Raw genomic sequence first — 576,716 nt, 5'->3', positions numbered from 1 at the left:
CCTTAAGGGAAATAGGGATGCAACTCACCTGCAACACATGGGATGTTCGATGCATACAAGTTTCCTTTCACAGACATTGCGATGGTCCAGGGAGCGAAACTGAGTTGGGTTTTTGCTCAAAATTTGCAGCTAAGTTCAGTGATTTAGGCTGAGTTATGATGGATAGTAAAAACAAAGTATAGGGGTATGATCTTATGAGGTTATTGAGCTACCACGAGGGCACTTAGGATGCTTTTAATTCAGATGTTTAGTTCATAAACCAACCCAGAGATTGACTGAAGCAACATTCATCTACTTCGCAATTGCATAGCAAAGGCGGTTCAAAGGCTAGCTGGCTAACTTCAGGCTTTGTCTGTAGTTTATAAAGCAAACAACAGTAACAAACAAACAAACTATTCGTTCCCCAGTGGAGTCACCATTTTGTTTGCAGGAAAACTAGTGTCGATTCGAACTTCTAGTCCCACTAATATGGGTAGCTATCTTAGAAACAAACAATCAAAGCAATTCAAGATTTCCTTTAGGTGTAATAGATAAGAGGGAAGAAAAGAGGTCCAACCTAGATCTTCCGCTTTGATCCTTACTTGATTTATCTTTCCCTTGATAGAATGTGACACTCCTCTCCTACTTGTCCCACTTTAAAGAGTATCTGTAGAGTCAAAGTAATAGAAAACCATCAAAGCATCTCTATCTAAAACATCATAAACAATGCAAAATCAGAAACACATTGACCATACAATTGCATTCATAAACAATAAGATTCATAAACACACGATTATATGGAAAAAAACTCAAAGAACTTTATTAATAGTAGAAGAGAGGATTACAACCCAGTTGTGTAATCCAGCATCATCCTCCCAGCATTGAAGCCCTCTTCACCTCATGAAAAGCAAGATCACCCAACAATACAATGTCTCTTCTCACAGATAAACCAACAGTACTTCCTTACAAGTTACAAAATTCCAGCCTCTAGATCTCTCAGATGATGGATCCATTTATAGATGTCTTGCAAGGGTGTGAGTTAGCTCTGGGTTTTTGATTAGTGTCATTCCACTAATAGTTCTTGGTTCCACTTGGAGATTTCATTGATATCTTACTCATCCCTAGGTGAATTCAGAGAGGCAAGTGTCCTAGGAGAAGTTTTTGGAAGATTCCATGAGCTTCCACTTAGCAAATTGTCTTGGACATTTGTCCATCCTCGCTCATCACACCCTATAGAAGGCCTTTTCAGTATGCATCGCACCCCCCGTGTGTAGAAGGTGAGTTGCATCGCACCCTAACCATGGAGCAGTCAGAATGGTCCAGTTTTGGCCAGTTCTGAGTGGTTTTTCAAGTAGAACTTCTGGGAAATGATGTAATCAGTTGACCATGATCCTTTAGGGTATGAAACAACACTTTTAGGGGTTAAAGAGCCCTTGGTTTATGGACATATAAGATTGGGGTTGCAGTGCCCAAATATGTCTATAACACCAGCATTCCTTCCCAGCTGGAATTGTGCATTGCGCAATCCCAACAGTCAGCAACCAGACTAGAATGTGCATTGTGCAGTTCCAACAGTCAGTTAGTCTCCTAGCAGCCCAGGCTGTGCCTTGTGCAGTCTTGGCATTTGGTCTCCTGACCTCCCAGCCGAAATTGCGCAACCTTCATGATCATTCACCCAGGTATGTTGCAAGTCAGTTCTCATGTTCATTTTGGTTTTCAACTGACAAATTACTTGCCATGAGTGTTGCCATGTCCCCAAGTATTGCAGATGCTCATCTGCCTCTTAGCAGTGCAGGTGCAATGGTTTCCAAGAGAGCAGAGTCGAAGACACCATTCATAGCACACCTGGAGATGCAGTCGATCAAGTGTCTATGAGCATGCCTACTCATGAAGACATCAAGTTGTCAAGTAGCAGCATCACAGCAAGAAGCATCATGAACAGCAGTTGAAGGCAGCATACTGAATGCAGCGAACACAACAAATGCAGCAAATGCGATGAATGCAAGAGGAAGGTTGTTGACAACACAGGGGCAGAACAAAGTTGCAAGCTCAAGATGATGAAAACAACTTTGGAGCCTCAAGCTATGAGGTGACGATGCTACATAATGATCGCGCGAAGACAGGGAATGGAACAAAGAAGGAGTTTCATGCGTTGAAGCAACAACTCAAGGAAGAACATGAAGTTGCACAGACAAACAAGTGAGTTGCGGCAAGAACAGGAACAAAAGTGGGCTCAACATACACTCATGGATGAAACTACGCATGTACAAGTTAAAGATCCATCCCAGCAGCTGGAAAGGAGTAGACATGGTGAGTAGTGTTGTTGATAGCGTGCAAGGGATTCAGCAGCATGCATGCTATTGTGCACATGTATGCAATCCAACCCATTTAGCACACTCACCAAGGTGAAGACAAGAAGCAAGTCCAACTAGAGTTGAACATGTACTTTGGCAAGTTGATGTGCATGACCACCAGCACACACTTGAAGATCAGTATGGACATTATGCATCAGTGTGTTGCCAGTTCAGCCACACCCAAGAAGACCATGTGCATGATAGCAGGCGAGTTGGATAAAGGGGTTGAACCAATGCACCAGTTGCAACAGAGGCAAGTGTTCACTTCAGCAAGATGTCACCATGAGGTGCATGCACACCATCATGGACAACCAAGCTTGGCATCAGCTCACCACCTTCACCATCACAAGCATGTCAAAGAGTTGGTATCACCATAGCGGGCCAAGTGTCAGTGATGTCTTTCTTGGCTTTCTCAAACCATGTTGTCTCACATGAGTACATGTGCATTGTAACGTTGAGGCATGTCAAGTGTAGGTCAAGTGTCAATAGTTGGACGTAACAGTCATAGAGTAGGTAAAGAGTCATGAGGGTAGTTGAAATGTCGCAAAGGGGAATGTCAAGGGTCACCCCACCCTTCGCTATAAATAGTCCCTCATAACTGATTGTATAGGCTTTTGATTAGCCAAGCTTCTATTAAGACTATCTTGAAGAAAGCTTGGACAATATTGTAACACGCCTTGGCTTCTCCACTGCAAGGAGCTAGTACATCTCTTTGGAGGAGCACGCGGATGTGGCTGTAACATTTCACTGACGGGGCTAGCAAGTTTACATGGATGTATTGTATGATTGGAACTTACACTTTTTATATAATCAGAGCCAACACATTTTCATGCATATGTTGTTATTGTAGTTGGATTGCTCTAGTTGCCTTAATGATATATGTTGTTTAACTTACATATTTGTGTATGAACTGATTCACATGCAATTGTATGAATCTTGTTGTAAATGTGTTGTATATGTTGTTAATGTTGTCTCGTCTGTGTTGACTACTCTATCAGACACTAGACAGACCTTTTGCATGAACCTTGTTGTAACAATCATTGCACTCGTTCGGACTGATCTGTGAGTGTTGTACGTGTTATCGTACCTTGTATTTTGAGAATGCCGCATCCGAGTGGACTGCTCTACCGAAAGCTGTGTATGTCCTTTTGTGTTGTGTGTTCCTATACGAGTTGGGACTGATCCCTTTCAACCTGGAACGCACTTTCACCCTTATCTCCCCCTTATGTGCTAGAACCTCTCATACACCTTCCTTGACTCACTACAACAGTCACACCCTTGCTACTGATAGAGTTATCTTATTTGCCTTTGTGCGACGGTCAAGGAATTACCTTATGACCCAGTGCTAGTACTCCAACACCAAACGGTCTGAGGTCTAATTGGGACTTCCTACCGAGGAGAACACCTTGTCATGTTGGCGGGTCCAACGTCGTCAATAGCTATGAACAGGTAAGATGATAGTAGCTGATGGAACTTCCATTTTCTCTTCTTCCTCCAAATCAACAACAGACATAGGTTGTTGAGATGGTTTTTCTTTAAGCTTGGAGCTTCTTCTCACATTTGATGGAGAGGGTTTTTAGTTTTATCTCTTTTCTTATCTATTTTAGCTTCCTTTGTTTTCTTGGATGTGTTTTCTTCCTTTTTTCTGGCTTTATTTCTTCTAACAGATTTCCTTTTAAGGCTTCCTAAAATTTCTACAATAGGAGTTACATCTTTTGATTGTTCTTGTGGTTGTTGTTGAGGCAAGTTTTTAATAGGATTCTTAGATATTCCCTTCCTTCCCCTTTTTGCTTTGTTGTTGCTAGGTGAATCTTGATCCTCCTCCTTAAAATGATTTCTAACTAGGAAGTTATCCCAATTATCTCCTAGTCTTTCAAGATGAAATTCAATGAGTATTTTTATAAGGCCATGGTGATAACTAGTGTTTTCTATGAATTGGATCCTTTTTTGAGCATTCTCATACATTTTCCTTAAGCTATTTAATAGAAAATAAGGAATATTGATTTCATTCTCTTCGAGAAAATGCATCATCAAACGAATGTGGTAAACGAACATATAACCAAACCTTCCTTCACAAGTGAAAAATTTATGAATTACTAGCAACAAATTTCTCCATTTACCCATAAATGTTGTACTAGGAATTCCTTTCTTAAAAATAGTGATATCGACACCTGGGTTTTTCAAGAAGGTCTTCCATTCTTCTCCTTCAATGCCCATGTTCTTAAACCATTTCTCTCCAACTCTTGACAGTTCGGTAGCTTTAGCAATAAGATATTTTGTCACTGCAAACTTGATGTCTCCAATTTCAACCTCTATGCCATCAAAAGCTTTGGTAGATGATTTAGTCACTTCCTTGTTAAAACCATCAAACTTTTCCACGAACTCTAGCCATTGTGCTTTCTACAGCATTTCCTTCACTTATGGATATCCTTCCATGAATTTTCTTCCATTTGGTTATGTTCTTACTATGACGCCCATGGTTGAGAAGTTTTACCTCAGAATTCGCTTCTTGATAGGGTATGAGTCAGGGTTTTGGGATAATGGCTTTGGTGAGAGTATAAACGAGAGCGAGGGGAAAAACAAGTGAAGTGACCGTTAGGGTATGAATGGATGTGAGTTGGGTGATTTCAACAATGAATTTGGAATTTGAGACAAGTGTTGTGTAGTGATAAGGGATGAATGGGTTATTTATGACTTTTTATTTGTTATGACAATATATTTTCATCTCACTTTTGGCAATGATGGTTTTTGAACCGACGGTATAATGTCCAAATAATTCATACACTAATGTTTTGACCCGTATTATTAAATTAAATATTTGCATACCTTTTGAAGTGATGATTCTAACATTTGATTTTGATTTCTCCTTTTTGTATTACCTTCAGGTGCTTCTGAGGATGGATTTGATCATTTCTTCAGTTGATCCAATTAGTAATCCATGTCAAACATCAACTGCAGAATTTTGTCAAACCTGCAGATTCTTAGCAATTTTGTAGCTATTTTATTTTAGAAAGAAAAAGAGGGACAAAGAAAATTGTAATGGGAAAGAAAATTAAGGATGCCAAAATTATTCGGCTTTCGCCCTAAATTTTTTGTATAAACCTGCCAATAGTGTTGGTTTTCATCTTTATATATATATATATATATTAGAAAAGAAAAAGGCTTATGAGTCAAGTTGGAGGAGAAGGAAAATCCTTCTTAGCCAACTGGAAATCAGTGTTGTCTTGCAAATGTTTGATAAACTCCTCCTTTGTTAATGGATTATGATAGATTCTTAATCGATGACCATTCACAAGAAAGGTGGTCCTTTCTTCATCAATACTTCTGATCATAATTGCACCATTTTCAAAGACTGTTTCAATCTCATGGGGCCCAAGCCAATGAGTTTGAGATTTCCCTTGGAAATCATTGAACTTTGAATAAAAAAGTACTGCCCAATCTCCTAGCTGGAACTTTCTTTCTTTGATATATTTGTCATGCCATCTAGATATCTGTTCTTGAACTAGATTGGTTCTTTGGATTGTATCTTGTCTTATCTCATCAAGTTCATTTAGCTGCTCCATTCTTTGTTTTTGTGCCTCTCAATTAACTGTTGTCTTGAAAGTGTTTACTTGGAACTCAATAGGAAAAAGGACTTGCTTCCCATAAACAAGTTCATAGGGAGTATGCCCTGTAGTGTTTCTCCATGTGGTACGGTATGCCCATAAAGCTTCTGGAAGCTTTTCTGCCCAGTCTCTTCTATGCAGATGCACAGTTTTGGTGAGAATTGCTTCAATTACTTTATTGGTGGACTCCACTTGTCCATTTGCTTATGGATGGTTTGGAGTGGACTTCCGATGTTTGATTTTGTATTGCTCCATTTTCTTATGTACCAACATGGATGTGAATTGAGTACCTTGATCTGTTACAATTTCCCTTGGGACACCAAAACGAGTAAAGATATCCTCAAAAATAAATGAAACTATAGCATTTTCAGTAGCAAAAGGAAGTGCTTTAGCTTCTACCCATTTTGTAACATAATCAGTGCAAACAAGAATGTACCTTTTCTGTCTCGATGGTAGATCAATTGAACCAACAAAATCCAGAGCCCATTTTTCAAAAGGCTCAATAGGTCCCTGAGGTTGTAGAGGCATTTCATCAAAGGGAACAAGTTTCCCCATCCTTTGACAACCATCACATCTCTTGACATACTCCTTGGCATCCTTAAAAAGGGAAGGACAATAGTATCCTAAGAGAAGGACTTTGTAGGAAGTTCTTTTGTCAGCGAAGTGTCCTCCACATGGCTCATCAGGACAAGCTTTCAATATCTCTGGTACTTCATCTTCTCTAACACACACTCAGATGATCAGATTTGGCCATGTTTTATACAATTCTTCATTTATCCATGAGTAAGATACACTAATTTGAATTACCTTCCGTTTTTCTCCACGAGATAAATATGATGGTAACTTCCCTGTAGACAAATAATTAGCAATATCTACAAACCAAGGTGATTTAGTAGATATTGCAAAAAGATATTCATTAGGGAAATTATCTTCTATAGGTACATCATTATTATTATTTTGAATCCTAAACAAAAAGTCAGCAATTGTATTTTGTTTCCCAGGTCGATCCAAAATAGTGATGTTAAACTCTTGCAACAACAACAACCATCTTGTAATTCTGCCATTAGTAATAGGTTTATTCATTAAGTACCTAATTGTAGAATGATCTGTATGTACAAAAGTTTCGTAGCCAGTAATGTAATGTCTGAATTTATTGATGGCATGGACAACAGCTAAAAACTCCTTTTCTATTACAGTGTAATTTAACTTTGCGGGAGTCAAATTTTTATTGGTGTAATAAATGGCATAAGGAGTTGAATCCTTTTGTCCTATTAAAGCTCTTAAAGTTGTGTCTGAAGCATCAACTAAAATGTGAAAATGTAGTTTCTAGTTTGGTCCTCTAAGAATGGGTGCTTCAGAAATTTTCTCCTTTAATGTTTCAAAGGCCTTTTGGCAATCAGAATTCCAATTGAATTCACAGTCATTTGTGGGCAGTTTGAAAAGTTGAGATGTAATTTTTGTAAAGTTTTCTGTGAATCTTCTATAGGAACCAATAAAACCAAGAAAACTTCTAACATCTCATTGACAAGTTGGAATTGATAATTTAGAAATAACTTCTACTTTAGATGTGTCCACTCTAATTCCATTTCCTAAAATATGGTGTCCTAAAACAATTCCCTTAGTAAACATCATAAAACATTTTTCATGGCTTAATGAGATATTTGCCTCTTTACATCTAATGAGAACTTTTTCCAAATTTTTAAGAGCTTCTTCAAAATAATTTCCATAAACTGTAAAATCGTCCATATGCACTTCCACACAATCATGAATTAGATCAAAAATAAATAATAAATAAATATAAATAAATAAAATAAAAAATAAATTAAAATTAAAAAAAAAATGCCTAATATTGCTCTTTGGAATGTTGCAGGTGCATTACATAATCCAAAAGGAAGTACTCGATAAGCATAAGTTCCCCATGGGAAGGTAAAGGTAGTTTTATCTTGGTCTTCTGGGGCTTCTTGGATTTGATTATACCCACTAAAACCATCTAAGAATGAAAAATATTTATTTCCTGCCAATGTATCTAAAACCTGATCTATGAAAGGAAGTGGAAAGTGATATTTTAAAGTGGCTTTATTCAATTCCCTATAGTCAATACATACTCTCCATTTTCCATTATTTTTAGGAACAATTACTAAGGGTGAAACCCACTGACTGTCTAATATTGGATAGATGAAATTGACATTCAACAGTTTTTGTAGTTCCTCCTTAACAATTTCCCTTAGATTTGGATTCATTCTTCTTTGAGGTTGACGAATTGGTTTGGAGTTTTATTCAATATAGATATTATGTATATAAGTATTAGGATCAATTCCCTTCATGTCAGTATATTCCCATGCATAGGCAGAGGAATGTTCTTGTAACATCTTTATTAATTCTTTCTTTTTAAATTCTTCCAAATTATTATTGATATTCAAAGTTTTTCCTTGAAAGATTTCAATTGTAGAATTTCCAAATTTTTCCATAGAATGCAAGGATAATTGACAAGATGATAAATATTCGATCTTTCATTGTTCATGAAAACTCTGACTAGATTCACAATATGATGAAGATTCATTTTTTTCCATTAAATTAAAAATTTGATCTTCCTCATCTATTTGTGAAGTAGCAAAGGTTGGTCTTATATCAATGTCATCATATATCCATTCCTCATTTTAAACTTCTATTGATGTTTTTGTAGGTGGATACAGTGTGAATTTCTTTTTTGACCTCCCATAAAAAATAAACATATCACCAGATCTACAACTTATAAAAGCATCGATTGTAGCTAGCCGTGGTCTTCCTAGAATCAATGGATGTCCTCCTAAGTTATTCTTGGGAGTTAAAATCATAAAATCGACAGGGCATTCCCAAGAATCTAAGCATACATATATATCTTCTAATACACCACAAGGTTTGATTACAGATCTATTTGCCAATTGTCACATTGTAGGTGTATATTGAATATTAGAAAGTTTTAATTGATTCATAGTTTGTTTACTCATGATTTTTATATATTCTCCTAGATCAATCAATGTATTTGGGATATCTACACCATTGATGTGTGTTTTCACAATGGGACTTCCTGGATCAAGATATTTCTGAATTGTTGTCTTACCCATCATGATATCTGCAATTTTTCCAACTAGTTGGATTCTTTTGACTTCTTTTATTTTTCTTCCTGGTCTTTTTATGCTCAATTCCCTAATTGTCTTTGCAAAAAATGGTATTTCCTTAATGGCTTGTAGCAAAGGAATTTTTATGCAAACATTCTTCAGTTCATCTAACATGTCATAATCAAGCAATAAAATTTGTTTTTCTACCCCTTCATCAATTTTTAATCTCTCAAGAAAAGGTGGTTTTGAAACAAATACTAAAGGTTGTTCCATCATAGGAGTTGAGTTATTTGGATGTGTTGTAATAACTTGTTTTTTAGTTTTTTCTTTTTTCATTAAGAGACTTCTCTTCTTCAGAGATCTTTTCTTTTTCACTTTCCTGAATAACAATTGATGGGGACTTTTTCTCTAATATTCTACCACATCAAAGTTGAACATTGTTTAGACCTAGTGGAGTTATCATGTAAGTTTCGAAATTTTGTCCTTCCATATCGTAAATAGGTTGTGAGTTTTTATTATTGTTCGGATTTGGAAGTGGTTGGGCAAGCAATTGGTTTGTTCTTTGAGGAATTGGTAGTGAAAGTTGTGGATTCAAATTGTGGGGTTAAGTTTGTTGAACCGACTAAGGATAATATTGTGGAGGAAAAGTAGGATATGAGTATTGAAATTGTGGAAATTGAGGATATTGAGGGTACTTTCCATAAGTATTTTTCCATCCTTGTGACCAAGGTTGTGGACAAGATTGCCAAGGCATTGGGGCGGTCCAATTAATTTGTGATGATTGTGCAAATGGTTGACTATTAAATCCTTGATTTGTATTTGGCTATGGATTCTATCAGGGTCTTTTGGTAATAAAACAAAGAGGGTCTACCTGATTTGGTACTCCTTCTTCTTGATAAACAACTTTAAGACCTGGTATTGAGGGACATTCTTTTGTATCATGATTTCCCACACATATAACACAAGTTTCTACACTCTTTAAATCAAGAGGACATTCTCTTGAGGCATTTTTTTCTGCACTTAGGGCAAAAAAGGACAATGCAACATTTTCGTCTTTTGCTTGTTTTGTATTTTAAGGGTGTCAATTTGTTCACTTAGACTCCATAAAATATTTGTTTTAAAATTATCAAGGAAATTTCCTAATTCTACTCTACTTATTGTCCCAACTGCGGATTTGTTAATCCTTGATAAAAGAGGATCTCTTGGATTTTTCCCGATTCTTGCTTTGCCTCTTGAAATGTGTATGCATAACGCACAAATTTCTCCTAGTGACAATTGAGAAATGTCTCCTTTACCCATTAGATTGAGAAGATGAATCCACTCATATCTCACGGATTTAAATAAGAGATCTTTCAGAGTTTCCTCATCTATATTATTCATTTTTTCCCTTTTAACATTATAAGAAAATCTTTCAATTAAGTCTTCAAGATTTTCATCTTCTTTCTGTACCATTTTAAAGACTTCATCCTTAATATTATGGGCCATACATTAGTCCTTATATTTATCTAAGAATGTAGTTTTCATTTGTTCCCATGTTCTTATGGAGTTTATTCCTAAACTCATAAACCATTTTAATGCTGCATCTTTAAGGGTTGCAGGGAATAATTTCAACTTTTGAGCATCATGCAGATAATCATATGATCTACACAAGACTTCAAATTCAAAGAAAAATATTTCAGGATCTTCACTCCTTAGTCCATGAAAGTTTGGAAGGATAGAATGTGAGATATTTTTCATTGTCACAGTTGTATCTTCATCGAGGATAGGAAATCCAAAGGGTTATGGATTTATATCTTCTCCTCTCCCTCTTCCTCTTCCTCCACCTCTTCCACCTCCCATATTTCCTCCTCTTCCTCCTCCAATCCTAGGTTGTTCACCATTCAAATTATGTACCTCTCCTTCCCCTTCTCCAGCCATTGTAGATTCTTCAGAACTAATATAGGGTTTTGGTTCCAAAATTGGGTTTTCAGCTTCCTCTAGTTCCTCTGGTTCTTCTATCAATGGTTTGTTAAAATGGGTTTCTTCTTCTTCTTCTTTAGTAGGAACTTCCAGCTCTTGAGCTAGAAGTTGTTCTCCAGTTGAAGATAGGAAAATTACTCCTGTTGTTGGGGATATGGGATCTTCTTCTTCTATTATGGATTTTGTTGATGAAGTTGGTGAATCTCTAGGTTGGATTTTAGATCTTAATACCTCAGGGAGTTTGTGTCTGCCTACTATAGATGGAATTTGAGTTTGTCCAGGTGGTGTGGCACTACGAGGTCGTGGTGGGGTGAGTGATGTTGCTAGAATTAAACTCTTTCCTCTACTAACAAATCTACCTCGACAGTATTTGTCCCTATGCATATCACGTTTTTTTTTTTTTTTTTTTTTTTTTTTATCAAAATGAAAAAAAAAAAAAAAACTAAGAGTTCTATTTAAACTTCCTCGGCAACGGTGCCAAAATGTTTGTCAATTTAATTGTCTTAAATTGTTATATGAATTATCGACCAGAATTGGTAAACTTGTGAAGTGCTAGTGCACTATATATGCTAGAAGACCTTTTTATTAAATCATATTATTAATGTGTATGATTGAGTTATTGAAGATTACTCCTAAGGATGTTTTTCATTCCTATCTTACTCTTCAAAGAAAATGAATTTAACACATTAGATATTCCTACTCCTTTCTAATGAAATCAAAAATGCTCTTCACACTTGCAAAATGAAACTTAAAGCAAATTCATATTATCTTATTAAGAGAACTTAACTAATCTATTGCAACACAAATTTAATCTAAAAGCATAATCATTCATCTAACATTCTATCAATCCTTTGCATAAAAACCAGAATGGAATTAAATTCTATGAAAACCACACATTTACTTATTATCAATCACTTAGGCTTTGAAATGAAAACCATAAAGAAATCACACATACTTTGAAATGAAATATTGTCAAATGAAACTATAAAGAAATCTATTAAGCTCTGAAATGAAACACTCTAAAATCATAAGGAAATCTATGAAAAATGATTATACTATCAGTAACATCATTATAAATCATCTTTATACTATCACTAACGTCATTATAAATCAACTTGAAAAATGAACGACTAATAAAATATTGCTTTCGTTATCTAATTGAAAACAAGACTACAAATTAATTCTATAAGGTATGAAGAACTGTAACAAACGATAAAGAAAAGATATGTGAATGCATAACCTTCACTGTTTGCAGGGGTCCTAAACAAACACATGGTCATAAAAATTCAATCGAACAGTCAGCTACACATTTAAACTTCAAAGGATTTTCTTCATTAACGGAGTAAAAACGAAGTCTTTGAAATATTATTGCCGCATACATAAAATTAACCTCTTGTTCATGTTTGTTGCACGGTATTTATAAAAGCCTGTGTCAATAATTGTTTGAGGCTTTTATGCCCACCTTAACTAATAGTGTTCTAAATTAATATTCTAACAACTATTAAGATATCGTTGCTCATGATTTTCTATTTGGAAAACCAAACCGTGAAACGTAGGAATTTCGGACTCTTGCTCGCCTGTTTAGCAACCACGTTGACTTTACCCTTTAACCATGCAATTGAATAATCCTTTTGATGATCTAGTTCAGATGAATAGAAGGAAACAGTTAAAGAGATCAATCTCCACCTTTCCATATCTTTCTTCTCTTAGCTAGCACCTCTGATCCTAGTAAACCATGGAATCGACTACAGAAACAAAGATTAGATGCAGAATCATGTGAATTTTGTAGCTAATATAAATATTAACTTAATAATAAAGAACATTATGAAATATGAAAGATAAGACAATTAAACACCTTACCATGTCAAAAACCTTGTATTTTTATTCCTATTGAGTTGATGATGATGGTAAAGGAAAGGAAAAATATGTAAGTGAGAGTGTCAAAACGAAGCAATCATGAGATTCAATAGCGACTGCGAGAATTAAGGTGACTTTCCAGGTTTGGGGCTAAGCCTCTACCCAGAAATCCATGAAACTTACAGAACTCATAATTGAAATGAGGACTTGACATGACCATCCCCAACTAAGATTGACATTTTGTCAAACACTTAGTAGATATGCCACCTACAGGTCATGAATGCAAGTCTGAACATAAGGGACTGAAAAATTAACTGAGGTTTAACAAGACAAGTCTCTATCTTCTCACATTAGCTGTCAATACATCAATTACGTCTTCCATTCATTATTTATTCAGTTACAAGGAAAAACATAAATAGAGCCATGACTGAGATCTATCATATAACCATGCTTATAACCAACATATAACCAGATAGATAAGAATAAGATAACAACCATTAAATCCACATAATAACCAATATATTTCCTTACCAAAAGCAAGAGAAACTTAGTTTTTATTAATCATAGGCAATTACCAACCGGATTCGGGATTTCCATGTTCCACTTGACCATAGATTGGTTGAGCTAGAACTTTCTTTCAACCAAGCACCCTCATGCCATATTACAACCATGAATGTGGGATCTCATGGGGCAAACTAATCCAAAAAAAACTAAGGTAATCTAGAGGTTAAACCACCTCCACCCTTTTCATACCATGATAACACCTAAACCGGTGTCGAGATCACAAAATCGAACTGAGCTTGGATGCCTCAAAATTTCTTCACCATCCTTGAGGAATTTTCCTATCTACATCCTCAGGGTTTACCGTGTATCTCGCCATTACCAGTCAAGGGATTCCTAGGCCTTTGGGAACTTTCCTGAGACCACCTCACCCCATATTCCAAAACCATCTGGCAATCCAAAGCTCAAACCAAGAATAATCTCATCACACCATGGCTATCCACTGTCAAAATCCACTGGCTAGGATAAAATCCATTATCGAAACGTGATAAAATCCATGCCAATGACAACAAAAGAACCAAATACCAAAATGAGCATACCATGCATGTTAAAACCAGCTAGGAAATCACACATGCAATCTGTTACCTACAAGTATTCCCGCTAAAGTTGCTTGATCCTTTCCTTCCTTTGCTTTCCTTGTCCTTATTTTTCCTTTCCTTTCCTTTCTTTGCTTGCTTACTTTCTTTCTCCTCTTGGTGCTCTTATCTTATCTGAGACAAATTCTAACATTAAATAGACAAAAGGCTACCAACTGATGCTCTGAGGTATTTTTATCATTGATGCCTCTATTTTCTTCAATTTTCCATTATTTTCCTTCATTTTCCTCCTCACATGCAACCTGTGACCTTTCACCTTCCCTTTCTCCTATTTTCCATTATTTTCATAAATAATGTGCCAAGAATACCCTTTTGCCTTTCCAAAGCCTTAGCCATTGCCTTTACCAAATTCCCTTTGTAGAAATTCTGCAAATTCTCTACAAATTTACCTCTAAGTTCATGTAGAAAATTTAACTGTAGATTAACCCGATAATGCAATATACCAAAGCAAAATACTATAATCTACTTCTACTATCAATTTGTGGAAGCTTAAAGATTGAGCAAGATCGAGCTAAACACATATAACCAGAAGAAGAAGAATCAATGCACATGAAACGCAGAAAATACTCAGGGGAAAGCCTCAACTGAAAACCCCACTATCTGTATTAATATACAAGGTGGAAATACATCAAAATTATACAAAGCCTTAGCTCTCACAGCTAGCCAGCTCTCAATACAATCCTCCTGGATGCTCACAGGAAAACTTGGCTTCTCACAAGCCTTCTCCTCCGCCCTCCAAGCTCCTATTTCCTTGTGCAGTTTCTCCTCGGTGATCCTCCTGTTACCAAGTGGGAGACTCTCAACCAAGTGGAACACTAATCTCACACCCTGTCAGAATTGCGCAATCCACCTATGCATTAATCCTTCTACATGCATGACTTTTCTTTATAGGAAAACACATGCAACTAATAGTACATTGTCCTTGTCTTTAACCTCAACTGGGTCTTTCTCTGAATAGACATGCATGAGTTACTGATGAGGGAATCTTCAATTATCTAGAGTACACTAGTTGAGTGCATGCATGCCTCAACTAACTGATAACTCACAATTAGTTCCTCAAACAGTTTGGAACTAATTTAACTGGACTTAGCTCAGTAAACTGAGCTAACTAATTACAACTCAAATATAACTCAATATTATCTCCTTAATTAAGGGATAATCTCCTTAATTTAAGGGATAAATGTTGCATGACTTCAGAAATACTTCTAACTTGAATTTCTCCAACTAATTAATCCATTATGAATTAATTAATTATTTCCAAGCAGCTGGTGAGACTAAAATTCGATTTTAATTCACAATTTTAATTCAAGGACAAATTAAAATTGGATTTCTGGATTCTATTTTTATCATTTCTTGTTGCTATTTTCAACACCCTTAGCCATAAAACACGACAAGTGATGACCACTAGCATATTTTGCGCAACATTTAGCTTGGAATAATTGTCCCTTGCTCGTGGTCTTATTTTACATTTAATAACTTTTATTACATGAACTTTTAACTGGGGCTGTTACAAACTCCTCCCCCTTAGGGGAACACCATGCTTGGTGTTAAACCACACCTATACCTAGTAAAATTGTTGAAAAGAAAAAACATATTGCCTATGGAGCTTTATAAACCAGCTCATTCTAGTGTTTACAATAACATCCTGCTCAAAAGCAAAACCATCATGTAAAATATGACAACATGACAACTATACTGCTTATTGGAGCTTTATAACTTAGCTCATTACGATATTTACATTATCAACCATACATAAATATGTAGAAATACCAAGAATCATTTTCCTTCACCGGCCGACAATGAAGGATACATAGCCTGCATCTCATCAGCCATCTCCCATGTAGCTTCATCGGGCCCACAGTGCTTCCACTGCAATTTAACCTGCTCGAGTGCTCTATTCCAAAGCATGAAATGTTTCTACTGCAATATGCATTGTATTTCCAACTGAAATTTTCCTTCTTGCTCCACCTAAAATACAGGCTGATCAATGACATGATCAACATCCTTTACATATCTTTTAACCAATGAAACATGAAAAACATCATGGACTTTCATTGTCGGAGGCAGTGAAAGTCTCTAGGCCACTGGTTCAATCCTCTTAAGGATACCAAAAGTCCTGCAATGCCACGGTGCCAACTTGGAACATGATCAAATCCTTAAGGATCTTTTCCTGGGCTTGATGCGCAAATACACATGCTCCCCAACCTAAAAATCCTTAAATGCCTTGTGCTGGTCTACATAACTTTTCTGCATGTCATGTGCTGCATTTAGATTCTTCTTTATAACCTGTGTTTCATGTTCCATGTCTGCCAACATGTCTGATCCAATAAGTACCTTGTTCACTGGATCATTCCAGTTGATGGGAATGATACAACTCCGCCTATACAGTGCATGAAACAGACTCATCCTCAATGACTCCTGATAATCGTTGTTGTATGCGAACTCAACCAACGGAAGGTACTCTTCCCATCTCCTCTCCTGATGAATGACATACATCCTCAACATATCCTCCAATATCCTCTTGACCCTCTTTATTTGTCCATATGTTTGTGGATGATAAGTTGTGCTGAAAGCCAACTCTTTCCCTAATCCTGCAAACAACTCCTTCCAGAACTTGGAAGTGAACTCAGCATCCTTGTCTAACCCAATCTTCTTCGTAACACCATGTAATCTCACGATCTCCCTGATGAAGACCTGTGCTACCTCATTAGTTGAATGGGTAGTCTTCACTGGAATGAAGTAGGCCACCTTTCTCAACCTGTCTACCACAACCATGATAGAATCATGCTGCCTCGATATCCATGGAAGACATGTAATTAAATCCATGGAAATGACCTCCCATTTCAACTCTAGAATTGGAATAGGCTGAAAAAACCCACCCGGATTCTTAAAGTCTTCTTTGACCTGCTGACAGTCCAGACATCTCGTCACAAACTCTGCTACTTCCTTCTTCAGATTCAGGCAGTAGTAGAATTTCTTAATTTTTGTCAACGTCTTGTGATATTCTGGGTGGCTTGAATATGGTTTTACATGAAACTCATTCAAGATAAGCTTCTTGAGTTCATTTTCATCTGGCACATATATCATGTCCCTAAATCTCACCAAGCCATCTTTTGTAGGATGATAATCCACATCTTCATCACCTATACCCTGTTGTAACCTGAGCATAACCTCCCTATACCTATCATCATGTTGTCCTGCATGTAAGATTTGATCATGTAGATCTATCCCATATGAGCTCACTGCTACAACGTGGTTCAACTGCACTTTTCCGCTGAGAGCATCCGCAACCTTGTTCTCCTTTCCCTTAATGTACCTAATCTCAAATTCAAACTCACTAATGGTAGCCAACAATCTAGCTTGTCTAGCGTTTAGATTTGGTTGGTCAATCAGATATCTCAACCCACTTTGATCGCTCATCAACACAAACGTCCTACCAAGAATATAATGTCTCCATATCTTCAAGGCATGAATAATAGCTTCTAACTCAAGATCATGAGTCACATAGTTCTTCTCGTTCTCATTCAGTTTTGTAGACTCATAGCATATCACTCGTCCTTCCTGAATAAGGACTCCACCAATCCCTCTCTTGTAAGAATTTATAGATACTATGAACACTTTATTCGGATCTGCAATATTTAACACTGGAGCCTTCGTTAACAACTTCTTCAACTGCTCAAAATTGGTTGCACACTCCTTTTTCCATTCAAACTTCTTACCTTTAATTTGTAATGATGTAATAGGATATGCAATGCATGAGAAGTTCCTTATGAACCTCTTGTATTAACCTACTAAGCCCATGAATGATTTGACTTACTCCAAATTTCTAGGAGCTACCCACTCCATGATAGCTTTTATCTTTTCTGGGTCTACTGTTATGCCTTCCTTGGAAACAACGTGTCCCAAATAGTGTACTTAAGTCTGAAAGAAATTACCCTTTCTAAGCTTAGCATACAACTGATGCTCTCTTAACAATCGCAACAGTGTTGCTAAAGGCTCGACATGTTCTTCCTCATTCTCAGAATATATCAAGATGTCATCAATTAATACAATAACAAACTTGTCCAGATAAGGACACAACACACTATTCATCAAACACATAAAGCAGTTGGCGCATTAGTCAATTTGAAAGGAACTACAAAAATTCATAATGCCCATACATGGTCTTGAAGGCAGTTTTGTATATATCCTCTTCTTTGATGTGTAACTGATGGTATCATGATCACATATCTATCTTTGAGAACATTGTTTCTCCCATCAGCTGATCAAACAAGTCGTTAATCCTCAGCAATGGATACATGTTCTTGATCATCACCTTGTTCAGCTTCCTGTAATCAATGCACCATCTAAGAGTATCATCCTTCTTCTTCATGAAAAATATTGGTGCACCCCAATGCGATACACTTGATTTAATGTATCCATTGTCAATCATTTCCTTCAACTGCAATTTTATCTCTACTAATTCTAGAGTTCTCATCCTATAAGGTACCTTTGATGCTCTTGTTGCCCCTGGTACCAACAAAATAGAAGAGTATACTTCCTTGTGCGGGGGAAACTATGGAATCTCTGTTGGAAATGCATACTGAAATTGTTGCAATACAGGGTACCTCTTGAAGATTTCTGCATTCTTAACATCCTTACCCTTGTCACTGGAAATATGAACCGCAAACACCACACACCCTTTTCTACAATTGCGCTTAGTCTGCATAGATATAACTATCCTCATTTATGTAGGCTTCTTCCTCCCCTTTAATATTCTCTTCTCTCCATTATCATCCAAGCACTCAATAGCCTTGTCATAGTAATCTACCTTGGTCCTATGAATATACAACCAATCCATACCCAAAATCATACTATATGATCCCAATGGAAGTACATTTAAATGTGTTGTTGTATGCATACCATTCAACTCAAATGCACAAGATCTTACCCAATGATGAACTCTCTTCTTCGTACATGTAGCCAACTGCACCAACCAAGACTCTGCATGCACTTCTTTTCTCAAGCCACACTTATCCACCAGGTTAGGATTAATATAACTATAATTAGATCTAGGATCAATTAAAATAGAAATAAATTGATCACAAATCTTACCATCCATATCAATGATAGATGCCTAGTGATCCACCTATCTTTTGTCCATAGCTGCATAAATCTGAGGAATATTATGACCAACATCCCCAATCCTTTGTACCTCCTAATCACTGTAGATCTTAGGCCTACCTCCCTAGTACAATGGAGAATCCTTCTTACAATGATCTTTGCCACATATCCAACACTGCAGCGGTGCTCTACTGTCACCTCTAGTCTGTTGCTCTCCAGGATGCGACACATATCCCTTCTCAATTGTATTGAACTTCTTATAAGGAGCAACATTTTCTTTCTTACCCGCATCTTGAGGTATTCCCTACTTCGGTGGCCATTTTCCTTTTACTTTCTCATTTCCCTTCAAGTCACGTTTAGGTTCATATTTTTTCTTTGACTACTCATAGCAATGCTTCAGTTTACGGATGGCTTCCTCTAATGATCTAGGCTCATCAAACTCAATCCAGACTCTATATGATGTTCTCAATCCACTGATGAATCTTTGAATCTTAGCCTTCTCCTCATTGATATATTGTACATACCTCAAAAGCTCGAAGAATATGCTAGTGTACTCATCATTTGTCATAGAACCCATATGTAGCTCATAAAACTCCTTAGCTCTAGCATCATATTACCTCTCTGATAAGTACTTCTTCTTGAAGAGCCTCTCTAACTCATCCCAAATCAAGTATTCTTCCCAAATATCTTTGGCATTATTTACATCTTCCCACCAAATATTTTCATTCCCTTTAAGACTAGAAGTGGTTATCTTAGCTTTCATGTTCTCTGCATAGCTATGCAATCTAAAGAATTTCTTCATTTCAAGCAACCTTGCCTCTGCATCTTCTAGTTTCTTCATCTCTCCATAAAATGTAGGAGGCTTGACTTTCATGAAATCCTCATGTGAATACTCCCTCCTCCTATAAGAATGATGACAGTGATCACTGTGATGATGTCTCCTGGATGAGGAACTAGACTGATGCCCATACAAACCAGTACTCTTGTCAGGTGTATCGAGGGATCTGCCACCTCTAACCATGTCCCCTCTATCCAACTTGTATCCGTACTAAGATCTTCTACCACAGGCTCCATTAGTTTTCTCTTCCTTCTCTTGATTGATTCTCATTTGTTCCTGTCTTTGTAACTTTGAAAAGCTCTGAAGGATTGTTGCATTAACCTCTACCTGCTTCTCCTGAGCCATTGCAAGTCATTCATGATCCTCAACCAACTTGTCATTGTCTGCTTTGCAACTTCTGGTATATGTGCTAAATCTCCTTAATGTACCATCTATACCAAGAGATTATTCTTCTCCTTGTTTCCCAACTGATCTGTAGGGAGACTCATCAGAATTGTAGTCTACCCTTATGCTGGTCATATTTGAATTCTCTTCTTCCTGCAAGTATACCATGCTAGATAAACCAAATAGATACCAAAATTAAATCCATAGGTTTGTGATGTTCAGGGGAAGCTTATCTCATCTGCAAGATCAGTCCACATTACCATGTACATGTATTATCATAAACATATCCATGTAATAAAATAACATCACAACAACAACATACATGATCATACCAATTATATACCCTGATCCTATGCATGACAACCATAACCTTGACAACATCAGAATTACCCAGAGAGAGTGAAACCATGCTTTGATACCACCTTGTGGTATCATATTTGACCCAAAGAGAGTGCAACCAGCTCATATGACACCCTGTAACGTCGCCTCCTCTCACATATACCCACTTTCACCATCTTACTTGAGGTAAACACGATATGAGGGGCTACTATGATATGAATCAACCTCCTAGATGACCTTAAGGAAATGGAGTTGACACAACTAGACCTTACTAACTTCCCTCGGGTTCCATAGGACCTCCAGGAGTAACCCAACCCCTCCAGGTGTCCAATACTTGAGACAACTCACCTTTTCCCTAACATATAGCCCCAATCGTTCCCTTTCTAAGACCTCCATGTGACTATGGGTTCCTAGTCGCTCCCATAGGCCTGCATTAGTGCAACTATAGCCTTTTCTTCTAGTGTTGTGTCATCGGCAACGAGAATTAAGGCTACTTTCTAGAGCTAGGGCTAAGCCTCTGCCCAGAAATCCATGAAACTTCCAGAACTCATAAAATACATGAAGACAACGCTTACAAACCAAAATTGGAACTAGGACTTGACCTGACCATCCCCAACCGCGACTAACATTTTCTCAAACTCTTGTTAGATATGTCGCCTACACGTCATGAATGCAAGTCTGAACATAAGGAACTGAAAACTTAATTTAGTTTTACTAAGAAGGGTCTCTACCTTCTCACATTAGCTGTCATAACATCAATTAGGTATTGCATTCATTATTTATTTAATTGCAAGTAAAAACATGAATAGAGCCATGATTAAGATATGTCATATAACCATGCTTATAACTAGCATATAACCAAATAGATAACAATAAGAGAACAACCATTATATCCACATAATAACCAGTATATTTCCTTACCAAAAGCAAGAGAAACTTATTTTTTATTAACCATAGGCAATTACCAACCAGGTTCGGGACTTCCACATTCCACCCAACCATAGATTGGCTGAACCAAATCTTTCTTTCAACCAATCACCCCCATGCCATATTCCAAGCATGAATGTGGGATCTCATGGGATAAACCAATCCAAAAACAACCAAGGGAATCCAAAGGTTAAACCACCTCCACCCTCTCCATACCATGATCACACCTAAACTAGTGTCGAGATCACAAAACCAAACCGAGCTTGGATGCCTCATAATTTCTTCACCATCCTTGAGGAATTTTCTTGTCTCCACCCTCAGGCTTTACCGTGTATCCCGCCATTACCGGTCAAGGGATTATTAGGCCTTTGGGAACTTTTCTAAGACCACTACACCCCGGATTACAAATCTATTCGGAAATCCAAAGCTCAAACAAAGAACAATCCCATCACACCATGTCTATCCATTAATGGAAAAGCTAGGCTAAAATCCACTATTGAAACCCAGGAAAATCCATGGCAGTGATAGCAAAAGAACCAAATATCAACATGCACATACCATGCATGTCAAAATCAGTTAGTAAATCACACATGCAATCTGTTACCTGCAAGTGTTCCCCTTTAAGTTGCTTGATCCTTGCCTTCCTTTTCTTTCCTTGTCCTTCTCTTGCCATTCCTATCATTTCCTTTACTTGCTTGCTTACTTTCTTTCTCCTTTTGGTGTTATTCTCTTCTCAGAGACAAATTCTAACACTAAACTGACAAAAGGCTACCAACTGATGCTCTGAGGTCTTTTTATCATTGATGCCTCTATTTTCTTAAACTTTCCTTCATTTTCCTCCTCACATGCAACCTGTGACCCTTCACCTTCCTTTTCTCCTAATTTGCATTATTTTCATAAATAATGTGCAAAAATACCTTTTTGGCTTTCCAAAGCCTTAGCCATTGTCTTTGTCAATTTCCCTTAGTCATAAAACACAACAAGTGATACCCACTAGGGTATTTTCCCAACATCCAGCTTGGAATAAGTTTAGCTTGCCTATGGTCTTATTTTATCGTTATTAACTTTTATTACATGAACTTTTAACTCGATGTTGTTACATACCCCACCCCCTTAGGGTAACACCGTCCACGGTGTTAACAAACACCTATACCCATCGAAACCGCTTAAAAAAAAAAAACATACTACTTATGGAGCTTTATAACCGAGCTCATTCCAGTATTTACAATAACATCTTGCTCAAAAGCAAAACCATCATGTAAAATATGACAACCATACGCTTATTGGAGCTTTATAACTTAGCTCATTGTGGTATTTAGAATAGCAACCATACATAAATATGTACAAATACCAAGACTCATTTGCCTTAACCTAAAAACAATGAAGGATGCATAGGCCGCATCTGATCATCCATCTCCCATGTAGCTTCATCAGGCCCAAAGTGCTTCCGTTGCACTTTAACCTGCTTGAGTGCTTTATTCGAAGCATGAGATGTTTCTTCTGCAATATGCATTGGATCTCTGGACTAAAATTCTACTTCTTGCTCCACCTGCAATACAAACCAATCAATGACGATCAACATTCTTTACATATATTTTAAGCAATGAAACATGAAAAAACATCATGGACTTTCATTGTCAAAGGTAGTGCAAGTTTGTAGGCCACTGGCGCAATCCGCTCAAGGATCTAAAATGGCCTGCAATATCATGGTGCCAACTTGGCACATGATCCAATTCTCAAGAAGATCTTCTTGGGATTGATGCACAAATACACATGTTCCCCAACCTGAAACTCCTTAAATGCCCTGTGCTAGTATGCATAAATTTTATTCCTGTCATGTGCTGCCTTTAGATTCTTCTTTATAACCTGCATATCTTGTTTCATGTCTTCCATCATGTCTGGTCCAATAAGTACCCTATTCAGTGGATCACTCTAGCTTATGGTAGTGTTACAACTCCACCCGTACAGTGCTTCACACACACTCATCCTAAATGACTCTTGATAATCGTTGCAAACTCAACCAATGGAAGGTACTCCTCCCATCTCCTCTGTTGATGCAATACATACATCCTCAACATATCCTCCAATATATTGTTGACCCTCTCTATCTATCCATCTTTCTGTGGATGATAAGTTGTGTTGAAAGCTAACTCTATCCCCAATCCTGCAAATATTTCCTTCCGAAACTTGGAAGTGAACTTCAAATCCCTGTGTGACACAATCTTCTTCAAAATACCATGAGTTACCTTGCTCAACCTGTCTACCACAACCATGATAGAATCATGCTTCCTTGATGTCCTCAAAAAAACTATAATGAAATCTAAGGAAATGACCACCCATTTCCACTCTAGAATTGAAATAGGCTAAAGCAACCTACCTTGATACTCACACTCTACTTTGACCTACTAACAATCCAAATCTCTCACCACGAACTTTGCCACTTACTTATTCAGATTCGACCAGTAGTAGAACTTCTTAACTATTGTCAACGTCTTATGATATCCTGGGTGGCCTTAATATAGTTTTACATGAAACTCCCTCGAGATAAGCTTCTTGATTTCACTGTCATTCAACACATAGATCTTGTCCCTAAATCTCACCAAGCCATCTGTTGTAAGATGATAATCCACGTCTTGATCACGTGTACCATGTTGTAACCTGAGCATAAGCTCCATGTACTTGTCATCTAGTTGTCTTATCTGTAAGATCCGACCATGTAGATCTGTCCCATATGAGCTCATTATTGCAACATGGTTCAACTGCACTTTCCTTGTGAAAGCATTTGCAACCTTGTTCTCATTTCCCTTAATGTACTTGATCTCAAAGTTAAACGCACTAAGGGTAGACAACCATCTAGCTTGCATGGCGTTCAAATTCGGCTTTTCAAATAGATATCTCAACCCACTGTGATCACTCATCAATATAAACCTCCTACCAAGAAGATAATGTCTCCACATCTTCAAGGCAAGAATAATAGCTGGTAACTCAAGATCATGAGTCACGTAATTATGCTCGTGCTCATTCAGTTTCGTGGACTCATAGAATATCACTTGTCCCTCGTACATAAAGACTCCACCAAGCCCTCTCTTGTAAGCATATGTACATACTATGAACTATTTATCCGAGTCTGAAATCTTTAACAATAGAGCATTTGTTAACATTTGCTTCAACTGCTCAAAATTGGTTGCACACTACTTTTTCAATTCAAATTTCTTACCTTTCCTTTGTAATTATGTAATAGGATATGAAATGCATGATAAGTTCTTGATGAACCTCCCGTAGTAACCTGCTAAACCCATGAATGCTCTAACTTCCTCCACATTTCTAGGAGTTGCCCACTCCATGATAGCTTTTATCTTTTCTAGATCTACTGCTATGTCTTCCTTGGAAACAACATGTCCCAAGTAGTGTACTTCTATCTGAAAGAAACTGCACTTGCTAAGCTTAGCATACAACTGATTCTCTCTTAGAAATCTCAACACTACTGCTAAATGCTCGGCATGCTCTTCCTCATTCTTAGAATATATCAAGATTTCATCAATGAATACAATAACAAACTTGTCCAGATAAGGACGCAACACACTATTCATCAAACACATAAAAGTAGTTGGAGCATTAGTCAAACCGAATGGAACTACAAAAAACTCATAATGCCCATACCTGGTCCTGAAGGTAGTCTTGTAGATATCCTCTTCTTTGATGCGTACTTGATGGTATCCTGATCACAAATCTATCATTGAGAACAAAGTTTCTCCCTTCAACTAATCAAACAAGTCATCAATATTTGACAATGGATACTTGTTCTTGATTGTCACCTTGTTCAATTGCATGTAATCAATGCACAATCTAAGAATACCATCCTTCTTCTTCACGAACAATATTGGTACACCCAAAGATGATACACTTGGTCTAATGTATCCCTTCTCAATCATTTCCTTCAACTACAAGATTAACTCTACTAATTCTAGAGTTCTCATCCTATAAGGTGCATTTGATGCTGGTGTTGCCACTGGTACCATCACAATAGAAAAGTATACTTCCTTGTGCGAAGGCAACTCTAGAATCTTTGTTGGTAACACATCTTGAAATTGATGCAATACATGGTACCTCTTGAATATTTCTACATCCTCAACATCCTTACTCGTATCACCGGAAATATGAACTACAAACATCACACACCCTTTTCTGCAACTACGCTTAGCCTGCATAGTTGTGACCATCCTCGTTGATATAAGCTTCTACTTCCCCTGCAAGATTCTCTTCTCTCTATTATCATCCAGGTACTCAATAGCCTTGTCATAGCAATATACCTTGGTCCTGTGAAGATACATCCTGTCCATACCCAAAAGAAAATTATGTTATCCCAATGGCAGTACATTTAAATGTGTTGTTGTAGGGATACCATTCAACTCAAATGAAAAATCTCTTACCCAATGATGAACTCTCTTCTTCATACCTCTAGCCAACTGCATAAACCAAGACTCTGCATGCACTTCTTTTCTCAAGCCACACGTATCCACCAGGTGAGGATTAATATAACTATAATTAGATCTAGGATCAATCAAAATAGAAATAACTTTATCACAAAGCTTAACATCCATTTCAATGATAGATGCTTGCCGATCCACTTGCATGTTGTCCGCAACTACATAAATCCGAGGAATATTATGACCAACATCCCTAATTGTTTGCGCCTCCTGAGCACTATAGATCTGAGGCCTACCTCCCTGGTACAATGGACAATCCTTCTTACGATGATCTTTGCCACATATCCAAGACTGCAATGGTGCTTTATTGTCACCTCTAGTCTGCTTCTCTCTAGGATGCAACACATGTCCCTTCTCAATTGTATTGAACTTCTTGTAAGGAGCAACATTTCCTTTCTCACCTGCATCTTAACGGATTCCCCGTTTCGGTGGCCATTTTCCTTTTACTTTCTTATGTCCGTTCAAGTCACATTTAGGTTCAGCTTTTCGCTTTGATTGCTCATAACAATGATTCAATTTATGTACGGCTTCCGCTAATGGTCTAGGCTCATCAAAGTCAATCTGGTCTCTATATGTTGCTAGCAATCCACTGAGGAATCTTTAAATATTAGCGTTCTCCTCCTTGAGATATGGCACATACCTCAACAACTCAAAGAATCTACTAGTGTACTCATCATTTTTCTTAGAACCCATATGTAGCTCAAAAAACTCCTTAGATATAGCATCATAGTACCCCTCCGATAACTACTTCTTCTTGAAGAGCCTCTCAAACTCATCCCAAATCAAGTCTTCTCCCCAAATACCTTTGACATTCTTTACATCCTCCCTCCAATTATTTTACTTCCCTTTAAGATTGAAAGTGGTTATCTTAGCTTTCATGTTCTCTAAATAGCTATGTAATCTGAAGAATTTCTTCATTCCAAGCAACCATGCCTCTGCATCTTCTAGTTTTTTCATCTCTCCATCAAATGTAGGAGGTTTAACTTTCTTGAACTCCTTAGGTAAATACTCCCTCATACTATAAGGATGATGATGGTGATGACTATGATGTTGTATCCTATATGAGGAACTAGAATGATCTCATTACATACTAGTCCTCCTATCAGGTGTATCCATGGATTTGCCACCTTTAATTGTGTCCCCTCTATCCAACCTATATCTAGACCGAGATCTCCTACCATAGGCTCCGGTACTTTTCTCTTCCTTCTCTTGACTGATTCTCATCTATCCCTGTCTCTGTAACTCTGACAAGCTCTGAAGTATTGTTGCATTAACCTCTACCTGCTTCTCCTGAGCCATTGCAAGTCTTTCCTAAGCCTCAATCCAACTATCATTGTCTACTTTGAAACTTATGATCTATGCCCTCAAGCTCCTTAATGTATCTATTATGAAAGGAGAATATTCTTCTCCTTGTTGGCTAATTGATCTATAGGGAGAGTCATGAGAACTATAGTCTACCATTGTTCTCATCATCTTTGAATTCTCTTCTTCCTGCAAGTATACCATGTAAGATAAACCAAATAGATACCAAAATTAAATCCACACCTTTATGATGTTCAAGGGAAACTTATCTCATTTTCAAGATCAGTCCACATTACCATGTACATGTATAATCATAAACATATCCATGTAATAACATAACATCACAACAACATCATGCATGATCATACCAACTATATACCCTAATCCCATGCATGACAACCATAACCTTGAAAACATTATACTTACCCAAAGAGAGTGAAACCATGCTCTGATACCACCTTGTGGTATCAGATATGACCTAAAGTGAGTGCAACCTGCTTAGATACCACCCTATAATGTCGCCTCCTCTCACATCTACCCACTTTCGCTGGATTACCCTAGGTAAACACGAGATGAGGGGTTACTCTTATATGACTCAACCTCCTAGATGACCTTAAGGAAATGGAGTCGACACAACTAGAGCTTATTGACTTCCCTTAGGTGCCACATGATGTCCAAGAGTAACCAAACCCCTCCACGTATCCAACCCCTGAGACAACTCACCTTTCCCCTGACCTAGAGCCCCAGTCTCTCCCTTTCCAAGGCCTCCATGCAACTATAGGTCCTAGTCACTCCCATAGGCCTGCATCAGTACAATTGTAGCCTTTTTCTGCTAGTGCGCTGCCAATGACTAAGATAATTAATGATACTTTATAGGGTTGGGGCTAAGCTTCTGCCCAGAAATCCATGAAACTTCCAGAACTCATAAAAGACATGAATACAATTCTCACAAGGCAAAACTGGAACCAGGACTTGACCTGACCATCCCCAACTAGGACTGACATTTTGTTAAACACTTGGTATATATGCCACCTACAGGTCATGAATGCAAGTCTAAACATAAGGGACTAAAAACTTAACTGAGGTTTAACAAGAAGGGTCTCTACCTTCTCACATTAGCTGTTATAACATAAATTAAGTATTACATTCAGTATTTATTCAATTACAAGTAAAAACATGAATAGAGCCATGATTGAGATATGTCATATAAACATGCTTATAACCAAATAGATAAAAATAAGAGAACAACCATTAAATCCACATAATAACCAATATATTTCCTTACCAAAAGTAAGAGAAACTTAGAATTTATTAACCATAGGCAATTACCAACTAGGTTCGGGAATTCCGTGTTCCACCCGACCATAGATTGGCTAAACCAGAAATTTCTTTCAGCCAATCAGCCCTATGCCATATTCAAAACATGAAAGTGGGATCTCATGGGATCAACCAATCCAGAAACAACCAAGGGAATCTAGAGGTTAAACCACCTCCACCCTCTCCATACTGTGATCACACCTAAAACGGTGTCGAGTTCACAAAACCAAACCGAGCTTGGATGCATCAGAATTTCTTCACCATCCTTGATGAATTTTCTTGTCTCCACCCTCAGGATTTACCGTGTATCCCGCCATTACCGGTAAAGTGATTCCTAGGCCTTGGGGAACTTTCCTGAGACCACCTCATCCTGGATTACAAAAGCATCCATCAATCCAAATCTCAAACCAAGAATAATCATATCACACCATGCCTATCCAGAAATGGCTAGGCTAGGTTAAAATCCATTGTCAAAACCCGACAAAATCCATGATAATGACAACAAAAGAACTAGATACCAACATGCACATACCATGCATGTCAAAACCAGCTAGGAAATCACACATGCAATCTATTACCTACAAGTATTACCACTAAAGTTTCTTGATTCTTGCCTTCCCTTGCTTTCATTGTCCTCCTTTTGCCTTTCCTTTCCTTGCTTGCTTACTTTATTTCACCCCTTGGTGCTCTTCTCTTCTCCGAGACAAATTCTAACACTAAACTAACAAAAGGCTACCAATTAATGGTTTGAGGTCTTTTTATCATTGATGCCTCTATTTTCTTCAATCTTCCTTCATTTTCCTCCCCACATGCAACATGTGACCTTTCACCTTACTTTTCTCCTAATTTTTATTATTCTCATAAATAATTTTCCAAAAATACCTTTTTGCCTTTCCAAAACCTTAGCCATTTCCATTGCCTTTACTAATTTCCCTTAGCCTTTGGCAATTTCCCTTAGCCCTAAAACACAACAAGTGATTCCCACTAGGATATTTTTCCCAACATTCAACTTGTGTAAGTGTCCCTTGCCTCTTGTCTTATTTTAACTTTATTAACTTTTATTATATGAACTTTTAACCCGGGGTTGTTACATTCATAATCTATGTAAATTAATTTATTCTCAGCATGCTTATGACCTTTAGTGTATTTTCTATCACAACTGTAACAAAGCCTTTTTCCTCTTTCTTCCTCCAGTTGTTGTGGTGTCGACCTTGTGGATTGTGGGAGGATAGGAGTGGCAATATTTCCATCTTTATAGTTGTGAGTAGTAGACCTCCTTGTTATCATAATTTTGCTTTCGACTTTTCTTGCCACCTTGAATGCATTCTCCAATGGCTTAGGTTCCCAAAGGCGAACCTCATGTTGGATGTTATCCTTTAAAGTCCCTATGAAGACATCAATCAAATGCTCCTCTAAAATATTAGTTACCTTGATATTCAATACTTGGAAGTCCCCAATGTGCTCCCCAGCTGAACACTTTGCTTTGAGATTTATCAATTGGCTAAAGAAGGTATTGCTCTTTGTATGCCCATAAAGTGCTATCAATTCCTTCCTAAAAATTGTTCAAGTGACAAGTGATTTACGAGAACAAAGGCATCAATACCACACAAATTGATTGGGTTCTCAATATAAATGTGCAATACATATATTTTGTGTGTGTTGCACATCGTATATATCAAAGAACTACTCCATTTTTGGTATCCATGTTACCGGATTCTTGCCATCAAACTTCCTCATATCAATCTTTGGAATATGGTTGGTCTTCAACCCAAAGTTAGAGTCTGTAAAATCATGATTCACATTCCTATTGTTCTCATCATAAGTTTCATGGAATATTGTGTCACTATTAGGCAGCATTTCTTGTAGCAACTATGTGAAACCTTCCATTTTTTCTTCTAAACCATCCTTCAAACCTTCCATGTCTACTTTTAAACCATCCATCTTAACATTTTGTTGTTGTTGCTATAACACCCTCCAATTTTTTTTATTCAAATTTTCGAGCCTACCCTATATCATGTGAAGTGTCACTTTTGGTCGTCAAGTGTTGTTTCACGTTTCTTCACATATGCTAAGTGTCCATGTTCCTTTCTAAGTGTTGTCGCATCATCAAAAGTAACAATAGTGCACTTTAGGGTCATAGGATACTTTATTGTCACAAAACAACAATTTTGGTTGCAACTGTGCATACTCGGTTTGTTATACTTGGTGAGTGTTTGTGAACTGGAATTTTTATGTATACTTCTTTCTTTTGGGTTCTATTTAAGTTCTACTAATGAGTTGAGTTCTGTCACACTTGATTTTACTCCTAACTTAGCGTGTTTTTCAATATGTTATCCCTCTAGACTTAGACAATTTTCCGATTGGGTAAGTGGTGAGCCTTGGTATTGCACCAAGAATGTTGCAACTCCCAAGGTCTACTCAACTTTATTTATCAACCTGGGGTTCATACAAACTTTGAGGTGACAGTGCTATATACACAGTAGATGGGATTCTACTCATGCCACCCTCAACTAGGACATTTGATCAATAGTGCTCCAAGACCATTCTTTCTACTGAATTAGAAGGAAATTGACTACTGAAGGTGAAATTCAAAAGCTAGCTCTAATGACAAAAAGGAAAATGATTTTTAAACCTCAACTTGTAGATGTTATTAACTTGTAAATGCTACTGAATCAATTCATGAAAGGAAACAAGAGCTACACTACTTGTAGAAAGGAAACTACACTATTTTGCAATCAACCATCTAGCTACCAAATCCACTTGTAAACAGGAAACTACCCTATCAAATCATAACTCAATATTTCATGCATCATCTATCTAGTTCTCATATAAATCAATGTTCTATTTGTGCTAAATCTATGATAAAGAAACTAATGTTATTTTATCTTGCAGTGAATGAAAAGGATGGTTGGAATGGCCTAGGTGTTTCCCTTGATCATGGAGTCCAAGCTGGGGTTCAACCTACTCCTAAACTAAGTCAATCTTACATCACTGGTCAAAATAGGGGGTAAAATAGGTTGCTATAGGCATGATACAGGAAGTTGCTACAGGTGCCCTGTATTACTACAGGAAGGCTTGTAATGCTACAGGAAGGCTTCCGAGAAGGTTTGGGAGGCAGGAATGATGGGAACAAGGGATGGAAAGGTGGATGGAGGTTGTGGTATATGGATAAAATGTGGACAACACTACTAGCCAAGATCAACACCTCAGGAAGGCATGTTTTGGACTAAGAGGGTTGCTCACAGTGACCTAAGGGAATGAGCTCAAGAATAGAATTTTGGGATTCATCAAAGATGGTGAAGAAGTCCTAGATGGAGATGGTGAAAGGCCCCTTGCCTACAGATCCAAACATCCCTGCAACATCACATGCACATACTCTTTTATCATGGACAAAATAAAATAACCAATGGTGGAAAAGATGATTTGAATTTAAATACCATCTAATATATGCCAAAAACTCTGATCTAGTCAACAAATCAACTTCTAAGCTATAACAAGCAGATGCAAAACAAAATGACTAACATAGACCTTCTTCCAAGAAATTATAAACAAAACATTTTTGATTGTTATTGTAGATTCTTCCATTCATGCTCCCATGAGAGAGATGAGATAGAGGTTGCAATCACAAGATTTTTGAGGGGTTACGTTCAAATGAAATGCAAAAAACTAATAAACATTCTAAGCTAGAAAGGAAATACAAATACATAAGAGGGACCTAATGTTGGAAATAATACTGAGAGGGGGGGGGTGAATCAGTATTATCACATTAATAAAACTTTTTCATTTCCATAATTAGATTCACATATGCTACTTCCACAACTTCTTATGATTAAGTTAATTGATCTTCAATGAGTGCATTAGAACATTATCAACCATATTATCAGATAACAAATGCAGTAATAGAGAATAGATCATCACACATAAGGCACACACATGAACACCATGATATAAGGTGGAAACCCAATGCGGGAGAAAAACCACCTGCTGCAAGTCATCTCACTCTTCTTCTTAATAAGAAAATCCTTTTACAATATTTGTACTGGTGCAGTCTTATACCAGTATGGGAGCTACAACCCCCTTTGCTCTTGTACTAGCCGATCCATTTACTAGTACGCAGGCTGCTACCTGATACAATGCTCCAAAGATCTCCCTTAGCTTTTGTACTAGCTTAGATACTAGTACATAGGCGCTGGCCTACAATCTTCTCTCCTCCAGGTACCACGTTTCATCAATTTTCAGATTGGATACACTGAAGCACAACACATAATCTGAAAGGCCACTTTTCATCCAATTTTCATACTGGACCCAACAACAACATTGAAGCTCATAATCAAACAACCTTCTGAATCACCCAATCACCAGATCCATACATATACAATGATATTATGAGAGTTATCAACCAGATCTAGTACATAAAGATAAGTCATTAATCATGTTGTTATCTGAACTCAATACCAGTAACCAAACATCAGTTATGCACCCAAAACCCTGCAGAATAGTCAAAGGCAGTTAAAACAAATTTTAAGCAGGGATCGCAACTTCACTGGTATAGATCTGCGGATATCTGTACTACCTTCGCACCTGTGCCTTCTGTGGCGCCGCGACCACCGCACCTGCGCCTTCTGTGGCGCCTTCGCACTGCGCCTTCTGTGGCGCCTCCGCACTGCGCCTTCTGTGGCGCCTCTCCACTGCGCCTTCTATCGCGCCTCCGCACTGCGCCTTCTGTGGCGTCTCCGCACTGCGCCTTCTGTGGCGCCTCCGCACTGCGCCTTCTGTGGCGTCTCCGCACTGCGCCTTCTGTGGCACCTTCGCACTGCGCCTTCTGTGGCGCCTCTGTGGCGTCTCCGCACTGCGCCTTCTGTGGCGCCTCCGCACTGCGCCTTCTGTGGCGCCTCCGCACTGCGCCTTCTGTGGCGCCTCCGCACTGCGCCTTCTGTGGCGCCTCCGCACTTCTGCAGCTGCAGCGCTCGAGAGATCACCCTTCACAGATTCGCTTTCAACTTCCCTTTCATAGATCAAACTTTTAAAACAATAACCCAATCACAATATTCCAGATCTAACACTTTATCAGATATTCGATAATTCAGAAGATGCTTTGCCAAATGATCTCCTTCCTCTTTTATAGTCTTAGGCCTTTCACAATACCACGGGCCAAAACCATAGGATCAAAAAACTGTTGGACAAATACCATGAACCAACCATGAAAGTACGTGAGATCAACACTTTTGACGAGATAACATGGTCCAAAACCATAGGTTCAAATACCAAGGACTAACTACCATGGACCAAAGGTAAGCTCTCCAACATATACGTGCTTTTCCTCATAGGTTCAAATACCAAGGACTAACTACCATGGACCAAAGGTAAGTTCTCCAACATGAAAGTGCGTGAACTTTTTCTTTACATGAAATAAACTTTTCTCTACATGAAATAAACTTTTCTCTGCATAAAAGTGCGTGAACTTTTCTCTACATGAAATAAACTTTTCTCTGCATATAAGTGCGTGAACTTTTCTCTACATAGAATAAGCTTTTCTCTGCATATAAGTGCGTGAACTTTTCTGCACTATAATTTATCATCTGAGATGAGTGGGTTGCCATCAAGTACAACATATGTATCATAAAGCCATACCAGAATCATAATGCCAACAATCTCCCCCTTTGGACTTGATGGAAACCTCAAAATCTTCAGCTCATTCTCCCCCTTTGACATCAAGGGAAAAGGGTTATGCTCCCCCTGAATATGAACCAGATCTGTAAAGAAGAAACATAATCCACCAAACACCATAAATGACCATGAAAGAGATAGATTGCAGCAATAATCAGACCAGCATCCAAGATCTCCTTCTGTACGTCCTCCATAATGCCAACAATGCATTATAAGCTCCCCCTGAGTACCTGTTGAAATCTCTGAATGAGCTCCCCCTTTGTATATGTCATGGTGCACCAATCTGATCATGCTCTTTCTGAGAACAAGCTGAAATGTCTGCTCTGCTATATAGTGTTGTTCATGCTCAGGCTCCCCCTGACTGTAAGCAAGGTCTGCAAAGGGATGTTCTACATCACAAATGACCTTCCTAAAAGATTCAATACATACATCCATCACCCAACCAAGTGGGGATATATCAGAAAAATGAAAACCAAATACATTACATCTTCATCCCAGGCATAGTGGGGAAACCAACATAGGTCGTTACATGACCTGAAGAGATGACACTATTACATCATGAGTCTTGATATGACATCACCTAAATAAGATGAACATCGGCAACAACACTTTATGATCTGCTCCATAGTATATGTCAACAGCAACTAGACCAGCAACTTGTATTAGTGCATGAATGATCAAGGTATGTCAGCATCAACAGAATTTCACATTCTATGTGAGAAACATCATAGCCATCCAGATCTACATGAATCAAGTATCATCAAATGGGAATATCTGCATTAATCAGCATATGTATGAAACAATCCTATCATCATATAGATAAGAGATCATTATCATCATGTCTCCAACAATGCAACTTTGAATAATCATCCCTGTATCCAGCCAACAATCCTCATCCATTTGTGCCAAGAATGAAAGGAATCATAACTGTAATATATGATCTTTATGCATATGACGACAGCAGCATATGAGTGACTCAACATCAAGAAGATGTGAATTCAAGCTAAGTGCTTCCCATGCAAGCATCATTAGAGAATCAACCATAAATCTGATCCAAGAACCATGTGAACAACTCATAACCATAGCAAGATGAATCATTTATCCATATAAGTATCATCACCAAGGACTATTAACCATAATGCCAATAATGCATTAAGTCCATATGCTCCCTCTAAACCTGTGCCATCTGTCTGATCATGCATATCAATAAGAAGTATCAAGACATCATCAATATCAAGTTAGAACCAAAACACTTCTAACCATCATATCCACACATCATTATTATTAACTAGAGCAAAACTGATCCTTCTCTTGAATCTGTCCCTACTGCCTTTCTTCAAACAATCATATACGCGACTGTGCAGTAACTAACTCGCGTATATATGCAAATTTCCTTTATGGAGTTTGCATATGAGATTCAGGACATTGAAGTTTTGTACTTTCAGCTCCCTCTGATTCTGGTATGTCTGTACGTTGTGTAGTGCCGCCTTTTTCTGACTGTACTTCCTTTTTCCTCCATATCTTCAAGCGTGATGATGACATTTTCTCCTTTTGATATGGTGCCCACACTTTGTTCCTGCATTCCTTAGCTATATGTCCAAGCTTGTTACATGCATAACATCTTACATGTTTCATATTCCTCCTGTAACAATCAGCAGCTTTGTGACCAAACATATTGCAAACAAAGCAATATCCATAAAAGTACCTTGAATGTGATGATCTTTCTGCATAATGGTCTTGAACCCTTCTTCTTCTACATCTAGTTGCAACATGTCCAAGATTATGACATACATAACATTCAACATTATTCATAGGAGGAGTAAAGGATTTTCTTTGAGGAATCTCTTTTCTTGGTTGATGATGAGATTGATCTTTCATTTTTTCGTTGATCACTTTAGATTTCTCTTTAGAGTTTCTTGCCTCACCTTGTGAACTAGATTCACCTTCAACAGATTCATGGAAACCAAGACCAGTCTTTATAGCAGGAGACCTTTGACTACTAAGAATATCATCCAAGACTTCAGAACTATCTTGAAATCGTAAAAGCTTATCCTTTTCTTCTAGTTTACCTTTCAAGATATTTACCTCAACTAAAGTTGTTCTTCCTTTTCAAGAGATTGCTTTTTCAAATCTTCTTCATCTTTCCTTCCTTCTTCCATTTGTTCCCTTAGTTTGAGAATCTCCTTTTCTTGTTCTTCATTCAGATCCTGCTGCATTTGACGAACTCGGAAGGCACATTCTAGTTGAGATTTTAAGCTGGTGACTTCGTTTTCTTGTTTTGCAATAGCTTGGAGTAGATCTGTATTCTGCTTCTTTGATTCTTCAAGATCTCCTTTTAGTGAGAGGATTGTAGCTTCAAGATTTCAATAGTAGCTGGATCTATCTTTGAGTTTCTTGATGGTTGTGCTTCTTTCGTTGACTTCTTTTCTTAATGATGTCACTTCATGCTGCAATTTTTGACATTGGTCTTCCTTGTCCTTGAGTAGCTTTCTTACCTTGTTTCCTTCTTCTAGTTGGGCCTTTAGTTTGGTATCTTCTTCTTTGAAATCACATTCCCTTTTGTTCAATAGATCTTGTTGATCTCTAATTTTGTCTGTCAGCCTTTTAAATTCTGCCTCTATTTGATATCTTTCTTGTTCACCCATAAGAGCAAATTCAGTAGTTTCGCTATCACTTTCATCTCTTCCAAAAGGAAAGATAGCTGGAACATCAGAGGATAATATATTCATACCTGATAATGATTCTAAATCTGAAGAGCTTCTTATACCTAATCCCCAATCGATTCTCCCACTGTCATAGTTCTTCTGAGATGACTTCTTTTTCTTAGGTGCTTTCTTCTTAAGCTTCTTTCCCATTGTTCCACGGATCTCCTTCAAGCGATCAAGCTTCTATCAAAGGACCTGCTCTGATACCAATTGTTGGAAATAATACTGAGAGGGGGGGGGTGAATCAGTATTATCACATTAATAAAACTTTTTCATTTCCATAATCAGATTCATATATGCTACTTCCACAACTTCTTATGATTAAGTTAATTGATCTTCAATGAGTGCATTAGAACATTATCAACCATATTATCAGATAACAGATGCAGTAATAGAGAATAGATCATCACACATAAGGCACACACATGAACACCATGATATAAGGTGGAAACCCAATGCGGGAGAAAAACCACCTGCTGCAAGTCATCTCAATCTCCTTCTTAATAAGAAAATCCTTTTACAATATTTGTACTGGTGCAGTCTTATACCAGTACGGGAGCTACAACCCCCTTTGCTCTTGTACTAGCCGATCCATTTACTAGTACGCAGGCTACTACCTGCTACAATGCTCCAAAGATCTCCCTTAGCTTTTGTACTAGCTTAGATACTAGTACATAGGCGCTGGCCTACAATCTTCTCTCCTCCAGGTACCACGTTTCATCAATTTTCAGACTGGATACACTGAAGCACAACACATAATTTGAAAGGCCACTTTTCATCCAATTTTCATACTGGACCCAACAACAACATTGAAGCTCATAATCAAACAACCTTTTGAATCACCCAATCACTAGATCCATACATATACAATGATATTATGAGAGTTATCAACCAGATCTAGTACATAAAGATAAGTCATTAATCATGCTGTTATCTGAACTCAATACCAGTAACCAAACATCAGTTATGCACCCAAAACCCTGCAGAATAGTCAAAGGCAGTTAAAAAAATTTTAAGCAGGGATCGCAACTTCACTGGTATAGATCTGCGGATATCTGTACTACCTCCGCACCTGCGCCTTCTGTGGCGCCGCGACCACCGCACCTGCGCCTTCTGTGGCGCCTCCGCACTGCGCCTTCTGTGGCGCCTCTGTGGCGTCTCCGCACTGCGCCTTCTGTGGCGCCTCCGCACTGCGCCTTCTGTGGCGCCTCTGTGGCATCTCCGCACTGCGCCTTCTGTGGCGCCTCCGCACTGCGCCTTCTGTGGCGCCTATATGGCGTCTCCGCACTGCGCCTTATGTGGCGCCTCCGCACTGCGCCTTCTGTGGCGTCTCCACACTGCGCCTTCTGTGGCGCCTTCGCACTGCGCCTTCTGTGGCGCCTCTGTGGCGTCTCCGCACTGCGCCTTCTGTGGCGCCTCCGCACTGCGCCTTCTGTGGCGCCTCTGTGGCGTCTCCGCACTGCGCCTTCTGTGGCGCCTTCGCACTGCGCCTTCTGTGGCGCCTCTGTGGCGTCTCCGCACTGCGCCTTCTATGGCGCCTCCGCACTGCGCCTTTTGTGGCGCCTCTGTGGCATCTCCGCACTGCGCCTTCTGTGGCGCCTCCGCACTGCGCCTTCTGTGGCGCCTCTGTGGCGTCTCCGCACTGCGCCTTCTGTGGCGCCTCCGCACTGCGCCTTCTGTGGCGCCTCTGTGGCATCTCCGCACTGCGCCTTCTGTGGCGCCTCCGCACTGCGCCTTCTGTGGCGCCTCCGCACTTCCACAACTGTAGCGCTTGAGAGATCACCCTTCACAGATTCGCTTTCAACTTCCCTTTCATAGATCAAACTTTTAAAACAATAACCCAATCACAATATTCCAGATCTAACACTTTATCAGATATTCGATAATTCAGAAGATGCTTGCCAAATGATCTCCTTCCTCTTTTATAGTCTTAGGCCTTTCACAATACCACGGGCCAAAACCATAGGATCAAAAAACTGTTGGACAAATACCATGAACCAACCATGAAAGTACGTGACATCAACACTTTAGACGAGATACCATGGTCCAAAACCATAGGTTCAAATACCAAGGACTAACTACCATGGACCAAAGGTAAGTTCTCCAACATATACGCGCTTTTCCTCATAGGTTCAAATACCAAGGACTAACTACCATGGACCAAAGGTAAGTTTTCCAACATGAAAGTGCGTGAACTTTTTCTTTACATGAAATAAACTTTTCTCTACATGAAATAAACTTTTCTCTGCATAAAAGTGCGTGAACTTTTCTCTACATGAAATAAACTTTTCTCTGCATATAAGTGCGTGAACTTTTCTCTACATAGAATAAGCTTTTCTCTGCATATAAGTGCGTGAACTTTTCTGCACTATAATTTATCATCTGAGATGAGTGGGTTGCCATCAAGTACAACATATGTATCATAAAGCCATACCAGAATCATAATGCCAACACCTAAGCCACTGCGTTTGGGCCCAAAAATAAGAGCCTCAGCCCTCTGAAACTAACTCAGTGATGGATCAATAAGAAACTTCTCATTATCATTGCATCAATGTCAAATACATCACATAACTAGTAAAAAATAACAGTATCAAGTGCTTGAGCTCAATAGCCTCTTAGCTGAAAACAAAGTTTGAATCCTAATGAGCTCTTCGGTATGTTTATTTATACAATAGGGTAGCTACCAAGAGCTCCCTAGATAATAGGAATGTTTGTCTCCCAAAACTCAAGCAGGGTGGATCTAGTTCTCCTTTAACTGCACTTGCTTGGCTGCCAATGACCTCGTCCTGCTTGGTTTCCAATGACCTCGAGCTGATGGGAGAGAGTGTGGTGATTTTGGCTGATTGAGGGAGTTTAGGAGGTGGAAAACTTCATAAAATCTCTCCCTGTTGTCTACTTCAAGCTCCTACATCGAAAACATCTCAAAATTGCTCCATTTCCTGCATTTAAACCATAATATGCCACATGACATAGCAAAACATCTTTTACCCCTCTCACTGAGAATAATATAACAAAATTTTTAAATAAATGTGAGAAAGAGATAGTTCTAAAGTTGGAGGATGGCATTATGACCCTTATGATGTACCTATTTATGAGCCCCATAAGCACCCCCATATTGAAACTCTTGCTCATCCACTAAGCAATTTAGTGATCTATGTCAATGTCCTCCATGAACCTAGTGGCCTCCTTGACATCCCAAGGCTCCTCAGATGGTGTGCCTTCTTGAGGATAGAAGCTTGCATTCTTTTCTATCTCTGTCCACTCCTTCCTCTCCTTTGCTTCATTTCTTCCTTCCTGTAGGCCTAGTAGCAAGGGTGTACTGAGCTTGAGTCCAATCCAATTGACTTTTAATATTTGCATGATTATTTTGTAAATGGGTGTCCTCTCCAATGCATTCCTCATCCTTTCAGGAGAGTGATACTCCCTCATCTGGAGACAGTGGGGTAAGGCATTCCATCTCCTCTAGAAGGCTTGTTGACTCTTTTTCCCACTTTTTATACTTAGCAATTTGCATCCATTTGTGGGTTCTCCCTCTTTCTGCTTCTGGCTCAAAGAAAAGTGGGGCTGCAAATTTTTGGCGATTAATTCTCCCTCCTTCAATGAATTTATAATATGAGCTTGTGCTAGGTTATGGACTAGGCTTATGGAGATCTAGGAGTCCCCCTCAAACGTTTTTGGGGAAGTTGCTACCTCTTATAGTTGTTGTGTCACATTTTTCCCCTCCTGTTGCACATTTTGCCCCCCCTGTAGAACCCCCTGTTCCTCCTATAGCACACTATGTTTTTCCTATATCACACTCTGTTTTTCCTGTAGCACACTTTGTTTTTCTTGTAACATGCTCTTTTCTTCTTATTGGAGGGTGGTAGGTGTCTTGGGTTGTTTGAAGGAGGTTGATCTGGTTGTGGGTCTCCTTATATACGTTATAGGAGTCTTTGTTATGGATTTTGGAGAGGTGACCTCTTTAATTTTTCTTTCAGTGGGCCCCACCTCCTCCTTCTTACTTGGGGACTCTTCAATTGTGATAGGGGCTTTGGTGGGAGTTTGAGGCCTTCCTTGTTTGATCATGGTGCTTTTCCCGGGGCTTGCCTTTGTCTCTTCTTTTTAGGTTTGACTAGGGTGTTCAAGGTACCTAAGGTTGCAACTACCTCCTTTTCAGTGGGTCGTGGAGACAAACTTGCTTGCTCTGAGGATACCTCTGTTTCTCTAGGCTCAGTAGTTTTCTCGGGACTTGATTTTTCATCTTGCTCCCCATCTTCCTCTTCATATTTCTCTTTTTCTACCTCAATCTTTAGTTATTTCTATGTCCTCTCTACATTTGTTTCTCTTTCTTCTTATTCTGACCCTACTACTTCTTCCTCTCCTGCCTTTGCCCAAGGGTAAGCTAGGCTTTCCCTCCTAACTACATTTTTATCCTCGAAATGCTTTCCATTGGCAGTGAAGAAGTTCTTTTTAGCAGTGGCACTAATGGTCTTGTCTTCTCTTCCCCATTTGATCCCTAGGGGTAGGGTTGTCACTCCGTTGATTAGCTAAGGGCTGAGTGAGATAGCTAATCACATCACCACAATGGTGGAACTGTCTTATGTTTGTGAATTCAGGGCCATGGAAAATTCCAAGGTAATATCATCATCATATCCTTTCAACAGTTAAAAGAATCCTAACCACTAGTGTCTTCTAAAAATGTCTACCACAGGAGGGTGTAAATGGATTCTTTTGGTATCAAAGGGCTCTCTTCTGTTAAATTTCCCCCCCATATCTTCTCTGTGTTTTTAGCTAAGTGGAGAAGAGAAACTTCCTGTAATAGCTTTCGTGTATAATTCAGTGGCAACAGTGGGTTAAAATTCATGGTTCATGATAATTGCCTACATTCCCTCTAATCTACAGCCCAAAAAGATCTTTCAATTTCATAATTTTCCTGCTACTTCTTGTAGAATTTGAAGTGCACCTTGCATACAATTTATGGATGGATGAAGGATATGGTGCACTTACTTTTTATCATGAGGTCTGGGATGAAGGTAATAAATTAGAGACCAATTCGACCCTTTGTAGCGTTCCTTCACCCTTTTAGTCTTCCTGTAGTAGTCTCTCAGCCTTCCTATAGCAGTTGCAGGCTTGCCTGTAGCTCCCTCCTATAGAAATGGAAGAACATGGTTTGAAACTCCTTGATGGCACCCTGAGCTCATCCTCTCCTTAACTATTTTTGAAATGAGCATTTATGCAAAATAATTCGATCCCTAGTACATAATATGCCATTTTTGGCTTAGGTTTGGAGCATTGTGATGACCTGGCAGTCACACAAGGTTTCCTCTTTTGGACCATTGTCCCCACTCAGAGTAATTATTTCCTCTTTTTTCATAATCACCATGCACTCTTTGTTATCCCAACTCGACTGATGTGACACCTCCACATTGCATGACTTCTTACCATCACTTTTTGTTTACTAACCAAAGGTGGCCAAGTTAACTGGCCACCTCTAACTTATTAAAACACCTCCTCTCGACATTTACACACTTTTCATTATTTACGCATAGGTAGGAGATGAGAGTTTTCCATACTTGTGCCTACCTCCTGATCGAATTGATCCAAAGATGCACATGCAGGAGATGGAGCTCATTATTATCATCAAGGGAGTTGACTTGATGTGTTTTTTCCCTGTGTATTTCTTCATTGCTCCTTATGATATTTGATTGTTGTGGTTGATGTGTGTCCAGGTACCTTGGTGATGTCCAGGCTACTACTGCTAGTGGAGAGTCATGTAGGGAGCGATATGACTACTGCAAAGTGGCCTCATAAATTTTCATCACCCCCCCTTAATGATGAGGAAAAACAAGATTATTTCTTTCTATGATGTGTGCACAGGATGCTACAAGAGGAGGTTCTCTTCCTGTAGAAATCATGTTATTTCCTTCTAGGTTCTTCAAGCTGCATGGGGGTGATGAGAGAGGATGTAAAAGGTATTGAGGACAATTCTAGGACTTTGAGAGAGTGGTGTAGATTCGTGGAAATGAAGAGGATGTGTTGTGTGGGTTTCTTCAAGAAATTTTTAACAAGGGTAAGACAAAGTGGATTTTATTTATCTATTTATTTACTTACTTATTTATCTATTTATTTATTTTTTATTATTATTATTATTATTATTTATTTTTTATGAACTGGGATGGATGAGTGATGGATGGATGGTGGATCATGGTAGGGGAACCTTATTTATCCTTTGCAAGATCATGTTGGCATGTCCTTTCCTTCAGATCTCTCCTGCATTTTTTCGGAACCCTCCTGTAGCACTAGAATACCTTCCTGTAGCAATTACATGCCCTTCTTATAACAATCCAAAGAGGGGGTGAAACTCAAATTTTGAGCTAATGGGATGTTGGCGAGAGGTGATCACATGAGTGTGGAGGATGGATATGAAGTGGATGAAGGGAAGAGTGAAGAGAATGTTGAGATGTTGGCCCTGTAGCTATAGAATCTGCCACTATCTTCAATCCTGTAAAATGGCAAAAAAAGTTAGCATGCATGCTATAGATCCCGTTTCCTATGTTTTTTCCTTTTGTTTTTTCTTCTCTTTTTTTTTTTCTTTTTTTTTTTGGAGACACACAGGCTACCTCAGAGGAGGTTTTCAACCTGTATCCCTGATATGATATTGATCTAAGACAAACAATAAGGTATTACAGACTCATGTGCATGGATGTGCCTATGTTATTTTATGCAACAGATCGATAAGATTGTGAAATACATAGGCAATGAAGCAGTTAAAGAAAACATAATAGGTAACACATATAAACACACAAGTTTAATAAGGAGTTCACCCAATACTCCTGGGCTACGTCTCCCGGTCCAGTCTTCAGTGGTGGCCTCTCTATTATGTTTTCAAAGCAGAGTTTTTACAACAAGGAGCTCCAATTGAGTCTCACTCAATAGACATAAATCAGCAAGACTGTACTTGGATCCCCCATGTCTCTGGAATACACAGACTCTCCTTACTAAATCTTGACCTCTATTGGTCACAATGGTATGAGTCCAATCTGAGACTCAAGCCTTCTCTGGAGTACACAAACTCTCTGACTCTCTTTGGCTCTGCCTTAACTCTGGCTCGATGGTGCCTTTGCTTCTGCAGGTCAGCTTGGCTTCTTTTCTCTGCTTTCAGCTTACTGCCTACTGCTCTCTGCTTGCTTACTTTCTCTCTGTCAGTTTGTGGCTTTAAATCTAGTCTGCTCCCTGACTGTTCATTTCTGCTTCCCGGCTTTCCAGTTCCCTTGCCTCTGTCTGTTTGAATCCCTCTGTCCCACGTAATCAGTCACTGCATAACACTTCACAGGGAGGTGGCTACCTATTTCATAACGGATGAGTGTCAGTTCTCCTGGACATATTTGAAACGATCGTTTTTCCGTTAACTCCAAGAATACCCGCGAAACACGACCTTCTGCCAACGCATCATTCATATCGGACTTCAAATTCTATACAACTCTTCCTGTTGACCACGTCAAATCCAATCATCCATCGGAACGCGTCTCCGCCGTTGATCTAGGGGTCCCAAATCCTACGGTCATCGTTTATCTCGGTGGCTAAGTAGCATGATGTTTACCCATCTAATGTGAACGATTTTCTCTCTCTTCCGTCGGATGCGCGGCACTCACTGTATGGCATCGGGCGGAACTCAATTGAAATCGCTTACCGCCCGTAGCCCCTTCGATATTCTCCCGGTTTTGTGGAATCCTGCTTTCACGGAATCGAAACAATATCCGTTGCATTTTATAAAATTTCGGGTCTGGGTGCTTGTGGCCTTTCCTTCTTTGAAGGGTTTGCCCTGTGATATGCGATAAGCGACTTGTTGCTAATCGCATATCAAAAACTACCCCCATTTCTCAAAATGGCCTCTACCTTTGCTAATTTGCGATAGCACATGTTACCATGGGCTGACGGTCTGCGTGCTTGACCGACGGTCCTCGTTGCTCCGCGCTAATCACAAATTGCAACTGTTACGGGGATATCTCCAATAAGCTTGATCTTTGTAAGACTTTTAATCTTTGACATGATTTTTAAAAGAGTTCATGAAAACTTAGAGAGTGTTCCAAGATCCAATTTGGATCACGGCCTTCCCACTGAAAAAGATTTTGGACCACCAAAGGTTGGTTTTTAAGCATCAATCAAGTGAGGATATAGATTCCTCGCTTGCCCAATTTTTATCCATCTTTCACTGCTTGGTTTCGAACCCTTGAGTCCAATTCTGAGGTACTCAATGTCCCTTCCACGCGTAGTTCTCACCTTCTTGTCCGGAACTGTATCTTCCTGCGATTCATTGAGATATTCAAGCAACATATCATCAATAGAAAGCAATTGACTCTGCTCTTCAAGATCTTCAATCATTGAAGGTTCAAACAGTCTCAAGCTTTCTGCATTAACTACTGAATAGATGTGCATGTAAGCTGGCAAATCAAGGTGAAAAGCATTCTCACCAATTTTCTCAAGTATCCTAAAAGGTCCATACCTATTGGCTTCAGCTTCTTACCTTCACCTTGCATTCTGCCTATGTCGATACACAGCCAGACTTGATCACCAACTTCGAAACTATGCTCAGTTCGATGCTTATCATGCCTTGCCTTGTACTTGGCTTGGCTATTTCCAGGTGTTCCTGTATTGCCTGGTGAATCTCTTGGATCTGTTCAATGAACTTGGTTACCTTGTCCACATCACTGTCTCCATCAACTACTATGTCTTTACCAAAGACAAAATCCAAGGGAGACCTTGGTATGAAACCAAAACAGGTCTCAAAAGGAGATCTCTGTGTAGAAGAATGTTTAGCATGGTTGTAAGCATGTTGCACATAACACAAATGTTCATCCCAAAGCTTGGGATGCTTGCTGCAATATCCTCTGAGCAACTGGATCACTGTCTGATTGACCACCTCTGTTTGGCCATCTGTTTGTGGATGAAAGGTTGTGCTCTTCTTTAGTCTGGTGTCCATCAATTCCCACAAACTCGACCAAAATTTCCCAACAAATCGGGAATCTCGATCAGATACAATGGAAGTGGGTAATCCAAAATGAACCCATACATGCTGAAAGAACAACTTTGTTGTTTGTTCAGCTGTAATTTGTTTGTTACAAGGTATTAAAATACACATTTTGTTGAACCTATCCACAATAACATATAAATACTCATGACCTTTTCTAGATTTAGGCAGTCCCCCAACAAAGTCCATGGAAACACTTTCCCAATGATGAGAGGGAACTGGTAGTGGAGTGTACAAGCCTAGTTTTCTATTGTTGGGCTTGCTTTTAGCACACATGGTACACCCTCTTACATATCTAGAAACTGTTTCATGCATTTTTGGCCAATAACAAAATCTTTGCAACTGTGCAACTGTTTTACTTACACCAAAGTGACCTGATATTAGAGAAGTGTGTGCTTCTCGAATTATCTTTACTCTTTTGGTTTGAGGAATGCATAACTTTCCAAAATGATACAAGAGTTGTTCCTTAACATGATAATCCAATTCTTCTACTTGTTTGCCATGACTTAAAGTTGCATATATATATCTTTAAAGTCTATAGCTTGAGCATATTGTCCAATGTAGCTTTCATGCATTATTGAGTTATGCTTAAGTATACTAGATTCATTTATGATTGGTCTGGACAACATAGCTGCAACTTTATTGTGTGTGACCCTTTTATATCTGATGACAAGATGAAATTGTTGTAGAAAACCCATCCACCTATAATGTATTGATTGCTGCAACTTAGTTTGTGAGTGTAAATATTGAAGTGGTTGATGATCAGTAGGTATAACTGTCTCTTTGCCCATTAGATAATGTTTCCACTTTTTCAAACTATGTACTAATGCATACAATTCTTTATCATATGTGGGATAATTAACTACTGCAGAATTAAATGTCTCGGAATGATAACATATGGGTTTACCATGTTGCATCAACACTGCTCCCATGGCATAGTCATTGGCATCAATTTCAATCTCAAATGGTCTTTGAAGATCGGGCAATGCTAGTACTGGTGTTGTACTAATCTTTTCTTTTAAGGTGTCAAAGGCTTTCTGTTGTTTTCCTCCCCACTGAAACACCTCGTTCAATCCTGTTAAAGCATGTAAAGGAGCTGCAATCAAGGAAAATTTAGAAATAAACTTTCTCCAATACTGTGCTGCTCCTAGGAAGCTTCTAACTTCTGTAGCAGATTTGGGTTTAGGCTAGTTTATAATGACTGCAACTTTAGAGGGATCTATCTTCAATTCACCACCCCCTACAATATGACCCAAATAATTCAAAGATGTTTTGCCAAATTCACATTTTGATAGCTTAACAAAAAGATTTTCTCTTTTCAAAACATCTAGAGTCTACTTTACATGTTTCAAATGTTCTTCCCATGTTTTACTAAATACAAGAATGTCATCTAGATATACAATGACAAAATCATCAATAAAAGTCCTGACTACGTCATTCATTACTCTCATGAAAGTAGCAGGAGCATTAGTTAAGCCAAAAGGCATAACTAGACACTCATACAGTCCCTGCTTTGTTTTGAAAGCAGTCTTCCATGCATCTTGCTCTACGACTCTGACCTGATGGTATGCAAGTCCAACTTGGAAAAGTAAACAGCTTCTTTCAACTGATCTAATAGATCATCTATGCCAGGAAGGGGATAACGGTTTTTTATCGTTATCTTATTTAGTGCTCGGTAATCAATGCACATTCTCCATGAGCCATCTTTCTTTCTCACCAAGACAATTGGAGACCCACATGGTGATGTGCTAGGTCTTATGAACCCTTTCTCGAGCAGCTCTTGTACCTGCTTCTTGATTTCTGCATTCTCTAAAGCGGATAACCTGTACATTCCGATGTTAGGCAATGGAGCATCTTGCTGCAAATTAATATCATGTACTATTTCCTTTTTGGGTGGCAGACCTTTAGGTTCTTGAAATAGCATATCATATTCTGAAACAAATTTTTCTAAATCAGCTTGTTGTTTAGCATCACAGCCTTCAAATACATTGGTTTTATCAGGTTTCTTTTCCTTTACAACCATTAGTAAAAATTGTTTGCATGAATTTACAATTCTTTTCATTTGCCCTGAGTTTATAAGAGTATAATTATTCTTGAGTTTATGAGCTCTTACAATATATTCAATTTCATCTTTAACAAGTTGATACTTTTTTTCAGGTCTATAGAAAATTGCTTTTCTATCATACAAGTAAGGACTTCCCAAAACAATTCCACATATATCCAAGGGAATTACATCTAACTCAACCTCATCTACAAATGACAAACCAATGGCAAACCTAAGTTTACATTGTCTAGTTACTTGTAGCTTTGTTTTATCACATAACCAACCCAATGGATATGGCTTCTTGTGAGGTGTGGTTAGTAATCCCAGTTTCTTTACAATTGCTTCAGAAATTAAGTTTACTTGTGAACCACTATCAAATAAAGTATCAATCTTTTGATGCTTGGAAATAACTCTAATATGAAAAAACTCATGTCTTCTTCTCTCATTTTCTTCACTATCAATAGTTTGTGCAGAATTACTAGTAGATGCTTCAGAATTTTTACCTTTTATACTTGTGGATGTGATTGTTGTTTCATCCCCTGAGTCTAACCCCAAGTCCTTCTGAATATCTACAGCAGTCTTCTTCTTTTTGCCATCGTACTTCTTGGGTTTCAGCTCTGGATGCAGAATCCAGCAGTGTTCATCATCATGCCCATCCTTCTTGCAGTGAGTGCACGAAGGTTTGGTCTTTTGTACAGCATTTGCCTTCCTCTCTTTCCATTTCTGCTTTCTCTTTTCCTTGTTCTTGCTTGCCATGGGTTTTGATGATCCCCCAACTTCTAGGTTCACATTCTTGCCCCTAGCCTCTAGATGTGTAGCCTAAACAGATACCTCATCTATGCTAGTAGGATTAAACATGAGAATGGTATGTCTCAAATAACTATGTAGACCACCTATATACTTCAACAGAGTTTCAGGTGAGTCTAAAGAAATGCCTAGAATCAAAGCTCTTTTTCTAAATTCTTGGGTGTAACTTTGTACACTTTGTCCTTTTAATTGGTGAAGAGTTTTCCAACTCATCATAGCTTGCTGCATATAAGCTAGTGGATAGAATTGTTTTTTAATTGCAGAAACAAATTCACTCCAGACAGAAAGGATTTTACCATGCTTCTTCATGTCAGCTTGTGTCCTGCCTTCCCACCATACCAAGGCAGTTCCTCCAAGGCGTAGGCTGGCCAACTGAATCTTACTTCTGTCTGAATCAATGCTCTGCACCCTGCAATACACATCAATCTGTCTAATCCAATTATCCAGCTTCTCTGCATTCAAATCTCCATCATATATTGGCAAATCAAATTTAACATCTAATTTAATCAAAGATGTTTTCTTTTTATTTTCAGGGCTATTAGGAGGTGTGGGAAGCTTTTCTTCTTTCCCTTTGCCTTTAGAATGGTCATTGAGGAGAGATTCTTCTACTCCTTTATCTTGTTTGGAGTTTGATGAATCTTCATCTCTACCTTTCTTAAATTCTCTATACATTTCCTCTACCGTGGCTCTCATAGTCAAGAAACTGTCCTTGAACTGAGGGTATGATTCCAAGGGAATTTCTTCTAACATTTCCCCCCTAGTATAGACTCTACCAATTTTTGGGTTAAATTCGGCCAATTCTCCTCCTCCTAGTTTAAGCTTTGATCTAGTTATCACTCACTAACAGTCCAACACAAGTTTGTCTAACCTTAGCAACCTAGAGCTCTGATACCACTTGATCTGATATTGATCTAAGACAAACAATAAGGTATTACAAACTCATGTGCATGGATGTGCCTATGTTATTTTGTGCAACGGATCAATAAGATTGTGAAATACACAGGCAATGAAGCAGTTAAAGAAAACATAACAAGCAACACATATAAACACAACAAGTTTAATAAGGAGTTCACCCAATACTCCTGGGCTATGTCTCCCGGTCCAGCCTTCAGTGGTGACCTCTCTATTATGTTTTCAAAGTAGAGTTTTTACAACAGTGAGCTCCAATTGAGTCTCACTCAACGGATATAAATCAGCAAGACTATACATGGATCCCCCAAGCCTCTGGAGTATATAGACTCTCCTTACTAAATCTTGACCTCTATTGGTCACAATGGTATGAGTCAAATCTAAGACTCAATACATGACAGGCATATACAGAGAAGTTCGCTTGAACCTCACAAGCCTTCTCTGGAGTACACGGACTCTCTGACTCTCTCTGGCTTTGTCTTAACTCTGGCTCCATGCTGCCTTTGCTTCTGCAGGTCAGCTCAGCTTCTTCTCTCTGCTTTCGGCTTACTACCTACTGCACTCTGCTCGCTTACTTTCTCTATGTCAGTTTGTGGCTTTAAAGCCAGTCTACTCCTTGACTGTTCGTTTCCGCTTCCTGGCTTTCCAGTTCCCTTGCCTCTGTCCGTTTGAATCCCTCTGTCCTGCGTAATCAGTCACTGCATAACACTTCACAGGGAGGTGGCCACCTATTTTGTAACGGATGAGTGTCAATTCTCTTGGACATATTTGAAATGATCATTTTTTCTATTAACTCCAAGAATACCTGCGAAAAACAACCTTCTGCCAATGCATTATCCATATCAGGCTTCAAATCCTCTACAACTCTGCCTATTGACTTCGTCAAATCTGGTCATCCATCAGAAGGTGTCTTCGCAATTGATCTGGGGGTCCCAGATCCTACAGTCATCATTTATATCGGGCGGCTAAGTAGCATGATGTTTACCAATCACATTGACTTCTTTTGTTGATTGTATTGATGAATTCTTCCTTAGACATAGGTTTTTTGTATACCTTCAAATTGTAGCCATTGACAAGCAAGGGAATCCCTTCCTCATCATTGGTCCTAATTTGAACAGCTCCATTGTCATGACATTTCACTATTAGGTATGGGCCTAACCATCTTTTCATCAATTTTCCTTTGAAATCCTTGAACCTAGAATCATATAATAGTGCCCAATCCCCTTCTTGAAAAATGTTGTCCTTGATATGCCTATCATGCATACATTCCTTTGAAATTGTATAACTTCAGTGTGTAGGAGGGCCTACATTCGGAACTCATCTAAGCCATTCAATTGGAACATCCTCACTTGTTGTGCTTTGGTGACATCTAATTCCAATTTGGTTGACATTCTCAAATTATTATACTCAAACTCAATAGAAAGCAGAGCATTTCTTTACATAAAGCAAATCATATTGAGTGAACCCGGTAGTTGTCTTCCAAGTGGTGTTATAGGCATAAGTGGCCTCCACTAATCTGTTTGCCCAATCTATCCCATTGCTTCTCACAACCTTGGTGAGGATGCTCTCCAATGCCCTATTTATAACCTCTACTTGTCCATTTCCCTGAGGGTGATAGGCAGTAGATGTTTCGTGATTGATATGATGATTCCTTAAAAAATTCTCAATTAGATGTGATGTGAATTGAGCTCCCTAATCGGTGAATATCTCTCTGGGTACCCAAATTTATAGAAGATATTTTCCCTTAAGAACTCAACCACTTTCTCTTCTATTGTTGCCTTGACAACCTTTGTCTTAGCCCACTTTGTCAAGTAATCAGTGCACACAATGATGTACTCTTTCTGCCCAAATGGTGGATCAATTGGCCCAATGAAATCCATGCACCACTTGTCAAATGGCTCCAAGGCCACCTGAGGTTGTAGGGGAATTTCATCCCTGGGTGTTAGTTTTCCCATCCTTTGGCACTGATCACATCTACTGGTATACCTTCTTGCATCTTGGTGGAGAGTGGGCCAATAATAGCCAGCTTGTAGAGCTTTAAAAGTTGTTCTCTTGGTAGTAAAATGACCTCCACAGGGCCCATCATGACAAATCGAGAGGATGTCAAAGAATTCCTCTTCCCTGACACATCTCCTTAAGATCTTATATGGTCCGAACTTGAAAAGATTGTCCCCAATCCAAGTGAAAGGGGCGCTTTTCCTTACAATTATGCTCTTCTCCCTAGATGACAGATTTGGTGGAAATTTTGCAGCAACTAGGTAGTTGCCTGTGTCAGCAAACCATGGAGATAGTACCGAGATAGCAAATAGGTGCTCATCTGGAAGTTGATCATTGACCATCCCTTCGTCACTTGCAGGCAAAGCAAGTCTAGACAAAAAATCTGCAACTACATTTTCTTTTCATGGCTTATCAATGATGGTTAAATCAAATTGTTTAACAATAGCAACCACCTAATAATGTAGTGTTAATAGTTGCATGGTCAGTTTGCACAAATGTTTGGTATCCAATTATGTAGTGTCTGAATTTGTTTAACGAGTGTACAACAGCTAGGAGTTCTTTCTCAGTTACAATATAGTTCAGTTCAGCCTTAGACATATTTTTCCCAATGAAGTAAATGGCATAAGGTAACTTACCATCTATTTGTCCCAAGGTTGTCACCACATCTTTATCAGATACATCATCATGGATATGGAAAGGCAGAGCCCAATTTGAGTCCCTAAGTATGGGTGTAGTGGTTAATTTCTCTATCAAAATCTCAAGGGCCTCTTGGCAGTTATTTGTCCAGCAAAATTCAAAGTCCTTGATCAGCAATTTAAACAATGGTGAAGCCACTATACTAAAGTCCTTGATAAACCTCCTATAATATCCAGTTAAACGCAATAAACTCCTAACATCCCTATGATTTTTAGGAGTAGGGACCCTTTTGATGATGACAATCTTATTTGGGTCCACTTGTATTCCCTCCTGAGATATTGAATGGCCAAGGACAGTCCCTTCATTCATTAAGAATTCACATTTCTCAGGACTAAGCGAGAGGTTCATTTAAATGCACTTCCTCAGGACCATTCCTAGATTAGAGAGAGCCTCCAGGAAGTCACACCCATACATAGTGAAGTCATCCATGTAGATCTCTACAGAATCATGGACCAACTCAACAAAGATGCTCTAAACTGCCCTTTGAAAAGTGGCAGAGGCATTCCATAGACCGAAAGGGAGGACCCTATAAGCAAAGGTACCCAAGGGACATGTGAATGTAGTTTTGTCATGATCAGTCGGGCTGATCTGGATCTGATTGTAACCACTGAATCCATCCAGGAAAGAGAAGAACTTCTTCCATGCAAGACCATCTAAAACTTGATCAATGAAAGGCAAAGGGAAATGGTCTTTCTTGGTGGATTTGTTCAGTTCTCTGTAATCCACACAAATCCTCCACTTCCCATTCTTCTTTGGGACCAAAACTATAGGGGACACCCACTCACTATTTGAGATGGGGTATATGAACCCTGCATCCAACAACTTTTGCAATTTTTTCCTTTACTATGTCCTTGAGGGCTGGGTTCATTCTCCTCCGAGGTTGATGCACTGGTTTTCATCCTTCCTTGATGTAGATTTAATGAGTACAAATTGAGGGATGCATGTGAAAATTTGTTGCAATAATTCATTTATTTCCCCTACTTATTTAAGATAAGTTATTTACCAATACTTCAGTAAATACCGAAATAAATTCAGTTGCAGACTTCACAAACTAGAACTGAAAATTAAACGGTAAGATAAACACCATCATATGAACAATCACATTGGCACACTTTTTTTTGGACAATCATCCTCGGGAAAACCCAATGTGGGAAAACCAGTGCAACAGATTTGAGGATTCTTATTATTTGCATTAAATATCTAAATACAATCTAGGATGCTCCTCTAGCAATCCTTTACAGAGAAAATAGGTGGAAAATATGAGTGAGTTTTACCTCACTTCACCCCGCAGAATTCCAGCTGATCTGGCGCAAGACTGACTAATCCTGACTATTTATGCGTTGGCCCTGCGTAGACCCTGTGTCATCCTTTTAGGCTCTGCATTAGCCATGCATCACCTTCTATGCCCTCTGCATCAGCTCTCCCAGCTGTTCTGGCAGTTCTGACAGTTTCGGTTGTTCCAGCAGTTCTGGATTCAGCGTGACAGGCAGCTTTTCTGCGTCAGCTCTCCTAGCTACTGCGTTGCCTCTCTACAAGCTCTCTCCACCTCTTTATTTTGTATTTTTTGGAAATTCATTCTTCCAAATTCTCTCTGCCCCTTAGCTACAAGATCTCCCTAATCGATTTTCCTCCTGAGAACTTACCTCAGAAAAATCGATTTCCTCAATCTCTCTCTATGTTTTTCCAAATGAACCCCAAGCCTCCATTTTATACTTTTCATGTTGAGTCTTTGTTGGAAAAGATTAAGTCTATAATCAACAACTAATATTAAAACATGACTTGATCCGCCTTCTAGATCATTCTCACCCAGATTTTGATTAATACCCATTAATATTTTAATTTCCCTAAGTTTAGACTTAGGAACTCCATTAAAAATATTAATTATTTTAATAAAATACAATCTGGGTGGAATTTCACCAAACGGTTTCCGGGTCCCTTAGAACTCATTTGCATTAGCCTCTCCACCAATTTCCAAGGCTATAGCACTTATGATGCTACCAAAAACTAACAACATACCCCCTTCATTTCTTTATAGTTCCAATCAAAAGCATCTAAGTGTTCTCTCAACATCTTGCACAACTTCTCTTCTTGGTTGGATGAGAAAGAGGGGTTAATCTTTAAGGTTTTAGGTGGACCAAATTCTACAACTTTTACATGAGTAGTACTTGGGTCAACTAAGAAAAAAACAGTCCAAGGACTACCCTTAGATTCTTTTACAAGCTCAACAAGAGGCATGGTATTGGGGAGTTGGTTCTGTAGGATCTGGTTGATGAGGTCATCTTCATCAGGTTTCCCCCCTCCTATAACAACATATAGGGTATAGATTGGATGGGAAGTTGTATGGTACACTTCATCTTCCTCCTCGTCTTCTAGCCGTAGGGGTAAGTCATGCTCAATGGATCGCTAAGCAGGAGGATATAATACCAATTGTTTGGACAAATGCCCATTCTTGATGGTCAAGTTCTTGACCCTGCAACTAATGTAAGCATCAGCAATGGCTAGCCATGGCCTTCCCAGATGATAAGATAACCATTGAATTTGGTTTTCGGTTGGAGCACCAACTAGTCAATAGGATACTCCCAGGAATCAATAGAGACCATTACATCCTCAACAACTCCCTCAGGAGCCACTGTGGATCTATCTGCAAGTTGCAACACTGTAGTAGTATTTCTCAAGGATCCTTTGAGGTTTAGTTTTAGAATGGTTTCTTTAGTCATCACATTGATGGTAGCCCCCAGATTAATCAGGGTATGAGGGACAATGATGCCATCAATGTGCACATCTGCTATTGGACTTCCAGGGTCTAAATATTATGGACAAATCACTCCCCCCAACATCAAATCAGATAATTGACCAATAAAATTGATGGTGGGGACGTCTCTTTTTCTCCTACCAGGGTGTTTGAAACATTTCTCTTTGATAAGCTTATTGTAGATGGGAACATCCTTAATAGTTTGGAGGAGAGGTATTTTAACACATAGATTCTTCAATTCTCCCAAAAGTTAGGATGGATCAATCTCTTAGGAAAAGGAGGTGGATTTACTTGAGGGGTATTCTCTTCCCTTTCCTCTTAAAGTTCTTCAAGTGGCGATGGAGGTTGGTTATTTGGAAGCACTCTTCCAGACCGGAGGTTGATTTCTTGAATATCCACAACATAGGCAAGGTAAGATGTCTCTCCACTGTAGACCTATTATGCTTGCTAGTTATTCGGGTTCATGTTGGGTTGAGTAGGCATATGAGGTTGCTTGGGTGGAGCGGGATGAGTGAATTTTGGTTGAGAAGGAGGTGGAGGCAGTAAAGCAAGAGGTTGGTTGAGTTGAGGCCTACACCCTTGTGATGGGTTATTCCATTGAGGATGTTGAGAAGCATATGGCTGAAATGGTTGATTGACAAATTGGGGAGGATATTAAGGAGCATAAGGCCAGGAAGGAGGTGTGGACCATGATGGATGAGTGGAAGAGTACCAAGGGTGTCAAAGGTGCTTTCTGGTTGGGATGGTAATAAGACTAAGATGCACCTTACATGCCCTGTTAGTATGGCCGAGGTCCTTGATGCCTCCTTTGATTTATAAAGCAGAGTTGCTCAGCCCAACCTTCTACCCCTTGGTATATATATTTTAAACCAATAAAAGAAGGAAATTTGTCTGTGGCATGGTTTTCCTTAAAGACTGAGTAGACCTCTATGACATTTAATGGGAATTCATCTCTGGGGTGCCTTCTAGTGCATTTAGGGCATAAAATAGCTAGGGCCCTCTCTACTTCCTCTTTTATCCTCTGCATCTGCATGGTATCCATTTTCAAGGCAAATGTATGCAACATTTCATTTTTAAAGTTCTATAACAGTTCTGATCCTCATTCTTTATGGATGTTGTGGAAGGAGAGGAACTGACCAATGCTTGACTAGCCCTACCCTTCTTCCTAGAAGCCCTATAGTGGTTTTTGAACATTTTTTTAATGTCATCATAGGATAAATGATAGATGTCTCCCCCAGATAGCTTGTTAAGAGTTTCCAGCATGTCTTCCCTGATCCCTCAGAGAAGAACTAGCTTGAGTGATTTAGGATCAAGGGTGCATCTGACACTCCTATAACTAAGTTGAAATCTCTCCTCATAGTTCTCTAGGGATTCATGAGGTCCAAGATTCATTCTAAATATTTCTTCTTTGGTTTCTTTTGACCTACAGTAGTTCATGTGCTTGTTATTAAAGGCTTGTTGCATTTGAGCCCAGGTAGTGATGTTATCCCTAGGCAGGCCCATAAACCAACACAAGGCTACATCCTTAAGGGTAGATGGTAATAACTTCAAATTCTAGTCATTGGAGGCATAGTCATAGGTCCTACAGACAACAAAAGAAATAAAACATAAAAGTATCAAGATCCTCAGAGGTTAAGACATAGAAGTGTGGGAGAGTAGGAGGGCTTATATTCTTCATTCTACCCTCTCAATTAGTCTCTCTAATAGGGAAAACCTCATTATTGCTATTTTTAGCCATGGTTTGGGTAGGTGAAATGGGTTCTTCTTCCCCAATAGTTTCTTCAAAGATCTTAGGTTGTTCACCTAAAGGGTCTTTTAACTCCCTTGTAGTCAAAGAGGGAAGCGGACAGTCACCGAAGAAGAGTGAAGGTTGATTGTTTGACGGTGTGGGGGTGTTTGGTAAGAGTTTTACTTGAGTATCTCTATTCCTACGAGGCATGAAAGAAATATTTTCTTCTTTTATGTGATTTTTTCAAAATTGAATGCAAAATAGAAAAGTAATGCTTAAGCATAAATAACATCTACCTAGACACCTCCCCGGCAACGACGCCAAAAAGTGGTGAGCCCTGGTATTGCACCAAGAGTGTTGCAACTCCCAAGGGCTCGTCAACTCTATTTATCAACCTGGGGTTCATACAAACTTCGAGGTGAGAGTATTATATGCACAGTAGATGGGATTCTACTCATGCCGCCCTCAACTAGGACATTTGATCAATAATGCTCCAAGTCAATTCTTTCTAATGAATTAGAAGGAAATTGACCACTGAAGGTGCAATTCAGAAGCTAGTTCTAATGACAAAAAGGAAAATGCTTTTTAAACCTCAACTTGTAGATGTTATTAACTTGTGAATGCTATTGAATCAATTCATGAAAGGAAACAAGAGTTACACTACTTGTAGAAAGGAAACTACAATATTTTGCAATCAACCATCTAGCTACCAAATCCACTTGTAAATAGGAAACTACCCTACCAAATTGTAACTCAAGATTTCATGCATCATCTATCTAGTTCACACTTGCATATAAATCAATGTTCTATTTGTGCTAAATCAGTGACAAAGAAACTAATGTTATTATATCTTGCAGTGAAGGAAAATGATGGTTAGAACGGCCTAGTTGGTATCCTTGATTATGGAATCCAAGTTGGGGGTCAACCTAATCCGAAACTAAGTCAAACAAAACAAAATGACTAACATGGAACTTCTTCTAATAAATCATAAACATAGCATTTTTGGGCTGTGATTGTAGATTCTTCCATTCATGCTCCCATGAGAGAGATGAGATAGAGGTTGCAATCACAAGATTTTTGAGGGGTTATATTCTAATGAAATACATAAAACTAATAAACATTCTAAGATAAAAAGGAAATACAAATACATAAGAGGAACCTAAGCCACTGGTGTTGAGCCCAAACCCAAGAGCCTCAACCCTCTGAAACTAACTTAGTGATGGATCAATAAGAAACTTCTCATTATCATTGCATCAATGTCAAATACATCACATAACTAGTCAAAAATAACAATATCAAGTGCTTGAGCTCAATAGCCTCTTAATTGAACACAAATTTCAATCCTAATGAACCCTTTGACATGTTTATTTACACAAGAGGGTAGCTACTAACAACTCCCTAGAAAATAGGAATGTTTGTCTCTCAAAACTCGAGAAGGGTGCATCTAGTTCTCCTTTAACTGCACTTTCTTGGCTGCCAATGACCTCGAGCTAGTGAGAGAGAGTGTGGTGATTTTGGCTGACTAAGGGAGTTAAGGATCTGGAAAACTTTCTAAAATATCTCCTTGTTGTCTACTCCAAGCTCCTACATCGAAATCATCTCAAAATTGCTCAATTTCTTGCATTTAAACCATGTTAGGCCACATGACATAGCAAAACATCTTTTACCCCTCTCACTAAGCATAATATAGCAAAAATTGTAAATAAATGTAAGAAAGAGATAGTTATAAAGCTAGAGGATTCCATTACAGCCCTTCTTGCCTTCTAGGCCATGAAGAGTGCATAACACACTCCTAAGGCTTAAAGGAGACCCTTCTTGATAGTTTTTTCTACTCCCTGCGCCAAGATGAACCCTCTTTCTTCCTCTAATGCACAACACACTCCCAATCAACATCCCCTCCTACTTGTTGCTTGTTCATGTGCCCATCCTTAACCTCTGCCTCCCAGTTGAACGTATTACGCACTCTTAGTAGGCAATGAGGCCTTCATTGTGCCTTGTTACTGCACCCTCATTGTGCCCTTGACTTCTCTTCCAAGTGCACAACACATCCTTAATAAACATTCATGTTGCTTGTCCCTTGTTTTTGCGCCTTGCACCCCCATCCACGCCTCCTCTTCCTCCAGTTGAGTGCACAGTGCATCATCAGATATATAAAGCCCCACCTTATCTCTTGCAAGTGTGCCCAAAAAGTTCCTCTCTCTCCCCTTAGCACATTGTTGATCCACAAACAGAAAATTTGCATGAAGCATGATAAGGTAAGATATTTTCGAGCTAATTTTTACTTCCCATGAGTGATATACATCTGCAGGTGTTCAATGAACCATTGAAAAGATTTGCGAGGAGATTGTTGGACATAGGGTTCAACGCTCCCTGTGTTTTTCACGACATGGACTAAACTCCTCTCGTGGATCCTAACTCTGGTGATTGTAACGAAGACTAATGCCTGTTGGTTTTGTTCTAATGGAAATCATGATTCCAACAAGTGGTATTAGAGATACATGTCTCGAGTTTGAAACTCACCCACCTCTCACTAGGGGGATATTGTTGGACATTGGGTTCAACGCTCCCCGTGTGTTTGGCGACATGGACTAACCTCCTCTCGTGGGTCCTAACTCTGGTGATTTTAAATAAGACTAATGCATGTGGGTATTGGTCTAATGGAAATCATGATTCCAACAAAGATCTAATGAGAATTACTGCCTAAGGAAGCATCCTAAACAAAAAGGCACCATGTTGCGGCAGTTGAAAGAATAATGAATCTTGATGATCAAAGTGACTCATGAAGACTCCAAGATCTTTCAAGACGCTTTGGAGGGTAGTTGGCTACAACAATGCGCGATTTGTTACAAGTATTGAAGACATAGTAACAATGTCATCACTAACCATAGAACTTTATGTACAAGTCAACATGAATCCAAGTCATCAATATTTGTTGACTTTTCATGTTGTCATCACATGATGATATGGAAATTATGATGTAATTTTGACAATTATTGTAAATGTAAATATGTGGAAGTCCAAGAGTCATATATGGACAAAAGAGCCACATGGAGAAGTTCAAAAGTCTCATAGGAGCCCAATGGTTACTTAGAAGTGAAAATGTCATAAATAAGTCCAAAGGTCATATTAGAAGTTTAAGAGTCATGAAGAAGTTCAAAAGCCAAGAGGACTTGAAAGGTCATTCGTTTTGTTATAAAAGATGCCTCATTAATCTAAGAGGACACTTTTAACCTTGGATTCTCGATCCAAGCATTAGAGAAGAAGATAGTTCTTTTGGAGAGCAAGAAGTGGCTTAACACTCCACTATTGGAGCTAGTGGTGTTCATTGTATTAATGTATCTTGGAACTTTCGCCTAATATTTGAAGCTCTATTGAGCCAACACATTTTCATGCGTATATCGTGAATGTTTTAAGACTATTCTTTGGATGTTTGTGGTATATGTTGGCATTCACATGTGCTAAAGAAATTGAACTATTTCGGTGGCTTTGGTTCTCATCTCATTGAATATGTGTTGTATTTGTTTTCATGATCGTTGCATCTATGTGAACTATTTCGCTTGATGACTAACGATTCTTTCTTATGATGTGTGTGTATCTTTATTAGATTAGTACTAATACTTCTCTTCTAAAGGCTCACTTTTGTTTCCTTCTAGTGAAAGAACCTTGATACAGATTACAATTGAACATTTCATAAGGCATACTTTCTTTCTCATTCAAAAGTACATGTGCATTTCTCTCTTGTGCTAATAGTCACAGGCAAGACAAATCTTTAAGGAAATGGCAGTCGGGCAAGACTTCTGGATGGAGCTCTTATACCAAATGGTGTGATGTCTAATTGGGACTTCATATCGGGGAGCTCCTTTGTATGTTAGTGGGTCTATCATTGTCATCACTTCCAATTCATTTTTGGTTTCATTTTGTGAGAGCGAAAGTTGTTGCACTTGGTCATGTAATTTTGATGTATCATGTTGCATTTCTTCTTCTTCATACGTCATAGTAGAGCTTTCTGAGGGCTTAATGGGTGTTTAATTTTTTTGTTTGGGAGGCATTTTGGAATCAATTAATGATATCTATGCTTAATTATGCCCTTTGAATCACTTCAAACTATTTTTTCAAACAAAAGTTATGAATTTAAAATTATACACCTTTTAAATCTTTGTTTTGAGCTTGTTAATAAGGCTTAACTTGAAACTGTTGTATCTTTGTTATTTCGGTGTCCCAAGTTATGAAATTGTGTCTTATAGTAACTCTCTATGTCTTATTTCCAACCCCACCAATTAGACTGAGATTGGATTCCTCAAAATAAAGTTATCCCAATCCTTCCACGATGACCTGATTATGGACTAGTTTAGTAGATCAAACTTGTATGAGATGCCACATGTCTCTAATTTATGCTTTGGCCCTGAAATTCATACCTAAGAAACTATAGTCCATTCAATTTCAGTTACTTTTCACAAAATTCAATTTTGATGTTCGAAGAGAAATTTATGATGATTTTCCTCAGAACACCTATTTGAGATTGAATTCCAAAACATACAAAAACCATAACTTCCTTGGACCATACCTCCAAAAATGTAACGAACAAAGGTTTGAAATTGTAACATGATGTTCATCAAGATTTCAACTTCATGAGGCATCGATTTCACAATCTGACGCTTCACAAAAAATATGTTATACCAAAAATTCCACAATGGCTCGTTTGAAGCAACAAAACCCTAGGATCAAGAGTCCTGATACCAAATTTTATGTATCCAGATCAAAATAACACATAAACAGAAGAAAATATAGCTAAATGACTAGATAATAAGCCACTTCGAGGGGGAAATCTCCCTTTACATCACATAAATGAACAATTCTCGGATGATTCAAATGACAAGACATCCTTGGTATATATAGGAGTTTAAATGATCAAAATATAATTAGGGCCTACATAACAATAAGAATGCAAGGGCACAACAATAACAACAGTGGGATTCTATGGGGCACAACAATAAAATAGTGGGCTTCTATGGGGTACAACAATAACAATATAGGGGCGACACTAGTATTATAGGGACCTAACAGAAGGAAAGGAAAAATATTGCATATAATTATGAAAAGGTAGCTTAGTGGCCATTCTATTGGGTTCCTTACCCATGCAGTTCTCACGAGAGAGAGGTAACCTAAGAAAAATTTCTAAGAGAATTTAAAACATTATCACCCATTATCTCAGAACTACAATTGTGTCATTCATGTATTCACTCGTGTATGTAAGAGACTTCATAACCTCTATTCCTAGTTGTTTGGAAGGCCCTTTTGTCATCTTTTAGGCTTATTTGAGTGTTATTAGTTGATCATTTAGACTAGAGTATTTTTCTTGAATAATATGAAAAGCTTAAATTAGGCCACCTTTTTTTTAATACAAACACACTAGAAGCCACATGTTACATCACCTTGGTACATAGTTTTTATTATTCGATCATTGTAATTCCTTGATAAATTACTTTGGAAAATCACATGTAGGAATAATTTCTCCCTTAATCAGACTTTATCATATACTCTTGATCCTTCATCCCTTAATTATCTTAGTTGTTTTTTAATCCTAATTCAATGAGTTAGGATGAATCATCATATACCACCTTCAGTCTCACCATGCTCAAATTTGGGAATCTCATCTTCTTTGGATTCTTAATCCTCAACTCCTTCAAGGCCATCTATTTTAGGTGTTCCAAGGACAAGTACCCCCTAGTTGATCTTCATCCAACCCAAGTACCACACACACCAATCCCTGCCATTGTGACAACTAATGTTAACCAACATGCTTTGCTTTTCATGGAAGGGTTGAATCTCCTTGATTTGAAAAATCTCATTAATAATCCTATTTGGCATGATACCATTAGATCAACTATGCCAACTACACTACCCTTGAATATCCCTAAATGTAAGGGTCATACTAGAGAGGACCTTTTCATTCACATCATGCCCTTCCACCTTTGGTTCTCCTCTAATGGCACCGTGAAAGACTCAATTCAATTAAGGTTATTTTAATGTACTGTTATGGGTGTGGCAACCAAATGGTACATCAATCAAACAACCCTTTCCCATGTGGCCTTTGACCCCATAACCAAGGCGTATTTAACATTTTTTAAACTTTCAATTTGCTACGGTGTGGAATTGATATTTTCACTGACTTTCATCAGAATATAGCCACCCATATCATGTACCATATCCATCAATGGCATAAAAAATGTGGCTTGTGTACCAATATTAACATTAGCTTCCTTATAAACTACTTTTTGAAGTCGTTAATTCTTCCCAATACTAAGGAGGTGGCCATGAGCATGTTGATGCATAAAGAGGAAACCATTCAAAAGGCACAATAGTTTGACCTTATTTATGCCCAATCAAGGTAATTTTACACTATTCTTCCCAATGCCCCCTACTCTCACTCAGCAAAATTGTCTGCACGAGGAGTATCCCATGTGGTCGATGATATTATAATGTTTATGTTGCAAATCCCTTCATATTCTAAACCCTCAAGATCTCATGGTTATGGAAACTCAAATGTTGGGTTTAGTACCCCTTACCCCACTACCTATGTAGGATGTCCCCCAATGCCTTATAAATACACCAAACTCTTCTCATTCCAAAACTTAAGTGGGATTTAATACCACATATTCAAGCCCCCTTATATACCAACATGTAAATGGGCATGCTTACACTAATTCCTTTTGTAGCAGAGACACCATGAATATGTATTTTCCCTTTCATATCCCTTCGCCAGTTGTTTTATTGCAATAAGTGGATCACCAACTTTGGTCAAAATGTCAATATTAATTTTTTTTTGTTTCCAATTCCTACAATCTAACCAAACCTCCCTTTCTTGTTGCTTTCTCTGTTTCAACTTGTTACTATCCATTGACCTCTTCTTCCATCTTATCTTAGCTTCTAGGATAAAATTTTGTAGGCAAGAAAAAACTTGTTATCGAAGGCATACTTGAGTTCAAATACCCTACCAGATGTATCCTTTAGTAAAGGATTTTGTGCCAACGGTGTAGAAGTACCAGTTGAAGCCAGTTGTTCCTGTGGACTATGCCGCTCAGTTTTCGGTGTACTTAATATATTTGTTGTTTTTGTATCAATATTCACTGACAAACCTTTAGTTATATCATCCTTTAATAATAGTTCTTATGTGTCGACCCGATGAGTGGTTTGTGTGTCGACCTACTGGGTGGTAGTTTTCCCTTGTTCACCATTCAATTCCTCAACAATAGATGTTTGAGAATTGGGAGGGGAGTTTAAAGATAGGTCAATTTCTGGGACTTGTTCCTTTTGCTTCTCAATCCCACTTGATTAGCCTTGAGTCTGTTGTTGAGTTGGAATTTCATATGGGGTGCTCAACTTTGCTGGAGTCGACTATTGTTGTACCTATGTCTACTTCTCATCCATTAATTTTTGCTTGACCATTTCAATAAATATGTCCTTGGCTTGACTCAAGGACCGTAATATATCTGGTCCAATAAATTTCTTAAAAATTGTCGTCATCTCCTTGGCTTCTTAATTGCTTTTCATTTTGCTTGAGTGTCCTCTAAGACCTATTTTGCAGTGGCATCTAATGTATTTTCCATTTTTGGATCATCAAAATATCAATAAATACTTCCTACCAGTTTATCACAACTACTAGCATTTTGACTCTAGACAAATTGTGTGTTTCTCTACTTGCGAGCCTTTGAGGGAATTCTGAAAAAGGCACTGATGGATTGAATTTGAATGGTTCTGTGTACAACTCCGGTTTTCTTTCCTCTTATTTCTCTACATCTAAAAGTGGTAGAATTACATCTGTTTTGGGTTCTATAATCGATGATGGAATTCGAAACTTTGTATTAGTTTGTCAACTTAATTCTACAATTATTTTATCAAGAATAGGCTAATATGGAAGTTCTTGGGGGTCAACATCACTAGAGTAGACATACCATACCTTAGTTGTATCCGGACACAATTGAATATGTGATGTAGTGGGAAACAAACGTTAAATGTGTTGGGGAACCCTTTCATCTATTTGACAGTAACTTTAAATTCAATAACCAATTTATAAATATTTTATGGGGGCTAACCAGCTGTGATTTCCCTAGCCACCCATGTGAAAATATTTTGAAGTTTCTCATAAGGGGAATCGACTTACTAATTAATGTAGTTTTCTTGACTTAGGAGACTTGTCTCATAGCTAACTAAATTAGGAACGATGGGAATCAGATTGTCTTACCCAAATTTTGGCATTCGTGGTAGTTAGCTCTAACCATGTTGGATACATGTTGTGCCCAATTATATACTTTCCCAGCTTGAACAATTTGACCAATTGCTTCTAGCATATTCAATTTGACGTTAGAGGCTCTGCTTGCCAAAGTGAGTCAAAGGGCAAAAATGATGCATGTCCACTTAGCATTTAAATACTGACTTGGCGTTAATTAAACCCTTAGAGTTCTTGGTTATCGTTCCACCTGTAAATTTACGGATGCAAGCACTCATATCGACTATTTTTTGGATCTTGTCTCCTTTATGTGGTTGGCTAGTGATGTTGTGAATAGCCATCACCAAAATAGTTAGCAGTTTTTCTAGCCATAGAACATCATTGTAATGTCGACTAATCATAAAATTAGAAGCTTTTTCTTTCAAACCCTGTAAGTTTGCGACTAATGGGGCACTCAAGATATATCGGATGCTAGCTTCATGTAACATTTCAAACTCCACTGGTTATCAAATTTCCCCCACTTCCTGAATGCCTCGACATGTTTTTCCTAAGAGGGCTCATCCATTTTTTCCTATTTGATATTATTAATTCAAATCTGCAACTCCATTGTAGTCAACTAGTTGAACCGATCCTTGGTTCTTGGTTATAGTGCATATGGCTCCTAAAAGTGCACTAACAATGCCCATTTTTATTTCTATTTTGAAATTATTCAGTTCTCAAACACTCGAGCAATTCATGGTGAGAAATGACTTAGCTCAACAACTTTGGGATTTCTGCAAGTTCAACTGCTCTATTTAGTGAGAGTATGGGAAAGCTAATAGCTAATGTTAAATGTTGATATGTGTTTATAGTTGTTGAATTAAATGCTTCATTAATTTCAGCCTCGTGCTTCGTTTGGAGACATCTCGTTGCATTAATGCTTGATTTTTGTATATCTATTAACTTGTGCAACACACATGGCTCGCTTACTTCTTGAGATTTGGCAGTCAATTTTGGTTTAAATTATGATGCGACATTGCAGAGTCTTAAATGTGACGTGACTATTTCATCAAACAAAGTATGATGGTCGAATATATTTGATTGGTTTTCCCGACTTCTACTCTTTTATCTTTCTTCTTTTTCCTTCGTCTAGTCAAATTCATTCCTTTGGTTGATATCGCTGACTTGATATCTATCGTTGATCCTTTTGGTTGAGTTGATTGGTTGGTTGGTCCAACTTCTGATTTGATATTTATTCTATTTAGTTGAGTTAGTTTCTTTGAGACGATATTCTCTGAATTTCCTTTGTCGTTCTTCCCTTCTTTGATTATGATGCCGGTTCCTTTGTTGTGCTTTGTTGTATAAATATTTACTCAAATTTCATCCTTGCTCCATTTTTACATAGGCTTGTTTCTTTATCTAATTGAACCTTTTGTTTTGAGAGTGTTATAGGAAATTTTTTCACATCTGATTAATAGTCCTCCTAATGGGATAAATCAACATCCTATTCCCCCTTGTCATCATCTTGCACAAAGCCCAATGCATGTCTCTTTCATTCCCCAGAGTTTCTACCCTAAACTACATCATCTAAGCTAGTTTTAGGACCAATCCTCCCTGGCCTCTTCCTGGACATCATTCACCTACAAGTTTCTCCATTGTGGCCTATGTTGATCACCTATGGTATTCTCCCCTTTGCACGTGCATTGGTTCTAGAAATTCGGGAAAAAGAGAGAAATTACGGAAGCCTCATTTTCCAAAAGCTTCCAGAATTTGTTACAACCATTTACCTTAGATAGAACACTCGGATCCTATCCTATCCTACTTTGGAGTTTCCATCCCTTGTCCTTTGATCCCATCCTCCCATCAAAGGTGGATTTAAAACCTTAAATTGGTAATTGGATAAGAACTCCCAACTTACCCCACTCATCGATATATTTACATCCTTCCATATGAAAGAGGTTGGTTTTTGGAGAGTGATTCTACCCTTATGTTTTTGTTGTGAGAGGTTTCATTTCATGCATTTGGGGTGATTGGAGGTGCACATTGTGACAAGGAAAGGATAAGTCAACTTGGAGGATTTGTTCTACAGGATCAACACTTATTTATGGTTCTAAACTCCTTCCATTTATATTCATGCAAATAATTATCTGTTTCCTATATGTGATGTTGTTATTTCTTGTATTTCAATACCATATTGATCTATTGAATATAGTATTTAGATGATACTGCATAGATCTCGTAGTTTCTTGACTTGTGTTATCAGACTGTGCAGGTTCTAATTTTGGCAATCGAAGATGGAATTGGAGCATTCAAGCTAAATAAGGAGTGAAGTGTGCGACAGATTACAAGTAAACTTCATTCTGTCATCTATTTACTTTAAGGAAAGAATTGGGTTCTTTGTCTCTCTATTTTTCTAAGTTAGCCACCAAACCTAGGGGAGATACTTTTGTCCCCAATTGTAAATCTCGTATAACAAATTGGCGACTATACTGGGAATTAGTGTATTCCCTTGGTGGTTCCTTTGTCCATTGTGCTTGATTACCTCCTTGATAGACCTTTCCTGCTTTACCCATCTAAGAACATACATGGGAAGTGATTTTATTGAGTCCCTTTTGCAATTTTTGTGTCAAAATCCTCTATCACTGGACCAACGCTCCCCCAGTGCCTCTAATAGAGAATTTCCCCTCACCTAGGCCCACTGTATACCAATGTTGCAAAGCACTAGTACCTCTTATGCACCAGTGTTGGCCCTTGTTTCTGCACAAAACTTGCCCTTGTTTTTAGTGTCTCTTTGATCAACCTACTTCCAATTGACCTTCCTTGAGTCTTGAGTGTCTTGTGATCTCTTTAAAGCCTCCATTTGGTTTGCATTTGCGTTTGATTTCCTTTGGTAAGAATTGGTTTTGATTTTTGTTTGTTCTTATCATTTGGTTGTTTGGAAACTAATTTCGTTTGGTCATTGACCGCTTGGATGAATTGTTGTTTCAGTCCTAATTCTAACAAGTGCATTTAAATCAGTGATTAAACATTTGCATCTTAGTTTTCTTCATTTCGAAAATTAAGTGTGTTGAAAAGATTTTTTTTTTTGCATTTTCATATAGGATTTTGTGTGTGAAATTGGAATTCCCTAGTGTGAAATTGTGTGTTTTTGCTTTCATTTTTGAAATTTTCACCCAATTTTAGTTTGAGTCTGTTGATGAAATCTCGTATTGTGTTTGATTTCATTGGAATCCTCTTGTGTTTGTTTTGAAGAATTTTCTTGGATAGACCACATTTGCATAGTTAGAATTCTCATTTTCAGAGTTGGAAAGGAAATTGTGCATAGATTGCATTTGCATAGTTTTCAGGGGAATTGTGCATAGATTACATTACATGGTTTGGCATCTTTTAATCCTTTCAATTGAATTGGAATAGTGAAATTGAAAGATCTAGTTAGGAAGCTCTTGTTGCTACATATTTGATTGTTGCATGATTGTTTGCATCTCTTCCCTACACTAGATAACTTTCATCGAAAATGAAAATAATTATTTTTGTCATATTAGTTGCATCATAAGCATGCTCAGATGACATCTAATTTTGAGCCTTGAAATCAAAATCTAATTCAAGATAAACTCTAAAATTCACCTTAATTAACCTAAGGATAATTTGTAACATTAACGCAAACATTTAGAGGTCTAGGCTAGAGACGTGTTCCGGCGTCGTTAAACATAGGAGTTTTCGTTGTTTTCCAACGCTGCATCCTGGGGGTTAAATATCGTTCCACGTATGTGAGTGTATAGGATCATTCTCCACATACCATTAGGTATATTGGATGACACTCCACGCACGTAAAGTATATGGGAATGCTCTCATCAAACGGTTACGCATTAGACAACACTACTACGAACTGCACTCCCACGTACTGTCAAGTATATTTTGGGAGTCTCGTATAGGTTGTTATCCATCCATAGGTAACTGATTCGGTCGCCCCACATAACATGATACACCAAACACAAAATTCAGGGAGAATTCCTGCACGTACGTTAAGTCCTTGGTTCGCCAAGGTGTATATTGCAGTTCACGATTGCTTGGTAAACTTTTATGCCTAGTTATCCCTTTGTTTTGTTTGTGTATTTAACTTATAAATTCAATTAATTAACTGTAGAACAACATCCTCCCCATGGAACAACTCCTTAGTGGATCTTAGGATGAGACTAATGGCAACAATTATGTAGTCTACTAATCAAGGGAACCTCTCCCACGGGAATCCTGGTCCTTTTCCTTCTTTTTCAAATATTGGTGCTCCTTACATGGAAACGTTGTCCCTTCCCGAATTTACCATTGGTTTGCCACTTTGGTTATTTTCAACCCCTATGGTTCTGAATGTCCAAACTGATTCTCAACTGAGTTCTCCTCCACTTGAACAACATAAACCTCATGTTAACCCTTTTCCTTCTTCACCTATTGTTTCTTCATCCCTTTCTTCCTCTTTTCATGGTGAAAGTCTTGATTCTAGTAACCAGGAAGCTAAGAAGAAGAAGAAAAGGACGAAGAAGAAAAATAAGCAAGGGGGCAACCAAGCAACCATTGCTACAGATGCAAATAGTATGGACAAATCTTCCAATCAACCCCATAAAGTTAAATTCCCTTGCATGTTATGTAAAGATGACGACCTTCTTAGATATTTTCCTAGTATTCCCAACGTATTAGAAGTGTGGTCCATAGGCTCACATCGACCTTTGTTGTCAGCTTTTGGAGATCATGCTGGTGACAAACCCTCAACTAGCAATAGTAAGGTCCATGGGAAAAAGGATAAAGTCAAATTTCCCTGTAAGTTAGGTGAAGGGAACCATCCTATTCACCTTTTTCCTCATATGGATGAAGCCTCAAAAGTGTTGGAAAACCTTACAACTTCTTAGTCGCGACTTCCATCCGGTTACTGGAAGCTTTCTCCCAATCCTCCACTAGTTGATGAAGTGATTGATCAGAATCCATCTCCAATAAATCTCACTCTCTCTGAACGTGAATCCCATGAGTCTGTTCCTGACCAACCATTGGTTCAAAAAATGGCTGAATCAATTCCACCTTCAATTGATCGCACCTTTCCTGTAGAGAGTGAACTTCATACCACTCAGGTTCTTCTCGCTTCTTCAAATTCCAATGAATCGGGGGGAAATCCTCCCGATCCAATGGCACAGAGGGGAAATCCTCCCGTTCCCATGATACAAGGGAGAATTTATCCTATTCCCATAGCACAAGGGGGAAATTATCCCATCCCCACAACACCCACCCCCCCCCCCCACAATTAGTATTGTCACGTCCTTTGATTGGAATTGACTGACAATATATCGTCTTCCTCCTTACATGCCCTTTCAGATCATAGTACATGCTTATAATGTGGTTGTACCTAGCATAATTATAGATGAAGGTGCATTTGTTAGTATTCTGTCCTCAACTACTTGGAAAGATTTAGGTTCTCCGCAGCTTGCATCTGTTACCCAAAATTTGTTGGCTTTTAACAGAGGAACCAGTCAACCATTAGGGATCCTTCCTAAGTTGCCTATTAATTTGGGAGGAAAGATTGTCTATATCGATGTGATGGTAGTCCAAGGCCCTTTGGATTTTAATTTACTCCTTGGGTGTGACTATGTTTATGTCATGGGAGCTCTTGTCTCTTCACTCTTTCGTGTGATGTGTTTCCTGCATGAAGGAAGAATCATGACTATTGACCAACTTTCATTCGTTGGTCCTAATTTGACTCCCAATCAACCAAAATCCTTAAATGGTCCTTATATGCAAGTGGTATATCCCCCGCCATAGGTTAATTATATGGCAAACTATCCCATTCACGTACCTACTACTGAAGATGAGCCTTTGACTGTCTGCTCAACTTCTTTCGACCTAGATTTGGTAGGTGATATGGTGAATCATTTATGGGGGGAATTGGGGCATGATCTTTCCATTGGATCCCTTGATATATATCCATTACATATTGTTTTCTCCCATTTGATGAGAACCTCTTGGAAGCCATGGCCTCTTAGTGGTCATGATCATGGTGTTGGAGCATAGTTCCTTTTCTTGTGTCAATCTCGTTAAAAAATGAAACAAGGTCTTTTGAGCAAAATTCATTTTATTGTGTTAAGCTCATTAAAAAATGAAACAAGGTGTTGGAGTAGAGTTCCTTTTCTTGTGTCAAGCTCATTAAAAATGAAACAAGATCTTATGAGGATAGTTCTTTTACTATGTCAACCTCGTTAAAAAATGAAATAGGTTCCTATGAGCAGAGATCTTTTCCCGTCTCAAGCTCGTTAAAAAATGAAACAAATCCCCTTTAAATTAGAGTCTTTGACTAGATCTCATAAATTCCCAGTTGATCTCATAAATGAACCTTCATACCATCCACCTGTGAGTACCCATTAGTCTACTTAGGTGCATGAAATTAAGCTTGGGGGACATGTACCTCGAATTGAGTCATTATGTTGGGGGCATGCAAACTATTTCAAGCATAGTTTTTCCTCCGTTTCAATATTGTGTAAAAATGAAACCAATTTCAACCATAGTTTCCCATGTTTCAAGGTTCTGTAAAAATGAAACCATTCCCATTTTATCCCTCGTGATTTCCATTTTTATCAGCCTGTTTTTTTCCAAATGAGCATTGGTTTTTTCATTCCATCGTCACCATCTGCTTGGTCGATCATACTCTTTCACTTGCTTTTTACCCTTTCTTGAGGAATCTCTGCGATGCATGGGCTTATTAGCCAACATCTTAACCTTTGCATGTTTTGAGCAGTTCCATCATGATCAGAACTAGCTGCTTTCCTTTATACCACTCATTCCTCTAGGAAGAGTCCTCTTTTACCTCTTTTCAGACTCCAAAAATATGAAAAGATTATTGAGCACTTGTCTTTTCGAACTCGTAAAAGTAAACGAAAAGATGTCTACTCAGTATAAGTTTAAACCTTTTCGAGACTGAGATAGACTATCTACGAAAAAAAACATTAGTCGAATAAGGCTGAGGTTCTCTTGAGTATTGTTTTCTAACTTTTCAGATTTAAGAGACTATCTACGGAAAGGGACGTCTATAGTTTTCCTTTTCGCCTCTTTTTCAAACTTTCTAAACATGAAAAGGATGTATATTTTTACCTTCATTGGACTCGTTAAAACATCAAACAACAATGGAATTGTTGAACATGACAAGCCCGAACCTCTCCTTCTCAAGGTTCTTTAAATATACTCGAATGGATTCATTTGAAGGGTGAACTTACAGATCAAGCATATGTTATCCTCCTCAAGCTTGTTAAAATATAAAGAGGTACTGACCAGTATGGTTGGGGAAATTGGGAAAATAAGGTATTCCATTTGCTAATGGAAGCGAGTCGCTCTTGAACACGATACTCTTCCACTTCATCTCTGTGGTTGTTGGGTTGGGTAATCTTCTTTCATTTTGGTTATCATACCATTTTTAGAGCCTCCATTTCGGTTTTGGGTCAATGCTGCCAACTCCATTCAAGTGTCACCGATGTGTTGAAGAGAAGTCATTCAGTCGATATCCGTTACAATACTCTTAAGACTTAAATTCATGTTAGCCTTTCCTGATCCAGTTCCGTTTCAACATTATTTTGACCATTCTGTCTCAATCATGATACCATTTCATGTCGTTGATGGGGGATACATCCAGGCCCTCTTGTGACAGGTTTCTTCTTGTCAACATTAGCACATTATCCAAGAAGTTGACTTAGAAACACCCTTTGGTACCTTGGTGCCTGCATACATCAATGGAAAGTTTCCTTGCTCTCGGCAACAAATTTACATCAATGGCCTTCGACCGAAATACTCTGTGTGGTGTTCGACATCAACTCATTTACTCACACCATATGGATTGTATTGTAGTACCTTGAGAGCCATTAACATCATCGACGGCTTCTCTTGCATTTGTTGACGGCTTACATCATCGACTAGGAATCAGATGGTGTCTACCATGTTCGACCTTAGCTCTTTGATTCACATGGTTAGACTCGTACATTGGTTGGTCGGTTGAAGGACATAGAAGACCCCAAATCTAGTTTCATCCATCCGGGCTGCTATTTTAGGAGTTATACAGAGATCACAATGTATGATGGCACGATCATACAGACAGCCATCCAGTCATGGGTCCACCAATGTCATATGTGGATGTTTCTTTTGAACATTTTACATGTTATGTTAGCTTATGAGTTGAGTATGGGTATGCCTCCCCCAGCAAAAAATATGTCATGATGAAAATGTATTGTAACATATGGAGCTCGCCAGTTGTTCTTGATCCCGACTTGCCACAAGGTAAGCCACTTTAGTCATTAATCATCATTTCTCACTTTGCGCTTTAAGGGCCAATCTATTATAGGCCATTTTGTCACATCCAATATTTAGGCCTCCTAATGGGATCAATCAGCATCGTATTCCCCCTTGTTATCATCTTGCACAAATTCCTAAGCATGTATCTTTCATTCCCTGAAGTTTCTACCATGAACTGCATCATCTTAGCCAGTTTTAAGACAAACACTCCCTAAACTCTTGTTGGACAACGTCCACCTACAAGTTTCTCCATTGTGGCTTGCATTGATCACCTACATGTTACTCCCCTCTGCACATGTGTTGGTTCTATAAATTCGGGAAAAATAGAGAAATTTTGGAAGCCTCCTTTTCTAGAAGCTTCCAGAATTTGTTACAGCCATTTACCTCAAATAAAACATTTGGATCCTATCTTATACTACTTTGGAGTTTCCATCCCTTATCCTTTGATCCCATCCTCCTATCAAAAGTGGATCTAAAACCTTAGATTGGTAATTGGATAAGAACTCCCAACTTACCCCACTCCTCTATATATTTACAACCTTCCATATGCAAGAGGTTGGCATTTGGAGATTGATTCTACCTTCACGTTGTTGTTATGAGAGGTTTCATTTAATGCATTTGGGGTGATTGGAGGTGCACATTGTGACAAGGAAAGGACAAGTCAGCCTGGAGGAGCTCTTATATAGGATCAACTCTTATTTATAGTTGTAAACTCCTTCCATTTATATTAATGTAAAGAATTATCTGTTTTCATATATTTGATGTTGTTATTTCATGTATTTCAATTCCATGTTGATATATTGAATAAATTATTTACATGATACTGCATAGGTCTTATAGTTTCTTGGCTTGTGTTATCTGACTGTGTAGGTTCTAATTTTGGCAATCGGAGCTGGAATTGGAGAATCCAAGCTAAAAGGAGCGAAGTGTGCGACGAATTATAGGAAGACTTCATTTCGTCATCTATTTAATTTAAGGAAAGCATTTGGTTCATTTTCTCTCTATTGTTCTAGGTTAGCCACCAAACCTAGGGGAGATACTCTTCCCTGCAATCGTAAATCTTGCATAACAACGGGTACAATTATTCCTCTTCAATATTTTGTAACTACTTCTACTAACATACTAACTTAGAGCACTTAATGACAAAATTTAGTAGAGGAATATTAATATACATTTGATTGGTTTCCTTAGTCTGCCACAATGTGGTTTTCAGACTAGCCCATGTGACCAGTGCCTCATAGAGTTTTTCACCAATCACATGTCAATGTTATCAAGTGATATACCTTTTCAGTCGAACACCATTTACAAGTGATGTAAATAGTTGTCCTTGTAATGTCTTTAACTGTACAACCTCTCAAGAACATATATCTTCAATGACAAAGGGTTCAAGCCATGCAATTTTTAATTTTTTAGGCTTGCCCTTCTCTCAACTATCATAAAGTAAAGCTAAGTCTCTGGCTTTTATATTCTTGATCTGTAGATGCCTCTCATGCCATGTTTTTTTTATTCTTACTAACTTATTGTTGGTGGATTGCATGAACTATATCTTCTTCTAAACGTGAAACAAATGGAGTCATTCCTTTTCATCTTTTTAATTATGTCTTAGAATAGTCGACACACTTGCAACATTTGATGTGTAGTGAAGTGGTATGATAGCCTCTTGCCCATAGACCAGTTTAAATGGTGTAAACCCAATCAATTGCTTATATGTCGTACGATATGCCCACAATACAGTTGGGATTTTATCATCCCAGTCATATCTATCTAGGTTAAATATTTTGGTTAGTCTATGCAATGTTCTATTAAATAATTTTACAGTGTCGTTTGCCAATGGGTGGTAAGTAATAGTTTTTTGTAGGCCTAATCATCACCTTTTTCATTAACATCTGGATTGTAGCATTGATAAAATTGGTTCCCCTATCACTGATTATAGTTAGGGGATGACCGAATCGAGTTAATACATTCCCATAGACAAATTTAGTTGTTACTTCCTTTGTGCATGATTTGATTGGCTATACTTCCGCCCACTTCGTTAAATACTCCACTTTTGCTATAATGTATTTTTCTCCTGTCCATCTAAGCCTTATGTGAAATGGCCCAACGAAGTTGATTGCCCAAATTTGAGAAGGTAGTGTTGAATTTATTGAGTGGAGTAGCATATGGTTCTTTACCAACGATTGACCAAATCTTTGACATATATCACATTCTTAGACTTGCACCCAACAATCTCGGAATAAAATCAACCACCATAATACTACCTAAATAATTTTCCTTGCAGTTGTATCACCTTGACAATGTCTACCTACTTCTCCTTTATGAGCTTAATCGAAAAATGACTTCCCTTTCATGTTACAATGCACACCATCTAAGTACCTATCTCCTCCTAGCTTGTATCATTGACCCTTTATTAATGAAAATGGTGATGTTTTAATTGTTAGGTTTCATTTATTTATTTTTACTAGTCCATCAAATGCCTTCCTTGTGTGTAAAAATTGTGTAATTTATACAAACTCCAAAGGGATTGCTTCTACTTTAAACATATGAGCATCTGGTAAGTCGTCTTATAGATCTATCAACTCCTCCCCTGTCTCTAGTCGGTACAGATGACCATGCCTGACATTTTTCTTATCGGGTCAGACAATGACTTCAAATTCGAATTATTGAAATAATAATAGCCATCGATAGATCCTTCCTTGATGGACTGGCTTATTAACAAGATATCTCAGAGCTTGGTGATATGTAAAGAATATGAATGGGTTAGCAAGGAGATAATGACAGAATTTTTGAACTGGAAAGATCATGGAGAGTACTTCTCTTTCAGTTGTTGAGTAATTTATTTTAGCCTTATTTAACTTTTAATTGGCATACACATTAGTATGGTCTATGGACTCATTGTATGGTTGTTCTAATGCAACCTTGACTGCCACATTAGAAGCATCAACATGCACATGAAATTTATTTAACCAGTCAAGGAACTTTAAAATAGGTGTTTCAACCAACTTCTTCTTCAACAACTGGAATGATTCCTCACATTCTATTGTCCATACATATGGAATATATCTTTTTATTATTTAGTCTATTGCAAAAGTAATGTCAGAGTAATGCCTTAATAACTTCCTATAGTATCATGTGTGCCCCAAGAATATTTGATCTATCTTTTATTAACCAGAGGTTTTAGATCCAAACTTACTTTAATCTTTGCCATGTCTACTTTTATTCCATCCTTAGATACTACATGACATGTAATGTTCCAATTGGTGTAGAAAAGATGCATTTTTTGATATTTAGGGATAATTGAATCTATCTTCCTCTTTCTGGCATTATGCGTAGCCATTGGATGTGATATTTTAGTAATGTATTGAATGTCCAATCATCAAAGTATACTGCCACTGTCCTATAGATATACTCTTGAAAGGCTTTGGCTACGATCCTTGAAAACACTGTAGATGCATTCTTTAATTCAAAGGGCATTACTCTCTATGCGAAAGACCCAATTTCAGTAATGAATGTGGTTTTTTCCTGGTTTTCCTCTGTAATAGGTACTTGATAGCACCATGAGAATTCGTTTGCGAAAGAATAGCACTCATGATCCACTACTTCATTTATAATTTAATCTACAAATGGAGTGGGGAATGGATCAGTTATTGTGAGCTTATTTAGTCCGTGAAAGTCAACTCATGTTCTCAATCTATCACGGTCATGCTTTTTAGGTTGCACGACCATGGGACTTGCCCATTTTGACTTGTCGATAGGGTAGATGATGTCAACAACTAGCATCCCTCCTATCTCTTTTTGCAGAATGGGTTTATATTTATGCACAAGCTTGCATGGTATTTTCTTTATAGGTCTATTTCTTGGAATGAGGTCAATTTTCATTTCCACCATTTATTTAACAAGTCCCTTGAGATCTTTGTAATAACGCGGCAAATACATCTTGATGCTCTTTTAGTAAGACAATAAATTCTGTTTTTTTATCCGACCAATAGCTTCTTAGGTAAGCCATATTTGGTCAATCATCATTTGATATATCAAATTCTTTTATTTTAATCTCTTCATCCATCATGTTGGGGTCCTTTTACTCGTCGAGTTTTCGGTCTCGGAATTTTACCTCCTGATATGCGTTTAGAAAGTCTAAGTGATCATGCTTCTCATTTTCTTGCTTTTTCATTTTAAATGTTGATTTTTTTTAAGGTTGTTAGGATGTTCTTTTTTCCAACAAAAACTTTGTCCAGTAGTGTGGGTACCTTCCATATCCAAGTGACTGGTAACTTGTCATTTGATAAGCATGACACATGATTGCATATGGGAGTTGGCAAGAAGTTTATTGCTACTTCTTTTGTACAATTGTTGGGGGACTTTTGCTTCAAAAATTCTTTGATATACTAAGTTGTCTCGACTAGTTTTTGCTCTCTTGGTTGAAATTCAAAATCCTTAATACGAATGTTTTTTAATTCTTTCCATTGTAATGATTGCCGCAAGATTCCTTAAATTTGTACCATTTATTAGGAAAATCATCGAGAGCGTTGGGAAACATATGAGGCCATACTATTTCATCCCTATATCTGATTCTTCGCCATTTTAACTCACAATTTGGTATATGAAGAACAGGGTCTTGTCTAGGCTTGAATGTTGAGATATTTGCTTCTCCTGATAATTTATGCCCTCCAAACCTTTTAATAAGATATGTTGTTGTTTTTCTCCAGGTCTGGAGTCAGATCAACTGGATATGCCACCATTCAGCTACTTGAGTACTGAAAGTCTGCAGTAGACTCTGCATTCTCCCTTGATCTCCAATAGGTTTGGTCACTTTCTCAACATGATTGACATGAGAAGCTCATTCCTTAAATTTGAGTGGATTATTGAAAAATTCATTTAAGTTGAATGGTAGTGGTGAGGAAGTTTCTTTGATTTTCCTTTCTTGTAATATAGGCACGACTTTTATGGAAAAACATGGGTGAATCTTCTTCATTGGTACTGCTTCAATTGTCCAACATTCTTTTCTTTAGATTTGTAGTTCTTGATTTGCCATTTGTATAACACGGTGTCAAAATTTTGTCCAATAGAAAGTGGGGAGCCTGTATCTCTCTAAATACATTGGGCTCCACAATATCTTTATCTTCATGTAGGACTTGATACAACCTCCTTGTCTTTGAATCTTTTTCCCATGGTTCAACCTAGGGTTTTCTCTCGTGAGGATCAAGAGGTATAAGTATCTTCTTATTATTACCCTTTAGTTTAATTCTATCTTTTTCTATAGATGTAGTGGCCTTCATCCTTCAACCCTAGGGTCTTCCGACTAAAGCTGGATAATCTGGTATTCCATTGACTAAGTCAATGACCTCAAAGTCGACAAAGGTCGGAATTCCCATAATCGATGTTTTGACTTGTCGCATCGTTCAAATTGGCTCAATGAACCTCTGGTCTGCTAGTCTAAGGTAGTTAGTTGTCCTATGAAGCGATGGTCTTCCCAAATTAATCCATGTTTCTCGAGGAAGTATATTTACTTGTGATCCAAAATCGACCATGACTTGTTTCACCATATATCCATTTATTTCCAAATCAACTTGGGGGTCATGATCATCAAGATGTTTACCTTGAAAGAGTTGACACAAGTTTTTATACTGATTTCTTCCATCATTTTAGTCTTTCAATATATTTAAGAGTTCAATAAGATGATTGACTGATTGTTCTTCTTTCAGTAATTCCATAACTTCTTTGAGTGTAGTATCCTTTGTCGATTTCTGCATGTCAACTTCATTCCTAAAAAATTCAACTGCTTTTCCCATAATATCATTATGAATTTTCATATCTGGATATTTAACAATACTTTTAGTAGGTTCGAGGATATGTTGATTCTGAGAAGTATTCTCTTGACCTGCATCAGACCTAGTAACGACATGGGGGGATTTTTGGATTTAGAATCTCCTTCTTTGGCACAGATTGTAAAAGATTGACAACTCTTTTATTTAATATTTTTTCAAGAATTTTGGGGCAATCCTCCAAAGAGTGATCGCCCATACTGCACACGAAAAATGTAAATCAGATTTGTCTTTTAATTGGCATCTAGATGTTGTGTGGCCCTCTTGCCAACATGTGAATCAATATAATCTTCCTCAACCTTGACCTCGACCATTGTATCCTCCACACCGACCACCATATCCTCCTCTATTGTTTCCTCTTCCTCTTCGTGTAGGTGGCTCATTATACTAATTTGGACCTTGAGTATGGTAAAAAAAATGATAGTTGGGCTTATTCTTTGCATTTAATTGGAATTCTTGTGTTGAGTGGCTATTATCCTCACATATGGCACACCATTTTGGTTTAGTATTACGTAAGTTATATTAACATTCTTTAGCACTATGGTTTGACACAATTTCACATATATCATAGTATACATCCAACTAAACTTGTCAAATGTTTTGATTAAAATAATTAACAAATTTATAGTTCTCTTTGGTATGTCCTTCTCTTTTACAATTAATACACCATATATTATTTTTCTGGAAGGATAATGCCAACAAATAGTTTTGTACTCGTTCAAAATTTTCTTCTAGTTTATTGTTAATTGTTGAGATATTTGACTACCCTTCATTATCTTTTTTAATACAATGATCCATTTCAAGGGCTTCTTCGCATGTCTGTACTTCCTGCATCCTCAACGGTCCTCAGATTTTTTGTAATAGACTTACAACATATCATTGGACTAGTAATGTTTAATTAATAGTATATGGAATATGACATAATAAGTATTTGAATTCTTTGTCATATTCCCTTACTATCTCATTTGGGCGTTGTTTAATTTATTTCAATTTTTTAGCCACAATATACTTGACATCTTATGCTTTGAAAAATGAAAAGGAACTTGTTTTAATAACATTTTTACTTTCCTCTGGTTTTATTTAATATTCATAAACCAAGTAAGTGCTCGCTTCTGAAGAGCAACTGCAAACTAGTCCATTTATTTGTCTTCATCTGTAATGTCATTGGTGGCCAAAAAATTTCACAAACAAATCAACGTTTCTTTGGATCTTGATCTATTTCATAAAGAAGGGTATGATTTAACCCCATTTTTACTAGCATGGGTGTAGTTTTCAATATTACCTTCTAACTAATCGACTGGTCGGTCTTATCGACTTCGACAGCTAACTGGTGCATCAGACATTGGGCACTCTCCTGATTGTCGATTTTTACGACTAACTGGTGCATCAGACATGGTGTTATGTAACCAACTCACAAAATAGAAGAAATGATATATCAACGACTTGAGAAATAACCTCTTCGAGGGGGAAACCTCCTTTACTTCACATAAATGAACAATTCTTAGATGATACAAATGATAAGACCTCCTTGGTATATATAGGAGTTTAAGGGGTCACAATATAATTAGAGCCTACATAACAATAATAATGTAAGGGCACAACAATAACAATAGGGGACTATACTAACAATAATAATAAGGGTATTACACTAGTATTATAGAGACCTAACATGCTCCTGTCCTTCAAAAAAGTGTTGTCCTCAACGCTTGAGTAGTTATGGATGCTTCTGTATAAAATTATCATCCTCACATGTGGAATCTTCAATGCGTAAGTTCTTCCACTTAGTGAGATATTCTAAAATTGATCGATTTCGTAGCTATCAGTTTCTTGCTTTTGTGACTAATTGAGGCTCAAATATGCTTTCTCCTTCTTCGTCAAGTTTTGGAAACACCGTTTGAACTGGGAGCTTGTCACTAATAACCTTCTTTAAGCATGAAACATGGAAAACTAGGTGTGCTCAAGAAGATGCAGATAACTCCAATTTGTATGCCATAGTCCCTATCTTTTGCAACACCTTGTAAGGACCATAGTACTTGGGCGGTAATTTATTATCCTTTTTGGCTTACTCGAGGGACATTTGTTTGTATGGTTGTAGCCATAAAAATACCTAGTCGTCTACATGAAAACTTCTTTCAGTACGATGCTGATCTTCCTGTTGTTTCATTTGATTTTGCGCTAGAGTGAGGTTATATTTTAAGAGTTGGAGAACTTGTTGTTAATGCTCAATGTGATCTTCCACTACTTGAACCTTAGAATTTTCTCTTAAAGACGGTGTGATGGATGGTGGATGATATCCATAAAGTGCCATAAATGGGGTCATTTTTGTTGCAGCATGGAAGGAAGTGTTATACCAACATTCAAATAGAGGTAACTACTTGAATCATCGTGTTTTTTTATCATATACAAAGCAATAATGATATCCTTCCAAACATTTGTTCATTATCTAAGTTTGCCCATCAGATCGAGGATGATAAGATGAGCTATGAGCTAGTTGAGTACCAAGGCTAGAAAATAATTTCATCCAAAAATTTCCAGTGAAAATGGGATCTCTGTCATTTACAATATGTTATGGGTTTCCATGTAGTTTTTGAATTATTTCCATAAATGCAATAGCAACTGTACTAGCTTTAAAAGGATGTAATAATGCACAAAAGTGTGCATACTTGGTAATTCTATCAACTACCACCATGATGACACTCTTGCCTTCAGACTTGGGTAAACCTATGATAAAATCCATTGAAACCTCCTCCCAACGCTAACTTTGAATGGCTAAAGGTTGTAACAGACCCGGGGGTCTTAATTGTCTCAACTTTATTTTGTTGGCAAACCAAACATTCTGCCACAAACTTCTAAATATCAAATTTAAGGCCATCCCAAAAAAAATCCTTCTTGACCGTGTTGAAAGTTTTTAAAAATCCCTAGTGCCCTCATAAGGGGGAGGTGTGCAATTCCAAAAGAATCTTTTGCTTGAGTTGGGAATTCTTACAAAGGTATAAGCGATCTTTGTACCATAATGAAACATTTTTCCAGCTAAATGTATTAGATGTACTAGGATCTTGTTGCAAATTTTGAATGAGTGTACACACCTCTTCATCATTCTTCCATCCATACCCATCTTCGGTTATACAATCAGGTTGGATAATAGAAATGGCACAAAGCAATGCTTCCACATCCTCATCCTTTCTTGAGAGTGCATCTGCAACAACATTTTGCTTCCCTTTTTCGTAGATGATTTCAAAGTCATAACCCAACATCTTTGTGACCCATTTTTGTTGCTCTTCTGAAGACAATAGTTGTTCCAAAAAGTATTTAAGACTATCATGATCTATTTTGACCTTGAATTGTCTTCCCATTAGTTAAGGTATCCATTTCTTTAGTGCATGTAGTATTGCCAACATTTCCTTCACATAAATAGGTTTGTGTAAATACTTTTCTTTGATAGGATGACTTTCAAAAGCAATGGGTCTTCCTTCTTGCATTAAAACAACACCAATTCCATTTCCCAAGGCATCACAATAAAGGTTTTTGTGAAGTCTAGCATCACTAAGACCGGTGCTTGGCACATTGCCTCTTTAATATGTTCAAAGGCCTTAGTTGCTTCTAGATTCCAAGAAAATGCATATTTCTTCATTAATGTTGTTATAGGTGTTGTTATTCTTCCATAATTCTTAAGAGACTTGCGATAATACCTCGTCAACCCGAGAAATCCTCGAAGATTCTTTATGGTTGTGGGGATTTTCCATTCCATAATGGCTTTGATTTTGTTATGGTCTACCTTAACGCTCTCATGAGATACAATATGACCCAAATATTCCACCTCATGTACTCCAAATAAACATTTGGAGGTTTTTGCATATATTTGTTTGTCTTCCAATAGTCTGAGCACCCTGTCAACATATTGAACATGATCCTTCCAAGACTTGTTGTAGATTAGTATATCATCAAAAAATACTAACACAAATTTTTCTTAGGAAGGGTTTGAAAATGGAATTCATCAAACCTTGAAATGTGGAAGATGCATTAGTAAGGTAAAAAGTCATGACCAAACACATATGCCATGATCTATCCTTCTTGTGCACCAATACTACTAGAGCAAAGAAAGAAATTTGACTAGGTTGAATTATACCAACCTCTAACATTTTTGCAACCATATGTTGAGTTTCACTCTTTTAGCCATAAGGATATCTGTAAGGCCTTATGTTTGGAGGAACACTCCCAAGAATCAAATGAATAACATGATCATGATCACGAATAGGTGGGAGGCCTTTGGGAGTCTCAAACACCTTGGAATGATTGTCGAAGCCTTTTTGGAGATATGGAGAAATAAATGATTTCGATGTTTGAACCTCTAGTGAACATAATTATGCAATTACACTCTATTGTTATTTCTTCAGAAGCTTTGTCATGCCATTACAGCTGATTATCTTTCGTCGTTTCCCTGTGATACCCCTTAATTCAACTTCCTTTCCTTCCCCCAAAAAATAAGAAAAATTGTTTAAAATTAAAAGCTATCGTCCCAAATATTGTAACCATTGGACTCCTAGTACAACATCAACGCCACCCATTGGAATGGAAAGCATTGGACTATTTAATACATATTCCCCCGTGCTTAGCTTGATATTATGGCACTTTCCAGAGCAATTTATAGTTCCTCCATTTGCAACCATCACTTGACACTCTGGTGCTGGATATAGGAAGTAGTGCAATTCCTTGGTTATCTTACAATGAATAAAATTATGGCTACTACCCAAATCAATCAACACTATTACCTTTTTCTTCTTGATATTCTTCTATCTTGAGAGTTTGGGGAGTGATAATTCCTGTCAATGCATTACAATATATGGTTGATTCATTCATTCTTTCTCTGGGGTTGGTTCCTAGTGTATATCCTCCTCTTTTGATGTTTCTTGTTCCTTTTCTTCCTCCTCTTCACAATCTATGTAGAATAATTACTTCTCAACGCACTTGTGAGCTTTAGTGTATTTGTTATCACAACTATAATAAATCCCTTTTCCTCCTTTTTCCTCCAATTATTGTGGTGTCAACCTTGTAGGTTGTGGAAGGCTAGGAGCAACAACATTCCATCTTTATAGTTGTGAGTGGTAGACTTCCTTGTTTCCATAATTTTGATTTCAAATTTTATTGCCACCCTGAATGCCTTTTCCAATGTATCGAGTTCCCAAAGGTGAACCTCATCTTGGATGCTATCCTTTAAATTCCTTATGAAGACATCAATCCTATGCTCCTTAGGAATATCAGTTACCCTGGTATTCAACTTTTGGAAGTCCTCAATGTGCTCCACTATTGAACCCTTTTGTTTGAGATTTATCAATTGGATTAAGAAGGTGTTGTTCTTTGTATCCTCACAAAGTGTTATCATTTCCTTCGTAAAAATTGACCAAGTGACAAGTGGTTTATGAGAGAAAATCCATCGATACCATACAAACTGATTGGGTTCTAAATATAAATATGCAATGCATATCTTTTGTGTGTGTTGCACATCATGGAGATCAAACTATTGCTCCTTTTGTAGTGTCCATGTTACCAAATCCTTGCCATCAAACTTCCTCATATCGATCTTTGTAATGTGGCGGGTCTTAAACCCAACATTGGAGTCTCTAAAATCATGATTAATAATCCTTTTGTTCTCATCATGAGTTTCATGGAATACCTTTTCACCATTAGGAAGCATTTCTTGTAGCAACTTTGTCAAACCTTCCATGTCTTTTTTAAACCATTCATGTCACCTTTTATTTCTACTTTTAAACCATCCATGTCCCCTTTTATTTCATCTTTGGTTGCTCTTTGTGAGAGTGAAATTTATTGCACTTGGTCCCATAATTTTGATACATCATGTTCCAATTCTTCCTCTTCATGCGTCATACTAGAGTTTTCTAAGGGCTTAACGGGTGTAGAATTCTTTTGTTTGGGAGGAATTTTATAACCCAATACTGATATCTATGCTTCAATATGCCCTTAGAATCACTTCAAACTTATTTTTCAAACAAAAGTTATGCAATTTTAAGAAAATAAACATTTTTTTTTTTGCTTTTAGGAGCATGATATTGAAATTGTTTTATATCTGTAATTTTAGCCTCCCAAGGTCTGAAATTTCGTCCTATGGTATCCCTCTGAGTCTTCTTTCTAATTCCATAAGTTAGACCTAGATTGGATTCTTCAAGAAAGAGTTATGCCCAATCTCCCACTATGACCTAATTATAGACTAGTTCAATAGAGCGAACTTGTACAGAGTCCCACGTGCCACAATTTCAACCTTCGGCTCTGAAAATGATACACGAAAAACTAAAACCTATGCACTTTTGGTAACTTCTTACGAAATTCCAATCCAATGCTCATAGAGAAAGTTATGAGAATTTTCCCTTGGTCACATGTTTGAGACTGAATTCTGGAACCTGCAAAAACCCTAACTTCCTCAAATCATATCTCTGAAAATATAGCGAACAAAGATCTGAAATTCGTACACGAAGTTCACCAATATTTTGGCTCCATGTGGTCATAATTTAAGAGTCTGAAACCTCGTAGAAAAAAAAGTTATGGCGAAAATGCCAAGGTGTTCTGTTTGAAGAAGCGAAGCCCTAAAATTCAAAGCTCTGATACCAAATGTTATGCAACCAACTCACAAAATAGAAGAAAAGATAGTTCAACAACTTGAGAAATAACCTCTTGGAGGGGGAAACCTACTTTACATCACAAAAATGAACAATTCTTGGATGATACAAATGATAAGACCTCCTTGGCATATATAGGAGTCTAAGGGGTCACAATATAATCAGAGCCTACATAACAATAATAATGTAAGGGCACAACAATAACAATAGTGGGCTTATATGGGGCAAAACAAAAACAACATGGGGGATACATGGGCACAACAATAACAATAGGGGACTACAATAACAATAACAATAAGGGGAATACACTAGTATTATAGGGACCTAACACATGGGGTACTTTCTTGATTATTGACTTCAACTTCTACAAAAATTATTAATATTTCATTGGTTTGACAACCTTTGTCTATATATTCAATGAACTGCCTTATTTCGGGTCATGACACTTCAATGTTTGGGCTTGTATCTTCCTGTTCTTCAACATATAATAATTTCTACAGGGAGGGTACATTTGTGAGATATTGAATGTGGAGAAGTATGTATTCATTTTCTTGATTATCAATCCAAGTTTGGTTTACAATAGGAATTTCAATTTCTAGTCGATCACTTAAATTACCTTGTTCATCTCTTCTATACCAAACTATGGATGATTTTGAATTAATATGAAGTCATTGTTGGAGGAATTCTCTAATAACGAGACTTGATATTGATGCAACTAGTGAATGCGACAATGCTAGACTAGAGTTGTCGATTTCCATATTGTTTAACTATCTTCCAGGACTTACTTGTACATTATTAATCTTTATTGTAGCATGCAGTGTTATGACTTTCAACTCGTGATTCTGAGCATTCAAGGAGTCCTATGCATCTTCGCTCTCATACTGTCAAACTTGAATTTTCTTTCTTTGGAATTCTTCTCCCATTCCTTCTTGTCTCTTTTGTCTCTTGTCCCTTGCTAACTTTTGAATATATGTTGGTTGTTTATATTGTCGAGACTAGTTTGAAGTCTTTCGTCTATTTTCTTTATCTTTTCATTTCTTTGTAGTCGACCAATTTCCTCCCATTTTATTTACTTAATACTTCTCCTTTTTCTTCTTTTCCTTTTCTCTTATTTATTTTTCATGAATCATTACCCCCCATGCCAAGATGACTTATTGTCGATCGACGAGGGTAAAATAAACATCCTTTTTATTTACTTAAGAAATAGTCCCACACTTCTTTTGTATTTTTATAGTGGGCGTCATGAAATTTCTCCCAGTTGATTTGCCTTTGACGATGGTCATAATTTAATGGTTCCTAAAGGGGTGGTCGATATTCTACTATGTGGCCAACCCTTTTGTCAAGGAGAAACTTTTGTAACAAAGCAGGTATGTTACAAAAGAAACTCCCATGAAAATCGTTAGAAAACCGAGCTTTGATTTGTTCAATAGAAGTTCGTCCTTCTATTGGTTGTTCATCACAAAATTCATCCAAGATCTTTTTGACCCACTCGTGCATGTTTGTTCGACCACTATTTGTCAGTTTCAAGGTTAGTCGACCATCATTTTCTATCTATCACATTAGTGATATGGTTGAGGAAAATTTGTATCTCAACTGGGGTTGCTTCAATGAATCTTTCACATGCTTCTATAGAGAAACGTGCCCTAACCTTTGCAATCCACAATCTATTTCACCTTGCGTAGTTCTTTAGATAACTGTTAATTTTTGTCTGCCACCACTGTTATGTCTCTTCTAAGATTAACATTTATGTTTACATGTTATAAGTACTCAAGTCCAATACTACCGGTAACAAAATCAATGTTGTAGTCTAGTAGAAAGTGTGCATTGGTTACCAGTAAAAAGGACAAGACGAACCTACATAGTCATATGCAACATAAGAAAGATAGAAGAAACAAGAAGTAGCAGAAAACCAACAAAACCATACTTTATATGATATATTCTCAATAAGAAAATCGAACCAATACATTGATGTGCATATATATATATATATATGGGTGGTTCACAGACACTAGGTGGCCGCTACATCCACGAAAAAAATCTAGGTAGATCAACTTGAAGGGATCTACTCGCCGCCAACAAGAAAGGCCTAACCCCAAGGGCATCGAGGAGATTTGACCCTGTGACCTCCCAACTGGCGAGGTACTTAGCAACGGGAACTCAACAAACTGAGCTAACCCTTGGGGCTATTCATCTGTATATCTTATCAAGACAATTACAACAATTTAGCTATTGGAATTTACTTTGCCTAACCGACTCAAACAATTGACTTGACTAGATGATTGACTAACTTTACAATATATGTTTTCCTATCGATTTTAGTTGGCTAGCCCTCCAACATGATATAAATGAAAGTCAAAATAATAAAAAAACAATTGCAAAAAAATGATAATTTTTTGGGAAAAACAATTTAATAGTTAAATACAAATATAAATATACATTTAGGCTTCACATAACATATTAAAATTATTCTTTATTGTTATTGTGGAAAAATAAACCTTCCTTTTTTTGGGTTTTCATCATTTATTTATTAAGGCAATCACTTGAATATATAAAGTTAGGAATTGTTTTGCTATGTTATATGTAATTAAAATATAGATTTATGTTAGTCGGCAAGAAGAAAGGGAAAAAAAGTCGACCAAGTGTTCCCACACTTGGTGGGTAGTTCCTTTGGCTTGGTTCGGACTCCCTTCTTCTAGTTCTGTTGGTTTAGCTCTGCTCTCGTTTCTTCTTCTCTTGGGAACCGAGGTGGATTTTGTATCCTTTCCGGCTGCCCTTTCTGTTTTGGGGTTCTGCCGCCCTGCGTGGTGGGCAGCCTTCCCCTTTCAGGTCCAGGAAGTCCAGTTAGATCTTGTTTTTGAGTGTTGGAAGTTTAGGGGCCTCAGAGTTGTTTCCCCTTCGGGGAAGTCTGAGGACCCTAAGTTTTTGTATTTGTAGAAAAGTTTGTATATAATAGAAACACCGCAGCTTACAAAAAAAAAATAAAAAATATAGATTTATGTTAATGTTATTAATTTAAAAATCGGAATACAAATAAATAATATCACTTATTATAATATGTATACGGTGAATAAAAAGGAGATCTATCTTACTGGTTGCATGTCACTTGCGAGAATTGAACCTACGTGGGGAGGATTACATTCCTTGCTCCCAACCACCCAAGATAATCCCAATAAGCTACAATGAAAATGAAAATATAACTGATATTATTTATAGTCAAAATTAGGAGAGAACTAATCACTAAATGATATTTGTTAACCTATCTTAATTATGTTTTTTTTTTTTTTTTGTAAAATTTGTCTCTTCATTTTCTCAAAAAGGCATTACAAGCAAAGAGCATTGCTACTAGTTTTCCCGCTAGGAAACTAGACCAGTGGCATAAGGTCAATGGTTTAAGATTATAGATATTATGCTTGACCATTGCCACTATTGAGAAGTGGAATTTACCCAAGTTTTACCAATTACCAAACCAAATGCTTCTAACCATATCACTACTACTAACAAAAGGAGAAATTGCCTACTCATGGGACAAACAAAAAGTTAATTGAGCTAACAAATTAGGAAGTTTTGATGCTCGACTATCTCGACAGACCACCCATAATGACTTGAGTTTGCATGGGCAAACCACGAGCTTTGTTGAACCACTGACCACGATTTCCAACTTTTTTCGAGCGTGCCTCGAACCAACTTTTGACTGAGTCGGGCTTTTGACCCTTGCCATCTTTGAGTAGCTGCAAATCTCTGTCCCTTCCGAACATTGAGCCACAACCTTTCTCAAACTATTCAAGCTGAACAATGAGCTACCAACCTTTGATCATTCAGACACCAATACCAATCTATACAATCTCGGAGGCCTTGAGGTAAAGGCACCATAGGCATAATTGAGAAGGATACTAGCTGCAGGGTGCTAACATTAAGACAAATTAGAGAAATTGAAGAGCAGGTGGTACAAGAGAGCAAAAGACGCCAGAATTTTGCCATAAGGAATTTCAGACCCAACGAAAAAACATTCAACCAAGTCTACATAGCGAAAGGAAGCACACCACTCGATGAGAGAGGCAGAGAATGAGTGTTAATCGTGATGGCCAATAAGCTCCATGCAACTGTTACACAAAATTTTGTCACACCTCCTGCACTTCCCTGTGACATACCCCGAAATCCCCAAAACATGACCATTATGCAGCATACTCATTCATGTATACAACTCATATCCCTCCTAATACATTGATTGGAAAAGGCCTTGAGCTTTCCCTGAAGAAATAGCTCTAAAACCATAAATTGAGAATCATCGCCATTATAAGGCTTAAAATAGCGATGGTCGCGTGTTGCACTGTACTAGACCAGCGATGGCATCACTTTGTTCCCTTGCATACTTGCGATGATCCCAAAGAGGTAATTTTCCCAAACAAGATGAGAAGCTTCGTGATCTAGAAGCTTCCATAGTGACGAGTTGGAGGTTGTTTGGCATAGATGAGGTCAAATCCTCCCAACTTGGCCTCTTGGTCTTATCCTTATGAGCTACCTCATTGAGATGAGGGCCTAATCCTATCTTTAGAGAGGTCCTAGCTCCCTTTCCCAGCCTATAAATTCATCCTCTCCCATTCCCAAATGGTTGGTCTATGTCTATTTGCACCCTTATGCTAAGATTGTGCCTAGAGGCTATTCATTTGACTTGGAGAAGGAGTGCTTGGAGAGTTCTTGGCTTGGACTTGGATTAACACTCAAGGAGAGCCTATCAACATCAAGGCTTTGGTTGTAAGCTTCCCTTTATTTTCTAATAATACACAACTACTGGTTCATCTTCCCAAAATGCATATGTTCATGTATCATTTAGCTTGACATTCCTTGATTAGTTAAGTAGGTTGCTATTGGATTTTCTATTCTTTTGGCATGCCTTGTTGTGTCTTGATCACTTGTGCAGGTATATAAACATTGAGAGAAGCAGGAACAAACTTGTGATACAAGCGGTTTAGGGTCCTCAACAAAGGAGATCAGAATAACATCATAACGAGGTAGGTCATCCCTTTCATTCTTATTTTCAATTGTAACCTAGGAATATGTCTAGTTGATTGTCACTTCAGTTGCTAGACCCACTCATTGGGCTAGAGGGATCGTCTCTGTTCGCATAGAGGATTAACCTTGACAACAAAATGGCGACTCCACTAGGGAGCCTATGATCCTTTCCTTTCAATTCTTCACCTTGTCTTTTGACGAGTTTGATCAACCATCCATTCCCAGACTTCATTGTTTGTCTGTAGCCAGTCTCACTTTCTGGTAGATGCTTGAAGGTTATTGATTTGAGCTGTTCTTGAAGATTTTTTGTTTTTTCTTTGTTTTTCTCGCCCATCGCGTTTTTAGCCCTGACAGTTGGGATGACAACGCGGATGTCTTGATTACAGTAGTGATGATCGTTGCATTTGTCTTAACATGTGCGATGATAGCAGAAGTTATAGAAATTTAGGGTTTGTCTTCTTGTTTTCAGTTATTTTTGCCTTCTCCCAGTGATTTACTAGTGTGATTTTAGTTGAATCTTTTCTTGTCTGATTGAAATCACCTCTTAACTTGGTTTAAGTGTGTTTGAAATTTGATTAGACTTTTAGGGTTTCTAGGTTTTCTAGGTCATCCTTCATCTGCTCGTTGGTCTTCTCATCGGAGATCAATTACCTGTGTTAAAGAGTCTTTTGTGTGTTTGGGCGTCCTTTGCAAATCACTTTTGGTTCTTGAGTCTTAAGTTGTTTTCATTAATGTCGGATTGAGTAGGCAGTGAGGCACAATGAAAGTTGCTTAAGTTCTATTTGACAAACAATAGATTACAAATTGATTGTCTCATTTGAATCAAAAGGAAGTGTTTGCTTTGAGTTTGTGTTTCGAAAAGTGAAAGTGAAAGTGTTTATCTTTTAAGTAGTTTTCGAAGCATTTTTTGTTGCATTCAAATCATTAATGTGAAAGAGATTTTCATGTTTGTTGGCTTGCTTGCATTCTCCTTTACTTTTTGCACTAGATTACATTGATTGCACTAAAGTGAAATATATATATATATATATATATATATATATATATATATATATATATATATATATATATACATATATCATTGCATCTTAAGGTAGATTACTTTAAGATCGATTTTTTTTGGCATTGCATTTGTTGTGAAATGAAATATTAGATTTCATTTTTTGTATTTAGCATTGGAAATTGTCGTTGATGCATGATTTGGGTGATTTTCTTCCTTACATAGATAACTTTCATCAAATTGAAGGATTTCAATTTCATCATTTAGTTGCATTTTAGGAACATGTAACATCGTTATGGCCTTCAAATCGAAGCATAATTTCAAGATCAAATTTAAAATCTATCAATTAATCTAAGGAGCATTTGAAGCATTAAACACTCATACTTAGTGGTATAGTCTAAAGACATGTTCCGATGTCTATAAAAATTAGCAATTGTCATTCGCTCTTGCATTAGATAGCACTAGCACGGACTTGTGCTCCCCGTACCGTCGAGTATATAAGGGGAGACCCTCATAGGTTGCAAACCTTTATCCATAGGAAGTCAATTATTCCACCCTATAAACGTGATACACCGAACACAACATTCGAGGAGATTGCCTGCACGTACGTCAAGTCCTTGGTAAATTTATTTGCTGAGGTGTATATTGCAGTTCATGGTTACTTGGTAATCCTTTTTGCCTAGAGTTACCTGAGTAGTCATTTCGATCTTTTCTGACTCCTTAAATTTGAAAAGATCATCGAGCACTTGTCCTTTCAAGCTTGCTAAACCTACGAAAGCGACTAGAGTCACCTTTTCATCCTTTTCTCGAATCTTAAAGGATGAAAAGGAAAAGTTTTTGTTTCTAAAAATAAATGCCCACGATAAACATGTCCAACCCGTGCAGTTGCTTCTTGGACCAATATTGAGTAATTCCCTGTTAATTTCAATATTGTTAATAAGCCCTCAATGAATCTCCTTTCCTTTTCTGCTCTTGAGAGGAAGTCATCATGGCTGAACCATTGAGTTCATCTCACAGTTCCCCTTCATTGTTTGATACTGAAGGGTCCTCCCAAGGAGTTCATTTGGAGCTTCCTCAGTCACTTGAAGATCAAGGTTTTGAACTTGGGATTGTTCCAAGTATCAAACCCCTGTCTTCTCGTCCACCTCCATCGGATTCCTGGTCACCTCAAGAATCTGATCCTGAGACCCCTAATAATCCTATACAGACCCCTGAGAGTCCACAGACTCCTAAGAGTCCACAAAGGCTTGTTATTCATCCGCCGAATCCATTATTTGATTCTGTTGTGATATCTCCTCAGCGTGCTTACAATCCTTACGATCGGCCTGGTTTTCATTTGGAGTTATCTCCTCACACATATTGGATTCCTTGACACCGGATGTTTCCATCTATGGAATCAGAAGGTGAAATACCAACCTCTCCTCAAGGTCATCCGAAAGTTTCCGCAACTCACACTCCTCAAGTGCATGAGGAGCAAGACTATGAATTTCCTCCTGAAGGTTTTCCTTTTGTAGGAAGAACCCCATCTTACACGTTCCCTGGAACTAGTGGACCTTTGCTTCCACATGGTTATACAACCTTAGCTCAGTTGGTTTCGAGAACGCCTAGTGCTTCATCATTATACCAAAATCCTATTTGATCATCTAATGCCATGCCTACTTCTGGTCCATTCATTCCAAATGTGACCTCTCAAGTTTTTGTACAGACTGTTGTCACGTTAGTTCCCGTTCAACCTACAATTCCATTGCAACCTGTATCATCGTTTCAACCAACCCTTCCGGTGCAACCGACTGTTTCATGTCAGGTTTCAGTTAGTTCTTCTACCCCTCCGTCAAGTGGACAAAATGTGTCGCTGCTTGGGGGGAAAGATCTGAATACTCCTCTTGTGTCAGGTGAAACCAATGTGAGTGGATTACAAACTCACATGGTTGGAGTTAATCAACCTTATTATGGTGGTATTCCTAACCTTGTTGGTCCATCCAGGTCAGGTAACATCCAATATCAATAGCCTTATATGGCTCAGATTCCACTCCAACAGGCTTATGTCCCATATGGTTCACAAGCCTTGGTTAATCCGTCTTACATTCCTCAAGCAAGAGCTTATGTCTAGCCTGGTCAATCCGTTATTCCTGGTGGATATGGTCAGATTCAATTCGGAAATTACCAATACCCACAGGGTATATCCCAAGGAACTGTCCAACAACCCTTGTAGCAACAAGGAAAACCTTTGCAGCAGCAAGGGAAACCATTGCAACAGCAAGGGCAACCTTTGCAGCAGCAAGGGCAAACATTGCAGCAGCAAGGGAAACCATTACAACAGCAGGGGCAACCTTTTTAGCAATCTCAACAGCCTTTGCAGTAGCAAACTCAGTTTGTTCAATAGTCTACTCAACCTTTGTATTCGCAAGGCCAACCTTTGTAGCAGCAAGGTCAACCTTTACAGCAACAAAGTCAACCTTTGCAGCAACAAGGTTAACCTCTACAACAGGCTCAATATGTATATCCACAAGGTCAACCCTTGTAGCAGCAGGGTCAATCTCCTTATATCCAAGGTCAACAGGTGCAAACAACCTTATAATCTGTATGCTGCATATAATTCTTATCAACGGTCTATGGTAGGTCAATATCAAACCTAACTAGGACAAAATCTGCCTTATGGTCAAGGTATCCCTCAGTGGGGGAAAAATCAAATCCTGTATGGTCAAAATCTTCCATTATGGGGGCAGAATCCTTACCATCAAGGTTGGAACCCACCACTTGGGTCTCCTCAAAGGCCCTCATGTCGTTCAATCCACAATTTCCTTTTTTAGCTACATTGGAGTTGCCTGATGTCTCGAGGCTCACAAATGATCTTATTCTTCATTCGCCTTATTGGCCTTCTGCTCCTACCAAAATTCCAAGTGATTGCCCTAAGTTCGAAGGAAAGTCTAAGGAGGACCCGTAAGCCCATGTGATGACATATCACTTATGGTGCTCCTCCAATTCGTATGTCGACGATTCTATCCGTCTTTGCCTCTTTCAGAGAACCGTCACAGGTGTTGTCGCAAAATGGTATATCGAGTTGCCTCGAGGTACCTATGTTGACTTTAACTATTTGGCTATGGAATTCCTCACCCACTTCCAATTTTCGGTTCGATATGAAATTGACACTCATTTACTCACAACCCTTAAGCAAGATACAACGACCCACATTTCTGATCATATCCACGAATGGAGACATCGGCGTTGCCTCATCAAATTTGAGATTGTTGATGAGTTGTTGATTGAATGGTTCACAAAATCATTCATTAACAAGACTGCTAAGGATATAGCTATGGGTGGATGTGTTATTGAAGAGCAAGCTATTTCCCATGCTCAGTCTCTAGACTTAGTCTATTCGCAATCTGGCACGTTGTATGAGATGTTGCTTAATGCTCCGAGACCATCTTCAGATCCTGCAACCTCGAAGTCTCCCAATGTACCACCTGTGGATGGTGTAATTGGTTCAATGTCTCAGACCTCTGCTAAGGCTTCTTTGAAGCAGAAATATGTTTCAAACACTAGCTCCAATAATCCTTTGAAAAACTCATCAAATCCTGGTAAAACATCCAAGCTACATGTTGTTTAGTCTACCGCAGCAGACAAGGCCTCAAAAGGTAATAAAAAGGGTAAATGTAAAGCCAAAACGATACCCCGAAACATGATCCACCTAAATCACCTGTTGATGATGCTTCTAAAAGAAAGCCGAAATATCCTTGCCTCATCTATGGGAAGACCATTACACCAAGGATTGTCCTTGACGCTCTAAAGTTAACCGCTTATTGAAAGGGATTCCGGTTGTTTTAAAAGAACCTTTTCCATCTCAACAGACGTAGTTGGTAGACCAACCATAATCCTCTGCCTCCTCTGGTTCCTAGGTTTTCATGATGCAAGGTTCATTTCCTATTTCGATTGCTACTCGAACAAAGGACTATCAAACCCTGCATAAGCAGACGATGGAGAAAGAAGTCACTGCTATACCTTTTACTTCCACTCCGTCCAGTTCTGGTCCACTCCATATTGAGCACCCTAACAATGAGTCTGTAATCCAACCACCTCCCAAGGGTGTACTTCGGAAATCATCTTTATAATTTGAATGTTAAAGTTGCACAACACTGCAATATTGTTAAGGATTTAGCTCAAGCACCTTCGGCAATGTTTGCCTTGGAGGTTCTCCAAACCTGTCCAGTGTAGCAGTAATCATTGTTGTCTGTGATAGGCACCATTGATCCTGCCGATTCGAGTTTGATTACCTTTGATCTTCAAAACCACATTCCTCGTCTTCCTCATCATATTGCTTTTCTGATACAGGTTCTCATTAAAGGAAAGACAATCCATCAGACTGTTATTGATGAAGGTGCTTCCACCTGCATCATGTCTATTTCGTGTTGGAAGGCCATTGGCTCTCCTTCTCTTAACCAGTCCCCGAACACTTTGGAAGCCTTTGATGGTAGAGGCTCCCGTCCATACGGTATTCTCATGAACTTTCCAATTACATTGGAAGGAAAGACCGTTGAACTAGAAGTGGAAGTTGTAGATGTGAATCTCAACTACAACCTTCTTCTCGGGTGAAGCTGGACCCACGCTATGTTTTGTGTGGTTTCTTCTTTGTTCCGGGTGCTTCATTTTCCTCACGAAGGAAAAATTGTCACTATCGACCAACTGTCTTTTTTCTCTTCCAGTTCATCGAATGACAATGTCCCTTACGTGGGAAATACTAAGATTCCTTATGAGAGTGTGGGGGAAGGTCTCTTCAAAGACTCTGCTTTAATGGGTACTTTTACTCTCCCACCTCCAAATGTTACTTCAATCAATATGATCTCGGTTTCTACGGATCCTTGGATTATTCCTACTCCAGATCAAATTGATTCATTTGGCGATTCTATGCCTTTAAGTCCATTGGAGCAAAATTATCAAGAAATTGTCTTGGCTTCGATGGCTGCTTCAGAAAGTCATGTTGTTTTCAGTATGAACTTGGATACTTATGTGACATCTCCTTGGCTTGGTTCTTGGGATTCTTTAGATCCTTTGAACGAGACATTCCCCACTAACGAGAGTATTGTTAAGGTCATGTCTTTGGACGAAACTCCTTGGAATGGTCTCCATCATCTTTCTTCCTTTCTTCCTAGCCTTGGTGAGATGCCTTCGTATCTTGAAGCGTTTGTTTCTCATTCCCCAACGTCTCCACTTCAGACACCTGTCTTGGTGCATGAAGTCCTATCTGAGGGTAATTTTGGAAACATTACTGCAATCTTGCCCATTGACATTTCATTTCACCTTGAAATAGTCAAAATCTTTCAACTGGGGGCACCTTTTCCTCATTACGAGTTCAAGTTTTTCTCGCCTCCTTTCATGAGATTTTTTCACCGAGTCTCTACCGTTTTCCCATTATCGTAATGGGGTTTTCATCTTATGACTCGTAACCCTCACTCGGCCGGGGGCATGGGGGCATAGCCTTTTATGAGTTTTACTCTATTATTTGGCCAAGTCGATGCTTACACGTCATGTCAACGGTGAAACTCTGGTTTTATTCTCTGTTGATCAATTACCCGAGTCCAAGAATGGGCTCCATATGAACCTTTTTACACGTGAAATCCGTGTAAATATTACTTTTTATACATTAGTGTGCGTTTTGAGTTTTGGTGTGTTTGTTTTTTTTGCAGACATGTGTTTTTCTGCTTACCCTATGTTCCGCTCAATTTGCAGATGTCGTCAAGCCATTACATTGGTTTTGCTAATGGTGCTTGTCGTAGCACACGGAACCTGTGTTCCGCAACATGGGTACTCTATGACCCTAATGGCGAGCTGATTAACTTACAAGGTATATGCCTTGGTCGAACAACAAACAATATTGTTGAATACAATGCAGATATTGAACTGTTGTCAAAAGCAATTGCTCTTGGCATTAGGGATTTAGTTGTCAAGTTGGATTCACATCTTGTTGTGTTACAGTTAAAAAATCATTACTTAGTGAGAAATCCACAAATATTGCGTATGTATCTACGTGTTAGATTACTAGAAAGAAATTTTGATTTCATCACATATCAACATATTCCACGTAATTTAAATACATTAACAGATGCATTAGCAATTTTTTCTCTTGATAGGCATTTGTATCATTTATAAAACTGATCATTATATGGACACGTAAGTAGAACTAAAATCATGCATATGTGTGTGTGTATGTATATATATATATATCATGTCTATTAGAGTGTTTACATCAAGATATAAAAAAAATAGAGTGTTCTGGGACACTTGGCTTTCAAAGCCTACAAAATGTGTAAAAGAGCTAGAAAGGCTATCAGCCTGCACGGTGCTCATGATAGCACGAGACTGCTCTGATCACTCAGCCTAACAGCTGACGCAGTCTTGCAGATACTCCCACTGTGTGTCTCTGCCAACGTAGTGGCACCTCATCAATAGTGGCATACTTTGGGACTCCTCAAGTTATCGCCTCCAGGTTGCGCTCCATCTCAGCTAAGGGGTCTGCCCCTTCTTCATAGTCTGCGCCCACTATCTGATGAGCAACTCGCTGTGCTATTGGCGACATGCCAAGTGGTCTCTTTGGTCCCACATCTGCACATTTATCACAAGTTGAGTCCCAGTTTACACTTTTAAAAAAAAATCATAAAACTTGAAAAAATTCGAAAAACAAGTTTTTACCTGCATCGGTCCACTGTTCTCCTAGTGGCAGAGGTAGATCTGGATCCCACTTGAAATTTGTACCAGCATAAGCATAGTCGTCTACCATGAGTAGTTGGCATTCTAGCCAAGCGAAAAATTGTGGTGGGTAATGCATATGCTGACCCGTTCCTCCTCGAGGCATGAGTTGACTCCATCTCACTAGTCTCAGATATCGGGGGGAAAGATTTGATACCTTTGCCTACTGATACCAGAATAAGGGCACTCGCTCTAAAAAGAAGGTCACCAATATCGAACCGAACCTGAATTTCTTCAGCTGTCCATGCTTCCCCTTGGTCAGTTGTCTTTTCATATTTGCTAGAAGGCCTCCACACCAGTTAAATATGGTGGGGGTCAAACACACAATAGCATACTGGAACTGGGATTTCGAAGCCTCATGCAAGGCTTGCGTGCCAGATACACGCGCCATAGTGAACAAGATTGTTCTCAAGGGAAGGTTGTTGGTGATTGTCACTATCTTCACCTTCCCTCCGTTGGTCATTTCGGCACCTGGACAATGCCTCTGGATTAGAGTTCTTGTACTCTCACCCCCTGGGCGAGATCCAAAGAGTTGGATCGCTTCTCCTCTTCGAGATAATCTTGTGATGAAGTAGATATATGCCTCCTCAATTTCTAGTTCCTGGCCTTTTATGATGAAGATCTCTCAATCTACATCCCAAAGACTGATCAAATAGGGCAACAATTCCATCTAGGCCCTTAACCCTATGGTCTTGAAGAACTTTAGCAACCCACAGTTCCTTAGAGCATTGATGCATTCAAGATCCTGAGCTACTTGGTGGTCTTCGGCCTCGTGGCCTCTTTCTTTCCATTACAGAACCATGATCTCCTGCAAAGCATCATTTAACACCAAATAATGCTTTTTTCATGGATTAAAATCAAATATTTTTCTCTGGAAAAGAAAGTTTTTCTTCCAATAATTCTGCCTTGGCGCCATCGCGCCTGTTTTTATAAACACAACGATATCATCATGTGGGCCTTTTGGCTCGAGTGTGATCATCACCGGTCCAATGACCATACCCGTGATGATCGTCGGCGCCCTAAAAATTGAAAATCCTCCCTTATAGCAATACATTAAATTAAAAACACATAAAAAGGTGATAAAATGAGAGAGCAAAGATGGGCTTCTTACCTGTTGCAAACGATTTGCGAAATGGCACTCTGGATCTCCCGTAACGATCACTTGAAAATCGAGAAAATTAGGGAACAAATACACTTTCAGAGCTTACTATGGTAAAAAAATAAAATTACTTTTGGTTATTTATAAGTTTTGCAAGTCATTTTTGTCAATATTTTAATAATATTTTATTATTATTTCTCGATATCAGTGATGGGTGCGTTTCTTTGTGCAGTTACAAGTACCTTCAGGTGAATAGTGATCATTATTGACTGATTCTTGCGAGTTTTGTTTTATCAGTTTTTTGGACTAATTAAAGAAACGAAAAAGGAACCCCCCCGAGTCATCTTTGAGCTCTTTTTTGACTCTCAAAAATTGAAAATATTACCGAGTACTTGTTGTTTTGAACTCGTTAAAGTAAATGAATCAATGTCACCTCAATATACGTTTACCCCTTTTTCGGGCTGAGATTCACTACTTACGAAAAAGGTACACCTCGATCGACATGGTTAAGAGGTTCTCTTGGATATTGTTTTCTACCTTTTCGGATTCGAGATACAAATGATGAAAATGGACATGATGAACTTTTCTTTTTTGTTTCTTTTAAAACTCTCTAAACATGAAAAAGATATCGAGTTTGTCTTCTGCCAGACTCGTTAAAATTTTACGATGAAAGACTCATCACCATGATGAGATCGAGTTTCTCCTTCCTAGGACTCATAAAACTTACTAGGATGGATTCGTTCGAAGAATGAAGTTACATGACAAGCATATGTTATCCCCTTCAAGCTTGTGATAAAAAATAATTGGAGTACTTGCTAGAAATAGCGGGGGAAAAATGAATATGAAACATCCTTTGTATAGGCAACATGTTGCTCTTGAACATGACACTCATTTGTCTCTTGTGTCGAGTTTGGGATATCCTCACTCAGTCACTTGTCCTTCCGGGTTTGGGTGATCCATTTAACCTCTCGTCTGACTATTCCACTTTGTCATTCTGACCCTTAGTCCTATGTTGAGTCTAATGTTGCCACACTCCGAAGTTGTGTCACCAATGTTCAAGAGCAGTCTTATCTGCAATTATTTACCTATACATCGTCTGACCCATTGTCACAGTCTTGGATCTCATTCATTTCATTCCACTTTATTCCTTGTTTCATGTCGATAACGAGGGACTCATCATTGCCCTCCTTCAACGGGTCGCTTCCTATCGACTTCAGTTCATTATCCAAGAATATGACTTAGAAACTCCCTTTCAGTACCTTAGAGCTTGCATGCCCTAATGGCAAGTTCTTCCCATCTGACAACAGGTCTTCATTATTGGCCTTTGATTGGATGATTGCACGTGTGTTCGACTTCAGTTTCGTTATCACATTCACGGATTGTACTGTTGTACCTTGAGAGCCATTGTCATTATTGGTGGTTTCTCTCGTACCTGTTAACGACCCACATCATTGGCCCTAATCAGGTAGTTTTCTAGCATGTTCAACTTCAACACATTTATTCGGATGTTGGGATTCGTACTTTGATTAGGTCAGGATGGAGCTCAAGACCCTGAGTCTTGTCTGATATGACTCAGGCTGCATGGAGTTATATGTTATTCATGATTGTACACATGTTTTTGCTATACAGATGGTTATGACCATATCGTGGGACTTTACATTTATGATGATCCTTCTATATCGGATGGTTGCGACCATACCTTGGATCTTAGATTCATAGATGATCCTTCTCATTTGGATGGCTGCACCCATACCATGGATCTTTTCATATAGTCTTCATTATTCGGATGATTGTGTCTATGCCGTAGATTCATGTCTTGATCTCAGATATGTATATGTATATGCATCCTTGATTTGTAGGTCTCCTGACAATGTGTGTCCTCATCCTTGCAAAAGCTCGTAAAGCATCTTAGCCATCACTCCTCGTTCTGCCTTCATGCTTTAGGGGGCATCTGTTACATAGTATTTTGTCACACCTCCTGCACTTCCCTGTGACATACCCTGATGTGCCCGAAACATTACCATTATGGAGTATACTCATTCATGTATAAAACTTAGATCCCTCCTAAGACATTGATTGGAAAATGCCTTGAGCTTTCCCTCAAGAAATAGCTTTAAAACCATAAATTGAGAATCATCGCTCTTATAAGGCTTAAAACAACGACGGTCGTGTGTTTCACTGTACTAGATCAGTGATGGCATCACTCTGTTCTCTTGCATACCTGCGATGATCCCAAAGAGGATGAGAAGCTTCATGATCTAGAAGCTTCCAGAGCGACGAGATGGAGGTTGTTTGGCATAAATGAGGTCGAATCTTCCCAACTTGGCCTCTTGGTCTTATCTCTATGAGCTACCTCCTTGAGACGAGGGCCTAATTCTATCTTTGGAGAGGTCCTAACTCCCTTTCCCAACCTACAAATTCATCCTCTCCCATTTCCAAATGGTTGGTCTATGTCTATTTGCACCCTTATGCTAAGATTGTGCCTAGTGGCTATTCATTTGACTTGGAGAAGGAGTGCTTGGAGAGTTCTTGGCTTGGGCTTGGTTTACCACTCAACATCAAGGCTTTGGTTGTAAGCTTCCCTTTATTTTCTAACAATATACAACTGCTAGTTCATCTTCCCAAAATGCATATGTTCATGTATCATTTAGCTTGACATTCCTTGATCAGTTAAGTAGGTTGCTATTGGATTTGCTATTCGTTTTGGCATGCCTTGTTGTGTCTTGATCACTTGTGTAGGTATATAAACATTGAGAGAAGCAGGAACAAGCCCGTGATACAAGCGGTTCAGGGTCCTTAACAAAGGAAATCAGAATAGCATCAAAATGAGGTAGACCATCTTTTTCGTTCTTATTTTCAATTGTAACATAGGAAGATGTCTAGTTAATTGTCACTTCAGTTGCTAGACCCACTCATTGGGCTAGAGGGATCGTCTCTGTCCACAGAGAGGATTAATCTTGACAACAACAACCACCAAGACAAGGTTGGAGATGAATTCATACCCAAAGCGACGTGAAAGGAAATGCAAATACACTAGCATGGGGAGAACTAGCACAGACCCATAGATGGACCTGCATGGGTATGCGCATTGATAAGAAGAAAGGTTGGCATGATGGTGATGAGCAGGCATATCTATGCAAGCTGAATGCGATAGAGAACCAATTGCAGTTGCTCTGAAGATATCTAAGTAGGGGAGCACGCATATAATGATGCTATGCTCTATCATCAAAGTAGGCCTCTTATTCATTTGATGATTAAGAGCCATCATACCAAAACCAGGATGGACTAGAGCCATAATGCAACAAAGGTTGGAGGAAGAGATGATGTACAAATGCTAGTGGTGCTTGAATGCTTGTTTCACCTGAGCATTTAATCTGGAGAATGCAGTCAGTTCTTGAAGCGTGTGCCAAACTAGGTGACCGGTCATTCAAGCTGTTCCCATCATTGCAATAACAAGCATCAAGTTCCTTTACCTGACATAAAAGATCTATCTTAATTATGTTTAGAAATAATAAGATTTTATTTTTTTGAATAATATAATTAATTAACTTAATTAAACTGTATTATAATGATTGAAAAAGATTAATATTTTCTATTTCAATAATTAAAAGAAAACTAACCATTTAAATGAGGAGAGAAACTTACCACTAATATGACACTTGTTAATCTTACCAAATTATGTTTTAAATCAGAATGAACAATTTTTTTTAATCTCTTTAGGACAACACAATGGATCAATTTTTACCACACAATGCATCAATTTTTACCAAAAGAGAAAGAGAAAGAGAAAGAGAAAAAGAAAAAGAGAAAAAAGAAAGAGTGTATATATATATATATATATTCAATAATTATCCTATAAAATTGTCATGGGTAAAATTAAGAGAAACCATTGAAAAGATTTCAAATTTCAGAAATTTTCGAAGGGTAAAATCTTAATAATAAAAAAAGGTGACGTTTACTGTGGTCGAAGCAAATAGAAGAAGGAACCACAAGTTACACTGTCCGAAAACTCCATGGACAAAACATAATGTAGGGTCAGAGTGCTGGTATATAAAATCCCTGCTAAGTTACGAAAAAGTCTTTACGTCCTCTGTTTTCAGGGGTTTTAGGTGCAATTAGGGTTTAGTGTCGAAGTCATGTCAAGGATCATTGCAGCTCGTCTTCTTGCACCTGCCCGAGCTCTGATATCCAAACATTATGGCCCGGCTGTACCTTCTCCATTCCTTTCCTCATACTCAATTTTGAGGCAGCTAGCCGGATTAGCTCGGCCTAATGAGGACAAAGAAGCATGGAGGGAGTCCATGGAAAGAATTCGCAACATCGGAATATCAGCACACATTGACTCCGGGAAAACTACTTTGACCGAAAGAATTCTATTCTACACTGGAAGAATTCATGAAATTCATGAAGTCCGCGGCAAGGATGGCGTCGGTGCCAAGATGGACTCCATGGACTTGGAAAGAGAAAAAGGAATCACTATCCAGTCTGCCGCCACTTACTGCACTTGGAATGGCTATCAGGTATTATTTATTTATGTACTTACTCCTTTCCGATAAAACGCATTGCAGATTATTATAGTTGGCTATATATATGTTCATCACAAGATGCTTCCTATTATTAACGTGCCACAAGCGTGCCCTTTCAATGTAGCTGGTTGAAAACACTCGAATTTCTTATGAATCCATTCAAATTTTGCAAATCCAAAAAAAAGGGCTTTGGTTGGAAAAACCTGCAGATTTGGGAATTTGACGTTTAGGGGATTGGTTAGAAAGTAGCCATTTTGTAATTAATAGTCTGTGGAGTTTCCCTGGTTCGTTGCTTTTGATCAAACTAAAAGCAGGCGAAACTGCAGTTTTATGCCATCCTTTTTGGATTTTCTTTGGGACTCAAGATTATTGACAGGATTGACGGGTAAATCTTTTCCCAAGTGAAGCGAATCTCAAAAAATAGGCCTGCTTTGTCCATCAAAGATAATGCAATAAACTTATATTCCGTTATAAGCGTAGATAATGGTGCGGACGAATTGATTCTTGGAGTATCCAGGCCTACACTCAATGTCTCCGATCTTGCTATTCCGACAGTTTAATGGTTACAAAGACGGTCTATATACAACTAAATGCAGATATTAGTAACTTCTAAGATAGGTACGGTGTGGATGAGAGTGTGCTAGTTTTGAAATTTGTGTACAAGGGGATGGTGAGTCACTCACACACATTTATATAAATATTTACATATGTTAAAATCTATTAAAATGGAAAACAGTAAAATAGTAAATACATAACTAAGATTACTAGAAATATAACATTTAAAATTAAAATGCAAAATAACATTAAATATGATAATGACAATTTCATTATCATAATTTTATTGTCACTCTCATAATTTATATTTCAATCTTTCAGATTTTGATTCAAACGTTAATGCTCTGGTCATAATTGTAAGTTTATAAATATCTACGTCACATACTCATTGGCATTTACTCACGAGATATAAATCATTGGTCGCTAATTGGTGCAGCGTTATAGTTAGTGTGAGGTACCACCCTACCCCAAGGGGGAGATTCAAGCTTGATTTCTTAGAAGGGAAATGGGCTCGCCAGCTGGTTTTTGGGAGAAACCAGGAAAACAAGGAGGAATGAGGGAGGATACTAAGTTATTTAGGGTATTAATTTTCCATAGTGTTCGATGGTTATAGATTTTAGGGTTATATGAGAGTGGATTAGGGTTGATTTGTACAACAAATAAATAATCTAGTGAATTAACTAAACCAAGGAACGTAAAGCTGGGGTTTATTACCCTCCATTCTTTTCGTGTGCTAATTATCTACTTGCATGAACGTAAAGACTTGGAAATGAAACAAATGCAGACTTAACCAAAATACACAAGGTGAACGACAAGAATTTGGCTTATTTCTTTTTCCCAGTGGTTATCCTCTACTTCAAGAGAGAGGAACTAGAGTTTATTACTTCCCTAAGTGGGTAAAAGCTATCTGTGCCAACCTATTCTATGTTACCCGATGCTGTTTTTTTGACACTCAAACCTGCTCTACAAAATACAAAATCCAGAATATCATTCCAGACCAGCGAGTGCAATGCCAGAGACAATGTTTACTGTCATCTCGACATTCATCTCTCGCTTTGGGTTGATTTGTGCCAATTCCATGAGGGTGTTGCTTGATACTGCTTTTGATCTACCAATTAAACTTAGGAACTACAAGTTAGATCAGTAATTAGGGAAGACTCATTAAATGTAAATCAACGAAGGCTTTGGGATGGATCTGGAAAGACTGGTGGCTGAGTTATGTGAAACTAAACAAGTGTCCAATTGATAATGGAGAAATCTGATGAAGCATTTGCTGTGAATGAATCTTTCCAAATCAAGTCATCCTAATCACTCTGTCAATGTAGGCTAAACGAATCCCTACCCTAATAATAAAATAGATTCACAATCTTGTCCTGGTTGCTTGAAATCAATCCAAGGGATAGGATTTCTAATATTGAACATTTGAGGTTTGAAGTTCACAAAGATTTCTCTAAGCCAGGGAAGAAATACCCATAAAACATGTGAAACCAATAAATTTGGTTAGGTGAGAGTACTGCAGCATTAGTACACAAAAAGAAAGAGGGGAATGCGGTCTAAATGTTCAATTCTCAGTAACATCAAAGTTCCAATAGGCTATTACAAGTGCATAGGAGATTCAATTCTGTTCTCCATCTCTTAAAACAAATACAATAGATATCTCTTACTCCTGATGTCGTGCCTTCCTTGGCCAAGAATAGTAATGCATGTGAACTTCGAGAATCTAACTAAACCTCAAATTGAACTAGAATTGGATTAGTATCTCATGCAGGCACACTCAACTGCAACTGAATAGATAACACTTGAGTTCAAAACATATTGCATGCATCCACTTGCGTGCATACATTCTGGATAAGAGTTAATATTTTTGTTGTAAATAATCTTCACTTAAACTACTCCTTGCATAGAAAAGATAAAGACCTATGTCAAATCCTAATGGTCATTACATTATAATCATGGAAATGTTTTGTTTTTGCACACTTTGGCTCATGACACCATCTCTCTGACCAATCATCACTTTGCAAGCATCAACATCTCTTCCTAAAAATAAGGGTCCAAAATATTAGCAATGACCAGGAACCTCAGAATGTTGAGATGAGCCTCCTAAAATTTAGGAACCCCTAATGCCAAAATAGCACCCAGGTAAACAGTTACTATAATAGACTCTGCTAAAAATTGCACCACTATGCATGTAGAGGAAAATGGGCTTGTTCAACTCGTGTGCCTCCAAAGAACAAGAGTTTGTTCTCTGATTCACCTCTCAAGACTTGTAGGCCCAAATACTAAAAATGGCAGTTTCATAAAACACCTTGCATGTCACTGAAAAATGGCATTCTTAGGTTCCCATGATAACAAGGAACATGTATGTGTCATCAAATCTAACATGTAAACCTTGGAACACCAACTGCAGAAAATACCAGTGTCTCAAGATCGCATACATATTGCATGCAAATTGTCAATAAAATCCAATGCAGCTGTCAACCTTGAATGTTTCATAAAACATCTCTGAATCTCAAACTGCAACACTAGAAATGGTTCCCAGTTGTGGAATCTTCTCTGACATGAATGATATGGAACTGCTATATCAACAATCCTATGAAGCATGCCCCCAAATGAAATAGCTTGAGGAAGAAATCTGGAAGTTAGCATGAGAATTGCATGGGTGGAAGTTAGCACGGGAATTGCATGGGTGGAATTCTGGGTGCTAATAGACCTGTAAACCTGATGCAATACTCAATTAAAATTGTTGTAATGACTGCCAATGCTAAAACTTCCATCTTTTATGCATTTTGACCTTTGGAAAATGGGGATGGAAAACTGAGATCTAATTACAATGCTGCTAAAACCTTTGTCCAAGAGCTGCTACTTGAAAGTCAATTTTTTTCTGAAACCTACCATTCATACTCACCATCATCATAGTTTACTCAGTGCAATTTGATAGAGCCAATGCAGAATGAGGTGACAATGATGAGTGCAATTTTGAAGCATTTTGGTTCATCCTAGAGGCCCGGTTCTAATTTCTTGATACTATATTGGAGTGATTTTTTATTGTTCTATCATTTATGAGTTATTTTGTGAGTCAATCATTTGAACTTTAGTCCATTTTCCTTCGGAGAATTGATTTTGAGAATTTACCATGATGCCTGTATTTTTTTCTTATTTTGTGAGTCAATCATTTGAAGCTTAGTCCATTTTCCTTCAGAGAATTGATTTTGAGAATTTACCATGATGCCTATATTTTTTTCCTTTAAACTTTGAGGATAGTATCACTAATAGAGGAAACTTTTTCCTTTCCTCCTCAATTCCTTGAACAAAGGATTTATCTCTAGTCCATAGTTATAGTTTCCACTTCCTCTAACAGGTGATTGTCATACATACTTGGGGTAGACTTGTTATCAGAACCAGAGCAAGAGTTATTTTTGAAGTATTGTTACACTTTTTTTATCAAGCCCAAAAGGAATTTCTCCCAGTCGATTTGTCTCTAACAACGGTCAAAATTTAATGGTTTCTGAAGGGGTGGTCGATATTCTACTATGTGGTTGACCACTCTGTGAAGGAGAAACTTGTGTAACAAAACAGGTATGGTACAAAAAAAACCCTCGTGAAAATCGTCGAAAAACCACGCTTTGATTTGTTCAATAGAAGTTCGTTCTTCTATTGCTTGCTCCTCACAGAATTCATCCAAGATCTTTTCGACCCACTCGTGCAAGTTTGTTCGACCATCGTTTGTCAGTTTCAAGGTCAGTCGACCATCATTTTCTATCTGTCGCATTAGTGATCTGGTTGAGGATTTTTTTTTTTGTTATATCTCAGATGGGGCTGCTTCAATGAATCTTTCGTGTGCTTTTGTAAAGAAATGTGCCCTTGCCTTTGCAATCGATAATCTATTTCGCCATGCGTAGTTCTTCAGGCAGTTGTTAATTTTTGTCTGCCACCACTGTTATATCTCTTATAAGGTTAACATATATGATTACATGTTATAAGTACTCAAGTCCAATACTTCCGGCAACAAAACCAATGTTGTAGTCTAGCAGAAATGTGCATTGGTTACTAGTACAAAGGACAACAAGAACCTACATAGTCATATACAACATAAGAAAGATAGAAGAAACACAAAGTAGCAGAGAACCAAGAAAACCATACTTTATATTATATCTTCTCAATAAGCAAATCGAACTAATACATTGATGTGCATACATTTATATATATATATATGCTATCAAGATAGTTATGACAATTTAACTATGGAAATTGACTTTGCCTACCGACTCAGATAGTTGACTCGACTAGATGATCGACTGACTTTACAATATATGCTTTCCTGTTGACTTTAGCTGATTAGTCCCCTTAACAAGATATAATTGAAAGTCAAAAGAATAAAAAAGGATGCAAATAACATATTAAACTTATTCTATATTGTTATTGTGGAAAAATAAACCTTCCTTTTTTTGGGTTTTCATCCTTTATTTATTAAGGCAATCACTTGAATATAGAAAGTTAGGAATTGTTTTGCTATGTTATATGTGATTAAGATATAGAGTTTTGTTAATATTATGAATTTTAAAATTGAAATACAAATAAATAGTAATACTTATTGTAATATGTATATAGTGAATACAAAGGAGATCTATCCTAGGGGCTGCATCTCACTTTTGAGAATTGAACCTACATGTGGAGGATTACATTCCTTCCTCCCAACCACCCAAGATAATCCCAATTGGCTACAATGAAAATGAAAGTATAATTGATATTATTTATAGTCAAAATTAGTAGAGAACTAAGCACTAAATGATATTTGTTAATCTATCTTAATTATGTGTTTTTCGGTAAAATTTGACTCTTCATTATCTCAAAAAGGCATTACAAGCAAAGAACACTACTACTGGTCTGCCCGCTGATAAATCAGACCAGTGACATAAGTTCAACAATTTAAGATTACAGATATTATGCTTGACCATTGCCACTTTCCAGAAGTGGACTTTACCCAAGTTCTACCAATTACCAAACCAAATGCTTCTAGCCATATCACTACCGCTAACAAAAGGAGAAATCCCCATACCCATGAGACAAACAAAAAGTTAATTGAGTTGACAAATCAGGAAGTTCTAATGCTGTACCATCTTAATTGTGTTTTTTTTTGTCTGTTTGTAAAATTTGGCTCTTCATTTTCTCAAAAAGGCATTACAAGCAGAGAGCATTGCTGGGAAACCAGACCAGTGACATAAGTTCAGCAGTTTAAGATTACAGATATTATGCTTGACCATTGGCACTGTTGAGAAGTGGAATTTACCCAAGTTTTACCAGTTACCAAACCAGATGCTTCTAGCCATATCACTACCTCTAACAAAAGGAGAAATCCCCATACCCATGAGACAAACAAAAAGTTAATTGAGCTGACAAATCAGGAAGTTTTGATGCTGGACTATCCCGACAGATCACCCACACTGACTCGAGTTTGCATGGCGGACCACGAGCTTTGCTGAACCACTGACCACGATTTCCAACTTTGTCGGGCAAGCCTCGAACCAACTTTTGATTGAGCTGGGCTGTTGACCCTTGCCATCCTTAGGACCTCAACTAGCTGCGAACCGTTGTCCCTTCCAAACATTGAGCCACGACCTTTCTCAAACTATACAAGCCGAACAATGAGTTGCCAACCTTTGACCATTCAAACACCAATACCAAGCTCTACAACCTCAGAGGGCTTGAGGTAAAGACGCCACGAGCATAATTGAGATTCGAGAAGGATACTAGCTGCAGGGTGCTGACATTCAGACGAATTAGAGAAATTGAAGAGCAGGTGGTATTAGAGAGAAAAAGATGCCAGAATTTAGCCATAACGAAGCTGAGACCCAACGAGAATACATTCAACGAAGTCTGTGTAGCGAAAGGAAGCACACCACTTGATGGTAGAGGCAGAGAATGAGTGTTAATTGTGATGGCCAACAAGCTCCGCCCAACCACCAAGAGAAGCTTGGAGATAAATTCATACCTAGAGCGACATGAAAGGAAATGCAAATATGTCAGCCTGGGGAGAACCAGTACAAACCCAAGGATGGACCTGCATGGGTATGTGCAGTGATAAGAAGAAAGGTTGGCATGATGGCGACGAGTAGGCATATCTATGAAAGCTGAATGTGATGGAGAACCAATTGCAGTTGCTCTAAAGATATCTAAGCAGGGGAGCACACGTATAATGACGCCATGCTCTGTCATCAAAGCATGCCTCTTATTCATTTGATGATTGAGAGCCATCGTACCACAACCAAGATGGACTAGAGTCATAATGTAGCGAAGGTAGGAGGAAGAGATGACGTATGAAGGCCAATGGTGCTTGAATGCTCATTTCATCTGAGCATTTACTCCAGAGAATGCAGACATGGCTCTAAGCGTGAGCTGGACCAGGTGGCCGATCATTCGGGCTGTCCCAATCATTGCAATGACAGGCGTCAATTTCCTTCACCCTACGTGGGTGATTGAAAAAGAGTAATATTTTCCATTTTGTCATTTGTCAATAATTAAGAGAAAGCTAACCATTAAAATTAAAATTAGGAGAGAAACTTACCACTAACATGGCACTTGTTAATCTTGCCAAATTATGTTTAAAATGAGAATGAACAAAGAAACTTCTCTTTCGTATAACATAGGGATCAATTTTGACCAAAGTTAGAAAATGAGTATAAATATATTTTTTTCAATAATTATCCTATAAAATTGTAATTGGTAAAATTAATATTGTTTAAATTGCATATATATATATATTTTAATTAAAAGTTAAAAGAAACCATTCAAAAGATTTTAAATAAAATTTTAAATTTTAGAATTTCCAAAGGGTAAATCATAATAAAAAAGGTGAAGTTTACTCCGGTAGAAGAAAATACAAGAAGGAACCACAAGTTACATTGTCCAAAAACTCCACGGACAAAACATAATGTAGGGTCAGAGTGTTGGTATACAAAATCCCTACTAACTTATTAAAAAGTCTTTAAGTCCTTTGTTTTCAGAGGTTTTAGGTGAAATTATGGTTTCGGGTCGAAGTCATGTCTAGGATCAGTGCAACTCGTCTTCTTTCACTTGCCCAAGATCTGATATCCAAACAATATGGCCCCGCTGTACCTTCTCCATTCCTTTCTTCATACTCAATTTTGAGGCAATTGGCTGCATTAGCTCGACCTAAGGAAGACAAAGAAGCATGGAGGGAGTCCATGGAAATAATTCGCAACATCAAAATATCAACACACATTGACTCCGGGAAAACTGCGTTGACCGAAAGAATTCTGTTCTACATTAGAAGACTTCATGAAGTTCATGAAGTTTGTGACAAGGATGACGTCGGTGCCAAGATGGACTCCATGGACTTAGAAAGAGAAAAAGGAATCACTATCTAGTCTGTCGCACTTATTGCACTTGGAATGGCTATCGGGTATTATTTACTTATTTACTTACTCATTTATGATAAAACGTATTGCAGATTATTATAGTTGGCTATATATATGTTCATCACAAGATGCTTCCTATTATCAACATGCCACAAGCGTGCCCTTTCAATATGTTGAAAAGTGTAACGAGGTTTGGTCTTCATAATGACATGTAATTATGATTTTATGTAATGAGATGTAAAAAAGAAAAATAAAACTAATGTATTGCTTGCTTCATGGGTTTCACGAGCAAGAGATTTTATTTTTGAGTCAAGGCTCCCATTGAGAGTCTTTAGGAGTTATTTGTCATCTAGTCATAAAATATTAGAGTCATTGTCATGTAATGAAGTCATGTTACACTTTGTAAAATGTCAAACTTGTCTATGTAAAGTATCCTCCAAGACTTTGTCACTTATTCTCTTCAAGTCGGCCTACAACGATGGAAGAAGTTGCTAGAAGAAGTCGGCCTAACCACTAGTGATCATGTCGGCCTAAAGGACATGTGTTGAGGTGTATATAGCTACCCTCGGCCTCACTTAGAGGCAAGCAAGTCGACAAGCTATTTGATCAAGAAGAAGTGCGAAGGAGAGCCCAACAACAGAAGTGCGAAGAAGGATAGCGAAGAAGGTTTCTTCTGGGTATAGCGAAGGAGACTTTCTTCTGGGGTTAGCGAAGGAGAGTTACTTCTGGGGATTGCGAAGGAAGGATTCTTTTGGGGTCAGCGAAGAAAGGGTTCTTCTGGAAAGTTACTTCTGGGGATTGCGAAGGAAGTATTCTTCTGGGGTTAGTGAAGAAAGGGTTCTTTTGGAATACTTGTTCTAGGTGACCAAGATAGAGATCAAGAATAGAGACCGAGATTCTCTAGAGGAAGTTAGTAAGATCATAGAGACCGAGATTCTCTAGGAGAAGCCGAGAAGAAGCGGTGTGAAGGGTAGAGACCGAGTTTCTCTAGAAGGAGCCAAGGAGAGCAGTTCGAGATCAAGAAGAAAGTTGAGAAAGGGAAGAGGCAGAGCATCAAGGTTAGTGACAAGGTTCTTGGGTGGATACTAGAGTCAAGGGTCTTTGTCATGGTCTTGGTACTCACCAATTGAAGATTTAGAAGAAGAATTTTGATCAGTTTTTCCTCTCAAGAGGTGAGAGGTTTTGGCCCTGGTTGACAAGCCTATATACTGTGTCACTTGTCTTTTATTATGCATAGTGATAATTGTCTTGATGAAAAGAACACAGTAATAACATATCGAAGAAAATACTATAAGCTAAGAAGAAAAAGTATATCACAAGCAATTATCAAGCAGATAAATCCTTTAACTATTCTTGCCCTAGATTTCTCAACATGGTATCAGAGCTTACGTGCTAAAGTCAAGAAGGGGCATTCAATCAAGAAGGATCCTAGCAGATTCAAAGGCTACCAAGGTCAAGATCTTCAAAACGCTAGATTGAAAAAATCTACTCTAGCAAGAGTCTTGAAACCATCTTCAAGAAAGAAGGAAGACTAAAACATTCAAGAAGGATCGTGAATCAAGCTCTCTCTCATTAATCTCTTAAGGAGGAAGTCCTCTATTAACATCAAGATAAAGGAGGAGGCAAGCATCGATTTTTCTAGTAAGTCTATGACTATATCTGATAATAACAAAATGTCTTTTTGCAAGGAAAGCAATAAATTGGTTGGGGCTGCAAATTTCCTTGCATGGAAGAAAAGGATAGCCCTTAATCTTATTGAGAATGAGGTCATGGATCACATCAAGGGATCGATAACCCAACCTCCAAAGGATGCTATGGATGTCAGGAACTTGGCACTATAGAAGAGATTGTCCTAAACATAAGAAGGACATGAGGGATAGGGAAGAAGCTCATATTACTGAGGAAGTGAAAGAACTTGAGGCAAATAAGCCTAAGAAGGAAGAAGTAAAAGATCTCTACTATGACCGAGATGATCATCTTCACTAGAAGGTACTTTCCACATGTAATTTATACATAGGAAGCAATGTAAATAAGATAGGATGCAGCAAATTATAACATCATGGTAGAAGAATTAGAAGTAAGAGCTCTTGTCATGAGAAGCAAAAAGAATGTCTGGAATAAATTCCATTGATTACAAAGAATAAGGGCTCTTGGAAACCTCATTGAAATCACAAAGTGATACTTATAGAAAGAAGTATAGGTCATCATCGACTGGGATCATCATACAACAGTCAATAAGGAAACATGTGCTGGGTGAGGATACGAAAGATCCTCAAGTTTATTCGATGGAATCCTTATCAGAGGATTCACCGATCTAGAAAGAAAGCAAGTGTTTCATCAGGAATTCCAACTCATGGGATTCAAGGGATGATGACATAACAATGAAGTCGGTCTAAAGGATAAAGCTCTTTCGTTCAAAGGAAGCTATTGCAGGAAGTCTGGATGACCCAAAGGAAACATGAGGTATGTATGCTTACATAGATTATTATGAAAGTCATGTCATAAGGTTGCAGATAATATGGATCACTATTTCCATCTTGGGAAATATGATCAAAAGAAGAAAGGATCTCCTCCTCTGAAATATTGCAAAAAAGCATAAGTCACACTAGATGAAATCAACATAATATATTCTCATATGAATCATGAGGAAGTTGACTACAATTAAGGAACTCTGATTGGAAGCTCCTGGGAATGAAGTGTGTGAAGAAAAGGAAGAGATCGTAAAATATGCAACAAAGGTAGAAGGCATTCAACATTCGAGACCAAGAAGAGTTGACTGGAATATCTCCCAGAAAGATATGAAGACTCTGATAAGAGTCGAAAAAGATGGAGACCCTTGACAATGGATATCTTTGGGAGATGTGTCAACATGCATGCATGATGCTGATACCTACAGGAAGATGTCATGATGAAAGACCATCACAAAGGTAATGTTTGATTTAAGTGTTCATTTATTATTTTTGAACTAATATCTGGATGGGCTTATGTAGGACTGCCAAAGGAAAGCTTCTAGGAAAACCATATAGAAAGATGTAAGATCCTTCCGGAAAATATGGCATGAAGAAAGCAGCATGACATGAAGCAAAGCTAGATGGAAACCTGATGGATCACTTTCTGATAAAAGGAATAAGGACATGACTAACTCATGGATGAAAGTGATGGATGGTCTGTGCCCTATGAAGAAGTCCCCAAAAGATGAAGACTCCATAACGAAGAATAAAAATTCATGACATCAAAGGAAGGAGCTCTTCAAGCAGCTGGTTGTTTCATGATCTCCATATGAGGAGCTGCTGTAGGTCCCTAGTTGAGAGGGAGCCTGAAAAGAAGTTTCTTACTTGGAAGAAACTTGGAAATTCCTAAGCCAAGAGGGAGCTTAGGTACATTCCTTTTGTAGGAATGAGTACATTCCTTTATTGGAATATGTCCTCCCTATCTGAGAGGGAGAGATAGACACATCATTCTAGTCTTCACCTAGGAAGACAAAATGGAGGATTGGGTAATTATTTGGCATTTGATACTCTTTGAGGATGAGATAGGGCATCCAATAGAAGAGTAGTCGTGGAGGACCAATATTATTTGAGGGTTGGGGAGTCCAAGATAAGAATAGTCCTCATGGAACACACCTTGAGTACCCGGGTAGGGGATGTTCCGAGAGAGACAATGATGAGAGTGTCTATAAATCATTGGTCTCGCCAGCATTGAGCTTAGATCTTGTGGAGAGATGGAGCTGTTAGTCAAGGCCTTGCTATGTAACAATGTTGGTTGATATGATGCTATACAAATGAGTTACCAATCCGAAATTCTTCTTATGAGAAATTCTTCAGATTGAGAATGTCTAAGTACCATTATGAATACCTCCCTAGTTAAGAGGGAGTGTTCAAAAGTGTAACTAGGTTCGGTCTTCATAATTACATGTAATTATGATTTTATGTAATGAGATGTAAAGAAGAAAAATAAAACTATTGTATTGCTTGCTTCACGGGTTTCATGAGCAAGAGATTTTATTTTTGAGTCAAGACTGCCATTGAGAGTTTTTAGGAATTATTTGTCATCTAGTCATAAAATATTAGAGTCATTGTCATGTAATGAAGTCATGTTGTACTTTGTAAAAGGTCAAACTTGTCTATGTAAAGCATCCTCCAAGACCTTGTCACTTATCCTCTTCAAGTCAACCTATAATGATGGAAGAACTTGCTAGAAGAAGTCGGCCTAACCACTAGTGATCATGTCGGCCTAAAGGACATGTGTTGAGGTGTATATATAGCCACACTCGGCCTCACTTAGAGGCAAGTAACTCGACAAGCTATTCGATCAAGAATAAGTGCGAAGGAGAGCCCAACAACAAAAGTGCGAAGAAGGATAGTGAAGGAGGTTTCTTTTGGGTATAGCAAAGGAGGTTTCTTCTGGGTATAGTGAAGGAGACTTTCTTCTAGGGTTAGCGAAGGAGAGTTACTTCTGGGGATTGCGAAGGAAGGATTCTTCTGGGGTCAGCGAAGAAAGGGTTCTTTTGGAAAGTTACTTCTTTGGATTGTGAAGGAAGGATTCTTTTGGGGTCAGCGAAGAAAGGGTTCTTCTGAAATACTTGTTATGGGTGATCGAGATAGAGATCAAGACTAGAGACCGAGATTCTCTAGAGGAACTCAGTGAGATCATAGAGACCGAGATTCTCTAGGAGAAGCCGAGAAGAAGCGGTGTGAAGGATATAGACTAGACTTCTCTAGAAGGAGCCGAGGAGACCTGTTCGAGATCAAGAAGAAAGTCGAGAAAGGGAAGAGGCAGAGCATTAAGGTTAGTGACAAGGTTCTTGGGAGGATACTAGAGTCAAGGGTCTTTTGGTACTCATCAATTGAAGATCTAGAAGAAGAATTTTGATCGGGTTTTCCTCTCAAGAGAGAAGTTTTGGCTCTAGTTGACAAGCCTATATACTGTGTCACTTGTCTTTTATTGTGCATAGTGGTAATTTTCTTGATGAAAAGAACACAATAATAACATATTGAAGAAAAGACTATAAGCTAAGAAGAAAAAGTATATCACAAGCAATTATCAAGTAGAGAAATCCTTTAACTATTCTTGTCCTATATTTCTCAACACAATGTACCTGGTTGAAAACAATCTAAATTTATAGAATTTCTTATGAATCCATGCAAAATTTGCAAGCCCAATAAAAAAAAGGCTTTGGTTGGAAAAGCTTGCAGATTTGCAAATTTGACGTTTAGGGACTGGTTAGAAAGTAGGCATTTTGTAATTAATAGTCTGTGGAGCTTCCCTGGTTCATTGCATTTGATCAAAACTAAAAGCAGGCAAAACTGTAGTTTTATACCATCCTTTTTTTTTGGGGACTCAAGATTGATAGGTTTGATGGGTAATCTTTTTCCGAGTGAAGCTAATTTCAAATAACAGGCCTGCTTTGATCATCAAAGATAATGAAATAAACTTATTCCATTATAAACGAAGATAATAGCGTAGACGAATTGATTCTTGGAGTATCCAGGCCTACACCCAATGTCTCTGACCTTGCCAATAATTTGTGTAAATTGCTATTCCGACAGTTTAATGATTTCAAAGACGGTCAATATACAACTAAATGCAGATATTAGTAAACCCCAAGATAGTTAGGTTGTGGATGAGAGTGTGCTAGTTTTGAAATTTGTGTACAAGGGGATGATGAGTCACGCACACACATTTATATAAATATTTACATATGTTAAAATTATTAAAATGGAAAACAGTAAAATAGTAAATACATAACTAAGATTACTAGAAATATAACATTTAAAATTAAAATGCAAAATAACATTAAATATGATAATGACAATTTCATTTTCACTTTCATAATTTATATTTCAATCTTTCAAATTTTGATTCAAACGTTAATGCTCTGGTCATAATTGCAAATTTATAAATATCTACGTCACATTCTCATTGGCATTTACTCACGAGACATAAATCATTGGTCGCTAATTGGTGCAGCGTTTGTGAGTTACCACCCTACCCCAAGGGGGAGATTCAAGCTTGATTGCTTAAAAGGGAGATGGACTTACCACCTGGTTTTTGGGAGAAACTAGGAAAACAAGGAGGAATGAGGGAGGATACTAAGTTATTTAGGGTAGTAATGTTTCATAGTGTTCTATGGTTATATGAGAGTGGATTAGGGTTGACTTGTACAACAAATAAATAATCTAGTGAATTAACTAAACCAAGGAACGTAAAGGTGGGTTTTATTATCCTCCATTCTTTTCATGTGCTAATTATCTACTCGCATGAAAGTAAAGAGTTGGAAATGAAACAAATGCAGACTTAACCAAAATACACATGGTGAACAACAAGCATTTGGTTTATTCCCTTTTCACAGTGGTTATCAACTAATTCAAGAGGGAGGAACTAGAGTTTATTGCTTCCCTAAGTGAGCAAAAGCTATCTGTGCCAACCCTATTCTATGTTACCCAATGCTGGTTTGTTGACACTCAAACCTGCTCTACAAAATACGAAAACCAGAAAATCATTCAAGACCAGCGAGTGCAATGCTAGAGACAATGTTCACTGTCATCTAGACATTTGTCTCTCTCGCTTTGGGTTGATTTGTGCCAATTCCATGAGGGTGTTGCTCAATGCTATTTTTGATCTACCAATTAAACTTAGGAACTACAAGTTAGATCAGTAAATATGGAAGACTCATTAAATGTAAATTAACAAAGACTTTGGGATGGATCTGGAAAGTGTTAAAAATTTGAAAGTTCTATGCAGAAAATTAAAAATTCTTTGCAGAAACTTGAAAGATCTATGCAAAAAACTGAATGTACTTTGCAGAAAATTGAATGTACTTTGTAAAAAACTGAATGTTCTACGCTGGGACTTGAAAGTACTTTGCAAAAAACAAATTGTTCTATGCTGTTACAATTACTTAGAATGCAGATTTCTTCTTCAAAATTTTTTAGATCAACAATTGTATATAGAACATAAACATAAGGATCATATGAAGACAACCAAGCACAAATATGAGACACTGAGATTTAGGTCCAATGACCAGGGAAAAACCTCTCAAGGGGAAAACCCAAATGATTCTTCTTCTATTAGATTTCTTCAATTGTTCATCAGAGTAGAGAGAGAGGGAGAGAATAAAGTCACCAATGTCTGATCAACTTGCAGCTGAAGTGCTCTTGCTCTTTGCTTGCAAATCTCTTCCTTCTCTTGATCAAATCTTGTCCTTCACATTTGTTCTAGCTCTTCCTTTGCTCTTGCTCTTCACTTGCTGTCACACACTCAACAATTGATCTCCTTTTTCACAATGAACATACTACTTTCAACTCTCACTTGCTATTGCTTAAATAGATGAGAAAGGAGAGGAGTTACAAAATGAGTTCATGATTTGAGGCAATAATAAGAGAATCAAATTCCATGAGGGAGGCGTTATTTGAGAAGAAGTGTAACTCATCCCAAGAATAGACAGAGGTACACTTGCCTTGAGGAGTTACAATTCAAATTAGGGAGAGAGAGAGTTACACTTAGACATAGAGAATATTTAGTGAGAGTTACAAATCGAATTGATTGAGGGAGTTACAAGTGCATTTAATGAGGAGGAGTTACACTTTTTCTATACATCAAATTAGTGAGGGAGAGTTACATTCTCTTAAGAGTGGAGTTACTATTTTATTCCAAGAGAGGTTCGATTTGCCAAGTAAGAGATTCTCAATTTAATTGAATTATTCCATGAGACTATTGAGAACTCGTTATTTATTAATCCATTAAAGGTGAATGAGTTTAGACTATTTTATAAATAATAGTATCATAATATTAATAATATTAGTAAGGATAAAATATTAATTCTTGACTTGTATAATCATGATTGATTTGATTTTAAAGTGAATTTCATATGTCGAAATCATCTTTGATCATTTAGACATGACTTTCTATTTTTGGAAACTCACTTCCAAATTTAGATGCCACTTACTATTTTTGGAAAGTCATATTAGAATTGTCAGAAATGAAATTTTATTATAGGTGGTTCAAATAGAATTGAAGATATGATTTCTGCTAGGAGAAATTCATCCCTCAGCTGCCAAATTTTAACACTCCCTCTTAGTTAGGGAGGAATTTCTTTCTTCATCAAAGATCTTTGCTTTCTCTGATCTCTTTCATTCATCTCAATTCAACTATGTTCTGTAGCATATTTAACAATGAAATCACAATCTAAAGAAGAATCATCTGCTTGACACAAATTTGGAAAGGAAAGGATCATCACATGTCACATAGACAAGGATTATACTCAACCAATTATCATCTCAAAAAATTAAGTGATAGAACACAAGCATCACATCGACAAGACTCAAACAAGTCACACAAACAAGAATCGAACACAGTCAAGTTTCTTTAAATGTCAAGTGGTGGAACACCTGCATCTTAGGCAAGTCACACAGATAAGTCTCACTACACCTATTGGTTGGATAGGTGGCTCTTCCCACGTCCCAGACTGTGGGTTGGATGCATACTGAGGTCTAGTCTTGTGGCACACACTACATAAGAGGTCCCTCATCCTTAGGATCTTTCCAACATCATTCTCTAATCCTATTAGCTCTGACAAGGGGGAAAGGCAACTCAGTGTTCTCGATCAGCTGTGCCCCCTTCCAGAAGGGTCACATCCATAAGTCCACATCCATAAGTCCAAGCTGCTCTCTAAAAACCAAGAACTTGCTTTCAGTTAAGGCTTGGTAAGAATGTCAACTATCTGATCATCAATGGAGATGTGATCGAGCCTCACTGCTCCTCTTTGCACCATATCTCGGATATAGTGATATTTGATCTCAATATGCTTGGACTTGTCATGAAACACAAGATTTCTGCAAGAAGAATCCCACTTTTATTGTCACAATATATAACTATTGTGTCTGAAACTTGCTCAAATAGTTCTCCAAAAAGTTTTCTTAGCGAAACAGCCTCACAACTAACCATGCTAGCAACAATGTACTCAACTTCAACTGTACTCAGTGCAACAAACTTCTGCTTTCTACTCATCCAAGAGATCATGGCAGATCCCAAGCTAAAGCAACACCCAAAAGTGTTCTTTCTATCAACAAAGTTACCAACCCAATCAACATCAGTATATCCATGAAGTCTTACATTTTTAGCAGTGTATTTCAATCCTAGATTGATAGTTCCATGCAAGTATCTGAGTACATGTTTTGCAACAATCCAGTGGGCATGAAAGGGATCAATCATATGTTGACTTAAAGTGTTTACAACAAAGCATATGTTAGGCCTAATGTTTACCAAAAACATCAAAGCACTAATAAGCTGTCTATACTCCATGGGATTTGCCAGATTAGGTCCTGCAACTTTGCCACATAATTTCTTAAAGTTCATTTCCATAGGAGTATGCATGGACTTACATTCTACCATAACAAATCTTTCAAGAAGTTTAACAACATATTTTCCTTGAGAAAGATAAATTTCACCAGGTCTTTGCCAGACCTCTAAACCCAGAAAGTAATGCATCAAACCAAGGTCTTTCATTTCAAATTTAGAAGCTAACTCCCTCTTACACTAGAGGATAAGAGGTTTTGCTCCTGTCAAGTATAAATCATCAACATACAGTACCAAAATCAAAGGTATACCTTGGACAATCTTGAAGTAGAGGTTTAGGTCTGCACTGCTTCTGGTGAAACCAAGCTTCATCAGGTAGCTATAAATGCGAGCATACCAAGCTCTTGGAGTTTGATTCAACCCATATAAGGCTTTTTTCAGTCTACATACATGAGTTTCCTTGTCATGCTCTTCAAAGCCTTGTGGCTGTTCCACAAATACTTCTTCCTTGAGGAAGCCATGCAAGAAAGCAATTTTCACGTCCATTTGGTGACGAGTCCATTCCTGGCTAGCAGCTAAGCTAAGGCAACAACATATCAAATAGTAGTATATCGAGCTACATGTGCAAAAATCTCATCATAATTTATTCCCTATTTCTGAGAGAAACCTCTAGCTACAAATCCAACCTTATATTTTTCAATACTACCTTTTGCACTATGTTTAATCTTAAACAACCATTTGGAAGTGATAACATATTTACCTCGAGGTCTAGGAACCACTTCCCAGACATCATTCTGGATGATGAATTCATATTCTTTAGTCATGGCATCTTTCCAGACTCGTTCTTTGTAGCTTCTTCAAAGATGCAAGGTTCTGCCTGAATGATGTTGCTCATGGTAGCAACATACCCTTGAAACTGACTTGGCTTCTTACTTTCTCTGAATGTTCCTCTTGGGGCAACATGTTGTTCAACATCTTGCAAGGTATCTCACAACCATAGTGGTCTCTTTCTGGTAGGAGGATCATGTGGTGGAGGATCTAGAGGATCCATGGAACCCATGGGATTATCAACAAGCTCATTCTCAGGTTCCAATTCAGACTTAGATGCAGACTCTTTTTCATTAACAACTTGTCTTTTAGCGATGGTAGGAGGAGGAGAGTCTGTTGCTTTTCCAAGCGCTGCATCTTCATCAAATGTTACATCTCTGCTAAATTCTATAGTTCTTTGACAATGTACGTAAATTCTATAAGCTTTTGAATTATCACAGTAACCAACAAATGCTCGTTTCTCACTTGAAGCTTCTAGTTTGTTCCTTTTCTCTTTCGGAACATGGAAGTACACAGGACAACCAAAGATTCTTAAATGACTCATCTCAAGCCTTTCATAGTGGAGACTTCTTCATGAGTCTTATTTTCTAAGACCTGATGAGGAGTTTTGTTTTGCACATAAATAACAGTATTGGCAGCGTCTCTCCACATAAACTTTGGTAGCTTTTGATCATGCAACATGGCTTTGACTCCTTCCATAATGGTTTTGTTCTTCCTCTCAGCCACACCATTTTGTTGTGGATTGTACGACACAATGGTTTCTTTCTTTATTCAACCGCCTTTGTAAAGATCATTAAAATCATTGGAGGTGAACTCTCCCCCATTATCAGATCTGAAAGCTTTGATCAACTTTCCAGTTTTATTTTCAATCAAGAGCCTTGAAATCTATGAACATGTCAAATGCTTACCCTTTTTTTTTCAAAAATAATATCCATGTCTTGCGAGAAAAATCGTCAACAAAAATTATGAAATACAAGTAGCCACCAAGAGAAGTAACAAGCATACGTTCACATAAATCAGAAGATTAGTTTTTGTTCTGCTTGAAGGGAATGGTCCCTTAACATGTTTTCCACTTGCACATCCTGGACAAACTTCTTCATGATCCATTATGATTGTAGGCATTCCAGAAACCATCTTCCTTACATGGGGTAATGCTGGTAGTGTAGGTGAGCGAATATTCTGTGCCATAGCTCACATTGAAGAACAGTTTCATGGACCAATGCATGCATGCGTTTACCATTGACTTTGTAAAGCCCTTCACATCTTGATCCAAGAGTGAAGACTTCTCTCATATTTGAGTTTAAGGGCCAGGTTAGAAATTTTCCATTTAATAAAATAAACTTTCATTCTTTTATTTTTTAGAGCAGATATGGATACAAGATTATTTTTCAAACCAAGTACATACAAAACATTTTGCAAAAAAATAGATTTGCCATCATCTAACTGAAATGAAACTGAACCATAACCTTTAGCTTGGTGAGTAGAATTATTTCCAAGGATAACATATAAATTAGTCCCTCTCTCGTCTAGATTAGAGAGTGCTTCTTTGTAACCAGTGAAATGTTTGGAAGCATCACTAGCAACTAGCCAACTATCAAATGAATATGTAGAAGAAGAGCTGGAAAGAGCAGAAACAAGAAAATATTTTGATTGAGTTCTACTACATTATTTCTATACCTTGGATTTCTTGTTTTTTTATGATGACATTTTTTTTCATTTTCAGAAGAGTCTTTTCTATAATCAGATTTGTTTTTGAATTTAGGTGCTCTTCTTCTATCTCTACAGTCACGAGCAAAGTGACCATGCTTTTGACAACTAAAGCATATAACTTTTGACATGTCTAGATTCCCTTTAAATGAAACATTTGATTTGAAAGCAAATTTCTTTGAAAAATGATGAGAGCCTTTATTACCTTTCTTTTTTTTGTCATAGGCTAAAAATGCCGTAGGTTCTCTTTTTAAATGATATGAAATTCTCCCTCTAGAGATCATTCTAGCCTCCTCTTGAATACATTTTCCCATGAGCTCATCAAATGTGAGAATAGTGTTAATATTGCTGATGGTAATGATAAAAGTCTCCCAAACAAGAGAAAGGCATTCAAGCGCAGTCAACACCATTTTTTTTGTCGCGTACAACTTCACCAACTGTTGACAGTTGATTCATGATTTTGGTCATTCTGAGGAAGTATGCTTGAATCGTCTATCCTTTGTTCATCTTGATGTCCTTCAGTTGATTCTTCAAGGCAATAATCTGGTTCAAGTTACTAATTGCAAACATGCTAATTAGTTTGTCATATATTTATTTAGGTTTCTTTAAACCATAAACATAAGTAATGAGATAATCACTTAGAGAATTAAAGATAATTTTTTTAGCTTTGATTTCACTCTTTTTATGTTTGGATTTAACAACAACACTTGCATTCTCTGGTGCATCAACTACTGTGTCTTCAGCATACTCCAGAATTTCGTGTTTTTCAAGAGTGATATCTAGCCTTGCTTTGCATGGACTAAACTTTGAAGCATCATTCAACTTCTCCTCTACCTTGAAGTAGGACGAGGTCATTTTGGTCAGAAAACTTTGGCAGCAAGTGGGGTCTCTTCAGGTGATCTCTGGTCTCCTTGAACTTGTCTTTACCAAGGTTTTGATATCATGTTAAAAATCTGAAAGTACAATGTAGAAACTTAAAAGATCTATGCAGAAAACTGAATGTACTTTGCAAAAAACGGAATGTTCTATGCTAAGACTCGAAAGTACTTTGCAGAAAACTAAATGTTGTATGCTGTTATAATTACTTAGAATGCATATTTCTTCTTCAAAACTTTTTAGATCAACAATTGTAGATAGAACATAAACATAAAGATCATATGAAGACAACTAAGCACACATATGAGACACTGAGATTTAGGTCCAATGACCAGGGAAAAACTCAAATGATTCTTCTTCTATTAGATTTCTTTAGTTGTTCAGCAGAGCACACACAGAGAGAGAGAGAGAGAGAGAGAGAGAGAGAGAATAAATTCACCAATGTTTGATCAACTTTCAGTTGAAGTGCTTTTGCTCTTTGTTTGAATATCTCTTCCGTCTCTTGATCAGATCTTGTCCTTCACACTTGTTCCAGCGCTTCCCTTGCTCTTGCTCTTCATTTGCTCTCACACACTCAACACTTGCTCTCCTTTTTCACATTGAACATGCTACTCTCAACTCTCATTTGTTTTTGCTTTAATAGATGAGAAATGAGAGGAGTTACAAAATGAATTCATGCCTTAAGCCAACAATAGGAGAATCGAATTCCATGAGGGAGGAGTTACTTGAGGAGAAATGTAACTCATCCCAAGAATAAAGAGAGAGGTACACTTGTCTTGAGGAGTTACAATTCGAATTAAAGAGAGAGAGAGTTACACTTAGACATGAAAGAATATTTAGTGAGAGTCACAAATCGAATTGATTGAGAGAGTTACAAGTGCATTTAACGAGGAGGAGTTACACTTTTGCCATACATTGAATTACTTAGAAAGAGTTATATTTTCTTAAGTGTGGAGTTACTATATTAAGGAGAGAGAGAGTTACACTTAGACATGAAAGAATATTTAGTGAGAGTCACAAATCAAATTGATTGAGTGAGTTACAAGTGCATTTAATGAGGAGGAGTTACACTTTTTCCATACATTGAATTAGTGAGAGAGAGTTACATTTTCTTAAGTGTGGAGTTACTATTTTATTCCAAGAGAGAGGTTTGATTTGCCTAGTAAGAGATTCTCAATTTAATTGACTTATTCCATGAGATTTTTGAGAATTCGTTGTTTTTTTTTTAATTCATTAAAGGTGAATGACTTTAGACAATTTTATGAATAATAGTATCATAATAATAATAATACTAGTACGGATAAAATATTAATTCTTGACTTGTATAATCATGATTGATTTGATTTTAAAGTGGATTCCATATGACGAGATCACCTTTGATCATTTAGACACAACTTTCTATTTTTGGAAAGTCACTTCCAAATTAAGACGTGACTTACTATTTTTGGAAATCATATTAGAATTGTCAGAAATGAAATTTTATAATAGGTGGTTCAAACATAACTAAAAGATATGATTTCTTCTAGGAGAAATTCATTCTTGAGCTGCCAAATTTTAATAGAAAGATTGGTGGCTGCCCATAGCAATGGAGTTAGGTGAAGCTAAACAAGTGTCTAACATAGTTATCAGAACCGAACTAGTCATTGAATTGGTTAACCCCTTGGACCGGGAACCGGTCAGAACCGTATGAAAACTAGTAAAAAAACCGGACCAAAAAACCAATCAACCAAAAACACATAAATGTTCATATATATATATATATATTCATGTGCATCCAGATGAATCCAAACCATTTATATACAAATAAGCAACAATTCTCATTTATATAGCATGTAAGGGTGCACACAACCAAAATAGCATCAAGTGCAATCCTTTTATAAACTGAAAATACATCAACAAACAAGCTCCACATGGCCTCTAGCATACAAAAAAATTATGCTACAACAAATACATACATGTCATCAAAATCATTGCCTATATTGGGATCTTCGTCATCAATATCACCCACTAAGCATTTAAATAAGATAGAAAAATTGTAGCATGTCAAGTCAAGATTTTGTTTGAGTGATGGGTAATTTTTTAGTAGGATCATGATAAAGGAATTCAACAACAAATGCCACTAACATCAAGGTACATAGAGGGCTTGGTGCTCTTGATTAAATACTAGTTCCATACCCTCGTACATGAGAAAATCCAATGTAGTGTTGCAATCCCCCCAATCTTGAAATCCTGGAAAACTGTTAAGTCTGTTGAATTTTGAGTGAGATATAAAATTCTACTTTCTCCATATGAAATCCAATTAGGTCAAAACCACTCTCAAACATCTTGAGTCATTTCATGGTAATGTTAAAAATTTAAGTAAAAGGATGAAAATGAAATATAACATTACCATGAAATGCATAGCAATAGTAGGGGCATATGCTTGAATATTAGGCACCTATTATGGGCTAGTGCCCAACTACGACAAACATTAAAAGAAAAACATGCCCCACTTGCTATGTTCTACATGACTTTACCGTTCCGAACCAGACAAAAACGGTTCAAGTCACTGGTTCAAACCGTCTTTTGCCTCAAAACGGTTGGACTGGTTTGAACGAGCCAGTCCAGTTTGGTTCTTATAACACTGGTGGACAATTGATAATGGAGAAATCTGATGAAGCATTTGCTACGAACTAACCTCTCCAAATCAATTCATCCTAATCACTATTAGTGTAGGGGTAAACGAATCACTACACTAGTGATAAAATAGATTCACAATCTTGTCCTGGTTGTTTGAAACCAAGCCAAGGGATAGGTTTCTAATATTGAACATTTGAGGTTTGAAGTTCACAAAGATTTTTCTAGGCCAGGGAAGAAATACCCATAAAACATATGAAACCAGTAAATTTGGTTAGGTGAGAGTGTTGCAACATTAGTACAGAAAAGGAAGAGGGAATGCAGGCTAAATGTTCTATTCTCATTGACATCAAAGTTCCAATAGGCTATTACAAGTGCATAGGAGATTCAACTCTTTTCTCCATCTCTTAAAACAAATAAAATAGATATCTCTTCCTCCTAATGGCGTGCCTTCCTTGTCCAAGAATAGTAATGCACGTGAACTTCAAGAATCTAACTAAACATCGAATTGAACTAGAATTGGATTAGTATCTCATGCAGGCACACTCAACTGCAACTGAATAGATAACACCTGAATTCAAAACAGATTGATGCATCCACTTGTTGTAAATATTCTACACTTAAACTACTCCTTGCATAAAAAAGAGAAAGACCCATGTCAAATCCTAATGGTCATTACATTATAATCATGGAAATGTTTTTTTGCACACATTGGCTCATGACACCATCTCTCTGACCAATCATCACTTTGCAAGTGTCGCACCCCTTCTTAAAAATAAGTGTCCAAAAAGTTAAGAATGATCCCTCCAAACAAAATAAGAACCTCAAAATGTTGAGATGAGCCTCCTAAAATTAGGAACCACCTTATGCGAAAATAACACCCATGTAAACATTTACTATAATAGACTTCGCTAAAAATAGCACCACTATACATGTAGATGAAAATGGGTTTGTTCAACTCGTGTGCCTCCAAAGGACAAGAGTATGCCCTCCGATTCACCACTCAAGACTTGTAGGCCTAAATGCTAAAAATAACAGTTTCATAAAACACCTTGCATGTCACTGAAAAATGGCATTCTTAGGTTCCCATGATAACAATGAACTTGTACGTGTCATCAAATCCAACTTGCAAACCTTGGAACACCAACTATAGAAAATACCAACGTCTCAAGATTGCATACATATTCAATACAAATTGTCAATAAACTCCAATTCTGCTATCAACCTTGAATGTTTCATAAAACATCTCTGAATCTCAAACTACAACACTAGAAATGGTTCCCAGGTGTGAATTCTTCTCTGACATGAATGGTTTGGAACAACTATACCAACAATCCTACGAAGGATGCCCCCAAATGAAATAGCTTGATGAAAAAATATGGAAGTTAGCATGAGAATTGCTTGGGTGCAATTTTGGTTTCTAATAGGCCTGTAAACCTAATGCAATACTCAATTAAAATTGGTGTTGTAATGTCTACCATGCTAAAACTTCCATCTTTGATGGATGCTGGCCTTTGGAAAATGGAGATGGAAAACTGAGATCTAATTACGATGCTGCTAAAACCTTTGTCCAAGAGCTGCTACTTGAAAATCAAATTTTTATTGAAACTGTAGAAAGTCCATGAAATTCTTGATCTGCTTCCTTACCCAAGGAATTCGTCCTTTTCCAATTCCAACAAGCCTTTCCTAGGATTGTTCACCTTCTCTCACAAGATGCACGCACAACCTTGTGCTTCCTATTGTTTGGTCTCACCAACTCATGCTCACCAAAACAATGATTAAACTTGTGCCTTTGTTCCTTTTTTTAAAGGCAATTCAAATGGTTAAAATTAGTGAGTTTCTAGTTAAGGAATTGAACTAGAGCTTTTCTAGTTAACAAAAGTCAACAAAACTAGTTAACTGGATCCTCCTAAAATTTAGGAGGCTAACTCCACTTTAGCTTTTAGTTACCAATTTAACTCACACTAGAAAATCAAGAACTTGACTTTCAATTTCAGCACGTCTGTTAATTGCTTCATGCACTCCTAATTTTTAGGGAAATTCCTAAATTTTAGTAACTCGACCATGCACAAAAATTAATTCGACTTTGACTCCTTGAATTAAGGCAAAAATCAAGGAATTACTTCTCTCGCTAATTTTCAACACTCCCTCTTAACGAGGAAGGTGTTCCTAGAAGAACCCCGTCCACCTGGATCTGTCTTCAACTCTACTAAGTTCTTTGCTGCTGCAACTGCTCCCTCTAAACTAGAAGGCTTCCTTGCTTTCTTCTGCGGAACCTGTTCTGAAGACTTGTTCTTTCCCACCATGTTTTGCAAGTCCATAATCTACCACTATCAATGATCACAACTCCTTTTGTGTCACTGAACTTTGGCTCACTGATTTTCCCACTAGCAGCCTTCTAGCTCCATTAAGAAGTCTGCACATAGGGTCTTCTGGATTTGCCCTGAACTAGGGCTCCATCAATCTGCCTCCTAACAGTCCATGGTTCCTTTCATGCGTACTATACTTGAGGTCTTCAAGTTGCTGCATACTGCATACGAAAGTCACTGTTCACAACTACGTTTGTGAATAGTGCTCAACCTTCCAGATCTTCCCTATCTCTGTGACATATCAACTGCTACTATCACTCTTCTTAGGGCTTTCAGATCTGCCCACATACAGTCACTCCTTGACTGATCTACAACTTTTGCAACGAGCCCTCTTATCTCTGATTTGTCAAACACCAAACCAGTGAACTAGGGCATCAAAACCAACCCACTTAACTTCTCTTGGTAGCTCCAAAAATCACTCCGTAGGGTATCAAAGTACAACCCACTTGTTGTGACAAGTCTTCCATTTGTCCACAACACTTAGAGAAACTAGACAACCACTAACATACCTCCAACACACTGTACATAGGCTGCGACAGAATTGCTGTTCAATACTTTGAACAACCCTCATCACCTAGCATTCAATCAACATAAAACTTGGAAGCATAATCACCAACCTGAGATCAAACCTCCTTCTCCTTATGCGAGATGCACTTGTGATGACCCTTAAATTTGTTCCAACTGCTCTGCTACCATGTAGAAAATCCATGAAATTCTGATTTGCTTCCTTACCCAAGGAATTCGTCCTTCTCCAATTCCAACAAGCCTTTCCTAGGCTTGTTCACCTTCTCTCACAAGCTCCACACACAACCTTCTGCGTCCTTTTATTTGGTCGCACCAACTCGTGCTCACCAAAACAATGATTAAACTTGTGCATTTGTTCCTTTTTATAAAGGCAATTTGAATGGTTAAAATTAGTGAGTTTCTAGTTAAGGAATTGAACTGGAGCTTTTCTAGTTAACAAAAGTCAACAAAACTAGTTAAGTGGATACTCCTAAAATTTAGGAGGCTGACTCCACTTAACCTTTTTATTCCCAATTTAACTCACACTAGAAAATCAAGAACTTGACTTTCAATTTCAACACATCAGTTAATTGCCTCATGCACCTCTAATTTTTAATGAAACTCCTAAATTTTAGGAACTCGACCATGCACAAAAAAGAACTCGACTTTGACTCCTTGAATTAAGGTACAAATCAAGGAATCACTTATCTCTCTAATTTTCAACAGAAACCTACCATTCATACTCACCATCATCATTGTTTATTCCATGCAATTTGATAGAGCCAATGTCGAATGAGGTGACAATGATGAGTGCAATTTTGAAGCATTTTGGTTTATCCTAGAGGCCTGGTTCCAATTTATTGATACCATATTGGAGTGATTTTTTATCGTTCTATCATCTATGAGTTATTTTGTGAGTCAATCATTTGAACTTTAGTCCATTTTCCTTCGAAGAATTGATTTTGAGAAGTTACCATGATGCCTATATTTTTTACTTATTTTGTGAACCAATCATGGAGTTCAGTCCATTTTCCTTTAGAGAATTGATTTTGAGAATTTACCATGATGCTTATATTTTTTTCTTCAAGCTTTAAAGATTGTATCACTAATAGAGGAAACTTTTTCCTTTCCTCATTAATTCCTTGAACAATGGATTTATCTCTAGTTCATTCGACGTTATAGTTTCCCCTTCATATAACAGGCTAAGTCACCTGACACAGGGACACGGGATAAACATGACTTAGAAATTTGAGTGTGCGACACGCGACACATAGCCCCCCCCGGAACAGGACACGTTATATATGTATATATATATTAAAAATTAATACTAAATAAATATTTCTTACACAAATTCTCATTCGTGATACGAATTCAGACATAGATATAGATTCTACATTGTAAATTTAAAATTTGTAAGTTGTACAATGTAACATTATGCATACAAATACAATTGTGATATATTCATCAATGATCCAATAGGAGAAAGACAAGAAACTGCAATTTTTTCATCAAGTCATCAAAATCAAAATGTGTTACATAAGTAGTAGCAATTGCAATGGCAAATAGAAATAGCAAATACAAAACAAGTACAAGGTAGTAGGTAGCTCATTAATCATCATCATCAAAATTAGCGTCACTGTCATGGTCACCACTGCTCTTCTTTGCTACATCCTTCTCCTCTGTATCCAATGTAATATTTGCATCTGCTGGTGTGGAGGATGACCCCTCAAGAGTATCACCATCATCAAAAGTGACAGGCTCTAGCACTGGCTAATTAAGATCCAAGTTGGCCAATGCCAACTCAACATTGCTGTCCAAACCCATATCATCAGGAAAGACATCCCACATCTTTGTCTTTCCCTTCAACCACTCATCCCTCTGTCTGTAAATAAGATGAAGGTTGGTGTGCACTTACATCATTGTCTCTGCCCTGGCCTGCTCAAGCCTTCTCTTCCTGACACTATACAAATTCCCATATGTGCTTTGATTCCTTCCACAACAAGATGATGAAGTCACCTGAGAGAGGAGCCTCATGGTTAACTGCTATAGAGGAGGGCTTGTTGCCTCGTGAGTTGCCCACCAAGAATAGGGCTTCTTAGCCCCCCTTCTGTAATCACATCATAGCTTGCACTAGTGGAAAACTCCGCAAAGGCATCCTCCACCTCATCAAGGGATGCTCTATCTTGAAATATCCGCCTCAATGCATCCTTCCTCCCTTGTGAAATTTCACCATCCATGTGAGGAGGGAATTTGCAGGAGGTCCACCATTCAGCTACTCCTGGTTGTAGTATTTTGGGTTCAATGAGTGAGCCAAACAATGCAAAGGTGTGCAATTCTTGCCCCATCTGCTGACAATAGTATCCTGTATGGTGGTGAAGAAGGCCTTTGTTGATGTCTCATACTCAAGGCACTTACTCTGTAAAACAATAGTTCTCTCAGACTCAATCATGGAATCCCATCCCTCATAAACCTCTCCTAGGATGTGTTGGTTTGTATCTGCAAATCGTAGCAAAGCAATGATAGGGTCCATGATCTTAATAGTGAGATCTACCCTCTCCCACCAAGCATCATCTAACATTGTGTCCTTGACTCTTTTTGAGGTTGCTTTTTAATTTTAGTTAACAATGGTATGTTCTATGCTTAACACAATCACTTCAATCACTTCAATGTCCTTTTTGGAGCCCAATGACAATTTCCAATTTAGTTTTCCATAAGCAATCAAATTAACTATAAATCACATTAATAGTAACTGTAGATAGAACATGAATAAAAAAATGTAGAAGACAAGCCAAGGCAAGAGAATACCAGATTTGGCGAATGCCAGGAAAAAACTCCAAGATGGGGAAAACCCTTTGATAATTCTTCTTATTATTATATCAAATGTTCAATAGAGAAAGAGAGTACAATAAAGTCAAAATTGACTTGCCAAATGATGATTAAAGAAGCCCCGTCAAATCTAAAATTTTCTGTGGTAGTCAACAACCCTAATTAGAAAGTCAACGTTGGTCAAAGCAACAATGAATTGTTCTCAAAGCAGCTTGGTCAAACCCAGTGAAACTTGGCATTCTAAAGTGGTCAACGTCAACCCAAAATAGTCCAGAAACAATGGTCAAACTTGGTCAAATTCTGCACTTCAAGTCTGCGGTCAACCCTGCAATCAGCCTCGGTCATTGTGCCCCTCGTTTCCTTCGCCAATCAATGTGACCTTCCAAAACCAAAATTCTGGCATGAAAACCACAATCAAAGGAGGTCAATATGGCCCTGGTCAACGCTAGTCAAACCTGCAACTGTTTCTGAAATTCGGCCGTGTAATCTGTCTTGAAATTCATCCTTCTTCTTGCCACACATGTGAGAGAAACTAGCTACCCAATAAGTTGTACGAACCATACAGATGATCAGAGAGAAGAATGTGTGAGATGAGATGATGCCAAATGAGGTTTGAGGTCTTTCATATTTATACAAGTCGTTGGGGGTCAAGAGACACGTCCATTGGGCATTGTGAGCTTACATGATGATGTGGCTGACCTTGACAATTTGCACGTGTGGGCATAAATTCAAAAACACGTTTTTGCTTATCCAAATTTAATGATCCTTAGGTCGATTTTGGTCCTCTCGAAAAGAGGAATTCAATGCAATAATCATCTCCATCAAATGCGCTGTCCAAAGTGGAATTTGGCCCTAGTTGCCAATTTTAACATTGCTTGAACTGTGTTTATCCAAAAAGACCAAAACTCTGAAATAACCATGGCCCCAAGAGCAGTCTTGACCTCCCTCAACCTCTTCAACATGATGAATGAAGAGGCAAACTATGTATCTGCAATCTTCAACAATGATAGATGGGTGTACTCCTTGTAGATTGTGAGGGCATTTGTATGATTTTGTACAAAGTTGTGGATATGCCGTGCATCCTCAATAATACTTCCAATCCAAGGCACATCAAAAGCAATAGTTTTAAGTGCTAAATTCAAGGAATGGACAATGCAAGGTGTCCAAAATACTTGTGGATATTTAGCTTCCACAATCATGCCAACAACCTTGCAAACATGTGCATTGTTTATAATGATTTGCACACAAGAATCAACACCTACATCTTTAATAACTTTAATGAACACTCACCAATATATTATGCATCCTTGTATTGTCCAAGTGCATCCATTGATTTCAAGAAAACCGGTCCATTCAAGGAAGACACCATGAAGTTGATGAGTGGGTGGCGTGTTGGATTTGTCCATCCATTAGAAACAATACTAACCCTAGATGTTGGCCATGCTGATTTAATAGGCTCAAGCATTTTGTCCACCTCTTTCTTTGCCTTAGTCAACAATGTGGTTCTAAGCTTCTTTGACCCAAGAGGCACATACCTTGATGGAGCCCCTTGAGTTAGAGCTCGACACATCTCAAGAAATAAAGGTGAGCGTGCAACATTAAAGGATATGAAGTTCAGATAGAAAAAGAATGCAATGGTGATATCAAACTCTTCTTGTCTCTCTTTTTGAAAAATCTTGTCCATTGGACCAAGTGCCATTGCCTTTCTTTTTGCTGCTTGACTCACACCGCCACCAAAACTCTCAAATGGAAATTTGTTGCTGCTTTTTCTCAAAAATGGAAGGGGATCATCATTCTTGTTTTTTTAGATGATGCAACCACCCTTGCGACACCAACATCGACCTCTTTTTCCATTTCTTTCTTTTTAGCTAAAGACACATTTGCACATGCTCCAATTCCACAACCTGGTAAGGCCAACAAATGAGCTTTCACACGGTAATAAGTGCTCTTGAAATGATTGTTGCAATAGTTGCATTTCCAAGCAACATTGCCTCCTCCCTTCAACTTGCTGCCTGGCCCTTGATCTCTTGTGACATACTTCCACAAGGGATATTTGCTTTCTTGAGCCTGCTGTCTTTCTAAATTTATTTTGCCCTCAACATTTGAAGCTGCTGTTGCAGCCCCACTTCCAATAGAGGGAACACTTGCAGACCCTGATGAAATTGGAATAAGAGGGGCATCACCAATGGGGACATTCTTCCCCTTCCTTTGCCCCTTCCCTGCTGCCCTTGATTGAGCCATGAATGTTGTAAAAAAATAAAGAAAAAATGCACAAATTTGTAAAAAAATAAAGAAAAAATGCACAAACTTGTAAAAAAAATGGACATGCAAACCGCTAGAGCAAAAATGCTAAAAAAGTAGAAGCCACTTTCCTGTTGCTTAATCACCTCCAAAATGCTCCCAAACCCTTTGCTAGTCACTCCAACACACCCACAACAAGAGAGACACTCAAGAATGAGTGAGAAATGGGCCCAAATTGCGCTAAAGGCTGCATGACAAATTTTTAAGAGGGACACGTGTCTCAAAATCGAGACTCGCTGACCCATCGAATTAGACTAGTGTGCCCATCAAGTCCCACATGCCAGGGCACGCTACGGTCGCGAATTGGATATGAGTCTTAGAGAATTGTGTCTGATTCGTGGGATTTAGGACACGAGGGGGGGGGAGGACAAATCCGGTTTCTTAGCTAATAGGTGATTGTCATACATACTTGGGGTAGACTTGCTATCAAAACCAAAGCAAGATTTCGTTTTGAAGTGTTGCTACACTTCTTTTTATCAAGTCCAAAAGGAATTATCTGTTAGGCTTGAATTCGTGTTCAATCTTCGTCTTCCTTTCCATCACTAAGTATGTTCAAGTTTAGGCATTAATTTATGAGATGACCTGTTTTTAACAAAAAATAACAATCCTCTTTGACTAGCCTACCTAGACCGGTATTTTAACAAGTAATAGCCTCATTTGCAGCAGTTATTCTAAGATTTGTTGACATATGATCTTTGGAGTAAGAATCTACTAATATTCAAATATTTTTTTATGGAAGCAATTTTTTTTCTGCATATTTAATATTCAATACATGTCGTATTACTTTACAAATCTTGGACATAAATTTCCACTAACTAGTGTCCAAACCATGAAGTTCAACTCAGTTTGGTTCAAGAAGTTTTTTAAATTTATTTTCATTTTACATTGGTCTTCAAGTTACTACTTTAAACAAATTTTCTTTATGGAGAAATATATTATTTTCCAATCCAAGTTTATCTATTGACCCTTTTTATTAAAATATAAAAACTTTTCATCTCCATGATAACAAAATAGTAAAATACAATCCATTCCTTGATAAATTTCGTGGATGGAGTGACATTACTAAGATTGAGAAGAAGAATTCTTTTCTTTTGCATATGAACTTCCTCTTCTTTTCATTCTCTTCTATGGTGGTTCGATAAAAAAACCATTGAAATCATCTTGTGATCTCTTCTTTGATGCTATATCTATGCTAGTTTGACCTCTTCCTCATGACCTCTTGACACCAAAACGGCCTTCTATGTTAAGCATTTACAATGGATTGTTGATGCTACCATCATTGGAGTGAAATGTCTTTAGTGTCATTTGTTACACATCCTTTCTCCTATCTTGTCTCAACTAAATTGCACCACATATTCTCTTAGAACGTAAGGGGTTATTCTCATGAATGAGGACCATAGATGAAGTTTAAAAATGGATGAATTCCATAGATACATAAAGGAAGATAACTCTTGGAAAGAACACTTTTTATAGCCACTTTTTTTTGGGAAGATCTTTAAGCAATTTCTCATGATCATTATCTAGATGGATCTATTGTAGATTATGTTGGATTTGTATCCTCACCTTCATTCTAGGCTTCATGGGTCCCAATATCTCTCTTTTTGGGGTAGAGGACGATCTAAGGGCAACAAGCACATACATTGACTTTATTCCTACTTTTGGAGGTTTGTCGACCTTGGACATTGGGGTACGACCCTTTAGATGTTGTCAATCCACAACATAAACAAAGACAAGTCACTAAGACTGCACACTATGACTAGACTACCTTGATGTTCTCACCTTTATTCAAGGCATCGTGGATCTTAGGATCTTCCACTTTTTGGGATTGAGGACCATCTATTTCACCTCGCCTATGTCTCAGGACATGGTGATAAGTGTATATATCAACTTGCTTTCTACTTTTGGAGTTTCATCAACCTTGAATGCCATGGGAGATTGTAGGTGGGGCACCTTCCTCCATGAGTAGGAAAACAGTTGGTGATATGCTCGTCTACATGTCTCAGGACACCGACAAGGAGAATTAGATGGTCCTTTAGCAAAGATTGTAGATGGGGAATCTGGATTCCTCCAAGGATTGTCTAGCCTGCCGCCCTAGCCTTAGACATTCTCATATGGATATGGTCAAATCCTTTATTTTCCCTATCAAGGTTGTAGATGATGACAACATCGGTCCTTTTGCTTCGAGCATTGCTACAAATACGTGACAACATTGATCTCTTGCTCATATTCCAATTTTGGTCTTCATAATTCCTTGAAAATCATTTGCACATGTCCTTGTGTCATATAGCTTGGGTTTATTCCCCATCTTGCAATGTTTATGTTTTTCATATTGTTTAGTGTCATAGTGTGTTGATGGTGCTGGAAATCCGTCAACCAAGGGGATCTCCCCGATATGAAGTCCCAACTAGACCTCACACTGTTTGGTGTAGGAGTCCAATCCGGTATAAAGACCCGGTTGCCATTTACTTAGAGATTTGCCTTGACTTTGGCTGTCAGCACATGAGAGCGTTACAGTGGTATCTTCAAACAACAAGGTAAGTGTGCTTGGTGAGTGCGTAATGTAACTTGTGTCTCGACCCTCTTACTGCAAAGGGAGAGAGTAAAGTGAGCCTCTAAGTGAGAGGTAATAGTACCACCTAGGAAGAGACACATGCAAACCAGAAAGGTTTGTCCAACATCCAGCGAAATAGTACACAGCGGAAGCGGTAGTCGTTAAAACCGAAGTGAAGGAGACAACACGTACACCACCCGATGGAGTAGTCCACACGAATGTGACGGTCATTGTAAGTAGAACACAAAGATGCTCTGTCGAGTATCCCATGGAGTAGTCCACAAGGATATGACAACGATGATAACCAATACATAAAGGTGGTCTGTCTAGTATCTCGCAGAGTAGTCCACAAGGATGAGACAACGATGATAACCAGTATAACACATTCCCAACAATGTAAGTACTAAAACAATTGAAGTAGTTCAACTATCTTAGTACAGGTGAAACAAACTTGCATTACAAATGCCAAAAGAATAGTCTTACAAACATCTACAAAACATGCATGAAAACGTGCTGGCCTTAACATGCTTCTGTATTAAGCAAAAGTCCCAAGACACATCTGTACACCATACATCACTAGTCCTAGTAGTGGGACGTTGGAGCCACTCCTCGCTCCTCAAAGAATTGACTGTCTACTCTCAAGGCTATGTGGGAGGAGCCAAGGTGAAAAGTCCTTGCTCATACAATGGGAGGGGTATATATAGCCAAGGGTGATGCTTGACCCTTGTGACTCTTGGACTACCCTCATGACCGTTGAACTTCCTATGACTTTTCAACTGACATGACTCTTCAACTTCTTGTGTGCGTCCATTGGAATTCCACTTTACATTACATTCAGTTACAACAGATATGGCCCATGGTGGTGATGTGGCCTTGACAACTCATGACACAACTTGACACGACATTGCTGACATGTATTGGCTGGCTGTGGTGTCCATGTCAAGCTGCTGCGCTGCTAAGTGATGGATGTACTCTCGGGTGTGCTTTGTCTTCTCCTCCACATGGCTTGGTGCTGCGGGGTCTTCGATGGTCTTGGTCTTGTAAGATGGTTCCATGCATGTGTTCCTTTCACTTGCTGCTTGGTGTGCTTTGTTCGTCCGTCCAACTGCAAGTAAGTCTTCTAGCATGTGCGCTCCTTCATCCCGTTCGTTGTCTCACCATGATCTATCAGTGTATCTGTTCCGACAATTCATTCATGACGGGACGACACCAAATCCAAAACCTCCTAGTCTAGCATGATGCATTGCTTTTTGTGTTTTGGGCCTGGGACAGATGACAGGTTGGGAGAGGGCCTAGTAGCTGTGTACTACAAAGGGAGAGAGTAAAGTGAGCCTCTAAGTGAGAGGTAATAGTACCACCTAGGAAGAGACACATGCAAACCAGAAAGGTTTGTCCAACATCCAGCGAAATAGTACACAGTTACGCACAAACCAGAAAGGTTTGTTCGTAATGTAACTTGTGTCTCGACCCTCTTACTGCAAAGGGAGAGAGTAAAGTGAGCCTCTAAGTGAGAGGTAATAGTACCACCTAGGAAGAGACACATGCAAACCAGAAAGGTTTGTCCAACATCCAGCGAAATAGTACACAGCGGAAGCGGTAGTCGTTAAAACCGAAGTGAAGGAGACAACACGTACACCACCCGACGGAGTAGTCCACACGAATGTGACGGTCATTGTAACTTGAACACAAAGATGCTCTGTCGAGTATCCCACAGAGTAGTCCACAAGGATGTGACAACGATGATAACCAATACATAAAGGTGGTCTGTCTAGTATCTCGCGGAGTAGTCCACAAGGATGAGACAACGATGATAACCAGTATAACACATTCCCAACAATGTAAGTACTAAAACAACTGAAGTAGTTCAACTATCTTAGTACAGGTGAAACAAACATGCATTACAAATGCCAAAAGAATAGTCTTACAAACATCTACAAAACATGCATGAAAACGTGCTGGCCTTAACAGGCTTCTGTATTAAGCAAAAGTCCCAAGACACATCTGTACACCATACATCACTAGTCCTAGTAGTGGGACGTTGGAGCCACTCCTCGCTCCTCAAAGAATTGACTGTCTACTCTCAAGGCTATGTGGGAGGAGCCAAGGTGAAAAGTCCTTGCTCATACAATGGGAGGGGTATATATAGCCAAGGGTGATGCTTGACCCTTGTGACTCTTGGACTACCCTCATGACCGTTGAACTTCCTATGACTTTTCAACTGACATGACTCTTCAACTTCTTGTGTGCGTCCATTGGAATTCCACTTTACATTACATTCAGTTACAACAGATATGGCCCATGGTGGTGATGTTGCCTTGACAACTCATGACACAACTTGACACGAAATTGCTGACATGTATTGGCTCACTGTGGTGTCCATGTCAAACTGCTGCGCTGCTAAGTGATGGATGTACTCTCGGGTTTGCTTTGTCCTCTCCTCCACATGGCTTGGTGTTGCGGGTTCTTCGATGGTCTTGGTCTTGTAAGATGGTTCCATGCATGTGTTCCTTTCGCTTGCTACTTGGTGTGCTTTGTTCGTCCGTCCAACTGCAAGTAAGTCTTCTAGCATGTGCGCTCCTTCATCCCGTTCGTCGTCTCACCATGATCTATCAGTGTATTTGTTCCGACAATTCATTCATGACGAGACGACATCAAATCCAAAACCTCCTAGTCTAGCATGATGCATTGCTTTTTGTGTTTTGGGCCTGGGACAGATGACAAGCTGGGAGAGGGCCTAGTAACTGTGTACTACACAGTTCCAGGTGATAGGGAGGGAGGACTGGTCACTGAGATTGCATAGAGCGCAGCTCAGGATTGGACAAGGAACTCCGGGGCACAGTCTTCACTGTCGGGGAAAACTGCGCAGAGGCCACTAGGAGGTAGAATTGCATAGTCAAGGACACCAGTGGCAGCTGCAAGATGGGATCCTGGGCGACACCTTTGCGCAGTTTCTAGAGGGAATACAAGGTAGGACAACAGAGGGACCTGAGGACAATTCTGCGCAGTTTTGGAGAGCAGTGACTCCCGACTAAGGGAAGTCTTTGGGAGGACACCGCTGCGCAGTTTCTGGGAGCAGTGCAGATTCAGGTCTCTGCGCAATGCGGGGTTCCATCGAGCGGGAAGGAGGTTTGATAAATGATCTTGTGAAGTGTGCAGTTCAAGTCGGGTTTTGAGGCAGTTTCTGCCCAGTTCTGGGAAGGAAGACAAGCTGCTCACCTTAGGGATTACACAGTGCAACTGACCTGGAGGATAGCCTCAAAGCACTGCGCAATTCTAGACAGTAGAGCAGCACCACTAAGGGTTGAGACTACGCAGTGCAGCTCAATCAGGGTCCGGTGAAGTGGGGTTGTTCCATTGAGAGATTTTCAGGAAAATGGCTAAGTGTGAGAGGCAAGTGAACTTGTGATGACTTGACATTGTGATCACACACTTAGCGTACTTCGACAACATGACAACATTGACCATTGTGACAACATAGCAAAGCATGACCCTTTGTGGGACTATTTAGAGCTGAAAGCGACAATATTGACACTTGGGATAGACCTTTTGACGACTGTGACGATGCCTGTGCGACAATGCTTACAACTTTGTGTGCAAGTGCGACAGGTGTTCACATAGCTAAGACAACCCAAACACATAAAGAAAAACCTTAGAAATCACCAGAACAAGATCGCAAGCATGGCAAAGCAATCAACATGCCAAAAGACGACAGTTGGTTGAGCAAGCGAAAGGGAGCAAGACACGTAGAGGAAACACATGGAATGAATTTCAGTGCTTGTAACTATGCACGTCATTGAAGACAGAATGATATGACAATGATAAGCAGTCCTTCAAGCTACACTAAGAGGTGTATTTCAAAAGATGTACTTTGTTTTTCATACCTACCCTCCAAGGGTTGTGCATCAGATGGAGTCTTCATGCAGTCCCGATCTTCTATCATACCTTAGGTTCCTTGGTTTGCTTATCTTCTTCCTCAGCTCCTTGAGAGTCCCCTAGCATGTCATCCTTCTTGTGATCACTGAGAGACACATCTATGCAGTTTCAGTGGGCGTGATTGCTGCGGGATGAGGCCCTGGGAGGACACATCTGCACAGTTTCAGGATGCAAGGCAAACTGAGCAGCGGAGGGACAACACTGCGTAGTTTCTGGAGACAGTGGGTTTCCGGCTGAGGGAAGGACACTGGAGGAAACTACTGTGCAATTTTGAATGCTAAGGGAGGCTGGGCAAATTTCCCCTTGAAGCAAAACAAACTTTCCTTTGCATAACAAGCGATAATCCCCATCCACAAAGATGACACATAATGTAGAAAGATAAAAGCGTGAATGACTCTTAAGATCGGAAAGGGGAGCTTAAGATCATCAACTTACCAATACGTGACTAAGGAACGATTGATCATAGGATCCATAGTAGGTTCCGAAACTTAAGTACATGCCAAAATTTTGGAGGGTGTTGCAATCGCTACAACACTTGGTGACACACTGGTAGAATTCCAGCTTCTTTGTTTTGGTTCATTTTAGTGTAGGGCCTTGGTCCTTCAGGAGGTATTGATTCATCGTGCAGATTACTTCGGCTTCCCCACTTACCCCATGGTCGGAGATGGTCCCGTTTGTACCTACTCAGTTGAACACAACACGAGATTTGGCCAGATCGCAATGTTTTGAATTGGGAAGGGTAGTTTAGCTCTTGAGCTTAAGATTTTCAGAGTATAGTTTTTCATCTCTGGTGTTGCTCTTCTACCAGTAGACCTGGATAGTGTTGAAGTTTCTAAGTCTACTTAGTTTAGAAACCCTTCATGCACTTATTCTGATTTATTCCTACCTACTTGTTATTTTTCTTTAACAAGTTATTTACAAAATAAATACTGAAAATAAACAATAGTGCATGCTCAACATATTACAGATCAGCAACTAAAATAAACAAGAACAAACACACCACATGACACCATTATTTTTGGACCAATGTCTCCGGAAAAACGCAATGTGGGAAAACTGGTGCAACTATCTGAGGGTTTTCTTATTAAGCAATATCAGTGTACAATCTGGGTGCCGAAATTGGCCTACCCAACAGAGAATTTCCTTAGCAACTATACCTCACAGTTTGAGAGAAATCTCTTGGCTGAAACCTCGGAAAATCCTTTTGGCAGCTCCTCAGCACAAAACTGCTTTGCAACCCCAGCATCTGCCCAAACTGGACTGCGTCAGCCCCTCTCTATCTCACGCTGGCCCTGCGTCAGCCTTTCTAGGCCTGCGTCAGCCCCAGGAGGCCCTGCGTCAGCTTTGGGAGCCTCTGCGTCAGCTGCGCTGGCCCCTCTGGTGCTCTGCGCAACACTTGGCTGCCTCTGCGTGGCCGTGCATGGACCCTTGTTGGCTCTGCACCACCCTCCTTGGCTGCTGCGCTGCTCTCCCGACACAATCTCTGCCTTCTCTGTTTCTTTATACTCAATGCCCCTCCGCTGCCCTCCGGATCACTGATTCTACCCCGCTCTAGAGAATAGAATGACTGATCACTCTGGTGTACTCTCCAAGTGACCCTCGAGCCTCCTCTTATACTTTTCTTGTTGACATATCAATGGTCGAGATTAAGTCCCTAATCAACGACTAAGATTAGATCTGGCTTGATCCATGTCTTTTGGACCATTCTAACACAGATTCATATTAATACACATTAATATTTTACTTCACCTAAGTTTAGACTTAGGGACTCCATTAAAAATATTAATTATTTTAATATCTCCTGATCTGTTTAGAATCTTCCCGAACCATTTCTGGGTATTGAAATCTAATGTGCCCCAACCTCTCCACCAAATTTCATGGCTAGAGCACATCCGATGCTACCCCAAATCAACACTCCCATCGGTACCTGTGCTGATGCTAGGCCTTCTTACCCACCATCCTCTGCACTGTTGCCTCCTGCACTGCTGCCCATGGTTCTGCCACTGCCACTGTTGCATCTGTACGACAACTCCCTTTGCATCCGTGCTGCTGCTGGTCCTTTCTCCCATCACTGCATCCGCACTGCACCTCCTCTCATCATGCTGCATCGTGCTGCCCACTGCTACACTGCGACTCAGTTACTGAGAAGTAGGTAACTGATCTCCCAACTGACCTCCTTGTTGGGCTAGAAACACCCACTGATGCTAAAGCTCCCTCTGCCGCTGACAAGTGCTCCCTATCTCTGACCTTTGCGCTGCTGCAACAACTCCCTGCATCTCGCACCGTTGCATGCCTCTCTGTGCCTTCCTGCACTGGTGCAACGCTCCTGTGCCCCTCACACTATTGCAGCCTGCTAGCTCTGCGCTGTTTCGGGACTCCTGCACTATAGCTCTCTCTGTCGCTCCATCCGCATCCGTCTCTACCCACTCAGCCAGTCCTGCTACACCTCTTCGGGGCTCTCGTAGCAAGGTCTAATCCAAGAGGTTGGGTACCTCGAGGATCCTGCCCCTCATCGTCTGTAGTCCGCCTAACTACAACTTGATGTCTACCCACTTCCCCTCCAGTGGCGCGTGTGCACTCATGGCTCAGTCATTGTTTGTCAAAACTTCCTTCTTTGCTCGTGTTGGCGCTGCCTTAGTCTCGGAAGACTCCCTTACTCTTCTTCCTTGGGCACTGGGTCGCATAATGACCCATCTCCCCACAGTGGAAGCACTTGATCTTGGAGAGATCTTTCTTCTTCCGCTTCTCCTGCTTTCCCTCAGATGCTAGGGCCACATCCTCCTCCTCTTGGTTGACCTTGATCCCTTTGTTGTTGCTACCTGTCTTTGACTGTCGTCTGATCTCTTCCTGGCGAAGAGCTGCCCACATCTTGTCCCAAGGTAGGAGAGTCCCTCTGCCCAGGATGCTCTGGACAAACACTTCCCACTCTTCTGAGACAACATTCAGGGCTGTCCTCACCATAAGCTCCTGATCCGGTGTTGCTCCTATAGCAGTGAACTGATCTCGGATCTCATTCAGTCCTCTGAGGAAGGAGTCAATCGTTTGACCCTTCTTCATCTGATACGACCTCATCTGGTTCTCGAGCAACATTCTTCTCTGCACAGAAGTATGCTGGTATAGGTTCTTGAGAGCCTCCCACATCTCAACTGCCGTTTCCTTCTCGGCTATATGTGGTACCACATGATCCTTGACCCCGTCAAGGATAATGCACTTGGCCCTCGCCATCGCCTCTTTGTACTTGTCGTTATCATTGGGGTCGACTGGGATAGCTATAACCTTCAAGGCGAAGTTCTTGACACGATTCTTGTCAAGCATTGATAAGATTCTGGCCTTCCAGACTGCAAAGTTCGATGCTCTGTCTAGTCTATCCTGGTCTCTTACTCCGTGTAGTGCCATGACGCTCCTCTACTTCCCTCTTGGAAGTTCTTTGTTCGACTCCTCTGAGTCTCTACTTCTTGTCTAGAAGTTCTCTTCTGGACTCCCTCTGAGTCCTGATTTCCCTCCTGGAAATCCTTCTGCCGCTTGTCGAGATGCCCCCTACTCTGATCGTCTTGTGCAATTGCATTGCTGATCCAGGTTCCTCGGCTAGAAACCCTCGGTAACAACTCCTCTGGCCCTGCTCTGTCAGGTACTGTTCTAACTACAATACCTCACCAGCTCCACTCTGCAATATTTCTGCAGCCTTCTAGACTCCAGCAATTGCCTCTCTGTGAACTGCGTCAGCCCCTCTCTGCCTCACGCTGGCTCTGTGTCACCCCAGATGGGTCTGCGCCAGCCCTTTGGCCCTCTGCGTCAATAACGCTGGCCTCTTTGAGGCTCTGCGCAGCTCCCGGCTTCTTCTGCGTGGCTTTGGCTGGCTCTGCGTCACACTTCTTGGCTTTTGCACTGCTAGAAACAACTTCTGTCACCTCGGGACAACTGTTTTCTGCTGCTATTGCTCCGCTCGGCTGATGTCTTTTAGTCCTCCTGTGATATGCAATCACGCTCTGATACCATGTTGAAGTTTCTAAGTCTACTTAGTTTAAAAACCCTTCATGCACTTATTCTGATTTATTCCTACCTACTTGTTATTTTTCTTTAACAAGTTATTTACAAAGTAAATACTGAAAACAAACACCAATGCATGCTCAACATATTACAGATCAACAACTAACAGAAACAAGAACAAACACACCACATGACACCATTATTTTTGGACCATTGTCCCTAGAAATACCTAATGTGGGAAAACCGGTGCAACTATCTGAGGGTTTTCTTATTAAGCAATATCAAAGTACAATCTGGGTGCCGAAACTGGCCTACCCAACAGAGAATTTCCTTAGCAGCTATACCTCACAGTTTGAGAGAAATCTCCTGGCTGAAACCCCGAAAAATCCTTCCGACAGCTCCTCAGCACAAAACTGCTCTGCAACCCCAGCGTCCGCCCAAACTGGGCAACGTCAGCCCCTCTCTATCTCACGCTGGCCCTGCGTCAGCGTTTCTAGGCCTGCGTTAGCCCCAGGAGGCCCTGCGTCAGCTCTGGGAGCCTCTGCATCAGTTGCGCTGGCCCCTCTGGTGCTCTGCGCAGTGCTTGGCTGCCTCTGTGTGGCCCTGCGTGAGCTCTTGATGGCTCTGCGTCACCCTCCTTGGCTGCTGCGCTGCTCTCTCGGCACAATCTCTGCCTTCTCTGTTTCTCTGTACTCAATGCCCCTTAGCTGCTCTCCCGATCACTGATTCTACCTCTCTTAGCAAACCTTGCTCTAGAGAATAGAATCACTGATCACTCTGGTGTACTCTCCAAGTGACCCTCGAGCCTCCTCTTACACTTTTCTCGTTGACATATCAACAACTGAGACTAAGTCCCTAATCAACGGCTAAGATTAGATCTGGCTTGATCCATGTCTTTTGGACCATTATAACATAGATTCATATTAATACACATTAATATTTTATTTTCCCTAGGTTTAGACTTAGGGACTCCATTAAAAATATTAATTATTTTAATATCTCCTGATCTGTTTAGAATGTGCCCAAACCCTTTTTGGGTATTGGAGATCTAATGTGCCCCAACCTCTCCACCAAATTTCGTGGCTAGAGCACATCCGATGCTACCCCAAATCAACAGACAGTACCTCGACAGAGTCACGCAAGAACACAAGCATTGCTCCACTGCCAGCGAGCCTGGATAGTACCTCGGTGGAGTTGCTTGCTTCACCTCTCTGCGTAGGAAGCCTTTCTCTTCTTTTGTCTTTGTTATTTTTGAAAGAGAATTATGCATTGGCACTTATTTATTTTTGGGGCGGAAGAGGGATCCTGACTTATTGAGAGTAGGAGAGGTTGTTCCTTCAGAGAAGCATGTAAAGACCTCTGATTCAGGTTTGCTCGTTTAGATTTTCCCCTTCTCTGTTTCTACTAGTTGGATAAGCTTGAACACACCAAAGCATAAAACTGAGTGTAGGCATGAGGTTCCCAGACTGGACACAGGTTCATGGTTGGACCAAAGCTCTCCTTATGAACGGATCGTATTTTCCGTCAAGACTTCATTGGCCAAAAGTTACAACCAAACACAAGGAAGACGGACACAGGACTAGCCAAGGGCTACAGTGTCACAAGACTCTTTGAACATCAGCGACATACACATTCAGAAGCCATGATGCAGGTCCATGCACAACACTTATTCGCGTAGTGAAAATAAAAGGAAAATTGAACAAGGAAAGAAACAAAGCAAAAATAAAGACACAGAACCAGGGAACCAACATCGAAAGCCAAGAAAATGACTAAAGTGAACATGATGTATAACCGGAATAAGAAAACCAAAACAAATTACTGGGAACAAGTGCAAGATGAGTGCAAGGAAAGGAAAACTAAGATGCAACTAATCCTACTCCTATCCTAACAGCTAGACGGTCGGGGTTACATGTAATGAAATTTCCAATGAAGCCACCATAGTCGTTATAAGTGAAATTTTGAAAATTTGAGAGATCACACCCGGAATACCAAACATTTTTCACACGGGAATTCACATTGAGTGCAACCATGCAGATAGACGGATTGTGTGTGAGAAACTAGATCTGATTTGGTTTCGGGGGCTTACCAGAGTCGCGAGGTGCTGACATAACCTTCAACAGAGATTGAAGTGCTTCGACTCCCTAGCACGCCCCAGAACTTTCTAGAATTGCAGAATCACATTGAAGCTTGAACCAAATCATGCATGGCTTGAGGGTGGTTGTTGTTGCTAATTTCAGAACTTCTTCTGGATGGCAACCATCTCTGTCACAAGTTTCAACAACAATCAGATTTCTCAATTGAGGAGGTTCTTTTGATGGTACGTCCAAAGATAAATGAATTGGTGAGCTCGCATGAGCAAGCTGATTTGACGAGTTGTCTTCATGCAACATAAGAGATGATGAGGGGTGGGAAGAGTCCTGTGCGATTAGACTGTTTTCGATTTTATCATGGACAACCTCACCGTCTTGTGTCAATCGAGGAGATAGCTCATCAGATGAAGAAGCAAGAGAACATGGAGCATCTCCGCCGCATGTAGATGTGTGCGAATGGTAGGACACAAGGGAAAGTGAGGTGGAGAGGAAGTTTCGATATGGATGTCTTCTTTGACTGGAGCACATTCTAGATTTGAGTTAGAGTCTTCATGAGAAAACGGAAGATCACATGATGTGCTTGGGCGTTCGTCACGACATATGGAAGCATAGGAGTGATGATTGTTGAAGAATGGGGGTTGATCGAAAAAATTGATTGTACGTGATGTTCCACTGAGATTAGCAAATTGAGAATCGTTCAGAAATGGAAACCCATTGTTTTGATGCGGACAATTTTGAAACAGAGAGGGAAGATTGATAGTGTCCTCACCTTTCTAGTCCTAATGTGACTGCCTTGCACCTGATCGCAATTTGTGCTAGCAGCTTGAGAATAAAGAGAATGCGAGCAATTGGCTGGTGAAGTGGATTGATCAAGTGAGTCATGGTACAAGGAGTCATGGCTTGTAGATGATAAAGGATGGCAGAGATGCAGATCAGATTCGAGACTTGAGTTATGAACGTTGACGTCCTCTTGTGAAATGGAGGAGTGGGTCTTTGTTGTAGGCTCCCTGAGCCATTGTGGAATGTCCTCCATTACGTTGGAGACGGATGAGAAGATGAGCTGGGGACATGTTGCGCAAATTTCTCAGCTTCATGATCACTGCAAGGGGGCACCCACATCGAGACCGGAAAAGGAGGACAAGGAACAAATGGGGTAGTGGGCTCCTCCTCTGCAGTCTGAGGTGCCTCATGATCCGCAAGAGTTAGGGAAGAAGAGAAATCAAGAGGTTCACCGTATTGGGAAACATGAACCAAGCGTTTGAACTCTTGTCTCACAAAATCCAAGTTCAAAAATTGGTTAGGAATTTCGCAACAGAGGTGAAGGAACCGCTCAACAAAGTCCTCAATTGATTCATCAGGCTCCATTCTTAAACGACAGATTCTTTTACAAACATCTTGGTGGTTGTACTTATCGAAAGCTTTACACAACATCTTGGCAAGCTGAGCGAGTGAATGGATAGAAGCAATGGGTAATGTATGACACCATTTCTTAACACGACCTTCAAATGTGAGGGTGAGTAATCTAGCGATGACATCTTCGGAACCTACTTTGTTACAAAAACAACAACGGACAACTTGAAAGAGATGTTCACGAAAAGTTGATTCACCCTCACCATCGAACTTAAGTTCGGATAGGTCATGAATGAGTTTTGCAGGGATGGTACAATTAAGCTCTTTGGAAAAACATCCCAGGATTATGATTTCGGGAAGAGCCATTTTAAAATTAAGAGATTCAAACCTGACTCAACGTGCACAGCCTGTCGTCTGGCCCTCCTAGCGCCATTTTGTTGACGATGTTGAAAATCTGTCAACCAAGGGGATCTCCCCGATATGAAGTCCCAACTAGACCTCACACCGTTTGGTGTAGGAGTCCCATCTAGTAGAAAGGCCTAGTTGCCATTTACTTAGAGATTTGCCTTGGCTCTGGCTATCAGCACATGAGAGTGTTACGCTGGTATCTTCAAATAACAAGGTAAGTGTGCTTGGTGAGTGTGTAATGTAACTCGTGTCTCGATCCTCTTACTGCAAAGGGAGAGAGTAAAGTGAGCCTCTAAGTGACAGGTAATGGTACTACCCAGGAAGAGACACATGCAAACCAGAAAGGTTTGTCCAACATCTAGCGGAATAGTCCACAATAGATGCGGCAGTCGTTAAAACCGAAGTGAAGGGGACAACACGTACACCACCCGATGGAGTAGTCCACATAGATGTGACGGTCGTTGTAAGCAGAACACAAAGATGGTCTGTTGAGTATCCTGCAGAGTAGTCCACAAGGATATGACAACGGTGATAACCAATACACAAAGGTGGTCTATCTAGTATCCCGCAGAGTATTCCACAGGGATGAGAGAACGGTGATAACCAGTACAACACATTCCCAACACTGTAAGTACAAAAACAATCGAAGTAGTTCAACTATCTTGGTACAAGTGAAACAAACATGTATTACAAATGCCAAAAGAATAGTCTTACAAACATCTACAAAACATGCATGAAAACGCGCTGGCCTTAACAAGCTTCTGTATTAAGCAAAAGTCCCAAGACACATCTGTACACCATACATCACTAGTCCCAGTAGTGGGACGTTGGAGCCACTCCTTGCTCCTCAAAGAATTGACTGTCTACTCTCAAGGCTGTGTGGGAGGAGCCAAGGTGAAAAGTCCTTGCTTATACAATGGGAGGGGTATATATAACCAAGGGTGATGCTTGACCCTTGTGACTCTTGGACTACCCTCATGACCGTTGAACTTCCTATGACTTTTCAATTGACATGACTCTTCAACTTCTTGTGTGCATCCATTGGACTTCCACTTTACATTACATTCAGTTATAATAGATATGGCCCATGGTGATGATGTGGCCTTGACAACTCATGACACAACTTGACACGACATTGTTGACATGTACTGGCTGGCTGTGGTGTCCATGTCAAGCTGCTGCGATGCTAAGTGATGGATGTACTCTCGGGTGTGCTTTTTCTTCTCCTCCGCATGGCTTGGTGCTGCGAGGTCTTCGATGGTCTTGGTCTTGTAAGATGGTTCCATGCATGGCTTCCTTTCACTCGCTGCTTGGTGTGCTTTGTTCGTTCGTCCAATTGCAAGTAAGTCTTATAGCATGTGCACTCCCTCTTCCCGTTCGTCGTCTCACCATGATATATTAGTGTACCTGTTCTCACAATTCACTCATGACGGGACGACATCAAATACAAAACCTCCTAGTCTAGCACGATGCATTGTTTTCTGTGTCTCGGGCCTTGGACAAATGACAGGCTGGGAGATGGCTCAGTAACTGCGCACTACGCAGTTACTGGTGACAGGGAGTGAGGACTGGTCACTGAGACTGCGCAGAGCGCAACTCAGGCTTGGACAGGGAATTTTGGGGCACAATATTCATTGTCGGGGAAAACTGCGCAGAGGCCACTGGGAGGTAGAATTGCATAGTTAAGGACACCAGTGGCAGCTACAAGATGGCATCCTTGGGGACACCTTTGCGCAGTTTCCAGAGGGAAGACAAGGCAAGACAACAAAGGGACCCGAGGATAATTCTACACAGTTTTGGAGAGGAGTGAGCCCCGGCTGAGGGAAGTCATTGGGACGACACCTCTGCGCACTTTTTGGGAGTAGTGCAGGCTCAAGTTTCTGCGCAATGCGGGGTTCCAGCAAATGGGAAGGAGGCTTGATAACTGATCTTGCGAAGTGTGCAGTTCAGGTCGGGCTTTGAGGCAATTTCTGTGCAGTTCTGGGAAGGAAGACAGGCTGCTCATCTCTGGGATTACGTAGTGTAACTGACCCGGAGAACAACCTCAAAGAACTGCGCAATTCTAGACAGTAGAGCAACAACACTGAGGGCTGATACTGTGCAGTGCAGCTCAGTCGGGGTCCGGTGAAGTGGGGTTGTTCCGTCGAGAGATTTTCAGGAAAATGGCTAAGTGTGAGAGGCAAGTGAACTTGTGATGACTTGACATTGTGATCACACACTTAGCGTACTTCGACAACATGACAACATTGACCATCGTGACAACATAGCAAAGCATGACCCTCTGTGGGATTGTCTAGAGCTAAAAGCGACAAGTGTGACACTTGGGATAGACCTTTGGACGATCATGACGACACTTGTGCGACAATGCTTACAACTTTGTGTGTGAGTGCGATGGGTGTTCACATAGCTAAGACAACCCAAACACACAAAGACAAACCTTAGAAATCACCAGAACAAGATCAAAAGCATGGAAAAGCAGTCAACATGCCAAAATATGACAGTTGGTTGAGGAAGCGAAAGGGAGCAAGACACATAGAGAAAACACATGGAATGACTTTCAGTGCTTGCAACTATGCACGTCATTGAAGACAAAATGATATGACAATGATAAGCAGTCCTTCAAGCTACACTAAGAGGTGTATTTCAAAATATGTACTTTGTTTTTCATACCTACCCTCCAAGGGTTGTGCATTAGAGGGAGTCTTAATGCGGTCTTGATCTTTTATCATACCTTGGGTTCCTTGGTCTGCTTATCTTCTTCCTCAGCTCTCTAAGAGTCCCCTAGCATGTCATCCTTCTTGTGATCACTGAGAGACACATCTGCGCAATTTCAATGGGTAGTGACTGCTGCGGGATGAGGCCCTGGGAGGACACATCTGCGTAGTTTCATGATGCAAGGCAGACTGAGTAGCTGAGGGACAAAACTGCGTAGTTTTTGGAGACAGTGGTTTTTCGGCTGAGGGAAGGACACTGGAGGAAACCACTGCACAATTTTGAATGCTAAGGGAGGCTAGGCAGATTTCCCCTTGAAGCAAAACAAACTTCCCTTTGCATAACAAGCGATAATCCCCATCCCCAAAGATGACACATACTGTAGAAAGATAAAAGCGTGAATGACTCTTAAGATCGGAAAGGGGAGCTTGAGATCATCAACTTACCAATAAGTGACTAAGGAACGATTGATCACAGGATCCACAATAGGCTCTGAAATTTGAGTACAAGCCAAAATTTTGGAGGGTGTTGCAGCCGCTACAACATAGTGTTTAGCTACTTTTTCAGCCCCTATGTTATTTTCTATTTTACTTTGGTCATTTGTGAAGATTAAAATAATTTCTTTCTTTCTTTCTCGTTCTCTATGAATGGATTTAGAAGAGGAAGAAAATTGACTCTTCCTTCCCTTTCCAAACGTCCTCCATCATAGACCTAAATCTTGTTATTTGAATTACATTGCATTGTTTGGTTGCTTCTTTTTCTTTTCCGTCAAATTTGGCCTAAATGATAACATTCACTAATGGGTTTGGTTTGGAGGTCCTTGAAGCCTTTTGCAGCTTGGACTATAGAGATGGTATTCATAGAATCCATTTTAGAATTCACATCTTTTTGATCTACTTTGTTAGGAGCTAGTTTTTCTCGAAGAGTAACTATCTCTTCTAAATTGTTGTTAATCATTTTTATGGTAGGAGAGGATATGCATTCAAATAGAGATATTTCTAGAATGGTGATTTGCATAGAATGTTTTGGAATCTGTCTTTGAGTTTCATTAGTAACACTATTGTTCTTTCAGAATCAAGATTTTCTCGTTGAGCTATAACCTATGATAAGAAGGATTCTATTTGTTCTTCTAGAGAAACCAACCTGTCTTGGGACTTTCTCTCGTAAGTTAAGTGCATATCTTCTATTACTTCACTCTCCTCTACCAAGACTTTATGTGAGCCCTTCAAGAAGAGCAAACAGGCAGCATAAAAAATGACACATTTGTAGCTTGCTTACAATAAGACAAACAAGAAGGTCAGATCCAAACAACCATTTTTGGGTTGTAGAAGTTGGTTGGTTCAAATCGAGACCTATAGATTTCCTAGAAACCTATGTATGTCTATTGGTATTTTTGTGCATATCAATGTGATTCACTCTCCAGAAAAGGCTAAGTGCAACTTATAGATGCTATAGAGACTAATTGGAATGCATAGATTTTAATCGATAGAGGACAAGCAGTTTGATATTGTTTCTCAATCATGAAACTGGAAAATGATTTTCACGTCTCTATTTGTAACTCCTCATTGATCTCTGTAGGAAATATGTTGTTCAATCATTGTCAATCTTTGTGAAGATGATGATGTCAGATCCTCTTAACATGCTTTGGGGCTCTTAAATGTTGTCAAGAGAACACCACAAATCTAGTCCATGGTCTGTTGGTAATTCTTAAGTGGCTAGAAATGTCTTCAAACTACCCACTTGTTGCAAAGATAGGTCATGCTTATTCAGCTATTTTGAAGGTTCATGACAGAAGAAAAACATTGGTGTTCTAGCTGTGGAAGAAAATATAGAAGACATACAATCAATTTGATCAAAAGCTCCAAATTGTCGAATTGAGATTAGTACTGGAAACTGGAGAGATGGATGAGTTCGAAATTGCTCTATGGCTAGGCTTGATTTGAATGTCCAAGAAAGAGGAAAACATTGCCATTAAACTATCTAAGGATATGCTACAGAAGATAGCAAGTGCATGATTACGAAGTCTAAATATACAAAGCAATTGGAGCTCTTGTGATAGCAACTACTGCTTACAAGACATAGATTGTATGTTGTGGGCAAGCTCCTTCAAACATTTTGTCCAGTGGTTGATGTCTGAAACAAATTTTTATTCTGTTGTACTATTCTCAAGAACATTCCTTTTTTTAGTACACTCTTGTATCAACCAACTTGCACTGCATCAATTTCAACTGTTTGTAGTCTAGCTAATTTCCTATAGAGTGTTCCAACATATGAATTTCTCTTTCTTAGTCACACTAAAGTAATGTGACATGCCTGTTTCCATTCTTTGATATATGATTGTGCCCAAGCCATTCTAATGCTCCCTTTGTTACATAGAAAACAAGGCATGACACCTTTTTTGGTTCATATAGGTCTCAACTTTTCAATTTTCATCCTCGACTATTGAAATGAGCAGACACTGCATTGTTCTCTTATTTCATTATTTTACCTCTAGCTCAATATGTTTCTCTTAAAAGATTGTTTATAATTTATTCATCCGCTATTTTATAATATTGTGTTTTGTTTTCAAATTGGGGTATGTTTATACAGGTTAACATTATTGATACACCTGGTCATGTGGACTTTACCATTGAAGTGGAGCGAGCATTGCGTGTCTTGGATGGTGCCATTTTAGTCCTTTGTAGTGTTGGTGGAGTGCAAAGCCAGTCTATTACAGTTGATCGTCAGATGCGGAGGTATGAGGTTCCTAGGCTTATCTTTATCAATAAGCTGGATCGAATGGGAGCTGATCCATGGAAGGTTCTTGACCAGGTAATTCTTTATTTCAATTTCTTGACCCCCACTCTCTCTCAATGTTTCTATTCTCTGAAATAATTAGCATTTGCTGTTATGGTGGTTGAAAACACAATTTTTAGCTGCATTTGCAGTTTTGAGTGCAAAATAAGTCTTTTGAACATCGAGGAAACTGCCTCTTCATGGTTACAAATCCTAGCATGCGCCACACGAATTATTGTTTATTTGTAAGTTCTATGAATAAAAGAACAAGTTACAACATATGAAGTAAGAAAAGTGACAAAAATATACAAGGCGGGTCACATAGGTGCTTGACGATTTTCAAGAATGTTTGCAATATTTTTGTATTCTGTTAGGATTGCTTCAACTCTAAATATTTGAGCATCTAGGAGATCATTGCTTATTCCTGTTGTGACTTTCTCCATATCGCTGGACCAATATGGGATTGACCTGGTCTCACGAGTCACAACCACTTGAAAATAAGAAAAAAAGTAACTACCTTCAAAATTTGCCTCCCTTATAGATGTTTATCAACAAGATACTACAAGGCTTGATGGATAGTATAAATTACAAAGGGATTGACCATCAGACAATGTCTAAACTTTTGCAGTGTAAGTACCATATTTTGAACCTCCCTCTCTGTCCTGAGTATTTTTTCTCTAGATTATTTAGCTTTCAATTTCCATAGAACTTTGGGTGATCAATATTCCCTTCTCCTGTCTGAGTTAAGATTGTATCCACAGTGTTGTTTATGTATTGTCATGGGCATGGAAAGTCTTAGACCTGAGGATAGGAGCATCAACAAGTGTGTTCGTTAGAGTTTCAAACGTTGCTTGACACTATTTAGATCATACAGAGTCAACATTTGTCTTTAAGAGTTCATTAATTGTGCTGGCAATACAGAATAATACTGAATAAATTTTCTATAGTGATCTGCATGACTTGTTAAGGACTGACTTGTGACTGCAACAAGGAAGGGATCTCTTTTTCCTGAGTTAATCTGGGTTGTTGGTTTGTCAAGCTGAGTTGATATTTTATTCAAATTTGACAAAGTTATCAAATGTGCTGAGTTTGATCAGAACTTTGCGAGTCCATATGGTCAACTTGATTGACAGCAAATTATAAGAAAAACCAGTTTTTCACTGTTCTTTGTCATTAACTTTGGTGTTTTAGACTGCAAATGAGGTTTTTATCTGTAGAAGTATTTGAAGTGCATTTGGAGAACAAATTTTTTGTTTTTAAATAGATTTTCCGTGCATTTGGAGACCAAAAGCTTTTGTTTTTAAATAGATTTTCCATGCATTTGGAGACCAAACGTTTGCGTTTTAAATAGATTTTCCATGCTGCTGGACCAAAAAAGTATTGGGGAGTATAGAGGTGCCTTTTTCAGACCATAACTTTGCTTGTGTAACATATTTTTGCAAGGCACAATAGGAAACATATTCAGCATTAAAGGACCATCCTGATGTTGAATTCATAGTGATGCCAACTGCATCTATTCCTCAGCTCCCATCAACCTCTTTTGCCCTCAATCTCTTCTGTTTGTTGTTGAAGTTCCTTACTTTAACTGGCAATTGGTTGGGAGCTAAACCTCAGCTCCTATTTCCACTGGACAGAGTGTTAAACTCCAACCCAATTTATAAGCCAGCGCCTATAAACCCACGATATATTGCTGAAGAATGCATGTCACGATGTGACCAAGCACTATAACCCAATGCTTATAGAAATACTGTGCTATGGGAAGTTATAACAAATAACACTTTAGTTTTGTCCTAGGTGACGGACAACATTTGACCGACAACTTCTTGTCACTTAACACTACTGGGAAGTCAACCTATCGGGATACAATGGTCAACTGTTACTTTTATCAAAGAACAATTAATTAAAATCCCGGTATGGTATCGTTCCAGCACAATGGACAACACCTGACTGCAGAATTCCTATCGCAACCTTTTTGTTAGTTGACAGCAATGGAATCGGACTATCAGATATCGGCAAAACAAGAAGTAAAGCAAATCACTGAGGCCTGGTATGGAACTTCACAGCAGAACTGTGATACCAGAAGATTGGACATTGGGTTTGGAACCTTACAATGGAACCTTGCTACAGGAGGATCGAACTCTGGGGTTTAGAACCTTACGTTGGAACATGATGCCAAGGGAAATTAAATGTATATTTGTTATGCTCAGGTCCGATCAGGTTCCTTGCTTCGGAACTACGACTGGTTAGCACAGTTGTCGAGCACTATTTCTGCACATGGATGGAACTTGATTGCTTGATGCAATATGGACTAACAAAAAAACATAGAATTTGCAGACACATGAACCATTCGATCGATCCACAAAACATTACAAAGAACTCTGATATTTTATTCGAAATTGAAAAAGGATGAATATATAATATATATAGGGCAGTTGTATTGTGCTGTGTATAGCCCATTTCAGGTTTTCACGTACTTCATCATTTGAAGAATCTCCAATTTAACTTATGACTTCCTGCATGTCTTTGTTTTGCTCAGAATGTTGTCTCAATTTTAAAATCTTCTCTTTGCTTTTCTGTTTGACTTTCCTTCCTTGCATGGTTCCATCCTTTTTACCTTTCGATGAATTCTCTTTTGGCAAATTTATCTTTGGTTTTCCTTCAGAAGGCTGCTTTTTGTCTTCCTCCTCTGAATTCAACATTTTGTTTTCGACTTTTCCAACTATACCAATACTGTTGGGTATTTTTGGATGCTCTGTGTCTGCAACTGCTGTGCGAACTTTTTCAATCTTGCGCTTTGCTAGCCACTCTTCCAAAAAAATCATTTCTTTCTGAAAATCTGTTACCTCTTTTACTAGAGACTCTTTGCTATCCTGCAATCTGTCCAATATTCCCATTGAATTTGTCAATAGGAGGTCTTGTTGACTGTCTCTTGTACTTCATTCTCTCTTGGTCTTGTCCCCTTTTATGCCTTCCTGAGGCAATTCTTCATCTTCTTTCATGACAACTTCTTGAGACCATCCATCTTCATAACCTGCACACACACACACAAACCTTTAGTTTCAAAACTGCAAGACTCGTTTGTGTTTGTTGATGCCTCTAACATTCTCTCCTGGTCTTGGATTAAGCTCTTCAAGCACTCACCAAGCCCTTCAGCTTGTACCTCATCTCCCTCATCATCCTCTCTAAGCAATGTTCCCTATTCTGGCTCACAAAATTGAACTATTTGTCTTGCTCCCAAGGACTGTTTTTTGTACTTAACTTTCCTCAACTTCAGTTGCACAATTGGCCAGTTGACTTTCTTCTTCAACCCACATCTCTGGTCTTCTTCAACTCTTTTTTTGTAGCAGCTTCATCATTTCACTGAGTTGTTCTTTTAACTCAACAATCTTTTTGTCCAATTTCTTGTCACTCATCTTTCTGCCAATTGCTCTGGCAACTTCTCTCATCTTGTTTTGGATTTCTCTTGAACTCTTCGCTTGACCATCCATAGTCATCTCCATATCTTTCTCCATGAGCTTGTCCATGCTCAACTGTGAGCTGCAAATAAGCCTCTGTAGTAATGTCTTTTCACCTTGCTACACAATACCTCACCAAGCTTCTCTCTTGAACGTGGTTGTTTGGTAACCCTAGACCCTTCCACTAGAATCTTTTGATCTTCTTCTGCTCCTGTTAGGCTTCCGCATTCTACTCTCTTATCTTGAGAGCTTCCACAACTCTACTCACAGTTGCAACTGTGGTATTGCCTCAACAACTTCTACCCAACTGCAACTAGAAGTTATTATAGCTTCTTTGCTATAATATTCTATGCCACACTTCTCTCTTCTTTCTCCTTTGCTACTTGCACAATACACATGCTCTATCCAACTGTCAACTGCAAAATGTAAAAGTCAAATTTACCTACGAGATTTTACTCAAACCCACATCTTCAAGACCAAGTTGCATGAAATGGGGAAATGGATACGAGTTTCCGAAACGGGCATGGGTACGAAACGTGACCCCCCCAAATTTTGGAAACGGGGAAACGTGAATATATATATATATATATATATATATTAGGACATTTAAGAAATATGTGCAATCATAAAGCATATATGATACATTCTAATTTATTACATTATGATAAAATTGTCAATTGTCAATGCATAAACTATAAGTCTCTAAATTTACATCACATTTACTCATGAATGATCACATAATGAAATTAGAAATATCCAAAATCAGCCACGAGAAATTTCTAATTTCTTGTCTCGTGCTTGATTGGGAGTCTCCTCCTACATAATCGAACGACCTTAGTGCTCTTGATTAAATACAAGTTTCATACCCTAGTACCCTACATGCCCTTGATTATTGGGAGTCTCCTCTGCATAGAGGGCTTGGTTCTCTTGATTAAATACAAGTTCCATACCCTAGTACATGATAAAATTCAATGGAAACATTGCAATCCCCCCAATCCTGAAATCTTGAAAAACAGATAAGTCTGCTGGATTTTGAGTGAGATCTAAAATTCTACTTTCTCCATATGAAATCCAATGAGGGCGAAACCACTCTCAAACATCCCGAGTCATTTCATGGTAATGTTAAAAATTTAAGTGTGAAAATGAAAAATAGAGGAGAATATCACTTTTACTTTAAGAATTTAACATTACCATGAAGTTCATTTTAATAACCTAATTAAAAATTAGAAGACAAAATAATAAAAAAAAAAATAAAAAAAAGTCAAACTGCATGTGGAAATGGCATCGTACAGCCCAGAAACGCGTTTCTGGCTGTACTGGCCACGTTTCTGCCTCGAGAAATGTGCCAGTACGGCCGGAAACGTGTTTCTGGGCCGTACCGTACGCATTATGAGTTTCGTTTCCGTTTCCGTACGGAAACTCCTCCCCTGCCCATGTTTCCTGCAACTTAGCTTCAAGACCTTTTGTGTTCTTTATAACTTCTGCCCAAAAATTTCCTTTAGTTGGGACTGTGTTGTCCTTCAGACTTGTTTGCTGCAACTTCTCTTTGCATATCTTCTTATTCTTTTGGTATGCAAGTCTCAATCTGTTACAAGATGCATTTGGCACTTCAGCAATGGCTCCTTCTTAACGACATCTCCCTATGAAACAATGATTTGGTGGACATCCTTCAGATATGATGGCTAAACTGATTTTAACACAGATCGAACACAATATTTTCAACATTAATAGATTTGCACTTTCCTTTTCAAACATGCAGGTTTAACCTGCTCTGATACCACTTGATGCTGACTGCATTTGTTCCTTAGGTCCTATCAACGTCTTTTTCCCTCAATCTCTTCTGATTGTTGTCGAAGCGCCTTTCTTTAACTGGCATTGGTTGGGAACTAAACCTCAGCTCCTATATCCACCAGATTAAATGTTAAACTCTAGCCCAATTTATAAGCCAACGCCTATAAACCCATGACATATCGTCGAGGAATTGTGTCACCACTGTAATGACCCTTTTTCATAGCACCATGTGTATCTAAATACAACTATGTGAATTACAGACATCTGTAAGTCTATGTGAAAATAAATTGATGGCTGGCTGAAGGGAGGGACATACAGATCCAAAGCTTTGAGGGGAAGGCTTATGAAAGGCTCTTGTGTGATTGTTTGGTTTTCCAATGACGTACTGTGAGCAGGTCCATATCGATCTCATTTAAGTATCACAAATGCTGCCTCACCACAGATTGGCCTGCGTTGACAGGCAATGAAGTTGTGGAGTGGGTAGCCTAGGAGAAGGACAATGCCGATCCCTACCCCCCTACCTCATGGAATGTCACAGAGAGAACAAAAGCTGTGGACCAAAATGCAAGAGGTGAGAAGGAAGAGACAGAGAGAGTTTGACTGTTCGAGAGTTGGAGAATGGCCGAAGAAATGAAGCAAAGAGGCAAGACAGTGGTGAACATGTAGAAGGAGATGAAGCAGACTTGTAGAGAAAAGCAAGGAAGTTCCTGAACAAAGGGAATGACTTTGCAAGACTGGACTGTTTGAGAGCCAGTGTTCAGAAGCCGGGGGTCATATTCCCTGCATCTCCTGTATGGAGGCCATTGGAGTACAATTAAGGAGCACCGACCATAGCTCCCAAAATTCAACAAGATCTAATCCAAATGGAGGAGAAAGTACGCATTGTAGCAACCTCCATATAGGTGGAGGGTTAACAGAGACAGTAAATCCCAGCAGGCCCGAAAGTGTAGAATGTGGAAGAAGATCACAATACTGTTAGAGTGTTTTGCCTATCCAAGAGTGAGATTACAAACTTTAAACAAGGAGGAAAAAAGTAATATAAAGAGATTTTGAGATGTTTGACACACTTAACCAATTGTTACACCAACTATTGTGTAGGTGGCCTCTCTAGAATTGGACACAGGAGTGATATGCTTAAAACAACTCACAATTTGGAATGAGTACAAAGGCCACTCAATTTAGGGGAAAATTTGACTAAATATACACTTCAAATAATGTGCCTAACGGATTAGGGATATTGGAAACCTGAAGTAGGTTCCTCAACTAATCAAGATCCCAAGCAGTGCACAAAAATCCCAAGAGAGATTCTAATTAGCAAAGGAGGGGCCCAATGGTTTGGCAAAAACATTGGCCATAGCCAAACATGTCACCGAGGGAGGCTAAGGATGAAGGGGTTTCCTATCATGGCATTAGACATCACATGGGAAACCACAATCACACATTTAAACGAAGGTAAGGGACTCAAAAGGATTGGCTTCAACTTACTGTAATTGATCTCTAGGATGGATAGGACATCGAAGTGGGTCATGTATGGCCAATACATTGTGAAATTCTCTGCACGTCAGTTTCCAATGAGATACATGTATTGTTAGTAGTAGTATGAGTGCATAAATCATATACTGCAACTTTTATTTCTCAACTCTTTGATGAAGTGTATCAAGATGGATGGCAATGTCATTCGGACTTCTACTGGTTTGACTTTGGAAAGTGATACTTAGAAAAATTTCACATACAAGGCTTTTTTTTGGACTTAGAGATTTCTCTCAGGGCTTCCTCCAACTCTTCCTAAGCCAAACTGGCATAAAATATAACACGACTGTAGAAAATGGGAATATTGCACTATGATGGGAAATGTGCTCCATCCTTTCCACATCATGGAATTCTGCTTTGAATGGGATCTTGATTTGTGTAATATGTTTCTAATGGTTATTTCCTATGATAATCATAAGTATCATTGACACAACCCAACCATTTAATTTTTATTATACACGGGTTTTAAGTGTTACTCTATATTGTGGGTTTATGATTCCTCATTGATGATTATTACATTATATCATGGGTTAATGATACCCTTTTTGCTAGACATGATTAAGGATCAGAAGAGAATATTTCATCGTAGTTGGTGTGTTCTGTGTCTTATAGGGTATTTGGGCGATACTTGTCATTTTACAATAATGGTATGCAATGATCATTATAACTAGGAAAGCTTATTTACAATAAAGTACAATCCGGATACAAGGATTTTAAAGTTGGGATGTTACAATTCTTCCAAAAGGTACAAAGAAACTATTATTTTTCACAGTTGATTATTCTAATTTGATATGTTTCTCAATCGTTATGAGGTAATGGGAATTGTTGTCATTCTTGCAAGATACAAATTTTGACTTGCACTGTCACCATTTGAAAGTGTTATACATTTTTCTTGGCTTTGTTTTCATGTAGTCTCTTACATCTCTTTGCAGGCGAAATATAAGTTACGGCATAATTGTGCGGCTGTGCAAGTTCCCATTGGACTAGAGGGGGAGCTTCAGGGCCTTGTTGATCTCGTGCACTGCAAAGCAATTTATTTCCACGGTGCTCATGGGTTCGTTTTGTTATTTGAGGGAGATTCCTTCGTTTCTTAATGGTGTTTATAATTAATAATAAACTTGTTTGGGCATTCTTTTGTTTAGTTGATATCGAGTTGAAAGATAGTATGGATTAGTGGACGCCTTTCCATGCTATGCATTTTCTAGAACTTTCTTCTGTTTTGCAGTGAGAAAATCATCTCAGGCGAAATACCATCAGATCTATCCAGCGTAGTAACAGAAAAGAGACGAGAGCTTATAGAAGCAGTTTCAGAAGTTGATGATGTACTAGCTGAGAGATTTCTCAATGATGAGCCTATAACTGCTGATGATCTTGAGGTGAATTTGGGACAAGAAAGATATTCTGTGATGTATTATAATCAGTTTTGGTTTAGCTAATTTCTGTTAGTGAGTAAAGCAAGCAAAAGTTGTCTTAGAGTGCTATTCTTTTCTGTAAGAGTCTTTTATGTCAGTTTTATTGTTTTCAGGCAGTGCAAGTATAATCAAGTCAGAAATCTACTAGATTATTTCTTGAATGTAAGTCTATGGTTTCTGTTTGACGATTAGATCATATTTTTGCAGATGGCTATTCGAAGGGCCACAATATCACTTAAGTTCGTTCCTGTCTTTATGGGTAGTGCATACAAAAACAAGGTATGCTTTGGAGTTCTGTTGTTCTTTGCATCTATATGAAATTTTATATTATAATGCAACGAGGAAGGCCAGGCAGACTATGGAATAAATGTAGTTATAATTTGTGATTATTCAAAACCTTGTTTTAGATGCTTGCTTTCTTGGTTTCAACATTGTTTTTTTCAGATGTTTCAGAAAAAGCTACTTTTTGATAATTCTGTGAGCATTTTCAGAAATTTCCTACTAGCTTTACTTTCATTCAGTGCAAGTTCTGTTGCGGATAATTTTGTAAATTTCACCGTTTCTTGGTAGGTTGGTTGGACTGGTTTTGGAGGTTTGTGGTTGTAACCAGTGATCTAAACCATTCTGTACTAGTTCTGTCTTGAACGGGCCAAAACTCTTTGAACAAGAGAACTGGTCAAAATAGGTTGATTTGACTGGTTTTGTACTGGCGCATATCCATTCCCTGTGACAAACACAGTTCGTATACTCAGAGGAATGCTCTGATACCAATGCAACGAACAAAGTTCGTATATGCAGTGGAATACTCAGAATATCTGGTACATAAGAATGCCCATCATGGAAGTTGGACAGGTAATATATTATATAAGAATATTTGAATACAAGTGAGATGATTACAAATGAGGGTGAGGGCCTGCTTATATACCTAGGCAGGTACCCCTTCACAAATGATCATGTCCTTAGAGACATGTCTCTTCTATACTAATCACTAATTAATTAATCATTATTACAGTTATCATGATTATTTATATCTATATTATTTTTGTATATATTTTGTTTATAACATTCCCCAGGAAACCTGAAAAAAGTCAAAAAGTGCAAAACAAAAACCATACAACTATCCTGAAACCCATTTTCCATCTATTTAATGATGCCTCCCTCTATCGTGGATGGACTTATCCTGGAGGACTTGCAGCTGCTTCCACTGCCACAGGGTACAGACATTGATGTTTGATCTTCAAGGGCACAGAGTCATGATCTTGAGTCTACCTGCGCAGAAGATAAAGATTCTGATAATTTTTTGATATGATTACATTGTAGAGTTATGAATATGCTTATTTTTGGACTGTAGAGGCCATTTAGAGTTTTTATGTTATTTATTTTGGTTCAGATATGGATGACATTCGGTGCTATTTTATTATATTCACCCTTACATACTCTTTTTTAAGGGTGGTTCATGGACATTGGGTGGCCGCTACATCCACGGGAAAATCCAGGCAGATCGACCCGAAGGGATCTACCCGTTGGCCAAACAAAGGCATAGCCCCAAGGGCGTTGAAGAGATTTGACCCCGTGACCTCCCAATTTGCGAGGTACTTAGCAACGGGAATTCGACCAACTAAGCTAACCCTTGGGGATTTTCGCCCTTACATACTATATGCACGAGAAATCTTTATTTATATAATTTTTTAATCAATATTTGAATATTCAATATTTTTAATTATATTTTGGTTGAGCAGTTTTATGTCTGTTTTTTAGTGGTTCTGGTTTTTGGTGTCAACTGGTTTGGTCCTAATGACACACTATGTACTAAGTGCTCCTGTCACTTCTGCACCAATGTTGGGCTCTATCATGTCTGTTGATCATCTACCTTAATGATTTATAGAGCTTTTATGTTGTGGTGGTCAATGAGTTGCATCTTTTAAGGTCCTTTTATAGACGAATAGCCTTTATAGTAAACGTGACTGTAAATAGGGATTCAGTTAAGTTGTCAAGGTAATCGACTTGTTCATGAGAGACTATCTCTCTCCTTTATGGAGGGATATATTTAACAGAGAGATGCCCTTCTCTGGAAGACTATGATGGACGAATCGCCTTTATAGCTATATGTCACAAGGTTTGTGAAACTTTAACCTTGAGGTTCGAATTTTGGTGAACTTAATTTTTTTTTTGAGGTTCGGTGAACATCATCGAATCTTATAGCCATTGACCAAGTCCATAGATCAAAACTCATAACTTCATGTCACAACTCAAGCTTGTAATTTATCCTTGCAGTTTCCATGTCCGTGATAGCATTTTTTTATGTTTACTGATGTTGATTTCTTACTATTTTATCCTATAATTCATTTTATATATATATATATATATATATATATATATATATATATATATATAGATGAACCTCATCCGAACCTCATCAAAAAATTCAAACTCAAACCGAACCTAATCATTGTTGAACCCGAACTCAAACTCGAACCATGTGACATTGCTTTATAGTAAATATGACTGTAAATAGGGATCCAGTTAAAGATGTCAAGGTAATCAACCTGTACATGAGAGACAGCTTCTGTCCTTTCTGGAGGAGATATTTATAACAGAGAGAGGCCCTTCTCCTGTAGACTCTGATACATGCCTTTGCAACTTATACATTGATCTTGGGGACCAGGGTGCACTGCCTATTAAATATGCTTGTAAATTCATGGGCCTTTTGAATATGTGGAGTACTTGTAAATTTGTTCAAAACAGGGAATCATTTTATATTAATTGGAAATATTGCTTCTAATCCTTGCTAAAAAATTTCTGATCAAATTCCTTTGATGTTACTTTTATAAATCTGTTTCTGCTTGGTTAAATAAAGCTGGACATTATGTGCTATCCTTACCTATTCATATCATGTAATTTTTGGCTTGATCTTTCATCCCGCTAGAACATTTGAACTCTCTAAATTAACTCATCTACGAGCTTCTTCTTGAATTTCTCAATGTATTTTTTAATCTTTCATCATTGCTTCCTAGTCCTCTAAGTCTACTATTATCAGTTGGCACCTTCCTGAGCCTGCCTTTTGCTTCTCTCCACTTTTGCTTTTTGGTTGGGACTAAAGTTTTTCGTTCTTTTGCATTCTGGTCTGGGCCATGTTGAACACACACCAGCCATGCCCTTTGGGCTAAAATACTTGATATACCCTTGGGAAATCAGTCCTCACATTTAGTTGAACCATCACTTGTAATGGTGTCAAGTGCGTTCTTGCTCGACTTGCTTGCTCCAATTTTTTCTGTATTGCAATTTTATATGATTTATAACATCCTTGGTCTTTAAATTTTTAAAATGTTTACTTTTCTCCTACTTATGTACTTCTCATTTTGAGCATTGTCAGTTCTTGCTCAACTCTATTCATTGCCATTTTTAGGGGGAACACTCTTTGTTCTTCTCCAGCTATTTATTTTCCTTTTCATGATGGGTACAAAGTTTCTAGTGGTCCTCTTGTTATGCATAGGCTCAACTGAAAAGTTACTTAGCATATGTTGTGCTGTATGTTTGTAAGCTTATCTTGCTGTGGGCACCTTGCCAATTGCCCATCTAGTGTTTTGTTGTGACGATAATAGCACCGGACAGGTACTTCTGCACAAGTTGAAGTGTCAAGATGTATGGAAGTCATCCAAAGGGCCTTTAGCGTTAGCAAATTACTTTAATTAAATGATTATTTATAGTAATTGCCTTTTATAAGAAAAAGTGAGTTAATCTAATGAAATGCAAAGCGTATTTGCATTAGTGAATCTCACTTTTTCCTACGCTGTTAATGTACTTCTCATTTTGAGCATCATCACTTTTTGCTCAACTCTATTCATTACCATTTTTAGGGGAACACTCTTTGTTCTTTTCCAGCTATTTATTTTCCTTCTCTAGATGGGTACAAAGTTTCTTTTGGCCCTCTTGTTATGCATAGGCTCTATTGAAAAGGTACAAAACATCTTTTGCAAAAAATCTGTTGTGTTGTATGCTTGTAAGCTTATCTTGCTGTGTGTACCATGCCAATTGCCCATATGGTGTTTTGTGTTGATGATAGAAGTATCAGACAGGTACTTCTGCATAGGTCTAGGTGTCAAGATGTGTGGATGTTGTCCAAAGGACCTTTAACCTTAGCAAATTAATTTAATTAAACGATTTATTGCTTTTAATGAGAAAAAGTGAATTAATTTAATGAAATGCAAAGGGTATTTGCATTAGTGAATTAAATGAATCTCAATTGTTGATCTCAAGTGAAGTTGAGATCTAATCTCAACCATCAATCCTTTGGACATTAAGTTTGTGGATTCAGTCAATAACTCAAACTTATAAAAGGAGCGTAGTTGAAGGGAGAAGACACATCAAGCGAGCACAAGCCAGTGAGATAGTGAGATCTTACTGATTGGGTGGAGAAAGACATTCATCCAAGTGTGCAAATTCCAAAGGAAAAGAACAAGGGGCAGCAAGGGAGAAGGATCCAATAGCCAAAAAGATTGAAGAATAGGTTTTGAGGGTTTTTATTAGTTGGAAAAAATTCCAGGTTTTGCTGTTTGTAATTTTCCGTAGTGGGCATTTAATTTTGTAGGATGGGAAACCCTCGTATGCTGTAAAACTAATGTTAATGGACAACAAATGTTAATGCACATGTGTATGAGATTGGTGAATTTACTTTCGTTGTTTTTATCTTTTATTCAACTGTTGGAAATTTCAGCAGTGCTTTTATTTGGTAATTTGCAGTTAATTAAATTAAAAAGAAGTGATTTATTAGGTGATAGATTGCGAGTAATTGGGGTCAGTGAAATTAATATGGTATTAGAGCTTGCACTTTGAGAGTGAGGCCAGTTTTTGGGTTTTGCACAGATCAGACAGTGATGATTTGGTGGAGGTCATTCTTCAGAGGTAAAGAGGAAGGCCATGCTAATGAAGGGTTTGACAGAAAATAAAATTTTGTGGGTGTTTTAAAGGACCGAAACACAAATCCACAAAGATTTGCAATAGATCTATCAGATTTTCAAAGAGATCTTAGTAGATATATAAACCAACAATTTTTTTATTTTACTGGGTGCTGGAAGGACAGCACAACAAATTTTATCAGATCTAGGAATGGCAACAACTAGTCTTAGATTTGGAGACCGATGGATGGAACATCTAACTTCTTGTCCTAGAAGGCGAGGGTGAGATTGGTTTTGAAGAAGCACGATCTTTGGGAATTTGCAGAAAAGATTGTTTGTAAACAGACAGATCCAGTAGGTAAGGAGGCTCATGAAAAGGACATTAGAGCCCGTAGGATGTTGTAAAGCATCATTTGATACCTCACTTGGCAGATAAGAAGTTGGCTAGAGAGATGTTTAAAGCTCTAGTGGACCTGTTCTAGTCTCTAGAGTGACAACATGAACAGGAATATGATCTTGAAAAGCAAGCTTTGATCCATCGAAATGTCGAAGATTGATAATGTTATCAACTATCTTATGAGGATCTCCTAGGTACATGATCAACTTGCAACAATTGGGGAGAAGGTGGACGACGTAGAGCTTATGAATGTGGCACTGAATGGATTTTCCAAGTCACAGAAACTGTTTGTGGAGTATGTGCTTGGGATTTTTTTTCCAAATCTGATAGTCTGTTGTAAACATAAATATATAAAATATTATAATTAAGAACATATCTCAAAGGGCATGATTAGTCATGAAAGAGACTTCTGCCTAGGGTTATATACGAGGTCCTCTTTGAATTCCACCATATCATTTTTTACTCAACACATAGATATTATTTATTCATCCTTATGGATATTTTCATATTCCAGATATTCTAAATATTTTGTGTGATATTTCATATAAGCCTTTTAGCTATTCTAATTTTTTTTAGTGTTTCTCCTGATTCTTCATGTCCTTTACCATATTTATGCTTTTAGCCACTCTTATTCTTGTAACTAATGAAGAAGAAGAAGAACTAAGGCCGTGCTAATGAAGGATTTGACAGAAAATAAATTTTGTGGGCGTTTTAAAGGACCGAAACACAAATCCACAAATAGTTGCGATAGATCTATCGGATTTGCAATGAGATCTTAGTAGATATATAAACCAACAAAATTTTTATATCACTGGGTGCTGGAAGGACAACATAACAAATTTTATCAGATCTAGGAATGGCAACAACTAGTGTTAGATTTGGAGACCGATGGATGGAACATCAAACTTCTTGTCCTAGAAGGCAAGGGTGAGATTGGTTTTGAAGGAGCATGATCTTTGGGAGTTTGCAGAAAAGATTGTTTGTAAACAGACAGATCCAGTTGATAAGGAGGCTCATGAAAAGGACATTAGAGCCCATAGGATGTTGTAAAGGATCATTTGATACCTCACTTGGCAGATAAGAAGTTGGCTAGAGAGATATTTAAAGCTCTAGTGGACCTGTTCTAGTCTCTAGAGTGACAACATGAACAGGAATATGATCTTGAAAAGCAAGCTTTTTTCCATCCAAATGTCGAAGATTGATAATGTTATCAACTATCTCATGAGGATCTCCTAGTTACATGATCAACTTGCAACAATTGGGGAGAAGGTGGACGACGTAGAGCTTATGAATGTGGCACTGAATGGATTTTCCAAGTCACAGGAACTGTTTGTGGAGTATGAGCTTGGGATTTTTTTCCAAATCTGATAGTCTGTTATAAACATAAATATATAAAATATTATAATTAAGAACATATCTCAAAGGGCATGATTAGTCATGAAAGAGACTTCTGCCTAGGGTTATATACGAGGTCCTCTTTGAATTCCATCATATCATTTTTTACTCAACACATAGATATTATTTATTCATCCTCATGGATATTTTCATATTCCAGATATTCTAAATATTTTATGTGTGATATTTCATATAGGCCTTTTAGCTATTCTAATTTTTTTTAGTGTTTCTCCCGATTCTTCATGTCCTTTACCATTTTTAGGCTTTTAGCCACTCTTATTCTTGTAACTAATGAAGAAGAAGAAGAACTAAGGTCGTGCTAATGAAGGATTTGACAGAAAATAAATTTTGTGGGTGTTTTAAAGGACCGAAACACAAATCCACAAATATTTGCGATAGATCTATCAGATTTGCAATGAGATCTTAGTAGATATATAAACCAACAACATTTTTATTTCACTGGGTGTTGGAAGGACAACACAACAAATTTGATCAGATCTAGGAATGGCAACAACTAGTCTTAGATTTGGAGACCGATGGATGGAACATCTAACTTCTTGTCCTAGAAGGCGAGGGTGAGATTGGTTTTGAAGGAGCATGATCTTTGGGAATTTGCAGAAAAGATTGTTTGTAAACAGACAGATCCAGTTGATAAGGAGGCTCATGAAAAGGACATTAGAGCCCATAGGATGTTGTAAAGTATCATTTGATACCTCACTTGGCAGATAAGAAGTTGGCTAAAGAGATATTTAAAGCTCTAGTGGACCTGTTCTAGTCTCTAGAGTGACAACATGAACAGGAATATGATCTTGAAAAGCAAGCTTTGATCCATCCAAATGTCGAAGATTGATAATGTTATCAACTATCTCATGAGGATCTCCTAGTTACATGATCAACTTGCAACAATTGGGGAGAAGGTGGACGACGTAGAGCTTATGAATGTGGCACTGAATGGATTTTCCAAGTCACAGGAACTGTTTGTGGAGTATGCGCTCGGGATTTTTTTCCCAAATCTGATAGTCTGTTATAAACATAAATATATAAAATATTATAATTAAGAACATATCTCAAAGGACATGATTAGTCATGAAAGAGAATTCTGCCTAGGGTTATATAAGAGGTCCTCTTTGAATTCCATCATATCATTTTTTACTCAACACAGATATTATTTATTCATCCTTATTGATATTTTCATATTCCAGATATTCTAAATATTTTATGTGTGATATTTCATATAGGTCTTTTAGCCATTCTAAATATTTTAGTGTTTCTCCCGATTCTTCAGGTCCTTTACCATATTTAGGCTTTTAGCCACTCTTATTCTTGTAACTAATGAAGAAGAAGAACTAAAAGGGTAAGTTTTGTGGCTAAAGTCATTGATATATAAAATTTTTCCAAGTATTGTTAAGAAGTGCATGTGAAAGTAAAAAGTGAATTTTACTAATATCTTTTAGAGTGTACGAAGAAGAAGTATTCTATAAATAGTTCACCATTAGTGGTTTACATGCGCTCATGGTTTTGGCAACCCATGGTAATTGCCCTTGGTATTTGCAATGTAAAGAAAAACAAATGGTATACAAACATCTCTTTACGTGAATGGTAAGTTTTATCTTTTAATGTGGTGGAAATTAACCAAGAAATTAAAGCTGCATAAATGGACTTATATTTTATATTATATGTCAATAAAGTGAAGGGATATGTTGGGTCCCTATAATACTAGTGATTACCCCATTACTATTGTAGTTATACCTCTTATTTATATTGTTGTGCCCCTATTACCCACATATTGTTATTTCTGTGCCCCATAGAATCCCTCTATTATTATTTTTGTGGCTTTATATTATTATTGTTAGGTCGGCTGGATTATATTGTGACTCCTTAGACTCCTATATATAGAAAGGAGGTTTTGTCATTTGTATCATCCAAGAATTGTTCATTTATGTAATGTAAAGGAGGTTGCCCCCTCGAAGAGGCTGAATTCTAAGGCGTTGATCTTTCTTTTCTATCTTTTCTTGAGCTGGTTTCATAACATTTGGTATCAGAGCTTTGGATTCTAGGGTTTCGCTGCTCCAAACAGGTCATCGTGGCATTTTCGCTATAACTTTTTTTCTGTGACGTTTCAGAAGTCGCAAAAAAAACCCATTTGAGAAGAAATCGCGCTGAACCTTGGGTCCGAATTTCAGAGTATTTCGCGCGATATTTTCGGAGATATGATCTGAGGAAGTTGGTCTTTTTGCAGACTCCTGAATTACATTCAAAACAGGTGACCTGGGGAAAATCATCATAACTTTCTTTCTGAGCATCAGATTGAAATTTCGTAAGAAGGTACAGAAAGAGGACGGACTGTAGTTTTCTTTTATATATTTTTCAGAGTCAAAGGTTGAAACAGTGACACGTGGCACGTCGTACAAGTTCGCTCTACTGAACTAGTCTATAATCAAGTCACTGTGGGGATTTCGCATAACTCTTCCTTGGAGAATCCAATTTGGGTCAGACTTGTGGCATTGGAAAGAGGACACAGAGGGCTACTACAAGTCACAAATTCAGAACTAGATGATCAGAAAGTACAGAGATACATCAGAGGCAATATCGAGCTCCTACAAAGTGAAAAAAGGTGTGTAGATTTTCTTAAATTTTTGCTTAAGCTTGGTTTGAAAATTTATTTTGAAGGAATTCAAAGGGCATAGTAGAGAATTATTATCGGTAACTGATGCCCCGAGGAAAGAAAATGCAAACACCTAGTAAGGAACCTGAAAGCTCTAGCATGACTCATGAAGAAGAGGAAGAAATGCTACATGATATATCAAAATTACAAGAACAAGTGCAACAAATGTCACTTGCACAAAAAGCAACAGAATCTAAAATGGATGGTTTAAGGAAAGATTTAGAAGCTAAGATGGATGGTTTAAAGAAAGGTGTAGAAGCTAAGATGGATGGCATGGAAGCTAAGGTGAATGGCATGGACGCTAAAATTGATGGCATGGATGATAAGATGGATAAGTTGCTACAAGAAATGGTCACTAAGGGTGAAAGAGTACTAAAGGAAACTCATGATGAGAACAAAAGAAATGTTAATCATGATTCCATAGACTCTAATGTTGGATCGAAGACTCACCATGTTCCAAAAATCGATATGAGGAAGTTTGATGGCAAGGATCCCGCCACATGGATATTACAGATGGAGCAATTCTTCGATCTCAATAATGTGCAAAACACACAAAAGGTACGTATGGCAACTTTATATTTGGAACCAAATCAGTTTGTATGGTATCAATGGCTTTGTTCTCGTAAACAATTTATCACTTGGGCAATTTTTACGGAAGAATTGATAGCACATTATGAGGATACAAAAAGCAACACTTTTTTTAGCCAATTGATAAGTCTCAAACAAAAGGGTTCAATAATGGAGCACATTGAGGAGTTCCAAAAATTGAACATAAGGGTAAAAGATATTCCAGAGGAGCATAGGATTGATGTGTTCATAGGGTCTTTAAAGGATAATATCCAACATGATGTTCGCCTTTGGGAACCTGATTCATTAGAGAAGGCATTCAGGTTAGCAAGAAAAATGGAAAGCAAAATTATGGCAACCAGGAAGCATACCACTCACAACTATAAAGATGGAAGTGTTGTTGCCCCTAGTCTTCCACAACCTATAAGGTTGACACCACAACAATTGGAAGAAAAAAGAGCAAAAGGGCTTTGTTACAGTTGTGATAGCAAATACACTAAAGGTCATAAGTGTGCTGAGAAGAAATTATTCTACATAGATTGTGAAGAGGAAGAAGAAAAGGAGCAAGAAAGGTCAAAAGAAGAGGATATACTCCAGGAACAAAGCCTAGATGAAGAACAAATAAATCCGACCATATCTTGTAATGCATTGGCGGGAATTACCACTCCTCAAACCATCAAGATAGAAGGACAAATCAAGAAGAAAAAGGTAATAGTGTTGATTGATTCAGGAAGCACCCACAATTTTATTCATTGTAAGGTAGCAAAAGAATTGAATTGCTTCCTATATCCAGCACCAGAGTGTCAAGTGATGATTGCAAATGGAGGAACAATAAATTGCTCTGGAAAGTGCCATAATATCAAGCTATCCATGGGAGAATATGTATTGACTAGCCCAATGCTTTCCATTCCAATGGGAGGTGCTGATGTTGTACTAGGAGTCCAATGGCTACAATCCTTGGGTACAATAGCTTTTAATTTTCAAGAACTTTTCATGAAATTTTCTGTGGAAGGAAAGGAAGTTGAATTAAGGGGTATTGCAGGGAAACCAGGAAAGATAATCAGCTCTAATGGCATGACAAAGCTTCTAAAAAAGGAGCAAAGAGGTGTAATTGCACAATTATGTTCGCTAGATGTTTCCACATTGGAATCATCTATTTCTCCAGATCTCCAAAAAGTCCTGGACAATCATTCCAAGGTATTTGAGACTCCCAAAGGTCTCCCACCTATGCGTGATCATGATCATGCTATTCATCTGATTCCAGGAAGTGTTCCTCCAAACATCAGGCCGTACAGATATCCCTATGTCCAAAAAAGTGAAATTGAACGTATGGTTGCAGAAATGCTAGAGGCTGGTATAATTCAACCGAGTCAAAGTTCTTTCTCAGCTCCAGTAGTATTGGTGCACAAGAAGGATGGATCATGGCGCATGTGTCCAGATTATAGGGAGCTCAACAAGCTCACTATTAAAGATAAGTTCCCCATTCCTGTCATTGATGAATTACTGGATGAATTGCATGGATCAATTTACTTCACCAAGTTGGATCTTCGTTCGGGATATCATCAAATCAGAATGAAGATTGAAGACATTCCGAAAACGACATTTAGAACTCATGAGGGTCATTATGAATTTTTGGTCATGCCTTTTGGCCTTACCAATGCACCTTCAACATTTCAAGGTTTGATGAATTCAATTTTCAAACCATTCCTTAGAAAATTTGTGTTAGTATTTTTTGATGATATACTAATCTACAGCAAGTCTTGGAAGGATCATGTTGAACATGTTGACAAGGTGCTACAACTATTGGAGGAGAAACAATTATATGCAAAAAGATCCAAATGTTTCTTTGGAGTCCAGGAGGTGGAATATTTGGGTCATATTGTATCTCATGAAGGAGTTAAGGTAGACCCTAGCAAAATTAAAGCCATTAAGGAATGGAAAATCCCCACATCCATAAAGCATCTGCGAGGATTTCTTGGGTTGACAGGGTATTATCGCAAGTTTGTTAAGAATTATGGGAGAATAGCAGCACCTCTAACAACATTATTGAAGAAAGATTCATTTTCATGGACTCCGGAAGCAACAAAGGCCTTTGAACATCTTAAAGAGGCAATGTGCCAAGCACGGTCTTAGCTACACCGGACTTCACAAAAACCTTTATTGTGGAATGTGATGCTTCAGGAAATGGAATTGGTGCTGTTCTAATGCAAGATGAAAGACCCATTGCTTTTGAAAGTCGTCCAATCAAGGGAAAGTTTTTAAGCAAAGCTATTTATGAGAAGGAAATGTTGGCAATACTCCATGCACTTAAGAAATGGCGACCCTACCTAATGGGAAGACACTTCAAGGTAAAAACGGATCATGATAGCCTTAAATACTTTTTAGAACAAAGATTATCCTCTGAAGAGCAACAAAAGTGGGTCACAAAGATGTTGGGTTATGACTTTGAAATCATCTACAAAAAAGGGAAGCAAAATGTGGTGGCAGATGCACTCTCAAGAAAGGATGAGGATGTGGAAGCATTGTTGTGTGCCATTTCTATTATCCAACCAGATTGGATAAACGAAGCAAGGGAGGAATGGAAGAATGACGAAGAAGTGTGGGCACTTATTCGAAAGCTACAACAAGATTCCAGTACTTCTGATACATTTAGCTGGAAAAATGATTCGTTATGGTACAAAGATCGCTTATACCTCTGTAAGAATTCCCAGCTAAAACAAAAGATTCTTATGGAATTGCACACTTCTCCCTTAGGAGGGCACTCAGGATTTTTAAAAACTTACCACAGGGTTAAGAAGGAATTTTTTTGGGATGGCCTTAAATCAGATATTCAAAAGTTTGTGGCGGAATGTTTGGTTTGCCAACAAAATAAAGTTGAAACAATTAAGACACCGGGTCTATTACAACCTTTATCCATTCCAAGCCAACGTTGGGAGGAGGTTTCAATGGATTTTATCACAGGTTTACCCAAGTCTGAGGGAAAGAGTGTCATCATGGTGGTAGTTGACAGACTTACCAAGTATGCACACTTTTGTGCATTATCACATCCATTTAAAGCCAGTACAGTTTCTACTGCATTTATGGAAACAGTTCAAAAGCTACATGGAAACCCAAAGATTATTGTAAGTGACAGAGATCCCATTTTCACTGGAAATTTTTGGACAGAATTATTTTCTTGTCTTGGTACTCAGTTAGCTCATAGCTCATCTTATCATCCTCAATCTGATGGGCAAACTGAGATAGTAAACAAATGTTTGGAAGGATATCTTCGTTGCTTTGTATCTGATAAACAGACACAATGGGTCAAATGGTTGCCTCTGGCTGAATGGTGGTATAACACTTCCTTCCATACAGCAACAAAAATGACCCCATTTATGGCACTTTATGGGTATCAACCACCATCCATCACATCATATTTAAGAGAAAATTCTAAGGTTCAGGCAGTGGAACATCACATCGAACATCAACAACAAGTCCTCCAACTCTTAAAGGATAACCTCGTGTTGGCACAAAATAGAATGAAACAACAGGCAGATCAACATCGCAGTGAAAGAAGTTTTGATGTAGGTGATTGGGTATTCCTACGGCTACAACCATATAAGCAAATGTCCCTAAAGCAAGCTAAGAAGGATAATAAATTATCACCAAAGTATTATGGTCCGTACAAGGTGTTGCAAAAGATTGGTACTATGGCATACAAATTGGAGCTTCCTGCAGCTTCTCGATTGCACCCAGTTTTCCATGTTTCATGTTTAAAGAAGGTTATAGGCGACAAGCTCCCAGTTCAAACAATATTGCCAGAACTTGACGAGGAAGGAAAAATTATATTGGAACCGGAAGCAGTCACAGAAACAAGAACTCGACAGCTACGAAATCGATCAATTTCAGAGTATCTTATCAAGTGGAAGAACTTATCCGCTGAAGATTCCACATGGGAGGATGAGAATTTTATGCAGAAGTATCCAGAACTACTCAAGCGTTGAGGACAACACTTTTTTGAAGGAGAGGGGCATGTTGGGTCCCTATAATACTAGTGATTACCCCATTACTATTGTAGTTATACCCCTTATTTATATTGTTGTGCCCCTATTACCCACATATTGTTATTTCTGTGCCCCATAGAATCCCTCTATTATTATTTTTGTGGCTTTATATTATTATTGTTAGGTCGGCTGGATTATATTGTGACTCCTTAGACTCCTATATATAGAAAGGAGGTTTTGTCATTTGTATCATCCAAGAATTGTTCATTTATGTAATGTAAAGGAGGTTGCCCCCTCGAAGAGGCTGAATTCTAAGGCGTTGCTATTTCTTTTCTATCTTTTCTTGAGCTGGTTTCATCTTTGAATTCCATCATATCATTTTTTACTCAACACAGATATTATTTATTCATCCTTATCGATATTTTCATATTCCAGATATTCTAAATATTTTATGTGTGATATTTCATATAGGTCTTTTAGCCATTCTAAATTTTTTTATTGTTTCTCCCGATTCTTCAGGTCCTTTACCATATTTAGGCTTTTAGCCACTCTTATTCTTGTAACTAATGAAGAAGAAGAACTAAAAGGGTAAGTTTTGTGGCTAAAGTCATTGATATATAAAATTTTTCCAAGTATTGTTAAGAAGTGCATGTGAAAGTAAAAAGTGAATTTTACTAATATCTTTTAGAGTGTACGAAGAAGAAGTATTCTATAAATAGTTCACCATTAGTGGTTTACATGCGCTCATGGTTTTGGCAACCCATGGTAATTGCCCTTGGTATTTGCAATGTAAAGAAAAACAAATTGTATACAAACATCTCTTTACGTGAATGGTAAGTTTTATCTTTTAATGTGGTGGAAATTAACCAAGAAATTAAAGCTGCATAAATGGACTTATATTTTATATTATATCTCAATAAAGTGAAGGGATATGCATATATAAAAATGAGTTTTTTGAAGTTATAAAAAAGAGTATTCAAAGTTATATATATCTATCATGAACTTATACTTTATAAAATATGGTAAGCGAGTATCAAATTACATATATAAGGCATATTGAAGAAGTGGGTTTTTCACACCTTATACACTCACTCATTATGAAGAATACATAATTGTCATAATCAAAGCATTGTTTGACATAAATTATTGACAAAGAAAAATATGTCCCCATTTTTATTCTTCTTCATAGTACAGCCAAGGTGGATTTCCAGGGCAGGGGATGGCTAGGTCAGTGGAGCAGGGTTATGTCATTAGGGGTTCTGATGGAGTTTTGAGGAGTTTTATGGGATCTGATGGCATTCGATCGACATATTCCATCATCCGCACAATTTGCCTTTCGTTCCAGCGCATTCCGACAACTTTCAGAAACAGAGTTATTATTGGGGCGGACTCAAATAATTACGCTTAAGGTGGCATTCCTGGAGGAATACTTGACAGGACACCTCAGTGTAATAGCTCGTTGGAACGGGACGAGAAGATCTAGACGATGGGATGGTTGGATGTGAGTCTCAGTGACCCGAGGAGACATGGTGGTCAGTTTACCCTTTTCCCGCATTAAAAAGAATATTTTAATTAAAATAAAAGAGGGAAAAGTGCTCCATGATAGGAGGTTCTAGAGGAGTCCATCAGATCTATAAAAGGGTAGGAGGAGGCCATTGGAGGTGATCTTGGATTTGAGATTTCCTCTTTTGGAGAGGTTTGAGAACGTGGTTCTCTACTTCAGTAGTAGGCCCAGTACGAAAACCCTTGGGTGATTCAGTGAGAGTGGGCGAGTGCCCATCTCTTCCCTTGGTGGATCCATTCAAGGTTCATAGGTTGCATTGATTTTCAATTTGTTTTTGGAGGTCCATTGTGGCATTATTGTAGATTTGTTGAGGCCAACTATCTCAACTATTATGTTATTCCAGCATGTAAGGCCCCAATTCATATATGATAATAAAGTTGAGATTGTTTCTGCTTATCATGTTTTAGAAATTGCATGCATTTTATATGTTATATTTTACATGGCAATCTTCAGTTTATTTTGGAAGTGCAAAAGTCATCCTTTGTTGCATAATTTTTATTTTTGTGCCAAGTTTGTTGTTGCCGGTGGTTTTTTGTATCAAAGAAAACATATTTTGCTAGAAGATATTTGATGCATGCGACATTTCCATGGGGGGGTGACGAAACTCTTATTTTTTCAGTGATCTCTAGTTCTGTTGAATATGGGACCAATCACAGTTGTTCGTGTCAGCTCTGTTTCGTCGGGCCAAATTGTGGTTTTTGGTCTGCGCAGGGTGTATTCTGCCATGGTGAGTTGGGATCGATGTTGGAGGAATGTTTGAACTATTGAAGGCATGTATCATGGTTACGCAGGCAAAAATTACAGCGAGCATTGGCATAATTAACGTGTCACTGGAATTGAATGCAATGCATTTGCATGAGTGCTAGTGCGGTTGGGTTTTGCATTTGGCCTGGAGCACATGATTGTGCACAAGAGAATATGTTCAAGCCGCCACTGGAGGAGTAGAATGAAGAAGTAGACGAGCATGGGATCGTGAGGCTTCCTGTGGAAGTCCAGCGGAATTGCACGAAGAAGAGCAGCCCACTTGCTTCGTGGAAACCAGTGGAGTGGCCGTTTGTTTCGTGGCTGCAAAATGCTCAGTGGGAGCCGAACTCGTGAAAGCCGCAAGCCATTGTCAGGATGGAGCTCGACTAATTTTGGCTAATTCCCAAAGGCGTCGATTATGGTGTGGGCAAGTTTTAACCATCAATTAGAAACCACCCATACTATTATCAAAGGGCCGATTTCATTTTAAAAGCCGTGAGCATATATCAGGCGCTGTGAATAAATTTTATTTTCCAAAGTCGGAGGGCCAAATTAATCTGATTAAAGTTGGCCAAGTTATGGACATGAATCGACTCATATTGAATAAAAAAGGGGCCGCTTTCACAATTATAACCATAGAAGAATTCTGGAGACCGTTCGAGGTAGAGATCGTGGGCACCATCGATTTGTGAAGATCAAGACCAAGTCCTAGCCAACGACATAGTGACCAACTCGCAGTTGGTCTGTTGGGCTACTGTAACAAGGCGTTGAGCCGATAAATTCGTGACCGAATTTTCCGCCGAGAAGAGGCCTGGTTGTACGAGGATGTGGGTGCATTTGTAATTGGCCGAATTATCTGAAGGGCTGCATGAAGGGGTCATGGGCCCATATCACAGGTGATCGCCGTGACAATTTGTTTTGGAGTCGCGTTGAATCCATATATTGGAAAGACCAAATCTTCTTTAAAATTTTTATTATGGTCGTAGCTTATTAAAAGGTGGGCCCAATCAAAGCCAAAAGGGGAGCCGACTTATATACTTTGTAAAAGAAAATTATTGTGCGTGCTATTTGCGTTTGAGAAGCCAAGTATAGGTATGGCCGCCAGACATATTCTTGTACATATGCGCTTGTATTACTTTCTCCAGGGCAGACAAACAAGCATTCATCATAACTGTGGACAGTGGCAACTCGTCTGAAGGAGCTGCGTTTTCATATCTGAAGAAGTCGAGTTGGTTTCAAACAGATTTGAGACAACCTATCCCTGAATCAAAGTGCTGGGGTTCTATTTCAAAGGACAGTGTTTTATACCTTTGCTGGCAGCCGTCCCATATCAGGTTCCTTTCATGAATTTTCAATAAATTGCAATCTTGTTCTAATGGCCATGAATCTCTTTGTTAAGTTATGATATTTTGTATACAATTCTGGGTTGCAATGCAATGAATTTGGTGCCTATAAAAAAGTTTCTGAGTCTAATACATAACACAGTGAGTAGTATGAAGCCTAGTTTTATTTCTCCCACCACTGTGCATCATAATTGAGATGGTGATAGCAACTTGCACTCACAGTAGTGTGTTTATGAAATATTTTTCAGAAACGCAACAAACCCTAGCCTCAGTAACCTGTTTGAGGAAATTTTCACTTAGGAGTAGATCATTGATATGCTGCTAATGTATTAATATGTGAAAGTGCGTGTGAAGTCAGAGTATAAATTGCTATCAGCTGACTTTGCCATAATGTAACGTGTTGAGTGCAGAAAGTTTGGGGGTAGTAAGCATTTAGGTTGTCTTATAGAGCAGTAAGAGAGTTGTATCTGTTGATTGCATTTTGGGGTTATATTGTCAGCTTCTATGTAATGATGTAAAGCCTTTCCTGAGTTGAGTCATAGCCTTGATTGGGTCGCGCACTATCGAGTTGTGGTCATGAGCTGCCATCATCATTGCATGACTTTGTAAATGTTGAGTTGAAATTATTAAGTCAAAGTCATGGATGAAACACTCATAAACTCCCTTCACAAACTAGCAGCAACAAACATCAGACCCTTCTCAAAGGGAGTCTATGCCATTCTTCAGAGAGAACAACCAAAGGATGCACAGAAGGGGGAGGAAATAGGACACAAAATCCTTGCACTTGGGACAAATTTAAAATGCATGAGGGTCACATGGAAAGTCCTTTTCAAAGTGGATGAGTTTGACGAACTCCTTTCCAAGATAGACCAGTGGGAGGGGAAGAAGTTGATGTGGGCCTTGAAACCAACCATGCTAGCTTTAATAAAGCCCAAGTTCTTGGAGGAACCTTGTGAAGGGTTCAAACTTCCAGTTGCATCATGTCTTAGTAACATTATGAGGTTGACCACACCCATACCTCCTTTCAATGATAATGTTATGAGGAGAATTTTCAGGTTGATAGTAGAGACCTTTCAGGACTTAGATAACATTGTGGGTCTTACCTTTGGGAAAAAGCTCTGAATTTTGGAGGATATGGCCAAGCTCCGAACCTATGACATCATGTTTGATCTAGAGTGTGATGACCTGATTCTTCAAATGTTCCAATCCTTTTTCAGCATTAAGGATCATCACCCTGACACAGTCAAGGCAAACATGTTGTCCATTTTGTCTTCAGTTATGGGAGATTGTGATGCCATTTGCAGGGAGTTGCAGGCTAGATTGTTGACCATTTGGAGGAGAGAACAACCAATTTCACCTGTTGCTTATGAGCTGGCCGAAAGGTTGGTTGAGCAAAACATGGGGTTGTTCCAGAGACAGTTGACTAGGGAGGAGCTGCTCAGGTTTAGTGGATCGTGCAACAAGAATGAGTCTGAGGAGGAAGGGACTTTGCTTCATCTGCAAAGGACCTTGGGGATCTGACCACTCATGCTTGAGTGACGCTGAGGAGATGACAGAGGTAGAGCAGGAGGAGATTCTTTTTGACCATCAGGGCGAGGATTCTTCTTTGGATGAGTCCTTGGGTTCGTACGAGGATGCTTCCGAGGAGCATGAGTCATGTAGAGTCATTGACAGCAGGCCAGATTCATATGATGAGCATACAGTTGGTCTCAGGAGAGACATTCAGGATGACGAGTGACCAATGGTGATTCAGCATGAGCAACATATGGTGGATCTAGAGGCAGAGGAGGAGGATGATGTGCGCAGTATGCATGGTGAGCCTTCTAGGGAGGGCCAGTTGGAGGTTCATATTGAACTCGTGATGATGGAGGATGAGCAACCACCCTTGGGGTCAACGGTGGATGAGGAGTAGATAGATGTACAAACAGTTGGTCGGGTGACAGTATTCGTTGACACTTGTCCTCAGGAGGTGCAGGAGTATGACATGACAGTTTGGCAGGAGATCGGTGGATTGGAGGAGCTTGGAGAGACATTCAGGATGATGGGCATACAATGGGTCTTAGGAGAGACATTCAGGATGATGAGTCACCAGTGGTGATTCAGCGTGCGCAACATATGGTGGATCTTGAGTCTGCTGAGGAGGATGATGTGCGCAGTATGCATGTTGAGCCTTCTAGGGAGGGCCAGTAGGAGGTTCATATTGAACTCGTGATGATGGAGGATAAGCAAACACCCTTGGGGTTAACGGTGGATGAGGAGTAGATAGATGTACAAATAGCTAGTCAGGTGACAGTATTCGTTGACACTTGTCCTCAAGAGGTGCAGGAGTATGGCATGACAGTTTGGCAGGAGATCGGTGGATTGGAGGAGCGTGGAGTTTCCTATCAGGTAGGGGAGATGGCAGTGCATCCATCTTTGGGTCTACCCATTGATGAGGTGCAAATCAATGTAGTGGCTGTCAGCTGAGCTGCAACATTTTCAGGCAGTGACCCTCTCGAGGATTACATAGATGGGGCTTGCAACACAATTTTCCCACTTTTTCACATTAGAGGGGGAGAGGCAGGATTCCTTAGACTTGTTTTGATTGACCGGGTAGAGCCTCAGGAGTTGAGCATGGACTAGTATTAGCGTAGCAGACGTATCCCTTGCACAGGTGTCCATATATTAGATTGGCGGGAGATCATGAGTTGGTATCCTACTGATGGTGTGATATCCTTAGTCAAGGGCGTAGTAGAGTAGGGACTCCCAGACTGTTAGAGACTACATGCTCTAGTTGGCAGTGGGATTCATGTCGACGACTCTTCAACATTCCTTCCCGACATCAGGAGAATTGGATTAGCGGTGGATGAGTCAGGGGTTGGATTGGAGAGAGGTGATGAGTCGGTACGTGGTGGTTGGAGCAACATTCATGGGTGGAGTTATATCACAGTGGGAGTCTTGGAGCCTTGATATTTGGTGGCATTGGGATCCAGGAGGATTTGTTGATGCCAGGTTTTGTCGGAGATTGCTCTGGGATTCGGGCATTGAGGGGTCCGTTCATGGTGGGCTGACATAGAAACAGAGCATCCCCCAGTGGTTTGTATGGATCCTGGCATTGAGTCTCAATTGCGTTGGGACACCAGATTGGTCCACATAGTTGGATTACTTGAGGGCAAGCAATCTTGGGGCGAGAGAACTGTCATGTCCCCATTTTTATTCTTCTTCATAGTACAGCCAGGGTGGATTTCCAGGGCAGGGGATGGCCAGGTCAGTGGAGAAGGTTTATGTCATTAGGGATTTCAATGGCTTTTTGAGGAGTTCTATGGGATATGATGGCATTCGCTCAGCATATTCCATCATTCGCACAGTTTGCCTTTCGTTCCAGTGCATTCTGACAACTTTCAGAAAACAGTGTTATTATTACACTGAGGTGTTCTGTCAAGTATTGCTCTCGGAATGCCAACTTAAGCGTAATTAGTTGAGTCAGAACGCCAGGGTGGATTTCCAGGGCAGGGGATGGCCAGGTCAGTGGAGAAGGTTTATGTTATTAGGGATTTCAATGGATTTTTGAGGAGTTTTATGGGATTTGATGGCATTTGCTCGACATATTCCATCATCCGCACAGTTTGCCTTTCGTTCCAACGCATTCTGACAACTTTCAAAAAATAGAGTTATTATTGGGTCTGACTTGAGGGCAAGCAATCTTGGGGCGGGAGGACTGTCATGTCCCCATTTTTATTCTTCTTCATAGTAAAGCTAGGTTGGATTTCCAGGGCAGGGGATGGCTAGGTCAGTGGAGAAGGTTTATGTCATTAGGGATTTCAGTGGATTTTTGAGGATCTGATGGCATTCGCTCGACATATTCCATCATCTGCACAGTTTTCCTTTCGTTCCAGCGCATTCTGACAACTTTCAGGAAACAATGTTATTATTACACTGAGGTGTTCTGTCAAGTATTCCTCCTGGAATGCCACCTTAAGCGTAATTAGTTGAGTCAGTACGCCAGGGTGGATTTCCAGGGCAGGGGATGGCCAGGTCAGTGGAGAAGGTTTATGTCATTAGGGATTTCAATGGATTTTTGAGGAGTTTTATGGGATTTGATGGCATTCGCTCGACATATTCCATCATCCGCACAGTTTTCCTTTCGTTCCAACACATTCTGACAACTTTCCGCGAGGAATACTTGACAGAACACCTCAGCGTAATAACTCATTGGAACTGGGACGAGAAGATCTACATGATGGGATGGTTGGATGTGAGTTTCAGTGATGTGAGGAGACATGGTGGCCAATTTACCCTTTTCCCACATTAAAAAGAATATTTTAAATAAAATAAAAGAGGGAAAAGTGCTCCATGATTAAAATAATAATAAAATAGGAGGTTCTAAAGGAGTTCGTTCTAGAGGAGTCCATCAGATCTATAAAAGAGGAGGATGAGGCCATTGGAGGAGATCTTGGATTTGAGATTTCTTCTTGTGGAGAGGTTTGAGAACGTGGTTCTCTACTTCAGCAGTAGCCCCAGGACGGAAACCCTCGGGTGATTCAGTGAGAGTGGGCAAGCGCCCATCTCTTCCCTTGGTGGATCCATTCAGGGTTCACAGGTTGCAGTGCTTTTCAGCTTGTTTTGGGAGGCCCATTGTGGCATTATTGTAGATCTGTTGAGGCTAGCTATCTCAACTATTCTGTTATTCCAACATGTAAAACCCCAATTCATATATTATAATAAAGCTGAGATTGTTTCTGCTTATCATGTTATAGAACTTGCATGCATTTTATATGTTATATTTTACATGGCAATCTTCTGTTTATGAGTAGATATTTTATGTGAAGGGTTTGTTGCAAATTTTCTCCATTTGGATACAGGAGAGTAGTAGTGGAAGATTCTCTTATAAGGATTATCCAATTGCAGATTGCAGATTATTAACATTAAAAGGGAGTATCCAAGGAAAATAGATTAATATTGTTATCAATGTGAACAACCAAGAAAATTACATCAATATTAATTTGCAAACCAATTATCAATTCCAATACCAAATATAGGCGAAAAGGAAGATATTGTTTACAAGAAAATTTATGAAATTAAGGACTCACTAGTGACAATTAATGATATGAATATATATCTCAATTCAGTGTCGTAACTGTGTTTAAGAAAAGATCGACATAATTCTTAGCTTACCCTGGGTTAAAAAACTATTAAACACAAGGAATTTTTTGTTTTTGTTTTTCTTGATAAGAAAAAGGTGACACTTTAAGACATTACAATGAAGTCAAATTCAATAGTACCTTCATGCAAAGGCCTAAACGATATATCAAAGGTGATCAGTTAGGAAAGTCAAAAGTCAATATCAAAGATGCAAAAAGAATTTAATGAAGTTATCATGGAGAAAAATGAAGAAATTTCTCGCTTAAATGACTGCAGTAAGAAATTACTCACATAAGTGAAGAAGTCCAAAGCTACGAAGCAAAAATTAAAACAAGGAAAGGAAAGTATCAAGAAGAAACTTGATGAAGGCCACTATCAAGACAAGATGAAGAAAACCCTCTCTTAAAGGGTCATAATGAAAAGTTGCTAGAAGTAATTACAACATTAAAAAATGAGAAGCGCGAGTATCAAAACATTAAAAATAAATTTGATGAATCAAAAGCGGAAGAACTTTCACGTCTTTGCCATCATAGTGAAAATCTACTTATAGAAATCAAGAAACTTAAAAATGATAAGAAATCATTGGAGAACAAATTAGAACTTATCACAAAAGGAGCATCGAAGTCTTCAGAAGTAACAATCCAAGTTGAAGAAAGGGGAACAAATACTCATCTAAATAATATCACGATTCAAAAGGATTCCAATCCAATTGAAATGAAGACATACTTGGATGCTATAGTTCAAACGATGAATATTCGAAGTGAAGATCCTACAATCAACCAAGTAACAGGAATGTGTGAAGGAAATCATATACCTGAAGTAAATCAAGAAATCATTATAAGCAAGATAAAAGAAAATCAGGTCACAAGAACTCCTTATCGACATCCAAATCATAAGAACAAACATCTCAAACATTTAGCGTATCAATATCTCTTAGGACAGAAACAACTGACTTATGTTCAGAAAAATATTGATGCCAACAAAATTGAGTCTCATAACAACAATTCATCTCGTGTCAAGTAAATGCAAATTTACACGGAAGATTGAATTGGGATGGTTAGTTTGCTCAACACTAAGAATACGATGTTGTCTTGTATCATAAAGATGACTACTCCAAGAGTAGAGAGTGATGTGAAAACATTCCAGAAAAAATGACATCAAGCTTTTTAATAAATATGCTTCGAGGACAAAGAATTTCTAAAGGGGAAGGCAATGTTATAAACATAAATGTATAAAATAATGTAATTAAATAATAATAAACAAATAATAATTAGTATAATGAAAGTACACATCTCAAAGGACATGACTAGTCATGAAACGACATCTCGCCTAGGTTTATATATGGGGCCCTTATTCAATTTAATAATTTTGCTCGACACTAAGAATTTCATATAATCTCGTATCATCAAAGACGATAGCTCTAAGAACAAAGAGTGATGTGAAAACATTACAAGCCAGGAAAAATTGACATCAATATTTTTAATAAATATGCTTTGAGGACAAAGCATCTAAAGAAGAAGAAATGTTATAAACATAAATATATAAAATAATATAATTAAATAGTAATTAGTAAAATGAAAGGTCATGTCTCAATAGACATGACTAGTCATGAAAGGAGAACAAACACTAATCTAGATAATATCACGATTCAAAAGGATTCCAATCCAATTGAAGAGAAGACATATTCTGATGCTATAGTTTAAACAATGAAAATTCCAAGTGAAGAACCAATGATCAAGCATGCAACATTACATTGTGAAGGAAATAATATACCTGAAGTAAATCAAGAAATCACCATAAGCAAGATAAGGAAATCAAGTCGCAATAACTCCTTATTGACATCCAAATCATAAGAGCAAACATCTCAAACAGTCAACATATCAATATCACTCAGGACATAAACAATTGACTTATGTTTCGAAAAATATTGATGCTAACACAATTAGATCTCATAATAACAATTTGTCTCGGGTGTCAAGTGCAAAGTTCGATTAGAAATCAAATTGGGATGGTTAGATCATTTTTCAGTTCAACAATTTTGCTCAGCATTTAGAATTTCATATTGTCTCATATAATCAAACAAGATAGGTCCAAGAGAAGAGAGTGATGTGAAAACATTATAATCTTAGAAAAAATGACATCAAGCTTTTCTATAAATATGATTTGAGGACAAAGCATTTCTTAAGGGGAAGGCAATGTTATTAAAATAAATATATAAAATAATATAATTAAATAATTCGCAATTAAATAATAATAAGTATAATGAAAGGACATGTCTCAAAGGACATGACTAGTCATGAAAGGGCATCTCACCATAGGTTTATATATGGTGCCCTTATTCTATCAAATCATTTTTTACTCAACATTTATATGTATTATTTATTCATCCTTATGGATTTTTTCATATTCCAAATATTTTTGAATATTTTGTGTGTGAACGAATTTTGTTCGTCTCATAGTATTTGGGATGATGATATCCATGAAGAAGTTCGAGAGGAGTCTAAGGACAATAGGCAAGGAGATGGAGAGGAGAACTTAGCGTTGGTTAGTTTGGCCAAGAAGGGAAAAGCAAGGGTTCCAAGGGTAACGTTGAAGGATCACTTTCAGGGAAGAAGAAAGACTTGAGCAAGCTCACATGCTTTTTTTCCACAAGAATGGGCACAATGCATCATAGTGTTTGGAGAAGAAGGGGAAGGGGAAGTTGCAATAGACAACAACATCAACGAAGGTACAACTTGATGAGTTTGTAGCAAAGTTTGAGAAGGAATTCTCATTGGTTTCCTATCTATCTACCGACGCCATCACCAAGAGAGCTTGGTACTTGGACAATGGTGCATCATGCCACATGATAGAAGCATGAGAGTTGTGTAGTAGTTTGACGGAGAAAGACTGAGGGGTTCATGTGGAGCTTGGTGATGATGTCAATTGTGTAGTGAAGTGGGAGGGAACCATTAAGTTCTAGCTCAAAGTCAGGAGGAACGTCAGAGGGCAAGAATGTGTTGCTTGTACTAGGATTGAAGAAGAACTTGCTCTAAATCTCAGTGATGGAGGACAAAGGATATGATGTCATGTTCAATAATAGGGAGGTGCTCATTCGTCTAGAGGATATTATCCCAGACACAAGAGGGGCCATCGGGGTTAGAGAGGGCAAATTATATAGGTTGAAAAGCATACTTGTTTAGGTTGTGGTACATGACAATTGCAACCTTTGTGAGTTGTGGCACAAGAGGGTGGTACACCTTCACTACAAGGTGTTGCCGATCTTGAGGGAGTCTGTCACCGCACTCCCAGATTTTAGTATTGAGTAGTCGGGCGTGTGCACTTGACAAGAATGCCAAGGCTGCTTTCTTGAGCAATGAGAGTAGGTCCAAGGAGATCTTGGATCTCATCCATTTAGATGTGTGTGGACCAATGTCAATGGCATCAGTGCAGTGAGTGCTATATTATGTCACATTCAGTGATGACTATCCCAGGAAAACCTAGATCCTCTTCATGAAGACCAAGGATGAGGTTTTCAGTCGGTTTCGGGAGTTCAAGGTTTAGGTGGAGAACCAGACAGGCAAGAAGATCAAGGTCTTGAGGTCGAATAGTGGGGGTGGGTACACCTCCAATGACTTGAAGGATTCATGTGACGAGGTGGGGATTGAGAGGGAGATGCCAATCTTGTACATTCCTTAGTAGAATTGGGTTGAGGAGAGAGAATCTGTCTGTCATCAATTCTGCCAAGGCTATGCTACATCGCCAAGATCCGCTTGTGTTTATTTCAGCAGAGGCGTGTAACATTGTAGTATATGTGTAGAACATGAGTCCTCACAAGATATTGGGGGACAAGACTCCAAAGGATGCATTCACTGGAGTGAAGCCAAAGATAGGACACTTGAGGATCTTTGGTTGTCCAATTTACATCCAAGTGCCTGTGGAGAAGAGGATGAAGTTGGAGCCTTCAGGAGAAAAGGGGATTTTTTTGGATGCAATAAGACATCAAAATCTTACAGGATCTTAATACTAGTGCAGAGGAAAACAACTATTAGCAGAGCTGTTAGGTTTGAGGAGTACTTGGCATTTAGGAAGTCTTATGAGTTGCCACTAGCAATGACAAAGGATGAGGAGCAGGAGACTCTGAAGGGAGAGCAACATGTAGAGACTTCTAGTTCAGGGAGTTAACCTTGAGTTGGCGAGCAGCTAGTAGCTCCTTCTAGTTATTTTAGAAGGCCTAGGTGGTTTGAGCAGACATTGAGGGATGCTTAGAAGCATGTGGAGGCTCCTAGGAGCACATTCAAGGAGAGCAGGTCTCTGAAGAAGTTTCGGGACTATATGACACTGATGAGTAGCATCATTGAAGAGGCAACAAATCAGGAGGTTTGGAGGAAAGCCACGTTGAAGGATGATGCATGGGACATTATGTGGGGTACAGAGGGAAGGCCAGTTCTAGGTGGCTCTTTAGAAAGTATCTTCCTCGTTTATAGGGAGTGTTGATGATAGTAGCATTAGAAAGGTACTTTCTCATAGGTCTAAGTGTCTAGGTGTGTGGAAGTTGTCCAAAGGACCTTTAACCTTAGCAAATTAATTTAATTAAGGGATTTATCAATGAATTAATGAATTAGATGAATCTCAACTGTTGATCTCAACTCTCTAGTGAAGTTGAGATCTAATCTCAACCATCAATTTGAGATAGGGATGTGGATTTGGTCAATATGTCAAAAGGAAGGGTAGGTGAAGGGAGAAGACACATCAAGTGAGCACAAAGCACAATGAGATAGTGAGATCTCAGTGGTTGAGTCGATAAGTACATTCATCCAAGTGTGCAGATTTCTGAGGAAGAGAACAAGGGGCAGGAGGGGAGAAGGATCCAACAACCAGTGGGATTGAATGACAGGTTTTGAGGGGTTTTGTCTGCTGGAAAAAACTCCAGGTTTTTCTGTTTGCGATTTTCTTTAGTGGGCATTTAATCTCCCATGATGGGAATCCCTTGAATGGTGTAAAGCTAAAGTTAATGGACAGCAGGTTAGAAGGATATAATTTTGTGTGTGCATGTGTATGAGATTGGTCAAGTTTGCTTCTGCGGTTTTATGTCTTATTCACCTGTTAAAAATTCTAAAAGTGCTTTTATTCAATAATCTGCAGTTAATTAAATTAACATCAAGTGATTTACTAGATGATAAATTGCCAGTAGCCGGGGTTAGTGAAATTAGCATTATGGTTAATGACCCATATCCATAGCTAGTTGGTTTTGAATTCTTCAATCTTCACTTGAATTCAGTGAATTATTTTTCAAGTTCCTTTATCTGTTTTGATCTTTGTGTCTTGTTGGTTCAAGAAGACTTTGAATTTGGTTTTGAGATTATTTGTTTCTTTTGTCCACTTGTCGTGGTTTTTAATATTCCTTGTTATAGTGGAAAGGTATGTAGCCTGCTTGAATTCTCTCCTTCATTGTATTTTTCCATGTGGGATGGTACCTTTTCAATTTTGATGGAATAATCCTCTTTAATCACGAGCATTTTATTTATCATCATCCTTGTTATTGGCCCAATTTCTATCCCTACACCGTACAGCTTCCTCCTTTCTTGTTTCTTCACTTTTTCCCTTAGAGATGGATGACAAACCATTTAGCCTTCCTAGCATGCAAGGATTGATGTTTGGTTTCCTTCCCTCTGTCCTTTTCCTTGATTCAGTGCCCCCCTCCTGCCCCTCTGTCACAACTCTTTTTACTCTGGTTAGGAATGGAGGTCCAAGGAATTTGGCTTTGAGGTGAGATTATATTATCAGGGCTAGCTTGAAATGCTTAACCCATGGGTGCAAGAGATGGAAAGCAAGATGGAATGCTAGTTATTGTTAAATACTGATTGTTCAGAGTTCCTTTTCATGGAAAACGAATTTCCCTAGCCGTAACTTTATCCTTGCATTAGACTCTTAATGTAACTACCTACGATCTTGGAAGATCATCACATCCTCGCTCCCTTACCTACTGAGAATACAATGACTCTACCTTTCATTGACTCTGTTGTCATGTAATAATGCCCTAAAACTATGCTTTGTTATAGATTTCTTGTAGTGAAGACACTTGGTCCTCTTATCCACCGAGAATACAGTGACTGCTTTACATGGAATGATGGACTGTTGTTTAGCAATGTTGCATGGATGCCAGAGATTGAATTTTGTTATAGTGAAGGTATAATATAAACGTGCTTTGAAGTTTGATGTAGTTTTCAAGTTTACTATGGCTTGTGACACACTGTGCTGTGGCCAGTATATTGTATTATTATTTTTCTTGAGAGTTTCTGCATCTAGTTTCCCTAGGGTGTGGTGACTTGTGGCTAGAAACATGAATATACTTTTTTATGTGGAATAGGGGGTACAGCTCTTGCTGGATGGAGTACTAAGTTTTTTGCCTTGTCCTATGGAAGTCACCAATCACGCTCTGGATCAAACAAAAAATGAAGAGAAGGTCTGTTTAAACTTTAAATGCTCGGGCATGCCAAAACAGCAGTTTCTTACTATTTTTCTGTCATTGATATGATTTTCTGAAGTTGCAATCTTGCTAAGTTGTTTAAATTTTCTTTGTTTAATAGGTTTCATTGTCTGGAACTCCAGGGGGGCCTCTTGTTGCCTTGGCGTTCAAATTAGAGGAGGGACGTTTTGGACAGTTAACTTATTTGCGGTATACTGATCTATTTTACATTTGTTTTCTAATTGAGGAGAATGCCTAATTTCCTTCAATGCTCAATGCTAATGAGTTTACAAGGATTGGAGACTTAATGAGGGAGAAGAAGAAATCTGGTCTTTATCAGTAGTTTACTAATTTCATGATTATGCTGGTTTGTGGAATCTATGAATACCATGCATACAGTATTTATGAAGGTACCATTCGAAGAGGAGATTTTATGGTGAACGTACAGAGTGGAAAGAAAATTAAAGTAAGCTATTATTCACCCTTTATAATATTTTGAGAAGGGTCTTATCCTTTCAGTCATTTGGTTTTCTTTTGCTGCTGTTTATAAACTGCAATCAAAGCATGATTACATATTATAGTTGGACTAGTTGATTTAATGTCTTTGGGATTTTTTTTTTTTGAAGAGTGGCTTTAATTTGATGGAAATAATTTTGAAATTATATAATTTATTGTAATAAAAAATGATTAGTATATTTACTGGCAATTAACCTACATTGTATGTTCCATTTTTGATATTTTTCCCTTGTTAAAAGTTCTCTGTCGTAGTTTGAGCAGTTTTTTAACTTCCACTTCAACTCTTTGAAATGTCTATTGGGCAAATGCCAAATACTTTATCAATCTTAGGGGTTATCGTAGAATGTCACGGAAGAATTTCTTATTTGAGACTGTAATTCTTAATCATGGGCATCGGTATAGTTATTTGCATTAGATGATTGCTGTACCTGAAAGTTCCCTAGCCTGTTCTTTTTTAGTTTGGTTCCCTGCTCCTTTAGTTGTGTTAGTATAAGATTAATATGTAAATTCCCTTGACTCTACCTTGGTTCTAGTTACTTGATAATGCTTTAGGGTGGAATCTCTTCTTGTTAAAATTGGCAACTAGGGCCAAATTCCACCTTAGGACAGCTCATATGATGGAGATGATTATTGCATTAGATTCCTCTTTTCGATAAGTCCAATTTTGATATAAAGATCATCTCATTCTGACAAGCAGAAGTGGAATTTTGAATTTATTCTCTCTCATGCACAAATTGTCAAGGTCGGCCTCAGTCAAATGTAGGCTCATAAGCCCAATAGATGTGTCTCCTCACTGTCAACAAAGTGTATAAATAGGAGTGACCTCTCTTCTCATTTGGACATCACTCATATCATCACATATTTCTCTCTCCTCTCTTAATTGGTTCGTACGGCTTGGAGGCAGCCTTCTCTGCTTCATAGGTGTGAAAGGAGGACAAATTTTTGGGTTTGTTTGCTTGCCGAAAATTTCAGGAAAACAGAACATCGTTGACCAATGTTGACCAAGGTGCTTTTTACCATTGTTGACTTCGTTTTTTTGGGCAGAAACCCGATTTTTGAAGGTCGCATTTGCACATTTTTCGGGAAGCTTGGGACAGTTTGACTTCGGTTGACTTCAGCATTGACTTCAGATTTGACTGCAGAATTTACAAGTGTTTTCTCTCTCCTTTGACTAGTTTGACCAAACTGTTTTGGGCTGACCTTGACCCTCTTGGAAGGCCAATTTTATCTGCTGTTGATCAAACTGCTTGAAAGACAATTTGGAGCTGCTTTGACCACCGTTGACTTTTTGGTTAGGGCTGCAGATGAATGATGTTGACTGCTAATTTGACAGGACTGTTTTGGGCAAGTTAATTTGATATTTGTACTCTCTCTCTCTGCTGAACTATTGAAGAATAATAAGAAGATTTGATCAAAGGGTTTCTCCACATTGGGTTTTTAACTTTTTCCCTGGCAACCGCCACATCTTGTGCCCTCTTGTCTTTTGCAAATGTTTTTATGTTCTATCTGCATTCACTGTCAATGTGTTTAAGTTAATGTGATTGCTATTGGAAATAATTGGAAATTGTCATTGGTCTGATAAGGAACATTGAAGTAAATTGTGCTAAAGCTTAGAACATACCATTATTATCTAAAATTAACATGGTATCAGAGCTCAGGTGAAGACAAAGTCCAAGCAAGAGTGAAGAAAAGCAATCATTAAGGGAAGTTGTTGGACAAGGACTTGGATCTAGTTCCAATGACGACTACATTTTACTTCAAATCCGAGGACAAGCTTAAGGACAAATTCGACTATCATGCATGGAAGATGTCTCTAGATCTGACATTGGAAGAAAATGATGCCATAGACTATGTGAAAGGAAGAGTGGTGGAGCCTCCTTCAAATGCATCTGCTGTTACACAAACAAAGTACAAGAAAGGTGAGGTTAAAGCTAAGAAAATTATTGTTGATTCCATTCACAAGCCTTTGGTTGCCTATATTTATGATTTGGAAACATCTAAGAAGATGTATGCCAAGCTGGTTGGGATGTTCAAAGTAAATAATGCAAATCAGGTTCTCTTTCTTAAGAACAAGTTGAAAGACATCAAGATGGATAGAGGAGAATCCATCCAATCCTACTTCATGAGAATTAGCGAGATCAAGAATGATCTCCTATCAATTAGAGAAGTCATTGGTGATAGGGAGATCACTCTTATTGCACTTGGAGGCCTTACAAGAGAATGGGATGTGCTCAACACCACCATCCTCAACAATGACAGGCTTCTAGGATTTGAAGAATTATTGGCTAGATGCACTCAAGAAGAAATAAGGATGATGGAAAGAGACAAGCCCTCAAATGGAAACAATCCTACTGCCTCTCCGCTCATGCTAAAAGGAAGAACAATGCTGGTTCAAGAAATCAAGGTCAAGGGTTCAAGCCGGGATTCAAAGAAGGAAGAAAAGGAAAATGCTTCAATTCTAACAGGTTTGGCCACTTCACTAGAGAGTGTCCTCACAAGAAGGATACTCCAAGAGATGATGACAACAATAACAATAACTTCAAGGGCAATGGCAATCAAAGGAAATACAGGTTCAATAACAAAGGAAAGAGGAATGGTTCGGTTGCTCGAAATGGAAATGCTCGTCCTCCCAAGAAGTCGAGAAACTCCATGTATGAAGAAGTTAATGTTGTAAAGCGAAAAGAATTTTATCTTATTTTTGCCCTCACCACTGCCTCTCCTCCAGATACATTGTATCATTGGTTGATTGTTAGTGGTGCCTCAAGGCACTTCACTGAGTACAAAGAGGCTCTCTCTAACTTGATTGAAAAGAAGACGTATATGGAAATTATACTTGGGGATAATGCCACTTATCTCGTGAAAGGAATTGGAACTGTTACTCTTCACTTAAATCAAGGTCAAACTCTCCACTTACAAGAAGTACTATATGTACCTGATTTGAAAAAGAACTTGGTCTTTATTTCTGTGATGGAAGATAAAGGTTTCAAGGTGTCATTCATTGATGGGAAGGTTCGTGTTTGGCAAAGGAACCAAAGAGATGCATTCACTCTTGGATTCAGGGTTGAAGGTATCTATCAAGTTGGAGGAAGTCCGTTTGGAGCAATGACTTGTGATACTTCTCTTCGATCTGAATTATGGCACTAGAGATTTGCTCACCTTCATTTCAAAGCCCTTCTTGATGTAAGGAATATGGTCACAGGTATGTTTCTCGTGACATCTTTGGGTGGATATTTGTACTATGCTATTTTTGTGGATGACTTCTCTCACAAAACATGGATCTATTTCTTAAAGACGAAGGATGAAGTGTTCAAATGGTTCTGTTCCTTCCAAGCCTTGGTCGAGAATCAAATAGGGAAGAAGATCAAAATATTGAGGACTGATAATGGTACTGAATATGAGTCAAATGAATTCAAAGACTATTATAGAGAAGCTAACATTAAGAGGGAGACCACTACTGCGTATACTCTTGAAAAAAATGGTGTTGCCTAAAGGAAGAATCATAGTATCATAGGAGCCACCCGTGCCATGCTTTATGACCAAGGTCTACCGAAGTTCTCATGGGGAGAAGTTGGCAACACCGTTGTATATGTTCAAAACGGATGCCCTCATCATGCTTTGGACTTCAGGACACTCGAAGAAGTTTTCACCGATAAGAAACCTGATGTTTCTCATTTTAGAATTTTTGGTTGTCCCGTATATTTTCATGTGCCGAAAGAGAAAAGGAACAAACTAGATGCATCTAGGAAGAAAGGAATGTTTGTGGGATATAGTGAAACTTCTAAGGCATATAGATTCTATGTGCCTGGTCAAAGGGAAGTGGAATTAAGTCATGATGACACTTACGATGAAGATTCTGCTCTTAGGGAAGTTCGAGAACTTCCTATCCCTAGGATGGACAATGATGATGTTGATGTAGAAAAACAGGATGAACCTTCTTCTAATGAATTGATGTGGAAGGTCCGATGGATCCCATTTATCCATCTCCTAGTGAGCCCTCTACTTCAAGAAAAAGGCCTTTGTGGCTCAAAGATACTCATGAAGATGCTGAGAAACATATTGCACCGAGGGGAACATTTCGTGAAAGAAAGAAGCCGAATAGGTACCGAGGGTACTTAGCTTCTGTGATTACCATTGTTCAATTTGAGCCTTGCACATTCGAACAAGTCGTGAAACACCAAGTTTGGAAGGATGCGATGAACGAGGAGTATGAGTCGATCATGAAGAATGATGTCTGGGATGTGGTTCCTAGACCCAAGGATAAGTCAGTGGTCACTTCAAAATGGCTTTGCAAGATAAAAAATGGCGCTGATGGGAGTGCTGAGAAGTTCAAGGCCAGATTTGTTGCTCGAGGCTTCTCTCAAAACGAAGGAGTAGACTATGATAACATATTTGCACCGGTTGCCTGATATACCACCATTCGTTTGATCATAGCCCTTGCTGCTTCGCAAGGATGGAGCCTACATCAGATGGATGTAAAAACTTCTTTCTTGCATGGTTTGCTTAAAGAGGAAGTCAATGTGGAACAACCTGAAGGGTTCGAAGTTCAAAATCGGGAGACACATGTATGCAGGTTGAAGAAAGCCCGTTATGGGTTGAAGCAAGCCCCTAGGGCTTGGTATGAGAGGATTGATAGCTATCTTATGAAGCCGGGATTTACAAGGAGCGATGCTGGCCCAAACCTTTACTTCAAGATTGAAAAGGACAAGCCCCTCATTCTGGTCCTTTATGTTGATGACCTCATTTTGATAGGTGATGACCCTCTCATTCATCAATGCAAGAGGGAATTGGCTTCCAAATTCGAGATGAAGGACCTAGGACTGATGCATTAATTCTTAGGGTTGGAGGTTTGGCAAAAGCCTGGTAAGGATTTCCTTTCTCAAGGAAAATACATTTTGAAGCTACTTGAGAGATGTGGGATGGTGGATTGCAAGCCCGTGACTACTCTGATGGAACTCAAATTTAAAAAGCTATGTGGAAGTGCTGCTAGGCCCAAATTAGCGAACCCTTCCGAGTATCGTCAACTTGTGGGGACCCTGATGTTGTTGGTCAACTCTTGTCCTGACATATGCTTCTCTGTGAACACATTGAACCAATTTGTGGTCGAGCCTCATCACATTCATTGGGTTGTTGCCAAGAATCTCTTGAGATATCTCCGGGGCACAATCCACTATGGACTGAGATACACTGCGGGGAATTTGAGACTACATAGATATTCTGATGCTATCTGGGCTAGTAGTGTGGTGGATCTTAAGAGCACGTCTGGGTGCTACTTCTCTTTGGGGTTTGCTGTAATATCTTGGATGAGCAGGAAGCAGAAATAGGTTGCGCTAAGCACTGTTGAGGTCGAATACATTGTTGCGAGTATGGCTTGTTGTGCAGTTGTTTGGTTGAGGAAGCTCTTCAGTGAGCTATTTGAGCACGTGCTGGATACCGCCGTGATCTTTTGCGACAACCATAGTGGGATTCGCCTATCAGAGAATCACGTATTCCACGACTGCTCCAAGCACATTGATATCACATACCACTTTATCCGGGATATGGTACAACGGGGAGCAATAAGGCTCCAACACATTAGAACAGATGAGCAGGTCACAAACATTCTCACGAAGCTTTTGGGGAAGGTAAAATTCTTAACCTTCTAAGAGAGACTTGGAGTTGTGGAACGACGCTTCTATGAGGATCCCGTATGAGTTGGACACTGAGCTCTGGGAGCTCTTGGGGGCTTGGTGTACTTCTTGGAGCTATGAGCGAGCATAGGGTGAGTGGTTCACCTTCCCCTAGTGGTGCGCTAGAGATAGGGTGAGTGGTTCACCTTCCCCTATGATACCCCATTATGGTTGACATGTGTGTAGGGTGAGTGGTTCACCTTCTACTATGGCATATGAGCAGGATGAGTGGTTCACCTTCTCCTGTCAATGCCCCAACACACATCCTACCGATGGAGTCTGGGACTCATGGGAAGTACCTCTCATTTGACCAATGAGTTGGGAAAAGAAGGTTAGGGACCATAGCACTACCGATGGATGCATCGTGTACTGTCGTACTCCCTATGACTAGGATGCATGGTGTTCAACAACTTGATCTGGGATCAAAGACTGACTTTTGTTAGTGGAGAGTGGTATGATCTTATGACTCACTCTCAATCACTTCTTCTTCATTATTACTTCATGGTTTAGCAGAGCAGAGTAGGGTAGTGATGACAGGGATGGTACAAGATGACAGGATGGCATGATGATGACAAATGGATTGGCAGGTGGAATTCTCCCTAGTTGAGAGGGAGTGTTAAAATTGGAAACTAGGGCCAAATTCCACCTTAGGACAACTCATATGATGGAGATGATTATTGCATTGGATTCTTCTTTTCGAGATGTCCAATTTTGATATAAAAATCATCTCTATCTGATAAACAAAAGTGGAATTTTGAATTTATTCTCTCTCATGCACAAATTGTCAAGGTCGACCTCAATCAAATGTAGGCTCATAAGCCCAATAGATGTGTCTCCTCACCCTCAACAAAGTGTATAAATAAGAGTGACCTCTCTCCTCATTTGGACATCACTCATATCATCACATATCTCTCTCTCTCCTCTCTTGATTGGTTCGTACAACTTGGAGGCAACCTTCTCTACTTCGCACGTGTGAAAGGAGGACGAATTTTTGGGTTTGTTTGTTGGCCGAAAATTTCAGGAAAACAAAACATCGTTGACTAGCATTGACCAGGGTGATTTTTACCAGCATTGACTTCGTTTTTGTGGGTAAAAATCCAATTTTTGAAGGCCGCATTTATTGGCACATTTTCGAGAAGCTTGGGACAATTTGACTTGGGTTGACTTTAGCATTGACTTCAGATTTGACCGCAGAATTTACAGCAGTGTTTTCTCTCTCCTTTGACTAGTTTGACCGAATTGTTTTGGGCTGACTTTGACCCTCTTGGAAGGCCGAATTTATCTATTGTTGACCAAACTACTTGAAGGACATTTTGGAGCTGCTTTGACCACCGTTGACTTTCTGGTTAGGGTTGCAGTTGAATATTGTTGACTGCTAATTTGACAAGACTGTTTTGGGCAAGTTAATTTGATATTTGCTCTCTCTCTCTCTTTGCTGAACTATTGAAGAATAATAAGAAGATTTGATCAAAGGGGTTCTCCACATTGGGGTTTTTCCCTGGCATCCGCCACATTTTGTGTCCTCTTTTCTTCGCTTGTCTTCTGTAAATGTTTTTATGTTCTATTTGCATTTACTGTCAATGTGTTTAAGTTAATATGATTGCTACTGAAAATAATTGGAAATTGTCATTGGGCTAATAAGGAACATTGAAGTAAATTGTGCTAAAGCATAGAACATACCATTGTTATCTAAAATTAAAACTTCGTCATCTTACAAGATGTTTTCATAATCATCTAATCTCCCTGGTCCCGTTATAATTTGGACAATGTGTATTTCCTTAATAACACAATATTGCAAACTTTCAGATCATTGCTTGTTTTGTCATTATTATTAACATCACATTTTAGTTGATCCACTTTGGAGCAATATATTCTTTGTTGAAAACGGATTCATGATTGAAACTCCAGTAAACATTTTTCATATGCAAAGCTATATGGATGTTATTCAGAAATCATCAATGCCTATACACTTCCAATATTTGTGACATAATAATCTTACACTGGAAAGGTCCAGTAAAGTGGAGTAATGCCAAAATTTTGAAGCCTAATTCCCCTAACTTGTACCCATTATTCCCATTGACCTACTTTTATGGTTATTTGTTGGATGTTAATAATAAAATTATCTCATCTCACCTAGTTGGGCTTTGGTCTTTGGATTTGCACCATAAATTTTCACAGGATATGTATAATTTGTATCATGTTGCATATCAAACTTACCCTACATGGCTCAACACATGAAAATATTCTTGCTATTATTTATTACCAACTGTCAAAGCAAATGTATTACAATTTTGCTTCTTCGATAGAAAGGTAAGTTGTGCATTTCCCATTCTTATGCACACCTATTAATTACAAAGCTCCTTTATCAAGACCCCAACCATGTCTTGTTGCTTCCTACCATCCTATCTAGATTTGACCTAGACAATAGGAACTTCCCTTTCATAAAATTCCATGAGAATTTGTGCTCGCATGACTTTTACTACACAGACAATATCCTTGAAAGTCCCATTGGTTTGACATTAGCACATACCATGTTTTCTGGAACACACAAACTTAGCAATTGACAACCATGATATATATATTTTATTAATAATTGAATAGATGATGTTTACATTTTGTGGGAGGCCCCTGGCTATATACTGCCTTGGGTGCCTCTTGGTGAATAGGCACGATCTTTGATCACGCCCTCTGCCTAATAACTTATGAACTAACTATTTTTTTATATAACATTGCCTTCCTCTCAAAAGAATGCTTTGTCCTCAAAGCATACGTAACAACGAATGTTGTTGACGAAACGCTTTACTCTCCCAAGAAGCTTCTTCTTCTGGTAAGTCCTTCCACTTGATCAAGTATTCCTTGATTACATGAGATCGAAGCTTCCTTTCTCTGGTAGATATGATACCTTCTGGTTCTAAAATGACCCACCCTTCATCATCTAGGGATGGAAGCGTTGTTTGCGTTGATTGATGGTCGCCCAGTGCCCTTTTAAGGCATGAGACATGGAAGACGTTGTGAACACGACTTTTCTCTGGAAGGCTTAAACTATATGCAACTTGGCTGATCTTTTTATTGATGTGATATGGTCCATAGAACTTCGGTGCCAATTTATTTTGTTGTTTTTGTTTCAAGGACAACTGTTTGTATGGCTGGAGCTTAACAAATACCCATCCTCCGACTTCAAATTCTCTTTTGGTTCTATTTCGATTTGCTTGTTGCTTCATACAGTTCCTTGCATTATTCAAGTTTTCTTTTAGGGTTTGGACGATTTTTTGGGTTTCTTCTAGTTGGTTTTTAACAATAGGTATGTTTGTTTGGATGGTAGCTAGATCCTTCCATTTTGGAGGTTCATATCCATACAAAGCTTGGAATGGATTCATTTTTGTTGACGTATGATAAGTAGAATTATACCACCATTCAGCGAGATGCAACCATTGAGCCCACTTATTTTGTTTTTCTATAGCGTAACAACGTAGGTAGGCTTCGAAACATTTATTGACAACCTCTAGTTGTCCATCTGTTTGAGGTTGATAAGTGGAACTCATAATTAGGTAGGTTCCTATGTGGTTGAGCAATTCCCTCCAGAAATTACCCTTGAATTTGGCATCTCTATCACTCACAATGACTTTCGGGAAACAGTGTAATTTATAAATATTTTTGCAAAATATTTCAGCGATTTGTTCAGTTGAGTCTGATTTCTTTATTGCCATAAAGTGAGCATATTTGGTGAGTCTGTTGACTACTACAAAAATCTTGTTCTTGCCCTCAGATACAGGTAATCCCTCAATAAAGTCCATGGATATTTCTTCCCATTTCTGATTCGGAATGTTTAAGGGGTGAAGTAATCCAGGTGTCATAATATGTTCACTTTTATTTCTTTGACATGTGTCACATTCCGCTACATATTTCTGAATATTACGACTCATCCCCTTCCAAAAGAATGATTGACGTGCATTGTAGTAAGTTTTAAAGAATCCTACTTGTTCGACTGACAGTGAATCATGTCTTGAGTATCTTGGATTTAAACTTGGAGTTTGAACTCAGATAGATTCTTCCTTTGTACCATAGAATATCATTCTTCCATTCAAATTTTGAGTTGTTTGGAAGGTTATTGATTATCACAGTTATTTTTGGATCCTTGGCATACTCACTTCGAATCTCATTAAGTCATTCAGGAACAACAACCGAGACTGCAAGTAATGCTGGTTCTTGGTCCTTCCTAGATAGGGCATTTGCTACTCCATTGTCTTTTCCCCTTTTATGTAGTATCTCCATGGACCATGTCAAAGGCGACAATTTTTTCAATCCATTTTTGTTGTTCTTCGGAAAGTGGTTTTTGTTGGAGGAGGTGCTGGACACTGTTATGGTCCGTTCGAATGGAGAACTTACTTCCCAAAAGATATTGTCTCCACTTAGCTAGTGCGTGCATAATAGCGAGCATTTCCTTGTTGTATGTGGACTTAAGACGTTCTCTTTTATTGAGCTTCCTGCTTTCAAAAGCTATCGAATGCCCTTCTTGCATTAATACCGCTCTTATATCGAATCCGGAAGCATCACACTCAATGATAAATGGTTTAGAGAAATCTGGAGTTGCCAATACTGGGGTGTTAGACCTAACTTCCTTCAATTCTTCAAAACACTTTTCTGCTTCCTCATTCCATTGAAATGAATTCTTTTTTAAAAGGTTTGTTAGAGGTGCAATTATATGTGCATAGTTTTTAATAAATCTTTGGTAATATCCCGTCAATCCTAAGAATCCTCTTAGCTTGGATATATTAACTGGTTTGGCCCATTCCTTTATAGCTTTGATTTTATTAGGGTCCACGTTTACTCCTTCATGAGATATGATGTGTCCGAGATATACTACTTCTTCCTTTCCAAATGTGCATTTTGATTTTTTTGCGTAGAACTGATGCTCTTTCAGTAGTGTAAGAACTTTATCCAAATGTTGTAGGTGCTCCTTCCACGTTTTACTATAAACTAAAATATCATCAAAGAATACTAATACAAACTTCCTAAGATATGGACGGAATAATTTGTTCATAGTGGCTTGGAATGTTGCTGGTGCATTGGTTAACCCAAATGGCATTACTTTAATTTCATAGTGACCTTCGTGTGTTCAGAATGCCGTTTTTAGTATGTCTTCCAACCTGATTTTGATTTGGTAATAGGCTAACCGTAAGTCCAATTTTGAGAAGTATTTTGCGCCATGTAGTTCATCCAACATTTCGTCGATAAAGGGAATTGGGAATTTGTTTTTAATCGTTATTTTGTTTAATCCTCTATAGTCAATGCATAGCCTAAATGAACCATCCTTCTTCCTTACCAATACCACTGGAGCAACATACAAACTCTTACTTTTCGAAATGATCCCACACTTTAAAAGGTCTTGGATTAATATTTCAATTTTCGTCTTCTGGTGATGTGGATATCGATACAGCTTGTTGTTGATAGGGTCTGACCCTGCTTTGACTTCTATTGTATGCTCAATTTCCCTGTTAGGAGGCATTTTCATAGGCAGGTCTTGGAATACCTTTTCATGCTTCTGAATTAGATCTTGTATCTCTGGTGACTCTTCGCTGATCATGTTTGCAGATAACATTTCTAATTGGTGACATTGTACTACATAAGTTGGTGCTCCTTTTCGAATCATCTTCATCATTTGAGATGACGATACGATTTGATTCTCTGGTGCTTGGAATTCGTATAACTTGTACCTCTGCCCTTCCCAGTTAAAGCTTATGAACTGTACTTGATGGTTGGTAGAATAAGTGCCTAGGGTTCGTAGCCATTGGATCCCTAAGACCACATCTACTCCTCCTAATGGTACAATGAAGAACGAGGATTCTAAATTAAAGTCTTGTATCTGCAATTTTACCTTATGGCATTTCCCTACCTTTTCAATCTTCTTACCGTCAGCTACCATCACCTTCATGTTGGGTAAGGGAAATGAGAGAATGTTGAGTCTCTTTGCCACGGTTGCATCTAAAAAATTGTGGGTGCTCCTGGAGTTGATGAGAACCACTGCATTATTCTTCTTTATATGTCCTTTTAATTTTAGAGTCTGGAGTTGCGATATACCTGTCATAGCTGATAGTGACACTTGCGAAATACTTCTGTCCTCTAATTCTGGAGAGAATTTTGGGACATCTTCTATTTCTTCTATGTCTGATTCATCACTGTTTGAATCATTAGTTGCTTCACAGTGATATAGGTTCTTTGATTCTTTTCCTTTAACACACTTATGTTTAGGGTCCCACTTCTCGCCACAACGTTTGCATTTGCCTTCTTTTATCCTTTGCATTTCTACGTTAGATTTTTCTCCTTCACGACGATGTGGGGGAACATATCTTGTATTATCCGTATCCACAAACTGGGGCATTCTTCGTCTCGAATATACTTTTTTTTTTTCGGTTTTGACCATAGTATTTGTTCAAATTTCTTTTTAGTAGCTTTTGCTTTTTGTCTTGCTACTTCTATTGACGTAATGTCATGAAGCTCAAGTTCCACTTGTAGATGAGTTTTAAGTCCGGAGATGTATGATTGAATTAGACGAGATTCTAATAACCCAGGTACTCGTGTTGCTAAGGTCTCCCATTCTTGAGTGTACTCATCCACATTTCCTTTTTGTTGCAATCTCATGAGTGTTGAAAAGAATTCTTCTTCGTTTACACCTTGGAATATTTTAAAGAATGCATACTTAAGTTTTCTCCAACTGATGGTGATTGTCGTCTTCTTCCACCACATATACCAATTATATGCTTCGCCTTCCATTTTCATGGAAGCATGGCTAATCTTTTCGTCATCATTGTCAATATCGCAAATCTCGAAGTATTCTTCTGCTTTATTCAGCCACGCAACATTGCATTTTTCGTTACCATCGAATTTGGGTAGCTCTATTTTTGCCCTTCGTTGATACATCGCTAACAGTGGAGTGAAAAGAGGGTATTGATTGGTGAATGTATCCCAGAGCTGCTTATTTGAAAAAATTGCATTACTATTTCCTTGATGGTGTGTGGATGATTTTTTTGGAGACTCCGCTTTTTCATGAGAATTTGCTGAATTTGTTGGATTTGATGAATTGTGCTGTTCATTACCTCCATCATTTTGGAGTAGTTGTTTGGGTGTAACCTTCATCCTGTTACATAAAGTGCTCAGCATTGACATTGTCTGACTATGGTTCATTTCGGATTTGAGATAATTCTGCTCGATCTGTTGTTCTATCCGATTTTTCGTATCTTGAAGCTTCTTGATATGGTCGGAATGTCTGAGATCGACTAATTTTTGGTTGAAATCATCAAAGTGGCTAGTAATCCTATTCTCCAGATCAATCAGTTTTTTGCTAAAATCGGCCATCGACATCGACGACATTGAACGGGTTTGTGGGGGTGTATATTTGTCTGCCAGCTTAAAATTCCTTTCTTAACTTGAACTAATTTTTGTTTTGTTTTGTTAAATTAGTATAGTTATAAACTATATAATAATTAATTAAAGTTAATTAATTAAATTATGCATAGTCATAAACTATATACTAATTAATTAAAAAAAATAATAATTAATTGAACTTATAACTATGTAAGGATTAACCTTAAGTATATATACGTATGCACCTATGCACCTAATGTTCAATGGGAGACAGATGTAGATAGGGACGGTGGAAATCGAGGGCAGAAGACGTCAGCGTGGGAGCACGACGGCGGGGAGATGACGTGAGGCACAACAAAATTATGATTTGATGGCTATGAAGAACAAGGCGGTTGAGGATTACGATTCGCTGGGTTGAGGATTACGATTTGATGGCTATGAAGAACAAGGCGGTGGTTGGAAGTGTCTGTAGAAAACGGTGGTTGAGGATTTGATATCGTTGGTGGTTGGCAGTGTCTACAAAGAACGGTGGTGGAAGGAAATAACACGATCTGAACACAAAATTCTGTGTATTTGCAGGCGGAGAATCGACCGCTCTGATACCAGATGGAACACACAAACTTAACAATTTACAGCCATGATATATATATATATATATATATATATATTTTATTAATAATTGAATAGATGATGTTTACATTTTGTGGGAGGCCCCTGGCTATATACTACCTTGGGTGCCTCTTGGTGAATGGGCATGATCTTTGATCATGCCCTTTGCCTAACAACTTATGAACTAACTAATTTTTTACATAACATTTTCTCCTAAAGCTTTTGCCCACATTGAGCTTGTACTCTTAGAGTGTCGAGCTTTCTTAGAAGCAAAGAGGCATCACTCTATATAGTGAGCTATTGCTTGGTCTAAAGATGAATTGATTATTTCCCAATGCAATGACACTTATTAGCAAATTGTAGGAACATGCTCCTTCAATCCATTAAAAGACATCTACAATTCAACATGCCTTCCTTTGGCAAACTATCTATAGTTGCTACTCATCATGCTGCTGTCTAGCACACACTCCTCACCTAGTGCCACGAGGCCTACCTTTATCTCATCTATTTAAGACTTCAACATTAGTGGCCCTTCCCATACCCCTATATAGCACATTGCCCTTTTCCAAAGATAAAAAAGCTAAAGGAGACAATATACCATTTGTTATTTCTCGAATTGTCTTATGGGCTATGCAAGGTCTTTCCCAATACAATCAAAGGCAACCCAAGGACAAACCCTTGTCCCTATACCATCTGTTAGTGCTTGACTTGTCTTATATGATATGCGAGTTCTTTCCCAAGACAACTCAAAGGCGACTTGAAGACAAACCACTATCACGGTAGTTGTTGGAAATTTCAAAGTGGCAGCTTATTATATCAGTTTTCCTTAACCTTAATATTTGCTTGTGAACTTACTTAATCTTCTTCTGTTCTTTAGTTAGATCTTTTCATCAAACAAATATCAAGAACGAAACAGTAACAATAGAGGACACATAAATTAGGCTCTCAGCCAGGGCAAAACCCCTCCAAGGGAAAACCTGGAAAACTCTTCTCTTCTTATAGAATCTGCTTCAAATGAGACACAAAGACCCAAGTCCTAGACCAAGTCCTCCTCCAAGTACCAAGTCAACCCTTCCAGCAAGTCCTTCCATGTTCTTGCTCCAACCAACTTCGAAACTGCAACTTCGACCTGCCAGCTTCAATACTGCAACTCGACCTGCAATCTTTGTCTTGCAACTTCGGCCCTTGTTGTTGCTGCAGAAACCCTAGTTCAACTTCCTCTTAAGACCTTCCTAGAGCAAGATAGCTCCTCCCAAGGTCAATGAGGTCAAGATAGGGTATTCTTTTCTCCTACCAACAAGATATTGCTCTTTGTCTTACTGCAACACACTGCTACAATTTCAGCCCTTCTTGGAAGCTGCAGAAATCCCAATCCTTTGCACGTGTGAGAGAGATTGAGCCTAAAAACAAGAATTTTTGTCCTTCCTTTCTTCTTCTTTTGCTTCCCAGCTACAGATTGAACTTTTTCCTTGAGATCAAATTTCTTAGTGAGTGGGTTTCAGATGGTGTCGAACTGCTCCTTTATATAGCCTTTCCAAGGGATCGAATTCCCTCCTTTAGGCTGACTTGTAGCTGCCAGGGTTGACTTGTACATTTGGAGTTTCCAAGACTTTGTAGACTCAATATAAATCCTTTTTGCAATTACATTTTGTCCGGAAGGGTCTATAAATATGATGTTGACTCCTTTGACTCATGACAATGAATCCTAAGACCTAACAAATCCTAGAAGCATTAAGAACATGCTTTTACCTAGAAAACCATCAATAAGAAGCATGAAACCCATGCTTTAATAATAATAATAAGCTAATAAATTTTTTCTATTCTTTTTTGTTTGTTACATAGAATACATATTGAAATGAGTACAACAACAATTATGAAGACCGAAACTAGTTACATTTTCAAAAGCAGTTTATCTTCGTGCTTTTCAGGATGAATCAAATCACCACTACATGGGCTTCCCCGTGTTAACTTCCTAATCTCAGCAACCTGGCCAATTATTATCTAGCAGATTTCCTTGCTGTAACAATTAATTGTTACGCAGATCTCCTGAATGAAAGGCACAACTGGGATTTTAACAATTTTAACAAAATAAGCAGAATTAAACAGAACTGATCTCACAATCACGTGCACACAAGATTTCTGCCCTTCAAAACAGTTCTTCAGTCAAATAACCTCAGAACTTACAAGGGCTCCCTTCTTGGAATAATGCACCACTAAGGAAAATACAAATACAACTGTAAACTTGGATCTTGCCACCCCTTGTACTTTCCTAGAACCCTGCACATTTGAATGGTAGTCCTTCTCCACCCTTTCTCTGTGATCTCACTCTGACTGTCTTGTTGCTCAAGATGTAATGTGTTTTCTCCCTTAGCCTAGCCTTCCTTTTATAAGTTTGAGCTATTGACTGAATCCACAACTCTAATCTCCAAAGTGATTGATGGTTGAGTTTAGATCTCAACATCACTCGAGATCAATAGCTGATATTCATCTAATTCACTAATGCAAATAACCTTTACGTTTGTTAGATTAATTCACTTTATCTTATAAAAGTCAATTACTTTAATAATTAAAGTAATTGCTAAGATTTAGGATCAATTAGTCGACTTCCACATGCCTATACACTTAAACCTGTGTGGAAGTACCTCCTCGAGCTACAAATGTCAACACTCCCTCGTAGCAAGGAATGTACTTCCTGAAGAGCCACCTGGAACTGACTGCCACTATGGTCCTGACACATTGTCCGATGCATCATCCTTCACCTTGTCTTTCCTCCAAACCTCGTGGTTTGCTGTCTCTTCAATGATGTTAGTCGTCAATGCCATCTAGTTGGGAAACTTCTTTGGAGACCTGCTCTCCCATAATGTGCTCCTAGGAGCCTTCACATGTTCCTGACCATCCCCCAATGTTTGCTCAAATCACTTGGGTCTCTTGACAGAACTGGAAGGAGCTACTGACTCCTCTGCACCTGAAGGTTAACTCTCTGAACTGAAAGTCTTTTCATGCTGTTCTTCCCTCTTGCTTCTTGTCCTTTGCCTTTTTTGGTGGCAAATCATGAGACTTCTTGGATGCCAAGTTCTCCTTGATTCTAACGTTCTGTTTGTACCTAGAACTACTCCTCGACAAAATGATACAAAATGAATTTAAGTGATGAAATTTTAGCCTGCAAACTTGGAAGAAATCTGGCTTCACTGGTCACCACATATTTTCCTATCATTTCGGACTGGTCCATGCCAGTCACAAGGGGGTGTCTCTGATTTGCTGTTTGCTGTCGTTTAAATATGCAAACTCAAAACACAATGAAACCAGCAACATAAACGGCTCTATGACAGCCACTAAGACTGTCAAAGAAAATGAACTTTAAAAGAATCAATTTGAAGAATTTTCTTTTCTCAAACTCAATTATTGTAAATGGACATGATTATGAAGAAGAGGTGCATGTAGATGATTTCATATTGATAAAATATAGGGAAAAAACAGTGCTGCAGGTCTGCAAGTAAAATTAGAGATTAGCAAGACATAAAACATGAGAATCAAGCATAAGATATCTTTATTTTGTATTCATCAAAAAGATGGTCACACTACAAAGACCAAACACAAATCCATTCTGCTGATTAACTCCTTGCTAGATGAGAGACCTATAAGAAATGAGAAAGAAGAGAATGAGAAATGATGTAACGAGGCTGTTGTTCTACTATGCTTAGAAAATCCTCCTCTTGATGAGCTCTCATCCCTCCTTTTATCATTGCTTTGGTGATACATTAGGTGAATCGAGCCATGGGAAAAGAAAAGTTTTCTCACCCATTTGATCTAACTGCTGACCCAGGTTGAACTAGAGAATGGGTGAAGATGCATTCGCATAGGTGGCCAAGTGACACTAGCACATGTCTCCCTTATCCCTCATGCAAGTTCCAGAGAAGGTGAGTGGTGCAGTTTAATTGGTTATTGAGCGTAGTGGAGAGGAAATGAAATAGGAGTGAGAGAATGAGTTAAAGTGGTACGAGTGGAGACCAAACTCGAAAGAGAAGTGAGGTCGAACAAAATTAAGAGTAGTCATGCGTGAGGTGGCAAGAAGTGGAGTGCAAAGATGAGTTAAGAGAGAGAAAACTGACATGAGAGGGAAAGGACTAGTTAACACAAAAAGGAAAGTGAGTTAAGTGTGCATGCTTTAGTCAACTAGGAGTAAGACTCAATTAATTGAGAGAATCTTCCTCGGGATTATCACCAACTTCCACCTCTTCTTCTAACTAAGACATGCATTCTAGTTATCTCACTTTAACTTCATGCATCTCTCCCAATCTCATTAACACATGAGCACCTCATGATGCCAGTTGCGTTGAAATTGGGTAGCATAGGGAGGTACTCCCACAGGCCCTTGGTCTTAGGCTTGTGAGAGAGAAACACGCACAAAGTGAGGTTTTGGGGTTTGCACCTGAGTTTGGGGGTTTGGACCCAAAGGAGTGGGCTTGGAACCCAAGAAAGAGAATTTAATTTTCTAATTTCTTGTTAAGGTTGTGTTGGAGGGCTCCTGAAGGAAAGGAGGCCTTCCTGAGAGAGACCTAAGGACAAGTATAACTAACAAATCAATGGAGAGGTTTGGAGACAAGAGAAATCAAGGGTCATTTCTTGTGTATGGTGATAAAAGAAGCAAAAGGAGCTACAAGCAACAAGCGCTGGAGGGAGTCTTTTATGTTCTTTGGAGGCTGAGTAGGGTGGACGTTTGGAGGCTTGGTTATAGGTCACAGGGCCTGCCAAAAATAGTAGAAGGCTAAGCAGAGGTGGTTGAGGCCTAGAATAACAACGTGAGTCCTCATGAAGGAGGCCGAGGACTGCAAAAGGAGGGCCGAGGTTGTAACAGTGCTGACAGGGCCTAGAGAAGGCAAGTTGGGTGATCTAAGGCACTGAAAAGAAGACAAAGGCCACAATAGTAGGCTGGGGGCTGAAGTAGAGGGCTCACAAAGCTACTAGTGTTGAAAGAAGGCTTAAGGTGGTTGACTTCAAAGGACATCATGCTTGTTAAAAGAGGACTTAAAGGGCTTGGCATTGACCCTAGGTGATCCGGTCGAAGTATTGACCAAATATTTGGCTTTGTATAGGGATTGTAAAGGGCCATGATCGCTAGTACGAGAGCCCTGTGGTCTTCTTATTAATGGACTTGTAAGACACATGTTTGAGTAATGAAATCTTGTGTACTGTGTATGATCTAACTGTTGGTGTATATTTCGTTGTGCAGAAGTTGTTATAAAGTTGGGCATCTTCTGTGTTTTTATGTTTTCTAGCTAAGGCATAAACCAAACTCGGGGTTGGTGGATTTCTAACAAAATGTTATTTTCTAAGGATGTAATGTGTCACCATATAAGGGTTGCCACTTGTCACTTATGTCTAGCAACTGCTAACAATAAAAACTCTTTAGATACCGCTTGATATTAGACTTATTGGGCTCGATTTCACAAGAGGAATCCAATAGTGTGCTCGAAATTGGCATACAAGACACTTGAACCTCAAAATGCTGAAAAATAATCTCTTTCTCATAACCAAGTTTTGTGCAATCCGTATCCAAAATACAAAGAAAATCAATCAAATTGATGTTGTGCATGGAACTTCATAATGCAACCAAACTCATGACTCATATACCACTATATGAAATCCATCATTAGTCACCAACAAGATGATATAAGCAAGACTTTAACCCTAGATTTATAGGTAACAAATCTAGGGGTTAACAAATCCTTGTTCACAACTATCTTCCTCTGCATGCGTATGAAGATCTTGTAAACTTTGGAGGTCTCACTGTACCCAACATATATCCCCTTCTATCTTGAAGACTCTAGCTTCATCCTCTGATTTGTAGCAACATGGATGTATATTGGACAACAAAAGATGCTCAAGTGCCCCATATCTGGCTTCACTCCAATGAATGGCTCCTCTGGAGTCTTGTTCCCCATTATCTAGCGAGGACTCATGTTCTACACATATACTGTAGTGTTACATGCCTAGTAACACATAGGTACATAGGTAGCTCCTAGTCTTGTAGCATAGCCTTGGCATAACCAATGATGGAATGATTCTTTCTCTTTGCAACCCTGTTCTGTTGAGGATTGCACGAGATTGTCATCTCCCTCTTGATCCTTTTCTCCTTGAAAAAATCCTTTAATTTCTAAGAGGTCTACTTCACCCCATTGTTTGACTTCAAGAGCTAGATCTTCTTGCTTGTTTGGTAATGAGTCCATATGGGCCTTGAACTCTCGAAACCGACTGAAGACCTCATCATTGGTCTTCATGAAGAAGATCTAGGTCTCTTGGAATAGTCATCAATAAACGTGATATAGTATTGTGCTCCTTGTGCTAATGCCAATGACATCAATCCACACATTTGAATAAATGAGATCCAAGATCTCTTTGGACCTACTCTTGCTGCTTGGAAAAAGTAGCCTTGGCATTCTTGCCAAGTGCACACCCTTGTTGCTCAATGATGAACTTTGGGAGATTAGTGATAATCTCGCTTAGAATTGGAAACACCCTATAGTGCAAGTGTTCCCAACCTCATGTTCCATGGCTTGCACAGGTTGTCATTGTCATGTACCAATGCCTAAACAAGTTTGTTTCTCAACTTGTATAAGTTTCTCTCTCTAACCCCGATGGCCATTGTTGTGTTTAGCTTAGACTCCTTTGGACGAATGAGCTCCCGCCCATTCGTAAACATGACCTCATATCCTTTGTCCTCAATCACTAAGACTAGGAGCAAGTTCTTCTTATGTCTTGGTATAAACAACACATCCTTGGCTTCCAATGTCCCTCCCGACTCTAGCTGTAATTTAGTGGTTCCAACACCCTTCACTGCATACTTGGCTTCATTACTAAGCTCCATAGATAAATCTGAGTCACTCTATTAGAATGCTAAATAGCTCACTTGTCTTTGTCATATGGTGCAATGCACCACTATCCAAGTAACAAGCAATCCTTGTGATGGTGCTGGTAGATAGACCTGAGACAAATGAAAAATAGTCTTCGAACTTCATTGCAAACTCATGAAGTTGAACTTCTACTGATGCTATTGCCTGTTGCGACTTCCCCTTCCCCTTATTCTCCAGACATTGTGATGCATAGTGCCCGCTCTTGTGGTAAATGAAGCACTTCAGCTTGCTCAAGTCCTTCTTCATCCCTAGTTAAGAGGTTGGTTCCTCACTGTCAGCCTTGGAACCCTACCGTTTTCCCTTCTTGTCCATACTGACCAGGGCAATGTTCTCCTTTTCACGTCCTTGCTTGCTGGCTTTAGGCTCCTCACGAGTCTCTTCTTGGATATAGTAATTCCAAAGCCTCTCTCAATTGTGAAGTTTTTCCCGAGCACAAATTCCTTTGGCAAATGGTTCCCATGACTTGGGAAAACCATTCAGTGCCACATTCACGAGCTCTACATCCTCCACCTTCTCCCCAATCGCTGCAAGTTGATCCCGTGTCTAGGTGATCCTCATGAAGTAACTTGTAATATAAGCAGACCTCGACATTGTTGAGCCTCGAACCTGCACCTTCCCATACACCCTCTCAGCCTTCTTTTCCACTCATTTTATCCACCAAGTTGATTAAATCATTGTATTTTAGTTTAAAAACGAGCTTTTGACATGTTTTTCTAACTACGCTGATGACTGTTGTTTGGTTTAGAATTTTGTTCAGACAGCTGCGGAAGCTTCTCAGTTTCCACAGCCGACACAGGTTTCCGCAGCTGACCCAGGTTTCTGCAGCCAGCATAGGATTCGGCAGCTGTTTTGTCAAACACCATGCTACAGGTGTCCTCTCAAGAAATGAGCCACATGGGCAAGTTACAGGAGTCAAGGACATGGATCGTGTCCCTCCAGATCATCCAGCACGGCCATAAAAGCCCGCGGTCAAACAAGGGGCAAAGGATAGTCAACGGAAGTGTTCAGCGGTGGCACGACTCTGCATAGCTCTGTTTTTGAGCACGTGAAGCTACGTGGCACAATCCTTAGCCACGAAGACATCCTGATAGCGTGAATCCAACATCCATACCTCTCAGATTTAATAAACATGATGACAGTTACCTAGATTCGGGCTGAAGAGGATTTACGTGTCTCTGGCAGCGTGGTTAATAGCGTAGATTTAGTTAATCTGTTTTAGCTTTCTTTCCTTATAAATAATGCGTCCATGAACGCTGTACAAGTTAATCTTTTTGGTAATGTAATCTGAAGCTGTTGTATTTCACCACTGCACTTTTACGTTGCTGTTTAATATATGAGAAGACTGGTTTAAATTTAAGCTTGTAGCTGTTCGTTGAATCGGTTGAAGTGGCAGAGGGCCCCTGCTTGCTAAAGCCTTGTACAATTGTCTTTTAACTCTTGCATTACTTTTTCCTGTTCATGTATATTAGCTGTACAGTTGTCATTTAAATGCTGCATTTTATTTCAACATGTATATTAGCTGTACATAACAAAGCTTTTTGATTTCTGTTGATTTACATTTTCATTGCTGCTCTTTTATGGTTACAACTGATCAGTGTTTTTGCAGGTGTTCTTAGGCAGCCCGGGGCAATTTTTCACCTTTTCTTTCCATAACTATTGGCATACGAGATCATCTTGTCTTTGTCGCTGACTCTTGTTTTCTGAAGTTTGATTTCCAGTACTGTCATTTCCTTAAGTTGTACATTTATTTTCTGCTCTTAGATATCATGCTATTCATCTGTTAACGGTCCCTTTCTATAATCAAATAACTTTATTAGGAACCAAAATATCACTCATTATAGCTTGATTTAGTTTGCTTTAGATCTCACATTGCTTGACTTGTTCATGACTGTTTCTCACAGGGTAAATTAAGCTGAAAGGCAAAAGGTCAAGAAAGTTAAAGTAGTGTGATTAGTTTCTTTTATGCAATTTAACTTCTTTTTGATTTCACATTGCTTAACATTTCATGATATCTTTTCACAAGGAAGATTGAGTTGAAGAGTTGAAATAGTGTGGACTAGTTGTTCTTACTTTTCATTGAATTTAGTGTAGATTTCACTTTCATTTTCATTCAGCAACAAAGATACTGGGCCGATGTCATAGTTCATTGTTTGATGTCTTTATTTCTTTTGAAGAATTGATTTCATTGCATTTATTTTAAAAAGCTTTCTTTCTTTTAAGTTTTGAAAATCACTTAGAGATCACCATAATCATCCACATTTCACTTGCTTTATCACCTTTTCATCATCTCACATTAGGGAAAGTTAAATCCAAAAACAAACTTAAAAAACTAAAAACAACAAAAGACTAAGGAAACGGTTATCTAGTACATACAGTACACTTCACTTCGTCAGTTTACGAACCCCGGGTTGACATTATAAATAGCAATTTAGATCACACTAAATTGACCAAACATTTTGGCGCCGTTGCCAGGGAAGTGAAATTAGGTAGCCAAATTCTTAAAAAAAAAGAAAAAACAAGAAAATTTCAAGGAAGGAAAATTGATAACCTCTCAAAGTATGCTCTCCTCTTGCACTTAGTGTGATCTGGAGGATCAGAAAAGAGAAGGTTATTGGTTTAATAGTTTCTTGAGTATGCTCTCTTCTTGCACCTAGAGTGACCTGGAAGATCAGAAAGAGAATTATTACCCCGACTTGAAGAAAAATAAAAAATGACATGCATAGAGCAAGAGATTCTAGGGGAAGATTTTTAGCTAGAGCCAAGAGTTCGATTTTTACAAGTCCATCTACTTCAAGGAATAGACAAGAGACACCTCCATCATCTCCAACTTCCACTCCTAGCCCTAGGATTCCTGGAATTCAAGAGGTAGGAGTCGACTCTCCCATACCTTCCATCGAATCTGAATTAGAAAGAGATCCTTTCATTCCTTCTACAGAGAGACAAATTGTAATTGAAGAAGTAGAATCATCTGAAGAAGACGAGGGAGAAATTCCTTCTCGTTCACCCTTAGTAGAAGAACCAGAAGACTCTGAAGTCTCCAGGGAAACTACCATGACAGAGGAAGGAGCAACTGGATTTGGTAGAGGTAGAGGTAGAGGAGGAGGAGGAGGAAACAATGGAGGAAGTAGAGGTAACATTGGGGGAAATAGGGATGGAGATAACTCATTCGGATTTCCTATAGTCGATGAGGACTCCCGAGCCACCATGAAAAACATCTCACCATCTGTCCTCCCAAACTTCCATGGGTTAAGGAATGAGGACCTTGAAACATTTCTATTTGAGTTTGAAGTCGTGTGTCGAACTTATGATTATCTGGAAGACTCTCAAAAACTCAAATTGTTTCCTTCAACATTGAAAGGAGCAGCCTTGAAATGGTTCATGGGATTACTCACTCAATCCATTAGGTCTTGGAATGATATGAAACAAACATTTTTGGATAGGTACCTGGACTATTGTATGCCCACCAATCACAAGGATGAGGTATTCAAAATGATGCAAAGAGAAGATGAAAACTTGGAGGATTTACTTGAAAGATTTCAATACAACCTGAAAAGAGCAAAAATGAGTAACTTAGATGAGGAGACCTTGAAAGCCCTTCTATTAAAAGCCATTAGAGATGAATGGATAGATATTTTGAACATGATGGGGAAAGGAGATATATCTCAACTTTCACTCAATGATATAGCAGAGCTATGTGTCCATCTCTCAAGAGGGAAATCTAAAACTCAAAAAGGGCCCAGAGATCCTTCTCTCATCAGAGCAAACAAATCTGCAACTGGATCAGTAAGTAGAGCTGAGATTGGCAACATGCTTGATGAATTTAAAACTGACATCTTAGTGAGCAACTGGACACCCTTAAGATTCACAATAAGCAGAAAGCAGAAGCTGAGGCTTTGGCCATCTTTTGCCCAAAGTGTAGGAATAAACATGCTCTAAGGGAATGTCCCTTGGATGCAAAAGTTGTAGAAACATATGTAATTTGTTCAGAGAATCATGAGACCAAGGATTGTCCTTCAATTCCTGGGCTCAAAGCTGTCTTTCAAGAAGATCCAAATACAATCGAATCTCTCTGTTTTGTTGCAAGGAGACCTTGGCAGGGACAACAAAATCAAGGGTTTAGCAACCCTATGAACTTTCAAAACCCACCAAATTGGAATCCTTGGCAACAACCTTGGTCCCAACCTCAAAATCCTTTTCAATCATGGGTACAAGGTATGCAAAATCCTTACGGGAGATTTGCTCAATTTTACCAATATCCCCCATCTTTTCAAAACATGGTCCACAACTTCCAAATCAAAATCCACAACTATCATTGCCATTTCCACAACAACAACAACCTTCTCAACAGAATCCAAATTCTCAACTCTTGCTTCCATTCCAACAGAAGTCAAATCAACTTCCTTCTCAGCCATTGCCAAACCCCAATAATAAAAACCCTCAAAATGCTTACATGATGGAAGGTCAACAATTTCCTACCTATATGATTGTTCCCCTCAATGAAGTACAACTCAGATCAGGTAGAGTCCTAGGTAAGCCTTCTATAAATGCTCAAAAGCAAAGCATTTTTGAGGAAGAGTCTCTTGAAGCTAATAAGGGTTCTGAAGCGTCTCTTCAAAACCCAAACACTCAAAAAGAAAAAGAAAAAGAATTAACCCCCACAACTCCCATAGTTGAGCAACCTGCATCTTTATCCACACTTCCTTTTCCTGAAATATTACAAATTGATAAAGGAGTGGAAAAACAAATTTGGTTGCCTGACTATAATTTTCTAGATGAATTGAAGAATGTCTGTATCAAGATTCCCTTGTTACAAGCCATTAAAGAGATTCCTATTCTAGCATAAACAATAAAGGAGTTGAGTCTTAAAAGACCAGGAAGGAAACCAAGAGATACCAGAAGAATCCACCTGGTAGGGAAAATTGCAGATATCATGATGGGAAAAATTACTATGCAGAAATATGTAGATCTCGGTAGCCCAATTGTCAAAACACATATCAATGGGGTAGAAATACCAAATACATTGATTGATTTAGGGGCTGCTATCAACATCATGAGTAGACAGACTATGGAACAGCTAAAACTTCCTAATCTTCTTTTTACACCTACTTTATTGCAACTTGCAGATCGATCAATTATTAAACCAGATGGTGTATTAGAAGACATTCCAGTCTCCTTAGACTCTTGGGAATATCCAGTAGATTTCATGATTTTAACTCCCAAGAGTAATCTAGGAGGACATCCTCTTATTTTAGGAAGACCTTGGCTAGCCACAGCTGATGCTTTCATAAGTTGTAGGTCTGGGGATATGTATATTTCTGATGGTAATTCGACAAAGAAGTTCAATCTGTATCCTCCAGCAAAAGCAATTACAGAAATAGGAGATAATGAGTGGGTTGATGATGAAGATACTATACAACCTGTCTTTACCATTTCTGAGATCAGTGAAGATAGTCAAATTCTAAACACATTAGAAAACTTTGAACCATCTTCAGAATATGACCACACACAATTTCAGTTGGATTCTGACATTGAGTGTCTATCATCTAGACAAATGTCTCTTTTCTCTATGGAAGAATTTGGTAGTTCTGCCATTGAGATTTTTCCAGGAAAAACATTGAATATCAACAGAAACTTGGAAAAATCACAACAGGGGGAGCTAACCAAAATCTTGCAAAAACATTCTACTGCATTTGCATGGGAGTACACTGATATGAAAGGTATTGACCCTAAGACTTGCATTCATCACATCTACATTGAGGAAAACAGTAGACCAATCAGACAACCTCAAAGAAGGATAAATCCAAACCTTAGGGAGATAGTGAAAGAAGAGCTCCAAAAGTTACTTAATCTAAATTTCATTTACCCCATTTCAGATAGCCGGTGGGTTTCTCCTTTGGTTATAGTACCTAAAAAGAATGGTAAATGGAGGGTTTGCATTGATTACAGGGAATTGAACAAAGCAACTTTGAAGGATCAGTTTCCTTTACCCTTTATTGATCAAGTATTAGATACTTTAGCAGGCAAAAAGTATTTCTCATTTTTGGATGGTTTTAGTGGTTACAATCAGATTCAGGTAGCACCTGAAGATCAGAACAAGACCACATTTACCTGTCCATGGGGAACTTTTGCTTACCGAGTACTTCGTTTTGGATTATGTAATGCACCCGCAACATTTCAAAGGGCAGTACTAGGAATATTTTCTGATCTAATTCATGATTGTGTAGAGGTCTATATGGATGATTTTACAGTTTATGGTAATTCATTTGAAGAGGCATTAGAAAATTTGGAAAAAGTCCTTATAAGATGTAAAGAAACAAATCTTTCATTAAGTCATGAAAAATGTTTTATGATGTTTACTGAAGGGATTGTTTTAGGACATCATATTTCAGGAGATGGGATTAAAGTTGATAGATCAAAAGTTGAAGTCATCTCCAAGTTACCTATTGCAAATTGTCAAAAAGATGTTAGAAGTTTTCTTGGATTTACTGGATATTATAGAAGATTTATTGAAAACTTCACCAAGATAGCATCTCCGCTCTTCAATTTACTTGCAAAAGACTGTGAATTCAAGTGGGATCCTGACTGTCAATCTGCATTTGAAACTTTGAAAACAAGAATATCTGAAGCACCCATTTTGAGAGGGCCAAATTGGAAACTTCCTTTCCATATTTTTACAGATGCTTCAGATACAGCTCTAGGAGCTGTGTTGGGTCAAAAGGATTTAGTTCCTTATGCCATTTACTACACCAGTAAAAATTTGACTCCTACCGAGTTAAATTATACTGTGACTGAAAAAGAGTTCTTAGCTGTTGTTCATGCAATCAACAAGTTTAGACATTATATAACAGGCTATGAAACTTTTGTCCATACTGATCATTCTGCAATTAGATATCTCATGAACAAACCTGTTACTAATGGCAGAGTTACAAGATGGCTTTTACTTTTACAAGAATTCAATATTACTGTGTTAGATAGACCAGGGAAACAAAATACAGTAGCTGATTTCTTGTCTAGAATCCAAAATACTAACGAAGATTCTCCTGTAGAGGATAAGTTTCCAGATGAATATTTATTTGCAGTAACTACTAAAACTCCTTGGTATGCAGATATTGCTAACTATTTGGTTACAGGGAAGCTACCTCCACACTTATTTCCTAATGAGAAAAGGAAAATCATTCAGGAGAGTTCAAATTATTCATGGATTTCTAATGAATTGTTTAAAACAGGGTTAGATTGTGTGATCAGAAGATGTGTTCGGGAAGATGAAATGCCTGACATCCTTAAGGCATGTCATGATGAACCGTGCGGTGGACACTTTGCTGACAAGAGGACGACCTATAAAATCCTTTCTTTAGGATATTATTGGCCTTCTCTCTTCAAAGATGCAAAACAATATGTTAGAAGGTGTGACAGTTGCCAAAGAGTTGGGAGACCAACTCTTTCAAATGAAATGCCATTACAGCCACAGGTACTCATCGAACCCTTTGAAAAATGGGCTTTAGATTTCATTGGACCCATTAATCCACCATCTAAACAAAAGAAGTATATATTGGTTTGCACTGATTATGTTACTAAATGGGTAGAAGCCAAGGCATTGCCTTCTGCCACTGAAAATTCAGTTGTTCAATTTCTTTTTGAGGATATTTTTACTCGTTTTGGTGTCCCAAGAGAAATTGTGACAGATCAGGGAAGTCAATTTACATCTAACTTGATGGAGAAGCTGATGGAAGAATACAAAATCAAGCACAGAAAATCTACTCCGTACCATCCGCAAGCAAATGGTCAAGTGGAATCTACAAACAAAGTTCTTGAGAGCATCATTACCAAAACTGTTCATCTCCACATAAGAGATTGGGCAGAAAGGCTTCTTGAAGCCTTATGGGCCTATAGAACTACATGGAGGAACACAACAGGACATTCTCCCTATGAACTTGTTTATGGGAAAGAAGTCCTGCTCCCCATTGAGTTTCAAGTCAAGACCTTCAAGATGGCAGTTCAGTTGGGGATGAATCTATGTTGCCAGGAAACGTGGGTGCGGGGACGGGGACGGGGACGACATTTTTGGAAACAGGGTGCGTGGGTTCGTCGGGTAATATAATAATATTAAATTTTAATAATTATATTTTATAAATTATAAATTTATAATTAATAATATATATGAAATTTGAATTTGTATATTTTTTCAACTTTAAACAAGAAAACTTTAATGATAATCATTTAAACATGCACATCATTGAACATTCAACATTGACATTGAAATTTCAAAATTTATCACCAAAAAACTGTTCTTTTGAATCTTTTCCGTGTAACCATGACACTGTGACAGCTATGTGAGAGAGCTCAAGGCTACTACTAAAACTGAAAATTCAAAATACATACTAGGATAAATGCTAGTCTCAGCTATTTTGGTGAAACTTGGGACAGATTTTGTCACACACAGGCTTTAAAATAACTATGCAGCTTAGGTTCATTTGCAAGGATGCCTATCAATGAATCAGGCTGTGGTCGTACAGACCCTTCCTCCTACATAGCCAAGGAGTGTTAGCATTTCTGCCTCCTGCTCTAATTTCAAGACAACTTCTCTCCTTATTGAAATTCCTCATTCTGGCTGGAGCTTGAGCTTGTAACTTTGCTTTGAATGTTTAGTCTCTCCCATAAAAAACACAATTTTTTCTTAGGAGATTCTTCTCAACCTGATAGTGTTCTAGAATTTTCTTGATGTCTAATCATCCACCTGCCCCATGCATGGTGTGCTCTGTGGTAAAGCAATCTCAAAAACAGTGGCAGCCTTACCCTTCCACAAAACACGCTTATCAGTCTTTGTTTCCCAATAAAATGCACAACAGTGATCTGATGGTTTGAGGGATAGTTTGTCTTTGAGTGCGAAGCTCTGCCTGAATATTAATTATCTAAACATAAAACATCTTCGCAACTTTTAGAGATTACTTGGTGTACAAGTCTGTAGAGACCATATATGATTTAGGCATATTTTCCTAGTTTTAATCTTAACATGATGTTATCAGAATACTGTGAGAAATTGGCAAATTTTGATACTTAATTTAGCCATTGTCCAAAATAGCCCTTCGCCATTTAACAGCATCAGCTGATTACAGCTTATGGCTGGTCTCAATCCTACTTTCTATTTGACTGAAAATGTATGAACCTGTATGTGTGCATTTACAGTTTATACTTTGATGGTTATTTGGCTCGGGAATGAATGTTTCATTCCAAATTGATTTACAAGAATTCCTAAAAAACAAGACTTGTAAAAAACTTAAAAAATTGGGTGTGGGTACCCGTGCAACACAGGTTTTGATGGTAAGGACCGTGGAAGAATGTTTCATTCCAAATTGATTTACAAGAGTTGATTTAGGTTTTTTTAGGTTTTGTTATAATTTTTACCTTTGTTATAAGTAATTTTTAAAATTTCAATAAAAAAAATTTATTTGAAAATTAAATTTTTAATATAGTTTTTTTATGAAGAACCCAAAGAACCCAAAGAACCCAACCCGAAGAACCCAAAGAACCCAACCCGAAGAACCCAAGAACCCAAGCACCCGAAGAACCCAAGAACCCAAGAACCCGTTAAAGGAAAAGAACCCAATTTTTTTTTTGAAGAACCCGGTTCTTCTGGGTTCGTCTGGGAAGAACCCGTACCCGAATTCGGTACTTGGGTGCGGGAACCCGGGACGGGTTTGAGAACCCCACCCCCGGGTGCGGGTACCCATGCAACACAGGGATGAATCTATCAAAAGCCCAAAAGCACAGAATGGAGTAGCTGAATGAGCTAGATGAAATAAGACAAGATGCAATTTTAAGGACTGATCTAGTTCAGCACCAAAGAACTAAGTGGCATGACAGATATATCAAAGAGAGAAAGTTTCAAAAGGGAGATTGGGCGTTACTGTTTGATTCCAAGTTTAAAGACTTCAAAGGAAAATTTCAGACTCATTGGCTTGGACCATATGAGATTGATGAAGTCTTTAGCAATGGAGCAGTTCGAGTCAAGACTATTGATGAGTTTCAAACTCCTCTCATTGTGAATGGCCACCGATTGAAAATTTATCATAAGCCACTCTCAAAAGAGGACTTTGTCAAAATGTTTCAAGAAAATTCTGCAATGAGGCTGGTGGAGAGGAATCCTTCTCCTCCATTAGTCTAGTCTTTGTTTCTTTCAGTTAAAAAAAAAAAAAAAAAAAAAAATCTTTTGTATAAGCCTGAAAACCAATCATAGATTGGCAGTCTTATACAGAAAATGTAGAGTGAAAATCAGGGGCACCTGACACTCTATATTTTCCAAAAAAAAATCTCTCTCTCTTTCCATCTTCACTCCACTTCACTTGTCATTTCATTTCACCTCCATCTCATTTTCATCTCCATTCCACTTCACTCCACTCCATTTCCATCTCATTCCACTCATTTCATCAATAAAAGTCCCTCTTAGGACTATTTTATTCAGTTAGTTCTTCTCTAACTATCTTTGTGCAGTTAAAGGGGTGTTGTCTTAGTTTCCGCAGCTGGAAACCGTTTCCGCAGGTAGAACCAATTTCCACAGCCAGAAACGATTTCCGCAGCCAGCATCACTCTGTCTCCACAGCCGGCATCACTCCGTTTTCAAAAAAATCACAGTCAAAGGTTAGTGTCATCATCACCAAGTGCAGCAAATACATGGGGCATCTTCAAGATCAAAGAACAACCATGGGTCAGAAGCCTTAATCAAGAAATGATAAACTTCCAAAGGTATGATCAAAAATCTCTACCAAATAACAATTCAATGTCATTATTATGCATAGTTATTTAAACCATGGCAAGTTCCACTAAATGCAATGATTTGATACGACAAGCCCCATACCACTCCTCTTCCACCAACGTCATTCCACACACCCTATTCATTTCTAACGGTTCCATGATCATTCTAAATTTATGGACTGCTCTTCCATTTATTGGCCGTACTTTGAGACGTGACCTACTGTACTACGGCTCTCCTTCACCATAATTTCCGCAGCCGTCTGCTGAGACGTGTGCGCAAGTCATCCGATTCAAAAGGACTCAGCCGTTATTCTGCCCATTTATCACTTCACTCCCGCATGCGTTCGGTGTTGCACTCGTTACTGTTGCTTACCCTTTACTCCCTCGGTACTCATACCATTCTCTGCTCTCCATTTCCGCTGCATCCACTACAGTTTGCTCCAAACCCTACACATACATCCTGAACTCCGATTGCGGCTACTCTAGTTACCTTAAGAATCCCGTGATCAGCCCATTTTTTTCCTGAACCTTCATACGCAGTAGAATTCTCAGTCGGAATTTAACGCCGAGAATGGGAAAGCTACTAAGAGCTGAACCGGAGGGACCAAAGTACCTGGAGGGTTATCCTCAAACGAAGGAGTCGTTAAGCTATAATAAAGAAGTGACTAAAGCTTTTGCCAGGTCCTTTAATGGACAAACAGTGGAGGTTGGAGACCTAAAATTTACAGTGACCGAGGCCACAATAGCAGCTGCAACAAGTCTCCCACAAGAAGGTGAAAGGTGGTTCAAAAACAGAAGTGTGGACGATCAAGGATGGAGAATCATGCTCAAAAACCCAGGTATGGATACCTCTGTATTTACCAAAGGAATCCATGTGCATGCAATAAAAGAAGAATGGTCCACGCTGTTATTACTTGTCCAGAAATTTATCACATGCGAGGGTCATTTTGGTACCATGTACATGTATCATGCCAGGATAATGATGAATTTCATGGAAGGTTGTACCCTTAACTTGCCTTATTTTTTGTTATCAAGCTTGAAGAAAATGAGCACTACTGTTCAAAAACACGTAGGTAGTATTGAATCCCATCTTTACCATCACGGGTTCATAAAAATCCTTATTGAAGATCAGTTGAAAAACACTAAGGATACTTGGGAAATTTTTTTGACAAGAAATCACTTCCAAGAACTGACTGAAGCCTCTGCAAGCAGTTCCCCAAAAATTCCAAAGAGAAGTAGGAGGAAAGAAAAGAATATTACAGCCCAAGACTCTCCTACAGTAGACATTCAGGAAACTGTTCAAAAAGAAGAAGAGGAGGGAACTAAAAACAAGAAAAAGAAGAAGGACAAAGGCAAGATAACCATTCAAGAAACCTATCCATCCCCTAAACAATCCGTAGAAGAAGATTATCAACCTCTGTCAGAGAGGTTAATAGATCTTCAAGCTGCTGCCATAACCAAGAAAAAGCAAAGAGGAAAACAGGCTGCACAAGAGAAAAGTACTAGTTCATACCTGAGAAGGAGCACTAGGCTAAAAGGGAAGGGGAATAAAACCAAAGAAAAACAGTCTCATTTTATTGATTTAAATAAAGAGACACTTGAGAAATCCCCAACTCAGCCAAGCATTGAGCCAAGTCCTCCACGCGAGGAAAGCCCTTTTCGGCCGGAAAGAGAAAGCAGTCCTCCTTCACCAGAATTTGAGTTCAGGCCGAGAAAAACACCTGAGGTAGATTCCAACCAGCAAGAAGCATATAACTACTTAGAGTCCTTGGAACAATCAGCTGCAGGACCAAGCACCACCTTGCCACTTGATGCACAAGTACAGTCTTTAAAATAGGAAGTGTTTGAATTGGAAGTCTTAAATAGGCACATCAAACAGGAAAACGAAGCACTCAAAGAGCAGAGCAAGGTAGACAAGATTGTCCATGATAACACTATGCTCCATCTAGGACTGTGGCAGAAGAAGAACAGGAAGCTGAAGAAGAAGTGTAAAAAGTTGAGCAGGGCATTGATTAATCTTAAGTTCAAATGTCTAGTCAGGAAACCAAGGACCATTTTAGCATCAAAGAGAAAGAGAAGAGGGCTAGATGTTCTTGCAGAAGCCTCAGAGCATATGGATTGAGGAAAAATAACTAAGTTTTGGTTGCATGAGGACATGCAACACCTTCACAGTGGGGGTATGTTGAGCCTCGAACCTGCACCTTCCCATACACCGTCTCAGCCTTCTTTTCCACTCATTTTATCCACCAAGTTGATTAAATCATTGTAATTTAGTTTAAAAACGAGCTTTTGACATGGTTTTCTAACTACGCTGATGACTGTTGTTTGGTTTAGAATTTTGTTCAGACAGCTGCGGAAGCTTCTCAGTTTCCGCAGCCGACACAGGTTTCCGCAGCTGACCCAGGTTTCTGCAGCCAGCACAAGATTCCGCAGCTGTTTTGTCAAACACCATGCTACAGGTGTCCTCTCAAGAAATGAGCCACATGGGCAAGTTACAGGAGTCAAGGACATGGATCGTGTCCCTCCAGATCATCCAGCACGGCCATAAAAGCCCGCGGTCAAACAAGGGGCAAAGGATAGTCAACGGAAGTGTTCAGCGGTGGCACGACTCTGCGTAGCTCTGTTTTTGGGCACGTGAAGCTACGTGACACAATCCTTAGCCACGAAGACATCCTGATAGCGTGAATCCAACAGCCATACCTCTCAGATTTAATAAACATGATGACAGTTACCTAGATTCGGGATGAAGAGGATTTACGTGTCTCTGGCAGCGTGGTTAATAGCGTAGATTTAGTTAATCTGTTTTAGCTTTCTTTCCTTATAAATAATGCGTCCATGAACGCTGTACAAGTTAATCTTTTTGGTAATGTAATCTGAAGCTGTTGTATTTCCCCACTGCACTTTTACGTTGCTGTTTAATATATGAGAAGACTGGTTTAAATTTAAGCTTGTAGCTGTTCGTTGAATCGGTTGAAGTGGCAGAGGGCCCCTGCTTACTGAAGCCTTGTACAGTTGTCTTTTAACTCTTGCATTACTTTTTCCTGTTCATGTATATTAGCTGTACAGTTGTCATTTAAATGCTGCGTTTTATTTCAACATGTATATTAGCTGTACATAACAAAGCTTTTTGATTTCTGTTGATTTACATTTTCATTGCTGCTCTTTTATGGTTACAACTGATCAGTGTTTTTGCAGGTGTTCTTAGGCAGCCCGGGGCAATTTTTCACCTTTTCTTTCCATAACTATTGGCATACGAGATCATCTTGTCTTTGTCGCTGACTCTTGTTTTCTGAAGTTTGATTTCTAGTACTGTCATTTCCTTAAGTTGTACATTTATTTTCTGCTCTTAGATATCATGCTATTCATCTGTTAACGGTCCCTTTCTATAATCAAATAACTTTATTAGGAACCAGAATATCACTCATTATAGCTTGATTTAGTTTGCTTTAGATCTCACATTGCTTGACTTGTTCATGACTGTTTCTCACAGGGTAAATTAAGTTGAAAGGCAAAAGGTCAAGAAAGTTAAAGTAGCGTGATTAGTTTCTTTTATGCAGTTTAACTTCTTTTTGATTTCACATTGCTTAACATTTCATGATATCTTTTCACAAGGAAGATTGAGTTGAAGGGTTGAAATAATGTGGACTAGTTGTTCTTACTTTTCATTGAATTTAGTGTAGATTTCACTTTCATTTTCATTCAGCAACAAAGATACTGGGTCGATGTCATAGTTCATTGTTTGATGTCTTTATTTCTTTTGAAGAATTGATTTCATTGCATTTATTTTAAAAAGCTTTCTTTCTTTTAAGTTTTGAAAATCACTTAGAGATCACCATAATCATCCACATTTCACTTGCTTTATCACCTTTTCATCATCTCACATTAGGGAAAGTTAAATCCAAAAACAAACTTAAAAAACTAAAAACAACAAAAGACTAAGGAAACGGTTATCTAGTACATACAGTACACTTCACTTCGTCAGTTTACGAACCCCGGGTTGACATTATAAATAGCAATTTAGATCACACTAAATTGACCAAACAGACATCTAAATGGATTTGAGCTTGTTTCTAAGGATACTTTTCATGCTTATGTTGTCAACCTGGAAAAAGTCGACTAGAGCCTTGGACATTTCTCTGGCTGTCTTCTTTTTATCCAAGTGAGGGATCAAATGATCCTTCACGACATCCATGATGACCCATTGAGCTCTAATGTCCTCCTTTTTGTGGGTTGCCAACTGTGTTGGATTTGTTGGCAACTGGATTTCTTTATCCATAGTCTCTCCTAATGGTCATTCTCCTTCAACAGTAAGATAACCCTAACCTTCTGGGGAAGGAAATTCAAGGCTCCATCCCAATCGGTCTTCAAACCTAAGACTGGTTGCTGCCATTTCTAGATTCGATAATTTTGCCTTGTGCAAAGTCATTTTAGCACCGACAAGAATAAAAAAATTGTTCTTGGTTTATAGACCCACGAAGATGTTCTTGTGGATCTGTGTTTTGGTTCTTTGAAACAACCAGAAGAATAAACACTGGTTATTTCACCAAACCTTGGACTGGTACAGTCTCCCCCTTTCCTCCCAAAGGATGACCTTCGCCAATCATGCCAACAAATCTGGCTAACTCTGCTAGCACAATTGTGACTGCGACCTTTGTAGGAAAAAAAACTTTATGTTGTATGATCTAACCTGCCACTTTGAAGTCACATACTCTACTTGAATGTTGTACGCAATCTTTGTAGCACTTTGTGGCTACGTACAGTCCCTATATGACTGTACGATGACTTTTCTACCTCTCTGGGCTATTAGCTCACTCAGCCGTTGGTGACTTGAGTTTGCTCTCGCAGGTCCTATCACAACACACCGGCAACTCACCTTCCAGTGTCACTCAACAATTGTCTCTTTGTGTGTGGGGCCGATTGCAATTTCCAACTAATGGTGACTCTGCAGCAATCAAGCCTGTTTCATCTTTCACATCCCCACGACACTTTTTCTTGGTGGTTATTTGTGGTACGACCCCCTTGTGTCAACCCTTTCTTCTTTTCCTCGAGTGTGCTTCTTGTCAGCGGGCCTTGTTGTAGTTGCAATTTTTACTTTTTGTATTTTTTTTTTTACTTTATGGCTTTTCTCTGTGCAAGCCTCCCATGTCACTTTTAACTTCCACATTTTTGTAGCTTGGGCTTCTTCCATATGTGTACGGTCAACTTAGACTAGAATTGATCTATATTACACCTCACACTTGCAATTTTTATTTGTTTCCTCGTACAATTGTTGGATGAACTATGCTCCTATGACTCCTATACGAATTTGGCCTTGCGTGCAATTCCTATGGTCTTTCAGAGACAAAGCTCTGATACCACACTAATTTCCTGACGCCAACAACTTGGCTAATTGCTACCTAGTAGATTTCCTTTCTTTAACAATTAACTATTACATAGATCTATTGAATAAAATATACAATTGGGGTTTTAACAATTATAACAACGGAAAGAAATTTAAACAATACTAATCTCACGTTCACATGCACACAAGATTTCTGCCCTTCAAAACAATTCTTCATTCAAATAAGTTTAGAAGTTACAAAGCTTTCCTTCCTAGGATAATGGCCCATTGAGGAAAATAATTTTCGTTCAAATAAGTTCAAAGGCTACAAAGGTTTCCTTCCTAGGATAATGGCCCATTGAGGAAAATACAAATACAACATTAAACTTGGAATTGATCCAGTTGATCAAACCCTAGATTTGTACTTTGATCTTGCTTTTGGATGATCTGGATCTCCCTTGCACCTTTATTGAACCTTGCACACTTGAAGGAAAGTCCATCTGCACCCAATCACTAAGATCTCACTCTCAATGTATCTTGTGCTCAAGATAGAATGCATCTTCTCCCTTAGCTTAGCCTTCCTTTTATGGTTAAGGTATTGATTGAATCCACAACCCTTATCTCCAAAGTGATTTATGGTTGAGATTAAATCTCAAACATCATTTGAGATTAACAAGTGAGATTCATCTAATTTTGATCTAGGAGCATCCAACCTCCAAGTCAAATACATTTGACTAGACCTAGGGGTCATTAATTTACTAAGGGAGTTGGTTCCCTAATTGTTAATTGTTTGTAATATTCCATGTTTCTAGGAATTCTATAAAGATTGTAATATTGATGTAATTGGTGTGTAATTAGATTTTCTTCTAAGAAGAGATCTCGAGAGGTTGAGTGAGTTAGAGAAATCTTGGGATTATTTAAATCTTTTTAGGGAAATGTGGATCTAGAGGATCTAGAGATAGGCTTATTAGTTGAGTATATTGTGGATCTAAACTAATTCTAGTTTGGAATCCTTTTATATGATTGTAAGCCCAAAAGGCATTTGGAGAGTCATCAAGGATAGGAGAGAGATCGAGTTTAGAGAGTTGAGAGGATTATAGGCCAGGAAGGGCCGATTCAATGTAAATCTGGCCGAAGGAGACCTGTTGTAAATACTGTGTGAATATTCATGAATAGAGGAGCTCTCTGTTTTGAGCATTTGGATCTGTATATTGAATCTTTGTTTATAGCTTGCAAGTGTCTCCCATTTATGTGAATTTATCTTTGTGTTTGTAATAAGACAATTGTGTTGTAGGCTTGTTACAATAAAGCTCAGAAGGAAGAGCGATCTGAAGATCATTCCTTGAAGGTAACAATCTCGTGTAGAATCATAGTAGCGTAGAGGAAACATGGAGGCTATAGAGGGATGAAAGGAAGCCATAGAGAGGAGTGCGTGGAAGTCTAGAGCGATCCCTGTTTAGGAGCAACGCAGCGGTAGCCCATGGCATAACGAAGGAAGGAACAAAAGACTTAGGTTTTTTTTGGCTTGACAGGAATACATCAATTGACAAGCTTTGGGAAAACAAAACCCAAAGTTCTGTCGGAACAATCTCGTCAAGAGACGACGTCGAGATTTTACCCACCACTCGTGGGTAGTATCCATAAGAGATTTTTTTTTTCCTAGATGGTCCTTAGTCAGCAGCCAACAACCCCTTGCAACCACTATATAGCTCGATGTGACATTATCTCCGCCACCTGAGCTAGCCATATGCTCCCTTGCCCATATGATATGATCATATGTTTGAAGGTGGGCCTTCCAACCCCAAAGGTATGGCTTTTCATTGTGTAGTTGGGTATTCTTGTTTACTTATCGTGGACACTTTTGGGCATGGATTAGTGGGGGGATTTGATGGATAGGATGGGCTTGGGTTGTACTCTTGTCTCGTCTTTCCAAATTGATGGTTAAGCTTGTATCTTAGTCCCATGGGATCTCCTTTATTGTCTACTGGCTTTAGGGTGGCACTACATGGGAAACCTTGATTTTGGTTGCGTGGTCCCGCTTCCCGACACCATACACACCACTTCCCTCCACTCATTATAACCCCATTCACCATATTTCCCATCCGGGTCCACATTTGTCCATTAGGTCCGCAAGGAGTTAGCCTCCCCTTCCCCTTGTCCACACTTTAGGTCAGGGCTAGAACGATGTCCCAGAGGTTGATGCAGCTAAAAGAAAAGAAAAAGCATAATTTGGCCACTCTCAACAGGAAATGTATCATAAAATGCAAAAGATGGTTGGAAATTACAAATTTAACACGTGGGCAAAGGCCAAACATGAGCTCTACCCCTATCATCATGGCCATCACCTTGGTTCCTAGACCCCTCATATGGGCCCCTTACATCATTAAGGAACCCATGATTGTCCCAACCCCTAGTGGGCGATGAACAACCCCACCTTAAGGGGGTATTCACTGCTATATCTTATATGTCATGCTCTCATCCCTGGAGCCCCAAGCAGTTACAAAAGAAAAATCTATAAAAGGCAAAAGGCATATGAAGAAGGGTGGAAAAACAATGGCCGGGGTAACTCATGTACCATGATTGCTCCCTCCTACATTCATATACCCAAGTGTGGGCTTCCCTTATTTTAGCTACCCTTGTACTGTGGCATGTGGCTTGGAGCCTTCCCCTAATGCCCCACTCCATTCCATCATTATTTCACATACCACCTGCCATTTGATGGATGTACCATGGACATGTCACCCCCTTAGAGGCTGAAACCACCTAATAGGGTCCTTGGTTAACCTTCTTCTTGAACTTGGAGACACTTGTATGTTTTGAAGCCCATTATGGAAGGGCATGCCACTATGAAGTGTCCACTTGGTTCCATGATTTGTAAGCTCATTTACTCAATTGCACTAATGTTTGGTTGTACTGGAAGGTGAGGGGACACATTGGATCTTATACAGGATTGCAGGTGGGTCTTCATCTGGGATTTGGTCTCCCTATACGGGGTCCAAGCCCTCTAGAGGGTCATATTGGCATTTGTAGGGTGAGTGTTGAGAGCCACGGGTGTCCATCATAGCAGAGAGCAGATTGCCACTTTATGGGATCTTTCGGTTCCATTTATTGCTTGCTCATGTTCCACCTATTGGATGATGATGATGCACCTGGACCACCTTTCCCAGCCAGCTCCACTCTTGCACCACACACTCGGTAGCTGATCCAGGGCCCATATGAGGATATGTCTCGCCATAGGAGAGAATGTGAGGGCTTGCATCATTCTTTGAGCCCTTACAGATAGGATACAAGCTTCTTCAATCTATTTGGAGACCCATGAGGATGTTTTGTGTCCCCATATCCACTCAGGTCATTTGCTTGGATATCAAGGGGCCAACCCCTTTATCACTATGTTTGGAGCTCCTCCATTCATTTTGGCACATGTTGGACTTCACTAGGCCTTCCAACGATCCTCCTAGCTATTGTATTATCATTTCGGCTCTCTTGAGAGGCTTATTTTTCATGTTATGTAGCTATTTAGTGGGCTTGTCACCAATTAGGGTGTTATTTTCATTAGAGACACTTTTAGGGGTTTGTTAGGCTAGTTAGACCCATTGAACTATTCGAGGCTCATATAAATACAAGTGAGACCTCATTTGTAACTTATCATCACTTGGATTTGGATCATTGTTTCTTATGGAATTTTGTTATAGTGATTGGAGAATGAATTGGAGATTCTTTAATGCAGTTTGATGTTTGGGTTAATGCTATTCTATTTTGGAGCTTCTCTCTTGCAAATGTGATGGATGGATATGCTTTTTTTGCCATGAAAGTCTCTTTTATGCAAAATTTTCATTATATGTTTGATGTATGGAATACTACATCATGATGTTACTTGTGCTTTAAATTATGCGAAAATATTGAATCACTATGGTAATCTTGATCTATTGCATGTGTTATTCATTGGGCAAGACAAAGCGAATGTTCCTAGGGGTTGTCTTTGAAAACCTAACCCTAAAACTCCATTATTTGACAAGTCGAAGTATAAATCCTTGTTGTAGCTGGGTAGTTGCGTCATTAGGGCATGCGAAGCTGCAATTAGGCTCCTTGATAGAACAAAACCCTAAATCAATCCCATTCTTGATTCCATTCTCCCAATAGATTAAGCACTGGTCCTAGATCCTTGGTGATCACATTAAATTAATGAAATATCATTCGTTCACCTCCTTTCTTCGTCCCCTAGGGATAAGGAGGTTTTCTAGCGCTTGGTGCGAAATTTTAGGGAGGAGGAATTTTAGGGTTCCGTCCAAACAATTTTCTTCATTTATGTCTCCTCTAGGCATCCTCCAGTTTTGAACAAATTTCGACGGTGGAATTTCAAATAAATTGATGCCCTAGCTATCACACCAAGAGGGAACCCTTGAAGCTCCTTTGACTTGGGGATTTCTTGAATGTTTGCACTATGTAGTTAATCATTCAAAACCTTTTCTCTTAACTATAGGTGATCATTGGATGAACCTTTACCACGGTATATCTTTCAACCCTTAGTCTCTTATAGTATTTCTCTCAAGGGGTTTTTCATGCAAAGTCACCCTAGCTTCTCCCAAAGCTCACACATTAATTGAATCTTTCAATTGAATGAACCGTCCTTGCCTCACTTTGAACCCTATTATAAACACATCAATCACAAGCGAGTGATTTTGGAAGTTTTGATCTTAAGCATTCATCATTTTTTAATATTGTTAAACCCGAGGTCATGCTCCCCTCGAGCCTTTCTTGGAGAGCCCTTCCTTCGCTTATAAAACAAGCAACCTATTATCTGAGCCTCTCCTTTGAAGCGACATTGGAAATGACATTGTGCATTGTTGTTGACCTCATCATTCTAGTGATTTCCCTAATATCGTGACTCTTCCCAACAATGAAAGTTCGTAAAGAGCAGGGAGCTTTAGCTGAGGTGACAGTGGGCTATTGCTCCAATGTTGCCACTTGACCTAGTAGTTGCTCTATAGGAACCCCTTCTAGGATCCTTGCTAGTTTGAGTGGTAATAGGGATGACATGTCCCCGAGGGTCTTCCCTGAAAGATCGAAGGAGGGAGTACATAAGGGAATGCCAAGGTAACTAAGCACTAGGCGGACGTGGCAGGAAGCTAACATGGAAAGCGCCAAGATGGCCTAGAACTAGTATATTGGACGCATGGCTAACAAAGGTTCCACGAAGGAGCATTGACTCCTTCCAAAAGGTCAATGCAGTGGAGGAGGTCAAAAGACCAAAGATGCCAATAAACAGAGGTCGAGATCGTTTGCTAACATGAATTATTCCCGTTCCTTGGGATCTATCACCCCGGGATTTTATCAAAGTGCATAGTGGAAGGAAACACTAGGATGACTCAACGCCGGGTTGATGTCTAGGATTGGGAGGATGTGGAGGAGACCTGGATGAATTGGAGCCAGTGCATTGGACGGTGTGATGACAGAACGACTACGTGGAAGAGATTATGTGCACATTGGAAGGATCGAGGCTGGGTCCACATTTGACAGAACTCGAATGTTGCAACTGATGGAAAATTTCCCCTCCCAGAGTTTGCCTCCCTAGGAATAAAAAGGTGTGCAGCAAAATAAAGTACCAGGGTGACATAAGGTCGGGGTGACGTGCGAGGGCAATGACATGGAGTTGGCGTATTGGATGACGAGATCAATGGAGGAAGGTTTTGCAAGTTGATGTGTCTCGGGTGGTTGGAATAATAAAAAGGAGGAGCGAAGAAAGTGAAAGGCCGAGGTGACGTGTTCCTGAAGACTTTCCCCAATCGATTGAAGGAGTGCGCATAATAAAAAGGTCAGGGACCAAGGTCACAAGCCTTGGTTGAGAAGGAGTTGAGTTAAAGCGTCGAGGTTGAGTATTAAGCGTCAAGAGTTGAGGATTGGCCTACGAGTGCTAGTTGTGTCATAGAAGCTCTTAGCTCTGGTGGTTATTTTTGAATAAAGCTTGAATCTGGTGGTTTTTGGGTTGAAAGCGCCTTTTGGCCTGAGTTTGGCATTGTGGGGAATCTGGAGAGATTAGGCTGGCAAATTGGCACAGCCAGTTTTAAGCCAACTTCAAATTCACTAATGCAAATAACTTTCGTATTTCATTTGATTAACTCACTTTACTTTATAAAGGTTAATGGCTCTAATAATCAAAGTAATTGCTGAGGTTTAGGGTCAGCAGGCAACTTCCACATTCCTAGACACTCAGTCCTGTGTGGAATTATTTGCCCAAGCTGCAAACATCAACACCCTGAACAACACTCCCCCAATATAGCCTGGTGGGGATGACTATAAAAGGAAGTAGAGTTTTTGTGTGTAATTTTTACTGCCTACAAAGGTAACGTTCGGCTCTGTCAGCTGCTTAACAAGAGGTATGTCAAGTGGATTTTGTACTTGAACTCATAATATGTTTAACATCGTTTTTTCATAGGAAAACTACTCACAAATTCAAGTGAGAAAACTAAGGCTTCATTGTGTTGTAATTCCAATTGACAAGGTGCAGTCCATTCAGATGTGAAATTCATGTAATAATTTCAGTAACAGTCCACAAAGTTTCAGCCTAAAACAACAAAATTTCAAATCCAACTTTCAAATTCATTTATGCATATGTTCTCTTGAATCTGAAAAGATAATCATTGAAACTGTGCAAAGGTTGCAATTGTTATAATAGAACCATGCTCTTAGTGGGTTGAAGTATGAAACAGGGGATTAGTTTCAATGTCACTATTCTCTAGTCTTTTGCAATCAATGACTGACCAAAGGTTGACCAAGACCATCAATGACCACAATTGTACTTCAGCTGAGTGAAGGAGAAGGTATTGCAGGTCTTTCAAAGTTTCCCAGACATGCTATGGAATTGCTGTCTTTTTTTATGAACAAAAAAAATATTTATCATCGAGTACAGATGAATCAAGAAAAAAATATTTTATCATGTGCTCAGTGTCTGCTCCTTATGGTCTGGAAGTGACATAAACAAAATGCTGACAATTGTTAGGAAAACCCAGATTTACATTAACTTTGTTGAAGTAGGCATACAATGTGAAGAAAGAAAGATAATAAAAGATTTAGTGCTAGAACTCTCGTAGCAGGGTCGGAGTGTGCATAAATATAGCTGGAATATATTATAAAGCATTATGAAATGATTATTGTTCACAAGAACACTTCTGAAACTATTATTCAGGAAAATACACATAAACTACTTCACAAGCATCAATCTTTTCGTTCAGTAATATTGTCAAACAGTTTGGAGAGAAAATTTGCACAGAAGTTATATGGCTGTTACAGCACTGTACAGTAATGTTGTATATGTGCTGTTTTCAGTGTGTAGAATGAGAAGCATCCTCCCAGCAACCATGTGGTTTGAAATATCACCTGATGTCAACGAACCCAACTAGTGTTGCAAGAACCATTCCAGCCTGCCCTTTGCTCCCAGCCTTGGAGTTGTGCTCTAAGCAGGAACGCGTTTCCAACCTTTTAGGCATGCTTCTTGCCAATTTGGAAGTGCCACGTTCCCGAGAATGCTTCCTGAGCCAAGTAGCACACTCCCAAGGCACTCCTTGGACATTCTCTAATGATAATGTTAAATTTTTAAAGTAAAAGGTACTCAAAATTTTAACATCACCATTAATTGTTTCAGGATGTTTGAGAGTGGTTCCAACCTTATCAACCTTCATATGGAGAAACTAGAATTTCATATCCCATTCAAAAATCAACATGCTTAACTGTTTTCAGGATATCAGGAATGATGGGATGGCAACATTTCAGTGTTGATTGGTGTTGACTGAAACCAAAATCATTGAGCAGGGATGTTAAGTTTTTTCTATCATATTTTAAGGCTAGGCAGCTTCATCAAAATTGGGCAGTGTCCATTGATGTTCCTAGAGTATCAAGGTAGAGTTAAAAGCTAGACAAGAGGAAAAGAATGAAGAATGATACTAATGATGAGGATCATGATATAAGCGATGGTTGAACATTGGTTATCAAGGGGGGGGGTGGTAAAACATGCATGATGGTGCTACCCCACATTTACAACACTTGGCAACATGGGTGCTTTCACAATTGGTGAACACTTCTTCTATAGAGAGGTGTTTAGCAACTAGCTCAGTTTATTCAGTATTCATATTTCGGTGTGTAGATAGTATATTTTGTAAACATAAGTATTTGACTATGTTATTGTTGATAGTTGCTAGAGAACCTATTTCATTCCATATGTTAATGGTCTAGTTTCTATTATATGGCTTAAAAATTTGTATGTTTGTTTGTAATTGATAGAATCTAGATTCTTGATTGTTGATGCTCAAATGATTAATCATTAATGTAATATGGATGCCATTTCTATCTTCATTGATGTACAAATATGAATGTTTTCATATACTCTGTAACTAATTTAATGTTCTATATCTATATATATATATATATATATATATATATATATTGCACGACTCGTACTCATATAAGACTCGTCACGGCATTGACTTATCGACTCATATAAGACTTGGGAATGACCCTTATAAGAGTCGTATAAGACTCGTCAAAATACAAAAAAAAACTTAAAATATGGTAAATTTTAAGCACAAAAAGAAATTAATGACAATTCCAATCCTTATAAGATATAAAAACCACAATATATGCAATAATTCATAACATCATTTCATATTTATAAAAGTACATCATAACATATTTGATTTTTGTAAGAAAATCATTTGGATACTGAATAAGAAAAGGACTCATGATTTCATAATTAAAATAAAAAATGTCTGCAAGTTCAAAATTCAAATACATATGTTATAAATGATAAATGATTGTCTCATAACAATCTTAAGTCTCATCACTCATGGACGACCATGCCTACAATAAGCCCTCGTTGAGCTAGTGGTAACATTGGAAGGATGAAGCAACTGTGAGGCAGGGGTATTTGGAGTCTCCATTTGAGATGGAAAACTAGAGAGATCCCCAGTCTCTTCATCAAGCCAACTCAAATCAGGGCCCTCCTCCTCCACAACCCAATCAGACTCTAAATCAATAGTATTTGAAGGTTGTAGTAGATGAAAACCAACTTCTCCAACCTCTCATGCTCCAACCTGTTTCTCTTTTTGCCGTGGATGTGCTTAAACACTGATCAATTGCGCTCACAACAAGAAGCACTATAGGGTTGACTCAGAACTCTGATGGTGAATTCTTGTAATTGTGGTGCCTCAATGCCACAATCTATCCACCAATGAGCTGTAAAAAAATAACAACAAAGATTATTAGTTTGTAGTGCCAAACATATAAAAGAGAACTAGTAAAATTACAAGCTAAGTTCTAACAATTTGCACTTACAAGGCATTTTCTTGTCCTTGAGACGTTGGTTTGAGATGAATCCAAACATGCCAGATGCTTCCTCATACATATCTTGTTGTATGTTGATTTTGTCCTGAATATCTTGATCTAGGAACATCTTCTCAATGCATATCATGACACCTCTCATCACCTCGGGATCTCTTTGAATGCTAGACCCCTAATTATAGAATAAGCTCAAATTGAGATATGCTCCTGCTGCATGCAATCGTGAATGTAGTTGCGTGTCCCACCTAGAATCAATAATTTGCCATATAGGGAGATATTTAGATTCATTTCCCTTATAGAAAGTCTTGATGGCCTCTTTGGCCCTGTCCATGCCCTCATAAATATATCCCATTGCAAGTTTCTCTCCATCCATCAATCTCAAGACTTTCACAAGGGGCTCAATGAAGTTGACAATCTCAGTGACTTTGTCCCACAAACTATCAGCAAAGACAAATGTTTTCACAAACATTGCTTCTGGTTTTGTGCTATCTTTCCAAAATACCCATTGCTGGCTACAAAACATTCTTCTCAAAGCTTGGTACTCATACAAAAGGCTTTGGAGGGAAAGAAAGTTTGTAGCAAACCATGTGACAACTGGGCGACTAAGCTCACCTTGTGTGAATTCCCTCATAAGGTTCAACACCCAAGCATGATCATAAATATACTTGGTAATTTTCTTGCATTCTGCACAACATCTTGCACACACTCCAACTTCCCAATGTCCTCTATCATCAAGTCTATGCAATGGGCAGCGTGTGGAGTCCAAAAAATGGTGGGATATTTGGCACAAAGCAACCTTCTAGCTGCCACATAATTTGTTGCATTGTTCGTGATTACTTGGACAACATTTGCAACCCCAACTTCTTCCACCACATCAACCAACAATGAAAAAATCAAATGTGCATCTTTTACATTTACAGATGCCTCAATGGATTTTAGGAACATGGTTCCTTTAGGGCAAGCTACAACAAAATTTATTCTTGTTCTTCCCCTATGATCAATCCACATATCAGACATAATTGTACAACCTGTAAATTTCCATGAGCTTTTAATGCTCTCCAATTGTTCCTTGATGCACTCAAGCTCCTCATCTAGCTCTCCCCCCCTAAGTGTATTATAAGATGGGGCTTTGTATCCAGGACCAGCATTTGCAATGGCATCCACCATGTGCTGATAAAAATAAGACTTTGCATAGTTGAATGAAACACTGTTATGGTACCAAAACCTCTTCACTGCCATAATTGCTTCCTTCGTCTTCTTGTCATTGAAACTGTCTAAGGTTGGTTGAGATCCTGGAGTTGTACGAGGACCGAAGAAAGAAGAGGTTATACTTTTGTTTGCCACAACACTTGAAGAGGAGTTACCAATACCTGGACTTTGAAATTGTGTTTCACTCTGAGATGAAGATCTACCTATCCCAACAATCTCATCCTTCCTTCTTGCCCTCTTAGAACTTGCTTCTTTAATGGATTCCAAAGCAACTACCATTTCAGTAGTGACTTCATCAGGGCAACTTGGACAACATCCCACACCATTCCCAAGAATTCTGGCTAGGTGGTATTTCAGTCTGTTTATGCCTGCATGCATTGTGGCATTGCAATAATTGCACTTGATATTGTGGTTATTATCGGCAATGATTCATTGACCATATGCCCATGCCGGATCACGAGATTGTCTGAAACCCTTTGGTGGCATGGTGACAAACTCTGGAAGAAAAAAAATAAATTTAATTTTTCTTTTAGTTTTGTTTTTTTTTTTAATTTGCAATTTTTTTGGCCGTAGGGCTGAGAAACTCAGCCAGAGGGCCTACAGGCTGAGAAACATCAAAAAAATTTAAAAAAAATTGCAAACATTCAAAAAAAAAAAAAAAAATGAATACATGGAAAAAACTAGGTTCATGAGGCCTCCCTGAAGCTGATTCTGATTTGATGAAGCGTCCTTTAGCCTCCAACAACTCCTTCAGCCACCTTTAGCTTCTCTCCCAACACTCACACAAATTAGCCAAACACTCAAATGACAAGTGAATGAGAAATGGAAGGGAGAGAGGTGCTTATAAAGCATTTTTTCCCTCCAATTTCCCTTTCCCTCCACCTCATTTCCAAAAAAGAAAAACAAAATAAAATAAAAATCGAAATTCTGGACTGTTTGTGCCTTTTCATGCCCGACGGGTCCTATACGGGTCCGATAAGGGTTTAATGGGCTACCCGCGGGTTTGATACGGGTAGCTGGGTCTTATGGAAAACCTGCCGGGTTTGGGTCTAGACCATGGGTTCTATGCGGGTGACCCGACCCAGCATAGGACCGATCCTTACCCACAGGTTTTATGCGGGTCGTGCTTCACTGATATATATGCTCTTGGGACACTTCACTCCAAATGATTCTTGGAAATGTTCAAATTAAAATATTATTTTTTCTATAATTTTAGTAATTTTAATTTATGTGCATGGGAATGTTGCCTTAAAATCTAGCAGTTCTTGTGGGAGACCTCACAAGACAAAAGCCATACTAAACACAACAATGACATGGATGCCCCACTTTCACCTCAGCGCTCCACCACCTACTCTTTAGTAGAATTTCACCACACGGGAGGCTTCCTAGTATAGGTCACCTAAATGGTATTTTGGGTTTAATAGGATCAAGGTGACACTTTGTTAGGGTTAATCAAGGTACTCCAGATTAGGAATAGGATTCAATTGTTTGTGATAAGGAGTAGCGTACCTATGAAGAGACCTACAAGATAGACATTGTAGCCTAGGTTTTTCAATGTGTGGCTCAACAATGGCACATCTAGGCATACAAGTGAATGGGAAAAGGTTTGTTTGAAAGATATGATCAACAAATAAAATAACAAACCTTCAAATTACCCTAAGTTGAAGCTTAAATGCAGAATTAGGGTTATATAAGGGCTAGAATTGCTTAGGGTTGATGATGTCAGCCCTAGGGAAGCACTTTCAACAGTGCATTTTGCTATATTTTGATATTTTAAGGTTGGGAAAGGTGAAAGGACCTCAAATCAACTCAATGCTCAAGCCCTAACTGAATTCAGCTTGAAACCCTAACACTAACAGATTGCCTTGAAGGGCCGAAATTTTAGGAAGGAGGGAAAAGATGAAGTTTTAAAGTTTTTGATCACCAAGATGGATGCTAGTGTCTTCTATCTACTTGGGTGATGGAGTCTAGGGATTTTTTATCATGGAAATATGAAACCCTTGAATGGAGTGAGTGGGAAACCCTAGGTTTTCACTTGCTAACCCTAACTATCACTTTGAGGGGAGAAATTCGCTGGAGAAATGCTCATTAGGATGTTCTTTAGGGAGTTCATGGATACAAGATTAAGGTATGCAAAATTTACTAAGCATTTCATATAAATATAAGCATTTAGACATGGAACATAGAAAACATAGCAATATTCTTTACATGCAATAACCATAAATGATATTCAAAAAAAAGTACTCAATATCTCCCAGAACATGTCTTCTTTCAATCCCAAAATGACATTTCCACAACAAGCACTAGTCCCCATGAGCCAAAATATCCACATAAGGTCACATCTCCACAAAGTAGCAAAGTACAACAGTTGAGTGGAGTTCTCTAAGAGAAGCTGAATTCTACACAAGTGATGATGAATAAATGAGAGAGTTGATCTTTTATTTATATGAGGTTTACCTCTTCTAATTTTTAACTAAGAGCCCCTACATAAGTTTGATTTTTTGAGTGGAAAAAAGGTAAAATTGGGTTACAAGCCAACCCATTAGCTTTTCAACAAGATATGCCAAAATGAGCCCACATGTGTGAGCCGTAGGTTTAAAGGGGCGATGATGTCATGCCGTTGTAGGGCTCTAAATGCTCCATCAAGGCAAAGAAAATGTTGAAAATGTCTCCAAGCATCATGATCATCCTTTATTTGAGGGAATCCCAAAATCAGGCATCAAAGTAGCCGAAAGGGTCCAAAATCCATTTGCGGGTGTCAGATGCCATCTCCATGGGTGTCAAGTAGGCAACGTGATGCCTTCTCTCTCCAGTGTTAGGGCTCCATTAGGTGCAACAAGCCCTCCTCAATCATCCTAAAGATGACCATCCTCATATGAGCTTTGGATCATAGCATGGTCATTAAGTAGTGTCAAGGCAAGTTTGGGGGCATGTTGGGTCCATTTGTACATCATCAAGAATCCTCCATGCTACGCAAGAGAAGCTCAACGTTTTGGCTCCTGTGGGTGCTTTGGGATGTATATCAACTGCTCAAGTCATCAAAAGGCCCAACGCTCCGACAAAAGTGGGGAATGCTGCATCTGCTAAGTGATCATGCTCTTTGGAATGTAATGCATGGCTTGGGCATCGTGTGGAGTAGGGTGCCCTCAATCTCTACTGCTCTAGACCACCTGGAGAAAGCAACTTCAACTTAAGTGAAAGCAACCATTCATTAGAGACCTTGATCATAAATGCATTTAAGTGGACCATACTTATGTGTTAAGGGCATATTAATACTTCAAACTAGGATCACCTTCAAATATCTAACTAGAGCAAGTCTCGTAAAGGTGTTCTCTACCTTTGTAGTGGTGGCTAAGTAGTCAACCTTATTAGGTGCTTCCATCCCCCAAGGTGAGGTGGCATTTCTAAGGTTAACCCTTCAATCAATAGGTGTTGATGAAAATATATAACATTCGTGGAAGGTTGGGGGGAGACTTCATGGCCAAGTGCGATGGTCAGGGGACCAGCTAGTGGGAGTCCACATCCTTTGTATAGTTGTAATGGAGGGAGCAATCGTAGATGCATGAGTTACCTTGCTTGACTTGCTTTTTCCAACCCTATGGTACACCTTTTACTTGTTTATGATAATGCTTTTTATTTGGGTGCAGAGCTCAAGGAGCAAATTTTCCCCTTAAGATGAGGTATTTTATCGCTCTTCATGGTTGGGACATGTATGGGTTCCTTTTGGTGAGATGGAGCATTAAGTGCTCATGAACCTTGTGATGGCTAATGAGGAGGGTATAACTCATGCTAGGCTTTTGCCCATGCAATATCTTATGTGCAATGTTGCTAGTGTATTCTTTTCCCATCATCAAGGAGAAAAATAAACCATATTCATCCACATGGTTTCTTTTTGTCCTTGATGATGGGCAACAAATTTTCTCAAAACATTGAAGGTCAAGACTATTGGTATAGTCTTAAATATAAAAATATGACTGACAATTTTTAATATTTTCTACATTGGATAATTAAATACTCTATTAACTATTAATTTCGTTAATCAGTAAATTGATCTCCTATATATTTTTATGTGGAAAATACCTTTAAATTCCATATGAGGAATATACATGCTTCGAGCCTCACAGGACTATTCATTTTCAACAAGGCTCGAAGCCATTGCATCAAAACTCATCATGTCACTTGCGGAATTTGAACTTGGGTGGGGAGGATCCCACTCATTCCTCCCAACCACCAGAGATCAACTTAAACCCAATTGACATACACACACACAAATATATATAAAGGGGGAATTGGTAACTAGATCGCACTATCATCGCCATAAACATTAAATAGTGTGTAAGAGAATTGATGTGAGTTATATGATATTACAAATGAGGGCTTACTTATATACCTAGGCAGTTACCCCTTCATGAACTGTCATGTCCTTTAAGACATGACTCTTCAATATGCTAATTATTATTTAATTAACCATTATTTATAATTATTATTATTTATATTATTTCTATATATATATTATATATTATATTCATCAAAGCTTTGTCCTCAAAGCTTATTGCTGACAAGGTTTGCCATTTGTTTCTTTGTCATGTAATTTATTCGTATCATCGGGTTTCTTCAAGTTGTCATCTTTGATGATACAATATGATAGGACCCTTTGAGTGATAAACAAAATGGTCGAACTGATAAGGGATCTAACCATCCTAAATCAATCTTCTATGGAATTTTACGGTTACTGGAAACTTGTGATGAATTGTTATCTTGGCTAGGTTGTGCAGATATCAGTATTCTTCGGAACATAAGTCTGTTGTTTATGTTCAGAGTGATACAGATATGCAAACTGATTGAGATGTCTGCTCTTGTGATTCAAATGTCGATAAGGAGTTCTTCTGATTTGATTTTCCCTTATCATGTGTGTGGAAATTTCCTGATTTACTTCAGAAATTGATGTTGTTCAGTTGGTTACATAATCTTCACTTGGAATGTTATGAATATATATATATATATATATATATTATAATAATGGTTAATTAAATAATATTTAGCATATTGAAGAGTTATGTCGTAAAAGACGTGACCGTTCATGAAGGGGCACCTGCCTAGGTATGTATGCGAGCACTCATTTGTAATATCATATAACTCATATAAATTCTCTTACACATTATTCAAGATATATATATATTCCAATTATTTTCGATTACTTAACTAGTATACAAATTCTGTTTGTTACATTGGTATTAGAGCTCTTTGACCCTTTGGCCGCTCAATCGCTGCATAGGGCCAGTTTGATCCAGCTTTTAGCCATCAATTCTTCGTCAAGTTCATTTCCGTTCGATTAAGGGTTTTTAGCCACACAAGTATATGGAGGTTCTCCATTCTATTGTAAGGCCTTTGGCCATTTACAATATATATATATATATATATATATATATATATATATCAGTTATTGAAAAAACAAAATCCAAAAAAAGTATTTATATATTTAAATAAATAAAATTAAAGAAAAAAGGTAATTATCTTAAAAAAACAAAAAATTAAAAAGAAGAAAAGAAATAAAATTATATTAAAAAGGAAACACTAAAAAAAGTTATTATAAAAAAATTTCAAGAAAAAGTTGTATAAAAAGTAATAAAAAAACACTAAAACTAATTTTACCTAGCCCACACAACAGCTATCGACGACCGCCTTTCGTAGCCACAGAAAACGGAATAACCCAACCTTGAAGACCGTTGTCCACATTGTCATTGCCGTCCGCCAAGGTGCCATGCCTATCCTGGCTCCGCCATACAACACTACAACCATTCACTTCCATTACCACTTGACAATGACCGTTCGACACTATTGCCGCCACCAATTCATCACTGGATAAGACATTGCGATAAGGAATTTAGTCCAACCATAGCATTTTGACGAGGTGACCATAGTTGCATTGACACAAGGAGTCATGTTCGAAGAGACAGGAACTGACAAATTAAAAAAATTAGAAGAAATTAAAAACTAACGATGCAACATCGCTATAGAAGAAATTAAAAACTAACGATGCAACATCGCTATAGAAGAAATTAAAGTACAAAGCCTATGATTAATTAGTGGATTTAACATATATTAAAGGCTACGAATTTAAGTTGAATAGAGAAGGGTATAAAATAAAATTTTCATTTAAGAAAAAAATGGAATTTTCAAGGTGTTTCTAATATCTATATATATATATATATATATATATATATATATATATATATATGAGTTTTTAATAAAAAGGCCTTAAAAGAAGTAAAGAGGGGTACTTCATATATAGTAGTACTTTTAATATTCAAGATTAATTAAAAAATTCCAAAAGTTATAATTCAAAAGTTAAAAAAGGGAACATTTCAAATTCAAAAGGGATTAAGAGTTATAAGAAGTACATTTGGGAAAAGTCAAAGGGAATTATATTGAAGTTAGGAATAGTAATTTATAAAGAAGTTTAAAAGTAAAATAAAAGGGAAAAATATTAGAAAAGGATTATCAAAGTTTTATAAGAAGAGGTAAAATAAAATAAAAACAAGAAGAAAGAGGTAAAGGTAAAATTATTATTAGAAAACCTATGCTCATCTTGAAAAAACGAAAAATGGATAATTAAAAAATGAAGGAATATTTTCAGAAACTTCATTTAGTTATGCCTCAATGCTATTTAGAATTAAGGGGACCCTAGCAGGAAAAGATGTAATTTTTTTTTTTTGCTAAAGCAAGTATGGATCCTTCTATTTCATTAAACCGAAAAGGTAGAGTACAATTTTTACAAGTGTGGAGCCCATGATATCCAAGTCAAAACCAATGAGCCTCACAAAGAAACTCAAACCCAAGGAAAACCAGACAAAAAAGTAACCCGGCTACCTGAAAGCTCGTGAACATTCCGCTTCACCGCTGTCAGAAAAGCCTAGACCATCTGAGCCGTCAAAAAAGAAAGTCCGAAGATCGACGGCCGAGGAAGAGATCGCACCGTCAAAAAGACCGAAGATTAATGATTCTGCCCCCCAAGTTGCACGAGCCCACTCAACCGTTGATCTCCATAACCTACATCCAACGGCTGATATTGATATCGCATTGGATAAGTTGGTTTGACATTAGTGAGCGGGGAAGGGCGGTTTTCGGCACCCTCTCCTTGCCACGTGTTGGTTATTGTATGGTATCACAACGATATCTCTAAAACCATTTTCCCATTAAAAGCGGTGCGATCCGCCTGAAACCGCCTGGGGGGCGGTATTCCATGCCGAGACCCCGAATTCTTAACAATCCGGCAATCGGAAACAACAGGGCTCTTCCTGCGCAAGTGGATCGCCCTCACCTGAACCTGGAATCCTGAAAAGAAAAGAGGTTTGTCACTGAACAAAAACCTGAGGGACTCGTATCGTTCCCCACGATATGCAGAGAACATCCTCTCTCTTGCTCTGGTAATATGAGTGAGCAGACAAGGTTTTCTCCACTGCACAGAACTGCTTATCCGAAATTGATGATACATGCAGGTGACCACAGCAAAGGTCGAGTCAATTTGAATCCTGGTCCAGGGCCCTGTCACTAAACTCCAACTTATCATTTTCTGCCTGTTCCTGTAGAGCCGCCTTTAACCTGCTCTGAGGCAGCTCATGCCATTTTGATGCCACTCTATTCTTTGTGTTGATAACACCTTGGTTGGCTAGCAAATCTGCTAATTTGTTCGCCGACCTGCGGACATGCTTAAAGCCTATTGTACGGAGGCTTTGAAGGTGGTGTTGAATCCATTGAAAGCCCTGAATTATTCTCCAATTTTTTGAGACTTTTTCTGGTTTAGTGCCCCTGTTGATTTTCTTGACTGAATTGATAATAAGTTTAGAGTCAGCCTCCACAATCACATTTTTCCTGTTTTCCTGACTCAGGAAATGCAAACATTGCTCCATAGCCATCAATTCCGCCAAGTTATTAGTAGCCTGTCCCAGATGATAGTGGAAGATGAAGAGGACACTACCATTCTCATCTCTAAGCACCCCTCCATAACCAGCTGTACCCGGGTTACCTTTTGAAGCTCCGTCTATGTTGTATTTCAGATAACCCTTTGGAGGAGGATGCCAGAAATCATTTGCATCCCTCAGGGAGGTTAGATTCCTGTCCAGACCCTGAGGAGAGAAGCCTTGCAGGCCCAGTTTACAGAGAATTCTCAGGTCAGAAGCCGAAGGAGGGTTCTTGGGGAGGTTTCGCACAATGGTGCTAACCGTTTCCTTGAGCTGTTTTAAGATCAGCTCAAAAATGCAATGGGAAGTTCTCCTGACTTCTTTGAAGATTCGGTTGTTCCTCTCTTTCCAAACATTCCAAACAATGAAGCTCGGAAAGAGGGCCCAAGCTGTGGCTAGAACTTCATTGTCTGAAAAATCTTTTTTCCAGTTGGTCAGGGTGTTGCAGATGTTATTTTTGTCTCTATCCGTCTGATGGAAAATAAAAGCAAAAGAGTCCCACAGACTAGAGGAGAACATACAGCTGTTGAGAAGGTGCTCCATAGTTTCCTCATGCTCTTCACAAAGCTGGCATCTGGAAGGTCCCATAATGCCCCTCTTCCTAATATTGTCCCAGGTCAGAATTTTCTTGTGCTGAACGAGCCACATGAAAAGTTTAATCTTCATCCAGCCCTGGTGTCTCCACAGGTTAAGCCAGGTTTTGTCTGGAAATTGAGAATTAAGGTCAAGGAGAATGAGCTTTGCTTCCTTGAGATTAAAAACCCCCTCATTATTGTTGCCCCATCTCAGCTGATCGTGGCCCTCAGATTTCAGAATCTTCCTCTGATCTAACATTTCCTTAAGAGTTTCTGCTTTAGCCTTCAGGGTGCTGTTATCCCTAAAATCAAAATTCCTCTAGATTCTCCATTTATCATTGTTATTGGTTTGCTCCCAAAAGTCTTTCACTTTAGAAAGTCTATTGCTATCAGTGTTGTCCTTGAGATCCCTTAGGTCTTCATTTAATAATATAGGTTCTTGTTGCCATCTGTCCTCCCAGAACAGGCTGAGATTTCCTTCTCTGATTTCCCAGAAGCTGTTTCCTTGGACCAAACCCCAGTTATCCCAGGCTTTGTTCCAGATGTGTGAGCCCTTTCTGTGACCTGTCATTCTTATTAGATCATGGTTATGCCAGGTGCTAGCATATTTTTCTTTCCAAATAGTTGCCCACTGCGTCTCTGGCTCTTTAACCCATCGCCACCATAATTTGGCACCTAGAACCTTGTTGAGTAAGTCAGGGTCATCCAAACCTAGCCCACCAAAGCTCTTAGGTTTGGATATCTTATCCCAAGCTACCAAGGCCCATTTCTTACGATCCTCCCCCTTGCCCCAAAGGAAGTCTCTTTGGATGGATCTGAGCTGATGTAGGACACTCTGAGGAGCTGGAAGAACAGATAGCATAAAGACAGGGATGGATTGAAGGATAGCTTTGGTTAGCACTAACCTACCAGCCAAATTTAGAGATCTAAAGGTCCATTTCTTGACCTTGTCTTGCAATTTGTTAATAACAGATTCCCATATGCTTTTGTGTAAGGGTTTGGCAGTGAGAGGAACTCCCAAATATTTCGAGGGGAGGAGCTCCCTTTGGAAGCCCAGAATTCTGGCAATGTTTCTTTGAATAGCAATGTGAGTATTAAAGAAAAAAAATTTAGATTTAGAGAGATTTACCTCCAAACCTGAAGCCATGGCAAAGTCTTTCAGGATTTGCTTATAGGCAAGAGCTTCCTTGACCGTGGGGATCCCTTGTAGCATAGTATCATCCACAAATTGTTGATGAGTTAAAGCACGACCCTCTTCAGAAAGTTGGAGTCCTTTGATTGAACCCACTACCTTGGCATGTCTGATCTTTCTCCCCAGCCCTTCCATCATGATTATAAAAAGAAAGGGAGAGAGTGGATCTCCCTGCCTTAAGCCTCTTGAAGGAGTGAAAGTCTCCGAGGGTGAACCATTAACCAGGATTGAAAAGCTGGGTGAAGTGACTAGGGCCATAACCCATCTGATCCAGTTATGATCAAACCCAAAAGCAGCAAGAACCTTTCTGATGTATATCTAGTTTAGCTTGTCATAGGCTTTGGCTATGTCCAGTTGCATGATCATACCAACGTTCTTATTGTTTGTCAACGAGTGAACCACCTCCTGAGCTTGAATGATGTTGTCGAGGATTTGTCTGCCTTCCACATATCCTGACTGTTCCGCTGCCACCAGGGTAGGAAGAAGGGGTTTGAGTCTATTGGCAACCACTTTGGAGATAATTTTGTAGACAACATTGCACAAGGCAATGGGTCTGAACCTATCAGGAGTTAGGGCTACATCCTGTTTAGGGATCAGGGCGATAAAGGTGGTGTTAAGCACCTTCAGGATAGTTTTATCCCTCCTTGAGTCTTCCACCACGCTTAGAATATCCTGTTTAACTATATTCCAGCAGGCTTTGAAGAAGTCTACATTGAACCCATCTGGACCTGGTGCCTTGCCATTTTGCATCTCTTTAAGGACCTCCTTGACCTCCTCTTCTGACACTGGTCTGTTGAGGTTGAAATTGTCTTCTGTGGATACTAGCTTAGGTATATGCCTAGTAATCTCCCTGATAGATTGATCTCTGTTAGTGCAGGTTTCCTGAGCAATGCCCCAAAAGTGTTGAACTAGTTCAGCTTTGATTTCCTTATGCGTGTTGAGCATGTTACCTTCCTTGTCCTTAATAGTAGAAATCCTGTTGTGAGCTCTGTTCGCCATAGTGGTCTTGTGGAAGAATCTGGTGTTGCGATCTCCTTCTTTTAGCCATTGCACTCTGGATTTCTGCCTCCAAAAAATTTCCTCTTGCTTACATAAGTTTTCCCAATCCTGATGATATTTAGTTGCCAGTTCATTCTGCTCCTTATCAAAACCCTCTGTAATCAGGGTTTGGTTGAGTTTATGCAATTTTCCTTCCACAATTTCTTTCTCTTCAAAAATGTTGCCATAATCCTTCTTATTCCACTCCTTGAGCCGGAGTTTAATGTGTTTGAGTCTTTTTTGAAGAAGGAACATTCTTGTGCCTTGAATATCCAGATCTTCTGCCCACCAGATAGCAATGTTTTTATAGAAGTCTGGGTGGGAGAGCCAGATATTTTCAAATCTGAAAGGTCTGTTGTTGGGTTTGCCAATACCCTGAATGTCCAGTTGAACCGGCCAGTGATCCGAGCCTCCAAAGGGAAGAACACTCGCAACTATGTCCTTGTCCTTGATCATAAGATCTTCTGAAATTATAAATCTGTCCAGTTTGGATGCCACTTGAGACTCTCCTCCTCTTTTATTGTTCCAAGTAAAGGTACCATTATTCATGGCGATATCCACAAGCTTCATACTATCTATGAAGGTTTGAAAAGCACAAGAATCTTTGGTTAGAATTCTAGTACCTCCTTTTTTTTCCGACAACGTTTTTATCATATTGAAATCACCCCCCAGGATCCAGGGGATTGTTGCATGACGTTCCCTGAGTTTCTTCAGTGAGTCAAGAAACAAGAGTTTACCCTCCATCCTTTGGGGGCCGTATACATTCGTAACCAAGTACATTTCCTTATCTCCCACTGGCCGAATGATCACTGAAAGATAATTTCTAGATGCTTCTGCATCTATCATGTCAATCTTTTGAGGGTTCCAAAGCGTGAGAATACCTCCAGCTGTATTCTCTGCTTTGACCTCCAAAAACTCAAATCTGTTGAGCCATTTACTGTGAATCTCTTTTATCTTTTGAATGGAACATTTGGTTTCCTGAATGAAGATCACATCCGGGGCTGCTTGTTTCATTCTGTTACTTAATAATCTTTGTTTTCTCTTACTGCCTAGACCTCTTATATTCCAAGAAGTGAACTTCATTATCAAAGATTTTTAAAGGAGTAGCTGGATAGGTCTTTCATCTTACCTGAATCTATCATTAGCTTCCCACATTCCATCAGCAGCTCGTTCTGTTTTTTTCCGGCCTCTTTTCTTTCCTGGGATTCTTGGTGCTAATCCTGGTGTGGCTTTCATAGCTTTCACTCCTTCGTTACCTTGTTTTTCATTCTTCCTTAGTTTTTCGGATCCTTTGTTCTGAGTTTTCCAGATGAACAGTTGCTGTACTCTGTGGAACTCCTCTTGAGGTAACGAATCCACTCCCTCTTTGGTTCCTTGTTCCAAGAAGCCTTCTAGATCTAGATTCTCTTTCTCTAAAATTTCCTATAGTTCGTGATCCTCCATCTCCATGTCGCTTTGGTTCATTTCCTGATCCATTTCTTGTTCCACATCACTCATGGTGGCTTCTTTCTGGTACTCATCATTTTGTGTTTGTACTGGGTTTTTCCCTTCCTCCTTTTCTGCAGAACTCCCTTCCATTGTTTGTTCTTCTTTGGTATTTTCTCCCTCTTCTTGAAGCCCCTGGAAACTGTTTTGCCTAAACTGTTGTTCTTCTCGCTGCTGATTCTTCGGACCTCTTTTAAATCCTTTACTTCGGTTAACCACTTTCTGAAAGTTATCTGCTTCTTTCACTGTATTGCTTCTGCTTTTGTTTGTTTCCTTGTTGAGCGGACAGTCTCTAAAAAGATGTCCATGTTCATGGCATTTGCGACATCTGAATGGAATGTGTTCGTAATCTACTGTTTGTACCCATTCTTCATCAAAAACTTCCAAGATTATCTCCTCCGGTAGAGCCCCTGATAGGTCCATTTCCACACAAATTCTGGCAAAGGAAGTGTATTTCCCCCTTCTAGTGGCTTCAGAGGCTTTAACATAGCGTCCTAATTTATTGCCTATGGCCTCTAACGATTCATTTTGCCAGTAATCAAGAGGTAGAGAGTAGAGTCTTACCCAAACCGGGACTGATGTAAAAGTCTCCTTTTCTGGAACAAAGTTCATAACCCAAGGTCTCATGTAGAGTCCTGCGGCAGCATAGAAGTAGGGCCCTCCTTCAAATATTCTGTCCTTGTCTTCAATATTTGTGAACACCACTATAAAGAAACCCTTAGACCCAAGGTGAAGATCTATACTTCCTTTAGGTTTCCAGTGGTATCTGATCCATGATTGTAGAGCTTTTTCAGTGGGCCATAGTCCCATAAACTTGCAGATGATGGCATATGTCCCCATCTGTTCCCTGTGCGCCTGCAGCTCCGATTATTTAAAATCACCCTGGGAGTTATATCTGATTTGGGTTTGCAGGGTCCCTTGTGCCTCTTGTCTTTAGTTTCCTGTTGTTTGTCCTCTACCTCTTTGTCTTTTGTGCGATTTTGGTCCTTTTCTGTGGGTTCTTCCGTTCCCGCTTCCGTGCTCTTCTTTCCTTCCACCCCTGTTTCTCTAACATCTTCTAGAGGCTTTTTCCCCCTGCTGGCCAGGGCCTCCTTATAGGAGGGAGAGGCGCCCCCTCCTCGTCCACCCTTCATGGGTATTCGGATACCCCTGCACGCGCTGAGCTCTGATCGTTCGTCCCTGCTCCCGCGCTCCCCCCTTAATTGTCTGTAGGAAAAGATGTTATTATTTCTATCTCCCTTGGCGAAAATAAAAATGATTTAAACCCTAAATTCACAAATCAATTAATGATTCCTGAGTCAAATATAATAAAAAAAGTAGACCACTCGGATATAAAACAATATGACATAGCCAATTTACAATTAAATATTGGGGTTTATATATTTATATCTCAATTCTCTGTTCGATTTCTATGGAGTGATCAAGGTGACATTATTCTGGGTTCACCCTGGATGGAAACACTAGGGTTCGTCATCCTAAATATGAAGAAGAAGTTTTTAACATTTTCCTAGAAAAGGAAAAAAATAACACTCCAGGACGTTATATTGAATTCAGATTCGGTAACACCAGAAGACATAATAGATATCTCAAAAGTAATCCTTCAAGAAAGTCAAAAGTCTGTGCAAAATATGCAAAAGGAAGTTGACAAGATTATCATAGACAAAAATGAAGAAGTTTGTTGGCTTAAGGTCCACAGTGAAAAATTACTTGCACAGATCAAGAAGTCCAAGGCTAAGAAGCAAAAACTAAAGCAAGAAAAGGAAAGTTCTGAGAAGAAATTCAACGAGAGTATATCAAAGAAAGAAGAAGAAAATTTGCACTTAAAAACCCTTAATCAAAGGTTATTAGAGCAAATCAGAGATTTAAAAGATGAAAATCTTAAACGTCAAAACATTGAAAATAAGGTTGATGAATTAGAAATTGAAGAACTCTTACATCTCAAAAATCATAATCAAAGTCTACTCACTCAAATTAAGAAACTTAAAAATGATAAGAAATCATTGAAAAACAAATTAGAAGAACTTATCATGAAAGAAGTATCAAAGTCTTCAGACGTAACAATCCAAGTTGAAGAAAAAGGAACAAATACTGATCTAGTCAATACCACAACTCAAGAAGATGAAAAACTAGTAGAAGGAAAAACATATTCAGATGTTGCAGTTCAGATGATGAAAATTCCAAGTGAAGATTTTGTAACCAATTCAACAACATTAGTACCTAAAGTAAATCAGGAAATTGCCAGACGCATGATAAGGGAAAATCAAATGACAAGAACCCCATCCTAATCACAAAAGCAAATATCCGAATTAGTCTATGTATCTGTGCCACTCAGAACAGAAAAAAACAGACTTACGTTCCGAAGGATACTGATGCCTACACAACCAAATCTTATGATAACAATTTGTCTTAGTTATCAAATAATTGCAAATTTAAATAGAAGATTACGTTAGGATGTTCAAAACCCTTCTTAGTTCAACAATTTTGTTTATCAGTCAGAGGATCCTATCATCTTGTATCATCGAATATGGCAACTCAAGGAATCTCGAAAAATGCGAATAGATTACAAGACAAAGGAACAAATGGCACACCTTGTTAGCAATAAACTTTGACACCACAAATTTTTTGAAGAGGAAGGCAATGTTATGAATATAATATATGAAAATAATATAAATACGTAAATAATCATAATAATAGTTAATTAAATAATAATTAGTTAATGAAGAGGCATGTCTCAAAGGGCATGACTCTTCATAAAGGGGTACCTGCCTTAGTATATAAGCGGGCCCTCATTTCTAACAATCTCATCATATCAATTCTTTTATTCACTATTCAATACATTTATTTCTATCCTCAATGGATGTCTTTGTATTCCAAGCATTCTGAAGATTTTTGTGAAATACGAACCTTGTTCATGACATCCCTGCACTGGAAACATTTCCAACAATCGTTAAAATACATGGGATGGCTTGGGGACATCAGTCCCTACCAATTTAAAAGCGTCACCTTGAAGCTCTTTCTGGATGGGACACCCCTTTTAGAGGGGGAGTCTTGTGATGCCTTTGACACCAAATGGGGATGCCCAGCCCAGGCATCTTGTTCAGGTTCTGATCTAACTATTCATTAGCTACCAAGCATGCCCTTTAGGTTCATATCTAACCATTCAATAGTATATTAAGTACAAGTTCTGATCTATACTTGACTTTTGCGTACACATTATCATTGCACGTGTTGTATTTTTACAGTCTTCATATCATGTTTTTATATTGAGTACAGATTGATATATGTTCTTGACTAATGGCTACATATGAATAATGCATATGTTTAGTTTTAGGGTACAGATCAAGAGACGTTGTTTTGACATTTTGCACATATGATTGTGTTCATTCTTCTTACACTACTATTTGGCATGGATGATGCTTGCATTTTTATGTTGATAGGCATTATATTATGAGGTTGTTGTTGGTGACGCTGTTGAGATTTGTCGTCCTCAATAAGTGTCGCCAATCTCAACAATTGCACCCCGTTGACCAATTCTCTCCATCACTTAACCCTACAGGTCTCGACCTTGGCATCTCCCAGATTGTCATTAGCATTGCAGCTATTGTTACCCCATTTCCTGACATTGTTTCCCCTGGAGCGATCAGAGAAATGATTTGAGTTAGATCCACAGTCATTGAGCTCATCATCTTTGTCAGATTCATCTTCGGGCGTGCAATCGGGGAAACGCTGTGGAGAATGGACAACATTGCAAAATTCTTGCGCAGGCCTTCGACGCTGTTCCCGACCTTAGACAACTTCCTGCACCTGGGGCACAACAGGGTATTGTCTATGCTGACTGAAAACATGTGTGACAAACATTCCTTACAGAAGCTGTGTCTGCATTGAAGCATCATTGAAACCCTAGCCTCTTCGTTACATGTCATCTGACAAACAAAACAACACAGGGGCTTCGTCGTTGTTGGAGATAAGGTATCCAATTAATGTTGGGATAATAACATAAATAAGGAATCAACAATGACTGCCAAGAAACACTAGGGTTCAAACAGTAATCAATCGACCTCCACCATCCACCAGATCCTTCACGCATTCCACCTCATCCATCTGCCCGCTTACAACTTCTATTACTAAATAACAATCACAACCCCTCATAAGGATAGACACTTAGATTATAATAACAATTACAATAATAATCCAATCTCTGTTCTTTCAGATCACGGTTTATCTAAAACATTTGAATTGCAGCGCTCCAAAGGGCCATGACACGCCAAAATGGAACACCGTTTTCTTTCAGACAACGAGAGCGCAAAACCACTCTAGGGCTCAACAATAAATTCGTGGCCTCGGTTTCGGAACAAATGACAACAAAATTGTTGTGCTTAAAGATATGGCAACAAATCAACTAATGGAAACCACAATTGGTTCTTTCATTGACTGGAGTTGTGACGATATTGGCACAAAGCTTGCGATCTCCAAACCCTCCTTCCCCTGCAGAGCAAAGAAGAAAAAGCTTTCACTGTGTCAAATTTCTCCAGTATTGGTATATACTCCCTCGTTAAAATTTTCCTTATTCATGGTAATTCGTGGTTTCATCCTTTCATCCCTTCAATCGTGCCTCGACGTTCACACATGCGGTTAGAACTCCCTGGGGTGAACTGTGAACAGACCGCAAACACCACACGTGTAAGACGAGGACACCCACTTGCAGCCGCCACGTCACCCGGGTTCTCAGTATGGATGGCGCCAGGGCCCATGTATCGTGGATGTTGCGGGCGATGGCCGGTTTCCTCGTAGAGGTCTTGCACTTTGGCAGGGCATGTGTCTGTCGCAACTTTTCTTAATTATTGTTGGGGTGATTCTACAAACAAGTTTCACTTCACCTGCTTCTTTTCTTTTTCTTTCTATGATTGTGACATTTTAACATTGTTTTATAAAATTGATTGTGACTCTTCCACCTTTATTTTATAAATGGCCTTTTGATCGCTAAGTTGGCTACCATCGAATAATTACTCTTTACTCCTGAGGGGGGCACCAAGTTGCAAGTGTAACTCTGATTAGGTGATTGTGGTTTTGATAAGGAAACAAACACACAAGTGAAGAAAAATTGAACAAAATCTTTTAGCTGTCAATGTCTTGGTGGCACATTTGTCAATATTCTCATAGTTTTCCTTACTACTGATTCAAATCATTGGCATGTGGAATTACAACATGAATCCAAAACACTTAGTCTCCAAAGGGCTTTGTCACATTACATTGGGGATTTAATAGTGTAACTTGAGTTTGGAATTTACCTACCCCTTTGGAAAGTCTCATACTCCGTATGGAAGTTTATTAGTTTTTCATTGTTCTAGTGTTGAAGACTCCACTGCCTTAGGTTTTGATGAAACTCCTAGGATACATTTTTCACATGATTTTGTTAAAAATATTTAATAAAATAAGTTAGATATGTTTAAAAATGGTGTGTTTTGGAATTGTTTTTAATTTGATTGTTGACTTATGATTGTGGGAAGGAATAGATAGAGGTTCACGAATGTAATGAAAGAGTTAAGCCAAGATATATAAAGAGAAATAATGAATTAAATAAATTAAATTTATGTATAAAATATTTAGGAATGTAATTGAATAGTTATGGAGATGAAAATTTCTAAGTTTAAAGAGTTTGTTGTCATACATTGTTGGTTGGTTTCTTGTTTCAACACTTTTGAGGAGTAAACTAAGGAAATTATAGTGGCCAGATAGAAAGTAAGCAATGGCATGAAGGAGAGGAGACCCTTTGGTAGAGCAAGCTCAACAACCTCAATAATGAACCCAAATTGCACCATAGAAAGTAAGCAATGGCATTAAGGAGAGGAGACTCTTTGGCAGAGCAAGCTCAATAACCTCAACAATCTAATGACGAGGTCATTATTGTTAGTTTTTAAAAATAGGAAGGAGCAACCTAGCTTACTCATTTAGTAATGCCCTCAGAGCCTTTTTTGGACAATCCTTCTTATTATAATTCAAATAGTTGTTTGTCTCTAAAGGATTAGCGTATATGTGCAAACAACAAAATGAGCAAGAACATTGCCTATACTAGAAAATAAAACGTACACAGAAGGTTTGATGAAGGCTAAAGCTTAAAAAGAAACTGACTTTTATCGATCCATGTGCAGTGTCTACCCTCAGATTGGATGGAAAGGAACTGATTAAATCCAATTTTTGGGTTTTGCGATTGGTACCACTTTACAAATCTCAAGTATTAAAAATACAAAGAATGTCTTATCTCTGATACCATGTGTAAAGCTTGTGATTGTAATTACATTTCTAGCAGTATAAATTCATTTCTAGCAGAATATAATTATAATTTCATTTCTAGCAGAATATACCTCTTCAATTTTATAACTAAACATCCTAATTTAAACTTATGCACATACCTGGTTTTTCCAGCATACCTGATGTCTCCTCGAAGATTGCTTCTAGTTTAGTTATGAGTTCGGTGATAGAAATCTGATATATTGCAGATTCTATAATGCACTTTTACCCATTTGGAAAGCTCTACTTTACCAATACTTTAGCCTCCTGATTCCTCATGCCTTCCATGTCCACATCCTTGTTTCCTGCAGTGCTACCTCTGCGTCACTCTACATTCATCTACACTTCTATCGGCATGTCTTTGCACCCTTTTGGTGCAAATGCTAGTTTATAATATATATATGATAAATGTACTTCCAGTGAGAGCTGAAACTGTTGATTTCTCTCCATGAAACAGGATAACATGGTTGATGTCTATTGGACAGTGTAAATATTAAATAGCTTGTGCCTCAATGAGGCCATGTGGCTGTATCATTGATTCTTAGGGCCAGTGATCTCTATATAAATCTTGTATGCTGGTAATGTTCACAGGCACTTACAGTGATGTTTGAATGCATTATTTTATAATATATGGATTAGCCTATTTGAATTCCAAAGGAGTATAATTGAATGTTGTATTATGTTTATTTGTAATTAATAAGAAAGTACTAGTAATTTACATTTTTTATCAATTTGTTTTGTTTGGCTAGGGGGAATCTCCTATGTCGCATACCCTATTGTACCCTGTCCCATATCCTGAAATTTTATCTAGTTTGTCTATTTGTTCCTTAAACTTGTCTGCATCTTCCCTCATCTGTGAAATGCTGTGGATTATAGAGATACACAGATACACTACTTATCTGGAATTATAGATAACCAAATCTTTAACATCTAGTAGATTCTGTTTAAAAACTGAAGGTCACGGTCAATGCAAAATTTGATCACTTAATGTTTTCAGTTTTTTTAAAATTTTCGCTAATTTTACTAGATGGGTTAGGACCAATGTTGCACGAAGCGGGAGCGAAGCGGAAGCGCGGAGCGCGGAAGCGTCATTTTCCAAAAATCTAGGAAGCGAAGCGTCCGCGGAAGCGTCTGCTATATATATATATATTTTTATATTTTTTTGCATTTATACTCAAAACAAACATCCCAAATACCAAATTAATTGTAGAAGACATGAAAACATGCATATTTTTGCATAAATCAAGATAGATATGGCATCCATGATTCCATTGTAGTTACTAGTATGTACAACAATCATCTATATTCTAGCTATTACAAACATACATCAAATTTTTAAGCATATTATAAAACATAAAACATTTAAGCATATTATAAAACATAAAACATAGAGCATATTATGATTTATCTAGCAAGTGAGCAACTGTCAACATTTGTCATGTCCAAAATTCAAATAATAATGTTTACAAAATATGTCACTTGGTCACCGCCAAGCCAAAAAGGTTCAAAATTCAAATTCACAAGTCTACAAGTCTAATGAGTAATCTATGACAAAAAGAAGTAGATTGTGAATATATCTACTAATCTCTCCTCCTTCCACCACGAATAGAACGTGATGGCGGGCCTCCACGTGGTGGCAATGAAGAAGATGGTCCCTGTGTAAGTCGTGGCACTGGAACTGATGAAGAAGAACCCCCTGCCGTTGGTGTTGAACCATGGAACCTAGAAACCAAGGGACCAGATGGGGGTGGGGGTTGTGGCATATCAACACCCGTGTCATCATCCTAGAATCGCTCAAAAAATTCATGCAAAAAAAAAAACACTAGTTAACAAAAAAATTAAAAACATGAATTAGAGAAATGCTTTATAAGGGAAAATTGGAAAATTCATACCACAATGGACATACCTGGATAAGAGAATCCTCTAATTGCTCTAGTCGCAACATTCCATCCTCCAAATTGGGCTCCTCTGGATTCTTGTCCCAAGTCAACAAGTCTTTATTAGACTTTGCATCTTCACAGTAATGGGACAACAATCGCAAGTTGTAATGAACATAAACCAAGCTCTCTGCCCGGTCTAAATTCAACCTGTTCCTTTTAACACTGTGGATGAAAGAATAAGAGCTCCAACACCTCTCTGCAGAAGAAGTGTTTACCACCTGTGATAGCACCCGCAATGCCAAACTCTGTAGAAGTGGAGTAGGCCCTCCATGCATGTTCCACCACTCAAGAGCAGAAAAATGCTCTCGATCTTGAATTGCATGCATGCTCCCAAATGGACCAGTGTTGCTCGTATAGTTGCTCACCTGTCTCCGTACCAATGCAGCCTCCTCATTATCAGGGATTAATCTACTCAATGCAGCCATATATTTTTCGTGAACCTCTTTATCTTGGTGTGGTTTTTTCCTGACTCCCCCCCCAGGTGCTGGTTTTGAAAGCCATGATGGATGATAGTATTTAGGTGTCAAAACATATGCTAATGCATGCAATGGAACATTTAGCATATCCCATCGGTTTTCCACCTCTTCACGAATATAATTGTACAAGGTGGTATCTCTAGGCTCAACAATGTCTTTAATCTGCCCCAACATGCTATCCATTTGCTCATACACCTCCCCAATTACTGGTCGATCTGAATCTGCAAACTTGATCATGTAATAAATTGGTTTGGTGAATTGCAAAACATATTTAACCTGTGACCAAAAGTAACTGTCAAGAACAGTGTCCTTGACTGCATTAGCACCATCTGTGTCAGTGTTAATTTCATCCCATGTTTCAGCACACACCAGATTAGTTAAAGCTTGTCTCACCCTCACTAGCCGCCTAAAGGTGAGGTAATAACTAGCAAATCTTGTCTTTGCAATTTTAAGCAATTGCAACTTGGAGTAAGTGCCATAGAAGTAGTTTACCCTTGTATGCCCTGTGATGAATTTAATGAGCTGCTTCCCTTTCCTGTAAACCTCAGCAATCCACCCACAATCTTTGTGTTTCACAATATCATGCATCAAAAGGTTCAATGTGTGAACCAGGCACCCAGACCAAAAGATGTGTGGATGAGTACGCTCAATAATTTTTCCTGCTAACTTACAATTTGCTGCATTATCTGTGGTTCCTGTGATCACTTGAACCACATTATTCGGACCAACATCTTTGATTGATTTCAATAGGAGATCTGCAATGTTTTGTGCAGTTGCACTGATGGAGGAGGAGTCATGAGATGCAATAAATACTGCACCACTAGAAGAAACACCAAGAACATTTATCAAATGTTGGTTTCTAATATTTGTCCACCCATCTGATACAATGGATACCCCAGAATCCACCCACTCATGTGTAAAACGTGTCAAAGCTCTTTGAACCTTAGCTTTTTCTCTTTCTAATAACACTGTTCTAGCTTTCTCATAGTTGGGGGCCTTGTATCCTTTTGGGGCTTCATTGATGGCCTTTACCATTTCATGCCAATAGGGAGAGCGAAGCACATTGAATGGTACACCGCAAGCACAAAGAAAACGGACTATCTTTCCATCCACATCATCCCTCCCAGCAACATTAAGGAAATCCCCTATTGTTTTTCTACCTCCAGAGGTTGCAAAAGTACCATGAGGAGATGGGCAACTACCAAATTTAGAGGTTGCACTTGATTCAGAATGAGTTTTTTGTTTCTTGTTTTTTCGTTGTGCAGCCATCTCTATTTGGATGTATTTTTCTCTTTGTTCACTTGAAATGTTTGGGCAAATGGTTACCCCCACAGAACCCTTTTTTTCATCACTCTCCAGCACCCCACAAAGATGCCTCCTCAGACGGGTATATGAACCTGTATATGGTTTTCCTCCATGACAACCATGAGGGCACAAAAATTTGTAAGATCCACCACCCTTTCCCCCTTCAAGTTTGGTCACATAGTTCCACAAGGGATTTGATGTACCTTTCCCATCTTGTGCTTCAGTGTCCCCTTCAAGTTCATCCCCTTCCTCTTCAAACCCTTCCTCCTCATCATACATTGGGTCACCAAGTTCATCCCCTTCCTCTTCCCCTCTATTCCTCACCCTTGCCATCATTAAAACCAAGAGTGGAATGATACATAGAAGCCAAAAGAACACCATCTTGGAATATGGATATAGGTGGTGGACAACCTGTAAATAAAGGAGCAAGTAGAAACAATGGGAAAGAGTAGGAGAGGGAGGAGAAAAATACAATTTTTTTTTCAAAAAAACAAGGGAGTTTGGGGTTTGAACTTACCTCTTTAGCTCTTGTAGATGAAGTCCTCCAAGCTCTTGCTCCAAGCTCCTCCTCCTTCTCCTAGCTCCTCCTTCTTCACTCCTCCAAGCTCTCCTCTCTTCTCCTCTCTTCTCCTCTCCTTTCCTCTCTTCTCTTCTCCTCTCCTCTCTTCTCTTCTCCAACTCTCATAAACTCAAAGTGAGAAAATGAGAAGAGAATGGGGGCTTTATTCTTTTCTAAACTCACCCTAAAGTGACCCTAAGCCACCCCTAACCCACCCCCTCATGCTTAGTTAAGTTAAATTTTAAATGAAATTAAAAAAAAAATATGTTATCCGCGGGTTGCGTGCGGGTTGCGCCCGGGTGGCGTGCGGGTGGCGTGCGCTTCCGGGCAGGTTGCGTGGCGCCACCTCATGCCAGAACCGCATGCCGAAGCGCGATTCCGGGGGGGCCGCAACCTCATTGGCAGGAATCGTTTAAAAAACAAGGAAGCGCGCAACCTCAATTTCGGAATCGCGATTCCTGTGGAGATTCCGGAACGCTTCCGCACGGGTCGCGGTTCCGGGTTAGGATCCGGGGGGGGGGGGGCGATTCCTGCAACCCTGGTTAGGACTGAATAGCTTGCTTGTTAAGTTAGATTTATCTAAGCTAATGTATCTTAAAAGTGGAATACAACAGTATAAGGTATCATTGTTCACAAATTTGTCAAATTCTTCATTGAAAGGTTTAATCCCCTACAAACACGTCTTAAACAATTTTCTGCCTATTGCTATAAGTTACATTCTTACAAGAAGTGTTTAGCCCATGGGCTATCCATTATGGGATTAATAGTATCAATTCCTGTGAATCTTGGTAAGCTATGTCTTGATGCTTCATGGTTCATGGATATTTGTCCACGTATGCATCCCTGGTTATTTAAGTGGAAGGTGAGTGGTGATGTAAAACTTGTCTAGATAGTGTTTTGATGATACTCAATAGCTTTTGGATGTTTTAAATTGTGAAAATCATTCGAGTTTGTTTGAATTGCATGGCAGCTTTGCACTCATTGAATTATTGCCCTCGTTATCATCATTTAATGGTTCAGTTAGCTTATGCCCTCGTTTGTTTGTTATTTACCCAGGTTCCACGCCTTGTACGGATGCATTCTGATGAGATGGAGGTCTGTAGAGCAAGGCTCACTTTATAGTTGGCTACTTACCTTGCAAATGAGTTTCATACCTCTTTTTATGTTTTGAAAAGTAATGAACTGATAGATATTTGAGAATAACGAGCTTTGAAATTAGGAAACATGGATTGTAGGTATTTGATATGAGTCATGTCCTTTTTTCTTTAATTGCAGTATTTCATATGGAATTGTTACTCACAATCTAAGATGTGTATCTGTTAATGATGCTTTTGTGTGGAGCGAAGTGATTTTATTGTCTGCAGCGAATAGAAAATGTAAGGATTATAGTGACACATACATTCTTTTTTACTTTGTTGATAATAGGATATTCAAGAAGCACATGCTGGACAAATTGTAGCTGTGTTTGGTATAGACTGTGCATCTGGTAGGTCCATGCTGGTAGCTTTTGTTGTCATACTTATTTTACAACTAGCCGGTTAATATCAGAGCTATGTTTGAAGAACTGAATGCTGTCAGAAATTCCTGTTTTACATTCTCGTTGTAGATTACATGAGTCATTACGTGACCTGGTTATAACTCATTCTTTTACTAATCTAATGGCTCAATTCTGATAGGGGATACCTTCACTGATGGTTCAAAAAAGTACACTATGACATCTATGAATGTTCCTGAGCCAGTAATGTCTTTGGCGATTTCACCTTCATCTAAAGACATGGGCGGACAAGTAAACAGATTCTCTGTTTTCATTTTTTCCCATAGTATTATGGTGTCTCTATTCTTTCTGAATGAATCTTGTGTCATTTATTATGCAATTTTTTGTGAACTAAAATATTTTAATGCTACACTTGTAGTTCTCAAAAGCATTGAATCGATTTCAGAGAGAAGACCCAACATTTCGTGTTGGCTTAGATAAAGATAGTGGCCAGGTAATCTTGACTGAGCTGAAAGATGCCTTGTAAAAAATTCTTCTCTATTTTCTTACATACAATGTCCAATGTGTATTTATCTAGACAATAATATCTGGCATGGGAGAGCTTCATTTGGACATCTATGTGGAACGCATTCGAAGGGAATATAAAGTATGTGTACTATCTTGATCCCTTGATTTTTTTTTTTGGCTGAATTCAGACTGAATAATGAATATTAATGTCTACGTTGACCTGTTCATTCCTTTTTTTCTCCTCAATGACATAGGTTGATGCTGTAGTTGGGAAGCCTCAAGTCAATTTTCGGGAGACAATTACACAACGGGCTGAGTTTGATTATCTTCATAAGAAGCAAAGTGGTGGCCAAGGCCAATACGGAAGGGTTATTGGGTAAGTCTTGAGATTTTATATTCAACTTAATGATTAAACAAAAAAGTCTCAAGCTTGATGAAGCTAATATAAACTACTATATATATGGCTTTGTGTTGCACAAAGAGAATTACAATACAGGTTCTTCTTTATGTTACGGAAGGGTTATTGGGTAAGTCTCTAGGTTTTATATTCAATTTAATGATTAAACAAAAATGTCTCAAGCTTGATGAATCTAGTATCCAGTGTTGATAATATTGGCAATATTTCGCGAAATATCGTGAATATCGTGATATTTTCAGGCAAATGATATTTCAGCAGGTAAATATCATGATATTTTCAGATTTGAAAATATCGCGATATTTTGAAAATCTCGGCAAAATATCGCAATATTTTGAAAATATTGGCTAAATATCGCCATATTTTGAAAATATCGGCTAAATATCATTATTGCTTTATATGTTTAAAAATCTGAAAAAATGATTTTTATTTTTTTTATATTTGCTGACATTTTCCGATATTTTCGCCAATATTGCCGATAAGATGTTTTCAGGACCCTTGCCGATATTTTGCCGATACCGATATTTTCAACTCTAAGAGAATTACAGTACTGATTCTTCTTTATGTTACGACAAAATCTTTGGCCAACACTATTATCTAACTCATTGATTTCCTCATTTTGTCATTCATGTGATATGAATAAATTACAACAATGTCAAGATATTCTCATACAAGAAAGCCAAAACAAGGCACACCAGTGTTGTCACCAATATGCATAATATGTTCATACACAATGTGTAGTATAGTTGCCAGTGTGCCATACATTGTGATTATCTGTAATGATTCCATACGACCGCTAATGAATTGGTAAGCAGTACCATGATTTTCATATGACATGAATAAAAATTGCTAGCTAGTTTCTGCACCATGGAATTTCCCTGCAACTATTTTCTATAGTTTGAATATGAATTAAAGCTCTATAATTCCATATGGCCATATAAATTTACAATTGTACAAATTCCTGGGGTTTCTGTACAGTTATGCAAGAAACTGTTGTCAAATCAGTAGCTTATTAATTGGAAGAGAAACTGGATTCGACAAAGCATAGGAAGATGGGAACGAATTATGATGTTAATAAGGAGATGCAGAGTCACAAAGGGGAACAAACTCTCTGAAATCCTGCCTAAGTGGCACTGAGAAGGAGCAAAAAGACTTGAAGGTAGCACTAAGTAGGCAGGAAACAAAAAATGATGGTAGATGGGATAATCAAGTGACGGTGAAAACAACAGAATTAGATCAATGATGATCGATGGGGCAATTGAGTAACAAACAGAGTGACAAGGAGGAAACAACAGAAGTCTATCAATGATGGTCGATGGGATAATTAAGTAACAAAGAGAAAACACTATAGAAGTTGATCAATGAAGATAGATGGGATAGCTTAAATGATAGGTTGGATAACTTAATAAAAGAGAGAAAGCAAGAGAAGCAGATTACCGAGATGCTGAATAGTAAGTGTGTAATCATGTTTCTAAAATACTCTTGAAGATGGAAGACTTCTACCCTTCACTGTGCCAAAATCAAGAACTACTAGAAACAATACTCTCAGTAGGCACAAATAGTTCAAGGAATCAAGATAGAGAATAAAATTAGATAAAAAACGAGTTACCTTAATATGACAGAAAAGACAATAGAGATGCCATCATTTGAGCCAATAAAATGGAAGGAGTTTTGAATTAAGTTCTCTTGGCCAAAAGGAATATAATGACAGCCTCAAATTATTTGGTAGGATAGGCTTATGATTGGTTCTTATGGTAGTCTGACAAATGTAATGGTTGATTGTTTGATTGGAAGGCATTCACTAATGGTCTATTAAAATTTTTTCATGATGAAGAAGTTCATGTTTATACTAAATTTGCTCGCTTATACCAGTAAGTAAACGAGAAATGTAAGTGAATATAGTCACGAGTGGGGGGTCGTTGTGATAGATTCCCTGGAATTCTAGATGAATAACTACTGAAAGGGTACATTGCCAAGTTGAATCCTCAATTCACAGCGAATTAAAAGTATGGAGACCTTAAAATATTGCTGAGGCTAGACAAGCGCTGAAAATAGCTAAACAGAAAAGTAAGATCCAAAAGACGTCATCTAGGTTTCCAGAGAAGTCAAATAATTGTTTTGTTGAAATGTCAAGTAAATATTCTGAAAAAATGTTGAATAAATATATACCACACCACCAGAGGGAGGATGACAAACAATGATGTCAGGACACAGACAAGAAATGGCAAACGGATGTAGATATTGTAGATATAAGTGGTCAACAGGGCACAAATGTAGTAATAAAAAACTGTATATATGTTAGGTTGGAAATGAAGGAGAATCAGGCACCTCAAAAATTATGAAGAAGAAGAAAACAGGGAGGAAAATAGAAACACAAGTTTAGCGGCAACCATCGTTCTCTTGTGTTTTGTGGCATTTTGGGGTGGCTTCAACTAAAACAAATTAAATTCGGTAAGAGGCATTGATTTTCTTAGTTTTTTCCCACTATTTCTTGTATTTTTTAAGGGTTTATGTTTAAAAAAATGTAAAAACCGTTTTTTCTTTACAAATTTGTTTTTTTTTTAAAATTTTTTTTGCAGCAATGGTTTCCAACCAAGGTGCAAGTTCAGCCCTCAAGTCCAACCGGAGCGCTGACTATTATCCTCTTTGCATGTTCAGAAGCTTCAAAGATGTGTAGGTGGTGGCTCATGGGAATGACAGTGTAATCTTTGTAGTAATTCGTAAGGGATCTTACCCAAGAGTGAAGGCGCATAATTTGCATGGAGGAGGATAGGGGTTGGCAGGTTGCCCAAAAAGACAGACCTAATGGCTAGGAGGGCATATCAAGGAGAGCAAGATGAGGTTGATGGACTTAAAAGAAGGCATGAAGAGCTTGCTAATGCTGCTCCGCAAGCTCCAAACACTGTGCCAAGGATTGTGGTTGAAGCAAGGAAGAGGAATGCAGATCAACAACAACAACTACCACCATCCAAAAATAGGAGAGGGGCATCTGCCTCTGTTCAAGAGATCAAAATTGCTAGATCGGTGAATGTGCAAGTGAGAAAAGAAGCTGATTCTAGAGTGACTAGGTGCAACTATACATGTGGTATCCCATTCAATGTTGTTTGGTCTCCTTACTGACAAGATATGATGAGGATAGTTAACAAATCTCCCACAGGGTACAAGGGGTCCAACTATGAAAAAGTCAAAACTCAACTTCTAAAAAATGAGGAACTTGTGGAGGACATCTTATCACTGATTCGTTCTCCTTGGAGTAGCTCTGGGGTTACCATAGTCTCAGATGGATGGACATATTCAAGGTGTAGGACATTGATAAATATCATTGCCACTTCACCAAAAGGAGCAATGTTTTTAAAGGCGAAAGACTGCTGAGGAGAGGTAAAAGATGCACAGTTCATTGCTGATATTTTAATAAAATCTATTGAACAAATAGGACCTAACAAGGTGGTGCAAGCTATCATGGATAATGCACCAGTTTGCAAAGTTGTAGGTTTAATTATTGAGGGGAGGTATGACCACATCTTTTGGACACCCTGCATTGCCCATAATCTAAATCTAATCTTAGAGGTGATTGACATTAAAGTTCCGTGGATAAAGTAAATCACATGGGAAGCAAGGGAGATCATTAAATTCATCACCAACCACTACCAATCTCAAGCAATATTTCGAGAGTACTCCAAATTGGAGTTGTTGAAAGTTGATGAGACAAGATATGCCTCAAACTTCCTATTGTTCACCGCCTTGTTGAGGTTGAGCAACCACTAGTTTCGATGATGGTGAGTCAATTTTGGGTTGAGTGGAGGGAGGGAAATTTAGAGTGGGGATATATGTTGTGTAGATTGTGCCTTGATGAGGAGTGGTGGAGCAAGATAGATTTTGTGCTAAAGTTCACAACTCCTGCATTTAAGCTTCTTCAAAACACTGACACAAACCAATCTTTCTTAGCAAAGTTAGATGATTTGCATGGATACCATTGTTGAGAAAACTATGGAAATCATTTCACAGGAGTCTCCACAATTTGTATTTGTTGATGTTCATTTTGTTGATTTAGTCAAGAAAATCATTGTTGATAGGTGGAACAATTTCAACACTCCATTGCACACTTTAGCATATGCCTTGAACCTGAGATTTTATGAAGAAGAGCTTATTGCTCAAAGCAATGGGAAGAGGAAGGCACCCCATAAGGATAGAGAGGTGGCTAATGGGGTGAAAAAAGCCCTTATGAGAATGTTTCTAGCTCATCTACATAGGGAGGTGAAGGAAGAATTTGCCAGTTTTGCTGCAGGATTAGATGATTATTCAGATATATCAACTTTGGAGGAGATAAGCACCATGAATCCAGTTAGGTGGTAGATTTGTCATGGAGCAAATGGTGTACATTTGCAAAACCTTGCCATTTGTGTTCTTTCACAAGTGGCAAGCTCTTCATCAGCAGAAAGGAATTGGAGCACCTATGATTTGATTCATTCTGTGAAGCACAACAAGTTGGGTTCGCAGAAGGCAGAGGATCTTGTTTATGTGCACTCCAACCTTCACATTGCGTGTCGTAGGGGTCCAAAATATAGCAATGGTCCCTCTAAAGAATGGGATGTGGATTTAGAAAGTCCTGATTTGGAGCTCTCTCTTGCTGCCCTGAAGATTGAGGATTGAGAGCCTAAAAGTGGAATTGGCTCATCATCTTCTTTTGCTCCACCATCCACTGTTGAGCATGCTTCTTCTTCTTTTTTTGACTTGAATTATGGCGATGAGGATGTTGATTAAAGACTATTAGTCTTTACTGTTTATTAGATAAAGCTCATGTTTTATTTCTATATGTTTTCATTGTCCAAAATTTAATACTTGTTAATGTAGCATTGTACTTGCATCCTCGTTTATATGTTGAGAATTCAATAAGGCAGTAATTAGGTTAATTCTCTTAACTTGATAACTATTTGTGTTACCTTTTTACTTATTAGCTTTGTTTCTTATTATTACAATGTTTGATACATCAAACAACTACCATCCATCCTGCGTTGTGCCTCACTGAGCCTCTCGGTACATTGTAGTCGACTTATCACTGTAGTATAGTCCATGCCTCCAACCACCAATTGTCACCTTACCATCAACATATTCCTGCTTTACCGTCGCCATACCTATATGATGTTACCGTTTTGAATTATTCTGTTCTATATTGCCCAACCATATGAATTCAAATTAAAAAATGTGTATACTCCATACAAATTAATTCTTTGTGTGACCGATCATGACCCATCATACAATCACATATTTTCATAACAAAAGCCATATTCAGAGTGTTTAATTAACTCCCAGGGTTAGCCAAACTGTTTTTTTTGAAATACCATATCAAAGTGCACAATTTGGTCAACAATTACTTCATCCTTCAGTGAATCAAACATTGTTCTAATATTGCTGTATTATTTTCGAAGGATTTTATTCCAAGCCTAATGTCCTTCCATAAAATCGATTAGTCAATTACTTAATTGCATCTATATTTATTGAAAGTATAAATTTATAAAATGTGTATTATTAAAAAGTGTTGTGAATATATATATATATATATATATATATGCCTTTTCTAAAGAGAAAAATAATATAAGGTGGAAATATATTTTATTGGTTAAAAAAAGAGAGTCTAGAAGAAAAGAAATAATATATTTCCACCTTATATATATATATATAGTATATATATATATATGCCTTTTCTAAAGAGAAAAATAATATAAGGTGGAAATATATTTTATTGGTTAAAAAAAGAGAATCTATAAGAAAAGAAATAATAGTATTTTATTATAAAAAATTAAAAAGGGTTACCTTTAAAAAGCCTAAGTTCATCTTGATAAAACAAAAATGGTGTCAATTGTTGAATCCAAAATACTTACAATTGCTGACGAAAAAGGAATGGATTATAATTCTATGTTTTGGACCAAATGTCCATTTTGTAAAATAGAATATGAGTATTCGTCGAATTTTAAAAATCGCACGACATTCTTTCCGAAATGTCGGAAATTGTTTACTCTTGAAGAATATCAAGGTAATACACAAACACAAATTAAAAGAATAAAGGAAGAACTTACAGAACTTTGGCAAAAAAATTGAGCATCGGAAAAGAAATATAAAAATTTTGAAGATTGATTTTACGAAGGATCAATAGAAAGTAACAGAGAAATTTGGCGTCTAAGGGACCATACTAAAAGATTACTTGAGAAGGTCAAGAAGTCCAAAGATACAAGGAAGAAATTAGAAGAAGAAAATGAATGTTTCGAGACGAAATTCAAGAAAGAATCTATTAGAAAAGGAAGAAAAAAATTGCATTTAAAAACCCTTAATCAAAGGTTATTAGAACAAATAAAAAATTTAAATGATGAGAAAGACACTAAGAATAAAATCAACAATCCAGAAAACGAAGAACTTTCACGTTTAAAAAAGCATAACCAATGTCTCCGTACTTAGATTAAGAAACTTAAAGATGATAAGAAATCATTGAAAAACAAATTAGAAGAACTTATAACGAAGGAAACATCGAAGTCTTCAGATGCAATAGTCCAAGTTGAAGAAAAAAGAACGAAGATCGATTCCGTCGATATTACAACTCAAGAAGATGAGAAACCAGTAAAAACATATTCAGATGTTGCAGTTCAAACGACTAAGATTTTAAATAGGGAAAAATCATACCACAAGAACTCTTTATCGACATCCAAATCACAAGAGTAGGCAACTCAATCAGTCTACAAATCTGTATCACTTAGAACAAAAACAACGAATTTATGTTTCGAACACTACTAATGCCAATACAATTCAGTGCTGTGATAAAAATCCACATGAAGTATCCAGTAACCGCAAGATTCCATACAATATTGATTTAGGATGGTCAGATCCCTCCTCAGTGCGACAATTTTATTTATCACTCCAAGGATCCTATCATCTTGTATCATCAAAGACAACAACTCGAAGATTGCCGAAAGTTGCAAATAGATTACAAGCCAAAGAACAGATGATACACCTTGTCAACAATAAGCTTTGAGGACAAACCTTTTTGAAGAGTAAGGCAATGTTATGAATATAATTTATATAAAAATTATAAAATTAATGTAAACAATAATAATCATAATTAATTATTAGTTAATGAAGAGGCATGTTCTAAAAGACATGACCAGTCATGATAGGGCACCTGCCTAGGTATATAAGTGGGGCCCCTCATTTGTAACATCATCATCTTATACATTTTCTACATTTTTATATAAATATTACTATCCTATAATGGATATTTACATATACCAGATCTTTTGAGTATTCCGCTGCATATACATAGAACCTCATACAAAATGAGGTCTAATAGGAAGAATCTTCTATAGGAAGATATGTCATGGGGACATAATTTTTTTTCCAGCAACGCCCTTCACTACCCTTGTTTTTGTTGAATTTTGTAGCTAGGGACGGTCTTCATAATTCATTTTAGCCCTCCAAAATGAAGGAAACAATAAATAAAAATGTAAACATCAAGTTGCCTTCAAAAGAGGAAAAATTCAATTTTTGAAATTCAAATTTTATATCTCCGTTCCGCGATGACAGGGCGGCCAACCTACATGAGACACCCATTCGGACCCATCGAGTTCACTATATAAGGGCAACTTGACTCTCCCCAGTGACACAATTCAGATCACCCATTAATATACTTATTCTTCTGTTCATACGAAGGAGAAAGATAGATAATAGATCAAGTTTTATGGGCAGACCAATATCTTCTGGGCAAACTGAGTTCTTTTGAGGCAGGCCAAGATCTCTGAAGCAGGCCGAAATTTTCTGTGGCACAGTGACCGAAATTTCTGAGGCTACTTATCTCTGTTTGATCAGGTTTGACCTGGGTTTGATTATGGTCAGTTTGACCTTGTTTCTAATTGGATATCAGATTGTATCTCTTGTTGAATTGAATTAATTTCTCTAAGAAAAGGTTGCTGGGTTTTTCCCTAGAAGAGGGTTTTCCTAGGGTAAATATTTGTCTCTTGTTTGGCTCTCTTTATGATCCTACTGTCATTATTTGTTCTACTGTTGAGATCTTCTGTGTAATTTCTTAATGATAAATGTGAATCCAAAAAGGATTTAATTAAGAAATCATTAGAAGTAATTATCAGTTTAGAAGACCTTGAAACATCAACATGGTATCAGAGCTAGGGTGAAAGAGCAGCCATGGGGAAGTCAAGAAAGTTTGAAGCTAGTTATCCTCCTAGGGCTTGCATTAGCCTCCTCATTTCAAGAGACCAATCACATAAGAAATCTCAGACCATCAAGAAGAAGACTGCCCGAAATTTCTGTTGTCTACTGGTCAAGGCTGAAGAAGGACGAAGTTCTACAGCAGGAGGCTGAGAATGCCTCAGTCTAATCACAGGTGGGCCGAGAAGGCCTCAGAGCTGGTTGCAGGGGGCTGAGAGGTCTCAGGGTTGATCTCAGGGTGATTGATCAAGGCTGAAAGGCCAAAGAACTCGGCCATAGAAGAAACTGAAGAAGTGCTTAAGTCACTGGAAGTCTGAAAGGCCTCATGGGAGATAGCACAGTGGCCGAGAAGCTTTAGAAGGTGGCCAAAAGGAATACGAAATGCCACAACCAACAAGCCAATATTTGAAAGACTAAGAAGCAAGTCCAGACATCTCAGATCAATGAAGAAGGCAACAAAGTTGTCTTCTGTGTAAAAGGTTTGCTAAAGTCTGTTTGAATAAGCATGATTTGATGTCTCCCTAGAATGTGAAGTATGTACCATTGCTTGATTCACTCAGAATGATTTCAATCAAAGTTCCTTTGGCAACATCTCTAGATTTCATCTAGCTTCAAGAAGAAGAAAACAATGATATCATTTTTGTCAATAAGGAGATAAAGATTACATAGGATTGTGAGTTTTTGATAGTTGAATTGCAGGTCAATGTATAGACCTAGTTGAAAGGTCCAAAAATAATTTCCTCAGAGCATTACAAACTCAAAATAATAGGGGTCACTCTAAAGACTGATACCTTTGTATAAGTCTGAGATCACAGAACAGAAATTTAAATTATGAAAAGACAAGTTAATCAAGTGTCTTGGCATCTATAAATGTGACAATGCGAATTATTGAAGGCAAATTTGATCTGGAAATATATGATGTGTACCCTGTCGATTTTCTGAGTACTATCCATGTTTTGCAAAGTTGTTGGTATAGACACGATTTGATGTTGCCTTGTCTAAGACCATATTCAATGGATCTACTATATCCAAGAACATAATTCTTTTGCTGATCAGACATGTGAAGTCCCCACTTAATATGATTTCTGATCTCATATGAGAAGGCAAATGTAGCTTGGAAGGCATTCTGATTTGCAGAGATAAATTTTTCTCCCCTTGAAGTTGCTTCGATGAACAAAGGCTTGAAAAATTGGTACCATAAGAAACTTAAAAATAGCATATTTTTACCTTTTTTGCTTATGCATATGTAATCAGATTCAACATAAACTTTTGGAAGCACTCTTTGTTGGTAGAAGAGAACTACAAATCATTACAAATTTATCACATAGTTTGAACTTTGTGAAACAAGGTTGAGAAATAATTGAAGGTTCTAAAAAATGTGATAGAGTTTACATGAAGTATTATTTTATTTTTTTAGCTATTAAGATTCTCTAGGGAAAGGGTACAAAACTTGGATAACCAGTTGATTGATTCACTTGAGGAGTCAAACCAAACTCTACATTTAAGAAAGAGGTTGATGGGAATCTGATAATGTGAGATTTGTCTAAGGGAGTCCAGTGGAAGTCTACCATTGGAGTGAAGGTTATGCCAGTTGGATGGCATACCAAGAAAGTCCAAATTTGGAGAGATACATCTGTTTTTGCATTGAAGACATGTCATGTACTCAAATGCCTCTTCTAGAAAACTGTCGGGAATTGCAGTTGCTTATCCAGGTGACTTGATGGATGGGTGTTGACCGATATTTGGTTTTAACATCAGCATATTATGTAAAAGCCTTAGAACTGTAAAATTTCTGATGCTTTGTAATATTATTGAGGGGGTAAAATCTGGGTAAAAGGAAAAAATATATATTTGCTATTAAGGAGTGTGTTTAGAGTAGTGATTCTTAATAGGATATCAGGAGTCCTACTGCAATGGCATGTAATAAAGTTCAGTTATCACATATGATAAATGAATAATTAGGTTAATGTAGTGTTATTTAAGTCTTGGTAGTTTGAAAATAGTAATTTGGTACTGCAACTACCTAAATCACAAATAAATGTATTTCTGAGTGTCATCCTTGTTTAGAACTATAACCAGTTTATCTGAACTGAGAATTGCAATCTATTCATCCTTAGTCATTGCCTTTGAATGTATATTCAGTCCAGATCACATGGAACATATTCTGCATTTCAAAAGAAACTGAGGCTCAAGGAAGAAGCTTCTTTATCTCCTGTAGCTTGGTACATGCTTCCTTTATTCTACCAATGATATACAGGTCCAATCTTTGCTGTCCAATAACAACACTTCAATATTCTCTTCAACATTCAAAATTTTAATTCAATCTCCTCTCTTTAAAATACTTATGTGATTGGTTTATAAAGGAATTAACCTACCATGTTCCGTTGGTACTCATTACCCAGTTTCAAGAGAAATAGAAAGTATATAATGGGACTTTATCCTCTGAAAACCTTCTGCTAACTTCATTTAAGCTATGATATTTGTCCTCAACAAACTGTAATTCACAGTTGGGTTTATCTCAGGTGGTTGGGAGGAATGATTGGGACCCTCCCCACATAGGTTCAATTCCACTAAGTGAGATGATGAGCTTTGATGTAACGACTTCAAGCTTTCTTGTTAAACCTGTATGTGTGCATTTCTTTTTGCACTGTGGGTGTGTTTCTTTTTAGCACTCTTTTCATTTCCTTGGAGTTGCACTTGCACTCCCACTCTGTATTCATACTGGATGTACTTTTCAGTCCATTTGACCTACTTTTGTGGTCATTCGTTGGACATTAATAAAATTAATGACTTACTTACAAGGAGCCTTATGGAAAGAAACCTTACTTCATTTAGATGCAGATTTTCATTTTGAATGAACTAAGCCTTGGGGCAAGAATTTAGACCTACTCATTTTGTTAAAGACTGAAAACAAGATGCTTTGTGGCTGTCTAGCTTCTCAATACTTTTTGACCAAGTTGCATGAAATGCGGAAATGGTTATGTTGTGGAAATGTGACCCCCCTAAAAGTTTGGAAATGTCGAGGCACAATGTTTTAAAATACAAAAAATGTAAATATTTGAAAAAATAGATTCATTATCTTGCGAGTTTGAATAGAATAATCAAGAAAATGGCAATGATAAACACAAATGAGAATTTAACAGGAAATCCATGCCTATACTAAACTCCCAAAGATGATTACATTAGGCAAAAACCCTAAATCAGCCACTATAGATGAAGCTATATATGCTAGTACATATTGCCACATGTTCATATCACCGAGAAAAATAGAATACAATGCATGTTTAATAGTGGATTGTGGAATGGAAGAAGTGCTTCCTATTTCATCAATATTTACTGCAGCAAGAGAGAGGTTCAGGTCAAATGATTTGGGGTTGACATCTGTAACGAACAAAGTTCGTCTAGGCTCTGATACCAATGTAACGAACAAAGTTTGTTTAAGCTCTGATACTAATGTAACGAACAAAGTTCATATACACAACAATAATCTTAAGAATGCTTCAAAGACGAAGACATCCATTGTAGGACAAGTAATGTATATGAAATATTATATAAAAGATTTGATGAGATGATTGCAATGAGGGTGAGGGTCTGCTTATATACCTAGGCATACACTTCTTCACCAACGGTCATGTCCTTAGGGACATGCCTTTTCATTAACAAGTTACTAATTAATTAATCATTATTTATTATTATTATTGTTTACATTATTTGTATTATGTTGTATATATTTTCTTCATAACATTGTGTTCCTCTTCAAAAAGCTTTGTCCTCAAAGCTTACTAATGAAAGGGCTTGATCTCTTTTCCCATTTTGAATATCTTCTTGTCTCAATACTTTCATCTTCGTTGATACAAGATGATATGATACTCTAAGTGATAAACAAAATTCTCGCACTGAGAAGAGATCAAACCATCCTAAATTAATCTTCTGGGAAACTTGGCAATTACTTGATAGCTGGGTTAATTTGTTATCGTCAGTCTGGATTGTGCTGACATCAATATTCTTTAGAACATGGGTTTGTTGTTTCTGTTTTGAGTGATACAGATACATAGACTGATTGGGGTGTCTGTTCTTGTGGTTCAGATGTCAATAAGGAGTACTTCTTATTTGCCCTTCCTTTAACACGGGTGTGATAATTTCCTGATTTTCTTCAGGAACTAATGTTGTTGAGTTGGCTACTGAATCATTACTTGGAATTTCCATCGTTTGAAATGCAACATCTGAATATGTTTTTCATTCAATTGTTTTGTCATTTTCTTTTGTTGTGATATTGATTGGATCGATGTTCATATTTTTTTCTTCAACGTGGATTAAAGACTCCGACACTTCTTTGATTAGTAGTTCTTCTAACTTGTTTTTTAATGATTTCTTCTCATCCCTAAGTTTCTTAATTTGAGTGAGTAGACTTTGATTATGGTTTCTCAGACGTAAGAGTTCTTTGGTTTTTGATTCATCAACCTTATTTTCAGTGTTTTGAATTTTAAGCTTTTCATCCTTAGATCTATGATTTGTTCTAATAATCTTTGATTCAGGTCTTTTAAGCGCAAATTTTCTTCTTCCTTCTCTGATAGAATCTCATTGAATTTCTTCTTGACACATTCCTTTTCTTCTAATTTTTTCTTTCTTTCCTTGGACTTTTTGACCTTCGCAAGTAATTTTTGGCTATGGTCCCTTAAACGTAAAATTTCCTCGTCCTTTTCTGTTAATTTTTGTTCTAGTTTTGCAAGTTTTTCCTCTCGTTCTGTCATTTGCATCAGTACATCATCTTGACATTCTTCCGCATTAAATAATTTTCCACATGTTGGACAACATAATTCGCAATTTTTATGAATCCATGGATATTCAATATATGTTATACAAAACAAACATTTAATCCAAAATAATGCTTGTTGTGTGGAATTGATTTTGACTTCCTTCAACTTTTACTAAAAAAAAACCTTTGCCCTTCTATAATACCTTTCTTTGTAACTTGTACTTTAATACCCCTCTTTTCTAACTTTGTACTTTAATATTCGTCTTTCTATGTATTTTGGTGAAAATAAATTTCGTAATGTTCCACTTTACCCCTTTTTTTTCTACTTTATATATTTCAACGGTTTATATTTTATAATTATTATTATATAATTCTCACATTACCTGAATTGAATTCCTTTAAGAAAACAAATATTTCCTTTGACTTTATGCGAATTAAACCCAATTGTTTGGTAACGGTCATGACTCTACAGAAATCCTGATTAGTTCAATGGGTGAACCACCTTTCATAACAATTGGCAGAAAAATATTTTTTCTTTTAAATTCGATGAGCAGTGGTGTAGTTGCCAAGTAGACATAATGGGACTGTTGGACGACGATTGATGGCATTCGAGATGAGATAAGGGAGTTGTGGGCAGGAGGATGCGACAACAAAGATGGAAACAAGATGGACGACGGGCAAGAATAACTGGTGACAGGGATGGTCGAAAATACTGATGTGATGGTCAGATGTGGTCGCGTAGAGTTGGAAGGTGTAGTGACGGAGAGAGGAAGACAAGTAATGGTAGAGTTGATCCTGTCCATTGTCGGATTAGTAGCGGTGTCAACGAAAATGGAGTTTGTGGCTACGTTCATTCAGACGATGGCTATGCGAAGTGGTCGGGAGGCAATGGTGCAACCGGTTGAGCAGCGGTTGCGTCTATGCGATTGTTCGCGCTACAACTACAATTTTGTTTTTTTATTATTATTACTTATATAATTATTTTTGTTTCACCTTTTTATATTTCTATAATTTATACCCTTTTTTTCTTATATATATATAATTTTTATTTTTATTTTTATTTTATAATATCTATATATATATATATATATTTTTAATATATTTTTGGTGACCTTTTTTTTAATTCTTTTTATATAACATTTTTTTTCTTTCCTCTTTGATTATATATATATATATATATATTTATTTATTTGTTCTTTTTAATATAGATACATGTATTTTCTTTTTCTTTTTTTCCTTTTTTTTAATGAATCTTCTTTTTATAATAATTTTCTTAATTTTTTTTTTAAATGGCCAAGGGCCTGATGGCGAAATGGAGAATCTCCAAAATTGTGTAGTGAAACACTTCAATCACGCTGGCAACAGAGTTGACGAATTTCGAAAGTCAACGACAAAGATCGGAGAACGAAGCTCTTGTGCAATGGTTGAGCAGCCAGAGGATTGAACAACTTTGATACCAATGTAACAAACAAAGTTTGTCTAAGCTCTGATACCAATGTAATGAACAATGTTCGTCTAAGCTCTGATACCAATGTAACGAACAAAGTTCATATACGCAACAATAATCTTCAGAATATGTCAAAGACAAAGACATCCATTGTAGGACAAGTAATGTATATTAAATATTATATAAAAGATTTGATGAGATGATTACAATTAGGGTGAGGGCCTTCTTATATACCTAGGTATATACCTCTTCACCAATGGTCATGTCCTTAGGGACATACGTCTTCATTAACTAGTTACTAATTAATTAATCATTATTTTTTGTTATTATTGTTTACATTATTTGTATTATTATATATATATTTTATTCATAACAACATCCCACTTTTTATGAGGCTCACTCGCATATTCTTACCCTCTAGGAGACACTTGTTGCAGGTTTGAATGCATATAGACAAGATCCTTGGCTCGCTATGATTGCGACTTGTGCTTCACAGAATGAATGAAACTATAGGTACTCTAGTGTCATTCCACCGATGAAGTTCTTGTCACTTGTGAGAGAAGAGTGGTTTGCAAGTGTACACCATTTACTCCATGAAAAATATACCATGTAACTGGGTTCATGGTTTTCCTCTCCTCCAAAGCCAATATATCTTGAATATTCATCCTATCTAGGAGCAAAACTAGCAAATTCTTCCCTCAGCTCGGTTTGTAAGGATGCTGAAAATATCCTCATGTAAAAGTTTGTTATTGTGTTTTTGGAATAGTTTGACTTAAATTACGATTACATTCATCTCATTAAGCATATTTCAAAGGTTTTCTTTGGATGCCGCAGAGCTCTTGCAGTTGTGCAGGCTTGAGATGAGTAGAAATGTGTAGTGTTCCACAGGGTTGCGTCCCGCAAGGTCGGGTTCACGCACCCCTTGTACCCCACACACCCGGGACGAGGAGTCTACTTGGGGTGTGTTTCCCCACACACCCTTTTTGGGGAGTCTTGGGGAGACCCAAAAGGGGTGCGTTTCCCCGGTGTGGGGAACGAGACTCCCCAAAAGGGGTGCGTTTGGGCATCCCCCCTCAAAACTTAAGTGTCTAGTGTATAATATATAGTAATATACTAGTATGTTTTGCTTTCAATTTAAATTCTAGAATGATTAATGATGAATTTAATTTTTAAATCAATGTAGATTGTGTAGAGTGATGAATGATGAATGATATGGATCAATGTATTTGAATATGTCATTATTGAATTCTTTTATTGAATCTCATGGTATGGATGAATAATGAGTATGTCATATGAATGATGTATCAAAATGAATGATGAGGATGGATCAATGTATGTCATTATTTAATTCAATTATGAATTTAAATTTTATGTGTGGATCAAATTTCAATTTTCATTGTATTGGTATCCATATTACTATTAGTCTATTTAATATTTATGCTTTCATTATTGAACAATGAATATGAACTTGAATTCTCTCTCTCTCCCTCTCTCTCTATATATATACACACACACCCCGACATCCCCCCACACCCGCTAGATTTCCCTAAAATTTGAGGGTACTCTCACACGTCCCCCCTGTGCGTTTCCTCGCACTCGCGTCTCCCCCAGTGAAACATGAATCTCCAATCACTCGCGATTAATCGCGAGTCAAACTCTGCTCTTCCCTCAAACAATCCGATTCAACTCTGGGTGAGTCAAACTCGCATTTACCGAGTTTGACTCGTGGTCAACATAATTTTGACTTGCAACTCACTGATTAATTGTGATTTAAGCGAGGCAATTTTCAGCCCTCAACTCAGCGAGCAAGGGTTTTAACTTTTAGGGATCCCGCATTTTTAGTTGCATGGTTTAGTTAGGTTAAAAATTAAACGTCGGTCCATAACTCTCTTCTCACTGCTCAGGCCCACAACTCATACACTGAGAAGGTAATAGAGGCATGGTTTCAGTTTCAGTTTACGCTGCGTAATATAGTCGTAGTGTGCAATGTGCTCCAGTGTTAGCTTCAACACGTGCTCTGTCAGATATTTCAATACCAAATCATTATCGTATCATTTCAGCAACAATCAAGAGATTTTAGTTACTGCTTTTTAACTGATTAGTATGCAATATTTTATACACTTTTAGAGGCAGATGCTTCTGGTTCTATGTAGTCATTGGTTAGGAGTCAGGACTCAGTGCTTTGGATCATGTTTGGACTCATAACATATATGAGATATTTATTCATTCATGATATTTTGGACATCTATTGATATTCTGCATTGTTTGGAGTCTTGGACATGACTTTATTGAATATCAATGAAAAATGATTTTTTTTAATTTGATATATGTGTATATCTTTAATTATTGAATTCACCGATTTTTTCCTGATCCGATTAAAACTCTTCGCTCTTTTGCCTCGCCGATTTATTGCCGATTCCGAGTCTGGTAACATTGGTCTCCCCGCACCAGTGTCTTGGTGGAACATTGGAAATGAGTCGAAATAATGGCTGTTCAGGCTGAAATGTGATGGAAACATCTTGAAATGTATAAGGACACATTTGCAAAGCAGGAAACAACTCACAAAATGCTTCGGCCATTTCCAGTGCATTCAAACCCAGAAACCTGGGGCCGGGTTCCCGTAACTTAGATTCTTGATTTCTTCTGTAACACAACGTTTAATTCCTACTCAAAGATTAAGAGTGTGTGCAATTGAACTTCAGAAATAAACATGTGTTGTTTCTTTCTTCTAGGCTTTAAATCAACATCATTTTTTGGTGAAAATTCCCACTTTGATTTTGTAACTCTGAAGTACAAGTACATGAAGTTCCTACGGTTGCCAGTATTGAAACATATTTTGTTGCCGTCTGTTACTACATCATCTCTCAATTCTCAAATTCAGTAAACTGTAAAACCTGACATGGTGAATTAAAGAAGACACTAAATGAATTAAATGATATAAGATATGAACATGGTGCATCTGGGGGTTAAAAGGGCCTTCCAAATATGGAATAGCATGCACAATTCAACCAATAAATATGAGCTTTCAAACCCTGTAATGCTCTAAAACAAAATAAATAGGAGGAACAGATCCAAAATCTGTTGCGGTTACCTTTTTCATTGTAGGGCTATACCTCAGGTTGAATTTGTGGTTGAAATGGAGATAACAGTTTTACTTCGTCATAGGGGGGATTTTCTTTTTTCATTAACTAAGGGTTGATAATGGTTGAAATGGGCCTTGAATTTTTCCAACACTCAATAGGGGCTTTGAAGGCCTTATTTTTCAAAGTATTTACTGCTGATGTGAGGGCCTTTGAAAGCTTGACCAGAAGTATTTACTCATTGAAGGTCTTGCAAAGCCTTATAGTAATAGAGTTACCCCCTAGTGGTGCAACCCCCCACCCCACACCATCCACTACTCCTGCCCCCCCTTGCTTTCCAAATCACTGAGGAAGGCATTGTGTAAGGAATTTTTGGGTCTACTTTGCTTGGTTAACTAAGGGTTTCTAAGGAGATATATGGAGTGTTAGCCGAACATAAAGTATTGCCTCTCATGCAATGTTCAAAGGATTGGATAGAAACAATCTGATTTGGGGCTTTTCATAAGTAACTCCTTCATTTTGATTGCAGCCATCGAGACTCCTGTTCCATCCATCTCCTTAGAAACACTTGGCTAACGAAGCGAATAAATCAACCCCCTTAGAAAAAACCTAAGTTGCAGGAAATGGGGAAACGGCTATGAGTTTCCGAAACGGGCACAGGTACGAAACGTGACCCCCCAAAATTTTGGAAACGGGGAAACACAATATATATATATATATATATATATATATATATATATATATATTAGGACATTTAAGAAATATGTGCAATCATAAAGCATATATGTTACATTCTAATTTATTACATTATGATTAAATTGTCAATTGTCAATGCATAAACTGTAAGTCTCTAAATTTACATCACATTTACTCATGAATGATCACATAATGAAAATAGCAATATCCAAAATCAGCCACGAGAAATTTAGAATTTTTTGTCTCGTGCTTGATTGGGAGTCTCCTCCTACATAGTCGAACGACCTTAGTGCTCTTGATTAAATACAAGTTCCATACCCTAGTATCCTACGTGCTCTTGATTATTGGGAGTCTCCCCTACACAGAGGGCTTGGTTCTCTTGATTAAATACAAGTTCCATGCCCTAGTACATGACAAAATCCAATGGAAACATTGCAATCCCCCCAATCTTGAAATCCTGAAAAACAGATAAGTCTGTTGGATTTTGAGTGAGATCTAAATTTCTACTTTCTCCATATGAAATCAATGAGGGCGAAACCACTCTCAAACGTCCTAAGTCATTTCATGGTAATGTTAAAAATTTAAGTAAAATGATGAAAATGAAAAATAAAGGAGAATGTCACTTTTACTTTAAGAATTTAGCATTACCATGAACTACATATCAACACTAGGGCCATAGGCTTGAACATTAGGCTACCCCTCTCAAGAAAATCCTCTTTTTTGTAACTTGAGAGGCATCCAAAAGATATTTTAGTTGCCCAATAAAAAATTAGAAGCGAAAAAATAAAAAAAATACAAGAAAAGTCAAATTAGAAGAGGAAACTCCGTCGTACGGCCTGGAAATGTGTTCACGGCCTTACTAGCCATGCTTTCTCCTCGAGAAACGGGCTAGTATGGCCAGAAACGCGTTTTGTAGGCCATACAGTACGAGTTTCCTCGTTTCTGTTTCGTTTTTGGCTAGAAACGGACCCTTCTCCAATGTTTCCTGCAACTTAGGAAAAAACAAATGAAAGGTAATTGGACGTTAGGAATGAGTTAGTGGGTTAGCATTAAGACATACCTAATAAGGCCTTTCAAGGCTCTTTTGAAGATTTCAACCTTGATGGGATGAAATCTGAATTTTGAATGGGGTATGAAATTGTACTTCCTCCATATGAAGTCCGATGCGGTAGCAACCACTATCAAACATCCTGAAACAATGAATTGTAATGTTAAAAATTTAAGTAAAAGTTGACATTCTCCTTTATCTTTATCTTTTCTACTTTATCGGCATTCTCCTTTTCCTTACCTTTTCAATCCTTTTACTTTAATAAATATTATTACCATTGATTACCAAGGTCACAAACTCCTGAAAGCTCTATCCTCTCTTTTTGTTCTTAGAGGGTTGTTGGAAAAAAATGTGGTTTGGGAGACTGGGGGTGGGTGTTGGGGAGGAATGGGGCAGGGGAGAGCCTAGATGGCCCCTTTTGGGGGAACGCGTGTCCCCTTCTGGGGAAACTTTCCCTGACTTTCCCCAAAAGGGGGATGTGGGGAAACATTTCCCTAGAATCCCCAAGCACCCTTGGAGCATGGGAAACATGGGGGGGGCGCCCCATTCTTGGGCGATGTGTCCCATTGGAACAATGGCTTAATGATTGATTGATTGGTGGTTCATATATATTTTTAAGTGCCTTTTGATGGCCAATACTCAGTTTTTGGGCTTTTCTTGCTCTTGTCATAAATGTGCGTGCAGCCTTTCTCAGTAATTTGTATTTGTGAAAGCTATAGCTGTTTAGAGTCTGTAGGGTCTGACAGGAAGGTACATACAAGTTTGCATTTAGGGAAGCAACTCTCCACTGGCAATATCAGTTCTAAATGTATTTATATCGAACCTTTAGACATTATAGTTCCATTTGTGCTCCTAGATCTTCTGGAAGTATAGAAAGAAAACAGAAAGCAATCAATTATTTTTCAAGTACTTCCACTCACAGATAGAGATCATATGGGCATGGAGTAGAAGTGATCTTGGTGAATTGCCATTTTAAAACTCTAAATATTCAAATTCCAGTCTTGGAGGCTTATAGCCATGCTAATTTTGTATATGGGTAATCTGATGGTACGAGAGGCTGACTTTTTTCATGCTTGTGCAGTTATATTGAACCATTGCCGAAAGACTCAAGCACAAAATTTGAATTTGAGAATATGATGATTGGACAAGCAATACCTTCAGGTTTTATCCCAGCAATTGAGAAGGGGTTCAAAGAAGCAAGCAACTCGTATGTTTCTGTGTCTTATTTATTTTGTTGGAGAACAAGGAAGATCCTGTGGCCAAACTATTTCATTTCTCAAACTCTTTTATTATTTCAGCTTAAGTTGGACAAGGTAATGATATGTTACTTGTGCTTGCTAGCATTACATTGTCTTAACTCCTCTTTAAAATGTACAGAGGTTCACTGATTGGTCATCCAGTTGAGCAAATAAGGGTGGTCTTGACAGATGGGGCAGCACACTCAGTAGATTCTAGTGAGCTTGCTTTCAAGCTTGCTGCTATATATGCATTCAGACAGGTAAAGTTCTATGACTAATAGTTTGAATGTCTCTCTTTAAATGAATTAATAGAGTTGTTTTAAATAAACTTTATTTGGAGTTCCAAACAATTTGTTGTTTTGATTGAGTTCATTGAATGTACAATTTTATATGGTGAGACATGCTTAGAACTCTTGCAGTTCATTTTCACATGCTGATCCCCTTTTATGGTGAGATTATTTTGTGGTTAGCCTTCTAGGGTGATTCTACATAAAACTTATATTGAGTTGTTGCGTTTTAGTAATCTTTTTTTAGTTTTAATTAAGCAGTTTTCTTTATTTATTTTTTAAACAGTGTTATACAAAAGCAAGGCCAGTGATATTGGAACCCATAATGCTGCTAGAACTTAAAGCACCTACAGAATTTCAAGGTCCAATTTCTGGCGACATCAATAGGTGATTTCCTCTTTGATCACAGTTCTTTATTATACAGAAGACTATCTTTGATTACATCTATAGGAAAGCTTTTCATACTCCGTGTCTCTGCATTTAAGTGTGTTTGTCTAGCTTTATTTTATCTTCAGAAATATCCAGCTCAAAATTGTCACCAAGTTCAAACCTGTTTCTTTGATGTTATTTTGTAATTAGTGATCTGAAATGGTTCACTACATATTTGTCATCTGTTTTGGTATTCTTTGTGTGGGAAATTGGAGTTATGGATTTGTAGGGCCTGTTAGCACTCAAAAGTGTCCGATTCCTAATATTGACTCTGAAGATTTAATGCCTGAAATTGGAATAGTTAAATGATAACTAGGGAAGGTACCAATGTCATTGTTACCCATCCAGATACATGGGTAACCCTAGGAGAAATTTTTTCCCTTGTGTTGCAGCTTGCCAGCCAACAGCCCTGCTATGATCCACAGATAGCCAGCCTCAGATAAATATCATCCATTCTGGTTAGTGTACTCATTGATCCAGGTTACTCATCCATTGAATGTGGGTCATCTATTGTGAGGCACTTTAACCATTTTAGCATCTAAGTGCTTTCATTTAATGTTTAAGGCATTGTAGATCACAGGTGGAAATTGGATTATTGACTGCTATTGGCTGTGTACTTGTTACCTTACTTCACCTTGGTAGTTATCATGTGTCCCTAGTTTAGTGTGACTTCCTTAGGGTCTTTTCTTTCACTGTCTAGGATGGGCACAAACAGGAGGTTCTGATGATGGCAGCACTCCATGTTATTCATACCTAACACTTGTCATCATGTCCCAATGTCCCTTATCCCCCACTTTTGATTGGTTGTTGTTAGTAGCTTGTACTGGTTCCCTGTTGGTCTTGTCTTGTGAGAAGAAGGGGTTGAATATACCCGAGGTTGATGCAGTTGTAAGAAAAAAAAGCACAAGCCAAATGTCAAAATGTAAAGGAATGGAAAGGGATGTAAAAGCAAGCAAAAGGCAATTATAGCTTGAGCTCTACCCTCTCTTGTATAGCCACTTCTCGTGAAGAGTATCCATGCATATCACAACTGTAATATTCTAGGGTAATTTTTGCCCTAGAATTTCTCCTGTAGTGGTTAATTTATTTTTTCGAATATAGTTGCTTAAATTAATGACATTATTGGTTCATGCAATAATGCAAGCAATATTAGGTCACTTCAACAACTTAGTAGCAGTATAGTAACTTTGATAGCGTTCCAAACGATATAGCAGTGCAGTTAACTAGCAATGCGCAATTTAGAGTTCCAAATGATATAGTTCGTGCCAAAAAGGTTACATCCGAAATAACAAAGCCAAACAATATTATAGATCCATGTTATAATAATCCGGACTAATTAAAAAGAAAAGTCAACTCATTCCAATCAGAAAACTGTTCAACGCATGAACTGAAAAATTAAAACCACGCTTTATTCCTGCCTTCGTAATTGTAATGTTCGGGCTGCTCAAAAGCTATATTGCAGAGTATTCAGAAATTTGTAGTAGCGTGACTTCTCAATTTTCAAACCCTCTACTCATCATGTCCAAATGCTTTGAGATGGCGTAATCATGACATGATTGGAATACACATTAGATCGAGAGAGTGGATTCATTCATCCATTAGATGATGCAATGTCTCATTACATAGTAGGATAAAGGATTATATTATGTAATTCCCAAATACCTAACTATTTTTTTTTTTTTTTCAATGTGGTTCACGGGCACTGAGTGGCCGCTACGTCCACGTAGAGAAGCGGGGCAGTTCCACCCGAAGGGATCTGCCGGTCGGCCATATCAGGCCTAACCCCGAGGGCGTGGAGGAGATTTGACCCCGTGACCTCCCAACCGGGAAAGTGCTTAGCAACGGGAACTCGACCATTTGAGCTATCCCTCGGGGCTCCCAAATACCTAACTATTAACCACTGCATTAATTACCAGATTAAAATGCCCCATTGTTACATTACTTTATTAGTGCTCGACTTTTTTTCAAGCCTTCTAAGTCCTAATTTGTCTTTTTAAATATGATCATTATCTATAAGACCCTCCCATAGTGGTCATTTTACATGCTTGTTCAAAATACATAAAGACAAAAGCTTTTGGACAAGCAAGATGTGTGCAGTCTACAAGATAAGATTTTCAAAATAGTGTGATTTGAATTGAATAACATCTGGCAATGTTGATGAAGTAAGATTTATGTCACCATCCTTTTCTCTAACCATTGGCTCACTAGTCGGATGAGAACTAATGTTGGCAAAATAGCCAACCTTTCCACCATTGACATAAAACTTGGCTTGTTTATTGAACTCAACTCCACCACTTCTTGGCAGTTCAAGACTAAGTCATCTAGTTCGGCAATTTTAAATGTTGAAATTCTGAATTTGTTGAACTTTAAACATAGGTCACATTTTTTCCCCAAAGAAAAACAACCGTAATTTTTAATAACGAAAATAAAAATTACATTCTATAGACACACAATGTGCATATGCAATCTTGAGCCAAAAATGTCCGATACAAAAATCATTATACAGGGCATGCAGGCCCATTGAAAAACCCCATGAAAAGTCACCACAAGAAGCCCAACAAATGGAAACCATTACATTTGATAAATCTGTCAACAAACCTAACAAACGATGGGCCGATAAGAAAACTAGTCGGAAGCCTCGAATGAAGCATGGCTTCAAAGAAAAAATGAGCGGGAACACCAAACGAAATATCGACGAACCCCATCGCTTGCTTTAGAGGGAAGTCACCTGAAGAAACAAAAAAGAAATAGGGAGGCTATGTCCAAAGGAAGACGACGATAGCCAAAACTCGACAGGGTTAGAGATGAGCTGCCGAGATGAGGAACCCACATCACGAGCCTAGAAAAAGAGCCCCCGATGATAGGAGAAAGAGGCCTTAGGGCCCAAGGGAAGGAGCCGACACTGCTCTTAGATGGAAGGCAGGGCAACCATGCAGGACTAGAGCAAAATGGGAATGAAGACGACATGGAGCAAGACCCCATGTCCACTTGAGAAACAACATCCACACTGTTATTGATGAGTTGCAAAAACAAAGACGCCCATCGGATAAGATGCATAGACAACGACTCCATAAAAAATTAGTGAAGCATGGACCAGGGGGCGAAGGCGGCTAGGGTTCTAGCCTCCCCACCGCCCGCTCCATGCAAAATAACCACCTGTGAAAGAGGGAGAAACAAAATAGTAGTAGAGGAGGAAGTAAATCTCAAAGTAAACTTGAGATGGAGGCCCTCTTGTCTGCAATCCGCTGCTAGGCATTCCACTCACGCTCCTTCTTCTTCCCTAAACACAGGTCAAATAAAATTGTTGAGGTTTGGTTAATTTCAAGATGAATTTGAAGTAAAAGTTTAATTCCAATAAAATTGTAATGAAATTCACCTTCATTTGTTGAAGTTCGTTGACATTCAGTTGAAGTTTGTTTTGTAAGGGTTAAAATATTCGAAAAACATAACATTCTTCCTCTGACTGGATGTCACATAGCACTCCGAGTCTGTACCATTCTCTAAGTGACAAGCAACAAATGCAACCGTCCCCTTTCTTCATAGATTCAATTCTGAGGCTACATGTTCAGTGGGTTAGTGATTGACAATGATAGTGGGATACACTGCCATTTGGAACATGCTGCACTTGTGTAAAATTAAATATGTAATCCACTAATCCTTATTACATTTATGTGGTATCAAGGGAAAAGTCTCAAATGCATGTTCACTGTGAGATATATCTTCAGATGGGACACTACATGCACTGGTGGTCAATAATATCATGTGGAGGGAAATTGGTCCACTGACTGCTGTCCAACCACACCATCCAATGGGGTTTTAGAACTATTATTAAACTTTATTGGAAGCTGACTCTATTTTGACTCTGTTTTTATATTTACAATTATTTGTTGGATAGCCTTTAGCCCCTTTCCCTGAATTTTCCCTCCTGTTAAATATTAATAAAATTAGCAAATTACATTAGAAGTCAGCTTTGTTTATATTCATTGATATTTTCTCAATAACCAGATGTTTGTTTCTTGAATTTGGCCATGTATTGAAATATTTATAAATTTATTTTAATGTTGGTATGCTATTTTCATTTTTACATAGGAGTATAATTACCTAATTGAATTATATATATATATATATATATATATATATATATATAGATATATATATAGTTTTAAATTTTATAGTTACTCCCCTTGACGAAATATCTTCCTCTATCTTCTTGCAACATGCATTTCTTTCTTTTACTACTCTCGCCCTAAGCACTATGCCTCTCATGGCTTGCCATAGTGGATTCCACCTGTCATATGCATTACTGAAATAATTTACCTTTGTGACAAAGACAACGAGTCCTCCTTGAAATTTTTCCATGACTCTGCTACTCCATTGAACACAAAGTTGACTAATCTACCCACAATACTGATTTTTGCTCAAACTACTTCTTCACATTGCAATCTGTTCCATATCAAACTGCCAAAGGATAGATCTTAAAATTTGCAACAATATGTACTTATACTCCTCCTCTTCAACATTCATAGGATAGGGAGTCTCCAAGATGGATTGTTCAGAACAATGTATGCACCAACTCTGCACCTGGGTCATCGTGAAACTTGACATCTTGCTTTGTACCTGCAGATTCATCATGATGTTGCGACTTTACAAATCCTGAGAGCATGAATGCTGAGAGTTTTTCATTCACCAGATCTTCTCACTTTTTTTTTCTTCTCCAAACATTCTTGTACCTGATATTAGAGTTCTCCTTCCTAGAAGATTCCCACATGTATTTGTAATCATGAGCTATATGTCCATAATTATGGCATTTGAAGCATTCGACATGATACATGAATGATGGAGCAACTGACATATACTTTCTGCTGACAAAACCATTTTTGATATTTGTTTTGTGTTCCTATAAGCTTACTTGTAGGGCCTTGATAATCATCCCTGTCATAAGTTCCGCAGTCCCCAACCTTATGCCCAAAGTTAGTACACAAAAAAGAATAACCATTAAACATACTAGGGTACTTGGATGAGTTGTCTTGTCTTGAATATCTTCTGAAGACATTCTTTTTTGAAGGAGGTACAACCCATTGTTGATCCTTGTCCTTGATTACTTAAACATTACTTCTTGGAGCAACAACATTTTCAAGCTTCGTCGGTGCTTCACTTTGATTTGGCCTTTGAAGGATTTTGCTATCAGGCTTATCTTCAATCTTGCTTTGGGGGCTTGGAGCTTGTGTCTTCATTGCATGGAGCTTCATCTGCTTCTTTTGCCTTCATCTTCAAGCGAGTAATTTCTTGATCCTCCTAATTAATGACATGATACTTCCTTTTGACATCTTGCAATTGATCTTTTTGCTTTCCTTAAGCCTGATTATTTCATATAGAGCTGCATCATGTTGCTTTTGCTTTTGACTAACTTTTTCCTCGAACTTCTGAACAAATTCCTCTAATTGACTTGTCAAAATTTTCTCTTTCTTTTCTGCTTCCTACACTTGAAGTCTTAAGAGAGCATCTTCTTCTTTGAGTATATGCTTTTTCTTCTCTGTTTTTCTAAGATCATGAAGACACTCAACAATTCTCTTTCCATGTCGACTATTACTTCTTCTTCATCTACTTTATCCAAATCACAATCATCATCATCATTTTCATCTTGACCTGCATGCCTTTTTGAGTAGAGATTTCAAAGCTTTTTGGTTGATGAGCATTGATCCACTTTGGCTTTCACAAAATCTGGTAGAGCACTAAGAATGGCATTCATTTCTTTTTTATTGTACCTTCTAGATTCGTTTGTGGATGTGTTTCTAGAAACAACAGAGTGTGATACATCATATCCATGAGCTTTCAAATAGCCTTCCATTCTGTATTCCTATATTTCATATTTGGTTTCATCGAACTCAGGAGCTGGACCAACTTGATTCTCTTCATTAGCTATAATAGATTTTTGAGACAACTGTAATACCAAAGACTTCCTTTGATCATTTGGATGCATGCTTCCTTAACTTTCCCATTTGTGCTTTTTTAAGATCAACCTTCTAGCTATTGAGATGCAATTGAAGGAACAAACTCTGATACTAATTGTTGGAAATATTGAGAGGGGGTGAATCAATATTTCACTTCAATTAGTTAATTTTTAATCTTCACACATTAAATAACATTAGCATTAGATTAAAACATAAACCAGTAACACCATTCAACAATGCACAACATCAAAGAGAGTACATGGGATTTTTAGGTGGAAATCCTTTCGGGAGAAAAACCACTGAATGGTTTTAATATAGGTCTTTAAATACTACATCAACATGAAGCTCTATCTATTTATTAAAAAAACATTTTAAATAATGAAAATTCACAATTTTATTAAAAATTATAAAATTTAAAAACAAAGAAATGCAATACTTAGATTGCGCTTTTGTTGATTGAGATTAGTTTGGAATAGTTGTGATCTTCTCTATGATCAAGTCTTTTAATTTGACATGTTGTACTTCCAAAATATAGTAATTATATTGTGCTCTTAAGTGAGTCAATAACTCAAGTGCATTGAATCTATTTATATTAAAAAAACATTTTAAACAACAAAAATTCACAATCTTACCAAAAATTATATGGTAGAATTTCAAAACCAAAAAAGCAAAAGAATGTAATAGTTAGGTTGCTCCTTTGTCAATTGAGTTTAGGTTGGAATAGTTGTGATCCCCCTCATTCAAGGTCAAGTCTGTTAATTTGACATGTTGTACCTGTAGAATAGAGTAACTATATTGTGCTCTTAGGCAAGTCTATACATACTATGGGCTAAGAATGTAATAGTTAGATTGCTCCTTTGTCAATTGAGTTTAGTTTGGAATAGTTGTGATCCTCCCCATTCAAGGTCAAGTCTCTTAATTTGACATGTTGTACCTCTCGAATACAGTAACTATATTGCGCACTTAAGCAAGTCTATACATACTATGGACTAGTCAAGTACAACTATATTGTGCTCTTAAGTGAGTAGTTTTACATGTTGTACTTCTGAAATAGAGTAACTAAATATTGTGCTCTTTAAGCGCTAAAAATAACTAGCTTGCCAATGGGCATTAAATGAGTGGGGGTTGTATATGCCCAACATGGGAATACAATCCCCACTCATTTAATGCCCATTGGCACGCTGTATATTTGTTGCCCTCTTTAAGTGAGTCTATACTATGCACTAGTCAAGTACAATTATATTGTGCTCTAAGTGAGTTATTTGAAAATACTACATCAACATGAAGCTCCAATTGAAAGGATGCTTTAACACCATAGTTTACTAGCTCCAACTGGAAGGATGCTCCAACGCTTTGGTTTTATCAGCTTCGACTAAAAGGATGCTCCAACACCCTGCATAGGTTCCAACTTGCCCTAATACCACCCTGCCGCCATGAAGTGCTCTCGGGCTCCAACTTGAAGGATACCCCAATCTCTGCCTCGCACCATCCCGCCACCCTAAAGATAGAAGATAAAAGGAATATGGTAGATCATGTTAGTTATATTGCTCAGCCATTGCATGTGATCATTGTAATACATCAATAGTACTCTCTGATCAACATGCACATCAAGTTGTTAAACCATAGTAGCACTGTGCCTACATCTATCTCTCACTAACTCTGAGTTTAGTCATACAACTCACTGTTAAACTTCATCAATACAAACATTGCATCAATAAAAACCCTCTATAGCAAACGAACACTAGCAACAACTTAATGATACTATGAAATACAAGCATTTGCTCAACAAAAAATCAAGCCAAATACAAGCCCTAGTTCTTTCCAACACTTCCAAACCCTAGTAGCAACCTCGCTCTGTCCTATAGCAACAAGATCAACTTTGGTCACGTTGATCAACCTATGCTTTTGTCCAATAGACACTTACTGGTACACACTATGATGACACTGCCACAATATTGTCAACATGCAAACTTTGTAACCACTGTCATGCTTATCAAACCAAATTTCTGTAATCATTTCAACAAGGTCCATCTCTAAGCTCTGATCTCAATGCTTCTTCCAATTTTCAATTGGGATCTATATTGGCTTTGGAAAATTAACATAACCAAAGTAAACCGTATTGTACATTAAGTGCTCTACAAAGAGCTCTTTCTAGGTGCTGAGCACTATTAATTGCTAATTATGCAACAAAATGATCTTAGTGAGTTGAAAATAAAATTTTGATCTTATCGCAATAGGGGGGGTGGTAGCTTGAACTTGTAACCAAACATATACAATGTACATTATGTTGAGAAAACTAGGCAAACTTGAATAGGGTTTTTATTAATGATATATTTTTAACTTGACACTTTCTTGTGATATTATCATTATTATTATCATGTTTTGTTCATCATCAAGATAAATGCCAAACAAGAAGATCACAATGCAAACAATAGAGACACCAGAGATAGGCTCCAAGCCAGGGAAAAACCCCCCAATAGGGGAAAGCCTAGAGAACTTCTCTTCTTATAGAATCAATTCAAGGAGACTTCCAAGACCATAGACCATAGACAACTCACCAAGATCAGGCTAGCCACCCAAGACAATGAACTGCATCTTCAAACAAGATTGCTACTCCTTACTGCACAACTTCAAACTTGCGGAAACCCTAGCTTTCCACAAAATTTTGGCTGCCATGAGAGGGAGGAGTAGACCAAAACCAAACTAAGAGAGAGGGATACTTCGCTGCCTTCTTCCCAGAATTTCACACTTCCCATCTTACCTCAGGTTTGTCTTAATATGTTTGATGCTCAAGTGTGTGTTATGGAGGTCGAACCCTCTTCTTTTTATAGTATTTCTGATGGGTGCAAGGGCCTCTTCAAGGCCGACTTCAAGGGCTAGATGACCTGATCATTGATGGTTTCTAGACTTTTCTTTTACATGAAATATTTTTTTTTTTCTTGATACTTGAGCCCCCAAAGGGTATTTACATCATGACTTTGACTTGACTCAACATAAAAATTCCTAGAGCACACAATGGATGTGTTGGACACATTTTGTCAAAGTTCCAAGGAAGCAGTTGTGCCAATTTTTTTCAAAGATCAAGATTATCAGCACCAACTTTTTGAGTCCTTATAAACCCATTATGCAAATTTGTAATGTAAATGATGCTAGTAAGACTGTGTATTTATGTAAAAACCTAGGTAAGCCTATTATTTTGGCGACGAATTTCATCCTAGGAGGTTTTCGTTTCACTAATTATCTGTGTTTCTAAACACAGATGATTAACAAAGTTTTTTTCTCTAGCCTCACCCCAAAGCTAGAGTGGAATTTATCGTTAAAGTCTTAGGTGAGTCCCAGTGTTCTAGTCGAGTCTTTTGTAAAAGTGATTTGGGAATAATTTAAGCTAATTGGCTAAATTATTTTATTACAAGTCTCTTGGTCTACTAGATTATATTGTGTCGCAGAATTGGATAAGTTATTTGAGGGTCTATAACAAATAGGTATTCCCCCTTTTGAAGGTTGAATTATTGTAGAATCTTATGTAAAAAATATTTCAGTGCATGGTCCCTCGTACTTAGACACCATGGATAAAATATTTGAGGGTGGAAAAATAATTAATCCCCCCCAGTGTCAATTAATTAATTTATCTGGCAAAAAAAATTAAATCCTAAACCAGAAAATTAATTAATTAGATTAAAAAACTAAAATGTTAGAGAAATTAAATTCTCCAAGTAGAAAACTTCGTGGGTCTTAAAGAAGTCAAATTTTGGAGGTCCCCCACCAAAGTAATATTGGAAATTTCAAGAAAAATTTGACTTTTGGACCTTGGTGGTTAAGTCAAAGTCAAAATTTTGAGGAAATTAGCTCAAAATAACTAGTTTTGCTCTAATAAAAAATGGTTTTAATTAATTATTTCGACGACAAAGATTATAAGATCATCAAAGATTTATAGACGACTGAGATTATTTTGACTGGGATCAAGCTACCTAGCTGTTATTTTCTACTTGGACAAATTTCTCTATAAATAGAAGGCTTTTTTCTTCTATTTTCAGAAGGATCTTGAGCTTTGCTTTGATGTAACTTTGTAAAAGCTGGTGTAAAGCCACTGTCTCGCTGGAAATGTTTTGATCATCATAATAAAAGACTTTGGGGTGCAGTTCATGGTGTCTTTGTCTCGCTGATTTGTGGTATGTGTTGGGCATGAACATACCTATATTGTGCTTCAAATATTAATTGAATCGTTATTTCATTTGTAGATGATAGGAACATTTTATTGGTAAGTTTTGGGCTTATCTTAGGTCATCTGATTCATTGTATGTTCTAATGGTTTTTTTTTTGAGAAAATATATAGAGTTTGTAGGTTCCCCAATCCTTGGGCTCCATGTTCTCAAACTGTGGGCACAGACCAACTATGTTTGGATTCTGAATATTTTATGTGATTTTCTAACTTCACTAAGGTTGTGGTTTGACATTTATCTTTCGAAATACATCTAGCCATTGTCAAGATCTACAAAAATTCTATTTTTCAAAAAATTTCTCAAGCATTGTATATTTGTATATAATTTGTAAATTATTTTTGTAAGATAATTTTTTGTAAATAAAATTTTCTAACCCTTGTTTTGCAGCAATTGGGGTTTGGGTTTTTATTTTATTTTTGTATATATTGGGTTTTTTGGGAAAATTTCTTTTTATTTGTACAGGTGAAATCTCTCAAGGGATCAAAGAAAGGAGTAAACTTTTGAAGTTTCCAACCCTTAAAAACCCTAGACGTCTAAGGTTTTTGAGCCCATTTTTGCAGGTTGCTTATTTTCAAATTGGGGAAGAAACCCATTTTTTGAAGGCCCTAGCCCTTACCCAACCGAAGATGCTAGTGTTTGGGACCTATTTTGCAAGTATTAAGAAGGCCATAAGCCCTACAAGGGATATATCTCATTGCAAACAAGGGTTTCTTCAAGGGATTGACATTTTATCTCTAATAATTTGTGATTGCAGCAGTCATAAATGTTCGATCTTTGGGTTTTGAGCTAACATTTTGTGAGTGCAGGTGTTGAGGAGTGATTTCTCTCACATCTCCAAACTTGGCATAGGCCATTAGGCCTTGGGGTTTGCTTCTATTGCCTTCATCTCTCATTTTAATTGACTGCATAATTTATATCAGATCTGATATATTGATATAACAGTGGCATAATCATCATAATACAAGCCTAAAGAACCCACACATTAAGCTAATAACTCATACAAGACATCAAAATAAATTACAAGGGTTTGATCTATCAATTTTATTGTTTTATGTTGGCTGTCATATAATTTTCAAGGTCTGATTTGAAATTGCAGAGGTCTGATCTGAAAGTTTTAGGTCTGATATAATTGTTACAACAGTGTATTCAGGGCATAAACACACATAAAATAAGCCTAAATTCATTAACAAGTCACTTAAGGCATTGAACATTAATCTTGTGGTTAAATTGATTGCATATAAGTTATTTTTGAGGATTGTTGGGCAATTTCCAAATCTGATATATTTGCTACAACCATTTATGCAGTCATATAAACTAAATAAAAATCATCAAAATTGACTGAAACTCAAATTGATTAGCTAATCATTGGAGCTTATTGACATTGATATTTAAGCACTATGTTCGTTTATTAAAGACTTAATCACTGATTTTCTGAGTTATTACAGCTCTGATATACATCATTTTGAGGTTTGATCTGTGCATAAATCTGATCTATAGTGTCTAAGCAATCCTGTAATCAAGTAAATATCATTGGAAGTTAAATGCATTGATTTTCTAGCTTATCTTTGGCATGTTGTATCACTTCTTGACTGCTGATATAAAATTGCAAATCTCTGAATACAAGGTTGCAACAATAATAAATAACATACAAATCTCTAGAATTGGGTTAAGAAATTTTAAAATTCATAATCATTCATGGTTGAAGTGATTTGGGCTTAATTTTAGTCATTGGCATCTTTTACACTCTTGCATTCACACAAGTGCTCTAATCAAGTTGATAAGTGTTTAATTGGCTAATTTCTCTAAGTGACATTGTGGATTAATGCTCTTAATTTCTCATTGTCATTACTATCATTGAGTGGATTCATTGCTCATTGTTAAATTGGATATCTCTTGTGGATGCTATTCTGATCATAATTGTGATAAGAGATTTAAATTTATCTCTTGTATCTAAGTGGCATATTGGTGATTTATTGATTATAATCTTGGAGATTGTTAATTGTCTTAAGTAGCATTAATCTTGTCTTTGAGCAATTGTGTATTTATATTACTGCCACATTTCTCTAGCAATGTTAAGCTTGAACACTTTCCCTTATGGTTGAGATTTATTCATTTATTGTTTAAGTACCTTATTGTTCTTAATTGAAAATCATTGTCATTAAGTACTTAACAAATTAAGTAATCTCACCTTAAGAGCATTCATCTCTTGCACTTGCATACTAGGCTATGTCACATGGTTCGGGTTTGAAATCGAGTTCGGAAACAATTAAGTTCGATTCGAATTCGAATTTTTCAATGAGGTTTGTATGAGGTTCAACATTAAGTTGGACTATATATATATATATAATAAAAAATCAAAATCAATCAATAAAACTATATGAGTAGCAGTGAGCACCCACGAGCCACAAATCACGACCACTATTAACTTCACGCTCTGGCCGGTGGGGACAAGCAACGTCTAGAAATTGAATTCAGGAAATTGCAGAGAATACAACAATGCAACGACAACACTGAGCACAATAGACCGAGTACACTTACACTGAAGTTGGCTTGTGAAAATCTATCGACAACCATGGTAAATAAAGCCAAACTAGTGTCCATCTCGGGAAACTAATGGTTGGAAGCGGAACAAGAGAAAACCATGTGATGCCCATGGTTTTTCTCGTAAAACTTAAAACAATTGACAAAAAACCCCTGAAATCTAACCTCGAACCCCAAAAAAAAAATTATAAAATTTTAAAATTGGGCTTCAGGTTCGTCTTTAGGTTCGTCTTTAGGTTCGCCTTTAGGTCAAATTCGTTGAGGTTCGAATTTGAGGTTCAACTAGTAGGTTCGAGGTCGTTGAGGTTCGAATTTGAGGTTCGAACATCAGGTTCGCCAAACTTGAACGATTTTTTTTTTTTTGGGTTCGCCGAATTTCGAACCTTAAGGTTCAAATTCGGCGAACCCTGTGACATAGATACTAGGGATAGCCTTTTGCATTAATAATTTACTGTTAAAATTGGCAACTAGGGCCAAAATCCATGTGGGTCATCTTATTTATGGCAACTGATATTTTTATTGGATCCCTCTCATCGAGAGGTGTAGGATTGATCTAAAGATCATCCAATTCCGATAAGTATTTATGAAGTTATGAATTTATTTATGTTATAAAATAAATTGTCAAGTCGGCCAACAACTTGAGTAGGCTCAGAAGCCCAATAGACATGTCTATTCATCATCTACGTTTTAGTATAAATAGAAGAGGATTTGAAGTCATTTATACACACATTCTTCATGTGATCTCCTCCTCTCCACGTCTTGGGTTTTTGGAGAAGGAGAAGACACTAAAGAATACGTTGGATGCCCTAGCTGCAGATGATGCCCTAATCCAACGCAGTCATTTACACGCAGTCAATAAAGACTCTTTCGCAGTTATGGAAGCCTTATACGCTGTTCATGGTGAAGCCGTAGTTGGAAGGAGCCCTACCACAGTTATACGCATGGCATGTCATGTACGTTGTTCATGTAACACCTTATACGCAGTCCAGAAAAGAGGTTCTAAACGCAGTCAAGAATAGCTGCAGTAGAAAGAGCCACAATCAAGCATGAGATAGAGCCGCAGGCATACATGGTAGCCGCAGTGGTAATGTAGTGAAGCACGTCATAATCCTGCAGGCATAGATGGTAGCCGCAGTAGATGGTAGCCACATAGATGGTGGCCGCAGTAATAAAGAGAAGGCCGCAGTCAGGTGAGATAACTGCAGGCACGCATGAAGGAGCCACAGTCAATACGCTTAACTTATCCGCTGTCCTAGCAGCCCTATACGCAGTCAAATGGAGACATCTAAGAGCAGCTACATGAAGACCCTAATCCGTTGTCAATAGAGACATATATACGCAGTTATGAAACCATATACGCAGTTATGAAATATGCATTGAGAACAATGCTGTCATGATATACACATGGAGAGCACCATATACGCTGTCAAGAAATATGCAACAAAAACTTATCTTACGTTTTGGGACAAAGAACATTCTGGTAGATCAATATATGCATGTGTGTTGATCTGAGCTCCTCATAATAATCTTGTCTCGACATCAATTTAAGGATGAGCTTCTCAAACGTTGTCACAACTTTAATGGAAGTATATTCATTATACTAATTGAAGCCTGTTGACAGCGTGAGGTAGACTAGATGGACAACATGTAAACCTTTGAGTATTGTAGGTGACAGCGTGGCACATAAGGCAGCCTTAAGGCTTGAAGGGTTGTTAGCAAGGCTGGAAGTTACAGTCATAAAGGGCAGCATGATGATGAATGAGATCATGAACATGGGCAACATGATGATGAATGAGACCATGGAAGATGCAGCACAGTGAACATGATAAGTAAGGAGCAGCATGATGATGTGAGCAGATGAGAGCAACTCAGTCATCTAGGTCCAGCACTGTGATGGGGCAGCATGGTGCTACACGGTAAGGTGCAGCAAATGGACGAGATGCAACACCTTGATAGGAGAAGGAGTCATCTTAGAGAATCAGTTGAAGCAATATGTCTTCAACTGATCTCTGCAGATATGAAAAGTCAAAGTGTTGACTTCTATTGTAAATGTACTATCTCTCTCACTTTCTCTGCTGAACTTTGAAGAACATAAAAGAAGAATTGATCAAGGGTTTCCCCACATTGTGGGGTTTGTCCCTGGCTAGCGCCACATCTTGTGTCCTCTTTGTCTTGGCTTGTCTTCTGCGATTTATGTTTATGTTCTATCTGTAGTTTACTTTAATGCTGATGTGATTGCTAACCTGGAAAAGATTTTGAGCTAACTGTGAAATTGAAATAAATTGCTCGAGCATAGAACATACCTAAAATTAACATTTACCTCCAAGAATAAGCTTGGTTGATAGAGAATAGGACCACTTTTCTCAATTTAGCTAGAGGGGCTTAACACCTCTTTAGTGGTTAACACGGTGACCTTGCAACCGTCAGAGCCATAGTCTTTGCAGTGCCAGAGGCATCGGGTAGTTAGAACACATGGGAAGATATCGTTAATCAAGCCTCTGCTTGCTTCTCGTTGGCTTCTATCCCACAACCTACTCTAGAGACTAGTTCCAAAATAGTTAAGAGGAAGGTTACACTTAGAATATGCATCTAACTTAAAATCAACCAAGATTTTGCATTTCACCTAGCTTGTAAGATTTGCGCTTCATCTAGGATAGTCAAGCATCCAAGCAACGATTGTTCATCCGGTTACTTGGCATCAAATTGATAATAAACAAGAAGTTGACTCCATAAGGCACTGGTCTCACATTTAAATCTAATCTAATCTTTAAGTCTTGTTAATTCTAACCAAGTAGCTAGGCCATTCAATCGTGTCTCCCAGACTTGTTGGTTGCCAACTTGTCCTTCATCTACTCATTTCCATAGGCATTGCTCCCCATAGTTTTCTATTGGGAGACAAATACAACAGAGAGGTCGGGGATTAGAGTGACAACCCCTGACTTGAGTCGTTGTCACCGTGCATATACAATCTGAGCGACAATAGGGTGCTTTGACCTATTGACCATTGACTCAAGCATGAAACCCATGCTTTAATAAACCAATTTCTTTTACAATAAAATTTCTTTTCTTAAATACAATAATAATTACCACTGTTGATAATATCGGCGATATTCGGAAATATCGCGATATTTTCGGCAAAACGATATATCACCGAGAAAATATCGGCAAATATCGGAAAATATTGGCAAAATATCGCGATATTTTGAAAATATTGGCAAATATCGGAAAATATCGGCAAAATATCGCGATATTTTGAAAATATCGGCAAAATATCGGCTATATTTAAAAATTTGAAAAAATTATTTTTTATGCTTGCCGATATTTGCCGATATTTTGTCGATATTTTCGCCGATAAAATATTTTCTGGGCCCTCGCCGATATTTGGCCGATATCGATATTTTCAACACTGATAATTACATTGAGTCATGAGACAAATACAATTATGAAGACTAAAACTAGTTACAACTTTCAACACTCCCTCTTAACTAGGGAGGTATTCATAATTGGCCACAGATACAAGGACAATACGTCCATTGAAAAGTTCTCATAAGAAGAGTCAGATTGGTAAGTCATCTCATAAGCTATCTTTTCAACTTATGTTAATGCATCTCATCATATCTATCACCATTGTCATATACCAAGGCCTTGACTAACAACTCTATCTCTCCACTAGATTAGAGCACAATGCTAGGGAGACAATGATTTATAGACACATTCATCATTGTCTCTCAATGCACACACCCCATCTAGATGTTCACAAGGTATGTCCTTTTAGGACCATTCCCTTCTTGGAATTACACATCCTCAAAGAATCTCCTCTTCGACTACACTTGCTTTTGGATGCTCTACCTCATCCTCAAAGAGATTTGGTTCCCAAGACTACTTCTATCCCTAAGAAGTATCGGTCTTAGATGCTTACCCAATCCTTCATTTTTTCTTCATTTATGTGAAGACAAGAATGATGTGTCTATCTCTTCCTCTCAACTAGGGAGGATCTACTCATTCCTTTACACATGAAGGGAATATATCTAAGCTCCCTCTCAAGTAGGGACTTGCATCCAATATCAATTGTCTATTCTTCTTTGGAGATCACGGTTCATGGTACTATCAGCTGCTTGTAGGCCTCCTTTTTCTTCATCATCAACTTCTATGCGCATTGTGGGTCCATCTTTCACAACTTCTCGTAGGGACAAGCCATCACTTTCCACTTCATCAATCTTTACTTGCTACATATTTACGAACCAGTCATTATGGAGCTTGAACATAGCTCCCTATGAGCACTGGGAAAGTGATCTACTAAGACATGATCATCGAACCATCTGCAACCTGCTACTTTTCCTGTCATATATATATATATATATATATATATATACATATATCCTTTGGACTTAGACTGCCAAAGTCATCCACTCAATTTTTGCAATTGAATCTCAATCATATCATATCTGTTTGTCACTAAATCTTCCTGCAAAGCATCTTCTTTTGGTAGCAGAATTATATCGAACCATCAGAGTCATCAGATTATAGTAACTTCTTTTCAACATGTTATGCCTTGTCTCCATTAATATCCTTATTCAATCATCAGGAAGAGTCATCCTCACATCAGGTTATTTTGTCAGGGATTTTGTAGCTTCCTCTAAAGTCGATAATCTTTCATATCATATCGGATGTTGATTACTACCAAGATATCTTCAACTGGAAGAGCCCAAACAAATTCAAAACATGCTAATGCAACTAGGCATATTTTTGTATCTTGCTCTTCCTGCATACTGAGAACATAAGTTAAATTGAGGCTTCTGTGATCCATATCAAGTTTATGAGAAATTTTTCGGCGTAAATCACATGATATTTCATTTGTCAACGCGTTTCGAACCAACCAGTGTGGTTCATCGTCAGGACAAGTTGATGAAATAGATCTAGATTAACATATTAAATAGTTAGAGCAGAGCATAGATGTTGGATGCTTTGCTCTAACTATTTAATATGCTAATCTAGATCTATTTCTTCAACTTGTCCTGACGATGAACCACACTGGTTGGTTCGAAACGCGTTGACAAATGAAATATCATGTGATTTACGCCGAAAAATTTCTCATAAGCATAAGTTAACTAAATCAAAGAAGAATTTCAAAAACATTCATACCTCTTATTTCAGTTGGTCATCTAGCTTTCTTCAAATTGCTCCCCATCTTGAAGATGGGAATTTATCATGTTGCAACGTATTAGCAAACTTCGAGGAAGCTTGCCCCAAATCTTAGAGAGTAGAAAATGTCTGTAATATCATCATGGTCATTTTTATATTAGACGAAGAATTCCAATGTTGCATGACTTGTACTCGTATAAGACTCGTCACGCTATTGACTCGTCGATTCGTATAAGACTCGTGAATGACCCGTATAAGACTCGTCAAAATACAAAAAAAGGTTAAAATATGGTAAATTTTAAGCACAAAAAAAGAAACTAATGACAATTCCAATCCTTATTAGTTATAAAATCCACAATGTATGCAATAATTCATAACATCATTTCATATCTGTAAAAGTACAACATAACATATTCGATTTTTGTAAGCAAAACATTTAGATATTGAATAAGAAAAGGACTCATGATTCCATAATTAAAATAAAAAATGTCAGCAAGTTCAAAATTCAACTACATATGTCATAAATGATAAATGATTATCTCATAACAATCTTTCCAGGATCACTGGCCATCTAAAAACCAGCAAACAAATCAATGTGAAAAGTGCCCAAAATGCTTTTGGAACACTCAAAATTGTTAGTATACAAAACCCAAAAAACACCAAGTGAAATGATAGAATGAAAGATATCAATTTCTACACCATAGTTTTAAAACTCCGACTCCGACTCCGACTCGGACGAGGATCGACTCCGACTCCGACTCGGCCGAGGATCGACTCCGACTCCGACTCCGAAACGGTAATGACTCGGCCGGCTCGATTTCAATGACTCGGTCGTTATAAAAAATATATTAAATATATATATATATATATATATATATTTTTTTTTTTTTTTTTTTTTTTATAAAAAAACATAATTTTAAAGATTTTAAACATAATTTTAGGGATTTTTATTCATGTTTCCAAACACACAGCATTATAATATAGATGGAAGACAACATATGATCAAAGTAGGCTCATGAACCAATCCATTATATCAAAATGGTACCCAATGGCAATACATAGTCAACTGTCATACATGATCAAAGACTCAAAACAAAGAACACATAACCAAGGAGGCTAGAAATGGCCTCTACAACAAAAGTAAACTGTGACCAGACTCCAGTACTAGTACTACAGCTACTGGCTAGTAGCTACTGCCAGAGGAGCCAAGATCATGTCGATCAATCTCTGGATCATCATCAGAGTCAGACATGGGGTCCATGGCTCCTCCTCATCATCATCATCTCCAACTGCAGCTGTAGAAGTGGTACCACTAGCAGGTTGTGCAACTGCAGCAGATGCAAGCTGAGATAGAGTAGATATGCAGCTGCGCTTCTGTCGTGGCTGAGCAGAGGAAGCACCTACAACTGGAGTCCTTATCGGTTGTGAGACTGAGGCTGGTGGATTGGGATCTGCATTCAACTGAACAACATGTTCAAGTTCAATCGATGTCTCGATATCTAAATCTTAATCAAGATCCTCATCAAGATCAAACTCTGCTGGACGACTCTCCACTACCCAATTTGATGTTGGATCAATGTCTTCCAACACAATGGGATCTGAATTAGGTCTTTTGTTTAGCAAATGGTTTCGTCTGAGCCGGAGGTTGTATTGGACATAAACTAGATCATTTAACCGTTTTTGATCCAAACGGTTTCTCTTCTTTGTGTTACTTGGGAGCAGGAGCGAAAACAAGAGCGGGAGCGACATTTTCAGAAGCTCCTGGTTTGGGAGCGAATCCCAGAGGAGTTCGACAACCAATGTCACTAACATCAAGGTACATAGAGGGATTGGTGCTCTTGATTAAATACGAGTTCCATACCCTAATACATGACAAAATTCAATGGAAACATTGCAATCCTCCAATCCTGAAATCCTGAAAAACTGATAAGTCTGCTGGATTTTGAATGAAATCTAAAATTCTACTTTCTCCATATGAAATCCAATGAGGCCGAAACCACTCTCAAACATCTTGAGTCATTTCATGGTAATGTTAAAAATTTAAGTAAAAGGATGAAAATGAAGATTAAGGAGAATGTCACTTTTACTTTAAGAATTTAACATTACCATGAAATTTGAATAGCATATCAATAGTAGAGAGCATTTGAGTGTGTTAAATAGGGTTTGGGAGGGGGAAATGGACCCCAAATGACATTTAGCAAATTCATATAACACCTTGGAGTCCAAACCAATCAGAAATCACCTTAAAAATCCATTAAAAAAATATTAAATCGTTGTTTAACGTGTTTTGGGCCGGATTTTTGTGACTCGGCCGAGTCATAACGGAAACGGCCGAGTTGGCCGAGTCAGCCATGACTCGGCCGAGTCATTCAATGACTCGGCCAAACGTACCGTTTCAAAGGCCGAGTCATCGCTGAGGGTATCGACTCGGATACCGAAACGACCGTTTTTTAAAACAATGTCTACACTATGCAACTAAGGAAAAGCCAAGGTAACTTAACTTTTTCATAGCTGATTTTATTGTTGTTAGGACAATAGCTAATTTAACCTACAACTACTAGATTTAGCAATGAAAATATTCAAAATCAAACTACGAGATATTGAAGAGAATTTTATGTGCAAGAAAAGAAGGAAATATCTTGGAGAGATCTTCAAAGGATTGGAGGTGAAACTTGTTGCAAGGTGGGAATGAGCTTCTTTTGTATTTGCAGATGGGTACTCCAACTGAGGAGGATCCCAAGTCTTCAAATTTTGAGGCACTTGCTATTCCTTAAGATCTTTGCCAAGAAAAATTATTAGTAGATAGGTGCACCCTACACATGAAACCTTGAAAATAAGTCAGCCAACCGAGATGAACATATAATTTAGGATTTCAAAGTATAAGAAAAAGAAATAGACTAATCAAATAACCAAATTTGAAGAGTCTATTCTTATTGGGTGACAACACCCCTTCAAAGGCTTATTACAACAACAATAAAGCATTCCTCATTTCCAAAAAGGAAAACAAAATAATAAAAAGAAATTATTTTTTTTTGCCCTTTGAGGGTCAATGTGTCTTATAAGGGTTCTATGCAGGTCTTACGACAAAACTGCGGGTCTTATATGCGTAGCCTGGTTTAATAAAATACCCGCTGAGTCTAGGTCTTAAGTGCAGGTTATATGCGAGTGACTCGACTCGCTATAGAACCCGCCAAGACCCACGGGTACTCGCGGGTCTTATACAGGTGGCGCTTCATTGAAGAATTCTTCCCATGAATTCATCTAATGGAGGATCCTTGAATGAGCCCCACCAACTAGTTGCTACATGAACTTCTGCTATAGATGTATAGTGGATTTTCTACTATGTTGTGCCAAATCTTTCTTTTCATCAATCAACTCATAATGACGATCTTCTCAATCAGGTATCCATACAATCTTTCTCTACATGAATCTTACTATACACATCAGAGTGCCCAAGGATCCAACTTGTTTACCAAGTTACCATTCTCAGGATTCTTCCATTTCCCTCCTATCATGCTCACGAAACCATAAGATTTGCTTTCCTATGCTATCTTCCTTCGCTTTCTTCATGATGCTCCTGCAATACTTATTAAAAAGCAGAACCAAGCAAATAAATGTAATAATAAAAGCATGATGTACGTAAAAAATTCTAGGGTTTCTATGGAAGTTTAGGAGGATGAATACCTAGGGTTTACAAGCCCTAGCTCTAAGGACATAAATTCAAGTTATCATCCTCATTAATTCACACTAGGGTTTATTATATACCTTAGACTACCCACAAACCCTAGACATCAAGAGTGTGGATTTCAATATGGGTTTCCATATGGCGAGGGTTTTCATGTACCATCTAGGGTTTACAATCAACAATTTTAAAGACTATAAACCCTAGAACCATATAAACAATCAAACCTTTAAAACACCTCATGTTAGACTCTTAATAAAAGAACATACTATACATACCTTATGATTGCGTACCTTTGCCCTTTATGATCAAAAGCTGTTGTAACACCTTTCATAATGCCAAAGTCAAGGATTGATGATAATGCCAACTCAGGGTGTTCTTTATGGCTTCTACCAGCTTTAAGACTTTGTCATGACAGTCTTTCTCTTGAATATATTTCGATAATTTTAAAAGCTCCTTCTTCCATGCCATATTGTAGGACTTCTTTGAACATCATACTTTTCAAACATTTAATATGTTGAACTAGAGAACATTTTTCATGATGACAACTGCTTCTTTCAATGATGCTGCTTCAGGAACAAGATACAATATGCTGCTGCTCTTCTGCTATAGGTCTTGAAACTTTTTTACCATTGTGTAGAGAATTCAAGGTGTTGTTCCTTCTCAGTGCTTAGAGAGCTTCTTTCACAACATAAGACAAGGACTTGATGCCTTTCTTATTGTGGTTACAAGATCACAATTACTTTTACTGCTAGATACCTGTAGCTTTTCCTCTGAAGATGATGAATTGCCTTTATAAGAGAGACTGCAAAACTTGTTCTATGATACTGTCCCTCTGGTTAGGGTTTTCACAATACACTAATATACACTGAATCAATCCGTGCTCAAAAAAACTTTAAAAGCGCTGTTAAGGATTAGATTTCACATATATGTTTACCCTTGCTTCATAATGGCAAGATTTGAAGGAGAAGAGACTTCCAAAAAATATATATGTATGCGCTTGTCAATCACTGAAGAGGCTTCTTGTCACGTTGTTCAGACTTCGATTACTATATATATATATATATATATATATATATATGCTCATAATGTGGCAAAAGAGTTGATATATACTCCTGTAGACAGTCTTCAAAACTTGGCTTCCAAGATCGACCTTCTAACTCACTGTTCAAGCTCGAATTATGTGTAACTAAAGGTCTTAGGATTGTCATAACTAGGCTTTACTTGTTCACCTTTCAAATTTGGATAACATGAATATAAGTACCACAAGATTGTGGCTTTTACTCAGGTATGTCGGCCTTTATGTTACTGTATAGTATAGGTACAAGAGTTTTTCTCTTCAAGTATGGTGATGGATCAATCAGGTAGACTCGGTTTTTATACATAGGTCTGAAGTATAGGTCTCAGTCTTCAAGATGACTGAGGCTACAACTTAAGGCTTTCACACTACACTCATGCTCAATACGTTGGCCTATAATGCAATCAACCAAGCTTATAACTCTTCGTTCGCTGACAAGGTTTCTTCTAGCCCACAAGATGAGATTCAGTTTCCCACAAATGAATACAATGTCCTAAAATTCAGATCTCTGAGGTAGCACCATAATCCGAACTTATTTGATGATGATTTCAAACCTTCAGTGCTAGATACAATGCTTCGCTCTCATTCCAGGCTACTCGGCCTTTTAAAACAAAGCCTTTAGGCTTTCCAAAACCCCTCACATTCCTTGATCATGCCTGTGGCCTAGTGGCTGAGGTAAGGGCTAATAGATGTGCCTAGAATATGGATTCTCTTCCTTCTAGGAGCTCGGTCCCGGATGGTGAAACTTCTTTGTTTGACTTGATGCTTTTGTGATCTTGTTATGAACTTAAAATCATAACAATTAAATAAAATATTAAAATATTAAAACATTATTTAAATAAATAAATTATTAATTATAATTGATTAATTAGCAAATAATTAGTTAAATGAAGACACATTAGTCCCCAAGAGACATGTCTCTTTGATTAGGCATGGCCAGTCAACTCCTATTTAAGGAGCACCGCCTCAGCCTTGTAAACATCATTCAATTTTTATCAATATATATATATATATATATATATATATATATATATATATATATATATTACATTCAGAATTTATCTGGTGTTTTATTTTAAGTCTACACCAATTTAGAATTTAATTTGCTAACAGATCTCCTTCCCGCCCTTATGCAAATGAGCCTTGCGTTGAATCCATGCTGAGAAATCTAGGGCAAACTTGAATAGGTTTTTTATTAATGATTTCTCTTTAACTTGACACTTCTTGTGATATTATCATTATTATTATCATGTTTTGTTCATCATTAAGATAAATGCCAAACAAGAAGATCACAATGCAAACAATAGAGACACTAGAGATAGGCTCCAAGCCAGGGCAAAACCCCTCAACAGGGGAAAACCCAGAGAACTTCTCTTCTTATAGAATCAATTCAAGGAGACTTCCAAGAACATAGACCATAGACAACTCACCAATATCATGCCAACTACCCAAGACAATGAACTAATTCTTCAAAAAAGATTGCTGCTCCTTACTGTACAACTACAGACGTGCGGAAACCCTTGCTTTCCACAAAAATTTCGGCTTCCATGAAAGAGAGTAGTAGACCAAAACCAAAACAAGAGAGATATTTTGCTGCCTTCTTCCCAGAATTTTGCACTTCCTATCTTGCCTCAGATCTGTGTAAGATGTTCGATGCTCAAGTGTGTGTTATGGAGGTCAAATCCTGTTCCTTTTATAGTCTTTCCAATGGGTGCAAGGGCCTCTTTAAGGCTGACTGACCTAATCATTGATGGTTTCTAGAATTTTCTTATACATAAAATATTTTTCTTTTTCTTGATACATGAGCCCTCAAAGGGTCTTTACATCATGACTTTGACTTGACTCAATATAAAAATCCCTAGAGCACACAATGGGTGGTTTGACCTACTGACCATTGCGTCAAGCATGAAACCCATGCTTTAATAAGCGAATTTCTTTTACAATACAATTTCTTTTCTTAAATACAATAATAATTACATTGAGTCATGAGACAAATACAATTATGAAGATTGAAACTAGTTACAACATTCAACACATTATTGACCAGCTGCATTGCTCCTCATGCATTGTGATATCACCGATCCTTTTATGATAAGACCGTTGCATTCAAGTCACCCACGCTGAAGGGGTTACATGACAACCCTTATCTTATTTGATTGATCTCAACTTATAATAATTGATGTGGCTCTGTTCGCAATTGTTGCTACAAACCTCCTGCAAATGACGTGGCTCCATGGTTCATATACAATCCCGAGTGCTCGTTCTATTGTGTTGGTCTATAACTCGCCCCAATAGACTTAACTGTAACAGTTTATGGACTCGTTGAAACTCAACCCAAGCGTAGCGCCCTGTGTTCTAGTTTACTGTAGCTGTCAGTTCACAACTTAATTTAGTTGCATGTCACACCGATTCACACATCATTTGCAAAGCACCAGAGCTGAAATCATTCGAGCTACTTTCCAAATGAGAGAGCTTGATACACCCGCATTGCATAATTGAAACGAAATTATGGTCATGTAATCATTCAAAGCGGAGACAAAGTAACAGTCACTTCCACATTTTCGATTACCCATCACATGGGCCAATATGTGATTGATCACTGAAAAATAACTTTCAAACAGGAGTTCTAACTTTGCATACTATAAACATTTTGATCACAAAAGATACGATTCGATCACCAATGCATTGACTAGCCTAGCCAATCTTATGCTCCAGTCCACGTAGGAAGTCAATCCAACGTTGACGTGTTTGTCAAAAGTGTGTTTTAACAAAATGCGATGGTGACAAAGATTACACATTCGACGGTTCTTCTCTGCAATGACCGAAATTTATCAATCAATAACTTGGAATCCAAAAATATTGTTCTTTCTCTGTGCACATGATCCAAATGAGACACCAGTGTTTGGTGCAGTGTTTCTTGTCGCATGTTACCAATTGTAGCACGATGATCTATTCCAATGAGCTCGTAGGAACATGTACCAAAATATCATAAGTGCATAGACTATATCATTTTAATTGTAGAGTTTGCATTGTGACTTCCTCGACAAACAACGTAATTATGATTTTAGAGCAATTTAACCATCCAATGAACCGATGTGACCAAACTCAAAGCCATTCAGACTCAAACTGCGTCAAAAAACTGAAGGAAAAGCCATTCACAAAGATAATTCTTTGACAAACAACGTAATTATGATTTCAAAGCAATTAACCATCCAATGAACTGACCTGACCAAACTCAAAGCCATTCATTCATTACACAGAGTTTATTATAGACTGTAACTGCCTCAGAAAACCCAAGGAAAAGCCATGCACAAAGATAAAAAGTTATGCCTAGAATCCCTTAAAACCTCGGTTTGCTTCCTCAGGAATAATCGTTATGCCCCTGGCTCGTTGAAACCTATGGATGATCGATTTTTTTGTGTTTTTAAAAATGGTGGCTCTATTGGAGCAATCCGAGCTCTATATATATTAAAAGGAGAGGGCCTCTAGAGGGGCAAAGAAGCCCATAAAATATTGGTGCCGACTTGACAATTTAAAATTTAAAATTTTCAAAGATGGAGCCAAATTTTTACTCTCGTTTGAGGCTGACTTCGACAATTATTCCATAGGCATGGAAATATTATCTTAGGCTATCATTGATCAAATATTGAAGTAGATTTGGGGCTAGCATAATCCACATTTGGATAGCAGATAAAATAATTAATTTACTTCAACATTTATCCAAACATTAAGCTGTCCTCATCATCTCAATTTTGGGGACCTTGACCATACTTTTAGGGCACAAACTTAGATCAGCCATATGTCCTCAACTGTGAGCATGCCACCTATCGTTGGAATTGGCACGATGAGGACAATCAACTGATGATGGTCTCACTTGTAAAATCACTAATGATCTTATGCAAATTCTTTATCAAAGCGGGGCATCATGAGCACACCACTGGAGCTTCTCATCCTTTCAGGGCTTCTTGGCCATTGGAGCTTCCAGTCAATGCAATCCATGACTAATATTTAGAGCGTTCAAAGACTAATGTTGGCATCAATGACAACACCATTCAAGAGATATGGCTGTGATGATCTTATTGTCAAGAGACACAATCCTACAATATCAAAGACTTTGAGGGGGTTGCATGGCTCATATGTGACTCTCTCTAAAGTCGAGTTATTATGGTGGCATTCGACATGCATGTCGGGTTCGTGTGGATCCAAATTCATTGAAGTGCCCCCAAATCTGGACAATAACATTGCAATTGCTACTAACCCTAGCCTCGTCACACTTCATAGTTCATAGGGAGTCCAAAGGGGATACTGTCCCCAATATTTATGCTATTATCTCCTACTATTCTACTCTTGATGAATTTTATAATGTAGCTATTGTCGGTCTTCAAAATGTAATGTAATTTCATCATTGATATATTTATTATATTCATTATTATTATTATTATTTTATTTTTGGTCGAAGCATGTTCTTCATGCTTATAGAGTCAAGAGTAAAAAATAATTTCTTACGAGTCAAAAAGAAAATGTATTTGAGTTAAGTCCCATTTGGACTTTTGTAAGAAAGAGTCAAAGAGTCAAACAAAAACCAAGTTGGCCTTCCTTGGACAAGTCGACTTATGTGGCACCTATTTGACCCTCCTGGACAACTATATATACAAGTCAACTCGACCTCTTGGAAGATCATTCATTCATCATCACATCATCATCATTTCTACGCCCAATCAAGAAGAAAAGACAGTGGAAGTTTTCTGCGCCTAATAAAAAAGAAAAGACAAGTTTTTTGCGCCTAATCAAGAAGAAAAGTCGAGTTTGCTACCCTAGTTCTGCTCACACATGCAAATTTTATGTGGTTTTTTGAGGTCATTACAAGGCCAAAATTCAGCCTCTACTGTAGGGTCGAAATTTTCTGTGATTTACCACAGTTCTGAGGGTTTGACCAACGTTGACTTTGACTATATTGGAGGAGACTTGGTAGAGGGTTGACTTGGGATCTTTGTGGCAGTTTTGGTCTTGGTCTTGGGTGTTGGATATCACATTTTGATCTGATTTTGTAAGAGAAGAATTGTTGGGTTTTGCTCGGCTTGGAGCCTAATTTTTGGTGTTCTTTGTCACTTTGTGATCTTTATGCTTTGAAGTTTTGTATAATTGCTTGATAAAGAGAACATAAAATTAATAAGAAGACAACTAACATTCACAAGTAATTATCAAGAAAGAGGAATTGAGCATTAAACTATCTAGCACTTGGTTTTTCAACATGGTATTAGAGCTAAAGTGAAGGAAGGAAGCTTGAAGATCACTTTTTGTTGGCACTCTTTATTGAAGACATCTTTGCAACGATTGTCTTTTCTCTCTTTCAATGGCAAGATACATGAAGGAAGGTCTCAAGGCTCTAAGGAGTCTCTTTGAATCCATCAAATGATACATCATCAACTTCATCTCCAAATTATCTAAAGAAATCAAGGATGGAAGTCTCTACTCTACACTTACAGGTTCATTTGAAGATGAAAGCACGTGGATAATCGATAGTGGAGCTTCAAGGCATATAATAGGAGAACGTGGGTATCTCAATACCCTATCTAAATGAAGCTCTTCTCATAAAGTCGAACTTGAAGACAAAAATAGCTAGTCATTTAAAGGGAATCTCGTGGGAACATTCATCTCAACAACATCCTCTATGTTCCAAGTTTGAAAAGGAATTTGCTTCCTATTTCTTGTTTAGAAGATAAAGGAGACAAGGTAGCATTTATTGATGACAAAGTAGTTGTTTGGGCTAAAGGATCTAGCATAAAAAATTCAAGGATTACTGGGATTTGTGAGGGGAGGTTGTATAGACTTCTAACTCCTCCTCAAGCTTTAGTACACGTGGACATCAACCCTTCTGAGATATGGCCGCCTCCGTTACAAAATAGTGCCATCCTTGAGTCAAATGGTTATAGGTATGCCCCAATTGAAAGAAGACCATTAAGGAGTTTGTAAAGGGTGTGCCCTTGGTAAAAATTTGAAGAAGTCATTTCCTAGTAGTGATTCAAGATCCAAGGAAGTCTTGGACCTAATCTACTTTTATGTTTGTGGGCCCATGTCAGAAAAAATACTTGGTGGTCATTAATACTATGTAACATTTATTGAAGGCAACGCTACTATTTTGAAGGCTAAAGGAAGGAAATGGTCTGTTTTGCTGTCATGGAGAGGTTCCCACACGGTCCATCACCCCACTCTTCTCACCCATCCACTCCCATTCTTGTTCACTCATGTCCTAACCCAACCCTCACATTAGAACCAAACCCACTTTCGCCTTGGCCCTATGTGAATAAATCCACTTTTGCCCCCATGCACTAATGCGCAAAAGCCCCCGAAAACCTTACCCTTCTGTCCATATGTGCCCTTTGCACATTTCTCGAGGACATCTCGTACCTCCGTGTCCCCCCGCTGTCGATCTTCCCACCAATCCGATGGTCCGCACTTCACCTGACCGACGTGATATGCTCGATCAATCATTGCCATTAGATCATTCCTGCTAGATCTAACGGCTATCGCGCATATTGCTCAGGCAACAAGTGAGAAGGATACCTGCCCGATAAAGGTGGTTTCCTCTCTCTCCTCCGCTGCTACGTGGCGCCTGATGAATGGAATCGGGCGGGCTCCAACCTTTACTGCTTACCCCCTAACGACCGCCCGATTGAAACCGTTCCTGCTTGGGTAAAACCGCTCCTGGGCGTTATCTCTCGAGCACCTCCTCCGCCCAATAGCCGTCCGATCTACCCACCCAAGATCTGACGGCTCAGACTTATTCCGCTCCCGCCACGACTTCAAGCCTCTGGCGAGCGATCTCCTCTGTCCATTCTTCCCGATCCAACGACCCTCGTTCACGATCACCGCAGTTCATCCTCTGCTGCCCGACCAACATCCCGACCGTCGATCCACGCCATCCAACAGCCCATGTGCTCCCGTAACCCGTTTCCCATCAGTGACCAGGGGAGGAAAGTTGTTGGCTCTGTCAGTGTTTGTGATAGTCGGACAGGTGAACTGAAATAACGGAATACATGGCCTAAAGGGGAAAACACAACAGCGTGATGCAACCAAACCAACAAAAATGGTCATGGAATGCCATTGGCACGAGCGAGCCACCTGACAGCGCGACGAAATTACCAGAATTTGGTTACTGTGTTTGTTAGGAAAAGAGACCTCTGAGCTCATGTTTGTCTAGTTATGGCATCAAGTAGTTAGAAGACAGAGGGGATAGATTAAGACATCTCGAGCCTCAGAGAGCCCGAGAGCATTGTAAAAAGCCTATAAATGGCTGAAAGTTAGAAAAAACAAGGGTTCAACTTTTGGAGACTGTGGATACTCTGTTCCTTCCAGCGTCTCATCTTCATTCCAGTAATACAAGCTTCTTTTGCTGTTACATGTTCAATTGCCATCTTCTCCTTTGTTCTAAGCTTGCACTTGAATAGGTTATTCATGTTTTCTTTTGTGTCTAATGCCAGATAACTGTCATCTTATCTCTGCATTGATAAATTAGATTTGCAAGCTTCATTTACTTTCTATAGCTAGCCATTCATATGTGTTTATATATGTATCTGCTGGTACAATCAATATTCTCCATTTATTCATTAAATCTATAAACTATTAAGCATTAGTGGTCTAAAGCCTTGTCAAATTGAGGGTGTTCATGCATGTCTTGAGTGGAAACAGAGTTGAAACAGTCGTTTGACTTGATCCAAACCCTAATCCATTCTAATAGTTCAGAGAACGATATTGAAGATTTATATGTTACCAGGCATCTCCAAGCTACATCCTAGGAGAGTTTCCTAGAGAGATAAGAGGCCCATGTCAGAAAAAACACTTGGTGGTCATTAATACTATGTAACATTTATTGATAATCATTCTAGAAAGACTTGGATATATTCTTAAAGTCTAAAGATGAAGTATTCAAAAAGTTTCAAGAGTTTGAGGCAAGAGTTGAGAATATGACAGAAAAGAAAATCAAGACCTTGAGATCAGACAATGGAGGTGAATATACATCTAAAGAACTTGTGGCCTTTTGCAAAGAAGTTGGGATTAAGAGGGCACTGATAGTCCCTTATAATCCCTAACAAAATGGTGTAGTTGAAAGGAAGAATCGATCTATTGAAGAATGTGTAAGAGCCATGCTACATGACCAAGACCTTCCCAAATTCTTATGGGGAGAAGCCTCTATGACAACAATCTACATTCAAAATAGAAGTCCTCACAAAATTCTTGACAACATGACCTTAGAAGAAGCATTTACTGGAAAGAAGCCTAATGTTGATCACCTCAGAATTTTTGGATGTCTTGTCTACATTCATATTCCCAAGGACAAGAGGAAGAAATTGGACCTTACAGGTATGAAAGGAATCTTTGTTGGTTATAGCACCTCATCCAAAGCATATAGAATCTACATCAAGGAACAACGTCATATTGAAGTAAGTAGAGATGTCACATTCGATGAAAGCGTTGCATACAAGAAGTCCAAGGATATTCCCATTGACTTCGATGAAGAAGAAGGACTTATCTTTCCTAATGAAGAGAGTCCAAGGCAAGACAATTCTCCAAAACATACAATTAATCATCATGAAGAACCAGAAGGATCTAGTGAACCTGTACAACCTGTCGTCATTCCAAAAACTTGGAAAAGACCAATTTGGCCAAGAGCAACTCTACAAGACATTGAAGGACATGCAACACCAAAAGGAACATTCAGAGAAAGCAAGAGACCCAAAATATATTTTAGTTATGAAGCATATATGACCAAACTCATTGGAGAAAAACCTACCTCTTATGAAAAGGCAACTGAACATCAAGTATTGAAGAATGTAATGTCAAAATAATACCAATCAATAATGAAGAATGATGTTTGGGAAATTGTTCCTAAAACAAAGGATAAATTAGTTGTGACTTCCCAGTGGGTGTACAAAATCAACCATGCAACTGATGGAAGTATTGGCAAATACAAGGGATTTGTGGCTAGAGGATTCTCTCAACAAGAAGGAATTGATTATGATGAAACTTTTGCTCCTACAGCCAGGTACACAACAATTAGATCTCTCATCTCTATTGCAACTTCTATGGGATGGAATATACATCAAATGGACGTAAAGACAACTTTTCTAAATGGCACAATTGATGAAGAAGTCTACATTGAGCAACCTCAAGGATTTGAAGTTCATGGAAAAGAAACTCATGTTTGCAGGTTAAAGAAGGCTCTATATGGCTTAAAACAAACCCCTAGAGCATGGTATGCCCGAATGGATGTTTATCGTATCGCAGATCTGAACCTCTACATCAGGGTAGTAAAGAACGAGCCCATGGTCATATTACTATATGTAGATGACTTACTGATAACAGGTGTGGAGCATCCTATTTCTCAATTCAAGAAGGAATTAGCAGTGAAATTTGACATGAAAGATCTCAGACTAATGCACTGTTAGTTAGGACTCGAAGTTTGGTAGAAACTTGGCGAAATTTATCTTGGTCAAAGAAAATCTGTGATCAAGATTCTACAGAAATTTGGGATGATGGATAGTAAATGCATGACAACACCTTTGATCACCACTTTGAAGAAGCTAAGAAGTTTAGATTTAAGTTTTGTTGACCCTGTTGAAGAATCAAGGGCTAGTATGTATATTAGGATTCTTCACTTCTTGATAACAATTGTGATGCACTTATACAATTATCTTAGCTTGATCTTCTTCTTATTACTATAGCATGTGTTTCATCAAACTGCTATCAAAATAAAAAAGACAAGAACCCAAATGTTGGCTCTCTGCTAGGGCCAAAACCTCTCTTTCTTAGAGAGGAAAACCCTTCGGTAAGTTTCTCTTATTGAAGCTTCTTATTGATCAATGCCAAACCCTAGACCCTTGACTAGGATGTCCTCCAAGCACAAGTCATGTATTTTCTCTTTTCTGCACTATATTCCCTGACACATGGACTTCCTCCTTCCTTCACTGCTTTGTCTAGAGATAGACCTTGGCTATGTTAGCTTCTTGATGAGTTATTCTTCTTCCTTAAGGAGATACCTTTCTCTTGATCCAACGAGATTCTTCTTGAGGTAGGTCTGCAAACTTGATGTGACTGAACAACAACCCTAGTTTTTCCATGTATGGTAGGAACCCTAGAGAATTAGGGTCCTTTTCCTTTGCTAGAGAGATAGGCTTCTTCGCTTGACTTGGGAGGCCTTGTAGGCCTAGTTTCAAGCCCAAACAACACTAGTTCATGGACTGTTTTGTCCCTGCTGTCATACTCACAAACTTGACCTCCTTTTCTTCGCACGTGTGACTGTTTCTAGCCCTAGAAACAATCCTCTTCACTTTGGTTTTCCTCCTCCTTCCTTTGCTGCACTAGGAGACCCTTTAGACAAGGTTTTCCTTCTCTTTTTCGGCTACTTCACTTCGCTGATTTCATAGATGTTTTTCATTATCTTTTGAGGGAGTGGATAACCTCTATTTATAGAGGACTGTCCCTCCTTTAGGCCGACTTGCTTACTGTAGGCCAACATACATTTTCTTTTTAATTTTCATCATTTAGCCTCTTTGGAAGAACGTTGCTGCATGGAGAGGACTTGTACTTGGCTTGGAGGTATTCCTTTGACCTTATACAATATTCTACATAGTGTAACATGCCCTCTAAGGGTCTTACATAAATACATTGACACTTTGACTTCCTAGAAGCACTTAAAGATGTGCTTGACCTACTTCAATGAACAAGAACTCGTTGACAAATAATATACAAATAATTTCTCTTTTCTTGAATAAATACAAATGTCAAAATTACATTTATGAAGACCGAACCTAGTTACACTTTCTTCAACACTCCCTCTTAACTAAGGAGGTGTTCATAACTCGTTACAAGGTGTTTGGCTATTTTTCAATCTGGAAGAATTCACATAAGAGAAATTGGATTGGCAATCCATCTGTTATAGCATCACAATAACCAACATTGTTTCGACAGCAAGGCCTTGATTGACAACTCTATCTCTCAATAGATCAGAGCACAATGTTGGCGAGACTAACAACTTATAGACACCTTAGTCATTGTTTCTCAAGGTACATACCCACCCAGTTGTTCACTGAGTATGACCTTCTAGGACTATTCTTATCTTGGGTTCCCAGCCCTCAAAGAATATTGGTCCTCTTGCCTACTCTTGTCTTGGATGCCCTACACATCCTCAAAGAGTAACTGATGCCAGATGATTACCTAATCCTCCCATTCTTTCTTCCCAAGTGAAGACAAGAATGTTGTGTCTATCACTTCCTCTTAGTTGAGGAAGACATGCCCACGTATCCTCTGACAAGGTACTTGTCCATGTTCTTTTGTAATTGGGAACTTGTTATAACTCCTTCTTAGCTAGAGACTTGTATCAACAACTTCTTCTTCGTGGGTCCTCCAACTGCTTGATCTCCTTCCTTCCTTTGATGTCATGAAGTCTTTGTTCGAACTTCTTCTTGGTAGGGTACCATCCATCAATCACTTTCTTTCCTAGTTTGTCATGTCATCGCTTCCTTCATGGAAAGTGACCTTCTTGTCATATATCAGGTTCTTTGGTCATCTAGTTATTCCTTGTCATCTTGTCTATGCTTCAGACTACTCTTCACATGGATGCTTCTTTGTACTTGCTTGTTCCCATGCTTTGATCTAGTAGCCCTTCATGACTTCATCTTGATATTGCTTCAACATTAAATGGTGCTTTTGTTGGATGGATTCTTTATCATGCCATCTTTGTAGAGTAGAATCAATTATTTGCACCTTTCATATCTCCAAGGCCTTCATAGGTGTCAAGGGTCCTTTGATCTTTTCCTTTCTTAGTTAGAGTTATCTTGCCTTTCTTTCGGGAGATGTGTTCAATGGATCTTTGTCAGATAGTGATTCTTTGTGATCATGGTGTTCTTCACATGCTTGATCTCTTTCTTCATTTGTTTCTTCTTGGATAGATTGGCCAACCACTTTCTGCTCCTCGTGAGAGCACTTCTTCATTGCTTGCTTCTAGGACTAGTCAACATTTCTTCTTTACTTGCTTCTTAGTCAGTAAACTTATACTCCTTATGTGAGTATTTTATTCTATTGACCTTCATTGCATTGTAGTAGATGCCTTCGAGCATGCCATTGGTGAAAGAGATTCTTTCCTACTTGATCATGTTATAGAACTATTCCCATGACTCAATAATATACAAATGATAACATGACTAAACTTTGATGCATACATTCCTCATCTTGATTCTCCTTTGATCATCTTAGCTTCATTTGGTTGTCCTTGGTGTGGCCCTTCTTGCTTCATCTTAGCTTGCCTGCATATCATCCTTTTCTTGAATCCCATGAATAGGATTCCCAATGAGACATTTGCTTTTGTTTATGAATCTTCTTTTGAAGATTCCATCATAGGATCTTGAAGACCCTTACCTTGCAAATGTTTCTTTCTTTTTGATGATGGAGGTCTTCTAAGATTCTTAATCATAATCAATTTTTTTCATTGTGGATGAGGTCCTATTCTAGGTATGCTCCTACTACATGAATATTTTGAGCTATATCTACCATGGTCCTATATTTTAGCAGATATTTCTAGCCATGCATTTGTTTTCATTTATAAATGCTCTTTCTACATGAGTATCTAGAACTCTATGTACTTCATGCTTCTAGATTCTAGAAGATGTTTCTAGCCATGCAATTTTATTCTATTCCTACATGCTCCTATCCTACTCAAAACTTTGAAAGAAGACTTTAAGTAAAGAGTTTGACTTAGTCATAGTAGAGATCTGGAGGATCTTCCTTCTTTTGCTTCTTTTCTTCTTCTTTCACCTCTTGAGTCATGTGAGCTTCTTCCCTCTTTCTTTTGTTGTTGTTGTCCTTCTTTAGTTTAGGATAATTCCTTTTGTAGTGTCCATATTCTTGGCATCCATAGCATTGGATTTTGGACATATCTTTGTTATTTGTTCTTTGTGGACCAAATTTGCCAAATTTTCCCTTTCTCTTGGCCATGGTAGCAAATGCTTGCTCCTTTGATCCCACATCTTCCTTTGCTTTAAGTCTTGTTTCCTCTATCTTGCATAGAGACCACATTTCACTTAGTGGGGTGGCTTCCTTCTTGGCATATATGCTTGATGTGAATTTTTCCCAATCCTCAGGTAGCGCATTGAGTACTATGATTGTTATTTATCTGTCAAACATTACTTCCCCTAGCTCTTGAAGTTGATCCCTCATCTCAGAGATCTTCATGAAGTAGGGAGATATTCCTTCCTTTGATATCTTCATCTTGTATAACTCATTTTGAAGAGATATCACTTCTCCAGCTGTGCTTACTGAGAATAACTCTACTAGTTTATCATAGATTTCTTTTGATGTTTCAAGTTTGGAGACATAAGGAATGAGAGAGTCTTTGATGGATTCTATTAGAATCCTTTGAGCTCTTGTCTCATCCTTATTGTACTTGGCTAAGGCTTGAGTTTGTTCCTTAGCAGGAATAGTAACATTCCCTTTGATGTGTTCTAGGAGTTCATTCTCCTTGAGAAGTAAATCAATCCTCTTCTTCCATGCAAGAAAGTTATTGGTACCTACCAATTTATTGCTTTCCTTGCAAAAAGACATTGATGTATATTCAGAAGGGGACATATACTTACTTGATAGATTTTGAGATGTAGTAGACTTGCTTTCTCCTTGAAGACTTGATGGCTTGCCTTCCTTAGATCTTGATGTTCTTCAAGTTGCTTTCTCCAAGTGGGCTTTGCTTGATGATGAGATTTGCTTGATGACTTGTAGCTTGATGTAGGTCCTTCTTTGATCTGCTCTTCTTGTAGGTGCCTTTGTGTAAGGCTCTTCTTCTTGCTTTGTAGTCTTTCTTGATGAAAGATAGATGGTAGACCTTCTTGTCCTTGATGTGATAGAGACTTCTTGGCTAGATGCTTCAACTTTTGTAGATGTTCTTCCTTGATGAGTGTTCTTGAGATGCCCTTTCCTTGATGTGTCACCTTAGCTCTGATACCATGTTGAAGAATCAAGGCTAGTATGTATATTAGGATTCTTCACTTCTTGATAACAATTTGTGATGCACTTATACAATTATCTTAGCTTGATCTTCTTCTTATTATTATAGTGTGTGTTTCATCAAACTGCTATCAAAATAAAAAAGACAAGAACACAAATGTTGGCTCTCAGCCAGGGACAAAACCTCTCTTTCCTAGAGAGGAAAACCCTTCGGTAAGTTTCTCCTATTGAACCTTCTTATTGATCAATGCCAAACCCTAGACCCTTGACTAGGATGTTGTCCAAGCACAAGTCAAGTCTTTCCTCCTTTCTGCACTATGTTCCCCAACAAATGGACTTCCTCCTTTCGGCACTTTGCTCCCCAACACTTCATCCTTTTTCTTCACTGCTTTGTCTAGAGATAGACCTTGGCTATGTTAGCTTCTTGATGAGATATTCTTCTTCCTTTCTTCAAGATGTTCTTCACTTAAGGAGACACCCTTCTCTTGATCCAACGAGATTCTTCTTGAGGTAGGTCTGCAAACTTGATGTGACTAAACAACAACCCTAGTTTTTCCACGTATGGTAGGAACCCTAGAGAATTAGGGTCCTTTTCCTTTGCTAGAGAGATAGGCTTCTTCGCTTGACTTGGGAGGCCTTGTAGGCCTAGTTTCAAGCCCAAACAACACTAGTTCATGGACTGTTTTGTCCCTGTTGTCATACTTGCAGACTTGACCTCCTTTTCTTCGCATGTGTGATTGTTTCTAGCCCTAGAAACAATCCTCTTCACTTCGGTTTCCTTCCTCCTTCCTTCGTTGCACTAGGAGACCCTTTAGACAAGGTTTTCCCTTCTCTTTTTCGACTACTTCACTTCGCTGATTTCAAAGATGTTTTTCATTATATTTTGAGGGAGTGGACAACATCTATTTATAGACGACTGCCCCTCCTTTAGGCCGAGTTGAGGCCGACTTGCTCACTGATGGTCGACATACATTTTCTTCATCAATTTTCATTGTTTAGCCTCTTTGGAAGGACGTTTCTGCATGGAGAGGACTTGTACATGGCTTGGAGGTATTCCTTTGCTACATAGTGTAACATGCCCTCTAAGGGTCTTACATAAATACATTTGACACTTTGACTTCCTAGAAGCACTTAAATATGTGCTTGACCTATTTCAATGAGCAAGAAACTCATTGACAAATAATATAAAAATAATTTCTCTTTTCTTGAATAAATACAAATGTCAAAATTACATTTATGAAGACCGAACCTAGTTACACTTTCTTCAACATATCTATCATCATACCGATAACTGATTGGTTCTCTGATGTATCTCATGAACACTCAACCAAGTATATGTTTTGCAGTAAAAACACAACCAGTTTCAGATGGAGCCTAGACACGATCATTGGATAGCAACAAAACACATCTTAAGATATCTCCATGGGACCATACATCATTGTTTGAGATATGTTGTAGGAAATGAGGTTCGATTATTAGGCTACACCGATTCAGATTGGATAGGAAATGCTGAAGATGGAAAAAGTAATACAAGTCGCTGTTTTTGTTTGGGATCCACTATGGTTTCATGGATGAGCAAAAAACAAGACTTGGTTGCATTAAGTATCGCTGAAGCTGAATATACGGCAACCGATGAAGTTGGTCGTGAAGCAGTGTAATATTCGTAACATAAATATTAAATGAATAACAGAAACATGCATTATAACAACAACTAGGAAATTCAATACATATGCAGGAAATCAAAACACAAGAGAAAATGCACCAAAACTCTAAGCCATTCTATTTATTTCCGAGAAAAATGGAGTACAAATGAGTATGATATAGGAGGCTGGGCTTGCTACAACAAGCAAAGCCAAACCCAGGTGATGATCAAGTTGCCCAAATGCCAAATGAGCTCCCCACCATGTTCTGCGCCAACCGAAAAAATTATTGCCGCTGCTACTGTAGGTGCACTGAGATTTCAGCCCTCGAATCTACCCCAAAAATTCCGCAAAATTAAGTGTAGGCTCTCCACACTAGCTCCAACCAAACCCATACATATCTCATGGACCCAAGTGGTGGAAATGGTCCTAAAGTGAACTTTGCCCTCCTCCAATGATTTCTACTGCTGGCTGCTGGCTGGAACACTGATTTCGGCCAAAAATACTGCATATAAAATTCTATCAAATTAATCTTGGGCTCCTCTCACCAAACCCACAAAAACCCAAAAAGGGTTTGGCTTGAATCCATTGACTTGAAATTACCCAAAATTGGTGCGTTCTCCTCCAACTGCTAGCCCAACACCCAGTTCAGAAATCTCTGCTAAATCCCTGCTCCAAAACTCCTCCACTGAGCTGGAAATTCCTGCAATATTTCTCTTAGAAGAGAAGTGAGAGTCCAACCTTCAAATCCCACTAGCTCTAAGTGATTTTGCTGCTACAAGCTGAGCCCAAAAAATGACTGTGCAGACCCTAGGAAGGCAAATTCGTCCCACACTGAAGCAAGTACCTCCAACCTTGAAAATCACTCTAGAGTTTCGTACTCCCTCAAGGAAATTTCTTGTAAATTCCCAAAGGGAAATTCCCCGGGAATCTCCTCCCCCAAGCACCACGAATTAGCTTCTGCGTCCCTGTCAAAAGATAGAAAAATCGACCCAAGTGATAGCCTCCAATCAAACCCGGCAAATCGTTATCCAAAATCTGGTCTAACAATAAGATAATTTCATGCAAAAACACAGAGCCTTTAACCCACGTTTGCTCCCACAATGTGCTCCACGAAAATACCTTTATGCCTAAGAAATGCACACTGCTGAGTAAACTCATGCAATGATGTCAAACGGAAGCTCTGAATTGAGCTTGCCAAATTGCCTCACTAGGGAGACACTCGAAGTTCTTCGAAATGAGGGTGGAATTCCTGCTCGAAAATCCCTTGTGTTGAACTGCACGGGTTGTGTTGGCTAAGCAACTCAAGAGAACTAGAGTTGAATTGTAAAATGACCACCAAATGCCAAAAGTGAGGACCCCAAGCTCTATTTATAATTTGTTCGCCTCTTCTCTTCTTGTGGTCCCCACTCTCTCTCTCTCTCCTAGTTTGCACTTCTCTTTTCTCTCTCCTCTAAGAGTGTGAGTTCCCTCCGTGGGTCGACTTTCTCTTTCTTGTGGGCCCCACATTCCCCTAGAGTTGCAATTTCCCTTTGTCCTCCTAAGTGCCAATGTTGGAATTGCGTCCTCTCCCAAAACTTGTCCCTAATTCTGAAAATCAAAATTGGGGATATTACAGTCCTCCCTGACAAAAATTGCTTATCCTCAAGCAATGCCTGAACAAGCACCCCCCTGACTGCTGATCGCCACTATCATCACTAGTAATATCGGGGTCCTGAATGTGCCACTGAGTCCTCCCCGACCTCTGCACTATTTGGTCATGAAGGAATCCCTCGATACCCGGATCACAAGCCATCCTGATCATTGTGAGGCACCCCTTGCTCCGCTCACTGTCCAACTAGGTATAGGTACCAAAAGTCCTCTGCATGCTATCAATAAGTAGAGCATCATGATAATGTAGAACTCTATCCAACTGCCCATGAAGTTGCCTTACCAAGTAGTCCACCTCCTGCACTCCAAGTTTAAGATCTTGAAGATACAACCCAATTCCCTTGGGAATGAAGTCTCGGTCGCATGGGTTTCCCCTGATATCCTCCTGCTAGCTAACTTGCCATGCTAGTGAAGTCCCCCATGCCATGAGCTAGTCACAAAAGCCCAATGGAAGATCTAAATGATCTTCCCCTGTAGAAATCATCGCATCCCGAACAGTAGTTTTACTGCCAAGTCCTGTGATGCTCGGATCCATGCTAGTCTAAAAAGGGTGCCACCATGTTGCTGTTGCGCAACTCTAACCATGATAGTTTGCCCCTCATGCGCAAGTTGTATCCTCCTCTCCTGGGACCTGATGGAAAAATATCTATGGAGTCCCAATGCATCTGGCGCAAGCACCTCCACGATGTCACAACCTACCCATCCAACACTCACCTTGATCTGTAGCAGCAACAAGGAAAACCAACCTTGCCATGCGACAAAGGCCTCAATGCTCCCCCACATGTCAAACCAAGTGTGAGTTGGGTCATCCACTGTCCTGATCCCACTCATCACCAAGCAAAGTGTCGAATCAACCAACCAAATCCCCGAATCACACAGCTAGAACGTTTGCGGCATAGTCTTGATAGTTGATGGCACCAACCTGTACCACGTCACAAACATACATCACGAACCAATCTGGTGCATGCGAAACAACCCTGCGCCGAATATACCACACATTGTGATTTGTCGTCCTGCCTCCTAAAAGTGCTCCCTAATACTCCTCGAAGTCTAAACATCTGCCTGCAAGTAAGGTCCACCAACTGCTGTAGATGCTCTTGAGACATCTCAGAATGTGTCATCAAAAGGGAGTCATGCATCTCCCTGAGTGTGGGTTCAAGGGTGGTGCAAGTGCTATATTTGCAGAAGATTAGACTACCCCCAAGCCTACATCCACCAACTCGTGTTCTGACCATATGCCACAGCTGGAAAGCCTCTCTCCCAATGCACTGTGTCCTGTCCAACTGTCTCAGATGAACCTCTTGGGTTCTGTTGCTCGTGATGAGAGCATCAAGAGATGATATCCAAGTCCATTGTGTCAGTGTGCAATGCTGGAGAGTGATAAATGGAAGCTCATGGTCAGCCTTGTGATCAACTTGCTCTCCAAATCTGAGTGTGCCAAACCCAATGGTGTGCCTGATGCCCTTGTCAGGAGATCTCTTTGGCCGCAACACTTAGACAACATGTTGTGCATCATCATGCTCACACACAAGTACGTAGCACTACACTCCTCTGCATAGCACTAGACTCCTTGGCACAACATCGTGCACCACTGGATACCAACTTTCAGTGCCATGCCCCCATGTACCATAGGGTATCCCATATGTGCCCATGCATCCACCACTTTGCTAGTGCACCCGCCACGATGTGATCTACACTTCCTCATCTGCCCAGGTACACTTGAGTGGCCCAACTCCTCATATGCAATTGGGAATAACACTACCATGTCGAACCTTAGTAGCTCTGGTGCCCAATATATCAATGAGAGAGGGGCTTTCGCATGGATTGATGGGGCACAGGTTGCCTTCGACCGCCTTAAGGAGGTGATGAGCAACTACCCGGTCTTAGCATTTCCTCATTTTTCCTAGCCATTCACTGTGGAGTGTGATGCAATCGGGGTAGGAGTTGGAGCAATATTGTCAGAGGAGGGGCATCCCATTGCTTTCGAGAGTCGGAAGTTCCTATCCCATGAGCTGTCATATTCCATATATGACAAGGAGATGCTGGCCATTATGCATGCATTCGCCAAGTTTGGTGGGCAACAGGTTTCGAGTGAAGACTGATCACAATAGTCTTCGACATTTCTTGGGGCAGCTAGGCCTCCATGACAGGTAGCAGAGATGGGTCGGCAAGGTGTAGGCCTATGACTTCAATATAGAATTTGTGCGAGGAAAGCACAATGTGGTGGCCGATGCTCTATCTCGATTCTCGAAGACCAGCTGGGTTATCCCTCATCAACATTTGCCATGATTAGAAGGCTCAGTTGTTGGTGGAGTACTCCAAAGACAAGAGGGCATGCGAGGTAATGGAGGGGACCCATGCAGATGAGCGTTACTGAGTGATGGATGCGGTCATCTATTACAAGAGGCAGATTTTCTTAGTGCCCAACTCACAGTTGAGGGAGAGGATGCACATGATGCAGCACTATCTGGGCACTAGGGGTTCTAGAAAACTTATATGGCTGTTAGGGAGAGATTCACGTGGAAGGGCCTTAAGGGGGACGTGCTGCAGCACGTACGGGAGTGTGAGGCTTGTTAGAGGAACAAGGGGGAAATGACCCACCCTGTAGGATTGCTACAACTGCTTCCCATCCCTGAGGGGAAATGGGAAAGTATTTCTATGGATTTCATCACAGGGCTCCCCACAGTGTAGGGGAAGGACTGTATCTACATAGTGGTTGATAGGTTGTCCAAATTTGCCCACTTTTTTGCCATTCCCAACAAGTACAGGACTGCACAGGTTGCAAAACTGTTCTTTAGGGAGATTTTCAGATTACATGGCTCCCCAAGAACATAGTGAGCGACAGGGACAACAAATTCATGGGAGGCTTTTGGCAGGAACTCTTCAGACTGGTCGGGATTGAGCTCACTCCTAGCATCAGCTATCATCCTCAGACAGATGGCCAAACCGAGAGAGTTAATCAAGTGGCTGGAGGGGTATTTGAGGAACTACGTGATTGGTCAACAGAGGACTTGGATTCGATGGTTGCATATAGGCGAGTATTGCTACAACACCACACACCACATGTCCATTGGTATGACTCCTTTTCGTGCTCTTTATGGATATGATGCATTGTCTTTTGCTGATATTGTTTTTGGAGACAACAGGGCCCCAAAGGCCAAAGAATGGGTCCAAGAGAGCCAAGATATCCTCAAGGCTCTCAAGGATAATTTGGTGACAGCCCAAAATCAACATAAAGTTTACGTAGACCGGCACAAGATAGAGAGACACTTCGAGGAGGGGGACTTGGTATACCTCCGGCTGCAGCCCTACAGGTAGTCCACGCTGAAGCAGAAGGGGGCTGAGAAGCTACAACCACGCTTCTATGGGCCCTACCGGGTGATTATACGAGTTGGGGAGGTGGCCTATGAGCTAGAGCTGCCTCAGGGGAGCAAGATCCACAAAGTTTTTCATGTCTCATGCCTTAAAAGGGTGTTGGGACAATAGGTGACGACAACAGCTGATCTACCCCCACTAGATGATGAGGGCCACTTGGTGTTGGAACCAGAGGCCATTTTGGAGAGCAGGGAAAGGAAACTGAGGAGCAGGACCATCAGGGAGTTCTTGGTGCGCTGGAAGAACTTGCCGGATGAGGATGCCACCTGGGAGGGTGAGCACATATTGGAGCACCCAACTTTGAGGTTGCTTGAGGGCAAGCAACATTTGGGAGGGGAGGACTGTCATGTCCCTTCTCAAACACATTTGTAATAGGGTGTTGCTACACAATTTTGCACAGTTTTGACTAAGGAAGAGGACCCCACACTTTCGACTTAGGGACTTAGGAGGCAAATCAACTTTATTTGGCTGTTAGTGGAATGTGGGGGCCACCCACATGGGAGTTCGAATTAGCTAGTCAAATAGCTTGGAGGGAAAGTCAAATGGGTGGATGGAGGAGCCCACATGAGGCTAAGGGGGCCCAAGGAGTTATAAGAAGAGATCAACTCTCATTTCTTTGACATTTGCAAACTAACTACTCCACTGTTCAATCTACTGTTTAGTTGAGTCAACCGACTGTTTAGCCACAAGTTTCTCAAGCGGGAGATTCAACCACTACTTCAGGGGACCATTCGTGCCCGCCTTAGGGAGGCAGTTCCACAAGGATTTCAGGAGTTTCGGGGCAGTGACATAACACCATTAACCAACGTAGAGCAGGGAGTGCGTATTTTTGGGTAGCCAAAGAATACGCAGAGGGAGATAGAGGCCAATAGAGATCAGATTGTTGCCGGGGAGTTAGAGAGTTGAGGTAGTAGCAATAGACCAACATCCTTGCTGGGTTTTATAGCCAGCTGAGCCAACATTCCAGCGGTTTGAATTGCTGGGCTGAGGAACAATGCAAAGGCTACTCAACAAATTTTCGTGGGGCTTGGGAGCAGGTGATTTTGGCCAAGAGCTCATCCGGGAAGTCAGGGGTTGGATAGCAAGGGTGAACCCAACACTTTGGGGTATTTTCGGAAGGATTGATAGGCAGTTTCCAGCAGGCCGAGTTTTGCAGCTGCAACTGGAGTGGGGCTCCAAGGGGGTCGAATTTCAGAAGTCTAAACCAGCCAAAATCCTTTCTGGGTTTTTCTGGGTTTAGGCCAAGGAGTCTAGGGTTAAAAGCACATAAATTTATGGGCAATATAAGTGCACTTTCTAGCCATTCGAACTTCGGTAGAGAGGTAATTTTCTTGGCAGCGCAGTGCAGATTGGTGCAATAGCTAGGCAACGTTCAGCTCAGCCATTTTCCCACCTGGGTTTGGTCATGCTTATCCATTGAGACAAGCCCAGTTGCGCCATCTTGTTATCTATTGTATTTTTCCTTTAGAAACTTAATAAAATGGCTCAACAGTTCCCTATTTTCAACTTTTTTGTGGATGCTTAATGTGTATTTCATTTTTATGAATTGTTGCACAAATTATTTGCTTGTTATCACTTGCAGTCCTATTTAGGATTATTACACCTCACTAGGGAGACACTCGAAGTTCTCCAAAATGGGGGTGGAATTCTCGCTCGGAAATCCCTTGTGCTTAAGAGAACTAGAGTTGATTTGTGAAATGACCCCCCAGATTCCAAAAGTGAGGCCCCCAAGCAACTATTTATGTTGGCCTCTTCTTTCCTTGTGGTCCCCACTCTCTCTCTTTCTCCTAATTCACACTCCCTTCTCTTTCTCTCTCCTCCAAGAGTGCGAGTTCCCTCTTTGGGTCAAGTTTCTTTTTCTTGTGGTCCCCACATTCCACTAGAGTTGCAATTTCCCCCTTTTCCTCCTAATTCCCAATGCCGAAATTGTGTCCTCTCCGAAAACTCGTCTCTAATGCTGAAAATCAAAATTGGGGATATTAGAAACAGTTTGGCTTCGTAAGTTGCTTGCTGATTTGTTTGAATAACATTTGGATTCGACCATCATATTTTGTGACAATCAAAGCTGCATAAAGCTATCAGAGAACCTGGTTTTCCATGCAAGGACGAAGCACATTAATATCAAGTATCACTACATTCGAAGCATGGTGCAGGATGGAGCTGTGAAGCTACAATATATCTCCATTGATGAACAGGTAGCAGATGTATTGATGAAGTCCCTTCCTAACAAGAAGCTTGAGTATTTGAGAGACAAGCTTGGGCTTGTGGATATCTCCTCCTTGGTTAAGAGGGAGTGAGGTTGAACACTGTGTTCTCCATGTGTCACGTACTATGGCCAGGACTAATAGCCGTAAGGCTAGTGCATGAACATTGGTAGAGAGAATGGTGGATTGGATAAGCATCAGAGACGTACATTCTTGAGTCATGTATTGTGGTTGACTAGGATTAACATCCTAAGTTGGATACATAGACTTGGTAAATAATAGTCTAGAGGACGTATGTTTCCTTGGATTAGGAAATGGTCTTGTGAGGTCATACCTTGGGAACAACCGGGTGGGTTATGTGCCTTGAGACGCGGTGTTGTCCAAATTTATGCCTCCTAGCTTTGTGCTCTAATCCAATGGAGAGATACAACGTACTTGTCAAGGCCTTGGTATTTTGACAATGTTGGCTACGATGATGTAAATCATCATTGATGCTTACCAATCCAGATCCTTTCTTATATGAATATTTTAACTTAAGAATATCCTGTTGTGTTATTATGAATACCTCCCTAGTTAAGAGGGAGTGTTGATGTTAAAATTGGCAACTAGGACCAAATTCCACTTTGGACATCCCATTTGATGGAGATGATTTTTGCATTAAATTCCTCTTTTCGAGAGGACCAAATCGATATAAAGATCGTCAAATTTGGATAAGTAAAAGTGAGTTTTTGAATTTATTCTCTCACACGAAAATTATCAAGGTTGGCCTTATCTCTATGTCGGCTCAACAGGTCCAATAGACACGTCTCTTGACCCTCTACCGAATTGTATAAATAGGGGTGCCTCCACCTTCATTTGGAGATATCCTAAGAGCATTCTCACATGGATTTGCTCTGTGATTTTTGGTGTGGTTTTGAGGCAGGAAGATAGGAGGCAAGGAGCTCGAGCTGAATGAGGAATATTTTTGTTGGAAGGATTCAGATTCCTTGCAGACCTAGCCACAGATGTCTGAGGTCTTAGGCAGATCATGAAGGACAAGTTCTTGGACAAATTTTGAGGCTGACTTCCTTGCAGACCTAGGCCGTAGCTCAGGAGGAAGGTAAGAGGAATTCCTGTGCATATTTTAAGGGTTATATTCTCTCTGTTGAGGCCGCAGGTTAGGACACCTTCTACAGTGAGTTAGAAGGTTTGTTTTGTGGGCCGAGTGGGCTAGGAAAGCTCCTCTTCCCTAGCCGCATCTTCTCCTTGTACAACGCAGGTGAATAGAGGGTTTCTTCCATGTGTTTGGGCTGTTGATTGATACAGGAAAGTTGTAGGGTACATTGAGGAGGAGCCTCAAAACCCTAGAATAAGTTTGGGTTCCAGATCTACAACTGTTACATCACCATGTTGATCAGACTTGTCTGCCCAATATAGAAGCCTTTCTTACAGCTGCTTTGTCTTCTATTGATCACCGGTTAAGGCAGAACTTGACTACCATTGTTTGAAGGCTGAATGGAAGAATTACCAGGGTTGCCTCTTTGTCATCGATTGTATTTTCTCCCTCTTTCTCTGCTGAACAATTGATATTAATAATAAGAAGATTTGATCAAGGGTTTTCCCCATCTTGGGGTTTTTCCTTGGCTTGAGCCATATCATTGTCTTGGCTTGTCTTCATCAATTAATTGTATATGTTCTTTCTTCAGTTACTATCAAAATGATAATAATTCATGTGATTGCTAATGGTTTAATAAATGGGCTAATATGGAATTCTGAAGTGAATGTCCTATGCAAAGAACATGAAATTTCAACAGTTGAAATTGTAACTAGGTACAGTGTTCATAATGTAATGTAATTTCATCATCAATATATTTATTATATTCATTATTATTATTATCTTATTTTTGGTCAAAGTGTTTGGGTTATTTCTCTCTCTCTGTTCACATGTGCGAAGGAAGGAGGCTATGGTTTTGTTGTTGCAAGATCGAACTTGGAGAAATTGTTGAAGGAAGGTCTATTAGGTCATCCTCAAGCCCTAGAAGAAGGAGAAACTCAAGTGAAGGTCAAAGGAAGCCTTGTAAGCCCTAGATTTGCTCACATGTGTGGTGGCAACAATTGTTGCAAGGGCTGAAAATTTCAGAGTTGCAATAGAGGTCGAAATTCTGTAGCTGGTGATCGAAGTTGTGCAGCTAGAAGAGATTTGATTGGGTTTGACTTGGACAAAGGAAGCACATCATCAAGAAGGTTGGACTTGGTCTTGGTCTAGAGGTCTTGGAATTTGTCATTTGAAGAATCTATAAGAAGAGAAGAGATTTGTGGGTTTTCCTCTCAAGTGGAGAGGTTTTGGCCCTGGCTTGCAACCTATATCCTGTGTCCTTGTGTATTGTTGATCTTCTTGTTTTTGGTCGCTGCTTGATGATAAGAATAACATAATAATAAGAGAACAAACTAATAAGTAAGAAAAGTAAAAAGACATCACAAACAGTTATCAAGTTTAAGAGAAATCATCCTAATTGCAGCCCTATAGATTTCTCAACAATGTAGACCGTCCATATTGGAAATAAATGACATGAAGAAATAGTGGTTACCATTGTTGGATCTTGAAGTCGTTTGACCAAATACCTCGCCTTGTGTGTCACCTTCTATCATAGCTCTGAAGAAGGATATGACTTGGAGATTGTGTATCAACTATAGACATTTGAATAAGATCGCCTTCAAGAATTAGTACCCTCTACCTAGGATCAATAATGCATTGGATCAACTATGGCATGTCAAGTACTTTGTCACATTGGATCTCAAATTGGGATACCACCAAGTACAATTCAAACAAGAAGACACCTAAAAGATTGCTTTCAAGACAAGGCAAGTTCTGTATGAATGGTTGGTAATGCCTTATGGTTTATGTGATGCAATGGCTACATTTATGCATTTTATGAATGATGTTTTGTGTCTTTTTCTAGATTCATTTGTAGTAGTGTACTTGGATAAGTTGGATGATATGTTGATTTTTTGCTCTCCATGAGAAGAACATACTTCAAACCTAATGCAAAGATTTGAGACTCCAAGAAAACATTAGGTGCTAACAAATTTTAAGAAATGCAAGTTTGCCTAGTAGTCTTTGGTGTCATTTTGGTACATGATTGTTTGAGGGGAACTCAAGATTAATTCTATAAAGACGAGGTCTTCATTAAATGACCAACTCCTACTAATGTGACTAAATTTAGGAGGTTTGTAGGAGCAACACAACATATGTGGAAATTTATTAATCCTTTTTACTGTGGCTGCGCCAATCCATGGAAATAACAGGGTGTAGCAAGAGTTTCCAGTGGTAAGAGAATTAATAGAATTCTTTAAAGAGTTGAAATGAGAGATTGGCCAAGCACCAACTCTTGCATTAGCCATTTTGCATAAGCCATAAGCCCTTTGAAGTAGAGACATATGCAAGTGTATATGTTGTGGGAGTAGTGTTGATGCAAGGAGGTAATCCACTTTGCTATCATTTTAAATTGTTTCATGGTGCAGCCTTGAACTGCCCCACATATGACAAGGAGGTGCGTGCTCTAGTGCAAGCTATTAAGAAATGAAAGCACTGTTTGATAGACAAGGAAACCAACATTGACGTTGATCACTAGTCATTACAATATTTGCAGGCCTAGAGTAAGCTTCAATAAGAAAAAAACTACACTAAGATTTTTGCAGCAATTTCATCTTATCAACTATAAGAAGGGAAGTGCTAATAAGTTGGTAAACATGTTTTTAAGGCCCCCTACATCCAAGATCACTTCTTTGGATACTCTACTGCACATGGAAACTGTCACCTATGATGCATACAAAGAGGAGTACATAAAAGATGAGGACTTCAGGGAGATATTTTGAGAAGAATAAAGTTATAGCAAGGCTAAGTACGATCTATAGGATGGGTTGCTCTATAAGTACGATAATTCTTTGTGCCTAAAGGAGAAAAATTGCAACTTATTAAAGAGGTTCACTCCTCCAAATTTGCAAGTCCTTTTGGTGTTGGGAAAACAATGGTCAATTTGCAGAGATGTGTATTAACGTAGAATGCAAGAAGATATAGCATAGTTTATTAGATGATGCAAACTTTGTTGTATTAGTAACCCAATATTTGGAAGCAAGGTTTATGCCATCCTTCATCTATGCCTAGTAGGCCATGGGAGAGCATTTCCAAGGATTTTGTGGGTGGTTTGCGAAGAACAAGGTGGGAACAGGACTATCTATTTGTGTCAAGGGAGAGGTAAGATGTACATCCTCATGCCTTTTAGAGAGATGTTAGAGAATAAGATGCAACAATTATGTTCCTTGAAAGGCTCTAGGTAGACTGTGGGATTCCATGGAGCATCATCTCAATTAGAGATAACATATTTCTTAGTGCCTTTTGGATTACATTTTGGGAGAAGATGGATACCAATTTGAAATATCTACAACTTCCCGTTTAGAAACAAATGCGTAGGAAAAAGCAGGAAACAAAATGTTAGTTCGAATTTTGAGTTACAATCAAAAACATCCAAAAATTTGAGATACAAATTTGATCTAGGACAAAGCAGGCCAAACTTCTACTAGTAAGTCCCCTTTTGAAACTCGCTTTAAATATTCTCCAGCTTCGCAGTTATATGTTGTCTTTGGACAAGATGGGGGAGAGAAGGAAGACACCATTGGAGAAGCGTTGAAGGTTGAAAGATTCATTGACAAGATTAGGTAGATTCATTTGTGGGTGTGAGAGACATTGAAGAAGTCACAAGATAATTTCGAGGTTAAGCATGACAAACACAAAATTGAGAAGACATTCAAGGTAGGACATATAGGTTGGTTTCACTTGAACAAAGAGGCTACAGGATATGGATATGAAGATCAAGTCTCTATGCTATGGTCCTTTAAAGTGTTTGAACATGTAGGTGATAATGCGCTATAAACTCGGTCTAGCTTGATACATGTGCATTTAATAAGTAGTGAATTTGGAAACTTTGAAACCATAAGATCCTTCCATGCTATTAGGAAAATAAGGGGAAAGCCTTACCCAACATAGAGCTCTCAATACCAAAAGCTCGGGTAGAGTTAATAGAGGATAAAATTTTGCAAAGCAAATCTAGAACAAATAGGTAGGGGTAGGAAGAAATTTTGTAGGTTGGGTCAAAAGGATAACTTCCGAGTGATGCCAAGTGGTGCTCCTTAGAGAAAGTTGAGGAAGTATTACCTCATCTCCTTTAGTAATAAGCTTTTGGGGATCAAAAGCGTTCCAAAATGAGGAGCTAAGATTCGAAATGAATAACTAGATAATTGGACATCTATTTTGGTACTTTAAAAGTGGAAAATTTGGAGCCATGAGGTGTAGGGTCCATTTTAGGGGCAGATCCTATTTTGGCTTTTTGGGGTTTTGAAATCTTCAAATCCCATTTTGGGCATTACATGACTAATTTTGGGGTCAAATGAAGTTCCTTCCCTTTAATGTTGTTCTACTTGTCAATAGCTTTTTAGTTGTCCAAAGATCAACTTTATTCAAAATTCACACATCAACAAGTTGACTGACACTTTACCATCCCAAAGCCATGTGGATGCCATGCCAATGCCCATTACTTGCACACCTGAAGCTAGTCATGTGTGGACTTTCAAGAAGATTTTGGAGGGTCCAATATCCTATCCATAAAGAGGAGTTGGGGCATGTACAAAACCTTAACCCTAACCCTATATGTCTATGAGATCATGTTAAGTGTTTAGTCAGATTGAAAGGGAGTTGTTCTGTTCTTGTTGCATACATTTATTGTTCAATAGTGAGTAAAACAAAGGACTGGCATATTTAGAGGGGAATAGAGGAAGTAGATGACCATGTAGCAGCCATTTAGATGATAGTATCTGATATCACTTCATAATGAGTCCATCTAAAGTATCTTGCATTCTATATCTCAGAAGAAAAAATAAAGTACAATCTTCATGTTCTTGTTTGGTTTTTGAGGGTACATCTTGTGTTCATTGTGTTGTTGATGTGGTCATTTTATTCTTGTAGCTTATCTTTTAAGTTCTTAGTTTGTTGCAGCGTTTTGAGGTCTATGCTTATAATATTATTGCATTTTTAATCATAAGTAAATGCTGCATAATAGAGGATAACTTCAGTGTTTCGCAGTAGCTTGTAAGATCTATTGTGATTTATTATCTAGTGAAATATACCAAGGTTTCTTTTTATGCTAGTTCATTTGTATTTTGCTAGATGAAATTTAGAGTCCCATTGACATACTTTGGTCATTTGTAGATATTGATATAATTTCAATTTCTTCTTTTTTCTAGTATTTCCAAATGATGATCAATCGTTTTAAACATTTCTTGCTTGACTTTTAGCCATCAAGCTCTCTTGGGCTTAATCTTCCCCATTCTCCATTTTTTGTTGTTAAATTGTTTTCAGAGCCACATGCACGACACTTTTGTTCTAAATAAAAACTTTATTTTTGTAATGCTGAAGGATATAATGATTCTTATTATTGTCAAGAGTTTTCAGTAAACTTCTAAATCCCACTTTGTGTATCCTGGAAACCATGGGAACATTTGGTGGTTTATATTTCAAAATTATTAGAAGAAAATCGTGTATGTAGTTTGATTTGTGCGTCCATTGGTCTATGTAGTTTGATTCTTGTGGTGAAATGGTATTAACTTATATAATTTTTGTTACATGTCCTCTCTTGTCTTTGTTCTAACATTTTCCTTTGTTTTGTTCTTGGCAATTAGGACCGCTCCTTCAAAACTTCTAGCAGATGTTAAATTGTGTGTTTCCTATTCTATGGAACCATTAGATTCTGATCTTGGTTCACTTGCTGTTTTGCAGGAGAAAAGGTATGATCATTGGTAATGATCAGGAGGGAGACGATTGTATAATTATTGCTCATGTAAGTATCTCTAGCATTATATTTCTGCTTGTTCACCTAATTTGAATGGAAAATATGAAAGCAAAGATGGACCTGCAGCTGACATTGGACAAGTACATCTAGGAACAGTAATACAAAATAGCTGCAATTTAATGTTGGTTGAGTGCAAGGCTGCACAGTTAACAGGGACACATTTAAGCTTGTTTAATTGGTTAGAGAATATCAAAATTTATTTAGTTCTGAAATGTACACATCATATACTTTCGTTGTAATTAGCTGGGAACTAATACATGCACAGTTAACATGACAAGACATCTAGGAACAATAATCCAAAATAGCTGCAATTCAATGTGGGTTGAGCACAAGGCTGCACAGTTAACAGGAACTCATTTAAGCTTGTTTAATCAGTTAAGAGTATCTCAAATTTTATTTTTTTTCTGTAGTTTACACATCATATTCTTTGCTGTAACTAGCTGGGAACTAATACGTGCAGCTGGCATGAGAAGAAGATTGTCTTGCTTTATTACATTTTCGGTGCTATTCAAAGGATTTAGAAATGCGTTTTTTTATTCTCCTGAATATTGGTTATAAAGACAAAAGGTACAAGAGCAAGAAACTATAGATTAATGTCAAGTATGTCCGAAGCAATCGATTTAATTTAGAAGTGAATGCATATCATCTGATTCATGATCTTAGGACTGATGAAAAGAGACTAAGCAAGCATGAAATGAAAGTGAAATTATGGAAATCCTCGAGTGATGTTGAAGCATGTAGCTAAATAAGGAAATTAAGTTGTTTATCTAATTGAAGTTCATACTTCAAGGCGGTAAAATTTGTTAAATTTTGCCGATTTAAAATTTAAATTCTGAGATCATAAACCATAGAAGACAGTCAATGAACAGCAAGACACAAGATTTGGTCCAAGACTAGGGAAAAACCCCACTATGGGGGAAAACCCCTTTTAAAATGCTCTTCTATTAGATCGTCTTCAAATGTTTAGCAGAGATACATAACCAGAGTACAAAATCCCTTTTACAAATAACAGTAGTCACAACCCTTTTAAATATGACAGCTTCAAAATACCACCACAAGCCTCCAAAGGTTTCCAAAGCAAGAGAAATAGACACAAGTGCATGAACAATGTGCACAAGTACGAGAGCTAAATACTGAGAGCAAAATTCTCCAAATGCAAGATCAGAATGCTACTGAAGCGAGGGAAATATACTAGCAATCAAACTCTGGTGCAAAAGCAATATCAAGAATAGAATATCTCTGGAGCGATATCAATACAAGAGCTAAATACTTCTGGTGTGAGAGCAATACCAACTGCAATAATACTTCTCTGGAGCGAGAGTATTAACAACAACAAATAGCAAGAGCAGAAACCACTGGTGCAAGCGCTGAATGAGAGTTTTGAGATCTATCAATAGATCTGCCAAACAATAGATCTGCCAGATAATAGATCCGCCAAACAGTAGATCTGCCAATGATGATAAGATATCTGCAAATCTGCGATAGATCTGCTGCAGACAGATAATAAGAGATGTGCTACTGATTATAAGAGATCTGCCAATGTTGATAAGAGATCTGCAAATCTGCAATAGATCCGTTATTGATAATAAGAGATCTGCAAATCTGCAATAGATCTGCTACTGATAATAACAGATCTGCTACCAATAATAAGAGATCTGCCAATGATGATAAGGGATCTGCAAATATGCAATAGATTTGCTACTGATAATAAGAGAGATAAATCATTGATACGTGGGTTTGATCACCAATGCGAGATCTAGATCACCAAAGCGAGAGAAAGAGACCTCGATGTGTTGCAAATGAAGGCTTCTCTTCAATATATAGAAATCTTTGAGGTAAAATCCCTTCCTCGAATTAAGTGTTTTGGAAGCTCCTAGAGTGATCCATTCGAATTAGATAACTTAAGTGATTTTATTTTAACCAATAATAAGAGATCTGTCAGTGATGATAAGAGATCTGCAAATATGCAATAGATTTGCTAATGATAATAAGAGAGATAAATCACTGATGCGAGGGCTTGATCACCAATGCGAGAGCTAGATAAGAGATCTGCAAATATGCAATAGATTTGCTAATGATAATAAGAGAGATAAATCACTGATGCAAGGGCTTGATCACCAATGCGAGAGCTAGATCACCAAAGCGAGAGAGAGAGAGAGAGAGAACTCGATGTGTTGCAATTGAAGGCTTCTCTTCTATGTTACCGGATCCATCCACACTGGGAAATGGATTTCTGGATCAGAAACGGATTCGGATCCAGATTCACTTGGATACGGTACAAAACAGTTTTTAATGAGTGAAAATATCTTGGTAACAGTTTTTAACGAGTGAAAATATCTTCGTAATGCCCTGACCTGGCAGTTTGCTAGAAGTTGACAATGCATTGCACTCTAATCCTGATAGCTGCTCGCTGGAAGCTCAGACAGTAGGTGCACGTGCAGTGAATAAGATGGCCAGAATCATGCAATTGGTATTAATATCATTGGCTTTGGTATCTACAGTCTTGGTAGTATGACACCACTACTGGGTTTTTTATTTATCATATGCAGTTTCGCACATTTGAACTCATATTATATTTTGGATATGTTATAATATTAATTTAATTATAAATATGTTATATTTTATTTACATTAATTTAATTATAACTTTAAAAATCTGTTATATGTTATTGACATTAGATTAGAAATGTTATAACAGAACACGTATAATTACATGCAGTTTCACACATTTGAACTCATATTATATTTTGGATATGTTATAATATTAATTTAATTATAATTATGTTATATTTTATTTACATTAATTTAATTATAACTTTATAAATCTGTTATATTTTATTGACATTAGTATAGAAATGTTATAAAAGAAGACGTATAATTACATGGTGTTTATATTTTAGATAGGTTATAATTTTATAATTTAATTATAAATTTGCTATATTTTATTTATATTAATTTAATTATACTTTTATGCTATGCTATATTTTATTCATATTAATTTAATTAAAACTTTTTAAATATGTTATAATTTATTTATATTAGTTAAGAAATGTTATAATTTTATAAAGTATTTTTCTTGGTATATATATTATAAATTAATTATTCAAAATATAAAAAAATTGTTATTTTATTGTCCATATATATTATAAATTAAAATCATTTAAAATATATCAAATTTGTTATGTACAAAGTTTTAAAATTTGTAGATTATATTTTATATTAAACTTTTATATATTATAAGCTTATTATTTAATTAATATAAAGTAATATGTGTATTAAATTATTATTATTTATCATATAAATAGTTTTGTAATATATTATAGTTTATAATTTAATTTTTATAAAATAATTAATGCTATTTTAATTATGAAGTATTGTATGTTTTTTCATGAAATTTATTTACACAATTCAGCTTGAGTGGGCCTGATGGTTAAGAGTATTTGTTTCCTCTTATGAGGTCACAGGTTCAAAACTAGAGTGGGTAGAGTATGTATGCCTTCGTAGACTTAGCAGTGAAATCGCTATACGGAAGTGGGTTCTTTGTCCCACAAACAAGGGGGTCTCATACACCAATTTGGTGTCTTGCTTGGCGTTACTTTAAAATTGGATAATAATAATAATAATAATAATATAAACTCTATTGTTGTTAATGAATAGTGATCACAATAAATTTGGACATTAATATCAAAAATTTTATTATAAAAATATATTTATATTAATCGTACTTTCCATTTCATTGCCGTATCCGAATCCTAGCTTTTCAAAAATCAAATGGATCCAGATCTGTATCCGTATCCGAATCGTGGTAACTTAGCTTCTTTTCAATATATAGAAATCTTTGAGGCGAAATCCCTTCCTCGAATTAAGTGTTTTGGAAGCTCCTAGAGTGATCCATTCGAATTAGATAACATTTTATTTTGCACATGTCTAATTGCTTTATAAAATATTTTTGAAATAAATTTTGCTCTTATGAAAAATAATTTTCTCTTGAGAAATAATTCGCTTCAAGGGTGAAAGGGTTAACCACATAAAGTTATTCCTAGGGAAATTTCTCCCTAGTTGCTCAAAAATTCAACAAAATTGGTATTTGTAGGCCAGCTCCAGTTAACAAATGGATAGGGAAAATTGGCTAGTACAACGTTTGTGATTAGTTTATGTTTCTTGTCTATCTAATTGAAGTTCATACTTCCAGGTGGTAAAATTGGTAGTATTTGGCCAACTCCAGTTAGGAAATGGATAGGGAAAATAGGTTAGTACAACTTCTGTGATTAGTTTACAGTTCTTGTGTTGTCTTCACTTGTTGATTATATTGTTTCACCATGGCTTCAAAGAATGAAGAAACTCAATGAGGCTTTTCTAGCTTGAGTTACTTTTTTGCTCTAGTGCTTTTATCTGCCTTGCATATTTTTCTTCTAGGGAATAACTGCAGTCCATTGCTAGTTTAACCTGTTATTCTGTTGTATATTATCGTAAAACAATGTGAAATGTTATACGGGGCTTTGAAGTTTGAACTGTCTTGGAAGCATAGTAATTTGGCTTTTGATCGGGTTGGGATTTTGCTCTTATACTGTGGGAAAATGTCTGGTTTTAGTATGTAGACAGTAGGCTCATGAGTCATCCCTAGCTTGTATCATGCGAGTATGCAATTGTGTTAATTTTAGGTATGTTCTATGCTTAGAGCAATTTATTTCAATTTTCACAGCTAGCTCCATATCTTTTCCAGATTAGCAATCACATCAACATTAAAGTAAATTGCAGATAGAACATAAACATAAATTGCAGAAGACAAGCCAAGACAAGAGGACACAAGATGTGGCGCTAGCCAGGGACAAACCCCTATGTGGGGAAAGCCTTGATCAATTCTTCTTATATGTTCTTCAATAGTTCAGCAGGGAGAGAGAGAGAGAGAGAGAGAGAGAGAGAGAGTACGTTTACAACAAAAGTCAACACTGACTTATCTAGATAAGAGCATAGATCATCTCTAAGAAGATGATACATGAGATCAGTTGAAGACATGCTGCTTCAACTAATTCTCCAAGGTGACTCCTTCACCTATTGTTGTGCTGCATTTCGTCATCATGCTGCACCTCACCGCACTACACCATGCTGCATCCATCATCACTATGCTGCATCTCATCACGCTTCATTAATCATGACTGTACCCATCACTGTATTGCATTATGTGCCATTGCTGCAGCATGTTGCCATTCTGACCTATGTGTTGGTTGCACCTTGCTTGCTTATTGTCTCTTGCTTGCTTGTTGTCCCTAGCATGCTAGTTGTCCCTTGTGTTATCACCCCAAGAAACTCTCCTAGGTTGTAGCTCGGAGATGCTCGAGAACATTACAAACTCAACTTAATGTTGGAAATGGATGAATGGAATAGATGATGCTTATTCAAGCCAGATAACCACTTCTACTATGCTTAACTCCAGACATGTGTGAACACCCCCAGACTACAAGGTTTTAGACCACCAATTACTCACAGTTTAGAGATTTGGGTGAATATGGAGAATACTGACCACACCAACAGATGCACAAGACCTTGTGATGGCCGGCTGCAACCAATAAAGAGGTCTGCAAATCTAATTGCCCAGTGCACAAACAGGGTGACAGCTCTCTGTCACTAAGTGAAAAGAAACCTGAATAACACATTCACTGATACATGTAAGATTTAAACACAGAGGTAGGATGACAGCTCCTCTAATGCTAAACATCAAGAGTTCAGGAAAACTGCATATCAGGCACAACCTAGAATAGAATAGAAATGGAAAGTGAGCAACTAACAACAAAAGAAGCTTGTATTAGCTGAAAATGAAGACGAGACGCTGCAAGTATCAAAGTAGTTACAGTCTCCAGAAGTTGAACCTTACATCAAAACAACAACCATCAACCTTGATTACATCTGATTTCTGGGTATATATAGAGTTTCATTACAGAGGCACTCAGCCATTCTAGGTGTGGAGGGGTCATAATTGACCACCAACCGCTTTAACTGCCTGGCAGAACTTCTGAGTGTGGTTGCTTGCTGTAGCGGATGAATTTGATCCTTTCCTGTGCTCTGCTGTCCTCTCGGGCAGGTGGAGTGTCATATAGGATGAAATCCCATACCTATTGAATGGAGTTATCTGCTCAAGCTTTGTCCTTCTTCTTCTCGGGTATACAGTTTGTTGAATGCGGTGATTGAGGAGGAAATGCATCGAGTACTGGTAGGCGGTCGTCTTCGTCCTTGGGAATCACTCAGTGGAGGGTATCGGGAGATACGGAGGCAGAGTGAGCGCGGGCCATTGGATCTCGGGAGGGCAGATCCAACGGTCATCGGACGGAGGAAGCACACGAGATTTAACGGGCGGGAAAAGCGATTTCGGCGGTAGGCGGTATTGATTGCACCGCTTTCGGACGATGGGCGGTAAAGGTACAAGGGTGCACGATACCATTCAGAAGGTGACACGTGGCGACGAGGAAAGGACGGAAACTACCCTCCGTCGCGCGTTAACGCAACGTTATTTTGCGGGCGCGAGGGGGGTGAACGCCGTCCGATGGCGGCGGAGATGATCAGACGGTGGGGGGCGGCGGAGAGCCGTTGGATTGGAGGTAACGGAGATCAACGACCGAGGTTACGGTGGTGGGTTTATGGAGGCGCAAAGTCCGGCGGGTCATAATTTTATAAGGTTTTGTGTGTTAATGCTCGAGCTTGAAAAGGGCTCTAATATGATTTTCAACGAAAAGGCATGGGAAATAGAGACAGAAGGAGGGCAAGAGAGGTAGGGGAGAAGGTGAGGGCAACCACCATAAGCCTTTCTTTGAGCACTACCAAGGACCAAATTGGCCTCCAGCTTTAGAGAATATAGCAGAGCTAACACTGGCTCCTTCTGGGGATGAGATTCTCCCTGTGAGGTCTCAAAAACTGCAGATCATTGCCTTTCCTGTGAAAACAAATTAGCAAAATTTCCTAGTGTTCCATTGGGCATGGAGTCTAATTGAGCATATACTAAAACAGATAGAACAACAAATTTACAATTTTAAAGCCAAAAGACCTTAAATAACATAAATTTTCAGAAAACGCCCATTAACTAGGCCATCAAAAACTGTCTCCCCTTCCATACTTTGCAGCATGAAGGTATTGTTCCCTTGGATCTGAGAAATGATAAAAGGCCCTGTCCACAAGGCATCAAACTTCCCATGGTTGCCTTTCTTCTCTTTCAGTGTATCCCATTTAAGAACTAAGTCTCCAACCTGAAAGTTATCTGTTTTTGTACTTTTGTCAAAGGCTTCCTTGATCTTCTTCTGGTGTGCCACGGACCTTTCAACCAACTGTTCTCTGATTTGATGTACCTCTGCTAAATCAATGATCCTTTTGTCCATGTCCTCTTCGTCATTCTGCTCTTCTTGTAAGAACTTTGCCACATGGAGGGTTAACTGAATTGGGAATACAACCTCAATGCCATATACCAGCTTGAAAGGAGAATTCCCTGTGGATTTCTTGGTGGTTACTCTGTCAGCCCACAGTGCATACTTGAGTTTAGAATCCCAATTCTTTTTGTTGTCTTCCAACAGCTTTTTAATTATCCTTATCAGGCTTTTGTTGGAAGATTCTGCTAGACCATTGCCTTGAGGGTAATATGAGGTGGAATGAACCAACTTAATGCCCATTGAGTCACACATGTCCACCAATTCTTTTGCCCTGAAGGCTGCTGCATTGTCTGTGATCAATTTATGTGGACAACCAAATCTGGTGAAGATATTCTCTGTCAAGAACTTCATGACCACATTATGGTCAGCCTTTCTGGTAGGGATGGCCTCAATCCATTTAGTGAAGTAATTTGTGGCTACTAATATCCATCTGTGCTGGCCACTGGAATGTGGATTGATTTCTCCGATGAAATCCAAGCCCCACTGCTGAAAAGGGCCACTAGCATGTATGGGTTTTAAGGGCAGGGACTTTAATTGCTGCTTCCCTTCAAATCTTTGGCACCTATCACATGATTTAACAAATGAAAAGACATCAGCAAACAAGGTGGGCCAAAAGTACCCAGCTCTGAGGATTTTGTGAGCTGTAGTTTTCCAATAATGATGCCCTCCACATATGCTGGAATGAAACTGCTGCATGACTTCAATGGATTGTTCTTTCTCCAGACACCTTAGCAGAATTCCAGAGGGATCCCTCCAGTAAAGCAGGTCTTCATGAATGCAATATTTGGCTGCCCTGAGCTTAATAGTTTTGGCTTGGCTTGAACTAAGGCCTGGAGGAATTTCTAGCTTCAGCAAAAATTGAGCTATTACAGAGTACCAATCACAAGAAGCTAAATTTTCTGCCAATGATTGATTTTTCCTTGGTTCAACTGTTTCTTCTTCTGTCTGACCATTCTCTAAAATCGTGCTCAAGAGATTCATGTCCAGCATTCTGCAATTTTCTTCTGTCATCAGTTTGGCAAGGCCCTGACCTCTGACCAGTTTGGTGGGCTTCAATTTTATGTTAAATTCAATAAGCTTTGCAATCCATTTAGCCCTTCTTCCGTCAACATCAGGGTGCGTTAGGACATCTTTTATTGAAGTAGAGGGTACATACGCAATTATCTTGGAATGCAGAATGTAAATCCCGAAAGCTTTTAAAGATTTGATAAGAGCATATGCTTGTTTTTCAATGATATCATATCTCAGCTCAGCATCTCTTAAAGTTCTGCTGAAAAATGCCACTAGATGCTTTGAGCCTTCCTCATCTGCTTGCAATAAAACCACTGCAAGTGTGTCTTCTGAGGTAAATGAAAATATATGGAACTCCTTGCTGTAATCTGGGCTGATCAAAGTAGTAGCCTCCATAATAGCTTTCTTGATGGATTCAAAGGATCTTCTTGCTGTATCAATCCATTTGATGTCTAACCCTTTTTTCAACATGGAGGTGATATGTTTTACAAGTTATGCAAAATTTGGGATAAACCTCCTTACAAAATTTATCTTGCCCAGAAAGGACTGGACATCTTTCTTTGATCTCGGGACAGACAAGGTCTGTATTGCTCTTACTCTTTCTGGATCAATTTTGACACCTGCAGCAGAAACAACATGCGCTAACAACTTGCCTTCCTCTAAAGCAAACTGTGATTTTTTAGGATTGATTGAAATCCCAAACCTTCTGCACTTCAGAAGCACTTTCTTCAAATGTTGCAAATGGTTTTGATGGCTGCTGGAGTACATTGTTATATCATCCAGGTAGATGAGGACAAACTTATCCTTCTCTCCCACAAATGCTATATCCATAGCCCTCTGAAAGGTGGCTCCAACATTCATCAGTCCAAAAGGCATCTTGAAATACATGAAAGTGCCCCAAGGAGTGGTGAATGCAGTCTTCTCTTGATCATTTGGATGACAACAATCTGATTAAACCCTGAAAATCCATGTAGGAAAGACATCATCTTGGCCCCTGAGACCTTCTGCAGCAAATGCTCCATCTTGGGTAAAGGATAATTGTCCTTCTTAGAGCATTTGTTTAAGTTTCTGAAATCAACACAAAGTCTGATTTCTTCACTTTTCTTCCTTACCACTACCAAATTGGCTACCCATTTTGAATATCTAAGAGGGACTATGATTTTGGCAGCCAGTAACTTCTTGATTTCTTTTTCAATTAGAGGAAGGAGCAAAGGATTTATTGGTCTCAGCTTCTGCTTGAAAGGGATGGTGTCTTTCTCTAAAGGAATTTTATGCTGAATGATCTTTTTGTCATATGTTTTCAGGTCACTATATTCCCAGGCAAAGACATTAGCAAATTGCTTCATTAAATTGCAGTATTTAGCACTCTGGGCAGCAGACAGATGGGTGGACAGATTTATATATCTTGGTTGTCCTAGACTCCCTATATTATGCTTACAGACTGTAGATTGGTCTTCTTTTTGGGCAGCCTTATAAGGCACATCATTTTGGTCAAACAACTTTTCTAATGGAACCAGACCCTTAGGTATATGATTGCTGGGCAGTTGGACAATGCTATCTTTACCAATTTTGTCTCTAAGCTGGGACTGGGGGTTTTTTTCCAAAGCTTCATTCTCTTGGTCAATTTGCATTTCGGAAAATTCATCAATGACTTGTAGAAACCTATTCACTTCATCGTCATCTTCAAAAACTTTCCAATGCTGGACATTATCAGGGAAGGATGGTCTGTATTTCATTTGAATTTCATAAACTAGTCTGGGAGGCATAGGAGGGATGAACATGCTAGCAGACACAGCAAGGGAATCAACAAGATGATTTCTGACTCTAGGGATATAAGAGATACAAAAATTATCAAAAGAATCTTTGAGTCTCCATACCTCATCTTTGTATGCTTTCAGCCTTGGGTGCTTTGCTTGGAATGTTTTATTCACTTGCTGAATGATAAGATTAGCATCTCCAAACACCTTTATGCTTCTGATTCCTCTGTCTTTAGCTGCATTGAGACCCAATATCAGAGCCTCATACTCTGCTATATTGTTGGTAACTTGAAAGGCCAGCTTAAAAGACAGATGTGTGCTTTCTTGTTCTGGAGATATCAGCACCACCCCTACTCCTGCAGTCTCCCTAGAACATGCTCCATCAAAGAACATTTCCCAAACCTGACTTCCTTGCTCTCCCTTGGCCTGATTCACTGGTTTCTTGATCTGCATTGAGGCCTTCTGGGATTCTTCAATTTGGAGAATACAAGCTCCAAAATCAGTGTCCACAACATATATGGGATGATTAGAAGGGTTCTTCTCATCACTAATGAGGTAGGTCCGCTGTGCTTCTCTGTACAATCTCCTGCTTTCTCCTCCAAAGACTGGTATAGTGGCATAGGATAAATCATTTTGTAGTGTCCCACCTAGTCTCTTGATCCACCCTCTGGACAACAACATGCCAAACGTAGGAGGGACATCTGCTACCACAATATCCATGATCATGCTCTTCATGGGCAATTGAGTTAGGGTGATAGCCAGGTCTTTGATTAATCCTAGGCATTTTACCTTTCTTGAATAAAATGAGAATAAGTCATGATATGGTCTAGTGATATCAAGGCCTAACTCTTCCATGCCAGTTTTAGGTATCAAATTGTGGCTGGCCCCTGTGTCTAGCAGGCAATTGTGGAGGATTTTGTCATGAATCGTCAAGGAGACATAAAATGATGGAGAATTATCATCAACAGGTTCTGTCATTGGGCTAAGCACAACTGCAGGCTTATCATCTTGCAAATTGATGTAGTCAGTGGGGGTTTGTGAGGCTTTCAGTTCAAGAGCATCAAGGATAGGCTTTCTAAAAACTTCACTCTTTACAAGTTCTATCAGAGGCACATATATTTTTAACTTCTGGACTTCAAATTCAAAGCTAAAAGGGAAAGGGGACTTATCAGGACCTCTTACCTCTCGAGTTGGTGCTTTGAGGACGACTGGATCAGCTGCTAGTCTTTTCTGTCTGATATTCTGTTGCTTTGTTGGGACAACAGCTCTTTAGGCAGGGTTCTCCTTGACATTGTTTGCTTTTGACCTCAGATTATATTTTTGCTGCTCGCCTGTCTGCAGAACAACCTCTCTATCCCATTTTTGACTGATTTGGTCTTGGAGTAATGATTCTTCATAGGCAACCAATGTCAAAAAGGTAGCACTGCCTTTGTCTTCCATACAATGAATTTCATCCTCATCTTCAACTTGCTCCTCCTCCATGATTACGTTCTAGAAGGGAGCCTTAACTCTTTGTTCTTCATGGGCCTCTTTACCCCTTTGAATGATTTGGAATTGTTCATTTGCTCTTCTGAAAGGATTTGGGTTTCTTGGAGCAAATGTGTTTGGAAGCCTTGCTTTTCTAGAGCTCTGCTCAACTTTCAGCTTAGTTATCTCAGCAGCCAATGACTATCATTTTAGTCATCTTATCTAATTTGGGTTCTGAAGATGAAGCAAAGGAAGAAGAAGCCTCACCTCTCTGCCTCCTTCTATCATCATGACACTTAAGCTTTTCTGCAGCCATGATATTAGATTCCACCTCTAGGGCCACATCCTGCATTTCAGCTAGAGTGGCACATCTTCTTTCCTTTAAAAGCAGGCATAAGTCAAAGTCAAAAGCATTAGCATAAGTGAGTTTGGCAGAGGTGGGGGTAGGCTTTACTTCAGCTCGTATCTTACTATACATACGGTTAAATCTTTTATTAAAATCAGGCAATGATTCCCCGTTCTCCCTCTTTAGGTTTCCAAACTCTGTATGGTAATAGAGGAGGTCTTTCTTATCCCCCCATTGCTTCAGGAATGCATCATCCAATGCTTCAATGTCTGCTATGGACCTATGGGGCAATTCTCCATCAAGGCTTTGGACAAACACTCTCATCCACACATCATCTTCATTGATATCTAAGTTATCAGCATAACTATAAAAGGACTCAAGGTGTTCTTCAGTTGTTACTCCCTCTGTACCAGTGAATTTGGGCATATATTTTTGATATTCTCCTGCAGGCATGGCATTCAAAGGAACATGCAAGACCAGGGGTCCATACCTAGCAGCTATGATTCTTTCCATCTTCGTGGGAGCTTGCTGACCTGCCATGACTGGGATAGGTGGAAGGATACTGGCAGATTGAATGGTAGGAAGTAATGAAATAGATGACAGACATGAAGGAATACGATGGACTGTATGGGAGGCTTTTTTTGGACTGAGATCCAAAGGGGAATTCACTGAAGAAGGAGCTTTATGAATCCCTGAAGGTATTTCTTTACTAACAATGCTAGGCTCTAAATCTTCAAACTGTATATCCTCAGCTATAACCTTCTCTTTCAGAGATACATAAGATTTCTTAGGCTTACCTGATCCTGATGCTCCTTTATGTGATGTTTTCCTTTGCTTAGCAATATTCTCAGGGTCAGGCACTGGGTCAGCAGGTGATTTCTGAGGATTTCTCCGGGTATGCCTCACAAACTGAGCCAGAACTGTAATGTGGAGTCGCCACTAGGTTGGTTCTCCAGTAGAGTCGCCAGATAGATGATTACAACCAGAAATGTGTCCAAACTTTGTTTATCATCAAAGCGTGGAACTGTGTCGTTTCCTAGGGAAGCTGAGCTTCAATCTCCTCTCCCCGGCAATGGTACCAATTAATGTTGTCACCCCAAGAAACTCTCCTAGGTTGTAGCTCGGAGATGCTCGGGAACATTACAAACTCAACTTAATGTTGGGAATGGATGAATGGAAGAGATGAAGCTTATTCAAGCCAGATAACCACTTCTACTATGCTTAACTCCAGACATGCGTGAACACCCCCAGACTACAAGGCTTTAGACCACCAATTACTCACAATTTAGAGATTTGGGTGAATATGGAGAATACTGACCACACCAGTAGATGCACAAAACTTTGTGATGGCCGGCTGCAACCATTAAAGAGGTCTGCAAATCTAATTCCCCAGTGCACAGACAGGATTATAGCTCTTTCTCACTAAGTGAAAAGAAATCTGAATAACACATTCACTGATACATGCAAGATTTAAACACAGAGGTAGGATAACAGCTCCTCTAATGCTAAACATCAAGAGTTCAGGAAAACTGCATATTGGACACTGCCTAGAACAGAATAGAAATGGAAAGTGAGCAACTAACAACAAAAGAAGCTTGTATTAGTTGAAAATGAAGACGAGACGTTGCAAGTATCAAAGAAGTTACAGTCTCCAGAAGTTGAACCTTACATTAAAACAACAACCATCAACCTTGATTACATTTGCTTTCTGGGCATATATAAAGTTTCATTACAGAGGCACTCGACCATTCTAGGTGTGGAGGGGTTATAATTGACCACCAACCGCTTTAACTGCCTGACAGAACTTCTGAGTGCGGTTGCTTGTTGTAGCGGATGAATTTGATCCTTTCATGTGCTCTGTTGTCCTCTCGGGTAGGTGGAGTGTCGTATAGGATGAAATCCCATACCTATTGAATGGAGTTATCTGCTCGAGCTTTGTCCTTCTTCTTCTTGGGTATACAATCTATTGAATGTGGTGGTTGAGGAGGAAATGCACCAAGTACTGGTAGGCAGTCGTCTTCGTCCTTCGGGTGCACGGAATGGTCAGGGCAAGCAGACTGCATGGCAAATGTACGAGCAGGGCGGAGGGAAGACATCAGCCATTGGATCAAATGGATAGACGGCGGGAATCACTCAGTGGAGGGTATCGAGAGATACAGAGGCGGAGTGAGCGCGGGCCGTTGGATCTCGGGAGGGCAGATCCAATGGTCATCGGACGGAGGAGGCGCACGGGATTTAACGGGCGGGAAAAGCGGTTTCGGCGGTAGGCGGTATTGATCGCACCGCTTTCGGACGATGGGTGGTAAAGGTACAAGGGCGCGCGATACCATTCAGAAGGTGACGCGTGGCGACGAGGAAAGGACGGAAACCGCCCTCCATCGCGCGTTAACGCGGCGTTATTTTGCGGGTGCGAGGGGGGTGAACGCCGTCCGATGGTGGCGGAGATGATCGGACGGCGGGGATTAGATCGCGTGGATTTTCGTCGGATGCAGCGGAGAACCGTTGGATCGGAGGTAGCAGAGATCAACGGCCAAGGTTACGGTGGTGGGTTTATGGAGGCGCGGAGTCCGGCGGGTCATAATTTTATAAGGTTTTGTGTGTTAACGCTCGGGCTTGAAAAGGGCTCTAATATGATTTTCAACGAAAAGACATGGGAAATAGCGACAGATGGAGGGCAAGAGAGGTAGGGGAGAAGGTGAGGGCAACCACCATAAGCCTTTCTTTGAGCACTACCAAGGACCGAGTTGGCCTACAGCTTTAGAGAATATAGCAGAGCTAACACCTTGCATGCTAGCTGTAACATTGCATGCTTGTTGTATTTGTTGCTAAGTACCATATAACTGCCCCAATGTTAGTTCGCTGTCCCTTGCATGCAGCTCTCCTTTGGAGACAAATTCTCTGGCTGTTTTGGCAGTTCCCGGCAGTTCTGGCAGTTCTGGTTGTTCCCAATAGTTCCGACAGTTCCGGCTTTTCTGCCAGTTCCGACACTGCTGACATTTCTGGCTTGTCTGGCTTTTCCGGTAGTTCAGACTTTTTTGGCATTTCCAGCTTTTCCGGCTTTTCCGGCTTTTCCGTCTTTTCTGGCAGTTCCATCTTTTCTAGCAGTTCTCGCTTTTCCGGTAGTTTCGGCTTTTCTAACAACTCCGGCTTTTCCAGCTTTTCTGGCAGTTCCAGCTTTTCCGACATTTCGTGCTTTTTCGGCAATTTTGGCAATTCCGGCTTTTTCGACTTTTCCGGTAGTTTCGGCTTTTCCGGCTTTTCCGACTGTTCCGGCTTTTTCGACTGTTTCAGCTTTTCCTGCAGTTTCGCCTTTCTGCCCTTTGGATCAGGGCAACGTTATTCCTTAGGATCTCTCCTCCTACTAAAACCCAAAGACAAGTAGAGAGAGGAAGAGATCCCAAGTGTGTTGAAATGACTTGAAGGCCACCTCTATTTATACTAAAACGTTGAGCACATGTGGGGTTTATTTGGTTGCTAGCCGACCTTGATGAATTGTCTTATAATGCAAATAAATTCGTAACTCCATGAATACTTATCGGAATCGGATGATCTTTAGATCAATCCTACACCTCTCAATGAGAGGGTTCCAAGAAAAATATCAGCTGCCATAAATAAGATGACCCACATGGAGTTTGGCCCTAGTTGCTAATTTTAACCAATTGTTATGGCAATACTTTGCAATATTGTTTATTGTTGTTTTACATTTATTTGCTGAGTGATTTTCTGTTTGATTGTATGCCTAGATAATTTGTGGGATTTTGATTTGGTCCACCACATCAGAAGCCAGAATTGGAACTCTAAGAGTGACTCGGAAATTTGAGGTAACAGAATGGCGTGAAGCAATGTAAGTCCGCATTATATTAAAATTTTTGACACATTCAGAGCAGATAGAAAAAGTTGCAGTGGAGTGAACAAATTGTTGATTTTCTCTAAGAGAAACTGATCTTGTACTCTGATAATTAATTTCCAATGATTGTTTGATTAAGTTAACTTATGTCACATGTATCATTAAGCAATGATACACAAAATATCTCAACAATAATACAATGATAACAGTAGGACCATAAAGGGACAGCCAAGCAACAAAGAGACAAAAAATTTACCTAGGAAAACCCAACCTTGGGAAGAATCCAGCGATCTTTTCTTCTTAGGAAGAAATGTTCTTCAGCAATAATTACAATTCAAAGTTAGTCTAGGAATCTGTGCCAAAGTCCAGGTCAAAGATACCAGTCAAACCTGGTCAAATATCAACTAGTCAACGCTGGTCAAATCCTTCAAAATAATCACTTCTGGTCAACTTTTGGCCTAGTCAACAGTGTCCTGAAGTCAACTTTGGGTCTGTAGTTGATCCCTATCTTCAACTTAGACCTGTGGTTGACATACTGTGGTCAAACCCATGGTCAAACCCATGGTCAACCCTGCAGTCGAAGCTTAGTCAAATTGTCCTCTTTGCAGTCAAGCAGTCTGGATTTTTGGTCAAACACAACCTCTTTTCTTGGTCAAATTCAATGTAACTTTGGTCAAAGTCAACCAGAAACTCGATGAAATGAAGCAGATCAAATTTTGTCAAATAATCAGGTCAATATTGGTCAAATGGCAACTTCAAACTTCAGATTTGTTCCTCCTTTCCTTGCACGTGTGGATTAGAACATAAGAGATTGATGTGATGTTCGAATTTGTCAAAGTGGGGGGAGGTCATCTTGTATTTATATTAGATGGAGTGACTTTTGACCAAAAGTCACACCCCTTAACTTATTGCCCTTACGACTCAAACCAACAGGGGACCTAAAAGGGGTTCCTAAGAGGGCAACTACTAGGTTAAGGGAAATGGTGGAGGCTTAGCCCACTGTCATTACAGCTAAGTCTCGTTGCTCTTTACGGACTTTCACCAATGGGAGGAGTCCCGTTAGCGTTAGGAATCACTTGTAAAGTATATGTCAATGGATAGGTGGAAAGTGACCCTGGAAACCCTTTCCCAAGGATGGAGTGAAGAATGGAACTTGCTTGCTCTTTAAGTAAGGGACTTGGTCCTCTAAGGGTAAGGGGTGAGGATTGGAGGGTTGAGGGAGAAGGAATAGGCTTATAAACGAGGTTCTCAATCCCTATAATCCTTGTGAAACTTGGATTTCCAAATGGTCCTTGACAAATAATCTTTAATGAGAAGTGGGAGCACATGGGGCCAAGTGGATCCAATGCAGGTTTGGGGATGGAATGCAGCTACCAATGATGTTCCTATTCTGGACAAGGTGAAGGGAAATGAGCAACCAAGAATATTTACTTCAAAAGGTTGAATTGATCTTGTTGAGGTCTAGCCTTGGGGATGACTAGGCAAAATTCGATCCTAGAGTTAGGGCTTGGGATTCTTAGAGATTCCATTGCTAGAATTGCCTCAAATTTGGAGGAGAGGGAGGGGACCCACCAACGCAGTAGCCTATAGGAGATCGAAGTTTTTCCTTGGGTCAATTCCCGGGAAATTGATGCCTTAGGTGACCTTTGAGGGCTAGACTTGGGAAAAAGTGGTAAAAGGTGAAAAAGGTGAAGGAGATGACCACCCTTTTTAGGGATCAATGCCTAATTCACTTTGCGATATGGAGTCAAGGATGATGATGAGTAAGAACTTTGTTTCTTGATCAAGGAGGCTCGGAAAGTTAACTTCATCCAATGTCGAGAGAAAGAAAAGAAAAGTGACCTTCAAGCATTTATACTTCAAAGCAAATGATGCAAGCTTATCGAGACAAATAATCTCTAGGACATTTCATTCATATAACATTGGCCCATACATTAAATTAGCTAAAACATGCTTAATTCCACATTTCAATTATGCAGCAACTAGCCCTAATTTTAGCAGTATGCAACAACAAGAGTAACAATGTCAAAACTTACTTACAACGTTATAGAATATATCCAACCAATATTTTGTTTGCAAGACAAAGCTCCAAGACAAGAAAAATAGCCCAAATCCATACGTCAAAATTCATCCATCTCCAAAAAATATCCTCCAAGGAAAAAATGTGAAGTTCTCTATGATTAGAGAGATCCCAAGTCAAGTGATGATCCAAATGAATGTATCTAACATCAATATATTCTCCTAAGTAGTTCGAATTAGCCTATGGGCCTACATTAGCCCCTAATGATAAAATAATGTGCAAATAACACCTATTGGTGACAAGCCCGTCAAACTAGTTCACAAGTCTAAAAATAAGCCTCACAAGGGGCCAAATAATAATATGTACATGTCGTTGGGCCCTCCAAAGGCCTAATAATGTCCTGAAGTGCCATGCTGAGGAATAAATTCCTCGGAATATGATGGAAAAGGTAGTGGCCCCTTGTTCTCCAAGTAGTAGACCTGTGGTGCTCCTAGTGGGTTTGAGGGTACATAAACGACCACATGGGTCTCCATATGAATCGAAGATTCCTGTAGATCCTCTGCAAGTGTCCGAGTGGTGGAATGAATGCTGCCATGACATCATACACGTCCTTGGACACTTGCCAAGAGTGTGGGGCTCCTGTGGGGGCCCACTGGGCATAATGTACCAAGCATATCACCATCATCCCAAAAGTGGATCGCTAGTAGTCTCTGAGCATTGATGAAGATCCGTGGAGTGTTGTATGTTGCTGTGTGTTGAAGAAAATGTAACTAGGTTCGATTTTCATTATGACTTGTAATTATAATATTATGTAAAAGAAGAAACAAATTATTATTATTCCTTTCATCATGTGTTTCGTGAGCAAGATGTGTTTACCATAGGTCAAAGACTTCTTCTTGATGTCTTTAGGATTTTATGTCTCAACATAAGTATTATAGAAGTCATGATGTCAAAGATCTACACTCCAAGAACGAATGTCCCTATCCTCGTGCAATTTGGCTAAATAAAAGACAATGTTCTTTTTGAATGATACGTCAACCAAGGTTAAGGCACTCATGTTGGCCTAATATACCAACGATGATCTCTCTCTCTCTCTCTCTCTATATATATATATATATATATATATAGATATAGATATAGATATATATAAGGAGTGACGTTGCATTACAAAAACAAGTCTTCAGATTATCTTAGAACAGTCAACGAAGAAGTAACACAATACATAGTGATCAAGGGTGATACAACTCTCGGTGAAGTCTGAATATAACTCTCAGAAGGGTTTATATATACACAGTGACAACTCTCGGTGAAGTCTGTATATAGCTCTTGGAAGACTATATATACATAGTGACAACTCTCGGTGAAGTCTGAATATAGCTCTTGAAAGACTATATATATACACAATGACAACTCTCGGTGAAGTCTGGATATAGCTCTTGGAAGACTGTATATACACATATCTCCTCTTGGTGGTTGGCTGTCCTATCATCATAAGAATAGCGAAGAACATGAAGGACTGTCTCAAGGCAGTGGCATGATTAAAGTAACTTATTCCTGAGAAAAGAACTGTAGTAGCCGAGGACTATGATAAGACAGTGAAGGTATAAGGAGATCGAAAACTAAAGGAGTACAGTGACATAAAGTCTATAAAATGTGGATTGAAGGCCGAACAGTGCAGGGGATAGTGACAAGCATCTTGGAGGTAAACTTGAATCAATTTTGTCAAGGGTCTTGGTATTTGTCAATTGGAATCTCTATAAGAAGAATTTTATGCGGGTTTTCCTCTCCAAGAGGGAGAAGTTTTGGCCCTAGCAGGATGCCAACATCTTGTGTTCTTGTCTCTTTGTTTTGGTAGTTATTTGATGAACTAACAAAGACACACTCTAATAATAATCAATGAAGATTGGAATAAGAAGAAAAATTGAAAAACACCTCACAAATAGTTATCATGCTAAGAAGAATCACATTAACTACATTTGCCCTAGATTCTTCAACATGGTTTCAGAGCTAAGGTGCTGAAGTCAAAGGAAGGGCAGCAAAAAGAGACATTCAAGGATCAACTTCAAGAAGGGCATCAAAACAAGTTGAAGGGTTGTGTCAAAATTGAAGGAACAACCTACAACAACAGTCTACAACAACAAGGGTTTTTGTCTATGCAATCAAGGAGTCAATTTACAACAACAAGAGCTTTCATGTCCATAGTCATCATCAAAATGTCACCAAGCCTCTCATCAAGATGTCTACAAAGCAATGAAACTCAAAGGACCTCAAAATCGAAGATCACATCATCTTGAAAAAGGTTGAAACCCTAGAAGTAGTCCTGATCTACACTACAAAAGAAGGAAAAATATATTGAAGGCAATAAGGCATGGTCATCTTCAAGAAAGAATCATCTCCTTGCCCTGGAAGAAGATCATCCGAGGAAGCATCAAATCATCCCCATTAAAAGGAGCAACCTTTTCTACTAAAGAAAGGCTTTCTCATTTCAAAGAAGATCATTCAAGAGGAAGCTCTAATGCATGTGCTTCAACGACTTCCAACATGATCAAATTGAAGACTTTATCTTCACAACTCAAGTAATTATCTTTCATTTTATAATCAAGTTTGGTTAAAGGACTTCGTGTTTGAAAGGAGATCTATAAATCGGTTGGGTCATTAAGATTCCTTGCATAAGAAAGGAGGATAAATATAGTCCCCAGAAGAGAAGTCATATGAAATCATTGTCGATTTTTGGGTAGCATCGGATGTGGGTGGCTATAACACATGAGATCTCCAAGACCCAGAAATCATTTGCAGAAATTCCGCCTGGATTGAATTTTACTAAAATAATTAATATTTTTAATGGGGTTCATAAGTCTAAACTTAGGAAAATTAAAATATTAATGGGTATTAATGAAAATATGGGTGAGAAGCTTCTAAGAGACGAGGATCAAGTCTAATTTAATCTTAGCCGTTGATTAGAGACTTAATCTTAGCCGTTGATTCATCAACAGGAAAAGTATAAATGAAGGCTTGTGGTTAGTTAGAGAGAACACACACAGAGAGATTGAGGAAATTGATTTTCTCAGGTGAGAAGTTCTCAGGAGGGAAATCGACTGGAGAGATCTTGCAGCCGAGGGGTAGTGATAGTTCGGGAATACATACAGAGACGCAGAGAGAAACTTGTGGAGGCTGCGTAGTAGCCGGGAGAGTTGACGATGGCCCAGTCTGGGCCCACGCAGCCTTGACGTAGAGCCAGGAGGGCCAATGTAGAGGAAGAGCTGCCTTCCATGTAGAGAGCCAAAACTACCAAAACAACCGGGAAAGCTGACGCACTGGGTAGAGGAGCTAATGCAGAGCCTCATAGAGCTCCTCGTAGGCCCACACAGTCACTGTGAAAGGGCAACGAAGTTGTGGCCCGGGCCAACCAGTTTTGCTGCTGGAACAACCAGATTTTGTCGGGTGAAGTGAGGTAAAACTCACTGAGGTTCTCCGCCATTGTATTTATTTGTCATTGGTTTGCCGGGAGGTCAACCAACATTTGTATTCAAAACTTCTACTTAATAATAGAAAACCCTCAGTTGCTGCACCATGTTTTCCCACATTCGGTTTTTCCGAGGACGTTTAGTCCAAAAATAAGTGTGTCCTTTGCATGACCATCTCATTTATTTTTTAGTTCTTGATCTGTATAGTGGTGTAGGCTGTAGTGTATTTACATTAATATTTTTTGAACATTTATGAAAATAACTTGTTAAATGAAGAATACACGTAGGTGATCGATTGGGGAGATCTTGCAGCTGAGGGGTAGTGATAGTTCGGGAATACAGACAGAGAGGCAGAAAGAAACTTGTGGAGGCACCGCAATAGCTAGGAGAGCTGATGCTGGGCCAGTATGGGCCCATGCAGCCTTGACACAAAGCGAGGAGGGCCAGCGCAGAGGAAGAGCTACCTTTCATGCAGAGCACCGGAACTGCCGGGAACCAACAAAACAATCGGGAAAGATGACGTAGTGGGCATAAGAGACGACACAGAGCCTCAGAGAGCTCCACACAAGCCTACACAGTTACTGCGAAAGGGCAGCGAAGTTGTAGTCGGGGCTAGCGAGTTTTGTTGTCGGAACAACCAAATTCTGCCGGGTGAAGTGAGGTAAAACTCACTCAGGTTCTCCGCCATTGTATTTCTTTGTCATTGGTTTGTTGGGAGGGAAACCAACATTTGTATTCAAAACTTTTGCTTAATAATAGAAAACCCTCAAAGTTGCTACACCGATTTTCCCGCATTGGGTTTTTCCAGGGACATTTAGTCCAAAAATAAGTGTGTCCTTTGCATGATTGTCTCATTTATTTTTCAGTTCTTGATCTGTATAGTGGTGTAGGCTGCAATGTATTTACATTAATATTTTCTGAAAATTTCTGAAAATAACTTGTTAAATGAAGGATACAAGTAGGTGATGTAAATCAGTTTTCTGTAGTAGGATTTCTGGTTTGTTAGATTAAGATTTTTTCACATGGTATCAGAGGGATTGCAGATCAAGGAGGACTGAAGCATTAATGAAAGAACAAAGGAGAATTTATGTTGAAGACAACTGTCCTGAGAGACAACGCAAATTCTGGCCGAGAGAGCAGAGGAGGGGTGACGTAGTCACCAAGGGAGGCTCACGCAGAGCCTGCGTCAACTTGATTGGGTGACGTTGTTGCTGCAGAGGGCAGCACAATGATTGTTGGGCCAGTGCAAAGACTGTTGAGTCTCATTTTTTCGGTTGTCGGGGCTAGAGGTGCATCGCAAACTTAATTTGGAGTTGCTGGTGGGGTGCTGATTCTGTTGATGCAAAACAATACCTAGTAGGGCATAAACAAAGTAGAGGGAATCAGTTCCTCAGAAGATTTCTTGCCAAGAAATCTAGATCCAGTGCTGAGCAACAACAAAGAGAGATCAGAGAGGGGTGGTTCGACAGTTGTTGGTAGTAGGATTTCCGTGAAGGAAATCAAATTTCAGAGGGAGCTTGTTCCTTAGAGGATTTCTAGCGCCAAAGAAATCCAGATCCGAGTTTTGCTGGGGTAGCAGAGAAAGAGGGAGAAGAGAACTTGTTCGACACTCATTTGAGCAGAGATGGCAGTTAATGGACTGAGGGATCAAGACAGGTTGGATGGAGCATCCAACTTTGTCATTTGGAAGGCCAGGATCCTAGTAGTTTTGGACAAAAATCGCATCAAGGATTATGCCTTGAAGACGGTTGTTGTTCCGGTTGACGCTGATCCTCTCAAGAAGTACGAGGAGGCTCAGGCAAAAGCGAAGTGCATGATCTTGGACGAGATCAAGGATCATGTGATCCCACATATTGCTGAGAAGGACACAACAAGGGAAATGTGGGAGGCCTTGACCACTTTGTACGAGGGAACTTCCGTTCAACGGAAGATGTTGCTTGAGAGTCAGCTGAGACAGTATCAGATGCAGAAGGGAGAAGAAATCGATCCCTTCCTTCTCAGGTTGCAAGAGATCCGAGACAAGCTAACTTTTGTAGGGTCTACACCAGATCTTGAATTCATGGTCAGGATTGCCCTGAATGTAGTCATTGAAGACTTGGAAACCTTTGTCCAGAGCGTCTTGGGTAGGGCTTCTCTCCCCAGTTGGGAGGGGATGTGGACAACTCTTCGAGAAGAAGAGATCAGACGGTTGACCAAGGCGGGAAGCAGCGACAAAGGGATCAGAGCCAAGAAGGAGGAAGAGGAGGATGCAACTCTCGCATCAACGGAACAACAAGGGCAACATAAGAGGAAGAAGAAAGATATATCCAAAGTCAGATGCTTCAGATGTGGAGAACTGGGTCATTTTGCCATTCACTGCCCTCGGAAGAAGGGCAAGGAAGAGAAGTCTGACTCAAGGGCTGCTCCAACGAAAGCTGACAAAGAGGACGATGATGAGGATTGCGCCATGAGTGCTCATGCACCTCTAGAGAAGAGGTGGGGTGATATTGAGTTGTAGTCGGGAGGACTACATAGGGGAAGGATCCTTGAGGTGCCCAAACTCTTGGATCACATACGGCTACGGGAGCCCTTAATGATAGTGGCAGAATGAAGGGAGTTAGTTGGTGTGTGGGATGATGGAGCAACAGTGGCAGAGCTAGAGTACCAAAGTCTGAAGCAACGAAGTGGATCGTGCAATGGTGCGGGGGGCACATAGAAGATACAACAATGACACAGTAGCATCAAAGGGTTAGCACAGATTAGCAGCAGAGATAGCTTCAATGTCCAGGGAAATTCAGATTGATCAGCATGTCAGCATTTTGGGTGGCTTTTTAGTTGCTCACTTCTCAGCAACTGAGTTGTAGTGCAGCAGTTAGCAGTGGCAGTGTTATGGGCAGCGTGATGCAACATATTGAGAGGGAGTTGCAGTATAGATGCAGCAGTGACAGTGGTAGTGTCATGGGCAGCAGTACAGGTTGCAACAATGTAGTGGATGAAGGGTAGTAGGTTGCGCATCATCATCACAGAGGACCGATGCCATGGATCAGTGTGATACTTCTGCTGGGAAGTATTGCTAGAGCACATTCCTCGCTAAGAGGGAGTGTTGATTTTTGGGTAGCATTGGATGTGCTCTAGCTCCGAAATTTTGTGGAGGGACTAGAACACATGAGATCTCCAAGAGCCAGAAATAGTTTGGAGAAATTCCACCCGGATTGTATTTTATTAAAATAATTAATATTTTTAATGGGGTTTCTAAGTCTAAACTTAGGAAAATTAAAATATTAATGGGTATTAATGAAAATATGGGTGAGAAGCTTCTAAGAGACGAGGATCAAGTCTAACTTAATCTTAGCCGTTGATTAGAGACTTAATCTTGGCTGTTGATTGATCAACAGGAAAAGTATAAATGAAGGCTTGGGGTTAGTTGGAGAGGACACACACAGAAAGATTGAGGAAATCGATTTTCTTAGGTGAGTTCTCAGGAGGGAAATCAACTGGGGAGATCTTGTAGTTGAGGGGCAGTAATAGTTCGGGAATACATACAGAGAGGTGGAGAGAAACTTGTGGAGGTAGCACAGGAGCTAGGAGAGCCGACGCTTGGCCAGTCTGGGCCCACGTAGCCTTGATGCAGATCTAAGAGGGCTAGCTTAGAGGAAGAGTTGCCTTCCACACAGAGCGCCGGAACTACCAGGAACTACCGGAACAACTGGGAAAGTTGACGTAGTGGGTAGAAGAGCTGATGCAGAGCTAACACAAAGCCTCAGAGAGCTCCACGCAAGCCCATGCAGTTACTACGAAAGGGTAGTGAAGTTGTAGCCGAGGCCAACGAGTTTTGCTGTTGGAACAACCATATTCTGCTTGGTGAAGTGAAGTAAAACTCACTCAGTTTCTCTGCCATTATATTTCTCTGTCACTGGTTTGCCGGGAGGGTAACCAACATTTGTATTCGTAACTTCTACTTAATAATAGAAAACCCTTAGAGCTGTTGCACTGATTTTCCCGCATTGGGGTTTTCCGGGGACGTTTAGTCCAAAAATAAGTGTCTCCTTTGCATGATTGTCTCATTTATCTTTCAGTTCTCGATCTGTATAGTAGTGTGGGCTGTAGTGTATTTACATTAATATTTTCTGAACATTTATGAAAATAACTTGTTAAATGAATAATACAAGTAGGTGATGTAAATCAGTTTTTTGCAATAGGATTTCTGGTTTGTTAGATTCAAAATTTTTCACAATTAGTCCTAGGCCCTCTCATCCCTATGTAGCAAGAGAGGTGACATAAAAGAGAGATATGAAATGCTAGAAGATATACTCTCTAAAATACAATGAAGGTGGTCATATCACTTAGACCTGATTGAAGGTATCAAAGAATGAAGAAATATCTTCATAAGATCTCAATTAGGAGATCTGGGAGAGATGATAAGAAGATGATCATCATTGATACACTAACTAATAAGCAAGGTATCGAATGTCCATAGACTAGGAAGTTACCTCATTCAACTTATGGTTTCTATGCTAGATAGAAAAAGACAAGTTGATGACAAAAGTATTGAAGGATAAAGGACTCGAACATGGGCAGAAAGGAAATGAAAGTTTGGTCCTCAAACAAATAGTATAGCTAAGATTCAATGCTATGGAAAGATTATGGAAGCTCATATCACTGGATAGATGGAGGAAGCTGAAGAAAAGGGACAAGAAAAGAGGGAGTAACAAATCTCTACTATGATTGAGATAGTATCCCTCACAAAAGGGTCCTATCATAAGCTTCTATTATAAGATATGACAATGATAATAAGATGCATCTTGGCATCATGGAAGCATTAGAAACAAGAGCTCGTGACATCACCATGGGAATCATGAAGGACAAAAATCCATGGCAGTCAAACATGAAGGATATAGCTCTTGGGAACCTCTTTGAAGAAAAGGAAGAAGTCATTGAGGACAAGGCTCATCATCAAGTCTGAAAGGAAACATCTGCCAGATGGGGATATACAAGATCCTCAAGATTCTCTGATGGAATCCTTATTGAAGGGTTCACTGATCTAGAAAGGAAGCAAGTGTTTCATCAAGAAATCCAACTCATGGAATTCATGAGATGATGGTATGATGACGTGAGAAATGAACCAGATCAAGGGATTGAAGATCTTTTCAATCAAGGAAGCTGCTCGAAGAAGTCCAGATGACCTAAAGGTAAAATGAGGTATGTATATTTGTATTTAATATTGTAATGTCATGTCGTATGGTTGCAGGTAACATGGATCATTACTTCTATCTTGAGAAGCATGATTAAGGGAGAAAGGATCTCCTCCTCTGAAAGGATGCAGGAAGGCATAAGTCAGACTAGATGAAATCAATACAATATGTCCTCATATGAAGTATGAAGTGGTTAACTACAATTAAGAAACTCTGGTTGAAAGCTCGTGGGAACGGAATGTGTGAGGAAGGAAGAGATTGTGATATATGCAACCATGATGAAGGCAATCAACATCCAAAAGACCAAGAAGATTTGACTAGGAAATCTCCCGAAAGGATATAAAGACTCTGATGAAAGTCTGAAAAAGATGAAGACCCTTGATAATGGATATCTTTTGGAGACGTGTCAATATGTGTGCAAGATGCCGATACCTACAAGAAGATGTCATGATGAAGAGCCATCTCTTAAGGTATGATTTGATGTAATGTTATGTTTTGATTTCTTGAATAATATCTAGATGAGTGCATGCAAGGCTATTGGAACAAGAGTTGTAAGTACAAGTACAACTGGCATTCACGTGGTGGATGGAATTCCTGAAAGACGCATGATGGGAAAGAAGTAGCTATATGACGAAGGTTCTAGATATGTATCAAGAAGGCCACTTTCCATGAAGAAAGGAATGGCATGACGAACCAAGAAGAAAGTGACCGATAGCTGATGCCCTACAAGGAAGATGCTCAACTAAATTTTATGACATCAAGGAAAGAAGTTGATCAAGCAGCTTAAGAACCCACGAAGAAGAAGTTGTTGATGAAAAGGAGAGTCCCTTGTTAAGAGGGAGCTCTGACAAGTCCCTGATCAAGAGGGAGCTCTGACAAGTCCCTGATCAAGAGGGAGCTTGGATTGGATCCTCCCTGATTAAAAAGGAGTGACAATTGTGTTTTTCTATTTCATGTGTCATGCACTAGACCAGGGCTAACAATCGTAAGTCTAGGTGAAGGCCATGAAGAGAAATGTAAACACATGATATCCTCCCTAGTTGATAGGGAGAGATAGACACAACATTCTTGTCTTCACTTTGGAAGAAAGAATGGAGGATTGGGTAATCATCTGGCATCCGATTCTCTTTGAGGATGTATAGGGCATACAAGACAAGAGTAGGCAAGAGGACCGATATTCTTTGAGGGTTGCGAACCCAAGATAAGAAATGTCCTAGAAGGTCATACTTAGTGAACACTCGGGCGGGTATGTACCTTGAGAGACAATGATGAAGGTGGCTATAATCATTGGTCTTGCTAACATTGTGCTCTTATCTAATGAGAGATAGGCCTTGTTGTGGATACAATGTTGGTTACTATGATGCTATAACAGATGGGTTAACAATCCGATACTTCTTATGACAAATTCTTCAGATTGAGAATGACCAAGTACCATCATGAATACCTCCCTAGTTAAGAGGGAGTGTTGAAGAAAATGTAAATAGGTTTGGTTTTCATTATGACTTGTAATTGTGATATTATGTAAAAGAAGAAACAAATTATTATTATTCCTTGCATCATGGGTTTCATGAGCAAGATGTGTTTACCATAGGTTAAAGACTTCTTCTTGATGTCTTTAGGATTTTGTCTCAACATAAGAATTATATAAGTCATGATGTCAAAGATCTACACTCAAAGAACGAATGTCACTATCCTCGTGCAAGTCGGCTAAATAAAAGACAATGATCTCTTTGAATGATACGTCGGCCTAGCTTAAGGAACTCATGTCGGCCTAATATACCAACACTGATATATATATATATATATATAGATATATATATATATATAAGGAGTGACGTTGCATTACAAAAACAAGTCTTTGGATTATCTTATAACAATGAGCTTAGAAGAAGTAACGAATACATAGTGATCAAGGGTGATACATATCTCGGTGAAATATATATATATATATATATATAAGAAGTGACGTTGCATTACAAAAACAAGTCTTTGGATTATCTTATAACAGTGAGCTTAGAAGAAGTAATGCAATACATAGTGATCAAGGGTGATACATATCTCGGTGAAGTCTGCCTCTTATATATACATCGTGACAACTCTCGGTGAAGTCTGAATATAGCTCTCGGAAGACTATATATATACACAGTGACAACTCTCGGTGAAGTTTGAATATAGCTCTCGGAAGACTATATATATACACAGTGACAACTCTCGGTGAAGTCTGGATATAGCTCTCGGAAGACTGTATATACACATATCTCCTCTCGGTGGTAGCCTGTCCTATCATCATCAGAATAACGAAGAACATGAAGGACTGTCTCAAGACAGTGGCATGATTAAAGTAACTTATTCCTGAGCAAAGAACTGTAGTAGCCGAGGAAGAGGAGCTGAGGACTGTGACAAGACAACAAAGGTATAAGGAGACCGAAAACTGAAGGAGTACAATGACATAAAGTCTATAGACTGTGGATTGAACGCTAAACAATGCAGGGGATAGTGACAAGCATCTTGGAGGTAATCTTGAGTCAATTTTGTCAAGGGTCTTGGTATTCGTCAATTGGAATCTATATAAGAAGAATTTTATGCGGGTTTTCCTCTCCAAGAGGGAGAGGTTTTTGCCCTGGCACGATGCCAACATGTTTTGTTCTTGTCTCTTTGTTTTGGTATCTATTTGATGAACTAACGAAGACACACTCTAATAATAAACAATGAAGATTGGAATAAGAAGAAAAATTGAAAAACACCTCACAAATAGTTATCATGCTAAGAAGAATCACATTAACTACATTTGCCCTAGATTCTTCAACACTGTGGAGGCCAATGACTCTCTCTGCACACCCTATATATGTCAATGTAGACCTCTAGGGGTTAGGATCCCATATAGGGAGACCAAACCCAAATGGAAACCACTTGTAATCTTGCATAAGATCCAATGTGTCCCCTAGGCTTCTAGTACAACCAGTCATTAAAATAATTTGGTAAAAGAGTTTACAAATCATGGATAACAAAGTGGGCACTTCATAATGGAATGCCCTTCCGTAGTGGGCTTTGGCATGTGCTATTGTCTCCAAGCTCTAAAAGGGGTTAACCAAGTACCTTATTAGGTGGTTTTCCACCCTTAAAGGGGATAGAATGTCCAAGGTACATCCCTCTAATGGGGGTGGCAAGTGATAAATAAGTGGAATGGAATAGGGAATGAGAGGGGCAACCTTGGGCCACATATTGGGGCATAAGGGTAGCTAGATAAGGCGAAGCCCACACCTGGGTATATAATGTGCAGGAGGGAGCAATCATGGTACATGAAGTGCCCTGGCCTTGATTTCTCCACCCTTCTTTATATGCCTTTTTGCTTTTTATGATTTTTTTTAATTATCTGCTTGGGGTTCAAAGGACAAGAGCATGATGTGTAAGATATAGCAGTGATTACCGCCTTTTAGGTAGGGCGGTTCATTGCCCTCCAGGGGTTGCAACAATCATGGGTTCCTGAATGATAAAGGAGGCTCATTTAGGGCCTATGGAACCAGGGTGATGACCATGGATTAGGGTAGAGCTCATATATTGACTTTTGCCTAGGTGCTAATTATTTTGCCCCGACCATCTTTTGCATTTTGTGGTACAATTTCGTGTTAAATGTGGCCAATTTTTTTTCTTTTAGCTGCTTCAACCTCCGAGGCATCATTCCAGGCTTGACCCAAGGCGGGGGCAAGGGGATAGGGAGGTTGGCCCTATGTGGACCCAGAATAGAAATGTGGACCTGGGGGGAGAAATGATAAATGGGGTATAGTGAGTGGAAAGGGAGTATTATATGCGAATAAAGGAGCAGGACCACGCACCCAAAGTCGGGTTTTCCCAACTAGTACTACCCTAGAACCAAATGGTCAATAAAGGAGATCCCACGGGACTAAGATACAAGGGTAACATCCAAAAGAGATGAAGGGGACACGAGCACAAACTAAGCCTACGCTTTCCACCAAATCCCCCTATCAATCCATACCTTAAAGTATCCATGATAAGTAAACCCAATACTTAGTTATCAAATGACAAGACATACCTTTAGATTCGGGAGGCCCACCTTCAAACATATGATCAATACAGGTGGGTGAGAGAGCACATGGCTAGCTCAGGTGGCAGAGAAATGGCACAACGAGCTAGTAGGAAGCTGCAAGGGGCTGCTGGTTGAGGTTCATCATGTAGACAAATTTCTCATGGGGATATCACCCACGAAGTGGTGGGTAATAGGGCCAACATGACTTTTGGGGCCTATATGAAGTCCAAAATAATAATAATAATTTTTCATTTTGTACAATTTTCTTGGGCCGACTAGGGAGGCCTTTTTCCATGTAGGGATACCTCTCGATGCTACAAAAAATAACACAAATGTTCAATATTGTATTGCAGTAATAATTGAAAGAGAAAGTTGTACTCTCAAAATATTTCTCAAAAAATAGATGGCTAACCACCCAAGAATTATTGTTATGAATATAAATTATGTAAAAATAATATAAATATAATAATAAGTAATAAGTAAATTAACTAATGGTTAGTTAGTTAATAATGAAAAATGCATGGCTCACGGGGCTTTGGATTGACGGTGAATGGGTGTATTGTTAAGGCACTCCTTGCGATAGGTCATCAGTTCAAATCCCCCGTGGGTGCTTAGGTAGTATTATATAGGAAAAAAAATAATGAAAAATGCATGTCTTAGAGACATGCCTGTTCGTGACAGGACCCTCATTCTCATTTGTACTCATCCTACATCAATTCTTTATACAATATACAATTACTATCTTACGATGGATGTCTTTCTCTATGAAGTTTTATAAATATTTCCGTCGCGTATACAACTTTTGGTCATTACATTGGTATCAAAGCTGTTCGATTCTTTGGACGCTCAACAGTTGAAGAGAACCAGTCTGATCCGACCTTTGGCCATTAATCCTTCGTCAACCTTGTTGTCGTCACAATTGAAGCATTTTACTACACAAAGTTGGAGTTTCTTTGTTTCGCCAGTTTCGTCATTCAGGGCTTTGGCCATTAAAAAAAAAGGAAGAAAAAATAAGATAGTCAAAGAGAAAAAGAAAAAAGCAAAAACAAAATAAAAGAAGTAGATGCAAAGATAAAAAAAATATAGTCCGATGTCAATTTTGAAGGAGAACATTCATATATATATTAATGTTCTACATTATTGATAAAAGGTGCATGATAAAGTTAAGAGGGAATCTTTCCAAATATCTTTAAAACTATACGTAAGAGAAGGAAGAGTAGATAATATTATCTTGATTCTTCATTAAGTGGTTTACAAGCCCGTGGTTTTAGCAACCCATGGTAATTGCCCATGGTATTTTCAAGGTAAAATAAAAACAAAAGGAATACAAAAACTCTTTATGTGAATGATAAGTTTTACTTTTTATGTAGAGAAAATTAACCGAGTCAAAGGCAGATAGCCACGTTTCACTAGGGTTGTAACTTTTCAAAAAGAAAAAGAAAAGATTATAAATAAAAGATATGTAAAGAGAAGTTTTATGTTACAAGGGAGTATTTTAAAGAAAATTTCAAGTCATAAAATTATTATATATAAGTACAAAGCGGGTATTATTATAAAAGGTTACTTGAAAGATCCATATATTAAAGTATATAAAGGGTTAAATCTAGAGCTATAAAGAGACACAAGGATAACAAGTTATAACAAAGGAAGAATACTTTTTAAAAGCATTATAATAAATACAAAGTGTAGTTTGTTTATATAGTGGAGCTATATTAACTTATTTTAAAGTGGGAAAAATATATAATTGAGGAAAATAAAAGTGAAGGGAATTTATAAAGCTGTTCAAGTTTATCAAATAAAAGAGCACTTATTTTAAAGAAGAAGTCCATTTTTGAAGAAAAAAGTGAATGGAGTCTAATTCTAAAATGATGAAGGAAGTACGATTTTCCTATAAGGTTGTTTTAATCACACATCACAAGTTAATTACATTTAGAGGAACTATCCAAAGGAAAAAGTTAATATCGCTATTAGTACAAGTCGTGAGGAAAATTACATCAATGTTAATTTGACAAATCAACTATTAATTCCAGAGTCAAACATAGGAGAAATAATAGATATTTTTGGCAAACAAGATGACGAAATTAATGATTTACAAGTGACAATTGATTATCATGAGTACATATCTCAATTTAGTGTCGTAACTATGTTTGACGAAGAGGTTGACATAATTCTCAGTCGACCTTGGTTCAAAGAATTAGGTATGTTCATTTTAAACATAGAAAAAAATTTCTTGATGTTCCTTTACAAGAGGAAGATGGTAATGTTCCAAGACATGACAATGAAATCAGAACTGATAATGCCTTCATCAAAAGATCTTGAGGATATTTCGAAACTATTGTTTCAAGAGATTCCGAAAACAGTATCAAGGAAGCAAAAAGAACTTGAAGAAGTCATATCCAACAAAATAAAGAAAATTCGTGTTTAAAGGACCATAATCAAAAACTTCTTACGCAAGTGAGAAAATGTAAAGCTAAGAAGCACAAGTTAGAACAAGAAAAACAAAATTTTGAAAAAAAGTACAACGAAAGTCTATCAAAGGAAGAAGAGGAGAATTTATGCTTAAAAAACCTTAACAAAAAGTTATTAGAACAAATCAAGTGTTTAAAAGACAAGAATCTTGAAGGCCAAAATAAAGTTGACTCGGAAAAGGAGGAATGCTTACGTCTTAAAAATCAAAACCAAAATTTGTTCAAACAGATTAAAAAACTTAAGGACGATAAGAAATCATTTACGAATAAGTTCGAAGAAATTGTCGCAAAAGAAGCATCAAAATCGCTAGATGTAGTAGTCCAAGTTGGGGAAGAAGAAACAAACATCAATCCCACTAATCTCACAGTTCAGGCAAGTCCAAATCCTATTGAAGTAAAGACGTACTCAGAGGTTGTCGTTCAAACGACGAACACTCCAAATTTGGATTTAGTGATCAATTCAACAACAATGCCTGCAGGAAATCAGGAAACTGCTATAAAAATGTTAAAGGAAGTTCAAACGAGAAAAACTCCTTATCTACATCCGAATCACAAGAGTAGACACCTTAATCAATCTACAGAACATAAACAACAAACTTATGTTTTGAAGAATACTGAAGTGAGCTCAATTCAGTCTACTGATAACAATTCGTTACAAAGTTCCAGTGATCAGAAGATTCCACAGAAGGTTAATCTAGGATGGTCTGATCCGTTCTCAGTACGACAATTTTATATATCACTCCAAGGATCATATCAACTTGTATCGACAAAGATGATTGTTCCAAGACGAGAAGGCATTCGTAGCTGAAAAGAGATCAAGCCCTTTCATCAACAAGCTTTGAGGACAAAGCTTTTTGAAGGGGAAGACAATGTTATGAACATAAATTATGTAAAAGTAATATAAATATAATAATAAATAATAAGTAAATCAACTAATGGCTAGTTAGTTAATAATGAAGAGGCATGTCTTAGAGACATCCCTGTTCGGGAAAAGGTACTTACCTAGCTATATATACAAGACTCTCATTCTCATTCGTACTCATCCTACATCACTTCTTTATACAATATACTATTTACAATTACTATCCTACGATGGATGTCTTTGTCTTAAGCATTTTAAATATTTATGTTGCATATACGACCTTTGGTCGTTACAATTACTCTAATTAAAAAAGACCTAATCAATGCCTTTTTCTTATGTCATATATGTTGGAAAATTTAAAGTGGCAACTTATTATATCAGTTTTCCTTAACCTTAATATTTGCTTGTGAACTTACTTAATCTTCTTCTGTTCTTCTTTTGTTCTTTAGTTAGATCTTTTCATCAACCAAATATCAAGAATGCAACAGTAACAATAGAGGACACAAAAATTAGGCTCTCAGCCAAGGCAAAATCCCTCCACAGGGAAAACCCGGAAACCTCTTCTCTTATATAATCTGTTTCAAATGAGGCAAAAAGACCCAAGTCCTAGACCATGTCCTTCTCTAAGTACCAAGTCAACTGTTTCAGCAAGTCCTTCCTTGTTCTCGCTCCAACCAGCTTCAAAACTACAACTTTGACCTGCGAGCTTCAATACTACAACTTGACCTGCAATCTTCTGTTGAAATATGTAACTAGTTTCGGTCCTCATAATTGAACTATGACTTGATGTAATTATTGTTGTACTTATCAAAAGAAAGAAAAAGAAAAATATATTTTCAAATGGGTTTCTTGCCCATTGGTCTCTTGTCTTAGATCAAAGCACCCATTGAGTGCTCTAAGGTTTTGTATGAGAGTCAAAGTCAAGGTCATGATGTAAAGTCCCTTGGAGGGCTCATGCATCAAACAAAGAAATGTATTTTATGTAATAAAAGAGGCTAGGAACCACCAAAATGATCAGGTTAGCGAACCCTTAAAGTCGGTCTAGGAGAGGCATATGTACCCACTCAAAAGGCTACATAAAGGGAGGAATTAGACCTCCATTACACACATAACTTCGACATACTTCTCTCTGATATGATCTGAGGTAAACAAGAGATTCGAAGGAGCTAGAAGAAGGCGACAAAGAAGGAAGGGGAAACTAAAAGAGCTAGAAGAAGGCAACGAAGAAGGAAGAAGGATCTGATGGAGCTAGAAGAAGGAAACCAAGAAAGGAGGGTTTGATCTCTGTTTCCCTCACACATGCAAGTTTTGTGTGGAAGACTAGGTTTTCCACAAGTCTAAATTTTGCAGAGACAATGATAGATTCGTGACGCAGATCAATGGGTGGATGGCTTGATCTTTGGTGAGAGGTCTTGTGTCTGAGTCTTGGAAGTCTTCATTGAAAGAAATTCTATAAGAAGAGAAGTTCTGTGGGTTTTCCCCTTGTGGGGTTTGCCCTGGATTCGATCCTATTTTTGGTGTTCTCTGTGTTTGTGATCTTCTTGTTTGGCATTTATCTTGATGATGTTAAAAAGAACACAATAATGATAATGATAAAGTATTAATATACCACAAGTAAATGTCAAGTTAAACTTTAACTGTTAAAGAAAAATCAATTATAAAAACCCTAAACAATTTTCCCTAGATTTCTTAACATGGCATTAGAGCAAGGGCTTTGAAATAAAGGTAGAAAAGAAGATCGAATTGGCTCCATTTTAGAAAGGCATTTACCTTGGACCGAATTTCTAAAAGAGATAAGAGCGAAATTCTGGACACATCTATTAGCCCTAATCACAGTGTCTAGGCTGCAGGCCTATGCAAAGAAGAGCAAAGGCATAAAGGACATTAATTTGAAGCATCGAGAGGCTAACTATCTAGCCTGTAGAGCATCGAGCTCCTTAGAAGAAAAAGCGAAACTCTAGGCATAAAGAAGAAGGTTTGAAATCTCTATTATTTAGGCCAAATTCACTTAGTTGTTCCTCCATTCAAATATCAGAGTTCTGAGCGCGTTCATGGGTGACCAAATCTTTGTTTTAAGAATCACTTGTAGGATTGGATCAGTGCTCGTAGACAATAGACAAGTATGAGTTGGTTAGAGGCCTTATAGGCATAGTCAAAAGTCTCAACAGAGGGAGTCAAGAGCTCCTCTTGAAGCCACTAGCACATTCACAAAGAAGCCAAAGTCTTGTGCATAAAAGGAACCCAAGTCCGAGCTATTTGAAGAGGCATTAGACCTATCAAGCTTCAATCATCTTGTTTGAAGGATAAATCACAGACCTATACAGTGGTGTAGGAACCACGAAGTTGTGACAGTCCCATACATCAGTGAACCAACCTATAGCTACATGTATTCCAAACTCAAATTGTTGAAGTCTACCCTTGGAAAGATTCTTTTGTCAAGAAGTATCAATCCTGTACTATGGTATAAAGGCCAAGATCTTGTGGAAAGGAAGCACAATTTATCTATATCTATATCTATATATATATATATACATAAAATGCAAGTTGAATTAGTGAGAAAATGAACTAACCCGTGAAGTCTACACAGTGGTCACTATACCTAAAAGGAAAAATCACAGAAAAGTCACATGAGAAAGGTTGATGTTTGGAAATTGTCTATATATATATATATTAACTATTGAAGTCTAGACAATGTGACAAGAGACTTCCTCGTTTGTCAAGGGCATACGTTCCGTTTTGAAAGACTCCTCATTTTGAGCAAGAACATAATTTGAGAAAATCCATAACCAAAGGGTTATCTGAAAGTCCTCATAGCAGCAAAATTTGAGGTGTATATCTCCTGGCAAGTATATATTTCACTTAAAAGAAGTTGACTAGACCTAAGGTTTAGTCTACAAGCAAAAGATCCTGTTGCATTGATATTCATATAGCAGTAAGGGTAAGAAGAGCCGATCTCTAAACGCAACATAATATCTCTATTTGAAGGAGGAGGTAGTATTCTATCAATGATGAGAAGAGCAATAACATATCATCTTTGTTTTCAAAAGGAAGGGATAATACCCTTGGAATCTTCCATGGATAGATTTTTGAAGTCTTCACATTTGTGAGCAACAAAAAGAATCATGACATCATCATAAACTACAATACCTTTGTAAGGCAACTCTTGGCAATGGCATCATTAGAAGTCTTCACTCTTGAAGAACAGTTAGAAGAGCATGACATCCAACAATAGGCCTTGTGGCAACCTCTATGCTCATGAAGTACAAAGGTACGTAATCATGATGTATTTATAGTGTTCATTTTTTAAGGGTCAAACAAGAGATGTCTTGGGTTTAATGGTTCATATGGATCTAGTGTTTGTAATTTAGATTGATATCTAGGATTGAAAAACCCTATATACACTGTAGTCATATGGGTAAGAAGAGCCGATCTCTAAACACAACATAATATCTCTATTTGAAGGAGAAGAGGTAGTATTCTATCAATGATGAGAAGAGCAGTGACATATCATCTTTGTTTTCAAAAGGAAGGGACAATACCCTTGGAATCTTCCATGGATAGATTTTTGAAGTCTTCACATTTGAGAGCAACAAAAAGAATCATGACATCATCATAAACTACAATACCTTTGTAAGGCAACTCTTGGCAATGGAATCATTAGAAGTCTTAAGAACAATTAGAAGAGCATGACATCCAACAATAGGCCTTGTTGCAACCTCTATGCTCATGAAGTACAAAGGTATGTAGTCATGATGTATGTATAGTATATTCATTTTTTAAGGGTCAAACAAGAGATTTCTTGGGTTTAATGGCTCATATGGATATAGTGTTTGTAATTTAGATTGATATCTAGGATTGAAAAACCTTATGTAAATTGTAGTCATATGGAAACCATAGCCCTAACTTCCTTGTTCCTTCATAGAAACCCTATTTCTCGATTTCTAGGGCTTGTGTGCAGTTTATGGTATGGATGGATGATTTCGTAAGCTAAGATTTGAAAACCCTAGGAGTCCGTCCTCTTAGATTCCAAGGAAACCGTAGAATGACTTATGGACATCATGTTTTTGTTATTACATATATTTTCTTGGTTGTGTTTTTTAATAAGTATTGCAGGGGCATCATGAAGAAAGAAAAAGGAAGATGGCTTAGGAAAGCAAGTCCTGTGGTTTGATGAGCATGATAGGAGGGAAATGGAGGGACCCTGAGAATGGTAACTTGGTAAACAAGTTGTATCCTTGGGCACTCTGATGTGTATAGTAAGATTCATGTAAGGAAAGATCATATGGACATCATCATAAACTACAATACCTTTGTAAGGCAACTCTTGGCAATGGCATCGTTAGAAGTCTTCACTCTTGAAGAACAGTTAGAAGAGCATGACATCCAACAATAGGCCTTGTGGCAACCTTTATGCTCATGAAGTACAAAGGTACGTAATCATGATGTATGTATAGTATATTCATTTGTTAAGGGTCAAACAAGAGATGTCTTGGGTTTAATGGCTCATATGGATCCAATGTTTGTAATTTAGATTGATATCTAGGATTGAAAAACCCTATGTAAATTGTAGTCATATGGGAACCATAACCCTAACTTACTTGTTCCTTCATAGAAACCCTATTTCCTGATTTCTAGGGCTTGTGTGCAGTTTATGGCATGGATGGATGATTTCGTAAGCTAAGATTTGAAAACCCTAGGAGTCCATCCTCTTAGATTCTAAGGAAACCCTAGAGTGACTTATGGACATCATGATTTTGTTATTACATATATTTTCTTGGTTGTGTTTTTTAATAAGTATTGCAAGAACATCATGAAGAAAGCAAAGGAAGATGGCTTAGGAAAGCAAGTCTTGTGGTTTGATGAGCATGATAGGAGGAGGGAAATGGAGGGACCCTAAGAATGTTAACTTGGTAAACAAGTTGGATCCTTGGGCACTCTGATGCGTATAGTAAGATTCATGTAAAGAAAGATCTTATGGACATCATCATAAACTACAATACCTTTGTAAGGCAACTCTTAGCAATGGCATCATTACAAGTCTTCACTCTTGAAGAACAGTCAGAAGGGCATGACATCCAACAATAGGCCTTGTCGCAACCTCTATGCTCATAAAGTACAAAGGTATGTAATCATGATGTATGTATAGTATATTCATTTGTTAAGGGTCAAACAAGAGATGTCTTGGGTTTAATGGCTCATATGGATCTAGTGTTTGTAATTTAGATTGATATCTAGGATTGAAAAACCATATGTAAACTGTAGTCAAATGGGAACCATAAATCTAACTAACTTGTTCCTTCATAGAAACCCTATTTCCCGATTTCTAGGGCTTGTGTGCAGTTTATGGTATAAATGGATGATTTCGTAAGCTAAGATTTGAAAACCCTAGGAGTCCATCCTCTTAGATTCCAAGGAAACACTAGAATGACTAATGGACATCATGGTTTTATTATTACATATATTTTCTTGGTTGTGTTTTTTAATAAGTATTGCAGGAGCATCATGAAGAAATCAAAGGAAAATGGCTTAGGAAAGCAAGTCCTGTGGTTTGATGAGCATGATAAAAGGAGGGAAATGGAGGGACCCTGAGAATGGTAACTTGGTAAACAAGTTGGATCCTTGGGTACTCTGATGCGTATAGTAGGATTAATGTAAAGAAAGATCGTATGGACACCTGATTAAGAAGATCATCATTACGAGTTGATTGATGAAAAGAAAGATTTGGCACTACATACTAAGAAAATCGACTATACATCTATAGTAGAAGTTCATGCAACAACTAGTTGGTGAGAGTCATTCAAGGATCCTCCATTAGATGAATTCATGAGAATATTTCTTCATCTCATAGAAGGACTATGATTATATTACAAACATTTTCTACACTCTCAAATTTGACGCAAGCTTCCTAAAAGTTTGCCAATACAGTTGCAACATGATGAAGTCTCGTCTTCAGGATGGGGAGCAGTTTGAAGTGATGCATATAGTAAGATTCATGTAAAGAAAGATCGTATGGACACCTGATTGAGAAGATCATCATTATGAGTTGATTGATGAAAAGAAAGATTTGGCACAACATACTAAGAAAATCCACTATACATCTATAGTAGAAGTTCATGCAACAACTATTGGTGAGAGTCATTCAAGGATCCTCCATTAGATGAATTCATGAGAATATTTCTTCGTCTTGTAGAAGGACTATGATGATATTACAAACATTTTCTACACTCTCAGATTTGAGGCAAGCTTCCTAAAAGTTTGCTAATACAGTTGCAACATGATGAAGTCCCATCTTCAGGATGGGGAGCAGTTTGAAGAAAGCTAGATGATCAACTAAAGTAAGAGGTATGAATATTTTTGAAATTCTTCTTTGATTTAGTTAACTTATGTTTTCAGTATGCAGGAAGAGCAAGATACAAAAATATGCTTGGTTGCATTAGCATGTTTTGAATTTGTTTGGGCTCTTCCGGTTGAAGACATGTTGGTAGTAATCAATATCCAATATGATATGAAAGACTGTTGACTTCAGAGGAAGTTACAAAATCCCTGACAAAATGACCTAATGTGAGGATGACTCTTCCTGATAATTGAATAAGGATATTGATGAAGACAAGGCATGACATAAAGAAGCTATTATAATCCAATGACTCTGATGGTTCGATATAATTCTTCTACCAAAAGAAGATGCTTTGCAGGAAGATTTAGTGATAAACATATATGATATGATTGAGATTCAATTGTAGAAATTAAGTGGATGACTTTGGCAGTCTAAGTCCAAAGGATATATATCACTAACAGGAAAGGTAGCAGGTTGCCGATGGTTCATGTCTTGGTAGATCACCTTCCTGATGCTCAGAAGGAGCTATGTTCATACTCCATAGTGACTAGTTTGTGAATATGCAGCAGATAAAGATTGATGATATGGAAAGTGATGGCTTGTCCCTATGAGAAGTTGTGAAAGAAGATGGCTCCATGATGTGCATAGAAGTTGATGATGCAGAAAAAGGAGGCCTACAAGCAGTTGATAGTACCATGATATCCATAGAAGAATAGACAACTGATATTGGAAGCAAGTCCTTAGTTGAGAGGGAGCTTGGATATATTCCTTTCATGTGTAAAGGAATGAGTCGATCCTACCAAGTTGAGAGGGAGAGATCACATCATTCTTGTCTTCACATAAATTAAGAAAGAATGGAGGATTGGGTAAGCATCTGAAAACGATACTTCTTGAGGATAGAAGTAGTATTGAGAACCGATACTCTTTGAGGATGAGGTAGGGCATCCAAAAGAAAGAGTAGTCGAAGAGGAGATTCCTTGAGGATGTGTAAATCCAAGAGAGGAATGGTCCTAAAAGGACATACCTTGTGAACATCCAGATGGGGTATGTGCCTTGAGAGACAATGATGAAGGTGTCTATAAATCGTTCTCCCCAACATTGTGCTCTAATCTAGTGGAGAGATAACATTGTTAGTCAAGGCCTTGCTATATGACAATGTTGGTCAATATGATGAGATATACTGACATAAGCTGAAAAGATAACTTATAAGATGGCTTACTAATCCGACTCTTCTTATGAGAAATTTTCAATGGAAGTATTGTCCTTGTACCCGTGGTCAATTATGAATACCTCCTTAGTTAAGAGGGAGTGTTGAAAGTTGTAACTAGTTTCGGTCTTCATAATTGAACTATGACTTGATGTAATTATTATTGTATTTATCAAAAGAAAGAAAAAGAGAAATATATTTTAAAATGGGTTTCTTGCCCATTGGTTTTGTTACCCACCATTTTGTGGGTGGTATCCCTAGGAGATTTTTCTTTTCTCCAAGATGGTTCTCAACCAGGAGCCAACAACCCCTTGTAGCCACCAACTATCTCATTGTGCCATTTCTCCGCCACCTAAGCCAGCCATGTGGTCCCTCGCTCATCTGCCATGATTATATGTTTGAAGGTGGGTCTCCTGAACTTAAAGGTATGCCTTGTCTTTTGGTAATTAAGTGTTGTAGTTTGCTTATCATGGACATTTCTGGGCATGGCTTAATGGGGAAATTCGGTGGAAAGAATGGGTTAGGTCTATGCCCTTGTCCCCTAGACCCCCTTTAGATATTAACCTTTTATTTTAGTCCTGTGGGATCTCTTTTATTGACCATTTGGCTTTAGGGATGGTATTTCATGGGAAGCCCCGATTTTTGGTTGCATCGTCCCGCTCCTTATTACCCCTTTCATCATTTCTCTCACTTGGGTCCACATTCCTCCACCCAGTCCACATAGGGTTAGCTTGCCCCTTCCCCTTCATGGCCCGAAATGATGCCCGGAGGTTGATGCAACAAGAAAGATAAAAGCATATTTGGCCACATTTAACAAGAAACTATTTTGCAAAATGCAAAATATGGTCAGGACAAACACATTTAGCACGTGGGAAAAAGGCAATACATAAGCTCTACCCCATCAACATGACTATCACCCTGGTTCCTACCAGTTCTATGAGCTTCCTTCATCATATAGGAACCCATGATTGTCCCAACCCTTGGTGGGCAATGAACCCCTACCTCAAAAAGGGGTATTCACTGCTATATCTTATACATCATGCTCTTACCCCTTGAGCCCCGAGCAATTGATCAAAGAAAATCATAAAAAGACAAAATGCATATAAAGAAGGGTGTAAAAATCAAGGTCTGGGCACCTCATGTACCACGATTGCTCCCTCTTGTACATCATAAACCCAAGTGTGGGATTCCCACTCTTATTAGCTACCCTTATACCCCAACATGTGACCCAGGGCTGCCCTTTCTCATTCCCTACTTCATTCCGCTATCTGTCACATGCCACCACGTTTTGAAGGATGTACCTTGAATATATTATCTCCTTTAGAAGTAGAAACCAATTAATAGGATTCTTGGTTAACCCCATTTGGAGTTTAGGAGACATTGGCACATCCTGAAGCCCATTATGGAAGGGCAATCCATTATGAAGTCCCCACTTGTGGTCCATGATTGGTAAGCTCATTTATTTGATTTCTCTAATGACTTGTTGTGCTGGAAGGCTAGGGAACACATTGGATCTTATGCAGGATTGTCGATGGTCTCCACCTTGGGTTTGGTCTCCCTATACCAGGTCCCAATCCTGCAGAGGGCTACATTGGCACGCGTAGGGTGTGTGTTGAGAGCCATGGGCCTCCACAACAGCAGATAACACTCCATGGATCCCCACAACTATTCAGAGATTGCTCATGGTTCACTTATTGGATGAGGAAGATGCACTTGATCCATCATGCCCAGTTGGTCCCATATTTGTACCAAACACATGGCAGATCATCTAGGATTTCCACAATGATGTGGCATCACCTACACCATCATCCTAGCCCTTGCAGGTGATCTGCAGGCATCTTTGATTTGTTTGGAGACCCATGAGGATGCTTGTGTGCCCCCACATGTCATTTGGAGCACCACAAGTTAGTACAAGGGGCCAACCCCTTGTCCACTGCTTTTGAGGGTCCTACTCCTCATTATGGCACCCATGGGCCTCATTAGGCCTCTTAGGGGGCCCTACGACATGCATAGATTATTATTTGACCTCTTGAGACGCTTATTCTTTCATTTATGAGGTAGTTTGGTGGGCTTGTCACCAAAAGTTGAATTATTAGAACATTATTTTATTTTTGGGGCTTATGTAGGTCAAGGAAGCTAATTCAAACTCCTAATTTGTGTATAAATACAAGTGAGATGAGTTCATTTGCTCATCATCACTTTGGATTGGATCTCTTCTTTTTTTTGAGAATTTCACACTTTTTCTAGAGGATGAATTGGAGCTTTATGAATGATTTTGATGTATGGATATTGGTCTATCTTATCTTGGAGCTTGTCTTTTGTCAATTGTGGATGGTTGGATATACTCTGTTGCATGCAAGCACATGCTTTCAATGTTAGTCTCGTTTTACTTCGTCATGTACATTGGACTGAGATTTTTGCTATTTCTAGGGCTAATTGGTGCATGCATTTACTGCTTAAAATTGTGGAATTTTGTCTCTATTATAGCTTCTCTTAATGTATGGGTCACGAAATGTGAACGAAATCTCCTAGGGGTAATTCTATCAAAGAATTTGACCTTAATAAGCCATCTCCTTTGCACATCGAAGTATAAAAGCTGCAAGATTGCTTCTCCTTGACCTAGAAGGTTAGAGAAGTGGTCTTGAGGCCTCCTTGACTAAGAATCAAGAATCCTACTCATATTTCATCATAAACTCCATTCTCCCAAGACTAAGGCACTGATCTACCAAGAGGTGATCACCAAAAATCACATCCTTTCACCTTCATTCAAGTCTAGCCAAGTTGGGGCACCTAGGGAATCAATTTGCCGACAAGCTAGCCCTCCAAAAAGTTCAATTTCATAGGCTCTCTTGCACTTGTGTTTCCTCAAGGTCTCCTCTAATTTTGAATCCATTTCGATAGTGGAGTTGGGAGAAAAGCCAAGCCCTAGCTTCATGATCAAACTTTGCCATAGCATCCCCAAGGCTAGTGCCTCATAGGATCAAATCAACACCTTAAAGTGAAAATTCTTTATTTGATCCTTCCCCACCTTGTCTAGGGTAAGAACATCATTGGTTTCCTATGTTGCTAGGAAACGTGGGTGCGGGGACGGGGACGTGGACAACATTTTTGGAAACAGGGTGCGCGGGTTGTTGGGTAATATAATAATATTAAATTTTAATAATTATATTTTATAAATTATAAATTTATAATTAATAATATTTTAGAAACAGGGTGCGTGGGTTGTTGGGTAATATAATAATATTAAATTTTAATAATTATATTTTATAAATTATAAATTTATAATTAATAATATATATGAAATTTGAATTTGTATATTTTTTCAACTTTAAACAAGAAAACTTTAATGATAATCATTTAAACATGCACATCATTGAACATTCAACATTGACATTGAAATTTCAAAATTTATCACCAAAAAACTGTTCTTTTGAATCTTTTCTGTGTAACCATGACACTGTGACAGCTATGTGAGAGAGCTCAAAGCTACTACTAAAACTGAAAGTTCAAAATACATACTAGGATAAATGGTAGACTCAGCTATTTTGGTGAAACTTGGGACAGATTTTGTCACACACAGGCTTTAAAATAACTATGCAGCTTAGGTTCATTTGCAAGGATGTCTATCAATGAATCAGGCTGTGGTCGTACAGACCCTTCTTCCTACACAGCCAAGGAGTGTTAGCATTTCTGCCTTCTGCTCTAATTTCAAGATAGCTTCTCTCCTTATTGAAATTGCTCATTCTGGCTGGAGCTTGAGCTTGTAACTTTGCTTTGAATTGTTAGTCTCTCCCATATAAAAACACAATTTTTTCATAGGAGATTCTTCTCAACCTGATAGTGGTCTAGAATTTTCTTGATGTCTAATCATCCACCTACCCCATGCATGGTGTGCTCTGTGGTAAAGGAATCCCAAAAACAGTGGCAGCCTTACCCTTCCACAAAACACGCTTATCAGTCTTTGTTTCCCAATAAAATGCACAACAGCCATCTGATGGCTTGAGGGATAGTTTGTCTTTGAGTGCAAAGCTCCGCCTGAATATTAATTATCTAAACATAAAACACCTTCGCAGTTTTTAGAGATTACTTGGTGTACAAGTTTGTAGAGACCATATATGATTTAGGCATATTTTCCTAGTTTTAATCTTAACATGATGTTATCAGAATGCTGTGAGAAATTGGCAGATTTTTATAATTAATTTAGCCATTGTCCAAAATAGCCCTTCGCCATTTAACAGCATCAGCTGATTACAGCTTATGGCTGGTCTCAATCCTACTTTCTATTTGACCGAAAATGTCTGAACTTGTATGTGTGCATTTACAGTTTATAATTTGATGGTTATTTGGCTCGGGAATGAATGTTTCATTCCAAATTGATTTACAAGAATTCTTAAAAAACAAGACTTGTAAAAAACTTAAAAAACCGGGTGCGGGTACCCGTGCAACACAGGTTTTGATGGTAAGGACCGTGGAAGAATGTTTCATTCCAAATTGATTTACAAGAATTGATTTAGGGTTTTTTAGGTTTTGTTATAAGTTTTACCTTTGTTATAAGTTATTTTTTAAATTTCAATAAAAAAAATTATTTGAAAATTAAATTTTTAATATAGTTTTTTTTATGAAGAACCCAAAGAACCCAAAGAACCCAACCCCAAGAACCCGAAGAACCCAAGAACTCAAGAACCCGTTAAAGGAAAAGAACCTAAATTTTGTTTTTGAAGAACCCGGTTCTTCTGGGTTCGTCTGGGAAGAACCCGTACCCGAATTCGGTACTTGGGTGTGGGAACCCGGGATGGGTTCGAGAACCCCACCCCTGGGTGCGGGTACCCGTGCAACACAGTTGGTTTCCATCTCATTCCTCCTATCCTAGATCGGGTCCTCTTAGTCCCGTGTGGTCCCATTCCTTTGAAAAGACCATTCTTCAAGAACCATCTAGGATACTAATTACAATAAGGATTTTAGGGATTGGGAAGTTCCTTCATAAGTCATATCCCATAAACCTAATCCTTAAATCATCCCTTCCTTTCCCTAGAAGACATTATACCTTGCTTAGAACGCAAGCGTGCCTTATCTTTCTAACTCTTCCAGTAAAGGAATTATTAGGGTCACCCCCATCATTTCATTGACTTATCCTTCATCGGTGACTCCATAATATATTGGGTCTCCACCCATCAGTGAAAGTTCGTAAATAGAAGAGAGCCTTAGTTGAGGTGACAGTGGACTAAGTCTCCATTTGTTGCCCTTGGCCTAGTATTTCCCCTTTAGGCCCCCTGCTAGTTTGAGAGGTAATAGGTCTCTTGTCCTAGGGCAAAGCACCCATTGAGTGCTTTGACGTTTTGTATAAGAGTCAAAGACAAAGTCATGATGTAAAGTCCCTTGGAGGGCTCATGTATCAAAACAAAGAAATGTATTTTATGTAATAAAAGAGTTTAGGAACCACCAAAATGATTAGGTTGGTCAACCCTTAAAGTCGACCTAGAAGAGGCATATGCACCCACTCAAAAGGTTATATAAATGGAGGAATTTGACCTCCATTACACACATAACTTCGACGTACTTCTCTCTGATCTGATCTATGGTAAACAAGAGATGTGAAGGAAATAGAAGAAGGAAACGAAGGAGGAAGAAAGATCCGATGGAGCTAGAAGAAGGCAACAAAGAAAGGAGGATCTGATCTCTATTTCCCTCACACATGCAAGTTTTCTGTTGAAGACTAGGTGTTGAAATTTCTAAGTCTGACACATTAGAAATCCCTACTATGTTATCTGGGTTATTATCTCCTACTTGTTCTTTCCGTTAATAAGTTATTTATAAATATAAATAACGAAATAAACAGAAATCCAACCTTAACCCATATATAGATTAACAACTGAAATAACTGAGACCATTTCACAAGGGACACTGTTATTTTTGGACAATCGTCCCCGGAAAAGCCAATGCGGGAAAATTGGTGCAGTAGATATGAGGGTTTTATTATTATGCAGTTTTTGAATACAACTAGGGTGCCAGAAATGGCTCACCCTTCAGAGATTTTCCTTGGTAGAAGTACCTCTCCTTGGAGATAGATATTCTGACTGATCAACATCCGGATGATTGATCCCACAACAACTTAGACAGTTCCTTAGATGGACAGTGATAGATGCTCCAAGCTTCTCTCTGGAACTGCATCAGGACTGTGTCACCCTCTTCTGCTCCGTGTCTGCCTCTTTGCTCCCAGTCTGCCCCACGAAAGTTCCTCAGCGTTGCCTCTTCAACCCAACGACAGTCCTGCTAACCTATGCGTTAGCCTCTTGGCCCTCTGCATCACTTGCGCTGGCCTCCTTAGCCTCTCTGTCAGCCTTCCAAGGCTCTGCATTGTCTCTCTGACACTTTCTCTGCCTCTCTAATATGTATTCTCGACCTTCTGTCGAACTGCCCCTTGTTGCAACAGATCACTAACTCGATTTCTCAGCAAACATTGCCTTAGAAAATCGAATTTTTTATCAACTTGGTGTGTCTCCAACTAACCCGCAAGCCTCCTCTTATACTTTTTCTGTTGACGATTCAACGGCCGAGATTAAGTCCCCAATTAACGACTAAGATTAAATTTGGATTAATCCTCGTTATTTAGAACTTTCTCACCCATATTATATTAATACACATTAATAATTTAATTTTCCGAAGTTTAGACTTAGGGTCTCATTAAAAATATTAATTATTTTAATATCTCTCCATCCGGGTGGAATTTCCCCAAATGCTTTCTGGGTCTTGGAGATCTCATGTGCCTTAGCCTCTCCACCAATTTTCATGGCTAGAGACATCTGATGCTACCACAAATCACACTCCTTTTTAGTGAGGAATGTGCTCTAGCAATGCTCCACTATAGAAACATCACATTGATCTTCTGCATCGGTACCTGTGCTAATGCTTGGCCTGTTGCCTCACATCCCCTGCATTGCTACTTCTTGTACTGTTTCCCATGACACTGCGATTTCCACTACTACATTTGTACTGCAACTCCCTCTCAATATGTTGCCCATGCTGCCCTTAGCACTGCCACTATTAACTGCTTCACTGCAACCCAGTTACCGAGAAGTAGGTAACTGACTTCCCCCAAATACTGACATCCCAGTTAGTCTAGAAGGCTTGTGATGCTGAGCTACCTCTGCTGCTATCCGTGCTCCCTCTATTGCCACTACGCTGCAATAAACACCTTTGTGCCTCTCGCACTGCTGCAACCTCTCCTGCGCTGCTACTGAACTCTGCACTCTAGCCTTGCCTTGCTGCTCCACCACACTTTGCTCCACTCGACACCTGTCATCATGCTACTGTTGTTAAGGGCTCCTGTAGCTGAATGTGATCCAAGAGTTTGGGCACCTCAAGGATCCTGCCCCTAGTATGTAGTCCTCCTGACTACAACTCGATATCACCCCACCTCTTCTCTAGAGGTGCATGAGCACTCATGGCACAATCGTCATCAGCCTCAACCTCTTTCTCTACCTTAGCTGGAGTTTCCTTTGAATCAGAAGCCTCTCCCTTGTTTTTCTTCTTGGGACACTGGGATGCATAATGTCCCAGCTCCCCACAATGGAAGCACTCAACCTTGGAGATGTCCTTTTTCTTCCTCTTCCCTTGTTGTCCCACAGATGCTAGAGCCACATTCTCCTCCTCTTTCTTGACTCGAACTCCCTTACCACTACTCCCCGCCTTGGCCATCCTCTTGATCTCTTCCTGGAAAAGAGCTGCCCACATCTCCTCCCAATCGGGAAGAGTAGCCCTACCCAAAATACTTTGAACAAATGTCTCCCATTCCTCGGAGACTATATTCAGGTTAGTCTTGACCATAAATTATGGATCTGGTGTAGACCCCACGGAAGTACGCTGGTTGCGAATCTCTTGCAACCTGAGAAGGAATGGATCTATCTGTTCTCCGTTGTGCATCTGATATGACTGCAGCTGATTCTCCAATAGCATCTCCGTTGCACGGAAGAGCCCTGGTATAAGGTGGTCAGGGTGTCCCACATCTCCTGTTGATTTGGGATAGCATCAGATGTGCTCTAGCCATGAAATTTGGTGGAGAGGCTAAGGCACATGAGATCTCCACTACCTAGGAAGGGTTTGGGCAGATTCTAAACAGTTGGGGAGATATTAAAATAATTAATATTTTTAATGGAGTTCCTAAGTCTAAACTTGGGGAAATTAAAATATTAATTTGAATTAATATAAAACGGTGTTAGAATGGTCCAAAAGTCATGGATCAAGCCAGACCTAAATTTAGCCATTGATTAGGGACTTAATCTCGACCGTTGATCTGTCAACGAGAAAAGTACAAGAGGAGGCTTGAGGGTCACTTGGAGAACACTCCAAGAGATCAAGATTTCGACTTTTTGGGGCTGGGTTTGCTGAGAAAGTTGAGAGAGTGATTGGAGTTGCTGCTGAGGGGCAGTGAATATAGAAGCAGAGAGGCAGAGATAGCACCGGGAGGATTAGCGCAGTAGCCAGAGAGAGGGAATAGCCGAAACCGCTGGAACAGCCGGGAAAGCTGATGTAGAGGGCAAAAGACGGAACTGCCGGGAACAACCGGAACCGTCATGAACTGCCAGATTAGCCGGGAACGCCGATGCAGAGGGCAGAAACTGGAACTGCTGGGAACAATCGGAACTGCCGGAATAGCTGACGCAGAGGGTAGAAGCCGGAATTGCCGGGAACAACCGGAACTGCTGAGAAAGCTGACGTAGAGGGCAGAAGCCGAAACTGTCGGGAACAACCGGAATTGCCGAGAACTGCCGGGAAAGCTGACGCAGAGGGTAGAAGGCAGAACTGTCGGGAACAACCAAAACTAGCTAGAGAGAGGCTGGTGCAGTCCTTAGAGTCTGACGCTGGGGTTTCATGGGGCAGATTGGAGCTGTGAAGCTGTCGGAGTGTTTATCCGGGGTTTCAGTCAGAATATCTGCTTTCGAGTAGAGAGGTGCTACTGCCGAGATTTTTCTCTGTTGGGTGAGCCAGATTTGGCACCCAGATTGTATTTTGAAACTGCTTAATAAATCAAACCCTCATATAGCTGCACCGGTTTTCCCGTGGGTTTTTCCGGGGACATTAGTCCAAAAATAATGGTGTCACTTGTTTGTTTGTTTCTGTTTCCTTCAGTTGATGATCTGTAATGTGTTGAGCATGTACTTGTATTTATTTCCAGTATTTACATGGTAAATAACTTGTTAATTAACAGAACAAGTAGGTAGGAATAAATTAGTAAAGTGCATGAAGGGTTTCTAACGTGTCAGACTTAGAAATTTCAACATCTCCTTTGCTGTGTTCTTCTCAGCAATATGTGGTATGACATGATCGTTGACCCCATCTAGGATCATGCACTTCACCCTTGCCATTGCATCCTCATACTTCTTGTCCTCAGCTGGGTCAACTGGGATAGCCACGGTTTTTAAGGCAAAGTCCTTGATGCGATGTCGATCCAGGACTGCTAGGATCCTAGCCTTCCAGAAGAAAAAGTTGGAATCTTCGTCCAACTTGTCGTGGCCCCTTAGTCCGTTCACTGCCATTTCAACTCCTCTTCTAGACTCCCTCTGAGTCTCGACTCCCCTCTTGGAAATCTCCCTTTAAGTCCTGATTTTCCTTCTGGAAATCCTTTGGCCAACTGTCGAATTGCTCGTCTCCAATCCTCCTTGCAACTACAACTCGGATCTGGATTCCTTGGTTAGAAATCCGTCAAGGTAGTGACTCACTCTACCTTGGTCTCGCCTCCTTAGACACTGTTTTGCTTCGACAGAAACAAAGTCTCACCAGCTCCTCAAATCACAATTTGCTCACAGCTCGCCAAGCCCCGACAACCGAAGAAACTGAGCCTTTCAAGCTATGCGCAAACCTGGCAAAGGCTGAGTCTGCTCCTCCTAGCCACAACGTCGATCCTTCTTGGCTGAGAAAGATGACCGGGCACTACGTAGGTCTGATATGTCGCTCTCTGCCTCTGTGCTGACCCTTCTCCTGGCTCGAAATGATGACGCAGGCTCGTGTCACTTCCTCTCTAGCTGCTTCTGTTCTGGAACAGCATTGTCTCTTGAGACAACTACTACTGCTGCAAATTTCATATTTCTGTTGGTGCTTTCAATTCTCCTATGATCTGCAATGCTCTGATACCATGTTGAAATTTCTAAGTCTGACACATCAGAAATCCCTACTGCATTATCTGGTTTATTATCTCCTACTTGTTCCTTCCATTAACAAGTTATTTATAAATATAAATACCGAAATAAATAGAAGTGCAGCCTCAACACATATACATATCAACAATTGAAATAACTGAGACAATCACACAAGGGACATTGTTATTTTTGGACAATCGTCCCCAAAAATACCCAATGCGGGAAAACCGATGCAACAAATATGAGGGTTTTATTATTATGCAGTTTTTGAATACAAATAGGGTGCTAGAAATGGCTCATCCTTCAAAGATTTTCCTTGGCAGAAGTACCTCTACTCGGACATAGATATTCTGGCTAATCAACAATCGGATGATTGATCCCACAACAACTTAGACAGTTCCTTAGCTGGACAACGAAAGCTACTCCAAGCTTCTCTCTGGAACTGCGTCACCCTCTTATGCTTCGTGTCTGCCTCTCAACTCCCAGTCTGCCCCACGAAAGTTCCTCAGCGTTGCATCTTCAACCCAACGTAAGTACTGCTAGCCTCTGCTGCCTCTACGTCAACGTCTTGGCCCTCTGTGTCACCTGTGCTGGCCTCCACCTGTGCTGGCCTCCTCAGCCTCCACGTCAGCCTTCCAAGGCTCTGCGCTATCTCTCCGGCACTTTCTCTGCCTCTCTGATATGTATTCTTTGCCTTCCGTTGAATTGCCCCTCACTGCAACAGATCACTAACTCGATTTCTCAGCAATCCCTACCCCAGAAAATCAAATTCTTGACCAACTTGGTGTGTCTCCAACTGACCCTCAAGCCTCGTCTTGTACTTTTCCTGTTGACGATTCAACGACTGATTAAGTTCCTAACCAACGACTAAGATTAGATTTGGCTTGATCCTCGTTATTTAGAACTTTCTCACCCATATTATATTAATACACATTAGTATCTTACATTTCCCAAGTTTAGACTTAGGGTCTCATTAAAAATATTAATTATTTTAATATCTCTCCATCCGGGTGGAATTTCCCCAAACGATTTATGGGTCTTGGAGATCTCATGTGTCCTAGCCTCTCCACCAATTTTCATTGCTAGAGCACATCAGATGCTACCACAAATCAACACTAGGGTTTCCACAGGTCTGAATTTTGTAGAGACAGTGACAGATTCATGAAGCAAATCTATGGGTGGCTGGCCTGATCTTTTGGTGAGCAGCCTTGTGTCTTGGTCTTGGAAGTCTTCATTGAAAGAAATTCTATAAGAAGAGGAAGTTCTCTGGGTTTTCCCCTTGTGGGTTTTTTCCTTGGCTTGGATCGTATTTCTGGTGTTCATTGTGTTTGTGATCTTCTTATTTGGCATTTATCTTGATGATGTTAAAAAGAACATAATAATGATAATGATAAAGTATTAATATACCACAAGTAAATGTCAAGTTAAAGAGAATTCACTTATAAAATCCCTAAGTAATTTGCGCTGGATTTCTCAACATTTTCATCTTGCAACTTTGGCCTTTGTTGTTGCTGCAAAAACCCTAGTTCAACTTCCTCTCGAGACCCTCCTAGAGCAAGACAGATCCTCCCAAGGTCAAAGAGGCTAAGATAGGGTATTCTTTTCTCCCAACAACAAGATATTACACTTCGTCTTACTGCCACACAATCTTGCAATTTCGACCCTTCTTGGACGCTGCAGACACCCTAATCCTTCGCATGTGTGAGAGAGATTGAGCCCAAAAGCAAGATTTTTCGTACTTCCTTTCTTCTTGTAGACCTTCGCTTGCTTCTTCTTCTGCTTCCCAGCTACAAATCAAACTTTTTCCTTGAGATTGAACTTCTTGGTGAGTGTTTGAGAAATGAGGTCAAACTACTCCTTTATATAGTCTTTCTAAGGGGTTGAATTCCCTCCTTTAGGCTGACTTGAAGCTACCAGGGCCGACTTGTACTTTTTGGAGTTTCCAGGACTTTCTAGACTCAAAATAAATTCTTTTTCTAGTTACATTTTACCCAAAAGGGTCTTATAAGCATGATGTTGATTCCTTGGCTCATGACAATAAATCCTAAGACCTAACAAACCATAGAAGTATGAGCAACATGCTTTTACCTAGAAGACCATCAATAAGAAGCATGAAACCCATGCTTCAATAATAATAACTTTTTCTTTTCTTCTTTTGTTTGTTTGTTACATTTTCAACACTCCTTCTTAACTAGGGAGGTATTCATAATTGTACCACCAGTACAACATCATTCTCAAATTGGAGAGTTCTCACAAGAAGAGTCAGATTGATATGCGAAACTATAAGCATCATCATTATTACCATCACTGCCAGTGAGGCCTAACTTGACGAGCTCAACTTTATTTGAGAGCATTATGCTGGGAGGCTTTACGTGTGATACCGCACTACCTCTACAAGGTACATACCCCATCTGGATGTCTACAAGGTATGTCCTTTTAAGACTATTCTTATCTTGGATCTCCAATCCCGAGTCCTCAAAGAATATCAATCCTCTTCGACCACTCTTCTCTTGGATACCTGTCCTATCCTCAAAGAGTGTCGGTACCTTTCCTTTCTTGGATTCTATATCCTCAAGGAAACCACAAATGCTTATCCAATCCTCCACCATTCTCTCTTCATTACCTGAAGAAGAGAATGCACATGTGATGTTCAACATCACTCCCTCTCAACCAGAGAGGATATCCCTATTCTCTCTAGAGAATAGATCCTTGCTCCTATCTAATGAGACTCCTTAACTCCCTCTCAAATCTAAAGGAGATTCCTGACTTCCTTTCTAATTGGGAAGTCATATCCACAAGCTTTCTAGCTTGTCTTTATAAGAGTATCAACTACTTGTTCTTCATAGTTGCCTGGCTCCCTCTTTTCTTCACATCTCATTGTATCGAGCCTGCTTCCTTTCGAGGTATCATGGAGCCATATTCACTCTCCAATCTTGTGACAGGTAATAGGTCATATTTCTTGATCATCACTTTCATCTTCGACACCATAGATGAAGGCATTGCATTAAGCCTTTCCAAACTTCGAACTAATTGTAGCTTCCTCATGAAAGTGATCTCCTTTGACCTTCAGGTTATCTTCTCGTACTGCTAACTTTCACTCCCAAAATGGACACATCTTGTCTTCACAATTGCCAGTTACCAAATGTTGAGTTTCCCTCAACACTCTTAATACATTTCCATCCATACAATTGAACTTGCCTCAACTGTCATCATGTAATCTTGCAACATCCTTCCAAGTAGCAAAATAGTCTATTAGCTAGATAACCAACGATTGTTAAAATAGACTTACCTCCTCATGATGACCTTCTCGTCCAGATATTAACATCTTTATGGTCCATCTCCACTTGAATCTTCCTTCATGCAACAAAGTGCCCAAGGATTGCCTTCCTTTATCCTTTAACAATATTGTTTCCACTTTACATGGAATGTATACTAACCTTGTCATAATGCTTCTCTTAAGAACCTTCCAAAATGATGGTCTTCCAGGATCATGATGATCCATCTAAGCAAGATGATTGCCTCTAACATAATGTTAGATAATGCTTGGATGGTCAATATTCGAAATGGTCTATTTATCTTCTTAAAGACTAGATGATTTCTACAAAGAAACTTAACCAAGAAGACTCTACATACGCTGCTACCACATGCTTCTATCTATGATGCTATACAAAATCGAGTAAACAACAACAATGCATACTATCCTAAAGGAAAGACCAACTTTACAAAGAACTTGACAAACAAGATGCCTTCTTTAATAATAGAGATCTTTAACAACTTTCTTCGACTTCTTCTCAGATTCTCCCATCTCCTTAGCTATGCGAGTCTCGCTTCTTTTCTTTCTCTTGTTGTTTCGTTGGCTTGGACAATCCCTCCTATAATGTCCAGACTACATATTCATTGCACTTAAAGCATTGAACCTTGGACATATCTTTCTTCTTCGTCTTCCCGAACTTTCCTTTCTTTAGCTTCTTGATTCGAGTTAGAAAGGCCTGGCATTGCTCGTATGATCCAATGTCGTCTTCTACTTTGATCCTTGATTATTCCAAAATGCATTGTGCCCACAACTCATCAAAGGGAGTTGAATCTTTCTTAGAGTAGATGCTTGTTGCAAAGCTGCTCCATTTAGGTGGCAATATATTTAATACACAGATGGTGATTTTCGAATGAGGAATTGTCTCTCCAAGTCTCTGGAAATGATCTCTTAACTAAGAGATCTTCATTAGAAAGGATGCCATGTCCTTATCCTTTGATTTCTTCATTTTGTATAGTTTATTTCGCAAAGACATCTTTGTCTCGTTGTACTTACAGAGTACAAGTTCACTAGCTTGTCATACATAGCCTTGGAAGTTTTCAAATTTGCAACAAATGGAACGAGAGGATCCTTAATGGATTCAATGGTGATCCTTTCTGCCCTTACTTCCCCTTTCTTGTACTTCGCTAATTCTTGAGTTTGGCCTTTGCTAGGTTCAGTAATTTCATCAGTAACATATTCCATTACTTCTTATTTTGTAAGTGGCAGGTCAATCCTTTTTTTCCATGCTAGGTAATTTGATGCTCCAACGAGCTTATTTCTCTCCTTGCAGAAAGAACCCATATGACCTTTAAATTCAGACATAGAGTAATAATATGATACTTACTTGATGATCAAGATTCTCCTCTTCCTTGATGATGTCTTCAACCTTTCTTGATGCCCTCAAGATCTTGAAGAAACTTTATTGATTCCTTGAAAGATGTTTCCTAGGATTTCTCCAACAACAACTTTCAAGAGTGATGAATGATACCAAGATCCTTTTGATGCTTCCTTCAAAGATGCCTTTCATTGAACCTTTAAATAAATCTTCTTCTTTCAAGAGACAACCTTCCTTGTAGTCTTCCTTCCAAGCCTTCCTAAGATGAAAGCTTGATGTGGTCTTGATATTCTTTAATGTAGAAATCCTCCGTCCATGTTAATAGGTCTTCTACTCCCTTTCTTCCAGAAGTGATTCCCCTTGACAAGCAAGCCTGCCATTTTTTGTGTCCACAAGATGATCCTTTTCGCTGCCTTCTTATTCACCTTAGCTTCGATACGATGTTGGAAAATTTAAAGTGGCAACTTGTTATAGTAATTTTCCTTAACCTTAATATTTGCTTGTGAACTTAATCTTCTTCTGTTCTTTAGTTAGATCTTTTCATCGACCAAATATCAAGAACAAAACAATAACGATAGAGGACACGGAAATTAGGCTCTCAGCCAGGGCAAAACCCCTCAAAGGGGAAAAGCCGAAAAACTCTTCTCTTCTTATAGAATCTGCTTCAAATGAGACACAAAGACTGAAGTCCTAGACCAAGTACTCCTCCAAGTACCAAGTCAACCCTTTCAGCGAGTCGTTCCTTGATCTTCATCCAACCAGCTTCAAAACTGTAACTCGACCTGTAATCTTCATCCCGCAACTCGACCTGCAATCTTCATCCTGCAACTTCAGCTCTTGTTGCTGCTGCAAAAACCCTAGTTCAGCTTCCTCTTGAGACCTTCCTAGAGCAAGACAACTCCTCCCAAGGTCAACGAGGTCAAGATAGGGTATTATTTTCTCCCAACAACAAGATATTGCACTTCGTCTTACTGCAACACAGTTATGCAATTTTGACCCTTCTTGGAAGCTGCAAACACCCTAATCCTTCGCATGTGTGAGAGAGATTGAGCCCAAAAACAAGATTTTTCGTCCTTTCTTTCTTCTTCTAGACCTTCACTTTCTTCTTCTACATCCCAACTACAGATCAAACTTTTTCCTTTAGATCGAACTTCTTGGTGAGTGGTTGACAAATGCGGTCGAATTGCTTCTTTATATAGCCTTTCCAAGGGGTCGAATTCCCTCCTTTAGGTCGACTTGAAGCTGCTAGGGTCGACTTGTATTTTTGGAGTTTCCAGGGCTTTCTAGACTCAAAATAAATTCTTCTTCCAATTACATTTTACCTAGAAGGGTCTTATAAACATGATGTTGACTCCTTTGACTCATGACGATAAATCCTAAGACCATACAAACCCTTGAAGCATGAAGAACATGCTTTTACCTAGAAGACCATATATAAGAAGCATGAAACCCATGCTTTAATAATAATAACTTTTTCTTTCGTTGTTTTGTTTGTTACGTAAGATGCATATTGAAATGAGTACAACAATCAATTATGAAGACTGAAACTATTTATATTTTCAACAATATATTGCCGCCTTAATATCCCATGTCACTTACTTTTAATATAAGCACTATCTCTAGTATTACAAACTAATATATATAAACATGGCCATTATTTAAATTCTATGTTTCACAGAATCTCAATATTGCAGGAATCTAGGAAGTTTGAGGGGTAGATCGAAAGCTCAAGTGGTTGAACTAAAGAGAAAATCACCATAATAGCTGTGGCGTGACATTTAGTGTGTAGGTCAAAGGTGGCTTTGTCTAAAAGAGCAGTTAGTTTGGAAGTTTAATGCTCTCTTTATGGTGTGCCCATCTATTGGACTGCACATAACTAAGATCTGATGGAGAACACTGTCTTTCAGTAAAAAGAATAACTAAGATCTGATGGAAAATATAGTCTTTATGCAAAAAGAATTGCAACATGCATTTAATTCAGACATGTTACCCACCAGTGTGTAGGGTAACCCTAGAAGTGGCAAACTTTGGGCAAACTGTAATGTCTCCTTTAAATATGAAGTCAATGCTGCCACGGAGAAGCAAAGGCATTCCATTCAGGCTGTTTAATGCAGGTGAGCCAACAAATAAGTCCTTGTCTATGCTGTTGTTCCAGAACCAGTACAAAGGTTGGTTGAGGAATCATGTCCCAGGAGCTATATGCAAAGATCCAGTTGATTTTTCCTGAAACTTATGTTGCCAGCCACATTGATGAAAGATAGCAACCCTGTTCATATGCAGTGCCGATAGTTTCAGACTGAGATCATGGACTATCAAAAGAAGACCAGCACTGATCCTGGAGCAAACTCAAGGGGTAAACAGGCTGTATTATGTTTCAAACCATGAGCAGCCCCAAGGTTATCTTGTGTCAGTGCTGCCAGTGGCAGTGTCTTGTGTTTCAAACCATGAGCAGCCTCGAGGTTATCTTGTTTCAGTGCTGCCAGTGGCAATGCTCACTATGGGCATGGTATTATGTTTCAAACCATGAGCAGCCCCAAGGTTATCTTGTGTCAGTGCTGCCAGTGGCAGTGTCTTATGTTTCAAACCATGAGCAGCCCCGAGGTTATCTTGTGTCAGTGCTGCCAGTGGCAATGATCACTATGGGCATGTCGGTGTTGCATTGGTTTAACAGCATGTACAGCAGAGTTAAGAGGTGCCAGCATATACCCCCTTTCTATGAGGTAATCCTAGACGTCTCAGTCAATGTAACATGCTCCACCATTCAAGTATCTTTGAGGCAGGGAACCGATTTTCCAGACCTCAACCAAAACTCACCCAGAAAATTCCATTCTGCTCCGCATGTGAGAAGGCTACGGCTAATTTTGAGGTATTAGGGTCACCAGAGTTAAGATAATATTGCAGTAATCTCATAGGAGACAAGCTCAAGGATGAGGAAGAACCTCATTTGTGGCAGAGATTGTGTATATATATGTATGCACTGGCACATTTTTGTTTTGGGTTGGGGCCGACCTTAGTAATAAGACCAATGCTTTGGCTGACCTGTCTTGCTGGAAGCATCTTATCATTAAAAGCCATATTTGGAGGGTATTTGCCTGCACTTTGATGATGAAGAGCTGAAGAATGTGCCTTGAAAAGACACCTAAAGGCCTTAATGAAAATTTGGGGTTATGGCTTGCACCTTTGGTTAATGAAGCCAGCCCTTAGGAGTACTGTTGGGAGTTTGAGGGTGACCAGTAAAAGCCCCACATGGAGGATGCTATGGAAGTATGGGCTTGTGTACTCACTTCGGCGGACTAATTTGGAGACCATGCCCTTATGTAGCCCACAATTTCCACCACCATGAAGCCTGCGTGTTCACGTTGGAGGTACGATTTGGCATTTGGGATTCTTAGGACCACTTTGGGTGGTTACTTGAAAGATTGTATGTGATTGAAGGACCTCTTAAAGGTTACTTGCTACCTTTGTGGAAGGGAGGGACCACTGCTGGATGCTTTATTTGCATGATTTAGGGAGCTGATATGCCCCTTGGGTGATAACATGAAGCTAAAGAATGAGCTGGGAAGCCCTTATTCCCGCCATGGAGGCCACTTGTGAGCTTGTGTGCCCATGTTGGAGCTTGCTTAGGGGCTGATGCATAGCAGATTGGAAGACTTATGGGAGAAGTCATGCTGTTGAAGGGCCTTTTGAGGTTGGAAGCTACATCAACAGCCCTTATTTGCAGTGTTCCACGGGGACGCGTCCCCCAGGGTTGGGTGCGCGCACCCCTCGCACCCCACGCACCCGGGACGGGGAGTCTCTTGGGGGTGCGTTTCCCCACGCACCCTTTTTGGGGAGTCTTGGGGAGACGCAAGGGGGTGCGTTTCCCCAGTGTGGGAGTCTAGACTCCCCACGACTCCCCAAAAAGGGTGCTTCTGGGCGTCCCCCTTTAGTGTGGGAGTCTAGACTCCCCAAAAAGGGTGCTTCTGGGCGTCCCCCTTCAGTGTGGGAGTCTAGACTCCCCAAAAAGGGTGCGCCTGGGCATCCCCCTTTAAATTTGTCTAATAAGACTTAAAAATAAAAAAATTCAAAATAAAAAATTCAAAAATCAAAACCATTAATTTTTTTTTTTAACTAAAATTAAAACTAAATAACTAAAACTTAAAAGTCTAAAAAAAAATTAAAATTAAAACTAAATAACTAAAACTTAAAAGCCTAAACCTAAAAGACATGAAAGGCAAAACTTAAAGTTAAAAGCTCACTTCATTTCAACCCAAAGTCATTTCCATTTCCACGCAATGCTGATTTGAATGAGTTATCGATCAATGTATTTGAATATTTTATTATTGATTTTTATTTTTGTTTTTCGAATCTCATGGTATGTATGAATAATAATTAATTCAATAATGAGACTTGTCACTTGAGTATGTCATATGAATGATGTATGTATTAAAATGAATGATGAGGATGGATCAATGACTCAAATTTCAATTGTCTATTTAATATTTTTATGCTTTCATTATTGAACAATGAACAATGAATATCAACTTGAATTATATATATATATATATATATATATATATATATATATACCTCGACGACTCCCCGCACCCCTGAAATTTCCCTAAAATTTGAGGGTACTCCCACACGTCCCCCCTGTGCGTCTCCCCGCACCCGCGTCTCCCCGCACCGGAGTCTTGGTGGAACATTGCTTATTTGCCCTTCATTTGTGGAAAGGGGCCATCTTTTGAGGGCTTGGCTTATTTCGGTAGGTTTGTACATGTGGCTTTAGAAGCCCACATTTGTAATGTTTTAGTATATAACCAAATTTGTAGAGAGTGCTTTAAGCCCCTCAGGCTAATTTAGGGGATTTTAGTTTAGAAAACTATTATTTTATTGTGAGAGGAAGTTGAGTGCCTCCCCTCTACGAATAGGAGTGTACTTCCTCCCATTTTCACATGGAGTTTTCATGGAGAAAACCAATAGCAATCTGAAATTTTTGTTATTTTTCCTTGTAAATTTTGGCTTTGGATATTTCAAGTGAGGCAAATTGTCTTAGGGAAGATATGTTTTGAATGGAGGAACTTTCATCGAATTAGCAGAGCGATGATTTGATGAATGGTGTAAGTTAAATGCTATTTTACTTTCATTTTACCGTAATTGTTGGATTAGGGTTTTCCATGTGTCATATTAAAAATTGCAACATCTTTTATCAACTCCATTCTCTTCATATGCAAAATTTGCCATCAAGTACCCATCAAGGAAACTAGATTTGCTTTCCTTGACCTTATGTCTTCTAGTTTGGGAAGTCAACACGGTTATATTGAGAAGCTATTCTTCTCTCCTTTTCCTCTCCATCCAAGGTCTTCAGCTATTGATCCACTTGTCTGATTCCATATGCCTAGAATTTAATTGATAAGTCAAGGCACTAGTCTCTCATCCTCCATCACTATATACTTTTTGAAAATCATTAAATTAAAAGTGGCATGTGTTTGGGTCCTGGGAATTGGAAAAGCATCTTATTTGAAATAGCTAGTTCATTTGACTTGGAGCCATAGTTTATTGAAGGCTATTATGGGGTGTAAAATTTGCAAGCTCCTTAGAGAGTCATTTGGCTAGGATCCCTTTAGTCTACTAACTTCTAAGTCTTGTTGGGGATGTTAGAGAATGTACCTAGATTCGGTCTTCATAATTACCTTTATACTTATGACATTGTATATATTTGTAAAAAGAAGAAAAATAATTATTATTTCAAGCATGGGTTTCCTGCTCAAAGTTGATTTGTCACTAGGTTAAGCATGTTCTTCATGCTTCTAGGGTTTGTCAAGTCAACAATATATTGGTCACAAGTCTTGGAGTCAAGTCCTATTTGGACTTTGAAAAGAAAATACTAATTTGAGTCAAAAATGTCATTTTTGTCCCTAGAAGACCAAGTCAGCCCTGTTTGGGTTGATTCGACCTCCACAGATGTGTATATATAAAACCAGTTCGACCTCATTTGGAACACACATCACACAAGTTCGATCTCTTGAGAAAGGAGGAAAATTAGTGAAAAAGACAAGGAAGTCCAAGTCAAAGGAGAGAGAAAGCAAGATCAAAGAAGAAAATCTGCCCTAGAACTCCCACACGTGCGAAATTTCAGAGTTGCAGGAGGGCCGAAAATTGCAGGTCTGTTGCAAGAGGCCGAAATTCTGTTGCAGGGGCCGAAATCTGAAGTTTGACTAGTTTTGGAAGGGTTTGACCATCATTGACTTGAGGAGACTTTGACTTGTTGGAAAAGCTTGGAAGGAGGGCTGACTTGGGGCTTGTGAGTGGACTTGGTCTTGGCATTTGGGTCTTAGATTTCTCATTTGATCTGATTCTATGAGAAGAGATTTTTCAGGGTTTTCCCCTTTGGAGGGGTTTTGCCCTGGCTTGGAGCCTATATTTTGTGTCCATTGTCTTTTATGATCTTGATAATTGTTTGATGAAAAGAATCTAATAAAGAATAAGAAGAAGCTAACATAAGTTCACAAACAGTTATTAAGGATAGGAGAATTGTTTTAATTGCTGCCCTACTTGATTCTCCAACAGGGGAAGCCTCCCTTGTGGAGATAACATCTGTCCACAAAACAATAGGGGATTTCACTACTAAGCTGACAGTGGTGGTGGATCTTTTGGTTGCTGCAGATCTAGTGTGGCCTAGCACAAGGGTGCTAGATTTTGCTAAGTTACCAGGATTCGGATACGGATACGGATACGGATCCGGATCCGCTAGTTTTTTGAAAATGTAAGATCCGGATACGGCAAGGATACATCACGTACAATATATATATATATATATATATATATATATATATATATATATATATATATATATATATATATATATATTTATTTATTTATTTATTTAGAATTTTAAAAAACACCTTAGAGCTAAAAAATCAAATACTCCATGAAACCATCAAACACTTTTAGAACATTGAATGATAAATGCTATTTAGATCCATTTGATGATCTGTAAATGTATTTAAATTTAAATAGCATTGCACCCTGAATACATTAAATTTTAGATACATTAAAATTAAATTTAAATACATTAAAATTTAAATAGTCAAATATAATATAAATTATTAAATATTGTAAATATTATAAACTATAATGATTTAAATTTATATTTGACATTTGTAATTAAATTTATATTTGTGCATAATATATATTATATATATTATATATTATATATCACAAAAAATGAATATTAAACATTTGTACATAATATATATTATCCTATGCATAAAATTAAATTAAATACACAGTCTACACTACACTATATCACAAAAAATGAATATTAAAAATTTAAATACAACCCGGCGACTGTGTGCTGCCTGACTGTCTGACTGTGTGCGGGCGTGAACAGTGTCAGTGCTGAGTGTCACTGTGCTGCGTGCAGGGGGGCCAGCAGCGTGAACAGAAGTGCTGCGGTGCTGCGTGCAGAGGGGCCAGCAGCGTGAGCAGAGGTGCTGCGTGCTGCGTGCTGACTTTTCGGCGACCATTTCACCGTTTCCGGCAGCCACCAGCGGGATCCGTATCCTGGGAAAATTTGCCGATTCCAAAAACTGTATTTTATAAAATATGTATTTTAGCCGTATTTTTGGTGTATCGTATCCGGATCCAGTTCAGATCCGTGGATCCGGCAATATTCCTCTTGCCTCTGCCGGAACCGGTAACCTTTTTGCGGTAACTTTTTTGGCTCTGTTTCTGGGGAGGAGTTGAGTCCTCCTCCATCCGAAGTCTAAGCTTCAGTTTCTTTGAATGAGCTCATCTTGAAGTCAAGGATAAATTTGCTCATTTGGCGACTCCATTGGAAGAACAAAGTCCTTGTTTTTTGAAGATTTTGAAGACTTGGTGCTAGCAAGGTGAAACTAGCACCATTTGAAGGCATCTGACATCTCACCTTGGCGACTCCATTTTGAAAAGGTACGGATTTCAAATTTCAAATTTTGATGTTTAATATGAATAAAATATGTCTTTGTGGGATTTGGATGTATTGTGCCTGGCATTGGATATTGAAGACATCTCAGGATATCCAAATAAGCCACATCCAAATTTATCTTGGCATTTATGAAGCACATCTCAAGCTGTGAAGAAGAGCATGAAGATGCTCGGTACAGAAAAGATTGTGAGTACAGATACTGAGGAGGATGTTAGTGATGGTTTTATTGAAGGTGAGTCTTGTATTATTACAGTGCTAGAGAAGCAGGGTCTTCCTAGTTATTTGGTAGATAATGGTCCTGGTATGACGGGCCAGAAAGGAAACTTGGAAAATGTGCTGATTATAGGTCAAAATCATGATGAATTCACTGCTCCAAAGGCCACCACAGAGGGAAGGAGGCCAGATCTAAAGCAAGGCCTTTAAGTCTCTGTAACTTCTGATAATGCTGCTGCTGTGGCGAATGAAGACTTGTGCCCAGGACTTGGAAGTAGTAGTAATAACAACCTTGGTGAAGCCACCATTGAGAGAGATCTGGAATTGGGTATTAGTAAGCAGTTTGAGGAATGCGGAATGTTTTTAGAGCTAAATTGTTAGTCATATTGGGTGTGTTTTAAGGATAAGCCCCTTTTTGATGATGGGCAAGACCCTGATGATGACTGCAAAACTAATGAACACAGGGTTTCTTATGAAAACTTTGACCACCTAGAAACTAACCTAACTCCAGAGATCATTAATGCTGAAAACACCAATAAAAATTTCTGCCAGGGGTACTTAACCTACAAACACATGCTACTGATAAATAAAACAACAAACATGCTAATTTTACTAATTTCATCTGTGTGATTTTCTATTACATTTAGAAATAGAAAGCAAAACTACAGCTCCAAACTCAAAATGGTTGAAACATTAAATGTAGTCTTCTTCTCCTTTATAGATCAGGATTAACAGGGATACAATGAATCTAGACACATCCAGAACAGTGCCACTATGGCAGTGAAATTTCCTAAACCTAGTTTGCCTTACTGCATGGATAATCAAGCCAAAAGGAAGTGCTTTCTCCTAGAGATCTACGTTCTTTATTAAGTTGGAAAATCACATGCATGGATACCCCTTCTAAACTTAGGGAATTGGGCCATCCATTGTATGTATGTAAAACTAATTAAAGCATTAAACCTATTTAGATTGAACTGGTAATTTGGAAGAAACATCTAAAAGTTAGGGAATTTCTTTTGGGATGCATGGGTGTCCTTGTTCTCTCTCCTCCATAAAAGCTAGTGGGCCCTCTTTATTGCTCTATGGATTGCAGAAGAGGGGCACACTGTAGCAATACACGTATTTAGATTAAACTGTTAATTTGAAGAAACATCTAAAACTTAGGGAATTTCTTTAGGCATGCATGGGCCTCCTCCTTCTCTGACCTCGATAAAGCTTGTGTGCCCTCTTTTTTGCTGTATGGATTGCAGAAGAGGGGTGCACTGTTGCTGCTGTACAGATAGCTCTGTTGATGGAGGACATAATGTAGTTGGAACACTGTTTGAGCTATACAGGTAGGCTAACGCTCCCTGTTAATGGGGAAATTGTTCTCCACCACTTCAAGCCAGTCCTTGAACATCTTGAATTTCTCCTTTGCTAGGATAGTCAAGATATCTGCAACAACCTGGTTTGTAGGAATGTACTGAAGAGCTACTACCCTTCCTCTGAGCCTTGTCTCTAATGAAGTCTCATTTATCATATGAATAATGTTATAGAGTCTAACTTGAAATTTTTAAAACTGCATGTCGATTGTCCTAATAATAATAAAAGTGTAAAGATGAGATTGAGTGGAAGTGGTTATAAGTGTGAAGATGAGACTGAGGTGTGCTCAGATGCCTCTCACACTGTCCAGGGAGCATGGGGATTGTGTCACCAACCTTGAAGAGTGCATCCCTGTGTAACACTACAAAAAATGACCAGAAAGTTCATACAGCTTTCATTTTAAAAGCTTTGATTCTAGTCGATGACATCACTAGACACAACCTTTGTATTGTAATAACATCAGAAATTTCAAAATTCAGTGTACTATGCAACTTGCAATCATATCAGGCTTAGTGATAACATAGATAACACACTGGTGTTCAAGCTATATTCAAGGGTTGAATTAATTTGTATTAAGTCCCATCTATGATATAAATATTAATTTACAGCCCAACTTCAAACTGCATTTGTAACTGCATGTTGAGTTTCCTAGTAATAATAGAAGCATGTAGACGAAACTTAGTAATGGTTTTGAGGTATGAAGTTACATATCTAGCTGGCTAGGTATTCCCAAAACTATTTGATCCGAGGTTGCTACAGTGAGATACTTTTATAATTTGTTTGCTGTGGTTTACAAATGATTAGAAATCCTAGACAAATACGAGTGTGAAAATTTTGAAAGACACCAGGGATCTCAGGAACACGTCTGGAAAATATGTATGTGCATTAATAATGGTTGCTCTTTTTTGATGACCTTGTGCAAATTTCTTTTGAACATCGATGAGTGGTTATGTTTGATTTGGTTGCTTGAGGTGCTAACACAGAACTTGAATTTCAGGTACCTTTGAACAATATGTTTGGATATTCAACAGCACTTCGCTCCATGACACAGGTACGCAGTAGGTAGTAACATCTCCTATTTAATGGCTTCTATAGCCATTGTCAAATTAAGCTGTGAAGCAATCTGGTCTATATGAAACTAGAAGAAGCTACTAGACAATGCCTGAACCTGTAAAAATGCAAACTAATATGTGTGCTTCACTCCGTAGTTGGTTTTTAATACGATTCTTAAAAATATAGTCTCTGCCTCATATTCTTTATAGTGACTTTTGGTTGTGTTAGGACTCTGAGCCTCCCTGTTCTCTTGTTGCAACAATAAGTGATTCTGAAATTATGTTTTCCCTTTAAACATTATCCCAAATTTTGTGTAAATTGCGAGTACCATTCTTCTTAAAGCTTGAATTCCTTTATTCCTTGGTAGTGAATTAAATAAAACACCCCCTGCAGTAGTGTCATACTTGTTATGCAAAACTTTTCCAAATGCAGTGTGATAATTGTATAACAAGGATACCACCACTATTGGTTTCTGGCCTGTCACTAAATGTTATAAGAACTATTCTGTTTCGGTGATTTAGTGTATTTGGGTTGCCTTCTAGCATTTTATGGTGTGTGGTCCAATGTACACTGCTTTGATGAGTTTCAATGGTCTTCAGCCATTATTGTATATACTGAGCATATGGATAGGTTATGCATTATGAAGAGGAAGTTTCTGAATGAGCAGATGCCACACACACGTACTCATTTGACATTGTAGTACATCAATGAATAAAATTAAAAGGTTATTGATTTTAATAATATATGCCATGCAGGGAAAAGGTGAATTTACAATGGAATATCGAGAACATGCTCCAGTATCTCAAGATGTGCAGATGCAACTTGTAAACAGTTATAAGATGACCAAGGGAGCTGAATCCGGGTGAAAATGAGAATGTGTTGAGCATTTGGAATTCATTATCTTGGCTTGCGGAATTAGGCTATGGTAGTCAGTGGATTCTTCAACTGTATTTCATGAATGGTGGCCTGAGTCATCCAGAAATTTCTCAAGATATGTTGGTAGAGTGTAGTTTAAGTTTCTACTTTTTAGAGAGGACGATATGAGAAAGGGTGGGTAGGCAACAATGTGGTTTCTTCTTTGTCAGGAATAAATCTCACCTCCTTCAATGAGAATGTACATCAGTAATTATTGAAACAGACGAGCATAAAGCTGCAAAGAAATTATGCTGGTCTGCAAATGATAAATTTAACAATTCTTTTATTATGTAACAGTGGTTTTAGCGCGGGGAATTTTGGTCTTTCCATTTTTCGTTGGCAAACTTCCACACGTGATTATTTGTTGTCTACCGATTATTTTTTATATTAACTATTCAAATTTAAAGTTGTCAACTAGCAGGGTTTCTCTACACGATTGAACAGATTTCCATAATAATATCCATTTTAATGCCGTGAGGCGTTTCCCTTATACAATCAATGTATTGATGTGACCTTTGATAACAGCGTGACCGTGGATCTTGTTATACGACCATTAAATTACTTTAACCCGTCCACACGGACTTTTATTCTCTTATAGAAACAGATGTTTTTGAGGGGACCTTCCATGCCCTAAAGCCCACCAGGTTATCCAGCATCGTCGATCTGTCATCTGTTTTGATCTCCTAATTCCTTCCTGTGCTATAAGGCATATCCTACGGCAGTCCATCTATTGATGTGGGCCTCTCAGCACACTGGCCATAAATTTCATTATTTGACCAGATCCTCATCGTCTATTCCAATGGCCCTGAGTTGCAGAGAAGAGATGGTCCGAGTGGTGTTGAAAATAACTAGCCTGCCCATGGGGCATTAAATGAGCCCCTAAATGAGTGGGAGTGGGGGCTGGACTGTATATGCCGGCAAGCCTTATTTACAATAAATGCTATAGGATATTTATATACCAATGACTTTCTCTAACTGATTCTAGCATCATGCAAGCCTTATTTACAATGTTATAATGCTATAGTATATTTATTATACCAATAACTTTTTTACAATGCTATAAGATATTTACTATACCAATAACTTTTTCTAATTATTTCTAGCATCATGCAAACCTTATTTACAATGCTATAATAGAGACGAAAACAACAAGAGCAGTGTGGACAAAAAGGGGTGAAGACTCAAATTTGAGTCTTATGTGCCAAACTGCGTAGCAGTCAAATCCTACCCAGGTCTACCTATGTTTGGTTTGTTGGAGTTGTAGAGGTTACCTTTGGAGGAGGGGACTTGGGTTAGGGCCTATTGCGGAAGGTAGAGACATAATTTGTCTCACGGAAACTCACAAGCATGATGGTTGCAAACCTCGTGTTTGACGGTTATTTGAAGTTGACAGTTTGGAACAAGGTAGCAGAAAATGGCAAAGGGTATGGGGAAATACTAGTTTTAGTGAAAGAAAAAGAAGACCGCCACATTCAGTTAATTAAAGAAGATGCAAATAAACAATATTTATGGTTGAAAATATCAGAGAATGAAAATCACATAAGAATTGCAGCATGTTATTTTTCCCCTCAAGTCTCAAAAACTTACAAAAAAAGAGGCTTGACAGCAAGGATCTATATGCAACTTTAAAACAAGATATTTCCGCGTACTTTCAGCAGGGAGAACATTTTTTAGTGGGAGATTTCAATGCTAGAACAACAAATAATCAAGCTAGCATCCTTTGTTGCAAAGAGGATAACAATCCTATTTGGCTCACTGAAGAGGAGAATCTCCAATGGGTGAGGTGTTCAGAAGATGACAAAGTTAGCAACCATTTTGGAGATGAGTCGTTTACACTGTGTGGGGCTTTCAACTTAATTATTTGCAATGGTCTAGATAGATGGAAAAGGTCTGGGAACTTCACTTGCAACACATACAATGGAGCAAGTGTCGTTGACTATGCGATGTGTTCATAAAGCTTAATAGAAAAGATAGGTGAAGTTAGTATTAGAGAGCATGTTTGGGACTTAAAATCAGAGCATAACCCAATTTTTATAAGGTTATCATGGTTAGAAGAAAGGAAGCATAGGAGGAAAACCCAATGTTCTCGACAATCACTATCAAGGGGAAAAATTCTTCTAACACAAGAAAATGGTACTATCTTCAAGACAATGTTAGAGAGATAAATTCAGAAGGAGAAAACTGGTTTCAAACGCTTTAACAATCATGAGTTAATAAATATAATTCAAAGTGCACTTGAGAAGTGCAAAAAAGCAAAAAATAGGAAATCATAATCAAATTGCTTTCCTATAAATGCTTGGTTTGATGAAGAATGCAAAATGGAAAGGAGAACCTTGAAAAACGCAGGAAAAGAGAAGATGAATGTAAAGTTATATAAGTAGACACTAAAAAGGAAAAAAGATGAGTTCATGCAAACAAGGAGAGGAGTTAATATATTTAAGCAACAATAATCCCAAGCTTTTCTGGCAGAACTGCAACCAAGGAAGAAGCAAATTGAAAATAATATTACAGCCAATCAATGGTTTGAATATGCAAGACAACTCTATGAGAGAGAATCTGAGGCGGAGTTTCCCCCTAGGATCAACACAAATTCAAAGCTCTTCACATTACAGGAGGTGGAGAATGGAATTAAGAAGCAGAAAACAAGAAAGGCAAAGGACTTGGTTGAACTTCAAGTAGAGTATCTAAAATGAGGAATGAACGCTTTTGCACCGCACATCATGAAAATATTCAACATCATTCAGCAAGGATTCCCAAGAGTCTGGACAACTAGCCTAGCAATACCCCTTTTTAAAAGTGGAGACATTAATAATCCATCCAACTATAGAACAATTATGATCAATCCTTTGTTTGCAAAGCTTTTCGGCAGCATGGTAGAAGACAAAATTAGCAAGTGGGCAAAAGTAAAAGAAAAGAGGGCAAGAAGACAAGCGGGTTTTAGGCTGTAACATTCTACAATGGATCATGGCATCACGTTGAGACACATTGCTGAAAAGGTTTGGGAGGACAAAGAAGAAGTATTTTGCTGCTTTGTTGACTTCAAAAAAGCATTTGACAAAGTCCCTATGGATAAGTTGTGGCTTAGAATGGAAGAACTTGAAATTCATGTGCATTATAGCGCCACTGTCCATAGACTTTATGAAGAAGTGAAAGTCAAAATCAGAACCTCAGCATGTATCTCAGAAAGCTTTAGAAGTGACATTGGAGTCAAGCAAGGTTGCCCTCTGTCCCCCACTCTTTTTGGTCTATATATTGATAAATTGGAAGAGTGGCTAAATCTGCAAGGTGGAGATGGTGTTCGATCGGGAGTGTTTGTGATAAACCTTCTTTTATATGCTGATGATATTGTATTGATTTCTAAATCAGCCCATGGATTGCAAATGCACTTATATGCCCTTGAGCATTTTTGTAGGGAAGTGGGGATGCAAGTCAATACTAGCAAGACCAAAGTAATGATTTTTTCTAATAAAAGGAAGTAGAGCCAACATACTTTCTTCTTTGAAAACAACATTCTTGAAGAAGTAAATGAGTACAAGTACCTTGGGATTGATTTCAACAACAAATTCAATTGGGAGGACTGCAGAAATAAGAGAATTTTAGGAGGGTGGAAAGCATTATACGCTCTTCAAAATAGATGTAGAGAGACAGAGTTATGCGATTGGAAAACGATTAAAGTGCTTTTTGGACTCCTAATTTGTCTAGTGATGCTATATGGGTGTGAATTGTGGGCTAGTAGCACTCCTGTCTCAAAATGGAAACAAATTGAGAAAATCCAAAAACGCTTGATCATGAGCAAGTTCAAAATAGAAAGTTCGGTACCTTATGAGATAATGTTGAGTGAAATAGGAACAACTACCATTGAAGCAATTGCTATGGTGCGGCTCATAAGATAACAAATGAGAGTAGGTAGATGGCCTAATGTTATCTTCAATGAAGGCATGAGTGAAAGAAAGAAAACATGGATGAAACAAAACTACACATGGATGCATAAGTGAAATATCTGCCTCAATGCTTGCCCCACAAATAGCAAGGAGCTAAAGAATTTTGTTATGGAGAAGTTTCATAAAAAGGTATGGGGAAAAAAATCGGGTAGAAAGAAGAAATATTACATTGAAGAATTCAACCCTACATGTGATTTACAACAAAAAGAGTTCATTGGAGCTAGCATTTCGTGAAAGGCAAAGGTTCTTTTTGCTCAATTGAGGACCAACTCAATACCATTTTACAGGATCTTCAAATAGATACCATTAAAAGCGGAAATCTTTTGCAAAAGATAGGATTTTATTTATATCTCAAAAGAGTATACAGACATGGACTCGAATACAAGGCAGTCTTCCTTCTCAGATTGACTGCAGCAGCATTTAACAGATATGTCTTAGCCGAAGCATAAGAAATCTGTAGGCATGCATGCAGGCTGAGACCAGAAAACTGAATTACAGACTGATAGACTCTCTATATGATTCGGCCACTTTAGGTTCACACCAGCGTCAAACACTGATGCACAGGTTTCTTAAATCACCTAAGGACTTGAGTTCTTCTCGTGATGCAAGCAAATCAGACTGGATGTCTGCAGATGCAGAGCAGGAGAGGCACTCGACACAAACTTACTTAAAAACTCTTAGACCCCGAATGAGCTTTACCTTGCTGTTCAAATTCATTTATAGAACTCAAGGGGGACAAGCATCCATGAATCACCGAAAGGAAAAATGTACAAACTTGTGACTCAAAAGTAAGATGCTGTAAAGACCAGACATTTGACTGAAAGCAAATGTACAAACAAGATTCGGGCATGGGAGGACAGTCCCATGTTATCTCGTCCCTTCTCCTTTCGGATAGCCATTTGGCATATGGGGACCGAATCTCGGGTACTAAATTTCAATTGAAAGACATAAAGTAGAGATATGCAAATCTCATTATTGTACATAGGATTTTACACAGTGGAGATTCAAGGACAAGTGAATCCACGAAAGCTTGTCCAACACCAAAGTCGGTTGGAAAGACAACATATTAAATCTTATAGTAATCAATCGGGGGGTATGTGTAATGCTGATAGTTCTACCTTTCAATCAAATAGTTGGAGAAGTATTGAACCCTTACTTCTTTTTCAGATTCCCAGGCCTGAGTGCTGTGTCTGTCGGGAGGTTCTAGGAAATTGATGTTGATGAAAGGATTAGCACTTGGATCTATCTGTCCATGGAAATCATCATAGCTCGTACTAGTGGAGATTGTCCTTACTTTGTAGTGGTTGGTGATGAACCACCGAATATGGCCACATTATAAATTTGGAGTGATCAGGCAAGCAATCAAAGCTGTTATTGTTGAGCTTTGCTCTCAAATGAAAATTGCTCATGTTGCAACAAACCCAAAGAAACCACATGGTTATCAACAACTCTGCAAGCAATGGCACCTCAGAAAAGCTGGCAATTCTGAGGGGCAGAGGAGAAGGCACAGGTACCATTCCAAGAAGAATTCCCAGCCTTCCAAAAGCAAATCCAAGTGACATTTCAAAAAGAAACCATACAAACATACTGAAATGTTCTCAAAAGAAAAAGAAATAACCTGCTACAACTGCAATAAGAAAGGACACACTTCTGGTTCAATCGATCGTTTTGGTTCTAAATATTTTGATTCATTACAAACTGAAGAAGAATTGATATCTGGATTAGATAATCTATGTCATACAAAAGAATCTTCTGGTAATGATGCTTGTCTAATGAAGAAGAACCAAATCCTTCTGTGCATTGGAAACTTCCCCTTGTTTCTCCTTCTGATGTATATAGAGGTGTTACGCCATTTCATCTAAGAGCCCTCAGCCAGATTAAAATAAAAGAAAAATCTGTCAAAACTGAACTTAATTTGAATGTCATGATGACAATTCCGCTCCTTGAGCAACGTCATATACAAGCCGCGATTAAATCCGGTTATCAGTATGTCCATCTGGGGATGGTGAGAGTAGGCCTCAATGCTTTACACAGAAAAGGTCAGCAAGCCTTTGTATTCTCGGCCTTACTTGATAATCGATGGACAACTTTTACTCAAGCCTTGATAGGTGGAATCGAGACTAGCCTCTCTGATGGTCCGATTCAATATGATTTATTTCCTGATTTTTCTGTTGCTCTTGATGATTCACATGTCCTGCAATGCCTTACCTTAGGTGTCCAAACCCAAGGTTATGAAAATTTTAAGTCAAAAGCCAAAAATTTGACAATTTTTTATATTACTTGTGTACGTTTTTATAATACTACTATTCCAGCTGTATTACATTCTCCTGATAAAGAATCTGGCAGAGTAACCCTTATCCAATATGACTCTGCATGTAATCCAGTAGCTCTTATATCTGTTTCATGGAGAGACCTCTGTCCTCCAGATGATTGGGTTACAAACTGGAGAAAACCAACCCGCAAATCTATCTCTGCAGCCCAGTCTATTATCACAGAAACAGATGATAAAGTCATTACACGTTTTCCCAGAATGCAGTCAGCCCAGCGTGGTGGACCTTCTGTCACCACAGTTCCTACAACTGTCTCAGTAAATCAATTACATCCTGTACAAACTCCACAACAAATAGTAATTGATCCTGCAGTATATGAGTCACTCAGAAAGCTATTTACACAGCCTAGTTCATCTCAAGTTTTTAGCTCTGTTTGTGACCACCCTCACTGTTCAAAAACATTTTGTCAGTTTTCATCTGATCCTCCTACTCCACATGGAGAATCTTCGAGTAATCATCGTGTAAATATGATTAAGTTTGTACCACCTTCTGATGATTCTTCTGAACAAAGCTACAAACATGTGTCTTTCTTCAATGTTCAAGAAGAACTCCTTGTAAATTCTGTCACTCCTACTTCTTCCCGTGCCCTGGGATTTGTACCTGAATCTGCTATCCCAGCTTACAGAAGAAGTCCCATAGACAAAATCCCCAGCTCAGTCGAGATTCCCTCTGATGAAGAAATCATTGCTTTCCTAAAAATCTTTAAGGGAATTGGACCATATAATCCAGATGATGCCTGGAAAAAGAAGATGTTCAATTAAGACATCTACACGTGAAAAAGAGCATCTGTATATGCAAGAAATGCTCCTTCTAAATAAAGAAGATAGAAAAGCTTTCAACCTACAGAATAATGAAAAATGGAAAGAATGGATGAAAGCACAAGATCAATGGATATCATTCTATGAATGGTATTACCCCTCTGCAAGCCAAGTTGAAGAATCCTTGATAAAACAATTTAGAAATGAAGCCAAACAAAAGAAAGTCAAGGATCCAGAACAATTTGTAGAAAAGAAATTGGAGGAAAATCGTGTCATTATTCCTTCCCCACTCAGCACTCCTAATTTCTCTCCTAAGATTCAGAATATGCTTTCCAAGCCCAATATTCCAAAACCTCTGGTTGTCGTCAGAGCAAAAGGAGAAGAACTTATCAAGTTAGTATGCTTACAGCTTCATGTAAATATGATCAGATCTGGAACTCCAGGAAAGCATAAGTGGGAACTTCTTGATGGATCTGTTCATGAAACAGACACAGAGTTTCCACCTTGGAAAAATTTTGTGATTCGACAACAGGATGGTAAGATGTATAAGCTTCTCCCTTCTCATCCTGATGATCCCTCATTGACTGCAAAAGAGTCAATTGCAGCAACCAACTGGACAAATCTGGCCATATCCAATTTGGAAAAATTTGTTAGAAATAAATTTGATTCTGTAGAAACTGTCTGTTCTGAGATGAAAAACATGCTTGGCAGGATTCTACAAAAATAGGATTATAATACTGTCTGTTTAAATGAAAGTGTTAAAACTCTAGCTGAAAATGATCAGACCATTGCTCAGAGTTTGGATAAATTATCCATACAAACAGACAAGAAGATCCATGAAGCAGTTGTGGCTCATGGAAAAGAACTTGTCAAGGTTAATACTAGCCTTGACATAGTGAAGAAACAAGTATGGGTTGTTCACACAGGAGTAGAGTCTTTAAAGAGAAAGCCTAGTGCAGAGGCTTACAAGTCAACTACTCTGTTTTCTGAACCTAAATCTATAGTCCCATACTCAATAATACCAACAGTGGAAAGCCTAATTAAAGCTCCTAGTGCTATAAACTTTCTGCCTCCTACATCTACACATCCTTATTCCCTATTTGCTAATCCCAGTGGTTTTAGCAAGGTTCCTTACTCACCAAAAAAGCCTCCTGAAGAAAAATCCTCAGAATTTAAAGGAAGTGTCTGAATTCTTTTTTGGCGAACCTTCTGAAGAAAAGGATGATGTAGATACAAGTCTTCATAAGATTGAATTAACTCCAAAACTTGAAGATCTTGAAGCTTGTATTAATAATTTCTCTGCACAAGACAAGGAACAATTTGGCATTGTAGATTCTGAAGAAAATCTAGAAAACCAAATCAATGCCACTTCATCTAGATCCAAGTGGAACACTACTTGGAATCCAGCTCCAGACCGTAGAGACTTAATGAAGTCTGAGTATCATAAGGATTGGTCTGCAAATTCCACATATTCGTGGAATATTGATAATTGCACAGAAGCAGAAGTAATGTCAGTCCTACATTCAATGTTAGTCTGTTACCGCACATTTCTTGCTGATGACATTGGCCCTGTCAATGCTTGTAGAAGGATAACTGGAGGATTTGAAGGTACTCTTGATTCTTGGCTGAAAGCTGAAACTCTAAAAGAGCCAAACTTTCTTCCTTCATGGGAACAATCTGTCATGTTGAATGAAGATGGAACTACATATATGGATCCTGTTACCCATCTTCCTGTAAATAATATGATCGGACATCTGCTTTATGGGATCACAGTAAATTTCATTGGATTCCCACAAATCACCAATGAAATTACCACAATTACACTGCTAGCCATGAAGTTGCATAATATGCAACATTTTGATGAATATTTTAATGAATTTCTCCACAGATTACACACTCTATCTCCAGACTTAATTCTTGAGCCGAAATGGAAAGAGATTTTTGTTGCTTCTCTTCCACAATGGGTATCCTCGGCAATTGTAAATAAACTTCCAGGTAAAGTCGGAGATTATAAATTTGGAGTCATCAGGCAAGCAGTCAAAGCTGTTATTGTTGAGCTTTTCTCTCAAATGAAAATTGCTCGTGCTACAACAAACCCAAAGAAACCACATGGTTATCAACAGCTCTGCAAGCAATGGCACCTCAGAAACGCTGGCAATTCTGAGGGGTAGAGGAGAAGGCACAGGTACCATTCCAAGAAGAATTCCAGCCTTCCAAAAGAAAATCCAAGAGACATTTCAAAAAGAAACCATACAAACATATTGAAATGTTATCAAAAGAAAAAGAAATACCCTGCTACAACTGCAATCAGAAAGGACACACTGCAAATAGATGTCCAGAGAAGAAAAAAGAATCTTTTAAAAAGAAGATAACTTACAGAAACAAAAAAGGAAAGATCAACTTCTTTGATCTTCCAAGCAGTTGTGATGAATTGATATCTTCTGAGTCCGAGTTAGAAGATAATTTGAATCGTTTAAATTCTTAATCGTCCTCATCATTTGATGAATAAATATGCAGGGATCCGCATTGCTTAGAATGCAAAGATTGTAGTTGTAGTGACCCAGATGTATGCAATTGCAATACTATTAGAATGATGAAGACAGATTATGAAGAGACAAGCAGGAACCTCTTCACACAGATGATGGCAGCAACAGATCCTCAGCTGAAAGAAATGTACAAGACATTGTTGATGGATCATCTCAAGCAAGTACCCTCGGGTTCTAAGAATTTACCACACAAAGGGTATGTTCCTCCTGCAACTTTATTCTCAGTCGAAGCATTGACCAGGCAATTTAAAAATGAAGATTTTGGAGAAGATCTTCCACAGACACTTCCAAGTATTCATCAGGCTATAAAAGAATTAAGAAAAACAGTGAAAGAAAACAAGAGGTTATGCATTGAGAATCACAGAGAATTGTCTGTCAGGTTATTGAATTCTCAAGAAGCTTCGACATCAAGAAATCCTCCTCAATCAGGCAAAACAGAAAATTGGACATTTCATCAAAATCCAATAATATCACAAATGCATGAAGAAGAAGAAGAAGAGGATAATAGAAGAGAATTGGGATGCAATATTGTGAACAGAGATGTCATGTATTGCATTAAAATGAAAGTAAAAATTGGAAACCAGTATGAGGATTGGAAAGTTCTGATGGATACTGGTTCCAGGCTGAATATTGTAAGTGATACAATGGTGAGTGCACATTTGAGAAGACCCACCGCTTGTCCCAGAGTCACTACAGCCAGTGGTGACATTATTACCAAAACAGAAGCAGAAATTGATGTATTTCTGACTGAAGATGTTGGAGTAAGATTGGTATGTCCAATAGTTCCAGGTATGGATTGTGCTATGTATCTTGGAACGCCTTTCTTCCAGAACTTCAACAAACATGGAGCCAAGCTTGACACTGCTACTCAGAGGTATGGATATTTTGTCAGCTTGAATAATAGAGAAATATTCTTTCCATTTATAAATTCAAATGCACCTAATAGACTAAGGAGAATAGAAAGACTAGAAGGTCTATTAGCCAAGATGGAATTAAAGAAAGAGTCTCTAAAGACAAATGAGCTCCTAGATAATGGGAAATATGCTAAAGAGATAGCAGACATCACTGCTAAGTTTAAGGAATGTTGCTCAGATGACCCAAACACATTCCGACATATCCACAAGCATGAAGTTGAACTTCCACTAAAAGCAGATTTCATTGGAAAACTCAGAAGGTCTAAGGCGATAGCTATGAATCAAGAACAACTCAAATTGTGCAAAGAAGAAATCAGAGATCTTCTGAAGAAAGGACTAATAAGGAAAAGCAAGAGCCCCATTGCTTGCTTTGCTTTTATGTTAATAAACATGCTAAGATTGCTAGAGGTAAACCTAGACTAGTGGTTAATTATAAGCCTCTAAACAATATTCTGGATTATGATGCACACCCTCTGCGAAAACCATCTACAATCCTGGGCCAAATATCTAAATCAAAAATCTTCTCAAAATTTTGGCAGGTTGGAATAAAGGAGACTAATAAGTGGAAGACAACCTTTTCAGTTCCAGAAGGTCATTATGAATGGAATATCATGCCTTTTGGTTTGATTAATGCACCTTCAGCATTTCAGAGAATCATGGACGAAACATTTGAAGGTATGAATGATTTTTTGAAGAAATATATTGATGATCTGTTAATTCATTCTGATAATATACCAGATCATATTAAACATTTGAATATTTTCCTGAGAAGAGTTAAAGAAATGGGAATTGTCTTATCAACATCTAAAATGAAACTCTTCAAAACAATGATAGATTTCTTGGGATATAATATCCAATATGGTTCATATAGCGTTATCCAGAGAAGTTTAAATTTTGTGGACCATTTCCCAGATGAGATAACTGATAAAAATCAGTTACAAAGATTCCTTGGGAGTCTAAATTATATTTCTAAATTCCTAAGTCATTGTGCCCAAGACAGAAAATTGTTAAATAAAAGACTCCAGAAGGTCCCAATCCCTTGGGATGAAAACTGCACGCAAGCAGTCAGAAGAATAAAGGACAGAGTAAGAAACATTCAGCCTCTGTCTCCAATAAGAGAAGATTGGAAAAAGATAATAATGACCGATGCAAGTCAAGCCGGTTGGGGAGCAGTTCTATGTCAAGAAAACCCCAACAGCAAGAAAGAAATAGAGATATGTCAGTATGCATCTGGTCTTTGGGCCAAGAATCAGTTGAATTGGTCCAGTTTGAAGAAGGAGCTAAGAGCAGTGTGCCTTGGGATAGCAAAGTTTAAAGATTTTGTTATATACACAAATTTCATGGTTAAAACAGATTGCCAAGCCCTGAAATATGCAATTCATAAATGTGAATTTGAAGATGCAGCCATGGTTCGCTGGGTAATGCAACTCAGCCAGTATAATTTTGAGATTGAATTTGTAAAAGGGGACAAAAATAGTTTTGTTGATATGTTGAGCCGAGAATTTTTATCTGAACATTCCATCCTTGCATTATCCTGCAACTTCATCAGAAGAGGAGAAGATACAGTACAGATAGAAACCCAAGTGGATGGATCACTTATAATTTGGAACTATCTCTTTTGGATCTTGATGATGAATGGTTTCCGCTCAAAGAAATCAGACATAGAATGGGAATCCCATATCTCTGGACAGAAACCATGCAGAATGAAATGAATGAAGAAGCTCTTGAAGCCTTAGAATATCTGAGACATATTGGAAGCATTGCATATGTACTTGAAAGAGATGATGAATATGATGATCGTATCACAAGCTGCCATATAACTTTCAGGCGCTTTGATAACCATCTCAACCGGGCAGATTTTGATGAAGACCACCAGAAAGATGCTTTCTACTCAGGTATGAATCTCCAAAATTATTCTTCTAACTTGTTCTATTCTATGCAGTTTTCCTTCCTCTTTGAGGGAATGACAGTTGAAGACGTAGAAGAAGATGATCCTATCCCAGATTGGTTTATTGAATGGTGGAGAATCTATGGTTTATCAGCTCTTCTCACTAAACCATACTCTCTTACTATGCTTAAGATTCCTGGTTTTAGCGAACCAAGTGCTCTTGTGACCGGGATACTCTATAAATCAGTAAGGAGTATGGTAGAAATTGAAGACCTTTCCTTTCTTCAAGGAATGCGAAGGTGTGGCCATATTCGGTGGTTCGTCACCAACCACTACAAAGTAAGGACAATCTCCACTAGTACGAGCTATGATGATTTCCATGGACAGATTGATCCAAGTGCTAATCCTTTCATCAATATCAATTTCGTAGAACCTCTCGATAGACACAGCACTCGGGTCTGGGAATCTGAAAAAGAAGGGTTCAGTGCTTCTCCAACTATTTGATTGAAAGGTGGAACTATCAGCATTACACATACCCCCAGATTGATTACTATACGATTTAATATGTCGTCTTTCCAACCGACTTTGGTGTTGGACAAGCTTTCGTGGATTCACTTGTCCTTGAATCTCCACTGTGTAAAATCTTATGCACAATAATGAGATTTGCATATCTCTACTTTATGTCTTTCAATTGAAATTTAATACCCGAGATTCGGTCCTCATATGCCAAATGGTTATCCGAAAGGAGAAGGGACAAGATAACATGGGACCATCCTCCCATGCCCGAATCTTGTTCGTACGTTTGCTTTCAGTCAGATGCTTGGTCTTTACAACATCTTACTTTTGAGTCACAAGTTTGTACATTTTTCCTTTCGGTGATTCACGGATGCTTGTCCCCCTTGAGTTCTATAAATGAATTTGAACAGCGAGGTAAGGCTCATTTGGGGTCCGAGAGTTTTTAAGTAAGTTTGTGCCAAGCGCCCCTCCTGCTCTGCATCTGCGGACATCCAGTCTTATCTGCTTGCATCACGAGAAGAATTCAAGTCCTTAGGTGATTTGAGAAGCCTGCTATCAGTGCTTGACGCTGGTGTGAACCTAAAGTGGACGAATCATATAGAGAGTCTATCAGTTTGTAATTCAGTTTTCTGGTCTCACCCTGCATGCATGCCAGGTAGCTTACGGGTCTCTTATGCTTCGGCTAAGGCATATCTGTTAAATGCTGCTGCAGTCAATCTGAGAAGGAAGACTTTGCCTTGTATTCAAGTCCATGTCTGTATACTCTTTTGAGATATAAATAAAATCCTATCTTTTGCAAAAGATTTCTGCTTTTAATGGTATGTGTTTGAAGATCCTCTAAAACTTCGGTGTGAAACATGACGGTGGAAAAGGCCTAAAGAAGCTTGGGAAGAACAAGGGTGTACATTTTGCACGTTTGGGGCTATGGAATCGGAAAAACATTTCATTTCGGAATGTGATGCATTCAAAGACATCAGATAAAGCTATGAAAACATGTTAGCATCAGTTTCTTGGCCTTGTCTTTTTAGCAAGGAGATTGTTGGAAGGTTGGGTCAGCTCATCATCAATTTGAATTGGAAAAAGACTAAATTGCAAAGAGCGAAAAAACAGGATACTAATGGTCTTATAGACCTTAAAATATCATTTCAGTTCATTTCATTATAGTATATTTACTATACCAATAACCTTCTAACTGTTTCTAGCATCTGACATTTCCTTGTGAGCGCACCCATGTCGACGTCCTCTCTATTATCCGGCAAAGCATATCTCTTCCGGTCCGTCCAAAACATATGCATCATGTCGCCATCTGCGGGATGACCATCACATAGCCATCCACTGAACGCATTCCTGCAAATTTGACATTTAAAATTTGAATTTTATTTGGCGCCCTCCGTTGATGTTGATGGCCGAGGAGGTGATGCACCCACACTGCTGCTGTTACATCGATTCCGGCACCTATCACACGCCGTGCATATGACCGAAGGACGAGCAGGAGGAGGGGAGGCCAAGACAAACTGCCAATTCTTCAAGCCTCCATCATTCCCCAGCACCCAAAAGACGAACAGGGTTAATAAAATGACCAGCCGCTGCATCGCCTGTATTGGTGTTGATTTGGATGATGACGTCCTTTGCATGTATGTGCAGCAAACACTTGGTGCCTCCATCATTGGCAATAAGGCCAGCGAGATTTTCATTTTTCGTTTGATTGGAAGTACAATATCACGGGCTTTGTCAAAACCGCAACGTTCCATTGAAAACTATCATCACTACATAAAAATGGCGCTGAAGCGTGCACAATTAAAAACCAGAGAACCATTTCTCCACCTCCACAAGTAAGCGAGACGGTGGCTTCGTTTAAACATAGTTAATACGAAAATCACTAGAACCATCCATTCATTCATTGGCTTTCCCTTTTTGTGAGACAACCATCTTACTTCTTCCTTGCGCAAAGAAGATACATAACATCTTAGAGGTACTGGAGGTTTGCATTAAATCTGCAAACATGTTTGCTGAAGACAAAAGCTTGACAAAAATCTACCCTTCCTCAATTTGGCAATAAAAGTGAGGAATGCTGAAGACAAAAGCTTGACGAAAATTTACGCTTTCTCAATTTGGCATTAAAAGTGAGGAAGATCCACTGACTGTCATATTAAATCTCGCAATTAATTGCTACAAAAATAACTATAATTTTTATATTATAGAATATCTATCAGTTTTTTTTTAATGGTTTAAAAATGTTTTTATCTATAAATTTTTGGTAAATATTTTAACAATGTTTTTCTATTTTCTTTTTGAAGTCAAATATATTACCGGAAATATATATATATATATACCCGATCAGAATCTTCTGACATGTAATTTTTTTCACATTGTCATGGACTATTATAAAAAATATTTACTAAAATGAGGTAGTGTTAACTATATATTTTTAAAAAATAATTATAACCATTTAATTTTAAAATTATACTTAACTGAAACACTGAAGTATTATATTATATTTAATAAAATAAGTTAGTGTTAATTATACTTTATATTTCTTAAAAATAATTATAACCATTTAATTATTTTTAACCATTTAATTTTAAGATTATAGTTAACTGAAATACTGAATTATTATATAAGTTTTATTGATTTTGGAATAAGAAGGAAATGCATAATTTTGAGCAGCCATATAAATGTATGAGAAAAATATATATAGAAAAAAAAGTTAAAAGATATAAATGTAAAATATAAAATGTAAACAAATTATTTATCTTAATTATATCTTAATTTATAAAATAAAATTTAACTAAAAAAATAAATTGGATAAATATGAAGTACAAAACCATAACCAAACCATGGGATAACAACATTTATCTCAAAAGCCACTTTAACACAATCAAATCCAACAACTAAAAAATAAATGGTTTAATAAGTTATAGACTAAATCATATTTATATATAATATTTAATTTCATGGAAATTAAACAATTCACAATTTAATAAATGCAAATATATGCAGATGAGATCCATTAAAAACGTTAACAATGTCTATAATAAATAATATATATGACGATATAAATATCAATGTGAGTGAAATTTAAATATTATAGATAAATAAATCAACAATTAAACGTTAGAATTTATAAATAGATTATTAATTAAAGGTTATGACATTTTTTATCAAGATTATGAATTAAGTTCAGTTTGTTTAATTAATAGGTGAAATGGTTATATTCTAAACAGTTTTTTTGGTCAATTTTAATAAAAAAAACAGTACAAATTTTCAAAAATCATATTATAAAGTTGTTTAATTTGCAATGATCACGTGTCTAAGTATTTTTCAGGGTGCAAAATCCATTTATGCATTCAAAAGTGTGATTTAAACAACAAGAAACCACAATATTGTTAGAAATTATGTTGCTAGATTCCGACCAAAAAATTATTTCATATAGATGGACTAAGATTAAAAAATTATTTCATATATTTGTTAGACCAAGTTTAAAAAATTATTTCATATATTTGTTAGATGAGGTGGATTAAGTTTAAAAATTTATTTCATATATTTGTTACAAGAGGTGGATTAAGTGTAAAAAATTGTTTCATATATTTGTTAGACGAGGTGGATTAAGTTTAAGATAATAATTAACTTTTATTAATTTACAAGTTTAAATTCCAAAAATTGAAAGTTAATCATTTAAAAAAATATTTCTTATATTTTTTTTCAAAATTTTCAACATAAATTACTATTACTATATTATAATTTATATTAAATTATAAAAATAATATTTAGGAAAAAAAACCCTAATACTTAAGTATATTTGAGACATGGAATAAAAACTATAAATTATAGTATTTTTAAAACCACCCTAGATCCATTTTAACTCTGAATCTACCAAGCACTGAGAGGAATCAAACCTCTTGAGATACAAACATTTTTTAAAGTGGAAAGAGATTTGATCCATATAAAAGAAAATCCTTAAATTAAGATGAATCTAGGTTGGTTAAACATTAAGTTCACTTACATTATAAGGACATAACATAATAAGAATTTATTCCTCACTTTAATTAATGTAGTAACCAAAGTACTATATTAATAATATATTGTCTTTCAGTAGTTTACTTGTTATATGTTTTGGAGTTTTTTTAACATATATTCTAATTAAATTCTCGTAAATCCAACAAGAATTTGGAATCATAAGTTTGAGCTATGGATTCTCCACAATCCTAATGCCCTTTTTTTAGGAATTATATATATATATATATATATATATATATATATATATATATATATATATATATATATATATATATATATATATATATATATATATAAATATAAAATGGTTAGAAAACATCAGTTTTCTCTTTTGAATATTGTTATTGGTTGATTAATTAAGAGTCTTTTTGCCAATATTCCTATAAGTCTTTTCCTATGTACTCTTTTCTAATTCTTTCCGAGTCTTTTGTTATGTACTCAACCACCACTTCACAATATGACAATATATATCTCTCCAATATGATGATATATAAAATAAATTTTAATATATCATAAAAATAAAAATTTATTTCTTTCATGTTTTATGATGATGATTGATTTTGGGGTTCTGTCAAATTTTATCCCCAAACAATTCAATTTCGGAACCTTGTGGGTTATGGGCTCATGATCTTAAGATCTCCTTCCTTTCATTGTAGCAATGAGCTTCACATCAAATCAACATAACTTCACATGATTCCAAAACATAAACTCCCAATAGGCCGACGCTGGCCAAGATGACACACAAGGCCATTTTTCTTCTCTCAACCTCGTCCTCCTTGATCCTTAACTGATTATGGCCGTGCTCTCATGGTGATTTCCATTTATTTCTCATTGCGATTTAGTTCAGGCCCATAAGCTCGACTACATGGGCCCTCGCCCTGAGGTCAGACAGGTTGGGGTTGATTTATCTACTCGAGGGTCAACCCCTCTTCCCAGGCATTTCCTTGGGGTGTGCCTAACTGACCCAACCACTCAATTCCTGACCATCCTTGACATCACAACTTAAATCCAGGGTTGGGACTTATGTCATACATTCACTTGGCTTGGAGCTCAAATTTTTGAGTACACGACTCCACTTTGCTTCAACCAAAATCCCTTGTCATGGCCCAACCTTTCTCTATCTGCCTCTTCACAAATTTGTCCACAGACCTTCCCATCGTGTTCGAGTATTCACTTGCCTCTAAAACTTGCAACCATTGTATGGAAACAAAGTTTATAAGAAACTAGTGTTGATTTCCTCCTCTCACAACATTTCCTACATGCCTTGTGGTTGACCTATGACTACGACCACCTACGAATGCAACAAACCTCATGGCCCTGAAAAATAATACAACAATCTGGCAAGATAAAGCATGGCATTCAACATGGTTTGTTAACTTAAAGCAAACACACATAAAAATCAGACACACCATATGCATGAATTAAACACACAAGAAACTTGAATTAAAAACAAACAAGATTACAATGCACAACCTCTTAGGCCTAACCACCAACTTAATTTCTACTGGGCCCTTCGTTGGCCTGATCTTATAGTGAATTGGCCACCCTAACACACTTACATGATGTCGCTTTTAAAACTAAAGAAAACAAACCCTAAAAGAGAGATGAGGAATTTTGTCTTCCTTCCATGACAATCTTCTAGAGGCTTCTGAATATTCAAAATTATATAAAAATTGAGGAATCATGTCCTCACTCCTTGGTTGCCCCACTGGTTTTTTTGGAAGCATCTTGGAACCAATTTCGGTTTGGGGTGGGGTTCATGCCCTTGCATCATACTCCTGCATTTGAAATTATTCATGATCTCTTGATCATGTGCTTCATTGTTACATCTCATTCTTCTCACTTCGTATTACTTCACAAATATTGCCGAGTGATTGCAATGAAGCCTCACCAAGCTCTCTCCTCTGGTTCAATAATTTAGCATCATCGGTTCACCTCCTGTGGAACCTTCATGAAATTCCTCTGCTCCTATGGCTATTATCCATTGCTCACTTCTCTCAATAATTCTACCCACAAACGTAGCTTTGGAATTGCCACACCAACTTATACATAACCACAACTAGAAGTTATTCTCGTACAAAGAATCTTTCCTTACCCTAATACCACTTGATGACAACTGATTCCTGAGGTCTGCCAATTTTGGTTGCCAAATCGTTCAAATTTGAAATCTTGTGGGTTATGGGCCCATTATCTTCAACTCTCTTGCCTTTCATTGAAGCAATGAAATTCGCAACAAATCAACAAAGTGTTGTAGCGGCTACAACCACCCTCCAAAATTTTGGCTCGCATGCAAATTTCCGAGCCTACCTTGGATCCTACAATCGATCATCCTTGGTCACTTATTGGTAAGTTGCTGATTTCAAGCTCCCCTCCTTGATCCTAAGAGTTGTCCGCGTTCTCATATTTATGCAACATGTGTCATTTTCGAGCATCCAGTTGTTTGCCATGCAAAGGGAATGTTGTTTTGCTTCAAGAGAATTGTGTGCGTATGAGTGGTTGTCATCACATAAACATGTTTCACTCTCACTTCACACACTCTTGTCACGAAGGTTGTTGCACGAAGAAAAGTATGTCTTATGCATTTTTTATGGTCTACATTGTGTCACTAAGTGTCCATGTGTGATCATAGTCAAGTCCTATCAATGTTTACATATGTTTCATTGATCTCACACTTAACCATTTTCCCGAACAACCTAGCCTCATCCAGTTTTCTGGAACTGTGCGCTTTGCTTCTACAACCATCAAGCTTCCTCCCTTGCCTGCTGAAACCCCGCAGTGCGCATAGACACCAACCTCCCTTGCCTGGTGAAAACCCAGAGCTCGCAGAGACCCCATCCAACACTGCTCTCAAAAAATGCGCAAAGCAATCAGGCAGCCAACGCTGCTCTCCAGAAATGCGTAGAGCAGTCCAGCTACACTGCAATCAGAGATTGCGCAGAGGTGTCCTCCTAAGACCCCCATCCCACAACAATGTCTTGTCCCTGAAAGCTACGCAGTGTTGTCCAAGTTTCCCTGTCTGTCTTGCATGTGCAGACGGGCCTCCTAAGGCCTCATTCCAGCAGCAGTCATTATCCACTGAGATTGCACAGATCTACCTCTCAACGAATATAGGAAAAGGTGACATGCTGAGATCACTCCCAAGGAGTTGAGGAGAAGGACCAATGAACCAAGTAATGGAAAATATCAGGACCTCATGCAAACTTTGTCGGATGCATGATGATCTTGAGGGTAAGTATGGTAAGTAAAGAACACCTTTCGAAGTACACCTCTTGGTTGAGTTTGGAGGACTTTTTGTCGTTGTTATATCAACATGTCCTCAGTGACATGCATGTGCGCAAACACAAAAATTCATTTTATGGTTTTCTTCTACATGTCTTGCTTCCTTTTCACTTGTTTGACAAACTGTTGTCTTCGACATGTTGATTGCTATGTTATACTTGCAACCTCATTCTGGTGATTTTGAAGGTTGTGTTTGAGTTGTGCTCGCTATGTAAACATCTATCGCATTCACATCGACACTGTCGTGCAAGTGTCGTCATGGTCGTCCAAATGTCTATCTCAAGTGTCGCACTTGTCGCTCGCACCCATTGGTTAGTCACACTAAGTGTATGTTGTCTTGATGGTTCGAGGTGTCTTATCGTCGAGTCATGTTGAACGTGTGTTCGCAAAGTCATGCATGCACAAGTTCACTCGTTCACACACTTAGTCATTTTGTTGAAACTCTATCGACCAGACCACCCCCCAACAGCCAGACCTCTGCTGAGCTGCACTGCGCAGTCTCAACCCTTGGTGATCATGTACTGTTGCCCATAATTGCACAAAGCTTGAAGTTGCCTCCTAGGCAGTCTGCACTGCTCAATCCTGGAGTCAACCTGACTAACTGTCACTCATAACAACACATAAGTTTCTTAGCAAGCCATCTCAATCTGCGCTGCCCGCAAGAAAATCTATCAAGCCTCCAGTTGGTCAACCAAAGAGATTGACTGGGTAGTGACCCCGGGCCTCACTCCAAAGAAAATTGCGCAGAAGCTGCCAAGCATTCCCTCCTTTGCTGACTGAAGAAATTGCGCAGACATGCTGGGTGGACACCCGCTGCCTATGACTGTACTGTCCTCGAAATTTGCGCAGTTCTATCGGCTAGTCACCTTGTTAGCCGACCTGCTGCTCCTCCTGAAAACTACGTAGTTTTCATGAGTTGTCTCCTCACTGCCCAACATCCCACTCAGCCCAGAAACTGCACAGGGATGTCCTCCAGGCTAGCCTCCCAACTCTGCACAGTTTTGTCCGACAAGCTCCTGCAGCTCGTTGCTAGCCTCCCTAAAGAATCTACATAGTTTTCACTACTAGTGTCCCCCTCCTACCTGCACTGTCTCTCTGGAAAAATTGCGCAGATTTGCCCTCCAGCCGACCCATATCCGGCAGACAGTCACTGTTGAACCAGACTGCCCATCTCAGCCTCCCAGTGACCTCTGCGCAATTTTTATTGACAGTGCTCGAAGCCTGCATCCTAGCCTGAAATGTGCTCTACGTAGTTTCAGAGCCTTATCCTCTCTCTCGGTCATCTGCATATGAAACGAAAGATAATGCATCATGGTAGACTAGGAGATTTCTGGATTTGATGTCATCTCGTCATGAGTGATTGCAGATACAGGTACACGGATGAGACATGGTGCGACGACGAACGAGATGAATAAGGAGTGCATGCTAGGAGACTTGTTCACGAACGGACATAAACATGGAGCATGCCAAGTACAAGCGAATGAGAGACATGCACATGCAACATCAAGCGAACACCAAGACCATGAAAGACTCCACACACCTTGCTATGCAGAGGTGAAGCTATGATACACCAAGAGCACATTCAGCACTACAACTCGACATGGACACCAACAACAACATGAACATACCAGCTTTGTCGTCTCAATTCATGTCATGAGTCATCTCGGCCACATCATTATTGTGGGCCATACTGTTGTAATCAATGTATGTAACGTGGAAGTCCAAGAGACCCACATGCAAAGTTGAACAATCATGAGGGAATTCGAACAGTCACAAGGGTCAGTTTCACCCTTGGCTATATATACCCCTCATTTGTACATGCAAAAGGCTTTTCACCTTAGCTTCTCCCACATAGCCTTGAGAGTCTATAATCTTTTCTTTGAGGAGCGAGCAATGGCTCCAACGCCCCGCTATCGAGGTTAGTGATGTAATGGTGTACAAATGTGTCTTGGAACTTTCACTTAATTCAGAAGCCTCTTAACATTTTCACACATGTATTGTATTTTTTTGTAAGACTATTCTTTGGACGCTTGTAATGCACGTTGCTTTAACCTGTATTAAGACATTTGAACTATTTCGGTTTTTTTAGTACATATGCTATTGGAAATATGTTGTATCAGTTGTTAATGATGTCTCGCTCGTGTGTGTTATCCCACCAGAAACTCGATAGATTCATTATTGTAAACTTGTTATAACGCCCGTCGCACTTGTGTGGACTATTCCGCTGGGTGTTGTATGTGCTATTTGTTCACCTTGTGTTTGTGACTGCCACATCCATGTGGAATACTCCGTCGGAACCTGCGCATGTCCTATTGTGTTGTGTGTCTTTAGCAGAGTTGGGACTATTCCCTTTCAACCTGAGATTCACTTCCACCCTCTCCCTTTGCAGTGAAAGAACTTTGACACAAGCGACACTAAGCAATCACCAGGGACACGAACCTCACTGTTCAAAGACAAAAAAAACCACTCTCACATGCTAACAAGCAAGAGCTAAGGCATATCTTTAAGATAATGGTAACCGGGCCATTGTACCAGATGGGACACCTACACCAAACAGTGTGAGGTCTAGTTGGGACTTCATACTGGGGTGATCCCCTGAATGTTGATGAGTCCAACACCGTCAACACAAAGATTCACATGATTCCAAAACATAATCTTCCAACACGTCGATGTTTCCCAGGATCACACAGAATGCCATTTTTCTTCTTCGTACCTCGTCCTCCTTAATCCTTAACTCATTCTAGCCATGCTCAAATGGTTATTTTCATTAATTTCTCATCATTATTTGATTTAAGGACCACAAGCTCTACTACATGGACCCTTGCCCTAAGGTCAGAGTGGTCAAGGTTGGTTTCTACTCGAGGGTCGGCCCCTCTTCCCAGGCATTGAATTAGGGTGTGCCTGACTGACCAAACCACTCAGGTCCCTACCATCCTTGACATCACAACTTCAGTGGGGGGACGACACATTTTTCATGTGTTCAATTGGCTTAGAGCGATGAATGAAGGGACTTGCAATGGCGATATGATGGTAGGGTCAAAATTAAGCCTCAATCTTCATGGAATTTCATCCACTCCCTCCCCTTGTGCCATCATTTCAATTAATAGTCATAGCCATAAAAAGTGAAGCAATGGAACCCATGTTAGCCATGAATAGTGAATCACACTCATGGGATGCCCAGAGCGTGGAACCTACTTGGAACAAGCGCATACAAGATATATGCATATACGAAAGTTGTACATATACAAAGGATATATGTACATATGGAAGATGTGCAAAAATTCAACCTCTGTATAGGTGCAACTTTCATATGTGCGCATCTTCTGTAAATATTAGAGTATGCATAAAGACTTGAATTTCAACGTCTTTAAATTATTATTAGCTTTTATCGTGAACAATTATCTATGTGCGAGAGAACGAGCACATTGATTAATTAATTGATGAATGTAATGTGGGACACATTTAAATACGTAGGCTTCATTTTTTATTATTAATAGATTATCTAAAGTCCTTAAGTATAGACAATGAAAACTGTAGAGTTTCCTTTGTAGAATAGTCTTTCTTCTGTACAATGAAAGTTTCAGTTGTAAGATTTGCACAACGAAAGCTTTGCAAAAGTAGGGTTTGCAAAGGTTAACTATTTTATATGCATTAGACATTGGGAATTATGAAATTGAATATTGCAGGTATAATTAACATTGTGAATGACTTATCAATAATTCCTCAGTGTACTCCTAGAAAGTCAATTATTTTTGGGTTATGTTTTGTACTTGCTTACAAAAATTCCATTAACAATAAGTAGGTATGAATTTCTCCTTGATTTTGTTCACCATATTCCTCTAGGTTCTAATATTCTCTTGTCCTTCTACAATATATCCCACCAAAGTGCATCATGATCCTTTAACCTTGACATGGAAAAATGAAAACAATTAGGGGCATGCACATTCTCAATGAGAGTCTCAACCTTAATTCTACATCATAACATGAAACCTTTGCCTTTGTTCTACCTCTATCTTTCATAAAGGATATTAAATGTATTGTTGGGTCCACTTCTTCAACATTTACTTCTTCAATTTCATCTTCCAACTCCAAGTCTACTTCAACATCCCCAAGTCTTCTATTTTTACAATTTTCTATTATTCTCTTGAATTCTCCCAATTCTCAATTTCTAACACCTTCTTGTGTTTCTCCTTCTCTAAGTGGTGGCATTCCTACAAGTTTTCTTGTGGCCCTCAACCTAAAAAACGTTCACAGGCCTTATTTGAGCTTGGTTTCTCTTGAATTTCCCTTGAAAAATACATTGAATAACCCCTCACGAGTTCAATAATAACCACACAATATAGAATTACTAAAAAAGAACCAATAATATGAGCTTAAATGAGCTATGATACCACCTAACATAAATACCACCTATAACCTTGTTGTAGCAGCTACAACCACCCTTCAAATTTTTTCCTTCACTTCGTTTTAGAGCCTCCCTACTAAAATCTAAGCAGCTTGTCTTGCACTGCAGAGGTACTTGTGTTTTCATGAAGTTGATATTTTACTTTACATTTTGTGTTTGCTGACTTTCTTTGCTATCTAACCACACGCTGACCTCCCCGTGACTTGGTTACAATCCGGTTCTTGCACTTCCTTGGCAATCTATGTAGTCCTAGAGGGCAACCAACCTTTCTCTCAGGAAATGCGCAGTGCAGCCGAGCAGTGAGCTTCGGCTCGAGAAATGTACAGACCCAGCTGGCAGCGTGTCTTCAACTGGGAAATTACACAGAGCATGAGAGGCAGCCAAAGCCACTTAACCCAGGAATTGTGCAGAAGTATTCTCTCATTTGTTGTCTAATGCATGTGTCGGTAAGTTGCCCATTTCTCCATGCATGCATGGCAACCCTTCCCAAAAAATAAAAGAAAGAAAAAAGAGAAAAAGTATCCCTAAAATATAGGGATCTATTTTTAGTAGTGGGAGTTACACTTGAGTTAATTTTAGAAATTGCCACCACTTGGCACTTTTTCCTAGATTTTTGGCATGTGCGTGATAAAACCTAAATCGATCAAATCTATTTAATGGAAGCCACCAGAGCTCATTTGTACATTCGATATTGGAGCTATGGAATTCTTGAGGAATCTACGAACCTTCGGCACAGTCGACACATTTTTCCGGGTAAGTCTTTCTTTTCTTGTTTTTTGCTGTTTTTCTGCCACTTTTGTTTCCTTGGCTGTGTGAGTGTTGTTTTGCATGTTTTATTGAACGACCGCTGCACTAACGGTCATCGTTGCATTGACTCTCCCCACAAGCTTCATTGTTCGTCTGATTGACTGATTCCTGGATTTGTTTTTATTTCATGCATCACCGTTCACTCAGATCTGCACCATCCTTCGCTCATGCATTCAGATCTAATCGTTTACAAGTTTCTTTTGGGCAGATTTGGGTTGCCTTGGCTTGGATCTAGCTCTTCCTGGCATGCATTCCGCATTTCTGGAACTCAAGGCTTTGTCTTGGCTCCAGGTATTGTGCAGAGGCTTCTAGTCACTTTCTCCAACTGCACTCTTTCCAGTTCTAGGAGATAGTCCCCAAGTATTTCCCATTGAGATTACGCAATGTGTAGTCCCATCCAGCATCAAGCCAAATTGAACTGTGCATTGAGCAGTTCCAATCCCCAACAAGCCACAATGGACTGCGCTCTGCGCAGTTCCAGTCCTCAACAAACCACACTGGACTGCGCTCTACGCGGTTCCAATCATCAGTACCTCTCACTAGCAACTGGGATTGCGCAATGCGCAGATTTCGCTGATAATCCCTCACCTCTGAGAGTCACAACTGGGCAATCTTGCCCAACAGTTTCCCAGTTTGTTGCATGATCTGTCCTTGAAGTGCATTTGATTTTAAGCTGACATTTGATTGTCGTGAGCGTCTGCTCTATCTCCAGTTACATCAGTTGTTAAGCAGCTTCTCAGTAGTACATGCAACATGGTTTCCAAGAGAACTAGATCAAAGGATACTATAGATGTTGAGAAATGGCAACAAAAATTCCAGTTTAATTTGTTCTTGAATTAAACTGTGAACTAAAATCGAATTTTGTTCTCATAGCAACTTGTAAATAGTTAATTAAGACTAATTAACTTAATTAGCTTATGAATTTCGAGTTGGAAGTCCTTTTATAGTCATGTATATGCTCTCCCTAAATTTTAGGGGTCCTGGATGAATTTATTTGAGTTGTAATTAGATTAACTCAACTTACTGAGTTATGGTCAGTTAAATTAGTTCTAACTATTTGTGGAACTAATAGTCAGTTAGTGCATTAGTGCATCGAAAAGTGTTACTCCAGTTAACTGAAGATTCCCTCAAGAGAAACTCATGCATGCCAGTTCAAAGAAAGACCCAGTTGAGACTACAGTGCAGGGACAATGTACTATCAGTTGCATGATTTACTGAGTTGTAAATATCATGCATGCAATCAGAGAAGGACCTATGTTTGGATTGCGTAGTTTTGGAAGCATGAATTCCCTTTAAATACAGGCTATTCATCCTAGGAATTGCACAAGGAAATAGGGACTTGGCAGGCAATGGAAATTGGCTAAGTGTTGGCTAATAGCGGGCTTGTGAGGTAGAGAGTTGAGCATACTTGTGCGGAATTGTTCTTGTGAGAACAAGCTTTGTATATTCACTCATATTTATTATTTAATGCAATACAAATAGATGTGGTTTTGAGTAGTGGATTTCCCCAGGAAAACTTATTGTGTTATGTGCCATTGATTTGTCTTCTTCTTGTTCATATTATTTTCATTGATCTATTGGCTTCCGCTGGTTGAAAGTAGAAGTAGATTCTTGTTCTGTGCTTTAGTAAATTGCATGATCTTCTGAATCTATAGGAAATTATACATGGTATCAGCGCTGAAGATAATATACTAGAGGATATTTTGAAGTTTTGATTTTTGGGTTACAGGTGAAATTCAAATTTACAATACATACTTTAGGATCGGGAGATGGCATTCTAAGGTTTGCGGCTTGAGTATGCCTTGGAAGGAAACTCAAATTATATATCTTGGAGGGACAAAATGGAGGGTATGCTGGAGGATAATGGCTTGAAGGAATTCGTTGGTCATGACATTCCTAAGACAACAACCTCAAATGCACAAAATCTAGCTAAATGGAAGAAATGTGTGGCGAAGGCAAGTCGGATAATCCTTGAGGGAGTTCAAGACCACATTGTCTCGAGTCTCCATGGAAAGGAAACTCTGTATGCTATGTGGAAAACATTGACGGATTTGTATCAGAAAAACAATGACCAAAGGAAATTGGCACTAAAGGACAAACTTCGAAAAATGAAAATGGAGAAAGGAGAGACTATTCCAAAATACTTGACCAAGTTCACTCAATGTCATGATGCACTTGCAAGTGTTGGAATCACAATTTTTGAGGATGATATGGTGAGTCTTGCTCTTCTAGGACTCCCAAAGAGTTGGCATAGTTATCAGTACTCTATCAATGGTTGGGAGAAGCTACTAGATTAGGAACGACTATGGTTGGATTTGATGCAAGAGGAGATCAGGAGGAACACCAGGGATAGCTCTTCATAAAAAATTGATGATGAATAGAACTGTGCCTTAGCGATTAAGGCGAAGAAGGGGAAAGGGAAATATTCCCATTCCAAATCGGATTCTTGTGATGGAGGCAAGAAGAAAGACATGACGAAAGTGAAATGCTTTCATTGTCATGATCTAGACCATTTTGCTACAAATTTTCCACTCAAGAAGTCAAAGAAGAAGTCCTCAGAAGGAGCAGCAGGTGGGGCTTTGGCCTCTCAATTCGAATTGGAACTTTCCCTCATTGCATGCATGGTGTCATCAATGATGGGAAATGTATGGAACTTAGATAGTGGAGCTTCATTCCACATGACTGACAACAAGGAGTTATTCAATGACCCGGAGGAGAAAGATCTCCAAATACATATCGAGATGGGTGAATATGGAAGGTATAGTGCTATTGGATTGGGCACAATTACTTTTCAGAGGGAGCATGTGGCTCCACTCACCTTGAAGAATTTATATATGTTCCTGGGCTAAAGAAGAACTTGGTATCCGTTGCCATGCTTGAGGATAGAGGCTATGATGTGATCTTCTCGAAAGGAAAGGCGTTCCTTTGACACATAGCCACGAGTCAAGTAAAGAAGATAGGGATTTTGGTGAAGAATCTCTATAAACTGGAGGTAGAGGATTTTGCTACTTTGAGCACGAAATCAGAGATGGTGCAGAGCCGAGACATTGGCAAATTGTGGCACAAGCGATTGGGTCACTTGCATCATGGGGCTTTTAAGATCATGCAACAGATCTCCATCGATTTTCCCAAAGGTATGCTAGAGTAGGTTGATACATGCAAGGGGTGTACTTTGGGTAAATACACGAAGTCTTCCTTCCATGACAGACACAGTTGAGCAAAGGCTATTCTGGAGCGATCCATTCATATGTTTGTGGACAGTTATTGACAACATCCATGGTCAAACAAAGGTATTATGTTATATTTGTTGATGACTTTTCCCAAAAATGCTGGATATTTTTCATGCAGAAAAAAAGGATCAAACCTTCACAAAATTTTGTGAGTTTAAATCATTGGTGGAGAAAGAGTCAGGAAAGAAAGTTAAATCTACAGATTGATAAAGATTGACTTTGAGAGTCATGATGATATTACCGAAGAACGCCTTTATCATAAAAATTTTGCTTCCCGAGTAACTCCTCAACCCGGGGTGCCACCTGAAGAAGCGGGAGCAACAGTAGCTGCTGAATCTTCCACCGGTACATGGACGATTACGGGTTGGATGTCTAATCGTCTAGGTGGTAATTATAGTATCTCCAATGAGTTTAAGAGCTTTTGTGCAGTGGAAGGGATTAAACGGGAGTTGAGGGCACCCCATAACCCTCAACAGAATGGGGTGGCCAAGAGGAAGAACAAAAGCATAATAGGGGTAGCAAGGGAAATGTTGCAAGATCAGAGCCTACAACTACACTTATGGGCTTAAGGCATGCAACATAGTGGTTTATGTTTAGAATTGTAGCCCACATCAAATAATTGGGATGAAGACACCAAAGGAGGCTTATTCTGGTAAGAGGCCAAATGTTGGTCACTTCATGATTTTTGGGTCATCAATATATCACCATGTGACCAAATACGCATGGAAGAATTTTTGAGTCAACAATAGAGTTGGGGATATTTGTGGGGTACACTATACACCTCACAAATATCGGGTGTACTTTCCAACCAATAGTATGACAGTGGTTCGCAGGGATGTCAGATTCGATGAGGAGAAGACCATGTGAGTTTCCCTTGAGAGGGAGCTTCAACTACATGCGGTTGATGAGATTTTAGATCCTAAGCTTGAGGAGCCTCAGATTGATGTGGAGAAGCCACATGCAAAGGATCCAAGAGTGGAGACATCCACTCAAGCAGAGTCTTCCAAAGATGGGAGAAAGAACACCAGAGAGGCAGATAGATTACTGTCGGATGCTAGAGAGAATGTGGGAGAACCCACATCATAGCACAGACAAAGGAGGTCACCTGACAGGTAGATTGGATATAAGTCCATGGTGAGGTCCTGTTGGATTTACAAGGTAAAGAAAGCTTCAAATGGTAGTGTGGAAAAGAATAAGGCTAGATTTGTGGCCCATGGATTTTCAAAGGTAGAAGGGATTGACTTGTCACACAAAAAATGTCACCTTGAAATTCTGCAATCTGTGTGAGTCCATTACCACTCATACTTTCCTCCTTTGCAAGTCTTAAGCCTCAGTTCTTCATATCAAGCCTTGAAAATAAGAGAAAGTCCTCAAAAGTCTCTAAAACTCTGGTTCCGCACTTTCTCTTAGCATTACATGTGGTCCCGCATCTGAAGATCATGTCTCCTGCGCACCTGACCACTTTGTCTCTGTGTTATGGGTGCGGACCCCTGTAAAAGTTAAAAAGGCGCAAGTATATTCTTAAAAACTCACTTTGAGTCATTTCTAGAAGCTTCTGGAAGGAATCTTGAGGTGGAAAGTTCGCTCCCTTAAGGTTCATGCATCCCATACCTTAAGGAGATAACCCCTTGATGTGAGGAGCTTATCCCTTTGAAGGAGGACTCTATCCCTTCATAGGTAGACCTGTAACCTCCTTCCTCTGCACTATAAAATGAAGCATTGGGCTAGTTACTTGGAGGGTTGAAAGCTGAATATTTTTGAGGTGAAATGATGTTGGAATTTAGTCTTCTTAATTGAGCTTTTATGAAGAGAGATTACATACCTCTTTGATCTCATTTGGAAGAGTGTAAAGCTTATCAAAGTAAAGGAGATTCCTGTTTCAGACGTTGGGAAGAGCTTGTTCAACATCAAGGCTGAAAAGGTTGTAAGGTTCTTCTACTTCAAAGTTAATACAAATAAGTTTGTTTTTCTCAATAAGTTGTTGTTTTATGGTTTATTTTATGGATTCCTTGATCACCATAATGAACATGATTTATGATATTAGCTATGCAGGTGTTATTTGATGTTTTCTTGTTTGTGATTGCAGGTTCTCAAAAGGAAACTCTTTCGGACGGTTGAAGGATGGCTGCTACAAACTAGCGTTGGACTTAAGGTAGGGTCTAAACACCTCTATAGTTTTTATTTATGAATCACATATGTTTAGAGAAAGATAGATTTGATACTAGGGAGATCGGACTTTTCCGCAAGATCGATTTATTCGGCCAACAAATCGGTGACTCCACTAGGGAACTGAATTTGGTTTTTGGTTTTCCTTTGTCTTTGACTTGAGAAACTTGTTCTCGTTTCTGGTTTTTGCTTGATGTGTGTTGGATTGGGTAGTTTTAGGATCTAGATTATTTTTTTTTTGTTTTTTCAAAGTTTTCAGGGGACCGCACTTTCTCTTTATAGACAGTGCGGGCATCTCCGCACTTTTCCTTTAGTACACAAAGCGGTACCACATCTGGTTCTTCTGGAAGCCTGCGGACCCTGTAAATTTTCTTGAAAATCCTAAAACGTTTTCTTCCAGTTAAGTTTAAGTTTTATTTACGGCTTTTAATATCTACCTAGATCTGCATGTGTTCTATCAAAAATCTCTTATGAGTGATTTCCATTGGTATTTTTGTTTTAGATGATTTTCTAGAAGTTTTGCATGCCTGGAGTGGTTTTCACTTGGTCTCTGTAGTGACTCAAAGATCAGAAGCCTGAGAAACCTTAGATTACCCTGGTGTCTTTTCGTCTTCTTGATGAGTCTGACCTGTTTGTGAAATCTGTCCTTTGTGAGAAATAGATTTACTTTTCTCTTTGCAAATCTTTGAACAAGCTTTGTCATAAGTTTTGAATTTCATTTTTATAAAAGAAAACATATATGGATGTTTTTTGATTGATTTGTTATTCTGAACGAATGAATCCTTAGTTTACTGAACAACTAAGTAAAACGTCCTCAAAAAGAATTGAAGCTTTTATACAATTAGGTTTTTAGAAGTTTTTAGATCTCAAGATTAGTTTTGTAGTTTTGAGTGTTTTCTAGAACTTGTAGATCTCTTTTGAAAGAAATTGTTTTTTGTAGTTTTGAGTTTTGAAAAAGGAAAGGGATTTATTGTGAGCATAATTAGTAGTCTCATTTTGAGTTCTTATTGAAAAATACAAAAAAAAAATTCTTTTCATTTACATGTTGAAAGAAAGATTTGTTTTTCGAAGAATTGCATTCTCGAACTCTTTCTTTTAGCTAGAAATTCATTGAAAGAAAAGCGAATGGTTAATCATTTTAGGTGCATTTTTTAGTGTTTTTGGAGTCGAGTCTTCACACCATCAAAGTTTCATTTCCATACCTATTGACTTAAAGAACAACCCATAAAAACAATGCTTAATTAAAATTGATCTAGCAATCTTTTTTATTTCTAGGGCTCTTATCACCAATATAGTTTAGGCTAATATCTTGGAGTAGGGAGTAATTAACTCTCCAAGATGATTAAAACAAAAAAGTAGCTATATCTTGTGGTAGGAAATAAATCCAATTGTAGTTGATACATTCTGGGAAGCTTCTCTTAAAGGATTCAATCACGAGATCATGTCCGAACCTTTGAGACAATCAAGTCTATTTCATTGGGAAAGATAAAAGATTTGCGCGTATTATAAACGGTAAACCTCTGATTAACCATTTTCGAGGAGCCTGGGGTCACTTGTTGGTAAACCTCAGATTGATCATGTCGAGGAGCCTTTAAGGGGATTGAGCTTTGTTACTCTACCATTACGCGTAGATCGAATCATAGACTGTTCCCCCAGTTGTATTTGTTGTTGTTGGTAACCTTAGTGTCCATAAACTTATGATTATTTCCTAAGGTGACGGTGAAGGATGGGTCTCACTGTACCTGGAGCAGACGTTGACTAGACTCACTTGGACTCTCTGGGGGGTTCTCTTCACTCGAGATGGTTTTGTGAAGAAACTTGTGCCAGTCTGTTTCATTAAGCAGGTTGTCGGGGTAATTGTTCCAATTGCCATTTCTGTATTAAAATTATACGATGTTGGATTTCATCACCAACTAGTGTTTTTAGTATGGGAAGTTACTATTTGTGTGTGGTTTGAACTCTTAGATTTTTTAGGCGTGTGATTCAATTGTTTGTTTCTTTAGAGACTTTAGGTGGTTTTATTGAAATTTTTCTTTGTTTGCGTGTGAGTAATTAAATATTTAATCATGGCTGAATTACCGAGACAATCTCATAGACTCCGGGGGCAACCTCCTGAGTATACACCAAGCCAGCTTGAAGGGCTACGAGCTCTTGTATCACCTAGTGACAGTAGAGTTGGGTCACCAGAAGCTGGAGAGTCATCTTTAATTGTTCATCCTGATTATCAAGTACAAACAACAGAGTATATTTCTGAACCAATTTCATTTTCCGAAGTTACTGGTAGTATTTCTCCTACCAGTGAATTAGCTGAAGAACCTGAAATTTCTGAGCCTGAAACTGAACCTGCTGCTACTCCATCTTCAGGATTTGCTTCTCCAACTTCTAGTGGTCCTGGTTCACCCAGGGTAGGAAATATCATTACCCAAAATCTTCCTTCTGGCCTCATTTCTATTGAAGAACTTGTTAGTCCGGACGAAGATATAATTCTTCCTGAAAATCAACCAACTTTAGAGCTTAGGGAGTGTGAATCAATATTCTACAGTCCTTTTAGGAGTGACGCTTGGTACGTATCATTAACAAATTTTTTAGAAAACCTAGGTCTTAGTTTTTCACCACCTCGAACTCCTTTACATCCAACACCCAGAGGTTATTATCCTCCGTTGAATATGTCGAGACAATGATCTATGTTTTCCTAAACACCAGAAACATTTTTATATGGTGTTCCTTCAGTTCCTTCGGGGTACGGGTCACTCACTGGTACTTTTCCAGGAGCATCTCCTCAACCAATCGAACATGAGCTATCAACTGGTAATAATGGAACTCAAGCATTGAGCGAAGAAGAAATCCTTATGATGTCTGGTAGTATTCTAAATCCTCAACCTCAAGGTAGTCATTTACCACTTGGGGGGCAACCTCAAGGTAGTTAGTTACCGCCTGGGGGGCAACCTCAAGGTAGTCAATTATCGCCTGGGGGTCAACCTCAAGGTAGTCAGTTACCGCCTAGGGGGCAACCTCAAGGACAATACATACCGTCAGGATAGTACATACCTCAAGGTCAAACCTAGACTCAGTACATACCTCAAGGTCAACCCTAGTATCAATATATACTTGAAGGTCAACCCCAGTTTCAGTACACGCCTCAAGGTTATCAACCTCAAGGTCAGTACCCAACTCAAGGTTTCCAACCACCTTCTGGTCAACCATTTGTACAAGGAGCTGGAAATGTGCTGCTTAATTATCAGCCCTACGTTCAACCCGGTTATGGTCCTCCATATGCACAACCTTTTATGGGTCCATACCCCGGAATGAATATGGTGTGGGATCCATCTCAAACTCAACAGACTATGCAACCTAATGTGCAGTTATCAAGTCAACCTGGACAAATTTTGGTTTCTGGTCCAACCCAACAACCTGTCCAACCTACTGTTCAAACTTCTGCATCGGGTTTAGTTCAGCAACCTGGGCCTAGTTCGCCTCGAACTCCGCCTCAAACTGCTGCTGCAACTGCTGCAACTTCTGTTCAACCTACCACACCTGTTTCTGGAGTATCGCTAGCTCCGGTTTCTACTGTTCCTGCATCAGTGCAAACTCCTCAAGCCTCTTTACCACAGTTAGGACCTACAGTTCAAACTTCGGTCTAGATGCCTACAGGACAAGTTGGTCCAAGTACGGTTGTCACAAGTCAACCGCAATTCACTTATCAACCGTACCAAGGACAGTACCAATTCAGTCCTACTGTACAAAACCCAGTTTATCAGTATCAACCGTACCCTGGCTATACTTATCAACAGCCTCAACAACCCCAGTTTGGTCCGGTTAATCCTGGTTTTCCAGGAGGTTATAATATTCCTAATGCAAATCCAATTCCAGGTTATCCTGGATATCCTCCTCCTGGGGCTGGTCTTGTTACCCAAGGTTTTCGCGACCCTAACTGTCAGTTACCATTTATTGCAACTTTGGATTTACCTGATTTGTCGTGCCTTACGAATGATCTGATTTACTATCTTTTGTATTGGCTGCCAATGCCTAATAAGTTGCCTAGTGATATCCCGAAGTTCGAGGGTAAGTCAGGAGAAGATCCATCAAATCATGTGATGACTTATCACCTCTGGTGTGCATCTAATTCCATTATTGATGATTCAATTTGCTTACGTCTTTTTCAATGAACTCTGATTGGTCTTGCTGCCAAATGGTACATTGAGTTACCATGAGGCTCTTTTTATAATTTTAGTCAGTTAGCTACTTCTTTCTTAACTCATTTTCAGTTGCCTGTCAGATACGACAATGGCACGAAATTGTTAACTTCACTAAAACAATCCACGTCCACATATATTTCTGATCATATTCATGAATGGCGACGTAGAAGGCGTTTGGTGAAAATTTTTTATTCCGGATCAAATTTTAGCAGAATGGTTCGTAAAATCATTATTACCTAAAATCACTGAAGATGTAGCTAAGGCAGGAGTTGTTACTGAAGAGAAAGTCATTGCTCAGGCTCAGTACCTTGACCTCGTCTATACGCAGTCAGGTACTTTACATGAAAAAATCCCCGATCTTCCGAAACACAATCAAATAACTGTAGCTCCTTCAAGGTCTCATGTCGTTGATGGTATGATCGGTTCAGTTAGTACTAAAAGCAAGAAGAAATCTTCAAAGAATTCTTCTCCTATTATAACTTTACCAGATTCCCCGACAGGAGACTCTTCCGTTGAAATTCCTGCCGATATCCATGTCATAGAATCATCTACAGCCAAATCAAAATCCGGTGGTAAAAAGAAGGGGAAGAAGAAAAACAAACAAAACTCAAAAGAGAAAATAGATAAAAATGAATCTACTGACGATAAACGTAAACCTCGCTATCCTTGTCTCATTTGTGACGAGGATCATTTTACCAAAGACTGCCCACATCGAGCAGAGGTTTCGAAAATCATCAAAGGTTCTCAAACGCCTGCTGTCTTGAAGGATCCTTTTCCTAATCAAGATAGTAAGATGATCGGTTCTTCCTCAAATGCCTCAGAAGAACCCATTATGATGATGTCTCATGTCAGGATTGTGACGTGATCGCAAGATTATGGTAGTAAAAATCATGTTGGTGGTAAAGAAGCATAATCTTCTAATTCAAACCCATCAACTACAACTCCTCCTGGTTCTGATCCGCTACAGATTGAGAAACCTAACCCTGACTTAGTAATCAAACCGCCTGCTAAAGGTATACTTCAGAAATCAGCTTTCAATCCACATGCGAGAGCTACTCAGAATTATAACATTGTTGAAGACTTAGCTATTTCCCCTTCAGCAATGTCGGCTTTGGAAGTGCTACAATCATGCCCAGCACAGCGTAAATTACTATTGTCTGCTATAGGAGCTATTGATATTCAGGATTCGAACCTAATAATCTTCGATTTAGAGGATAGTACACCCCGCCTACCTCATCAAATGGCTTTCCAAATTCCAGTGTTAGTAAAAAACAAACCTTGCTTTCAGACTATGATTGATGAGGGAGATTCTACGTGTATTATGTCGATCCAGTATTGGAGATCGCTTGGTTCTCCTACACTCAATCAGTGTCCGACCATTCTAAAGGCTTTTGATGGCGGAGGGTTCCATCCTTTTGTTATTTTGCAGGATTTACCTATAGGGGTCGAAGGCAAAACTGTAAATCTAGATGTGGAAGTGGTTGATGCCCCTTTAGATTACAACCTTCTCTTGGGTCGCAGTTGGTCTTACGCTATGACTGCTATTGTTTCATCGGTCTTTCGGCTTATCAAGTTTCCTCATAATGGAAAGATCATTATGATAGACCAGCTGACTTATTTCTCATCCGACCCAGCCTCTTCAGATAGTATTCAGCATGTCAGTAAAACAACTATCCCTTACAAGGATGTTGGGGTAGGTTTGATTAAAGATTCTGGTTTACTAGGAACTTTTTCCTTCCCTCCTCCTAACGTATCGCCTTCTATTGCAACTATTCATATGATTTCATTGAACACTATTGCTTTTGATGATCCTTGGATCGTACCTTTCGATTCTGAGGTGGATTCATTTAATGGCGTGATGCCTTTGAGTCCCTTTGAAATTGCATATTAGGCCGTACAGTCGTTTTCTGACTCTTGTTCAACCGAAACTGATCCAATGAATGTGGTCCATGGAGAATCACTTTCAATATCAACGTCAGCTTCAACAAAAAAATTTGAGCCTGTTCATACTGATGAGCAGATTCGTGAACTTTTGTCTGTTGATGATTTACCATGGGAAGATCTTCATCATCGATCTTCATTTTTACCTGAACTTGATCATTTTGAAAATGATTTTTCATCTATTTTTACTACTGACTATGTCAAAGAACCACAAAATCCATTGCAACATCCTGATTCTAAGTTAAATTTGGGAAATATATCTCAAACGGTTCCTATTGACATTTCAGTTAAACCTGGAATTATTGAAAACATTCATATAGATGCTTCCTGTACGGACGATGAAATCCAAACTTATAAACCCCTATTTCAAGAATTCCGCGACATGTTTGCCTGGTCATATGAAGAAATGCCAGGAATCGATCCATCAATTGTTGTCCATGAAATTAAAACTTACCCGAATGCTAAAGTTGTCCGACAACGTTTGCGTCAGATACATCTGAGAAAAGTTGCTGCTATTAAAGCTGAAGTTGAGAAATTACTTCGAGCAGGTTTCATTTATCCAATTCCTTTAACATATTGGGTATCGAATATTGTTCCTGTTAACAAAAAACAAGGAACGATAAGAATATGTATTGATTATAGGGATATTAATCGAGCTAGTCCTAAATATAATTATCCAACCCCCTATATCGATCAAATTATTGATGATTGTGCAGACAGTGAAATGTTCTCCTTTATGGATGGCTTTTCTGGTTACAATCGAATCAACATACTTTCTGCTGATCAACCTAAAACAGCTTTCATTTGTCCATGGGGGGCTTTTGCTTATTGCAAATTACCTTTTGGATTGAAGAACACTGGAGCAACTTTTCAAAGGGCTATGTCTTACGCATTTCATGACATCAAGCAGATTGTGCAGCCTTATCTTGATGATTTACCTGCCCATTCATTACGTAGAGCCGATCATCTCACTCATTTATGAGCTATCTTTATGAGATGTAGGCATTATCGAATTAGGTTGAATCCACACAAATGTGTATTCTGTGTAGAAACGGGTCGTTTACTGGGATTTGTCATTTCAAAAGCTGGCATTCGTGTCGATCCCTCGAAGGTTGAAGCTATCGTCAAATTACCTCCTCCTTCGACTCTTCGCCAACTCCAAAGTTTGCAAGGGAAAGCAAACTTTTTATGTCATTTCATTCCTAACTACACCGAGATAATGAAAGGTTTTACCAGGTTGTTGAAACAGAATACTCCATTCTTTTGGGATGAGATAGCTGACAAATCTTTTGATGCACTTAAACACGCGTTAACCCATGCACCATTATTGCATCCTCCCAATTACAACCAGGATTACTTTTTGTACCTCGCTGCTTCTCATTCTACCATTGGGATGGTTTTAGTTCAGGAAGATGAATTCAACAATGAACATGTGATTTACTATCTTAGTCGAACTCTGAATCCGACTGAGCTTAAATATTCGCATGTGGAGAAATTGGCCTTGGTAGCTGTTCAAGCTGTCCAAAGATTTTGTCATTACATCTTATTACGCAAAACCACGATAATTTCTGATTGTAACCCTATGATGTACATCTTGATCAAAACAATTGCTAGGGGGCAAGTATTCCAAATGGATAGTTATCCTGTAGGAATTTGACTTGGAATTTGAAAAATCCAAGGCAAAGAAATCTTTGGTTTTTGAGGAACTGATGTGTGATTTCCTGCGTACTGACACTGAAACTATGGCGGAAGAGCCCATCGCAGACGAATCCTTGTTTCTTATCAGTACTCTTGATCCATGGTATGGGGATATTATTTTTTATCTCCAAACCCAATCTTTTCGGCCTGAAATCTCACAATCTCAGCGACGGAAAATACGTTTCCAATCCCAACAATACAATATTATTGGTGATACACTCTATCATCGTGGGGTGAATTTTGTTTTCCGGCGTTGTCTTACTTATGAAGAAGTTGAAAAGGTTCTCAATGACTGTCACTCTGGAGCATGTGGCGTTCATATGTCTGGCTATGCCACAGCCCAAAAGATATTGCGCGCTGGTTAATTCTGGCATCCTTATTCAAAGATTGTATTTATGTAGTCCAGAAATGCCACAATTGTCAAATTTTTGATCGTAAGATGCGTGCACCACCCGCTCCTCTCCACCCTATAATTGTTGTCGGTCCTTTCGCAAAGTGGGGTATTGACTTTATTACATGTAACCCTCACTCGGCCGGGGGGCATGCGTATATCATCCTAGCGGTAGATTATTTTACTAAGTGGGCTGAGGCGATGCCTACATTTTCGGCAGACGGAAAAACTGCTGCAACTTTCGTATTCAATCATATAATTGCTAGATTCGGTGTTCCTCAAGCTATTATTACTGATCATGGAAGTCATTTTCGAAACATCATGATGACTGAACTGACAGATCAACTTGGCCTGCGTCACGATAGTTCTACTCCATATTACCCACAAGCTAATGGTCTGGTTGAAGCTATCAATAAAGTTCTAGTCACTATGATCCAATGAATCATTGGTATTCATAGGTCGAATTGGCATAACATGTTATTTTCAGCACTTTGGGCATATCAAACCTCAGTGAAAACATCAACTGGTTTCACTCCTTTTCAACTGGTTTACGGTTTGGAAGCAGTGTTACCTATTGAATGCGAAATTCTGTCATTGCAAATAGCCATAGAATTACTCCCAGCCACTTTTGAAGAGGAGAAACATTTTTTGTACTTAGCTCAGCTAGATGAGAATTGATGCAATGCTGCATTAGCAATCGAAACTCATGCGAAACAGATAAAAGCTTAGTACGACCAAAATGTTACACCTCGTAATTTTTCAGAAGGAGACCTAGTTTTACTATATGATCAAGCAAACGATAAGCTAGGGGCTGGAAAATTTGTACCTATGTGGCATGGTCCTTATATTGTTAAGCGAAAGCTGGCAAAAGGGGCCTATGAATTGGTAGATTTTGACGGTGTCTCTTTGGGTAAACCCAGAAATGGGCTTTATCTGAAGAGATATTATGCTTAAATTTCGGTGTGGAGATTTTTGTTAGATTAGTTTCTTTATAGCTGGTGTGTTTTAGATTAGAAAAGTGTGCCTAGTTTAGAGAGTTCTTTTATCATTATTCCTGCTTATCTTGATTTTACTCTTGATATTGCAGATGTCGACGTCTCTTCAAACATACATTGGTTTTGTTGATGGTGCTTTTCGTAGTACACGGAACATTTCTTCCGCAGCTTGGGTTATCTATTCACCCTCTGATGAGTTAGTATCTATGCATGGGGTAAGCCTCGGTCAAACAATGAATAACATTGCAGAGTATAGTGCAGTGATTGAGTTATTATCTGAATCCATCTCATTTGGGATTCAAAATTTGATCGTTAGGTTAGATTCTAAACTCGTTGTATTACAGTTTAATAGGGTTTATGCCATTAGAAATCCAGTGTTATTAAGATTATTTTTTAGAGTTCGTCTCTTGGAATGTGAATTTGATTACATTGAATATCAACATATTCCAAGACATTTAAATACATTAGTAGATGTAGTTGCTTCTCGTATGATAAATAGACATTTGCAATAATCAAAACAGTAAATTTTAAAAGTTCAATAACATGTTACACAAGATCACCGGTAATAATGATATATCATAGGATAGAAGAAGTGTGTCAAATATACATCGTCTTCGATCATAGGCTGAAAAACACCTTATGATCTGCAAAAATGATAGTACAAAAAGGCAAAAATGTCATGTGAGTCTACAAAAGCGATCATCCTATCCCTGGTGATGATCACGATAAGAAACCACTGCTCGGGCCACCTTACAAAGGAACCTCCTGGGACCCCAATCACATATCGTTGTAACCTAAGTGGAATATCATCTATGCCAGTCTTTGGAATATCTATTGTCAAACGCTTTAGATGATTCTCCAAATCGGTCAGGATATCTGTAGATTGGTCCTGCGGGGCTGGTACTACTGTAGCTGGGTGTCTCCTCTCATAAGGCTGGAGAGCGACTGGTCGTCGTGGACCCACATCTACATTTAAAACTTTTTATTGTCAGTTTTGGACGATTTAAATAATAATAAAAATTAGTTAAAACTTAGAAAGTGTTGAAAATGCTTTTACCTGAATCATCCCACTGCTCTCCTGGTGGAAGAATCATGTCTGGTCCACCGCGATAATCCATCCCCGCATATGGAAAATCCTAAATCACAAAAAGTTGGCTCCTCAACCAACGAAAATACTCAGGCAGAAATCGAACAACCTCTGAACCCTCCTCAGGGTGATGGGCCATCACTGTAACCCAACGCATTATCCTAGGCTCTCAACGAAGACCAGCCTCAACAGAAAGCTGTTGTGGGACTAGCATAGGGACCCTCTCTAGACCAAATCTCACAACCAAGAAACTGTATCCAAAGTTTTTTAGTTGTCTGTTCTTTGCTCTGGTTAGTTGGCCTTTTACATTCGCCAACACATCCTCGCACTAGTTGAATATGGTACCTCGATAACAATCTACAACCATTTGCATCTAGGATCCAGTAGCTACATGAAATGCTACACTCCCGCATAGTCTGGTGACAGTGAATTCAATAACCTTAGGTTCAGGACGGTCGATAGTTTTAATATCAATCCGTTTGTCCTTTGTTTGATCATTGCAAAAATTTAATCGGAGACTAGCAACAGACTGGCCACCTGGCCTAGTCCCGAAAAGAGATAATCGTTCGCCTCTCTTGGGCAAACTAGTCAAAAAATATATGTCCTCTAGCTCAATTTCGAGCCAGTGGTGACCAATCATGAAACATTGGTCCTGTATGTTCCACCTGTCTACCAGCCATTGCAAGAAGTCTACATGGGCCCTCATGCCTGATATGGCCTAGAATTTAAACAGTCTGCATGCTTTCAATGCATCCAATGTGGTGGATGATTTATTGCGGCAAGATCCACATCCTCATGCTCGCGTTCCCGCCAAATAAGAATTTTGTATGTCCTACAATGCAAAAAATACATATTAGAACAATTTAGTTCGAAAATTTTTGGGCGGAAATGGAGAAATTTTAAATTTTAAAATCCATTTCGTGGGGTCCGCACCTGCTGGTTACAGATAGTGCATAGGTCCGCACGCGTCGTAAGCAATAGGTGCGGACCCACGACTTTTTTCTTTGTAGAAAAAAGTCGGGGTCCGCAGGGGCCGCATGTTGCACCTGCGGACCCCCGCGAGCGACTTTCTAAATCAAATTCTCCTTGAAAAATCAATTTTAAAGCCCTAAAATGAAATGTAAATGGTTGAAATGCAAGATAAGGATGATGTGGATTACCTGGAGCTGACGGTTTTCGATTCCAACGGATGGATTTTCTGCAATCTTCACAGGAAGTTTCTTACCCAAAAGCTCTCACTTCTCACTCTGAAATCAAATGGTAAAAATGAATTTACAAAAGCCCTTTTTATAAGATTTTTTGAATAAATGAATTTTTAATTTATTTATTTTTCACTTTAAAAATGTAACTTTTTGATACATTTTTATTTATCTTAAAACAGGTATGAGTAATGTTTTGAGTTTTTGTGCAGAATATTGGATTTTTCGGGGAAAATTGATCATTTTCAACAAAGAGTACTTTTATCACTTTTTCAGGCTCTTTCAAAAACTTACGAAAAAACAAAACATTGGAGTCCTCTTTAAGCTCTTTTCTGACTCGTAAAATATGAAAAGATTGCCGAGTTTTTCCTTTTTAAACTCGTTAAACAGAATTAAAAAGGTGGTCCACTTACAACGCTTTTTTGACCGTATAAACATGAAAAGATTGCCAAATTTTTGTCGTTTCAAGTTCGATATTGGTTATAAAACGACGTGTCTTCGATCGCTTTTTTACTTTTTCAGATCAGAGCTACTAATTATGAAAAGTACTCTTTGATCATAATGGTCAAGTGGTTCTCTTAAGTATTATTTTATACTTTTTCGGGCTTGGGGGACACAAATTTACGAAAAATGACACCCATGGAGTTTTCTTAAGTTTTTCTTCTAACTCCCTAAAATTGAAAAACACCAAGTTTTTCCTATATTGGACTCGTTAAAATTTAACAATAAAGGACCTGTTCAATTTTAAACAGGAACGAACCACTCCTTCTTAGGGTTCGAATTTTAAATTAAGTTGGACTCATCCGAAGGATGAGCTTATAAACAAGCAAATGTTATCCTCCTCAAGCTTGTCAAAAATAAAGAGGTACTTGCCAGAAATGGTGGGGGAAAGAGAGAAAAATGGAATTGTTTGTTACACTTTGTGTTTTAGAAAAGCAGTTAACCACTCTTGGACATGACACTTTTTGTTCACCTGGGTTGGGAAATCCTTTGCCTAACAGTTAATCAAACCATTTTGAAAGTTTTCAGCCGGTTTCTGGATATTAGCTTTGGGTCAATTGTCACCAAACCATCTGCAGTGTCGTTATGTGTTCAAGAGGTCAGTTCAAACAAACCATTCATCTGCAAAATATCTGTCATCCATTTTGACCATCCCTGAGTTAGTCCTTGCCAAATATATTTCTTCAAAACATGATCTATGATTTCGTGTTGTGGGCTTGCCTACGACATATCGCTTTCTATCGACCTCAATTCATTATCTAGAAATCGTCAGTACCTTGAAATCTGCATACCCTAATGGCAGGTTTCTCTCCTTTGACGATAGGTTGCATCATTGACCTCCGATCAAAGGATTCTATGACATGTTCGACATCAGCTCATTTATTCACATTTCATGGATTGTAATGAGTACTTTGAGAGCCATTGACATTACCGGTGGTTTCTCTCACACTCGTTAACAGTTCACATCATTGATTGGTAATCAAGTGGTTTCTACCATGTTCGACTTTGACACATTCATTCACATGGATAGAATCGTACTAGTTCGAGAAGCAGAAATCAAGACCTTGGATCTAGTTTCTACCATCCAGGCTGCGAGGAATTTTGTTATTCATTATACAGTGGACTATTCATAAACAGATGGTTGCTTCCATACTGTGTTTACATGTGTCTATACTCTTGATGTATTACAAAATCATTCCTATATCAGAACAATTTAGTCAGTTTTCTAGTCAGTTTTGATCTGAGTATGGGAATTCTTACCTCAGCGATGATATGTTCACATATATATATTTTGCATTGAATTTTTTTTACAGGTTCCGACTGGGGTGTCCACAGGATGATCCTTGAAATGATAAAGTACTTCACTCTTCATAGATGACAAACTCTATCTTCATCTATTACAAATTTCGCACTTAAGGGGGCAATCTATTACACAAAAATTGTTACCTTAACATTCTGCAATCTGTGTGAGTCCATTACCACTCATACTTTCCTCCTTTGCAAGTCTTAAGCCTCAGTTCTTCATATCAAGCCTTGAAAATAAGAGAAAGTCCTCAAAAGTCTCTAAAACTCTGGTTCCGCACTTTCTCTTAGCATTACATGCGGTCCCGCACCTGAAGGTCATGTCTCCTGCACACCTGACCACTCTGTCTCTGTGTTATGGGTGCGGACCCCTGTAAAAGTTAAAAAGGCACAAGTATATTCTTAAAAACTCACTTTGAGTCATTTCTAGAAGCTTCTAGAAGGAATCTTGAGGTGGCAAGTTCGCTCCCTTAAGGTTCATGCATCCCATACCTTAAGGAGCTAACCCCTTGATGTGAGGAGCTTATCCCTTTGAAGGAGGACTCTATCCCTTCATAGGTGGACCTGTAACCTCCTTCCTCTACATTATAAAATGAAGCATTGCGCTAGTTACTTGGGGGGTTGAAAGCTGAATATTTTTGAGGTGAAATGCTGTTGGAACTTAGTCTTCTTAATTGAGCTTTTATGAGGAGAGATTACATACTTCTTTGATCTTATTTGGAAGAGTGTAAGGCTTGTCAAAGTAAAGGAGATTCTTGTTTCAGACCTTGGGAAGAGCTTGTTCAACATCAAGGCTGAAAAGGTTGTAAGGTTCTTCTACTTCAAAGTTAATACAAATAAGTTTGTTTTTCTCAATAAGCTGTTGTTTTATGGTTTATTTTATGGATTCCTTGATCACCATAATGAACATGATTTATGATATTAGCTATGCAGGTGTTATTTGATGTTTTCTTGTTTGTGATTGCAGGTTCTCAAAAGGAAACTCTTTCGGATGGTTGAAGGATGGCTGCTACAAACTAGCGTTGGACTTAAGGTAGGGTCTAAACACCTCTATAGTTTTTATTTATGAATCACATATGTTTAGAGAAAGATAGATTTGTTTGTTTGCTTGTTGCTAGATATCTTTTGATACTAGGGAGATCGGCCTTGTCCGCAAGATCGATTTATCTGGCCAACAGGACTATGATGAGACATTTGATCCTATTGCAAGGTACTCATCGATCAACTCTATATTGACACTTTCAGCGGAAATGGGTTGGAAGATACATCAGATGGATGTGAAGACAACATTCCTTAATGACACGATTGAGGAAGAGGTGTACATAGAACAACCTGAAGGTTTTGAAACCTTCGACCGTGAGTCGCATGTGTGTCAGCTCAAGAGAGCGTTATATGCGCTGAAGCAAGCACCTTGTGCTTGGTACACCAGGATAGACAACTATTTCACCAGGTTGGGATTCGTGAAGAGTGAAGCGGATGCGAACTTGTACCACATAGTGGTGGTCAAGGTACATTTTTTTTATCATTGTACTTCGTGTTGATGATCTCATACTGACAAGTGATGATCAGCTGATCAAATCTTACAAGGAGGACCTTGCAAAAAAGTTTGAGATGAAGGATCTAGGGCTCATGCATTACTTTCTGGGCATGGAAGTATGGTAGGGTGATGGGGAGTTGTTTGTGTCTCAAGGAAAGTATGCCAACGAGATACTCAGGAGGTTCCACATGGAGAGCTGCAAGCCTATGGAGACTCCTCTAGCTGGTAACTGGAGGAAGGAGGATGCTACTTCGGGAGAGGTAGTGGAAGCTACTATTTACAGGCAACTTGTGGGTTCACTCATGTACTTGGTGAACACATGACCAGATTTATGCTATGCATTTAACCAGCTGAGTCAAGTGATGGTTAGGCCTACCAAGTTGTATTGGAAGGTGGAAAAGCATGTATTGAGATACCTCAGGGGCACTACTCAGTACAGATTATGGTACAGATGGACAAAGGGAGTGGAGCTTCAAGGCTTCACAGATGCAGATTGGGAGGGGAGTCCATCTACCTAAGAATGAGAAAGAAATATTCTGTATGTTTGCATACCTACTTGATGCAATCAATGCCCAACAACAGTTTCCTGGCATGTGTTGGACATGGACACCATCAAAGGATATTGTGAACATCTATTGCAAGTAGCTTTCTGATTGCAACTATCGAGGAGTCATGGTGAGGCTATCTGACCACTTCATCACCCTGATTTACAAGATGATATTCGAATAGGATCCACCTTGCATGTCCCAAGAAGCAATCTAGGCATTGCTTAACATTGCGGATTGGTATGCCTCACCCGATGGCACCTTCATCAGAATGTTTGGCGAAGAGAAGCCTCCACATGTGCTACCAAATTTTGCCACAGATAAGTTGGTCATGCAAGAGGTTTTATATCACATCTCCACAGGGTTGTCAACATGACTATTCCTTTGTGGATTGGATTGTACAAGATCCGTACCTTGAAGGATGTGGATGCTGAGGCCGAGGACTTGAAGAGGTTTGAGTTTGGCACCAAGAGTTTCAATCTGTATTATCCCCACTGCATATGCAAGAACCATTGTGTGAAGGTGTATTATCCATGGATCCATAGGGCATGCCATTAGCAAGAGGAAGACCCCTGGAGGTATTGATGCAACTCCTTTAGGCTTAATGAACTGGTCATCATGGCTGTAGAATAGAAAGTAGCACTGTGGGCAAAAACACCACATGAAGCAACAACAAAAACAACAATGAGCAGCAAACTAACGCAAGACAAGAAAGAGGAAGATTGTCGAGAGCGCAGAGGTTGAGCAAATCTACAAGTTCAAAGAAGATCCTCTTGTTGAGAAAATAGCTTTGGAGATAGAGGCGAAGAGGCGACGACATGAAAGGAGAGTAGAACGAAGGAAGAGAGAGAAGCAAAGGTTGGAAGATGCAGAGAGGAAATTGCATGAAATAGAAAAGAATCTGAAAGAAGAGCAGGAGCTTAGGAGGAGAGAAGGGGAAGAGAAGCAGAAACAGGAACAAGAGGAAAGGAAAGATGCGTTGACAGAGCAAACTGCGCCTATACAAGTTGAGGAATCATAGCAACCGATAGATGAAGAAGAGGGTGAGTAGGTGCAGGTTTTGGAACTTGCTTAGTAGATTGAGAAGATGGTTGAAACAACAAACATGGAGTTGGAACATGAACCATAGGACCAAGACACCGAACTCATGCCGAGAGCATCCTAGCTCTTCCCATAATCTTCGCCACCTGCAGAATCAGAACCAGTCCCAAACGAGCAAGGAGAATATGTCCTCCTTGATGATGATCTGGAGATGGATCTGTACAATCTGTCATTTGATGAGTCACAACAAAGGATTGTACAAATGCGAACAAATAAGCTCCTGGATGATGACGCATCACCTGCACACTTAAAGGAAAGGGTGATTATTGCAGATGTTAGAAGACATCCAACTGCCATGGTTGATGCTTATAAAACTTATGCAGAAGCCACGAGTTCAACAGTCAGGTTCTTGATAACAGAGAATGATCAAATAGCAAAGGACTTGTAAGAGGCCAGGCAGAGAACAGAGCAGTCCGTAGGATCTGCTATGGTAGATATGAGAAAAGCGATGCTTGTTGAAGTATCGACTCTTGAGACCACCATGCGGAAACTGTATATCATATTTGTTACCGTGCACAAGGCGGTTTTCCATCTGTATGATTTTCAGTAGCAATGGGCGAAGACAGTGCAAACTTTCAAAGACATCCATGCTGCTATCACGCATGTACAGGAATGGACAATGAGGTACAAGGGAGCCCCGGTTTACTTGCAGAAGATAATGAAGCTGCGAGCAGAGCTAGATAAAGCACAAATTTAGATGTTGATCCAGAATTATGAGCAACTCCCTCTGCTCATCACCTACATTGAGGCTTCCTATGCACGATTGTTCAAAATTCTGGATGCCATAGTGAGGACACACAAGATCCCTTTCTATTTACGCATATATGTTTGTGCATACATGGAAGATATGCAGATATACAAAAGATGCATATATATGGAAGTTACGCCTATACAAAGGTTGAGGTTCTGCGTAACTTATGTATATACATATATATTCTATATATGCGCATATCTTCTATATATTTGCAACTTACGTATGTTGCATATTTTTGAAATATGCACAACTTTTGTGTATGCACATATACGGAAGTTGCGCATATACAGATACTGTATGTAACTTCCATAATATGCATGTATGACAACCTCTATATATGCACAACTTCTGTATATGTGCAACTTCTGTATAAGCGCATATCTTCCATATATGTATAACTTTTGTATATACGCATATCTTCTGTATATGAACATCTACCTTGTATGTGAAACTTATATATATGTGCATATACAGAAGATGCTCATATACGGATGATATGTGCATATAAGAAAGTTAGACATACACAAAACATATGCGCATATATCGAAGTCACATAACTTTAATATATGCACATCTCTTGTATTGCATACCTTCCGTATATGCGCAACTTCCGTACATGCAGATATATAGAAGCTACGCATATATGAAAGTTGTGCACAACTTTCGTAATATGCATATACAACAGTCTCTAAATATTCACAGCTTCCACATATGCACATATCTTCCATATATGCACATCCTTTGTATATGTGTAACTTCTGCATACACACATATCTTTTGTATATGCACATATCTTTTGTATATGTGCATCTGTTGTATATGCACATATCTTTTGTATATGTGCATCTGTTGTATATGCACAACTTTCAGATATGCGCATATACGAAAGATATGCACATATACAAAAGACATACACATATAAGCAAAACATACACATATATGAAATATGTGCATATATGAAAGTCACACAACTTCCATATATGCACATATTTTGTATCGCATATATTTTATATATGCACAACTTTTGTATATGTGCATATATGAAAGTTGCAGATATACAAAAGATATGCGCATATATGAAGACTATATATATATAAAGAATGAAGTTGCATCTTCTGCATATGCGTAGCTTCTGTATATGCACATATATAGAAGTTGCGCATATACATTAGATTCACATATAAAAAAGTTGTGCATATATGGAAGATGTGCATATACATAATTTATGTGCAACTTCAGCCATTGTATATGTGTAATTTCCGTATATACACAATTTTTGAAGTTTGTTATCTTCTTATTTATTATTTTAGCTTTTTTTTCATCAAACAATTACCAACGAAGTTAAAAAAAAGAGATAAAAACACCAATGTAGGCTTCACATTGTGCATATGCGCATTTGTGGAAGCTGTGCATATCTGGAGATTGTTGTATATGCATATTATGAAAGTTGTGCACAACTTATGTATATGTGTAGCTTTTGTATATGTGCATATACAAAAGTTGTGCATATACGAAATATATGCATATATTACAGTTGTGTGATTTTCGTATATTCACATCTTTTGCATATGCGCATATCTTTTGTATATGTGTATCTTTATTATATGCACATATTATCCGTATATGAGCATCTTTTGTATATGCGCATATATGGAAGTTGTGCATATACAGTAGATGTGCATATACAAAAATTATGCATATGGAATATATGCCCATATATAGAAGTTGCACATATACGAAAGTTATGCGTATATACAAGTTTTCATATATGCATATTATGGAAGTTACACAATGCTTCTATATATACACCTTTTGTATATGTACATACACAGAAGCTACGCATATATGAAAAATATGCACACATACAAAAGTTGCACATATATAGAAGATATGCGTATATATAGAATATATAAGCATATATCGAAGTTATGTAAAGTTCAACCTTTGTATAGTCGTAGCTTCCATATATTTGCATCTTCTGTATATGCACATAGCTTCCATGCATGCGCAAAAATATATGTGTATATACAGAAGTTGCACATATATAGAAATTACGCATATACAATGACTGAAGTTGTACATAAATTATTTATATGTGCATCCTCTATACATGTGTAACTTTTGTATATGTGCATCTACCGTATATGCATAAATTTCATATATTATGTGTAAATTTCATATATGTGCATATAAAGAAGCTACACATATAAAAAAGTTGTGAACAACTTCAATCTTCATATATATGTAGCCTCTATATATGTCCAATTTCTGCATACGCTCATATATTCTGCATATACGCAACTCCATATATGCACACAAACGAAATTTGTGCATTTACAAAAGATATACGCATATATAGAATTGCACATATACGGAAGATATGCGATATAGAAGATGTTCATATATGGAAGTTGTGTAACTTCCATATATGCACATATTTCATATATGTATATACAAAAGATGTGTAACTTTCGTATATGCGCTTCTTCTATATATGTGCTTCTTTTGTATATGTGCATATCTAGAAGTTGCACTTATACAATATATGCGCGTATACAGTATATGTGCATATACAAAAAATATGTTCATATACGCAAATTGCACATATATGAAAGATATGCACATATATGGAAGATGCACACATATTTCATATATGTGCATCTACTGTATATGTGCGAAACTTCCATAGATACATATATATAGAAGTTGTGCACAACTTCAACTTCTGTATATATGTAGTCTCCATAAATGCATAACTTCCTTATATGCACATATTTTTCATATATGCGGAACTTCTGTATATGCGCATATACAAAAGTTGCGCATATACAGAAGATATGCGATACAGAAAATGTGAATTTATAGAAGTTGTGTGAATATTGTATATGCACAACTTCTATTTAAATGTAGTTTTCATATACGTGCATCTACTGTATATGTACAACTTCCATATATGCACATATACAGAAGTTATGCATACTTCGAATATATGCAACTTCCGTATAGGTGCATATCTTTCATATATGCACAATATTTGTATATGTGCATATACAGAAGTTGTGCACTCATAGAATATCTCATATATACATGAAGTGTGTTAGGTGTAAAAGTCTTTAGGTGAGATTGTGTCATTCTAACTAAAATATTTGAAACTAAATTAATTGATTGAATATATGTGAGTTATTAAAAATCTCATTTTAAAATTTTAAATACATTAGATAATTTCATACATTGTTTCGTTATGACAATTTAGATGACTAAAATCTAGTTGATTAGGTTTGCATCTCAGTGGATGATTAATTTGAAGCAGTTGTTGATAGGTATATTTTGCTTATATGAACCAAGGGTTAAGAATAGTCCACAACATAATGTTAAGTAAACCATAATGAACAATAATCAAGGACTTTATTGTTTAAAAAATTTGAACAAAAGCATAGCAATATCATCTCAATGATATTTTCCTTTTAGATATAAAACTTTGTATATAAATAGTAGAGAATTATAGATAGCCCAAACACAAACCCAAAAGCAATAGCACTCAACTTGCAAAACAAAGACAAGTGCATGAAAGAAAAAGCATTCTTGAAAGGATAAACTAATAGAACACACCAGATTGGACATATTTTGAAAGTAGCAATCACTATTAAAAGAGAAACTAATGAATGCTTTTCGGAAAAGCAATAATCTAGTATGCAATCGAGAAATGTACAAGAAATAATTAGTAATTGAATTAACTTTCTATCAGGAAGGAAAAATACATTTAATCTCTAACAAAGGAGGTGTTTAGTGTATAAAGGAGAGAAGAGACACACAGAGAAGAAACCCCGTCAACCATTAAATATAACTGAGCAATAAACATAACCATGAATCTAGTGCATTTCCCCTCGGACAACTAACTATAACTTGCATAATCCAAAGTACTGGTAGGGACTGAAAGCTAGTGACTTGCAACATAGGAGATACATATGAAAACTAGATAAATAACCTTCTCATCAAAAAATCAAGAGAGAAAACATAACACATTAATAATTTTGAACAAGGAGGTTTGTTTATGAGAGATTTTTCAGCGTAAATCACAAGATATTACATTTGTCGACGTGTTTCGAACCAACTAGTGTGGTTCATCATCAAGACAAGTTGTAACTTATTTAATTAAATAATGGTTATACCCCTAGTCCTATCCTAACTAACCAGTCAAATCTAGCCATTGTCAATATAGTCGTTACCTGGTTAAGGAATATAGCCGTTGGAGGTTCTGCTCTATTTATTTAACATGCAAAGCCTGATCTGCTCATTCAACTTGTCCTGACGATGAACCACACTAGTTGGTTCGAAACACGTCGACAAATGTAATATCTTGTGATTTATGCCGAAAAATCTCTCATAAAATTAATATGGATCACAGAAACCTCAATTCAACAAAGGAGGTTTGTTGGCGGTCTAAATTATGAACAAGTCACACAGAGAAATTAACATAAAAATATAGACCTGAGATAATTAAACCTTAGTAGTTCCCAACTCAAGGTTCAAAAGAAGTTATTACGAGAGTATAATCACAAAATATTATTTACATTACACATATGTCCAGTAAACCCTAACTTTAGGTGGGTCATGTTGTCACTCACTGCTTCACAAGTTATCAGTTGCCTCAAGTGCCAAACAATACTAAAGTTAGAGCTATTTTTAGGCCACAGGAGCTATCAGAGCCAAAACATACCCTCCCCATTGCATAGTGCTCGGAAAGAGCTTTCCAACGTTATATAGAAGTCCAAAAAAGGACTCGTGGATTAGAAGTTAGACCTTGTTGAAGATTACCTTGGAAAAGCCCAACAAATAAAGAAAAATGACTAAGTATGGAGATAAATCACAATAAGGGTTCAGAGTAAATTGCAATCGGCCATCGGTAGGGTCCCGGGACACAGACATACTGCTATCGATGGTTCTCGGCGCCGAAGGCCAATATCGCAGTCCTGCGATATCGATGATCGGTGGATTGACGGAGGTCAGCAGGCAAGGAACAACAATAGAATAAAAAGAAATGATCGCCGATCGTTGATATTGCATATCGGCAGTCAGCAGGTTTGGGTACATCATTTATCACCATATCGGCAGGGTCCCGTGGCACATACTTATGTTTATCGACAGGTTTCAGGGTCGAGCGATGATGTCGTGGATCAGTGATGCAGGCACAAAGGGGTGCACACCAGTACAGGGCCAGAACCATTGTTGAACCCCGATATCGCAAGGATCGTCGAAGAACTAGACCTTAGTGTTAAAGCGCCCAAGGGGGCAAAATCCGATTAACAAAGGAAATCGAGGGAAAAATAGGAGCGGGCGGTCCCCTTTCTATCTCTGCCACGTGGTGGTACAACACATCGCATATCAGCGATTGGCAGGACTAGGGCATCGACTATCGGCGGAGCAAAGGGCTCACTCTTCAAAATACCCCACAACACTGCAATTTTACGATTTAATACAAAATCATTGGAGAGGTCAAAAATTCGCTAAAAAAGGAATTCATGCAAAAACCAAGGCTTGGCGAGTCACTTTCTCTCTCCTCCCAGAGGCGATGTGGCGACATCCAATTGGTCTTCAGAGTTGACAGGGCAGCTGACATCAACAATCACGTGGCAGTACGGTTGACGACATGGCAGAGGACATGTGTCACCTTGTTTCAGTGTTTTCAGGGGTGACATGGGACCATTTCCGAGTGCCACATGTCACCACTCACATGGTGACACGTGGCAGTAATGACGTCACCCTGTAGATCAACGATCATAGTAGTTAAGGGGTAAAGGCTTAAGACAACGATGGAGTGCGATTGCGATAAATTATTACGATAGGGTCTATAAAGATCTCGCGTTCGGGTTGTCGGCCTGCTCCAAAGAAAAAGGTAAAGAGTCCCCCCCTCTCTGTGGTTGTAATTGCGATATCTTTTGGCAGGCCCGACCCCGTGGATCGATAATCGTGAGAACAAAGGGAAGCACCACAAGCGGAACACAGTGAAGCACTGATATGCGGGATTTGTGATAACAAAGGAAAATGCTCCCGGACATGGGTCCGATGGCCTTAGCGCCTGAGGGCTAAGCCCCTGGTTCTATCCCCCCGGTCGTATACAAAAATTTACAAAAGGGGTTGTAATAAGGGGGCTAAAGGGGAAATTAAAAGTGCCCACCTGTTCACTTGTTTTAAACATTAAAGATCCGTGACCATGGTGCTCTCATAATGTTCTGCAATGGTTTTAAAGGACGTATGGTTCGGCAGCTCCAGTATTGAATTAAGCAGGGGGGAATGCATAAATGACAGTATGGGAGGTCTCCACAGAGACTTAATGCCTTGACATGGAGTCTCACTCCTCTGCACAACGCAACACTTCCCAGAAACACTCCATCACTTCTCCGTGGAACAACTCCTTCAAGCATTCAAGGGAGAAGGGACAGTGAACATGCTAAGTAGCATGCGAAGCACACTATGATAGAGACAAGGCCTTATCCGAAGCTTTCACAAGGACAACAAAGGATCCCTTCCACCATTCTTCCTCCTATTTCTAAGAAGCGATGGGATCCCTATTGTAACATTTAGGTAGCAGAGCCTTATAGACGCTGCCACAGCTAGTCTAGTATGATAGTTGGGGTTCTATACTCTGAGATATTTTGACTATAACTCAAGCTGCCCCCCTTTTCTTATAAAGAGGAGAAAAAAATCTATAACAGGAGTTCCGGAATTTCTCAGCCGAGAGCGACTGAACTCTATGATACCATATTTTGGCTCATAAATTTGTAAGTGAATGACTGTTATCTTAGATTGTATTAATTTACACGGGAAAATCTTCAGACTATCACATAAATGGTGGTAAGTCCTCCTTCTTAGCGTTACAATATATTTTTCCTTCTGTTAATTCCATTATGTTCATATTCTTATCTGCATGTGTGCTACAATAGCTGCTAAAAATTATTTCATGCTTCCTTACGGATCCATGTGTATTGATTTATTAATGCATAATACTTGTATGAAGGGCTGAAGTATATATTTAAACTACTCTATAAGAATCATAACACCCATCTTCTTTCTCGTCCATTGATTCCACTTGTGACTCAAAAAAGTGTATAATTTCCCATTGCTTGGGGCTCTATGTTTTCAACATAGAATTATGGATGTTTTGGGCTCTATATGATGACTTATGCTCTCTCTCCTAATCCTCTCTCATTTACTCAACAAAGCCTAGTAAGCTGTAATCCCCTTTGAACTAATCGGCCTTCGCTATTCTATGTGATACTTCTAGGAATTGTGTGGGTAAAGGAATACTTGAAAGATATAACTCATACCTTTGGAGAAATGAACCAAGCCCCCCTCATACCTTTTACGTGTCAATTGGAGTGTTGCAACTCCCTCACATATAACCTTACAAGCACTCCTCTATTTAAGATGTCATAGGCACTGGTTTACAATCAACCCAGAGGCTGTCTCTAGGGAGCTTTATTGTCTCATGTTGCACTTGTGCTGCATGGTGAAAGATTTAGCCACAAAATCTTTCTAGCGTCATTTCCGATGAACAGATTATAATATTTTTCCCTAGGTACGAAAAAGTTTTACATTTCCCTTGTTAGGTGAGTTAGGGAAGTGTGGGTTGAAGATCTCTCACCTTGGCAACTCCACTGTCAAATTTTATGGTAAACATCCTAACGACTCCACTGTCCATATCTCTATTTTGATCATCCTGGCTTTTAATCAGCCTCATACTCACTTTGATGCTATAACATATTAAAAATCTCCCTACCTTTGAAGCTGAAATCAATCATATAGGGTGGTTTTCAAGATGGCCCTTCCTGCATTTCTGGCAAACCAATTTGCCCCACTGGATTTTCCTTCTATTGCTGGTTTTCCCAATCATGTCCCTGCATATCATGAGTGGAATACCTATTTTCCTTGATTGAGTGGGAACTCAGAGAGAAGACGTGACCAACACCTCGAAGACTTTCATGAATGCATGGAGCAACAAAATATTCTTCTTGAAGATGTACAAATGAAGTTGTTCAAATTGTCTTTAGAGGGGGATGCTAGAGTCTAGTATGGAACAATACCTCGTGGCATCATATCTTCCCTAAAATGTTTTCATATAACATTCTATCAATATTTCAAAAGATTTTATCCATCGAATGCTTTAATTGAAGATTGCTGCACACTCTTGATGATGAAGACATTCCCGAGGTTACTGACCTTGCTAAAGATGTATGTGAGAGCCCGTCCCAAGAAAATATCCACTCACATCCAGATGCATCACCACATGAGAAAGAAAGAGAAGGAAACACCATTGAGCTGCAAATAAACTCTCAAGGGGTTTATTCAGTGGATTTTGATGTTTCTCCTTCTTCTGATGAATACGACTCTGGTGGAGAGTCAAGTGATGCAGAGGCTCCACAATGCTTCCAGTCAGGGGAAGCTGCGCAAGAAGAGGAGGTTGATCAAGAGGTCAAAAAAGAGGCTCCAGTTCACAACGCACACCCTTCACATGGAGAACAAGACCAAGACCCTCCTCCAATTTGTGATTCAAATTATTTAGAGGAAGAAGAGATGGTCGTGGAAGTTCAAAAGGAGCTGTTTACCAACAAGTGGGGAGAAAGCTCCCAACAACAAGTTTTTCAAGAAGAGCCTGAAGCTGAATTGTTGCAGAAATATTTCCAAGACAACTGTCCCATTGAAAGATGGCGAGTAAAAGAGAAACAACCATTTTTTCTTGAAAACGCTGAAGTTGAGGAACTGGGAAACATTTGTGGTTGCCATGACTAAAAATACATCATCCAACAGATTGTATGTGAAGAAGAGGCTACTGCAAACATTCCTTGTCTATTTCATGACCATGTGGCTGCGTACATGAACTTATTCTTAAGTCAACAACAAAGGTTATTTCAAGAGCATGTATCAAGATCCTTGTTTGAAGATTTTTTATGGTGCATGCCTGTTTTAATTTTTCTTTTTCAACAGTATGAAGGCATGTGGTCCAACACTCTTATATTGGCCTGGCTCTATTGGAGAGTTGAACATACTTAGTTGAATTAAGTATTGTACATAAGTAGGATTGTGCATAAATAAGATCACTAGCTGAGCATTTACTTTTTAGTTGTTAGAATTTTTATTTTCTGCATTTTAGATTCCGGAGGAAAGTCCCTTGGAGATTTTGCTGATTACAAAGTTCATATATTAGTGACTCCATGCCCAATGGTGAAGGATACTGGTTTGCAGGTTCTCAACACCTTGCCAGCAAGGCACTGTCCCCACTCACTGCTTCACAAGTTATCAGTTGCCTCAAGTTCCAAAAAACAATGAAGTTAAAGCTATTTTTTAGGCCACAAAAGCTATCAGAGCCAAAATATACCCTCCCCATTGCGTAGTGCTTGGAAAGAGATTTCCAACGTTATATAGAAGTCCAAAAAATGACTCTTGGATCAAAAGCTAGACCTTGTTGAAGATTACCTTAGAAATTGCAATCGGGCATCGATAGGGTCTCGGGGCACACACATATTGTTATCGACGATTCTTGGTGCTGAAGGCCGATATCATAGTCCCCCAGTCCCGTGATATCGATAATCGGCGGAAGTCAACAGGCAGGGAACAACGATAGAATGAAATGCAGCGATCGACGTTCACTGATATCGCATATCGGTAATCGGCAGGGTCCCGGGGAACATAGTGATGTTTATCACCAAGTTTCAGGGTTGAGCGCCGATATCGTGGATCACTGATCATAGGCGCAAAGGGGTGCACACTAGCACAGGGCCAGAACCATCGTCGAACATCAATATCGCGGGGATTTCCGAAGAACTAGACCTTAGTGTTAAAGTGTCTGGGGGGGGCGAAATCCAATTAACAAAGGAAATCGAGGGAAAAAATAGAAGCAAGCGGTCCCCTTTCTCTCTTTGCCACGTGGCAGTACGATGCATTGCATATCAGCGATCGACAGGACCAGGGCATCGACTATCGGCGGAGTAGAGGGCTCACTCTTCAAAATACCCTACGACACTACGATTTTGAGATTTAATACAATATCGCCAGGGAGGCTGCAAATTCGCTAACAAAGGCATTCATGAAAAAACCAAGGCTTGACGGGTCACTTTCTCTCTCCTCCCAGAGGCCACATCACCCAGTTTCAGTGTTTTCGGGGGTGACATGGGACCATTTATGGGTGCCACGTGTCACCACTCACAGGGTGACACATGGCAGTGATGACATCACCCCACAGATTGGTGATCGTAACAGTTAAGGGGTAAAGGCTTAAGACAACGATGCAGTGTGATTGTGATATGCGGGACTCCTCCCCCGAATGCGATAAATTATTACGACAGGGTCTATAAAGATCTCGTGTCCCGACTATCTGCTTGCTCCAATAGAAAAGGTAAAGAGTCCCCCCCTCTCTGTTGTTGCGATTGCAATATATTTTGGCGGGCCTGACCGCGTGGATCGATGATTGCGAGGACAAAGGGAAGTGTCATAAGCAGAACACAGTGAAGCGCCGATATGTGGGATTTGCGATAACAAAGTGAAAGGATCCCAAACATGGATCTGATGGCCTTAGCGCCTAAGGGCTAAGCCCTTGGTTCTAGCCCCCTGGTCGAATACGAAAATTTACAAAAGGGGTTTTAATAAGGGGGATAAAGGGGAAATTAAAAGTGCCCTCCTGTTCACTTGTTTTAAACATTAAAGACATGCGGCCGCGGTGCTCTGATAACGTTCTGCGGTGGTTTTAAAGCATGTATGGGTTGGCAACTCTGATATTGAATGAAGCAGGGGGGGAGTGCATAAGTGACAATATGGGAGGCCTCTATGAAGACTTAATGCCTTGGCATGGAGTCTCGCTCCTCTGCGCAGCGCAACACTACCTAGAAACACTCCATCACTTCTCCACGGAACAACTCCTTCATGCATTCAAGGGAGAAGGGACAATGAACAGGCCAAGTAGCATGGGAAGCGCACTTGTGACAGGGATATGGCCTTATATGAAGCTTTCACAGGGACAAAAAAGGATCCCTTCCACCATTCTTCCTCCCGTTTCTTTTCAATTTTTATTGTTTTCTATTTCCAAGAAGGGATGGGATCCCTATTGTAATCTTTAGGCAGTAGAGCCTTACAGAGGCTACCACAACTAGTCTAGTATGGTAGCTGGAGCTCTATACCTGATATATTTTGACTATAACTCAAGCTCTCCCCCTTTTCTTATAAAGAGGGGGAAGAAGCTTATAACAGGGGTTCCATAATTTCTCACCCAAGAGGGGATGAACTTTGTGATACCATATTTTGGCTCATAACTCTGTAAGTGAATGATTTTTATCTTAGATTGTATTACTTTACACAAGAATATCTTCATACTATCACATAAATGGTGGTGATTCCTCCTTCTTAGCGTTACAATATGTTTTTCCTTCTGTTAATTCCATTATGTTCATATTCATCTTTGCATGTGTGCTACAATAGATGCTAAAAAATATTTCATGCTTCCTTACAGATCCATGTGTATTGATTTATTAATGCATAATTCATGTATGAAGGGTTGAAGTATATCTTTAAACTACTCTATAAGAATTATAGCGCCCATCCTCTCTCCCATCCATTGATTCCGCTTGTAACTCAAACAAGTGTAGAATTTCCCATTGCTTGGGGCTCTATGTTTTCAACATAGAATTATGGATGTTTTGGTCTCTATATGATGACTTATTCTCTCTCTCTCCTAATCCTCTCTCATTTAGTCAACAAAGCCTACTAAGCTATAATCCCCTTTGAATTAATCGGCCTTCGCTGTTCTATGTGATACTTCTGGGAACTGTGTGGGTGAGGGAAGAAAGATATAACTCATACCTTTGGAGGAATGAGTGTGGCAACCCCCTCACATATATTATGACAAGCACTCCTCTATTTAAGATGTCCTAGGCACTGGTCTACAATCAACCCAGAGGCTGTCTCTAGGGATCTTTCTTGTCTCATGCTACACTTGTGCTGCATGGTGCAAGATTTAGACACAACAAGTCAAAAACATCATATTTAGAGATAATTGAAGATCCTACATCAAACCCTAGGAAGGTCAAAATTGCCACACTTGTATCCAATAGAGGAATCTCATTATTGTATGAAAATTGGAGTGGAACATGGAATTGAAATTCGCCAATCGGAAGTTGTTTCACAACCCTTACCTACGAGAGCCTACAATGAAAATTAAACCAAATTAGAAGAGTATTAAGAACAAGAAAATACAAGTAATACACTGAAGGGTCTTCAGAGGAATGACTTACCTAGGAACTTGTTCCTGTCATATGGATAAATGAAGTCCTCAAACTTACAAAAGTTTCCAAGAGTTAGGATCTCCTTGGATCCTTTTCTTTAAAAATAAGGATACACAAAAATAAAATGACTTGTATTTACCTATAGGGACACCTTCAATTCAGCTCACCTCGTTCTAGAGATTAAACTTCTCTCGTAACTCTCGGGTGTGGTAACAATTGTAGTTCTGGTTCAGCTCTATTGGAAAAGATGTAACTAGGTTCGGTCTTCATCTATGTAATTTTGATATTTATATTTATTCAAGAAAAAGAGAAATTATTTTTATATTATTTGTCAATGAGTTTCTTGCTCATTGAAAATAGGTCAAACACATTTTGAAGTGCTTCTAGAGATTCAAAGTCAAAATGTAATTATGAAGAGACCCTTTAAGGGCATGTTACATCATGTATGATGTCATACAAGGTCATGGGAACACCTCCAAGGCAAGTCAAATCCTCTCCTAGCATCACCGAAGTCTACAAGCACCAAAACAGTGAAGAAAAATGAATTTAAAGGCTGAATTGTAAGTAAGCTTGAGGGATAGTCAATTCTGCTTGAAGAAGGAGGGACAAACTTCTATAAATAGAGGTTGTCCGCTCCTCATTTGGACATAGTCACACATCTGAAATCAACAAGGAATAAGAAGGTAAAAAGTACAAAGAAAAGGGTGAGGAAAAGGGCTACTAGGACAACATTGCAAGAAGGAAGAACAACAAAGTTAAGGGGATGCTTTCTAGGGTTTCTGCAACCACACATGTGAATAAAAAAGGGGTAGTCTGTAGCCATATCAACAATGAAGTGACAGGGGCATATTCTCTATGGTTTGGGTTAGCAATTCGGTCAAAAAAGGCCTCCTACTCCAGCGTTGAAGGTAGCCTCACAAGCGAAGAAATGAGAGCCAAAATAGGGAAGAATGAGACTGTTTCTAGGGCTAGAAACAACCACATGTGCGAGGTGTAGGAAGGATTTAGGGTAGAAGCATAAGAAGCCTAATTCAGATGTGTAGCTAGATCTACAAGGTGTCACAAGGTCAACAAAGAAGGTCCTCCCTATAGCGAGGTAGAGGAGCCCTAATATCCTAGGGTTTTCTAACTTGGAAGACGAAGTGCTGAAATATAAAGTGTCAAAAGAAGTGTTGAAAGATGGCGTTTGCTACCATGGCCAAAAGAAAGGGTAAATTTGGCAAGTTTGGTCCCTGAAGAAAAAACAACAAAGACATGTCCAAGATCCAATGTTTTGGATGCCGAGAATATGGACACTGCAGAAGGACTTGTCCAAAGCTTAAGAAAGACAACAACAACAAGAGAAAGAGAGAAGAAGCTCATATAAATCAAGAGGTGGAAGAGGAAGGAAAGAAGCAAAAGAAGGAAAATCCTCCGGATCCCTACTATGACTAGGTCAAAATCTTTTCTTTTAGACTTCTTTCAAAGTTTCAAGTATAATAGGAGCATGTAGGAATAAACTAAATTGCATGGATAGAAGCACCCTCTAGAATCTAGCAACATGATGTACATAGAGTTCTAGACACTCAAGTAGATGAAGCATTTATGAGAACAAAAAAAATGCATAAGTAGGAATATCTTCTAGTGTAAGGAGCATGGAAAATATGGCTCAAATATATTCATGTAGAAGGAGCATACTGATAATAGGACCTCATATATGATGGAAGAAAACTTGATCATGATAAGAATCTTAGAAGACCTAAATCATCAAAGGTTGGAAACATTTGCAAGGGAAGGATCTTTAAGATCCTATGGTGAAATCTTCAAAGGAAGATTCGTGGACCAAGGCAGATGTCTCATTGGGAATCCCATTCATGGGATTCAAGAAAAGGGATGATATGAAGGCAAGCTAAGATGAAGCAAGAAAGGCTACACCAAAGAATGATCAAGGAGGATCAAGATGAGGTATGTATGCATCAAAGTTTACGTCATGTCCCCATTTTTGTATTATTGAGTCATGGTTATAGTTCTATAACATGTTCAAGCATGAAAGGATCTCTTTCACCAAGAAAACACTCGAAGGCATGTACCACGGTGCAATGAAGGTCAACAAAATAACATGCACACATAAGGAGCATAAGATTGCTGATTAAGAAGCAAGAATAAATGCTGACAAGTCCGAAAAGCAAGCAATGAAGGAATGCTTCCACAAGAAGCATTAGGTGGTTGACCGATCTATCTGAGAAGAAGCAAATGAAGAAAGAGATCAAGCATGTGAAGAACACTATGATCACCAAGAATCACTATTTGACAAAATGCCTTGAAAGATATCTCCCGAAAGAAGGCACGATAACTTTGGTGAAGGAAGAAAGGACCCTTGAAACCTATGAAGGCCTTGGAGATATAAAATATGTAGATAACTGATTCTACTCTATGAATATGGCGTGATGAAGAAGCCATCCAAAAAAAGGAGAAGCAATGTTGAAACAATATCAGGATGAAGTCATGGGCTACTAGGTCAAATCATATAACCTAGAAAATATGATGAAGCATCCATGAGGAGAGCATTCCGAAGCATGGACATGAAGACAAAGGAGTAGCCAAGATGACAAGAAGAACATGATAGTCACTTTCCACGAAGAAATGACATGACAAACCAAGAGGGAAAGTGATGGATGGATGGTGCCCTATTGAGAAGAAGTTCAATCGAAGAACTTCATGACATCAAGGAAGGTAGGAGATCATGCAACTGAAGGACCCATGAAGCTGATAATGAAGGAAAGAGTCCCCAGTTAAGAGGGAGCTCTGACAAGTCCCTGATCAAGAGGGAGTTTTGAATCACCCTTGATTACAAAGGAGTGAAATTTGTGTTTTCCAGTTCATGGGCCATGCAACTGTAAGTCTAAATGAAGGCCATGAATGGAAATTAGACACAACATTCTTGTCTTCACTTGGGAAGAAAGAATGGGAGGATTACGTAATCATCTGGCATCTGATACTCTTTGAGGATGTGTAGGGCATCCAAGACAAGAGTAGGCAAGAGGACTGCTATTCTTTGAGGGCTGAGAAACCAAGATAAGAATAGTCCTAGAAGATCATACTCAAGAACACTCGGGTGGGTATGTAACTTGAGAGACAATGATGAAGGTGTCTATAAATCATTGGAATCGCCAACATTGTGGCTCATGGTCTCATAAAGAGATGGAGTTATTAGTCAAGGCCTTGCACTATGACAATGTTGATGAATATGATGCTATAATAGATGGATTGATAATCGGTTTCTCTTATGTGAATTCTTCAAGATTTAAAATTTCCAAACACCTTGTAATGTTGTATGAATACCTCCCTAGTTAAGAGGCAGTATTGGAAAATATGTAACTAGGTTCGATCTTCATATATGTAATTTTGGTATTTGTACTTATTCAAGAAAAAGATCATTTTTTTATATTATTTGTCAATGAGTTTCTTTCTCATTGAAAATAGGTCAAGCACATTTTGAAGTACTTCTAAAGAGTCAAAGTCAAAATGTAATTATGAAGAGACCCTTTAAGGGCATGTTACATCATGTATGATGTCGTACAAGGTCATGGGAACACCTCCAAGGCAAGTCAAATCCTCTCCTAGCAGCACCGAAGTGTACACGCAGCAAAACAGTGAAGAAAAATGAATTTAAGAGTTGAACTGTAAGTCGGCTTGAGGGACAGTCAAGTCGGCTTGAAGAAGGAGGGACGAACCTCTATAAATAGAGGTTGTCCGCTCCTCATTTGGACACACTCGCACATCTGAATCCGCAAGGAAGAAGAAGTTTAAAAGGACGAAGAAAAAGGTGAGGAAAAGGGGCCGCTACAAGGACAACGTTGCAAGAAGGAAGAGGAAGAGAATGGTTGTCTTCCGTTCTTGGATGTTCTCATCTCGAAGAAGGTGGATGGTTCCTTTTCTCATCAGGTGTTTAGAAAGAAGACGCATACTGAGCAATACTTGCATGCTTCGTCGCATCATTTCCCCGCTCAGAAGTTAGGGGTTCTGAGCACTCTTGCCACCCGTGCTGTGAGAATTTCGGATAAGGAGAGCCTGGAAACGGAGAAGGCTCACCTCCTAGAAGTTTTTGAGAAGAATGGTTACAATAGGCACCTCGGTCAAAAAGCCTTCCTCAAGGCCAAGAAGGAGCCTTCAACCCGAAGGGTTCCTAAAGATCATGTCCTGGGTGTGAACCTTCCTTACATCCAAGGGACCACGGACAGGATTGCGAGGATTCTAAGGAAGTATGATGTATCCGCCACTTTTAGACCTCTCAATACTATCTGTGGCTCCCTCAGGTCTGTAAAAGACCCGGTTGACCCTAAGAGCATGAAGGGTGTCTATGTCATTCCCTGTTCCTGTGGGACCCCTTATATTGGTGAAACTGGTCGGTCTATCAATCAGCGGATCAGCGAGCATTCGGCTGACTTAAGACATGGTAGGACCAAGTCCTCGGCCCTGGCTGAGCATGCGGGGAAGACTATGCATCATGTATGCATAGAGGATGCTCAAGTCATTGCCAAAATTGCGCAGTTTCACCATCGCAAATTTAGAGAGGCCCTGGAGATTGAGAAAAGGCCGAACAATCTTAATAGGGATGATGGTTGGAAGATTAGCCGTTGCTGGGTCCCAGCCTTGTCTTCCTAGCCTCCTCATTCCTCTTTGGGTTAGGTCTTAGGGTTTCTGTCTTCCTCCTCCTTTAATTTCTCTTTTGGCAAGTTTGTCCTTTGAATGTAGAGTGAATATAAATCATTAATTTAAATATAAATTTATTTGTTACATATAATATAAGTTTAACATAATTTATATAAAGTTAATATATTTGTTATATTATAATAATATAAATTTATTTTATATTAATTTAATATATTTTTGTTATATAGAATATAAATTCAAGATTAATTTATTTGTTATATATAATATAAATTTATTTGTATATTAATCTATTTAATATATATTAAATATAAATATATGGCAGATTTAATATATTTGTTATATTATAATAATATAATTAATTTATATAAAATTAATATATTTGTTTATTTGTTTTATATAATATAAATTCAATATAGTTTATGTGTATATTATTTATTTAATATGTATTAAATATAAATATATAACTAATTTTATAATTAATAATGTTCATATATATTAGTCTAAGAATGATAATAGGGATTTTATTTGTTTGTTTTTATTAATATTGAATTAAGAATTTTTTAGTAAATATAGATTTATTAATAAACTTATATTATTCGAATGGACCATTATATAATGTAGAATAGTATATTTTATAGAAAAATTACCTAATATAACTAAATTTAAGAATGACATAATATTTAAATAATATTAGAATAATAATAATTATAGACATATGACCATTATAGTAAATATGATATTGTATTATATACTAAAAAAAATATAAAAAAAATATCAAATCGATTTTAATTTTAGATATAAATTAACAAATTTACCTGTTGTAGCTATTTATAGTATTGTTAGGGGTTTGACTAGGATCCTTAGGTCAAAATTAGCAGTTGGCAATATAGCCGTTGGAGTCTCTGCACACTCTATTTATTCAGCTTAGCCGGATTGGTTCTTCAACTTGTCCTGACGATGAACCACACTGGTTGGTTCGAAACGCGTCGACATAAGATTGGTTATGTGATTTTGCCGAAGATTATCTAAATAAAGAGAAACATAGTTAAGGGGCTGCTTTCTAGGGTTTCTGCAGCCACACGTGCGAAGAAACAAGGGGCAGTCTGCGGCCAGATCAGTAATGAAGTGACAGGGGCATATTCTCTATGGTTTGGGTTAGCAATTCGGTCAAAAAAGGCCTCCTACTCCAACGTTGAAGGTAGCCTCACAAGCGAAGAAAAGAGAGACAAAACAAGGAAGAATAGGACTGTTTCTAGGGCTAGAAACAACGACACATGCGAGGTGTAGGAAAGGCTTAGGGCAACAGCATAAGAATCCTGATTCAGATGTGTAGCTAGGTCTACAAGGTGTCACAGGGTCAGCAAAGAAGGTCCTCCCTATAGCGAGGTAGAGGAGCGCTAATATCTTAGGGTTTCCTAACGTGGAAGACAAAGTGCTAAAAGATAAAGTGTTGAAAGAAGTGCTCGAAGATGTGACGGAAGAAGTGCCAGGAGATGTGTCGGAAGTGACAGTGTAGAAAGAGGAAGGATTTGACTTATGCTTGGAGGATATCCTATTCAAGGATCTAAGGTTTGGTAGTTGTTCAAATAAGAAGCTTCAATAAGAGAAAACTTACAAAGGGTTTCCCACTCAAGAGTGGAGAGGGTTTGTCCCTGGCAGAGAGCCAAATTTTGTGTTTTTGTTATTTTGTTTTGGTAGCAGTTTGATGAAGTACACCCACATGCACTAATAATAAGAAGAATGAGTATAAGCTAACTAAGAAAAGTAAAAAGACTTCAGAAATTGTTATCAAGTCTTGGAGAATCATCACAACCCTACTTTGCCATAGATTCTCTAATAGGATCAAGGGTTTTCATTTGTAGAAAAGAACATCAGGTGAACTTAGATCGGGTGTTGTGACTCATACAAGAAGAAATGTAGGACCGTTTTCATACAAAACACATGCAGAAGGTTGACTTAGCTTATTGGATAAGAAAGAAGACACCGTAACAAAGTGGTTCTCGTTACAGCATAGGTAAAACATCCTACAGTTATAGAGCAATCCATGCCCATGAGGATGAGAAAAATGAGCGAATGCGATGCTCGGTGGGAGGTAGTTACTCTATAGCCACCATACCTCATCTCCACTGTCGAATGGAACCCTAGAAGATCGATGATATTGATCTATCACATCCACCAAGGTGTAGTCATATCACCAAGTGGCAGTAGGATAAAGAACTTCGCGAGGGTTCGATAAGGCCCAACATACCAAAGATTACCATACCAAATATAAAGTTCATTATCTGAACCATAGAATATTATGAATATTGGGTCATCAATTTAACGAAGCAAACATAGTTACCGATCAAACGAGAAAATTACCTAGTTCGTGTTTTTTTGAGGTAGCAAAAAATCGTTCCATTTTGAAAAGTGGTGATTCATAATACACTTTTTTTTTGGAGCATATTTTTGGCACTTTAAATTTTCTGATGTATCAAGTATGAACATTTTTTTTAAATGTTTGTGATTTTCATGTTGATTTTGAAAAGTTGCATCAACACATTTTTTAAAGGGCTTATTTTTGACACTTTAAAATTTTTTATGTATCAAGTATGAACATTTTTTTTGTTATTGATTTTCATCATGATTTTGAAAAGTGTTGATGCAACATCAACCCTTTTTGTTTATAGTGCTTATTTTTTACACTTTAATTTTTCTAATGTGTTAACTGTAGATTTTTTTTTTTAAATGTTGGTGATTTTCATGTTGATAATAAAACATTAAAAATAAATAATAATAATAATAATAAAAACACGACAAAAAAAATTCAAATATTAAAAATATATATATATATTAAAAAAGAAAAGAAGAAGACAAAATTACTCATAAAAAAAAACTAAAAAATAATAAAAAAAAGTAAAAGGTAAAAAAATAAAAAAATTCAAATATTGAAAAAAAAACAATAAAAAACACAAAAAAATAAAAAATCAAATATTGAAAAAAAAAAAAAAAAACATAATTTTTTTAAAGAAATAATAACAAGTAATATAAAAAACATGACAAAAATATCAAGTATAAAAAATATATAAAAAGAGAGAAAACAAAAAAACACTTGTAAATTTTAAAATTTAAACAAAATAAAAATAAAAATAAAAAAGGAAAATATTTCAAAAATACAACATAATTTAAGAAAAATTAACAAAAAAAATTAAAAACATTTTTTTTTTTTTTTTAAAGTTGAAAAAATAAAGTAAAATAAAAACAGAATAATTAAAAAACAATTTAATTTATTTAAACAAAAAAAAAAAAAAAAAAAAAAAAAAAAAAAAAAAAAAAAAAAACAAACGAAAAAAAAAAAAAAAAAGGTTAGGGTGGTAGGGGTCGACTCCGAGAATCAACCCATGCCACCCAGGGCCTGTTGGACCATGCGGGTGAACAGGGAGGGAGTTTCACACATCTCCCTCCCCGCCTACCCCGCAGCCCAACAAACTTGGGGTGGCGAGGGCTGATTCCCGGAATCGACCCCTGCCACTCCCAGGTCGGTTGGGCTGCATTGGTGGGTGGGGAGGGAGCTACGTGCAACTCCTTTCCCACCCACCACCATGCCCCAGCTGACGAACAGGTGGCAGGGGCTGACAAAAAATAATAATAATAATAATAAAACATTAAAAAAAAAAAAAAAACAAACAAACAAACATGACCAAAAAAATTCAAATATTAAAAAATATATATTAAAAAATAAAAGAAACAAAAACAATAAGAAAGTAAAAAAAACAAACAAAACTACTTGTAAAAAAAAACTAAAAGAAAAGAAGAAGTAAAAAGTAAAAAATATCACAAAATTCAAATATTGCCAAAAAAACAATAAAAAACAAAAAAAATAATACAAAAAGGAAAAAAAAATCAAATATTGAAAAAAATAAAAACAATAAAAAACACATAAAATAATACAAAAGAAAAAAAATCAAATATTGAAAAAAAAAAATAAAAACATAATTTGTTTAAAGAAATAATAACAAGTAATAATAAAAACATGACAAAAATATCAAATATAAAAAATGACAAAAAAAACTAAAAATCAAAATCAAAATTAACTTGTAAATTTACAAATTTAAACAAAATAAAAATAAAAAAAGAAAATATTTCAAAAATACAACATAATTTAAGAAAAATAAAATAAAAAATTAACCCAAAAAAATTAAAAACAATTTTATTTGAAGTTAAAAAAATAAAGTAAAATAAAAACAGAATAGTTAAAAAAAACCATTTAATTTATTTTTTTAAATAAAAATACAAAATTTAAAAATTATAATTAAAAAAACAAAAATTAAATTAAAAGTAAAAAAAAAAAAAAACAAAAAAAAAAGGTTAGGGTGGTAGGGGTCGATTCCGGGAATCGACCCATGCCACCTAGGGCCTGTTGGACCGCGGGGGTGGACGGGGAGGGAGTTGCACACATCTCTCTCCGTGCCTACCCCGCAGCCCACCTCGGGTCAGTTGGGCCGCATTGGTGGGTGGGGAGGGAGCTACGTGCAACTCCTTTCCCACGCATCCCCGTGGTCCCAGCTGACCAATAGGTGGCAGGGGCTGACTCCATGAGTCAGCACCTGCCACCCTAGTATCTGTTGGGCAACGGGGGTGGGCGGGGAAGGAGTTGTGAAACTCCCTCCTTGCCCACCCCGCCAGCCCAACAGGCCTTGCAATGGCAGGGGCCGATTCCCGCAATCGACCCTACCACCCTAGGCCTGTTTTTTTTCGATTTTTTGTTTTTTGCTATTTTCTAATCTTTTTGTTATTTTTATTTTTTAAATGGTTTTTATATAATTTTTTCTTTTTTATGTTTTATTTTAATTTTGTTGGTTTTTAAAACTTCTTCTTCTTTTTTTTTTTTTTTTTTTTTATTATTTTGTTTTATTTTTTTTTAACTTGAAAAAAAAATTGTTTTTTTTTTTTCAATTGTTGAATTGAGGCTTTTGTGATCCATATTATTTATAAGTAGAAATTCGGCGTAAATCACATAAAGAGAGACATTTGTCGACGCGTTTCGAACCAACCAGTGTGGTTCATCGTCAGGACAAGTTGAAGAAACAGATCCAGCTATGCATGCTGGATCTGTTTTTTTTCGTCGTTAATTTTTAATTTTTTTCTTAAATTATGTGTATTTTCGAAATATTTTCCCTTTTTGTTTAAAATTTAAATTTTATAAGTTAATTTTGATTTTTTTAACATTTTATATTTTTTTTGTCTTTTTTATATATTTGATTTTTTTGTCATGTTTTTAATTTTTAATTTTTATGTTTATTATTTGTTATTATTTTTAAAATTTTTTGTTTTTTTTATTGTTTTTTATTTTATTTTTCTTCTTTTATTTATTTATATATTTATTTATTATTTTGATTTTATTTATTTTGCAGGGTCCGTGTCGATGTTCGTCTAGCTACGCGATCCCATTATGTACAGTTTGGTAGTTTCTTTTAAAATTTGTGTTGTAATGAATCGAGTCTGTATCCACAATGTGTCAATTTCATGGTTGGTATCTAAGCTTTCATTACAATGGGTCGAGTTCACCTATGCCTGTCAATTTGATGGTTCATTTTAAATTTTTGTTGCAATGTATCAAGTTGTCTTAGGCTAAGATTTTAAAATTGCTATACATTTAGCATTTAAAAACTAAATTAGTCTTGAAACACTGACTCTTTCATTCAAGTGTTCATTTTAAAAGGTTTTTTAGTCATAATTTTTCTCCATAATGTCATCTTTGAAATATTTTGAAAACTTAATATTTTTTGTAGCCATAATCTTTGGTTTTAATTGCATGGTTGAAAAATTGTCAAGATTTTAATGTTTTTCTAAGTCATGATATTTTATCTTTAATGCTATCATTGAAAACAATTATAAGTATCTTTTCTTTAGCACCATGCCTAAAAATTGTTCGAATTTTAAGGTTTTTTCTAAGACGCGATATTTTGATTTTATGTCATGCCTAAAAACCTTGGAATTTTAAAGCTTTTCAAAGACGTGCTATTTTATCTTTATTGTCATGCTTGAAAATCGTAGAGAAATTTAAATATTTTCAGAGTCATGATATTTTATTTTTAACGTCATTATTAAAAAATGTTGAAAATTAACCCTGAAAAAAAGATGTTATTTCAACATCAACTTTTTTTTTTTCAAGGTGTTTTTTGCACACAAAAATTTAGTTTTTATGTCATTTTTAAAAAATGTTGAAAATGTACCCCAAAGAAAAATTGTTATTCCAACATTAACATTTTTTGCTTTCAGCCTGTTTTTTCATGTTTTTTTTTGGGTTTTTGGGCTAGAGTATCGTTTTGAGGTAATAGTTCCCATTTGATCAGTAAATGTGTTAACACCTTTGATAGAAGCAAATACTTTCATGTCAATAAATTGTCTACAAAATGCTATGAATAGATTATATATATGAATTAATTTTCACTCCAAGCTCACATACAATAGATATTAATTAAAAATTACAACATGTTGGAAACAAATTAAATCATTAATACTTAGCATAGGTGAAATTTTTATTGATAACAAAATTTGGTTGTTGTGAAAATAAATTAATTTTTCTTTTAAGGGCATGTTACAAAATCTCAAGAGGTTTGATCCTTCTCAATGCTTCCAGAGTTAAAATGGATCTACGTTGGTTAGATGTGTAACTCCATGTTGAACAGAGACATAATCACATATCACATCACCAAAGCTAAGGCAGTGTCATATTCACGTGACATGGGATCAATTCCAAGATATATCACTATAAACTCTAGGTGTGTACATAGGCCCTTTTCTGCACACACAATGTAAATATGGAGGATTTGAGCCCTCGCCCTCCTGACACATAATAATTTATTTACACAGGGTATCATTATAGCGATTATATATATATATATATATATATATATATATATATTTTTTAAATTTTTTCATTAAACAAATTAATTAAAGTTAACCAAATATATATTTTTTTGTCATATTATTTTTAAATTTTGTAGCTCAATATAGTAGAGATGTTGTAATGTCCTCCCCTGTCTGTTTAACATTTTGACTTAGTCAAATTACATAAAAATTAAAAATTAAAATAAGATTAAAGTAAAATAGTCAATTTATCATGGACACTTTTAGACTCTATATTTTGAATATAATATTTTAAAATGTAATTTTTCATTTTAAAAAATAATATAATATTCTTTAATAGAATAATTTTTATTTTTTTAATAAATTTATTCATTTCTTAACTCAATGAAAATAAAATAAAAGTAAAAATAGGCCTCTGTGAAAATATTTTTACTTGGTCAAACATAAAATAAAATTAATAAATAAAAAATAAAATCTGAATTTATGTTTTTTTGATCCATACTATATTCAATAAAGTCTTTCAGTAAAAATCACATTCAAAATGTTGGGTCTAAGCGTTTCAAACCACCTAATGTGGTTCATGATAAGGGCTAAAATGGAAAGTCTGATTTCAACATGAAAATAAATAATGTGGAGAGAAAGCGTTGTTCATAAAAGTTAGAAATTTTCAATTAAATATTAAAAATAATAATGGGTTGAAATAAAGTCTCGAGAACAAATAATAAAAAAATATATAAACAAAGAAGAAATAAATAAAAAAAATAAAAAAAATAAGAATTCGTCAACAATATAAAAATAATTAATAAATAAAATTAAAAATCAATAGTATTAAAAGAAAAATTAAACAGTTTATTATATAAAATATATATGACAAAAATATATAATCAAAAATCAAATAATAATAATAAAAACACAGATATTTAAATAAATAAATAAAAACCTATAAAAGTTAAACCTAATCTTCAATCTATATTATATTAATAAAATAAAATAGCAATGCTCATATATATATATATATATATATAAATAATTAAAAAACTAGCTATACTACTAAACATATCTCTATCCAAATAAATTAAAATTTTAATATTAATTATAAATATATAAGTGAATTAATAATTCATAATAGATGTTCGCTTAAGATAGCTCAATTGGCAATGACTGTGGAAATAAAGTCTCACTGAACTGGAAGTCTTGTGTCCAAATCTTGTGCTATACCTTGTGCTATACCGTGATCAAGACAAGAAGTTGGACATGATGAAGATATAGTCCTACCAAACTTACAAAAAAAATTACAAAAATTATAAAATAATAAAGAAAATTAAAAAAGAGAAATACTAAAAAAATAATGAAATAAAATAAAATTAATAAAATATATTTATTTATTTACTAAATATATAAACAAATATATTTGAAATAGTAAGAATTAAGAAAATTCATAATAAATAATATCATATAATAAAGTAAAATTAAATTACAATAAAAATTTTGAAAATAATAATAATAATATTTTCTAAAATCAATAAAGTTTATTGTAAACCTCGATTGAAAAATATTTTTTCCTAGATTTAGGTTAGAATATATATATATATATATATATATATATATATATATATATATATATGCTAATAAATAATAATTTAATTTTTTTATATAAAAATAAAAGAAAATTCAATTATAAATAAATAATTATACAAATTATGTATTTAAAATACTTAATCGAAAAATCTAAAAAACAAGTATTTAAATTATTTAATATAAAAATCTAAAAAAACAATTTTATTTGCTTTAAGCTTAAATTAGTCTTAATTGTTGTTGTTGTTGTTTGTTTAACTATAATGGGTATGGAATTTATTTATCTGAAGAGATTATGGGTCTTTGCCAAAGCGACCCCTATTACAATGCAGAATTCTAACTGCTGTTGTTTTTGATCTACTACATTTTCAGGGCATTTGAACAAAAATTTCATTGTTTACAATTAGCAATCCTTTCATGAGTGAGCTGCCTTTGTTCGCCATCTGATCAGCTTCACTATTTGACTTTCTAAGAATATGATAAAACTTGCACGAGTCAAAGTCTAGAAGAACTCTCTTCAATCTGTCCAAAATTTTGTTGAGGCTGACATTGCTGAACAGTGTCTCCAAGTTTAATTTTTTTATTATTATCTCTGAATCTCCGAAAACTTGAAGGTCTTTGACTCCTTTGTCTCTTGCAATAAGGCATGCTTTGAGAAGCCCAAGGATCTCTGCTTGATTGTTGGATTTCTGGCCTAATCCCCAGTAGAAACAGTCTTTTGAAGACCCGTCTAGAGAGTAGATGACCCCCCCAGCACCAGTGGCACCGGGGTTCCCTTTGGACGCCCCATCAAAGAAAATTGTGGATAAATTTTGAGACCGCCACCAAGATTGAAAAGTGCATCATTATCTCTTATGCACCAATCCGGATTGACAATTTGTGGGGAGAGGATATACTTACACAGATAAGGAACTAGACGGCCTAGCCACCTCTTTTCTTCGGGCAGTAACAAAGGATCTTCTTTAAAATACTGTTGTTGGGCTGCTTCCAGGAGGAAGGATTTAGCTTTTGTAGCTACTTGCAACGGCAAGTGCCGCATCTCTTTGAAAATCAGCTGATTGCGTGCCAACCAAAGCTGCCAACATACATATTTGGGAAGCGCTATCCAGATTTTGCGCCAAAATGATTTGGGAGGGATTCGTTGGGGATAGAAAAGACTCCATGAGGCAAAGAGATCCGAAACAGAATTCTGGGAAGGGATTGAAATCTGAAAGTCCTGTAAAATGAATCCCCAGACCTCTTTAGCAAAAATGCAATCCAAGAATAGGTGTTGGGCTGTTTCGAAGTTGTTGCTGCATAACACGCATCTATGAGGCCCTACTATGTTCCTTTTCTCCAGATTATCACCCGTTAGAAGTTTATTATGTACCAGGGTCCAGAAGAAGAAGTTCACTTTTGGTAAGGCTAGTGATTCCCAAACGTTTTTCCAGAAAGCCGGTGTTTGACTGTTGTTTCTTGAGGCCTGCAAAACTCTATATCCAGCTGTTGTGGTGTATACACCGGTCTGGCCCCAACCCCAGCTATCTTTCATGGATCTATTGACAGGGGCAGCGTCCTCCAGCAGATCTACGAGCAAGGTTTGTTGAAGAGATAACCGGGTAGGGACTCCATGAAAATCCCAACCTGCCCAATCTCCACACTGATCCCAATTCAAAAGGTCATATAAGTTGTTAACTCCTACTCGCTCCAGCCAGTCTCTGAGATCTGTTATGTCCACGTTTTCGGCCAGAGGTTCTTTCCCCATGATGTTGTCGAGCCACAGATGAGTACGTTTGTCGTTGCCAGGTATTCTGTAGACCAGTTTTTTGAATAAATTGATGCTTTTGCAGCATAATTTGTTGTGTTAGCGTTATACAGATTGCTGAGAGATTTGTTGGGTCCATACTTTGAATGCAGAGTGACACTAAGCGGGTGTGTGGGCTCGTGGATCAGCTTCCACAAAATATTTCCTCCCAACGCTAAATTGACGAGTGTGGGGTCTCTTATTTGCAGCCCGCCCTCTGCCATTGATTTTTTGACCACTTCCAAGTTCACCAAATGCGTTTTTTTTCGTTGCCCTTTCCTCCCTGCCACAAGAAGTCTCTGAGAAGTTTGGAGATCTGCTCCATCACGTTTCTTGGTGCAAGAAGAAAAGTTTCCTGGAAGATTGGAACCGAAGACAGCAAGGATTTGATTAAAATAACTTTGCCTCCCTTAGTCAACCAGTAGCCTCCCCATGCAGCAATTTTAGTTTTAATTTTAGAAATTATTTCGCTCCATAGCGATCTTTTGTTGACTCCAGATATGATGGGAAGGCCAAGGTACTTAAACCTGTCCCATATTGCTTGGCCTTTGAACCCGAGGAGAGTAGTAATGCTGTGAGTTCATGTTGGTCTATATTCCAGCTGAAGACTTCGCTTTTGCTCTCGTTGACTAAAGCTCCTGAAACTCTGCAATAATTTCTGAGGACTGTGTCAAAAGCTTTGGCTATTCTGGTGGATGCTCCACCAAGGAGAAGGGAATCATCAACAAAGAGTGCATGGTTCAGGGGTTCTGCTCCATTGGAAGGTTTGAGACCCGGAATGTTACCAACTAATCTTTCAGCAGTGAGCTTTCGACTAAGGGAATCTGCCATTAAGATGTACAGGAAAGGGGAGAGAGGGCATCCCTGCCTGATGCCTCTCTGAGCTTGGAAAAAATTGGTTGGACGACCATTGACTAGAGGGGAAATCCACGGATTGTCAATGCAGGCTTTAATTAGATGAACAAAGTGAGGCGAAAAGCCAAAGGAGAGAAGAACATTGCTAAGGAATGTGCGATTAACTCTGTCGAAAGCATTTGCCATATCTAATTTTATCAACATTCCTTTCTCATTCCGCTGCTTTCTTGAATGTATTGTCTCCTAAACTTGTATTACGTCCATAATGCGCCTACCTTCCACAAAACCACCTTGAGAACTGGAGATCAATCTTTTTAGCAATGGCTTGATCCGATTTGCTAGCAGTTTAGCCAGAATTTTATAAGAAGCGTTACACAGCGAAATGGGCCTGAATCTTGCAAATGATTCAGGGTTGGTGTCTTTGGGGATTAAAGCAAGGTAAGTGGAGTTGGTTCCTCCACCTATCTTGGATTTTTTCATAAACCCACTTATCATTTTATGGAGATCAACCTTGATAATATGCTAGCAAGATTTATAGAAATGGATTGTGAATCCATCAGGCCCAGGTGCCTTGTCTGCGTCCATGGACCAGATTACGTTAATGGTTTCCTCCTCAGTGATTGGTCTACAGAGGATTGCATTATCTTCAAGACTGATGAGTGAAGGGATGTTAGAGAGGAAGTCAGCAACTTCCTCATCGTTGCTTTGAGTTCCTTCTCTGTATAGATTCCTGAAATGGGTTTCGGCGGTAGCTTTGACTTGATTGAACCCTTTGCAGACTTGGCCCTCAACTATTTTGATTTCTGCTATATGATTCCTAGACAGACTCGCTCTATATTTCCGGTGGAAGAAGGAGGTGTTCCGATCCTCAGCCTTCAGCCACAGACTTTTGGATTTGAGTCTCCAATATTCTTCTTCCTTTCTATTAACTAGATTTTATTTTTATAGATTAAATTAATAATGTATTTTTAGTTTTTAAATTTGTTAGGTATTAATTTGCTTCAATTATACAAGTTAAATTAAATTAATTAATTTGTATAATTGAAGTTATATATATATGAGAGGAATTAGCAGTTAAGTGAGTAGTAGTGTGACGAGGGATGATTTCAAGAGCTACCACTATAAACTATAGGTGTGTGTATATAGGTCTTTTTCTGCAAACACACATTGTAAATGTGAAGCATTTGTGCAGTGAAACTCCTCACACATAATACTTCATTTATACAGACATTTATCATTATAGTGACTATTTAAAGAAATATATATTTAATTCTAAATTGTAAATATTTAATTTATTAATTTTTTTCATAAAACAGTCAATGTAATTAATATATATATATATATATATATATATATATACACTATTCACATTATTTTAATGCAGTAAAGCATTCCTCTGAGAAGAACTCCCCTCCTATACCACCTGTGCCATAGTGAGCCATTGATTTTAGTGTTAGACGATAGAAATAATGTCTGCCATCAGATTGAAGACCGCTATTAGTTAGTTACAATTCATTCTAGAATGGCCTCAACCATCATTTGAAAAACTTGTGGGACATGTGAGTAGTGTGCAATTGGTTAGGGTTGAGGGTTATTCTATTCAAAGTATATTCAACACTCTAACCTTATAAATTGAACCCCACTAGTTCTGTGATAATTGAAGCTCGATACTATTATTTTGAAACTCTCATTTCTCGTCTATAGTGAAGAGTAACAAAATGGCACTAAAAGGGGACGAAGTAAAGATGTTGTTAATAAAGGTGAGTCCCTATGAAATGAGTTGCGCCATCTCCTTAGGGGAGATGGATATGGAATTTGAGGAGGTTGAGGAAGATACTTCTACGAACGAATCCCATCTATGAGGAGGTCCCCGTGCTCATCTACAATGGGACGCCCATTTCTCAATCACTTGTGATACTTGAGTACATCGAGGATGCGTGACCACCCTCTGAGTAGGACGATTTCATCAACAAAAAGTTTGCATTCAATCTCCTCCTCCCTTTTCTCTATTTTGTTGCTTCATCAAATTTGTTCATCACTCTAACTTCTCCCTTCATTTCCCCTTTCCAGTATTTGTACATGCAAAGTTCTTAGTTACAAAGATGCATCTGCTAAGACAGGTCGAGGAAGGCCATGCATCCGCATAGAAAGAAGTGGTTGAGCACTTTGTAACGTTGGAGAAGGGGATGAGGGCTATTGGATCAGAGGGGTCATTCTTCTTGGGGGAGAAGATGAGCATGGAAGATGTGATGTTGGCGCCCTTGGTCACGTGGTTACTCACCTTTGAAGAGTTGGGGGATTTCAAGTTCCCTGGTCCAGAGGAGTATGGTCGCATCTAGAAATGGTTGGTTGCCGTGCGAGAACATCCCAACGTAGCAACCTCCCTTTCGCCTTCCAACTAGCTCTTGGAAAACATTGTGGCTTGGCGCCACTATATACTGGAGAATTTTCCCCATGGGCTTTACGGTAAATTACACCAGAAGTAGGTTTTTTTAAGCATGTCATCCCATTTTCTGCTAATTAAATGTAATAGCCTATGTTTCTGATTTGCCCCATTTACTTCCATAGCCACACTGGTTTAATAAATCAAACATATGTATTTCATTCTCTAGTATTGAGCAGTTTAACGCGTTTTGCCCAATTCCATCACTAACCCATTTTTCCTAAATATTCAACAAATCTTAGTGACTTGATTGGGATTTGACGTAACGAATCCTGGGTTGCAGTGATGGTGTTATAATAGTTGATTTTATAAGAGTGTGTATTTCATTTTCTCAATATACAGAATGGGATTTAATGGATATTGGATTGCAGTGCCACTGATGTAATATATAACCGTAATTTAATAAGGTAATTTATGTCTTTATCTAAATATTTGGCAATCTCTTCAATTTTGTTTCTACTAAACTAATAGACTTCCTTATATGATTTCTTTATTGTCTTTGACTTTGAATTGGTCGCTCTTGAAAAATAACTTTAATCATATATTAAATAAAAAATACTTTTAATTTATAATTGTTGTAACCAAACCTAATATTAATGTAAAATCCATTAAATTTATTCAGAGTCTTAATCACAATATCTTTCCTTACTTTTTTTTTTTTGTAAGTAAGCTTTGATATTAACAAACACAGAATATAGTACAAAACGTCTGCTGAAGCAGATTACTGGCCGTTAAGCTGCGGGCCTTACCCCATGATACCAGAAGAGAACAGATTGACTGAAGACGAGAAAAGACATAATAACAGTAAACTGAGAACCGGCACACCACGTAGGGCGGCAATTAACAAGAGTAGACAACAGACAAAGACAGAGGAAACCTGGACAGATAACATAATAACCCGCTGAGAGGAGGAAAGCAGGGGTGGCAAGCCTCGAGGCAAAAGAAGGCCGCTGGGGATGAGGGGTCTGATAGACTGCAAAGTCAAAGGCACTTGAACATCTCCATGACCGGAGTAGATCTTGACATGCTGATCTGCCCTGGCCTGGGCGAATTGCCCTGCTGGTCTCCCGACGGTTCACCCTTTTGCATGTCGGAGGGCTTGTTGTCTTGCCCGATGGTTTGTCGTAGAAGCTTTATCAGAACAGTGAGTTTTTTATCCATGGTGTCGACTTGTTGGTGAATCGCGCTTAATTTGAATTCGCTGCTCTCCACCACCGCCATGTGGTCATGCGACATAGTTTCTGCAAATTGCTTAAGCTTACGCAGCTGCTCTGCGTGTTCACCTTGGATGTCCATTGCTTTCGCGAGGAGGGTCTTCATGCGCCAACTTTCCGCTTGAGTTCTTACGAATTGAGTGGCTCGAGTGCTGGGAGTTCCAGGGTCCTGGAGCCAGTCAACTTCTTTCCCGATTTGCTGGTCAGAGAGCTTGCTTTCCTCGTCCTGGACAGTGGCTTCTAAGTCAATGATCTTGTGCTTGTTCCGTTGCGAGGTTCGCCTCTCAAACATCTCTCTTGCTTGTTGCAGATCATGGTTGGCGGATTTGTTGCGGCTGCCCTCCCCTGCCATTGTATTTCTAACTTGCCTAGCTTTATCCTGAGCACTGTTTGCAGAGTGAGGAGGATTAGTTTTGCTGCACGCTGAGACAATGTTTTTCATTTGGCCTTTGAGAGTGGTTAAATAACAAATTTCAGGGAGATTTCCGGTGTGTGATCGTTTAACTTTGTGCAACTTGCACGTCAGATCACCATAATTGCTGCGTGATGGAATTTTGGTTGGGTTGTGGAATAATTGAATCCCTTTACGGTCACCGCTCCCTGCTTGCTCCAAATTGTGCCAAGTGTCCCTTTTCCTTATAATGTTTCGGCGGCTCATATCACCACAGATTATGAACCTGCACAAATCTTTGTCACCTGCTTCTGTCATAGTTGCCCTCATCCTGTTTGTCCTTTGCAGCCTGCTGGAAATTAATGGAGTGTGTCTAGTCAGACTGTTCAAGCAATTATGGCATTGGGCTATTCGACCCTCCGGTCGAACTCCTCTTCCATCACCATATCTAACCGTGAGAGTTGGATGCATTTTCCCCTTAATTGCTGGTTGTCAACCTGCTGCCAACATCTGTCCCATATTTTGTTGGGGTGTTCAATCCCATGATTTTCCAAGTGGTCAGCAACCGAATTGGGATTTCGCCGTACCGCCTGAAAGATGAGGCCTTTCATTGCTCCTATCAGCTTGGCAATGTTGTCTGTGACCTTGGACAATCGCCAGTGTTTTGTGACTCTGTTGGCTGGCGTTCCCCCGTAGATTTTCCTGGCCACAGTAATGGCTACTTCTGAATCTCCCTCAATTACTGCTTTGCTTGTTTGGTTAATTTGGAGAATCCTTAGCCCTTTTTCCATAGCTGCAAATTCCATTTCATTATTTGTGCCTTCCCCAAGAGCTTTGTTGTAGATGTGAAGTATTTCTCCTTCATGGTTTCGGATAATTCCTCCAATGTCTGCTGGGCCGGGATTGCCTCTCGAGGCACCATCAAAGTTTAGCTTTAGAAACCCTTCTGGCGGACACTTCCAGCCCTTCGGCTCAGTGTTTAGGTTTTGTTGCTGCGCAGTAGATCCCAGTTGTTGTTCGTTGAGCAGGTTGAAGGCATTCAGAATTCGCTGGTCCTCGGCCGAAGGATGGTTGTCAGGATCTGCCTTGCATTTTACCAAGATTAATTGGCGCATGTTTTGGATTAAGGTGCTTTGCAGGTACTCTATATTTCTGTGCTCACTTTGAAAGATTCTGCGATTTCTTTCTTTCCATATGGTCCAAGTTATGAAGCCTGGTAGAATTTTCCATATGTTGTTGATTCTTACGTTGTTAGAGTATTTGCTTGGCCAATTCATGATGGTATTTTGAATGGATTCCCTATCTCTGTTTGTTTGTTGCAATATAGTTTCCATCCCTTGCCATAGGTGATCAGCCCATTCACAGGTATTGAAAAGATGGTTCATGGTTTCTTCTGCTTGATTGCACATAGGGCATATGGAGGGGCCTTCGAAACCTTTTTTGCACAGGTTCTCCCATGTGAGAGTTTTTCGCCTCATGAGGAGCCATAGAAAGGTTTTTATTTTAGGCCAGAACATGGCATCCCAAACCTTGTTGCACCATTGTATCACCTCCATCTGCTCCGAGTGTTCTAGCTGTTCTCTGGCTTCCTTGAGAGTGAAGTTACCGCTCCCTTTCATACCCCATCTCAGAATGTCTCTTTCTGTGGTCTTTCTGATATTTCGATTGTTTATGCAGTTCAGGAGGTCCTTTGTATTGTTGTTTTCTTCAATTGGGTTCTCAGTGTCTTGGAGTGCCCATTCTCTCCATTCCTGGTCGCAGATGTTAGGATTCCAATAGTGGTGGACTGTAAATTTTCCCCTGTTCTGGCATTCTCTTTTAAACTCTTCAAGCTCTAGTTTTTCCAGCTTTGGGAGTTGCTGCCATGCATCTTCCCAGAAGAGTGTTGTTCCCCCATTACAGATCTCCCAGACGCTGTGGTCCTGAACTAAGTTGTTGTTTCTTCTAGCTAAATTCCATATTGGAGAACCCTCCGGTGTTTCCTGTATCCTGATTAGGTCCTGATCATTGTAGTTAGGAGTGTATTTCTCCTTCCAGTGTCTAGCCCAAGGTAGGTTTGTTTCCTTCAGCCAGCGCCACCACAACTTGGCTCCGCATGTCATATTGATGGTGTGGGGATCAATTAAACTTAAACCACCTGCTGCTTTCGAAGTGCATAGCTTGTTCCAGGCCACTAGTGTCCATTTCTTTTTCTCCGCATTGCCACCCCACAGAAAAGATCTTTGAATAGTTCTAATTTTCTGAAGGATACCGCTAGGGGCCGGCATGATGGATAGCAAACACTGCGGGATGGACTGCAGTATTGCTTTGGTGAGGACTAGTCTCCCAGCAAAGTTAAGAGCCCTGTGAGTCCAATGCTTGCATTTTTTCTCCAGTTTCGCTAAGATTTTTTCCCAGTGAATTTTTAGCCAAGGCTTAGTAGTGAGAGGGGCTCCCAGATACTTAGATGGTAGAGTGCCTTTTCGGAAGCCAAGAATGCTGGAAAGATGGTTCTGGATGGCAGGATGAGTGTTAAAGAAGAAGATAGTCGATTTAGCATGGTTAATCTCCATGCCTGAAGCTTTGCTAAAGAGATTTAGAATGTTTTTGAAGGCCATAGCTTCTTTCACAGTTGGAGTGCCATGCAGCATTGTGTCATCGACAAACTGCTGGTGCGTTGTTGCAGGAATGGAGGGGAAAGGGTGTAAGCCTTTGAGTTTCCTTTCCTCTCTTGCTTTGTGAATGAGCCTGCTGAGCCCTTCCATAAGGATCACAAATAGGAAGGGGGAGAGAGGGTCTCCTTGTCTAATGCCTCGGGAGGGGGAGAAAGGAGCAGAGGGGGAGCCATTAACCAGAATGGAAAAATTGGTAGATTTGATCAGAGCAAGGATCCATTTGGTCCATTTCTTGTCAAAGCCAAAAGCATTTAGAGTGGCTTCCAAATAATTCCGGTTGACTTTTTCGAAGGCTTTGGAGAGATCTAGCTGCATTAGCATGCCTGAAAGTTTCCTTGTCTGCAGGGTGTGAACCATCTCCTGTGTTAAAAGGATGTTGTCTAAAATTTGCCTGCCCTCCACGTAGCCTGACTGCTCTTCTGAGATTAAGTCAGGAAGAATAGGCTTAAGTCTGTTGGCAATGACTTTAGATATGATTTTATATATCACATTGCAGAGAGCTATAGGTCGAAACTTATTAGGGGAGTTGGCTTCTTCTTCCTTAGGGATTAGTGCAAGGAAAGTGGAGTTCAGGGATTTGAGAATGGAGCCTGAACGTCTGGAGTCTTCGACAACTTCCCATACCTCTGTTTTAATAGTTGGCCAGCAAGCTTTGAAGAAGTTGATTGTAAAACCATCAGGCCCTGGTGCCTTATCATTTGGCATACTCGTGACCGCGTCTTCCACCTCCTCCATTGAGACCTTTCTTAGCAGAGCAAAGTTTTGCTCAGAGGTTATGATGTGGGGTATAACTTGGGTTAATTCCTCTATGGCCTCAAATCTTTCTTCCTGCGTTTCCTGAGCTATATGCTTGAAGTGCCTGGTAAGCAGTGTTTATATGTCCTTGTGATTTTGAAGAGTTTCCCCTGCTTCATTGTTGAGCCTAAGGATTTTGTTTGCCCCCCTGTAGTCCAGCGTCAATCTGTGAAAAAACTTTGTATTTTGTTCTCCCTCCTTTAGCCATTGGATCCTTGATTTTTGTTTCCACAATGTCTGTTCCTGTTGGCAACGGAGTTGCCGTCGCTGCATTAGTACCTTCTCCTGTTCTTTTGAGTCTTCTCTATAGTTCCTTGAAGCCCATTCTTTATGAATTATATTTAACTTACCTTCGATGATGTTCTTTTCCTGGAAGATGTTTCCAAACTCGGCTGCATTCCAATCTTTATTCTATTTTTGATGTGTTTTAGTTTGCTTTGGAGCTTGAACATTTTGGTTCCTCTTAGATCTAATGGTTCACACCACCATTCCTTCAGCAAGTTTGCAAAGTCGGGATGAGTTAACCAAAACTTTTCAAATCTGAAGGGCTTATTTCTAGGGGTGCATAGGAAGGCTGCTTCCAAAGCTATTGGCCAGTGATCTGATCCTCCACTAGGAAGAATGTCAGAGTCCATTGTTATTCCTTCGAGTAAGATACTTTCCGAGATCAGAAATCTATCCAGACGGGAGGCAATCCTATTGTCTCCTCCTCTCCTGTTGTTCCAAGTGTAGGAACCATTTTTGGGAAGGATGTCTACTAGCTTGGCAGCTTCTATGAAATCCACAAAGAGTTCTGTATCTTTGTTAAGCCTCCTGAGACCTCCTTTCTTCTCCAGTAGAGAGGTTATCATGTTAAAGTCTCCCCCCATGATGATCTTAGAGGTTGGGTATCTTAGCTTTAAATTCATGAGAGAATTAAGAAAAGAAAATTTGTCTTCTAATCTTTGCGGTCCATAAACATTTATGCATAGGTAGGTTTCAGAGTTACCTGTCATTTGAACTTCTGTGGCAATAAACGATCGTGCAGCTTCCATTGAGATAATGTCTATTACTCGGGTGTCCCAAAGTGTAGCTATGCCTCCTTCCCATCCTTGACTGGCTACATCTATATATTTGATAGGTTTGCCTAGCCTTTTGCTGATGTTCTCCATTTGGTTAGTGGCGCATTTGGTTTCCTGTATGAACATAATATCTGGCTTTTCTTGTTGGAACCTTCTCTTGAGTAGTCTTTGCTTGGCTTGGCTATTGAGCCCTCTTGCATTCCATGAAATGATTTTCATTGATAACTAGATACTTATTGGTAGGACGGGAAGGCATGTAGAGCCTTCATTTTACCAGAGTTTATCATTAGAATCCCCAGATCATGCAACACCTCCCCACTGGTTCTTCTGCCTCTTCTTTTATTTTGCTTCCGGCCTGTTGGGTTAAGAGAGATGCTCTTTGACTGATTACCTGTGCCTTTTGCAATTCCTAATCTCCTGTTTTGCCTATCTAGTTCCGCTTTTTGTCTTGCGATGAAGAGATCACTGATCTTCCTTATTTCTTCTTCCGGAATGTTGTCCAGCCCTTGGGTTCTCCAGTTTTTCTCCATATCTGGGAGGTTCACTCCTTCCTTTTCTAGAACTGCATTGAGCTCCATTTCCTCACTACCTCCGTCGCTGGTTAACATATCAGTGTCTTCATTGCGTTCGTCTTCGAACTCTTGCATTTGAACTTCTGTTCTGATTATATTTTCCTCCCCGTCCTTTGTTGTGTGTTCTGGCTTGTCTTTTGGTTCTTCAATAAGTTTTGTTTCCCTATTTGTGCCTTCTGAATCTGTATCAGTTTCCAAAATGCTGAAGGTGTTGCTGATGATGCCAGGTCCTGCCTCTACTCTATATATTCTTTTTATGTTAGCTCTCTGTCTTGTTTTTGGCTTTGTGAAGGCCTCTTTACTCTTTGCTGTTTGCTCTTGTTTGTGTTCTTCCCCTGTTCTGTTTAGAGGGCATTCTCGGACAAGGTGTCCGTGCTCATGACATCTTCTGCAACGGAAGGGGATTTGTTCGTAATCGATGGCTTGATAGTAATCATCATCTCTGAATTCCAACCACAGAACTTCATGCAGGGCTCCTGAAACGCCCATCTCCACACAAATTCTTGCGCAGGAAGTATATCTTCGTTGCATCGTTGCTTTTGAAGCTTTAATGAAGGTTCCGAGCCGGTCTCCTATCTGCTTAAGCGTCGCTAGTCCCCAGTAGTCTATAGGAAGGGAGAATAGGCGGATCCACACTGGAACCTGTGTGAATGTCTCTTTTTCAGGCACAAAGTTTGCCTTCCAGGGTCTCATGTAGAGTCTAGCTGAGGCAAAGAAGTAAGGTCCACCATCGAAGACTTTGTCCTTGTCTTCCAAGTTTGTAAAGACAACAGTAAAGAAACCTTTTGCCCCAAGGTGGAGTTTAACATCACCTTTTGGCTTCCAGTGTTGTTTGATCCATTGGCAGAGTGCGCGTTCTGTTGGCCACAGTCCCATAAATTTGCATATTATTGCATGTTCCATCATGTGGTCTCTATAGGCCTGAATGTCCGGATCTGAGAAGACCACTCGAAGGGTTTCCTTTTTTTTCGGTTTGCATGCTCCTTGGGTTGCCTGGTTGGAGCTGGGGTTTGCAGCCTTTGCTTGCTCCTCTTCCTCTTGTGGGTGCTGCTCTGTTCCATGTTCTTTTTCGCCTTCTGTTTGGGTTATTATTGGTGCTGTGTCTCTTTGTCCTGCATCTAATCTTTTGTCGTTTTTCTCCTGTCCATTATTAGCTTTACCTGTCATCTTTGGGTTTTTTCTTGTCTCTTTCTGCAGCTGCTGTGTCCTTTCTCTACTGCTGCCGCTGTCATCCTTACGTTCTCCATAACCATTGATTTTAAATCCTTCCTGTGTTTTCTGCTTCTGCATGACCGCCTGCTTAAAGGATGGAGTCCCAGTGGACCCCTCGTTTACCATTTGTCGGGTCAGTCCTCGACCTCTGAGAAGTAAATCTGCTACTCTGTCTCTTTGTGCTTCCAGAACTGTTGTTGAACCTGCAAGTTGCAGCCCCAAACCCTAGGTCTCTGAAAACAACATGAACACTCTTATGTTGAATATCTCTTTCCTTACTTTAATGTCAAGTATTTATTTATTTATGTTTAACCTTTCTCATTATAAAATTTGAATTTTGAAAAAATCTCCCATTTTTATTTTTCACCAACAATATAATAAATCCTCAAATACTTACATTAATATAATAAAAATTTTAATATGAACTTAATATGTTCTTTTGTGCAAATTGATTAGGATACAATTAATTACGCCGTAAGGAGTTTCCCTTTGAAATCAACTTTCCTTTTGGGTTACGTGTACATTTCTGAGCCTTTGATTTAAGTGTTAGACGATAAAAATAATCTTAGCCATCCAATTGATTAGACCAGTATATGATGCAACCCAGCGGTTCGATGGTTGCCCTCGCTCACCGCTACGCTACTTCCATGTGCTTCTCCATGTGGAGACCTTGCACTTGCCCTCGCTCTGGATTTGGTTTCAGGCTGGCTGTTTTGGGTGGTCTTCGTATTTTTCCTCTGCGTATTTACTCCACTGGGAGATTCGTTCGCTGCATCGGTGAGACAAGCATTGGTGTTGAGCGGGGGAAGGGACATAGATGGAGATCCCCAGCACATAGAATGCTTTCTCAGAGTGGTTGAATCAGGGGAGGCAGCAGTGGAGGCTTGCCCCTTGGAATCCGTCCATTACTGTCCTTGCGAAGATCCACGACGGAGTAGCCATTTCACCAGAAAAAGAAATGTTTACAGACTGAGTAGCCATTTCACCAGAGAAAGAAATGTTTACAGAGAGAGGCACTGCCCTCCTCAAAATCAAAATCTCCCGATGTCATTTTGTTTTCTGCCAAAAATCATGCATCAAAGACTTGATTCAATCTTGGGTCCTGCAGAATAGCTTAATTTAAAATTTGTTATTAAATCTTGTTGTTTGATTAAACCTGCATGGTAGATATGGCATAGCAATATGCCCCATAACAAGATTGCAGATCGGAAAGGGCATCAAGGCTGGATGAAGGTAGAAGGACCTTACTTCATATTTCCAGGTGGTGGCACCATGTTTCCCGATGGAGCAATACAATACATTCAGAAGCTGAAACAATATTTACCTATAAGTGGTGGAACCATCAAGATGGCTTTGGATGTTGGCTGTGGGGTTTGAACTTTCTCCCTTTCTCTTCTCCTTAATGTATTATTTTTGAAGCACCTTTGCAATCTAATTTGTAAATGTACTAGTAGAGCCACGACCCATGAGGGGTTAAGACCTTAACACTTCTGGAGTTGAAAAAAAAAAATGGCGAGGTTGTAGTGATCGATGATAGAGAAGTGAGAGGAGACAATGAAGATGAGGTAGGATGGGATTTAAAAGATTTGAAGCTACCTGCAGATGCCTAAGCTGTGAATGTTGCAGCTACAACTCATAATGTCATTAGTTACACCATCACCTTGTATGCCAGTAATTCAAATCTGGATACAGAAAATATTTTCTCGCAGGTGAGAATGCAGCTGCCCATAACATTAATATGGCGATGCAGCTCTCAACAACTTGGTATTAAGAATTTCACTCCATTAAAAGTTAAAACCTTTGTTTTTGGATCTTTACATGGGCAGCCATACCTTCCTGCATGTGTTTCTTCTCTGTGGTCTTCTTAGCAATAGAGGGAGGCTAGAGTGAGACTGTTAGCTCAAATTTCAGAGGTCCATGAGCTTTCATATTTAAACTTTTTTTTATTAGATGAGAAACTTAGACTAGCTTACAAAGCCACAGCAGATGGGAAGTTTAGTGAAATTTCTTACCATCTTGCACACAATTCCAGTTATTGATGTAGATTCCGTTTAGGAAGTTGAGAAGGTGAAGAAATTGATTGGAATTGCTAAAGAATGTGTTCTGGGTCTTCAAATGGAGGTCAAGAGGAAGTTAAGGATCATACTGTCGAACAACAAGAGCTTGCAACCTATTTTACTCATTGCAACCTTCAAAAAGTCCATTTGAGGTTGGCTTTGCCGAACGCCATAGGTGTTTGCCAGGGAACTTGTACAGCTGCTAACTTGGTTTGATAACTGCTGGCAAATGAGCCTGCTGCAAACCATGCAACAAAGGCACAAGAAGTTCTGCAGGCATGTGGGAGGCAGTTGCATGATGCTAAAAACACTGAATTATGACTTCAAAAATCTTTTTGTTGTTTTTGCAGCAACTTTTGCACCTGTATACTATGGTCAGAAGTATGTGTCCTTTCCATATTGTGCACCACACTTTATTCCAATCATAAAGGGAAATCTATGTGCTATATGTGAGCTTGCAGTTGTGTTCTGGGTCTTCAGATGCAGGTCAAGGGAAAGGAAGTTAAGGATGATACTGTTCAACAGAAAGAGCTCGCAGTTTATTTTAGTCATAGCAACCTTCAAAAATTCCATTTGAGGTTGGCTTTGTTGAATACCATGGGTGTTTGTTATAAAGGAGGGAGCTTCAGTACAACAGCTAACTTTGCTTGATGACTATTGGAAAGTGAACCCCTGCAAACCATTCAACAAAGGTACAAGTTCTGCAGGCATGCGAGAAGCAGCTGCAGGATGCCAAAAAACTGAATTATGACTTTGACTTCAGAAAGCCTTTTGTTGGTGGTGCAGCAACTTTTACACCTATATACCATGGTCAGTCAGAAGGATGTGTCCTGTCCATATTGTACAGCATGCTTTGTTCCAGTCATACAAGGAAATCTTTGCCCTATATGTGAGCTTGCCATTGTGGGTTCCAATGCTTCTGGGTGCTGAATGTGCATCTTTATTTCAAGAAATTTCATCACCCATGCATATTTCCATATCAGTATTGCACTCTACCTTTGAGAACCATGTTGAGAGATATGGCAGGACAATCACTAAAAAGTCTTGGACAAACTTGAGGGTCTTCTTAAGAGATTGGAGGAGGCTGTTTAGTGATCACTGAAATGACAGTAGAAGTAAAACTTTCCATGTTTTTTCATTGTTTACAATTTGAAATTCCAGTCTGTGTTTTTGCTTCCCTTTCTCAGTCTCAGACAACGAAAAGTGCCAGTAATTTAGCTTTAGGTCTGGAGAATTTTTTATAGACCCCCCTGGGTGTTAATCCTATCTTTATCGTGCAAGTGTTCTATTGGTTTGTCTGAGTAGAAACATGCACTAGGGTCTTATTATTCAACATCAGAAAGCAATGTAATTGTTTGAATGCTTTTTCATATGTAGGCCCTGTCCAAATCGGAACTGCTCAAATTTCCCTGTTGGACTGGGCATGGTATTGAACCAGCCTACTGACCAGACCGGTACCTAACCAGTACAAACTGGCCCTAACTGACTAGACAGGAGACTTAAATTTTTATGAAATTTCTGAATGAATTTTCTTGTACATGCACAACAGACTTAGGTTTATTATTTTGATGATGACTATAGATGCACAGTAAACAGTTGTGAAGTTTTCTTAATGCATGGAAATCACAATCCTCTCTTAATTATGACTCGAGAGTCAAAATTTATATCTCTGAAGTTGTTATGTCATCGAATGAAAACTATTGACAAAATGCTTAAAAGAATTGGTTTGCATCTACATAACAGCATTCATGTCTGTACTTGTATGTTGGTCATAGTGCTTTAGATTTGAGTTGCTATCTTTGTTTACACAGGTATTCTAAGTTCAGAACATAACCATCAATTTTACACCAAAAAGACTTGGAAATTTAACAGCCAGCTGTTTGTGCTACATGCACTTGAAAAGGTGTCATTTATTTGCTGAAACCAAGGCATCTTTTAATGCAATTGACTCGCAAGGAAATTTATGTCACAATTTAGATTTGCATTATTTGTATATTTATCTGTTTATATGCTGAAAATTTAGTAGTGGGGTATACTGTAATACTGTATTCACGCTGCCTGGGAAACTTACACCCAATTTGAACCCAAAATAACTATTTTCTGAATGCATACAAGTGGTCTGAGTTTTCCTTCAGGACAGCCACAAGGACAAGTGTTTTTCCATATTAAATCTTAAAGTGATTTTTTCATTAAAAACTAATCATTTTATGTATTTTTTTCAACTCTGGTTCATTGATTCTGTTTCCTGTTTGAAACCCAGTTAGATAGCTGGCCAGTTCAAAGCCCGGTTCCTGTTTTTAAGACCATACTTCAATCCCATGCAATTTTTAAGATCTCTGTCCATTAATATTTAACTGTTTTAATTGCATAGCTGGTTTTCAAATGGTGTTTTGGACAAGAGAATATTAATGGCAATATAGGAAACTCTGATAGAATGTAATGACTGAACAATGTGCTAGGAGCAGAAGTTCAGTGAAATGCTGATTAATGGGTTTGAAAATATGATAGGAAAATAGAAACACATGGATGATGATGAAAAAAAGTGAGTGGTGTGTTAAATGTTGTTAATTAGCATTTTTATTATTGACATGGATATGTTGGCATATTTGGATGTTGTAATATTATTTTACAAATTTCTGAGCTGGTTGGTGGAGAAGTGATGATTAGATTAATGGAAAAACAAAACAATGTGTGAGGAATAGTTAAGTGAAGTACTGACATTAATGGGTTTGAGAATACATTAGGAAAATTCAAATGCATGGAGGATGATGAACAAACTTGGACTGGTGTTTAATATGTTGTTAACTGCAATTTTTGTTGTTTTCCTTTGCATGCCAACTTTTTGTCTTTAAAATGCTGAATATTCTCTAGCAATGGAAGAGAATATGAAATTTCAATTCCTCCAAAGTGAGATTTACCACATAAAATCAGAAATTTTAGTGCTTGGATTAATATGCCCTGGATCACCATTCTGGACAAGAGATGATTAATGTCAAAAGGTTATTAAGGAACAATGTAGGAAGAGAAGTCTAATGAAGCACTGATATTAGTGTTTTTAAAAAAATGACAGGAAAATGCAGATGCATGGAGGATGATGAACCAAGTTAGGAGTGGCATGTAATATGTTATTCAACTACTACTTTTGTTATTGACATGAATGATGGGGCACTCAACATTTTATGGCTAATGGTAATAATGATTTAATGTGTTGCAGAATACCAAATGTTGACTCTCACTGTTGCAGTGATTAATGTACAGTGTTACAGAAACCAAATTGAATTCGATCCAAGGTAACTTTTTTGTTGCATTCTTGTTGGTTTCTCTATATGTTGGTAGAATCATAGGGAGAGTAACCAATATGAAATGATGTGCATTGTATTGAAATAATAATTGGCCAGTGTTGGTGATGGTGCAAGTAATTACAAAGTCGGGCAAATTGACCTGAAAGAAATAGGTGAAGATTACTTGTTTGATTATGATTTCAATGTGTGGTTGGCTTTTAAAAATCATAACAAGGTAATGATGTTAAGCAGAAACAACAGTTGGTGGCTTGAAGTAGATGGGATGTGTCATGCTGGGAGTAGCAATTTGATCAAATATATTCCAAACTTTTTCAATGACACCAGATAGGGATGTTACAGACTAGAACGTACATGCAGTGATAGTTTGTCGCCTAAATTGGTTAAGTCAATTTATGGCAATTCTGATATTTATCTTGCTTCACCCAAAGCTCCTTATCCTGTGGAGCTTGTCCAAGAAAATCCTTATCAGTTTTCTGAGATTTTAATGTTGCATTTTCTGTCTTACTATTTGCTTAGACTTAAAATCAAATTTCATATTAGCTTTTAGTCTATAAACTGTCGAAGATACTCTGGAATTTAATATGGAAATGAGATTCCCTACATAAAAGAGGAAAATTTAGTGCTTTAATTAATATACTCTAGTTCACCTTTTGCAACAAGTGACGATTAATTTCAAATCAAGGTTCTAGTTAAGTTTGGTTGGCTCTTGGAACAACATCTCAAGTACCATAAGATGGGAATATTTGCTGCCCATGGATTTCCTTGGTTTGTTTCATCTTTTGATGGGAGAGTGCAAGCAAGAACACGTCTATACAATTTGAATAGTATGTACTTGCATTATGGTGAATTCTCTCTGGTTATCAAGGTGCTCCAGGAACTAGGGCATCTTCAGATTTACATGATATTTAACTATTTTCTAGAGAGATCAGGGGACTCTGGGCACAAGTTTAATAGGATGGTGATGATGGCAATATCATTGAATAGTCTATGACTAGAAATGTGATTTGGCAGGTGTGAGGCCTTCTCTTATTACCCTCGAACATATGATTTTATTCATGCAATTGGCATTGAATCTCTAATAAGAGATCTGAGTAGAGGTGGAAACAGGTGCCTTTCTGATCCTCCATTTGTCTTTTGGGTTTTCTTCAGATTCCTGAACCTATCACTTTATATTGTTTATATTCATGAACCTTGGTCTAAAGAATGATATCTCTCCTCCTCTGTGATAGGCATTCTTCAATCATCATTTTTAGTTCCATGTTAAAGTTCATGTGTTACTTACTCATTGGTTTTGGATTTTATGCTTACAGATGTAGTCTTGTTGATTTGATGATTGAAATGGATAGAATTCTCGGCCTGAAGGAACTGTTGTTGTCCGGGATACTCCTAAGGTCATTGATAGGGTTGCAAAGATTGCAAGTGCAATACGCTGTAGTACAAAAGTTTATGACACTGACAGTCTGACACTGAGGTATCTAATGTTCTGAAAAGTCTCATTGTGATATCCACTAACAGAAGGCACGGGTCTAAAAATTGTTTAGTTTGAGTTTGTGAGCAGGATGTGAAATGGTTCAAATTGTTTTTGCATGGTTGTTTTTTATTTTTTTTACAAAGATAGTCCTTCAATTGCTTGCATATTATGAGTTTTTTATGGATTGCACAATCTCCCTTGTTTAGCTATTGTACCTTCAGCTAATACATAGTCATTTGAAAAAGATGTACCTTCAACTCCGGCATCTATTTTTTCACCAACTTTATGACTGCAATCACAGGAAATATTAATCAGCATAAAACATCTCCCCATGACTCTGAAAATGTGTGGAGTTGTTACAGCCAATTCACACTTCCGAGTGTTAGTTAAATTAAGGTGAATGAGACTAAAGAATTCCTGCCCTTTGAACCAAAAGTTGTTAAGTTTTGTTATGGATAATTTTTAGTAACATCCATGACACACATATGCCGTTATTTTTTAACTTAATCTCCACTATGTTTAACTTATTGTTGGAGGCAATCCTGAATGGAAAGAGAAGGAGGTACTGATGAGGCTTGGTCACTAATTCGCAGTGTACTTAAACCAAATATGTATAGAAATGGATTTTTATATTTTGTATCCCGCCCACCTCATTGTGAATATATCATGTACGACTTGGTCAACAATGATCACTCACCTAACTCTATAATTTTTATTTCGTGACCCTGAGAATCTTGGCCAAAGATGATCACTCTCCACCAATTTTGTGCTTTCATAAATACCTAATACAATATAGAGTGTACATCATGCATAGTTACAACGATATTCTTTTATAACTCGCATTCTTTTTTTCACATTTGTAAGTATTTTGCATTGTTGTTGACTGTACTAATATCAGTTAGTATCAAAACCTCAGATTAACTACTTTGGGAGTTCTGCAATTCCAGCTTCCTTGGTGTCCCTTTTATTCAGAATTATCCTCAAAATCTCACCTTCAAAATCTCACCTCCAAGCTACTCTAGGAATCCATAGCACATGAATTGTTCTCTTCTCCTATTAGCAGGTCAATAGACATGCATGCAGCACCTTCCCACTCCAGCTTCTTTATCCATTTTTCCATGGTTTTCCATACATTTTCTACAATCACAGTACTCTTCACAACCTTGAATACCACATGTTTAATTGCCATGCTAGAGTGGGTTCCTATTGTGTATATCATGGATTCTTGGCACAAATCTTATCATAGATCAGAACTGAAGTACTGCAATTTTGGCATTCAACTTGCAATATCAAGCACACTTGCAATTTTTTCATGAATGTCTCCTCGACACAAATTCTTCCTGCAGTGCCACACTTCAAAACTCCAAATCAATGTAGCTGGTGTTTCAGTTTTGCATCATGACTTTTAAACTTACCATTTCTCTCCTGGGGTTTATGATTGTCCAATTTTGTGCCTGAAAAAAATACCTTGCCATCTATGTCTCCCACTCTGCATAATGTTTGTTGATTAATTTATGAGTTAGGATTGTCCAATATCTTCAAAGATTGTAATGGAAGCTAGCAAAAGCTATTCACAACAAACATATCAACTTTTCCAAGGAGTGTCACATGATTTTATTTTCCACTTGGTAAGTTTTGTCCAATTATGGTAAGAGAGCCTATTTTTTGTCTTTGCTAGTGGGCTTCAGTACAACAACTTTCAGGAAAAAATAACCTAATAGTCACTCTATGTTTGGAAGGTTTCAGAGATGAAGGCAAATTACTTCTGTCATCATGGGGTGATAAGAAATTTAATATTAGAAGAAGAGGAGGTACTAGTAGATTCTAAATAAATTAGCAATGCAACAACATAAATGTTTGCAACAAATTTAGAGAGATCCACCTTGTTGAATAATGCACACACTACATGGATAATGGATTTCCGTACTTTATGCCTTACGGCGTTTTCTTTGCAACATCTGATACAAATGCTAGTAATAACAATTTTAAAAGACAAAATTTCATATATCAATAACTAATATATATTTATCTTACCTTACATAAATATTTTTTAATATGCAATCTATTCAGGGGACATGTACTTTAATTATTCAAGGTGTTAGGAAGCTAACCTAACCATGAGAATCATTTGACCCTCTTAAACAATGACGAATATGAAGAATGAGGAATCTGGTCAACCGTTATCTTAGTTTAAATTAAATAACATAGAGCATTTACGCAGGTTATTATATAAATCGATTGATGTTATTAGATTACTGGTTTAATATTTTTTATTATTGAAGTATATAAAGTAAATAAAAAATAATAATCTAATAAATTTTTATAATTTAAAATTTCATAAATTAAATTTCATTTGTAATAAATGTTTACTCTATATATATTCTTGAATATAATAATTAAAAAAATATCTTTATGTTACATGAATATGAAAAAAATGTTCAATGTAATGGTTGACTATGATTATGTTAGTAAGTAATAAATGCTATGGACTTATTTCAAACAAACTAAAAGTATAGTATATTAATTATTTGTTATGAAAATTATAAGGAAAACTAGTTATTATTATTCAAAAGAGATGAGGTTAGAATATAAAAGATGTCTTATAGTTACTCTAATCTCTTTATTTATGTATGATGATAATGATGATAGAGAGTGAAGGAGTTTATAATAAGTTTTTTTAATTATGTTGTTTATTAAATGTTTGGATTTTAAGAGGAAAATGTTGAGAAGATGCCTTTGCTAAAAAAAGGGTGTTTCACCATTTTAGTTTTTGGTGGAAAATGAAAACTATGTTAACTTATGCTTGCTAATGAAAAACCCTATTAGATAAGTCACTAATTGTGACCACAAAGACTACCAAAGATGAAAGTGAAAACATTATTGACTATTGGATGTAGGAGAGATATGTGAGGGTCAATGTGTTGTTGCATACGATATAGTAAATTGTGAGTTTGCAAGGAATGTTCTTGGCATGTAGGAGAGAGAAGGAATTGACAAAAGAAATATGTGCTAAGCAATGATGATATACATTGTAACAAAATAACCCCTCTGTCAAGGTTGTTACATAGCCAATTTGCAAAATGTCTATAATTAGTTGTGAAAAATAGTTGGTGTGTGTTCAATGTGTTATGCCATGGTAATCCAATGCCAGAGCAATGAATTAGCTATAGCAGAAATATTTTTCTTCTTGCATGGAACAAGGATTTTGGTTTGATCTTGGAATCAAAGTAGGGATAATTTTTCTTGAGATTTTTTTCTTTAACTTTGCATTTTCTTTGTTCGTAGGTTAACAACCATTTTTTTCATGGTATTATAATTCAATGGGTTAATGGCTCATGATAATGGAAGAATTGTGGAAAATGAAAAAGATTTATAAAAAACTTTAAAAATTCCAATGAATGTGTATAATGAGAAGTTTAATAGCTAGAAGATAAATAACGATGATGCACTCATTAATAATGATTTGTGTATTTTTGTTGTTTATGGCTATCTTGGAATAATTGTCCTTATCCCTGTCTACCCTCATGGATTCCACTGGAGAATTTAAGAGTTTTACAAATAAAGGGTCGCAAATTCGAAATAATATGGACACAAGAATCCTAGGTAATCAAGTAATTTTGGTTTCTTGTTTAAATTTTTCCTTTTGTCTTTATTGTAAAAAATTTCTTGCTCTAGAGCAGTGCACATAAGCAAACATCCAACGTCGAACCCACTTTGAAAATGTGAACAATGTAGGTACTTGTGCAGATTAGGGAGTTGAATATTCATTCTCACGTTTCCAATAGTCCAAAGTCCATTGGGATGCTCAAGCATCTTGAAAATTTGTTATGCGCAATGAAAAATATGATATTACTGGGTTGAAAACTTTACTTGATGAATTTGGTCATCTGCAGTCCTTGAAACACTTAGAGTTAAGGGGCTTGATAGAGATTGAGTCGCTACCAGAGTCCTTTGGAAACTTGACAAACCTCCAAACTATTCACCTGTTTCGTTGCTACGATCTACAAATGCTCCCAGATTCCTTTGGAAACTTAACAAACCTCCAAACTATTCACCTGTGGGCCTGCTCCCATCTACGAATGCTCTTAGATTCCTTCGGAAACTTACTGAACCTTCAAAATATTTACCTATTCCATTTTTCCCATCTGCAGATGCTCTTGATATGGAAACATTGGTATCTTTGGAAAGGTTGAGAGCAAGTGGTTGTGTGAAGCTGAAGAAAATAAGGGATTTATTGCACTGTACATAAATTTGGTAGCTATCTATTCGTGAGAATTGTAATGGTCTGATATTGGAGGTTGGAGCATTGCCAACAACAGTGATAACTCTGAACTTGATTGGTTGTGGTGCACTGAGGAAAGTATGAGCTCTTTGTGATCTCTCAAAACTATAGATGCTCGACATTAGCTGGTGCATGGAAGTGTTGAGACATTGGTATCTTTGGAGAGTTTGACGACATACGATTGTGTGAAGCTGAAGAGAATACATGAAGATGGATTTGGGAGCTACATGTTGGTTACTAATTTGGATAAGAAGAGGTGGAAGGTGTTGAAAATTGTACATGGTTAACATGCTTTTATGCCTCTGGATGTCACAAATTATAGTGTTCGGTGGGGAAGATGTGGGAGATTTCAGAGACGATCTAAAGATTCATTGTTTTCAAGGAAGTCAATGTTTTCTTTAAAATATATTGAATAGCTTTTATGGTAACCAATTTCACCATCAAAGTGACTTGTTTAGTGTCTGATGAAGCTTGACACAAGGATACTAAAATTCCCTTTCCCTTAGTACTAGTGATTCAAATAATGTTTTTTTTTTCTTTTCATCTTGCTTTAGTGGGGATTATTCATTTTTAATAAAAGAATAAAGAATTGTGTATTGATATTGGTGTCCAGAACTTTGAGAAGCATTTATTTTATTTTGTGTAATATATGGTGGACATGAGAACCAGTGCTTCTTATTTGAGTGAGTGTTCACATATTTATTTTTGGCAGATCAAAAGTTGAAGTAAACTTAAATAATTATTTCTAAAAGTTTGCATTATAGCAAATGCAGAATGAAGAAGGGGCATCATTCATGGCTGCAACAAATGATATTCGGTAAATGGATGAAATGTGGAACGCCAAGCTTAGATGTTGGAAGAACTTTGTCATGGAAAGAGTACCAACCTGGGTAAGGCCGAGGTGACGGTACCTTTTCTTCCATTTCCACACCTCATCGTTGCTCCCTTCTCTCTCCTCTTGCCATCTTCTCCCCATGACATTCATTGTCACCTCTACACACCTCTGCAACACCTAGCCATACTTCACACCACCTTTATTCCCCGCGCAATGAATGATGATAGTGCAAAAATTAAATTCGTTAGTTTTCATAGCCAACAGGGAATATTCCAGTGTTTTATGTTCTCATTACGTCTGGAGTTTTCCTTTTATGTAAATATGTTAATAAGCATACTGTTAAAGATAGGTCTATTTTTAATCTTTTACACTTTTGTCGGAGAGTGGTTTGGAGACGTACCCTAGTAAAAGTGGATTTGCATTGGCTAGGGAGTTAATCAAGTGAACCAACTCTCTATTGGACCACAAAGGAGTATTTACATGTTTGACATGTATAAATTGTATCCTCACGTTGTTAAAGTTATCATTGTCCATTGAAAGGTTTAGTCCTTTCCGCTATAATGTTTTGGTATATAATATTTATATGTAATCATTGGTTTTGTATTCACTTTTTGTTTAGTCAAATGCTTTTTAATTTTATGTAATTAATTGCATTCGCCATAGAACTAAACTTTTAAAAGAACCATTTTATTAGGATTTGATGTATGGTTTGTTTGTTTTGATTCAATATGGGGTATTTTAATTTTAACTTTAAGTCAATATTCATGGAAGTAATGATTGTGATTGGCACTGAAAGTTGTGAACTTACATAACATATGTAAGGAGCATGGAATGTAGAACATTATTTTACCATGAAACTCATTTTTTGTTTGCAATTTTCCCATTTTTTTAAACTCGTATACAAAATCAATTATCACACTTGTCATTGTGCAATGTATATGAAAATAAACAAGAAGTAGCAAATGTTGGTGAAGGAACAAATTATCCAACTACTTGGGAAACAATGTGTCCATCTTACTAGGTTTACATAGAAAGTGCAAGAGAAAATTATTTTATAGATAAATTGGCATGAGGAATACAACCCATTCTGACCCGTCTATTTGGATGCAACCTACCTAGTAATATGGGCATTAGGGAAGTTCTAAGACATTGACAAAACATGGAAACTCAATATACATTCAAAATTAATGTGTAGAATAAATTGGACCTAAATGTTGAGGATAAACCAAAAATACAGTGAACTCTTATTTTCCTCCACTATAATTGTAGATTCGTTGATATCGCTAACAGAAAGTCACCTAGTGGCATCTGCTTCTGCTCTGATATAGTTCATGTTAATTTTAGGTTTTATAAAGGCATAGTCACCAAAGTTTAGGAGTATCCATTAACAATGGGTCAAGGTTGCTTCATTATTTTTTATAACTAATTAATGCAAATACAAGACTAAAAATCCTTTTCAGTTGAGCATTACCAAACAAAAACAACAACTTTATGAATATTATTGAGATTTGTTTCAGGCTAGTATCCCAATCCCAACATATGTTAATAAGTATCAATAGGATGAACATGACCATTAAATGCAATCAATGTTAGTGGTAGAGTCCCTGAATTCCAAAGAGTAAGAGTGGAATTTAGATTCTGCAAAAATACCATGTGCATGCTTAGCGAACTGTTAACTTGTAGATCTAGATATAAAATACCAATGGTATCCAAAATTTATAAGCTAATCTTGATCAAATATTTGAACAAACAAGGATAGCATTCGACTTACTTCTTTTAGCCAATAATGATAACTTTCATGGTTGTTTGTCTTTCTCCAGGCTTGCAAATCAAAGATGTTCATTCCATATGCTCATGCACATTGCTTTGAATCAAAATTCTTTGATATAAGGGGATGAGAGAAATTGAGATAAGTTGCTTATACAATATAATTAAACCATTTGGTCGTCATAAATCATAAATTTATAATGTGAAATTAAACGTGCGAATAGAATTCAACAAACTAGAAAGTATTATAATCCATGAAAAAAAACATTAACCCAACATAACCACAAGTTATGAAGATTTACACTTCTAGGAATTATCTACTATCTAATTGTGAAAAAGGGACACTCCACCCAACATTAGGCTCCTTGTTGCGCCAACTCTCATTGTAATACAAGTCATCCCTTAAGCTGAAACTATGAATCCACAAAGGTGATTTACCTATGGTTGACTTAAACCCTCTTCATATAGTCCAATTCCTCTATTCATAAACAATTTTATACCAAGGAATTCCTCTATTCACAATCAATTCCTCTTGTAATCCAAGGAATGGGATCAGTTTCACCAATCAACAATCCATTAGGCTAATGCACTTTCCTTCAGGGAACCAACATACTTGGCCAACAATTTTCATTGTTGGAATTCCAAAGATTTTGACTTGTAGATAACTTTCACAATGATAACAATTATCATTACGAATAGTCTTCATTTCATTCATAAATGTTGAACTATAACTCAAAAAAATTTCTATATCAATCTATGGTCGCTTATATAGTAAGTTTGTTGTGTCCTTAAGTGAATATATATATAGATATATCCAAATAATTCTCCAAACCTAATATTTATTTTTAAATAAAATAATTCATATTTACAATTAAATATTTCAATTAAATTGCATAACATATCACATCATCTTTCTTCTATGCCACTCTTTCCTATGCCTTAGGACATTTCATTTGCAACATGTAGTGCAATTGCAAGTTTAAATTTTGCAGCCAAGTATGGTAAAGATGATGTAATGTCTTGTCTTGTCCTATTTAACATTTTGACTTAGTCAAATTACATAAAATAAATAAATAAAATTATAAACTAAAAATGTAAACTAAAATATGATTAAAGTAAAATAGTCAACGACACTTTTGGACTCAAGATTTTGAATATAATATTTTAAAATGTAAAAATAACCCTACATGAAAATATTTTTACTAGATCAACATAAAATAAAATTAGTAAAAAAAATAATGTTAGAATAAAAATAACTTCATGGTATTGACTCATTGTATTGATTCATGATATTTATGTAGAATATAGCCTATTTAAAGGGGGATCAAACTAAATTAGCCTAGATCCATTTTAACTCCGGATCTACCCAATAAGGAGAAGGATCACATCTCTTTTCACACAAACATTAATTTAATTAATTTTTCAGTTAAAAATAATCATTTAATAATACACCTTTCACAGAACCATTACTTTAATTAATTTTCAATTAAAATAAATTTTTAATTTTATAATATTTTTTTAAAACATATAAGTAAAGATATACACACATATGAGAGACTTACATTGTAATTTTATTAGATCATAATTATTGAGCTGAGAGGTTCATTCTACAGACGTGTAACGTTGTCTGTCATCAATATTGAATTGAAATTTTGTTCATGTTCGCAAAAATAAAAATTATGAAAAATCTAAAAAAAAAAAAAGTAAATAACTATACAAAACATTTAAATAATGTTGACTCATAAAAAAATTTAGATGTGAAGAAATTGGACCCCTCTCCGCTCATGTTAGATCCATAGATCCATATTTAAAATGGATCTATGCTAGTTTTATTGGGATCTAAATTTTTTAAGTTTATCTATGTAACTGTATGTTTTATTTGATAGCTTTACATTGTAATTTTATTCAGTTGTGATCTCTTTTTTAGTTTTAATTATGAAATCAATTTTATATGATTTTTTTGTTTTAATTACGAATTCAATTTTATATGATTTAATATTAAGATTATACTGAAAATATATATATTATATATATTAAATAAATAAATAAATCTAAAAGGGGATACTAGACTCTTCCAACTGATGATAAATATTTTATATACTCGTTGTCCTATCAACATGATTAATTAATATGAAGTAAAAGTTCTTTGGACCAAGGAGTACACAAGGAAAGGACTCACATTCTAGAGAGAGGAGGGGAAGAAAACAAGATTATCTAGCATCCAAAGCCCACTGAAAGAATCTAAACTGTGGAAGATCCCTTTCATGTCCATTTTTTTCCGTTGTTTTCTATTATTAGTCCTTGCCTCCGGCATAGCAGGGACTATAGCGATCGATCGATCGTTTGACCGCCTATTAAATGATCAGTTGACCCGTTTTTTTTTTTCTTGTATTTTAACCAAAGTTTGATCGTAACAATTTTATTCACCTAAATTTTATCCAAAGTTTTAAGAATGAACTCTTATTACAGGCTTCACGTGGCCCAATGCAAGAAAATTGCGGCAATACCATTTTATCCAAAGTTCATCCAGCCAATATACTTCGAGACCCTTTTGAGGTCCTTTCCACATGTCTATCAAGGCCCCTTCCACATGGCTATTAGCATGCAAGGCCCCTTCCACATGGCTATTAGCATGCAACTCTGGTATGGTAAAAGATAGTCGGCGCAGAAGGCTCAAGCAGAAACTAGGGCCACTCCTTCACTATTTTGTCGCCGCCTGCCCAGAAGAGTCTGCAAGATTTCAATTCCAGCCTTTGGACGTGCTCTGTTATCTACACGCTTGAGTCTGCAAGATTTCAATTCCAGCCTTTCGACGTAGTTCATAGCTAGTTGCACCAGAGAAAGGCAGTGGCATTGTAGTTTGCGACCTGACAGACCTGGTATGTATCAGACTATCTTTATGTATTTGGGCAAGGTAATAATTAAGATTAATAAGTTTGAATGAAAAAAACACTCTAAATTTTTCTGAGAATCTCTAAGTATCTCTTATCTATGTAAATAATAGCCCCGAATTCGAGCGCTGGGAAAAAACATCAGTGCAGAGAATACAAAATAACAGTGTACATGCGTTAAACGCTCGAAGTCATACATACATTTCAAGATTGTTAAAATATTTTAAATGCTTATTACCTGACGTTGCTCTGGCTCATGCCCATTCCAAAAGACATATGTCTGAATAACATCTATTCCTCCATCTTTAGACTTGGCAATAAGATCGGGCCACATTTGTTTAATAACATGCAAAAAATTTAAGCAAATTGTACAGTTAACAATAAACAAAAACATAGCTAAAATAATACCAAATGCAATACAAACCTCTGGGGTGCTTCGGGGGTAATGTATGGACCCAGAAATTAATAACGTACGCTGTCCATTGATTAGCAAAGCTCTCCCATCATAGCTAACACTTGTTGTTGCATCCACTTTACAGTGAAATATAGAAAATATGCAAATACACAGTAAAATTACAAACGAAAAACATCTGATAATCTCCATCGGATTCCTTTGTTATTAAAAATTCTGTAAAGCTCCCTGGTTAATGCATTGCTAGTGAATGATTTGGTATTTAAGCTGCCACAACCCTCCTTTAATGTACTGCACTTGGATTGCAAGAGATAAGTCTATTAATTTGGATTGCAGACATACTGCAGAATTATATATGAGCTGTTAGTTTGACAACGAATTAGTAACTTTGGGTAAAATGTAACCAGACAGTTTTTACAGTTTTATACCGAAATATTAGTTATGTAACGACGGTCAATGATATAAAAGAAACAAATGCCCATGAAATGTAATGTGCGGAGATTCATTGTTGAATAACAAATTCCAATTCAGTTTCTTATTCAGTTTCGTGTCTTGGTCATTCTGTTGTGGTTTCTTTGTTGTTTCTTCTCCTATTTTTCTCCCATTCTACCAACAAGTGGTATCGGAGCCAGTGAATTGAGTCGGGAGTCCTGGAGTGCTGTCGAGAGGTTGAGTCCGGAGTCCAAGAGTGTTGTCGAGAGGCTGCATGAAGGGAGGAAGTCGAGAAAACTGAGCCAAACCCTGTGTTAGCGCTTGAAATTTCACCTCAGGCTGAGATAGGTAAACCCCAAGGCTACATCAAACCATTCAGCCTCGTAGCTAGCCCTATGGGGCAGGAGAAGGCTCTCTCCGGTCAATCTCAGCAGATCTTCAATGGGATGAGATGACCAAAAAGGTAACACTGATATTAGGCTAGTAAACTGATTTAAAAGGTTGATTTGGGATTTTTAGGGTTTTTGGTGGCAATTTGAGGAATTGCAATTTTGGGTGCGGGGATTTGACACAGTTTCTGCAGGGGGTTCCTTGGGGCGAGGTAGGAAACAGTATTGATGCCTTAAATTGAGATGGATGATCAGGAATGAAAGATGAGGAGCTAAAGAGAGCAAACAATGACTTTGAATTCCCTTTAGATAGTAGAAAACATTGAAATTAAACAAATTTAAAAGCAGAGCATGGCAAGCATGAATTCTTACTTTAACACTTCATTTGTTTAATATGCAGAAGGAAATAAAGGAGATGAATCACATAAATACACTTACAAGAAAATTAAGAAACACACCATCAACACATGAGTCCACAAGAATCCCAAAGAGGACTGCAAAACCCTGGTCTTCCTTAGCCAAAAATTGCAGAGATACAGTGAAATAATACAATGATAGCTTCTCCCTCAAGAGTCCAACCTTCCAACCCCTGAAAATGATTAAGAAAATACATAATATAGGCAAGCCAACCTCTTCCCTTGCCTCTAGGGGTCGAGCTCATCCTTCTAGGAGCTGTTTCAACTAATTCTAAACTGAGCACTAAAATATAGGCAGTCAAAACAACTTGCCTCTATAAGCTAGGAAACCAATCCATTCATTAAATATTTACCCTTGACATGAATGAATATTCTAGAAGTGTTAAACAAGAGTAAAAGTGTCTTAGAGTTACAATAATTACATCAAAGATAATCATCTTCCACCCCAAAAAATTAAACTGGGTCAAAACTGCGTTTTCTGGGCTGTACAATGCAATCTGGCAAAATCTGCTCAACGGGTCGCGCACTTTGGAGCTCTGTTTGGGGCACTTCCAGGTGTCCGAATTGGGTACATGATAGCTCGTTGGAAAGGTCTGCGAGTCTAATTTCCAACCCAACTGGAATTTTTGAATTTGGAGTTCATTTGCCCAGTCAAAACTCAATTCTCCCAAGACTGCTTCTGCAACTCAAAAAAGGGGCAGAAAGTCAAATTTTGCATGTATTTTGACCTTCTGGAGGCCCAAAACTCCATAAAAACTCAAGTCCATCCATAGAAATATGTAACTTTGCATGAAAAATCTAGAAATGCTGAGTTTTTGCAAAAAGGAGCTGCCATGACAAAGGGTCTCACCGGGGGTGAGACCCGTTGAGGAGCCAAAACCTGTAAATTTCCAAAAAATGCCAAAATTACCCAAAATTCTCAAAAAATTTTGGGATTTGTGCTGTGGCTGAGCTAGTGAGTGCCATGATCTTTGAGGGATGCCTCCGCCAAGATACGGAGTGGATTGGTCCTTTTCTTCCGCCTAAGAGCCTCGGACAACCTCCTTTGGAACATTTTCATTTTGGCCTTGCATACATGCATCCTTGCCCAATAGTGATTCTTCATGTTTCTCAGCAGCTTTTTCTCTTGGTTGGCCTTAGCCAACAGCCTCTCCAAGTGGGCATTCTCCTGAATGAGCATTGACTCTCGGTCAGCAGGCAATGGATCACCGGGTCTTCTACGGTTCAAGACTCGGTCGCTACGAATCCTCCAAAGCTCATCAAGTGCTTTCTCCTCCTCTAACTGTTTGTTCCGCTGCTCCAGGTAAGTAATAGTCCATTGGGCACCCTCAAGTCTCCTCTGTAAAACATCATTTTCAGCCCTGAGATGCTGAATGATCTCCTTCGCCTCTTGGCTAGGAGAACTGGCCTCAAGATCAATCACCGGACCCTCATGAATCATGGGCTCTTTGCCCCTCTGTAGTACCTGTGCTGGTGAAGAAAGCAAGGCCCCTTCCACCTGATGTGGAGATAACACTCGCTGAGCTGAAGATGAAGGCGAGACCCCTTCCACCTGCTGTGGAGATAGTACTCGCCTAGCTGCTGCAAATAAGGCCCTCGGGCCTTTCTGATATGTGAACTGAGGTGAAGAAACAACATGTCTAGTGACCGGAATATCAGGCTGCTGAGACGGTCCACCCTCCTCATGAATGACCTCGGGATGTGGCTGGGGTGGTGTTGTGAAAAACTCACGGGAGATGAACTCCTCCCATGAGATGCCCTGCTGAGTCAACTGATGTGAGACTATGAGTTGAATCAAACCATAATGACATAAGCTCCTGTACTGCTGGGCCGGGGTCTTCTTCTGCAACATGGGCACCATCCTCTTAATGTTATGAAACAAGAAGACCGGGATGTTCATCATCCTCACTCGGGTGAAATGCATCAAAAGGCGAATGTGATATGAGTACACCTGTGAAAATCTGCCCTCACAGGTAAAATAATGCATAATAAGCCTCATGATGGGAGCATACTCGCTCCGGAGAAATCTGAATGGAAAAACACCCGTCAAAAGTCTCACGAATGGTGGCCGGACATAGGGCTCAAAGTGAACAAAATCTAGCAACCTGCGCTTAGGCCACACCTCACCCACATTCGGTATCCCTGTAGCCTGTGAGATCACCTCGGGTGTCAATGTAAAGTTCACCCTTGCCAGAGTGACATATCCATCATGGAGGTGTAAAACAAACAAGCGGGCCAACTCTCTATGGTGCTGAATCCGGGAAATCCTCTCACAGAAATCATAACAAGACATATACTGAAAACAAGTCACTGCCATGGGACAAGCCTGTAATTCTGCCAAAGAGGTGGGCTCCTCTCGCTTATGATGTCCACCCTTACCACCCTTACGAGGCCTCCTCTGTACCTCAACCTCTGTAGATGATGAATGGTCATCACTTTGCTCATAAGTTTTGATTTCTGACATGGTTTAGGAGCAAAGTGGACAAATTGAACTGTTGTCTCTGCCTGCAAAAAGTGCTGAAATCTATGCTGTTTCAAGGGGAAAAAGACATGAGGGAAATGTTAGGGGAGGGATCTTTTAACAAGGAATGGGAATATATAAAGATAACAGGGAATTTCAAGGGAAATTTTGCAAATCATTATGCATATTAGAACACATATTTGTAATAGGGAAATCATTTGCAAAGATTATTGCATATGGGAAAAACATGCATGAAAGTAAACATGGGAATATATGTATACATGTTTAATAGGGGAAAAAGGGAAACCATGCACAAAACATGCTGACATGTTTACCAACAATTTTTGTTATTTTGCACATGCATATGGTAGAGGTTTTGAATTTTTGTTTTTTGATGCTTTGGGAAAGGGGTAGGGTTTTCAGTTTTAATGGCTAGGGATGGGGAAAGATTTGCATTTCATTTATAAGATAAAATGGGAAAAGAGATGAACATATAAATGTGAGTGATAGGGAAAGGAGGGAAGCCAACCCAAGGGAAAAGTAACTTGAAACAACACAAACCCTAGCACAATTTGGTCATGAACATTGCAGCCATATAATGTCCTTTTACTTGCAAAATTTTGATCATAAAAGCATGCCCATGACATCCACCATTCATAACAGCAATTAATCCATGTTTAGAGCACCTACCTCGAGCAAATTCGGTGATTTGGAAGAAGATTAGGGAAATTTCCTTGAAGTTTGCAGCCAAGCGGTTCAACGGGTCGCGCAGGCCGCCCAACGGGTCGCGCCCCTCCCAACGGGTCGCGCACGTTGATTTTTTGAACTGCAGAAGGGCTCTGGACGGGTCGCGCACCACCCAACAGGTCGCGCACCTCTCTCGACGGGTCGCGCCCCTCTCAGCTGCCCGAAATCACTGTAATTTTGCTCCTTTCTCTCAATCACTCTCTCTATCTCTCTTGCAAGCGTTAGAATGCACAATGAGAGTGAAAGGAGGGAATTTGGGCTTTTATAAGTCTCATTTGAAAAAATTTCATCTACAAACCCACTTTCTAATGTTTTTCTCTTGACACTTTATAACACTGATTTTTGGTTTCCTTTATCCTGAATTTGACTCATTGAGTGCTTTGACTTGATTCTTTTTGCAGGTAGATCATCTGAGGGACTTTGGCAAGGGGACCTGGGTTACTGCTTCCCTTTTGAAGACTTTTTGGAATTTCATTCTTTTTACAAAAATTTAACATGACCTTGGCTTTAAAAACAGAGTTTTTAAATCCAAGGTTAAAAATGAACTGTGCATGATGAAAATATCAAAGAAACATGTTTACAATCCTCCCTCTGGCTTGCTGGGCACTCAAGGACTTTCAAAGACATGACCTTGCAGGGATAAATGACCAAAACCCTAGACCTAGGACCTTTGACCTTAAGACAAAACAAGACAAGCTTGAAAGAGCTTGATGACTGATATGACCTGATCCAGCAAAACCAAGAGGGGTGCAAATAAACCAGCTCCTCCATCAGGGTTATGGCATGCCTAACGGGATGCAAAATTTGACACTGATGAGACACCTACTAATGCAAATGCAAAGAGCTTTGATCACTGATGGAGGGCTTTCAAGACCGACACTAACATTGGCTCCAATGGGGATGGTAGCTCCTTGGAGGTGCCAAGAACCTTAGACTTCTGGGAGAGCAGACCAGTGCTTTTAACCATTGGGCGATGGAGTCATTATTTCGGCAAACGACACAAGACTTTGACTCATTTATTGACTGAAAACTGATTGAAACTTAACTGGAACTTGACTCGATGGCAAACTGAAATAACTTGAAAAACTCACTCAACAGACCAAACACAAATGACTCATGACCGACTTAAAACAAAACTTTACAAAGCTTATTAAAGGGCAGCAGTCCATCAAGATTTGAAATCATGATGACAACCACCTGCATACTAATGAAATATGTACAATCATGTATAATGAGCTTTCCAGTGTAACCAATCCAGCAGATGGCTACATACCAAATTTCTGCTCTTGCTTATCTTGAGCAGGCGAAACGATGAACCTGTAGGCAACTCAAAATAACCACTGAAACCAAAGCTTATGATAATGAACCAGGCAACATTTATCTTTTCTAATGCTTGCAGAAGAATGCCAAAGGGATCTTGATAATCCTGAAGCACTACCTTGTTTGGAGATCCAACTGCAAAAATATAAGTACTCGCTTCATTTTGATCTGAAAGAACAGTGGGTTGCTGATTGATAGGAAGGCACAGAGAGGTATAAGCTTCTGCCATATGAGTGTTGGCTGTAAATTCCTTGACCGTGAGAAATTTTGACATATTGTCTCTCTCAAGCTTGTATTCCTCAATTTCATGGTCTAGGTCATTCTTAAACAGAAAACAATCCTCAAGATCATCAAACATGACAGCCTCATCATCTTCATGAAAGAAAATATTATCTATTTGTTGATCTATAAAACTAATTACAAGACTGTCATCATTTTCAAAAGAGGAAGAAGTTTCACCAACACTTTCGTGACCATGTGCACACTGCCGATTTTCTTTAGCTTGGGTTGTAGCATGACCTTTCAAAAGCTGATCTATCTCCTCTTCAGACAAAGGAGATAAGACTTTCTGTTTCCCTTTGCTCAAACAAGTCTTGTCTTCTTGAAATAACATTTCAAAACATGAAAAATCTGAATGACAGTCCTGATCTTCTGAAACTTGGAAACATTGTTGATCATCTTCATATGACATGGCAATCAAACTATCCAAATTATGATTGAAAGAAGAGTTTTCACTTACTTGAACAAAGATCTCATCTTGTTGTTCATGAGCTGGCTGAATTACCTCCTCATGCAGGCTCTGTTCTGATGGCATAAGGACATTTGGATCAAGAACTTTGTCCATGATCTCAACAAAACTCTCCTTTTCAGGATTCGGCACAAGGTATGCTTGGTCATCACAATCTGAATCTAGAACTGAAATAGTTGTCCTAACATTATCACATTCTGCAACCTGGTTTTCTTCTGTGGACAGATCTGAAACAAGCTCTTATCTTTCCTCATTTTCATCCATATGACCATCTTCAACCTGCTGATCTTGATTCTGCTGCAAAATATCCTGATCATCTGGACAAGTATCCTCTAAGTTTTCTTTATGCTGCTGAAATGGATTCTCATACAGAGCCTCCATGATCTCAACGTCCATAAAATTATCATCTTCATAATACGTCTCAAGGCTTTCAATAAAATTATGTACATGGCTACAACAGTTCTGAACTAAAATCAAAGATGGATATGATTCTTTATACTTTTCAAAGAACACGGTATGAAAATCCCTTAAACAATAAATTGAAGCAGGCGGCAAACCTTCATACCATGTGTTAGCGCTTGAGATTTCACCCTAGGCTGAGGAAGGTAAACCTTCAAGGCAACATCAAACCATTTCACCTCGTAGCTAGCCCTACGGGGTATGAGAAGGCTCTCTCCGGTCAAACTCGGTAGATCTTTCAATAGGATGAGCTGACCCAATTAGGAACACTGATATTAGGCTAGTAAACTGATAAGGAGGGTTGATTTAAAGTTTTTGGGGTTTTTGGTGGCAATTGGAGGGAGTGCAATTCAGGGTGTGGGGATTGAGCTCAGTTTTTTGCAGGTGGGTCTTTGGGGCAAGGAAGGAGTTTGTGCTGATGCCTTAAGCTGAGATGGATGATCAAGGAAGAAAGAGAGGGAGCTAAAGAGGGCAAACAATGACTTTGAATCCTCTCTAGACAGTGGAAAACATAAACATTAAACAAATTTGAAAGCTGAGCATGGCAAGCATGAATTCAAACTTTATCACTTCATTTGTTTAATAAGCTGCAGTAGAATAAGAGATGGAACACATAAACACACTTACAATGACAAGTAGGAAACACACCATCAACACAATAATCTACAAGAATCCACAATGATGTCTGCAAAACCCTGGCCTTCCTTTTCCTCAAATTGCAGAGATACAAGTAAAATATACAATAGAGCTTCTCCCTCAAGAGTCCAACCTCTCCAACCATGAAAATGATTGAGAAAATACATAATATAGGCAAACCAACCTCTTTCCCCACCTCTAGGGGTCGAGCTCAGCTTCCTAGGAGCAGTTTGAACTAATTCTAAACTAAGCACTAGATAATAGGCAGTCAAAACAACTTGCCTCTAAAACTTAGGTAACCCATCCATGCATTTAATATTCACTATTTACCTCAAGGAAACTTCTAGAAGTGTTAAAGGAGAGTAAATGTATCCATGTGCCATGAAAATTATCCAAAAATCCATTATTTACAAGCATTAAAAGTCAACCAAAGTAAAAACAGTGTTTTGCAGACCGAAATAGTCAAAATGGTGAAATTTCCCTGAGTGGTCGCGCCCCTCCCTTGGAGTGGTCGCGCACATTGGCATCTGTGTTTGAGGGCCTTCCTGGTGTCCAAATCAGGTGAAAGATAGCTCATTGGAAAGGTATGTGAGTCTACTTTCCAACCCCACTGGAATTTCTGAATTTGGAGTTGATTTGACCCCTCAAACGTCATTTCTCCCAAGACAGCTTTCTGCAACTCAAAAAGTGGGCAGAAAGTCAAAATTTGCATGTATTTTGAGCTTTTGGAGGCCCAAATCTCCATAAAAACTTGACCCCATGCATAGGAAAGTGTATTTTTGCATGAAAATTCCAAAAATGCAAAGTTTTCCCCATTCTGAGCTGTCCCCACGAGTGGTCGCGCGCGGGGTGAGACCACTCCAACGGCCAAAACCTGTAAAATTGCACAAAAAATTCACAAATGACAAAATTTTCTCCAAATTTCTTGAAATTTGGGCTGGGAGTCCCCAATCAAGTACCATGCTCAGTCAAAGAGGCTTTGGCCAAAATTTGGAGTGGATCGGGCGTTTTCCTTCGTTTTTGTGCTTTGGCCAACCGTCCTTGGAGCACCTTCGTTCTCGCCGGTATTTTTGACATTTCTCTCAAACCATGACACCTGTGTAAAAAGTGAAAGAGGTTTTTCTTCCTTGTCATGTTGTGGACAAAAACCTCTCTCAGTTTTGCAAAATTCATCTTTGATTGCTCAGAAACAGCTTTTGAGTGAAACTTGTCCCGATGTGTGAAACAAGGGACTTTGTCGAAATGGAGCGAAATGAAGGGGATAGAGGGCTTCTAAATTCTTGGGGAAATTTTTGGGAGTGTGGAGGGATGTTAGGAAGCAAGGGAAAGTGGAATCTCAGAGATTGAGTGAGGGGAAGGGGTCGAAAAGGACAAAACACAGGCCAAACCTAGAAAATTGCCAGGTTGTAGCTAGAAACTAGGGTTTGTGCAAAAATGAGGAATTTGGCGGATCTAAGGGATGGGAAGTGTTTGATAAGGTACTTTAAGGATAGGGGAAGGTGTATGAACATCAGGAAACAAGTTTTGCCGGTGATTTGACCATCCAAGAGAAATTGCCTTCAAAACCCTAGGAGAGGGAAATGACCTTGCCTGGGCGCAACATGAAGCATGAACAAGGTGTAAAATGACTCATTAGACACTGACATGATAATGACAACCCTACGAATGATGATAAACTCAGCTGAATGGTGACATGGACTGACATTTGGGCAAACCCTAGACCTAATGCCTAGTGACCAAATTTTGCTTGAAGACTCACTGAAATGACAAAATTTGACCTTGACACTTCAAAATCACTTTGTAAGAGCACATTTGATCACTGTAGGAAGGCTGGAAAGACTGACACTAACACCATGATTGGGCTTCACCTTCCAGAGTGGCCAAGAATATCTTCATCAAGCAATCTTCAGGAAAATCGACCTTGAATTTGCGAATATGCATGTGAAATCTAACCAGATGTAGAGCAGCGTCCTTCCTACCATCATCGTCAAATATAGGCAGATTCCTTGACCAATCTACCTTTGGAATTTTATTTGGAAAACCAGGGATGTGATCTCGGCTCAAGGGAGCATATCTTCTTGCAATCCGATCCATCTTGAAAATCTCAAAGCTACTGATCTCTCTGCAGTGAAGTCACCATGAAGCATTGATCTCTGGAGTTTTCAGTGAAGGAGTCGCTAGTGAATGATTTCAGCCTTGTCAGTGTCTGATCGTTGTTCACCATCCACAATCAGATCTGAACTTGATACATGTACTGGGGTAAAATGCAAATGAAGTGATGTATTCACAAGCTCACGGAGATTGACTAAAGCAGCGTTTATCTACTAATGCTGATGTAAAACAAGAGCGTTTTCGAAGGCTACCTGGCATAACTTCAGGCTCCGTCTAAGACATATGAAACAAACACATCAATCCAAAAACATGTTTGTTCTCCCCAGTATGGTCGCCAGTATGTTAGCGCTTGAAATTTCACCTTGGGCTGAGATAGGTAAACCCCAAGGCTACATCAAACCATTCAGCCTCGTAGCTAGCCCTACGGGGCAGGAGAAGGCTCTCTCCGGTCAATCTCGGCAGATCTTCAATGGGATGAGATGACCAACAAGGTAACACTGATATTAGGCTAGTAAACTGATTTAAAAGGTTGATTTGGGATTTTTAGGGTTTTTGGTGGCAATTTGAGGAATTGCAATTTTGGGTGCGGGGATTTGACACAGTTTCTGCAGGGGGTTCCTTGGGGCGAGGTAGGAAACAGTATCGATGCCTTAAATTGAGATGGATGATCAGGAATGAAAGATGAGGAGCTAAAGAGAGCAAACAATGACTTTGAATTCCCTTTAGACAGTAGAAAACATTGAAATTAAACAAATTTAAAAGCAGAGCATGGCAAGCATGAATTCTTACTTTAACACTTCATTTGTTTAATATGCAGAAGGAAAGAAAGGAGTTGAATCACATAAATACACTTACAAGAAAATTAAGAAACACACCATCAACACATGAGTCCACAAGAATCCCAAAGAGGACTGCAAAACCCTGGTCTTCCTTAGCCAAAAATTGCAGAGATACAGTGAAATAATACAATGATAGCTTCTCCCTCAAGAGTCCAACCTTCCAACCCCTGAAAAGGATTAAGAAAATACATAATATAGGCAAGCCAACCTCTTCCCTTGCCTCTAGGGGTCGAGCTCATCCTTCTAGGAGCTGTTTCAACTAATTCTAAACTGAGCACTAAAATATAGGCAGTCAAAACAACTTGCCTCTATAAGCTAGGAAACCAATCCATTCATTAAATATTTACCCTTGACATGAATGAATCTTCTAGAAGTGTTAAACAAGAGTAAAAGTGTCTTAGAGTTACAATAATTACATCAAAGATAATCATCTTCCACCCCAAAAAATTAAACTGGGTCAAAACTGCGTTTTCTGGGCTGTACAATGCAATCTGGCAAAATCTGCTCAACGGGTCGCGCCCCTTTTCTCAACGGGTCGCGCACTTTGAAGCTCTGTTTGGCACACTTCCAGGTGTCAGAATTGGGTACAGGATAGCTCGTTGGAAAGGTCTGCGAGTCTACTTTCCAACCCAACTAGAATTTTTGAATTTGGAGTTCATTTGCCTAGTCAAAACTCAATTCTCCCAAGACTGCTTCTGCAACTCAAAAAAGGGGCAGAAAGTCAAATTTTGCATGTATTTTGACCTTCTGGAGGCCCAAAACTCCATAAAAACTCAAGTCCATCCATAGGCATATGTAACTTTGCATGAAAAATCTAGAAATGCTGAGTTTTTGCAAAAAGGAGCTGCCATGACAAAGGGTCTCACCGGGGGTGAGACCCGTTGAGGAGCCAAAACCTGTAAATTTCCAAAAAATGCCAAAATTACCCAAAATTCTCAAAATTTTTTGGGATTTGTGCTGTGGCTGAGCTAGTGAGTGCCATGATCTTTGAGGGATGCCTCCGCCAAGATACGGAGTGGATTGGTCCTTTTCTTCCGCCTAAGAGCCTCGGACAACCTCCTTTGGAACATTTTCATTTTGGCCTTGCATACATGCATCCTTGCCCAATAGTGATTCTTCATGTTTCTCAGCAGCTTTTTCTCTTGGTTGGCCTTAGCCAACAGCCTCTCCAAGTGGGCATTCTCCTGAATGAGCATTGACTCTCGGTCGCGCATGTTGATTTTTTGAACTGCAGAAGGGCTCTGGACGGGTCGCGCACCACCCAACAGGTCGCGCACCTCTCTCGACGGGTCGCGCCCCTCTCAGCTGCCCGAAATTGCTGTAATTTTGCTCCTTTCTCTCAATCACTCTCTCTATCTCTCTTGCAAGCGTTAGAATGCACAATGAGAGTGAAAGGAGGGAATTTGGGCTTTTATAAGTCTCATTTGAAAAAATTTCATCTACAAACCCACTTTCTAATGTTTTTATTGACACTTTATAACACTGATTTTTGGTTTCCTTTATCCTGAATTTGACTCATTGAGTGCTTTGACTTGATTCTTTTTGCAGGTAGATCATCTGAGGGACTTTGGCAAGGGGACCTGGGTTACTGCTGCCCTTTTGAAGACTTTTTGGAATTTCATTCTTTTTACAAAAATTTAACATGACCTTGGCTTTAAAAACAGAGTTTTTAAATCCAAGGTTAAAAATGAACTGTACATGATGAAAATATCAAAGAAACATGTTTACAATCCTCCCTCTGGCTTGCTGGGCACTCAAGGACTTTCAAAGACATGACCTTGCAGGGATAAATGACCAAAACCCTAGACCTAGGACCTTTGACCTTAAGACAAAACAAGACAAGCTTGAAAGAGCTTGATGACTGATATGACCTGATCCAGCAAAACCAAGAGGGGTGCAAATAAACCAGCTCCTCCATCAGGGTTATGGCATGCCTAACGGGATGCAAAATTTGACACTAATGAGACACCTACTAATGCAAATGCAAAGAACTTTGATCACTGATGGAGGGCTTTCAAGACCGACACTAACACCCTGTATTCTCTATGTGAAGGGTCTCTGCGTCTCTGCTTTCAGCGTGAAGGCTGCATTCTCAGCATGAAGGTGTCTCTGCATGAAGGCAAGCAGATCTCTGCGCCCAGCCAAGTTCCACGCTGCCAGACCTGCGTGAAGGGTCTCTGCGTCCCTGCGTAAAGAGCCAGATTGCTGCCAGTTGAGACTGCGTGAAGCGTCTGTGTGAGGCATTTTTTCTTTGCTGCGTGAAGGAGCCGAAGTTGCTGCCTCCATGAAAGAGCCTATCCCTGCGTCCCTGCGTGAAGTGCCAGATTGCTGCCCGGAGTGAGAACCTGCAGTGCGAGTTGAATGATTGATCTGCGTGAGGCGTTTTTTCTTTGTTGCGTGAAGGAGCCGAAGTTGCTGTTAAAATCCGGGTATTTTTTAATTTAAAGAATTTTTTGTTTAAAGGGGTGAATGTGAGAAAGTCAGGAAAAAAGAAAACAGTTTTTTTTAAAGGAAAGGAGAAAAGAAGTTTTTCTTAAAAAAGGGTTTTCTTTGAATTTAAAAAAAACAGAGGTTTTTCCCTGGAAAAATTATTCAGCAATTGAAGTAGGGAGAGTTAAAACTTGGAAATCCTTTGTTGGCATTGGAAATTTTTTTTTTGGAAGAAGAAAATTGAAATATTTTTTTTAAACCCTAGACTGAAGATTGAAAGTCTTAGAAAATGGCCAAGATGTCGAATGCAAAATTCGAGGTGGAGAAATTCACCGGAAAGAGCAATTTTGCTCTTTGGAAACTGAAGGTTAAGGATCTGCTTGTGCAACAAGGGTTGCACAAGGCATTGGATGGGGTAACTAAGAAACCTGCAACCATGACTACTTTAGACTGGGAGGACTTGGATGCCCGAGCTCTCAGTACCATCCGGTTATGCCTAGCGGATGAAGTTCTCTTCAACATTGTTGAAGAGACTACGGCGTCAGGATTGTGGGAAAAACTTGAAAACCTCTATATGACAAAATCATTAACCAACAGAATTTATCTGAAACGACAATTATACAGTCTTCGAATGAAAGAAGGTTCAAACGTTGCAGAACATTTGAATGTTTTTAATACACTAATATGTCAATTAACAGATATGGAAGTCAAAATACAGGAAGAAGATAAAGCCATAACCTTGTTGTGTTCTCTGCCTGAATCATGGGATCACTTCGTAACTTCAATTAGCTTTAGCTCTGCTGATTCTTTGAAGTTTGAATCAGTCGTGGGAGCTCTTCTGTCTGAAGAAGTACGAAGGAAATCTAGCATTGAAACAGCTGCATCAGAAGCCATGGTCGCTAGAGGACGCTCAAAGGAAAGAGGAGAAAAACCAAGGGGGTCTTCTAGATCGAAATCGAAGGGAAAGAAGTGTAAGGCAAAATGTTGGAACTGCGGTAAAGTTGGACACTTGAAGAAGGACTGTTGGAAACGAAAGGAATCCAAAAACCCGAAGAACGAAGCGAATCAGGTCGATTCAGGTATGATAGCCGAAGTTTTATCTACTGAAGAATTATGTATGATAGATGAAACTTCACCTGAATGTAATGTCTCTCAGGGTTTTGATAGTTGGCTGTTAGACTCTGGTGCTTCGCATCACATGTGCCCACATAGAAATTGGTTTACCTCGTATGAAAATGTAAACGGTAGTTCTGTGTTTATGGGTAACACTGTGTCATGTCAGACTGTTGGGATGGGAGATATCAGGATTAAGATGTATGATAACACAGTTAGGACATTAACTAGTGTTAGACATGTACCTGATTTGAAGAAAAATTTAATCTCTTTGGGAGTGTTGGATTCAGATGGTTATAAGTTTACAGGTCAGGATGGCGTCTTGAAAGTCTTTAAAGGAGCCCTTGTGGTTATGAAGGCAGAAAATGTCAGAAATATTTATAGGTTAAAAGGAAGTACTCAGGTCAGTGAAGCAGAGGTTGCGTCAGAAAAGGAAGAAGCAGGTACTCGTCTGTGGCATCAGCGTTTGGGTCATATGAGCAAGAAAGGTCTTCATATACTGATGAAACATAAATCTCTTCCCGGTCTGAAATCCTTGAATTTAGATTTCTGTAAACATTGTGTGTATGGAAAACAGTGTAAACAGAGATTTAAAGTTGGAAATCATAATAGTAAAGATGTTTTAGACTACATTCAATCTGATCTATGGGGGCCTTCCCTTGTTGTGTCATATGGGGGTGCACTGTATTTTTTAACGTTCATTGATGATTACTCCCGTAAAGTTTGGATCTATATGCTAAAAAGGAAATTTGATGTATTAAATGTCTTTAAACAATTTAAAGTAATGGTAGAGAAAAGAACAGGCAAATCTATTAAATGTCTAAGAACTGACAATGGTGGTGAGTTCACTTCTGTTGAATTTAAACAATACTGTAAGGATGAGGGCATTGTTAGACACAAAACTATTGTTTATACTCCTCAACAAAATGGTGTTGCTGAGCGTATGAATCAGACTCTTATGGAAAGAGCCATAAGCATGATCAACAATGCTAACTTGCAAAAGGAGTTGTGGGCAGAAGCAGTATCTACTGCTTGTTATTTAGTTAACAGATCACCTTCAGTAGCAATTGATTGTAAAATTCCTGAAGAAGTTTGGACAGGTCAGTCTATTCACATTTGAGGATATTTGGCTGTGATGCTTATTCTCTTATTCCAAAAAATCAGCGTTCAAAATTAGATCCAAAGTCGAAATGTTATGTCTTTGTTGGGTATGACTATGCAGTGAAAGGATATAGGTTGTGGGATCCTACATTGCGGAAGATAGTCATTAGTAGAGATGTAACATTTGATGAATCCTCTTTGTTAAAATCAAATGTTGAAAGATTTGAACAGGAACAGGTATCGTCGTGTCAACGAGTTCAGTTGGAGGCTAGATCTTTCGGTGACAGTCGAAAGGAAGGAGAGACTTCTGGAGAAAACGGTGTTGAAGACACAAAGGAAGCCGTTGAAGCTTTTGAACCAGTGCAAGTTTCTGAACCAGTTCAGCAACCAGTCACTCTGAGAAGGTCTACAAGGGAAAGGAAAACTCCCAAAAGGTATGAAGATTCTGCTTCATCTTTTGCTTTGGTTACTGAAGATGGGGAACCTTCTTGTTATCAGGAAGCAGTAGATGATACAGATAGCGAGAAATGGAAAATGGCTATGGAAGAAGAAATGGACTCCTTAGCCAAGAACAATACCTGGGATCTTGTAGAGCTTCCTGAAGGGAGAAGTGTTGTTGGATGTAAATGGGTCTTCAAGCTGAAATGGAAAGTTGATGGTAGTATTGAAAGGTATAAGGCGCGACTGGTAGCAAAAGGGTATTCTCAGGTTGAAGGTATAGACTTTCATGAGATTTTTTCTCCAGTTGTAAAACTTGTTTCTATACGTACTGTGTTGGCACTAACTGTGTTGCTTAATCTTGAGTTAGAACAGTTAGATGTTAAAACAACTTTTCTACATGGTGATTTGAACAAAGAGATATATATGGAACAACGAGAAGGTTTTGTACGAGGTCGCAGTAGAAGATTAGTTTGCAAGCTCAGGAAATCATTGTATGTTCTAAGGCAGTCTCCCAGACAATGGTACAAGAAGTTTGATTCCTTCATGGTGAGCCAGAACTTTATAAGAAGTGAGTATGATCATTGTGTGTACTTCAAAAGTTTCAATGGCATATTCATTATCTTAGCTTTGTATGTTGACGATATGCTTATTGCAAGCAAAAGCATGGAAGAGATCAACAGGTTAAAGGCTCAACTCTCTAGGACGTTTGATATGAAGGATCTTGGAGCAGCAAAACATATCTTGGGCATGGAGATACACAGAGACAGGAAAAATGGTAAGCTTTGGTTGTCACAACAGAAGTATGTGGAGAAGGTACTTGAAAAGTTCTCTATGAATAATGTGAAACCTGTTAATGTTCCTTTAGCTTCCAATTTTAAGCTTTCTTCGGTTTTGAGTCCTAGAGCTGATGAAGAAAAGTAGTATATGTCTCATGTACCATATGCAAATGTTGTAGGCAACTTAATGTATGCGATGGTATCTACAAGACCTGACATTTCACATGCAGTTGGAGTTGTCAGCAGGTTCATGGCAAATCCAGGTAAAGAACATTGGCAAGCAGTGAAATGGGTGCTTCGATATCTAAGAGGCACAAGTGACCATTGCATCGTCTTTAATGGTAGTGAAGGATTAGTTTGCGGATATGTAGATGTTGACTATGCAGGTGATTTGGACAAAAGAAGATCTACTACAGGTTATGTCTTTACTCTTGTAGGTGGAGCAATTAGTTGGATGTCAAAGCTTCAAGAAACAGTTGCGTTGTCCACTACCGAAGCTGAATATATAGCTGCTTCAGATGACAGTAAAGAAGCAATCTGGTTAAAGGGTTTGCTCGATGAGATTGGAAGGACGCAAGAGAAAGTGAATGTACTTTGTGACAGTCAAAGCGCTATTCACTTGGCTACAAATCTTGCTTATCACAGCAGAACCAAGCACATTGATGTAAGTTATCATTTTCTGAGACATGTGATCGATGGCGGAAAAGTAGCTCTTCAAAAGGTCCATACGCGAGAGAATTGTGCAGACATGTTCACAAAGCCAGTTACAATAGAGAAGATGCGGTGGTGTTTAGCTTCTCTTGGCTTGCAGAAAAGATGATGAATGGGAATGGGCAAGAAATTAGGAAAATTGTTGTCAAGGTGGAGTTTGTTAGTTTGACAATGAATTAGTAACTTTGGGTAAAATGTAACTAGACAGTTTTTACAGTTTTATACCGAAATATTAGTTATGTAACGACGGTCGATGATATAAAAGAAACAAATGCCCATGAAATGTAATGTGCGGAGATTCATTGTTGAATAACAAATTCCAATTCAGTTTCTTATTCAGTTTCGTGTCTTGGTCATTCTGTTACGGTTTCTTTGTTGTTTCTTCTCCTATTTTTCTCCCATTCTACCAACATGAGCTAACATATTTAAGATTTTTGTGGGAACAATTGTTGGAGTGTAGATTTTTCAAACAATTTTCTACAGTATTCATCTTTCAAAAAAGTCAACGGATTTGAAATCCTAAACAGAATTACATCATTGCAGAGAATACAAAATAACAGTGTACATGTGTTAAATGCCGTAAGAGACAAAGCCCTCCAAATTATCAAAGGAGGAAAAGAAAATCAAATATATTTAAAAGAGGCTATTGCTCTTAAACAAATACATAGACTACCAAGAACGCAAAATGCACCTGTGACATCGCCTGGGAGCGCCAACGGAGATTGAAACCAAATGAGCAGCAAGCCGAGTATCAAGGCATGCCAAGGCAACCAGAATTCCCATGGAATTAGCAAGAGTTGACAACATAAGAGGCTGGTAAGGCCAAAACAATGAAAACAAATACGTCGGAGATCTTACCCTGAAGCAAAACCCTAATGGTTTGAGCCTGCGTGTCCATCTCTTCTGCAAAACATGAACCGAGTAAAAATACCACAATAAGAATAGGATAACATAGTGATACTAAAGAAAGCATCTTGATATTTCTATTTTCAGATCCATGTGCTCCAATACTTAGAAAGAACTAGTTTGTTGTCAATACATATTGATAGAACAAAATGACAAAGTGGTATTCAAGACAGCATCTTGAGATTCCTACATTCAAATCCATATGATCCATATTCAGAAAGAATCAATTCGATGTCAATATAAATCAAAAGAAGAAAATGAACCATTTTTTAAGATGAAATTGATACACCTCCTGATGTAAGACAAATTTCTAAACCTCACAGACGTTCAATGTCCGCAATCAACCTACAAAATGAAGTCAACTCCTGCAGCTTCGTAGAGTAACTTGATGGCATAAGTTGATATTTTTCGGCGTTCCGGGTAGCAGAGTGCGCCATTCAAGTTCTTTATGATAACACAACTTCACAAAGCTGCACACATTGATGCCAAGCCGACTGATCCAAAGATCATTTCCTTACATCCCATCTAATGGAGGGTGTGAGGGTGTGCATAGTGGCGATGTATAAATACGAACAAGTGTTTACAATGTTAAAACGTGCCAAGGATATAAATACTTTGAGAACCACGTCAACACGTCAAATTATGCAAGCCTCATATAATGTAATTAATTTTCTATAAATAAATTTGTGGGCCCATCTCTTGGCCACTCATCCAAAGCGTTGATATCATGTCCTTCCCCGTGTAGTCGTGCTTGTCGCTTCCGTGATAGAGCCAAGGACATAGCTAATAGATTAGAAGGGTTCTAGCTTAAAATAGATACAGTCTAGGATTTCCTTTTGTATTTAGATCTTTCATCTCATCATTTGCATGAAGCACGATAAAGTCATATGCCTGCAGTAAATTTACCCAAAAATAATTAGAATTTAAGTTTCATTTGCAAGAACATTCTGCGTTAATAATTTAATTGTCTTGAGTTTCTGTCATTCGAGGAAATAATCGAATATATTTTTGTGATAAAGCTCTAGCATTTCTCTCATTCCAGGGGCCGTAGTTGTCTTGTCAGGTTTATCCTGTTGCAAGTTCCTGTATGCCTTCCTTTATGAAGGTTTGACAGCCCAACAAGGTTTGAGATATCTCATGTTCTGCAATCAGTATCAACTCAGATATCAATTCTGATTTTTTTTAAGTGAGATAACTACGCGTAGTCTTCTACCGTTTATGGCTCTTCTGTGTTTGAAATTTGCAGTGAAATGGCTCTTTTACAACTGGCGACCGTGTTTTGTTTGTGCTGGATAGCTGGTGCGGCTTATGCAATCGATGGTAGCTGGCAATCAGCGCATGCTACTTTTTACGGTGGCAGTGATGCGTCGGGCACAATGAGTAAGTCTACCGTGCCAGAAAACTGTTGGAAGTTTATGAGAATAGTTATAAGCTCAAAAACATTACATTGAATTTGGTGGTTTCGTTGTTTTTCTGAACTTTAATACCATATATTACCTTAGTAATTGCATAGTGTAATTTTTGACAGATGGTGCCTGTGGCTACGGTAATTTGTATAGCCAAGGGTATGATTGGAATTGTATGAAGGCAGTTTCTCCTGCCCCCTAATGCTACTCTCACTTCATTTCGTTCTTCCTCTGTACCATCGAAATCAAACCCAACTCAGAGAAAAAATAAAAATGGAGGGCATTCTTCCCTACGTGCATAAAACCCTCACTGCACGCTTATCAAAATACAGACCATAGAGATGACATTTCTATGCGTGGAGATGACCCCCTTGGACATTCCAGTAGTCCCAGATGAATAAAGCAGCAAAATAAGTCGGTCAAGGTTCGGGTCATGCGTCGTACAATGGCAGTGATGCGTCAGGCACAATGAGTAAGTCTACCGTGCCAGAAAATTGTTGGAAGTTTATGAGAATAGTTATAAGCTCCAAAACATTACATTGAATTTGGTGGTTCCGCTGTTTTTTTGAACTTTAATACCATATATTACCTTAGTAATTGCATAGTGTAATTTTTGACAGATGGTGCATGCGGCTACGATAATTTGTATAGCCAAGGGTATGGTTGGAATTGGTCAAACAAATATGGAAGTGTAATTCATGCACGCCGGTCTGTTAGAACCTTATTACATCTGGTAAATATGCATGTTGATGTATTTCATTGTGGACGAGTGGTTGATAGATGGGCCCATTTAGTGAGTTTCTCAATCCCGGCAGAGACTACAGCTACGATAGTGGCTCTCTTGTTACCGAGATTACCGCTATGACAGTGGCTCTCTTGTTGTTTTAGGTCGACGTTGTCGCAACTCTCAATCGCGGTTCAGTGATTGCTATTTTATTATTTTTTGTCAGTGCTCTCTGCAAGTAATAGATGGACAATTCTTCTTATTTTGTACAGTGACAGATTTTCCATCTTTAACCTGGAAACTAAAATATCCTATGGTTAATCTCAGGGAAATGTAATTTGCTTTTTACATCACAATCTCTATTCTGAAATTCATGTAATCATTCTCAAATCTTGTGATATTTTATTTTTCTCGAGCTGAAATTTAACCTTTTTTTTCGTGATCTAAAATTCAACTTTTCTGACTTATCTTCAGAATTAAGGAGATCTTGTGTTTTATCATCTTCGTCTATGTTTGTTTTCTACAAAGGTGTGTATCATGATAAAAATTGAACATAGAAATTAAATTATGATAAAAAATAAATATATAAATTATTGATATTAAAAACTAAAATAATGACAAGAATAGATATATAATCTAACATCATAATGAAGTTGAGAGGTTTATTTTACATCTTAGTATGATGTGTAAGGGCATCTGTCTACTATCAAAGTTGTTGAGCGAAATCCATCATCAAAGTTGAAATTTTGTTATATTTGCCAAAATAAAATTATAAAAAAAATCTAATTATTTTTTTAAAATAACTATACAAAACATTTAAATATTATAGAAAACAATTAAATAATATTGATTCATACAAAAATTTACATATAAGAAATTAGATACTTCTAAACTCATGTTAAATAATAAAATTAATTAATTATATCATTAATTGTGGTGACCTTATCAGCCTAACAGGAAAAGTTTTTTTCAACGTTTTCATCCATCTCTGTGAATTTAATATCATAACAAAAAGGAAAAGTTTTTTTCAACGTTTTCATCCATCTCTGTGAATTTAATATCATAACAAAGTGAATAGATTTCAATAATTACTCTCGTTCTTGCTCAACATAATTTATTATTTTATTTGAGATATAAATTTTAAAATTAAATTATATGATTAATCTAAAACAAACATAAATATAAAATGTGTATACCAAATGCTTAGAATTCAATAATCATGCATTTATATACTTAATACATAATACCACCATCATAGATCATATATACCAAGTATAATATTTTTAAATGGTGGAAAGTGCTTGCCTTCAAAAGAAAATAGTTGTGAACCTATGTGGAAAATGCTTCCCTTGTGATGCATGAAAAATGTCAATAAAAATATAAAACAATATATAGATTGATGGAATCCAATAATAGTAAAGTTACTGTGAGTTCTATTTTTTGGGATGGAAATGAGTTCTATTTTTTGGGATGGAAATGATTAGAGGTACGTGTGATGCATGCAAAATCTCTGCAAAAATATAAAACAATATATAGATGGATGGAATCAAACAATAGTAAAGTTTTTGTGAGTTCTATTTTTTGAGATGGAAATGACTAGAGAGGTACATGAGGCAAGTTTGATAAGGTGCATATTAATTTTCAATATAATTTAATATATTTAATTTTTTTTGGAAATGAATTCATATATGGTTTATATTATAATTTCAACGTTTTAAATTAATTTAAAAAAAAAAAAAATCATAATTTATAAACTATAAAAATTATTGTCTTATTATAATTAATAAAATTTATAATAACATTATATTTTTATTAAAAAAAAAAATTTAATTTTTATTAAGATATTAATATAGAAAATTTATAAAAAACCTAAATATAATATTACTATTTTTATTCTCAACAACATAACCAATTCATAAAATGAAACACATCTATATTACATTCACTTCAATCTTTCTATCGTTCTATTCAATATTCATTTTCAGAGTTTCAAATACTTTTTAGAAATAATATTTGTTTAATAAATTTTAAAATAATGGTGATCGCATATATATTTATTTATCGATTGAAAATTAAAATAAATAGGTTTTTTTCTATTTAAAATATTAAATATTTTTTAAATTAAATATAATAATATTATTATTATTATTTTTTAAATAAATTAGTTGTAAGGTGTCTGGAAATGATTTATGTTTTGATACGACTTATAATCATTGATAATTATCATATTTGTTGGACAATCATTGAAGTATTTTTCGTGGCCATTTTAATGGCTCTATCCCTAAGCTCCATTAGTGAGAGAGTCATCGCATGATTGCTTTGAACCGTAATGGTTAAGTAATGATTTATATGAAGCATAACTTATTGTGGTATACAATAAGTTAACCATCGTCTTTACATCGAATGTTAAGTTATGGACATGGACATGACATACTATGCTTCATATAAATCATTACTTGACCATTGTGGATTACAAATACTATACAACATAAATAACATTAGGGCTCTATTCTTGTTGCAGTGGAGGATTGATTGTTGCGGACATGACATACCACAATAAGTTATACTTCATATAAATCATTACTTAACCATTACGGATTACAAATACTATACAACATAAATAAAATTATTGTTTGATCACAAATATAATAATATGATGTCAAAAATACCACAATAAGTTATACTTCATATAAATCATTACTTAACCATTACGGATTACAAATACTATACAACATAAATAAAATTATTGTTTGATTACAAATATAATAATATGATGTCAAAAATACCACAATAAGTTATACTTCATATAAATCATTACTTAACCATTACGGATTACAAATACTATACAACATAAATAAAATTATTGTTTGATTACAAATATAATAATATGATGTCAAAAATACCACAATAAGTTATACTTCATATAAATCATTACTTAACCATTACGGATTACAAATACTATACAACATAAATAAAATTATTGTTTGATTACAAATATAATAATATGATGTCAAAAACTTCTTGATATAAAAGGTTTATTTCATTTTCATTATATTCCTTATTTTTAATTCGCAAGTAATAAATATTAGAGCCTTTGCATCCTACATGGTAAAAAAATTATATTGATGTTTTGGGCTAAGTATCACAATCCATCATCAGGAAATTTATAGAAGAATATTGAATAATTGATAAATATTGTTATTTTTTAGTAAATAATATTTGTAATATTATTTGATATTTTGTAAAATTATATTTTATTAAATTGATAAAAAAAAAAAAAATTGATTTCTATTAATTTGTTAATCTTTTAATTAATGTTTTTTAAAATTGTATTTGTGAAAGAGTTTCAATTATAAAAAATAACAAGTAAGGTTAATGATATGATGATTATGGTTTTAAAAATGTTAAGTTGTAGTTCATTTTTAGATACTTGACATAGATGTTTGTTTGTAGATTGTCTTCATTAGGCTTGAGAGATGAGATGGAGCATAACATTTGAACTTATTATTTTGATTTAATGAATACTTGGAAACACTGGACCATTTTATGGATATGAGCTTTTACCTCTTTCTATTATGTTGTAGTGGCATTCCTCTTGACATCGGGAAATGCTATTATATGTTAATTTTATGTTAAGGTTTTGGATGTGATTTTTGGAGTTCACCTTATTTTTACATTTAAGTCTACAATTATTGAATTTTCGAATCTCTATATTTTGTTTTGAAGGGGTGGCAAGAGCGGGGGGTCTGGGGGGTAGAGTGGAGACGATGGGGGCAGATGAGGTGGAGGGTGATCTTTCACCCTGATAAACAAGAAGAATTCCAGTATGCTTAGGGTCTTGGTAATGCCTCTAACAGTGTGAAAAATATTTATGCTCTCGACCAAGTACTAAAACAAATTGTAAACTTTAGAATCCAAGAGGTTATTGTCATTGGAGATTCGAAAAAAAAAAAATTATCATCTATTCTTGGGGACCTTTCGTTCAGACTTAAAATTGAGTCAAAATTTTAAAAGTATTTTCCAACTATATCGAGCCATCCTAAAGAAATAATGCTTCCATGTTTTGAGAAGCAATAACATTAAGGCTAACTCAATGGAAAATTTTGGGGTCAAGCTTAACAAGGGTGAAATAAGGTGGTAGGGGAGGAGGGACTTTGATCCACTTCCTTAATCTTTAATCAAGACTATGTATCAATTGATTTATAATTGGTGCCCCCCTCTCTTTAGCATGAGAAGGAGACTTGTGCCCTCTTCACGCAAGGCCAAATATGTTTTAATTATGTATGGGAGTGACCCATTCGACCAATCTCCTTGGTGTTTCGATATCAATTCTTTAAGGCGCTTTAGCATGAATTAGGGGAGTATCATTATTGAAGTAATTGGGACAATGATTGCATAGGACTTGAAGGATTTGACACCCAGGAATGGGAATTTAAGATTGGATTGGAATGTAGTTGGTTTCAGGCTAAGAGATGGTCATGTCATGATCCATTATCTGGTCATGTCATGAGAAGAAAATGATTTTGGGCTAGCTTCATTCCATCTAGCTGTCAATCCATTTAGTTAATATAACTATGAAGGCAATTTATTTTTGGAATAATTTTGGAGTTTCTCATTGTGCCCGAGAAGCGACCTAGCTGGGATGTTGTTGACGTGTGTTTAATCACCTACTCTTTCTACCACAAGATAGGGGAAAGGCATGCCTCTTAGTGCTCTTTGTTGAGGTATGGTTTTCTCTAATTCGTCTTAATTCCTCACCTTGTCGCAGTCTTAAACATGCTTGTGTAGGTTGGAATTCTCTACATCTATGTATATCGGCCTTATGGTGGCCAATGGTATTTGAGTTTAGTATCAAGCAAATTATATTGATCCTAGTCATTGCAGTGGTAATTATGTTTTTTTGTGTGTGAAACTTCTAAAGTTTGAAGGAGAGGATGGTGATTGGACTACTGGGAGGAAGAAAGACTTTACTTCTCGTTTCTTTGTAACAAGTGGGCGTAAAGGTTTATTTAGCTGGAAAGATGAGTTCCAAAATTCTCCTTCCAATTATCTCTCGTGCGATTGCCTTTATAGCTTTTGTACCTTGCTCAAATGTTTCCTTTGGGTGACTAATTTAATTAGTTTCATCTTAAGGGATGAAGGGTGATTCCTTTTCTCCCATTTTCAATCAATTTTTATAGGAAAGGTAGATATATTTTGTTCACTTGTGATTGGAGGTGCTCCATACAATGGAATCTATAGCCATCAACCACATCATCATCATTTGGGTCATCCCTTCTGTCACCCAAAGCATTACAATCAGTTTCACCAACCTAAAATTTATGTCAATTTACAAATTGCACTTGGGCATTGTCTTGTTTATTGTATTGACTTATGTTGCTTTGGTTTTGTGGAGTGTTAGAACTCTAGGAAGCTAATCTTCTTTAATCTAGGGGAGTTGTGTTTTAACAACAGCTTTCAATTGGGGGGATCCCTTTTTTAGACCCCCTAGGATTCAATTTTTCTTTGCTTTGGATTGCACTAAAGCTATGACTCGGGGAGGTGCAGGTAGAAATTAGAAGGTAAAACTCTTGTCTTTGCATCAAGATATTTCAATGCTCATGGATAATATATTAAATCTTAAGTTCAGTTTTCAAAGATTGGAAGACGAAGTTGGATTCCTTAGATCTCAGTTGGAGGAGGTGATTTAGAGGCTAAATGAGGAAAGAAGATTGCCAGCTAAAACAATGAGGAGGATCAACCTCCAAATGGGTAATGTAGAATGTTAAAATAATGTTGTGCAATTTTTTTTTGCTAGGTAAATTTTGGAGTGTAAAATGGGAAAATCTTGAAACCTTTCCACTATGTTTGGAGAAAATATTCATAAAACACTGGAAATTGTCCAAGAGTAATTATCTATTCTAGTCATGATCTTGGATACCTATTATGATGTATATGAATATGTTGTGCTCACATTGAGACCCTAGCTCAATGGTTTTTAAATATATTAGAAATTCTTGGCTATTGTGAAAGAAAAAAATAATTGTTTGAAAAAAGGGTTTTCCTCTATGCATCAAACTTTTGTACCTTTCTTTTGCATTATCTTGAAATTGTTTGTGCTTTGGTTTTGTTCGAGCTAGGTATTATCGGTTAGTGACCCTATTCATCAATTTTCCTATAAAGGAGGGACAAATGAAATTATTTTTTCCTTGATATTATCTATATCTATCCATTCCCCAATATATATCTACATAAATATTGATTTCCATTTCTAGCATTTTTGTAATATTTGCCTAAGTGCAGTAGTTCTAAAATACTTTTATTTTAAAAGAACTTAGTGAACCAAAAAAAAAAAAAAAAAAATTGTCCCAAGAAAATCTCAATATTATATCAATCCAATACCTCACATAAATTAAGAAAAAGAAAAAAAGGAAACATTTCAATAGAAAGAAATCATGGTTGCCTCAACTAGCTTTCTTATGGTGTTCCTTATTATTGTCTTGGGGAGGGTGCACACCACTATTGTTCTAATTACCCTTTGGAATGAGTCCATTCCTTTCCATGATAATGGAGCCAATTTTGGTAAGCTATTCTATATCTTTTGGTTCACCATAATTTCATAATTTACAAAGGGACTCCAAGAACTTGAGGAGTCAAGAGAGAGTCTATCATGGGTTTACACACTACTATTCCACCAATCATATAATAGCATGGATGTAGAAATGGCATGTCTTCCATTTTGTTCTCCCCCTTTTCTCTTGACTCTAATGATTTGGTTGTCTTTTTCCTACATCAACTCCTTCGAATCACTTTTCATTCTAGTGCATGCCCAAAAGGTTGAAGGTGCAAGGCTAGCTTTGTTTGTGCCAACATATTACAAGAAATTTATCTCAAAAGGTCGTCACAATATATAAAACATCATGAACTTGAAGTCACAAGGTATGTTAGTGTACATTTTGAAAGATAATAGATTGGATTGGACTTTATTTTGTTGGGAAAAGCTATAAAAATAAAAATAAAAATTGTTTTTGACCAATTTTACATTGAAAGGTGCTTTACAACCCAATGTGGGAGAGATGTTGTAGTGAAACATTAGATGAAAAAGTAATAATAATAAAATATGTTATGTAGTGAAGCATTAGATAAAAAATAAAAAAAAATAAAACATATAATGTCCATTCAATTAAAAACACAAGAAAAAGTAGAATGTAATAAGAATAATAAGTTGACTCAATTCATTATGTTATATTGCAATTTTGCTTTTATTAATAAAATTATACACTTATTGTTATTATTATTTCTTTTTCGTAAAAAAATCATAATATGCATATCACATTAAAATACATTTAAATAATAATGATTCGTATAAATAACAATGATATTTGATAACTTCTAATAATGATTCGTATAAATAACAATGATATTTGATAACTTCATGTTTGAGTTTTGTTAATAAGCATATAAAATAAAAATTGTAAATTGTAAAGAAAAATGTCATACACATATATATGTAGTAGCTATTTGTATTATTATGGTTTTAATAACATTAGAAATAAAAATATTTCTATATATAGAAATGTGAAAAAAAATTAACGTAAAATATCTTAAAACAATAATTACTATTTGTAATTGTTATATTTAAGAGCTTCATGTTTAAATTTAGTTAATAAACATCTCTCTCTCTCTCTCTCTCTCTCTCTCTCTCTCTCTCTCTCTATATATATATATATATATATGAAAGAAATTATAAAATTATTAATCTTTATATAAAATATGTTAACATGTATTATGAGGGCTCAAATTAAATAAAAAATAAGAATATTTCTATATATAGAGATGTGGAATTTATATATAATATGAACAATATTATAAAGAAACAACATAGGCTCATCTTAACTCTGAATCTAGTATCAAGAGGGATCAAATTTATTTGTTAAGAATCAACATGAGTGAGACAAGACAAGAAAAGTGGCAGAAAATTTCTTAAGTAATTTTGTTGCATTATATTGATCCCATGATATGAATTTAGAATATATCAATTTGGCCTTCTAGATTCTTTAAATCTAGATCTAGATCTCACTGACAACTCATCACTGGATCGTGACTACACCCTACACCTAATCAAGATAATAGTTCCAACTCATGACTATGTGGTATTGAACTTTGTAATTGTATAGGGACTCACAATGGAACATTCCCCCCCAACCCCTCAATATTGATAAGTCTGAATAATTATACAACATTTCTACCAATAACTTTTGTCATCTTCAATTCGAAACTGTTGGACTGAGCTTCAATGAAGATATTCTTGTTGTCAGTATCTGAATATCTAGAAGTGAACAGATGCTATATTTTAGCATTTATATTGAATAATTGAAATGATTGTAGGTTTGTTATTGAGGAGACTAGTTTATATGTTGGAATTCCTAATTTCTAATTGAATGTTAATTGAAATTTGACTGATAATACTTCAAAACTCAAAACTTGATATATGATATTAACCCTATTAGGTGCATAATGAGAAGTTTGTCAAAAGAATCTAAGCTGGAGTTTTGGATTCTTTATGTGGTGGTTTTATTAGTTGGCCATTGACCATCTTCAATTGACTTGGCACCAATGTTTTTTGGTTTACTACTAACCATCTTCCATGGAAAATGGTGGTTTATGGTTTACCACTAATCAGTTTGTTTTGAATAACGTGGTGGTTTTTTGGTGACCACTTAAACCATATTCACTTGAGTAATATGGTAGTTTTGGATGAACACTAACTAATTGACTTCATTAATTGACTCCCTCCATGAAAGGTGTAGGAGAGTTTCTTTTAGTATTTTTCTCCCCCACTTTGGGTGTGGAGAGTACCATCTTTGAATCTATATTTTTTTTGCTTTTTCCTCCATCCATAGTTACTTGTCTTTTTAGCCTTTTTCTCAGTTTGACATTTTTTTTATAAGTGATTTGTCTTTCTACAATGAAGACACGGATGAAGGCCAAAATAATGACCCTCTATATGACCATATCTTTGACAATGTTGACACTTTTTATCAATACTCTTAACTTCCTAAATAAATCCCGCACTCACAAACTAAACTAGTTTGGAGTAATTTGAAATAAGAAAGATTTTTTCTATGGTGTATCCCAATCCATGGCGATTTTTTTTAATGGTTTATCTTCCCAAGGTTTTCCCATATTGGAAATCTCTTGATGTTGTTCTTTGACATCTTCACATTTACTGCTATCATAATTATGTCCTTTTGATTCATCTTTAATCACTATTTATTTCATGAATTGAATAGAAGATTTCGTTTCCATCGGGTTTGTTATAATACATGATGCATTGACCATTCGAATTATGTATTAAGTATCACAAGTTACATCATTTTTTTCCATTATTTAATCTGTATCACATGTTGCATCAAAATTTTAAGAAAGTCCTTTGTATCACATGTTTCATAAATTTTCTCTAGTAGCCACACCACGTCACAACTTTCATCAAACTATTGGATGAGTTCATTTGTATAAAAAATTCCATTTATTATTTGGATGATATTTTATGTGTCACAAATTGCATCTATCTTTGCTATAGATTTTGCATCAATCATATTATCATGTTGATCTCGTTGTTTTCTTAATTTTGTCTGGAGTGCATCAACCAATTATTCCTTCATATCCATATCACTTTGAAGATTATTCGCTGAATGCAGTGTATAAACTTTTTGATCAATTATGATTATTTTGTTACATAAGTTTCGCTTAAGTACTTTAATTTAATATTATAATTCATAGTTACACTCTTGCAAATTCTTGGTTTCTAGATGTGTGTTTTGTAGATGATTTCCTTTTCTATGCATTTTCCACTTTACACGTTTGTTTGATTTTTTTTATTTACCTTGGGACATCATGTGCTACTGATTATGCACCCTAAATTATGATTATAATATATTTACTTCAACGACTCACTTGACTTCGTTATTCAATTTCAAGCGAGACAATATTTACAATAAAATTTAATAGTTAATTGATAGAATACAAAAACCTTCAAGTAGAGTTCTTGTCACTCTTTTATGAGATACTTCTTTCAATTCCAACCAATTAAATAAAAAATTTACAAAATATTGTCCTAATGCATTCCATTCCAGGCCATTTGGGCCACAACCCATAAAGTTACCCATCAAATTATTGAATAATTGGATCACTACATTACAATCACTTTTATTATTACCTCAAACTCATGGTCATTTACTTATTAATAATCAAAGTGGACAATTTGGAACATAAAAAAGTGAACTTTTAACCGTGGGAGAAAATTATCGATCCCGAATAGAAAACTTTACACTAACAAAGGTATCATTTTGAAATTTATCATTTGGTTTGACACCATTCAATGTTGTCAACATGGAATCCTACTTAAATTTAACTTTATGGACAATCTCAACTGGGTTTTTGGACATCAATAGTAAAACATGATTCTTTGTATTTAATAATTAAAAGGAAGAAGATGAATGAGCGTGATCTGATAATGGCGTAAAGACTGAAAATAATAGAAAGGAAACACAACCAAACAATAAGTGCAGGTTAAGTAAGAAGTGATTTACTTTGACATTTATGGCAGAGAGTGAGACTTGTGGATGTATAAAGTTATGGATTCCAAACATCTTCCTCACCCTAAAATGATACTTGGATAAGTAGTTGTCACTTATGAAGCCAACGATGATCTCATCGAATGCATCAGGTTGAGTCGTAGGGCTCCCTTCAATACTAAAAAATTTCAAAGCAAGTTTATAGAAGGACACCATTAGGTTACAAATTACCCTCTTCTCAATGCTCATCACCATCACCAGATCCCTTGTCATTCAACGACCTCCAAATTCTTGAGTTCGATTGCAAAAACATAGCTGATTTTAAAGGAATATGGAGAGGTTGCTAAATAGGCAAGTTGAACTTGTCTCCCTTATCTCTATTGGAATCACAGTATTGGAAAATGATTTCCACTATATATTAAGAATAATGTAAATTGTACATGCATAAATACAACAATGAAACGGTTGGATTCAATTTCCAGGTTTCTTAGACATGCATTAACTGCCCACCAAAACCCTAACGGATTAGGTGGCTAACATTCCCCCCTAACCAAAAGAGGTGTATATGAGAGTCCAAGAAGAGATCTAAAATGCAAAAAATGCATGACAACCAATGGATGAATAAACTTTATGAAATGGTGGTTTTTAAGAGAAAACCAAAAACAAGCCGGGTATGCAAATCCACTCTGGAAATGGCTCCATTATGTTGATAAATCTCTTACTGCTGATGGGATTCAGGTTCAAATAGTGAGTCGTTCTGAGCAAGAACTAGTTCATAATTACAACTCTTCTTTTGTAGTTCCTCAAGTTGTAGCTTTGACTTAAGCTCCAAAAACTCAATCTTGTCTTGAATATTTGTAAACATGTTTGAATGCTAGAGAGAGTGTCCTTGCTGATTTGGACATTGTTATGAACAATAGACAAAATTAGAGTGCTTAATAAATCTAACAAATCATTGAGTCTTGTCATTTTCTCTAGCTTCCTATTAGAAAAAAAAAAAACTTGCAATCAACCTTGAAAAGGGTGTTGGCATCAACTGAAAATGCACTAGTTTACAATGTAATTCAACAAGTAAATTATGAATAGTTGTCAATACAATATAAGGGAAAGCCTTCAAATTGAGAACACTGTAAGGACCATATCCAGACTGTATACATTTTTATTTTTTTTATTTTTTTTTATTTTTATTTTTATTTTTTTCAGCAAATACAACCAGAAAAGAAACGCATTGAAATTCAAATTTATTTAACACACACATTCCTGCCACTCATTTCAGGAAACGTATCATAACATTTTCATACTTTTAACTAAGATCAATAGTAATGAAATACATATGTACCGTTCACCAGAAGGCGAGACTCAACTTGCTCTGTTGTTGCTGGTTTTCCCTTGTAGCTGGTCACCTCCGCGAGTGAATGATGATGCACTTGATCCGAATGCGAAAACCCACCGGTTAACCTCCCAGCCTACTCCTTGGGTACTCTTCTTCCCCGCGGACCCCCGAGCTGCAATGGGGTTGTACAATGGAGGAAAGCACTAGCTGGTAGAGGAGAGCACACCTTGGCTCCAGAGTCCCCTCTCTAAAATCCTCTACCTCACCAAACTTACGCTTCGTAATCACTGCTCTGACATCATCTCATCCATCCAACAATAGGGTTCCCCCAAAAGTCCCCTCTCCCATGGCTTGCCCCTTCTTTTATAAGAGTCCTCCTAGATGACACTTGGCATGTCATGCATAATTATATTTTTTTTTATAATTCAATAGTTTGATTATTCACCTACCCATGTGTCACTCTCTCATCAAGGGTCACCCAAAATTATTTACTTAACTTTTTATTTAAAACTAATATTTTCCTCACCTCAACAAGATTCCTATTTCTTCTCCTAGTTGTCTCTTTATTCCCCCCTTTTATTCCTTAATTTGTGTTCATTACTTGAAGTCAATTAATGTGTCAAGATTTTATCCCCAATCTACTCCCTAATTTAACTCAGGTTATCTCTTAGATGGATATTCTTATGTTGGTTGTTGACACATGGAGCTTCTCTACATTTCTCTAAATTTAATTTATTATTCTCATTTTAATTCACCTTCCTCTTTTCTTAATTAGGTTTAAATTAGTTTAGGATTAATCTTTATCTTTACAATTATGTTTGTCTTTCCCCTTTTTCCTAATTAAACCACATAATCTTCCTAGTACTTTCCAACATGGGAAGGGTAGAGTTTTTAAGGTACTCTATTTTAATTCTTCCTATGATCCTCCTTATTCCAAGTTTTATTTTTGATTTAATTACATTGGTTTCTAATCATTATTTACCCTTGATGTAAATTTACCTAGTTTTCATTCCTTGCTTATATTTATTTATTATTATTTATTTTTAATGATTCCAAGGGTGCCAAGTTTGGTTGTGCCCTTCAAGAACTTCCCTAGAAGTTCCAAGGGTGCCACACCTAATAGTTTATTTGTGATGCCAAGGGTGCCAAGTTGGTCGTGCCCTTCAAGAAATTCCCCTGAAGTTCCAAGGGTGCCACACCACTTGCCCTTCAAGCATCCAGTGACTACGAGGGGAAAGTATAGTGCAACGCCATAGACCACTATCATCTCTTATGTTGCCTGCTATAGTGAGACTAATGGTGTCAGGGATCAAGGAATCCGCCTTGATGCGCACCCCCCGGTAAAGTCCTCATGAGCGACCCAACTTTGGGACCTGCCCTCATGGCATCGTGATCTTCAAGGCGAAGGTGTTTCAACCCTTCCAGCCCAAGTCACGGTGGGAGTGCTAGTGGGTGAGATCAGGGACTTTGTCCCACCCCTCCCATGTAGTTCCATCCACTTGTACAACCCCATCACCCATATGTGAGTCATTCGGTCAAGCAACTAATCTATATCTGCAACCATTAATATATCATCAGAATATAGTTAAACATATATGGAAGATTCCAAGATCGACTTAGACTTTCAAAGATAAAATAATATGAATTTTCATCAAACCAGGTGTCATCAACTCGTCATATGTGAGTGCCTCTGATGGTTTCCTGCCATACTCAATAATCATTAGTAACAAGGTTTTTTCAATGTTAGTCATTGTCATAATAGCATCATTAACAATTCCTAGTCATTCACATCATTGTCCATTGTAAGCCTGAACTAAAGAAAGTAGTCATCATAGGGGACACATCCATCATGGCTATCATCATTAAACATCAATGGAAACATACATGTTCATTAAGCTATCAACGTCGTAACATCAATAGAAATATACCTATTCATCAAATTTATCATCATCATGCTTTTAGTAGAGAGCATACATATTCTTTACTACCCTCATCATCATAAATTCAAATAGAGACCAAACTTAACTGTTCAATGTTGCAATCATCAAAATACCGATAGATAAGATACATAACCATTCATGCTATCATAATGTCAATGGAAAGCATTCATAAACATCACAACCATGAATATCTCAATCGCTAATAATAGTGTCATGTGGCGGGATCCTCAACCTGAGGTCCTCCTAGAATAAAGTATCTAAGATAATGTCATATTAGGGTGAGAAAACTAGAGTGGGCACTACATACACCCCCTCTTAACAATGGACTTCGTCCCGAAGTCCTTAGAACATAAAAAAAAAAAAAAAAAAACGACGACACATATCCTAAGAACCCTTCCTGAAACTCTTGCTAACCTTCTGGTGGGCAAGCTATAATTTTCCCAAGGTATTTATACCATGAATTCCGTTATAACTAAAGGACTATATCTGTGGAACATTGCAGCCCAATTTTTTTTTTTTTTTTTTTTTTTTTTTTTTTTTTTTTTTTTTTTTTTTTTTTTTAACTAAGCAATAACAAGACAAGGGTAGGATAATCACAATCAAAATTCATCTCATGGTACAGTTAATATATTATGCTTTCAACCAAGTAAAGTCGTCCACTCACTGTACTCTTGTAGCTTCCAATTATAGTCGTTCATTTCAAACTACGTCTACATGACGCTATAAGTGACAATATCGGGTACACAAAGTGATTTGTATGATCATCATTGCATATGGTAGAGTTCACTGTCATAGATGTTGCAATAATATTGTCATAGAAGAAAAGATCGTATAAATTATCCATACGTTTGATATTTTTCAAAAAGTTTTAAATTCTAAGTTATCCCTTCTGATAATTCTGCAATATTTTTCCCCAATATCTCAATAAGTGTCATTTTGGACCCTTGTCAGTATATTCCCTAAAATGATAATTGTAGCATTGTATTTAGGCCATAGGCGGAAAAATGTTGAAAGAGGTGGACAAGTAAGAATAAGAAATTCAAATGGTGAACTTAAGCTCACAGGCTAGTAAAAGATGAAGGACTTTGATGTGAAAAGTGCTAAAATTTTAACATATTCTTATTAGAAATTGTAAATAAATATATAATTAGATACATTACAAAGTAAGTGATTGTGCGTCAAGATGTAGTGTTCTATGAATAGTTCCTAGGAGTTCATCCAACCAAGAAACTCTTTGAAACATCACCACATTACTTACTTATAGATAATATCCTAGTAAGTATTGATGTTAGTGTCTCAACTAGTTAGAGATGATGTCGCACGTGACTTAGCAATGGAAGAATCTAAACATGCAGTCAATAATATATTGAGCATTGAATTGGGCATAAAGAAGAATACTCTAAGTAAGGAAGTTATGTATATCAAACAAAAACATACTTCCCAATCCGAGGAAGTTGTCTTCTATTTGCAAATGTGGGAAAATTTTGTTTTTGCTACATAAAAACTATCAAGAGGAATCAAATTGGTTATAACACCTACCACACCTCACCTATCAAGAAAGAGATAGTGACATCCTTGCTATCGCTCAAGTTTATCTCCAAAGAAAGATCCCAACCTTTTTCAAAGAAAACCCAAGGATACTTTTAAGTGATCACAACTTGTGACCAGTGACCACTCCACTTCACTTACTCATGCATAAATTATCAAATGATCATAGCAACCTATTTAAAATATGATATCCCAATTATAATATATTTTTATATCAATCACTGTATTTATGAAAACTATAATTTAATTCAAATTATTATTAACAATTTCAACACAAATTAATTTAATAATATTTTAAAACACACTCCTAATTTTTCATGTACCCATAAAAAGAAACATCCTTTTGCAATCAATATTTAATTATTGACTTCTCTTTAATACATACCAATATATAATAATAAAAAAATCTATACAATTGATGTAAATATTAAATTTAACCAAGATATTACTACATAAAACATAATTTCCATATGTCAATTTATAATGTGGCACTTTTAACTTGTTATTAATTTTTAAAAGAATGGCTTGATTATGGTTAGAGCATTAAAATGCTTCACATCCAACCACTCATAAAGCCTAGACCAAGAAAATTTGCGTATGACGAAGTCAAGATTAAGTTTTTGGTATTATACGATGAAAAGACCACTTATTGAAATGATATGGAACTAGTTTCATTAGTCAAACTTATTTGTAGGTTTTATTTTATTGTTATTAATTTCTGGTGATTGTTAATCATTAAATTGTTATAAATATATTAAGCAAACATGTGCATTGACCAGCGCATTTTAAGGATGAGTGCTTCTCAACTGTATGTTTCAATACCACCCTAAGCAAAGTCTCCAATCCTTTAATTTTAGCAATTCAATATGTGTATTAGAAATTGTAAAATAAATTCCATAATCCATTAATTCATAGATAAAGCTTCTTTTTCAATTGGTTAAATTCATTGAAAGGGTCCCATTGGTACTTGCCAGTGATATTTAGTGTCTTCATAGATTTGGTCCAAATTTTTATTGACTTTTAATAAATGATTTTGCAAAAATCAAGTACTTTTATAGAATTAAATTTGTAATGTTTATCTAGAAAGCTTCTCACTCTTGGAATAGTTTTCAAATTATAGTAGTGTCTAGCATAAAATGAGTATGTTTGAGGTGCAAATTGTATGGACCAGTGCTATACTATATATATTTTTATAAAAATACCAAAACTATTTTTATAACTTCATAATTTTCATTATAAGAGCAATTTTATGAACCACGATTTTATTCTCTAGAATACTTTTATATCTTCCCTCAATATTGATTGAAATGCTTACCTTTAAAAACACACCCTACTAATATTCTAACTTGTTTCGAAACCCATGTTTAAGTTTATTGTAATTCATGTTGCATAAATCTAAACATGGGAATCTCAAATTTTATATAAAATGAATTTTGTTCCCAATGTCATAAAGCATAATGTCACAAAGAAATGCAAATCTCAACTTTCATATAAAACGATTTTTGTTCCTAATGTCATAAAGCATAACGTCACAAATCATAACATCACAAAGAATTAGTCTAAATATATTAACATTGGTATTTTAAAATATTTGGGCATAGCTTCAAAAATTAATTTAAAATATGCATTGGCCAAGAAACAATTAATTATTGTGAATTAATGGTTTTCATATTGGTCCTGAGACTGACTCATGAGGCTGACGCTAATGCATGAAACATTCAAATCCTTGGAGATTCCCTACTAGTTATTCAATGATTGTGGAAGAAAATAACAATGAGTAATTTCACATTACATAACTGTATAATATTATTCATTCTCTCCTATCAATTTTCTCACATATTCACAGGGACAGGAATAGGATTGTTGATGGACTTTCTAAAGATGGAACAAGGGGGACTGCATAGGTTTTTTTTTTTTTTTGAAGTGGCTTTTAAGTAAACCAGGGTCCAGTCACATATGTCTATTGTTGAATCAGTGCAAATCCTAGCATATTGTAAGACGTGTCAACTAAACTGGGCTGGTGTTTCAGTTTTGAACTGCTATGGATAATGCTTGATGTCTCTATTTCTGATCTGTGACATAAATCCACTCCATTTCTGTACATGAATTTGGATCATAATACAATATAGAGCTCTTAAAATGTTCCTAAATTGCACATTTTTTTTTTATCATTGAAGCTGTAACATATTTGAACAATTATTGTGTGATACTTCATGAACAAAATCATCATATAACCCAGCTCATTTTACTGTTGGTGCGTATGCACAAACTTTTGGTTATTCTGGCTGACATTTGGGAACATTTATGCATTGTCAAATTTGGGAGAAACAGATTGATGCTATAACTAAGTGAATTACGTGAAGTAAGTGGTGCAACTAGCATTATTTCACCACTCTGTTATCCTTTGGTTTGATGTCAGGGTTAGTTTTCAGATCCAAGCTGTGGTGCGTTCTGAAATCTGTAAAAGTTGCCTTCCATCCTTGCCACCATGCATACCTTTGATTTGTAGGAGCATGAGCATGAGTATTAAGGACAAGGATATTTGAGATATGTCCAGTTTCATAGCATCATTAGAAATTAGTATGGACAGAATAATTAAGTTCATGATTCAGATTCTCAGAAGACAGAAGGACAAAGTTGATTTTGTGACATAGTTGACTAGCGGTGGAAATTGAATGTACAGAATGGATTTCAGTTTTATGCTTCTATGTAATCCTCATGGAGATAATGTTGGCAATGTTGATTTTGAAAAAGCTGTTGTTATTTAAATTTTATCCCCTTTCCATTTTGGGTTGCATACAGCAAATTACTCATTCTGATTTAGAAATTCAAGTGTACAAAATATGTGCTAGAAATGAATGGATGGTCAATGTAATGATTAGGGCAGCATTCCAATGTGATTGCAAAGGATATCTCCAGCTCTGCTTGGCAACATGCTCAGTCTGAATTTGATAATGAAACTAGCAGTACCATTTGCACTCGGTGCCATTTTGATAGACGCACCCTTACATGGTATATATATGAGCAAACTTAGCATATTTTGTCTCTAACGGTTTGGAATCATATATATATATATATATATATATATATATATAGATATATATATATATTAAATTAATTATTTACATATTTTTTTTTGAATTCCGGTTTGATCCAGTTCCAGTTCGAATCCCGGTTCTCGGCCTTAAATGCAATTTACACCTGCTAGAATTTACTATATGGATGAAGGTTTCAGGTCTGATTTTTCTTGAGTTTCTCAAATTGGAAGTCAATTCATGCTTAAAATATATCCATGAGCTAAATCGACGCTGGAAAAGGGTAAGCGATATTCTCCTTTTAACATACTTCTAGCCATTCATTTGCTGGAATATTTTCTGTGGTTTAAGTCTGGTTTAATATTGGCAAAATAAATTTGATCTTTTGACATAACCATTGGTTATAAATTTGATGTCCTAAAGGGCTTGATAACAGAATTAAAACTCCATGGTAGAGCTCATACCGCCATAATAAAAACAGAATAACAGAATTAAAACTCCATGGAAATGTCACCATTTCAGTTGGGTCTATCCAGTAATGAATTCTAGAGTAGAGTTCATACAGAAACACAAAAAGCATTGCCAAAAAGTGAATAACATCCAAGCATTCTTTGAGAAGGGCTTTCCCATAGAGCATAAATTTCAGGAAGGTTCTGAAAGCAGAATTGTTTTGGACAAAGAACGTGAAGTAATCGATTACGAAAAGAAAGACATTGAACTAGTAAAAGATGAGAAGGTGATCCAGACCATGACAGAGATTAATGAGAATCGGACAAGTGTCTCTGAAACTATCATACAGAGTTCACAGGATGGGTTTGTAAATGCGCAAGATGAGGCACGACTGTCAGATCACTGTTCACTGACTCCTGAGAACTGTACATCTACAAGAAAGGTAGAAGAGATTGTCAGGGTTCTGAAGGAGCAGCAATCACATGACTTACTTTGTCCGGTTTGTGGCTCATGCTTCACTAAGCGTGTTATTTTACGCAAAAGGAGTGCACAGTTTCAGTGGACAGATGGGTACAAACACCTGATGATGATGCACAAGCTGCTCTTTTAGAAGGTGGACAACAGATAACTCAAGATGGGAATGACCAACCAGAAACCTCACAGGAGGACAGCGATGAAACTGAAGCTTATGGATGCTTGGCATGCTTTGCAGTTTTCTTTCGAAGAGTGGTGGGATCTTTACGGACACTGATAACAGTGGTATAATATCATATGAAAAGCTGAAAGCAGGTCTTCATAAGCTCAGTTCCCATATGGATGAATCAGAAGTGCAGACATTAATGGAGGCTGCGGATGATGATGGAAATGGCACGCTAGATTATCGAGAATTTGTTGCGGCTTCGCTTCATATGCAGAGCATAGACAACAATGAATACTTGCGTAAGGCATTTCTGTACTTTGACAAAGATGGCAGTGGTTACATTGAAATCAAGGAGTTTAGAGAAGCCTTAGCTGATGACTTTGGTCCAGATGACATAGATGTGGTGAACAACATTTTTAATGAGGTGGATGCAGACAAGGATGGAAAACTGTGAGGATGAATTTCTGAGATTTGCCCTGAAGTATCAACAGATTGTTGTTTTGGCAAAAAAAAAAAAACATGATAGTAAAGGCAAGAGGAGTTGCAATGTAAGTCTCCATAAAACATTCGCAGATGCCATAAACATAATTTAGAGTTCAGTTAGCGCAGAAATAGACTTGTACAGAACTTGTGAAGAAATCCACCCGACAGGGGCCACAACAGAGACGTTAGACCAGGGATACAATAAGCCCACTTGAGGGGAGCGCGAGAACAAGCAACAATAAACAAGAAATGAAATCAGCACCGACATGGATTCACTGCTGAGAGGAGAGATATGGGCCGACCACAGTCGACACTAACAAAGAATCCGCCCCATAAAGCCCTAGTTGCAGAAATGTAGACAATATGAATCTGCCCAAAGAAGGTGTGAGAATGCAAGAATTTTGTTTCTGTCAATACGCAGAGCAGAATCTGTAAAAAAAATGCTATCTTCTGCGATTTTGCCATAGACGCTGAAGAATAGAATCTCTAATGAAGACACAATTGCCCAGGGAGCGAGTAAATCTGGTCATCGCAGTCAGACAGAGCCACCCACTGTTTTCAGTAAAATACGTTACAGATACAAACAAGTGTGATATTTCGGGGCAGCCATGGCTACATCTCAGGCTGCAGACTATTATGCTTACAAAAGACCCCATGTGGTAGAATATCCAGCTCCTCCTTGAATGGAAATAGACGAGACTATTCTAAAATCAGTAGAGCAGAAGACGGGGTCTATTTCATTTAAATTTATGGTCAATGTCATTTAATAAATCAATTTATTTTGGTTTCTAATATAATTAAATTTGTTTGCAATATTTTTTTTTCTTCTAGTAGGTAGGCTTCAAGGTCCAGATTTTGAACCTAAGCTCTGATACCAAATGTAAGGACCATATCCAGACTGTATACATTTTTTTTTTTACAACCAGAAAAGAAACGCATTGAAATTCAAATTTATTTAACACACACATTCCTGCCACTCATTTCAGGAAACATATCATAACATTTTCATACTTTTAACTAAGATCAATAGTAATGAAATACATATGTACCGTTCACCAGAAGGTGAGACTCAACTTGCTCTGTTTTTGCTGGTATTCCCTTGTAGCTGGTCACCTTCGCGAGTGAATGATGACGCACTTGATCCGAATGCGAAAACCCACCGATTAACCTCCCAGCCTACTCCTTGGGTACTCTTCTTCCCCGCGGACCCCCGAGCTGCAATGGGGTTGTACAATGGAGGAAAGCACTAGCTGGTAGAGGAGAGCACACCTTGGCTCCAGAGTCCCCTCTCTAAAATCCTCTACCTTACCAAACTCACTATAGCTTCGTAATCACTGCTCTAACATCATCTCATCCATCCAACAATAGGGTTCCCCCAAAAGTCCCCTCTCCCATGGCTTGCCCCTTCTTTTATAAGAGTCCTCCTAGATGACACTTGGCATGTCATGCATAATTTTTTTTTTTTTTTATAATTCAATAGTTTGATTATTCACCTACCCATGTGTCACTCTCTCATCAAGGGTCACCCAAAATTATTTACTTAACTTTTTATTTAAAACTAATATTTTCCTCACCTCAACAAGATTCCTATTTCTTCTCCTAGTTGTCTCTTTATTCCCCCCTTTTATTCCTTAATTTGTGTTCATTACTTGAAGTCAACTAATGTGTCAAGATTTTATCCCCAATCTACTCCCTAATTTAACTCAGGTTATCTCTTAGATGGATATTCTTATGTTGGTTGTTGACACATGGAGATTCTCTACATTTCTCTAAATTTAATTTATTATTCTCATTTTAATTCACCTTCCTCTTTTCTTAATTAGGTTTAAATTAGTTTAGGATTAATCTTTATCCTTACAATTATGTTTGTCTTTCCCCTTTTTCCTAATTAAACCACATAATCTTCCTAGTACTTTCCAACATGGGAAGGGTAGAGTTTTTAAGGTACTCTATTTTAATTCTTCCTATGATCCTCCTTATTCCAAGTTTTATTTTTGATTTAATTACATTGGTTTCTAATCATTATTTACCCTTGATGTAAATTTACCTAGTTTTCATTCCTTGCTTATATTTATTTATTATTATTTATTTTTAATGATTCCAAGGGTGCCAAGTTTGGTTGTGCCCTTCAAGAACTTCCCTAGAAGTTCCAAGGGTGCCACACCTAATAGTTTATTTGTGATGCCAAGGGTGCCAAGTTGGTCATGCCCTTCAAGAAATTCCTCTGAAGTTCCAAGGGTGCCACACCACTTGCCCTTCAAGCATCCAGTGACTACGAGGGGAAAGTATAGTGCAACGTCATAGACCACTATCATCTCTTATGTTGCCTGCTATAGTGAGACTAATGGTGTCGGGGATCAAGGAATCCGCCTTGATGCGCGCCCCCCGGTAAAGTCCTCATGTGCGACCCAACTTTGGGACCTGCCCTCATGGCATCGTGATCTTCAAGGCGAAGGTGTTTCAACCCTTCCAGCCCAAGTCACGGCGGGAGTGCTAGTGGGTGAGATCAGGGACTCTGTCCCACCCCTCCCATGTAGTTCCATCCACTTGTACAACCCCATCACCCATATGTGAGTCATTCGGTCAAGCAACTAATCTGTACCTGCAACCGTTAATATATCATCAGAATATAGTTAAACATATATGGCAGATTCCAAGATCGACTTAGACTTTCAAAGATAAAATAATATGAATTTTCATCAAACCAGGTGTCATCAACTCGTCATATGCGAGTGCCTCTGATGGTTTCCTGCCATACTCAATAATCATTAGTAATAAGGTTTTTTCAATGTTAGTCATTGTCATAATAGCATCATTAACAATTCCTAGTCATTCACATCATTGTCCATTGTAAACCTGAACTAAAGAAAGTAGTCATCATAGGGGACACATCCATCATGGCTATCATCATTAAACATCAATGGAAACATACATGTTCATTAAGCTATCAACATCGTAACATCAATAGAAATATACCTATTCATCAAATTTATCATCATCATGCTTTTAGTAGAGAGCATACATATTCTTTACTACCCTCATCATCATAAATTCAAATAGAGACCAAACTTAACTATTTAATGTTGCAATCATCAAAATACCGATAGATAAGATACATAACCATTCATGCTATCATAATATCAATGGAAAGCATTCATAAACATCACAACCATGAATATCTCAATCGCTAATAATAGTGTCATGTGCCTGGATCCTCAACCTGAGGTCCTCCTAGAATAAAGTATCTAAGATAATGTCATATTAGGGTCAGAAAACTAGAGTGGGCACTACAAACACCACTTTTACCAAGTTAAAAAGTATGAATTTTCCACTACTTTAACTCATCAACTGATTGACCCATTTGAATATGCGTCTTAAACTCAAACACCAAACATAAAATATGCCACCGGGTAAAATAATTTACTCTCATGCACCTTCAATGTCTAATACATTTAAGTAGGTTACATGCCAAATATAATGCACAGGGACATGAAATCTTCAAATATCCTTTTATATAGTAAATTGAATGAAAAAACTGGTTGATTTTGATATTTCAAGGCTAAACATTTTGATCCACCGATCCAAATTCTAACATACAATTGTAAATTCTAATCTATAAAAACTCAATTCAGAAAAATCGAACAACGAACCACTGCAAGGCCTAGATCAATTAAAGAATGTGTCAATTAACATGAAATTATCCCGAAGTTAGTTAAATACATACCTCTCTCTGCACATAATCGGTCAAATGCTAAAGAATTTCATCTCAGAATGACTGGATCATGGTTCTAGTGTGAAAATTGGTGTCAAACATTATTGCCATAGGTACTAGTATTGGAAATAACATTGGCTCAATTTGCCTTCTACGCAGCCTCACTATTGTAAAATACCTTCTTGGGGCAACAACTAAAATAATTATGTACAATAGCGTCACAAGTAGACTTGGCCTACTTACCCATATAAACATAGCTTCAGAGCACCACGAAAACATTAGTTATGTTCTTCACCATGGCTAAAACTTGAACTTCAATCCAAATCAACTAAAGCAACCAATCCTTCAAGCAAATTCAACAAGAAAATGCAGAAGTATTGTCGAATTCAGTGGAGCATCGCAGGGTTAAAAGAAGCCACATTGGAGAGGTGAGAGCGATGGTGGATTCGTATTTGAGATGCATTGGCAATTGTCTTTGATATCAACAGACATTGAGGATATAAAGCACAGAAAATAATTAGAAAATTTGAACACAAACAGAAAGTGCATATTGTATCATGTAACTCCTTTATCATTGTCATTCTCTCATGCTTTCTTCTTGCCGTCCCATCAACTCTGTAGAGAAATATTACCACAAGAAGTTTTCGGTTTAGGACATCATGAACAATGCATTTGATATTGTTTGATTTTTACTTCTTGTTATGCAACATGCCATGGAAATACTGCCAGAAATGAAGAATTCAATTTCTCTCCCTGGCTTATTAATTCACTTTCCGATGACGACGAGAATGTTTTCCCTAGGTAACATTTTTTTTTTAAACTTAGAACTCCAAATCGTATTGGTACTAAGGAACGTAAGTTGTAGAAAATTTTGGAAATAAAAATTTCAGTACTACCTTTATGGTGTATCGATTCTTCTTGCATGCTCGACCTACAGTGTTTATAACGATAAAATAGTTAACTCCGCCTCCAATATACCTTTGGTTAAAACTTGGCCATATTGAATTTCTAGCATTGTTCTCTACTTTAAATCCTCTTCGCTTCTTCTACATTATGCTCGCCAACGACCATACTTTCTTTTTCCTCTACCTCTTTCTAGACAGACCAGACAGGTTTTACATTTTCGCATGAGATACCATATGCATATGGAAACATGGTCTAATTTGCGTTGCTCCTCATTTCTCTCGATGCATTCCAAAGATGTAACATGACAAGCCCCACTATAACTTACCACAACTCGACCTTCAAGTTTGACATCCAATTTCAAGTCAAATACATAAATTTCTCCTTTAACAAGTCAATGTCTGAGAAGGGAGCACCCAAAAGGCCACAAAATTAGTGGCTCAATCTATTCAACAAGGCAGATAAACCTAGAGCGCTTTGATATCATTGTTAGAATCAAAATGTTGGAAAATGAATTCAAATGTATATTAAGAATGATGTAAATTGTATATGTATAAATAAAAAAATGAAACTGTTGGATTCAGTTTCTAGGTTTATTGGACATACATTAACTGTCCACCAGAACCCTGATGGATTAGGTGGCTAATAATCTCCATAGTCATTTCTGTTAAGGCATGATTTAAATATTTGTAACCATGATCTCTCAATATTAAATGAGCCACGATATGAAGATGTAGGAGCACGATTCAAGCTAGCTCCTTCTTGATACGGATCTAAGGGCGCAGGTTGAGGTTACTAATGTATCAAGCCACTAATCAAAGGGAATCCTTGAGCATTACCTCTTCTTTTTTGGATCTATCAATTGGATCATAATGAATTTAACTTTTCGTCTGCAGATATTTTATGTTGGAGATGATGAAAACATGATCTAGGTTTCTATAACAAATTGTTTTCCAACACTCTATCCAACAATTTGGTACTTCTCTAACCAGTCTCAGCTCTTGTAACCGAACTCATGGTATTTTTCCAGACAGTTAATGAAAGTCCCATAACCGTTTCTGTAAAAAAAAAATTGGTACTTCATAACAACTTGTTTGTGTGAATTTGTCGAATACAAATTTGGGTGTCACGGATCTAAAATGTAACAATTTGGATATAATCCCATGTGAAGCACTACCAAAGGAGGTCATCTCATCTAGCAGTCTGAGACGTCTTCACTTCCAGACAATATGCACACGATTCAACACCACTTCATATAGCTCACCATTCTAATTTCAATGTTAATTCTTTCATACTACATCTAGTTTATTTTACTTCAAAATTTTATTAGAAACCTAGAAAATAGTTATCTCAAATATTTCTACAATAGCTAATGAAATAAACATACTGGTATATTAACTTAGAAAATTAAATGTAATAGAACTAAAACAAGGAAATAAATCATACAACAACAAAAAATTTATGTCCAACATGATATTCCTTCATATTAATTTTCTTAGGAAAATTTGGGCCTAGACCCACACAGAATACACAAAAAATACAACTGTTGGGAACCTAGAACTCAACCCCACAAGGAAAAAATGGCCTCAAGAAAATCAACCCTACTAAAAATGCTCGACCTTTAAAAAATTTAGCCTTCCTCACTAATAATTCAACCTCTCTCTTTTCCTTTTTACAAGCCTTGTGCACTTGAGAAATTTGACATTTGGATATTTCGACCCTGCTCTTCAACTGACTCAACCTCTTTCTTTCATAGCTTTAGCCTCCTTAAAATATTATTCCAAATTTCACTGTTGCAATTCTCTTCACTTTTGTTTAGTCTAATCAAGTCTCTCACTCTTGATAAAATCATTTTCTCAACACAATTTACTGTCACCTCTCCCTTAGGCTTATTTTATAATTTATTTATGCCAAAATACCTAACCCTAATCTCCTAAGTGATCAATAGCTAGGATTATATCCTAAGCCTCACTTGAGATCAACGATTGATATTATATTTAAGTTATTTAAATAACTTTATTATTTATTCGTAAAAATTTAATCTAATAGTATACAATAATTAATTAAATTAATTATTGTGCTTTTCCTAAGTTAAATATAAGAAAGAATAATAAAATCACTTCACTAAGCAAGAACCTAACGAGGAAATCAAATATATTCTACATGCTAAGACACCAAGCCAATGTAAAAGACCTTATGAGACTACAAAATCAACACTCCTTCTTAGCAAGAAATAGATTCTCCACTACCCCAAGTTTGTCTCTACAAAACACACCATTTCCCTTCACTAAAGGCTTGGTGAGAATATATGCTACCTATGCCGGTGTGGAGATGTACTTTGATCTCACAACACCTCTCTAGACCCTTTCTTTGATGAAGTTACATATGATATTTATATGCTTGGACCTATCATGAAACACTAGATTCTTAGATAGGTTAATGAAGTTATGATTGTCATAGTGAATCACAATGGACTTAATCTAAAAACCAAATAATATTGTGAGAATCATGTGAAGCCATAGAGCCTCACAACTCATCAGATTCATTGAAATGTACTTGACTTTTTTGAGCTAAGTGCCAATGAGTACTACTTCTTTCTATACCATGAGATCATAGTTGATCCCAAGTTGAAATAACAACTTGAAGTACTCTTCTTGTCCATTGCACCTCATGAGCGAGGTTCTTGGTTTTGGTTATAAATGTCATACATGTCTCTTGATGTAAAGGTCATGTAAAGACCCATGTTGTAAACCATTGTAAACTTTAGTCATGTATGAACTATTGGGTTCAAGTCATTCATGTATGTAATCCCATTATGTTGGGAAATTGATGTAATGATGGATCAAATATGTAACCCCACTATGTTGGGTGATTGATGTAAACATGAGTCATTAGTGATAGGAAAGGTTATATTTGGTTGAGTCATAAAGTATTTTTCTTTTATTATACATCTTTAGAGGTTCCAGAATATGCTCAGGGGGAGCATGGTCAATATGTAGTTTTCATATTCAACTAACCAACCCTACAATGCCCCTCTCTACAAAGGGGGAAGAAGTCTTCATTCAACATTGGTCAACTCTTTGCCCTTGATGTCAAAGGAGGAGAGAAGCTTGGTGTTTGGAAAAGAATGCTTGGAGAAGCTTGGTGAGAAGCATTGATATTTTCAAGTGTGTTTGCAGGCATTTGCAGATGGTGACCAAACACTAAAGTGGTTGCCATCAAGTCCAAAGGGGAGATTGTTGGAATTATAGCTAATGTGTTGTCCTTGATGGCATCCTACTTGATAAAGATGTCAACATTATGGTAACATGATGATTATGTTGGTTGGTACAAATGTGGTGGGTGATATGGACAAAGGTATAGCAGTTCAGAGACAGATGAATAATAAAGGCGATGTTTGGGAAAGTATATGCAGATCCTATTCCGCAAGGTCGCATACATACACATGTATGGTGAAGAAAATTTGCATACAAAATTTGCACCATGGTAACTTAAATACCATGGGTATTTACCATGGCATTGGCCCATAGTAATGAGTGTGACAATGGTCATTTGATCCTGTCAAATAATACCTATGGCATTACCAAAGGATTGGCCTAAGGTATTGGCTAAGGCTAATACTATGTAAAGAGATGGAGATCAAGGTGTTAGCATGCAAGTAATAGATTGTTTATGAATGATTTTATCTGAAATAGGTGTGCACCAAGGAGTAAGGATAAGACTCAAATCTAAAAGATCTGATATATGGTGACATATTTGTTTGTTTGATGTACTTATTGAAAATGTCTAACAATGATAGATATGTGGTTGTAATGATGTCGTAATCTGAATGAAGTATTCTAAAAGTATGCAATTCTGACAGTAAGAGTTGCAAAGAGTAAACTTGTCTTTGCAATGAATGTTTTTAGATCTATACATAGGTTTTCCTTAGGTGAGTCACGTACATACATAGATCTGCTTTTGGGTAGTCACGTATATATTCTGTGAAGTGTTTTCAGTTTGTGCAGATCTATACGCATGTGTTGTGAATGGAAACGTATACATAGACTTATGTGTTTTATGAAAGCTGCATACATATGATATGGTTTTGCAGTATGGCTTATTGATGGTATTTGATCAGTTCCGTTATGATTGTTGTTGTCTGGCGATGATGTATCTATCATGATAATATGTGTTTTATAGTGTTGATTGGGTTGAATAAGACTTGGTATATTGATCAATGATGGTGTTGCATTATGAATGGGTTTTCAGTAAGTTAGTATTGATGTATCTGTTGTGATTCAGTATTCAATGACTAACCCGGTGATTCAGTTTGACATAGATCTTAGTAGTCAGTGACTTGATATCTATACGCAGGTATTCAACAGAGGAAGCACATACATACGTGGGTGTGCTATAGAGAAGTAGCGTATATTTTTTGAAATATATATGATTAAGGTTTGAAATGACAAAAATTGGTTTCTGTGATGAACAATGTATGACTTATGAATGGTTGTGCATTGGTATTATCTGTTTATGATCGGTTTGATGTGGTTGCAATAGATGGTTGAGATTTAGTGATTGGTTTTTTGATGTTATAGTGTTTGAGTTGGTTTAATGATTGGATGAGTAGGTTCATTGTTTGGTTTTAGAATTGTTACTTGGTATTGGGCTTAATGAAGAAAGTGGGTCCAGTTTGAAAATATGATGAAAGGTGGCCTACAGGCTTGATTTTTTGAGTCAGGTGGATCTAGTATGTAATATTATGAAACGTAGTCCATAAAATGTGTTGAGGGTTGGAGCCTTCAGTGAGGGAGTCAAATCTTCCTTCTAGGAGTAGCCGGTGAATTTGTGCATGAGGTAGGTGCTCCTTATCGATAGGAGCCAGTAAACGAGATTTGGGGGATAGAGCTCCCTTCCAGTGGGTGCTCGAGCATGAGAGAAGGTTGTAGCCTTTTGCATGTGGGTGTCTGCATACTTCTAAGAGTATGTGCCAATACAAGATTGTAAGAAGTTTTCATTTATAATAAAAGAAGAAGACAGAGACGGTGACAACAATGGTTCTCTCCCACATTGGGTTTCCACCTAAAATCCTAGTGTTCATGTGTGTTGATATGTTTTTTTGTGTGTTAATGATCTATCTACTTCTTAATTCTCATGTATACTATTTAATTAATGAATAATGAAGTAATGATACATTGGTTAAAGATGAACAAATGATGAACTATATGAAAAATTAGTTAACTGGATATATGTCGTTTGTTGTTACTAAAGTCGTGTGCATACACTAGTTGCATGAATGACACTAGCGTATCGAAGAATATGAAATTAAAAGTTTAAAGTGAGTTTAAAATACTCATAAATTCGACATTTGGATACTCTAACCCTCCTCTTCAACTGACTCAACCTATTTCTCTCATAGCTTTGGCTTCCTTAATTTTTTTTTCCAAATTTCACTGTTGCAATTCTCCTCACTTTGTTCAATTTAATCAAGCCTCTCACTCTTGAGAAAATCACTTCCTCAACATAATTTATTTTCACCTCTCCCTTAGGCTTATTTTATAATTTCTTTATGCCAAAATACCTAACCCTAATCTCCGAAGTGATCAATGGCTAGGATTATATCTTAAGCCTCACTTGAGATCAACGATTGAGATTATATTTAAGTCATTTAAATAATTTTATTATTTATTCTTAAAAATTTGGTATAATAGTACACAATAATTAATTAAATTGATTATTGTGTTTTCCCTAAGTTAACCATAAGAAAGAATCATAAAATCACTTCACTAAGCAAGAACCTAAAGTGGAAATCAAATATCTTCTAGATGCTAAGACACCAAGCCAATGTAAAAGACCTTGTGAGGCTACAAAATCAACACTCCCCGTTAGCAAGAAAGAGATTCTCCACTACCCCAAGCTTGTCTATATATAACACATTGTTTCCCTTCACTAAAAGTTTTGGTGAGAATATATGCTACTGATGCCAGTGTGAAGATGTACTTCAATCTCACATCACCTCTCTAGACCTTGTATTTGATGAAGTGGTATCTGATATTTATATGCTTGGACCTATCATGAAACACTAGATTCTTAAATAAGTAATGAAGCTATGATTGTCACAGTGAATCACAATGCACTTAATCTAAAGACCAGATAATTTTGTGAGCTTCATGTGATTGTCACAGTGAATCACAATGCACTTAATCTAAAGACCAGATAATCTTGTGAGCTTCATGTGAAGCCATAGAGCCTCATAACTCACCAGATTCACTGCAATGTACTCGACCTTTGTTCAACTAAGTGCCAATGAGTGCTACTTCTTTTTATACCATGAGATCATAGTTGACCCCAAGTTGAAATAATAACTTGAAGTACACTTCTTGTCCATTCCACCTCATGAGTGAGGTTCTTGGTTTTGGTTATAAATGCCATACATGTCTCTTGATGTAAAGGTCATGTGAAGACCCATTTTGTAAATCATTGTGAAATTCAGTCATGTATGAGCTATTGGGGTCAAGTCATTCATGTATGTAATCCAATTATGTTGGGAAATTGATGTAGTGATGGATCAAATATGTAACCCAACTGTGTTGGGCGGTTGATGTAAACATGAGTCATTGGTGATAGGAAAGGTCATATTTGGTTGAGTCATAAAGTATTTTTCTTTTATTGTACATCTTTAGAGGTTCCAACATATGCTCAGGGGGAGCATGGTCAATATGCAGTTTTCATATTCAGCTGATCAACCCTACAATGCTCCTCTCTATAAAGGGGGAAAGAAGTCTTCATTCAACATTGGTCAACCCTTTTCCCTTAATGTCAAAGGGGGAGAGAAGCTTGGTGTTTGGAAAAGAATGCTTGGAGAATCTTGGTGAGAAGCATTGATATTTGCAAGTGTGTTTGCAGGAATTTGCAGATGGTGACCAAACACCAAAGTGGTTGCCATCAAGTCCAAAGGGGAAGATTGTTGGAATTATGGCTAATGTGTTGTCCTTGATGGCAACCTACTTGATAAATATGTCAACATTATGATAACATGATGATTAATATGGCTAGTATAAATGTGATAGGTGATATGGACAAAGGAATATCAGTTCAGAGACAAATGAATAATAAACGTGATGTTTGGGAAAGTATGTGCAGATCCTATTTGGAAGGGTCGCATACATACGCGGGTATGGTGAAGAAAAGTCGCATACAAAATTCGCAACATGGTAACTTAAATACCAAGGGTATTTACCATGGTATTGGTCCATAATAATGAGTGCGACAATAATTATTTGATCCTGTCAAAGAATACCTATGGCATTATCAAAGGATTGGCCTAAGGTATTGGCTAAGGCTAATACTATATAAAGAGATGGAGATCAAGGTGTTAGTGTGCAAGTAATGGATTGTTTATGAATGATTTTATCTTAAATAGGTGTGCACCAAGGAGTAAGGAGAAGACTCGGATCTAAAAGATCTTATATATGGTGACATATGTGTTTGTTTGATGGACTTATTGAAAATGTCTAACAATGATAGATTTGTGGTTGTAATGATGTCGTAATCTGAATGAAGTATTCTAAAAGTATGAAATTCTGACAGTAAGAGTTGCAGAGAGTAAAATTGTGTTTGCAACGATTTTTTTTATCTATACGCAGGTTTGTCTCAGGTGAGTCTTGTACATACGCAGATCTACTTTTGGGTAGTTGGGTATATATTATGTGAAGTGTTTTAAGTTTGTGCAAATCTATACATGGGTGTTGTGAATGGAAAGCACGTATATACACTTATGTGTTTTATGAATGCAACATACATATGTTATGGTTTTGCAGTATGGCTTGTTGATGATATTTGATCAGTTCTGTTCTGATTGTTGTTGTCTGCCGATGATGTCTCTATCATGATAATCTATGTTTTATAGTGTTGATTGGGTTGAATAATACTTGGTATATTGATCAATGATGGTGCTACAATATGATCGGGTTTTTAGTAAGTTAGTATTGATGTATTTGTTACGATTCAGTATTCAATGACTAACACGGTGATTCAGTTTTTTATAGATCTCAATAGTCAATTACTTGAGATTGTATGCATGTCTTCAACAGAGGAAGCACATACATACGTGGGTGTGCTACAGATAAGTAGTGTATAGTTTTTGAAATATATCTGATCAAGGTTTGCAGTGACAACAATTGGTTTATGTGATGAACACATTATGACTTATGAATGGTTGTGCATTGGTATGATATGTTTACGATTGGTTTGATTTAGTTGCAATATATGGTTGAGATTCAGTGATTGGTTTGTTGATGTTATAGTGTTTCAGTTGGTTCAATGATTGGATGAGTAGGTTTAGTGTTTGGTTTCATAATTGTTACTTGGTATTGGGCTTAATGAAGAAAGTGGGTCCAAATTAAAATATGATGAAAGGTGGCCTACAGGTTTGATGTTTTGAGTCGGGTAGATCCAGTATGAAACATTATGAAATGTGGTCCACAAAATGTGTTGAGGGTTGGAGCCTTCAGTGAGGGAGTCAAAGCTTCCTTCCAGTAGTAGCTGGTGAATTTGTGCAGGGGGTAGGTGCTCCCTTCTAGTAGGAGCCGATAAACGAGATTAGGGGGTTGGAGCTCCCTTCCAGTGGGTGCTAGAGAACAAGAGAAGGTTGTAGCCTTCTGCAGGTGGGTGTCTGTGTACTGGTAAGAGTCTGCGCTAGTACAAGATTGTAAGAAGATTTCCTTTATAATGAAATAAGAAGACATAGACGACAACAACAATGGTTTTATCCCACATTGGGTTTCCACCTAAAATCCTAGTGCTCATGTGTGTTGATATGTTTTTTGTGTGTTAATCATCTATCTACTTCTTACTGCTCATGGTTACTATTTAATTAATGAATAATGAAGTAATGATGCACTGGTTAAAGATGAATAAATGATGAAATATATGAAAAATTAGTTAACTGGATATACGTTGTTTGCCTTTACTAAAGTCACGTACATACACTGGTTGTATGAATGACAGTAGTGTATGGAAATCAAAATATGAAATGAAAATTTTAAAGTGAGTTTAAAATATTGATTCACCCCCCCCCCCCCCCCCCCCCCCCCTCTCTCAGTATTTTTCCCAACAACACACACACAAAGATATATATATATATATATATATATATATATATATATATATTTTCTCGATGAGATAGTTACTTTTATTTAAGGAAGGGAATTTTCACACCCAATAAAAAATCTTAGGGTGATACTACCACAATTTGGAAAAAAACACAGTTATCGATGGAAAATTTGAGTCTTGATATTACTTGGCATGATTCTTGAAATCGTTTTATATCACAAATCAAACCTACACATATAAATATTGGGTTCTCCATGCTTGTATTGTAGTCACATTTAACATTACAAAAAATAAGGTGGGAAACAAGGTAGGTTACAAACCCCATCCCCTTGAAGGAACACCATCCTTGATGTTCTATGAACTAAGAACATAAACAAAATCTAAGATTTATATTTACAACTTGATGCAGGAGCATCCGACCACCCTTAATCAAAAGTCAAAGTCAAAGCTATGGAGGAGGAGACATGGACAATCATGTAAACCAGGAGAAAATTTCTGTTAAAAACGAGCTAATTTGATGGAATTGATAAGTCTCGAGAACACTTAATTTAATGTAATTATCTTCCATGTATGTGCGTTGAAAGATTTAGGTGATTTGTGAGAGGAAATCGTGATCTGAAATGATCCACAACTTTTTAATTTATCTATAAAGAGTCTGTGTGTGAGAAGAGATAGAGAGGGGTAGAAAATTTGTGTAAACAGAGTGTGTATTTAATGTAGTCAAGAGGAGAATTTTTACTAAGGATGAAAAGCCTTAGGCTGTAATTGTATTGTATATAATATAAATATGTGTGTTATTCATAATTCGTATGTCTGTGTGTTTATGTGCTATTGAGTTAATTCCTGTGTTATTGGTTCATTAATCGACCATCGATCACTGTAAGGATCGATGGTGATCCAACGATAAATTGAGTTAACTGTTGTATGAGTGTCATGAGTGTTTAAATAGAGTGTGGCGGAGTGAATCTGGGTGGAAAGGTGAATTCCATCATAAGCATACAAGTGCAGAGGAAGTCGTCGAATCATTGAGATTAACGGATATTAACAGTAGAGGAATAGACTGCGGGGGATAGAAGTGTACGGGGGTCCTGATCGAGGTTGAAGACCCACAATCAGTCTTAGTCGTCGATCGCAAATTCAAACACTTGTGTCGAAGTCAACTATGGGGGTTGAGCATTTGGTAAGTCGCGTGCTAGTTGAAGGGTTGCAGACCGTCGGATTGAATGGTATGATAAATGGTGGGGATCAACGATCAGTTTCGCATCGCAATATTTCATGAACCGTGGCCTGGAAGAATTGCAAAATGTGATGTGCAATCGGAGGATCCTAAGCAGAACCGAGAAATTCATGAATGCAGGTTTATTTCATTTGGAGTCCAGTCTTATGCATTCAAGTGGAAATGGCGTTAGTTGGCAGGTTTTGTGTTATTCTGTTGTTCGGTGATTGGTTAGGTTTTGGATAAAATCCACCAATGTAATGCTTCCTGTTATCTCAAAATCAGACCCTGATAGGCTGCTATGATCAGGTAGATTTCAAGTAACTCTTTCAAACCAATCTTTTAGCTAAGGCTTAGCCTCCTTAGCCTGAGAGGGCTCTCTCAAAGGGTTAATGATTTTACTTTGAAGATTAAGATGGCTAACTCTATGAAAAATTCGAACAACAGTATATGAATGGTTGAAATATCAATTAACAAAATTCCATTGGGCCATGGAGTCAAGGTGTGTTTCAGTACAACAATGAGATTAAATTCACATGGAAGTCAGGGCATAGAGGGCTTTCACATAGAAGTAGAACAGAGATATAGTGTAGGAACACAGTCCACAAATACATGAAGGAAATTAGAGCATCTTCAAATGAGTTCTAAGTAACATGTATCTGTACTACTGCAAGTAAGTATAGGAAAGAAACCATGAAGAAAATCAAACATTAAAAACCCTTGTTGAATCCTGAGTAGTGAAATCAACTCCTTATATTATCCTGAAAACATACAGTAACCCAAAGTCCTCTGTTTCTTTGAGAATTTCCCACCACTATTACATTGCTCTTTCCTCTATATATAGAACTCTTCTACCTAACTGAGATTCCTCCTCAAGCATGAGGGGAACTCAAATTCTCCTTATCATGACACCTATTGACATATTAAACTAACTATTAAAAGCAATTTACTACTAATTGATAGCTCTAGAAACCTAAAACAATTAGGATTCTAACTCTTCATCATGTTGGTAGCAGCATTTGTTACAATCAAAACTCGTTCTCTGACAAGTGGTCTTTCTTTAGTTTAGCTATGGTGAATGTTTAAAGTTCCTTGCTGGCCCTTAATGTCTTATCTCCTTTACTGCTCCTGCAAAGTAGGAAACTGCCCCTGTTTTCCTGCATTTGGTTTCCTCAAGGATGTTTGAGACCAATTAACCCAGATGTCTTCTTTGATTACACAAGAGTGTATTTGAGTGCCACGTTCTTGATGTGTTATAGACCCTTTACATATATTCGTATGGAGACAAAACTTCTTCAAAGCCGTTTGGAATGTCGTGGACAAAACTAGCGGAGATTTGTATGACAAAACTTATAGTTCATATATCTTTTCCTCTACTTGTTTCACCTCTGTCGGTTGCTTGCACATTGTAACTGATCCTTTTTGACACTCCTCTTTCAAAAAATATTCCCTTGATTACTCAAAATTGGTCGACTGAGTTTAATTATGTAGCTATAGTAGTTTCGTAGCGCGCTACGAAACTGCTGTGCATTAGGCATCATCTACAGCAGTTTCGTAGCGCGCTACGAAACTACTGTGTAATTACAAAAACACAGCTTTGAACCAAAATTTTACTGTTTTGCACCTCTTCATACTGAAATATCCTTTTCAACTGCCCTGAAGCTATTCAAAAGTGAATGCAGATGCATCATTCTTCAAGAAAAACTGCAACAAGGTAAGTTATCAAAAGATCTCAAGGTTTCTTTTATTTGTACATCACTAGCTATGTCACCCATAGGCCGACCTCTTAATCTGCTTAATGCAAAAATCACTCTCTCTTTCAGTTCTTCCATGTTGCCTTTACCCTGCACAGCCTGGAGAAGAAGCCAACGAGGGGATGGTGGCAACCACCACATGCCAATACCCAAGATTACAGCAATTGGTGTGCTCAAGCCATACATGTATCGCCAGCCACCAATCACATCAATTTCTAGATTACCCATTAAGTAACCAAGCAAGATTCCCAGAACTATGAAAAGTTCCTTCAAGGATACAAGTGTTCCACGAATCTGATATGGAGAAGTCTCAGAAATGTATAAAGGAGTTGCATGCATAGCCAAACCTATTCCAAGTCCAAACAACAGCCGACCAACTATAAGCACAGGAAGTCCAGGTGCCAACACTGTGATTAAAGCTCCTGATAAATATAGCACTGCTGCAATAATTAACTCCCTCCATCTCCCTAGAAAATCTGCCACGTTGAATGCTAGTAGAGAACCACATAAAGCACCATAAAGGGAACCACTAACCACCAGACCAGTTTGAATAGATGGTAGATTGTACCAGATTATCCCACTCAATCAGCCGATTGCAATGAAACAGAGGCACCTGAAGTAGAACCAATATCATAACCAAACAGTACACCTCCCAAGGCTGGGAATTAGCAGCTGAGAATCCAATTTTGCAGGACGAATTGTTGGCAAATATGGTGGTGTTTGTTATAATAGGAGGCCGATTGGATTTCAGGCCTGAAACGCCACAAAATTCACCAGCGAAACCACCAAGAGCTCTACGGGGAGCATTATTTAGAACAGCCTTCCAGTGCAAGAGTATGGAAATGCTTGAAAAGCCCAAAATAATCTGTTGCACCCAAAGGTTTTTCACAGAGATCTTCAAACTGGAAATAAGCACAACCATTGGCTCCCAAAAGGAATCTGTAATGTCCGTCCCATGACAACTTCAACAGTTTTTGGAGTGACCATATATCCATTTATCAATTCTTGAAATTTTTCTTTGAGCAAATGAGAAGAATCTTTGCCACAAAAATACAATCCTTTCTGAGCTGAAGTGAGCTTTCGATAGTCAGTGGAAGATCCAATCTCATGAACAACACATCGCTCGACCACCTTCATATAAATTATCAGGAGCCCTGTTGGAAGTGGAAACCAAGATAATTCCTTTGTTAAATAAATGTCTAAACATCTGATTCAGGATCAATGCATCTACCACATTTGTTACCATGAACTCATCAATGCACAACAGAATTGCTTCACTTGAAATATCATTAGCAACAGCATCCAAAGGATCACTTAGACCTTTTTGCTTTTAAAGAAGGCTATGTACATCCAACATAAAATCATGGAAGTAAATTCTCTTTTTCCTCCAAGATTCAGGCAGTTGCTCATAGAAAATGTCCATTAACATTGTTTTGCCTGTGCATACCCCACCATATAGGTACAAACCATGAACAGGTGACAAATAAGCTTGTGGCTTTATGAATGAGAACCAGTTGTTGGATTTATTAGAATATGTGGATCTTTCCAATCCACAAGATTCAATTGCATCTACCAGCTCATCATATAATATCTGGAGAGCTCTGAGGGTCTCTTCCTGACATGTGTCACGTGCCATGAGTTCTCCTGCTGCTATCCGCCTTTCATACTCTATTAGAGGACCCCTTCTCTCCACATCTTTGCCTGAATCTTTGGCTGTAGATGACAGCAAGGTCCTTGAATTTATAACCTGTTGTAAGCCTATGCTAATTTCCTTCTCCCCGAGAGGACTACAAGATGTCAGAAAAACCAAGGATGAGTGCGATTTCACAACCAACCTTCCACCCCTGCTTATGCACCCATCAGATCCTCCGACTTGCACGATAGGCTTTGACAAATTGAAAAAAATTCAAAATCTTTTCTTAAGTGATAACAGTGGCTCCACTTGGGATAATGTGCTCTTGTAGTACACTATGAACTCGCAGGTCCAGTGCTTTATCCTTTTATGACAAACGAAAATTTGCTTGACAAGAATCCCCTTCAAGCTTCTCGGACCTTCACCTCGGGCTTGAGCTTGATGATCACTGTAGGAGAGAGAAATCTATATCTACTGAAAAATGCTCAGTCAACCTTGAGCTTATTTTCATTTTCCTACCTACCTACCCTATCAATTTCAAACTTCTTTCAGCTCAATCAATGTGAAATTTCCAATGTAGCCAATCATTTGTCTTATCTGATATTAGAGGCTCTTGACTGCATCCGACCTCAAAATAACCATGATAGTGAGATGACCAAATCAACTTATAATGTACCTGATCTTCATAATGCAAATGAAAATGAAATACTGGTGTGCAAAGCTTTGCCATGTATTCACTTATAGGGTCAAAGAAGACATGGTTAATTTGATGATCACCATAACACTCTACATCTTCAGATAACTGATTCTCAACCACACAAGATTCCTTTGATATGTTATCCAACTGCTTTTCTGAATGATTCTCACAAACAATGTAATTTTCCTCCTTATTATGATCATTTATTTCTGTAAGCTGCTGAGAAGTTTGACATAAAAAACCAACCTTTTCCTCTGCCTGGGGGTTATAAAAGCTATCTTTCAGTACTTTTTCTTGTTGTTTGCAATCACTTTCATACTCTTTATGATCAAAAGACTGGCAAGTTTGCTGCATCTTCTCATTCATATCAGCGGATTGAACATGGTTTTCACAAGTAATCCCGTGCTGATTTTCATGTTGCATTTCATGGGATGTTATACTTTCTTCTTGGTGTTGAAATGCATTGTTATGAAGAGCCTCTAAAATTTCTTCATCCATAAATTCATCATCATCATAAAAATCCTCCAAATACTGAATAAGACTTAAAGAATGTTTACAGCAATCTTTGAGCAACAATAAGGAAGGATGACATTCTTTATACATCTCATAGAATTCATCATGAAAATTAGCAAGCGAATATATTGAACCACTTTCCAAATTTTTATACCAAGACCATGCTTTTCCTTCTAAATTGGCCATAAACATCCTCATGAGACAATCTTCAGGGAACTGAACCTTAAGACTGCGCACATGCATATGAAACCTAACCAAATGAAGAGAAACATTGTCTTTCTTTTCATCTTTGAATATTGGAAGATCCTCTAACCAATCAACCTTTGGCATAGGATTTGGAAAACCAGGGATATGAGACCGATTCATAGGAGCATACCTGGTATTCATTCTTGCAGTGGAACTCATCTTGTAACTTCATCAAGCTACTGATCTTCTAGCAGTGGAGTCACCTTCCAATTTATTATTTGATGTGTGGAGTCGCCAAGGTAGTTTTGTAGCCTCAAAATGATGTCTGAGCTCCTGCTACCTTCAGAAGTTCAGCCTCTTAATTGCAGGAATGAATAGACTTCAGGCTCCCGGTAGACGCACCAAAATGTTATCTCAAAATCAGACACTGATAGGTTGTTATGATCAGGTAGATTTCAAGTAACTCTTTCAAACCAATCTTTTAGCTAAGGCTTAGCCTCCTTAGCCTGAGAGGGCTCTCTCAAAAGGTTAATGATTTTAATTTGAATATTAAGATGGCTAACTCTATGAAAAATTCAAACAACAGTATATGAATGGTTGAAATATCAATTAAAAAAATTCCATTGGGCCATGGAGTCAAGGTGTGTTTCAGTACAACAATGCGATTAAATTCACATGGAAGTCAGGGCATAGAGGGCTTTCACATAGAAGTAGAATAGAGATATAGTGTAGGAACACAGTCCACAAATACATGAATGAAATTAGAGAATCTTCAAATGAGTTCTAAGTAACATGTATCTGTACTACTGCAAGTAAGTATAGGAAAGAAACCATGAAGAAAATAAAACATTAAAAACCCTTGCTGAATCCTGAGTAGTGAAATCAACTCCTTATATTATCCTGAAAACATACAGTCACATACAGTAACCCAAAGTCCTCTGTTTCTTTGAGAATTTCCCACCACTATTACATTGCTCTTTCCTCTATATATAGAACTCTTCTACCTAACTAAGATTCCTCCTCAAGCATGAGGGTAACTCGAATTCTCCTTATCATGACACCTATTGACATATTAAACTAACTATTAAAAGCAATTTACTACTAATTGATAGCTCTAGAAACCTAAAACAATTAGGATTCTAACTCTTCTTCATGTTGGTAGCAGCATTTGTTACAATCAAAAATTGTTCTCCGACAAGTGGTATTTCTTTAGTTTAGCTATGGTGAATGTTTAAAGTTCCTTGCTGGCCCTTAATGTCTTATCTCCTTTACTGCTCTTGCAAAGTAGGAAACTGCCCCCGTTTTCCTGCATTTGGTTTCCTCAAGGATGTTTGAGACCAATTAACCCAGATGTCTTATTTGATTACACAAGAGTGTATATGAGTGCCACATTCTTGATGTGTTGTAGAGCCTTTACATATATTCGTATGGAGACAAAACTTCTTCAAAGCCGTTTGGAATGTCATGAACAAAACTAGCGGTGATTTGTAAAACTTATAGTTCATATATCTTTTCCTTTGCTTGTTTTACCTCTGCCGGTTGCTTGCACATTGTAACTAATCCTTTTTGACACTCCTCTTTCAAAAATATTCCCTTGATTACTCAAAATTGGTCGACTGAGTTTAATTATGTAGCTACAGCAGTTTTGTTGAAACTGCTGTGCATTAGGCATCATCTACAGCAGTTTCGTAGCGCGCTACGAAACTGCTATGTAATTACAAAAACACATCTTTGAACCAAAATTTTACTGTTTTGTGCCTCTTCATACTGAAATATCCTTTTCAACTGCCCTGAAGCTATTCAAAAGTGAATGCAGATGCATCATTCTTCAAGAAAAACTGAAATAAGGTAAGTCATCAAAATATCTCAAGGTTTCTTTTATTTGTACATCACTAGATATGTCACCCATAGGCCAACCTCTTAATTTGCTTAATGCAAAAATCGCTCTCTCTTTCAGTTCTTCCATGTTGCCTTTACCCTGCACAGCCTGGATAAGAAGCCAACGAGGGGATGGTGGCAACCACCACATGCCAATACCCAAGATTACAGCAATTGGTGTGCTCAAGCCATACATGTATCGCCAGCCACCAATCACATCAATTTCTAGATTACCCATTAAGTAACCAAGCAAGGATACAAGTGTTCCACGAATCTGATATGGAGAAGTCTCAGAAATGTATAAAGGAGCTGCATGCATAGCCAAACCTATTCCAAGTCCAAACAACAGTTGACCAACTATAAGCACAGGAAGTCCAGGTGCCAACGTTGTGATTAAAGCTCCTGATAAATATAGGACTACTGCAATAATTAACTCCCTCCATCTCCCTAGAAAATCTACCACGTTGAATGCTAGTAGAGAATCACATAAAGCACCATAAAGGGAACCACTAACCACCAGACCAGTTTGAATAGATGGTAGATTGTACCAGGTTATCCCACTCAATCAGCCGACTGCAATGAAACAGAGGCACCTGAAGTAGCACCAATATCATAACCAAACAGTACGCCTCCAAAGGCTGGGAATTAGCAGCTGAGAATCCAATTTTGCTGGACGAATTGTTGGCAAATATGGTGGTGTTTGTTATAACAGGAGGCTGATTGGATTTCAGGCCAGAAACGCCACAAAATTCACCAGCAAAACCACCAAGAGCTCTGCAGGGAGCATTATTTAGAACAGCCTTCCAGTGCAGGAGTATGGAAATGCTTAAAAAGCCCAAAATAATCTGCTGCACCAAAAGGATTTTCACAGAGATCTTCAAACTGGAAATAATCACAACCATTGGCTCCCAAAAGGAATTTGTAATGTCCATCCCATGGCAACTTCAATAATTTTTGGAGTGACCATATATCCATTTATCAATTCTTGAAATTTTCCTTTGAGCAAATGAGAAGAATATTTTCCACAAAAATGCAATCCTTTCTGAGTTGAAGTGAGCTTTCCATAGTCAGTGGAAGATCCAATCTCATGAACAACACATGGCTCGACCACCTTCATATAAATTATCAGGAGCCCTGTTGGAAGTGGAAACCAAGATAATTCCTTTGTTAAATAAATGTCTAAACATCCGATTCAGGATCAATGCATCTGCCACATCTGTTACCATGAACTCATCAATGCACAACATAATTGCTTCACTTGAAATATCATTAGCAACAGCATCCAAAGGATCACTTAGACCTTTTTGCTTTTGAAGAAGGCTATGTACATCCAACATAAAATCATGGAAGTAAATTCTCTTTTTCCTCCAAGATTCAGGCAGTTGCTCATAGAAAATGTCCATTAACATTGTTTTGCCTGTGCCTACCCCACCATATAGGTACAAACCACGAACAGGTGACAAAGAAGCTTGTGGCTTTATGAATGAGAACCAGCTGTTGGATTTATTAGAAGATGTGGATCTTTCCAATCCACAAGATTCAGCTGCATCTACCAGCTCATCATATAATATCTGGAGAGCTCTGAGGGTCTCTTCCTGACATGTGTCACCTGCCATGAGTTCTCCTACTGCTATCTGCCTTTCATACTCTATTAGAGGACCCCTTCTCTCCACATCTTTGCTTGAATCTTTGGCTGTAGATGACAGTAAGGTCCTTGAATTTATAACCTGTTGTAAGCCTATGCTAATTTTCTTCTCCCCGAGAGGACTACAAGATGTCAGAAAAACCAAGGATGAGTGCGATTTCACAACCAACCTTCCGCCCCTGCTTATGCACCCATCAGATCCACCGACTTGCACATCGAGATATTGATCTTGCACGATAGGCTTTGACAAATTGAAAAAATTCGAAATTTTTTCTTATGTGATAACACTTCCATTTGGTATAGGTGGGCCATAACCCACAGGCTCATGTAAGGATATTGTGGAAACCAAGGAAATTGCCTTTTAGCGGTTTTTCCTACGTCAAAGTGGTATCAGAGTAGGGAAAGGTTTCATGTGGGTAGAAAGAAGATTTTGTATGCAAAAAGGGAAATTCAACGAGGGGTCAGTTGTTGTTCAGTTGTTGTTGAATTGTTGTTCAGTTTTTGTTCTTTAGTTGCTATTCAATTGTTGTTCAGTTGTTGTTCAATTGTTGTTCAGTTGCTGTTCAATTGTTGTTCAGTTGTTGTTCAATTGTTGTTCAATTGTTGTTCAGTTGTTGTTCAATTGCTATTCAGTTTCTGTTTAATTGTTGTTCAATTGTTAATGTTCAATCGTTGTTCAATTAGACGCCTGCGTCATTTTAAGCAAAAAGGGGAGGTACAGTTACGTTGAAGATTGGTGAGTTTGTGATCTTTACACTATCATACAGATAGCGATAGAAGAAGGTGAGAAGAATGCAGCAGCCTAGAGCATGGTGTGCACAAATGGTTCCAAAGAAGAGAGAATCATAGAGATGCCAAAAGACTAAGCTCAGAGGAGAGAAGCCTGGTGAGGTCGTAGGGGCTTCACTGAGTGAGCAATACCATACCACGTGGGTTCATATTGGGGGATATATATTGAGGAAAAAATGGCACAATATATTGGGGGATATATAGGGGGTAAAGGGTTTTTATAATGGCAGGTATAAAAAATGGACCTCAAAGTTAATGAAAAAATATAAAGGGGTATAAAAAATGTTAATGAAAAAATAGATACCTACAATATCTAGTGTAAGTAGGGGTTTTTTAAATTGGGAAGGTGTATTGGGTTTGTATTGGGAAGGGGTTAAATAATGTGATTTTTAGGGTTATTTTCCAATATGTAGTGAAATAAGGGTATTATTTAATATGCCACAAACGCACGTGATAGGTTAGAGGTTCATTGATTGAAGCCCCCGTGGGTGAGGTATCAGGTAGCAAAGGAGACTGTTACTGTAGAGGTTTTGTTGTAGCTCACAGAAAGATCATGAAAGAAGTTCCACTGAGGAAGTGGGTAGAATTGCTATGGGATGAAGGAGAAGCATATGACCCGGAGGTCATAAATTTTTGTGCCTCAGGAGTTTGATGTAGGAGCATTCGACCACCCTTAATCAAAATTCAAAGTCAAAGCTATGGAGGAGGAGACGTGGACAATCATGTAAACCGGGAGCAAATTTCTGTTAAAAACGAGCTAATTTGATGGAATTGATAAGTCTCGAGAAGACTTAATTTAATGTAATTATCTGCCATGTATGTGCGTTGAGAGATTTAGGCGATTTGTGAGAGGAAATCGTGATCTGAGATGATCCACGACTTTGTAATTTCTCTATAAAGAGTGTGTGTGTGAGAAGAGATAGAGAGGGGTAGAAAACATTTGTGTAAACAGAGTGTGGATTCAATGTAGTCGAGAGGCGAATTTGTGACTAAGGTTGAAATGCTTTAGACTGTAATTGTACTGTGCATAATATAAATATGTGTGTTATGTGGAATTCGTATGTTTGTGTGTTTATGTGCTGTTGAGTTAATTCCTGTGTTATTGGTTCATTAATTGACCATCGATCATTGTAAGGATCGATGGTGATCCAACGATAAAATGAGTTAACTGTTGTATGAGTGTCGTGAGTGTTTAAACAGAGTGTGGCAGAGTGAATCTGGGTGGAAAGGCAAATTCCATCATAAGCATACAAGTGCAGAGGAAGCCGTCAGATCATTTAGATTGACAGATATTAACGGCGGAGGAATAGAATACGGGGGATAGAAGTGTATGGGGGTCCTGATCGAGGTTGAAGGCCCGCAATCAGTCTTAGCCATTGATCGCAAATTCAAATGCTTGTGTCGAAGTCAACTACGGGGGTTGAGCGTTTGGTAAGCTGCGTGCTAGTTGAAGGGCCGCAGACTGTCAAATTGAATGGTATGATAAACAGTGGGGATCAACGATCAGTTTCGCATCGCAATATTTCATGAACCATGGCCTGGAAGAATTGCAAAATGTGATGTGCGATCGGAGGATCCTGAGTGGACCCAAGAAATTCATGGACGTGGATTTATTTCATTTGGAGTCCGGTCTTATGCATTCAAGTGGAACTAGCGTTAGTTGGCAGGTTCTGTGTTATTCCGTTGTTCGGTGATTGGTTGGGTTTTGGATAAAATCCACCAATGTAACACTTCTGATTGGTATAGGTGGGCCATAACCCACAGGCTCACGTAAGGATATTGTGAAAACCAGGGAAATTTCCTTTTGGCGGTTTTTCCTGCGTCACAACTCTTACATCAATGCCATTTTCCATTAACTGAGTTTCCATGTCCATCCATGTCGTTCACTAACCTCAAGGCTTCCATAAGGAACAAGCTCGTCTTGTTGCCTCCTAGGACACACATAATGCATTTATGATCCCAATGATTATGTACATGAATATTCGAAAACCAGTTCATTTAAGTCTCCTCTTCCTAGTAGTCACACACCTTCCAGGTTGAGGCATCCCCTTCTCTACCTCCTTAATCGCTCGGGTGATCCATTCCTTGGAAAGTCTTCCTCACACAAGAATAGCCTTGATGGAGTCTTCCTTCTGGCTTTCTCTAATAACATAACACATTTATTATAGCATAACTCATGGTGATTAATGCAATCATAGGGTTCTAGTGTCAGCACAATGGCCTAATCCTTCAAATCTTCATCTCCACTACACTCTCATTGTGCCACTCTGATATTAATTGTAATAAACATCATCTATCCTTGTTGG

The 576,716-nt window shown here is 38.2% G+C and overlaps 1 protein-coding gene and 2 pseudogenes across 1 annotated transcript; 1 reads left to right on the top strand and 2 right to left on the bottom strand.

Moving 5' to 3' along the window:
- Positions 1-103,850: 103,850 nt before the first annotated feature.
- On the top strand, positions 103,851-407,161 carry LOC149222517 (elongation factor G, mitochondrial-like). The gene is made up of 20 exons (XM_089385480.1): positions 103,851-104,354; positions 155,236-155,457; positions 163,130-163,251; positions 163,423-163,573; positions 163,817-163,888; positions 192,633-192,728; positions 192,853-192,941; positions 193,131-193,197; positions 264,279-264,317; positions 264,648-264,708; positions 264,899-265,008; positions 265,136-265,210; positions 265,295-265,363; positions 265,479-265,600; positions 285,956-286,081; positions 286,252-286,372; positions 286,686-286,786; positions 339,112-339,172; positions 405,876-405,929; positions 406,687-407,161. Exons 1-20 carry the CDS (start codon positions 103,971-103,973, stop codon positions 406,795-406,797), a joined length of 2,253 nt encoding a protein of 750 aa, XP_089241606.1. The 5' UTR covers positions 103,851-103,970; the 3' UTR covers positions 406,798-407,161.
- A 143,713-nt stretch (positions 407,162-550,874) lies between these two features.
- Positions 550,875-572,214, bottom strand: LOC149222516 (uncharacterized; annotated as a pseudogene).
- Positions 572,215-572,762: 548 nt separating this feature from the next.
- Positions 572,763-575,787, bottom strand: LOC149222515 (uncharacterized; annotated as a pseudogene).
- Between the last annotated feature and the right edge of the window lie 929 nt (positions 575,788-576,716).

This window comes from Pinus tabuliformis, chromosome Q (assembly GCF_031772625.1).
Source record: "Pinus tabuliformis cultivar Carrire ecotype Pingquan chromosome Q, CPIR1, whole genome shotgun sequence".
In the NCBI taxonomy this organism is placed as follows: Eukaryota; Viridiplantae; Streptophyta; class Pinopsida; order Pinales; family Pinaceae; genus Pinus; species Pinus tabuliformis.
This window is presented reverse-complemented; position numbering and strand designations above follow the sequence as displayed.

Bases quoted from the DNA above. Each gene is read 5' to 3' on its own strand.
- LOC149222517 (XM_089385480.1), top strand. From the start codon at position 103,971: ATGTCAAGGATCATTGCAGCTCGTCTTCTTGCACCTGCCCGAGCTCTG. The intron at 265,009-265,135 runs GTAAACAGATTC...CTACACTTGTAG, and splicing joins CTAAAGACATGGGCGGACAA to TTCTCAAAAGCATTGAATCG. The intron at 339,173-405,875 runs GTAAGTATCTCT...CTTGAATTTCAG, and splicing joins ATTGTATAATTATTGCTCAT to GTACCTTTGAACAATATGTT.